At 37.2% G+C, this 549,550-nt stretch overlaps 3 protein-coding genes, 1 long non-coding RNA gene and 1 pseudogene across 6 annotated transcripts; 2 read left to right on the top strand and 3 right to left on the bottom strand.

The window, feature by feature from the left end:
- Positions 1–14,700: 14,700 nt before the first annotated feature.
- Positions 14,701–61,971, bottom strand: Ifih1 (interferon induced with helicase C domain 1). Its single transcript, XM_057755775.1, has 16 exons — positions 61,151–61,971; positions 55,413–55,581; positions 52,262–52,408; positions 40,093–40,197; positions 34,100–34,320; positions 29,356–29,566; positions 28,085–28,302; positions 26,678–26,794; positions 25,022–25,145; positions 24,260–24,520; positions 23,296–23,555; positions 21,136–21,285; positions 19,136–19,297; positions 16,806–16,996; positions 16,203–16,293; positions 14,701–16,108 (listed from the first exon to the last, which is right to left on the bottom strand). The coding sequence occupies exons 1-16, from the start codon at positions 61,595–61,597 to the stop codon at positions 15,929–15,931; spliced, it is 3,054 nt and encodes a 1,017-aa protein (XP_057611758.1). The 5' UTR covers positions 61,598–61,971; the 3' UTR covers positions 14,701–15,928.
- Positions 61,972–61,983: 12 nt separating this feature from the next.
- On the top strand, positions 61,984–64,876 carry LOC130864918 (uncharacterized). Its single transcript, XR_009056014.1, has 3 exons — positions 61,984–62,169; positions 62,285–62,411; positions 64,236–64,876. It is a non-coding gene; the product is annotated as an uncharacterized LOC130864918 (long non-coding RNA).
- A 13,561-nt stretch (positions 64,877–78,437) lies between these two features.
- Gca (grancalcin) lies at positions 78,438–105,565 on the top strand. The gene is made up of 8 exons (XM_057754564.1): positions 78,438–78,580; positions 86,422–86,589; positions 91,505–91,574; positions 97,152–97,195; positions 97,476–97,623; positions 100,244–100,357; positions 100,670–100,728; positions 101,582–105,565. The coding sequence occupies exons 1-8, from the start codon at positions 78,554–78,556 to the stop codon at positions 101,606–101,608; spliced, it is 657 nt and encodes a 218-aa protein (XP_057610547.1). The 5' UTR covers positions 78,438–78,553; the 3' UTR covers positions 101,609–105,565.
- Positions 82,415–84,432, bottom strand: LOC130864327 (leucine-rich repeat protein SHOC-2-like; annotated as a pseudogene).
- A 57-nt stretch (positions 105,566–105,622) lies between the features above and the next one.
- On the bottom strand, positions 105,623–517,808 carry Kcnh7 (potassium voltage-gated channel subfamily H member 7). Of its 3 annotated transcripts, none has more exons than XM_057754560.1 (17): positions 517,355–517,808; positions 515,470–515,700; positions 246,071–246,226; positions 229,612–230,040; positions 226,066–226,086; positions 225,626–225,649; positions 218,631–218,845; positions 182,817–183,242; positions 172,425–172,824; positions 160,036–160,235; positions 142,369–142,621; positions 139,224–139,429; positions 137,399–137,480; positions 125,755–126,018; positions 120,814–120,982; positions 114,185–114,377; positions 105,623–112,639 (listed from the first exon to the last, which is right to left on the bottom strand). In XM_057754560.1, exons 1-17 carry the CDS (start codon positions 517,428–517,430, stop codon positions 112,373–112,375), a joined length of 3,612 nt encoding a protein of 1,203 aa, XP_057610543.1. In that variant the 5' UTR covers positions 517,431–517,808; the 3' UTR covers positions 105,623–112,372. The 3 variants fall into 3 exon arrangements, with proteins under 3 accessions (XP_057610543.1, XP_057610545.1, XP_057610546.1); XM_057754562.1 differs by having other exon boundaries at positions 142,369–142,612; XM_057754563.1 differs by lacking the exon at positions 225,626–225,649.
- Positions 517,809–549,550: the final 31,742 nt, after the last annotated feature.

Below are 549,550 nucleotides of genomic sequence, written 5' to 3'. Positions count from 1 at the left end.
TGTTACTGTGGTCTTCAGGTAAGTGTACAGAAAAGGAAAAGAAGTAAAAGAACATAAAGAGGAAAGGTTGGAAGGAGCTGTAGTCTTACCTGCATGTGGAGACGTTTAGTTACAAGGTACAGAAATTACAGAAAGCATTGCTCTTTCTCCCCAACTCCAGGCTGCTCACACTCTTGCCTCAGAAACAGTTTGTGACAGTATTCTCTCTAAAGCAGAGTTCATTGTCCACGGACCATACAATGGAGCAATGTAAGCAGGGTTTATTTGATTATTGGGGTGGAGGGCATTGCTCAGTTGTCATAGATATTCATTCAGTTCCCTGGAGAGAAGTGAAGGAGACACAAAGGAGCAGAACAAAATGCCAGATTGTAGTACAGCCTTAGAGAAGACCTCATCCGGACCCACCAGGACGTTGGAAGCTGGGCTGTCCCTTCACAGTTGTCTGAAATGGGGTGACTAACCAGGCTTGTGAGTCCCATCACTCATCACTTTCTCACTTCAAGCCACTCCCAAAGGGTAATGGTGCTGTTCAAGGTCTTCACCGTAGCCTAGAACAGTACTTACTGGGTGGCAGCCATGAACTGTCTGGTTCAAGTATTGATACCTTGATCCTGCAGAGAGAATCTGGGTAGGAAACTTGTCTGCTGCTTCTGGCACTGTTCTAACAAATACATACGGCTGGGGAATGTATGAGCAACAGGGCTTCATTTCTCAGGATTCTAGAGACCTCAAGTCTAAGATAACGCCATTTGCTGTGGGGTGGGTACCTTGTTTCTGTAGCATCTGATGGCAGAAAGCAGAAGGGCAGGCTGTTGTTCTACTTACTGTCCCCCAAGCCATTCACAGGGTTGTGAAATCCATCTTTAGAGGCAGAGCACTTAGACTTTGTATGGCCCTATCTCAGTACATACATAGTAGGTTTTGGATCTCAACATGAATTTTGGGGAAGACACATTTAAACTACAAGAGACTCACACTATCTACTATAAGCTATTAATCAGTGTTTGATGGAAAAAAGTGTACATGGCTGGAATAAAAAAGCTAACAAGAAGAGATAAATAAAAGACTTTAGAGTTAAATAACCATCAAGGATGGAATAGAAGAGCTCACATTTAAACCAAACTCTACCTATATCTTTGTTTTGAAAAGCAAAGAGTCTAGAATTGCAGCACCCACTGCCATGGCCACTAATCACACAACTCCTACTGGACAGACTGTATCAAATTTGTTTGTAAGTACAAAATATACACTGTCTTCTGAAAATGTATAAAAAATAAAATAGTATACATTAGCTTAATAATTTTCACCTTGATAGTGTGCTAGTGAGTTCAACAAACAAGTTTTTAAATTTTATCTATTTAATTTTAAAATGTGATTATTTTAAAAATAACCACGATAAGCAGGCAGTGGTAGCAAAGGACTTTAATACCAGAACTTGAGAGGCAGAGGCATGTGAATCTCTGAGTTTAAGGCCAGGCTGGTTTACACAGCAAATTCCAGAACAGCCAGGGTTACATGGAGAAATCCCGTTTCTAAAAGCTCTAGAGGATTTCTTTTCCCTCCCTCCCTTCCTCCCTCCCTCCCTCCCTCCCTCCCTCCCTAGCTCTCTTTACTATTTTTTTTAATGTAAGAGATCAAACTCAGGGTCTCATGAATGCTGAGAAAGTATTCTTATCCTTAGTCCTAAGAGAATCTGAAAGTCATAATGGTGTCATTATCTCAGGTCACAGTTTAAGTAAACAAAAAACATCTTTTAAAAACTATACAGAAACTTATTTCTAGAATTTTGGAATGTTAGCTCCAAGCTCTTTGCTGGACTATTGAGAAACTGCATTAGTCAACTTCTGCTGACAGAACAAAACACTGCACACTGGGTAGCCTAAAGTGATAGAAATGTATTCCCGGATATATATATATATATATATATATATATATATATATATATATATACAATTCTGGAGGCTCTGAGTCAAACACCAAGGTACGGGTCTGGCTGGGCTTTGGCGAGGGCCCTCTCCTGTCTTACTGATGGCTTGCTTTCAACTGCCCCCCATCTCCTTTCATTACTAGACTGGAAATGGACACAGGGAGTAGCCAACCTTCACTGGCCACCCCTCTGGGGAAGCAGAATCCTTAGGAAACCAATGGGTTGGCCTCATTGACAACAAAAAGACGTTCTGACTCACTTTGAACTTTTTTCTCAAGGCGAGAGGATTGCATGTACCGTAAGCGAGGCATCAGTGTGCCTAGACTAGGAAACAGCTGTAGCTCATCGAACAAGTTCTCGGGTGCAATGAAATAGTGACTCCATATGCCGGCAATGCGAGGACACATGGCAGCAGATGACAGCCAAGCAGAACTATGAGTCACATTTAGGGCAAAAATAAGGTAATGCAAATAAATTACTTGTATTTGTTTCTGTCACCAACTGTGCTGCACTTTGTATTTATTTTGTATATTGCCATCAATTTCTCGCCAGCAGTATTTTCCTTAGCTTATGATTTTACTACAGAAGCATCCAGAACCACTCATTCCTTCCATTCCCACTGCCAATGACCAAGTCCAGATTTCTGTTACCTCAGCCAGGATGATTCCTTCCAGCTCCTTTCTGAATCTTGGTTCTTTCCAATTTTTCCTTCTCTTCAATCTATGATTTAGCCTGTTAACTCTTTGTGGGTCATCTTTTCCAAAACATGTCATTTTCCTGCTCAAGAAACCAGAATAACAAGAAACATGCCATTTTCTTTTCCTAAAACATGTCATTTCCTTGCTTAAGAAACTAGAATGACATCATATTGTCCAGACAGTATGGCAAGCCCAGACACAGTATGGCACTCCATCAAATCCAGACACAGCATGGCATTCCAATAGACATGTAAAATATGTTAGTCTTTCTTCCTCGGTCTTTCTCATTTAGAACATACTTCCTACCCTAATCTACTCTTGAAACTGCATTGAATTAATATAGATGAAACATTAAAAGTAAATTAAATTCCTTATTCCTAATCCAGAAGCATTTCTCAAATAATCCAGAGCATTTTTTCAGCTGACGCTGGCTTTTCTGAACTTTATGACCCCTGTATTCGGTGTGACACCCTCTTGTGTGCTCATCTTTCATCTGATGCTTTCACACATCTCATTAGCCAACTTGTAACCAACTTGCCAGCTCCTCAAGGTCAGAAATGCTGGCTCATCCCTCACATAAGAAAAGGGAATTCATATTTCCTGATGACTTCCTCTGTGCCCGTCACTGTAAGGTGTGTTTAGCATTTGCTGTTCAGAATTCCCTCTCTTGCTCTCCTGTGTGTGTGATGTCTCTGCATCATTCCCATATTGCCCTGCCAGACAGCCCTGATGACTAAGGCCAAATAGCACCGACTCAAGTAGTCAGTAGCAGATTTCCTGAGGTTTTGAGACAATGATGGAATTTCCACAAGTCAGCTCTTCCATGGAGGCTGCAGCCTCCTAGCCTAGCTTCTGGGGCGGCCTCTCCACTATTCTTCATGGCTGTGTCCCCCTCTTCTAAGTGGTCCTATTCTATGCAAGACAGTTTAGCTGTCTTTTTGTATTGATCCCCTATAAAGTCACAAGAAGGCATTATTTTAATAGAAAAAAAATATGCCCATGAAAGAGTTCTTAAAACAGAGACTTTGCTTTCTCCTTGAGATGTTTTCTTCCTGCCGTAAGTGCTTCATTTTCTAGGCCACACACATTTTCTCATTTGATCCTCTCACTAATCCACTTCACAGCAGCTAGCAATAAACATTCTCTGGGTGTTTACTTTACAGCAGGACTGCCCTGGGTGTGCTATCTATGATCTGATTAAGCCTGAGTTATAAACGCAATTACTCTTCCTCACATTTTACAGATTCGAGAGTGAATGTAAGCAACTGTATCAGAAAATTTGACGAATAATCAAAAGAGTCCTAATTAAAAACCAAGACGGTTTGATCCCAGAGCCCAAATACTAGATGCTGCTATCCTTACCGAGAGAGAGAACTGAGACCTGTGCGCTCACAAGACCTACTGTGGTCATAGAAATGGACATTGCTGTGTTCAGAATCCTCACCCCTTCCACAAGAACAGATCATTGATCTCATCCTTGAAAATCAATATTAGTCACACAGATTAACACCACCACAATTGTACCCAGAGGGCTCTCCTCTTAGACTCCTTGATTTTTCTTTCCTTGGTTCTCTGTATCCTGGTACCAGAAATTTTCCCATCACAACACCTCCATTCCGTTCTTTCCATGCCGTTTTCTTCACGCTGATCCACACCAGCAGACAAACTCTACACCACCCAACTCTTCTCTCTGCATCTATGTTACCCCTTCCTCCTAATTCATCAGAGTAGCTGCAGAGAAAATCAATTCCTGCCACTGCCCTGATGGAAATCTCCATTGGCTTCTGATCACTTCAGATTTAAATGCAACTTAGATAGCCCTTCGTCAGGGTTTTGTGGGACCTGGCCTCTCCTCTGCTCCAACTCCAGTAGCTCCAGGCCATTCTTAGTTGCCCTACTTAACCACACTGGCCTTTTCACTCAGCTCTTTGAATAAGATGCATTTTCTCCATTTGGGACACAGCTCCTGCTGTAGCTCTTACCTGGGATGCCCCCATTTCTGTCTTTTAGGTAGTCATCCAGCTTTGTAAATGACACTTTAACTAAGTCCTGTTTTGAACTTTCCCTTCTTTCAGCCCACATTTGTTTGTTTTCTGCAAACATCGGAATCATTAAACGTCTAGCAAATCCCCTGGAAACTGGATGTATGTCAGAGACAAATACTGAACTGATGAACAGGTGGGCCGAATAGATGGGGACAGAAAACAAACTACATAAAATAACTAGAAAGCAGGTTTAAGGTACTAGATGAGAAATGTGCACTGGTATTATAGGTTAAAACATGGGGTGTAAGGAAAGTTACTATGACTAGGGAAAAGTGACACAGGGGGTTCTCCAGAGATGGCTTCATAGAGCAGTAAAACACAATCCCAGAGAACCTAGACAACAATCAGGACCTCAAGACAGACATACATAGATCTAATCTGCATGGGAAGTAGAAAAAGACAAGATCTCTTGAGTAAATTGGGAGCATGGGGACCTTGGGAGAAGGTTGAAAGGGAGGGGAGAAGCCGGGAGGGGAGCAGAGAAAAATGTAGAGCTCAATAAAAAAAAAAAAATCAACTTAAAAAAGTTCACTGTGCAATGTTACATCTTTAGAGGAAATTACTATATGAAATTTAACTTGGTGGGAACAGAGTGGCCACACTGGACAGTAGTTGTAACAGCCAGGCATCAGATTGGGAAGGACACAGAAGTGGAGTGTTCATAAACAATTTGAAATTCATATTAGTAACTGTTTTTAAAAGGTAACAGGAGACAGGCCTGATATCTCTAGCTTAAAGTCTTAGACACATAGGAGGCTAAGGCTGAGCATTGAAAATTCAAAACTCTTAAGGCTACAGAGTAAATTTAAGGTCAGTCTGGGCAACTTAGTAAAATTCCTTCTCAAAATAAAAGAGCAAGAAGTTTGGGGATATAGATGAGGGGTTGCCCAGGTCTAGCATGCAAAAGGCCCTGGGTTCAATCTTCAGTACTGCATAAAAGAAAGAAAAGAAATGTAGAAATCACACTCGTCAGAACGGCTGTGCTCCTTACACATGTTTAAGACACATGTCGTGTGAACCGACCCAATATGCAGAGAGTGAGACACATATTTTTGTGTCTATCAGTAGTCGACCAAATATTTGTAGTTGTATTATTATTTTTAAATATAGGAAAAATCATTTCCTTCAGCTAGGCCCAGAAGATTAACCGGGATAAACTGCTATTAATATCTAGCATCAATTATAACATCTCCAATAATCAGCGTTCTTATCTGTATGGCGCTGACAATCTCAGTCTGCATCGACTACCCATCTTTTTATAGATGTATCTATATTTGTCTACATATCTATCATCTGTACTTACCTATCAATCACTGCATGTTCTGAAGGTCATGCCATCGGAGGTATCATGAATCTTGTGTGGCTGGCTGTATACTATAGCAAGAACTAAAGCCTGTACTTCTCAGTCTCACTGTGTGCTCAACAATATCACTCACAAACATGGATTCTGAGACTGTCTTTTAAAATAAACTGTTTTGGCTGTTGGTTTAACTTTGATCATAACATTGGTTTAACTTAGACTCATAAGAGTCTAAATACTTCTATTCCATTTAAATAAGCAAATTTTATAACTTTTATCAACAAAAGAAAAGTGTTCATTTTAAAACTTGACTATCTTGGTTAAGTCAGTACTCCCTGGAGGAATTCTTAAAACTAAAATTAAAACTAGCTTAAAACTAGAATTCTAAGAAGAGTAGGGAAATGTATAGCTCAATTAAAAACAATAAAGAATAAAAAAATAGAATTCTATATTGACTCTTTATAAGCAAATATACTCTTATTTGCTTTAGAGTCTTAGCAGGGACATTAACATTTTTAAAAAACATTTTATTGACTCTGTGGATTTCACATCATGCATCTCCATCTCACTCATCTCTCTGCCCTCTGCCCTTGCAACCTCTCCCACCCCCAAGGTAAAAAAAAATGAAATTTAAAAGAAAATAATCAACCCCACATCAGACAGAGGTCTGTTCTCCAAAATACATAAAGAACTCAAGAAATTGATCATCAAGAGAACAAATAATCCAATTTAAAAAATGAAGTACAGACCTAAACAGAGAACTCTCAAACAGGTTGGTCTGTATTGAGGGGTTCAGGAATAAGGTCTTTCCTAAAAGATATACTTTGTCTCTTCAGTCACTGCGATGATTACACATTTTTTTTTAATTAAGTGAACAAAATTGTTAGTTATAAAGTACATTCTGTTCACTCTCTGAATTATTTGGGTAGTTAATTGGTCAGCTGTATTGAGTCATTTCCTATGTGAAGTGTAATGCTGTAGGAGTAATTGGCTAGGTGGAACATATAACTTCTTCCAAACTAAACTTATTTCTTTAGTGATGATTGTCACAGTCCAAATCAAATCTAGAAGAGAAAACCACAGCAATTTAAACTGGTCCAGTTTAAAATAAATCTGCTGACCTCTGATGGGGTTGGAATAATAGCTAATACTAACAGCTGAAGCAAGCTAAAAGATAAACAAATTGCAGACAGAAGAATGACAACCGCTCTTTAAATTATGATAGGTCATGTGAGACCAAGATCCGGACCTTGCTAGAGAAGGTACTATGGGCTGTTGACTAGCAAAGATCCTGTGAAGGCACTGGAGTTTCTTGGAAGGTGCCCTGTCAGGTACCAGAGAAAACGCTTAGCAGAAGCTTTCTCACCTTAGACACTACACACAACTGCCTGAGCAGGTGCCAGGATAGCTGCCTATTGCAGAACACTCCCAGTAGCAGGTGCCATCTGGATGCTGGCATGACCTACAGTGTAAGGACCTAGGAACCAAGAAGCAAAACTCTTCCTTCCTGCAGTGTCCTTCCCACGCTTGCTACTGCAAAACAAAAGTAATTAGAAGACCAGAATTCATTTTCAGGGAGATTCCAAAGGTTGTGTTTGGAGGTAAAGAGGTAATATATTAGTTGCTGGCATCCTTTTGGATATTCTGTTATTAAAATATGAATATTCTCAAAAATTACTTCCTTCCCAAGCCCTACTTCTAGGTCAGGAAAGTCACCTATGGTTTGATCATCTATCACACATATGGTGAATGGGCAGAGGCAAAGTATTGCACATGGAATCCCTATTTTAAAAAAGCTTGGAAGTTACTGGATGAAGGCTCTATGAGGAGAGTGGGGTATTCACCAATCTGATTACAGGGGAAGTTGACTCCCCATGGGAGCGCTTATTCTTTCTAATGAGTGGATGGGGGTGATGGAGGGGGGAAAGGGAGGAGAGAATGGAGGGGGAACTCTGGTTAATATGTATAATGAAAAAAGAGCTTTTAAATAGAAAATTAAAAAACAAAATAAAAACAAACAAAAAACCCAGCCTGACAGAAAGGGTCAGGAAGAAAAAAATAATACCAGGTGATCTGAAGGAGATAATCTTAAAGGATTTTGAGAAAAATATCAGCTCATGAAATAGTGAATGGTTCTTTTGGAAAAAAATCAAAGGAATTAAGATATTTGTGTAATATGTAAATATCTTGCTTCTTCTGCACACCATAAGCAAATGTTTAAGTTAGTTTTTAATTAACTTGGTTGTTGATATTGAGTTCTCCCAAATATATTTGCATTTGAGAGGGACTCAGCCTCATTGGGTCAAACTTGGTCAAACTGATGGTAGCATTAAAAAGTTTTGTTGTTGTTGTTGTTCTGTTTTGTTTTTGTTTGTTGTTTGCTGTCTACTGTTTTGGGTTTATTTATGAGAGAGAGAGAGAGAGAGAGAGAGAGAGAGAGAGAGAGAGAGAGAGAGAGAGAGAGAGATCCCTAGCTGACTTTAATTTCATTGAAGAGGCTCTTCCTGTGGGCAGCTATAGGCTCAAGCTACAATGTCCATCTTCTAAAAGCTTCTTGAACACACAGATATCCCAGAACTCAGCCTCATACACTGCATGTGTTTACCGAGCAATTATTTCTATGTTTGCTATTTCTGATTCAACTAACCACATTTCTCCACAGTAGTCTGGGTTTCTGAGAAGCTATTTATGAATTCATCAAAGCAGATTTAAATATCACGACTGATTTCCTTAGGTCCCCACATTCATCTTCTAATCTTAGAAGACAGCCTAGTGGCGGATGACAACAGAATTAATCCCGGCCACGGCTGGATTAGTACCTTAACTTTAAAGTGTATCTTTCATTCATTTTTCCGTTTCTATTTTCATTTCCCAAACTCAGTGGTAGCTACCCTCTTTGTCCAGCCTTGAACAACCTCTCCACTTATGCGGTCGTCCTCTTCCATCTCTCAAGATGCCTCTTTCCTTCTGTGTTTTAAACAGTTTATTGCTTCCTGACTCATTTCCCAGCTGGAAATGAGTTTTGGACCCATTGTTAAAGCTCTCCCTTCATCTCTCTTTTTCTCTTTCATGCAAATCCCTTTGACTGTCATCTATGCTTCCTAAGTCGGTTACCTCAGCTTCCTGTTTACTTTCACTGAAGACTACTAGGCCCATTCACATAATTTAGCCAGCTGGGAATGCATCATAAAACATATATGAATTTTTTTAAGCATCCTTTGATACCAATCACTGCATTTTGTGAACAAAGGTCTCGTGAATATGTGCATGCCCCCAACACTGAATCTCCTGTCTGCCACTCTGGATTTCAGAGTAAATTCTGACATTCTGAGCACTCATTTCTCCAGAATGGGTAGATAGGAATGCCTTTAACCTGGGCAGCTGACTCTAATGGCCTGTTACTAAGGCTTTTTCTAGCAGAACTTGAGGGAAATAGGATTGTTTGCAAGGCGATTTTGAAGGAGAAGGGGTATGATCAAAACAAAGACGTTTTCCTCCCACTTTTCTCAATTCAGAATCATGACCTCTGTTATAGCAGATTTTCACATCCTCACTCATTAGATTTTCTTTGCTCAACCACTTAGAGAGTTGAATCTCATTAATATTAGCTTAATGTATTTGTAGTTACCTAGATAAGTAAAGTCTAGTAATATTCTTTCAACAAGCATTTTTATCTATGCATTACCAACTCTATCAAACCTCTCAGCAATCACACTCATCAAAGCAGAAATGTGTTTGCCTTGAATGTGTTCTGAATGAATTTTGCTTTTCCAAGGCATAATGATAACTAATAGCACATTACCTTTTAGTGGGTTGCAGCAGATCTCTCCTTATTTGCAGGGTATCAGTCCTTAACACTTTCAATCTCAAATATGGTAACAACTTTGAGGACATTGAAGAATCTCTGCAAACTCTGAAAAGATTTTCTTTCCTCCCTCTTTCTTTAGTATAAACTTTCTCATTGTATTATTAATCTGGTCTTTATCGATTCTTAAATACTTGATCACTCTATAAACAAATATTTAAAGCAATAGAGAAAGAGTTATTAATCTTTATTCTTTGTACAAAACTGCAGTATCTAATTTATTAAGTATGTTTGCTGACTAGATACAGGAAGAAGTATTCATTAGGTAATATCTTCTTCAGCTAAATTTGTCTTCTTTTCTTTCTCACGTCTTTGAAACTTGTCTTAATGTGCATATATTTTTATCTTTTTACTAATATCTTATTTTGTTTATGTTTATTCTCGTCTTAGTTTATTTATTCTTTTTTATCTTAGGTATGAAACAACCCTTTCCTCAGAGTAAAACATTTTAAAATGCTCATTTTGATTATTCCAATTTTACATTTTATCTTAAGCAAATTATAAAAATTAAACACTGAAGATATTTATTACAAAGCTTACAGGCTATAATGTGAATTTTTCCCGTGAGGTAGTGACATTCAATGTGTGTGTGCGTGTGTGTGTGTGTGTGTGTATAAATCTACCTGGTACAATTTAACATAGAATATTAACATTTTAAAGAGAGATTTAGGATTCACTTACCAAGTGAGATATATTCTTTAAAAAAAAGTTAAGTTTTAATTTTAAACTCAACACAAATTTACCACATATTATCAAAGGAAAGACTTACAAATTTAAACCAGGGTCAAATTCTAAGGAAAACAGTAATTTCATCTTATAAACCTTATCTTAGTGTAATACTAGATTGACATTGGTCTCATGTGGAAAATTAGTTTAAGATAACTCTAAATCAAATATTGGAGTCATTTTAGTACTATAAAAATTCTCAGAGTTTGATAAATATGATATAATATTCATGGTTTGCTTAATTGTTCAAAATGAAAGAACTAGCCATCCAGAAACCTAGTGCAAGCTTACAAAGGACAGCGGAAGACTGGTGGTAAAGGTGTCATTGATGTTGACAGAGTGGTCATCTTTGGTTAAGTATTTTTATATTTTTGTAACCAAATGAATCACTTGAATTCTTATCAAAGAAATTTCATTTTTAACATTTGCATAAGATAACTAAGATACAAAAAATATGTTCAAGTAACATTATACCCCAGCATATTATTAGATGCATGGTTAAATATTACTTTCTATTATCAGTCTTCTTCCCCTGGTCCTACTCAGGATCTTGGCTTTAATTGTATTTGAAATGTATAAAGAAATAAATAGAGCTAACCCCCATCTACATTTCAACTTCAAATGACATGCTCATGGAATTACTTTCATGTAAAGAAAGACTTGGTATTATGCTGCGAAATTTTTGTAAATATTGTAAGGAATATCTACAACATTTCCATATTTCATATATATACATACATACATACATACATACACACACATACAAACACATATAGTTTTTGAGACTGGGTTTCTCTGGAGCATGTCCTGGACCTAACTCTTGTAGACCAGGCTGGCCCTGAACTCACAGAGTTCTGCCTTCCGAGTGCTGGGATTAAAGGCGTGCGCCAACTGCCCAGCCGTTGATATTTTTAATAATATTTTATTCTGAGATTATGATATCATTACATTTCCCCTCCCTTCTCCAACCCCTTCTATGTCATCATCATTCTCTTTCAAATTTATGGCCCTTTTCTCTTAAATTGTTGTTATGTCTATGTGTATTCTTAAATATATAAATTCAAGCTGTTCAACTGTATAATTTTACTTGTATGTGTATCTTCAGGACTGACCATTTGGTGTTGGATTCCTGGTCCAGGCTTGGAGTTTGGTACTGCGGGGGTTAGAACAGATGTGAGGGGTGGGGAGGACCAGTCAGACTCACCAGGCTAAACCCTGGAGAAGGATACATATTTCATATTTTGCATCTTAGAATCTGAGAAAAAGTTTTAGGACTTAGAAACAAACAGCAACTATAAATTGCACTATACAAAAAATTACTAATGGTACCTTAGCTTCTTATTCTCATGTAGTTCCTAACTTAACCATTGAGACGGCATTACTATCAATTCTTTAGGTGAAGACCGAGCATAATTAAAATCATTCTGAGATAAATCTAGTTAAATCTGAAAGCTATTGAATGAATAAAATGATATAGTTACATTGATCTTTGTGCTTTGTCCGTAGAAGCTAAATCCTCCCTTTAGCCAACCTGAGGGCATATTAACAACTATCATGTTTATTACTACTACTTCCTGGGATGGCTCCTCTTTGACAAGTCTAGATAGGAGAGGCTTCAATTTTGCATGCATTTTACTTAAAGATGAAATGCAGATCTAAAACGCACTATTACTCTGCTTTTCCTACATCTTTGATGACTACAGCAGCTTCAACTCTTTTGGCAACGCCCACTGTGCTCTGTGGTTATTTCTTGTACATGCTAACTGGTGGCATCGTTCAATTCAGTGCCTATGTTTCCAGGATAGCTCTTCAAGGTCGTTATTATTCCTTTTGACCTTAAAGAGATTAGTGGCTTACTCTCAAAGTCACATCTGAGTAAAGAGTCACATCTGAGTTTATCTTATCCCACACTCTATGTACAAAAACAATATCTAGCAAGACTAAATATGGCAAAAAAAATAAGTTTCTAATTAACATCATAAGTCTTAGAATTCTTGGAACAGCCTCAAGTCTGTGTCTTGTTTTGCGCTTATTGCTCTGACTCACACAGTTGTTTACCAGTTTCATGAGTATTTTGTGCTAGGGGTTGAGTGAGCAATACTTTTCTTGCAAGCTCTCCCCATTTCTGTCCTGGAAATGTAAATGCAGCTGAATTCTGGGAAGTGACATCTGGATTGTGTTTTTGAAGGATCCTAAGAGACATCTGCTGAAGAAGTGGCAAAGAATGACTTCATATCTGAGTAAGGATCAGAGTGATGTGGCAGAAGCCTTAGGTAAGGCACAAGATGTCAAAGGTGGGTGGCTTAACTTGGGCAGTGTAAATATTCATCTTTCTCTTTATTTCTGTCCTCTAACTTCTCTGAAATGTGTTTGAGACTCCCACATCTACAAAGCTGTAGGCAAGGGGAACTCAAACTCTTCCTCGGTTTTGCCTGTTGAGTGGTAAACAACGCCTTCTGGGCCGACTTGTTTTCTCCGAGGCGGTACTTTCGGCTGCAGCGACTATAGAAATGCAGAGAAGAAAGCGTTTACTTCCTTCATAGCACACTTCACTTTGAACACCTACTTGTGGCATGTACTAAAAGCTTTGGAGAAATCATTTCATATTCATGGGCTATGTTTTAGAATGGACAGGGAGCCATAATCACAAACCATGGAAATGTTAGGGTAGTTAGGAAACTTTAATCCAACCACTTAGAGTCCAGAAGAAACACAGATGTGTGCTATATGAAGTCACTGAAAGGCATTCAAACAACTGAAGAACTAAAACTAAGACATTCTCAAGCTGGATTAATGGCTTCGCCTCACAGGTACATTCTGCTAATCAATGTTAAGGATTCTACACTATTTAGTAATAATTAATCAAGATACAACACTAATTATAGTGGTTTTTAAAATAAAGTATGTTTTCTATAGTTCAAGTTGCCAGGTATCATCACATATTAAATTATATAGTATCTGAAATATATGCCTTTAACTTTAAAGAAGAAACATCTCTTTTTATTGAAAAAAGGGTAAAACATTGACAAGAATATTTGTTGATACCTCAAAAGCAGACCACATGTGTTACTGTGATTCATTCAGATATCTTAGATATTTGGTTTCTTGCATAGTTTCCAAAACATTTTAGAATAAATAAATACTTTAAATAGTCAGATGGAATTTTTAAGGCATTTAAAAAAAACTAACTCTTCTTTTGTGTGTTTATATTCCCAAGAGCTCTGATTAGTACATTCATCTCGGCTCAGGTCTTATCAATAAAAGATTCAAAATATCTTAATATGCAATTAAACTAGTAGATCAAAACCACAAAAGAATTCTGTCTTCACTTTCCTCTTCATAAGAGGTAATTGTTTCTGTGGAGGAAACCATCCCTGAGACTTGGTGTCAGTTCAATGGCTGGTTCAAGTTATGGTCGCCAATCACAGCTCTCTTATGACAATGGAGGAGAGGCGCCATTTCTGCTGGTTATGGGCTCTGTCTGAAGACAAGTGATCCTGTTTCCATCTCCTAATGACATATTTATTGCATCACCATCCAGGGTTGTTATTCTTCAGCCAGAACATGGGGAACTTTTGCTCTTCATTCCCTACTAAACCTTCAACCTCAGTTCCCTGCTAGATCCCGTGTAAAAGCTGAACAGACTGACTAGCTGCTCTGTCCATGGACACTGGTAATCTTACATGCATTAGAACTGCTCTCAGTTCAGCCAACACTCTGTAATGAAGTCACATTCCAATATGGCATCGTGTTGCAGAAGGGAAGGCTGAGGAAGCAAACCCGACACCGCTTGATGCTACACTTAGTAAGACTGTTTACTTCATGGTACTTCCCGCTTGTCTAAGTGCTTGCCTACAGATGTGCATTATATTAGCAAAATCAGAACATACGGTATGATGGCAAAATTCTAAAATGACCCCCAAGAGTCCTTCCAAAATCATTTCAGTTCATCACGATACCCTGAATCATTTCCTTGCTTTGAGTGTGGGCATGACCTATTGGCCAAACAGAATAGATAGATGTGCCCAGAGACCCTTACCCCAAATGAGTACAGCTGTTACCAAGTTGACATGTGAGATTACCTAGCTCACCTGCCTATCAATAAGACGCCCAATTCAAAACATACTGTATTGTGTTCCTGTTACTCTAGTTAAGTAACATGAGATTCCTTAGCAGCTTTAAGAACGCCCAATTCAAAACATACTGTATTGTGTTCCTGTTACTCTAGTTAAGTAACATGAGATTCCTTAGCAGCTTTAAGAGTTTCTCCTGCTGGCCTTGAAAAAAACACATGAGATATGTTAGGGTGGGCTCCTGAAGAGGCCACAGAATAAAGCATTCCTGGGATGTGAGAGCAATTCCTAGTGGAAATGTAGCAAGAAAGCAGAAACCCTAGCCAGACAGCTGAAAGGAAGCAAATTCTGAGTGAGCACAGAAGTGGATTCTTTCTTCAAGGCCTGTGGAAGAGAAGGGTCTGCCTGAAACCTTGATTACAGTCTCGTGTGGAAACTCTTGCTAGACGTTTGACCTACACAACAGCTGCTTTAATAAATGGGTATATTTAAAATCACAAAACACAAAATGCGATACATCTTTACATAATTAAACAAATGCATCATAAACAAAAGTGACACATCTTTACACATTTAAAATAATATTCCACAGAATAAACAAATGTAATACATCTTTGCCCAGATAAAATAATATTCCACATTAATCCGTGACAGAACTGGCTGAGATTGGTATCTGGGATTCTTCTCACTTATACTCCAGTATTTTCCACAATACTGTAACACTCTACACTAATGAGCATTATTGGTAGATTTTCTTCATCCCTATTGTTTTAGTTACTTTTTTTCCCATTGTGATAACACGCCCTGACCAATGCAATGTGGGCAGGAAGGATTTCTTGTAGCGCCCAGTGTGAGGTTATAATCTATTCCTGTGGGGATGTCACAGCAGCAGGAGCTTGGGGTAGCTTGTCATATTGCATTCCACAGTCAAGAAGCCGAATTATGAGTGAAAATGCAGGCTCAGTTAGTTTTCTCAGTTTTATACAGTCCAGGGCCCAAGCCTGGAGAATGCGACCATCCGCAGTGAACAGTTCTTCCTAACTTAATCAAGTTAAGACAGTCCCTTAAAGGCAACCCCAGAAGCCCATCTCCCAGGTGATGACAATTTAGATTAACAATTACATTTATGACCAGTAAGGAGTATGCATTGTGTTCTTTCTTTACACAAGTTAAAACAAAAACAAAACGATCATTTATATATTCTTGTATTAGCTCAGTGGTGTAATGACAACATCAATCAAAATCATACTAAATTTTGAGTTGGCAACATTGTAAACTAATCATGAATCAAGAGCTAGTCTTCATCACTATACAGGCAATATTCTGAGCAATCAAGAGCAGGAAATCTGATAGGCAATTCCACCCACTTCTTATACTGTTTCTTTGACGAGTCATTTTTGAAATCCACTACAAAATTCCTTATTTTGAGACAAGGCAAATCTAAACCTTTGTGGACCATCATGGTTCCCCAAGCCTAGAAAACAAGAGAGAAAGGAGAAATCAAATGCCCATTCAATTTAACATTTCTTTTGGCCAAAGTACAACGGAACCCACTAGAGTTCGCTCACCTGGCCACATTTGCAGATAATCTCTCCATTTGTTTGATAATCGGCAAACTTCTTTTGCAGTGCTTTGTTTTCTCTAACAATGTAGAGTCTCCTAAAACAGTCCCAGAGGAAGGAGCATCAGTGAGACTTGACAAAATGACAGTATGCAATCACGGGTTCATCATGTGGGACTTAATCACCCAACATGTCTGGGTTATCTTGTATCTTGTTCTTTCTCGTCTGCTCCCCAGGATTTTTGTGACAAACTAGATGGATGTCCCCATCCTACACCTTCCTCCCAAGTGTCACACTGACCCTGGGTCTCCTTTGAGGTCCACTGTTATTTTAACTTTTAAATCATTCAGAATAATTGAGAACAGATACGGACATCTGCAAGTTAAGTGCCTTGTGTCAAAAGGGCTTTGTGTCTTAGCTTGACTCCCTGTCTCAAGGGAGATTACTTACAAAACAGACTCAAGAGATCAGATTATGTGAGAGGGACTAGAAAAGGGAAAATTGTGAAAAGAAAGGAAATCTCACCCTCACTGTGTAAGCAGAATGATTACAATGGCATGAACCTCACCTCTGCTAAAAAAATCTAGACCTGGGTCTTGCCGCACTCACTTGAATTCCGGTGTCATGTTGACATGATGCATCTTCTCAATCACGTGGATGTCTTCTCCCGAGCAGACAAGCATACTACAATTTTTGCAGAGTAGAGTTATTAATGATGGATTGTTATTGTAATGCTTTGCAATACTTCTTTTGATTTTCATTTTCTTTTCCAAGATACTTTGTACCTGTAACTTCAAAATCTGTGTGGAGACAAGAATAGTGAATTAAATATTTCTTCATAGTTTTATGGAAACGAACGAGCTAAAACTCACATTATCTTAGATGGTACTCTAAAAGATAGAAACGAAGAGACAACAGCACCAGATGAATCTAGTATACAGTCTTCTACTGTAGTCAATGTCTACCTAAGTCCAAATACAATGGAAGGAAGAAGTGAAAGGTGTTGGGTCAAGTAGTGTGCGATGTTTGGGTTCATTCTAGATGTTTGACATGATTTTAACTTTGCAATAAGACTGACATTTTATGACATACAAAACAGACTTTGTCTTTTGTGTCAACTCTCACTTTCTATTCGTGGTTGCCTACACACTGCTGACAGGGCATTTAGAACTGGGAGAGTAGAGTTGCTCTCTCAGTAACTGGTAAGCAGCAATTCTTTCTGGGAGTCTTGAGTGTAACAACACCATACATAGTCCACTTCATTGCTGTTGTCTCTCTTCCATCCACCGGAAATGAGGGCTGATCTCTTGCTCAAGGGACACCGAGAAAGGCAGTCCATTCTCGAGGCCCTAGATGGATCATTTGTCATGATCGGAATATTGCTGGCACCTCTGTATTCATGCGTGAATTGAACCCACAAAGTCTTGTGTTAATAATAGTATTAGGGGAAGTGAAACGTAATCTAGTTGTGTGCTTAGAAATGGGGCCCTTGAGCAAAGATTATCTTGGATTAGGAGTTAGGGGTGGAAGCCATAGAACTGAATTATGGTGGCTTTGTGAGGACAGAGAGGACACACAGAAGTTGAGAAACATATACATTCCTGCCGTGTGTGATAACAGATCAGGGGGTGAGGGCTTACAGAACCCTCCCTGTTCTTAGACCTTATGGCTTTAACTCTGAGTCAAATTCATAAACCTTTTTATATTATAAATCAGTGTACCTCAGGTATTTCTTAAAGTAATTAAAGGCTAACTAGTACATTGTTTTAGTCTACGGATTGGGAGACTCTGACCTGTGAACTATAGAGTGTCTTAGAATCCACCTAAATAACTTAGTCTTAAAGCATCAGCTTTTATAAGAATCTCACTAAGTCATTGCCTTTAATCATAAATATGAGGGAATAACTTTATTGTAGGATCATTTAGTGAAAAAAATGTTTGGTTTACTTTATATTTAAGAGGTTTTAAAATGTAAGTTTGTATGAAAACCTGGCCAGGAAACCTTGGATTTGGTTACATACTTTGCACACCAATTTGAAAGCACCCCTCCCTAAAACTCTATTTAGGGGAGAGCCAATTCTAATGTTAAGAAACTAACATTCACACCCATATGCAAGGGTGTGAATTTTCTTCTAAATGGATTGTTTGCTATTATAGGAGTTACAGTCTTTACTTCAGTGGTATGAAAGTTTCCTGAAATATTGTATAAATATATTCTTTTTTCCCCATTGCGTGCCTTTGCCCAATTCAAATAACTGTTAGTAAACTGAGATTCAGCTATATGACACATTACGTACATTTTAATCATTCAGAACCATGCAGTCATTCTTGTGCCTCAGCCTTCTGAATGCTGTGATTACAGACATGAGCCACCAAGCCTGGCTACACAATCCTATCCTAAGGCCATAGTGCTCACTGGTGTATGCTATGCACAACACTGCAAAATTTGTGTTTATCGTTTGTCTCCCCCCATCCTCACCAAGTGCACACTAGAATCTCTACTACATATAGCAAGGTTATTATGTTTTATTTGGCACCGTGGTCTCTGTTTCTAGAATACTGCCTGGCAGACAATAGTCATTTTATAAGCATTTCTGTAATAAAGACACTGTATTTGTATATACGGATTGGATCAAACTGATACTACCAGGTAGGTTTGAATGAGTGAGTTTCACAAGTCTTTCTGGAAAAGGGCAGCCTAAATTTATATTACCAAAGTTGGTGTTTGGTTTCCCTGCAATGAACAAAATTCCCCCATTTCCTGCCCCCCCATAGATCTTGGGGCTTTGTGTGAATCTGGACTAAGAACAAATCTTCAGACAGGAGCTGGTAACTCAGCACAATTTCTGTCTGGAGAAGTAGCCACACAGACATCAGTGGCCACCAAACGTAGCCATTTTCAGATGAAAACTAAACTCAACAGTGGCCAAGGACAATACCTCATGCGCATACTCCTCTGGTTTCATATTCTGAACACGGTTTATAGCTTTATACATCATCTTCTCTCGGAAATCATTAACAATCTCACGTTCAGTAACTCCTGAGCCACTGCTGGTGACCAGGACATAAGTGCTTTCGTCGGCTCTGGCTCGACCGCGGGCCTGAGAACATCAACAAAGAAAAAAAAATGATGTGTTTTGCTATGAGCTGTTCTTGGGAAGATAGTCTTTGTGGGTATCAAGCCCTCAAATGATCTCTCCATTCTCAGTAGAGGTAGTTATTACCCATGGCTTGTAGATAAACTTTTTCAAACTTAAATGTCCTTTAATGCAATGTTCTAGAATGATTTTTGGCAACTCTTAGAAGCCAAAATAATACACCACCCATATAGCTCTGCTGCACCCTGAGCAACTGTTATAAACCACGGAAACCCTTAGCAGTGGCTTGGACCAGTGAAGCCATCTATTTGAAAGGAGGAAGGATGAGGACAAGGTGCATTTCTGGCCTTGGCACCAGGGCTTTTGAGCACACAGAACTGTTCCTGGCAACCTACTTTGAACTTTACACATTTCTGCAGGAAAATATGCATATAAAAAGAGACCAAATTTTTTGTTCTAAAATTTTCATTTGTGTAAACAACAAAATATGACAATATCCACTCCCCATTTGCCCTCCCCAACATGCATATTCATGTCCTCTTCCTGAGTTTTAATGACCACTAAGGCCATTCATTTAGTGTTCCCATAAGTGCGTGGGTATCAGGCCATCCAACAGAGCATAAACAACCTAAGAGTGGAACTCACTAGATCCAATCGGTCACTGGAGTTGATATTGACACATTCTTAATAGTAGAAGCTTGGTTACCTAGCTCAAGAGCTTAGCTGTCAACTATAATACTATTCCTGAGCAAACTGCCTTGATATTATAGTCAGAAACCTCTGACTTACAGATCACTTCCTGAAAAAATCTAACTGATCAATGACATCCATCTTCAATAACTTGTCATGAAATAAAGCCCTTTCATGTTTAAAGAATAATGTCCTGTATTTTCTTCATCTAAAGTCCTCTAAATACCATGGCATTGTTAATATAGGTGAGCAAGAGAGCTGTGAAATTTGGATGCAAACTGAGAACTATTCATTTATTTACTGACCCCACTCAAGATTTTATAGGAAACTAAATATATAGAAAAGTTGAGTGACTGAAGGAGGAAAACACAGAACTGCTGGGCTCCCTGAGGTCTGAATGGGTTACTTTGTCAGACATTTGTGAACAGTGTGGTTCAGATTCCTGATTCCACTAGGGAATCACTGATATCTTAAGACTGAGGAGACCTCTTTTGAGCCTTGTAATGGGGCCAATTTTATGCATGGTCTTGGAAAAATCTCAAGGACATAGAAATAGCAACCAAAATAGGGTTGTTTGTTAAATTATAAGAAGTTGCCATAGTAGTTCAACAAACAGCATTCATATAAAAGGCTTTGCTTGCAGTTCTTTAAGATTGGTCTTTTAGCAGAAACACAGTTGTTTACTTAAAGCTAAAGAGCGACATGGGATTTCCCTCTGTGTGCTGTGATTACCAGTGATTAATAAAGAAACTGCTTTGGATCTATAGCAAGGCAGAACTTAGCTAGGTGGGGAAAATTAAACTGAATGCTGGGAGGAAGAAGGCAGAGTCAGAGAGAAGCCATGTAGCCCCACCAGAGCCGGATGGAACTTTACCCAGTAAGCCACTGCCATGTGGCTATACACAGATTAATGGAAATGGGTTAAATCAATATATAAGAGCCAATAAGAAACTAGAGCTAATGGACCAAGCACTGTTTTAAGTAATATAGTTTCTGTGTGATTATTTTGGTTCTGAGCTGCCAGTCGGCAGGGTAACAAACAAGTGGCCTTATTACAACAGAGGTTTTGCGTTGTTTTAGTAAAAGGGAGGAATCCATATAGGCACACAGGACTGAGAAGGAACATACTAGGTACAGATCTCTGAGCATACCTGGACCATGGCTATTTCATTAGTGACGAGGCCATAGCGAATAACGATATTGCATTCTTTGATATCCAGTCCTTCCTCTGCCACTGTGGTAGCGATAAGCAGATTTATTTTTCCAGTGCGAAATTTACTAATGACTTCTTTTTGTTCATTCTGTAGAAACATTTTAATAAATTAAATTTTGTGATGTTAAACACATTCAGATCTTCTAATTAGGAGAAGAAATCATAAATTGCAACTGGTCAGTGCAAATCAGAGGATTAGATCATGTGTGGATTTGTCGCCATCTGTTTTGGGCAATGAACAAAGACATAATGGTGAGACAACATTTGATTTCCAATCTGGGATTACCGCACAATAACAAAAATATTTCCATCCTGCAGTCTGGAGGTGGGAAGAGCATTCTTTATGCCAAGGAAATAAATTGATGGGCGATTTGGGAGGAAGAAAAGGGAAAGAGGTGTTGCTGGCTCAGAAAAGGCTTGGCAGGGACAAGCTAAAATAGGGTTTACCTTTCAGTACGTCAACCCCAAAGTCTGAGATTTAGGGATTTAAAAAAAAAATCACTGAACCATTTATATCAGTTTTGGGACACAGAAAATTTCCCATGTATATTGCAGTTGGTCACTTTAAGGATCACCCAGGAAAAAACAAACACAAAAACCTACAGAACAGTCCAGAAAGGAAATAGGAAAAAGTCAAAGTGCCGGGTCAAAGTCAAAGTCTCCAGGGAGGGGAGCTGGAACAGTGGGTAGCAGCGCTATTCTTTAATTTTACTTTGAGGAAGATTTAACTTTAACCAGGGTAAATATAAGGCCTAGTTAAAAGACAATGGAAATTAAAAGCAGATGACTATATGACTGCAGCCTAATCAACATGAGTATTTTTTTAAATGTGAACTTTGAAAGTTAATATAAGTCAATTGAAATCCAACCTCTGGCCTTGGCATTAGAGAAACAAAATAAGTCCCGTCTGATGTGGACAGTCGGTGGTGTTCATTACCTCACAGCTCTCATCAAAGCTGCTAGCCTCTGGCATCAGCGTACGCTTCTATCCTCATAAACTAAACAACATTAACCTTCTAGACCAAGTGTGTGCTCTCTTATGCCCTTTCTTCTTAAAAGGCAACGTGAATTTTTATTTGTCTCATCACTGTGGAAGAACATGATAGAAACGTCCCTGACAAATCTTTGCATCTTCTACCTTCTTCCTTCACACCCATTGATAAAAAAAAAAAAAAAAAAAAAAAAAAAAAAATCATGTCTTTGATTTTAGCATACAGCTGTGCCTTCATTTCAAAGAGTACTTAAATACAAAATTCCAGGCTCAGGGCTTTAAGCCCACAGATCAAGTATGTGCCTAACTGTTATCAGGATGGATGAGTCCACTCCAGTTCACAAGGTGAGACCGCAGGGCTGGCATCCCCTAGATTTAAATCAGCTACCACCAGGGAGTGCACAGGTAGTGAGTGTCAGGGTGGGAAATTTCAAGTTTTCTTCTCTTAAACACTAAGTGGATTTGGTTTGCGCCACTGTGTGAAACAGTGATGGCCTATCACAGAACTGAAGCATCTCCTCCCCAAGCCAGACCCAAGGGAAAGTTAGCTTTCCAAAGAATATTTAAACAGGTAAAACGATTTTTTACACACAAAAACCATTTACAAGCATCTTTTTTTTTCTCTCAGAAATGGTTTTTACTGTGCACATAATAAATAATATCATCTTAAGAGTCTGGTAAAGGAGCAGAAGCCTTCTCAAAACGCTGTTCCTAACACAGCCAATACGTTAATTCCTCCAGGTTCTAATAGGCTTTATTTAACAAATATTTGCTGTACAGTTTTGGTTGTAACCCACACATCCTGTGCAGCTTCGAATTCCCACTTGACTTTATATTGTGAATATCCCTTTGCAATGTTGTTAAGGTAAAAGTTACTCATCTTTACAAGAGGCACCAAAGTTCAAAAATGCTCCTAAGTATGCAAAAAGAAAAGGGAATTTTAAGATGACACTTAACTCATCGAGCCCAGCGAACAGTCTACCATAAATTCAAAAATTAAGAGACTTCTGGGATTATGTTTGAGATGGCGAAACGATTGAGAAGTATCGCAAGCAATTAGAAAGGACTAGTTGAAGGGTAAGAAACGACTCCAAGAAGTTGCTGCACCTGCGTCATGGGCTTGACTTCACTGCTGTGTCCTGCTCCGATTAGATGATGCGCTTTGATGCCGACTTCTGCGAGCTTTTCATTTTCCGTAATCCACTGGGAAAGGGCATAGGTGCTCTGCCGCGTTTTTGTGAAAATAATTCCTCGAGATGATTCCTCAGACTTTGTAAATTGCTCCAATATAGTGTTTCTTAATTTAATGAGTTTTTCATTTTCATATTTTGGGTTTTCAGCAAGTTTTTTCAACATTTTCTTGTTATCTTTAAAAATAATTATTAATGTAATTAGCATGATGTAGCTACCCCACTAAGCGTGCGTGTGTGCGCTCACACACACACACACACAACCTATTATGTACCATACATATGTCCAATTTCTATTGGTTAGTTCAAGAAGAAATTGACTTTAAAACTATTAAAAATAAAATTAGCTTGCAATCGTAAGTTAAATAAAAAATTTAGGGGGTGGTGCATACTTTTAAGGTGGTATACACACCTTTAATCCCAGAACTTGGGAGGCAGATACAGGTGGATTTCTGTGAGTTCGAGACCAGCCTGGTCTACAGTACAAGTCCCAGACGGGATCCAAAGCTACAGAGAAACCCTTTCTTGAGTCTTGAAAAACAAACAAACAAAAAAAATAATCACACTGTCAGTTATTACATAATGATTCCCTAAGACAGGACTCATCTGTAGGTGATCTTCTTGTGATATATTTAATGTTCAGACTTGTTAATTAATTAATTGCAATGGTCTGGACAATAAAAGCTGGTCAGTCAAATGGTTAATTATGATCACACAATTAAAAGTTAACCTGTGGTATCAATTATAAATCACAGTCTTCATGAAATTCTTTTTGTTTTAAGATGAATTTTGAAGGCATTCTGTAAAACTCAAAGAGAGCAGTGGGTCTCTGTCTAGAGGTCAGGGCAGGAACCTGGGCTTTGTGTTACACTGAGTCTTACCAAAGAATAAATTCATGAGAAATTTATCTGTTTCGTCCAGCTTCAGAGGTTTCTTTACATCATCATTGCTGCTGGCATCGTCCCCGCTTTCATCATCGTCCTCTAGGGCTGCGAGCTTCTTTTCTTTCTCATCGCTGTAGAAAGTTTCCAGGTGACTGTATGCGTCAATCATCCGGATCGTGTCATTGATTTGTAGGGCTTCGTTGTACTTCCTCAAGTGCTCTGCACAGACACGGTCTTTGCGGTTTCCATCTTTAGCAGCTGTGGAAGAAAACAACTCTGTGGAGTGAGGCAAAAGGGCAGAGAACCATCCTACAACTGTGTTGTGAACTTGAATTGGTTGTGGCTCAGAAGCCAATGCACTGCGGTGTTAGGATGAGCAAGGCTCCATATGTGCCACGGGCTCTAAAGAGGCTGGTTGTCAATGCCAACGCTTGCTGCTTGAGCTCAGTATGAGCGGGATCGTGGACCTGAACCATGGCTGAACAGCTTAGAAAAACACGTCAGTAAAATTGCCTTTGGAGACAGAGCTGTTGATAGCTGCCTTAATACTTTATATATAATAAATGAAAGTGAAAAATGGGTGAATTGACACCTCTTCCCTCAGATGAGGAGTTAGAACATGTGCGGGCTTGCCCTACACACAAAACAGAAATTCTACTCGATGTTCCATTTGCTTTCAGATGGTTTCTGAGTCTGAGAACATCATCTAAAATCTTGGTGTAAACAAGGAAAAAACTGTTAGATCAAGATCCAGATTACCTTTATTTTCCATCCGAATGGCCCACTGCTCATAAGGCTGGGTTCCAAAATCTGACATTGGATTCATTTGGCAGTAAGTTTGGATGCTGGTCATAATTTCTATAAGTTTCTCTTTAAATGGATTCTAAAAACAATTATACAAATATTACTAAAGTTGTTTGAAATGGCATTGTCTTTGTTAAAATAATTTACATATTATAATTGATTCGAAATCATTAATCAGACAATGTAACAGAATAACCAGTGACCACTTCTTTGTACGCTGTGTTTGGTTTTTACCATTTTGCTTCTACCATCAGGACACATCAATCCTGACACCATAAACCTCTATCATAAATTGCCCATCTAAGTTTCTTAAAAAGTCAGTATTACAAACCTTGAAAGCTAAAGGCAATTACAAATATTTATTGAGTCAATGTCACAATTACTTAGACAGTCTTTAATTGTAGTTAGGTAACATTCCTCTGTGATTATCAGGTACCACTATTCCTTCCAAAATACAAGCAATTGACATCATTTGGAAAAATCTAGGTATGAATTCAACTTGGATAAAGTTCAAAATCAATCAAGACGAATAGTTTCCCTTAGCATGTAGACTGGAGAAAGAAGGAGTTTAGAGGGCCTTGTAACGTACTGTCTCATTATCTAAATTTTTCTACATAAGTATGGTCAATTTATGAAAATCCACGGGCACATTTTGTGCTTTTCTCCACGCATCGAACTTTTCTAAAGAGTAATTTTAAAAGTTAAGTAAAAGAAGAATGGCAATTCTTCTCAAAGAATATTCAGGGATATGTTTTTGGATGATCATGACGAGAAACATGAACTTGAGTTTATCAGGTAAACACCGGTGACAAGAATTGAAAGCGCGGGTACAGTGTAATCAACACGCCAGCATAGTTCTGTTTCCAAATGAAAATGGGCACATTGTAGAGGCTGGCACTGGTCACTAGCACTGGCCTGGTGCCTAAAGCACTGCAAGCATTAACCCACAGATATCCCATCATTTAGTCCCGTAGGCTTAGGAGGGGACTTCTCAATGGGACTAAACTTATTATTGATAGCTAAGATTTATCAAGTCTTCAATTCTATGAAAAAAGAATTGGAATAACCTATTAAATGTAACATCCATATTGGCTATAAGCTATTTTTTTTAAATTAGTGAAAATATTCATCAGAAAAGCATCGGTACATTAAATATTTTACTTTCTCACAATCAGTGTTTTCCAAGGAAAGAAAATATACAAATGAGAATATCTATTGTCACAACCAACTGCAACAGAATGGCTCCCTGGAATGTCAAAAAAAAAAAAAAACAATCTTGCAAAGCATCAAGTCAGTAAGAGGGCATGAACTGCTACAGCCCCTCTAATTTAACCATCCCATGCTCCTCGGCCCAATGCTCCCCCTCCTCCAAGAATCGCATGTAGTCAAATCCTGAATTATGCTTCATCTAAGACAGAAGGAGGAGGATGGTGAGGACAATTCCTAGTAGTGTTGCTGCCTTTTATCAGTTTTTAAAAGTATAAAATGATGACTGCTTCGATAAAAATGTTAAATGCAACTACTCAGTTGGTGGACGTAAAAGAGCCCCGGCCATCTTTAAACTGAATATGGCATTTCCAGACAAACACATATGAACTGTTTGGAACTTACTTCTCTGGTGTCATCAGCAATCACAAACTTCTTGCATGGTTCCTTTATTTGGTGTTTAAGTTGATCAAGATTCTCTTTCACTGTTTTAATGGTAAAGGCATCAAGATTGGCACATATCTGGAAAAGAGACACTTTAAGTATTCTTTTCTTACAGCTGAATGTATAGTTTTATGTCAACAAAGTGTAATATGAAGCTTTTTGCACAAATATGTAGTATAACATTCCATTGAAGTAAAATGGCGCACTATATTAGATGTAACATTGTAGCAATGCCTACTATGGATGTATTCAACCAATTATCAAGAATATTTGTTCTGCTGTCTTCTAAAAGTGTGTTCTAATTCTAGAAAAAGCTGTCATTTAAATTCTATTTCGTAGCTTAGGAAATAGAACGATTTATGCAAATTAGCAGGATAGTTTTGTGGCAGCTGCTATCTGTCTGTATCAGGCTGCCACATTCATGGTCACGCTCTTGTCCATGCATCTCCACTCTTTTCTACATATGAAGACGGCACAAAGGGAGGGGCTGCCTTCTTCTTGGTGCCTAGATCATAGGCAGCAGTTAGGCCTTTACTTCAGTAATAAGGTATATCCTGGAGACAATCCTTTTCTAAATTTTTTTTTACTTTAGCAGTTTCCACTGAATTCCACCTCCAATGAGAGGCTCCTTAGTCCCCTGATGGTCTAACCTGAGGTCAATAGCAGCACTGTAAATAGCACCCTTATTTAGGGAAGTTGATGGGTGCATCTTTAATAAAAGATCCTCATATTCCTATTTCCCACCCCCCCCCACCTCCCATCCCCAAACCCTTATTGAAGGGACAGGGTCTCACTCAGCAGCACGAGCTGGCCTGGAACTCGCTGCAAACTCCCAGCAATCTGCTTGGCTCTGCTTCCCAAGTGCCAGGATTAAAGGCAAGAACCACTACATTTGCATCTTTTATCTCTTCGTGTGAGTAACCCATATCCTAGACTGACACATAGTGGAAAAAGACACAAAAAGCTTGCTGCTTTGAAAGTCACGGTGGAACAAGTCATCAGCAAGGAAAACTATCGGCATGTGTGGTTTAACTCTGTGTCTCTATCAAGAGATCATGACGCTCAAGTGTTGAAATAGCATAGCTGCAAAGGCATTCTATTCAACCCAAACTTCTCACTAATTTTGGTTGTGAGCCTAGCCTTTAATAGCTGAGCCATCTCTACAGTCCTTCTCACTAATTATATCCAGCTTATATCGTTTATGAAGGATATTGCCATGCTGTAGAAGACTGAGTAGATTTTCTAGAGGCAAAGCAAACAACCCTCAAGGAGGACGTTGGCACTTGAACTCTCAACATGTACTGAAAATCCTAAGAAGCCTAGTCACTCGACAGAGCTGGTTGGTTGTTCATAAACTCAGAGACTTACATTTAAAATATGTTTTTCAGCCTCGGCTTGCTTTTTGGCTCCTCCAACACCTGGTGAAGCTGTCAGTCCTAGGATCTGTGGCAGGGGAATTACTGGCTTGTTTTGTTTCTTGTGGGCATTGTTTTTCAACTTCTGCTTCAAATACCGCCTCATGATGTTGTTGTATACCGCCTCCTTGTTGGTATGATGGCATTCGTCAATGATAATGAGGGAAAAATCTGAACAGAAAAGGTAGAAGGTGTTCATTCAAACTGGCCTAAAACAGTAGGACAAGAGCCTTGAAGCTAAAGGAATGAGCTGCCACTGCATGTCAGTCATCCGGAAGAATACTGGTACAGCCCTACTTCAGTTTGCTGCTGTGACTTTACCCATGAATACAACTTTAGACATTATTACCATGCATGAGTACAAAACTCGTGTGGTCATCGTGACTCTGTTCCTATTAGCTATTATCCCTGTCTCAGAAAAAGATCCAGAAAGTATTAGTGAAACTCATATCTTTCTTCCAAACAAACAACAAACAAACACAAAAACAAAATCTTCCCAGGGCTCCATTTTTGTTCTTGAGCAAAATTTTAATTTTAGGCTGAGAAACTCTATTTTTATTACAGCAAGTGAAAGTATGCTATTTAGAGAGGGATGATTTTATGTTGTTTAAGGCCTGCATTTAATTATTGTAATAACTTTTACTTTTCTCGGTCTTTCTCCTAATCATTTAATTATTCCAAATAGTGTAGGCAGAATTATAGTCTTACTCTACAGTAAAGAAGGTAGTTCTAATAGGATCTATCACCACATTTAAAAATTATATATAAAATTATATATATGATGTATATTTATATTACAAGGTAATTATTCTCTCAGAGAGACATAAGCAGAATAATAGCACAAAGGAAGAGCAATTGGCTTTTCAAGGAAGGGTTTGGAGGAACTCTGGTAAGCAGTGGGCCAGTCAAAAGTTAAGTTGAAACTCTGTTTTGTGTGTGTGTGTGTGTGTGTGTGTGTGCGCGAAATAATAGTGAGTGCTTGATGCCTGAGTTAGTATCGAGAGACTTATGCAAAAGCAAGCCATCAAGTTAGACATTTTTCTGTTTTTGTTCATTTTTCCAGAAGGTAGAGCACGTCAATGAAGCCTCAAAAAATAAAAAATAACTTAGACAAACTAAGGTTAGTTTTCATCAAGTAAAAAATGATACAAGGAGCAGCCTTTGTTACTATCTTTAATATCTCTATCAGTCTTTTTTTCTAAAAATCATCACACTGCAACACACCTGACAGCTGCACACCATCATCCTCTCCACGCTCCAGATTTAGGAGGGAATTCTCCAGGATCTGAGCTGTGCTGATGATCACATCATAAGACTTGACAACCTCTGGAAACGATATCTTCAGCTGGGTATCACCACTCAATCCAATAATGCGATACCATTTCTTCAAAAATGGGTTGAACTCTTTGCGGAAAAGCTGCTCAGCTAACATTACCTTTATAAATGGGAACATACAAGAGTTTTTTTTTTTTTAAATTCAGAAGACAGAGAGAGGAAAGCAAATTGAAAGATACAGAGGCATATCAAGCAAAGGACCGTGTGTGGACTAGTAAGAGAAATGTTTACACTGAATCAGTTAATTTGATATGACCATCTATATATCATTCCATCTATCTATCCATCTGACACTAAATACCCATCGTGTTTGTATTAGATGTAGACACTACATCTAGAACACAAAGGTATTTAAGATAAGGCTGATGACTTAGAGAAACTCAGTCTAGCTGAGCACATATTCTAGAGATCATTTATCCTTAGTGCCTGGGATCCTGCTAGAAGCTATTTGACTATGAGAGTAAGAAGAGCAAGGAACGTGGGCAGTAGTGTCAACACATTTGTAGGACAATGTGCAGGATGAGAAAGAATAGACTGCCCGGATGGCTTTGATGTCTCCATGAAAACAAAGTAGCGAGAATGGGTGAGAGAGGTAGAAATTTTGCTTCCTTTCTAGTCACCCTGGTATGTTGCAATAATTGGTGACAGCAACTATTGGAACCCCAGTGCCACTTCCACATTTCAAGTCATTCAACTCCTGGACCAAAAGAAAGATGAACTCGTCTATATTATTTTTAAATTTTGTTCTCTTTTGTTTGAGAAAGGGTATTATCACAGAGTCCAGGCTGGACTTGAATTCCCTATGTAGCTTAGGATAACCTTGAACTCCTGATCCCTCTGTCTCTACCTCTTCATTGCTGGAATTACAAGCATATACCACCAAGCATGACTTGTGCTGTGTGCAGTACTGAGGGTTGATCTCTAGACTTCTTGTTTGCCAGGGAAATACCCTAACACCTGAGCTGTATGGCCAGCCCCAGTCAGGCTATCTTCAGGGTTCTTGTGGAATATTTAATTAGATAAAGATGTGTTACATTTGTTTATGCTGTGGAATATTACTTTCCCTGTGTAAAGGTGTGTTACATTTGTTTCAGCTGCATTTGTTTAACGATGCAAAAATGTGTTACAATAGTTTTGCTGTATTTGTTTAGTTATTAAAAATAAATGTTGCCGTTTAACTATGCCTGCCGACAGCACCTGATTGGTCTAATTAAGAGATGAATGGGAAGGAGAAGGATAGGTGGGGCTGGCAGGCAGAGAGAATACGTAGGAAGCAGAATCCAGGCTCAAGAGAGGAGAGGAAAAAGAAGAGAACAGAGGAGGAAAAAGAGAGAGACAGCCAGCAGCAGCCAGCCAGAAACAGAAGAAGCAGGAAACGTGGGACATACAGAAAGAAAAGGGTAAATCCCCAAGGCAAAACATAGACAAAGAGAAACAGGTTAAGTTGTAAGAGGAATAAGAGAAGGCTGAGCATTCATAACTAGTGGGAAGTCCCTGTGCCATGATTTGGAAGCTGGTTGGTGGCCCAAAAGAAAAAGCCTGCTACAGGTTCCATTCTAGGAGGATGTAAAACTGGAAGTCCGGGAGTACAGAGGGTAGCGAATAGAAAACTGGCAGGAAGAATGTCATGGCCAAGCTTCAGCACAAACACCATCAGTTTCTCACAACGATCACATTACCTGATAATTCAGTCACTGTTGGATAATCCTGAGATTCGCTCTGGGTGGCATTGACTTCCTACTGAAGGACACAGAGAAAGCCAGATGCAAGTCTGACATGGCTAATTGGGAGGTGTGTGGTCCTCTTGGAGCCTTTTCCTGAGATGTGACACAGTGCGTGCCAAGACTAATCAAGCCCAACTGCTACCCACTTCTGCTGAATCATATGGGGCTGCATCCCAGCATCGGAAGGAACCTGGGATTTATCCCTCGTGATGGTGAAGCCCTAGATAGGAAACGGAAAGTCTGGGAGCACAGGTGGTGTTTGCTTTTCTCTCTGCACTTGAAGGCTATAACTTTGGAAAGGATGGAGATGAAAGGAAAAGGTATTAGAGACTAGATTTTCTGCATTCTAGATTAAAAGTTATAAGACATTGCTATTGGGCTAAACATGAACATGCTGTCTTACTAAGTCAGAGATTTCCTGAAGAAAAAAAAATCAATAATTAAAATTGAAGTTATTTTAATTATGTTTGAGAAAAACCTTACAGTATGCAACTATGATGTAAATAGAGAGCTAGTGGCAAGACTTTTAGTAATCTCAAAGGAAACAAGAATGAGGCAGAAAAGGACTGAGTGATGCTCTCAGTGCTCATCTGTGGAGAAAAAGCCATTTGAAATGCCACGGCCTCCATGGGTATCAGACATGCATGTAGGCAAAACACTCATACGTGTAAAATAGTAAAAACTGATCTAAAAATGATCAAATAACATGAAGAATAATATGGAAAACATTGGGTGCTTGCATTGAAAGCCTGAAACTTAGTTTCAGAAAAATAAATTAAAAAGATTTTCAGCTTAGTATGTATTCAAATGAAAAGGAACCAGGGATTTTAAGCTGATAACAAGATGCAGCTAATGTTGAAGTCTGTGATGGACAAATGTCCTCGGACCCTGACTGGATCTCTACCTCATCTCCCCTTCACTCCACACTCCTAAGACTGCATCTACAGCATTTTTCCCAACTCTAAACATTGGGTCTGGGAGAACTCCAAATCTCGGGGGGCCTGGGAATTGTGTTACATGAATCATGACAGGAGGTTGCCTTTTCTTTATAAAGGGCTGTTGCAAAACCAGAGAATGCGGTTTATGCTACAGAATGACAGAGGAAAGAGTGACCATGTTTTCCACAGAATCATGTATGGAGCTCCTTGAGCAGCAGGTGTGGAAAGAACACCTGTAGTTGTTTTGAAAGATGTTAGGTATTCTTGGTACCAGGCATATCTCTGCCAAGAAAGAAGGCTACATCACAAAGGCCCCCTCAATTCTTACGATCAGTGGTCCTATGACCAGATAATGGAAATTAGGGACGAAAAAGAATGGAAAATAATAACTGAATGTTCATGGTTTGGATGAGGTGGTGAAGATAACACAGAGAGAAAAATCCAAAAGAGAATCTCTGAGATGAGAGGGAATGGGGCTGAAATGCAGAAAAGGGCAAAATTGCCCCATAGAAACAAAGGCATCGGTTTAAGAGCCTTTAAGTGCCTGGATAATAATTTAACATTATTTTTCTTCTATGGACCTAGGACTCAATCCTGTTCGATATGTGAAATATTTCACTTTATTAAGTTCCACGTAGGAAAGACATGAAAATTTAATAAGCCATTATTAAACTCTTTTTAATATGTGAGCATGTGTGTATATGTGTGTGCACACGTGCACACATGCACACATATACACACATGCAGAGTCAAATTTTAACTTCAGAACATGGAAGCTAATTTGATTTTATAGACTAGGCAAATAAAAAGCCAGAGAAGTTTATAATTTTGTCTAAGGTCAAAGTGCTGATGGTTAGAAGTATGATTTAAACGTATTATATTTGAAACGGGAACAAATGAAAGGTTTTGGGCAAATAAATACTAATGTGCCATCATCACCAACCAAAGAAAAACAAACCTATCTTCTTATAGTGTGTATAAAGCTGTAATATAAAGATGTCATGTCTCTTTGCTTTGTTCTGGGGGCACTGGGGCTCCGCCATTGAGTCCCGTGCCAGTGCTGAGAGAGCACGTGGGACTCAGAAGCTGCACGCAAGTCTATCTCAAACGTCATGATGAAAATCGCCACAGCTTGGATTCTGCATGTAGTTTTAAGTATAGTGAGGCAGCTTTCAACCAAAAGGTATGGAATAACCTAAATCTTAAAAAATACGGTCTTAAAAGTTTACCGATGTAGTTTCTGTAATTGAATTTATGGAAACAAGAAGAAAGTTACTGTTGGTCAGTAAAAGCACACTAAATTTTATTTTATAAAATAGGAAAGATTAATATCCCCAATCTATAAATGCATAAATTCTCATCTACTTAAATAAAATTCAAATAAATAAATTGTGTTTATACTGTTGATACAAAGATGGGTTTGGGGTCCTCAGAAGACATACATTTTCAGGGAAAAGTTTAATAGCATTTAATATTATATATTTGCATAAATTCTTTACCATCAATTTGCCTATTTAACTTGAAATAGACAAAATATTCACTTAATTTTCTCTTTGGCTTTCAGTCACATTCTGTATATTCTGGAAAAAGAGGATGTTTGGTTAAGCATCAGTGGTTTAAGGGACTTTAAAAGGAGGTACCTGATCCTGGATTCCAGAGACAATTTCAGGTCACACGTGCTCATATTTATTGGCCTTACACTGGGTGTTGGAAAATTTTTATACATAAGTTAGAACGATTTGATTTAATGTTGCAGATTTTTGAAAAAAAAAAAACCCTAAAAGTTAATCTTTTAAATTTCAGGTATATATACCTTAAAGTAGAAAATTAAAATAAATGGTTTATTTGACATTACACCTAATTAAACAAAATCTGTGCAATTTGTTGCTACAAATGTCATCGTCTGAAAGTTTCAGAGTAATGAAGCAAACATAAGGCTATTGAAGCCAAGGTGAGCACAGGGAGGCATACCTTATTGACAAGGACTATCACCTTCCCAGGCTCCGATGCCTGCTTCTTCTTGTCCAAGTGATCCTTAGTGATGTAAACAGCCACTCTGGTTTTCCCGCTCCCCGTGGGAAGGCAGATAATAAGGTTCTTCCCCTCCAAGGCTGGTTGGGCCACTTCCATTTGGTAAGGCCTGAGCTGCAGTTCAGGCTCAGGGGAAGCTCTTTGTGCCCCCATTCTTTCATCTGAAGGAAGGAAGCATGGAAAAAGCGATGTAAAAGAACGGGCAACGAAGAAAGAAAGGCTCTGAAGCCCGAAACTGCACACAGGTTTCCGGTGGTGTAAGTCCGTTTCCTCTGTGATCCAAGTCAACCCACGCTCTATTTTCCGTACCACTGTGTCGGCTTTCTCTTCAGGTTATGGCCTAGGTTCTCTACCCCAGATTGAATTAACAGCTTGGGGGCCCTGGGAGGAGAGGACGTGGGGAGACCAAGTGAGGGCACATTCCCTTTGGCTCTCAGAGAGGCTGCCTTCCAGGCTTGTCGGCTCCCTTTGCGCATGTACCAAGGTTTCTCAGTTCTTTGTTCAGCCACGTGTCCTCCTGGCTTCTCTTAGTCCTTCCACCTGGAAATCAAGATGAGCTGGAGAGGAAGGAGTGATCAGCTCTCATTTTCATTTTTTTTTTTAAGAAAGAAAAATAACAGCTGGAACTACTTCCTTAATTTGCTAAAATATCAGCTGGCAACTAAATGCCACAGAGAGCATACCTGCTGTCGTCTATTGGTGTCTGTGTGGCTTTAAGCGCTCAAGGCCTGCATATGAACTGGAACATCACTTGCATATAACATGCATATATGTCTTCTTACAAATGATCCCAGTTACAAATCTGATATAATATAAAAAGCTATTTTTTATTCCTTAAGAAGTAATGACAAAATATTTCTGTGTCTTCAATACAAATTTTAAAATATAGTTTCCATACACAGTTGACAGAATCTTTATATGTAGCAGTTGTCGACAAGGAGGGCTGCCTGTGTGTGTGTGTGTGTGTGTGTGTGTGTGTGTGTGTGTGTGAAAGAGAGAGAGAGACAGAGAGAGAGACAGAGAGAGAGAAAGAGAGACAGAGACAGAGAGAGAGAGACAAAGAGAGAAACAGACAGAGTGTAAGAGACAGAGTAAACAGAGAAAGAGAGAAAGAGAACACATATACACAGAGAGATTCATACAGTGAGATCAGGGACATCTTTTGTGTCTGAGGCAACTAGGTTGTATAGCATATTTAGAACACAGTGGGAAAGAATTTTCTATGCTGACCTTTAATTGATAACGTCTCCACCAAAAGATAAAACATAATTGTGTAGCTTTGAACTAAATTGTCAGGAATTTTTAAACTGTCATTTTATTACTTCTTGATAAGCAAGTCCCTATGCATTTGTTCTCCTGATACCCAAAGCAAAATATATTACAAGTATTTCCATAACATACATTTTTAAATAAAAAAAATACTGACAAGGTAAATGCTAGCTGATAGTGAAGTTATAAATGCTAAAATAACCCTACTATAACATGTCTTGGCTTAAATATATTTTGTTCAGAGGGGACCATGTTTTTCCATCTTATTAGCCGAGAGGAAAGGTTCTAAAACTGCATTGCTTACAGCATGGAATGTATTGAAGCAAACATTTTCCCAACTCGAATGTCCACCTGTGCTCTAAAGCGTCAGAAAAGATGAAACGACCGTGCTTATCAGTGATCCGCCACACAGGAGAGTCACGATCGCTCCCTTATCAATTGGGCACAATAAAACTAAGCCAACACCGTCCCATTAACTTAAAAGAACTTGCTGACAGCTCCATTTCCGCACACTGTTGGTCCTCTTTGAGTGGGTTTTAACTTGCTGAGAGAGAACGAGCTGTGCAGATAGGAAAACTCACACCAAATACCACTTAGTGAGAGCCATCTACAGAGCACGCGGGACATTTGCCGTCTAACGCGTGGATAACGACAGATGGGATACATTTAGGCTATGGACGGATCATCTGCTGAGTCATTTAATGTGATTTTTATTAACAAACAGCCGCAGAGGTCATCAGCATTTTAGATTCACTTCCCATTATCTTTCTGTAAGTTTCAGGTTTGTTTAACGATAACGCCTTGTTTCCAGCAAGTGGCTTTTATAACTAATGAAAACCTTCATGTTTCTTCTCTACCAAGAGCATTTAATACCCAAATTTTCCCCAAAGAGCTAGACTATTTATAATGAAAGGTAAAATCTAAGCAGTATATAAATCTAGACATGGAAATTTATATCAATATATTCTCTGTTAATTTTACTCTATCAAAATTTTAGTATTGATTTAAAAGCAATAAAATGTCCCATTCCTCATAGTAATTGTGTATACAGTTTTAGTAATAATTTCTCCCTTTCGTTGTTATGTTTTATATTATATCCTTTGGTAACAAAACTTATAGGAGAAACATAAGGATTTTCTAGGTCTCTTTTCTAGAAACCCAAAACCCCAGTAAAATGAATGATCTCTCGGTGTCACTGATGTGCTTATGTTAGCATTTGAAAGTGAAGTGGCCCCCAGGCTCCTGTGTTTCCTCTGCTGTGGGTAGCTCTGCTTTGGGAGGAAGCTTTCAAAGGTTGGGTCTGGGCTGAGGCAAGGGGAGCCTTTGAGAGGTCTAACCTGGACAACTTGCTTCCTGTTAGTCTGCCAAAGAATTAAGCAAATTCACTCTCTAGCTTCTAGAGTCAGGAGCTGCACTTTCTACCATGCCTGCTCCACCGTGATAGACCATATCCTCTGAACCATGGGCTGGAGTAATTCTTTCTTCCCTTAAGTTGTTTCTTGTCAAGCATATGGTTAAATGATGAGAAAAGGAACCAGTACAACATAGTAGGATTTTATTATATTTTTATAACTCAGAAGGATTAGAAGAATCAAAGGGCTATCTTATTAAAGATTTAACTCCAGAACCAAAGTTATGACTGAGCTGATCATGTGCTGCTAATTCATTCTGCAGGCACCTGTTATATACTATAACCTGCCAAACGTAATTTGCTTCTCAAAGGACTTTAATATAGGGAACTATACTGCTCATGCCTAATATATCAGACTAGATAAATAAATAATCCTATTTATTTTTGAGTCAGGACTAGGAATCCCACTGGGCAGCCCAGAAATTTGAAACAGAAAAAACAGAACGGATTCAGGAAAAAAAAAATAGAGTTGGATTCAATGTTAGAACAGCATCCAAAGAAAAATGCTGGGTTAGTGCTAAATATTCTGCTTGATTCTTGCCTGATCACATCTTCTGACACAGGCATGGAAAAATGTATCCATGTAAGCAATGAAAACAAAGGCTCATCTCCTCTGTCACCAGGAGAAAACCAGGCTGGAATCAATGAGCCACGAGCTAGTATCAAGTAAAAATGAATGTTTGGTTTTGCTTTATTTGTTCTTGGCTCTTTCTCTCTCTTATGTAATCAATATATCCCAATTATATAATCAATAGAACCCAGTTTACAATCCATTAAGACCAATTATATAATCCATAGAACCTAAATTATAATCAATTAAACCCAATAATGAAAATGCTATTAAAGACAGTGACAGGCTTTGAAGCACGTTGCATATCCCCTTTCAGATAAGAGCCAGTTGAGGATCTTTATATTTCAACATGGAAATGGTCAAAAATGAAATGAAATTGGGTTTAAATAATAATATTCCATCGGAACTACACCATGTGGCAAATTTCATTCTCACATGGGTTTTGACAGCTGAGTTATTCTTGGAGAGAAAAGGTCTGCCACTGCATGTGTTTGAAATCGGCAGAGCCTCCTTTTACCTATAGTGTGTAACCACGGGGAGAAAACGCTCCTATTGGACAAATATTAATAGACATCTTCTCTAAATAGCAGGAGGTACATCCTCCATATCAGGTCAATATGGACTGACAAAAAGTGTCACTGCTTTGAGAATCAATATATCTCTCTGAAGATGGGGGAAGAGAAATCTTGTGACCTGATTAGGCTATTTAAACTTGAAAAGCACTGGCAGTCACATTCTGCTATAGTAGGATACTTCTATGGAGATCATAAAACAACTGTCTTGGTTTTCATTGTACTGCTTATAAAGGGGGGTAGTTGAGGATGTGTGATTTACGGTGCCTTATGATGTCAGCCTCGAAGGAGAGAGCAATTTCAGCGCTTACAGTCTTAAATGGTCCAGGGTGCATTTAACCCCTCACCAATTTACCAAAAGCTTTTATTAAATGGCTTCAGCATGCACTCAGGGTCAAATTATTTCATAAATGTCATCATTTCAGAATTTTACTGCCCACTACACAAAATCCTCCTCTGCTCTTAAACACTGATCCACCTAGACCTTGAAGGGCGCCCCTGGAAAATGCACTTGCTTTTAAAAATGTATTTGCTTTTGAAAATGTATTTGCTTTTGAAAAGGAGGCTGTGCTCAGATTTATCATGTCTTTCATGCCATATTGAAGACCAAAAATCAGCAAATACATTTTCTGACAGCTCTAAGTAGGCAAAATGCCCTGCAAATAGAGGATGGGTTTTAGATATTTACTGAATGAATAAATATTGTTGAAAAGCCATTCCTTAGACAAATACAAATTAGGATAGGGCACGGCAGCTTAAAACAACCCATATGGACCGTAACCATCAGCTAGAGTATATTTAGAGTTCTAGCATCAGTGACATGCACTAGACGTGGCAAGTATTAAATTTAACTATTTCATAACAAAGACAGAAAACCCAATTTGACTCCTGTGGGGAACTTAACACTGACCTCACTAAACAGAAAATGAACTGACCCTCTTTTATGACAAAGTCATGGCTGACATTTGGTGAGCTGGTTTTCCTCAAGTTAACTTATAAAGATTGCAGTAGTGTAGCTGGGAGAGGAAGGAAAAAAAGACATGCATAAATAGAAGCATGGTGTAGTTTGACTTCAAAAGCATTTAAGGCAGATACCCATGCTTATCCAAACCCTTTTTCCCGTTGTCTATATTTCTATAAATCTTACAATGCGGAGCAATATGAACCACACAGTACTTTCTAAGTAGAAACGACCCAATCACAAAAAATAAGCTAATTTATTTCTTAATTTGTCAATTTTCCCTTGGTCCCAAACTGGCTCATTGCCAAGTAGTTTTATTTATTAATTCTTGCAATGCATCTTTTCAAACTTTGAGACAAATACAGAAAGGTGGACAGCAGACACCAGTAACTCCTCAGCCACAGTTGAAAGATGGTCACCCTCCAACGCCTTATAATCACACATTCAAGAGAGAGCACGGGATAATTTGGATCAGTCAAACTGACAAGTTAGGAAGTCTAATAAGGGGAGGCCCTGATAAAGTGGGAGGCACTGGAAGCAGGCATTCTCGCTTCCTGCAGGAGCGAGAGGCAGCCAATATGGAGAACAGTATGGGAGATACCTAGTCCAGTTTTCATTTAGAGATCAAAACACCGCCTATGCTCTGCGGCGATTGCAGCCGAGTCAGAACTAACTTAGCTCTATGTGTGATTGCAAGATTCTTGTTTTCAGAGGCACTCTACTTATTATCTGCAGTCACATTGCACCTGTGGGAAGGATTAATTTTCTGCCTTAGAACATTTTAAAATAATAATAATAAAAATAACCGGAGAAGGGGTAAATAAACCAAAGAGTACAAAGAAGTTAAGCACAGTTAAATTAGCTGAAACAGATCTCATGAAAGGAGAGAGGACATAATTCTATGAACCATGGCTTATGCCTGACCAAAAAGACATCTACTAGATCAAAATTAAGGTTTCCTTGTAAGACTTGAGCAAGTTATACTGTAAAAGAAAGTCAATGGCAAAGTTCCAGCCTGACTCGCTGTTGAAAACAAAATTGTTTTAATTGCATCAGTCCATTAGGGAGGCTATGAACAGCCCCCGTGCATCCCACTATATGGTGTCTTATTTCACACTTTCCCAGGTTTGCACAACACTGAGGCAGTACCTGAATCTCTTCCCATGATGCCTGAATCACTGCCCATGTTGCTGTTATGTCCAAGACTTTCATCTAAGCAGCTGACACTTCCTTCTGCCAAACTTGTGTCTGATTCTGTAAAGGAAAACATTTTAAAATATTTAAAAAATATTTCTGAGAATAAACGTATTTTCGCTGCACACCTCCACAGCACACAGCACATACAGTTCAATGCAAGGAGGGAAGGCACACCCAAGCAAGTATGAATCAAAGGTAAGAGTTTCACACGGGCTACACTGAAAACATTCCACTACGGATGAGCAGCTGCCGGGAATGACTCAAATCCGCAAAAACTACCTACAGTAACACCCAGCAGGAAAGTAAATGTGAGTTCCTGCACATTTGTGATTTGAATTATGTATCTTACCTGTACACATAAATTTTTCTCTCCTGGAAAGAAATCCTAAGCTTAATAACGGCTTTCAAACTCAAATTATTACAGAACCCATGGGGCTGTTTTGTGTATCACGACAGTGGAATGAGCAAAGGGTAGAATTTGATGAAGCATGCAGACCTACTGACCGGTTATGAAATTAACATTTCAGGGATAAATAAACATGAATTTAAAATCTCTAAAAGGATCTTCTCCCAGAGACTATGACTGACGTCTGGCATTACATTCGCTAGAGTCTGGGAGTCTGGAAATGTTTCTCTTTACTATAATTATATGAAGCTGCCATCTACCCAGAGTATGAATGGCAAGTGTATGCCCTTCACCGAGTCCCAGTGCTGCTGTCAATAGTCAGGTCATTTCATTTTGACAACCTTCTTCTTTCTCGTCATTTATCTCCAAAGACGTGGGCAATACCATCATCCAGGATCAGACCTAACATTAAACTGGGAGATGTCAGGGCACAGGACTTCTGGAAGCTGACTTGGAATCAGAAGGATCTGTGGAACTTGCTTTTCGGGTTGGACTGACCCTAGCTTCTATTATGTCAAATGGCTGTGGTAGCAAATACCTTTTTCGATTTGGTAACTACTATGCAATCCTAGACACAATGACCTACTGGCAGAAGAGCTTAATTGAAATGAAAATCAAATGATTGGTATCGTAATAGGGCAGGCATCCCATTTCATAATGTTCTTTATAATTAATTCTATTTCATAATATTTATAACTGGTTAGGCAATTTTCGTTTCTTTTGAAAGCTCGCAAAACACTAATAAGCCAGCCTGGCAGTGGTGGAGCATGCCTTTAATCCCAGCACTCGGGAGGCAGAGGCAGGTGGATCTCTGTGAGTTCGAGACCAGCCTGGTCTACAAGAGCTAGTTCCAGAACAGGCTCCAAAACCACAGAGAAACCCTGTCTCGAAAAACCAAAAAAAAAAAAAAAAAAAAAAAAAAAAAAAAAAAAAACCACTAATAAGCCATCTCAAGATACCTGTCAGTTATTTAAAACTATCAGTGCGACATTTGTTAGCACTGAAATCGAGGAAAACAAGCCCGTTGTATGTAAGTCCAACTTGAGAAGAAGACGATGTACACCTCAAAGTGATCAGTGTGTCCATTCTTTGAAGTGGTTAATTTTCCTGAGCCAGATGAACATAGCTTCAGCGTGGAGATCAGTCTTCGTTGGTCAGTGAGTTTGACAAATGCTTTCAGTAGCTACTGCTACAATGAGGATGTCTTTATCACCTCACAAGTCCCCTTAAGAAGAAGCTTCTTTGTCACCAGTGCCTTCTGGCTGTCCCCTGGTGATCACTGATCTGGTTTTGGGCATCATGGTTCTACCCTTTCCAGAATGCCATAAGTGGATTCATGCAGCATGCAACCCTACATCCTCTTAGAGGGCAGTATCTGAGACTCATCCATGCTTGGTGTGCATCAATAATTTCTTGCATTTTATTGTAGACTCTTGTCCCTATGAAATAGGTACTTGACATGTAAGTTATCTCCCTACAGTTTGATTAAGTCCATTTAGGTTGGGCAGTATCATGGACTTTTAGCCCAAGCTATCTATCAAACATTTAAGACACCGTGCTTAAAAAAAATCAGAAGCTGAGAAAAAAGTTGCACAAAAACGCACCACGGACACACATACTGTTTAAGTATATTAGCGCAACACAAACACACTAATGTGAAAATACTGGGCTTATCAGTTGTCATAGATTAGCTCTGGAACTCAGATCTGAGGAATCCCTCATGATCACACGGGAAAACCTGGATATCTCACAGAGAGATTTTAAATATGGCACTTTGCAATTCCCAGAGGTATGTCTTGTTAGAGGCTCAGAGGCGAGTGTGGGATAGAACTGTCAAGTCGGAGAGCGTTTGGGCAGATGTACTGATGAAAAGAGAATATGATTTGTAAGGAAAAGGCAAGGTGTAAAATGAGATGGGAAAATGTCATTGCGAAGATAATTCCAGTTCTAGACATAGAGGCCAAGATTTCTGTGGCAAAAAAGTAAATTTCGACATACTCTCCGTTTGTTATTTTAAATGTAGAAATGAGAGTTGAAGAGTATACTAAACTGGCTGGGAAAATGCCAATATATACATTCTAGAAACTGAATATTGTTACCATCAAATTTTCCCATGAGTGTAGTGGAAATGGAGTAATATTTGATTTTCCATTTCATTTTCTAATCATTAGCAATTAAACCAAAATCTTAAAATGACTCAGTGTATACAGAGTCAAGATTTCCCCCAGCTTTGAGTCAGCATACATCAGTTTGGGGCGGAGGATTTATACAGCATGTAAATATATTTACTGGTGATAATGCTAATACCAAATGCAGGGTGTGATCAATTGATTTCATTATTTGGGTACTGTGGATTTCACAATCAAATCTGCATTGTTTCAGAAGAACACTAAGCTCAGAGCTTTTCCAGATATAACGCAAATTGTGATATATCATCATCTTCTGCAGTAGCCACACCCATTATCAACTCAATTTTATAGGTGAGAAACCGATATTCAGAGAGGTTAAAGAATTCACCCACATCACCCAGCATCTCACTGCTTTTTACCAATGTCAAGCATGGACCATGATTTGCGTGAAGCTTTGGAAGCTCTGCAACCTTGGTGCTAAATGAAATGAAACTCACTTTGGAAAGTCATTTTCCTTGTAATGTCAAAGTCTCCATAAAAATTAAAACAAGTTGGAGAGATGTTTGCACTTCGCTAATATTTCTGACTCACGGATAGACACAAACTTCCACCTCATCCATCCACACTCATTCTGCACACATATGAAGAAGGGATACTTCTGTCTCCCCGGCACCAAATCAGTTACAGTAACTCTGTTAGTAATGATTGCAACAGTTACAGGGAGAGCACAGAGCCCCACGCTGTGTCATTTGAAGAGGAATCTTCACATGATAAATCCTCACAGCCTCACAAAGAGTTTCCTAAAGAGCATACTTTTATTTGCATGCTTTTATTGTTCTTTCATTGAAATAGAAGTATTCAAAGAAATAAACTAAAGAATAAAGAAAATATTATATCTCCAATAACCCTGAAACTGCCTTCCCTGCAGGTTTTCTGCCTGAATTAAAAAAAAGAAAAAGAAAATCTCTCTCGAACACACACACACACACACCCCTCTCCAGAAAAGCATTATCAAGAAATGTGTTGTTTCACAAAAGAAAAACAAACAAACAAACAATGTTTTGAGTTTATGTATCAAACATTGAATTACTACAACTAATTTACTCAGGATTCTCCTGTTTTGTCTTTGTACTCTTCAAACATGGCGATCTGGGAGGTCCTAATATCCAAAGTCATGTGTGTGTCCTTTTCAAGAAGCCACACAAAACAGAGGGGTTACAGGAGGCAGAGCTTTGCCATGAAGAGAACACGTGCTTTGGAGCCCAGCAAAGTGCCCAGACCCGAATTCAGACACTTCTCACAAGTGCCTTGCTCTTATTTAAAAACATAGATAGTAGCTCCTGTAGAAGCTTATTGTAAGAATGATCCTTTTAAATCAGAAAAAAAAAAAAGAGTTTTGAAGAGAAGTAAATCCAAACTCCTGCAGAGCTGTACGGGACATTGGAGTCATAATGTAAAATATGTTTAATTAACTTTTACATGTGTCATTTTTCCCTAAGGGAATTATCAAAGCCAGCGATGAAATAAATTTGAAAATGAAGTCATTTCTATTAATACAACTGTATGCATCAAACTTATTGGAACCAACAAAAATCATACTTGTTAAATTAAAAGATAGAATGGATTTTCAAAATAAAAAGTTAAAGAGTAATAGCTTCACAAATAAGAGAAGAAAACAACAGCTTTGCTTACAATAACAGTAAATCTCTAAAAGAAGGCTGTAAATTATGGGGGCCAAAATCTCTTGATTTTAGAAACACATTTTGAATATTTTGGTAATAGTCAAAAATATTAACTGGAATCTAAGAAATTTTGTATTTTTAACGTATTATATACCTTAAATACTTTTAAAATATTTTTAAATCGTTCAGAAACCAGAAATTTTACAATAAAATACTGAAAGCGACAACAGGGAAGGGGGTTGGTGAGTTTAGACTCATTTTAATGTAACGTCTGCCCTCTGCTGGAATGTCCTGGTATAGCAAGCTAGGAACAAATAATACTGGGTTTTCTTCAAGGAGCTGGGCTTCCTTAGGTAAAATACAACTTTGCTCCCTGTTTACCCCCAGGTAGACTTTCTCCTAGCCCAGAAACTTTCGCTCTACGGACTCATCTTTTCATCCTTGCCGCAGTCTGTCTGGCACAGCTTCTCCGTGATGAACAGTGGGTTTACATTCTGGCAGGAAACAAGGGCAGCGAAAAGGACCTCCAGGTACCGGAAGAACAATCCCCCTATTGTTGATGGGGACAGGTTCTACACCTCAGCGAATTTCGCCTTCCATGGTAGTCTTATCTATGACCTCGTTGTGGACTTGGACATCCTACCCGCCTTCAGTTCAGTTTCATGATCCTCTTGTCAAAGATTATCCCTAAAGCTTGAAGCATGTCCTCATATTAGCACATACGCAAGACTGCACGGACCCCCCAAATGTGCTTACTTTCGTATTACTAATAATACATATTTTATTTTCTTTAGCAATAACAGTCTTTTCTTTGAGAGGAAATAGATTATTTTTATTTTCAGCTCTATGTATATGGATCTACACACACGCTCACATTTTGGTCTGTCATAGTTCGCTCCGTGTGCCAGGGAACATGTGTTCCCGCAGAATGGAGAGAAGCCACCTCCACCCACCTTGCATATTCTCTCCTGGATCCAAGCTTCTAGGAAATGAGTTCCCCAAAGGGAAAAAAAAAATCTCTCTTAGAACCACAGGCCCACATGGCCATCCGTGGAGCGCCTCTGCTCCTGTTTATAGAAAATTTTTGTGCTGAAATATTTCAGCTAGAATTAAATTTGAATCATGCATAATGATATTGGCTTAAATTGTATTATCTCTGCCTGTTATCCTTTACTCTGGGGTCCGCACACGGAAAGGGGTTATTAAAATACAGGGTCGTGAGGGTGACTTATACCCACCAGAAGGGCTTGTTCCTGTCAATAAATGATGAAGGTAGAATGTTCTAGAGTGGGGTCAATCACAAGTGATGCTCTCCATGACCACACGGGACGTCTTGACATTAACAAGGACTAGGGAGTGTGAGACAGAAGGGCATGAATTGGAAACCTTTTTAGTTCATAGGTGCCTGTCAGAAAGGCTGAAGGAGTTAAACAGCTCCAACCAGACATAAGGAAAGGGCAAACGGAGGTGCACTTAAGGCTTCACAAGTCAAACTCAACAGGACGTTCTTAGGGGGGATTAAAGTGACTGCCAACTTGCGCGGTATAAATCATCTCATGGTGGGCAATGCCAAGCTGTTGGTATGATGCCCCTGGTGATTTCTTAGGACCATTCTCGGAAAAGGTCAGGCAAGCGTTGTGGTGATATTTTCTAAATATCCAGACAAGGTATTGTTGATTTTAAGTGAGTTTTCGCCGTGGGAGAAGCAACTGGAGAAATTACTCAGAGAAACACATCAGCTCTCCTCTGCCTTCAAGGTCTCAACCTCCCGTGACTGTCCTCCCGTATCCTCCCTCATCACGTGTTCTGACACACTTTGAGATTTCTGGTGACCTCTTCAATTGTGATATATGCCCGGTCTGTGATGCTGTCGGTCACCCCTGTCTGTGTGTCTTCTCCGGAACCCTTTAATACCGAGATCTTGTGGCTTTTCTTTCTTCTGCATTGCTTTTCTATAGATCACTGTTTCTTTGGGAGCATGTAATTCATACTTCCGTATCTAGATCATATACCTTTAAAATAAAAATGCAGCCCTTTGGTGCTTGGCCCCTCAGCAATGTGATCCCACCAACTCATTGCTTTCTTCCTGATCTTTGGGCTTTTAGTCCTTGTTCATGTTTCCGAATAGAGAAGGCAGGGTCTAATAATCCAAGTAAAATGTAAAAACCATCACTTTGTTACAACTCGGTTCAAATTTGAAATTTGCAGTTATAAACTGGGGTGGGAATTAACTCAGTCTATGTCAACTACACACTGGAGGCTTTTCTTTCTGAGAAAATGCTCATGGCCTTGCCCTTGAAGTGGAAGTGACTGGCTGATCACCCCGCTAGGGCTGCTGTGCAATTGTGTGTCACATAGCATGCTGAGTTTGAAAAGAACAAGTCCTTTATAAGCACCAATACCATAACACTCCTATTTCTTCCTCTCTCCTCCCTCTCTCTCTATATTCCTATCTACCCTTAAATGACCTCAGTAGCATTGCGGTTTCTTAGCAGTCAGCGATAACTAAATTTAGGAATATATAAAGGATAGCTCACTTAATTTGAGCCAATTCTGAAAAAGTAATATTCTGCCACAGTAAGGATCTTGCTTTAGCGTCAAATGCTGTGGCATTTATTTCTAGAGATCCTAAAAATCACTAGATTTTTCTACGGGATAGTGATAGGGAACATTATTTTGATCCTTAAGTGCAAGGATAAATTTTGTGACACCTTCACAGAAATAAGCATAGACCAAACCCAAGATTGGACTTTCGTCTATAAAAAGGAAAAACAAGACAACAACAACAATAACAAAGTACTGTGACAGATTGGACCAGGGAGAAAGACGCTGTTTTATAAAGGTCAATTTTTAAACCCCTCCTACAGAACATGATCTATGCAAAATATATCCACAATATATTCCAAAGCATAATGTCACCGGATAAACCTAAGGAGCTGAACATATGGGGAATGAAAAAGAAGGTATTACAGTCTGAAAACAAGCAGGTTGGTGAGCTCATTAGCTGGGGTGGAATTTTAAAATCTTCACGTGAACGAATATATAAATCAAAATATACACATGCGTGCTGGGTCATGCGCACTGTGTATTCACACATGGCACGCTAGTTACATTATAATTTTCCACACTGGAACAGAGAGACCCTTTTTCTTTATAAATGTCAAAGCGCCCTCTGCTGACCGTCCTGAGGTACTTGCATTTCTAGAGTCCAAACAAGGCTCTCTGATGGATCCCTTATCCCTTAGAGAAGGAGCAGGACTTGTGGTTCGGTGCCACATAGGATTGTTTCTCCCAAACTCAATGGCATTTTCTTAGCTTGAAATCTCATTTACTGTACATTTATTTTACCAGAGTGCTTTGCTTCCTAAAATATGATAATAAAACACTTGGTGTAAAAAGTAGCTACTCAAGCCGGGCAGTGGTGGCACATGCCTTTAATCCCAGTACTCTGAAGGCAGAGGCAGGCTGGCCTCTGTGAGTTCGAGGACAGCCTGGTCCACAAGAGCTCGTTCTATGACAGGCTCAAAAAGCCACAGAGAAACCCTGTCTCGAAAAACCAAAAAAGTAAATACTCACTTGTTTTGATAAAGCAATAACAGATTTTTAGAAATGACTCCTTAATTTTTCTATAAGTATACAGAATTAAAATAATCCATGGAACTGGTTAAGTCCCTTTGGACTCTTCCATGTAAGTATCAAAATTCTGTGATATTTTCTTGCTCTAAAATGGCCAGAAATCAGAAAGGCCACAGTCAGCAGTCAGAAGTCCCTATCTATCGTTACAACCACACTGACAGTTCCAAAATGCAGCGCAGTTGCTGTCAGAAGCTGCTGTGTTGATTTAGGAAAAATGAAGCTAAAAAAAAACAAAAAACAAAAAACACCTTTGGCTTATTTTAATTAATTAACTGCATTATTTCAGGGATGGGGAGAACCTATCTCTTAAACATGTTTCTTATTTCTGAGAACGTCATACAGGTATACAATACACTATTATTGCTCCCGATTTCTTTCACCTGCTTCCTCTAAAGCCCCCATCCCCCTCAATGTGCCTTCCCCGTATTTTGTGCACGTGCATGTGTGTGTGTGTGTGTGAGAGAGAGAGAGAGAGACTCCATCCAATGCTATCCATTTTAAGCTGGAAGCAGACTATTCTGAGCAGGGAATAAGTAGAGAACTAGGAATGCCAACCCCCAAATGTGTTGAGAGGGCGAAACTACCTTCTAGAACTTTCCACCAGAGAATTCTACTCTTCACCCTTAGGAAGAAGGATAAATGTCATTAAAATTGGTTTAGTGTGAGAGGCTGTGCTGATTGATGAGGTGTAAAAGCAACTCCTGGAGAATCTTCATGTAAAATCTACTCAGTTAATAGACTTAAACACAACAAACAACCAACAACTAAAGAAAGAAAGGAAGGAAGGAAGAAAGGAAGGAAGGAAGGAAGGAAGGAAGGAAGGAAGGAAGAAAGAAAGAAAGAAAGAAAGAAAGAAAGAAAGAAAGAAAGAAAGAAAGAAAGAAAGAAAGAAAGAAAGACTGGTTCAGACATATCCTGGTCTAAAATGACTAACATCTCTTATCTTTTATGTCTGCACATAAAATATCTACATTTACAAAAATTATGTAGATTAAATTATGTAGTTTTGTTTTTCAATATTACTTTAGCAACTACTGGAAATATTAACTCAACATGTTAGAACACGAAATTAAAACACAATGCCTCTGTTAATAAGCTGTGCATACCGTTATGAAAGTATGTATCAGAAACCAAGGTATGCTTTCAGGAATATTCTAATTTTTAATTCTAAGAATGATTAGACAGGCAAAATCCTCTATTAAATTTAGCAGTAAATGCTGTGATCAAAATAACTCCATGGGCGGGATACAGAGCTCAGAGACAAAGCCTTTGCCCAGCAGGAGAGAAACACAGAATGAAAAACCAAACAACTAAATGTGACCTCTCTGGGCTAACAGCACTTCCCAAGTTGTTTTTGTTGGTAATCCTTGGTTCATAAGAGCAAGAAAATGAGCACAAACTAGAAATAACTCGAGCCACGTGTCAGCTGCTGTGTCTAAGGCACAGGCATCGTACAAGTCACCCTTGTCTTTGCCTTGGAAGGATCCAGAAGGACAGGTCCAATCTATTCACAGATGCAGGCACCAGAGGACCCTGGATGGGGATCCAAATGCCCATCCAGCTCACTATACCACCACATGCTCTCTCACTCACATAAACTTGCATATTTTGCCGTTGCCTTCCACTGTACTTGCTGTAAGCGTAGCCGAAGGTGAATTGTGCAGCTGACAGCCCAGAGCGGGAAGCTCTCCGGGGGCTGTGATCTGTTCTGCTGTGCCCCTCACTGCGTGCATAAGACTGAATAGGAGGTCTGGCACATATAGGAAGCCTGTGAGTTTGTCCTAAGTAAGAGAGGTGAAGAAAGGGAAGAGAGGCAGAGAGGCCCATGTGAAAGTATGAGCAGGAAGGAAAGTAAAAGAAAAAGCAAACCAACAAGAAAACAACCCAGCCTTTCCATTCACTAAGTGCGCTATTATGATCCATACTTTCTCACAGGGTCCATGATAAACTTAAGAACATTAATCCTTATATTAAAGAATAACACAGAAATTTAAAGTTCTAGTCTTTATGTTGCCTACATCGGAACTCAGTCTAGACAACTGCAAGCTGATGGGACACCCCTGGATGCTATTCGAGATGCAGGCTAACCTCCCAGCCTCAGCTCAGGTGTTAGCTTTTACCAGCGTGGACTTAGAAGGCAGCTAGTGACACCCAGCCATGTCAGGTGACACCCAGCGATGCCAGGTGGCACACAAAGACTGTTCGGTAACTCATGGAATCCCCACCTCTAGATTTGGCTTTTCTGTAGAATCGGGGTTTCTGAAGGGAGGCACAGGCACTCTCTTGATGGAGAAGACAAGCCTGTAGTATTCAGGCTTCATTAATCCACGATTCATTAATCTATGCCTTAAAGCCTTGTTGCTGCGCGTGTGGTTGGAACCCCATGCAGCAGGTGCCTGTGAGCTCGTGACAAAAGTGGAGTCTCAAGACCAACTCTATATTTCAACAAGACCCCTCCACCAGGAAGGCCTCAGAGGTTTTGCACTTCAAAAAAACAAGACACATTATTATGACCCAGAAAGGTGATTTTGCAAGTTCTTTTGTATACATGAAAATTAAAAAAGAAAACAAGACATCCTAAAAAAAGGAAATTCTAGGGACAGGAAAGGAAGAAAACACAGTGTGCACACAGAGAAATTTCACAACGAATTTCATTGATTTACACAGTTAATATGTATTAGTCATTATACGTTTTAAAACTAAATACTAAAATGGGGTTTAAAAAAAGCACACAAGCCATAAAAAATTATTGATGAGATTGATATCACATATATTTAAATAATTCATATGACCCAGGAGAAAAATACAAATACTTCAAAATAGAGAGATATATACTCAAAAGGGAGGGATTTGCAAAAAAATAAAGTGCAAATCAGAAAAATTCAAATCCATATTCAAACATCAAAATATCAATTTTTATTGCGAAGAATTGGCAGGGGCTGGAAATGATGCCACCCATTCCCAGAGAAAAGGTTTAGGGAGCGGACACCCCTCTAGGTGGGAAGAACACGTAAATCAGCGTGGATTCCTGCAGCGAGAGTGGACACTAAGTATCGGATGTGCTAAAACGGCATAAATCGTTGGACTAGGAACTCCAATTATATATGTTTTTAATGACTCGAGCATGACATAAGTACCGAGGGCTCTAAAGGCATTGCTCATGATGCAGTAATTTGGAAAGACACTTAGTGTCTACACTCATTTAATTGTGTTCAAATGGTGTTACTATTCTTCAGTCAGTAAAAACCCAGAGAAGCGCCTGAAATGAGCACAGCAGAGACTACAGTACTGTGCTCAGATATGCAGAGAGACCGGCAGGAGGCATCCCAAATGGTACCCGTTCTGTATGTGGTGGGAGCAGGCAGGGGTTGTTGCACAGTGTGTTCCTGTGCATCCCAAGCTTTCGGCAGCAGCGCGGCTTCACCACCTCTTTAAATAGAGACTGCGCTAGGAGAGCCAGCTCGGGCTAGTTTAGACCAGGGTGTAAAGGCAAACTGGGACATTTTTAGGAATTTTGTTAGACACAGCTGTTTTTTAAAGTTAGATTGTGAAGATACACAATTTCACGGGTTTCAAAGGGTAGGAAGTACTTAAAAAGCATGACTTATTGTTTATCTGTCTGGATTCCACTGCACTCCTTTCTTATAAAATCAAAATAAAGCTATAGTATTTCCTTCTTCCTTTTGCTCCAACTGGCCTCCTCCCTCTGAAATTCATGACCCTTTATTCTTTAACTGTTTTTGTTACACACACACACACACACACACAAATATATATATAAGTACAGCCTGAGAGTCTGTTTAATGTTGCTTGTATCTATGTTATTAGGGTTGAGTACTTGGTATCGGATAACCAGTTGAGGGCTCACCCATGAGAAATGAATATTAAGTCTCTCTCTCTTCAGTCCTTAACTGCCTGTAGATCTTCATCATTGGTGTATTGGAAAATAATTTGGAAACCATGAAAGATAAGCACACACCAAAGTCAGTTAACATCTTACAATGACCACACACTTCTTAGAAATTGAAATTAGAAGAAAATATGTTCCTATTCATGATAGTAATATTATATCCATTTAAAATATTTAAACCCAAGAGTAACAGTTTTAATTTAACCTTCTCTAAAATAGTATTTTAATAAGAACTCTCATTAATAACAGTGTCCAGATTCTCCCTGTGTCATAGTTCCTGGTGCCATAAATGCACCTGATTCTGATTCTTCTGGAGGGACTAGTTTGTACACACAGGGCGCCTGCATGTGCCAAGTACCTGCTGTCATGGAAGAATCTGCAAAGGAGACCTCCGGTGAAGAATTCTCCGTGTCCCAGGGCTCTGTCTCCAGACTTGACTCATCTAGAGCCTTCAGAACAGACTCATTTGCTTCGGGCCCATCTTCAGGAGGCGAACTCTCCAACTCTGTGAATAGTAAGCATTAGACGTAAATGGTAGGGCAACCCAGTTTTCTGCACGGTGTGTACAGACGACACTGGTGTTTTAAAAATCAAACCGGGGTCTGTTTCCCATACGCTGCACATACTTTCAAACACTGACATTTCAAAAGACCTAGCCCGTGCTACTTCAGAGTAACACAAGGAAACATATTTTTACTTTCAACATGACTACAGTTGAGCATTCGTGTAACAATCAAATTCTATATAAAAAGGCAGGCTAATGAAATACCAATCAAATCACATGGCGAGTGAGATGACTTCCTGTCTGACCACTGTCTTTGGGAAGTCACTCACTGACTTGATGATTGAAAGCTGAATTTAAGGCTGAATTAACAGGAATGCAAACCGGACGGCTTTCTTTAGCTCTTATTTGCCATTTTGTTTCTGTCGCCAGGATCATGCGATGTGCATCTGCTTTAATGTCAGGCTGTCCATGTGTTCTGGGCTCCTGGGGGATTTTTTTTTTAATTGAATGAAGTATTCTATTTTCTCCACTCTTCCATTTTGCCTTTCCTGGTCATTGGCCTCCAGGACACAGGGCTACCCAAGCTGCAGCCATGTGTATAGCCAGCTGCATGAAGGAGCTTAGGAATGCACTCCAACACAAACTCATAAACGGACTTATTACATTATGAGATTTTGGGGGTTTTGCGATCTATTTTTTTTTCATTGTAGCTACAGTCCAGGGTCCTTAGCAAGTGTTTTGCAGACAGCAGTTATGTCGCAATGCTCAAAGGCTGGACACACGGAGGAGGGAAATTAAGAAAATCAAGAGTTTTTATACCTTGTGAAACTTGACTCTACCAGAAGAGCCTGAAACCCTAAATACACTTCTTAAACTCTTTTCAGGTTGGCCCACTCAAGACAGCATGGGGAAAACTCATCCAGCCTTGCATGGAGAATTTCCTAAAGAAAATTAGTGTGGCTTTAGATGATGCTAAATTTGACAGTGTTTATAGCTAGCAACTAGGACATGGCTGTCCTGCTCCTTGAACTCACTGGTACCTCTAAGACATCAGATCCCACCGCCAGAAGAAAGCAGGTCCCTCCACCAGCACCTAATTCAGGCTCCTTCCCTGTACCATATCTGGCTGCTGGTTCTTCTTGCAACGTAGCCTGTCACAGACTAAACCACCCGGTGCAGAACTTCCTGCTAGCCTTGACAGTTTATAGAAGCCAGGGGATTTCCTGAAGTCGCTCTTCCCCGAGCCTCTCTCTAGCTCATTATCCTCTTCTGGAAGGTTCTTCCCTTATTCTTACTTCATTCTTTTTTTGAGACAGGGTTTCTCTGTGGTTTTGGAGCCTGTCCTGGAACTAGCTCTTGTAGACCAGGCTGGTCTCGAACTCACAGAAATCCGCCTGCCTCTGCCTCCCGAGTGCTGGGATTAAAGGCGTGTGCCACCACCGCCCGGCCCTTATTCTTACTTCAAACTACTCTTCTTAGTGCAGTCCCTCTATGGTTCAAAGAGAAGTCCCCTCTTCTGTTTAAAGCCTGTTGTGCTTTTTCCCATACATTGTCTTCTCGTGGGGAGGGACGCCATGAGGCCTCCCACTTCCACATTAATATGGTATTGTCCATATTACCATTAATATTGGTATTGTCGTCCAGGTCTTGTTTAGGTATGATGGGTGTAGCTTTTCTGTCATCTCTAGGAGTCACAGTGTCACAGCAGACTTCCTGGTCCGCTAGCTCCTACAATCTTTATGCTCCCTCTTCAACAAAGTTCCCTGAGCCTTAGGCACAAGAGTCCTGTTTCAGACGCATGCGCTGGGGGTGGGCTCCCACAGTCAGCTGATGTCTGACGACCAGTTGCTGCTTGCAATGGTCTCTGATGCAAAGAGAAGATTTTCGGTGCAGGAGGACTACACTTAGCCAACGAAGCTGAACAAAATGGGTTTGTTGGTTGGGGTTCTTGAGCTAGGTTTTGAGATAGCAGCCGGCAGCCCGATCCGATTTTTGAACCTAGTTGGATTCATCTTTCAGTAAGTCCCTCAAATTCTTAAACTATTCCAAAAAAACCCAACAGCTTCAAGCCCTCAGAGTCTCATCTATGCTCACCTCAAACATGTGACACTCTGTAGTGTTTATTTGACGAGGGTAGGATGGGAAATAACCTTGCCCAGCCGTCTGAAAGAAGTTGTCCTCTTCGGATTGGTTTTCACGTAGCTCATTTCCAGCCTTGCAAAATTCTTTCATGCTTTCTAAGAATTCATGGTAAAAATGATCTGATTTGCACTATCTGAGCTTTTCTACTCTATCTAGCTTTCTGCTTCTGTCTTCTCTAGGTGATGGAGATGACATAGATTAATCAGTATAGACAGTTACAGATAGATACAGATATGGATTAAACCCACGCTTGTAACATTAGTAGAAACAGTAGAACTTTGTGGGTGAGAAACTATGAAATTACTTCCTGACTTAGCCACAGTTCCTCAGTACCATCTTTCTACCTTGCAGAGCCCATGCAGAAAATCGTGTTACTGGTTGAATCATTTTACTAGAATGGACAGAGGAGAGGGACTGCTCACTGCCCAGGTTTCCTGCAACCCCGCATCCTCATCACCTAGAACAGTACCTGTTGCAGGTTCACTGAATGACTGAATAACATACAGAAGAAAAAATGAATTACGCATGTAATGATTATAGTAGTAATAATTAATTTTTTAAATAATGGACTTGTACTTTTTTCTGCATATGGTATTTTGAAACAGGATATATACTATGAAAGGAAAAAAATCAATGAGGAGTTTAAATTAGGTTTATAAGTAAATTATGTAAAAATGTATTATTTTAGAATATTATTATTGAATATTTAAAATATTTATATTAGGTGAAAATTAAATTTATTGGCAAGGATAAGCCTTTTATAATATTCATAAATCAAAAATATATTTTCCTTCAAAACTATCCGTGTCTTTCTAATGTTAAAAGTATTTCCAGGCAGAATTCCTGGTAGAATTAGGAATACCTGCAACGTCTTCGGGACCGCCGGCACCTGTTAGCTCTTGGCAGAGAGCCTCATTCCCAGTTTGGCGAAGAACCTTCAGGAAAGTGGAAAACCAGTTCTCCTTGTGCACGATCCTTCTCAGCAGTTCCCTCACGCCCGACTCGTTCCCAGCGTTCCCCGCAGCAGAAATCTATTATTCCAACAGACGAGAAGGAAGGGGAAATACCTTTTGAGCCCATGAAAAGTGAAAATATTCTGAAGGAAAATCAAGGGGTAGGCATACATATAAACAAAGGCTTATATTCAATCAGTAAAGAAAACGGCAGTATTCCATGCAGCTATTCTAATGTCTGTCAGGAAAAAAAAAGATCATTGAGCCAAATCCTCCTCTAAATATGCACTATATATATATATATATATTTTTTTTTATATATATATTTTAGTCAAGAGAATTTTTTTTTTAAATTAGACTTATGGGGTTGCTCGGTGGTTAGAGGCACTTGTCAGGCTGGTGGGGTTGCTCGGTGGTTAGAGGCACTTGTCAGGCTGGTGGGGTTGCGTGGTGGTTAGAGGCACTTGCTACAGGGCTTCATGTGCTGCTTCACTCCCAGACCCTACATGGTAACAGGGGAGAAACATTTCTCACAAACTGTCCTCTGACCTCTACACACACATATCATGGTACATTTTCTCTGTGGTTCTCACCACAAACTAAGCTTCAAAACAAAAATTTTAATAGAAAGGAAATACTAATTAATTGAGAGATTGATAAATGCTCTGCTTGAGCTTCTGTGACCAAAGCCAAGAGAAACTATCTTCAATCTGTATTCATGTTAAGGACTCCTGTGTGTCTATGTATACATCTGTGTGTATCTGTGTGTATCTGTGTGTTATGTGTATATCTCTATGTGTGTCTGTGTGTTTGACTGTGTGTGCATCTGTGTGTCTATGTGTATGTCTCTGTGTGTGTCTATGTGTATGTCTGTGTGTGTATCTATGTGTCTGACTGTGTGTGTATGTCTATATGTATGTCTGTATATCTGTGTGTGTCTGTGTGGTGTGGATATGGGTGTACACTTGTGTACTTCTCTGTGCATGCATGTGTGAAGGCCAGAAGCTAAACTTTGCTGTCTTTCTTATTAGCTTCTTTTCTTTATTTGAGGGGGTAACTGAACTAGGAACTTGCTATTTTTGGCTAGACTGGCTGGTCAGTGAGTCACCAGGTCTCCCTGTCTCTGTCCAGCAGAATATTAAGACATTTCTTTTCCATATATTTTGGGTTTGCTATTTTCTTTTAACCCATGAGGTTTATAAAAGGGGAACCAAACATTTCATGGCCTCTTCCTTAACTGTTACCACTTTGGAACTAAGTAGTTAGTGACACAGATTTATCTTCCTGCTTATTTAATATTTACAATAGTTATCACTGCAATGAAAACATTTTCCAAATTTTTGCACATTCAATATTGTAAGAATATTCCTTTGGAGGCATTTTTAGCCCATCTTCCCCACAGCATTTTCTAAGGAGTTTCTTGCTCAATCCTAGTGTTTACTAACTTTGGGAGTAGTCTCATAATGTAAAATCTTTGTCTGTTCTGAACTTTGTGAGATTGTTATTGTTTTCTGGTAATCAGAAGTGTAATCACTACAAATGCACACAGGACTGATCTCAGATTCTCATTTTTAACTCAACATCCCCATCTTTCTAACCCCCTCCCCCCCATCCTTTAAGCTGCTTTAACTATGTCTGACAGAAGCAATCAGAATTTTCTCAGGGCAGTGACTAAAGCATTGCAATCAACATCCTTTTTTAAATTCTATGTGTATTCTAGTAACCAAATTTCCTTCAACTGTTACTCTGTCAAGTTTAGGTTTCCTGCAGAATCTGAGATTTCCTACATTCATTGCCTGGGCATTTGAGGATCATGACGCTATACTTTTCCCCAAGGACTTTTAATTCTTGAATGTGAAAATACATCTATTACCTATTTTTTTTCTTTCACCAATGTCCTCAATTTTTAGTATATTCCCTTTCTAGGTGTTGGAAAGCACATCAGCTGAAGTGATCATATGTTCCTATGTATGTGTTTTGCTTACTCTGCTCTCTTAAAATATGGCAGTGATATTTAAATCCCAACAGATAAAAACAATGACTTTAATTCCCAGGAGGTTCATATCAATTTATAATTGTAGCAAGACATAAAAGTATCCCCTCCCCAAACTGGAATTTTTCCTTGTGAAATTAAAAAATGTTCGTATGTGAATGCCATGTAAACTAATTCATGGAATAAAAAGTGGATGAATTTGTGGATAGCACAGTTCACTTCTTGAATATTCTAAACTTTTCAGCAGACGTAAGTGGAGAAAACACAGCAATTTTCATAAAGTACTGAATTTCCAAGACAATTACTCTGTTTAGTACAAAAGTTTTCTCTTTCACTTGTACTTTTTACTTTTTTGCCCCGAAGAATCCTGTCCTTGCTAATTTGCCTAATAATACAATACTTGAGGGGAAAACTTAGTTGGGCATTTGACTCATATTGAAAGAACTAGACTCAGTGTCTGTCTGGGATAGCATGGGGTCTTAGTTTTTCATGCAGATGAAGGGCCTAAGACCTCCAAGACTACAGGTGTTTAGTGAAGTCAGCCAGCGCTAAATCATGCACCTGTCTCTCCCTATAACATTATGGACAATGCTATAATATGAAATGTGATCACTTTTGTCTCAGAGCTCTTTTGTGATCTGTGTTGATGAAGTTGCTACTACATATGCTGAAAAAAAAATGGGAAAAAAGATCATTCTATTTTGATTATCTATAAAATGGCTCTAGTGGGCCTAGCTTTAATGCAGGAACCTTAAACTAGGAAGGCTAGTTTAAGCTAGCTCTGGTTAACCCTACAACATAAACACCATATAAGCAGTGCCCTGATTAATTAAGTAAGGATTAAATTTAGATGTCTTTTTGAAATTACCAAAGTTCAATTTGGAAATTTAATGCCCACCAACCATTTATTTCCCAGCATTTTATCATATTCATTATTGTACATCTTCAACTCAATTTTTCTTTTTATTTCTTATTTTTCTTTCTACTTTTTGTTGTTGTTTGTTTTTTTGCCAATAAACTCAAATACCAATCAAATTATGAAAATACTAGAACTGGCTAGTGTCTAGGTATTTAGAAGGCAAAAGTTTCTCTTTCAAATCAATTTAATTTACAGACATTAAGAAGTGGGTCTTTATGTGAGAAATTTGCCTAAATCCCTGAAATTTTACCCCTAAATTAAAGAGTGAAATGTGTGTGATCAAACTCAATAAAATTTTCATATCAAAATCATGGATCATTTATGAAGCTTTTCCTTTAATATTTCTCAGTTAGTACTGATGTGAGGTTAGAAATTATTTTGCTATTCATTTTCTCAGGTAAACTTAGGACCAGGGCACCAAATCTCACATCCAGCAAAACAAAGACAGACCTCCATGCTGTACCTTCCCATTTTAAATTCTTATGATCGTCCCATCCCACCTTGGTGTGGTAAGGTAGACATTTGATGACCCTGGGATCAGAAGAGATTCCTCCAAATGTAACACTTCCTTCCCATTGGGCTTCAGTTTACTTTTTGAGCTGACAATGCACAATAAGGCACGAGGAACGATTACAGACACCTCCAGAGCCACCCCTGCTCCTCCGCCTCAATCGATAGCTCTTCCTTCTCTCAGGGATTCCTTGGAAATGTGAAACTGGGAGAAAGTTTGGGTTGTTTTTGCTTAACGGCTGCCAGTACACCCAAGTCCTTTTACTACCCTTCTTCTCCGTGTCAAATCCCTTACATTACTGCTAGCTGCCTCCGAGCTTGCCAGAATCAAGAACTTGGATAAAATGTGGCTGGCAGCCATTCAACCCAGGCAAGACAAAAGTGATGCTGATCGGCAGAAGTATTTAGAGTAAACAAGGATAAGTGCTGCTTCTCTGGCACTCGGGACATCGTACCACCAAACACAAACAGCTCTGTGGTGTGACTGGACGCTGTTGCTTCTGGACTTCCTAACAGCTACTGTGGCTGGAAATGCCATCTCCCATCTCCAGCTGGCTTGGAGGCTGCATACTTTCTTCCAAATTAAGATTCTGCCACCGTGATGTACACATTTGTCATATCCAGCTGGACTACTATAATGCGTTCCAGTCAGTTCTCAATACACAAAGTGATGCAAATGCGACCGACGACAGCGAAAGGAAGTGACTTGTTGGAGAGACCGGACACCTAAATGTGACATGTATTTGGCTCTAGGAAGGTGTTGGTGCTGCTGATTCTACAAAATACCGTTGATATTAGTCACCAAAGGCCAAGTCTCCTCATAGGCGAGACGCCCGTAGTCTACAATGGAGATACAACCAATGAAAGGAAGAAAATGTCAAAACCGTAGCACAGTGTACATAAAGCCTTTGATTTACAGCAATGGGCTATTTGTCCACCTGTTTTCAAAATAAAGACTTTAAATTACATTTTATTTTGTTTTTAATTATGTGTCTGTGGGAGCAGTGGTGGAGTTCGTGTACATGGGTGTAATTCAGGTGGAAACTATGGGCACCAGGGATTCCCTGGGTCTCCAGAAGTTAGAGACATCTGACATGGCCACTGGGAACTAAATTCCCATCCTCTGCAAGAACAGCACTTGCTATTAATCACTGAGCCACGTCCCCAGCCCCCAAAGAAGGCTTTCGACGTGCAACACTGGGCAAGGCGGATGCAGAGAGTTCAGCATTTATGTAGCACGTGGACATCTCCACTCTCGGACAGACTACTAACACTATATTAAGTCACTGTTTAACAAGTAATACTCCAAAAAGGTAATCTACCCCTGCACTGGTGTGGAACACTAAGGCTGGTAGGTAGCATGTGTTTGTCAGCTGACTATCTCTGAACTTGACTGAATTCTGGAAAATATGGAAACTTCGATTAAAGAAAAGAGAGAAATGAGATGTGATGTGATTTTTCATTTGGACCAAGACTTAATAAGATGTGCATACTATTTAAGACACGGATGAGGACCATTAGCGACCTGATAATACATATTTTAGTTTTATAGTCCAGATTACCTCTACCCAACTGTAAAAAAAAAAGCCATAAAAGAGTATATAAGCAATGAGAAAAAGAGTTTCAATAAAACTTATGAACACTTAAACTTGAAAAAGCAGATAGCTAATTATCTTAGTTGGTTTTTTTGTTTGTTTGTTTGTTTTTTGGTTCTTTGGGACAACGTTTCTCTGTAGCTTTGGAGCCTGTCCTGGAACTAGCTCTTGTAGACCAGGCTGGTCCTACAAGAGCTCACAGAGATCCTCCTGCCTCTCTGCCTCCTGAGTGCTCGGACATGCGCCACCACCGCCCAGCTTCCTTAGTTGGTTCTTAAAATACAGGTAGAAGGCTGGATGCAACAATGGGGCCATAGTTTGCTGAAGGCTATTCTAGGAAGTATGTGGGTTAATTCATCAAACTCAATGTCACCTGGACATGATGAGTCATAATGATGGTAGATACACTTCTGTTCTTCCTGGGAGACCAAGAGTGAATTGTTTAACTTACTTGGTCTTTCTCATCTGTTAAATTGGCAGGCCCTCTGTGGGTTATTTTGAAGATGAACCATAAAAGAAGGGGCGGGTCTGCCCAAAGAAGTCAAAGGTCACTCTCTATGGGGAAACACACAAGCAACCCTGCTTTGCAAAATCTTCCATGAACCCATCTCCATCTAAAGCGACACCTACCCGATTTCGGTCCTCAACTGTCAACAGTTCCATCTCCACACAAGTATCCAAGACATCGTTAATCAGGAGCTTGTCCACCAAGGTAGGTTGAAGGAGGTTCAGTAGCTGGAGACATTCGTCATGGGCGGTCTCATAGGAAGGAGAGGGGAGATCATTGGGTCTGACATAGCGGGCGGCTAGGGAGCTGCCACTGTGCTCCAGGGCCTCCACAAACATCTGCGTCCAGCCCGGCGGCCACTCCCCCTTCTCCAAGGTGCTCAGCAGCAGTTCCGCAGCGCTGGTGTTCCCACTGGTGGTGGCCTGCTTCAGAATCTGCTCTTTGGTTTCTGCGGTCAGAAAGGTCAGGTAGTCCAGCACCGGCTCCACCTGAAAGGACCTTTTCAACCTGGTCCTGAAGATTAAGATGAGATAGCGGAAGCTGTCCTCTGCAGAACAGACGTTCGACATCCTTGGTTCTCACGGAAAGGGAGAGGAGTCTCCTCGGCGGGCGGGAGGGCGGACGATCCACAGGTGGGCGTGGGTCCCCGACAACGCTGCCTGGTAGCTGCAGGTACTGGTGGCTTCAAGTGGATCGATTGGTGGTTCCTGGCGGGGGGGGGGAGGGGGGGCAGGAATGCGCTGCAGCAGGTGGATGTAGACTCCGGACCACTCTCGCTCTGCGACTGATGCGCTCTGGTCGCCCTCGCAGGGAGTTTTAAGAGCTGTGTTCCACCCACAGGTCACAGAAGTTGCAGGTTCGGTTTCTGTTTCGATTCTCTTCTCCGGACTTTACGAACGTCAAAATCAACTTCCGGGCCAGCGAATTAGTTTCGTGAAGGAGGAGGCGGTCCGTAGATGCAGCCGGTTAGGCAAGAACTTTTGTCAAGATCACCACGGGGAAAGTGGGAAACCGGAAGGGAAAGCGAATTCTCCCTTGTGTTGAGAAAGCAGGAGATGCTCTGTAATATTTATTTGCGCATATTTTTTTTCGTCCCCGTGGTGTGTTGTTTACAAGACCGGACTCACTTCTCAGTTACCATGTAGGGGGCAAGGAAGATCTCAGGGCAGGGGGAGGGGGGCGGGATGAGGAATTGCCTAAACCCTGATGGGGAAAAAAAAAATGAGTTACTCTCCTTTGTGGGGGTCGACGGGTAGGAGCGGAACCGATGAAGGGAGGATCCAGAAGAATGGAACTCCAGGAGGCGCTTCTGCACCCTAGGAACTGTAAACTTCACACCCAGTGGGGTCCCAAGAACTAATTTGTTCCTCCCAGAACTGGAACGTAAGTATAAAATGTGAACTCTATCTAAACAGCTTTATTTTCTCCTGCTTTGATGGGTAGTATGATATTTATACAGCTTTGACCTGGGCTTGCCTGATGACAGATGCAGGCTGACTTTAGCCACCAACTCAGTTTAGGAGGAAGCCAAGACCGACAGCTTCCTATCTTCCAGTATGTAAGTTCCCTGTGTTCCTTAGTAAACAACTCTCTTATAATAAAACAAAACAACAACAACCAAAACCCTCGACAACTTATTTTTGATATAGCTGCCATTCTTTTCTTGGATTCAATACAACAAGTTTTGGCTGAAGCGTCTAGGAACTTAATTAGCAACTAATGTACTGCCTTGTAGTAAACATCAACATTTGTCTATGTCATGAGAGGGAGGGAAAAAGACATTCGCAGTGAAAAAGGAAAGATATACCCAGCAGCTTTGTCTTAATACAGAAGCTGCCCCAATGTGAGTCTGTGGGCTGCTGTCCACCAAGCGGACCAAATATGGAGGTACCATATGACCAAATATGGAGGTACCATATGACCAAATAAGGAGGTACCATATGACCAAATACGGAGGTACCATAACACTTTGACTAGAACACACTAGTCCAGATTTATATGGAGAAAGGAAGTTATCCAAAAGACATGTTTGGGAAAACTAATCTGTTAGGGAAGAGTATTCACTGAAATCTGACGAAGCTGGGGAGGACTGGGGATTATTTAAAAATAGTAAGGGAGCTGCAGCATTTTCATGAGCCTCATGACACAATTCATGATAACCACAGCAGTACTTTCTACCATGCCCTCATGTGATTCGCTAGTTAATAGAACATAACCAAGTCTGCCCTAAAGGATGGTACACTGCAGCCTGTAAAACGTTTACTGGTACCATGTGATGGTTTCTGCCCTGAACAGGAGTTGTCAGTTGACCACCGGGGCAGGTCTCATGTCAGATATACAAGTAAAGTTGCCCAAGTGATTAGGGGCATGGCCTTGCAGGCTCTTGCCCTTCTGTTTCTTCATAAAATGCTAATATTTCATTATTTCATTTTGGGGCTTGACTTCGTATCTAGTTAGAATTCATTTTAGTTCTCGAATCTGCAAAAGGCATCTTTTTGAGCAATTACCAGAATGATTTATCCAGTTCCCCAGCCGCCTGTGTATTTTATTCAATATGGTACAGCAGAAATTGACCATTAAACCAAAAATCAGTCTAGGCCCCAGCATTTCCCCCCATCTTCTGAGTAGTCAGTCAGAAAGGGACTGCTGGCCGGATATGGGGAAATGGTGTCATTCTGATCATGCTAAAGACCCTGGTGAATAGAGGGTCCAAGTAGATGATTAAATGTTGGTATTGAAATATTATATCATTCATTTCTCACCTCAAAACCGTCACCAAGTATATGTCCATCTTTTTTCTAAAAGTTGTTAGTAACATGAAGTTCCTATCCCTATTGCACCCATATACCAAAGGAGAATGGATAGATAATAATAATAATTTTAAAATATCCCATGTTCCAGATCAGGATAACTGTTAGGAAGATAAGCTAAGACTAGGCTGTTGATGCAGGGTTGTGTCACGGGTTGGTTTGATTTCCTATCTACATGTCCTTACAGTCTCTCACAATCAGCACTCCGTGAAAGTCATCAAAGCCCATTTTGTGTTTCTCTTCAAATGAAAGTCATTAGCTGACTGACGACTGAGTTGGCGCCAGAGGGAGAATAGACGGGAACCTCTTTTTCTAAGACTCAATCATAATTCTGATAGTACCCCTTCTATAGAAATGATGGTAAGAAAGTTAAATTCCTCTCACAATTTCTCAACAGTTATCTCTGCCGAACCAGTAAGATTGCTCTGCAAGTAAAGATGTGTGAAGAACAGAACCCACATGGTGGAAGGAGAGAACTGGGTCCTGCAAGTTGTTCTCTGAGGTCCCCATAATCACACACACAGACCACGAACAAATCATTGGAAAAAAATATAATTTTTCTCCTCCTGTAGTTTTGCGCGATGATTTATCTTCTGCACTCCCCCGCCCCTTATTTAAGTGTTTCCCTTTCTTAGATTTTCTTTGCTTTTACTTTCATCCGTGTTTCCTCAGTACTAAGTTTCTGTTTCTTTTCTCCTTTGGGAAAGACTGCTGACCTGTGTTTTCTTTTCGTCATGTACAGAACTGCCTATTTTTTTGAAAAAACCCCAAAGATCCGTTTCAGGCCCTGTTCGTTTCAAGTTACTCTTGAGCATCTTGTCTAAATGGTAACATGGGAAGATGCTAGACTAGAGATTCCTATTCTTTCCAAGTTTTCATTAGAATTTTTAAAATTGCCTTTCTTGAACCACCGGCCCCCAAATCATCACACAGAGATGTTTTGTTACTAGTTATGAATGCTTGGCTGTATCTTATGCTTGTCTCACTAGCCCTTATCACTTAATTTAACCTGTTTCTCTTCATCTGCATTTTGCCTAGGGAGTTTTTACCTTTCTTTCTTTCTTTCTTTCTTTCTGTCTGTCATATTTTTCTGCTTCCTTTGTGTCTAACTTGCGGGACCCAGGCTTCTCTCTTTCTTTCTTCCTCGCTCTATCCCAAGCCTAGATTCCTCATCAGACTTATTCTGTCTGTCCACCAGCCCCACCTATCCCTCTATGCCTAGCTATTGGCCATTTAGTTTTTTTTTTTATTAGACCTATTAGGTGCCTTAGGCAGACAAGGTGAAACAATAACACATCTTTACATAGTTAACCAAATGTAGCATAAACAAAAGGCGCACACCTTTACGTAGTTGAAGTAATATTCTGCAGCATAGACAAATCTTTACACAGTTAAAGCAATAGTCCACAACAAAAGATAGGACAGTCAAGATGGCTCAATCAGCAATGGCATTTGCCACCAAACCTGACAACCTGAAGTTGACCCTGTACCCACATGGTGGAAAGGGAGAGTCACTTCCTACAACTTTGTCCTCTGACATTTTCATCCTTCTAACACACACACAATAAATAAATCTAAGAAAGAAGCAGAGATGGTCATGGCTGCCACATAATATAATATCCACATGAAATAGCAGTAGTTTGTTTTAAAGAAAATTACATTAAATCCAGTTTTATGAGCAAATCCGCTAAGTGAATCCATTTTGTATTTGTTTACTAAAGAAAGAACCCACTGTATTTACGTTATTTAATCTTAGCCTAGCGGTATAAGATCATTATACGTGGACACTCTGACTTCAGGGTGCCCAAGTGCACATGTTTGCATTGTTTGCTTAATTCCTGTGTGATTTGCCTATCAGTAAAAGGAATAACACCAGTGCCATGTTCTGAGGTTGTTCTAAGGATGGATTGCAAGCTACTTACCACAAGTCTTGGAATGTTCATATACTCAGCAATGACTCAGTTCTTTAATAATACCGAGTCTATGAAGGCAATTGTTTAGTTATGGACATAGCCATTCAACTGAGATTTAGCTAGGATCCCTTTGTATAAGGGATCTTTATAGGCTGACTCGGAGGTATTCATTAAAGGGATATTGTTATATTTTTATGTTTCCAAAAGAATTAATAGCCCTGCCTTAGTTACGGTTTCTATTGCCGTGATGAAACACCATGGCCAAAGGATGTTGGTGAGGGAAGTGTTTACTTCAGCTCGCACATCCTGAACAGACTTTTCTGAAGAGCAGCAATCAGGGCAGGAAGCTGGAGGTAGGAGCTGATGCCGAGACCGTGGAAAGATGCTGCTTACTGACTTGCTCTCCATGACTTACCCAGTCTGCTTTCTTGTAGAACCCAGGAGCATCAGTCCAGGGGTGGCACTGCCCACGATGAATTGGGCCCTCCCACATTCCTTCCTAGCTGGTCCAACCTGTTCCCACCTCCCTGCTCTCCTTGAAATGATTGACTGTGCTCCTCTCTACTGTAAACCAATCACAAATCCCACTCCTTTAAATTGCTATGTCGCGTATATGCACACAGATGTTTAAGCTCAGCTGGGATGTTAGGTTGGGTGACTCAAATGTTTCATTAAATTTCATTGCTGGCACATGTTGACGAATGCTTAATCAAGTGTCATAAGCGTTGGTGCTGTGGTGTCTGAGTTCACTGGGAGAAACCAAAGACTAAAGCTCAATTCAAGTTTGGATTAAATGAGTTTGTTCTTACTGTTATAAGGATAGCGGGGGGGGGGGACAGGGGTGGTTGGAGAGATGACACAGTGGTTAAGAGCACGAACTGCTCTCCCATAGGACCCAGGTTCAATTCCCAGCACCCACATGGCATATGAACATAAAGTACCAAGGCACCATCTTTGGAAGCGAAGACTGAGGCTTTCATCATACTGAGTCTGCTTTCTTCATCTTGGAAATCCTATTCTTTCTTACTGCTTACTGTATTCCTTTTTTTGTTTTTGTTTTTCAGCAGTAGACTAACACAAACTAGCTAGCACTGGTGAGGCTGAGGTAGGTGAATCTCTGAGTTCAACGTGGCACTGGCCTACAAAGCAAATTCCAGAACTATACAGAGAATCTCTGAGACTAAAAAACCGAAACAAACAAAAAGACTGAGACGAACTGCATGGGTATAGTTTTCTTCGTTTTATTTTCTTTGCCTAGCTGGTATTATTTGGTTGTCCTTTTCAAACATGTTTCTGATTTACATATAATTCACTTTGACTAACATTATTATTTAAATGGGCTTATATTTTCACTAATTTGTTAATGAACAGGTTGTCGCTTGAAGCATTCATCTGCCAAACCAATTGAATTAGGTGTTGCCACACATTTCCTTAGAATAAATAAATCCTTTTTATAGTACATAAAAGACATAACTTCATAGCAGTAACATCTGGGATACTTTAGAGAGAGCATAAATTCCTACCTGGCATTTGGAAAAATTAAATCACATGAATTCCACTGAAAAAGTTACCTAGTGTCTATAAATGGGAGCGAAAGTTGGAACTGAGCAACCCGATTTGATTTACTACAGAAGAGGGCTTGCTGGTTGTTTGGAATCTCCCCGTTCCAGGCCTTGCCCTCACCAGACAAGCCCCAGCTCCCTGGAGTTGCCCCATTCCAGACTCTGCCCTGAGAATATCTGCCACCAGTGACTCCCCTTCCAAGATGCCCGGGAGCCACGCTTACAGGTTATTTATAATAAGGCCCCCCAGCATGCCATGTGGTTCTTGTTAGGAATATTTCTTAGACGAACCTCTCCGCTGACACAAATAATTCCAATCAGACCAAATTAGACCAAATAAAAAATGCCCGTGTTTCTTTTATTGCTCCTGGATGGCACCGGGAAAGCATGGCAGGGTGGAGGAGGGAGTAGACCACACGAAACCCGGAGACCACGTGTACATTTTTCTGGGGGAGGGAGCAGCCTAAATAGCCTGTGGGAGTGGTTGTGACCCTCCCTGGAGAGGGGGTCACCACTTGGCGGTCTTTCCTGGAGGTGGAGTCCAGATAGGGCTTGAAATGCATACCAGGGTCTAGGGTGATGCTTCCGACAAAACATCCCAGACTCCTTGGATATGGGGGTGTCAGAGGGCTGGGGTCTCACTTCCAACCAAACAGTTCACTCTTATGGTTTTCTCTTCTTCCCCTGGGGCCACCCAGGAATACCTGGATTTATTAATTCTGAATTCGGCTTGGTTTGATTGGCTGCTCGTCGGTGGAGAGGATTAATATCAGTACCGAAACTTTTCATCTGGTGTCATGCCTGTTGCCTGCATCTCTCGTTTCTCAGTCTACTTGCTCAGCAAAGAGAATGAGCAACTCATGTGTTGTTCAAAAATATGTCTTGCTTACAATGAAGTTTCTTAAGCTTTTATAATTAATTTTGTTATGCTTTTAGTGACATTATCAGTAAACTGAACTTCCATCAGAATATAAAGAATAGCCATTTTGTTGCATTTTTGTTGTTCCCGAGGTGACCAAAATTCCAACTAGAGAATGCATCACCTCTTCCTTTCCTTTCCTTTCCTTTCCTTTCCTTTCCTTTCCTTTCCTTTCCTTTCCTTTCCTTTCCTTTCCTTTCCTTTCCTTTCCTTTCCTTTCCTTTGCTCTCCTCTCCTCTCCTCTCCTCCCTCTCCTCTCCTCTCCTCTCCTCTCCTCTCCTCTCCTCTCTTTCCCTTTTCTTTTCTTTTCTTTTCTTCACCCCCCCTCAATTTTATACAATCTAGGTTTAGGAAAGCATTTCCAATTTCTGTATAAAAGGAGTCTTATAAAAATGAATTTTTATATGATTTCACCCATAGTACATTTACACCCATCAAAGTAGCAAGGTGAGTTAGTCTAGGCAGCTGTCTTTATCCTGTGGATTTCTCTTAGGATCAAGTACTAGGAAGTCGCTAGGTTCTGAACATGTGTGCCACTTGGCTAACAGAGGGAAAGGGACTTCAATGATAGGCCGCTATTGCTATAATTGGGGAAAAGGTTGCGTGTAAACCTGGTGAAGGAAGGGAAAGATGATCCAAATATTTGCTGAGACCATAGATTATACTCCAATTTATATTATGAAATTATAATGCTTCTTATCTTGTTGCTATGATAAAAGAACGCACAACAGAAACAGCCAAAAAGGAGAAAAGGTTATTTGGGCTCCTAGGTCAAGAGCAGGGTAGGTTTGGAGTTTTCACAGTGAGGAGGTGATTAGAGCAGCTGGTCACATGAGACCCACAATCAGAATGGGGAGAGGAATAAATTCTAGGCTTGTTTTCTCCTTTTCACTTAGGCCAGGTCCCAAGCACAGGAAAGGGTCCAGCCGCTTTTAGGATGGGTCTTCCCAAATCCATTTAACACGGTCAACATAATCCCTCACAGGTATGCTTGGAAGCTTGTCTCCCAGGGGATCCCAGATCAAGCTGACATTTAACACTCCCCATCACGTTCTTAATTTTCTTCTAAATTTCTAATTAGCAAAGTATACACTTGGTATTGGTGTTGTGAGTATATTTACCTTGGAACTTACATACTTTGCCCTGATCACTTCTTGTTCAAATTTTCAAAATCTATTTAAAACAGATGACTTCATTATTTATTTTTCCCCAGAAAATCAGCAAAAAAGTCCCAGAAAGGACATGTTTATGCTATGTGACCAATTTTTCTCTTTACAGTAATACCATGATTCAAATTATTTTACAGCACCAAATTATTTAAAAATATCTCAAACTGAAGGATCTATGACTTCTGTAGACAACAGTAAGCACGGGTGTAGGTGTGGAGACTGCGCGCGGTCTGGACAGACTTCAGGAAGGCTCTGTCCACTCTATGAGTAACCTGCTTTTGTGTTTACACATTTGACTCATTAGTCATCAAGACAATAATGCTGTATTTATCTTGTGGCATGGCAACAATGAACCAGAGAGAAAAGCCCGAACTTTTCCTCACACAGAATACTGGATGTGTCCTCTCTAGCCCTGGGTCTCCTGAGAGAAGCTGGCAGACACAGAGGGCCTGGTCAACTCTCAGACCTTGTTTCATTTGTCTTACTCTGAAGTCAGTATGTGAGAACACACAGGCTTGATTTCTTCGCTAGCCTAGCCTGGATGAAGACTCCTCTGCTGCCACCTTGTGGAGTTTCATGATCAAACCGTAGTGACGCAGAATGAGATTTAGGGGGTCTTAAAGCAGAGCAAGCCAAAAATGGCATGGCATGGATTATCCTGAGGCAGTTAGCAGGAAAAGCAGGCGATTTATGTTTCCAAGTAGGAATTTAAAGTCATGGCTATGATTAAAGTGTTGTAGTTTCTAAAAAGTCAGTGTAACCTTCCCACTGCCTACCACTTATGTTCTGCTCAGTCATGGAAAGGACATTCAGATGAAGCTGCTCAGAGCTCAGACCCTTCTGGTGCAGGGTCATAGAGAAAAGGCACCTTTATGGAAAGGGCAGGATGAAATGTGCTGAGGCTGATTTTAGGGCTGTTTGGGGGTGGCCTAAGCCACCTTATTCCTTCCCATAAGATTGTAGTGATGGACTTTCCTCTATGCTGACCACTTGGCTCTTTGGGGGAGTGACATTTTTGTTTACATGTCATTCCTGGTAAAATTCAGTTCCATGAAGCTGTGCAGCATGCTTTTAACCTTCTAAATCTCTTCATATCACCTGCAACAGTCTGCAGTCTGCCTCATACCCGATAGTGAATGGCTGAATTTTAAGTGACTTCCATTTGCTTGTCATTGAAGAAAATAATACATCTATATTCTTTTCCAGAAGTTTCTACACATTACCCTCTCAGTTTTCACAACTACTGAATCTAACCATGAATGAGCCTGCCATGTTTTCCTGTTCAGTATTTACTATTCTGTTTTTAGTAAAATTGCACCAGAATTCCTCAGGCAAAACAACCTTTCCCATTCTCAAACCTTACTTTGTATGATTGATCTTTTTTCCATAGAGTAGGAATTTGTAGGTCTAGAGCAGGGGTTCTCAATTACCCTTTGGGGCGAGTGACACTTTCATAGGGGTTGTCTAAGATCATCAGAAAACACAGATATTTCCATTATGACTCATAATAATAGCAAAATTACACTTATGAAGTAACAAGGAATATAATTTTATGGTTGGGGGTCACCACGACATGAGGAACTGTGTTAAAGGGTCGCAGCATCAGAAAGGTTGAGAACCACTGCCCTCAAACTTGATTAGCTCAAGCTATTCCACAGGCCCACATTAACCATCGCAATCAGATGTGGATGGGACCAGAATCCAGTAAGAACCAAAGAGATGAGACTAGAAATCCCTGCAGCTATTGGCTGAAGCTAATCAAGGGTTGAGAGGAGTTTTGGGAAAGGCCCTCTCTCATATCCTATAAATGGAGGCAGCGGGAAAGGTGGAGGGATACTCATTTGGGAAAGCTGCTCATAGGCCACGTAAAGCCTGATCAGAAGCCAATTTCGGACTTGGGGTTACATGAGTTAATACATTTGCTTGTTTATGCACACTGAGATGAATTGTTTGGTCACAACATGAAAGGGATTGCTCCATCTTCTGATAGCAATTATCCTCATTTTGCAAAAGGAGAAACATAGATTCAAGGAAGTTGCGTGACACATGCCAATGTTTCAGACCCCGGCAGCTGAGCCTGCACTCAACTGCCAAATGACTAAAATAGTTTTGCAGTGTTTGTTCCATGGTTAATATTGGAACCAGTGAGAAAAATCAATGGACCTATTCTCTTGCCATCAGAGTGGGAATGAATTCTCAAAATCAGCTTTGAGAAAAATCTAAAATCATCAGTAAAGAAAGGATTGCTGCAACTGAGGCATTAGGTTTAAGTGACTTTCTGTGTGGTGTGACTAATATATCATCTGAGAAAACGACTTTCCAGGACACATGCCTTGTTTCCTTCTAACCTCTTCTTACTTGGGTGCAGAGTCCATCTAAAACAATGCTCAGAAAGATACTTTATACAGGAAATTGGCATATAACGGGTTGATATTTCCTGTCTTTATACCTCTTTTTCATGTGTTCCCATACAATCCACTTTTGTACAACTTCTTTTCATGTAATTATATTTTCTGGTATCACTTTATGGGCATATTCTCCCAGAGATGTCCTGTGGCAAGGTGGCATCTTCCTTTCTCCCTGCTTTCCTTTCTCCTCCTTTTCCTGAACTGGTTACCATAGTTCTCCATGTAATGGGTGGCCCAAGTCTTTCCTATAATCTTGTTGGCTGCATTAAGGGTTGTATTCATATTCTCTGTCTCTCTCTGTCTCAGTCTCTCTCTTTCTTATCTCTGTATTCCAATTTACAGCCTATTTGCTCAAATTATGGACTTATAATTGATTAACACCAGATTCACATATTACAAAACCAAAACCAAAAAAACCAGATACACCGTTAAATGTAATTATTCTGTATATATTTGCCCTTCATAATTCATCTGGATTCTTCCCCTTACACCCTTACACAGTAACCATATAGGCTGAGGCTCTAATTGAAGAGTTGTTAAGTTTTAGAAGTTTTTTTTTTTTTCTTCAGCATGTGATAACTTCTGATTGCCCTTGAAGGTCTGCTGTCCATCCTGCTCTACATTGCTCTCTGTCTAGGAAGCTCCTGTGAATTTCTTCATCTAGCTTCTGATTACAAATCATTGGCTGAAGATCCGAGTCAGGGAATGGAATAAGATTCCCTTAACTCTAGTTCATCAGTTTCATCATGCATTAGGACACTGAAGATCACGGGTCAGGTTGCCTCCTTCAAATAGAATCTGCACACAGATTTCAGCAGCTGAATCCTTGTCATCCTTGTCTTGCATCTTCAGCCCAAGGATGAAAATGGTTTGACAACGCTTGCACCAGGATTCTGGACTGTCCCTTACTTGTGTCTCTTATTTTCTATAAATACCTTTTAATTAAAACTTCACCACAGCCCCTTAATGTGGTTGTGTGTACCATGGATGCTGTTTGGGTGGAAGAAAGAGCAACTGAGACCAGAAAGCAAAGCAGATGTCCAAGGTAAACTAAACTCAGTAGATGCTGGTTGGTGCTTTACTGGGTTTCTTGCACTGTTCAGGGTCTTGGCACCAGCTCTACTCCTGGCTCCTGGGTCACATCAGTACACATGCCTACATTCATGAAGAAAAGAAACTACATTTGTTTTTTGCTTTTTATTTAGTTTCAAATTTTAACATTGGACCGTTTGAGCAATTAACTATCTTATCACTCAGTTATCACATTGTAAGTCACTTTAAAAGCTCTAAGAACGGGACTCCACTCACTTATTCAAAATTATGGAAGTACCATGGGCTGAGATTTTCTTCACACAAAGAATAATCAGGCCATGCTTTATTTAAAAAATATTGGCTAACTGTTCTGATCTGTGTCTTCTTCAGCAAGGCCACTTATTAATATCCAGCTTCTCTCTACAGTGTCACTAATACTACTCATTTTACAACAGTTATAGAAAGGTCAAACACAATAATGTACACAAAGTTATACTGGGCATTGAATGCTATATTAATAAGTGAGTTGTGATTTATTCATTCTTATTACTTGGCTATTCACGCCAAGGGTTCTACAAAGTAGGGGTGATCTTATTTCACGTGGCCCACACAGCATTGAGGCTTGTTTGTTTGTTTGTTTGTTTTTTCTCAGCTCATGTTTTATTTAAGAATCAGAGCAGTTTGGGATGATACTATTTTTAATGTTTCTATCTAGGCCTACTGAGCAAATAAACAAATTACTAACAAATGGGCATAATTGAAAACAACATGTTTAACTTACATAGCACTGTGGACTCAGTTTTGTGAGTATAGAAAACTATGGCATCTGTAAACAGTCTATATTCACAAGCGTGCAGCTTGGAGTTAAAAGTTACCCCAGACATGTTTCCATTCTTGCCCAAGCGGCAGCTCGCTTTCCGAGGGTTACTAATTATAGTGTTGCAGCTCATGTTGAGCCTTAGTTGTGTACACATATTGTGATCAATATTTCTCAAGAGTTTGCATTGAATCCAAATTGCTTAACAGGGCTAAATAACCAAGGCAGGATGTGTGTTTTCCGAAGCCTTGTGAAGAGCCCTGTTGACATTTCTCATATGTGCACGATTTGCTAAATTGCTTTAAAGTTTGTGCTTCTGCCAACACAGTACTTAATATCACTAGAATTAGAAGCAGAAAACTGTCGTTGAAAGCTTTGCTCTAGAAAGGTCAGTTTTGAACTGGCTGGTTAATATAATAAATGGAAAATAGGATTTTATTTTCCTCTCTGTTTTCATTGGTGAACAGTAACCTTTGTTAAGCTGCTGAAAAAAAATTTGTGAACTTCTAATAAAATTGCTACTGAATGGCCTCATTTTATATTGTTGTTTTTATTGACCAATAGCGCATAAAATAATACAGATTAATTTCGGGAGAAAGTACACCTAATTGTGTGTACACATACATAATATATGTATTTAAGATATCCATGTGAGTTCACTTTAGCATAATGTACGTAAATAGCATGGTGGAGGCATGACGACAATAATAACAGTAGAAATTATAACTAACTTCTTCAAACTTTCAGGTTTTATGAAGGCATATACTTAAATCGTATATCCTAATGTGATAGCATTTGGAGACTGAGTCTTTAGGGGTAATTATTTAGATAGGCAATGAGGATTGGATTAGTACTGTTGGGTTAGTACTCTTTTATTAAAAAAAAAGATCTATTTATTTATTTATTTATTTATTAATTAAGCATACAATGTTCTGCTGGCATGAAAGGCACCAGGTCTCATTATAGATGGTTGTGAGCCACCATGTGTTTGCTAGGAATTGAACTCAGGACCTCTGGAAGAGCAGCCAATGCTCTTACTCTCTGAGTCATCTCTCCAGCCCCAAGGTTTTGTACTCTTAGAAGAAGAGATTTATAGAAATTTCTTCCTCTCTTCCCACCCTCATTCATAGAACAAACAGGATGTTAGGACACAGGGAGGCACAGCTTTCTGCCCCTCAGGAACCGACCTATCACATACCATTGTCCCCAGAGCATCTTGGTCTGAAAGTGCCGTTTCCAGAACAATGAGAAATAAAGTTCCATTGTTTCATTCATCCAGGCTGGGATTTCTTTCCATAGAAGTCTGCGCTAACAGAGTTGCAATGTGTGTAATCTCTCTAGTGCTGTGCTATATAGATGTAAACATTGTCAGAATTAATTTGCATATCTAATAGGCTCTCCTTTCATTCTGCCAGGTCACAGGGCTATTTTTCTTGTTCATTATTTTTACAGGCAATGATGTCAAAAAGTCATTAATTTTTCAGATCACTTTTGTTTGCATTATAAGAATTAGCAACTCATTTTCATTATGGGGTCATTTTAGAGTAGTCCCTTCTCCCTAAAAATTACAGTTCCCTGCTTTTCTTACTCTATCTGAAGAGTGAATAACACTCCATTAGGAGGCCAGGCAGTTAGAACCCAGGCTCACTAGCTGAACTGTCACTCCAAGCAGTCTGAATTCAACAATAAACCTGATATAGTATACTCTTGTTCTTACAAATACTCAGACCTAATAACTCCAGTATTGCCTCTTGATTTGACCCTATCTAAAATAAACAGCCCCCCCTTCAATCTTCACTGCAGAATTAAATGGAAATTCAAAATGACCAGTAAGTCCTGCTGTGTGTGTGAGTAGGGGGAGTGTGTGTGTATGTGTGCGTGTGAGTGTGTAACAGAGGCTGGGGGTGGGTTGTACATGTGAAGGCCAGGGGACAACCTAGGTACTCTTTCTCAGTCAGTGTTCCCTTTTGTTTTGAGATATAGTTTTATACTGGCCAGGAGCTTGTCTGATATTCTTGGATAGCCCCCCTAGGCAGCCCCGGGGATTTGCCTGTCTCTGTCTCCCCAGGATTGGTATTAGAAGTGTAATCTATCAACATGGTCGTCTAGCTTATTGTAATCATGTACAATTCATGGCCACCAGAAAACATGTATCTCCTATTAGAGAAGTGATTACATTGATTATTTGGAGGCTGTTTTTCTTGGTCAAAGTAATATGTTTTGTTTTTTGTTTGCCTAGTTAGTTTTACTACTGCCATTTTTTAATTATTTATTTTGGTTTTGTTTTTGGGTTTTCAAGACAGTTTCTCTGTGTAACAACTCTGGCTGTCCTGGAACTTACTGTCTAGATCAGGCTTGCCTGAAACAGAGAGATCTGCCTGCCTCTGCCTCTGGAGTGAAGATGTGTGCCACCAACTGCTCTCATTCTTTATATTCCTTAAGCAGTTTCTTTTTAGTATGGCAAATACTTCCTGTTATATTTTGAAATGTTCTAGTTGGAGGGGAAGAGGGAGGGGAAAGTGAAGTTGCCATTAGGCAAACTGTCTGAATTCTGTCTTCATCTCTGATACCAGCTGTGCAGCTATGGGCAAAGGAAATTACAGCTCCCCTTATTTTCATTCTAGGAGAAGGGGAGAGAGTGCGTGCCTGGTATAGTCCTGTGTTGAGGAACAAGACTTTAGAGCTTACAGTGCCTGTTACTCGGTGTTCAATCTACACAGGAAGCATGTTGAAGTATAACGAACATCTTATAGCAAGAAAAGTATGTGATTTAGGCACACACTCACACATACATATTTGGTAAAGTCACCAAATTTTATATATTCCATATTGTTTGGTATGTATGTAATCTTCACAAAACACTGTTGCCTATACAATGCTGATTGAATCATGGAGACAAGTTATGATTTTTAAAAAGTCTGTGGGCTAAAGTGAGTTTGTTCAAAACATAATTAATAATATTAGAAACTTTGTAGTTTGAATCTTGGGTTTAGAAAGGCTGTGGTGTTGAAAATCCTTTCTGTATCAACCTCCACCCCTTTTCTCTAAGGAAGATAAATGATCAGAATTTGGCATTTTGTCCTACTTGCAAGCTAAGAACAAGCTGGGCAGTTTTCATACAAGTTGGCAGAGACACTGGATGCCTGGGTCAGAAACAAAGGACTTCATTACTGAAAGTGTACAATAGGAGCCTGGACAGAGCTCCCTTGAGCCAGTGGGAGCTTCCCAGAGAGCGCTCAGTTACGTAAGCAATGGGCTTGCTATCACACTGGAGGAAGTAGGTGGTTAGGTTGTCTCTTTAAAAGAGCTGTTAGCAAATTCCTCCCAGTTTTATCGGGGGTGGGAGTGGGGGGTAGGAGTGGGGAGGAGGGGGGTACTATCTTTGAAAGTAAACATGTAGAAATCAACATACCTGTGGAGATCTGACTCCCAGCATAAAGAAAGACAACACACTGCTTGATAATAAAAGAAGGTACAGAGGAATTCTGATCTTAAATCTGAGTTAGTGTTGTAACTACAAACAGCCCTTCCGAAGCACTTTGAATATGCAATTTGTCAATTAGAATAAAATGGGGCACAGGTTTCTTCTGTCAACAGTTTATCAGTGGGTACCCAGTGAGTCACACTCTCTCATTCATTTTATCAAGCAGGTTTTCATTCAGCTTCTCTTTTTAATATATCCCAGTATTAGCTACAAACACAGCCACTGCTGCAGAAACTAGCGCTTTCTCAACAGGAGGGTAGATAATAGCAACTTGCTTCGCCTCTTCTGATAAAATAGTTTCACAAGGTCCAGAATGTTCTTCCGCCTTAGTACAGCAGAGCAACTGTTAAATTACTCAGCTCTTCAAGGCTGATTTCATCTGTTAATACTTAACATTTTTTGATGGTCTTATTTATTTTTTAACCTTAGGGCTTTCCTTTTTCAGAAAAAATATCGAAATGGTATAAACTCCATCCTTTTGTTTGTAAGCTAATTCTAACAGCTACACTGCTCTTCTGAATTCTAAACTTGGAGACACAAAATTCATGAGTTTCAGAGAAAAATAGGTTGGTCGTTGCTTTTTGTCAAATGATCCAAAAACCAAGATCGTCTCTTGATGTTTATAATCGGGCAGCACGTCTTAAGAAATTGCTCAAAAGTTGAATCACCAGTCAAGTCACCAAATAGTGTCACACCCTAGGCATCGTAAGCATGTAAACAGTTGCTGAAAAAAAAAGGAAGGAAGGAAGGAAGAAAATGAAAAGAAAAATAGAACTGTATGTGGTATTTGGTATTTGGAACATACACGATTTTTAAAATCTGTTCAGAAATCAAATTCAACTAGATATCCTGTATTTTTATTTGCTTCTTCAAGCAACTGCGGCCACCGCTAGGAAATTATACATAACCTTTCTCACATTAGGCATCAAATGAGGTCATGGTTTCAAAGTTTTGATGCTGCATCCACGCTCTATGGAAGTGTAACTGCAGAGTTCCAGCTCTCTGGTCAAAAGAATGTACGGATAGGTTAAAAGAAGTCATTGACTGGTCGGCTTGGGGTTTCTACAGAGGAAAGAAACTCTAGGAGTTGATGGTCTAGAGAAGCTTTCCACAGACGGGGAAATGATTGTGAAGGAGGTTTCTGGTAAGAACTTGAAAGAGCCAGTTAGAGAGATAAACCGTAATCCATGAGACAGACCGCAGCCAATCACAGACGAGATGGGCGGGGCTTGACTCATGCAGGGGCGGGGTTGAGTTCAGGGGCGGGGCTCCAGAGGCGGAGCCGGCTCCCGGGAGCCGAGGCGCGCGACACGGCGTCCAGACCTCCAGCACCTGTCGCACACCTGTGGCCTTCCTCGCAGCAGCGCTGACGTTGACTTACCGGCGACTCGTGACTCTTGATCGGCTGGCCATGGCCTACCCGGGGTACGGAGGAGCGGTAAGTCCTCGCGAGCCGTGGCGATCCTGCGAGCCGCGTCGCGGTGCAGAGGTCACCCTCAGGGCCGGACAGTGCCCGCTGTCTGGTACCAGGCGACGCCGGGACTCTGCGTGGTGCTGAGAAGACGGGGCTGGGAGGTGCCCTGCGCCCCGGGGAGAACCGCGAGCTGGAGTCTGATCCAGAGTATCGGGATCGTCCTTGTACAGCTAGTGATGCAAAGTGTTTGTGATTTGTAAATTTTGTTTTCAGAACGGAGGAACCAAATACCACGTCTTGTTCCAGTGACCTTTTGTGATTTATCCCCCAAACCAGGCAGGTTTTTTTAGCGATTCTCATCCCGGGTTGAGTTTTTTATAATTGCTTTTTATAACCACTTTTTGCCTTTTAAGTTGCTGATGAATAAATTGAGACGTACTTTCAGTGCTTCTTAAACTTTACTGTAGCAACAAGCATAATCTGATTTTCCAGGCTTGGTTTTGGAGGGGGCTGGGTTATTTCCTCTCACGTAGCTTTACACTCAGTACCTCTGAGACCTACGTGTAGCTATTGCAGCTTGTGAGTAACTCTTTCCTCTTTTGAAAGAAGCCAAACTTTGACTCCGCCCATCAGTGACGTGCACAGTAAAACCGGCTATCAAATGGGGCTGTGCAGTGGTCCCTGCAGTGGTACAGAAGAAAGCATATTTTCTATGACTATTCCTATTTGTTTTTCCCTGAAAAAAAAAAAAGAGAAATTAATGTTTTGTTACAGCTAAATAGGAGTTGACATTGGCATGGAATTATGATCCTCAGACAATTTCTACCCCTGAGAGTGATGATTATTTTTAAAATTCTTAGTTCCAAGCCCTCAGCTTCAACACACACATTACCAAAACTGATTTGCTTGAACTCCATCTAAGACCATGAACTTTCCAATACGTATTCCCCGTTAGTTCTTTAAATGTACCGAGAATATCTTTAAGGTAATATTTTTCAGTCCACACCTTCATACTTGTTTGATTTAACAAAATAGAAAATGTTCGGGACTGGAGAGATGGCTCAGTGGTTAAGAGCACTGGCTGCTCTTCCAGAGGACCTGAGTTCAGTTTCCTGCATCCACATGGCAGCTCACAACTGTCTGTATGTAACTCCTGTTCGGGGCATCTGACACTTTGTACAAACATAAATGCAGGCAAAACACCAATGACCATAAAATCAAAAGAAGAAAATGTTCTCTGCTAGATTGTACATCTTTATCTAATAACGTACGCAAATTCATGACGTTAGGAGATGAATTTCCAATAAATTTTCCTTTGTTCAATGATTATTTATCAAACATAGCTGAGGATGTAGCACAGTCGTTGGCATGCTTCCCTGGCATGCTCAAGGCCCTGGGTTGGATTTCCAGAACTACATAAACTAGGCCTGGTAGCCTGACCTGAAATCCCTGCACTTCAGAGACGGGGATAGGAGTACCAGGACTCCAAGGTCACCCCTGTCCAGAGCTTAGTCTGAAGTACCTGAGAGAGACTTTGTATAAATTAGTATCAAACCCAGCTAGAACCGGCTGAGTCTGGTAGCTCACCACATCCTTCTAGCACTTGGAGTCCTTCAGAAAAGATACTAGACTATTACCTCTAAAGTTTACGTTCTGTAGTCTTAATATGTAAGTACACTTGGGTATGAAAATAATTTAAAAAACACATATATGCATAAGCTCTATGAAGAACTATGTAGAAGTTCTATAATAAACAAATTCACTTTATAAACAATATTTTTAACTGACGAACTACAGAAGAAAGAATATGACTTGATAAAAATCTATAGAACACCTGTAATATTTTTATAGCACATTCAAGCCCTGTATTTGTCTTCACCTGCCATTCATTTCTTAGTTGATTCTTATAAATTTGTCAATTATAAACACAGATTTTTATCTCAAACCCAGTCCTGAGGTTGAGGGCCAGGAAAAACAAAGGACCAAATTTTTATCTTGACATGGTTTTAATTTTTAGAAGCTTTTTAAAATACAATGCCCAACAAAATGGGGAAGGGGAACAAAACAAGCAGACAGAATTGTGTGATTATGTGTAATAATCATTCAATATATGAGAAATGTATTTTAGGGACATCTAGGATGTAGTTGCTTTGTGGGTTTCCTCAATAATTAAAGTGACTTAAACCAACACATTTACACTTTCGCTAGTCTTAAAAGCAGAAGGAAAAATAAAATTGTATCAAAGAGTATGTGTACATCTTACATATTTCCATGGAACTACCAGTGGCATCTGTGCAATGCGTCTCTTTTCCTAACTGCATCACTATCTACCCGCAAAAGGAAGATGATATTAAAATAATGGTACTAGCTGGATGGTGGGGGCATGCGCCTTTAATCCCAGTACTCGGGAGGCACATACAGATGGATCTGTCTGTGAGTTTGAGCCCCCAGCCTAGTCCACAGAGTGAACGCCAGGACAGCTAGAGCTACACAAAGAAACCCTGTCTTGATAAACAAAAAGTAATGGTGCCAAACTGAACTATTTGAGTCTGGGTGCCCCACATTTGGGGAAAAATACACATAGTTCAGGAGCAGAAACTCTAGAAGAGAAAGAAGCACAAGGCCGGTCAATATTTAAAACCATAGTGCACGTTACATAATTTTGAGACATACATACACTGCAGTCGTTAAAGAAAGGCATTCATCTGATTGTACAAGGGAGAAGTTTTTAAAGTTATCCACTGTGGTTTATGACACACACACATACACACACACACACAATCATAGATACATGTATAGAATGTGTGTTTAGTCTAATTAATTTATTTACCAGTTTTCCCAGTTAAATTTTTGTGGATCTCCAATTTCCAGGAAAGAAAACAAAAATGTCCTCTTCCCTGAAAGTTTCCACTCCCCCAAAGTTAAAATATCCTTATACCAGGAAAGATTTCAATGCCTTTCACTCCAAGACTCATTTCAGAAATCTTGTTTCACAATCCATCCCTTAAATAAATTTAGTGGAATTTTCCATTTCTGAGTGTATGTTTTCAGTTTGCCAATTGTTTCAAGAAACAAGTATTTTTTAATATTTAAACTAACTGCTGCAGAATATTTAACAGAGGATATAAACTCTAGCTCTGACTGATTAAATAGCAAATCAAAACATGGAAAATTCAGACAATTACTCCAACTGTAAATACTATGTAAAATGTAAATTTCAGATTTCAAAATAAGGAAAGATTCCACTTATTCTATTAAAAAGATCTGACAGTTGATAAGGGGAATATATGTATATGAATAGTTGCAATAAAAATGTTGGTCTGTTTTTCTAAGAAAAACATACCTAACTATACTTTTTTGTCCCTTAAATTTAATAACTTTATAATTTTCTGGCAACATTTTAAACAGACTGGAATATCAAGTTGTGCAACAGGAAAATGTCCATCAAAATTTAGCCAAGAAAAATTGTATAAGCCTTTTTTTTTTTTTTTTTTTTTTTTTTTTTTTTTTTTTTTTTTTTTTTTTTTTTGGTTTTTCGAGACAGGGTTTCTCTGTGGTTTTGGAGCCTGTCCTGGAACTAGCTCTGTAGACCAGGCTGGTCTCGAACTCACAGAGATCCACCTGCCTCTGCCTCCCAAGTGCTGGGATTAAAGGCGTGCGCCACCACCGCCCGGCTAAGCCTTTTTTTAATAGTTAAGAAATATATAAATGGCTACGATTCCTCTATTTACAGAAACAACTAATACAGTCTTTATAAATCTGCCATGTATAAATGTCTGCATATATAGATAGAGAATGTTGATATGAAACATTAATCAGAGTCTGTTTTTGAACCGTGTGTGGAGCCAGCAGTTTGTATCAGACCATGGCTTAATATGGACCTGCATGTTTAAGAATGAAGGAAGGTCCTCCAGCAACAATTTGTGGTGGAAGGTGACTAAGTGATAATAGTACTTAGGATTGAAAGCTTGCTGCAGAGAACCAGCTCAAAGATAAGGCTGTGCAGGTTTGGGTTGCTATTCAAACACAGTGCCAGCTTCTCCGGGATACCAGTTTCTTCAGGAAGATAAGCAGGTCCTTTCTAAGGACAAGATGTTAGAGATTGGTAAGGTGTCCAGTCCTGCTGGGAAGAGTGGTCCATTGGTTGTTTTTTTTTTTTTTTTTTTTTTTTTTGTTCGTGTTTTGGCAAAAACTTTTGTTTTATTCTTTTTTAATTAAAATTTCCGCCTCCTCCCCATTTCCCATTTCCCTCCCCCTCCTCCCACATATTGCTCTCTCCCCCCACTCCCCTCCCCCTATCCCAACTCCTCTTCTCCCCCCCCCACTCCATTCCCGCTCCCTCTCGATACTGAAGAGCTGTCCAAATTCCCTGCCCTGCGGGAAGACCAAGGTCCTCCCACTTCTATCTAGGTCCAGGAAGGTGAGCATCCAAACAGGCTAAGCTCCCACAAAGCCAGTTCATGTATTAGGATCGAAACCTAGTGCCATTGTCCTTGGCTTCTCATCAGCCTTCATTGTCCGCTATGTTCAGAGAGTCCAGTTTCAACAAAAACTTTTTTAAAAATGTTTTTGAGATAAGCAGTTTCGTTGTGCAAGGATTCCAATTTGTTCTCTAGATCCAATTCTCTTAACTTCCTAAGGTTTCCAAGATTGTGAGGAAGCATCCTTGCAAGACTATTTCATCATAGTAGAACCTCAAAAAGAAACAAACAAACAAAAGCAAAAAACAAAAAGAACAACAACAACAAAAACCCAAACCCAGACACGTCCACTGGAACCTTGGTAAGCTAACTAGTGCCTTAAGTCTGTTCTAACATACTGGCCTAAGTTCCAAATCTAAAAGAAGTGCTGTCAACTGATTGTCCTCCATAGTCAGCTCAATTAATTTGCACTTTAGCTCTGAAGAGAATTCCAAAATAAGACCTTGTTGACTCGACTGTGTTTCATGTTGAGGGAATGAACTGTGGAAAACTGAGATGGACCATCCACAGGATATAATTGGAAGTGATTTCTAGCTAAGGTCCAGCTACTCAATTTTACGAGACTGCATAAAAGACTCTCGGGTGTAGTGTAGAAGTTACTGTTTTCTAATTTTAAATCCTCTAATTTATGGCATTTGACTGATGATCTGGGTATTCCCGGTGATCTATTGTATCTCAGGCCAAGAGGGTTTAAATGGGTCAGCTTTTCTGTTGTGTGTGGGAGGTCTGCTTGTTCGTTGTGCTGCAAGGCGAGGTTGGTTATCTGGATATAGTTTCCACTCTCCTTTGGAAAGTGTTCATGTTGATTATGAGTACATGCAGCATGACGGGGTTACAGCGCTTGCCAATTTCAACAGTTAGTTTAGGATGTTGTTCTCTTGAGTACTAGATGGATGAGTTCAGGCAGATTTTTGATATCCTTTCCACAAAGATATAGCTTGTTGAGCGAGTTTGACTTAGACACTGTTGAAAGAATTCCCCTCAGTTTCTTATGCTGTAAACCAAGCATCCGCAAACATTCTCCAAGTTATCAAGAATCAGGCTAAACTGGTCAGTGAACTTCCATTGAGAGCCAGTGTAGGAGATTTGCTAAACATACCCTCTGCTGTGAGAGTCTGTATTTGTTCCTGTACAAATAAAGTTCTGTTAATTGACTCAACTCTTTGATTGATGGTGGTGGTATATGTATAGGCCTCTTGAATAAGTTCAAGCACATGAGTTTCCCTCCTGTCATTAATAAGCTCCGTAATGACTGGATTTTTTCCCAGTCCTAGGTGCTGGATTCGGTTATTTGATGGCACTGTCGACTGGAAAAGTTGCACCGGAACACTCCTTGCCACCTCTGGCATCTCCCTTTGGTTTTAGTTTTTTTTTTTTTTCTTTCCTTTCTTTCCCAAAACCTTTAAAGGGTTTTTTTGTTCCCCTCTTTTTCTCTTTTCTTGGTGGATTGTACTTGGGGTATCTCTGTAGAGTGGTTTTCTTTGCCTAAGCTATCACACATGGTGACTTAAGCTTATCAAATACTACATGAACTTGGTTTATTTGCCAGTGTTGGGAGGGCTGGAGAGAATGGCTCCCAGGTTAAGAGCAGTGGCCGCTCTTTCAGAGGGATTACAATTTGATACCCAGCACTTACATGGCAGTTTACAACTGTAACTCCAGTTCCAGAGGATCCAGTGCCCTCTTCTGGCCTCTTTAGGCACCGCACATGTAGAACCTGCATACACTTTGCCTAAAAACACGCATAGACATAAAATCAAAATAAGTTAAATTTTAAAAGTGTTGACATAAGGGACTAATGAGTTCGAAGTAACACCCATCTGTTATTTGTTGGATCTAAAAGCACTATGGCCAATTCTGATAATTCGTTCCACCTGGTAAATAGAGCTGGGGCTCAGGGCTGCATGATCCCCTTCCCAAGTGCATTTCCTACAGTCCTGGCACATCCTTCATGCCTTAGATTTTACCGCAGCCCAGAGATGCCTGAATATTCTATAGCAGGTTCCAAAGTTAGCCTCTCTTCCTCCTCATTCTTGTAATTCTTCCCCCTCTCTGCCATCTGCCAGCCTCTGCTTGTGCTGCAAAAAGGCAGGGCAAGACAGTTTGTTCAAAATTGAAGAACAAACAGCCGTGATGTGTCTTCCTTCTCTGGACTCATACAAATGCAGAGTAAAGTGCTTTCCTAAGGCATTCATAGCTATACCAAGTGAAAAGGGAGACTCCATAGGCATAATAAGACACACAGCCGTGGATGGCTTCAGTGGTCACTCTATGTTTGAATACCTGGCCCTTCGGGAATCCTTTAAGTTTCAGATCCTCAAAGGCAGAAGGAACAAACTACTTTCACGTCTCACAGACCGGTGAGAATCAGCATAAAGGGTGGCAAGTACTTAGAATATGCTCAGGCTGCGCAGAGGCCCCGGTTAGCTGCCCATCAGTAGTGTGGTAGATCTTCATGCTGTCTTGGAAGAGGACTTTGATTGGAATCATCCTGTTACTTTCTTCTGGTCACATTTTTGAAAAAATAAAAAGCTACATCTCTTACAGTGGAGAGTGCCTCAGCTCTGTGATTTCCCATGCTTAGGTCATAGTTTGGCTGTATTTATCCGATTTTCAGCTAAGCATAAATCCAGAAATGTATTTCTTAGTTTACTATAGGTGAAACCCTAGGTTTTACTTCCTGTTTATGTTTGCTTTTAGTTTTGCTTAAAGTCATACACAGTCTTTTAAAGCTTTGGTTCTCAACTGTGGGTCACGTCTCCTTTTGGAATCAAACCACCCTTTCACGGAGGTTGCTTAAGACCATCAGAAAACATAGATAAAACATAGATATTTACATTATAAATCACAACAATAGCAAGGTTACAGTTATGAGGTAGCAACGAAATAATTTTATGGTTGGGGTCACCACAACATGAGGAACTGTATTAACGAGTCGCACATCAGGAAGGTTGAGAACCAGTATTTTAAAGGTTCTTAGATACTAGGGGATGGGAAGAAGGCTCAGTGGTTAAGAGCGTATAGTGCTCATACAAAGACCAAGCTCAGTTCCCCATACCGACATCAGGCAACTTGTAACTCCCGCTGCAGGGGATCAAACATCCTCTTCTGTCTTCTGTGGGTACCTGCTCACACACACAGCCCTTATAGGCATTAGAGGCGTGAAACATCATTTAGACTTCTTTTACTGTTGAGTAACATGCTTACGAGCTGTTTCAACACAGACCTTCTAGCATCTTGTGGTTGAAACTTTAGTGACTATATGTTTGGAAAGTTTGGCCACTAGATTTCTTTGATTTTAGCTGATTTCTAATAAACAATTTCTTTTAACTTAAGATTTGTAGCTCAACTTTTTATTACCAACCTCATCTTTTCCCTCAACAGTTTGGAAACTTTGGCTGTCAGATCCCAGGGATGCAGATGCCAATGGGCCAGCCGATGCCAGGTCCCAATGTGTTCGCTGGTGGTTACCCGGGGTACGTGACCTACTCTGACAGCTACGCCCCTGCTGATGACTCTATGTGGTCTTTCTTCACAGCTGTTGCTGGACAGGTGAGGTGATAAATCTTTTACCAAATACTAGTCAATAAATGATTACTGTTTCAGAGACGTGCCAACTGCTCCTACTTAGTGTATCATTTAAAATGTCTATAAAGCTTATATCTTAAACTCAGGTAGAATAATACTGTTCTCAAGATCAAAGATGAGAGTAGTCATAATTGCTTCATTTTTTTTTAACTTTATTGACTTTGCTGTTGATAGTTTCACACGTGAATAATGTGTGTTCATATCGTATTACTCACAGGTACAATATTTTCAACTTTGGCATCAGTTCCATTAAATGTAAATAACGTGTATCTCAGTTAAAACATACATATGGCAAGGGATGTGATCGGAGATCAGCGCCCCTGTCCTGCATCTATTCCAACTGAGAAATTGCACGTGTCCTCAGAAATGCGGTTATATCATTTTTAGTGATATATGGTTTAAGTTGATGGCACATTTTCTAGGAAAGATTATCAAAATGATCATGTTGAGGCTTCTTCAATTTTTTTAGACAAAAAAATGAAAGCAAATGTTTTCTTAATGGTATGCTATACTGTTAACATGTTAGCTTCTAATAAATTTGAGTAAATATTGCAACCCAGCTTTATCATGACAGCAGAGGGCTCTCTGGCCTGCCGGTTCAGGTGGATGACTTCCGTCTGAGCTGCTTTGACAGTATGTGACTGCAGTCTTTGGGAAGTGTCGCTACTGATCTCACTGCTGATACTTTTGTTGCACAGTTTGTTCTTTGTAAGCACTTTTTTACACAACCTCCTGTAAAATTGGAAGTGAAATTAAAAACGTGTGCCTCTGCTGCAATTTGAACGTGAGTACCTTCACAGGCTCATGTGTTTGTCCAATTGGCCTGCAGTTTACGGAGCTGCTTTGAAGGTTGCTGGGATGTAGATATAGGGCCACGGGAGTAGGAGTTGAAAGGTCTACTACCCAAAGCTTTCTGCTTCCTGATTTGTTATGATATAACAAGCCATTTGACAACCTCCTCTTCCGTGGATGCAGCCCAAGTCACCATACCTTCCTGACCGTGATGGACCCTGTCCATTTAAACTGGGAATCAAAGCAGAGCCTCTTGTATTTTTACGTAGTATTGTGGCACAGAACTGAAGTAATCCACACAGTATTAACCTTACTTGTATTGGTTTTGACTGCATGTGGTATGAAAGAGAAGCTGAATAAATATTTAGTATTAGAGAATTTACAAATGTGATTTTATGCATATTAAAAGATGGACCTATATAGATTGTGCATAAATCACAAGTGTATTTTATGTATGGATACATGCATGTGTTTATGATCACCTTTATATTGTATAAATGCATGTCTGTGTTTCCATCTATATTTCCTGGCTCATAAATCTGTGGCCTAGTCAGACATAGAAGTCAGAATTTCTATTCTGTCAGGCAGATCATAGAAACCCAGTTTTGTCTTGCCTTTATATTGCCATAAAGAAATTCTCTACCTTACTTTGTATGGTGATTTGTCACAAGACCCTCAGTCCATAATCGTTCTTCCATGTGCTGTGGATGCTGCAAATACGTGAGATCAAAGAAACACGACTGTAAACAAAGATGCAAGATATCAAGAATGCCCGTTTCTTTCAAATATCATATTCCCAAATTTTTATTTTTCCTTTTATCTTCTTTTGGTCCTTGTCAAAAAATGAATTAAATGTTTTCTGGTAGACTGTTGCATTGAGAATAAATGCTACAATATGAAACATACTATAATTATCTTGTATGTATAAGTAGACCTTAAAAATTAAAAAGTCACAGTTATGCCTTACTTGATGACAGTATTGTGGTCTGGAATATTAGGCAGCAGAAAGAGCAGAGGATGAGACCAGATACATGACCACAATGACCAAGGACCTTACTATAGGTCCTACCTTCTCTATTTCCATCTGCCTGGGGACCAAGGCTTTAACAATTCATCTCTGGTAGACATTCACCGCAAACACAGTACATACTAGGTGATAGCACCTTTTCAGCTCCATTGTCATCTTACAAGCCTCTACCTTACATGTGATCCATTTCTGACTGAAACTGTGTTGTGACAAAAGACTACATAATTTAATAGTATGGTTCTTCTATAAAAAAATAAATATTTGAAATAAAAGAGCAAGAAATCTAAAGTCTGATTCTTGGATTCAGGATATGGCAAAGATAGTTGTGTGGCTAGTTTTATGTCAGGTTGTCACTCTTCTTAGTTGCCATAGAAGGTCATCTAATGTGAACTTCTGGTGTAACCTTTAGTTGTTGCTGTATTGTTAAGTCATTTGTCTTGAATGCACAACTTAAAAGTATTTTTTTAAACTAGTAATAAAAACAAATGAAGCTTTAATTTTTTAATTAAAGTGGCTTAAGAACAGTGTGATGAGCAAAAGCTCAATTTTTCTCAGCTTTTAAGACAGGGTCTGACCCAGTGCTTACACACAGCTCTGTCTCATTTGCCTCACTTCCTTGCCGACTCTGCTTACATGTACAGAGCCTGTTCAGCCTGTCTGATGACTTCACATTTGTAAAACAGTAAAATATAGACCGATTAATTTGTCATGGTTAAATTTGCATGTTTTAAGGAGATAATTGGGTGGAAAATGTAAATTTGAAAGACAGGATTGTGTACGTAAAGGGCTTTTCTTCTATTTCTCCAAAAGCTTCGTAAGATGAAGAATCTACATCTGCTCCTGTTGTCATCAGGGCGCAGGAGATTGCTTGCAGTCCCAGCTGCCCAGCGGGCTGGCCTAGGATGACCACCATGCCTGGGAATTGGAACCTAGCCTGCACCATAATAATAAGATCCCCATCTCAAAGTGAAGTAAAACTTACAGCAAATAAAATGTCAAATGTGTTGACGAAGTTAACAGACAGATTTCTGCGTTTTCAATGGGTGAAGCAGTAGCTTTTCATAGGCAGGGTACATGTTTCTAATTATAAAGCGCAGACTCCTTTTGGTACACATTGTATCTATGCAGAGCAGCAGTGAAGAAAGCAGGGGCCATTGTGCATAGTTCAAGTGTGGTGTGTGGTGGACCAAGTTCAGGCTTATTTAATCAGACCCGTTTCTTAATGTTCATTCCACAGAGCAGATAAGACCCTCACACACGTTTTATGTTCTTTAACTGAAATTCACCATACTTTTTTCTAGGCTTCTTTTTCAACCAGGTCTGCTACTAAAGTAACTCCATGCCCTGCAAAGTTTGTCTTCTCTGTTTAGAACCATGAACAATATATATTTGTAATACATATTTACTATTTGATAACCGTACTCTGTGGGAGTAGGTGGACTTGTGTGCGAAAGTTGCAAGAGGGGGTGGTGCTGGGACAGAAAACATCCGACTGCATAGAGTTTATTTCTTATGATTTTAATTACAGTGGTGGAAATTTTCCATATATTCACATTTTTTTCTGGACGGTTTTAAAGCTGTGTTTCCTGTTTACAGAATTCTGTGTGTCCGTGTGCTGCCTGAATATTGCACACTGATTTGTTAGTGGGAAGAATGGTATTTTCCCACTTCCAAGTTAAAGAGTAAAACAGTTATGATTGTTATTGTCAGTGTGTGTGAGGACAACTTTTTAAAATCCAAAGGAGGAGAAAAGGCTACAGAAACTTCTTTACTGTGCAGTAGTTGACCACACCTGGTGTTTGGACTTTCAAGGCCCTGTCCTGACTGTAGAGCTGTCAGATTTGGGTATAGAGGCTTTTTGTTGGGAGCACAGCAGGAAGGTTGTTGAGCCTACAGATCTCCAGAGAAATCAGGAATGTTATGCACACCTGATTGCCCTTTCCAGTGGGAAAGGTGAAAAACCTGTTCTTGCATCCAGAAAGCTGAGATTTGAAAGTGATTAACAGTCTGCTGGTTTAGACCATATAGAGCTCTTACAACCAAGACCAGAGTGGCTAGTAATTTAAGTGACCCTTATAGCCAGAGGCTTCCTGAAGCGCCCACAACTAGAGCCAGAGGCAGCTAAGAGTCCAAATGACCAAGACCAGGCCAGGCCCTTAAGTCCTTAAGTTAATGCAGGTAGCCTATCTCTAGAGCCCATCTTGGAAGAAATGAAATGACAGGTACCCTCAGCTCAGCTGCGTTTCCATGTAATTACGCTTCCTTGTGCAAGAGGGATTGTATTACACTAAGATATATATTACCAAATTATACTGGGCTTCAATACATTGGGAATAAACCACCTGTTATTGGACTACCCAAACTATGATCCAGATTGACAAATAATGTACACTGGGTTTTCTTATCTTTTTGTGCGTTTACCTCTCTGCATGACACCTACAGGGACCCCCTCAGTTCTTACTGCTCATTTCTGCTTACAGTGCATCAAGCAGCTATTCATAATTTATGTTTCTTGAAACATAATATTGGCTTGGAATGGTTTCTTCAGGATAGACAGTTATTGGTAGTGTTTACCTGAGCGGAATGTGACAGAAAGACCTTCTGATGTCTATGTTATTGGAGAAATACTTTTTTTTTAAGGAAGCCTCACTCAAAAATATGCCAGTTTGTCTTCAACCATAGTTTTAAGGATAATTATGGAGTTTTTAATTTGGGAAGCACCCTCCAGGTACAGCAATGTGACTGTGAAAGGAGCACCGAGATGCTCTCAGGAAGCATGGCAAAGATGACCATGAGTAAAATAACCAAGCATTTTTGCATTGTTTTGACCATGAGAAGACAAGGACATTGTTCTGCATCTCAGACGCAGGGAATAGGGTTACAGGGTCCATGGTGTGCCTTGGCTGGCAATATTTACCTTGTGAATTTTGTGGTTTATACCATTTTGAAAATTGGTATTTCTGAGTGGCCTTAGAGCAGCACCCAGTGAAGCTTTTGATCTCCTTTGGTACCACTGTACATTAAAACCCACATCAATGTGTTAATTTTTTTTTTTTGTAGGATGGTGAGGTGGATGCGGAGGAGCTTCAGAGATGCTTGACCCAATCTGGGATCAGTGGGACTTATGCACGTGAGACCATGGGTTGTTTTGTCCTCCCTTCCTCATCGCACAGGGGAAGTTGAAATCCATTCCCAGCATTTTAGTCCCACACCTAAAATCATAAATATTATAAACTCTACATTGATATACCAAGTTTGAGGGATCAGATAGTTCTTCTGTACACGGTATCATAGAAACAACTGTTCACGCACACTCCTGGCATTAACTACTCAGGAGAGACATCGTTTAAATGGTCAAAAGTGTCTATTTTCAAAATTTCCTTCTCGACCTTCATTTTACCACTATGCAGTGGCAGTCTTGTGATTATCAATTGATGTCCTGCGATGAAAAATGAGTATTTTACTGTCTTGCGACCTTAAAACCACTCCATCTCTTCATGTGAAAACTTTGCACCATTTACCCTGCTGACATATTATAATAATATGGGGACCATTGTCAGCATGTACCTATCTCTATTGTCTACATATTGCTTATAGCTGTGTCTTGTTTCTTTTTTGTGTAGCCTTTTGTTTTTCCCAGAATTCACAGTGGCTAGTGGATGGAGGGGTCCAGTAAAGAAACGGCTGAAATGACTGCTTCATTAAGGGAAGATTTTTATTGTGGATAAGAGAGAGAAAATATCCAGAGGCATCTGGAAGAGTCCAGAGCAGAGAGAGAAAAAAAAGAAAAGACACTGAACATGGTCCTGGGCTGTTTGTGAGGGATGGGAGAATAGCAGGGAATAGAAAGAGTAGAAAAATTACAGAATAAGGGGTGGGGTGATGGAGGCCTGGGGGATGGTAATGGAGATATCAGAATGGGGGGGATAGAAGGAAAAATTTTGTACTTATATGGAGAACTGATGGGTATCTGGGAGGAGAGAGGCCTGGGGAGGTGAGAAGGGCCCCGGAAAGCTACAGCAGGTAGTTGTGAATAGGCAGGGTAGGTGCCTGGGGGGCTAGCATGTGCTCTGATAGGCAACCACGGGACTATGTCCTTGGAGAATCGGCCATGTCCCTTCTACCAGAGACAAGGGAAGAAACTCTGTTTGGCCAATGGGAACATGTTTCAGAAGTTCCTGAAGCATAGCTGGTTTTTATCTAAGGGTCAGAAATCCTTCTATAGTCCAGCTTCAGCTAAACCCAGACTGTCATTTCCGGACATATGCGCTGCCTTTTGGAGTTTGGAAAATCAGTGTTGTCTTTGGACCTGGCAGCTCGGTATCGCAACCCTCTGGTTTCCCCAGGGCTTCCTTATAGGCTCTGTGTTTCATGGGTGGGTCTCATTCTTTCACCAGCATTCTGCAGCTCCTTCCGCTCTCCCGGTTCTAGTCTTTCTCTGTTGTCTAATGTTTTAAAGCTGTTACTGCATTGAGACATCACATTGCATTAACTGGCTTTTTTTTCTTGTACAAACTCTATATACTTATGCAACTGAAAATTTTTAATTGTTTTTATTGAGCTGTACATTTTTCTCTGCTTTCTTCCTCCCCTTTCCCCTTCTACTCTCTCCTGTGACCCCCATGCTCCCAATTTACTCAGGAGGTCTTGTCTTTTTCTCCTTCCTATGTAGATCCATGCATGTCTCTCTTACAGTTCTCTTTGCTGTCTAGGCTGTCTGGGGTTGTGGACTGTAGGTTGGTTTTCTTTTCTTTGCTTTATGTCTAGAAACCACTTATGAGTGAAGTAGCTTTTAATGAAAAGGTGAATGGATTACAACCAATTTTTGAGACTTTAAGTGTCTGAAAATACTTTCATTTTGTCTCAGTCATTTGAATGTCTGCTTTTCAAGGACTGTTCTCCATTATAGCCCATTCCTGCAAATAATTTAAAAAGAATTTCTTCATAGAGCAATAGGTAGCATCCACCTAGACAGAGGCAGGAAAGGGACTGGGAGCTTTAAATGCTCCTGCCAGCTTCTGCCATTGTTTCTCTTGCCATTTTCGCACACTGTTGGAGGGGGCTGCTTGTTCGTTCTGGCCGCCTAGAACCAAAATAATCACACAGAAACCATATTATTTAAACCACTACTTGACCTATATTATTTAAACCACTGCTCGAACAATTAGCTCTAGCTTCTTATTGGCTAACACATAATAATTTAAGCCACTTCTATTAATCTATGTATCACCACGTGGCTATGGCTTACCAGCTAAAGTTTTTGCATCCGTCTCTGGCAGGGCTACATGGCTTCTCTCTGACTCTGCTCTTCTTTTTCCCAGGATTCAGTTTAGTTTCCCCCTTCTAGCCCTGTTCCCCTATAGCTCTGCTATAGGCCCAAAGCAGTTCCTTTATTAACCAACGGTAATCACAGCATACAGATCAACACACATTTTCAGAAGGATTCCCAGCCTCAGCTGCCATCTCTTTCTCACCTTCCTGAGATTTGTTTTTCCTTTTCTGAAGCTCAGGGATCATCCTGTCCCTCACAGGTCCCCGCCGCTCTGACATTTCACAGTGTCATGCCTTGTGGTCTTGCATGGGGAACTGTGTGGGTGTATTCAGTCTGGAATCGCTTGTACTTTTTTGTTCTGGGAAATTTTCTTCAGTTGTGTTTCCTGGGGCTGAGTCGTCTGTTCTCCTTTTTAATGAAATGCCCTCAGCCTTCTTTTATAAACCTTCTGTGCCTTTCATTTCTGGTGGTGTGTTTTGTAAGCTCTAAGAGCCTCTGTTCGTTTTCACAAATGTTATGCTTTCTATGATCTCTCTGAAGCTATTAATATGTTCTTGCGTGGCCTTTCCTTCCTCAGCAGTATGTTTATTCATCAGCTTATTTGGACTGTGTGGTTCAGGTGTCACTGTCATGGGAGATTTCCTTTGTTCCCTTTGGGCTGCCTTTTCTGTTGTTTCATGGTTCCCAAGTCTATGCAAATTTTTAGTTGAGCGGCTCATGTTCGGTGTAGTTCATTCCATTGTGCCTAGTGTCCTAGAAACATCTCCAGAAAGCGAAACTCCGGCTGGGTGAGAGGGTAGGTGTGACAGTCATCCAGATAGAGGCAGAGAGGGACTGGGTCTTCACATGCTCTTAAAATAGCCCTTCCCTCAGCTCTGTTTTTAGCTCCACCTTCTCACACATGTTCAGAAGCTGCCAAATTCTTAGACATTTGGCATCTTTCCCAAGGTAACTAAGTTGTTTCTCAGCATTTCTCTTTATGCACAAACATTAAATAGCCACATCCCTTGACTTTCTAACTTGCAAAATAACTTTTTTTTTCTATTTTTTCCTTTTCCTCTAAAGGTTTAAGACTTTACCAACCTCCCCTCCCCCCCCCAAAGAAAAAATCTGTTCGCTCCAGTGGGTTGTAAGGAGGAAGAAAAATGTGTCATTTTCTGGATGAAAAGTCTGTCTCTCTACTTTATAAAAATATTTACTCTTTAAATACCTAGTCCTATCCTGAGGTTAGGATATACTTATTTGTTGATGTAATTTTTAATTTTTGTTTTAATCTGGTTAGATTATCCCACTTCCTGAATGTGAACCAAGTCAAACTGAAAAAAAGATGACATGCTACAGATTTTTTCTCATGTGACTTTCTTCAATTCCCAGTAGTTTACTTACGGAGGAACATTAGGCCCCAGTTTGGGTGGTTCTATCTACTACCTTTAGGAATTCAGAAAACCGTTGTTTTCTTGGCTCAGATTCCTTTATTTTAAAATTAGAACTGCTGTCCATTTGGCGTGTTTGTGTAAAAGCATGTAACCCACTGTAATGGCTAGTCTTCACCTCAAGCGTGGCTGGGTTTGGGGTCACCTTGGACACACAGCCTGGTGAGTGTCTCAGGGCATTTCTAGGAAGACCCACGCTGGGTGTGAATGACACACCTGATGGGCTAGAGTCCTAATGAAAGGAGGAACAGTAGAAAGCATTGATGTCCCTTTGCTTCTGAGTGCAGACAGAACGTGACCAGCCACCACTTGCTCCATTCTTTGGGTGTTTTGTATAACAGCGACCACGGGCTGCTCCCACACTGCCTGACCAGCAAGCCCTCACTGAGGGTCTGCTGAGTGTCGTTCTTAGCACGCCATAACCAACAGCCCTAACACTGACACCACCCAGAACAGCTAAAGAAAATCAGCTCGTTCCGAGCAGAATATTTTATGCTTTTTCTTTAGGTATTTTGAAATTTGTCTCCTTTAATTGGCTTTAAGGATTTCAAAATGTTATCAAGAAATATAAAATAAAGTGAATCTAAATCATTTTTTCACTATTTAATATCACGGAGATAAAAGAATCCTATAAACTTACCTGAATTTTGCTAACATATTCCTATTTTAGATAAATAAACCCAACTATTTGAATATAATTGTATTAAAGGTTGGAAAGACTGAACTTTTTTTCTAGGGTCTTCATTGTAAGTAAATACGGAAATGTCAATGTTTCTAGCAACCCCATTCTTATTAATTACTCCTTTTATTTATGATATAACTGCATAATTTCCTGTTTCTGTTTTCTCCTTTTAAGCCTTCCCATGTACTCCTCCTTGCTCTGTCTTTCAAATCCATCTATACATATATACATATACATATATATTCTTAGACTCGTAAACAAATCCTTTTTAGTCTGTATGGTGTTGCTTGTATGGATGTTTTCAGGGCTGACCTTTTGTACTGTATAACCAACTGATGAGCTCTTCCCATGGAAAGACTGCTCCTGCTCTCTGCATTCATCAGTTGCCTGTAAAAATGGGGGAAAGAGACTAGAAGCCAGAGGATCAGTGGGTTTGCTGTGAGAGAGATTGTGTCTCCAAGGAATGGCAGACACGAGCCCCAGAACTCCTTATCTCACATAGCTTGTAGTGGTCTTCCTTTCTCCCCTCTCTGAAGAGAAGACAGCTCTGTCTCATCTCAGAGGCTCACGCTTCCCCACCAGATCTCTTCCTAAGCCCTCACGTGATTCACCTATACCCTGATCTCTTTTCACCTTGAGTCTTTTGTTGTAAAGCAGAGTTCAGGTTGAGGAAGTGTTCCACTTTCTTTGCTGCTGTATCACCACAGGGAAGTTCATTGGTTTACAGTGTAATATTCAAGAATTTCTTTGGCCGTCTTTGCCTTCCTGACGTCCTTTTACGTTACTCCCTCACCTGTTCTCTAAGCCCTACACAGCTTCTGGCTTCTGAGTACACAGCAGATATCCAGGTCAACCCCCCTCTCTCTGTCTCTGGTGATTTAAAGACTGAAACCAACTTTCTGCCCAGACTCCTGGCAAAGCCAAGTGCCTGTAATGTGTTTATCATGTTAACTTTACGCTACTCCATAACTGCTTACCTGGTCACTGACCTCAGTTAGTGTCAGTAGTTTGGAGGCAGTCATTTTAAAATGTATTTTATTTTTTTTTGGGATTTTTGAGACAGGGTTTCTCCGTAGCTTTTGGTTCCTGTCCTGGAACTAGCTCTTGTATTTTTATCATTCTAAGTGTTTAACAGCCAATAAATATTTAGTATAAATATTTATATTGGCATATAAATATTTTACATTTAAAATAAATATAAAATCGTGATTTTTATATTGTTTGCAATTTTAAAAGTTTTTTGAAACTGAAGATTATCCTGATGTTTTATAGATAAAACTGAGAATAATATAATATTTTAAAACTGAATATCTTTTGCAGCCTTCAGTCTGGAAACCTGCAGAATTATGATTGCCATGTTGGATGTATCCTTGAATAAAGATAGAAAATATCTTTATATTATAAATATAGAGTTATTGCTTTTTTAACATTTAAGTCAGTTATTTTAGATCTCACTGTATTTTGTAAAATCCTGCTTAAAGTTTGTGAGATCCTATATAATTACGTTTTCATACAGCAATCTATTCGTAGACTGGATTCTACTAGCTAACTATACCAGAATACGTCCTTTTTAGTGATTTGGGGTGTAGGATCAGATAAATTCTCTTGGCTACCAAAACTTATTTTTGTTAATAAAACTTTTAGAGAGATTATACAGGAAAAATGGGGTTCAATGAATTCAAGGAGCTTTGGGCAGCGCTGAATGCTTGGAAGCAGAACTTCATGACTATTGATCAAGACCAAAGTGGCACGGTAGAACATCATGAGCTGAGCCAAGCCATCACTCTTATGGGTAAGAGCATCCTTTAGAATCCAGGAGAATCATCTTTGCTCATTGACCAAGTTATGAATTTTTTATATTTATAAAAGATGTGTTTATTTAGGTCCAGGACCTAGATAGAAGTGGGAGGACCTTGGTCTTCCTGTAGAGCAGGGAATTTGGACTGCTCTTCAGTATCGAGAGGGAGGGGGAGTGGACTGGGGGGAGGAGAAGTGGAGTGGGGATGGGGGAGGGGAGCGGGGGGAGGGGGCAATATGTGGGAGGAGGGGGAGGGAAATGGGAAACGGGGAGCAGTTGGAAATTTCAATTAAAAAAGAATAAAAAAAAAGATGTGTTTATTTTATTTTATGAGCTTGAGTGTTTGCCTGCAAGTTTGTATGTGTACCATGTGTGTGCCTGTTGCTCTAGGAACCCTCTTCTGAGGGTGTCAGATTCCCTGGAACTGGAGTTGTAGAAGGTTGTGAGCTATCATAAGCATGCTAGTAACTGAACCTAGTTCTTCTTGCAAGAGCAGAAAGTGTTCTTAACCACTGAGTGATCTTTTCAGTTTACAAACTGTGAATCTGAGTTGTTTAATTTATTAAGTTTTCTGTTAGTGTGTTCCTCAATTTGGGCTCACAGTTGTTAGTAAATTCTGATCCAAGACACTAATACAATCATTATTGTTGTTATTTCTTCACTTTATTGTCGTATTGAAGATTGAACCTCAGTCTTACATGTTTGAGACCAGCATAGTGTCTCTGAGCCCTGCCTCCAGTCCGTAAATTTGTCTGAGGTTTCTTCCAAAGGCAGTCTTTCATTCATTCTTAATTCCTTGCATATAATTATCATCTCTAATGTTAGCGTCTACCACCTGCATTCTATTCATTTGTAATTTGGTGGACTCTTTAATTATTCATGAAAGACTTATGTCAGTCAACCACACATGTTTGTATTGGAGTCTAGCTTTTCAACCGAAAGAATAATTTGTTTCGTTTTCCTTCTTTGTTCTCACTCAATTAAAAACACATGAGATAGGCATGGAAAAACTTCAAAGTGGGAAGATTACTTTAAAAGGTGTAACTATTTTTATTGTACATCTTATAGGCTAAGGTTCTTGGTTCACTTGCAAAGAGTGGTTACTTCCCCTCTTTTATCTGCCCCCCCCACTCTCTCTCTCCCCTCCCTCCCTTCTTCCCTCTCTCTGTCTCTTTATTTTTTAGACAGATTCTCAGTCTGCTCACTCTGTAACTCAACCTGATCTGGAACTCGCTATGTAGTCCAGGCCTGCCTCTAATTTACTGAGTTCCTTCTGCCTCCATCTCCTGAGTTGTAAGTGTAGGCCATACTTTATGAAGTTTTGCCTAACTTTAATTAGTTTTCTTAATTTTCTTATCTTATAATTTTGTGTAGGTTATTTATAAACAAAATGTATATACATAAAAATTATCTGTTTGAAAATTAAAATGTAAGCTCAAGGCACATGGGTTTAAATTATATGCCAAAGAGCTCAAACTAGTGAAGATTTTAAAGTTAGTTATATAAATAGGCATTTTTTTTTTTTTTTTTTTTTTTTTTTTTGGTTTTTCGAGACAGGGTTTCTCTGTGGTTTTGGAGCCTGTCCTGGAACTAGCTCTTGTAGACCAGGCTGGTCTCGAACTCACAGAGATCCGCCTGCCTCTGCCTCCCAAGTGCTGGGATTAAAGGCGTGCGCCACCACCGCCCGGCTTTGGCATTTTGTTTTCATATCTAGGGAAAATCCTGGCTATATAAATGTTTAGTAGTAGATCCATAATAATAATTGATTGAACTCAACCTTTAATAGCATAATTTTAAAGAATTAGTGTAGTATATTTTCCCCCCAAAGGTAAAAAGGTTCAAAGGGGTCAACCAAGCATTCGAGTGTAAGAAAAGATTATTCTGGGGCCTGCAAAAGCACCTAGTGCCAAACTGGATGGCCTGAATTTGATTCTCAGGGCTCTTGTGGTGGGAGGAGAGAGCTGACTCCTGCCAAGTTGCCTTCTGACCTACAAACAATTGCTGTGTTGTGTGTGCGCCCTCAAACTGTAATCAAAGGTTTAAGTTCTTTCGAATCCTTCAAACTTAACACCAAACTTAACATAAATATATTTTCAAGACAGGGTTTCTCTGTGTAGCCCTGACTGTTCTGGAACTCGTTCTGTAGACCAGGCTGGCCTCAAACTCCAAACTCAGAGATCTGCCTGCCTCTGCCTCCTAAAGGAGTGTACCACCTTTGCCTGGCATAAAAATAAATATATTTTAGGTGCCAGAGGAGATAATTGCTTTCTTTCTTTAGAATCGATTGTGTTACAAAGTTAGAATTGTGTCAGCTCTGTACCACTTGGTGGAATTATTAATAAATCTCTTGTCTTAGCATTTTTTAATATTAATTTATTGTGTTTTAAAAATATGCTTTTGAGGGCTTTGGTTCAGAGGTAGAGTTCTTGCCTCTTTCCCATGTGTAAGCACTTATAGTCAATCCTCAGTCCTGCCAAAAATAATTAGAATATATTTTGTGTAGAAAGAATTTTGAAAGTTATTTCTTTTCTCATGACTTTATTAATAGCTGTGTTTTGGGTATTTCATGGTATTTAACTTTTGAAGTTTCTAATGTGTCAATCTTTTTCCTTAGGTTATAGGTTGAGTCCCCAGACACTAGCTGCTATTGTTAAACGCTACAGCAAGAATGGCAGAATCTTCTTTGATGACTATGTTGCCTGCTGTGTGAAACTTCGTGCTCTGACAGGTATTCAGCATCTAAATGTGCATTCAGTTTATGTGGCCATTTTTCCTGAATAGTGTCTTTGTTTCCTTTAGCAAATTATAAGTGTTTTCTCTTCTCTATTTACTATGATATCTAAGTAGTCTCAAGGATTTAAAATATTAATATAAGTAAAGAAACATTGGAATCTCTGAATTTTAGAAGATTTATATATTTACGGTTCTTAGAATGTTAAGACACTTAAGATATGAGCAGTCTTAGTACCAGGAGATGCTTGGCACTGGGAATTAATGGGTTTTCAATTATAATCCTAAAACATCATTTTTGTGTGTCAAGATTTCTTTAGGCGAAGAGATCACTTGCAACAAGGGATTGTGAACTTCATGTATGAGGATGTAAGTATTCTGAATACACTGTAACATTTGTACTTTGTTGTTAATTATTGAAAAGACATTAAGTGATGGGACCAGCAAGGTAGCTTAACATGTAGATGTTTGTCACCAGTCTTATATCCCGAGTTCTAGTCCCGGGACACATGTGATGGAAAGAGAAAACATTCTCATGAAAGCTGTCCTCTGAGTTCCACATATGTTTCATGACATGAGGTCATGAACATGTATGCAAGTGTGTACACACACATACACACACATGCACACAATTAATTGATAAATATATAGATGCAATAAAACGTTGAAAAACCAGTAATTGATCCAGAGCACAAACCCTGAAAATAATACTTTGGGTGGCTACATTGTTTCCCACATTCCTCACTAATGCAAATGTAAGGTTATTGTTGTTATACTGTAAAAATCGCACGACACATGTTTGGAGTTTACTTTTCCAATATTTTAATGGTAAGCACTAGCATTATTTTCATGAAGAGTTGTTAACTTGTAGAATTCTTTTCCTAAGAGAGAGAGAGAGAATATTTTCAGTGACAAAATATGAAGCTGCTCCTCTTTCAATTCAAACCCTCCCCGTGAACCCACTTCCAGGTGTTCCTCATTGAAGCTAGTGGTTTTCATGTGTGCTTCAGTGCTTTACAAGGTTTGTTCTGGATTTGTTATATTTCTTAATGGAAGATATGTGGTAGACAATACTTTATCGATATATATATATATATATATGTGTGTTTGAATTATAAGTCTTAAACAGTTTCCTTTTTTATAGTAAATGTTCTCATGGAATATAGTTCGTTTAAAACAAAACCACTGTTGTTGCCTTATGATAACGCCCCTCGTGTCTTAGTTTCTGCAGGGCACTATGACCATTTGACAGCGTAGCGTTGAAAGGGTGAATACTGAAGAATCCTTCTGCTTCACTGAAACAGACTGGACTACCTAAAACTAGAAGTTTGATGAACTTTTTTGTATCCCTTCCTGTTAATTTACCTTAAAGCACAGTTCAATGCAATAACGTTTTTATTTGGGATATATTATTTTTTGGAAAAGTTACGGTGTTGCAGATATATGCACGCCATCTTGAAATGTTGCTAATGATATGTAGTTGATTGCTATCAGCGCATCTGAGCCTTCGTTTTTAACAATAATAGTGTATAGAAATGTAGTTACGTGACAGATTGTCTATGAAGCCAAGTAACAAAAGTCTAGATAAAATTTAATCATGTTATCTAAAGGCTACAAGTTGTACTTCTGATTTTGTTCACGTCTGTGGCTGTTTCTGGAAGTAAATCAGTTAGAGGGGACATCTGCGCACTTGCTGGCTTTGGCTTTGATTACCCCACCGGAGAACATAACCTCATGTTCTTGGCCTATGAATAAGAAATCTGTAGCTCCAAAAACTATCTGAATTTGAGTCTGTCAGCCTACGGTAGTAGGTATTGTTTTACTTTTTTTTTTTTTTTTTTTTTTTTTGGATTTTCGAGACATGGTTTCTCCGTAGCTTTTGGTTCCTGTCCTGGAACTAGCTCTTGTAGACCAGGTTGGCCTAGAACTCACAGAGATCCGCCTGCCTCTGCCTTCCGAGTGCTGGGATTAAAGGTGTGCGCCACCACCGCCTGGCTTTTGTTTTAACTTTTTTATTTCATTGTTTATTTTTCTACAAAATGTTTTATTGTCTTCCTATTTTCTTTTCTTTTTAACATCTTTGTTTCTGCTTAGCTTTGTTTTGTGAGACAGGATCTTTCTAGATGGCCTAATAGGTCACAAACCTATCGTCCTCCTGTCTTGCCCACTTTGTGTATGGAGGTTCAAGGTGTGTAGACGTGTGCCTGCCTTAAAATTTTAAAATGAAGATATCTTTCTCTTTTCTTAGCAATGGCATAGATAACCTAAAATGTCCTCTTTCTCAAAATCAACCAGTTTTGGAGAATGACACATTTTAGTGAAGTGTCAACACTTATTCTTGTTTCTTCTTTAAATCCGTGCCGCCTCTAGGTGATGGCGACAGTTTATAAAATGAGAAAAAATTCATGTGACCCGCTACTGTTCAGGAATTCTGTGTTGGATTAATGGCATGAATGTGTGTGTGTGTGTGTGTGTGTGTGTGTGTGTACCAAGAAGTGTTTTGATTTTTTTTTTCCTTTGTGGACCCTGTTAGCAGCATTTCTGGTGAAATTTTCTATAGAGATTTCAAGTACTCATCAAGTTCTTTGCACTAAGTCTTCTGGTATAAGGTGTCAGAGTTAATTTCCCTTATAATGTGGAAGACACCTGTCTTTATTAATGAAGATTTGACAGATCACTAAATTGTCATATATTTTAACTGAATATATATCTAACTGAAGAAAAATGCAAATAGATATAATTTTATTTTAACTGGTGACCAAATTAAATATTTTTAAAGAAAACGCCATGTTTTTTAACAGGCAAACCTCTTTTATAATTACAGAAAAATGTAAAAATGCTTTTGCTTGAAAAGATTCAGGTAAAGAAGTGATGCCTAATCATTTTGACACTGGTTCTCTATAGTTTGCTATCAAATACATTTGGTCAGTTTTATAAAGACTGACTAATGAAAACGCCACACAAACTGTCCTCTGATTGTGTTTCATGACCACATATTTGATAACCTGAAAGAATATTAGCCGAACCATTGAATGTACAGAATCTGAAGCCATTGCAGGAAAATGAAGCCACGGTATGTTGTTATAAATTATTGAAGAATGGATACTCGTGATGTATAAGTGCTTTTATTTATATAGTAAACATGTTTCCATGTCATTTTGAGAATTTTTTAATAAACATTCAAATAGCTTGCTGTAAAGTTTTGTATCATACAAAATTTGTTACATATGTACTGTTATGAGATGCGCCAGTTCAACAACAGTGCATTAATTCAGCTGTTATCTAACAGATTGCCAAATGATGAGATGTCAGGTATTGCACTTCTAGTTTGAGTGGCAGTTTACACATTTCAAATTACATCCAGGGAAAGTCAATGCTGTGGGAGTCTCGATTTGGTCCACTGAAAATGTCTTTTAAGGACTGTGCTCATTAACCTATTTTAGGCATGCACTCAGAAAAAGGAAAGTAACAAATACATATTAAAGTTATATATTTATTTTCAGAAAAGGCATTTACCCTGGAAGAAAGTAGAATTTATCAAGGTAGTTTAAACTCTGTGCAATTAAAAAAATAACAAAATCAATTTGTGATTATTTCCTTAATTAAAATATACACATCAAGTTCACTTGTAATCTTATGATAGTACTAATTGAACAAACAAAATAAATACTACTTATGAGAAATGTGCTTTTTTAAAAATGTCCTTTTATCTTTGACAAATTAAAATGGATATATTTTGTCCTGCTTCATGAACAGCTTTCTGTAAATTTGATAGGGATTTGATTTTAATAATCTCTAAATTGAACCCATTGCTCAGAATTCCAAACTACTTTTGATTATCACATCCTCCAGTTAAAATTATAAAACTCATCCGTGGCTCTTTTATTACTTTGGTACTTGCTTGAAAAGATCCCTTTTGTTTGTTTTAATGCAATCATTTATGTAGTGAGTTAAGCTTCCTCAAATAACTGCCTAAGGCTTAGGTATCCTCTACACTATGTCTGGAGAGTATGGACTTATGCTGGGGTCCAATGCAGATGTTTAGAACGTCTGTGAGGTGGAGAATGCAGACAGCATTTTAAATGAATACCATTCTCATTTCTCATTTAGAACAATATCAAGACATCTCTCCATATATTAGATTAAAATTTCCTTGTAATTTAAAACAGTGAGAAGAATAGCTAGCAAGACACGGAGAACTCAGGGACCCCTTCTGACTCTAGATCGGCCTGTCCTTTGGATGCTAGGAAACCTGTGCTCTGAATCCTCCTTATCATGTCCCCTTCTTATTTTTAGACAAATTTTTCCTTCTTACAAAGGAAAGAACATATGTTCTTATCACTCCTTTAATCCAAGTAGCTTCATTACACATAGGGCAGTATATTAAAACCCAGGCTCGCTTCTGTCAGTCTGAACATATAGTAAGTAGACATACAGCGTGCTTCTACCTGCCTACTGTGCACCACAATTGGAAAATGGACAGGGTTTTTGCCCACGTGCTGCTCCTGTTGTCAGGTGAGCCCCTTCATTAACATCAAGGAGTTACAGAGCTTCATTGAATAGCTGTATGGAGAGATGTGTGAGCCAGGGATGGTGGATTTCCAATTCTGACGTATTGGGGGTTGGAGTTTAACCTTTTCTCTAAGCATAAACATCTAAATAGATAGACACATGCATATAGCCATTTCGATTTAATTGTCTGTATTGCCTATTTAGTTATCTTATTTTTCTATGATTATTGAAATTGCAAAAGGTAACCTAAACGGTGAGGATGTCACTCTTCTAGAAACACACTAAAGACTCTTGTTAGTTTGTAAATAATAGGCCATTTAAAGTTGACTTTAGGATTTCTGGACTTTTATGTATATTTAATTTCTCACAGTTGTGTAAATGCAGGACCCTCAAATGTGTCGTAGGAGAAGAGATACAGTGGGATGTTTCCAGGTATTTTGCCTTCTGTACTTTGACTGTGACTTCACAATCAGTTTCTCTGACAGAGGGCAATGTAATATTTCCTGCTATCTGTAATAAGTTTGGTTTTACTTTTAATACATGGGGACATATGCTCCTGACTTCTTACATCTTAAAAATGAAGCATGAAGAATCTATGCCACTACACACAGTGCTACCCTTAGCGCATGCTGTGTCAGAGCCAACCAGTTTTTGTTTAGAAGTGTCTTTGAGGATAGTACGAATTTTCTTAACTGACATGAAAGCAACTAGGGGAGAAACGAAGCCCGTATGAAACTGAAGCAATAGGAAATCATAGCTGCATACTTTTATTCTTTAATGAAAAGATGAGCCAAGCTTTCGTTACAAATGAGCTATTTTGAATGCATGTTAAAGGCCATTTATTCTTCAGAAAATTTTAGTGAACAACAAACATGTCAGTCATTTGCTACCATAGTTCTGATGGGGCAATAAGTAAAATGTTTCTGAGTTCTTTCCATTCAGATTTAATGCTTCCGCCACTCAGCCCAGCCTGCTCTTGGTCTACTGGGCTTCGGTAAAACTGTAGCACTGTTACAATGATGTGGATTTCGAATTGATCAGCACCACCATGCCTATATCTAGCTGTACCTAATAAAATGTTGGAATTTGTTGGCTTCGCTATTAAAAGTACACTAGCTAGCTAATAAGATTTACTTTCTTTTCCCCCAAAATAAATTCTTTTACAAATTCTTGAATTTTTTTTGTATAAATAGATCATAAATTATGTTTCATTCTTGAATTAGGTATATATATATATATTTTCAATACAACTTGTATACTTCTTTCAGCTACCAAAATGTTGCAACCATTTTTTACAGGAAATTTACATTTTTCTTATGTACAATTATTTGTAGAAGGTTATTGCAAAACTAACTGTGCAAATAGATTACACTGTCAATACCGCATACCAATCTTTGAGGAAAATATTGGCTAAAAAATAAATATTTCTGCACAGAATATTTCAAAAGCATTATGATTCCATGCTACATTATGTGCATAAAGACTATGAAGTAGTGTGTGTTTTGGTCGTTGATTTTGTTTCGTTTAAAGCATTCTCAAGTTCTACGTAACAGGGTGTGAATGAGCTTTCTTAGATCAGATCACGTTTTCAAGTGATCACACATATTCTTTTCTGAAGTACGTTATTCACTGACTGGCAAGCCTTCTGGGATAATATATTTTCTCATCAGCATTATAAGCTGAACATTTCAGCTATGAAAAGGTCTTGGGCCTTCCATTCAAATCCATAGGCGCCTAGGCATAAAGTAGGGATTTCTTGATATTTTTAATCGTGTTTTTGTACCACTTGGGAGAAGGGTGCCATGCCATTTCGTTGCTGTCATAACTCTATGAGGAGAATGTGGGGAGAGCTCGTCACAACTCTATCCATCCTTCAAGTCTCCTTCTAGTTAGGGATAAGGAATGTGGTGTAGACTATGCTTATACACCCGCAAACAATGCAAATCAAAATGAAAACTAATACAGTTGAAATGCTCACAGTTGTGGTTATTCACACGTGGGAGTTTTAAAACTGCATCATAATATACCAGAAGCAGCCCAGAGAATGTGAGTTAAGCATAGAACGCTTTGAAATCACAGGTGTCCCCAATTATTTCACAACTTACAAAACAGATGACATGAGTACAGTTTAGGAATTAATCTAAGTCTTGATATTACTTTTAAAAGAATAGCCATGTTCACATTTCCACGTCACACAATAAAAATATTCAATTGGGAATGCTATATCGCGGTTGTTTTTACTGTGTTTGTTTACAGGTTTGTTCATGACTGGTAAAGCGATGCACTGGGTCATCTGGGTGTACAGTTTTGAATACATTCCATTTCTGTGATTTTTTATTCTCATTTATAGTTATAACATGATAGTTTAAAATAACTTCCAGTTAGTCATCTCTCAACTTCCACGTACTAGTCAACGAAATAATCTCTGTGGTAGTTTCTTTTCATGCTGTTAAATGTCAGTCTGCATCTTCTATGAATTTTGCTTTTTTTTTTTTTATACTGGGCTTTAAAACAAAGTGTATTTTACCAAAAGAGAATATAATGACATTCTAGGCATGAGCGGACCTTGCTTAGTCATGATACCTAATATTTTATAAAGCATTGAAAATATGTGCCTTTAGTTTTTAAAAGGCTAACACCAGTTTAAGAAGAAACAGAAGCACGCAGCTCTAAATGAGAACATCTGGGGCATCAGGGAGAGAAGGGGCAACCTATGTAAAACCAAGAAAACATCTGCACATCTGCATTGTGGATGTGTCTATAGGTGTTGGGAGCTAAGGCAGAAGAGGTGGCCCCTCCAATCCTGTTTCCTTTTAGCAACCTCATTGTTGGCAGGGGCATGAAAACCACCTTGGGGGTTTGTTATATACTGAGTGTCAGTGTGGAGAGTTGGGTGGAGGCAAGACAGATACTCACGTGGCAATTATTGTCATGCCACTACCTGAACACCACTGTGTGAAATACCCATGTGGGAACACTCATATCCAAGGAGACACTGCACAGTGCAGAATCTGACATTAATTCAGAGCAATTATTATTTTTTTGACCGTGGGAATCATATTCTCACTGCTGTTATTATCAATATTCTTCCTTTAACGTTGCAGCGCTAATGGCACAAAGTTAAGGGAAGATGGTAGCTACAGTTACGTTTTTCAGAATCAAAAGCTTTCATCATGGGAACAGCGATTCAGTTACTCAGCACTTGTTCAAAAGAAAACTTTTCTTATTAATTGCTTTTAATGTCCTGTTTCTTGCAGTGGCGCGCGGGGGGGGGGCATTTTAGGATTCTTTTTTTTTAAGCACCTACTTTGTGCCAGGCACTTTCCTTTATTCGATTTTGTTCCTCAGACTTTTGTGAGGCAACAACTATCATCTCATTTTTTAAGATTCAGGAGAAAACTCAGAGAGGGAGATTCACTCAGGGCCATGCGGCGTGTGAATGGAAGAACAGCTGCTAGGCTCCAGTTGGCCTGACGACAGGGAACACTTTGCGGACCTCTGTGTTTCAGTTCGCACACAGACCATGCTAAGGAGAGCTCATTGAACCAGTGCTGAGTCCCAGCCTTCACTTTTTTTTTTTTTTTTTTAATGGGATCTGGGATGAGACCCAGAACTTTTCATTTCCAAGTTCTGAGGTGATGTGAGCGCTGCCATCTTAAGACAACAGCTTGCCGACACCCCACAGCAAGCTGTCTTCCCAGGGCCTCTTGGAATGCAGAGTATTGACATGTTTATGTTACTACAAAACTGGGATTAAAAATGAAATAGCTACTCAATTTTTTGATCTAAAAGTTTTAAACATTGAATGACAAGCCCATTAACACATTGAGAACTTGTTTTCTGGTTTTGTTTTTATCCATGAATCAACAATATAGAGTCCTTTATGTTAATTTATAGCCAATTGCAGTTCATTTCTAGCTAATTGATCTACTGAATTGCTTTTTTCCCTGACTATAAAGCATGTTATGTATTTTAGTTACTCTTTTATATATACTGAGGATGTGATACATTTCATTCTTACCTATAATGTGTAAGTTGTGATTTGAAATTGACATTTGGATATAAATGTTTTTCTCCTGGGTATTTTGGAGCCATTGTGCAAGTTCAAGGCCACACAGCCTTGAGCTCCAATACACACATACTAAACCTGATTCCTAGTGTCACTATACCTGACTAGAAGAGTAGAAAACTTAATTCTGATAGCCAGTACATGATAATGGACTTGGAATTTACGTTGTCTCAAATTGGCCCCCTGCTTTCCCCTGTTTTGTTGAATTAGTGACTATTATATTAAAAGAATCAGTTCTGTCTTTTTTTATTCCTGGTTTTCTCATCAACTAATTAAAGTAGTGGACTCCCCTCTGGGATAAAATGATGAGTCTTAGAGGCAATTCTCTGTCCAGCAATTAATAGCAGCAGGAGAACATCTCAGCCAAATAAACTTTAAGACAGCATTTTTTTTTTAAGGGCATGGGACCGATAATAATTTTAGGTTAAAGGCAAAGGTGTTATGTCAGTGCTTCTAATTCTTTCCAAGGAAAGCTGGGCTGCTTTTAGATTGGTGCAGCATTTACACCCAGCCTTAGGCAGGACCCTAAGTTGGCGGTGGCAGATTGCATTTACTGTGGGTGCTAAGTAGAGAAATGCTATTTTAAGGTTATTTTTCGGCTGGAACAAGGGAATGCAGATTGTGTGTCAGGATGATTGCTTTTGTTATCCATAAGTCAGTTCCAGTGTTCATCTGACATTTACTACTATGTGTATGTTTATGTTGCTTGGGAACCTTTAAAATTAATATTCTGTGGAAAAAAAGAAACGCTACACAATCCTCCGAGACTTACGATTTAAACAGCAAACAATTATTCTATGTGGAGGAATTAAGAAGGGAAGGGGTTTGGATTGTACTAGAATCTAAGCCAGCTGGATGCTTGTATACTACCCCTTGTCTTCCTTTTCCTGCATGCCCAGTTTTTATAAAGAAGTATAAATGGAGGCTTCAAATAGGCCGAATCGCATGCATGCCACGCCAAATGTTGCAGCTGAAGCATTTGCTAATCAGATCAAACAATCAGATCTCAGTTCCTCACCTGCCAAATCCTCTCTCCTTACAAATGAGCAATCTCTGGTGAATGCATTCGGAATGCCCATGGAGCTTAGGCAGAATAGTCCTTAGGAAATGTGTTGCAGCTGCAGAAATGTGTCCCAATATGGAAATAAGATCTCTAAATCCACATCAAGATTGTTTGCTACTTACAGGACTCTCTCTCTCCTGTGTGGGGCACCTCGTTCGAAAGTTTGCTGAATGAGTGAATGAAAGGGGCCTGGAATCTACATTTCTATCTGTCCCATATCATAAGATTTGGGAAGCCCATTCTAATTATTATACTTTCGTTGACTTCACTGGTCTTTTGCCACAAGTGCACTATCACTTATGATTACTTTTCTTAAGTGAGAATAAGAGCTTGCTCTCTATACAGGTTTACCCCCACTCAGAGCAGATTGGCAAACTCTGTGACTGCTTAACATTATATAAAGCACAGCTTAAGGTCACTCTCATCACAATTTAAATAGCGGAATAGTGTTACATGCATTTAATAAACTGCTTGCATTTGAAGTAGATTAACGATTAGTGTCAAAGGTGAAAGAAAATTCAACCATTTAATAACGTGCATACAAACTAGTATTTAAAACTCTGTGGGAACATAAGAATTTTTAGAAAAACTAAGAGGCTCCCAACAAATTTCTAGGTGTTTGTTCAGGAGAAAAGAACGCTAAGGGCTAGTATACAATCATTTTAAGATTATAATTGACTTGAAAATAAAATTTAACTAGAGTTTGACCCATCATTAATTGTAAATTGTATTTTTTCCTGTGTTGATTTTACAATCCAAATGCCATCTCCTTTTCCAAAACAGTATCTAGCATTCAAAGGTGTTAGAATTCTTCTACTATATATATCTTGTGATGGAATCAATATAGAATCAGTATATCCTATACGTAATGGATTTTTCACTTAATTTTCAACTTACTTAAGAAGTTTCTAAGCCGGGGCGGTGGTGATATATGCCTTTAATCCCAGCACTCGGGAGGCAGAGGTAGGCAGATCTCTGTGAGTTCAAGGCCAGCCTGGTCTACAAGAGCTAGTTCCAGGACAGGCTCCAAAGCTACAGAGAAACTTTGTCTCAAAAAACTAAACAAATAAAAAAATAAAAGGTTCTAGGTGGGCCAATGAACAGTGTTTGCCACAGCTGGGATAATAAAGCAAGGAAACAACCCCATTCTTAATGAAAGACAATTTTGCTGACAAATATTCTGAAATTGAACATTTAAAAAATATTGGTGTCTACTATTTAATCAAATGAAAGATTGGTCTCATATAAATCCGAACAAATTGTGGATGTCTTTTTGTGTAAGGAGCATGTTAGGAGCCACCCCAGCACACAAAATCTTCAGTTTAAGACTTCAGAAAAATGTACTATTGTAAATGTTTTAGGAAGCTCGTGAATGAAGCTCCTGAAGAATTTGCTAGAGAGACTATTTTATTCTCTCACTAATATTGTCCTGTATTCATAATGGTTTAGCTGAAGACAACCTGGGGAAGCAGTGCGCCTCCTCAGTCTGTCCAAACGTAGGGCAGAAAGACAAAGGTCTCTCCTCTACTCCTACTAGCCCGTCTAAAAGCAGGATATAGAGACTCCTTATGTATAGATTGTTCACTGGCCCAGAGACTGCAGCTCCCAGAAGTTTCCTGGGACAGCTTTGCTGTTACTTCTCCAAAATGAGTAGCTCTTGCTGAAGGTCTTCTAAACCTGGGCCATGAAACTAGGGCCTGAGTTCCTGAGGAAACCTCACAGGTGTTTGCTTCCATAGTGGTCTGGAGTTTATATTAATAAACTACAAATCTATTAAGAAGGAACCATATCCTTTGGTGTTTTTGGATTTAACTTCCTTTCTAATACATGTAAGTCCAACATGGCCTCTTTATTGTCCTAGGAAATGAAGGTAAGTAACTATAAACATGTCAATAGAGAAGGAACTCCGTTCTCCAAAGTGACTAACTTCCCTCTATCCCCCTTGAAATCCCATGAGTGGAGGATCATCTGAGTTGCAATCCTGACCATTTTCATTGCTCAGTTTCTTATTCGCTGGAAGGCTTTTTCATAATCAAGCACTGATTCAGTAATAGCGGCAAATAGGAGTCTCCATGCAAGAGAAACTGGAGTTTCCTAGCATGCACATGATTTCAAAAATAAAATTAAAAAATAAGGTGCCTTGAGATGCTGGCAGTTTGAACATTTGGAACCAAAAACTCTTAATGTATATTTACATCCTAACTGCTCAACTTTACCCTACAAGCTTCAATTTAGGAAAAATATACAGTACTTTTGCATATAATGGTAACTTGTGAGCCCCTGAGTCAAGTAGAGAGGATTTAAATACAAAAAGGAAAACAGCCATTAAAAGCACTTACATTGGATGTGGAGGAAATAGTACAAAAGAATTACTTTCCTGGAAGACCAGGGTCAGAGACATGCCTATGGAGACCCAGGATCCCTACAGTGCTCAGGGAAGAGTCTGGCAGAGATGGGTGCCGGATGGGATGAAGGTAGGTTTTTCTTGGCCGCGGGTGAAGCTCTACAGACACATCGCCGTCTCGTGTTGAAGGTGAAGTCACCTTTTCTTCTGAGGCTGTGTTCAGATGCCTTCCTCTTGAGGGGGATTCTTTGGATTTGAGTTTAGATTTTTCAAGGTCTAGAAATTCAGGACACTGATAGAAAGAAAATAAAATACGCTTTCATAATTCGCTCCAAAGGCTAACTAAAATTACATTTGTGTAATCCAGATGTGTTTGCTTTCCCCATTCGCTGTATGTGATTAAAGGTACTGGCCAACACCTTTCTCCTAAAACGGAGCCCTAAAATTAAGGGTCTCTTATCTCAAGTGAAGAATTTTAATTTCACCCAGAAATCCGATTTAAAGGTTCAGTTTTTTTAGAAAAAATAAACAAACAACAACAACAACAAAATACTATTCACTTTGAGTTGCGTATAAGTGGGTTTTAATTCAAAATTTAGGACTGGATTAAGAAATGTCTCTTGCTGACTAGTGTTATCTAAGAAGGAAAGCAACAAAGGAAATAAAACATCATTCCTGTCAGAAACCACTGCCTTAACCAACTGCAAAGAATAAAACACGTTGTGTGTATTACCCATCCATTCAAAACCTGTAAGATCTGAACTAACTTCTACATTTTGTAAAAAGTATCATTGTTTTCTTTTTGACACACTGACTTCTGTTATCATGTTTCATTTCCTAGAAAATTTTACATTCAGTTTCCACACAGATATGTACATAAGACTGTCTATACATTCTTATCAAAATAGTCTTTCTTCGGTTCCATTGCCCATGATGCTGAAGTAACTGAGAGGGGCACTCTTAGACGATTAGAGTCACATGTTTTGTCCTACCATGGATAATATCATTCAAGTGGTAAAAACTTAGCGATACCTGGTGGCAAGTGGGGCACAAATATGTTTGCCACATCTGTCTGGCTGCATTTGAACCTCAGATCGAGCCCAGTTACCTGCCCACTCTTTTCTTCTCCAAGGCCTCCCTACCCTGCCTTGTGGCACTGTAGCAAGTGACAGGTTTTTCTCTGATGTACTTTTTGAATTTTAATTCACCAAGCATGATTCCTCACCATTAAAATCTATACAGTGCACCAGTCCGTTTAGGTTGATTCTTGAATAATAGCATCTCCTCTTAGATAACAGTCAATGTCTAGGGAAAGGTGCTGTCCTAATGCATGAAAGCACAGTATGAAGAGTCGGCTGTTGTGCACCTGTAATGCCAGCACTGGGGAGGTAGGGACAAGAGGCTCCCTGGGGATCACCAGTCAGCAAGTCTAGCCAAATTAGTGTTGTTGGTGCATTGAGAGAGCTGTCTTTAGAATAACACACAATGTTGTATATGCTTGTCTCAAAAAATAAGATGAACTATCTAGAGAGAAACCTGATGCTTATCTCCTGGCGTTTACCACCCACTCCCAGCAACACACACACACACACACACACACACACACACACACACACACATCCACACACACATGTAATTGGTACTGTTTAAATTTTTCTATAAATCCACTGTTTGCAAATTTTAAGGACGCAATGCAAAAACACAGGTCCAGTTTCCAGAAACTCTGAGCAGAAGCAGATAGAATTGGAAATTCCTATTTCCCAGTGTGAGTCTTACTCAGGTGACCCGGGAGATACACTCAAGGAGACACTCTTGGCTTTACTGTGTCCACACTCACTTGTGAGGAGGGGCTGAAACTCCGGTCAGTCTTAATGGATGCTCTGGTCTGACTGGTTCTCAGCAGCCGGAGGACAGGTCTCTGGTACTCCGCTCCTGCGGTTACCATGCTGTAGGCTGGAGGGACCACCGTGGTTTGCTTCTGCAGGAGCTGTAAAATGGTCTGGATGTCTGTTGTCATTTGGGATTCAAGTCTGCAAGACATGTGAAAAGGGGAAAGATAGTCTTAAATAGTCATGATCTGTAAGAAAGGTCAATGCTGAGAAAGCATTGGCACTACCAACAAACAGAACTATGGGTGGCCCTGAACAGGAAAGACAGGAGCAGGAAGAGAGACTCTCTCCTACCAAACCCGTTCTGTAGAATGAATTAATCTGACTCAGACCATCGATTTCTTATGCCCATACTAACAGGAAAACAGGAATTATGTACAATAAGCTGTTTTTTTCTACAAAACTTTATTGATTTTAAAATATAAATCACATTTAGAATATTGTGACCAATAATTATCTGATTTTGATTAGGTTTTTACTCAACTATTTGCCCCCTTCACAGAAGAACTTGGTAACCCATTTCTTTTCTTTTATATTCATTTTTTATTTTTAGTTTATCGGTGTTTTGCCTGCATGTATGTCTGTATGAAGGTGTCAGATTCCCCTAGAATTGGAGCTATGAACAGCTCTGAGCTGCCATGCAGGTGCTGGGGATTGAACCTGGGTACTTGGGAAGAGCAACCAGTGTTCTTAACCACTGAGCCCAGTAACACATTTCTTTACAATTACAGCACCTCAGGAAAACTTCTTACAAAATTTGTGTTTTCACTATGTGCTGGCTAATCTTATGTCAACTTGACACACAAACTAGAGTCATCTGAAAAGAGGGAACCTCAGCTGAGAAATGCCTATGTAAGATTGGCTGTAGGACATTTTCTTAATTAGTGATCGATAGGGGTGGGTCAAGCAAATTGTGGGTGGTGCCATTCCTGGGCAGATGGTCCTGGGCTCTATAAGAAAGCAGGTTGAGCAAGCCAGTAAGCAACACTCCTCCATGGCCTCTGCATCAGCTCTTGCCTCCAGGTTTCAGCCCTGTTTGAGTTTCTGTTCTGACTTCCATTGAGGATGAACAGTGATGTGGAAGCATAAGCTGAATAAACCCTTCCCTCCCCATCTTGGTTTGGTCATGGTGTTTCCTCCCAGGGACAGTCAATAACCCTGACTAAGACACACTATTGGACCTCGCCTCTCTCCCCTTCAGGGCAAGTTCTATATGTGAGTCATCATACTTTCTTTTTTTAAATTATTTTATTTTAATGATTAGCACTGTTGAACATTAAATACCTTTCCTATCTTTGGTTCAGAGCTTTAATATTTCAGAGAGAGAGGAAACGTCAAGTTTAGTCGCTTCTTTGACTCATCTGGCTTGCACAATGTACAAGCAACCATTTCTTTCTCCAAAGCCCACCTGTAGTCAACCATTCATTTTAAAATAAATTTCAAGACCAAACCACAAAATCTAGTTGGTTTGTGCCAGGTCCAAAGGAAACTCCAGTTCCCCAAACTCTAAAAGGCAGTCTAAATATCCAGGAATGAGCTCGACCTGGATTACGGAGGATCTCTGGCAGTCAGATAAAAAGCTAGCATTCCTCAGCAACTTGTGGAAACCTAGTCCCCATCTGCCAGAAGGAGTCATTTCCCTTACCTCTAGCAGAGGAACACAATAGTTTTCCATTGATGTATAACCTCCAGCACATATCGCTATATCAAGGTAGCCTCAGGCTCCCTCAGTCCCTACTCACAAGTACTTGTTATATACCTCAAGTCCGTGCTGACCTTCCAGCCCTTCTCACCCCCTCCTGTACCGGAAACCCCTCCAGCTGATGGACTTCCCTGCCCTCCCTACTCATCCCTCTCATAATGCAATGTTTCTTAATCCTCTAAACCCCTGCTATTTTCATCATGTTTTCTCTATCCCCTGTTCTTCTCCCATTTCTTGCAGTTAACCCTGGTCATGTCTGTTCTGCTCTGAAAATTTCCAGATGCCTCTGGCTGATTTCTATCTCAAAAATAAAACAAAACGAAGCAAAACTAAAACCTTCCCCCTTAACCACACCTCGGACTGCTCACGCCAGTAGCTCCTGTCACATACATCTGCTCTCGCATGCAGTTTATTCCCTGGTGTGGATGGCTTAAGATACGGGATTTCCTTGGTGTAAGAACAAAATTTGCACCATATGCCTTATTTGTGCCTATGATTTACCATTGAATTAAAAAGAGAGAAAGCAGTACATCTTACAACTATTTGCCCTATTAAATAAATGTATCTATGGAAATTAGTTTTGTTTCAAAAAATGAAAATCTGGGAAGCATTAGAAAAGCTACATGTTATTTTTAATCTGAATTCTAAGATAGTATCTTCCTGTATAGGGAGGTCAGGCTAGCCTAGCACTTTCTTCTCAAGTCTCTGGAGTTGGTGGAATTACAGGCGTGCCAGACAATAGGTTCTTTTTACCTCTTAATAGTAACATTAATTTTTTTTTTGAATTAAAATATATCCTTATAGATTTTCTTTCATTAGTAAATATGGCCAGAGAGTGCCTTAGTATTTTTCATACCAATAGCTTATAAAATATGTCTGATTGTGGCACATAAATGCCACAGCTGCATGCTGAAAATGAAAAAATACAGTTCAACTAGCTGATGACTAAATGCTTGATGTAATTGTGGTACAAATTCAATAGAACCGAACGATTATTTTGTTGTTATGAATCGATTCTTCATCTCATACTTTAGGTTCAGCGCAAATTATGCCTGCATCAATAATTCTTCCCCCGTTTAACTCATTCAGAATTATTCTGTCCTGGGGAGAGACAGGCCAGAGGTCTTGTATTCTTGCTGAGGTCGTTTCAGGTTTAACTAGAATTTGATCTCCTTGATGGAGATCCCACGGAAAACTCCCCAACTCTATTTAGTCTAGGAACCCAAGGTTAGAATATCCTAGGTAATTTAGCTTCCGTTAAACTGCCTGTTGGCGAGGCGCCCCTCCAGTTAACTGCTTGTCTTAGTTTTTGTTAAACTGCTTGTTTCTGCAACCCTCCCTCCTGCAGTCAGTGAGATGCCAGGGCGTGGTTTCTGCCTTTAAAAAGCCCTGTGTTCTGGACAGTAGGGGCCACACCTAGGTCTCCCAAACACTTGGGTGTGTTTCCAGCTGGCTTGAATAAAGAGTTTCAATTGGCTGTATACACTGTGTCTGAGTATGTCATCTTTGTTGAGCTCCCCTAACAACTTCTCTTTCCCCTGAGCCCTGAATAAAATTCTAAATTCAAGCTTCTTCATGAATATTTCTACAAATTTAGCCTATTAATGATGACATCGAAGTAGTGAATGGATTGCATGATGCTCTTTACTCTGGTTGCCAGGATACACTGTTGGAGGTGAAATGACCTATCTGTGGATATTGGAGTAAAAGCTTCACTTACAAGTCACACTGAAGATGATATTTCTGAGTCCGTTAAAGCCTTTGTTAAACAGCGATAGTCTTTGAGGGAAAAAAAGTCTTTTTTAAAATAGGTTCTATTTAAATAACATCGATGCAGACACACAGGCCTGATCGTTGCTGTCTGCGGCTGTGAGTGGGACTTCTCACATGGAAGGGGAAGTGGTTGGTGTTCAGTGAGACTGGACACCATTTGTGCTAATACTATATACGACTAGACTTTCTCTATCAGCTTCACTTGGTGGTTGCAAGGAAATTTTGCCTAAGGAAGATGAGCCTAGGCCAGGAGCTGGGTTTTATCAGCATAGAAATAGCTACAACTCAGCACGTCTGGACTGTTTCCTGATCAACCTTCATCAACTCTCACTAAATCTCGCTTCTCTTCTACCCTGAATTCCAAAGCAATATGTCATGAATTTTGCTCAATCCTACTCTTTTATTTTTATGGTTTGGGTCTAAATCGCTGTCTCCAAAAGCCTTATATGTTGAAGGATCAGTCTCAGGCAGGTTAATCATGGAGAAGTGATTGGAACACAAGGGTTCCGACCTAATCACTACATGAACCCATAGGTGGATTTGTAATTTGATGACACTCCTGGGAAGCAATGGAAACCGTCTGAGTTGGGGCCAAGTTGGAGGAAGTGCATCAACAAGAGTGTGCCCGTGGGACATATATCTTGGTGTAGGCACCTTTCTGTTATCTCTGTGTTTCCTGGGTGCCATGACATAAGCTGTGCTCACCATGTTTTCCTTATATCATGTTCTCTCTCACCACATTGCCCAGTAAGTCACAGAAGACAGGGTCTGAAACCGAGCCAATGCAAAACGTGCCTCCTTTGGAATTGCTCCTCTAGGCTGGAAAAATCAGCACAGTTCCCTTCCTTGAAGGCCCAGACTCCAAAGTCCTGCAAGCATTGTACTTCGGTGTGTCCTTTCTGAGACTTGATGTATGTGACTGTCCTTCAGTCTCCTTTTTTACATTATTTTTAGTGCTTTACAAAATTATTCTTTTATCTTTTGTGATTGTAATATAATTACGTCATTTTGTTTGCCCTGCCTCCCTCCAAACCTTCCCATATACTTCTTTCAAATCCATGGTCTCTTTTTTCATTAATTGTATTAATTATACATATATGCATATTATATTATGTATACACTTATATTCCTAAACACCTAAGTACGATCTTGTATATATGTTTTCAAAATTTTCAAAAATGAATTAGGTGTTTGATATTTGGGTTAAGCATTTCAGGTAATGGGTGTCTGCACAATGTACAGTATTTATTTTCATGCTATGGCTAGGGTCTATTTGCTGAATTATAAAGGAGTCTTTTGAGAATAAGTAAAGTACTTTGAAATAATAAAGGGAATTAAACATAAGTCCAATTTTTCTCTGTTTTTAAAACACAAAACAACCCAGCTTTAGATATTTTTTTTGTTAGCATAGGATAAAGTTGTAGAAAAGGAGACCTGTTATCAATCAGGCTTGACATTAGGTGGAAAGGAGAGATGAGACACCATGAGGAGTGATAATTGAAAGTGAGCTCATTATAGACAGAACACATGTGAGGACCAGAGTCCGGATTCCCAGAACCCACAGGAAAAGCTGGGCAGATGTGGCTGCCATCTGCAATCCCAGCACTCAGGAGACAGAGAAGGGAGATTCTTCGGCAAACCTGGATAGCTATGGTAGCTAACTGACAGCTTCTGAGTTCAGCCGAGGAACTACGACCGAAGAAGTAAGTTAGAAAATAATCAAGATTGACACCTAGTGTCAACTTTGGACCTCCACAATTGCACACATGTGTACACAAGCATAACCCTCACATGTGCATATATATATATATATATTACATACATACATACATACATATAAACAACAGAAAAGAAAGTGAAGGACATGGATAATCAATTGTAACAGTAAACAAAGCAGTACTTAATGTGATCGTGGAAGGCAACCACATTGCTTTGTGTGTTCTGCAGTGGAAAGGCCATTGACAACACGTTTTACATTTTTTAGGTCATCTTATTTGTGCTCCTTAGTCTAGCAGCACTGAAGATCCCTGGCAGCCTGTTAAAATGTGGACTCTGCAACTCCCAGCCCTTCTGTCTTATAGCCGCACTTCTGCAACTTACCCAGCAACCCGAGTGCATATTCAAGCTTGAGAAATTCTGCTGTGGGATCAAACATTTGCAATTTCCCCAACTATGTATATATCTAGGCACACTATATAAATATTTAAGAACATTTACATAAACCTTTAAGCCTATATAGCTTAATTGGCCATTAATGCAAAAATGTGATATAGCAAGGAAGATGGGTAGTTATGAAAGAAGTGGAAAGAACTTACCATCCTGGTAGTTCTTGGTTGTATTATAAGGTTTCAGGTAGCATGACTTTTCATAAGCCTTATAGGAAATGTATTAATTGCCCACTTTTGTCTCTCTTTAATAAATCATGCTGTGGCCTTTGCTATACTTGTCTTCTAGTATACTTGAAGGTCAACACCGAATAAAACAAATTTCCAAACACACTCAGGGCAGCTATCAGAATCTTCATTTTTCCTAGAATTTTCTTTCGAGGCAAGGCCTACTACATAGTCCTGGCTGGCCTGGAACTCGCTATATGGATCAACCAGTCTCAGACCTCAGAGACTTGCTTGTCTCCTCTAGATGTTTTTGACCAATTTAACTTTAAAGAACTGAAACAGTCTTGAATAAAGTGTTGCCTCTTTCCCCAAACTAAAATTATTCCTCATATTATATTTGTCAAGATCAAGGGAAGAGGTTGGGGGACACAAGTCTTCTTTTAGCTTGCAATGCTTTAAAAACATTAATATTTTTGAAGTTGAATTAATAACCATTTTTTCAAAATGTCACAGCTCAAGGTGAATTCAGGAAAAACAACTAAATAATATACAAGAATTAAAAGAAGGAGGTTGCCTATTAAGAAATCTAATGTAAATTGCTTTGAGAGCAGGAGGCGTTTTAACGATAACCAGTGCAGATGGTACACAAATGGAATGGTAAAGGAGGGTGCTTGGTGGCAAAAGTACCCTAAATTTCGTGCTCCTTGGTCTTGTTTATTTATGTGATGTACATACATAAATTCCTCTTTGGCTTCAAATGCTCATTTACCTGTTAAGTTGTTCTTGAAGTAGATCTAACCTTTGTTCCACTTCCCCATAGGTGAGATCACTTTCAGTTTCAGAGATCCCCCAGGCAGCTCTCTGAAGTCCTGAAGGACTGCTTTCTTCAGCCTGAGCCCTGGCAGGCTCTCTTTCCCAGCTGTGTGCATCAGTGATATCTGTGGGAGAGAGCAAGACAGATGTCAGTTTCTTTGGAAGTCCCTTGGAGATACAGTACAAAGACCCCTGCAATGCAGACTAGGCGCATCTCCAGGCATAATCCAAGACAGAGAGAAACACAGGAGCTCAAGGATATGGCAATCACCATCTCCAGTCTGTAGCAGAATCTTAAGCTTAAGCTGTCTAGTTTACCACCCCCATCTCTTTTCACAGGGTTTACATTCTACAACAGGTCATAAGATTTTTTTCTTCCCTCAGGTTATGATTTTTTTCCATCTTTTTGTTAGTGCTGAGAAGACATGATGGACAAATTCAAATAGGCCAAACAACTACTATTTAATTAGGAGAAGATAGCAAGTTTTTGTTTTCTTTACCCAGAACGTAAGAGTTTTCCATACATTATGGTTCTGCTTGAGCCCCACTAGAAGGTCAGGAGGGCACTGTGGGTCTTCTGGGTGTTTGGGGACGTCTTAAACGTCCTTTGCTGCTCTTCCATGCTTTTAACTTCCTTAAAGGTTCTTTGTGCTACATTTAATATATGCACATTGCTTTCTAAAATTTTCTTTGTGTGAACCTTTATTATAAATACTTTATGTTAATATACTTTAAAACAAACTTCTTGTGTGTTCAATTCTACTTTTCTGGTATGCCAAGTGTTAAATTCCAGATTCTGCTAAGCATGAGGAACTGAAGACAAAGACTGTGACCCTGAAGAATTCAACTCAGAATTTCCGTGGTCATTTTTCATATAATGACTCATTATATAAATTATATTTTTCATATAACGATTCATTAACCTCTCCTGAAAGCTCCAAATATATACTACTTTCTTCCTCATTTTTGCCAAGAAATTTGATGCTTTGAACCATTTTCTTCTACAAAATGTGTGACGGTTAAGGAAATAAAACCGGTGAAGAAATGCAACTGGACTTGGGAGATTATCTCAGGGATAAAGAAAAGCAAATTTTTTCCTTCATGGGCGAGCTGGTGGGACGGAAGATGTCCCTCAAGTAGGTCTTCTCTTTGCCTCAGAACTAGCTTTGGGTCATAGAATGTGGTTCGAAAGACATTTTAAAAGAAAGTCTTGACAAATAGCTATGGTTAAATGGCAAGGGGAGTTATTACATAAAGATATGGAATTTACATCCTTAGCTATTTTTTAAAAAAGGACTGAAAGTAACTAAATTGGTCAGGATTAGCGATGAGTCTAGAGATAGGGAACAGATCTGTGAGACTTCCTTTCCTATGGTTTCTCTGAAAGCACTCTGGGGGGGGGTGCCTTGTACTCCCCCTTTCTGAGCAGATGACAAAAAAAAAATATTCTTTTTCCGCGGGTTTCTCTCCCTATCTTTTATCACTGGGTGCACAATAAAAGTCTCTAATGATGTGCTTTTTATTTCTATCTCAGTAGGGGAGGCTATAAGGAAGGAATTAGCATAACCAAAGACAGCATGAGAAAAACAAGGCCAGGTTCCTTGTTTTGTGGAAATGACTAACAAACCTCAGAGACTTCTCTGTGACATCCAGAGAAGGCTCCTGATTATGGCATCTGTAAAGCCCGCAGGATCTTGGTGTTCCATGCTTTTCTACAGTGTCCGTGTATCGCTTATTTTCCCGTCTTACCGGACAGGGAGAAACGTGAATACAGAAGTGACACGGCGATTTTCCCGGAGAAGTATGCTTAGTTATTCACAGACATTTGCACCAGTTTAAAATGCAGACCCACAACCGAGTGCCTTGGTAAACTACGTTTCCTACTCTGTGTCGGTGATGCTATAGCAGCGTGGAGAACATGCACAAGGAGCTTGGAGATGCCAGGCACCGGGCCCCTCTTGATTCTCAACAGCCAGTTCTTGCAGGGACATTACTTTAGAGAGGTTGAGGAGTGATAGAATTGAAGGCTGTGCAGTGTCCTCATGAGCTCTGTGCCAAGTAACCTCACTGAATTTCTGTCTCTGCCTAAGAGACCCCTCCTTCTCCAATTATGTACCACATTGATTTTTAAATGACTGGTGAGTCGCATGCAGTAACTTATGGAGGATAGTGTTTTTCTTTGATGTTTAAGAAAAGGATTATCTTAGCAGAAATGAGTAAAATGTATACTGTGAGACTGAGGCTTCCTACATCACAACTTAATTTTTAATTGAAATTTAGAGATATATTGTTAATTTGATTTAATGGCAGAATGAAAAATAAAGAGTTCAAAGGGGGAAACCCTGGTTGGTTGCCTTAATCAAATGAACATCCTTGTAGACACTTTCTAAAAATAGCTCAGACGGTATCTGCACTGGTTGCCTTGGAAAATGTTGCCATAGTTGCAAGACGCATTTCTGCAAATGGATGAACAGAGGGTAAACCTTCATTTTCAGAGTTCACAGTTTCCCTGGAGTCTACACTTGACCTCAGCACTAGGAAGGCCAGAGTCAATTTAACTTTTTTTCTTTTTAAAGTTTTGCTGAAATGACCCCTTCTTTGGGATGACAAGTCTCAGAATACAAGGGAGTGAAACTGCCTATTGATAATTAAACAAAAAGATCAGAACTCAGCAGTTTGATCTGCAACAATTATACCTACATTTACATATCGAAGCTCATTACTAATAAACAGCGTTGCACTTTGAAAGTTTCTGGGGAATGATTTTTTTCAGTGAATCAAGTTTTTAAATTCTTCACTGTAATTATATTAATTAGTCATGTTCAATGCATGTCATCTTGACTAAAGCTTTATGTCATCAATTCCATTTGTCAATAGGCATGCATATTTAGCTATGCATTATCAAGATAATTATTTGTGACTGGAGTGCGGATTTCATTATAAATTTTTGAAAACACGGATGTTTGGACATGTTAAAATCTTCTGAAAATATAATTTGTTGAGCACAGAAAAGAGTTAATTAAAAGTTGGAAGAAGAAAAATTTTAAAATGAACTGCATTTGAATTCACTGTCAGGGAGAATCATTATAAAGTCAAATAAAATCTCAAAAATATCTCTAATGACTTGTCACTTGAGAGCCTAATATTCAAGAAGAAAACATGTTTTTACAAAAATCATCTTAAATTCATTTTGTCCATAGTAGGTATTGTTCAGTGAGTTCTTCAGAACTCTGACTTCCTGGATACAACCTGTTTTCTATTTTTAGTACTACCCAGAATCCATTTCCATAAATAACTAAAATGGGGCTTTGGTAATCACATCTAATATTCCATTCTTCCACTGTGATGAATGAGATACTATTTCCATGCATTCCATCAAGATTTTAGGCTGTCTAGAGGACATTTGCATATATTCTTAGCTTATTGCCGTGTGAAATCACGACAAAAGCTTATGTGACATGGTGGGGAAGATAGGGAAAGGAACTCTGGGAAATTAGCAACCCTCGCCATCTTGTCTCAACACACTTGGTTGTTGGACATTCCTACGGAATGATGGTGATGACAAGGACTACCTGCCTTCTCAGTGACATAGTTTTCTTTCCTCCTAGCAAAGAATACTGGTTTTCTTCATTTATGTTATAATCTTTTGATGCTTCATAATACCGTCTTTAAAAAGATTTATTTATTTTTATAATGTGTATATATGTGTGTGCTGCTTGTCTGCATGCGTAGACAATGCACATGCATGGAGAAGCCAGAAAAGGACATTGAATTCTCTGGAACTGGCGTTACATGCATTGGTGCATCAATAGATGGATGTGGGAGATAGAAACCAAGCTCAGGCCCCTGGTAAGAGCAACAAGTGCTCTCAAGGACCTAGCCAGCTCTCCAGCCCTGTGAGAGGCCTTTTCTATTTCCACATTTAAATTAAGTAAGTAAATAGTTGGAAAATAAAAACCTAGCAGAAAATACTAAGTAAAACTTAAGATTCGATCCCAGAAAATTTTATTTACAGATTATGGTTTATTGATCATAATCAGTTGATTAGATAGCATTGATTCTATCTTAAAGATGAATAAATTGGACCCTGAGGTTGATCAAACAATTTGCCTAAAGTCATATAAGATGGCAGAGCTAATTTTTATAATCCAAGTAGTCTGACCCACATCTCTGTGTTCACTTAAATAGCAAGATCTAGCTAGATATAAAGATCTGGTACACTGATTGTTCATCCAGTAACATTTTTAAAGTGTTGTTGTCTATCCTTTATCATAAAATCTGAAAACTAAAGCACACTGCTCAGTTCTTGCGTATTTTCTACAACAGATCTTGCATATTTTGTTATTCCTTTCGAAGGAGATGTGAATGGTCTCAAGAAGATGTTTTATTTCAAGATATTCCTCATCCTCATACTTCACAGTAAAACACAATTATGTTTGGTTTACATTGTATTATAATTGGATGGCGCTTCCATGTTATAAAGTTATTAAGGCTGAAGTTAGGAATTGGTACTGAGGATGAATATTAAAAAAAAAAAAAACTTAACTTGCTAGCTCTCAGCAACCACCCTCTGATCCTCCCTTCCTATAATCAACAAGTTGCCAACGACGCTGTTCTTCTTAGTCTTACACTAAGTCTAATTGGCTATAAAAACCTTCCAAACTAAAATTTATATATGGCAAACCCCATAGGCCACCATTCTTTTCCCCGTGGCTTTGTAGTTATTTTCCAAGAACTACAGTTCCCAGAATCCCAGGAAGTCACCCGGTCTAATGTGGGGCATACAGGTTAACTTTCGGTCTAACGTCAGAAGAACCTGGACTTGTGCAGTTCTTTGGTTTTGAAAAGCAACAATTTCCCATCTAGTGATGAGGAGAGACTGCTGACGCTCAGTTACCTTTGCAAGAGTGGCTTCTTTTATCCACGTGGATTCTTCCTGAGGGGGGCACTGTTTCTTCACCGTGGAGTCGGGTTGACTTCACCTTTCTTGGAGTAGAGTCTATGGTTCCCAAGAAGAGTGGCTTTTGTTCATCATCGATGGAGGAGATGAAGGATGACGACCTGCTTTTTCTTTCTTCGAAGGGCTTCTTAGAACCCTGATAACGCCTTATTGTATCTGTGGAATCGTCGGGATCATTTGTGCTGTTTTCTTTGCTAAAATCTATCAAAGAGAGGTTATTTTCATAGTAAAAAACCAAATGTGGGACTTTGTTCACACTATACTAAATGGCTGTAAGCAAACTGCTGTTTACTCGTGGAAAAACGTAGTTGTGCGGAGGCTGCTAAATTCAAGTGTTATTATCTTATCTTCATGAAGTAAATCACTCATTTCAAAATTAAGAAATCAAGCAAGAGTGAGTTTATGTGGAAGAAAAATGATATGAAAATTAAAAATCACACACAGTCAAGTCTTATTTAGTCTTAGAATCAAGCATATTATCTCTTGAGGAAAGTGGAGAGACTAGAGAAAATGTGTCCTAATTCTAAAATATCACCAACGATAAAGCTTGTTATTTTTTTTTTTTTAACCTTTATGCCATATCATCTGTGACAATCATTCACACATTGTAAAGGTCAAATCTGGAAGTCACTTCAGGAAAGTCAAGCAGGCGGAGTTTCAACCTTAGCTTAGTAAATGGCCTTGACAATCCAGGGAGTTTGGTTGTGTAGCACCTTGCAAAGAATATGAAGCTTAACTACAGTAATTGAGGTAAGTTTCTTTACCTAATTACACCAAGGCCACTGATGCATATTGACTACTTCATAGAGAAATGTCAGGATAATTTGAGCCCCAAAGGTTGTGTTAGAACATATTTCAGCAAGAAAAACTCAGAAACAAATCTCCGAACTTGTTTCTATTAGTGTCCTGGGGAGAGAGCGCAATTCTCCATCTGGTTCCTGCTAATAACCAACCAACAAAACTCCAAGAGGTATATCATTTTCGGGAGAAATTTTGAAGCCTGTGTCCCTATCCTCTCTGTGCCTGATGTGCTCATTTTGTTATTTATAGAAAGCCAGATGAACAGATTTAAGGCCACTCCAGAGAAACTTCCAACTGCTTTTCAGAATTCCCATATGGCAGAGATATGAAACGAGGATCCTCTTTTCCCTTTTTTTAAACAACAACTTATGATTTAAAAAAAAAAATATTAAAAGCCAGAAAGCAGCTCAAGGTAAAAATGGTCAGTGTTTAAATAGAAGTTTCATCTGAAAGTACGTGTTCTGTCAGTCTAAGTCTAGCAAATGCCGAGAACCTAATGTATTTTCTTAAAGCATGACACTTGTTCGGCCATTCCATCAATGCTGTGAACACCGCACACCCTCCCGCTGTCCAGCAGGATACTGACGACTTCTACTCCGAGATTCATGGGTAGCCACTCAATTATCAATCTAATTGTGAATATTCTGATCAACACATGCAAATGTCCTTCTCTTCAGGATCATGGACCCAACTCCCCATAGGCTTCCAGACTTCATCCTTCCCATCTTCTTCTATTTTCTTTATCTGTTCTCCTAAAAAACCTTTAAAAAATATCATCAACATTTCCCCCCTTTATGAGCATATCACTTCAATCCTCAAAAAAAACAACTGTCACCAAATTTATTTTAGTAAGTTTGAGAAAAGAATAAAAAGAATAAAAGCTAAGTTTCCCTGTTTCAGATTTCCACAGCCTGGGTCTTAGTTTCACTGTTCTAAATTCTCACAGCCTACGTTTCTAGTCCCAACTAACCCTTTTGTAATTAATAGTCTGAGTACAGTGGTATTTGTATCAACTCAAGCTTCCCATCCTCTTAATATTGTCATTCTTTGTAACTGTATCATGAAGTTTCTTCCTAGAGGAACCAAATTTAAATTAACCCTACCATCGATTCATGTACCTCTCATCAAGTGTGGGTAATTATCATCAAGACATATCACCGGCTACTAAGCTACATTGTCACATTTGATATGTAGTGTTGTGTAAGTTTTCAAATCCCTACAGGTGGCTTGTCTCAGCAGTTCAGAGTATTTCTTGATCTTTCAAAGGACCCAGGTTTGGTTCCCAGCACTCACAGCCATCTATAATGCCAGCTCTATGGATCTGACAAATTTTTCTGACTAGCTTTGGCACAAGGCATGCACATGGTACACAGACATACAGGCAAACACTTGAACACATAAAATAAAATAAATAAATCTTTAAAATATTAAATCTCATACGGAAAGATGTTCTATGTCACCTTCTACAAAGGCCCAACATTAACTTACTAACTCATGGCTTGATTTCAGTTGTTTAGACATAAGATATTGGTTAACATGAATGAATTAAAACAAACTGATTTCAGTTTAAGAGAGGTACACAGACTGTGATGAGTAAAGAATTACAAATATTTAGCTCAATAGTTTAAAAAAATGCCATTTATTTCATACATATAGGACTTACCTCTTGTGACAATTATGTTTTTTTTGTTTGTTTGTTTTCTTTTTTGTTTTTGTTTTTGGTCAGCTTGACATAAACTAGAGTCATGGGGGAAGAGGGACTGATGTGGGAGGTCCTTCTGTCTATGTGTTGATTTTACTGGTTAATGAATAAAGAAAACTGGCTTGGCCTATAGCGTGGGAGGAATAAGGTGGAGTAGGGAGAAGCAATGGAACCACTGGAGACAGAGGCTGGGAACATTACCTGGTAGGCCACTGCCACGTGGCGATACACAGATTAATAGAGATGGGTTAAATTAATATGCAAGGGTTAGCCAATAAGAAGCTAGAGCTAATGGCCCAAGCAGTAATTTAAATAATATGGTTTCTGTGTGATTATTTTGGTTCTAAACTAGCCGGGCGGTCGGGAAGAACAAGCAGCCTCCTACAACAAGGGACTGGCTTGTGGGGGATTTTCTAGCTTAATTATTGATGTGGGAGGACCCTGGCCACTGTGAGTAGTTCTACCCTTGGGCGGGTAGAACTGGGTTGTATAGGAAAACATGGAGCCTGGTAGTTCCGGGTTGTATAGGAAAGTAAACTGAGCAAGCCATGGAGAGCAATTCAGTAGGCAGTGTTCTTCCCCAGCCTCTGCTTCACCTTCCTATTCTAAATTCCTCATCACCTCTCCATGCCTCAACGATGAACTCTAAGCTGTAAGTCAATTAAACTCTTTCCTCTCCAAACTGGCCCAGTCTTTTATCACAGAAATCCCATTAGCAAGAAGTTCAGGCAAATGAATAAAAAAACAATGGAAAAAATTTGATGCTCTTGAATGTTCCTGCATTCCACTAGATTATTGCAGTCTGTGTGAACAGCTGCTTTGAGAAAGCCCCCTCCAAACGAGATTTTCTGTTTAATACTAGCTAAATTAAAACTTCATTTTCTATCATAGAAAATGGAAATAGAAATGACAATCTACTTGTAGACTGAAAATAGAAACTGTCATGTTTAGTCTGGTAGCTGACAGGTGTAATCCATGCAATTGAGCTGTTGGCATGCACTGTTATTAGCCTTCAAGTACTAGATTTTGATGGCCTGTCCCATTTTTGCCTCTCTGTAGAGAAACTGATTTGATAGCCATTAAGCAGGATCATGAAATGCCTTTCTTCATTCTCCTCATATTCTGCATAGGTATTCCAAATATTGAAGATATATGGTGATTACATTCTGAAACAAATCTGAGAATATTTATGTTTTCCCTTTGTATAGACATGAGATCACATAATCACCCGTTACCATTGCTTTACAAAGAAGAATTCTTTTCTGCTTGTTTTCTGAATCAGAGGACCATAGGGCCAGCAAAGGCCCCCCCTGGCCCTCACACAGGACATAGTTATACAGCGTGTGTGGCTTTCCTTGTAGGTAACTCTGTAGCTTTAGTATGAATTCGAGTTAATGAAATTCAACTTTTTGATGGAGTAGCTGACCCAGCTGCCTTACGAACGATAATAGAAAAAAGCTTCCATGCCAAAAAGTCTGGGGATAAATTCTTAAACTCCCTCTGTCTTATACAAGTTTTTCCTTTCAGATTAATTACAACTTTTATTAGTCAGACCCAACAGGGAGACATAACTCTTGGTCAAAGAGAGACATTTAATGAGGTTTCTAGGCATTTGGGCTTTATGTCTCCCACTGGTGACAATTTGGAGGTAGTCTGAGTACTCTCCAGCTAGTTAGGTTAGGAAAACATTTCATTGGGAACCTAACGCCAGGAATACACTTCTTCATTTGTCATCAAGTACCTTAGGCTAAGGGGACCCTAAAGTAGGCTTCCGTACAAATACTGGATTAAATAGTCTTACAAACTTCTTACAAACTAAAAGAAAGAAATGATGCATTCTGGGAGATGTCACAGTTTTATTTAGGACAAATAAGTTCTAAAACTCGGTAGTAAAGCAAGATAATGACAGTTAACCCATGGTGTGCTTAATACTTCTGGGAGCAATCTTAAACATCCTTTCCACACAGAAGAAAGAAGTAATGGTTATGCTTGTGGCAATAACTTATCTCTCTCGCTCCCCCTGCCGTGTGTGTGTGCATGGATATCCAAATATCGCATTATATACTACTGTTACAGTTGTAACAGCTTTTGCTTTTCAAACATGCTTGTTTCTAAAGATCTTGAAAAGACAGGTTTCATATATATGCTACTAAAATGGGTAATATGAGTTATGTTGTTTTGTGAGACATCTATTTACTTATTAAGACATATGTAGCCAGGTTGGCTTTAAACTCACTAGTTAGCCCAGGACTGTCCTGAACAATGTGTATCACCCCGCTCCTCCTTCCCAAGTGCTGGGATTATAGGCATACATCACAGTGATTGGACATTATTTCTTTTTGAGAAAGACAATCTAGAACCCAGACATCAAATTATTTTGTCACTTTATTTATTTAAAGGATTGATTTTTTTTAAAAAAAAATTAGCTTTATACCCTGCCTTGCTCATAAAATAATTTTAACAGTATATGCATTTATTCCCTTACTTTCATTGATGTTATTTTCTTTTGTGGAATACTTTCAAAGTGTGCTGCATTCTAGCCTACAATACGAAATCACTAAACATATAAAGTAACACGACCTACTGTTATCAGTAGAAAAGGAAATTGTAATGGTTTCAGGGAGCTTAGAAGTGCTCCGAGGAACACTGAATTTTTAATCTAAAACGCCAGTCTCTGTTCCCCACGTTCAATGTGGGAGCGCGTACACCTACTGGAAGGGGGTGATAAACATCTTCCCAATGATTTCCCTACAGTTGGCTGTCACAGGTTAGCCTTTTTAACACCATTTTCTCTTGTATTGTTTAAATACTTATTGACTGTTTTTCATTTTGGCAATCTGTTATTGATAACAAGCTTTGCTGTGATTGCCAGCAGCTGTGGGAGTCCTCTAATCTCGGGGAGCTTTTATTAGGTTTAAAAAATCAAGACAGCGTACGTATTTTTCTTGTAGCAACAAGTCTAGGATTCTAGGAGAACTTCTACTTGGCTAACAATGCTTATTTTCTTTCTGATTCCACATATTTTTCAGGTGAAACTTCATTGAGGCTAATTATTTACTGTATCTTTGATTTTTACCATTTTGGAAAGGGGACGGAGGGAGCATGCCCATGAAGGATGAGTAGAAGCCAAGGTAGGTACATCTGCTGATTCTGAGTGTGAACTTGGGCGGGGACAGCCAAGCTTGAGCTGTCTTCCAGAGGCTCACACTTCCTGTTCCCTCCTCCTTTGATAAACAATTCAAGGCAACCTGTGCTTTAGGTGAAAAATGCCCCAGCAGTTTGTTTTCCTGGAAATTCACAGTATCAGCAGGTGCGGTAGGTACGCCATGGTTGCTGCTTTTACAGCACCAGCAGGTTCTAAATAGTAAAACCAATTAAAGAGTTCCCCCTTTCTAAACTATCATTTTTTTCCCTTGCTTACCATTTGCTACAAAGACAGAAAAGCAAGTTCTACAGAATTCAGTGGAAATCTTTATTTTTGCTGCTAATCAGTAAAAAAGGGAGTAATAAAAACAGGAAAGCAGAGATAAAGAGACATTAGCTGTAATTCAGAATTATTTGGTTTGTCTGTTAAAACTAGTGACTTTTTTTCTTGTAAGTAGAAAGAAACTTTTTAAAACTAAAAAACAAAATAAAACAAAACAAAATAGAAAACCGGTTTAAGTAAAGTACCTAAGAGCATTTAGTACACAACAGATACTGAATGATTGTTTTATAAGTGAATGAGTAATTGACTTACATCTACAACATTGCTACAATTACTGACCTAATGGTCATCGGTACTCCAATCATCTATTAGTGACTACTATTAACATGCTGTCTACAGAAGGAGTTGAGCAGAACACTCTAAATATTTGATCATGTAAGTCTTATTGGTATATATACACATATGTATGTGGAATGGTACCTTATGTACACATACACACATATATACCAAAATACAACTATGTATTTCATAGTTTACTATCCACAATACTTTCTTTCTGTGTTAATCATGCTACTGTACTAGTACTGTATGTATTTTATTGTGTGCACATAATATTTTAAATGAACTATTCCCAAGACCCAATTCATCACTTTAGTAGACTTGAGAGTAAGCATAATCCAACTTTGTAGACCACTTAAGTGGAAGTGATTTTTCATTGTTTCCTTCATTAGTTTATTTTGCCCACCCATTGCAGTTTCCTTGGCAACAGAATACATCACTGAAGCATCATTTTGCTTCTTGTTTTATGTAGCAAGAAGAGGACCAGGAGAACCTTTATCCAGCAACAGATGGAAACAGAGGCAGAGAACTGCATCAGAGCACTGGACTGAGCTCCCAAACTCTAGCTGAAGAGTGGGAGGAGTGAGAATATTAGCAAAGAGGTCAAGGCCATGATGGGGACACCCACTGAAACAGTCTACCTGAGCTAATGAGAGCTCACCATCTCCAGCCTGACAGGGAAGGTACATGCATAGGTACAAACTAGTCCCTCTGAATGTGGGTGACAGTTGCATGGCTGGGCCAGACTGCACGGCCACTGGCAGTGGCACCAGGATTTATCCCTACTGCTGGTACTGGCTTTTTGGAACCTATTCTGTTTGGATGGATACCTTGCTCACTCAGCTTCCTAGATATAGTAGGGAGGGCCTTGAACCTTACCCTCTCTGTGGAGTGGATGGGGGTGTGGGTGGGAGGGTTAAGTGGAGGGAACGGGAGGAGGGGAAGGAGTGGGAATTTGGTTTGGTATGTATAATGAAAAAAGATAGTTGTTTTCTTTTTTTTCAGAAAATAAAAAATATAAAATAAAAATGAAGGTTCTACTTCCATCTTAGGAGCTCTAACAATCTACCTAATCTACCTATGCTTATTGACCCTAGTCATGAGAGATCCTACGTGCCTGTCTCCCAGAAGTTAAAGAATGAATTAACCCCAACCTTCAGATCTGCTGTGACAATTTCTTCCTGTTGGGAAGTGGGTTTATTTTCTCAGAAGAAATCTGAAGCTCATGAAGACAAACTATCCACATCAACAAATTCCTTATGTTTAACTCAGCTTGGCAGAGGTCCTGGCCATTTTTAAAAATATGCTGTTTGTGCATGCTGAGGTGGACTTGCTAAGGGCTAAAACCTAAAAACTCTGGGCATCTTGTTGAGAAGGCACTTGGAAAACAGGCAGGATTCTACCTCTGTTTACCCATCTCCTATGCACAGACTCTTCTTGTCCCTGTTGTCTATGTAAGTTGATTTCATAAGACGTCAATGCTCTTGGAATACTACCTTCAAGGATCTGTCTCATAGGAGCAGTAAGGTAACACTGTAATCATCAGTACATTCCCTGTGAAGCTTTAGTTTATTCAGCCCTGGGTTGATCAGTATTAGAGATTTCTCTGGAAATTCCCTACTATTGTACATTGGTCTGTTTTATGTACTCCCCTCCACAGAAGACAATTTTATGTGACAAAATATGGGATGACTGGTCACCTAAAGGATATTAGATTGGGGTGACAGGTACTAAATTACTCTCAGCAGAATTTTGCTACTTGCCAGTAGCAGCCTGGAATACCAAAGCCTTCGAAAAAAGGCTGTGAAGCTCTGGATAATGGGAATTAATTGTATTTTCATCTTGTTGAACTCATGGTAACACACTGGTGTGCTAGGAAAATTCAGAACGATACAGGAAGGCAAATCTCCTGCTATCTGCACTTTATATAAAACAGATCTCACAAACTAAGGCTGTGATTAAAAGGAATGAGTTCAACGTCAGTAGAAATGTCTGGGTACACGAACCCTTGTGAATTGTGACCCGATTTCAGAGCCTTATCAGAAGATAAAAACTTGAGATTATTTGCTTTGAGAATGGGGAAACTGAACAAGATTGAAATAGGATTTAATAAATCCTCAACCCTATGGAGAACAATGGTACACAGGCTACACATTGCAGCCTGTTCTCCACTTCCAGTGAGATAAAACCAAGAGATTAACACCAGGATGAGGGAGTCAGATTAACTCTATGGAAAAACAGCTTGACATCAGGGTGCTGTTTTCAGAAAACTCTACCAAGAAAATAAAGAAGGCCAATGCAGAAAATACTTCCTATTGATGAGTAGTATATGAAGTAGGTTAAATGATTCAACTATTGGTACAAGACAACCAATATCTATCAGATGTGTTTTTTTGAAGGCATCTGAAGTTTTGTAGAGATTAAAAAAAAAAAAAAACAATCATGCCGGTAACCTGAGCACAGGGCATGGTTTGGCGATATCGCAAGAGAAATTCACTTTGGGGATTCATAAGAAAATTCCTGTGCATTTAAAGTGATCAAGAAAATGCTCGTTAAACACATCACAAACCACAAGTTTAGTGAGTGAAAAACAGTCTGGTCTGGTTGTATGTGAAGGTTTCCTTGGATTTATGTGTGTTCATATGTTTTAGGAAAAGTCTGAAAAATCTATCTCAAGAAATAACATATGCAAGAACACAGAAACAATGTACATAAAAGAGAGAAGAATTTAACTCATTAAAAACAAATAGCAAGCTAGCAGGTGATATCTCCAAGGGAACAGAGTTAAAAAGAGAACTTGAAATATGAAGACAAAATGAAGGTGGAAAAGGGTTACTTAAATTCCATTTCATTTATGTTTCTTCTCTTCCTCCTCCTCTTTCCAGTGGCTTCATCTGTTTTGAAAACTGCAATCCTCTTGCCACTGGAAAACTTGGGTTATGGAAATGTACAATTCTGCCTGGTTCATATGTAATTTCAACAGATAATGCTGTACATACTGCAAGCCCCTGAGTCACAGGGAACAAGTATATATCATTTTTATGACGTTCTCAATTCACAGGTAAACAACACTGAGCAGTAGTGTCTTAAATAACTATAACTGAAATAAAGGCTTAGAGGAGATGAACCTCAGGGCCAAGGTGAGGAGTTCATGGGAATAATTAAGGGGGATTAAAATAGTTAGTATGAGATAAAAGACTCAAAGAAGTAGAAAAAAAGCTAATTCTATTACCAATACACAGAACAGGAGACTCTGTTTTCTTTAGGAAAGAGTCATTGATAGGTTACCCAATTCCTTTTAGTCAGTCCTCAATAATAAAGAGACTCAATAGATTCTCTACAATGTTTGTGTGTATGTTTGCATATGTATGTATGTATATATGTATGTATGTGTATGTGTTATTTATCATCTATCTATATCTATCATCTCTCATCTATATCTTATCTATGTCTATATGTATTAGTAATGAAGAAGTCATACATTTGAGAAGGAGCAGGGACATTAGAAGAGTTGGGGTGGGAAGAGGGAGGAATAGAAATGTAAATAAAGTAATCATGTTTGAAATTCTCAAAATAAATTTTAAAAGTTAGTAACAACAAATGAGTATACAGAATATGAAGTCCTTAGAAGAATTTAAATATATAGGTGAAATGAATGTAATTGGATTCAGAAAAAAATGTCATCAGTGAGTGTCCCAATGTGTAGAATAGGTAAAAATAGAGTAAATTTTATAAGGAAAATGAGTTATTTAAAAAGCTGGTTTAGTATTCTAAGGAGACAGATGATAATATCTAGACTCAATCGGGTGGAGGGACTGTGGGACTGGAGATAAATGAACCAACAGACACCTAGGTTTGAAAGTAGAGATGGTTGAAATAGCAGTAGAAAAGTCTAATCAACACTACAGTTTCTTCATAGCTCAAGAGAAGTTATAATCCTACATGTTTGTGGAACTGATTTGAATGGTGTGGGTGTGAACATTTGCAGAACAACAGATATGGAGAGGGACAGGAATTTCAAGGAAGCATTAGGGGATACCTTTGAGAGCTTAAGTAGCTTAATAAAAAGTTGGAGTCACAATATGGAAACTCATCTGGCCTGTGGTTTAAGATATTAATATGCACACCTCCCAAATGAGGACAGAATGAAATTAGAAGCATAGATGATATTAATCAGAGAAAGATTATATTACATAAAAGGAAAAGGAGGCGGAAGATGTCTTAAGAAACTTTGGAGTCTGTGGAGAGAGCTCAGTTGATAATGTCCTTGTCTTACAAGCATGAAGCCATGGGTTTAATCTCTAGAATTTATATAAAAACTTTGAGATTGTGAGATGTGCATGTATTACAAAAAACACGGAGGCAGAAGATCCTGGAAGTTCACAGGCCAACACGTAACTTAGTTGTGAGAACCAAGCCAGTGAGATCCCATCTCAAAGGAAGAGGGAAAGACATCTGAGGTAGTTTTATGGCCTCTAAACACATGTATACAAACGTGCGCATGCACCCCAATACCATGTGAACATGTATGCATACCAAACATACAAATACACACACAACAAAAAGAAACTCTAAGAAATAACAAGCCAGATGAGAATATGATATGAAGTTATCTCCAGAGTATTCGTAAAATTAGAAGGAAAATAGGAAGAGTGGAGAGCCACCAACACCAAGACTATTCAATAGGAAGAATTGATTCAGGGTCAGGTGCTGCTGTGAGGCCAAATAGGAAAAGGCTAGAATGCTGGTGAGATCAGCAGGAGGCAAAGTGCAAGGTTTTTTTTTTATGAAATCTTGGTCTCATTGCCAGGCACCCTTATGCACACCTGTATCTGGGGTCCTACTGAAGTGTACTTGTTTCTGTTCCTGACTGAGAGTGGGTCCCTCTCACTCCCTAATGAAGATGAGTTCTATTTTGTGCCTTCATCCACATAATTGATATGTGTGGTGCTTGCTGGCGAAGGGATTACCTGAAATGAAAATTCCTCTTCCCAAAGCACTCTGCTTCAAACTCTGAGTATGTTTATTATCTATTATCAACTTGATTTTGTTTTCAATTAGTTTTCCCAGTTCCTCTGTTGGCTGTGTCCTTGAAGACATGGAGTGGCTTTGCTGAAAGATGTAATTCAGACATAGCAACCCCGGAACAAAAACAATGTTTTTAGTTTGGGAACAAAAGTGATTCTCCAGACACTATCAAAGCATGAATTAGATATAACCTTGAAAATCAAAACTATAATGAATATTTAAGAAAGAAGAGCTAGACACCGTGTGCTCTAGATTAAACTTTACAAATAGAAAGAATGAATTACCTTTCTCGCCTTCACTTTCAAAGGACAGTCTTCTTCTTCGTAGTTTACAGGTGTCCCCTTCAGAATCATTTATGGATTGGGACTGCAGCAAAAGATCAGCCTTTGTCAAAGGAACTCAAAGAGGAATCTAGAAGGTTATACTACTTGAATATAATGTCTTACTGGTGAGCTTTTTACTATGTCACTTCGCAGCAACCACTTTAAATCTTAAGAATTACATTTTGGCCAGTAGTTACAGTAATTTTCTTGAAGGTTAGCTCTGAGTTGTAAAACAGATTGATAGAATAATTCTAGTAGCTTTGTAATTTGATTGGGGAAACCATGGTTTGTAGGAGTTATGGGCTAGGAATTTTAAGATCTGGCATTAGAATTTAGAAATAAAATAGTCCACATAAGGGAGTATTTTGTATAATTCAATAAATGTTTAAAATATTAACAATTTAGACAAGTAGAAGAATCTGTATTATTGCTAGCAAAATTTATGAATCAATTAACAGTAACTAGGATGTATATATGACTTAATAATGAACATAAGGCTAAATTTTACAATCAATATATGATTGAGGACAATCAATACTATGATAAAAGACCTTTATTAGACTTGCTTCAGGTCCTCCTTCTCCTCTTTGATTGTACAACATCAGTCTTGTATATCAGAGCAGAAATTCCCTGCATTGTTCATTTGGGTGCCATATGAATTTCAGTACAATGGAGTCACCTGAGGCTCATAGTTGCATTTTAGGTAAAACCAGAATGAGGTTGGTGCTCTCTGACTGAGGTCACAATAAAACATTCAGTAAGACTATTCTGAGCACATATGTTTAAGAACTGGAGACTTTTTACTGTAAGTTTTAGTTTTTTTGTTGGTTTGAAAAGAAGTTAGCTCAATATGCTGAGTTAGAACACTGAATGGTCACCCTGTGACCCCAGGAACTGCTGTTTCTTAAGCCTCTCAGATTGCCTGGTGATGACTACAACTCCATGGAAACTTAAGTCTAACATCTTTTGCCTAAATATTGACCTAGGGAATTCTTCTATAGAACACATTAGCTCATAAATAAATACACTGGGCAAGTACCAAGTGCTCAGTGTTTGATGTATGATAAAAGGGCATTTAGAAATGGAATGGACTTTCTGATACTTGGCAAATTAACTCGGTAACAAATTGTGAGCTACAATGTAAGTTGTCCTTCCACAAGACAGGACTAGTTTATAGATCCGAGTTCACAGTGGAGCACAGTAAGAGCCACGCTACCCAATCATTATAGGTTGGGTAATGTGCAGAATTAAACATAAAATATTATTTCTATTAAACCATATTTTATTCATTCCATAGCCTAGATTTTGACTCTATTGTAAGAGTTAATTAATTCATACTTCATTAACTTGAAAGTTGAGTTTAGTATTAATCTAAACTTTGATAGGTCTAATATTTTCAACATTACAGAAAATCAATAGCAACTGATATGGTAGGTATAATAGATGAGATAATATTTCATTCCCTATCTATGTAAGATAAACTCCTTTAGGGGATTTTAAAAATTACTCGAAACCACTCATTTTCCTACAAAAACTCTAATGTAAACCAAGACTCTAAGAACTTCTAAAAGGTCAAATTTAATTGACCTTTCAAAAATTATTCAAATCTTTTAATACTGAATTCTTGCCATATAATTTATTAATTTCAACATTCACCTGGTCTCTTTCTCTCAGTATTTAATATTGATAAATTTTTGTTGCGGTGTTTTGTTTGTTGTTTTCAGAAGCCCTTGACAGATCTATGAATGACATTTCAGAAATGGGAAGGTCAGCAGTGGGGGCCTACCTTTGCACTCTCGTGTCTCAGGTTGAAAGTCAGTTCTAGATTCGTCAGAAAGTGGTCAGAGAACTCTGGATACATATCCAAGACCTCCAGTAAGTCTTCTCGCTGGATCTTATGCAGGTCGCAGTACGTGAGCGCTCTGACGTCTGCATTAGACTTGCCAGGCTTGGCATAAAGATGAACCATTTCTCCAAAGATATCATTTTTTCCTAAAATAAACCGAAAAGAAGAAAAAAGGAAAGGAGGAAGGGAAATATATTTAATGTTTTATTTATAAAAGTAGAAAGGGACACCAACCAACTGCCTAATCATTGAACCAAAGATTTCGAATGTGAGATCCTATACCTACAGGAGCATGGAGAGCAACATTCCGTGTCTTGACTGATTGTGCAATGTTTGTTGAGTGAAACTTTGATCTTCTTAAAAGTCTTGGGTACCGTTATAATCTCCTTCATTTCTTTACTTAGGTTCTTTTGCTAAGCGTGTAAGATTTAGGGGATGCTGTTGTTTTGTTACACTCCTGAGTGCTAGCTGTGGATCTCGCCATATGGTTTTCTAAATATACTTTCAGGTAGAAGTGTTCTGATGGTGTCAGTCCAGGAATATGAGAGGCTGAAATAAACTGGATTTCTGTTCTTTCTCTTCAGCTGTATCATGTCCAGAGCTTTTGCCAATGAACAGCTCCATCATTCTTCAGCACTCACAGATATGGACAAGTGGTATCAGCACACCTTGCTTCCTCAAGTCACCAGTTTTGAATCTGCCTTTAAAGTATTTGTCCATTTGTTTAAATAATTACTTCTATGTATGTCACCCACAGACATAGTCAGGGCTTTGGTCACTTGCTCTTTGCTCTGAAAATTTGTTCCCATTGTATTTCTACAATTACTAGGATTATTTCAGTTTTGGATTCTGCCTAACCATGTACTGTCTATTTTCAGTTTTATTCAATGACAAGAGTAAGAATAATTGATATTTTCTGACGACCATGTAGGTGCCATGTTTATGTCAAATGTTTATGTATATTACATATATGTATGCTTATACATATGTTGTATATGATACTCAAAAATAATTTTGTGAAGATGTGATTATTATAAAAATCTATAAATATTGAAACAAAATTAAAGAGGTAAACTGAATAATGTAAGGTCCATTTCTCAACTGGGTGAAATGGAGGAAGGAAAAGTAGCCAGGATTAAAACCCATGCATTTTGACACCATAATCAATATCCTTACCTGCCTAGGATATCAAACCTCCCAATATTTCTCAAAATTTCATGGCCATTTTTCAGTTTCTGAGTATCAAGGTACTCAGATGGTATATACCTAGAGTAAATATTGGTAGACTACTTGATGAAGTCACTTTTGAAGGTCATTAGTAGCAATGCAAAATAGCACTTTCTTCACATTTCTAAAGGTTCTTTTCAGATTAAGGATATGCATAAAGTATGCATTTATGTTTGCTTCTGGTGGATTACCACATCTATCTTCTAGTTTAGGGAGCTATCAAGGATGTTTAAACAATAAACTTCCAACAAGTGAAAAATTCTAGTACATTATTTTAAATGAGAATTTAATAAGGAAAAGTCAAATACCATATACTCATAATTAGAGAGAAGTCATTAGGCAATAGTTTAAATAAATACTTATTAGACTTTGAGAACCATAATGAATAGTAATAATTTTTCAAATGCTAACATACATGGAAATTGGGACAGCAAAGGAGAAGCTTTTGCAATTCTTTAGATTGGATGGCTTTGTTTAGACAATTATTTTATGACTCTGAACTGTATTTGCATAGGGTTTATATTTTAATTATCTTCTGTGAATATAGATGAGCAAGAAGGAAGCCCCATGACGCTGAGCAGCATTCTATACTCACAGCAGTCTAAGCACAGAAGCGAGTTGTTTTGCACACAGATGCCAGGACAGGCAGGCATAAAAATCAGCCTCCGCTTTCCTTGGTAAGACACCAAGGCAAGCTGTCAATGTCAAATCCAGTGAAAACTTTCTTTTGATAAGTGGCCTTGAGGTGACTTAGGATGCTTTTATTCCTTGACTCTTTATTGGTTTAGAAACCAAAAAGTGTACCTTCTCCATCTGTGGATTTTTTGACCGCAATAATAACAAAATTATCAAAATACCAAGGGAATCACTTAAACTTCTTTGTTTGTGTAGGGCATCTAATGAGCCATGCTTTGGGTCTGTCCAACAACAAACAGATAAAACCTGTGAGTTAATAATGATCAAATGTGAGAACTGAGAACTGAGTGAAAAGAAACCATTCAACTAACATAGATTGAACAGTAGATAGATAGACACTGGAGGATGAACCTGGGGCCTTGACTGTGCTGGGCGAGAATCTACCTCCCACTTATGCCTCTAGGGCTGTATGACTGCTCATCAGTGGAACAGTGAATTAAATCTATGAGAAAACTGAATTTCCATAGACATTGTGGGGAGAGGGAGTTTTCATCCTGCAGCTATATGGTCAGAAAGAAGGAGAATAGAGTTGCCTTTTTCTGTTCATCTCTCCATTACCCTAACAGAAAAATGCTATAAATTCATATAAGCAGGCTCATTTTTAAAGAGACAGAGTGAACTAAACATGAATGTTCCTTTACCCTCAAACCCATGTTTCACTCATTTTGTAGTCTATCAACTTCAGTCCTAATGTTAAATGCACCGCTTCATTCTGTTAGATCAGGACCCCAATTTTTTTTCTAAGGGTTTAATAAATAACAGGTAAATGAAATTATAAACTTAGCTCATATAGGCACATGCTAATTATTATGTCTACAACACTGAGTAGTTCATATTAAGATGCTAAAGGATCAACCATGAAGCCAAGATCTCACATAAAAAGGAAAATGTCGACTGTTTTTATATATTTAGCTTCAAATGTCTAAGTAGCTGCCAACAGTTGACGAGAATCATGAGAATGTTTGCATATTACACAAAAATTAAGACATTAAAAATACATTTTTGCAAGGTTAATTTGATATGCAATGAATTGAAATAAAGCTCTGAAATGATCAGTGTTGTCGTCCTTAACAACCAATCGGTCTGTTAGTCTGGCATTCCAAACTAATGTTTGCAACAACTCACAGCTGAAGATGTCATTGGTCCTGGCTAAAATACTCACCGAGAATAGCTACCACTATGTCATCCTTGAGGATTTCTATGGAGCCTCTGGATAAGAAGTACAGTGCAGTTAGGACATCCCCACAGTGAACCAGGGTGTCTCCTGGAGGCGCGTGGGTGGTTTTGAACTTCATTGCCAAAGCTCTAAGGCAGCCTTTACTTGCTCCTCGAAAGGCTTTGCAGTTTTGCAGCAAAGTCTGGTTCAGATGCAGGCAAATGTCAGCTTGTAAACATTCTGGAAATCCCTTTAAGACCTGAAATGAAAAAATAAAGAGTTTGATACTACCAGAACACCAGACACTTCAGCTTGAAATCAAGTCTATTTCTTGCTCACAGATCTGAAGATGCAGTAATTCTTACGAGAGAGATTTTGTAAGGCAGCTAGTTTGCTTCCCTTAATGAACATTTGGTTTGCTAAACATGTCAGAAGTTTCCGCTCTGCATTGTTCTGTGAATTAACTGCAGACATTCGATTCAACCCAAGTGCTATCTCATTAAAATGTCATGCCTACATATTTCACATTACTTCTTGCCTGCCTTAGGTTATGCTGTATCATATTGTGCATAGATTAATGCAGCAATCAAAAGGACACTGGTAAAGTCAATACAACTCGAAAGATGAGAAACTTTTTGAAAGAATTTTAAGTCAATTTAAATTGTCACCATGGGCGTACATCTAATCTAATGCAGCTTTGCTATTTGCATATATCATAACCGATGAAATGTTTAATCAACACTGGAATAGTCATCTTTTTTATACATTTTTTTTTGACAGGGTTTCTCTGTAGCTTTGGAGCCTGTCCTGGAACTAGCTCTTGTAGATCCGCCTGCCTCTGTCTCCTGAGTGCTGGGGTTAAAGGCGTGTGCCACCACCGCCCAGCTCTATACACATTTTTATACTAAATATTTGGAGAAACACTGAAAATAAAAGAAAGGAGAGCAGTTGATGTACTTTGAAAGTAAAGTTTAATTTTTAGTAATAGAAATGATGTTACTTTTGAAAACTCACTGGTTAATTTAAAACCTAAGGCACAGACTAAACAATAATTTCTGATAAATGTCCCTTAGTTTGAATGGAATAACGTGCTATTTTTGCAAAGTTATCCGTATGTAATGGGTCGGGGCACTCTTTTCTAACTCTTTCCATCTTATTCTCTGGGGCTTCACATGCAGACTTTAGTTTTTATACTGACTTTCCCTGCAATTATGAACAGTATACTTTAGAGTAGATGGACCCATTGAACAGAACAATTTACAGGGTAATAATACATTTAGAGACTTTTCGTTCTCTGATTTTTATTGGTTCAACTTTAGTATACAATTTAATATAACCAAAAAAATCATCATAAATTTGCAATAAGACAATTCAAGTGTATTTAGTCCAGAAAGAAACTTAGTATTGAATTATATTTGAGTCAAGCTGTGATTGTCAGTGTCTGAAATATAAAACAATTCCAGTGATCTGACTTCTATGAAGCTACCATGTGATGTAGCTGCTGAACTGACTCTGTATAACATGAAAAGATCTTTAACACCTGTGAAGCACAACAGCCACGTTTTTGTTATTGTTTTAATGATCAACAGAGAGTAAAGTGTATTTTGGAAGAAAATCTATGAAATTAAAAATTTTTATAAAATTTGCCACAATTAGACTCTTGTGCAAGTCACTTCACCCATCCACGTTTTTTTTTTCTTTAAGATTAGAATCTTCACAGTACCGACTTAATTATGTCACTGCTAAAGAGTGCACCAGTTATCCAATTCTGCTTACTCAGCTCCACGCTGTCAACACTTTCAGCCTGAAAGTTTTCGGGTCCAGTAGAATTCAAGCCTTCCTCTTGTATGTGTTTCTGGGCATGCATCCTCTAACTTCTTCTTACCTATAACCTCAGGTTCCATCAACCTGAGTAGACCCCTCCCAGTGTTCTGCCCGGACTAAAGACCTCTCCAATATAACTTGCTTCAAATTGCCTCGTCCTGTCTCTGAAGCCTAGAGGTTTTATCTTACTCTTGTGGAGTCCTACATAAGTTTAGGTTTCCTCCGAGAACCAAGGCATCACCACTCTTTCCCATCACCTACAATGGAAATCATTGCTTTGAATTCTTTGTCAAGTTGTGCCAAGCTGGAGATGACCTTAGTTTGAACCACTGGTTTCTGAATGAAGAATCATTTTCATTGGGGATTCTATAGGAGAAAAATACCAGTGTTCACTGGCTTCTCCATGCGTCTTTGAAAGCCACTTTTGGAATCCCAGCCTAAATCTTAAATGACCCTGCTAGGATATCGATGGATAGAACACTATGCCAAGCAAAAGCTAGACCTTTCCTTTTAAATATAGTTGACAAAATATCTTATATTTCACAAAAATGGAGGAGGGTACTCATTCTGTATAACTGGCATGTGGTTCTGGACGATTCCTTGAACTACCCCTGACTATCGTCAACTCATTGTGTTTCTGTGTATCTGGGCGTGCTGATGTGTGTGTTGGCATGGTTTGAGTTGGAACGTAGAGGTGAGTCAGCGATGGTACTTCTATCTTTGAATTTGTCAGTGAACTACACAGGTGGATGAGAATAGACCGACATTCTTGATCCTTCACTTGCCCGTTCTAAGTTTGCTGGTTATTTATCTTCTCTGTGACTTGGTATCTTATTTTTCAAAATTGAGTGAACAACATTTGCATCAGAGAGTTGTGAGTACAGTTAAATATAATCATGTTTGTGAAGCATAAAGTTGATAGTCAATTTTTCAATATATTTTTGGAGTTTTGAAAAAACAAACAAACAAAAAAAAAAAAACACTGAGTGCATATCCGCCCCCCCAATAACAGTTATGTTCTCTTTAACTAGTTTTTTTTTTCTCTGTTAACTGAGCAGAATTTAAAGCTTTGCAGTCTAGGCATCATTAGTTTGTAGATCCCATTCATCAATATTTCTCTGTAATCTTATTTCCTATGTCTTCTGAAGTGTTCTGGTTCGTGTGGACATAAGCTTTCATTGGAACTTGTCTTAAATTCATCCTGAAAATAGGCGGTTAATGAAATACAACTATATTTTAGAATGCAAGTCATCTTGGAACTCCTCACAGAACGTGAAGGTCACTTGGGAAAGTTTCTAGTCTAAATGGTTTACTTTCAGTCTTCATTCTGCTAGACTGGAGACCGCTGATAAGGATCGCATTCAGCTTGAGATGCCATAGAGCTCTATTTTCACAGGTGGTGATTATATAAACATCACAGAAAAGTTACCCATACACTTTTGTGGTTGTAACCCTTCCCTGACTTTCTTAACTATCTTAATTTGATCAGTTGCCCAAGGGAAACTGAGTAAGATGTGAAATTTGCTTGTTGGATCTCAGAGTAGCCCATCATTTGGATTCCCATGTAGGTAAGTGGCTTTAGAATTTGTGTTTAACATTGGGAAAGATTTTTTTTTTAATGGAGAGTTAACAGTTTGGAACATTAAAAAGTAAATTTTTTTTCTAAAGTGGGAAATAAGAGGTAGTTTCAAGTAGGTGTTTATTCAAGACACCTAGTTCACTATTTCCATCTGGGTTCCCTTCTTCCTTTCCTACCTATTATTGTACATTTTTTTCCTGTGTTTATTTCCTCTGTTAAATTTCCTGAAGTAGAATATTTTCATTTACCACTGAACTCTGACATCTTAGCAGGCCTTGCAGATATAGATGAAGAAAGTTGGAATGTAAAATAGCTAACTACAAATCAGGATGTAAGCTTGCTTAATGACAGTTACAGCCATTACCCGGAGCCCCGCATTCTTGGACGAGTTGTGCTACTGCAAAGGTGCACATCGCTGCCTGCTGTGCATCTGGAGCTACTGATTTACTGAGTGAATCCAATTTTAAAGACCAAGAAGCATCCACCACTGTCAGCCTCGTGGCCTGCACCTTAGACAAGCAGTTCTCATCTTTTAAGCATGCGGTCATTCACATACTTATTCATTTAAATACTTAAATAGCACCAGATTCTGGGCTCAAAAGATTCATAATGAATAAAGCATCTTTTGAAAATGTACTCAGTCTTCATGACAGATTAAACACAATTCTTACAGGTCTAAGAAGAATTGGTTACACTGTCCTCATGTTGAAGTAGGACATTTGTTATACACATTTGTAATAATAGTGGACATTCATGGAACCTCAAGTAGCAGTTAATTTGAGGTGAGTTAAAGTCCTAATCTCACTTTGCTAACTCTGCTTCTGCACAGCATATTTTTAAGACTTGATGAAGTTCCAGAAGATTCTTTTCTATGTTGAAAGGAATCACACACATTTACTATGTGTGTTGCAAAGCCATTTGTGTTTTGCCATTTCTTTGCTTGGACTTATGTGAGCAAAAATCTGTGAGTCTCATAATGAAGTGATAACTTGTTTAAGACTTTTCTCATTTCAGTCTGAAATACTTGCTGCGATAGTTATAAAAGTTTTGTAGTTTACTGTTTGTGGGCCCCAATGTAAAGACCGTTGGACAGGAAAAACCTACTAATAACACTTCAGCATTGTTAAAGTCATTTTTAAAAGCCACACGAAACAAAGAATGGAGAACAATATTATCTAACAAAATGTCTATGAAATGTGATTAGTAGTTAACTCAGAAGCATCCGACCTCATGGTAGAGTTTCCTAACAGGTGTATCTGCTACCACACTTGTAATGTCATGACAATACATTCTTGCTATTTGTACTTAAATTGTACAAGCAGTATAGCATGAGAGCTGAGTACATGCTGATATTGATGCAGGTCTATTGCTTGATATAAATGCTAGTCAAAATGATAGACAATTTTAAATTAGTAAATCCTTCTTTATAAGTTTTTAAAACAATGACAATAAAACATTTATGCTATGTATTGGGCCACCAAGAAGAAAAAAAGTTTGATCAGTTCCGATGACAATAAAATTAAAAAACTCTATCATTGGTGTCCTGAATAGTTTTATACCACCTTGACGCAAAGTAAAGTCATCAAAGAGGAGGGAATCTCAATTGAGAAAAATATCTCATTAAGATCAGGCTATATGCAGGCCTAGAGGGCATTTTCTTAATTAGTAACTGATGTGGGAGGGCCCAGTCCATTGTGGGTGGCTCCAGTTCTGGGCTGGTGGTCCATGTTTCTATAGGAAAGCAGGCTGAGCAAGCCTTAAGGAGCAAGGCAGTAAGCAGCACCTCACCATGGCCTCTGTGTTAGCTTCTGCCTTCAGGTTCCGGCCCTGCTTGAGTTCCTGTCCAGACTTCATACAGTGATAAACAGTGATTTGGAAGCATAGGTCACATAAACCCCTTTCTCCTCATTTGCTTTTGGTCCTTGTGTTTCAACACAGCATTGTAACCAGAACTAGGGTGATAGGTTTTGATTAGTGGCACTGAGTGATAAAAAATTCCTAATCAGGGATATTGTCAGCAAAAGGAGTTTGGACATGTCATTATTATATCATTTTTCATGACAATAGGAGAGATATATAGTGCCTTAACAAAATTTTACCTGATAGAAGAATATTTCTAAGTTAAGACATAGTGTTGCTCTTTCCTTAGATTTGAGGCTTAAGACTGAACATTTGCTGCTTTCTGTCTCCGTCTGAGACTGTCTCATGAGATGTACATTTTCCAAATTCTGTTTAAAGAGTGTCAGTATGTAAGTTTCTAACCCAAACACTTCCCGGCCTTTTTTATGTTTTAAACCCCTGAATTCACTTTTTGAAAGAAACCAAATCTATTCCTAGCTCATATCATTATCTCGTCTCCTGTAGTACGGAGGTTGATCTGTGTTCTAACCAGGGGCTTTTCACTCACTTCTGCTAGTGGTGCTGCAGAAGGGAGCATTCCCAAAGGCAGGCCGAATAGAGAGCACATTTAGGCAGCCCGACTGTGGCAAATGGTTCCCTAAATAGCAGATTAATCATGTGGACAACTTCGGTGGCTGAGTTAACTGTCATTAGGAAATGTCCTAGGGAAATTCTTTGGGTCATTAAATATACTTAAATCTTGACAAATTAGGATTAATCAAAACACAAATTAGCACTCCCTATGAACCTCCAGCATGATTATCAAACACATTATGCAAGTAATATGCTAAATCTTAAGTCTCTGCCCTGTAGTACAGCTTTACCATTTGAGAGCATCTCCTGACTCTGGCAGACTTGCTATTTTTATGTGGGCATTTAGCTTCTTGATAAATCTTTAGCACCTGTGAACTCATGAACCTTACATTATGTTCTTTGTGAAAGCTAATGTCTTAACATAATGCATTTTGTAATCTCTAGATCATTCCATATTGTATCATTTCTATCGTTAGGCACCAAGAAATAGGAAACAAATTCATTCTATGGTTCCATTTTGGCTACATGGTGATTACTACATTTTAACCACTGATTATAATAGTAAACTCTTAAGTAGGTTTAGCAACACATATACACATTAATTACCCCAGTGTGAAGCTCACATTGCTTTGACATCTACATTTTTTATTCTACCTCCATGTGGCTGTTAAAAATAAGGAACTATTTTAATATATAAGACTGTCAGGTCTTGCCAGACCATTGAGAAAATTAGAGAATTGTGAATTCAGGAATGTGGAAATATTTATAAACACTGAAATAATACATTAATGTATTTCATGTAACCTGTCCACATTTAGCACATAGTTTGTATTTACTCAAGATACAAAACCTTATTATGCTTGGACATGGCTAAAAATGTAGGAAGTCCTGAAGCAGTTTTGGCTCCACTGATGATGCCTAAAAAAATAAAGAGCATCCTCTTCCTGCATCCTCCTCCTTCCCAACTAGTAGCATTGCTATGACTTCCTTTTAGAAGAATACTTAAACTTCAACATGACTCAATGAAGACAGGGTTAACAGTGATGTGTGGGTAGAAGCGAATCACTGCTTTTCTTCATCATCCAGGCTCTGGAGTCCTTTTTGTTAGATCAGTAAAAACTTGGCTTACAAGGAGTGTCTCGGGATCTGCAGTGCGATCTCAAAAGGAACTCTAAAAACTATTCAGATTTCTAGAGGCTACAAGAAGGACCGGCAGCCTCAGGATTAGATTCCGAGTCTCCCCCTTTTTAATCCTTGCACAGTTATTTGAGAGAGATAATAGGGGAAGGGATGAAAAGAACATAACTGTAGCCTTTTCTTCTAGCTTCACTGTAGCTAGTTCTTTCTGAACTGACAGAGTAAGGGAAAGGGAAATGCAGTCAGACAGGTTCAATGATTTAAAGTATCACATTGCATCTAAAACATTATCTTGAGTTTGAATCAAGTTTTATGATCATGGAAAGATTTCTCATATGCTATATTTCAGAACCAAATTTCCTCGACTTTATGTGAAGCAACAGAGCTGCAGTATTCTCATTTTACAAACACAAAAGATAAGACACGACAAACTAGAGAGCTCCGAGGAAGAACTGAGACTTGTAACGTAGTCCAGAGTTCACCTATTTTTATCTAACTGTCTTTCAAGTTGGACTTCTAAAGTTTCTAGCAGCATGAGAAGACAAATGTCTTTTCCACTCATTTCCAGTCATTGGTTTTGTAGATAATAAAGGATCAAGATCCCAAGTAGATGCTCTCTTCATTTTGTACGAGAGGGGTGATGTATTCCTCAAAATATTAACATAGATGAAAATATAATTCATTGCTTTGTAGGAAAAGTAAAAACCCATATTGACAATTGTTCAACTTATTATAAAGTAGTAGAAGCTTTAAAACAAAATGTACTTTCTTCATAGATCAGATTCCCTTCCCATAAAATGTCCTGGCTGTTATCTGGAACCTTGATGTCAGATCTCTGAACATTTCTGCTCCGGCTAAGCAAGCCCATTGCCTATGTTCCAGCGGTTTACTTTTTCTAGCTTCACAAGTTGGTTGAACTACATAATTCGGTAATATAATACAAAGAAAAAACCATGGCTTTGTATTTTGTGTATTAAGAAAGAGGTTATTCCCTCTTTCTTTTTTTTTAATATTTATTTATTTATTTATTTATTATGTATACAATATTCTGTCTGTGTGTATGCCTGAAGGCCAGAAGAGGGCGCCAGACCTATTTACAGATGGTTGTGAGCCACCATGTGGTTGCTGGGAATTGAACTCAGGACCTTTGGAAGAGCAGGCAATGCTCTTAACCACTGAGCCATCTCTACAGCCCTGTTCCCTCTTTCTTAAACTATAAAGTAAAGGCAAGTAATTTGGGAAGTTTGATAATAATGAGCCATTTAAAAACTGCAATCAGAATGGGAACTGGAGGGATCAGGTTGTGGGAAGATGGAGGGAGAGAGAACTGGGAGACACAACTGGAATGGGGAGCATTTTGGGGACATGGTAGAAACCTAGTACAATGGAAACTCCTAGGAATCTACAAGGGTGACCCCAGCTACAAGGGTGACCCCAGCTAAGACTCCTAATAATGAGGCAATTGGAGTCTCAAGCAGACATCTTCTGTAACCAGGCAAGGATTACAGTGTAGGGGATTGGGACACCACAAAACCTTCGACCTATAATTTGTGTATGTAGTTGTTGTGCGTGGTTCATACACATGGGCGCATGGGTGAAAGTGCATGAAAAGGCCACAGGAAAGCGTGAAGTGGCTTCCCCTGCCACTCTTAACTCCTTCAGGACTGGAGCTCCCACCCGGGCTATCTGGTTAGTGATCTCCTTGGACTGACCTCTCTCTACTCCTCAACATTGGGTTCGCAGGTGCATGCAGTGGTGCCCAGATTTTCACACTGGAGCCTGGGATTTGAACTCAGGTCCTCATGTTTGCAAAGCAAGCCCTCTTGTCCACTGAGCCAGCTCCCTAGCCACTATTTTTAAACAAATTTTTATACTCTGATAATTTACAGTAATTTTACCACTTATATTGGAATAGAGTTGAGTCTTAGTGTTTCTTTTAATTTTAGTTCAGTGACTTGAAAAGTCTTTTCTCCAAAATCATATATGACTAGTATAAATATCGTAATCTATGGGAGCTATTACATTTAATAAAAATATCCCTAAAATATTTATAGATTCCAATTCAGTGTGCTAAGGGAAAGTAATTAAGTAATACATTGTAATTAATGCCCTCCTTATGCATAAGAATGAGGGCAGAGAAATGAAGTGCAATCACAGACATGGTGAAACATAGCCCCTGATTCTCTTTTCTTTTTTATTGTCAAAAATTTTAAAAATTAAAATATAAATACATCACTCCCCTTTTTATCCTTCCTACCCCCTCCCATGTCACTCTCTTTTCTTTTCTTGATTCTCACTAATATCTACATGTCCCACCTAATCCCAGAATAGCTCCATCTGTTTATTTTAACCAAGATTAGCACATATATTTTGTTACACTTATCAGTCCTGTTTCTGAAATAACCAACCTTATAGCATCGTTTCCTGACATTGTATTCTCACCAATTCTTCAGATGTGTAGTCAAAGGGACTTGATTTATTATGAAGTTTGGCTTGTCATCAATTCTCAAATTATCGGCAGCTAAATATTCTGATGGTTTCTGAGATAGGAGACTGGCGTGCTGTTATAGACTGAAGCCTCTGTCTTGGGGAATAGCACGAGGACCTCATGTTCCTTGCAGCTGTGTGCCATGATTCACAGCAAAGAACCAGAAGTCAGAGATGGATTTCTGGGTTCAAATAAAATAACTACAATGATGAGGCGTGAACCTTTGGCTTATCTTCCCCTATGGCAGCTTTTCCTAAACACAGTTGTGTTTTTTCTCTGTGAGGGTTATAGAACATCACTATCTGTGAAGATTACTGATAGAAAGGGCAAGATGAATTGCAACAGAAATAAAAGTGTCTTAGCATAGAACCCAGGCTCCTCTAGCAGAAATGATGTGATTTTTCTTTCTTTCTAGGAAAAAAAAAATCAGACTGTCCCAAAGCATGAAACTGTGTTTTGGTGGTGAGTGACTTGCCTCACTAATAGAAGTCAAGATACCAACTAAAATACACTTTGAAGTATATATATCATTGAAGATGTAATTATTCTGCACTTTTTCTATCCATACTCTCACATAAATGTCTACATCTAGGAAAGCATATATCTGAAATATCAGCTATATTACATTCTTAAGGTCATGTAATAACATGCTTTCAGGTGAGCTGTTTTCTGCTAACTTTCACCCTTAAATTGATTAAAAAAATACTATCCGGGCAGTGGTGGTGCATGCCTTTAATCCCAGCAATTGGGAGGCAGAGGCAGGTGGATCTCTGTGAGTTAGAGGCTATCCTGGTCTACAAGAGCTAGTTTCAGGACAGGTCAAAGCTACAGAGAAATCCTGTCTTGAAAAACCAAACAACAACAACAACAAAACAAAAACAAAACCCTAACATATTAGGTAGAACAGGTATGTATTTGTTAATAATAAATCCCATGGCACTAGCTTTTTTTTCATGGCATCAAGTATCAGGAATTTTTTTCTGGGGAAGATATTGGGGGTGATATGAGTTCATTAAGTTGGAGAAACGCTGAGTTATTCTAGGATCCATCTAAAAGAGGCTTAGAATAACATTCCCAAAGAATACTTTACTACTGAACTTCAATGAGGTCTGTGTCGAGAGTAGGGACCAGAGGAAGGAGACCCAGTGAATGAGATCCTAAGTGAGTATGTGCTGTTGACATGTATCTGGAGCCTCAGACCAATGCAGGAAATGGAGGAGCTTACCCTCTCCCCACAGTGAGGCTCAGAGAGAAATGGCTAAGCCTTCCCTTCTGGCCCCTGTGTGGTTGTTGATAGTACATGCAGAAAATGTCCAACATAGCTTTCTCTATCCCCTAAGGAATGCTGAAGAATGCTCCCCTAGAGGACTGCTCCTGGTGAAATTAACTGAGCCTATTCCTTGGATGTAGCTGCATACCATACAACATGCCTCTTGTTTATCTTTATATAATAACCCTGTCTCCTTGTTCAGCTGTGAACAATAACCCTTCTTTCTCTTCATCTTTCTGCAACATGCTGAGCTTCTGGGTGTTGCAGCTTCTCTAACAGAGAGCCCAGGCCATCAGATCCCAGCTTTCTGTGTCTATATATTTGTATTTTCTTTGTTTCTTAGTCATACAAGTCATGTTCAATTCTCTGGAGGCTGTGCAATAGTTTCTTTCTTTCTCTTTCTGTCTCTCTCTCTCTTTCTGTCTCTCTCTCTCTTTCCTCTCTCTCTTTCTTTCTTCCTATCTCTCCCTCTTTCTTTTTTCTTTTTTATTGGCTTAACCTGTATTGATAAAAGAACAGGAAACTGAATTGGGTCTGAATGGCTCTGCTTCTCTAACTCACCGAAGAAAGTGTTTTATGTCATGTCATTCCCTCTGCATCCGGAACTGCATCAGCTCCTGTTTAGACAGGGTCATTACTTTCAGGAGTTGCAAAACAAAAGCAGAAATCATTTCCACTCTCTACTGCTATAAGAAGAAAATTAGTAATACACTGGAGAAGCTGAAGCCCAGAGTGTACTCACTGCCTCTGTGGTATTTCTGCAGTAGCTACTGATCTTTTTAAAGCCCTGGGACAAGGTGCAATTAGTTCCCTGGGTTAAAAAATTGCTAAAAAACAAAACAAAACAAAAAAAAAAAACAAAAAAAACCCCAAAACAAAACAAAAACAAAAACAAAAAAACAAAAAACCTGTGTGTGGTGGCACAATGGCCTTTAGTCCCAGAACTCAGGAGGCAGAGGCAGGCAGATCCCTGAATCTGAGGCTAGCCTGTATTTCTACAAAGAATTCCAGGACAGCCAGGGCTACATAAAAAACAAACAAACAAAAACAAACAAACAAACAAACCTGTCTTCAGGGTAAAGACAAAAAAGCCTCACTGGCTATGGGAGCATTTACTGGTCTCTGTAGATAAGTAGATAAACTATAGATAAGTCATTCTGTACCTGATAGGAAAATCCATCATTTTGAAAGATGGCTGAGTGACTTGTCTCCTAAAAACATAAGATGCCTGTTTCATGTCTACTAGTCCTGCCAGGGAGTTGCAGATGTTTTGTTACTTTTTTCTATAGTGGTGTTTTAAAGAGCTGTTGAGTAAGTTGCATAGGATGGGCATATGAACTCAACCTTTCCTAAAGCATAGGTTGCCTAACAACTTGCTACAGAAAGAGGTCAGGTGTGACAAACTTGTATACTAATATATAAGTGCAAGTTTATAATAAACACTTTTTGAAGAGATTGGCAACCTCTGCTGATTGATTAATCATCATACAGATGAAATTATCATCCCTAAAAATATAAATTATATTTATTTATTTGTGTGTGTGTGTACACTTGTGAAGGTCAGGGGTCAAATCTTGTAAGTTGGCTTGCTCCTTGCACCCATGTGGGTCACAGGTATAAAGCCCATGCGCCATAAATATTCAGCAGCCTTGGCAGCAAATGCCTTACCCACTCACTAAGCTATCTCACAAAAGTATCCTCTTAAGTGTATATGGCAAAGTTATTTTTAAAACTCAATTCCTAAACCAAGTATTTATTTATAGAAAACCAAAAGATTTCACAGGTCCTATGGTCCACATCATGTATATAAAAGTGTTTCCCCATCTCCTTTAAATATTTGTTGGTTTAGTCAGATACGCAGGCACTGTTTTGAGCACCTTTGCTATGGTTCCTTGTTATATCGGTTAACCAAATGTTGCTCATTGACTCTGTTTATAAATAAAAGGTTTTTTTTTTTTTTTTTTTTTTTTTTTTTTTTTTTTTTAGAAAAGGTAGAGGATTAAAAGATCTAAAAGCATGCTACACTATTTTTAAGTTTTCCTTTTACGCTGGTGACTGGGTTTATCATAAGGATTGTTTTTATCTGATTTCATTCATTGAGCACAAACAAATGTAGGTCCCCACCTTTGCCCTTCGCTGTGATGTGTCAAAAGCTGCGATCTGAACATGAAAGTGGAGTACGTGTGAAATTACTTAAATAAGTGTACAGAGTAATGGCTTTCCCTCGATGCATCTCTGTGTGTGCGTACCCAAATGCACACGTGTACCCAAGCTTTTGGAGGCCAGAAGTCAGCAGCTACTGTCCACCTTTCTTTTCTTTTCTTTTCTTTTCTTTTCTTTTCTTTTCTTTTCTTTTCTTTTCTTTTTTTTTTTAAAAAGTGATACAAGGTCTCTAATTAGCCTTGAATATACCTAGTAGGCTAGGCTGGTGGGCCTGAGAGTCTTGGAGCTCTGCCTTCTGTCTTCCTGGTGGTGGAGTCTTAAGTAAGAGCTACTACATTTTTTTTATTTTTCTTGGAATGAATTGTGGGGCTTGAACTCAAATCTTCATGCTTTTGAGGCAGAGTGAGCTGTCTCCCTGTCCCTAAGATGAGCCTTTCATTGAGTACAATTAGATCACGAATGCAGCGGTGACTTCAATGCTAGCACTGGAGGCATTTCTGCCAGGGAGTTGAGAAACTAGAAGTAATGTGAAAATAAGGAAAACACAATATGATTAAAATATTCCTTAGAAATCCCACCAGCCCCAAGAAATTATGACCTCTGTTAACTAATCTGCCATTTATCAGCCTTACTTCTCCTTTGGTTTTATGTGCTGATTCCTTTAAGAAACATGCTGTGTCATGCAGAACATCACTGGGCTTGAAATGACTTTTAGCCTGTCAGGATGACTTCACTGAAATCTTCCAAGAGTCCGCTCCTCCAGCTCTACCCCTCCCATATCATCACCCACTTCACTGTTCATGGAGAGTCTGGTTAGATCATGTAATACCATACTTCCTCTCTTTTTCCTGAAAGACACCACATCACACTATTCTGAACACATAATCACTGTGTTCTAAGTGATTTTTATCTGTTCACCTTTCTGGAAAATCTTATCATCTAGTCCATTAGTCCGGATACTTTCTATTCACATCTCTCAAAACTGCGTTCATTGAAGATTCTTAATAAAAAGTCCATTTCCCCAATCCTGTTCTTCCAAAAACCAACGAAATAAAAATGTGCCCAGACTACCTAATTCACTGTGTGTGTGTGTGTGCGTGTGTGCACACACTCACATGCATGTGCATGCATGACTTGCTCTCTTGCTTATGTTTCCTGGTGGTTACCTTTTCTTCTCTACAATCAACAATTCTAATAGCGACTTAGTCGAGTGGTTTTTGCACTACATCCATTGCAAGATGCTCCGTGAGGAAGGCTTGGACGCTCCTTACAGGGAATGGAGGAAGTGGCAGTGGATAGGTTATGATGTACACACTGTGTTTGAGTACAGGTGCCTTCATGTGCTTATACGTGGTGAGTTTATTGGAACTGTAGAAAGTATAAGTGACTTGCTCAAGACAGTGGCAGGCTGAGTACGAGTGCCAAGGTCTCTTGACTTTTTCCTCTTACTCAGCCATTACTTGGTTGTTGTCAGAGCAGAAATTTTAGGCAAGGCAAAAGCCCACTAAATGTGCACATGTGATTTTCTTCCATGCCAATATTAAATTATAGAGTTTACTTCCTGTCATGATAAGGGACATTTGGACCATCAGGTATCCAGCCTAGCTCATAAGTCTCGTATTAGTCTGCTTGAATTCTACATTTAGATGGAAAACAATTTTTGTTTTCTTGTTGTCGGTGAAACTAAAATAATGTCGGCTAACTTCAGAAAGTTTCTGATTGGGTTAAGAGATGGCTTTGATTTGCAAAAATTCCTTGAAATGCTGCTAGCTCTAACTTTAGAACCCATCTCTTTATTATCAACCAGTCCGTTTTCTGCATGCATATTTTCAGGATTAATCTGTGCACATGCTTGAGGCAATTATAGAGTGCTAAAACTGAAGCCAGACCCTGAATAAACACATTCCTTTCACTACCTTTGTTGGTTTGACTCTCTCCTTTTGTTCTTTAGCCTATTTCATTCAAGTAAAAGGGAATCCATAATTGTTTTTTATTCTGGAACATACTGGCAGCAGTATATATGAAAAGTAAAAAACAGAAGGAGTAAAGGATATGGCCCCACTTTTTTTTTTTAGGTTAATTATTTCGATGTTTTGGTGGTCTCCTAAGCAATCAAATGTCTTTGATTGTGAAATAATTTTAAGTGAATTTACTGTGTGTTTGGAAACCTTTACTTCATTTGAAGATGATTGAACAGTAAAAAAATGGCCTGAAATGCTTCATGAGAAATTATATTTAAGTTTATACTTAAATAAAATAATATGGAATGTTGATGCAAAGTACAACAGTTTGATGTAGTTTTATGTATCACAGTACATAAACTAGCTAATTTTCAATTGTTTTAAAATTATAATTTTACCAACAATAACTTGACAAGACACAATAACTATTAACAGTGTGGTTTTGGCAGTCTCATAGTACAGTTGCTTTTCTCTAATCAACGTTGTTTTACACATCATACTTATAGCAAACATCTTCCATTTGCTCTTTGCGGAGTTATCTCATACTGAGTTTTGTTTTTGTTTTTGTTTTTTTCTTTTTTTACTCACTTTGCAGTCACAAAATGAAAATGTAGACACCATGTACAAACAAGGAGTTCGTGCAAAGTCAAGTTTTCAAAACCACATGCAAGTCTCAGCGGCACATGGCTTAGAGCTCACACGCTCCAGGATCATGTAAAACTGGCATGCAGATGAGAGGAGAGAAAAGCACCTACATCATGAAGAGAGGATGATGAAAGAGAATGACATTTTCTTTATGACAATTATCTAATGCAAACCGTATACCCAAAACCTCTACCAGCATGGGAATGGGGGCAGAGAAGTGGATTTTTGTGGGGCATAGGAAATTGTACATCAACGTTATTGGAGGTCAAGTTGTTACTGAAATGGAGAATTGCTATTCTGTACTTGGCCTCATCCATGTTATCTTCCCCAGTTTCTTGCTCTCTATTTCCTCTGTTATGTCATGCAAAAAAAAAAAAAAAAAAGATCAGAACTAACACTGGAAATCATTTAACAAGCTCTAAACCTGACAGATAACAAGGGTATTCTCCACAATTTACACGAGAATTAAATTGGATATAAATACCTCCTGTTCTTACCGGTGGGTGTTGTGATTCCATGTGTTAAGGTGTGAAGCAGACAGGAAAGAGATAAATCTTTCATAAGTACATTGTAAATAGGCAAGTGGTATAGAAACCATATTTATAGGTAATAGAGTCAAACAATGATAGGTAAATAGTTGTCACAAAATATTTTATCATAAAAATGGTTATAAATCTAAGTTTTATGGAGAAGGGAGATAAATAAATGGCTGTTTTATTATTATTATTGAAATACCCTGGCAGTATGAAACAATAAAATTGAGTGACGCATATTTTAATTAAAAATACTTGACACTGCTTAAGCAAGCCCGGCACTAGAGATTCCTCAGCGGTTTTGAATGCTGGTATCTTTGTTAAACAAGCACAGTAACAATTTATAAAGGCAACCATTATATACAGGTGCTCTTTCTTGCTAGATTAAAAACCACCTCAGAAGAGATTAATTTAATAAGTGGCTTTTTCACCGTGAACTTTGGGATGCCTGAAAATCGCAGCTCATCAGCTTGAGCTACATTTTTTGGCTCTAAGGAGCTTGTGTATTTCTTCAAATAAAAAATTTTATGATAATATGATTGTATTTCTCAGCAAATAAATCACATGCAGCTATGATAAATTTATCGACATACACATGTGTCTTTGAGTTGGCAGCAAGTGCTCTATGGCTTTCACCGTGATTTCTGATTTTGATCCATTGTCTTTTTTTTTTTTTGGAACATCTCTGGCCAAATGGTAAATAGCCATCTAAATTGTCCATACACTTACACAAAAATGACATCATGTAATTGATGGAATCAAATATGGATAATTTATTTTCAGAACAGGGGAGTGATGTGAGGACGTGCCGTGTTTTTGTTTTTTTCTATAGCTCTGTACTAAGCAGTGGGGTTTGGCTTTGTTGTGTAATTTATCTGTAGCATTAAATGTCTAAAGCCAAACAGCAAAGTAAATACTGTAAGCAATGCTCTTAATTCCAAAAAGAGCTCTTCAGAATCCATTCATCTTAACTAGACTTCTATGCAGTGATTGTGAAAAGTGTATTTTTTTTTTAAAAAAAAAATCAAGTATTTAAAAGGTGTTAAGGAATGCTTGTCCCCTCTTTGAGCAGAGAGAATCATTAAACCAAGTAAATATATTGAAATGGAATATAATTAATTGTTAAAGGAAGTATGAAACTTCCTATCAGAAAATGCTTTCTGACATACTTAAGGTCCCTAAACTTTCCTACAAATATTCAAGATGTCCTACTCCAAAAGTATGTTCATCTTGGATCGCTGCTTAGGCTCATCCAATTGTCACAGTTGGTTTTTAGAATCTTAATTGAGCATAGGCTCAGCAACTTTTCTTGTTGTTATTTATTTGCTCATTTGTAACCAGGCCATACCACGAAGGCCTGAGTTTTAGCTAAGGCAATGTTTCCTTTAATTGGAGATGGGAACTCTATGACACATAGTTATATCAGTTTGCATCACGTTATAATGCCTTTGCCACACAGTATAACTAGATATAGCACCATGCAATGCCATGAATTGAGAATGAGACACTATCTCCAGGGGAGAAAAATAAACATCCAAGAGAAGGAAACAAAAGCACGGGGCTCAAAGCTGGTGAGACTGGCCTTTCATTTAGCTATAGCTGCCTGCGGAGCTTCTGTTTTGGGAAACAGAAGTACATACCATGTTCATGTCAATGCCGTTGGTGTATGTCCATGCGTGCTGGAAATATTCTTCAAGCCGTTGCCGCAGAGGGTTGGGGATTTGGTGGAAGCGAATGAACTCTTTCACTCTCAACATTTGCATGTGGTACCTGGCGGTCCCCGAGTACAGTCTTTGAATAATTGCAGAAACATTCCCAAAAATGCTTGCATACATTAGGGCTGGATTGGATAAAAAACAAAGTTATGGGGCAACACTGCATTTGGGCATCGTATATTTTTTTCAGAATATCAAATGTGCAGATTTTAAGTATTTAACCCAAGTATGCAAGTATGTCAATTTACCCCTGGCTCTTGGGTAAACTAATGCTTTAGTACATTTTTTTTTTAACAGTAAAGCAATGTAAAGAACTCAAAATCACCATGATTCAAAGTAAAACTCATATTGCTTTATGAGATACACCTGCAACCAAGAACATTAACTAGATGTTTAATATGCTTGTGATAAGCCATCTTATTTGTAGTAAGCTACATCGCAGTCGTCATTACCATATGCAAAAATATTCTTTAGGGACTTTAATACCACCTTAATTTATATAAGCTTTTAATTAAATTCTGGTGGGCAACTAAGAGCAATGGCAATACCCTATATTGTTCTGGGGGTTTGCAGGACACCCCTGACTAACAACTCTAGAGGTATCATACATGGCCCTGGACTTTTTTGGTGACCTATGGCTTTGGGGGCGAGCATTATCCCCTGTGTATACTAACTCCAATTAAACTTTATTATGTGAATAGATGTGTATATAATAAAATAGTAGGTTTCTCTATGGCTATCTCTCTTCCTATACTATATTGTCCTAGGACATGGAGAAATCAAATTGGCATGAGCTAGGAAGCTTTTTTCCTGCCTACTGGCTATCACAGTATTTGAAAATGATATGCAGACTGCTAGAGAGAAAAGTCGTCAACAATCTTACTCAGCTGTGAACTCTTAGAGCTAAAATAATAATCAGCATGGATGTTACGCCCATGGGTGCAATAGTAACAGAGCAGTAACCAATTTACTGTCAGCTCCACTGGAGGAGGTTCATTCTTAGTACTGTTCTGACTAAGAACGCATGGTTGGGAAGGTCATATGCTTGAGGATGAACCTACCCCCATTACTTTACTGAATGGACATCATATCAACCTGCTTTCTATGTCTGTATCTCTCACCCATCTACTAATGAAACGCTTAGATCTCATCAGAGTGGTTTTTAGTGCAGCGAACAGATACCACAGAAACTCACAATGGGTCAGAGCACAGAGAGCCACTTTCCTCTCCCTCCAGGCTCGACAAACATCAAGGAAGAGGACGTAGAAAGATTTTAAGAGACAGAGTCAGGGAGGACCAGAGCAAAAGAGCGTCTTCTAGATGTGACAGGACCAGCTGCACTCCTTAACTCACAGGCACTGTGCTTGCCTACCCAAGAACAAGCCAGGCAGCATTCCAGCACAGGGGAGGAAAGAGCTCCTGACAGCTGGATGGCTTTTGGGGAGGGAGAGTCGGTTTTTTAAGGTTGTGGATTCTGGTGGATCAACTATGCTCTGGAGAATGACCCTATACCCATGAGTATATGGTAGCACAAACTGGACTTGTTGGGTTATCAAAAAATGGTGGGTAGTAACATAAAGGTGGGAGGAGAGGTAGAAGGAGAGGTGGAGCTGGAAGGTGGCCACAATTACATTGTATATATGTATGAAATTATCAATGAAGTAATAAGATATTATAATAAAACTTAGAAATTAATCTTGAGTTGGACAGTGGTGGTGCACATCTTTAATCCCAGCACTCAGGTGGTGGATCTCTGAGTTTGAGGCCAGCCTGGTCTACAGAGCTTGTTCCAGAACAGCTAGGGCTGTTACACAGAGAAGCCCTGTCTCAAAAAAAATTAATACCAAATTAGACTTAAAGTACTAATTTCAAAAATAGACTTTGCTATCACAGTCTGGAATATAATCTTGTCATAATAAAAATGAATTGCAAAATTTCAATACTTTGGAGTTCTCAAATAACTGATTAATTTTCTTATGGAGCATAGAGTTTTCTTAGAGTGTTAATTTGAATATAATTTTTAATTTATTCCAAGTTGATCATATATATATACATATATATGACTTAGAAAAAAATGTATACTGCTTAACTTTTGCCAAGAAAGCTGTGCCACATTTTGCTCATCTATTGGAAGAAAGTGCTCTGACACCCATATACACTCAGCATTTAGAATATCCTCAGAATTACTTATTGGAATAACATTTTTTAAAATGTGTATTTCTTTTTTGGTCACAGAGGCCAGAAAAGGGGTCAGAGCCCTGGAACTGGAATTAAAGATGGTTGCCAGCCCCTATGGGAACTGAGCCCAGATACTGTGTAAGAGCAACAAGTGCTCTTGACCACTGAGCTATTTCTTCAGTCCTTGGAATAAAATTTTATTTAAGATTTCCATGTTCTTATTGTTTTTCCTTTTGTGTTTACATTTCTAACGATTAAAACATAGAAACACTATTTTATGAAGAAAGATTACATGATTTATTTTCTGTTTATGGATCTTTGGGACTCTGTCAAGAGCTTTGATGTGGCAATGAAGGTTTCAAGCTCTGGGGTCAGAGTATAAAAGTAGCTGAGAGATGTACCAAAAGCAATAGCACAGTTTGAAGTATGAGATTCAACTATGTTCATCCAACACATCTTTTTACTTGAAATGCATTTTCTGGGCAATCCTCTAAAATCTACTTGCTCATTTAAAATGTAGATGTTCCCAGACTTAGGCTCTGTTACATGAATGTGGTTTTTTGACCATTTGTTTTCCTTTCCAGCTCATTTCCTTGGTGTGTCTTGTCATGTTTGATTGTCATAATCTTTGTTTGCCATAGATGTCCAAAAAAAGGAATGTTTCTGGGAAAGATGCGATCATTTATTAAAATGATCATAAAAGTGAGGATGTGTGAGGATTAATTTCATGACAACTTGACTAGGGCAGAGTGTTCACATAATTTGATTATATGACACACTATGTGAGTCTGTAAGGTTGTGTCTGGTTGAGACACATATCTCAAATTAACACTTGAGATAAGTAATGAAGATTGAATTCTCCCCTGTAGGCAGTAATCACCCATCCAGTTTAAAGGTCTGAGCAGAGTGGACATCGGAGCAGGGAATGTTTGCTCTCTTTTTCTCTCTTACTCTCTAGAGTAGAGCACTGCCTACTCTGGGCTGTACTAACCGAGAATAAAATTATGCCTTGGTTCTCCTGCAAAACTCTAGATCACATCCTTGTCTTAGGTGCCAGTTTGATTCTCCTGTGAAAATCTTGACAAATAGAAGAACCCTATAGCGAGGCTAAGTTGGCCAGTCTGTGAAACACCAATGCTCTGTAAAGCACTATGTGTAAAATGTCAATTGTTTGCAATGTTGATTAGCTGCTTAGTTTGCTTCATCTTCAGGAAGAAGCAACAGATAGAAACTGTTTCTAATTTGAGTAAATTAATACTTTATTAAGGAGATGGCAATATTCACAAGAAGTTGATTCGTGTGACTCATTTGAGAAGTATATTTTACTGAGAGAGATTTTTTGATATGTAAAATCATATTTTACATATCGTAAACTTTCCAAAGTTATACACTGTCTCACACTCATGAAGCAGATTCTGAGAGTACAAGACCCTCACCAACTATTTTTCCTGAGGTTCATAATATGAAGCGGGCCTTAATACATACACAGTAGTTTTATCTCCGTTTCTCCATGAAAATGAATCAAAAGCCGAACACGGAACCGGGAGCTGCCTGTACTGTTATGTATGTTAGGATTATGAATGCTAGGATTCAGGCATTATGCTGGCCCCTGTCACCTGGCAGTATGCACTTAGGCAGTACCTTGGCCAGTCCAGCGTCCTTTGGCTGCTATGTCACTAGTCTGGATGCAGGTAGAAAAAGGTCCCTTGAGGCAGAGGAAGGCAGATTTCTGTGAGTTCAAGGCCAGGCTGGTGTACAAGAGCTAGTTCCACGACAGGCTCTAAAACTACAGTGAAACCCTGTCTTGAAAAAAAAAAAAAAGACAAGCTCCAGCCGGGTGGTGGTGGCTCATGCCTTCAATCCCAGCACTGCGGAGGAGGCAAGGACAGATGGATCTCTGTGAGTTCGAAGCCAGCATGGTCTACAAGAACTAGTTCCAAGACAGGCACCCAAACTACAGAGAAACCCTGTCTTGAAAAACCAAACCAAACCAAAGCAACCAACCAACCAACTAACCAACCAACCAAACAAACAAAAAAACAAGCTCCACCCATTCCTGCTCTCTTCACTGTTCTTCTGAAGAGGCAAGTAGGTCTCTGCCTCTGTCTCACTGTTTCTCTCTCTGTCTGTCTCTCTCTGTCTCTGTTTCTCCCTCTGTCTGTCTCTTTCTGTTTCTCTCTCTGTCTCTGTTTCTGTCTATCTATCTATCTATCTTTCTCTCTCTCTCTCTCCACCGCTTCCCCTTCTCTCAATAAACTCCTCACCTAAGCTCTGTCTGCATGGCGTCACCCGCTGTGGTTTGTCTCTCACCCACCGCAAAGGTTGCTCCCATGCAAAATCATTACATTGTGAAAATGGAAAACCTAGATTCTAAGTATAAAATTGGAAACATGAATAAGAAATTGGAGGATGTATTTGAATTTTAAAATCCTGAGGAACACATGAGGTTTTATTCACCCTTCCATTTTAAAACAAAACATCACCAGTTAGAGAGAACAAATTATTATTATATTTTTGCATTTATTTAGTTGGAGCCCATTCACTGGCATAGAATATTGGTCAAGTGTATATTGGCAAAATAAATAAATGAATAAACGAATAATACTATTTATATATAGGAATTTCTTTCTCTAACTCAACATTTCACTTAACCTTCCTTAACCTTCAGTGGAAAGTTTTAACTTCATCAAAATTGTTTACTTTAGGTTGAAGTCTCATAGAAACAAAATAAGCATAACCTCCTTGAGCCTATAACCACACATATTAAATGCTAGAGAAGTATTAATCTTAGATTCTGTTAAAACCACTACAGTTTGCTTTTTTTAAAATCTATTTTGTGTATTTCAAAAATATGTAACCAAAGGATGAAAATTTTTGATGGCTATAAACACATAGCTAGATGCATCCATTTTAAGTATGTATTTTATTTGGTTGTGGCAAATGTGAGCATTCCTGTTGACATATTGAGAGATTAGCCTGTTTCTACCTTCCCGGAATACTTCCTCACATCATTTCAGATGTGGAACTGCAGAGACGAGCTTCATTAGCTAGGGACCAAAGCACACAAACCATACACGTTGGCCTTTTGTTTAGCATAATGCTGAGAATCATTGTGTCCCTCAGTACCTTAAAAATCTGTAAATCATAAAGGTGTACCAGAGTTTGTTTGCATCACCTGCTGATGGAAAGCACAGCATGTCTACACAGTAAAAACTGCCCTGAACATTTGTGTACAGATCTTTGTGTGGGCATGTATTTTCATTTCTGTTTCAAGCACCTAGAAGTGGAATGGCTGTGTGGTATGGCTTGTTTAACTTTACAAGAAACAAGTTCTTTGCCAAAGTTGTCTTATTTTGAGTTCCCGCAAACATACTATGGCAATACCATTTGTTCTAGATCCTGCCGACATTTGGTAGTTGCCAATTTACATTTACCATGGTAGCATGTGTGGTGTGTCTCATTAGTGTTTAATTTGCATTTCACTGTGATGATTAATACCATAGTCAAACATACTTTTTCAATGTTCAGGTGTGTTTTTTGGTGCAGTTCTGTTAAAAACAAACAAAAAATAATAATTTGCTCCTTTAAAAAAAAAAACCTCAGTTTTTTTTTCTTTTTGAAGTTGTGAGAATTGGCTGCCAGTCTTTTTCATACCTATATCTTCAAAATACTATCTCACTTTCACTTTCTTTGTTTTAAACAGTGCCATTTGATTTTTTGGGGAGAGTGTCTAACTACATTGACCTGAAAATTGCTGTGTAGGGCAGGTTGGCCCCAAACTCACACCTGTCAGCATTACCTACCTAAGTGCTAGGTTTAAGGCATGTGCCACCACACCCAACTGAACAATGTCGTTTGAAAAGAAGGCAATTTTGATGAAATATAACTAAATAATTTTTAATTTAAACATCTCTTGTGTCCGCTATAATGTTATCCATAGGGTAATTTGTTGTAATTGTCAATCATAAATCAGTTCTAATGTTTCTTTTTGTTGTGGGTTGTGGTGGTGGTACTGGGGATTAAATTCAGGGCTTTTTATGCCAGTAGAACTCGCTACAGTTGATCTACAGCTTGAGCCCCAGAGTTCAGCTTTTGATTCAAAGTGTGCAGAAATCCTCCTTCACCTAATTTAGACATTGTTTCTTCCTCTTCTGTGTCAGAAGTGGTGAGACCACGCTGATATTGGTCTGGGACTTTGCAAACAAACCACTAAGACCAATGGTATAAATGGTGATTTACACCAAGTGTACCACTAAGAGCAAAGGTTCTCAACCTGGGGGTTGTGATCCCTTTGCCATCATGGGGTTCACCTGAGGCCATTGGAAAACACAGACAAGTACAATATGATTCATAACAGTAGCAAAATTATGAAGTAGTAACAAAAATAATTTTATGGTTGGAGGTCACCACAACATGAGGAACTACATTAAAGGTCACAAAGGTCACAGCGTTAGGAGGGCTGAGACCCACTGACTAAGAACATTGATTTATTCTGCCTGAGGACCATGAGGGCACATAGCGTAGATGAAAGTTAGCCTGGAGCCCTAGACCGTGCGCAGACGAGTGGTGCAGCCAAACCAGAGCAGCAGGGGTGAAGCAAGGGCAACTGTATTAACAGCTTGGCTTTACAACGTCCTAATAATTGGAATGTCCCTTTTGCAATGCTGAGCGTTTGCAACTTGGTTCAGTCTAGTAGAAGGTATTCATTATTATCTTTTTAAAAAGAGTCAGAATTTATGTCTGTCCTCCAACTATCTCTCTATATATGTTCAATAGTTTTTTTCGAGACAGGGTTTCTCCGTAGCTTTTGGTTCCTGTCCTGGAACTAAGTTTAATAGTTTTTTAATTTTCTCTCAACTCTATCATTCTTTTTTTCCTATTTGTATACCTTGAAGTTACTTGTCATTTACCAGCTTTTAAAGAGAGATGTAAGAGCTTTCATCTTCATAATAAGAACTCTTCCAACATCGCTTTAGCTAATTTCTATAGGTTTGGGCACTTTTCATTTTAAATTTTATTCAAGTAGTTCCTGGTTGTCCATGTAACTATTTCTTTCTTGAACATTTAATCCTGGCTCAAATGATGCAGGATTTCACAGCAACGATGAACTGCTACTTCACCTTCCTCTCTTTGTGCTAACATCGTCACACCTCCTTGTGCATATACTTCACAAGACCTATCAATTCACAGACGTGATTTTCACACTGGTCAATTATTTGAAAGATGTATAGCGACAAGGGAGCATGTTTTCAGTTTATTCCTATATTGACTAGCTTTGGTCTTCTTCATTCCAGAATTTCACAGGCTATATTTCTCCTTCATTGGTAAAATTTTTAGTTTCTTATAGTCTGCTTACAATAAATCAAGTCATTTGTATTCTTGTCCTTACTTGAACTACAGTTTAATCATAAATTTCCATGTCGACAGACACTGTTTTTCTCTCAGCAATTTAGAGCTCTTTTTCTATGGTGTTATTTATCCCATTGTATATAAGAAATCTTTCAATTTTATTTTATTATTTTATTTTGCTATATATGTCTTGGTTTTCCTTTTATCACCTTGAAATTTTTTACTTTGTGACTATGTTTTGTTATGTTTTGTTAGTTTGATAATGTATCTTGATATGTTTTATTCACAGTTTTAATATTCATTGAATTTTTTGAGCCTGTAGTTTATAGTTTTCCTTGATCTTGACGAAAATCAAGCCATTCTACTTCTGACCACTTCTCTACTTGCTCCCCTCATTCTGGGGGTTCCTCTTTTTTGTCTCTGCTTACTCCTTTTCTTCTGGAGGATTCCTCTCTTGCATTTATTGATTGCTTGATCTCACCTTCTTTAGGTGATTTCTGTCAGTTCCACTTGCTGTATGTCTGTTTCTTGTCTTGCTTCTGGCTCAAACCTTCTTTGTGCCATCATAGCTGTAATTATTTTTAAGTTAATATTGCATAGTGCTGCACTCTTTCTTCTTTTAAAAACGTTAGACTGTTCTTTCTTGATGAGTGACTATCTTTCTCTGTGTGTTACATTGCTATATTAGTGTGTGTGTGTGTGTAGCTGCATGCATACTTGCCATGCACGCATGCGTGGGGCCCAGAAGGTGATGTCTGTTCTGAGTTATCTTCCTCAGTCACTTATCCATCTTAGTTTTTGAGATAAAGTCTGTTGCTGAATTTGGAACTTGTCAGTGGATTGACTGGCTAGCAAGCTCTAGGAATTCTCCTGTCTCTACACCCAGTGATGGGTTAAAGATACTTTGTCACCATGCCCAGATAGTTTATATGGCTGTTGGAGATTTAAAAAGAAAAAATCAGATCTCTAAGCCTTCACAGAAAATACTTTATCCACTGAGAAATCTCCATACTTCCATAGTCCTACACCCTTCTCTCTTCCTTTTTCCTTCTTCTTCCTCCTACTTCATTTTCTTTTTCCCCTCTTCTTACTCCACCTTCCTCTTTCAAGTTTAAATGTATTCCTGAGTGAAATATAGACACATAAATCTGTATATTCATGGAGTCTCATATAACATTTTGATAATGTATGTATTTGAAGTATTATAACTCTCCTTATACATTTATCATTTTTATAATAAAGCAGTAAAAATCCTTTAAATAGTTACTATCTACAGCCATATCAGGGATTTTTTTTGTTCCTGTACATGCATGAACATACCATATTCACATTTGTTTAGTATTCTTTCATTTTAAAATTATGCACACTATTAAAATGAATTATTCAGTCTTGTTCTGTGTTCAGTGAAAATGACAGCTTTGAAACTTTCCACAGATGTTTGTCATTTGTATTTACTGAGGCCATTTTTGCAGGCTCTTATTATGTAGCCCATACTAGTCACCAGTTTCTGTCCTTTCTGTTACCAGTACTGAGTGCAGGGATTGGAAGTGCACTGATCTTGCCTCCCTTTTGATAGTTTAGAATTCTTTATTTTTATTTTTCTTACATGAAAATGCTCTAATATGTATGTATAGTTTCCCTTTGTCCACAATGTGGCTTCATTGTTATCTTTTATATTTTTTTTGTTTTCTAAATAATAAAGGAAGCTAAAATTTCAACCAGATAATATTTATGGTTATAATGAACACACAAATGATATTTTATACTAAATTTTTTTTTCTCTTTTAATTTTATGTAGAAAATAGGACTTTTCTAGGTATGATACATTTGGCTTAGTATGTAAATACTGCTAATTAAAAGAACTAATTAATTTTTGCATATAATTTCATATAGTGGGAGACATCAGGAACAAATGTGTCACTATGCCTAAAGGCTAAGAACATTTCATGAGCAATGTTGCAACTGTTGTGTTTCAAGTTTCAATTTTACCTTTCCCCTTATCAATGAGATCATAGCTCATGAGAGTACTCTCAAGCAATGCTTAGAAGATTTTCTGTGTGACATCAAGCTTTGCAGAACTCATTTTAATCAATGCTTATAAAAATGACTCTTCTACTTGAATAATATGTGTGGAATGTGAATTAAATTTTTCTCTTTCGAATTTGAATAGAGTTTTCTCTTAAAAAATCAAAATTATCTGTAGGAATCACATATTCTTTTTAAAGGATCAGTAATGGTAACTAGAGTTATGTTTATCAAGAGCATGAAAAGAAAGAACAAAAGAAGGAAGGAGGGAAGTAAAGAAAAGAAGAAAAGGGGACAAAGAAAATTAAAATAAGGGGGGAGGGGAAACAGGCAAGAGAAGCTGTCACTATTCCTCTGACATTAGATATTGTGTGTAGGCTAAATAAGAACTAGCATTTGTTTTTAATAAAATGCTTCACATAATAAATATCACAGTGCTGAAGATTTCTAAGCAGTGAACAGGATAACTGGTTGTGAATTTTGAAAGTTCCTTGAGTTATTTTTTCTTAATATACGTAGATACTCTTTTCTTATATAGATATATTCATATTTAATTCACAGATATACGTATTTAATCAAGAACAGATACTTTTCTTTGCCTTGTTTGATATTAATGCAACTAAAATCTTTAACCTCTGTGAAATATATTCTGGTAGATTCTTTGCTGTTGTTTTGAGTGTGTGTTTGTATGTGTATATGCACATGTGGAAGCCAAAAATTGATGTTTGATGTTTTCGTCAATCACTTTCTAACACACACACACACACACTTTATTATATTGATATGTGTTAACTTTGAGTTTGTAAGCAAGTGTGCATCTGTGTGTTTGGGGTTCGTTGTGTGTGCATGTGTAGGCCATGACTTGTGTGTGTTAAGAGGGTAACTGGTAGGTGTCAGTGTTTCCCCTCCACCGTACGCATCTGGAAATTGAACTGGGTTTTTCAAGCTTGGGCATCGGTGTCTACTTGCTGAGCCATCTCACTGGTCATTCCACCATGTTTTTCACATCTCCCCCTCAATAGACCCACTGGGTGGCCACAAAGTCTTAAGGATCCTCCTACATCTGCTCTCCTAGTCCCAGGAATTCAGGTGTGCACAGCTGCACTGGGCTTCTGTGTTAGTGCTCAGGACCTGTCAAGCTTGCAAGCCAAAACCTGTGCTGAGTCATCTCCCCAGCCCGTCTGTGGTTCTAATTACATTAAAAGTGCCTTTAATGTGTATTTCTATTTTTTTAATAGGTTCCAGTCCCATTGCCTTCTTCATGCAATGCTGCTTCTGTGTTTGTAGCGAAGAGTGTGATGGAATTGTAATAGAAGATCTTTAAGGTTTAAAAACGTATTTTCTTATGAAAATGTTATTGAAATAAAAGCTAAGTTTTAGGCAGAGTAGATTACTGAGAGAACTCATTTAAGTTTCATAAATAGGTTTTATCTAACCACATTTCAGTAACTAATTATGGCAACATGTAAAAAATCAATTGTCAAGATCTGTTTTCTACTTTGTACACCATCCAAGGGCAATGCTCCTTTCAAAGCTGTTATTCCTGTCTGCCATCATCTGGGTAACCTCTAGGTTCTTAACTAAGTCTTTTCAAAAATATTATTAAGTCAAAACTCTATCTTACCACAAATTTTTTATTCTCAATAATATATAAAATAAGTTATTCTCCTTATATAAAGCCTCTACAGAGTAAAAAACAATGTCAGGCCTTAGAATGTTATCAAAAGGAAAGCAATTTAAAATTAATTAGAGAGGGAATTGGTTATAGGTAATGGCTTTACATGTATGAGAGAAAGATTTATGTCTAGAATTCTATTTTCCAGCTTAACTTGGTCGGTACTTGAAACAGAAAATATCTATTAGTTCTAAATTATAATCACTTTTATGTAACAATGAATGAACTATACTTTCTAGATCTGCAAACTAACTATGCACATCACTCCAGTTTACAGCCATGATATTCTAGGGTAAAAATGAAGCCTTATTGAATGTAGGGAATTGTAACTTCTGTATTTATATTTGAGAGCTTAACCAACCATGAACAAAAAATATTTTCAAAAAATTATGCCTGTACTGCACATGTCCTTTTTTCCCATTCTTCCTTGTGAGATTTATACAGCATTTATGCTATGTTAGAAGATACAAGTAGTCTAGAAGTGATTTAATATATGCATGAAGATATTTTTGGGTTAAAGACAATTTTGTGATACTATTTTTAAAATTTATTTTTCAGATTTTATTGATTGTTATGTTTGTGTGTGAGTGCCTACATGTATCCATTTCCATTATGTGCTTGTCTTGTATTTTCAGAGGCCAGGAGGGGGTATTAGATTGGAGCTAGAGTTAGTGGGGGTTGTGTGTGTGCTAAGAGCAAGCATCTAGGCAAGAGTAGCAAGGGCTCTTAACCACTGAGCCATCTGCAAAGCCCTTAGTGTGAAACTATTTTATATTAAGGACTTGTGATATTATTTTATATTAAGAGGTTGCTCAGGTTCAGACAAGAATGAGACACACCCTGAACTAACCTTGGGATCCCCAAGTGATGAGTATATTTTATATTGATATTAAAGCTAGTCATAAGCGAAGAATATGAAAACAATTTTTGCTTTTTCACTTCACTAAGAAAATTATACTTTATGGAATATAGCATCCACATGTTTCCGTATCTCGCTTTTTTCTCTGTGTTCTATAAATACCAGTTTTGTGCTATTACTTTATCCTAACAGAGAACAGAAAAAAAAAAAAAAAAGAAATCTACTTACAGCCAATCAACATGACACAAATGGAGAAGATTTTCTCCGAATTGGTGTTGGGAGACACATTTCCAAATCCTACACTGGTCAAACTGCTGAAGGTAAAATAAAGTGCCGTGACGTATTTGTCTTTAATGGACGGTCCAGAACTCGAGTCACTGTCATTGTAACGTTTCCCAATTTGTTGTCCTAAGGAATCCAACCATCCAATTTTGTCAGTCAGATAGGGCCTCTCTACATTCCCAATCGCATACCAGATGCAAGCCAGCCAGTGGGCAATCAGGGCAAATATGCACATTAAGAGCATAAGAACCGCGGCGCCGTACTCGGAATAGCGATCCAGCTTTCTGGCCACGCGCACAAGACGAAGGAGCCGCGCAGTCTTCAAAAGACCAATTAATGTTGTTGTCTGTGGAAATAAATGCGTATGGTCAGAAACAGTTGTTTCAAGGTATGTTCTTGTAAGGTAGAACTGTTAACAGAAAATGGGGAAACGGACGAAGGCTTGAATTAAGTATGAAGATTAGTTCTCCATCCAAAGAGTTTTAATTCCACTTTGAAAAATATGGGACTTTGTAACCCAATGTCTTGGCATGCAAAATCCATGGAATGAGAGTCAGCATTCACAAGGTCTACAAAAGTGACTTTCATGCAATATGCCCCACTAAAGTGTTCCTTTCTCAATGTCCAGGGAGATGATTGTGTGTCTACCACGTACCAGGCACCACAATTACAATGCAGGAAAAAAGTTCTCTCTAACAAAGACAGACAATTATATAGACAAGGGATCTCCTCTAATAAAGAGGAAAAAAAGTCTGCTATTTCCAGGCAGAGAGACTGAAAAGTGAGATCTTGGGGTTAGCATTAGTTATGGTTATTGAATAATTGCTATTTGGCGATATAGTTTGTGGTAGAGATCACAAGAGAGGAAGACCCTAAAAGACCTTTCTAACTAGCCTGTGATGAAGTTGAAAAACACCTGAGCCACGTGAAGGAGTCAGTCAAGCTCCTTCTTGTAACTGTCAGGAGCCCTTAGTGGATACCTGCATGCACAAATTACAATCTATATTTAAATATCTCTTTCTTTCTTTTCTCCTGAATGCATCAAATTCATAAATCGTTTCTTGGTATTCTGATGACATCACAACTGTATTTTGGGGTATGATGCATGCTAACTAATTGCATGATTGTTGCTGACCAGGTATTTAATGATAGGATACTTTTACATAATAACATGATATTTAACTGGTTGTTAAGAATCGAAATCTGATAAGTACAAATTACAAGTTCATTTCTTAAGTTTCCTAAATAATGTCAACTATAAGTACTATATAATTCGCAGAGCGTGTAATTATTCCATAGTTACATGGTGTTTACCAATCAATTACTGAGTCATTTTATCTCTTTATTGTAGTGTTTATTTTACAAAGTACATCCAAGTGTGTTAAGAATGCTAGTGTTGGCCGGGCGGTGGTGGCGCACGCCTTTAATCCCAGCACTTGGGAGGCAGAGGCAGGCAGATCTCTGTGAGTTCGAGACCAGCCTGGTCTACAAGAGCTAGTTCCAGGACAGGCTCCAAAACCACAGAGAAACCCTGTCTCAAAAAACCAAAAAAAAAAAAAGAATGCTAGTGTTTTAATTGAAGAACTAGCACACAGAGTAGCTATCACCCCATTGCCATAAAAATATTGATTTAGTGAAAAATATTACTGAGTATACAGGAAAACTTTTAATGGAAACATTGTAGTAAATCTTCTGTTTGTTCCTTTGTTATAGTCAAGCAAAGGAAAATACTTTAGTTTCCTTAAATTTATTTCTGTAAGATTGGAACTCTCCAAACGTAGGAGGACTTTGCCTAGCTTGGATGGACTTATCATAACAGGATTATAATTTTGTTCATCTTGGTTGTGCCAATAAATAAGTTAATATTTTCACAATGCAACGCAGAAAACAGGTTTTCCTTCTTATCATCTTTAAAGACACATGCCCCTTCAATGAATTCTAGAATTTAAGAGAGCATTAGAGTTCACTGGAAGTAAAGTAAATGTCCCTATTTATACAAATACATCAGCACTTTCCTTTGCTAGTGATGTACATGGACTTTCAAACAGGCAGCCTTATAACTAAGTTCTACGTGGATAGCTGTATGCCGCATTGGACAGGTTCTTTTTGCACTTGAGCTTTAGCTGCTTTGTTTATAAATGGAAATATGATGTCTACACGGGTGTAGGTAATATCTAATAAGTGATAGATCTTTATATTTCTATTTAAATATTTCCTCATATTTCTGTTTCTACTTGTAGGAACTTTATGTTATAAGATGTGTTGATGGAGCTTACATACTTTCCAAATATATTACATAGACAATTGGAATCTCAAATGGAAGCCTGGCAACATGGATTAGGGTGCCCTCAGAAAATGGATGGGTCTTGGAAAGACAAGAACTTCATCCAGGTAAAAGATGGCCAGACGCTTACAGCAGGAGTCCCATTTGCTCAGTTTCACCACGTCTGCCCAGTTCAGACTCTTGAGTTTATTTCTTCTCCTAACACTACTGCCTGTTTACGTGTGTTTCAAGACCAGAGCTTGTTAAGTATTATTGTGCAAATACTAAAATTCTTATTTGGTTTTAGAATAAAAAGCTTCAAAATAATTTAAATATAATGGAGATTCACCAGGTAGTAGGTTAAATTAAGTAAATTCCTTACAAAACACTGACAGTTTCATAATGGGTTGTAAAGCGGTAGACTAAAAGGAAAATAATAAAAATCTGCTGCGTAGGCTTCATACCTTTGTGCGTTTCCACCTCAAACACTCTAAAAAATTTCTACTATAGTTACTTAGTAATGAAAATAGAATTTATGTGAAGCTAAGTTTTTTTAAGAATATAAATCACTATAATTTACATGATCACATATGAATGACAAATATTCTAAGAGAAAATAAGTTTAAGAAGCCTTGGACTCATTCTCAATTTTTATACCTGATAATTACAGGAATAATAAGAGAAAGGAAGGGCAAAGGAGATACAGGAGAGGAAGGAGGGGGGAGTGGAAGAAAAATAAGCCGGATGGAAGAGGAGAGATGAAGTTGTGACTCACTTTCGTTGTCAGGAGAGGCTGAGCGAACAATACTTTTGACAGTCATTCAGGACTCTGTAACATTTACCCAAGCTCAACTATATGAGCTAGTTTTATGTTGTACCAATGTTGTGCTATTTTTCTGTTGACAAATGCTGCTAACTCCCTTGGATCATCTTTGCTACTGACCCTTGTGCATACTGCCCTACTGTCTTGCCTGAGAGTATAGAGAGAAGATAAGGGATGGCACCAAATCTCTGAGAGAATAGGCCAGGACATTTTCGATCTCCGCTTGCTGAGTAACTCTTGGCAAAAACATTAAAAAAAAAAAAAAAAACTTTGATGACTTTTATAAATACGGTAATAAAAATAGAAAATAAACAAGTACTTCTATAGTAGTGAAGGAAGGTACTTTGCTAATTTTACCTATGAGCTATAGTAAGGAAGACACAAGGAGTCCTAGAATATCAAACTTCATCTTATAGGACCTGTGCAATGTAGAACTCAGCTCATTCATTTTGATTGAAAAATATTCATTTTTTTTCCAGACTGTAATAGTAAAGAAACTTTACTTATACAAGATTTTCATTTTAAATGTCCTGTTTAGTACTTTTTAATTTGACAACTTTCCTTCACAAATACAATTATTTATATCTCTTGAATAATGAGTATAATTCAATTATATTGTTTTAAAATATCTATTATTTATTAAAGGTCTTAATTCCTTCTGATATTGATAGAAATTAAGTTTCCTCATTAAATAAATGACTTTTTTGATTAAAAATACAACTATAAACTTGGAAAAATGATGTATCAGAGACCAGAATAAAAAAAAGTATATTAATTTTTTTGATGAACATCATATAATAAAATGGTCAATATCTTCCTTCAATGTTGTAAAACTTTGCGAAGTACTGAAATTAGTTAATCCTGTCAGGATTAATATTATTAAAAACAAGTCTGGGTAGGGTTAGATTGAGAAAACTTTGCCAATAAGAAAAAATTATATGCTGAAAAATTTTAAAATTTACTTTGTTAGTATTTATAAAAATCTTATACTAAAAATGTTTAGTGTGCTTAGAGAACTTAAAGTCACTTAATAAAAGTTAACATGTAGGTAAATTATAGCAATTTTTTTTTTAAATGATGAAATATAAACATGTTCTCTTTGGTTTTATAGGATGGACTATAGAATCAGACATCAATGAAACTTCAGTTGAATGCATTATTCCAACCTACTTCCCAAAAAATAAATGTATGGGGGATACAGAAATATTTGCAAATAAAAATTGCAAGATTCCATATTCAATGTTTTTGCTTTAAATTTTATTCCAGGTAATTCCCATTCAAATGTATACTTTACACACCATTTAACGAATTATTTAAACAATGCGGTTCAATGATAAAATTGTCTAGTTTCTAGCCTTTTCTTTCAGTTGTCTAAGACTTTTCAACATTTCTGAGGACATGTTTATTAAAACTATCAATATCTGTATCTGGATATGTGCAGAATCCTGAGGAATTATCTAGCTTGTTTCTTTATTCAAATCAAATTCCACAATTGCTTTTACTAACTATGTATTCCAAAGAAATGATTCTACAGTTTGCTGGGGAATTCCTTTCAATTCCAAGTTTAATGATTGATACACTTACATTGTATCATAGTTACCAATCCATTATACTGTAATGTTAAATTCCTTTCTATATCACTGCAGTAACATAGAAACTGGGCATCAAATAATTGTAAGTTTTAACAGAGAAATAAACCATCACATGTAGAAGTATGGATGTTATACCCTTTTAATTGAATTTTTTTTTTTTTTTTTTTTTTTTTTTTTTTGGTTTTTCGAGACAGGGTTTCTCTGTGGTTTTGGAGCCTGTCCTGGAACTAGCTCTTGTAGACCAGGCTGGTCTCGAACTCACAGAGATCCGCCTGCCTCTGCCTCCCGAGTGCTGGGATTAAAGGCGTGCGCCACCACCGCCCGGCTAATTGAATTTTTAATTGAGTTTTTACCAAGAAAATTGCATTCTATATAATCTCTATCATTTTTAGTCAGCCACATATAAATGATATGTAAAAGATTCACTTAAAGAAAATTTCTTTTCCAATTGGTCATCTTGTATTTACATCACATGTCATGCCACAGTTGAGAGGCATGATCAAAGCTCCAAGTGGGGGTCAAGGAAAATTTCTGTAAAACACAAGCCAAACACTATCTAAAGGGAGAGAAATAGCTATGTTATTGTTGACATGCATATACACAAAATTTCATGGTGTGCTCTGTTATTTCAAGAGAAATATCAATACCTCATTCACATAATAATGTCTAGGAAATTCATGGCATCTATCATAAAGACCAAAGCAAGGAGAACAGCTTACAATATAATCAGAATTTCTACAGAAGGCTACTAATGTTTTCTGTATGTTCACTCCACAATTCATTTTGTTAGCTTAATGAGTGAAACTTTTTTTTTTTTTGTAAGCATACATTCCACTTTCCTATTGGAATTTTGCTTCAAAGAACCTCTAGTTATTTTGGTTCTAAAACCTTTCCTTCCTGTCTTTACAATTTATTTAAAAATATTACGGCATGAATCAGAGGTCAACAAAGCAAATAATTGAAAACTAGAATTTTAATTATCAGGGGAGGAAGGAGATAATGATGTGTGTTTCTAAGTAGAGTTCTCTAGATCCTAAGTGTTAGTGTCTTGAAAATTCGCCATGGATATCCAAATATGGGCAAATCTGAAGCAGATAATCAAAACTGATTTTGTGGAGACAAAGGGAATGATATTGTCCTTTAGCATCAATGACATTGATGCAAATTATTGTGGCAGTGTCACACTTGAGGAAGCCAAAGTTAGGAACCACAGAACTATTTCTCTTTCTAGATGATACCAGCATCAGTTAGACAGAAATAATAGAGGCAAGCTGAGTAATCCCCTGCGTTCATTTTCTTCAAAATGTTTGCAACAGTAAAGGAGAGCATCTAGTTATTACTAGTCACATTTAATTATACTAAAAAGTAATGTTAGTTTGAAAAATAAGAGTAATTGTGTCTTGTTTAGTAAAACCATATAGTCATGCTATCCTATTGTGAGTAAGTATGTTTTACAAATAAAATGGTATTGTTACAATATTAGTTTTAGGAGTTGACTATAAATAAGATAGTTTAACATTCAGGTAAAGGAAGATATTAATCATTAATTGACAGTGAGAAAAAATATTTTCTTTAGTTTAATTGATTATGCTAATATGTAAGAAAAAAAATCATTCAAATAGCTCAGCAAAAATTTTTCCTAGTTTTAATCATTAGAAAATAACATCTTCATTAATTTTCCTATGTATATTAACATGTAGTTTTATGAGTACATGAAAGCCTGAATGTTTGCATTCCAGATATGGCCACCACATTACATATGTTTAAACAGTACAACTGTCCCTAAAATTTAAAACAGAAAATCTGATTTTAAAGTTCACCAAATGTGAATCTTCCCATATGTATGTATGTAAGTATGTATGTATGTTTATATGTATTGAGATGAGGTTTTGTTAAATAGCCCAAGATGGCCTTCTTCTTCCATACACTCAATACATGGGGATGTACAGCTAAGCCTGGTCTCTAGACTCTTTTAAAGGATTTGCACAGAAATTGATGTGCAAATAGGAAAGGACTCGTTCAAGCCACCCATTACTGTAATTATATCTAATTTTTAATTTAAAGACTGTCTTCTCTCTTTCATGTGTGTCTTTCTAGTTACTCACAGAGTGCCTGATTTGTTTACTAGTCATTTGTACTTGTAGGACTAATAAGCATCTCATACTTATGATGGCCACTTTGCACCTTTTTTTCTCCCGCACAGTATACCTGTTTCTCCCCATGATTTTACCATAGGATAAAGACATTACCATCTATGAAAGTTGCTTATAAACGTACCTTCTCTCTCATCCCTACTCCCACCATAATAACTCAATGCGTGAACTACAAAATATGTTTTGAATAATAGTTAGCTCAGATTTTTCTTTTATTTTTTCATGGGTATTTAATTAACCAACAATTTATGATAGGTGGCATTTAAAACCTTCCATAAATATATCTATTTTCTACATCTCTATGGTGTCGTGTGTCCATGCTGCTATCTCATCCACCACACATCACAGCCTGGGCTTTAATGTGGGCCCCTTGCTCCAGACTGCTCACCACAGAGAACGGTCTATGCAATCTTTTATATGTCAATCAAAATCAGTTCCATTCCAGAGAGTCTTGTTTAAGCCTCAATAAACAGATCTCATGATTCTTTGTGATTTAGTTCTCATATCTTAGCACCTCATCTCTGACTTTGACTTAGCCTTACTGTCGCTGGCATGTTTGCTCTTCTTCTAACATCCCAACATGAATAGTCAATGAGGAAATGCTCCAGTTTTTTAAAAGTGTTTGGTATTGTAGATTTACATGACATAAATTTCCTTCTTTCTTCTCTCTTTCTCTTCCTCTCTCTCTCTCTCTCTCTCTCTCTCTCTCTCTCTCTCTCCTTCTCTTTTCTTTTTTCTTGCTTTTTTTTTTTTCAAGACAGGGTTTCTCTGTAGCTTTGGAGCCTGTCCTGGAACTAGCTCTTGTAGACCAGGCTGGCCTCGAACTCACAGAGATCCGCCTGCCTCTGCCTCCCGAGTGCTGGGATTAAAGGTATAGTGCTACTGAATAGGAATGATGTGCAAGCATAGGGTCCAGGAAGCCAGTTAATGGCCTAATCTATAAAACTGGAATAATAACTTCCCAGGCCTGGTGATAGATGAAATATTTTTGTAGTTAATTCTACTTCTAAAATTTATGGGAAACACAACATTAGATTTTAATGTTACCTCTTAGAAGAATGAGATCAGTATACATTGTGATACCTAGAAGAGTCTCCAAGAAAATTTTGCATTTCCTAAATAATTTCTCAGTGTCCTGCTGGTAATTTACATATGTAAAACCAAACATTGGAATATCTATTAATCTTTCCAGGAGTCTCCTCACTCTGTAAGCTTCAAATTCTTCACTTTTCTTTTCCTTAGACAATTTCACTCTACAGTGATGTGACTCTCTTAAACTGTTCTTTAGTTTATTTTATTCAACAGAATTTTGCTGTAGTACTGATTTATCTGAACTACATATTTTAAGGAATTTTACATTTTTCAAAATGTGTAGTAACTGAAATGAAAATAATATAGCATTTCTAAATATTTCTTAATATACACTTTATTATTATTATTGATCGAATATAACTTTTCTTAATATTCTGTTTGCCTATTCATTTGTTTTTCAATGTTTGAGTCACTGCTAGTGTGTGTATAGATAGTTAATGCACACACACACAGACACACACTCATACATAGTGTTCACACTTTTGAAACAGTGAAATTTTTATTCTAGTTTGTCAGGAAAAGTTTGTGTGATATTGATGGAGGTGGGTCTTTATCTATCTGTTGCTTTCATTGGTTAATTAATAAAGAAACTGCCTAGGCCCATTTGATAGGCCAACCCTTAGGTGAGTGGAGTTAACAAAACAAAATGCTGGAAAAAAAAAAAAACCAAGTCAGTGAGTCGCCATGATTGTCTCACTCCAGACAGACGCAGGTTAAGATCTTTCCTGGTAAGCCAGCTCATGGTACTACACAAAATATTAAAAATGGGTTAGATCAATATATAAGAGCTAGCCAATAAGAGGCTAGAGCTAATGGGCCAGACAACGATTAAAAAAATACAGTTTCCGTATAATTATTTTGGGGCATAAGCCATGCGGGCAGCCGGGTGCCGGGGACACAGCCCTGCCACTCCTATTACAACATGATATAATTGCATGTATCCCCCATTATAAGAAATTCAAAGATAAATATCAATGATGAAGTGTTTTATATTCTTGTGTTTTAGTTACAACCCAAATTAGGAATCACTATTAAAAGATCTTTAATGACTTTTTTTCCTATTTCATAGGGGTTATTTAATTCAAATGCCAAATAAAATAAGAAATTAACAAGGAAGATAACTTTATTAGCATTCTTTTACAGATGATGATAGGGTGCTAGGACTTTGTCATATTCTATTGTCCTGAGCTCAACTAATCTACAGTTTAGACGAGCCTTTCAGTAGAAACAGAGACAATTCTAAGTGTTCTGATTCCCCTTGGCTGACAAATATTCTTTTGTCCTGAAGCCTTCAGAGGCTAGGAAGCATGTATCTGTTGAGATCTCCTTTTCTCTTGGAATAAACAAATTAACAAACCAAGCAAAAGATGATGAGGAATCCTTTGGGGCACTGATTTTTTTTTTTAAAAAAAATTCAACATATTGAATTTATCTTGTTTTCAGTCATCTTTCTTGGAGTTACTTTTATACCTCCCATGATGGTTAGTTTTAATTGTTAAATTATGAACTTGATAAAATATAGAAAGCTTCAACGAGGGATTATTTCATTGGCTTGAGGTATGTCTGTAGGGGAATTGTTTTTGAATGCATTTATTGATGTGGGAAGACCCAGCCTAAAGTGTGCAGCACGATTTCCTGGGTTTGCGTCCTTGTATAAGGGAAGAGAGAGCAAGTAAGCAGTAAGGATGTATGTACTCATTCTCCCTCTCCTCTTGGCTGTAACTCTGACCAGCTGCTTCAACTTCCCGAAGTCTTGACTCTCCCACACTGATAGAATGAATAGAACCTGGAACCTGGGATCTAAAATAGACCCATTCTCTTCTAATTTGTTTTATGTCCATGTATTTTTATCAAAGCCCCAGAAAGGAAACTAAGGCACATAGCTCCTGTAAATCTTTTCATTATATAAATATTTATGTGCTATAACAGTTAGTGATGGTTAAGTAATGGGGACACTAACTGAATATGTCCCAAAGATTGCTTTGAAGATATGGTTATTTTTATGGACCCACTATTCAGAAAATGTACTCAATACATCCAAACAAAGAACAAATCTCTCTTTGTTCCACACTCTAAATAGTGATGTAAGAAAGAAAACAGCCTTAGTGTTGGATAGCTTTGCACTCAAGAATTTGTCTGAAAATATTTTACTCACTAGAGTAAAATGCTCTGTGGATGCGTTTTAAAATTTAAATTGTTGGCTACAGCATGGATAGTATTTTTGTATCTCCTAGCAAATATAGAAGTAATTTCAATTATTCACAACAGAAAAATGTCTTCATTTCATTTTACAACATTTCCAGGTGTAATGAATTTCATCTGTGAGATGTAGGATTACTTTTTTTATCTAGTTAATGTAGATTTACTTTTACAATTGCAGTCTTTCAGAAAATAAAATTCTTAAGCAGCTCTTACCTCATCAGAACCTGATCCAAAAATCAGCAAGTCAAAAGGGATGGCTGCAACCATGTCAATCAGGAACCAGCCTTTGAAGTAGTGTATTGCTATTTTGGCAGGATCACTTACCACTTCTTCGTTCTGATTTACATAGGTTGTTCTGAAGTTTATTAGAATGTCTATAATAAACATAATATCCACAATCAAGTCTACCACATTCAAAGGGCTACAAGAATAGCCACATTCTCGCCTTTTTTGTTCTTCTCTGTCATTGAGGAGAAAGGCTGCAGAGTAGGGGGTGAAGATAGCAGTATAAATGACCAGTAGTAAAATAAGCCAATCCCAGACTGCTTTGAAAGGGCTGTAGTGCAATATTGTAAATTTGTTGATGCGTGGTGTCTGCAGCTTGTATTCTGGCAAGACATCTGCTCCCAAAGAAAGAACCTGAGTAGAAGAAAGAAAAGCAGACATGCATAAAAATGCATTTTAAATTCTGTCATACCTGTAAAATAGTAAGGCAATTATAGAACATGATACATCAGGAAGAAGTCATGTTATTTTGACATATTAATGAAAAACAAACATACATTTATATGAATCTTACATGATGATTTTTGGTGATGTTGTCAGTTTAAAAAATCGCAATGACATTTCTTGATAAATAAGATTTTTCAGCAAAATTTAATGCATATTATTCCTGAGACACTGAGGAATCATTAGATTTTTAAGTACATGAATGTTTTTAGAAATGCATAAAATCAGTTAATTTAAGTAATTGCTCAGTTTTCAAATGTAAGGAAGTAGTAGCTGTAAAGAATAGATGAAATGTATATATATATATCTAAAGTCAGATTTGATTTATTCATACTAATTAATAATTAAATCTTGATAAATTAATTGAAAAATGAAATCTTGCTTAACCTATTCAGATCTTTAGTTAAGCATGATTCCCCTCCTTGTAATATATTTTCAATAAGAGCAAAAGCAAATAATACTAAAATACACTCAAAAGAGTCTTTCGTTTAGATGATGAAAAGATATTTAATATTTTGGAACAAATAGTTACTTCATTTAATTTTTTCTGAGATGTAGAGAATTCCACAGGAGCAAGGAATGCTTCAGAGTTCTTCAGATTATTACCTGAAGCTGTTACAGATTTTTATCTACCAAGAGATATTCAGACACTAAGCTATTCTCCTAATAAAGCATCAGGCCAGCTAAAATGATCTAGCTTATACTTTTAGTTTATCTGAAACTACCAGAGCTAAACTTGAGTCATGTCTAAAGTAAATTTGTGATTTTGTGATTTCTACAAACAAACAAACAAACAAAACACAAATCAAAACAGGAGGGTTTTCACCTATACAGTGTACCATAGACTGAGCATTTTTCAGGGGCCTCTGAGTAACAACACTGCTCTCTTCACATCACACATATGCACACTGGTTTGAAAGACGAAGTATTTACTAAGTGTACAAACTAGATTCTTCTAAATTATATTATTGGCTTTATGATATGGATCTTAGATCCCTGTTGATTTTTTTTATAGTTTGGGAAATTCTGTACATATTGAATTTATCTTAAGTATAATAATAACCTTCTTGAGTTTACTTCAATATTCAATTTTATTTTTATTGTCATATCTTATTTCTTGTCTCCTCATGCAACAAGTTATTATCCCTCACTTAAAATAGACTTGAGAAGTCAGCCACCAAGTACAATGGCATGACTATTAAGGAATTTAGCTAAAATAGGCAAATGTGGTTATGTAATAGCTAAAGTAATTTAAGTAGCTTTGGAACCCGAGAACCTAATCTGATTATTTATCCAGAGCACAGTAAATATGAATAAACAAATACATGGAGGAAATGGAAAATTACCTCAAACTTTGGTTGAAAATGTTAAGCTGAGCATGAGGACAATATAGAGTTCAATACAGAGAAAAGTGATCTAATATTTCATAAAATATTAAAAATCCTTAGAATCTAAGATATGCTAATACATAAGGACACCATTTTCCAAATCCAAGAGGGTAAAATGTGTAGCTTAATATCTCTTTACTTATCGCTTGGAAAGAGGAAATCAGATAGAACACTATTGTAATTTTATTCAGCCTGGAAAGTTAGTCTATGACATCTTTGTTGGAAAGCGTGGACTATCAACAGTCATGTGAACCACTGGGCCTTTCTCATTAAACGCGGTCTCCTTATCTTGTACAATGTAACACTTAAAACCTTATTTTGACTGTCAAGATCTAAAAAAATATGGATGTGTTCTATTTTTCTAGCTCCCTCCCCCTGCCAGGTTTCTGCATGCTATGGGCTATTCCGAGAAAGTGAGGTTGAAACTTTGAGCCAAGCAGATCTTTCTGAACCTTGAACCTACAGTTTTCCTCAGGAAAGGAAGAGTGTGTAAAGAAATCAGCAAGGACTACAAAACAGTTTGTTGACAAAGAGGTATTGTCTGGGATTATCCAGTGCAGTACCTTGGAACTCCTCCTGGAGAGTAAAATGCACACAGCGCCTTGCAACTTCTGGGGAGTAACGCTATGGGCTTCAACCCTACCCTACCACACTGGCATCTGAAACGGTTGTACATTGTTTCCGATGTCACGGCACTGCGAGAACGGTAAGCTTTTGGAGTTCCACCTTACTAGGTGTCTGAGGGTGGGAATGGTGCCGAGGTGACATTCGTAGAAGTGTCAGAAAAAAAAAAAAAAAGATGGCAGCTACGTTGAGACTTTGAATCAAGTTACAAGTGCATAATGTCGGGGCATGAGGAAACTGAACCTAAAGCATATTGCAGGAGGAAGGACAGAATCATTGACGTTAAGGAAGCATAAATAGAATATTACAAGCTGAGGAATTATAAGCAGACTGCATTTATGCTGAAGGGTTATACATAGGGAAACAGTGGCAGAGGACAGCGCTGGGAAGGCATGGCACAGGCTATGGAGACTCTAATGTTATGTGGCACGGACCTCAGGTTTGAGTGTTAGGTAAAGGTTTCTTACATTTTACATGTAAATTCCTTTTAAAAGCAATTTATTTCAGAAACCCCCTGATTTATGTTATTCATATTTAAAATATAAAAATAGGTTAAAATGGTTTGGCATATACCTCTCACTATGACTATTATGATGTAATTTGTACATCTCAAATACATGCTTATGTTCTAATCCACAGCACCTGTAAATGTGACCTTATTTTGAAATATGGCCTTTACAGAGAGAATCAAGCTAAAATGAGGCCAGAGTGGTATAATAATTGATGTTTGTATAAATGAAGAGAGATTCGCGTGCAGAAACACAAAGACGCATGTAGAGAATCCCACAAGCTAGCGGAGGCAGCAGGGCTTGCAAGTCAAGATGGCCAAGCGTGGGGAGGTGTGACTTTCCCCTCAGACTTTCCAAGAAGAAACATGTGTTAATAGTCTGGTTTGGAGTAAATTAGGACCTGTATGAAGGAACATAATTCCATTGTTTTAAACACCTTTTAATGCTTTATTATCTGCAGCCACAAGAACGCAACGCAATCACAAAAATAGAAACAGATAATTTAGAAAATACTTTACATCTGTGAACTAAAATGGTCAGTATTCGACAATTCTGTGTACCAAACAAATCAATCATTGGCTACTTGACATGGGCTAATCTAATATGTAAAATCATGATTTTTCTTTTCAAAACTTCATGCCATTTTGGAAACGTCAAAATAGTGTTACAACCACCCAAGCTTCAGTTGCTCTTTCAGGATATTCTAACATAATCCTTAAGGCAAACACTGCTCCTGCTGGCCTTTGCAAGCCAATTTAAATGGCATTACTTTGTAACTCTACCAGGCTTTGTTTACTTAGAGCTAACTTTAGCTTTAAGGCTTTATTGAATTCTGTATCCAGTGATTATATAATCAACTTATCTCTGGAACTGGGCTTAGAATATAGTACTTTATTTATTATATTGCAATTTGTTATGTACAGTGAGGTGCATTTTGATGGAATGAGATCAAATGTTATTTTACAGGTTTTTTAATTTGTGCATGGCTATGCGTGAATCATGTGATTACTCAATCATCATGCAACTTTATTAGTAAAAGAATTTCAATAACTTCTGTTTATATTTTAATATCATGAATTATTACTATAAATCCAAATGAGTTGGGATTGAAGTCAGGTGGGTATTAATTCTATATTGGAAGGTCATTGTTTTCATGATTCAGAAGATTATTGTACTGACTTAAATATCACAGAGACAGAATAAGATTTTCAGAACGAATTCATCACCCTATGGTGATCAGTTTGAAGACTGTTAAGTATTGCTAGTTAGGAAACATGGTCATACTTAGCTTGAGAAAAATGTATCTGGTAATTAAATGCTGGTGAAAAGAAGGCTCCAATCAGAGATCAGAGCTCATTGAAGTCTTTGGTACATCAAGAGAGACATATTAAGAGGCGATTTGAGGGACCAGGCATCAGAGATGTAGCAGGGTACACTTGAGATATATATGTTTCCCAAGATTATCCATAGCTCCAATCCTAAGACATCTAAATTAGTGTGACCTGTGCTGTCTCTGAAGGCACAACTGAGATAGGAATAAGGGAAAGAACGTTTCCAGAAATCTGAAGATATGAATTTAAGTATTAGGTATTAAATTTTTTATGCTAAGTCATTAATCTCTTCGGATCTCAGATTTTTCACAATGATAGTAATATATGTCCAAATCACCACTCTATGCAGAAGTATTATGTCATGTCATGCCATCATATCATCATATCTCTTTAATGAATTGGATAATAAAACAGGGACGTTTTAATTATCATATATATAAAGCATTTTCATCACGGTTTAGAATTGTAGGGTAATTCACATCATGGCTTAGACATACCAACAATAACAAAGTATTTTACACCACATGGAGAAATTTTAATTTGGACTGAAATTGCTTTAGTTACCTACTCCTTAAAACAAACTAGGCCAAAGTTTTAAAAGTGAATTAAAAGAGTAGATATTAATTATTTATAATTTTGTGCCTCAGATGTGAATGAAGGCAGGGCTTAGAATGCAGGAATTCTGTGATGTTTGCTGACAACTGGGGTTTGTTTAGGGATATTTACTTTGTGAGAAAGCCAAGATTCACGTGATTAACTCCTTGCTATGGCTAATTGCAGGGCAAACTCACTCAATATGCTGAGGGAGTTTGTTCTTCCGTTTGTTTTCTCTCTTCTCTGTTTCCTCACCTCCTTTCCTTCACTCTATTCCTTCTTTTTCTCCCTTTCTCCTTCAGTTCTTTGCTCCTCTGATTTCAATATCAGAAGCTTCTAGCCTTCTCAGTGTCCAGACACATATTTTTTTTCATAGTCAGAGCAGAAGCATGTTAGTTCAAATTTAAGAAAGTGAAAGGGTATTTCTTACCTCTTGTCGGGGGACATAGATTACAGAAGAGAAAAAAATCAGTGAGACAAATTAGGGACAATTCTTACTTTTGAGTGCAATGCCATCTGTAGTCATTTTTAAATTATTTTTATTTTGTTTTATTCTATGTGTATCGGTATTGTGCCTGCATGGATGTCTGTGGACCTCACAGAAATCAGAAGAGGGTATCTGATAACCTGGAACAGGAGTTATAGATGGTTATGATAGCACTACTTGGAGGAGTGCATGGGATAAGGCACCCCAAAAATGCTGGATAAAGGAAGACTATGGAACCTTGGGTATGACAATAACGCAAGCATCTAGGACTGCCCAGGTTAGGAACAACTGGAAAATGACCTTAAACAGGCTGCACATGCCTGCTTATGCATTGCTGGGGCATAAATGATGATGGTGATGATGATGACGATGAGCTGCCAGGTAGATGTGGTAGCTGGACACAGGTCTTCTAGAAGAGCAACCAGTTCTCTTTGCTACTGAGCCATCTCTCCAGGCCCTGTAATTATGCTTTAAAAACATGTCTTACAATTTAGAACTGTGGATGAAATGTTTATGGGTCTTTTACGATGTTAGAGATTTTTTTCAATATGCCCTGAAGCGTGAAGAGAGAAAGGAGGTCTGGTTATGTATAATGCTATAATGCTCACCACAGTTTATGTTGAAACTGGGTGACTAAATACCAATCTCATTATTTTACAACATGCTTAAAATATTTTACTATAAACACTTTGAAGTAATTCTAGACTATCAAGGAGTATGGTATATTATATAAATATGTTTGGAATCTTATCACAGCTTTATTTTTTTAAGTGACAATAAATTATTTAATTAATCATATTGTATTTATCTTCTTTCAGAAAACAAAACAATGGCTTTAAGAATACTATGTGATTATTTATATTGTCCTTAATATTATTCAAGTAGTCTAAATGCGAATACATTTTATAACATTAAATATGTATTTTGCAAATAATAGACACAAAAATTTTAATTCAAAATTAATCATGAACGTGCTTTGGAAGTATTGTTTTGGAAAATATTATGTAGGTAAATATATGTTTATCAATGTATTGAGAGTTCTCCAAGTCCACTAAATAGAAAAATCTGCTACTCAGTCCATTCCATTTTCTTAAGAGAGTCAACATTTCCTACACATTTGAGAAATACCAAACTTCAGAAAGATAAAACATGATTTATTGAACTATTACAAGAATTTTCTTCTAAATGATAAAGGAAAGATGAGAAGAGTAACAAGTCACTGTATAAAACTAAAATTCCATGATATCCATCAGGATATGTATATTTTCTTCCGCCTCAAGTTACCCATTAAATATACAGTTTAAATACACACTAAAGATTTTTTTTTTTACCAACTACGTTTGTCTTCTTGTTAGCACGTTCCCATTTGTTTAACTTTCAACAGTTTGGTGTTATATATAACTAAAATCTTCCAGATGAAACAGCACTATTTATTCAATGAAGATCCACTTTGAACATTTTTTTGTGAACGCCAGCATTAATAGCTACCTTTCTCTTTCGAAAAGTGCAGTAGGGAATGATTAAGCTGTCCTAAAGATTAGGCAGTGCTTCAAGCAGCCATTAACTACCCCGATGCATGTTAGTGGAGCATGCTCACCTGTTATTTACCTTTGACTTGGGACATCTATTTAACCAAGAGTCTGGCTGTCTTTATATCCACTGGGAGAGTACTGGGTAGCGAAGTGAAGCAGATAGATTATACAGCACCAGAAAAGGTTCAATGATTTGAGCTAAGCTGAATAATTACCATTGAAGCAGGCATTCTCTAATGACAACTACCCCGATATTCAAGTAAGAAATATGCAAAAACGACACAGCATCTCAAATCTGTCACAAAGGAAGTGACCTTTAATTAAATACAAAACTAAAACGAAGTAGCACAGTCATTCAATATTTTGAGTTCTAATGATTTTCTAAGGTTTATTTTTTTATTGATTTTATTGAGTTATACATTTTCTCTGCTCCCCACCCTCCCCCCTTCAACCCTCTTCCATAGTCCCCATGCTCCCAATTTATTCAGAAGATCTTGTCTTTTTCTACTTCCCATTTAGATTAGATCCATGTATGTCTCTCTTAGAGTCCTCCTTATTGACTAGGTTCTCTGAGATTGTGAATTGTAGGCTTGTTTCTTTATGCCTAAAAGCCACTTCTGAGTGAGTACATGTATTTTTCTTTCTGGGTCTGGGTTACCTCACTCAGTATGATGTTTTCTAGATCCATTCATTTGCCTGCAAATTTCAAGATGTCATTATTTTTTTCCACTGTGTAGTACTTCACTGTGTAAATGTACCATATTTTCCTTATCCATTCTTCAGTCGAGGGACATTTAGGTTGTTTCTAGGTTCTGGCTATAACAATGTTGCTATGAATATAGTTGAGCACATGTTCTTGTGGTACGATTGAGAATCCTTTGGATATATACCCCAAAGTGGTATTGCTGGATCTTGAGCAAGGTTGTTTCCTAATTTTCTGAGAAATTGCCACACTGATATCCGAAGGGGCTGTACTAGTTTGCAATCCCAGCAGCAATGGAGCAGTGTTCCCTTTACCCCACATCCTCTCCAGCATAACATTTTAGATTTTGGCCATTCTTACAGGTATAAAGTGGAATCTCAGAGTTGTTTTGATTTGCATTTCTCTGATAGCTAAGGATGTTGATCATTTCCTTAACTATCTTTCAGCCATTTTAGATTCTTTTATTGAGAATTCTCTGTTTTGGTCTGCACCCTGTTTTCTTTTTTTGGTTTAAAATTGGCCTGTAGAGGTGTGTGTACTTGAGTACATATTATTGTTTTATTTTGTAAAACTCAGATACACATAGGTCTGGGGTCTGCTATAAATCAGTTTTATCTTTATGCTAACTCTAAAAACACATTCATATCAAACCAAATCTCAGGTCATATCTGATATTTAGCAAAGCTTTTGCCTTGGGAATTATCAGAAACCTTTTGTCAATGTAAGAATCATCTATACCTCAGGGAAGATGCCACTTTTGATTTCATTGTGACCTCAAGCACATTTTTTACTAGTAGTACTGTTGTTTTTGTTGTTATTCTTTGATAATTTAATACAGTGTATTTTATCATATTTTCCTTGCTCCCCAACTCCACCCAGATTCTCTCCCCTTCCCTCTCCACTGCAATCTATTTTCTTTTTTATTATTAAAAAAGAACGGAAGGAAAATAAACAGCCACTAAAAATATGGAATCTGTTTAGTGTTGGTCAGCTATATTCCTGAGCATGGCCTTTCTTGTGGTGTGTGATCGGTGTGCTCAGTGACACTCAATTGAAGGAAGCTGATTTCACTCTCACAGTATCTACCAACTGCAAATTACTTCTTAGCTAGGAGTGGGACTTTGTGCCTACCTCCCCTCCCCCCTTGTGGGACTTTGTCTGGCTTGAGCATGTCCAGGTCCCATGCATGCTGTTACAGTGTATGTGGGTTCCCATGTGCATTGGCTTTGTGTGTATAAAATTCCGTTTCCTTAAAATCATATGCCGCCTCTGGCTCTTACAATCTTCCTGTTCCTTCCTCCTCGTAGATCTCTGAGGCTGCAGGAGATAACTGTGATATAAATATCTCACTCAGAGTCAGCACTCCAAAGTCTCCCACTCTCTGCATATTGTCTGTTGCCATGGTGTAGGTCTCTGTGTTAATTACCACCTGTTGCAAGAAGAAACTTCCCTGGCAAGGGTTGAGTGATGCATTGATCTGGGGTCCCCTCTGATGTCTCTAAATATGTTTATCTTCTTCTTACAGGCTTCCTCCTCTGCAGTCCTTAACTTTTTGTAACTGAGAGACAGAGTTTTTGTGTCTTTCCTTTCTTTCTCTCTCCTGTCTCTGTTCCTATTTCTGCCTCTTTTGTGAGAATTTAAAATGTGATTGTAGTCCCTAGACATTCACAGAAAACTATGCTCTAGGTCGAGTGTGTGTAGGGGGAGTATCTATGTTGATGTGGATGTGGGCACATGTGTGAGGAGCTGCGCAAACAACATGTGTGCATGTGTGTGTTGAAGTCAGGTGTCTTCTTTAATTGACTCCCATTATTTTTTGAGACACGTTTTTTTCACTGGACTTTATGCTCATCAATTTGGTCAGACTGGCTAGCCAATGAACTATAGGAATCTGAGTTTCTCTATCTGTCCCCAGTGCTAACCAGAAGAAATAAAAATAGATGTCTTTCAGAGAACTCAATGATAACCCTTTTATTTTTGTCTTGTATTCCTCCTTTCTTTTCATCTCCCCCTTTTCCTCTGTCCCTCACTTTCTCCTGCTCTATTCCATAACAAAAGGTTATGCAGAGATCAAACTGGTGCAGAAGAAAAATATGAATTAGGTTATAGAGTTATTTTCTAGACTTTAAAATACCTTAAAGCTTTAACCATGATACTCAATTTTCTATATTTGAAGCCACTCTATATCCATTGTAAGCCATGTAATAAATACTCAATAATATTTTCTATAGGATGATAAACCTGTAATCCAAATGTTCCAGTACATGGAAGGCTCAGTAGGTTTCATTATGCAAGAAATTATGTTTTACTATTTTAAGTTTAAAAGATTCTTTGAAAAATGTCTTTCTAGGATTCAAAATACTCCTTAAATATAATAGGGAGACTTGATCACTAACAGCAGCACACAAGTAAAAGCTAACAAAAACTAAGTAATATTAAAAAGAAATGATTAAATAGGTATCTTGACCTCAAGACATAGAATAACACTGCACAATAAGAGAAAACTATAGAAATACTTTACTTTTAATTATATATTTTCTGATTATGGCAGTTTATTTTAAAAAGGCCCCCATAGGCCCATAGAGAGTGACACATTCATAGGTGTGACCTTTTTGGAGTAGGTGAGGCTCTGTGACTTTGTTAGAGGAGGTCTGTCATGTCACTAACGCCTGGCTCTGAGGTCTCAGAAGCTGAAGCCTGGCCAGTAGGTCACCGTTATTTCTTGCTACCAGTGGATCCAGATGTAGACCTCTCAGTTACCTCCCCGGCGCCATGTCTGCCTGCCTGCTCTCATTCTTCCTGCCATCATGATAATGGACCAAACCTCTAAAACCATAAGCCAGCCCCAATTAATTGCTTTCCTTTATAAGACTTGCTATGTCATGCTGTCTCAACACAGGAATAGAAGCCCTAAGACACTGATCTGCCAAGAGAGGGAAAAATTTTGAGTATTCTACTAAAATCCCTGTTGATTCTGTAAATTAAATATGAGGCCAATTCTATTATAATCTAGAGATAGTTACACCCCAAAGTTATCTGGGGGTACCAATGAGCTAGTGCTGTCAAACATAGTCTTCTAAAAACATTTCTTTTCAAGTCAAACAGAAGAATTCAGATATAATTCATTAAAAAAAATCACCTTTGAGTTCTGCAGTAACTTTCAACCAATAAGTACATGCATATCTAATATAAATGAAGAGAAATAAAGATGGTATTTTAGCTTATTTAGAAGACCTGGTAAAGAAGCAGGAACTTTGTATGAGTAGTCATTAGCATTCAGTTGTTCACATCACTTCTCAGGAATAACTTCATAGGAGGTCATTTTCCTTGATTCAAAATAGTCACAAATTTCATTTTGGCTGATATTATACCTTATGGCTCATCAGTAATAATTTAGCTTTGATATTTTTGCAAAAAAGAAAACTTTTAAGATTTCCTATTTCTCCTAGGTAGAAGCATGAATGTGAAAATATCTAACTAAAACACACCAGAACATCATACATCCAAGGAACAAACGGAAATCAAGCCACCGTGTGCCTCCTCATGGGAAGCACAATTTTCTCAGTAACAGCCAGCTCATTAAGTGTGTATAATACAATTCTGTATGTGCATTGCTTTTCTTGATTTCTTCATTATAGCTTTTGTGTCTTACCAGTATATAAAATATTCTAGATTTTTTTCGAACACACCTTTGTATTTGAAATTATCATTTTAATTTTCTATTGAACATGGATGAATAGCAAAATACATGGATTATTTCTTTTGGAATCTTTCAAATGTCAAATAAAGGATGATATCCTTTAGTGTATCTCATATCTTTAATAGTTCTTACTAATTCAGTCTCTTTGATAAAGTATATTAGGCCTTTCACATGAAAGTATTTAAGAGACTCCATTCTACACTGGCATCTAAAACTGATTTCCCAAATTTCTGGATTTCATACTCAAGTAAAATTTTAGTTGCTAGTCAATGGGATCCTATAGACATCCTTCAAACATAGGCTGTGGTTAATGGTATAGGTTACCCTCCACAACCTGATGGTGAGACTCTATTGTTGAAGGTATCACAATCTTATCATCATGGGACATGGAGAAAACTACATGGAACTCAACTGGAAGCTTTGTCCTGACAGGATACTGTTCATAGTGCTTGAAGATACTGTACATGCTACCAGAGGAGGTAATCATCATACCACCCTTCTACAAAACCACCTGCTTGCAAGATACACCCACTGCTGCAACTGTGTGGTGCCACAATTTGAATATTTGTGCATGCTACAAGAGTAATTAAGCACCTTTTGGTTGGATGCAAGATTGCTTCAAGAGATGTAACTTGTATTGGACGCTCTCAATGAAGCCAGGAACCTGAAGCTAGGTAAGCATGGGAAACCCTACTACTCGTTCCCTACAGGAAAACCCACTACTCTTACTACGGTAAATGAACACACCAATAAATGATTTCTAATGACACATTGCTATTCCTATAGATTAGTGCATCACTAAACCCTCATTATATTAGTGTCATTAAGCAGTCGGTAGTAATTAGCATGCAAACCCACAACTGGTTAATGTGTAGCAACTAAGAGATCTTTAATATTAAGTCCTAAGTGGATATATATAATATCCCTCCTCAATGTGCAGGGATCTGTGTGGATACTGGGATGGAAAGATTGTGAGACCCAGAGGTAGTGGATGACTGCAAAGAAACAGCATTTTCCCGATACAACAGTCTACAAGCACATATAAGCTCACAGAGGCTGTGACAGTATGCACAAGACTGGAATAAACTCATGCTAGACAAGTATCCCAGCACAGCAGAAGGAAGTCCCGCCTATAGGCAGGAAGCTAGTCAGAAACGGTAGATTCTGGGAGAGAAAGACCATTAAGTTTAGTCCATAGAGTGATCCTGGGTCTATTAAACACATTCTAGGACAGATTTCATACCCATTATTAACTGGCTAACACAAACTGTTCTCCATTGATTTTTGGTTGTTCAATTTTTTAGAGCAAAGGAATATCAAGTTAGTTCAATATTGATATTTTAAACAATGTGTTCTGAAATGAGTAGCAGTGGTTCAAACACACCAAATGTCAGTTAAATACAAGTAATAAAGGATGTTAAAAGAGAAAGAATTGCTACTAAATGGAAAAACTCATCAGTCTATGGGTTTCTGCTTACATCCCCCTGGTGGAGTGAGGCTTATTATTATCATATGTTATTTCCAAATAATTCTATTTGTCTTTAGGATAAATTTTGCTTTTTTCCCCTATGACAGTGGAAAATGTTGTTATGGGAATTTATGAGATATGGGAAGAAAAAAAGATTCAGCCTAAAGTATTCCATATTAGGCCTAGAGAAGAGAGCGTACTGTTAGTTGCTGGGGATGTGAGCAGAAGTTATCATGCCACTGAGAAGTTGAGAGTGATTTTCAAACTAAAGACTGTGAAAGCCATGTTGACTGAATTCATGGCAAACTACCCTGCAAGCTCAACAGCAGAAAATGGACATTTATGCACAAGTTTTAGTCTTTTGGGGTTGCTAAGAGACTTATAAACAAGAGAAATTTATTTCTTAGAGTTTTGTAACCTAGAACGTTCAGTATCAAGGGTCATCATCCTCAAGTATTTTTAATGGGCAAACATAGGTTCAAGAGCTTTTCCAAAGGCTGGCTTCCTACTCTCTGCCTTCAGAATATAAAAAAAATGCATGGAAATATGAGTTTTAGCAAGTGACAGTAACAAATCAATATACTTACTCTGATGTGTTATTATATTTTAGGATGACAACAGATGAATTTATATGTATACATGAATGGCTAGACACACATTTTTGTGTGGAAATGTTAGAGAACAGGCAGAAAAAACAAACCTTGAAAACAGGTTTGTGAGGAAGGCTGCGAGCAATAGATAGGTTTGTGAAATGATGTAGTTATTACGAAGTTATAGACTTCAAAACACAAAATAACAGGAAGTCAGTAAAATACTGACTTTCATCTAAATTGTATCTTAAGAACTACTAGTGTAAAGTGCATGGTCTCTGATCTAAACAACTCTTGTTCAAGAAGCTGGCTTTCCAAACAAATAGAAGAAAAATGCTTCTTCCAAATCAAGATTCTTGGTTTCCAGTGGATTCTACCTCTGGTAGAATCAAATAGAGACAATGTGTATCAATATCTCTCAAATCAGTCATTCATTAGCCTGTTCAACTCATAGTTATTGAAAATTACTCCATGCTATCACTCAGCTAGGTTTCAAGACTACAGAAATAAAACATTCACTTTGACTTTCAAAACACTCATGCTTTAGTAAGGCCTACACTGTAATTAAAGAGCATTTGAAGTAAGTTAAGAAACAGAAAATAAATGTGCTTATTACCATGATAGAATTAGTCACAGTGGCTGGGGAAGACTGAGGAGAGTCCCCTGGTCCAGAACTGTGGGTGTGTAAAGCCTTCTTAAAGGACAATGATTCCTTGAATTAAGGATACATTGGAGTTCTTCAAATAACTTGTTTCAGAAAAAGATGCTGTTGTAATTGTGGCATGAATGTTGTGAGTACCCACTCTCTGATTCCATCTAAAGCCTATTCCACAAGATATAACTTCTGCAGCTAACTGGGTAAAAATTTCATAGCTACTTAGGTCATATGACCTATGGGAGAATTGAGTATCTTCATTCTGTTACAGACAGAAACAAATTGGCCTCTAAATTCTTATCATTATGCCTAGAGATTTAAGCATCTCAGTCATCATTACAGAAGCTTCTCTGGAAATTGATATAGAGACCCACAACTGACCAACATGCACAGAATAAGAGACTGTGGAGGACTCAGCTCTAAATGGAACATACATTTGACATTCCTCCTTCCAAGGTTCAGAGATTATTGCAGAAGGGGAATGGGGAAATCATTGTTAGAACTACAGGGAATAGACATCTACAGCGAAATAGTAATTACGGGACATCACAGGTCATTGCACACACGAGCTCACTGCGACTTGGACTGCACACACAGTATCCGCATAAGATCAAGAAAACATTCTAGATGAAGTCCGACACTTCTCTGGGAAGCTCTTAATAACAGGAGGAGAGTTCTGTGTAGCCTCTGAGAGGCTATACATGCCCTGGAAGACGGTTTTACACCTACGTACATAGAAGCAGCATTAAATGGATTTGGGAGAATTTCTCTTTTTTTAAAGAGCACTTGATGTACAGTGTATATATGATAGGGAGGACTTGGAAGGAAACAAATGATGTAGGATTCAATTAAAACACTTTACAGGCACTATGAGAACACCAGTAATAAAGGAGTCTAAGGACAAAGCTTTCTGGAAGAAATAAAGAGTTAGTTAAAAAAATAAACTCAGAATATTAGTTTGTGTTGTTATAAAGTTTCCTAAGAAGTAGTTCCAGACTGTAATGAGGCACCTATAGTAACAGTGCTACGGATTCTTTGGATGAGCTAGACACTGTGTTGTAAAGAGCTATACCCAACATTACTTTTTTCTCAATTTCTACAGCAATTCTATCAAGTTTTAGTTTTCAGTGAAGAAAACATGAATGTCCATGTGTTGAATAAACATTCCAGGGTCATAAAATGAATGACAGAATCATGGTTAGAACTTACATTGTATGTTTTTTTTTTTTTTTGACAGGGTTTCTCTATAGCTTTGGTGCCTGTCCCGGAACTAGCTCTTGTAGACCAGGCTGGCCTCGAACTCCCAGAGATCCGCCTGCCTCTGCCTCCCGAGTGCTGGGATTAAAGGCATGCGCCACCACCGGCCGGCTCATTGCATGGTTTTAAAGCCCAAGATGTTAAAGGCCATTTAGGACCAGCAAGAAGGCTCAACAAGCAAGGGGGCTGGCCATCCAGGCCTGACATTCATCTGGATTTGAGCCCTTTAACCCACACGAAGGGAGGAGAGACCCAAATGCCATAGGCTAACATCCTATGGAACTTTCACAACTTCCTCTTAACTTCCACAAGCCTGCTCTGTATGCAATCATTCACACACACACACACACACACACACACACACACATGTTAAAAAGTTGAAGACTATTTAATATTATATCTATATAGTGTATGTAAATGGTATCATATGCCGTAATGATAATAAACATTTTCTTGGTGAACAGTTAATTGTTACATATCCAGATTTTCAGTTGCTAAGGACCACTTTATCAGAATAAAGGTAGTGTTATTGTAATGTATCAAAAATAGTGATCCTGAAAATAACTTGATGTGAGAGTTTCATATTTCTGGGGAGAAATGCCAGAAATGCTGGCACCCTCCCTCCACATGGCAGGCAGTCTCTCAGGTGGTCCCCAAAGATTTCTACTTCTTAATACTCAAACCTTTTGTGACTGTGTCCTCAAGAATGTAGGCTGCATTTATAGATGTGACCCTCGTATTAGAATGTGGTAAAATGTATGGGTGTTACTTCTAATACTAGGGCAAACAGACAGTGTCTTTGCATCGCGTGTACTCACTCCATCTCTGCCTCCAGAGGAACAAAAAAAAAATGGCAAGAGGAACTCCTAATAGAAATCTCAAGAACAACTTAGAATATTTCTGAGTCCTATATTCCTAGATGTGTTCATGGAAACAGATCGTTTTCTAACTCATCCTAGAGATACCTGTAGTCATGACCAATAGGCACTTTAATGATGCCCTGACTTATAGACACGTTTTTCAGCCTTGCAACAGACCTGGAGTGAGCCACAGGCACCCAAGGAAATCTGTCCTTAGTTCCTGACCCACAGTGATGTAAGGTTGCATATACTTATTGTTCCAGACATTAAGACGGAGGCTAATTTCTTTCTCAACAACAGTGTTGATGTGCCAAAGTTATCATCCCATTATATACACTATGGGTCCCTGGAGACAGCTTTGTGTATGTGTAGCAGGATGACACTGTCTAATTATACCACATACATACTACTGAAGCAAGTAATATCCCGGATGAGATTGCTATCTCTAATTGACAATAAAGCCCTAATGAAATCAAATCGCCTCAGAGTAATGATCTTTCTTTTCCCCCATACAAAAATGTATTTCGAGTATTTCTGGAATATTTTTGGAAACTGTGTAGCAAACCCTCAGGCCAGCGATCACAGCATGAAGTCAGTCATTCGGGCTTCTGTATCCATTCTCTACCCCATCGTTCTGCAGTCGGAATATTAGGCTGATTCTTTATCCTGTATCTGTGTGTGTGTGTGTGTTTAAGAAACTACAGTTCTTACAATATAGTTGTTATTGTAACACATACAGTAGAGTTAAGTAACTGCTGAGATGTATACAACGAGCACTTTCAAAAACAGCGAGGTTTCAATGCGCTCCTATAGCCGAAATTCATGAGTATATAGGATATTTATACTGCTTAAATAAGTACCTTTCACTGTGATTTTTCCCCTCAAGTTGTAGACAAAGAAGAAGGCAATTTTAAAATGGAGTCCTTGAAGTCCCCCACCCACCGTTGATGTGTGCTTTCTCAGCCTCATGAGTCATGGCTGTGTGCATACAGTTGGCTCAGATGAGCTGGCACCCTGGAAATGGGAGCAGCTGCGCTAAACAATTATGAGGCTCTCACTGAGAAAATGTCTCATGGGGGACAAAGAGCCAGCTGGGCATTGCTGGTGCTTGTCTGGTGGACGTTTGTTAGTTTGTATGAACACTAAAATTCCCAGGGCAGCAATCAATGGGGGAGATAATTCCACCAAGAATACATTAACCCCAAAGAGCTGCAACTGGAGAAGACCCTTTGTGGGGGAGCAGTTTGCCTTCAGTGAGGCAGTTTGGAAGCCGGTGCTGAACACCCCAGATCTGGAAAAAGTCTTTGGAGTACTGTATCTCATTAGGGAGATTGCTGCCCATTAATGAAACTCAATTTATCAATCCTTAGTCATTTGAGTGTAACTTGTTGAAATAATACCCTTAAACTTTCTGATCCGAATTATACTGGAACTCTATACATAGGACAAACTTTCAGTATTAATTTTGTGAAGCATATTTGTGATATCAAAGGCTGTATCAAAATATTAATATTTTCTTGGAATTACTGTCAAATAATCCCTCAGCACTTTAATCCACTCAGTGATTCAAAAAACTTCATTATCTTAGAGCCGTCATCTTCCTTTTTATGAATACAGATGCTAAAATGAGTTAATCTTTTAAAGCAGATTTTATATTTTCAATGTTATGTATATTTAAAATAAAAGATAAATCTTGAACTAATGAAAGATTTTCTTCCCAGTTCATTTAAAATTACTTCCACTTTACTAAGCAATCTATCACTTGCTCTTTATCGTTAATGGCATAGGTTCATTAGTGAGCTGTATTAAGTACACGTTTAGAACTCTTTAAGCATAGCTAATCTTGAAATAATCGATGAGACAATTGTTAACCCCATTATGATTTTGACTAAGTCATGATGGTGAAACACAGTGTTTCTTTTCCTTGTGAGTTGAGAGAGAGTGTCTTTCCAGGGAAGATTTGCAAGTTTGAAGATACACAGGATAATAGCCCATTCTCACCTCTGGGAAAAATACACCTTCTAAGATGTTCAAATGATTTCATGCACAAAATATCACATTTGTAACAGCCCTTTATTATAGCAATAAAAATGCTCGTGGGTTTGAAGCAGACCATCAGATTTATCTATGTGTTTGGTACCTAAGATGGAAATAAGATGCCTAGAACTTGAATGGGCACATAAACATCATCCCTCGGTGGTACTAATGTACCTGATTTTTAAAAAATAAAATTGTATTCAAAACAGCAAAGAAGTAGGGGACTCTTACCTGACCCCATGCAACTGTTAACATGGAAACTAGGGTCATTCTGGATATTCTACAGATTTTCGTTACCTCTGACTCAGCCTGAAGGACATCAAGCCATACAAGTCAGAAATGCTCAGAGCACAGTCATTGTACCGCAAAGGGAGCACAAGAGACAAATCCAAGAGGAGGCGGAGCTTCTAGTGGTATCTGGTATTTGGTATCAAATCTATATAGATTTGATAGCATATGTATGCCCTGGGCAGGGACTCACGAATTGTTCATCTGGTGGGGAAATGAGGCTTCTGTAAGAAACTATGCCCTTCTCTTTTTACCAGTTACAAACTCTCCCTTTCTTTTTAATCACCATAGTAGTATGTAGACATCTGGAATGAACCTTCCAACAAGACACTAGGTCCTGTTTAAGAATGTAGAAAATCATGTGCTCCTCACTGGTAAGCTCCTCATAGATTCAGATTCCATCTACTGACATAGGGTTTGATATCAATTTGTCATCAGCATATTCTGACTCTGGTAAGGCAATCCTGGAAGATATCTTGGTCTCTTATCTCAAAATTAACTTTCCTTTAGCATAGTTTATAAGTTTTCCCTCTTCAAACCCACACTGATAAGAACAGGAGATAGAAAGTAGTCTGGCCATTTGTGGATGGACGCTTAAAAGAAATCCCACACTAGCTTAGAATTGAGAAATAGATCGCTATTTATTTAGGGGTAGACTCACAAATCAGAATCCTGTGCTTGAATGAAGTTCAGAAACTGAATCTGGCAGCCGGAAAAGAGGCCGGATGCATGCTCTACATCTGTATATATAGTATAAGAGGCCATGCCCCAGTGGGCGGGTAACCACCGACTGTAAGACTTCCTACAGCAGTCATTTAGGGACAGGGAACGTGATTCTTGTCAGAAATGTCCTTAGTTCAGCTCTGACTAGAGGCCAAGAGGGCCAGAGAAGGCTCGGGTTCTTGCTCTGGCTTGACATAGAATTTCCTCTCCTTTCACACAACTGAGATGAGCGTCACAGCTCGTGTGTGTGTGTGTGTGTGTGTGTGTGTGTGAGAGAGAGAGAGAGAGAGAGAGAGAGAGAGAGAGAGAGAGAGAGAGAGAGTTTGTGAAGATGTGACTGACAGAAACCGAAACACCTGGACACCACATGGATGGCTGGAAAAGACTGACCAACTCACTTTCTCCTGCCTCCCCCTGGTTCCTGTCCTAAGTCTTGGGAAAAGCCCCTCACTAGCAGATCAACTCTACTGGCATCCCAGAACTCACTTCTTCTCTGAAAAAGCTCGGGCATCTCTCTCTCTCTATTTTCAGCTTCCAGTTATAATCCTAAAACAAAACTTCTTTCTCAGCTCTCCCCTGTGTGGCCCACAAACTTCATTCTTCCAAATGAAGACAAGAACACAGAGCCGCCAACTCAGCGAAAGTCTTGTGTGACCATGAATAAATACTCTGCACCCGCACCCTAGCTCCCAAGTTAAAGTTTAGTGGAGGCTAGCCTCTATGGCACTCATTGACCTCTCTCTTGCTCTAACTCAGTATCAGCAACTTATCAGAATGCACAGCATGTTCTCAGACCAAGTCGCCACCTGAATTAATACAGATTTGACATTACTGAATTCTGAATGAGCTGAGCGCTGAGGCTTTATCACGGCTGTATGTTCTTACCCTTCCCATCCAATATTAAGTCAGTGAATCATGATCCATTGAAGTTTCTGGAACTAATTTCATTTCTCACCCTCTGCCTGCCATTGGCATGAGGTAGGGCCCTTGGGCAGTTTAAGCTCCTGACCTACTCAGCCTTTCTTTTGTGTTCTGGAAGGTATCACAGTTTAGAAAGCAGTTTAAACCCTAGAGCATGTCGTTAATCATTGTGGCTCCCAGGGCTTTTCTGGTGCTTTTGAAATGGAAGTTGATCTGGTACAAATAAAACACATGGGGGAACTTTTATTTTAAAAGCCTCAGATCTGGTCACAGAAATCATGAGGATGGGGAAAGAAGAAGTACACTCTACATTTTTGTGAGTGCAATGGCTCCACTATTGGAAAATTCTTCTCCTGACTGAGTGGAGCCCATTCTGACAGGATTAGCTGAATGAAGCCCCACAAGACCTCTTTTACAAGATAGAAACATGTACGCAATCTCTTGAATTCATATCAAATGCTTTCTGATAAACTGAACTAATATCTGAAAACAAATATAGCCCATTATTTATTGGCTAAGCAGTGCCCATACATAGTGGTCAGCTGTGATTATGCTGTTGAAATATTGGACAAGGAAGGTTCTTTTAAGGTGGATGGTTTATGAACTCAATAAGCTCTTCTGGGTTTCAAGTAAGCATATTCATTTTTTTTTTTATGAGAGTAAGGGGTAGTACCTAAAGAAGAACTAATGGTTCGACCCAGACAATAATTAACTTTCAAAACTTCAACACAACTTGAATAATGCTGCTCCTTTTTCAATTTTTATAAATGAGAAGATGTCCTGTTTTGCCTCTTCTTTCTGTGACAAAAACCACAGCCAAAGCAGCTTGATGAGGAAAGGGTTCATTTCACCTTGAAGGTTACAGTCTGTCATTCATGTGAGTCAGGACAGAGATCAAGCAGGGACCTAGAGGCAGGAACTAAGCAGAGACTGTTGAGATTGCTCATTTCTGACTTTCTCCTCTACAGTTTGCTCATCCTATATCTTTATGTTTCTCAGGACCAGCTACCAAGGGGTGGAACTACCCTGGTAGGCTGTGCCCTCCCACATTACTGTTGATCAAGATAGGGCCTCACAGACTTTCCTACAGGGCATTCTGACGGAAACATTTTGTTAATCATGGTTCCTTCTTTCCACAAAATGCTAATAATGTAAATGCAGGGATCTCTTCCTGCCCCAACTCCGTGTGTGTGTGTGTGTGTGTGTGTGTGTGTTGTGATGATGACTGGATCATTGCTGGAGAGTATGACTGGATGCCAAGAACTCAAGGGAAGTGACTTTTCTCTTCAGCCTGGTGTGCTTTTAATGAGGACTTGTCAGGCCCTTCTCCTTCTGCCTGTTTGTCTTGACTCACAGATCTGCAGAATAAGTGTAGGAATTTAGTTTAATTTCGACTTCATGACAATGTCATCCAGAATTGTATCGGAAGGTTTTGAAAAGGTAACCAGAGACTCTGTGGAGATTTATCTTGTAAAGGATCCCAACATTTCCCAGGGTTTTCATGAAACTATTTTAAAACATTAGGAAAGGAAAGAAAACCTGTAGTTGAAGGCAGACGCTAAATTAAGTGCTGAAAACTGACTTCTCTTTACTTAAAATAGGAATTCTGTTTTTCAAACCGCAAGCATATTGAAATACTATTAATTTAAATAGATATCTATGCTATATATGCATTTTCTTAGTTTTCTTAACCATTAAAGCATTGTAAATGTTTCATTGTCTAGTAAACATAGAAAGCCCAACACGTTCATAAATGGGTTTGAATTTTGAGTAATACTCGCTTTTCAGAGAAGACTGACTGAATGAACCCTTAACTGCTGAAGGTAAAGAAAAGGTAATTTATCTGTGGTATTGAATGACCTGAAGAAGGCAGAGAGACAGAGAACGCGAGGGCCTGCCAATAGAACCAGGAAGCTTTTTTCTAAACTTTATCTTTCACTTTCAATCGGCTTCCCTCCCTTTTTACATGTTTCCATGAATAAAAATCTTCAGTTGAGTTAATGAGTTTCTCCTTCTCGATGCAGATACATCCCACCAAGAATAGAATTCAATTTTTGATGCAGTTTTTTTTTTTTTGAAATGCTTCAATCAAATTAGCAGCCTTAGGAAATGGTGGGTTTTTATTACAATGGGAAGTCAAACAAAATCCCAGCATGGAGGAAGAAGGTGGGTATGAGGTCCCTTCTTTGGCTAAGGAGCTATTGGCAAGCGGTGGCTGAAAAATGAGGGAAAGAGCAAATTGAACTGGATGGGCTTTAAAAAACAAAAACAAAGCCTGGTGGTGCTACACTCCTTTAATCCCAGAACTTGTGAGACAGAGGCAGGCTGATCTCTGTGAGTTCGGGGCCAGCCTGCTCTACAAGAGCTAGTTCCAGGACAGGCTCCAAAGCTACAGAGAAACCCAGGCTCGAAACAAACAAACAAACAACAACAAAAAAAAACCAAACCAAACCAAACCAAACAAACAAACAAACAAAAAAAACCCCTCAAAAACCAAAAAACAAAAGTGAATACATGAGAATGAGTAGGCAGGGAATGGGTCTTGGAGAAGTCGGAGGTTGAATGTCATCAAATGATATGAAATCCTCAAAGAATTAATGACATAAGGAGAAATATAAAGTAACTGACAGTTTCTTAGACTACTTTAAAACATTTAAATAACCTCTCAAGAGGCCACTTTTAGGATGGAATGCTGTAAAGAGCAGAACCAACATGGAAGAATGTGTTATCTTGTAGAGCAAGGACTTGCTAAGGGCACCAGAGAAGAAAGCAGGAGGCCAGAATTAGAAACTGGGTTCAAAAAAGAGCATGTGTCTTTTGCTACCCTTTCCACAGTTACCTCCAGTCACTCAATCTGAAAATATCTGTGCTGTTATCTGCTTTGAAGTCTCCCCGCCAAGGATGACACTGTGCAGGTACCTTCTTCCATTTTCCTTCACTTTTCATGGCTCATCGTGAACACTACTTCCTCTGGCATGCCAGACTCAATTAAATTTTTCTATCTGTTCATGAGTCCCCTCTGTCTGTGGAAGTATTATCTTTGCCTTTATCTTTCTGTTTTAGTCTAGTCAACCCGACGGCAGTGGTTTGCCACACCACTGTAACCGGCGAAAAGCCACTCTGTAGACAGCTGGAATCCATTTCGCTCAGGAACTTAAAACAATGGCTTATTGACCATCTCTCACAGGGAAGACAACACACCTGGCTTGCAGCTTAGGAATATAGGAAGAGAGAGAATGAACAATGAGCGCAGAAAGTTGTTGAGCCCCTATCATACAGTTGACAACAAAAGACGCCACAGTCTTAGCCCTTCTATGATTCCCTCAGGATAGATTTATCTAAGATGCTTATAAAGAACAGCATCTGCCCTAGTTTTATGGCACCCCTCACTGGTAAAAATAAGAAGGCAAGGACAGAATGAAGTGATCAGGTGAATCAACTTTCAGGCCTCTTATTGGATCTACTTGCAATTTAGTAAGAACGCAGTAAAGATTATGTGAATGGAAGTGTGATTCTACTAGTCCGTCTTTATATTTTTCTGTGGTTGCCAAAAGTATACCAGGCACAATGACACTATAGCTACTTTAATTATTCATTTATAAGAGAGCACTATGTTGAGTTGTTTGGGCCATATGTTAAAAAAAAGATAATACCAACTGGACAGAGGTTTCCATACGATCTAAACCCTACACAAGGACAAATGAGGAAACCTGATACATAAGGGTTGGTCTTCTCCAGAGAAGTGTATATCAATTGATAGTCCAGTGTCAAATGGTCAGCCCTGAAAACACACACACACGCACACACACATATATACATATAATGAAAAAATATATATCTATATATCTACATGTATATAGCATTATACATATGTAAGAGGTTATATCTGGAAACGTGTGTGTCTGAGTGTGTGTGTGTGCATGTAATAGCAATTATTGTAAAAAGAGACCTTAAAATCGAAAGAGAGTAGGGGAGAGAGAATATGGAAGGTTTTAGGACAGTGAGTGCTTCTCAACCTTCCTAATGCTCTGACCCTTTAATACAGTTCCTCATGTTGTGGTGACCCCCAGCCATACAATTATATCACCGATACTTTGTAACTGTAATTTTGCTACTGTTATGAATCGTTATGTAAATATCTGATATATAGGATATCTCATATATGGCCCCTGTACCCAAAGGGCTCATGACCCAAGTGTTGAGAACCATTAGTTTAGAGGGAGGGAAGGGAAGGATAAATCTAATTAGATTATAATCTCAAAATAATTAGTAAATAAGAAAAGATGGTGCCAAATGAATACAGTTTCCCCCAATTATAATCCGATCTCTCAAGGTAAAGAAATGGAAATAACTCAGTATGCATATACATATAGGTAAGTTACCTATATGAATCCACCTGCATACGTGTCTATTTCCCACCATCCTCTAGCCATCTATCTACAAATAGACACAACATATTATGGATGGATATAAGTGTTCCTGTCACACAAAACCAAGTTGTCATTGGATATCTGGTAGAAACTGTGAAGCTCGTCAAATTGCCAAATTGGATGTAGACCTCAGGAACAGGCGGGATTTGACAGACATGAGGGTGTCACTGTTGTCAGCTTTAGAATAAACAAAACTCTAAATCACAGCAGGACAAATGGACTCAAGAGAGACTGTTGGATCACAAATGTTCGATGATGAGGAAGGAGCCAGAATACAGTGACAGGCAAGAGAGGCAGCCTGAGTCAAGTAACAATACTCCCAGGTGAGACATATCAAGGTCCTCTTCCGTATGTGTTTGTTTGTTTTCCAGGAAGAAGAGGTTTGGGGGAGTGGGGAACATTGATTTTAGGTGAACTATTAAAGAAGGTTTCAGTGGGCAACAGTTCAAGTTTAAACAAAGGAGTTAGCCTGCTAAAATTAAACTTACAAAAACATTGTGCTGGGAATAAGGACTCCAAACAATGCTAGCACATTTAAACAGCCACATTAAGTTTACTGGTTGAGCCAGATTCAAGGCGCACCAGGTCACCCAGGCTACCCATTAAGCCAGCGCAAGAGAAGAGAATGATATTACTGATGTGTGCCGTTTCCTACGGCTACTGAACCCTGAGAAATTGAAAGCGTTTCAGAAGTATGTTCTCCTAACCTTTACAGATTAATTTGGAGCCTTTCCTTCCTCTACCGGATAGCTATATCTCTAGAACAGTTTCACTACACATTTTAACATCTATGCCTGATGCTGTCATGGACAGAGTCTGGATGTTAAGTGCCAGCTGAATTTAATTATATCCCTGCTATTAGTAGGTTAATTTTCACCTGTTGTAACTGAAAATTCCTGGAACTGTTATGTAGCAGAAGCTGTGTTCGGGATTTATTCTCTGGTGCTGAGGATAGAGGTGGGATCTTATTAATAAGGAATTGAGTTTTCATAAAGTAAGGAAATGAAAGTATAATGTTATAGAATGAATGGCATATTTCCCATCTGTGATCTCAAATTTCATTCTTGAATTTTATACTTCTTTCAGTCAACTAATTTAATATTTCTAGTGGGTGGGAAACAGATGTGATATTAAATATATTCGGAATATTTAAAGAACTTATTTCAAATCAATTATTTCAACAGTTTGCAAATTGTCTCTTGAAGATGCTGTTGGCAAGAAAATACACAAGCTAAATCAAGTTCTAAGCTATCTCTTCCAGTATGTGCATGTAGTTTTGTTTTGGTATTTGGTTTTACAATGTGAATTTTAATTTCAGGCAATAGGAAAGAGGGGCTATGTAATATAGTATAACTGTTGTTGGCAAAAATCATAAAAATAAGTTAAACAAAAGTTTCTTTCAATGAACACACATTCATGTTTTCCTTGTTTCCTTTTTAATATCTGAATGTTGCATTTCTTCTTGTAAATTTTAGTAGGCCTGCAGTAGAACTTTTAGCACAAATTTACAGATTCTTCTATCTATAAATATTCCCTTAAAAAGTAATAACTACCTAATTTTTAAGGATGTGTTTTAAAAAAAGCTATGCTTTTCCATAAAGTTAATTTTCTGACCTATTTTTTGAGGCAGATAGTAAAATGTAAAGTAAAAATGAATAGTTAAAAAATTGCCTGTTTGCCTGCTCCATTGCAGTTAGCGATGATAACTCATTGGTGCAAGCACCTGTGCATTTAGCCCCTGCGCATTATTGGTACTAGGAGGAATAAGATTAGAAGGCCAGCATACCCTTGAGATAGCCCGGTTAGGGGAAAGAAAAACTACAGGAGTCAAAATTGTCTTGTCACTGAATGACGCACAAAATACAGTTAGCACCAGACTTCCAGGAAGTAAATTTTATTCTCGGATGTGAGATTCTGAGTGTTTCCTTGACTCAAAATTTATTGTAAAAATAAATACTTGTTGATAAGAATCAGTTTTGGTCTAGTATATCTGGATACATGAAAGCACAAAATTACAGATATACACCTTTATTTAGATTGAAAAACCTAAACAAATCAGTTCCTTTAACACACACACAGAGAGAGAGAGAGAGGGGGAGAGAGAGAGAGAGAGAGAGAGAGAGAGAGAGAGAGAGAGAGAGAGAAGAATGCACAGATATATAGGGTACTGAGAACAGCCGTGTCAGGAGTATTACACAGTCCTTATTCTCTGTACCTTTGACCCCAGGCTGTTTATTAGCACTGAGGACTGCATGATTTTATTAAAATGTTCATATTTTTTAAGAGGATAATGTATTTGCAATTTTGTGCATGCTTGGGACAAATACCTGACGAAAGCAACCTAAGGAAGGAAGTTCTTGGCTCACAGTTTGAAGACACAGTCCTTTATGGCAGGGAGAGCATGACCACACAATGTTGGTGGCTTGTCTTGTTGTATGTCCAGTCAAGAAGCAGCAAGAAATGAGTTAGATTTCTCCTTCTCGTTCGTTCTAAGACCCCAGTCCATTGATGGTACTGCCCACATCCAGACTGGGTCTCCCAACTAAACTCCCTTACTGACACATCCAGAGAATTATTTTTATGAGGATTCTAAATCCCATCAAGCTGGCAATCAAGATTACCACCACAGACACAGAATTCATCCAAAATTGCTGTGGTGACCACATGAAAAAGGAGCCAGAGGAACAGCTACAACCCAATTGCTGGAACTACTCTAATTTATAGGATGTGAGGAGATTCTCTCTTGGCAGTGAGATGTGATGGAAAAGATCTCTGAATGAAAAAGAAAAAAAATGAATGGTGTTTCTGTCCTTGAACTTAAACAGAAAGCTGTGGGGATTCCAAATGGAACCCGAGGTCCTCAAATGAAGTTTGCATCTGTGCCTTTCATGACCTTCCTCCTCCCTTCCCCAGCGATTCTCGGGAGTAGTTTTGTTTCAAACGCATATCTGCTTTGAAGAATAGAATTAGAGTTAGGAGGATGCTCTGAATCTTATGAACACTATCAGGAGACTATTTATATTCAGTCTAGAAACCAAATATAAAATGTGACACTGACTTGTTTCTTTTTCATATGACTTGGTTGAAGCTTTAGTCCCCTGACCTCTTAACTGTGAATTAGAATGAGGAGGTCTGACAAATAAAACGAGAAATCTGAAAAAAAAAATCACAGCACAGAAAATAGATACAACACAAAGCTGCAATCGATAAGTGGGCAATGTCATCACTTTTCAATCATTTTCAAGTAATGGGTTGTGCTGACCGGGAAGAAGTCATACTCATTCTTTGCTAGATATTTTCCCTATTGACTGTACTGAATTCTCATGTCCATGTGACTTATTATAAATCTAAAGTCATCACAGTGTCCATCTGGAGGCACTCATTTCAAGTGTACAGACAGAAACAGGGGTGAAGAAAAAGTCTTTATTTAAAAGACCAAGTGAGTTAGTAATACCTGATGCGAGGGAGAGAGGTAAGGAGGAAGGGGTGAGCAAACAGATTTTTAAGTACTTTGGGGGTTTGAAAGTGAGAAAATTTAGGAGTCAAAAACCACTATTTTTTCAATACAACTTCATGAATAACAGAGATAGGTATGGGCATAATTTATACACGACAGATTACCTCTTTAGAGCAGGTGGTTCAGTTGAAGTGACAGCTGGCAGCCAAGAAGGAGCATTGGTGTTGTTTTTTATTGCATTCATTTTTATTCCTCTTCAGATTCTGTTCCCTCAATATGACTCAGTTTTAGTATTCTGTCCTAAAAACTAAAAACTTGCCTCTGATGTGGTGTGGGGACCTGTCATGTGGACTGCACTTCACATGTAGCCGAGATCCACAGGCAGGAAGGAGTAGACTTGGCTAACGGCTATTTTGCCTTTTGTCTTTTTGCCGCATTAGAAAATAAATGGGAGAGCAACACAACGGGAGAGGACACAAATTGGAAGAGAAAATACCTCCGTCCACAATCCGTCCACCTCTGCTGGGACCACTAACGTGACACCTTTGATAACGCCAGCCCTCAGCATTGACCGAGAAGTGGGCAGAGAGGAAAAAGTCATCTCTTCCGCTTCTGAAGTCCGCAAGGCAGCTTTCATCATGGTCCGCTCTTAAAGGGGTTTAGATTCTTTCCTTTATCCATTACTCTGTATCTCATATTTCTTTCTCCCTTTGTACTTAACAGATTCTAAAGAAATAGGTCTCAAACACACATGGGCCTGTAACAGGAGTGTTAAAGACAGAAAAAGAATTGTTTCTGTTTCTTTGTTTATGCAAAGAATGTGAGACTAGTGTCGCCGAGAACACACCAGAGGAGAGGCATAGGCACGTTATCCTAGTTGGAAGCTGCTTCTTAGATGGACTGCGGGCACCCACTGCTCTGAAGCTGCCCTGGGAAATGAAGAGAGGCCAATCCAGGGTTACTGAAATGAGACGGACAGGCTTTTCCTTTATATTCAAAGGTGTTATAAGAGGAATTTCACAGGATTGTGTAGTTCTTCCTCTTCCTTAAAAATCACATGAAGAGATGCAACTTCTCAAAACAAGTGAAGCTTTAGAAAATACAGGAACATGTCAGATTCTCCTTTCAGCTTCAACTGCAGGGTGAAAGGTGGGATTCTACCCGTGTTTCCAAGTTTCTCTGATTTTAATGATGTGGAAGTGGATGTTACAAAGGAGATAAAGACAGTGAAGGATCAGGAGTCCTTAGACTCATAACACCATTAAATAAAATTCTCGTGGATTTTAAATTACTAAATTTTTAATGAATTTTTTAGAACCAATTAAATTTTGGAGGTTTTTGTGATCTAATTATATTCTTTTCTCTTGGAAACAAGGTCTTCACAATAGAGAGAAAAAGGACTGGAGGAAAAGGTATTAATACCAAGATCACCAGTAAGGTTTTCTAGTTTATTTTGTTTTAGTCTCCTAATTTAGATTTCTTTTTAAATGTATTCTACACCTTAACTCAAGGAAGAGAAGACTACAGTCACACATTTCAAGACCTTAGATGATTTCTGTGAAAATACCATGTATGCTGTGGGAGGTTCATTGCTGATAATTGTTTAGCTTAATTTTCATCGCATGAAACACAAAAAAACCTACTGCTTCTTACGGCTCTCCTGCTCTCATTAGGTAATTCCCTTTGAAATGTGCTTGTCCAAACCCCTAGGTTACAAGGGCAAATGATCGAAGAACTTTACCTCTGCATTTCCTGCCTGTTCCAGCTCCTGACTTTTATCTCAAAGCTCAGGCTAACTGGAGGGTGGATGGGGATGGAAAAAACGAAACCATCTTGGTAATACAGCCACATTCTTCTGTGCCTCAGTTGCTATGGTAACCATGCTATTGCTGTGAAACCTAAGCTAAATTATTTTTACCTGTCTCTCCTGACCACTCATATATACACACCCCACTTCTAAAGGAGACATTCTTTTTCTCCTCTTTAAATGTGTGAATATATAAAATCAAACAGGTGGTTGCTTTAAGCAGGTATTCACGAATCCTTCACCAAAAGCTGTGGCTATTGTTCAGTTGCTTCCAGTGTTGCTGCAGCATCAAAATTGTGTTGAAGGATGATTATTGAAATAAATAAAGTACTTTTAGAAAAACAAAGGGCTATTTTGTTAGACTATATGCGATATTAGGCATATACACATACATACATCCATACTTAGGCATACATATATACACCTATACATATATATGATTTAGTGAAAGTAGACAAAATTAATTTGTTGCTTTAAAAATTTTTATACTTATTTTCTAAAGATAATAGCAGGTTTATTTATATTAAATGTAAATGTAGTATAGTACACACTTACAGAAGATAATTGTTAATAAAATACTTACTTTTGTTTTAATCCTAAGTGATACTCTTATCATCATTATTTATACTGTAGACTATATTGACTATATGAGAAAAAGCTTGAAATCATAATCTAATATCTTCAGTTTCAAAGCTTTGTAGTAACTCAAAGGCAAAGCAAAGCATTGCAGCTACAGCAGCTGGCACTGGCTTACAGTTAAGTACTCACAGCTACTGAACCTGTGTTCAGGGTACTTTATGCTTTCTCGAAAAGTCCAGATACACTGTTTTCTTTTCAATTTGCATTTATAGAAGTCATTTATAAACCATGCTCAGAATATAAAGAGAATACTGGATGGGATTTCTATCTTGCTTAGCCAAAGTTGATGGTATTCTATAAATAGCGGGAAGATAATGGATACAAAACAAATGTTCTATCAATTGCTAGTATTCAGAAGCAATTTTTCCTCCTGTGTTGCATTTCAAATTTAATTTATAATATTTTGATTATTGCTATTTCTGGCAGTTCAAGATGATCTGTTCAGTTCTATTGAAGCTTGCGTGATGTTAAATCAGTTTAGATATAAAATGAAGTTTAGAAAAGAAGTACATTATTCATGTGGCAGAAGTATTGTGAATCTTTTATTTTGTAACATCAAAAATGAAGAATCATTAGTTAAAATAGTGTTGTAAATTAAAATCTCTCATTGTGTGCAATTTTGACTTAACAGCATTATTGAAAAATAGTGCTCCATATAAAATCATTTTTAATTTGTAGTTTTGTATGGAAAATTTTAAAAAATATCACTGATGAATATTTAATATTTATAGTATTTGAAGGAATATGTCAAATATTTTAAGAAATTTTGTATAGCTAATCACAAGATGATAATGGTAAATAATTTAATATGACTTTTGAACTAAAATTCCTCTACTATAAATAATACTCTTATAGATAGTTGCTTCGAAGTCTTTGGTTGACTGTGAAGCGCTTATAAATAAATTTGCTTTGTATCAATTTCAATAAAAAATGGATGCTATCATCTTTGAGTTAGTATTTGTGTTAGTAACATCATGGTCATTTCACTTTTTTGGTAATTTGTCACACACAAACAGAACCCTAAATCCCATGGTCCTCATCTAAACCTAGAATAAATAGATGGACATGAACTGCAACAGTGATGATGGAAATAAAGTTTCTTCGTCAAGATGTGTGGAAGACTAAGAGAAAGAACTCTCTGCTTTGTTCCTGTTTCGGTAGCCTCACTTCTCTGAATACTTAATGTTTTTCTGAGTATGACATTCAACCACAAAGGCACGCTTCAGGCATATCCCGTTGCTGTGATGCCTTCTGAGAAGATTCAGCATGCTAATGTGGAACTAGTAGATTCATGGAGTGTGATTTAGAAACTGAGGCATCCACGTGTGGCGTCAGGCAACCTTAGGTAGGAAGGAATGGGTATAATAACATTGCCAACTAGTTATGTAGATTAAACTTGGTCAGCCATAAACACTTTATCACAGAATCTCTTAAACAGTATACAGTCATTGTCAGCTCTTATTAAATTTACCATAATTCTATTTTCATGCCAGTAACATACTTATAATGAGTGTTGAAGATTAGAAATCTACTTTGGCTTAAAATCTACATAGATGATTTAAGTATTATATAGATTCTTCTTTTTTTTTTTTTTTTGTTTTGAGTCAGGTCCTCTTTACATAGCCCTGGCTATGCTGGAATCACTATGTAGATTAGGCTAGCTTTGAATGCACATAGGCCCACCAACTGCCCTATGATTTACTATATAGACTAGGCTAACCAGTAACTCACAGAGATCTGCCTGCCTCTGCCTCCCCAGTGCTGGGATTAAAGGCATGCTGTTGGTGAATACATGGGCTTATAACCACTGATGAATTACTTTATTGTTGCCTAAGTCTTTTGTGATGAGTTAAATCTAATTTCTTGAATACTTTCCTCAGTAAATCTACAGGAAAATCCTTATAGATTAATAGTAAATTTCATTGTTCTCTAGATGAGCATGCCTTCATTCATTTAGGCAGCAGCTTGCAACTTATTCCCTGATAGTGTCTGTTTGGAGTTCCATGAAACTTGTCAAAAACTGTTCATAAACAATAGACACCATCAGACCAATTTTGACTCCCTTTAGTTCCCCAAAGTGATATTATAGTATTTATCACACTACTCTTGTCAATGGTATCATTCTATACTGTTAAATAGTGTTCCTCCATCTAGTTCATAGCACCTTATATTGCCATACTAGGCATCATTCCCTCATGGAATTCTATTTTAAGTTTTAGTATTAAACCATTGACCCTGTGATGTGGAAAGTCCTTCTGTATATGTGTTGCTTTTGTTGGTTAATGAATAAATAATCTGCTTGGGCCTATGACAGGGCAGAATAGAGCTAGGCAGGAAAACTAAACTGAATACTGGGAGGAAGATGGCAGAGTCAGAGAAACACTATGTAGCCCCGGAAACTTTCTGGTAAAGCACAAGCCTTGTGGTTAAATATAAAATAATAGAAATGGATTAATTCAAGATATAAGAGCTAGCCAATAAGAAGCCCAAGATAATAGGTCAAGCAGTGTTGTAATTAATAAAGTTTCTGTGTCATTATTTCGTGTCTGGGCAGCTGGGAAATGAACAAGCAACTGAAGGAGATAGACACTCGCCTGCAGGAACCTTGCCTATGGACCATGACTTTGTAACAATACATAAAATAATAGAAATGGATTAATTCAAGATATAAGAGCCAGCCAATAAGAAGCCTGAGAGAATAGACCAAGAAGTGTTGTAATTAATTCTGTATGACTTTTTCTTTTGGTCTGGGCAGCCAGGAAACAAACAAGCAGCCTCCTCCTACAACTGTGGGTTTTATACTTATGTAATCTAGAATTTACCCAGCATTTAACATAATTGTATTTTATGTCCACTTCAGTAGCAGCGATGCTGTTAATTTGAATACTTGTCTATAGCCTTCGAATGAACTTCAGCAGAGTCCTTTCGAATCCACTACACTTTCTTGGGTTGTTTTCATCAAAGAACTACACTATTCCTACAAGGATGATCACAAAATCCAAAAGGGCTGACCAGGGTCCTTTTGCTCTGGGACTCATAGGAATGCTGGAAGATGGAAGATATTTACCAGTAGATAACTACCCGTGAGCACTAAGAGGAGCAGGGGACTCCGAGGAACTTGTTTTCCTTTCGTGATGAGCTAAGTCAAGTAGAAGAAAGCCTGGCCAAGAGACTGCGTGGGGTCTGCTCGCTTCTCAGCTGTGTCGTATATTACAAGAAACACTAGCCACACTGCAATTGTTTTCATTCTGTAGTTTTCTCACATACTGCAAATTCCAGATTCTTATTCTAAAACACTGGCAATTTCTCAAGCTTCATAACTAGCCTAAGAGGCTACGTTACCTAATTATCATCCCTTCGTCCCAACACAGGTAAGGATTCCTCTCCTAGAACCCTCTGTATCTTGTCTGCCCTGGTAGGATAATCTTTTCAACTGCCTTGTAATATCTCTGTAATCTACTTGTCTATTTCCTTCATGTCTCCAAGGTAAAGGCATTTTCTTTAAGTTTACATTTCTAGGATAATACATCGTATATCCTCTCAGCAAATTCTTATTGAATGAACAAACAACTGCATGAGAGAATGAATAATTGAGTACTCACAATAGGCTTTCTGCTGTAAAGAAACTCATCTCGCTGGAGAGAAAAATAGCTACACATTCTAATTCAATGTGTATAAGAGACTAGGGACAAAACTAGCGTATTTAGTGTTTTTTTTTTTTAATAGTTAAAAGTTTTAGAGCATTACCACGTTAATTTTAGTGACTGTTTGACAAAGGAAGTTGCATCAAATAAATATGTAAATTTCAAAGATATTTATGGCTAGGAAACTTTGCAAACACTAGGCTAGTCTTAGAGTCATAGCATAGTCTCAGAGTACTTTAATGCAAAATTAGACCTTATGTTGCTGGTTGTTTGTTTTGTATTTGATCTTTACCTTGTTTACTTTGGCATGTAAATGATAAATTGGCATGTAAATAATAAAGTGCCTGTATAGAACTATCCCATGTTGTGGGATGGTCTTTTTGTACACTGTCCATATATGCTGCTATGGTTCTTGGACATCATGCTTGCTGTGTTCCAAGCCTCACTTCCTCATGCCACTTTATAGCCATGCCCCTAAAACTGCTAAAGTTGCTTCCATCTCTTATCTTAATTTCTATGGCTACATATTAGTTGCTGCTTATAAAGAAATTTTTAAGATAAAGATAAAAGTTGTAAGTAAAATTCAAAGCTACTAAGATGATATCAGTTAATAATAATAAAATATTTATTTAATTCTATTATATTGACTTTACTTATGCTAGTTAAGAAGAGGGAAAGATCAATAATAGTGTGCGTTCTTACATAAAAATACAAAGGTATATTCTAGGGATGCTATCATAAATGGCAAACATATTTTATCCTTTCCAACAAATATAAGTTGATCACATAAGCCATAATATGCACAGTTCTGTCATATGTATCTTATACAGAGGTTCTGGGCAGATAGCAATGCAGTTCTACCTGTGGTAATTACTACTCAGAAAAAGTTTTTTTTATTAATTCAAATTTTTTCAGTCCTCCCAATAGGGGTTCAGGCCAAATTTACCTTTCTTTGAAATTGTGGATTGTTTATACAAACACTTGCTGCCAAACAAAGTTGTATTAGAGGAATTGCTTCCTTGACAGATTTTAGAGCCGTGAATCCCTAACATGGTAAATGCACTGTAAGCAAAAGTTAGGGACTGCTTAGGTCGTTATTTTGACATAACAAATACAAATCATCTTTATTTATTCTTTGAGGGAAGACTTTTGAACAGTGTCTTTTTTTAATCACAATTCAGGTTGCAATATTTATTTGAAAACTGATAAAATATTGTCGCTGTGAGATGCTTTGTTTCGCTCTAAGATTTTGTCATCTCAGACACCTCTTCTTTCCTTCAACACGCATACAGCTCAATTTAGTGAAGTGCAAAAGGGGAGGACATAGGAATAATTCTCCGTTAGACCTCTAAAGTTCCATTACACACATCTGATCCATTTCTTTAAAAAATGCTTTATATTGTCAGGGTTGACAGCAAGTCAGTAAATGTTCAAGAATGATAAATGGCAGCATAATTACCTCTGAGCAAGAAACAATGTCAAGTTAGTTCCGTTTTGCCCAGTCTAGTAACAGGTAAAAATCACTGCAGTAGTTTTGTTAATTTTTCCTTAGGAGTTTTTCAATATCTCAAAGCATTATCAGAGAGAAAAGTATTCGATATGGAAAATAAATAACCCCATAGTAGTTGTAAAGTATAGTAAAGCAATGTCCTACCTGGGTTACTTTCTCTGTCACATTATGTGTCCGTTCTTTGACCTTGGGTGCAATAATAGTTTTATCTGAAGAGGGAGGGGATGTGTTCTTTTTTTCAGTTTTGACATCTGAAAAGTTCAGAGTGAGCTGAGGAATCTTGTTGATGGTGCTGTATTTGTTGAGGTTTGAATCCGAGGTGGACCCCAGCAGACTTGACTTGATATGATTAAAAGGCCCTAGAAAGATTGGAAAGTATTTGTAAAAATAATATCAGAAGACATAGAAAAAATAAAAATAAAAGATGGTCTTGGATGCCTGGCTAATGATCCATGACTGTGTGAGTCCCATGACTAAGTGCAGTCAGTTTATGTGTGAACACCTTTGGCCACAAAGGAGGACATGTGAGAATCAAAGGGAAAATTTTGGTACTAGAAGTACTAATGCCAACCTCTATCGTGAACTGGCTTCTTTTATTAAAGGCTGAGAAAAGAAGAGAGAAATAAAACTAAACAACAAAAATAAACAAAAAACCCCGCATGCCCTGCTGCTGGCAGGATTCTACCTCAAATATTCCTACAGATTTTGTTTCCTATTCTGGGGGTGACTTAGGGAAGCATTGACCAAGTTAAGATCATGTTGGTCTTGACATTTGTGCATGATTCATTTACACAGCCTGGGTCTACGTTCTTCTCTTTGACATGTCACAGAGAAGGGACAAGCTAGGTACTTTCTTCAGGTGTTCTACTACCGACAACAAGGTTCATTGCCTAGATGACGTTGAAAATGTCTAAGTGTCTTGTGTGTGTGTGTGTGTGTGTGTACTGATGTTCTCTGTTGAGATCCTCAGGATTCTTTTTGGGATCTTGATATCTTTCTTTCCATTTTATTTTCAGTTACATAAAAAAATCCTGTAACTAAAGTACATAAGGATGTTGCTATGGCAAACACAGCTTAAACTAGACATAACCATAGTCAGGAGACAGAGCATGTCTGAATTGGAAGTTGCCAAACACCTTCAACACTCTGTTCCTACAAACACAGCTGGAAAGAGGCCAAGCCCCCTGGTTCGCTTGTGGAAGACAAGGAGCCTAAACAGTGCCATTTTCTTTACAGACGAATCTATCATCTGCTATTTTTGATGTCAAGAAATAGTCTGGAGTTCTTATGTGTTGCTTATTTTATGTTACAGATCTTAAAATTTAGCATCAAGAAGAACTGTTTCAAATTCCTGAGGGCATGAGTATCACACAGTGTATTTTTGGCTGAGAGTGTGGGGGTGGGTAGGGGAAGACTCCCTTTCAGTTGCTTCTGCCTGTCTTGTCATCTGAACTTGCTCTACCACCATCATCATCCTCTGGTGCCTCCAATTAGCGCTCCAGTGTTGGTGCCTGAAGTTTTTTAAAAAATTAAAAAGCATAATAAAAAGCATACTTCAGGTGGGGTTTTCCAGTTTTGTATATTTTTTGCCTCAATTTTAGGCACATTTGTTAAAATTTGTAACTCTAGGATTTTGGACTTAGTAGACACTGTTGTTTTCCTCCCCACAGAAATGCTGTATTTTTTTTTTTTTTTTTTTTTTTGGCCTGGATAAGTTATCTGCATCTAGGGATATAAATAGGAGATGTAAGTGGTAACATTCAGGCATACAACAAAGTTGTATTAAAATCGTTAGTTTGCCTTTTGAATTTATGTCTAGATCACCCTTCTTTATGTTGTATTTTGTAGGAACTTGTCTTCATAGCCGATCTAGGATGTTAATAGGTAAGCAAAATGTTAGTGTAGTTCTATTGTCCTTATGGCTATTTCTGGTCACCCCCTGGAATTAGGCATAGTTATGGCCACAGGGTCTCAAATATTGCCTGAAGGGATATTTGTCAGGATGCCTTTTGACTGTCATAACGATGGAAGAATTTGAGTGCCACCATTCTTATTCCTTTGACAGCTTGTTGCATGTGTTTCAAGGGACACTCATATAGTGACAATGGTTGAAATGATCCAAATCTCTAATGAGTTCCCAAAAAAGCTGCATATCATACACTACTATAATGTCCTCACATAATTGTATTAGGAAAATGTCACTATTTTGGAAAAAAATATGTTACCTAGAACTGCAGTCTTTGTAGCATTTGAATGGTCAACACAACATCTTATCATTCTGGTCTCAGTTGCTTCTACACCTGCCAGGTTTAAATATGTAAAAGAAAGGACTGGAGTGTTCTTTGATAACTAGAAGCAAAATTAAATTTTCAGGTAACTACCAGAATTACACTAACGTTCTGAATAAAATGCCTTTTAAAATAATTAACATCGTTATTCCTTCCAAAATGCCAACTGGAAAGAAAACCCACACTTTAAACGCTAAACACCTGGGGTGGTTTTCAGTGTCAGTGTCTTAGCACTCTAGAGACCTTCCTCAGCTTCTTTATCATGCTTTGATGGTAGTTCACCTACTGTTACACACTATTTCTTTTATTTATAATTATTTGTGTGTGTGTGTGCGTGCTCATGCGCATGTGTGTGCGTATGCTATGATTACTGAGGAGCACATATAGAGGCCATACAACAAGTTTCTAGTTTTCTTCTTCTAATGTGAAGGAATGGAGCTTGGGTCAGCACTCTTGAGCAGTAAGTGCTTTTACCTGTGAATTTATTTTTCTAGCACTACTCATTCTTAACAAAGCATGTGGTTTGCAAGGTACACCTTGATGAAAGTATACCTTAACATTTAGCAATGTGCCGAGCTTCTTCGCAAGTCAATGTTATTACATTTTATCACATAGAGAAGTAATCTGAAAGAACGTTTAAGGGAAGGACAGCTCGCTTGTGAGAACATCACACTTCCTAATTTCCCTTTTGTGTCTCTTATTATTTTGAGTTTTTAACACATTTAGAAATTTATTAAATCTCAATTTATTATTATTATGATTCCTCTCCCACTTTACTATTTTTCTATCGGGTGTTCAATCATGACCTTAATTTCTTGGAAGTCAACTTTTTCTACTGTAACTAGGATTATGTCCTCAGCATATTTATATGTAAACACTAGCCTAGTAATATTCGTATTATCTGATTATAAACTGCTTTGCCTTTGTAAGCCCTTTATAGTAAGTTAGAGGACCATGTTATTATTTCAGGAATGCTTAATTATCTCTGAATTCCATTGCAGGGAAGTCAAGTGAGAAAAACAAAATACTTGCTGAGAAAAGGACTGTTCAAACTGAAGCTGAGAAACTCTTTGATAAACTGTCTTACCCAGACGCACCCCTGGATTTTCCACCTCCCTACAGTCCTTATTTTAGCATCACTCATTTACTAGGGGAAAAAGAAATCTCCTACATTGTCATTTCATTCTGTTTTTTTTTCTTTTGGGGGGATTTTTAGTCTGAAAGAGTTAAAGAAAACTTTCTTTTATGTGAATATATTTATTGAATTCAGCATAACAGTGTATTTAAAATAAATTATGCGCCCTCACTCAGATAAGGCATCCCAAGGGTCTTTTCTTCTGTAGAACAGAAAATGCTGTTCTTCTTTCTCTTGACTTTGAACAAAATATTTACACCTAGAAGTCTTTTAGATTCTGCAAACTATAGCCCTCACAGATTCTCCAAAGTCTATATAAATTCCAGTGGAATAAATTCCCAATGCTTTAAAGCAGGGATTAAAAATATTCTTTTTCACCAATTCTAAACTAAGCTGACAGAATATGAGGCCAAAGAGGTACGAGTCAAAGACCAGAAATCAAAGTACAAGGTTTCCTACCTCCTAGGTCTACATTCAGAGAGGCCTTGGCTGAGGACTTAGAGTTGATAGGCAGCCTCACTGACAATGATCATGAACAGATGGGATTTGGGATTCTAATGAAAGAAAGGAGATTAGCCTGAAAAACAAAGTAAATGAATTTATGGAGAAGGAGAAGGCAGAAATAAGGGGACATGATCGATTCAGTTGAGGGGACTATAAGACTCAAAAGTGTACCAGGAGACTGACGTTCTGTGAGGGACAGTTACATGAGGGATAACAATGTGAGTATGCCAATGTGTGATTAGGAAACGGAAAGCATGTGACCAGGGAGGCTACAGCAACAGGTGGGTAGATTTTAGCACCAGTACCTGATGAATTATAAAATAAGCTGCGTTTCCCAACTATGCATAGAGATCCAGCAATAACTAAGAAGAATTTCAGATTTTAAAATACTTAAAATGAGTACGCTGAGAATGTTTAATTTATCAGGAGTAAGAAAACGCTTTATTATTATTGTTGTATGTTTGTGTATGTTTGTGTATGTGTGTGATTTGTATTTATGGGCACAAATGTCAAGGCATATGCATATGTACATCATAGGGTGGTTTCATGGCATGCGTTCTCCCGTTACATAGTTGAACAAGGTTTCTTGGAATCAAACTCAGGTTGTCAGACTTTCATTTTCTGGCAGCTAGGGCCTTTACTTTGCTATCTTGTCGGACATGTACAGTATTTCTTAGGGCACTGAATTACATTTGTTAAATGTAATGAAACATACAACTAATCCATATTAACATTAGCAAAAATGCCAGCGTAGCATTGGCAATGATGCTTTGCCAAAGAACCCTGCGAATAAGCATCAGCCAAAACGTGCTGTAGCACTCAGAAAAAGACAGAAAGAAACCCTCATCAAGTTACTTGCATTCAGTATCTACAAATTCTGTTCCTCTGCGTGACATATAATTTGCCAGACAAATTGTCACCACTAAGAATCAATTTGCAAATCTTAGTAAGATCATAGGCATCTGGATAAAGGCCAATACAAAGTATGAGAAACAAGTTCTGTTAGATCTCTCTCTCTCCCCTCTGGCTACAGTGGAAGTGATTGCTCTTAGCAATCTTGAGAGCAGTTTTGGTTTCTGATTCAAGATAGTATGGTGTTCTAGTTGGAAAGTGGTCAACATGAAATAGAAATCTGTGGTCTTAGAAAGCAACATAGGGACACAACATTTTCAAGGACTTACTAAATAGGAAGAGAGGAGTAATGTATCTATGACTTAGAATGCAGGACACATGGACAAACTACTAGGTATGAGGTGACAATTGAGTGACTGAAGTACCAGTAGAAATCCTTCTGAAGCTCTAGAGATAGGGCCTCGAATCATGTTATCTACATACGTTATGCCATTTGTTAGAAGTTGCTTTACTCCTTCTCCTACAGGGGTTACAGTTTCTAAAAATAGCACGTAACTGTTGTTTAAAGTGTTAGAGTGCCAAAGAAACTTATCGAAGGGAAGCAGAATTGATCTGAAGAAAAGGGTCTGTTTATTTAGTTTTGGAAGAAAAGGCTGAGTGTCAGCTTACTGTCTTCTGCTGGTAAGATTTTTATGTTTAGAGTCCTTGATGCCAGAGAATATATCTCTGTCCACTGGGGACAGATGGAAGGAGGAAGGATTTAAGCCAGTGCTGGTTCTCTGTGGAATAGGAACAAAAACAGACTTCCCAAGATAGCAAATGCATGGCCTTTTCTGAAAATAAAGATGTCAGTACTCCTTGTGCCAAGGAATTAGGTGGCACCTGAGCTTTAACAGGATCACTCAGACAAACCTGCACATCCTTTGTCTGCGTTACCAGGTTATGCTGTTTTGTTAGGAAATGATTTCTGGTCAAAGTGGATAATACGTTTTGTGTTCAAAGCAGGGTAGAAATGTACTTCTCTTTTATTTAATATTTTATTTATTATGGCTTAGAGTCAGTATTAATTTGTTTTATAAACACACTTGATGGATCATCCAGTATCTATTTGTAGTTTTATGAAAACGGCAGTTGTAAAACTGATGTGCATCTGAAATATATGCACATACAAAAAAAAAAACAAAAAAAAATGAACTTCAATCAGGCAATTGGGATTTCTACCTAAAACACAGGGAATAAGGATAAAGATTGGTTTGATGGAATAGTTGATGAAATTAAAATAAAATGTCTTTATTTTTGACAATAGAGGAAGGGTAGTTTCTTTCTCTCTTCCTTCCACCCTTACTTTCTTTCTTTCTCCCTTTCTTGATTTTGGTGCTTTGGATCTGATTAAGGTTCACACATATGAGTGATCTACCCCTGAATTATATATCTTTATTACTGGACAACTAGTTTAGGAGCTAAAGCCAACCAAATTTTGACATACTTTAAGCAAACTAGATTCATTTCTCACTTTGATTTTCAAAAACAAAACAAAAAAAAAAAAACAAAAAATCCACAGGAAAATTAATGTCTGTGCATTTACTCATCTTAAGTACTAGTAGTATTTCCAAGGACCGAGCAGGCAGTAGATCTTTACATTCTTTCTGAGGATTCATTCTGAATTGTCAACTAAAACTACCATGCCCAACTAGAATAACTATGTAGATAAAACAAAACAAAACAAAAAAATACCCCATCCCACTATTGGAGGTATCCTGTACAGATCTTCCTTGAAGTGCTTACAAAATAGTAGGAAAGGCAAAGCAAACACTCCCACAATCTTGATGATTTACAAATTATCCTGGGATTTTGATCACGTAACACCTACAGTGTCTAGTACTGCTCATTCATCAGCAACAGCAGTTCTGAATCAATTATGGAAGCAATTAAGATGTCAATTACACAAAACTGCACAGTGGTCAGAGTACCAGTGATGCAAAGAAGAGGCCCAGACAGTAAGTTCTGAAGATGATGGTTACTGGTGGAGACATGTTCATGCAACAAACATGCACGAGATGCATCACTGACATCATTTAGACAGCCACAGCGGCATGCACGGGCAAACACCACGCCAAAAGTTTCGATCCTTGCATCTACTGTGATAAGATAGCCAAAACGGAATTGGATTTCAAATTTTAGCCAAACCCAAATTTATCCAGAATATCTCCTGGTTAAATATTACCCTGTGGTAGCTGTAAACCATGCCAGTGATTACAATAATATAGAATACAAATTAAAATGATTGAAGTATAATAGAGAAGTAGAAAATGACTCTCATGCAAGTACAATATACTACTACAGTAAGCTTAAAACCATACCCCCTGCCATCCAGGAACGTGAAACTAGTTTTAAGGAAACAAAAGAGGAACAAGTGAAGTGATGCTGTCATAGAGCTTTGATCATTCTATTTAATCTTGTACTCAAGAAAAGACAGAGTCCCTGCAACAGTTTATATGCTTCTTTTATACTGGAATATTCATCTTGACACTTGTTTCTTTCCAAATGTCTAGGAAGTGTTCACCGTCAATCTTACATCCCTTTGTTCAGGATAAAAAGGTGTTCATCATCACTTTGATGGCACAGCAGAGAAAGTAATCATGTCTCCAGCAAAATCAAGCCATGATGTCTCCACCAGGCACCTGGACTAGCTGAGGGCAGCATGGAGATGTGGCATCAACAGGGCATACAGCAGGCAAGTTAACATGCCAAGTAAAGGGCACTTTAAGCATCAGATGGCGAATTTGAGTTTATACGTTACCTTTGACATTGCGACCATTGTCTGTTTTGAGCATATAAGGATAAAAGAGAGAGAAATATAAAACAGAAGACTAAAATTATGTTTAGCACACCAACCTAGCTTAGTAGAAACAATCAGAAAAACCAGGATGTAAATACAGAAAATGTAATTTTGGTTGAGGTGAATATTATAAATCATTAATAAGGAGAAATGCACAAACTGAAATATCAGTTATAATAAACATCATAAATAACTGAAATACATCACTTAATTTAAACAAATTGTAAGTAACAGATTTTATAATTACAGCATTTTAGCGAAAGATCTGCACAGTTGCTGGTAATTGTGGTAATTTACAACCTTGTCAAAAGCCAATCTTGATGTCTCCTCAACTATAGCTTGTAGCAAATCAAAGGAAACCATACAACATTTTTTATGTCGAGTTTTTTCCATATACTTAAACCTTGGAATATTAGTATGTACAGAAGTTTCTAAGACAATAGAATACTAAATATTTGAATTATTTAGGATACTTTTGTTAGCTGTCCCTTTAACCTCAACTGTTCTTTACTGTATGCTTTAAAAATATCAGTGTTTAATGAGTCATTCTTAGGCAAAAAGATAATTGCAACATATCAGTAAACACTTTATTGTATAAAAAGATTTTGCATTTTTGCTATGCAGCATAAAACCTAGAATATTTATAAATTTGCTTATATTAAAGCAGGCTGTTTTCAACTCTTGGCATAGAGTATTTTCAGATTTATTTTGAGAGTAGAAATCTAAATGTTTTCTATGTGGTACTAAAAATATGTATTAATATGTATTACCAGCTTTGAAATACACAAGCTTAAAATAAATGAAGTCATAACAAACTTTTCAAATGTGTTCAAGATTTGATAAATTTATGTATTTATTGCCATCTATCTTATCACTATGCATATCTAAAATCTTGAGATAGACCATAATTGTCTCCAACCTTATATTAAAAGTAATTCCAATATTGTGGTTTATGAAATTGTTAGAGAAGACATGGTTTTGGTCAATACTATGTGCATAAAATGTGACTTTCAGTGGCAACTTTTTCCTCTCTTTTAACAAGTCATTTTTAAAAAAGGACCGTGGGAGAGTTTGCTTTCTCATAGAGATGATTTCCCCTCAGAGTAGTTTGCAGTCATTAGCAAAGTAGTAACTGCTTTCCCAGTAGTTAGAAAAAAATCATAAATGGGGCTGGGTTTCATCCCCAGCACTGCTAAACACTGCTAATAAAATGCTCGCTGTAGAACACACATGCACGCACCCACCCACCCATATATATGACTATGCACATGTGCACATATACACATGTGTACCTGCTAAGCCCAGATCCTATAAAGACACATGGGAACAAAGCTATCAGAGTGAAGTTTTGAGACTGAGGAAGAATGAGAAGTTTGAAGACTAAAATGAGTCAACAGTTCTTTGCTATTTCTTCTATGCCTATCAGTGGTTTTATCTAATTAGTTGATTGGTTTTTGGCTAAATTTGGTCTGAAGTTAAAGTACAATACTATACATTTATTAGTCTGAAGTCACATATCCACTGTGACATCTGTATTACCAACAATATGAATGTGCAGAACATAGAATATTTAGAATTCTTTGTAGTATTTTGGCAGACTAATTTCATGTCTACTGAATATAATGATAATCTAATTAAAGTTTATATTTTCCATGTCTATCTTTTACTTTCCTTTTTATAATACTACATTTTTAATGAATTTTTATAGTGTTGATTTAGAACAGATCACAAAAAGACTCAGTTGTCTCCATCATGTGCCGTAGGAAGAAAAATTCCAAGGTACTTTACAATAGACATAAATAAGAAGATTATGTAAATATCACCTAGCAATATGCTATTAAATATTTACAGAACTCTATGGATAGAGCACTTAAGAGCACAGTTCTGTGTTGGAATGAGGACATCGCAGCTCTAACTCTTGAGCTTCTAGGATTTTATATCTTAATCATTTTCAAGGGTTTATAAAACTAAAATCAACTGTGAGGGTTTTCCATCTATTGTTACGCATGCTCAGTTTCTCAAATATATATAGAATTATACGGCCCCGGGAATGGTAGTTCCTTTAATGCCCATCACTGTTTTTTTAGGTAAGATTATTTCAAGGTTGAAGTACTGCAGTTGAATGCCCTGTGCGTTTATCAGGCTGTAGCACACACTGACTGTGGTATTGATAGGAGAGAAATACTGCCCCAAAGTGCCCAGCCCAAAGACGGGAGGAAAATTGAGAGTGAGCCCATCATCAAGCATCTATACACAGATCCTGTACTGAGAAATCTAAGAAACTCCGTCACACTTTCCTATAACTGTCTTAGTAACTGTACTATGTGGAGGCCACCTGAGAGGAAAATGACAAACCTAAGTTATAAAACCTGATACACAATACAATACTGAGAAGTTCCAGAGAAGCACAAAAGAAAGATGCAGGATGTGTTGAGTCTGAGATGTTGGCTTTTCAAATTTATTATCGTAAACTCAGTTTCCTAGGAGAAAACTCTGAAGATTCTGTATGCTTGTTAAAGATGAGCATACTAACTGGTAGGGACCAACTAAAGCATATGCTGTTTATTTGAAACACTACTGAATTTATTGCAACTCGTCCACAGGAGTCGTTGCTCAAACGTCCAGTTACACAGGTTTCACTCAGTCAGAAAATACTGAACTCACCTTTCCTGGGTGAGGATCTGGAAAAAGGGACCTTTCAAGAATCTAATTCTACAAGGAGTGGAGAAGAGTATCAGGCCTGCTGCTGACTCTCAGACTCCTGGTCTTCACTTATATTGAAGTCTTCTGCAGTATGAGCGATGGAAGCAGTACCTTGCCCTGTAGCAGTTGGTGACTTACCCATAAAGGGAGATTTAAACTGGCTCCTAACCTGTTGAGAGTTGCTCTGAGGTTTAAATGCGACCTAATGTGTGTCAAACACTTACACTGCTAAAGATGGATGGTATCTGTGGTGGCTCTCAAAGCACACTTTTCCCTCTGGCTACCTTAGGAATGCGAGCCAAGAGGCTAGGGAGAGAATAAAGTCTCACCCTTTTTTCCAAGTTGCCCAGTGAGTTTCCCCGCTCACCTATCCCCTCCTTCCCACCTGCCTCCCACCTCTGATGGTCAGTAACAGTCCTGCGAGGGCACGCTGTTCTTTCGTCCAGGGTCTGATCATCTACTAAACTCAACAAAATTAATTATGCTTAAGATAAAAGAATTCACCACCTAATCACATCTTAAATTAAGCACTAATTAATTAACACCCCAGGAAGTGCACTGATAATGGTTATACTATTTCAGAAGCCCAGATAAAGAAGCCAGAAGAAACCAAATTACTCACTGGGGTTCAAAGAGGAAATGAGAAAAGATGCTTAATGCAAGATCCGTGTTCTTAATAGCTTTTAATCATATTTCTTCTTTGAAAAAGCAGATTACTGTTCAATTTTGAAACAATGCAAAAATAAACTTCCATCACCCAACCAAAAGAATGTTTCCATGTTTAAAAAGAATAATCAAACATACCTTCACTGGCATGTCGATCTCTAAATATGTTCTTGGGATGGACACTGAAGCCTTCTATATCGTGAACTGAAGATGCTCTCCGGATGCTGCAGAGGCTTTCCCTTGATCTGGAGTGTGTTAGTTGGGAACTTGACTGCAGCATGTCAGGGTAGAGGCGGTCCCATTGCCTTTTGGGAGAGGAATGGTCCAGAGGTCCGGATATGTTCACTAAGGGGGAACACTGGCTAGGCTGTATCAAGGCCTTTGTGTCATCTGCTTCAGAGGGACTGCAACTTTCTTTCGTGGGAGACTTAAAGTGTTTCATGGCCACAGAGTCATCGCTGTGTTTGGATGAATCAATGACTACCACATCCGGGTCTTCCTGTGGCAAGGACTGCTTTCTGTATGTTAGAACTCTTAGCCCGGGAAATTTGAACCCAAAGAGTTTCCCTACAAAGAAAGACACAAAGGAGTATTTTCACACTGTGAATATATATTTTAAAACTAATAAAAACAACTCACATTGAAATATCATATGAAAGAACTGCTATATTTAATACTATTAAATAACTATCTGTATTTAATTAATTCTGCTTTAATGAGAAATATTGTAAAAAAGTTTTCCGAATATAATAAGATATAAATATATATATCTTGCTTTTGATAATTATAAAACAGCTCAATGAAATGAAAACATTATTTACATGACAAAAACTTTTAGTTTATAACAGATTAAAAACATGTATTCAGTAAAAACCCATAATTTAAATAGGAAAAGAAAGAACCTATGTCTTACATCAAGGGACACACACAAGAATGAGTGGGTCTATGTGGGGTATACATGGAGTGGTAAAAGTATTGGTGGTAGCAGAGTAGTACATGAAGTGGGCTTGATACACTTGTAGCTTTGTCTTTAATAGTGTTGTAAGTTCAGTCTGAGTGGTAAAATGGGGTCAATGGTATATCAAAGGCTCTCAATCCATCTGGTAGTTTTGAAAAGTTATAAACTGCCAAAAGAGATATAAATATAAGATTCATCTATCTATCTATCTATCATCTATCTATCATCTATCTATCTATCTATCTATCTATCTATCTATCTATCATCCATCTATCCATCCATTATATCATCTATGTATCTATCTATGTATGTATCTATGTGTCTATGTATGTATGTATCTATCTATGTATCTATCTATCTCCTATATATCTAATGTATATTTGTCACATTTGTTGTTCCAAAATCTAAGAATGTGGGGCACTTATCAGAGCATCATAGATGATGCATCAAAAAGAGTGAATACTAAACTTTGAAATAATAGCAAAATAAACAGACATTAGAGAATCCAATATTAAAATATCAAATAAATAAACACACTAGTAGTGAATTTATAAATTAAAATGGTAAGAAATTATCTTTTCTCTATTCAATTTAGCAGGAAATAATGGGGTGGGAGCCCATCATCTATCTTGACTATCTTGACTATCCTGAGTGTGTGTTGCTGGGATTGTAACTTATTTGCCTATATCTATCTGCTGAAATAACAAAAGAAAGTACACGTTTCATTTGACGCAGCAGTTCACACTTAAGATTCAAAGGCACAGAAGTAGAAAACCATCTGACTTTTCAATAAAAGGACACTTATTGAAAAAATTAAAGCATTTCTATAGTGTTTTATGAGAGGCTTAAGATACTAGAAAATAAGCATGCTCTAATTAAAAGTTGCTAAAATGTTTTGTTTGTTAGTTTCCTAATGAGACAGGATTTCTTAGTGTAGACCTGGCTGTCCTGGAACTTGCTCTGCAGACCAGGCTGGTTTCTAACTCAGAGATCCACCTGCCTCTGCCTCCTGAGTGCTCGGATTAAAGGTATGCACCACCACCACCTGGCAACAGTTGTTCAACTATATTCTTAAGAATAATTTATGTTTTGACTTCATATACTTATAATATTATTTTCAATAAAAACCAGTAATTTGTTTAAGTTGAACGACAGCAGAGAAAAATATGGAAAAACACAATCTGAACTTGTAAAGTGGATTTGCTCAGCGAGGATAGGGTTGGAAGCATTGGATCATTTTATAGACATTGATTATTACATTAAGTATGCTATTTAAAAATAGAACTTAAAACTAATAATGCAAATAAACTTTTATTCTCAGAAGAAATAAAAAGCTGAAAGCACCCAGACAAAAATCTGCTATCTGAAGATTCTCTAATGTTTCCAAGACAGCCCTGAGTTCGAAATTTCTGATGCTAGTAGAGTAGCCTGGGCCTGAATCTCCCCATATCTGCAGACGTATTTACCGCCACTTCGGGCATTTAGCTCGTATCTCTGGAGTCAAATGTTTTCCACCTTATTTTCTTCTTTCAAAGTCATGGAAACTAATCAACATTGACACTGTTGCATGGACTTCTCAATCCACTGAAGATGGTTCTAAAACACAAGAGAACCTCGCACTAAACTCAGCATCTTTTCTCCATTTTGAAAACATGCGTAGCAAATGATGTTATCCGTCCATTTATTTTTAATCTCATTCTTAACCCAAATACTGTAAATTTATGTCTCCAGTCCAGATTTTTCTCTGAGTTCCTAACATATGTATCTAAAACTGGCAACATCCCCTCATAGAAAGTTGCAAATTATCTCAGATTCTTAGCGCAAATTCCAATCTCCTGAGTCCTTCAAACTCAGCTATTTTTCAGAGCAAATGGCACTGTAATCCATCTAGTTGGTTAAGTCTGAGACTTGAGGGACATCCTCAGTACTGTTCTCTGGCCTCATCTTCTAGAACCCATTAATATCAACCTCTTGATTGCATTCATTTCACTTTTCCCATCATCTTTTTATGTTTACACCTCTCCCTCAGTCTAATGGTCCAGCTGACCCCTTGGTATAGAACGTTGGTCACTTGTCATACTCGCAGCAGTGTTTCTTGTTCACCTCCCAAAGACAATGAGTTTTATGTTGTCAAACATTCACACTGGATAGAGTCTACTTCTCTTCATAAGTTTTTACTTAGAGAGTGAAGACATGCAATCTCTATCCCATCTTTCATTCCTCTTTTTGGACTCTAGATAGAATCCAGCCACGATGTCTTTTATATTCCTTTGCACGCCCACACTTCTTTCAGATTCTGGGCTCCCTTTTGTCAGATCATTTCCTTTTGTCTACTTAGTTGCTCCTGCAGGTTATAGCCCGGAAGAGTTTCTTCAGAGAGGTTCTTCCTTCCCTCTGAACCAGGCTGACAGTTCTTCACAGTTTTCACTGCATAAGGTAATAATAGACTCGGTGATTTCCCAATTAACACTTCTCTACACCCTTGTAAGGAAGACCTTGTTGCTTTTGCCTCAGTTCAGACAAAATGCCTGAGCATGGCAATGGAGTTATACAAACACATAATAAACTGAGTTGATAATGTGCTTAGTTTGGATTAAAATATGTACTTACTCTGATCATCATACTTATGTAATCTTAGCCTCCTGGAACTGTATTGACTCCTATGCACTTCGCAATTGAGTGGAACTAAACACATCACGGGAGCTCTATATCATGCCCCGTACACCTGAAACAACCCTTATTACCAATTTCTGCCTTTTATTGAGGGTCTACATTGCTTCCATTCTGATTGCTGAGTTTACACAGAAGTGTTTTCTTGTCCTTCATCATCTAGGAAAATATAGATAGATAAAATGCTTGTTGGAGAACAATTTAGAATGAAGCAGGCTAATTTATTATGCCAGTGTCGCACTTGTAGTCTAGGAGTTAATAATGCTCAAAGTAATGGAAATAGGATTTATTTCTCTAGTAAAGTGCGATGACACAATACAAGTATATTAAACATATTGTGGATTAATATGCAAAGATGAGAGCAACCAATCTGCACAAATAAGATTAGATATCAGTGCAATACTATAAGTGTTTTGAAAGCATTTTTTACATGTTTCTACTAACAGTTTTATATGCTCAAGTAAATTGCTAAGTTCAAAATCAGTGAGCTGCATCAAAGTCATTTGATTAGTGCTTAATGCACATGAAATTGAGTTACAGTTTACAAATCAATTTTGCAAGTTTTATTACAATGCATTGAAGGGCAATGCCTTCTTTTACTCGTTTTTCATCAGTTAGATTACCCCGCTTCCCCAAAGAATACCCAGTGGCTCTCGTAAACTAATGACCACACAGGCGTTTATTTTGCTCCTGTAGTTATTCGCAGCCAAGGTGGTACAGAAGGTCTTTTCCGCATCACCAGGTTAATATGACCATGTTGTATTGCATCCCAGATTTAGTTGTCTCCGTGTAGTTCATGCGGAAAGAATGCACATTGAGAAATTTGTGCGCTGCTATACTTCCCTAAGGCATGGGATTTAAAACGTAGGTAAGTGTAGTGCTGCTGTGCCTTTTAAATCTGCAAAATGTCTTGCTAAGTCTTCAGATTTTATTACGTTTACTTCCTTACTTGGATAATTAGATTTTATTTAGTCTCATGTCTGCTAAAATAGTAAACCTGAAATAGGAAAAAAAAGCTCAACATTTTTTCACAACTCTTATACATTGTCAGATAAGGATAAATATTGATAAATTACATCTATGAATCTAACTTTGCTTTAATACAGAATTTAAATAACAAGTGCTGATAGCTATGTATATTAGAAATGGTCTTTCTTGGGGAAAAATGAATATTCATACAAAAGATTTTCATCTAGCTTTTAATCATTAATTTTTCTTATAACTGCAAGTTTTTGTTTGCTTCATTCCATTTATTATCATTTTACAAAATTATAGAACATTGATGGTCTAAGAATTTTACTACTAAAGCACAATATGTGGCTTAAAACTTGCCTAGTTGTTCCTGGTTGAGTCTTGTACCAAGAGGAGAGATCCTTAAGTGTGAATTGTTATGTAAACAGAGCTATCTTTAGGTGTGGCAAGGATAATGAGTGTGGAGGGAAAAGGAGCAGAGAGAAGTAGGGAAGCCTGCCAGCTTTTCTTTTAGTGAAGGATTGAAAACAGACTTGCTGGGCAATGGTGGAGAAAGCCTTAACACCAGAGGCAAGTATATTTCTGTGAGTTCGAGGCCAGCCTGGTCTACAGATGGAGTTCCAGGACAGCTGGGGTTACACAGAGAAGACCTGTCTCATTAAAAGAAGAGAGTGGTGGGGAGGAGAGAAGGAGAGGGGAAGGATGAGGGGAAGAATGAGGGGGAGAGGGAGGAAGGGAGGGGGGAAAGAAGGAAGGAAGGGGTTGCTTTCAGGCCTTACTGCATTTCTAAATCTGTCCTGTCTTCCTTGTACAAGAAGACTCAAGATTTCGGGATTCCAAGGTGATCTTAAACTCTCTGCTGCTTATTTGAAGCCTCTTGTATCTCTACCTCACCCAGTCCCTGGCTACAGCCCTTGGGAAAGCCTACTCCTTCCTATAAGCAGTATCCACAGACCAACTGAGAGGCAGTTTGGTGTGTGTAACAATTCATACTTTCAATAATTTTGCTATTACAATCAGGAGCATAGTGTCTTGTACAAAGAATGGGAAAAAGAGCCACCTTTAGTTCTGAAAAATAACATCCAATGTGTATGTAGCTCTGATGAACTGGCTATCCCGAGTACTGAATTATAAATGGACCAGTGTAGCCAGCTTAGTTTGGGAGCTACAAAACAAAAACAAAACAAAATAAAACTCCTTGGATTCCACTGGCAGGCAGCAAAAGTTGAAGCTAAATATAGGGCTCCTTGAATGAGCAGATGTGATCAGTAGAGACATGTAAGACTAAGTCTCCAATGATACAACCTAAGAGCAGGTGATGCAGAGAAAAAGCAAGATCGCACAAAGGAAGGGAGCAGTGAGCAATGGAACAATTGGGATCTTGAAGTGATGTGAGTTGCAGAATGCTGTGTGAAGGTCAGGGATCAGCTAGGGCTGTATCCCGGCATTAGAACAATTGCAGCAGCAGCAACAGCAGCAGCAGCACACTCCTCTGAACTTGTTCAAGATTGCTGCTGTTGTCTGAGAAGCCCTGCTTCCACTCTGGCGACATCATCATGACAGCAAAGGAGGCAGCAAGCAGAGATTTGGACGAGGGAGATAAGCAAAAAGACAGGGTAACAAGATTGACTGCTTTTAACCACTCATTCACTAAGGAGACAGGAACGAATGTAATGCACCAATATTACATATGCCTAATTACATCTCCATGTGCTTGAAATAACCACTAAGTCAATAAATGCATGATTTTACCATACTATTATTAAGTTTCTCTTGGGTATATATAGTTTCCTCTCTCCAAATGCCAAGTTAAAGAATCAATTCAGGTCTCCTGGATGTGATAACATCTTATGCTGATTCTGGGTGATCATGCAGCCATCATGCTGATGGGAGCTCTAAACAGAATGTTCAAAGCATTAATGAGAAATGGTCCAGTTCCCAAATGCTGGAAGGCTAGAGAGTGTCCCTGATTTTCATGTTGCTAGGTAACAAAATATTCCATAAGATGCTTACAAGGGGGACCAGCTATGCTTATGCTGACCTGGGTGCTGATCAACATCCCTTATTAACGAAGTACATACTTTCCCCCCCCAATAACAAGCATTTCAATTGATCTTAGATATATGATCTTTACTCGTATAATGGGGAAACTATGACATAAATTTGACTGAACGTTTTCCCTTTTTGTTTTTGCAACAATGTCATAGTTCCTTTTTCTATGTCAAATTTAATCCTTAAAGAAGAAGACTTTCAAAGGAAGGATGAAAGTAAACATTAGTTACATTGTGAAACCTTTAATTAAATTCCGTTCAATAGCAGACCGTTTCTATAGTAATGTGTGCTGATTAGGAAATTCTGTATTACCACGGCAGCCTCTCATCTTTGAATTAAAGAATGACTTTCAGCTCCAATGGAGAATAGTAAAAGCCTGGCGATGGCCCTTCTGCAAAGAACTACATGGAACATTTCTTTGTTTCTTCCTTGCTTGGGGTCAGAGAACAGACACAAGTTTGAAGAGGTAATATAGCTGCTGAGACAAATGTACGTTTTATGTGGTAATTATCTTGAGTGAGTCCAAAACATATGAATAGGTTATAATGGCTTAAATTAGACAGATAATGGCCTAAATTATCAAATGTTATTTTGTATGTATAAATTTAGTTTCAGTTGAAGCTTTTAGGATAATTCAAACTTTTATTTTAGTAGGAATAATAGTAAAAATTTCTCCCAAAGATACAATTTTAATCTTTTTAAAGACAATGGGCTCTTTTTTTTTTTATTGAAAAAAAAATTTTCCGCCTCCTCCCTGCCTCCCATTTCCCTCCCCCTCCTCCCACCCCTCTCCCCCTCCCCCCACTCCTCTTCTCCTCCCTCTCTAGCCCCAAGAGCAGTCAGGGTTCCCTGTCCTGTGGAAAGACCAAGGTCCTCCCCACTCCATCCAGGTCTAGGAAGGTGAACATCCAAACTGTCTAGGCTCCCACAAAGCCAGAACATGAAGTAGGATCAACACCCCGTGCCATTGTCCTTGGCCTCTCATCAGCTCTCATTGTCCGCCATGTTCAGAGAGTCTGGTTTTATCCCATGCTTTTTCAGTCACAGTCCAGCTGGCCTTGGTGAGCTCCCAATAGATCAGACCCACTGACAATGGGCTCTTTTAAACAAGATTAAATGAAGAAACCCTTTTCTGAAAGTTATTGTCAGAATAAACCTCTATAGAGATTTGACATCATTTTATGAAACGACTTATATTTGATTTCACTTAAAATCATTTTATTTGAATATAATTTAGCTTAGACCACAGTACCAGGATGACACAAAGTTTAATATAAACAGAGTATTGAATTTCTGTGTTTCTGAGTCAGTAGTTCTGACATACAGATGAAAAACTTGAATTTCAAGCTTGTTGCCTGTAGAAGGAGACTGTTTCATTTCCTGGCAACCCAGACCCAAATAATCACACAGAAACTATGTCAGTTAAAACAGTGTTGAAATAATTATGCTACAAAAAATGACACCATTCTGCTAGACAATACATAACAAAGGACTCTTTCAGTGAAACTCTACTAAATACTAGAAGCTATAGAAGATGAATCTAACAAAATAATGGAAGTTACTCTGACTTAGATCTTCATATTGCATATACACAGTAATTTGGAATTTTATGTTTTAGGCAAAAAAAGCGTATCATAATGGATAGAAATAGTGGACTTCTGTAATCTGGGCAGATCAGTATTTTATGTAATATTGGAGAAAAAAAGATGAAGGAGGGAATTGAAATTATGAGACCATTACATTAGCTCAAATAAGATAGGTTGAAGTTCTGAGTAGGATAATTATAGTGCAATATAAGGAAGCTATGGAATGATGTGATGGATATACTTAGTCCACCTTTTTGATGGGACATGAGAGGATTCAATGGAAGGAGAAGCATAGCATGATGCTATATTTTGGCTTGGATGACTTGGTTAATGAACCATGATAATCAAAGAAGTCTAAGTGAGAGGGGCTAGAGAGCTTAAGACACATCTAACTTGAAAGGGTGGATGTTCCAGAAGTACTAAAATATTCCAAAGAGCTCATCCAGAGGGCCATTGAATACATCAGGCTCTAAGTGATGAGAAAGGACTAGGGAAACTGTGACCTGAAATACGGATTTGTGGAAAGACCTGAAGCTGCCATAACAGATGAAACTGTCCAAGCAGGATGAACAATGATGACTCCTATCTATGGAGGGGAAATGCTGAAAGTAGCTCCTGGAAGATAAAGAGTATTTAGGGGTAGAATCAGAGGGAGTTTTGGAGTGTGACTTTAGTAGGAACTTGTCTAGCTTGTGTTAGCACCAGAGTGGGACGCAGCACTGATAAGAGACTCAGAGAGAGGGAGAGTGGGAATGTGAGGAACGGGGGAGGAGGAAAGGGAAGGAGGAGGCAGAGAGCAAATGCTGCTGAAATAACAGTGCATTTTAAAGACGCAGTGAGTGTAGTAGCCTAGAGTATAAATAAAGGCAAGAAGTGAGCTAGCTCATCTGTGTACAGGACAGTCTAGAGAATGAATTGAGAGAGCTCAATTATGCCGCTCTGTGGGATGAAGGAAAGAGTGGAAGTAGGGATACACGTGTGGTTCAAACATCTATAGACAGTGACAAATAATAGGAACCAAGAAACTCAAGTGTACACAAAACTTACAGAAACATGAGCTGAACACAGTTAATGGAATAACACAAGCCTTGGCAAAAAGGGGTCGCTATTATTCTGTGACGACTTAGAATGAACATTTGGGGTGTGTAGCTAGATACTCAAGACAGAGAGAGAGAGCGAGAGCGCCAGATATCCTAATTTTAATGTGCAATATCAAAATTTTAAAGGCTGGCAACAAATTCCACTAATTAAAACTTTTAAAAAATATGATGTGATATAAACAAAATGTGTCTGTTGAAATTCAGGCTATTTATTCTCAGCAGCTTGAGTATGAGCAACAGAGGAAGGAGCCAGAGGAAAACATTGGCATGGGAGGGAGACACTGGGGAAGATGGGTTTTGAAGGAACAGGAGAGTATAGACCCTTAAGGGAGACATATGTCTCCCTTAGGATTTGTCAGCCAAAGGTGGCATGTAATTACTGAGGAATTTGCACCCAATGCCCTCCTTCACCCCTACCGTGGGCACAGGAAGAAAAGGTTTCTGCGGTGTAACACAGGAATGGACTTGAGGCCAGAGTCATAACCACTCTTCCAGAGGTTGGAGGTTGGAAGTACTAGTTAGGGGAAATGGGAGAAAATCTGAAAAGGAAAGAGTATCTCAAATATATATTTATTGACTATATACAGTCAATCAATAGCTTGATGAAATAATTTTTCTAAAATTGAATAAAACTAATTAGAACTTGTAGTTTATTGGAAAATCCCTAAATTATAGTGTAAACTCAATATATCCTGAACTTTTGAGAGCAAGTGATGTAGGTTTAATTGAGACTCAAAGCATTTTACATTGATTAAGGAGTAAAAAAGTTATTAATGAGATTTGTTTGGTGAGAGAAATGTTAGAGAAACTTTTATAGTAGGTCAAACAAGATAAAAAATATATACATTAATTTTCTCTTTGGATATTATCTTAGTTTATTTTCATGTTGCTATGACAAAAGGCCCTGAGAAAAGTGAGTTGAGGATGAGAAGGTTCATTCTGGCCCACTGCTCAAGGGTGCAGTCTTACATGAGTGATCCATAGTCAGAAAGCAGACAGTACGGAGTGCATGTGCTTACTTATTTTCTCCTTGTAGGTAGTACAGATCCCATTCCCGGGAATGGAGCCACCCACGGTGGTCAGGTCCTCTCACCTCAGTGAACCTAATCTAGATGATAGAGGGACAGCACGCCCCAGACATGCCCAAGGCCTATTTCCTAGAGGACTTTGATTCATAGCAAGTTGAAAATTGAGATTAACTATCAAAATCAAGAATTTTGTTCAATTTAGGTATCCCCATTTGTCCTCAAGAAAGTCTTAGCAAACTCTATCATTTCCATTTTTAAGAATATTTTATATAAAGTAGCAATAAAATACTGAATTTGTGTTATATTAATATTTACATTAATTAGTTAAATGGATCCATTATATAGTATTTACTAATTTGATAGTTGTACCCATTAATAATAACACTTCCTTATGAACATGTTCCATTTAGGGGGACATAAGTCATCTATTTTTATCTGGCCTTGTAACTCTCACAGATTTTGTGAAAAAATTACTTTTTCTGAAACATGCTTACTTTTCTTGTGTTGGGTTCCATGCTCTAAAGCTAATATTTTTACTGAGATTATTTATTATTCCATTCAATATACAGCAAGTTTTCCCTTTTATAGTTTCTCTTTTCTATAGTTCATTTAATATTCTTTTCCTTAGTCATCTTAATTTAATAGTTAAAAATAAGCACATGTGTCATTTTTTTTTTTTGCTCAGGTTGGTGACATTTTTGGGAGACAATTTACAGAAAGATATATCTTTAATAAATAATAAATGGGCAATCTTCCCCTTTTGTCCCTCTCTTTCATTCTTTCAGCGGTATATATACCATATTTTCATAAGAGATTAAGCATTGATTAGAGAAAAATATCAGGTTTAAAAGTATTTATCATACATACACACACATTAATCAGTGTAACCAAACTTTATTTATGACTAGTTTAATTTACCCACAAGCTTTCAACTGGATTGTAGACTTTAAAGCAATATGTCTGTTAAGGGTTAGAATTGTAACAGGGCAAGACAGTGCAAAGGTTCTACCTTCTTGTGTTCTTGCTGCAGCCATTTTAGGCTTAACTAGAATTTGATTTCCTTGATGGAGAATCCCAAGGGAAATTATTCAACTCTATTCTAGGAACCTGAGGTAAAGATGCCCCAGCTAACTTGCCTGGCTTCTGATAAACTGCCTGCTTGTGCAAACCTCCACCTCCAGCTAACTGCTTATCTTAGCTTCTGTTAAACTGCTTGCTAAAGCAAAACCTCTCCCTGCAGCTGCTGCTGCCGAGCAAGATACCTTGATAGAGTTTGCCTTTAAAAGTTCCTTGCTCTAAATACTCAGTGCTACGCTTAAGTCCTGAATATCTGTGTATATTCCCAGCGGGTTGGAATGAAGACTTTCAATTGGCTATAAACTGTGTTTCAGTGGACATCTCTGGTTGACTTTCCATAACAATATGTTTTTCCAAAGAAATGTATTAAAATTTCACCTTCTCTCTCCCTCTTCCTCCCTCACTTCCTCCATTCTTCTTTCTTTTCCTCCCTCCCTCCATCCCTCACTCTTTTCCTCCATCTCTTCTTCCTATTTGTTTATCCCCCCTCTTTTGTATTTTTTCTGGTTCTCTACCAAAAGATGTTTGAAAGAGCCAAAGCCATTATTTTGTACTGACAGTAAAATTTTATTCTCAAAGAAATAAATCAGCACATTTTGTCAGAGATGAGACATAATGTGAAATGTTATCAAGCAAAATTTGAGTCTTTTAAACTTTTCTGCTTGATTTAACAATCAATTCTTCAAATTCTGACACAAAGCTAAGCCACTAGACTAGCTGTAAATAATAAGACTTTGAAAAGCCATGGAAACAATTGTATCTGCATATTGTTTACTCTCTCCAGTGATTTCCTGTGTGAGTGACAGATACACCATAGGGGAGCCACATATATTCACAAATTAAGGAGTGGAATCTCTACTGGCCTTGTCAGGACTTTCCAATGAGATGCCAGCCTAACTAAATTCCAAATGCCATAGAGTGTGTTCATATTCTGGGAGCATGTGTGTCAATTTCTTTCTCTTTAGGAAACCAAGGTATCAATTCAACATTTGTATTTCAGTTTTAAATGAATGCATTATCCTTTTTTTTTTTCCTCTAAATTCCATCCTCTGCTATGGTGTGGACACACTGTTTATTTCTTTCTTTCATTAAGATGAAGGGCCACACCAGACACTATCACATGGGTAAAAGGAAGCAATTGAGAAGATGGTTAAGAAAATAAACTAGGCATTCCCTCTGTGGACAAACAAATATTTACAGATATTTATAAATATTCACAGATGTTCAAGGCAGAGAGAGGCAGATGCCACTGTGAGGTTCACTCTCATAGACCATCCTGTAGTGACTGAATTTGACAAGAAGAGAACATATCAAAATTGAAGTGGGTGTCACTGTTTGTGACCAGAATTTTTTACAGTAATTTATTTTGTTTCATAACAAAATTATGTTTCATATTTTGTAAGATTTATAAATTACAGATTTCTCAAGAAATTTTCTCAAATGTATTTTTCTGAGGGAAAATTCAGGATGTTGTCATTATATTACATTAATATATTTGCTTTAGGACAAATTTAATTTCTACTGCTATTTAGGCTTGGCACATGAAGTAACTGAGACTATAAAAATGTTTAATTGTTTGATTTAGTATTAAACTTAGATGTATGCTTACAGGGAGGAACATGCAACTCATGGACGGTAAACGTCATATAGTCAAGGGTAATGAGAAAAACACCCATACAAAAACACAACCTACCATAAAGCATTACTAGTTGTTTTTGTGGGTTTTTTTTTTTTTTTTTTTTTTTTTTGCTTTTCAAGACAGGGTTTCTCCATAGCTTTTTAGTTCCTGTCTTGAAACTAGCTCTTCTAGACCAGGCTGGCCTCGAACCCACAGAGATCAGCCTGCCTCTGCGTCCCGAGTGCTGGGATTAAAGGTGTGCACCACCACCGTCTGGCCTGTTTTTGTGTTTTGTGTGTGTGAAATCTAAAAAAAAGAAATCCATTATATGGTTGTTAAAGCTTGAACTTTGTAGATAACAGTTCTGTGTTTCAATGTCAAAAGGTTGCACATGTGATGAAGGCTTATCTAGAAAACTGCACACATGTGAACATTGACTTGAGTTTCACCCCCAAAAACCCATGTGAAAAAGCTGGATAAGAGAGCTCGGGAAATGGCTTTGGGAATAAAGGGTTCGCTGTGTACTCCTGATCCCAGAACCCATATGAGAAACATGTGGGCGTGGTGGTCACAGTAGTCTTAACACTCAAAAGACAGAGACAAAAGATCTGTAAGGTATACTGGCTAGATAGTATAGCCAGAACTGATGAACTCCAAGTTTGCTGAGTTAAAAAATATGAAGAGGAAAGTGATTGGGGAAGACATGTGATAACAACTTCAGGGTCTCACACGTACATATACATCTGGATCTGGATGTAGACCCACACACATCCACCAATACACATAAACACACACACACACACACACACACACACACACACACACAATGATAAAGCTTCAATAAACACAAAACTGGCTGCAGTAGTGCATGCCTAGAATCTCAGCACCAGGGAGGCAGACAGGAGACTCTCCAATCTATTTGAATCAATAATATCCAGGTTGAGAGGGAGACCTGATCTTAAAATAGGGTAGAGGGACACAGAAAACATTATCCAAGTCAGTCTCTGGCCTCTATTTATAAGTATATACCACTTCAAGATTTGGACATGTTAGGCAGCATATGCTTTGGGAGCATAATTTTTATTTCATATATGTTGTTATTTGATGTACATAAAGTATAGGAGTTTTAAATTTCTGTTATTAACATTTTTGTGATGTTTTCCAACATCCATTAGAAATACCAGATATATAAAGACCAGTTTTCATATGAATCTTCTCTCAAACAAATAAATCAATAGGAAGATGTCAAATCAAAGCACCCATAATCTGGGCATACAGCATTGTTACAAGAATATCTTCAGGCTTCTATTTCATCTACACCTAGAAATGTTCATCTAGAACTAGAACAGCAGAATTTGTTGAGGAGAGCACAGGACAGATCGGAGAACAGAGCCACAAAAGGTGTGTAAGGAAAGAGGAGGCACTAATCTTGGAATTATGAACTGTACTCTGAAGAGCACCCTTGCAGAGGAGTGTGCACATTGGAGAAGAAATAGGAAGTGTGAGATGAAAATGGCCCAATGACTAGTTATGCAAGACCCCAGATCCCAAACCACTAGTATGGTCAAGGAGACTAGCATCAGATTCCTTGTCAGCAACACTTAATGGAAGAAAAGAATGGAGAGTCTGTTGGAGTCACAGGCCAATGAAAATGCAAAATAATATCCAAATTATTATTGTCTACCAATGCTGTTGTTCAAGCATTGAGGCTATAGAAGAACAGTGTTTTTATTTGTCACTTCTCTACTGCTATGACAAAAAACCATGACCAAGACAACTTATAGAAGGAAAAATTCATTCAGGCTCATGGTTCTCAAGGGATAAGAGTTTGCCATGGTGGAGAAGAAACAGACATGGCAGCTGGAGTAGCGAGCTTAAATCTTAAATCACAGGTACAAAGCAGAGACATTAACTTAGAAATGAACTGAGATTTTAAACTCTAAAGCTTACCCTCCATGACATACTTAATTCAGCGTATCCATATCCCTAAATTTACCCAAATACTATTACCAACTTGGGACTAAGTATTCATATGCCTGAGACTAGAGTGGACAGTTATCATTCAAATCACTATCCTGTTGAATAAGAAAGTGTTCTAAAATACTTTGCAAGAATAAGTTTGATTTAGTATGTTATGTTGGGGAAACTGAGGAGATCGTGTGAATAATGATTCTGTTTTATTAGAAATTTAAAACAAAAGTGAAAAATATAAAAATGTTCCAAAACTGACAGACTGGACAATGACATAAAAAAGGAGGCAAGGGTTGGGGAGAAAACATAAGACAGACTAAGTTTGTTGTCAGGATATAGAAATCTAATGATACAATCCAAACTAAAAAGTCAAGTAGCTTAGTACTTGACTTAAATGATATTGAAGAACACAATGACAAGCTCAAAGAAATATATTATTGACTGAAATTGTATGGTAGGAAGGGCAGAAAAAGACTTTGAGCTAATTTTATTCTTCCCCAAAGTAAGGAATCAAAATTCACTGTTAGATGAAGATTAAGGAAGGACCTATCTATAAAGTCAACAAATTATATAATTGCAGACCAATGACATCCAGTAAGCTATCAGACAACTATTTAGACAACTATTAGAAAAGTAAAAATGTTACCAAATATAAGAAGAAAGTTATGCAGACTGAAATAACCAAACACTAACACAATTAGACGGAATAGATCAACACGGAATGCTATCATTGTGAAAAAACAATCAATTTTGTCAATAAACATGCATTCCCACTGGAACTGTAATCAAATAAAAGGGAAGTATAACTTCTTAGTGAGCATCAAAAACACCAAATGGATGGAATGATGCAACTAAAACAAATCTTAAATGTAGTTTAAAATGCAGCAACAGAAGAGAAAAGGATTCATGTGTCATAGATTATGGTACAGGAGACTGAGTTGAAAAAAAAATCAGTAAATGAAGTGAACCGAATATCTTCTAACAGTGTGAACTGCTTTATTTTACCAATATAAAGTTATTTATATGAAGTATTAGTTCTGTTTAAAGCATCTTTTATGAGTTTATTGGCCCATTATTTTAAGTTAACTGAAATAAAACTATTTTTTTTATTTTATAAGCTAATATCTTGTCAAGCATTACAATTTTTGTTTACCTAATGTGAAGTATTATTTCTAATACCTAATATTTGAAAACAGCCTAAGTGTTTTTCATTGTTCAGTAAAGTATTGGTAAAGTGACTAGCATGGTGGAGTACACCTTGAATCTCAGTATTGTGGAAGCAGATGCAGTCAGTTTGGGGTCAACCTAGACTACATACTAAGTTCAGAGGCCATTCAAAAATACATAGTATGACCCTGTCCAGAAGAAAAAAAACAAAGGCATTAGCATCATGGAATACCTGAGATACATGACTGTCAAAGTAGATGATAAATTCTGTAGAGTAGCATCGGCTATGGCTATCTGAAATAAAGTAGTAATATTTTCTATGTGGGAACTGACTCATGCAAATGCCTACAGCAGCAGCAGAGTATTCGGACTTTATGGACATGTGGCCTTGTACTTACGGTTTACAGATTTGACTGGTAAGATTGGGTTTACCCTCTCTGGGGAGGCAGCACTGTCTTCATCTGTCACATACTCAAAATTAATGATGAACATCATAGCCACACCCTCTTGGTTCTTCACTGGGATTATGTGAGTGTTACAAATGAAAGTGGAGCCTAAGGGGAGGAAAAAAAAATGAGTGTTAGATCAAATATATACCTTCTCTGTGAATTATCAGTAATGACACAATTGAAATGCATTCCTATAAAAACTTGTCTTAAATGATCACTGACAATCAATAAAATAATTTAATTTCCCCATAATTTATTGCATATGTATTTACTTTATAGATACACATAAAAAGTTTAGAGTGCAATTCAGTTACTATATTGTGGAAAAACACAATATCAAATCCTATCAGCTCTTACCAATAACTTTAACAACTAGTATAGAAAAGTAGTTTTAAGATTCTAGAAAACACATTCATCTACGCCCTACATATTTGTATTAAGTCTATGTCTATGAGAAATATACTTGCATCAAGAGTGAAGAGATATTCATTTTATATCACCATGATGTTGAAATTAAAAATTATATCTTTTTTCTTAGTTTCCTAGACCCAATAAATTACTGTATATCTTAGATGTGCTGTAATAAGTGAGAAAAATGCAAGCATCCAAATGACAATATTTTATTTGGTTTTAATTGTTTAGAACATAGGAAAATATCTATATTATTGTATTATTGTTTTCTGTATTGCCATTAGTTACCTCTGTGAATCCACCAACACAATCTTTGCCATTCATGATCTATGATATACAGTTGAGAAGCTGAGTTTCTTTAAACTACTTGCCTTCTGTCTGATTCCTTGGTGCTGACAACTAGTAATCCTCAAACAGTTTCTTTCTGGTGTGGGAAGTCTTTCTGTCTATGTGTTGTTTTTATTGGTTAATGAATAAAGAACTGCTTTGAGCCTATGGCAGGGAAGAACTGAACTAGGCTGTATGCTTGGAAAAAGAAGGGCAGAGTCAGAGAAAAGCCATGGGACCACCGCCAGATACAGACATGCTAAAACTTTGCCTGTAAGTCACTGCCACGTGGTGATATACAGATTAATAGAAATGGGTTAAATTAATATGTAAGAGTTAGCCAATAAGAAGCTAGAGCTAATGGGTCAAGCAGTGATTTAATTAATACAATTTCTGTGTGATTATTTTGGGGTTGAGCAGCCAGGAACCAACAAGCAGCCTTCTTGCTATACCCTTCAATCCCTTTCTTCTGAGTATTTGCTCTATTCAGTAAAAGTGAGATTAAACTTTAGAACTATGCATTTGTTTCAGCCAAATGTAAATGCAAAAAACTTCAGAAAGCAATCTTGATCTCTCAGATAGTAATGTGTGTGTATTATGATTAGTCTTGCTTTTTTTATATTAGCCCAAGAATTATGTTTCAGTGATAAAATAGAGAGGGGTGTATGAAGGCAAGGTTGATAAGAGATTTTGATGAATTGTGAGAAAAGGATGGCCATCTGGAAAGAAGGGACAAAGGTGCAGGCAGATAGCAGAAGGTTTGAACCAAGAACCCCAACATCTTCAAGAACCACAGATTGTTGACATTCTGAAGAAGCGTTGCAAATTCTGTTGCAAGCAAAACCAAGAGTGAATAAAGCCTTTTCCTTCCTAAAGAGTCCCGTATCATGGCTCATACTATCAGAGTTGAGAACAGAAGCTGCTTCTGATACCGCTGTAGGTGTAGGATGCAGAGCTTTGAGGAGCGCTGCCGGACAGCTATTTGCCATGTGGTAAATTGTTCCAATGGTCTCTAATTTCTACAGAACAGAGTTACAAATACCCATTTAGAGCACTTACTCTTTGTATCTTAGAGATACCAAAGTCTTAGTTACAATTTAGATTTATAAATACTGATATCCTTCCATATTTGAAATGGAATAGACCTTAATAAAATATCAAACGGAAGAGACTCTAATAAAATATCAAATATATATCAGTAGCCCACACTGCACAGATGCTAAAAAACATGCTTTAAGAATGATTTGCTGCATATTCAGTCTTCAGCTGTATCTTCAATTCATCTAATAAGATAGTTAGCTAGAGCTCTTGTCAAGTTTCCATGGTAACAAACAGGCCAACTTTAGTAAACACAAAATAAGCAATTTAAGAGTGCTCCATTAGAACTAAATATAGACGTGCCATGGGCCAGGCATCACAATGCAAACTGGTTAAACAGAATCTGAAGAGACATGAGAAATAGCCATCATGCTCTTTCCTAATGAGTCAAAATACATATTGATTTTACCACTTAAAATGACATTTCCTACACCATTTAGAATATAATTGTGAATTCACAGATTTGTTATTCAGCAGTTTGAAATCTTTCAACATTTGAGATATACTGCTGATTGCGAAGCAGAAACATAAACTAGATCTTTGAGAAATCAATAAATAAAAGACGCAAGGATGAAGATCTAATAGGCTTGTAATAGAACAGAGCTGTTTTGTATTGACTAATAAAAGGAAAACCATGCCCTTCCATACAAATGCTTGAAATTTACCGTTGAGTACTGAAAAGCACATAATCATTGTGTTCCAGGAAAACAGTTCTATGCATGTATATCAGCTCCACATCTCATTGCATATGTATAATTAATATGAGATTTATTGCTTACCACTATTGCTTCCTACATGCTTCCATTAAATAATATATCCTTTCTACAGTCAACTGAAGACTCACACTTACATGCTTTCCAGTTTTAGTTTGGGTAGTTGACATATCCATCAATCTTGTGTAGCCTCTGGAAGGCACACAGTGAAAGGGGAGACACAGAATACCGAGGAGGAGCATATATGGAATGTATTTTAGCTTGCATAATTCTGCAAGCACTGTTGAGTTACTGCTTCTGTAAAGCAACATACCTGTCAGAGTCATCATTCTGTGATTGTTAATATTTTTCCCCCAAATGAAGTGGTAGAAGCAAAAGGAACAGAAATATAATCTGTGAAGCACTACTTTAACAAAGAAGAAAAGACTTATTCAATGATATTTAAATAGCATTAAATCAAGAAAGAACTTAAACCTTGTTAAAGTGCATCGTGTATTCAAATGAAATTAATAGTGTTTGTTAAGAAGCAGACTATTTACAATAACATTATCCATTATTTATACAGTTATGCAATTATGCTGAACTATTACTGGTTAGACTTGGGTTCATTTCCATATTTTTGTGTCCTGAGTGAAAACCTTTCCAAAGTGGAAAAGGCTATTTGTCAGAAACCGTGATTATTTTAATAAATTTTTTCAGAATTTAAAACTTTTAAACTCTTGCTATTAGTCAAGAAAAGCACGGTCCTTTGAATAATACAATTACCTCTTTATTCATAAACCAGTGGCTTATACTCAGCTGTATTATGAAATACAATGAAAGGCCATGATTTTTCTGCACAAACTTCTTTGAAAGCATTTTTTTTTGTCTGTAATGTGTACTCACAGGGCATCTTGTGCATACAACGAACATCAGGGAAGCCCGAGTAACTATACCAACCTGGTGACTACAAAGTCTGGGGTGTGGAGGGTAGGTCAAGGGAGATACAAAACGGCACACCAACCGAGAACGTCTCTCTGTTGGAAAAGTGCTGGGACATTTCATGCACAGGTTGCTTCATTTGATTTAAAACTATCATTCTCATGTGCATGCAAGCAATAGCTTGCTGAGAAGGCTAGGATGGGAGCAAAGAAAGCACCATGGAAAACACTGTCAGAAAACTGGCGTGAGTATAATAATAGTTTATACCAGGGTCGTGTGGGTGAAAGTGCTTAGGTGGACTTCAACATGTGTTGAGCTAGAGGAATGACTTACTATTTCTTAAACTGAAACAGAGTAAGGCAAGAAGTGGTCTTGAAGATAGGTGTTTGATTATGGTACCTCTGAAATTGCTTGGATATCTAAGTGGAGAAGATAAACACAAGGCACAGCAGTAAAGTTGAGTTTAGGTATTAGTCTAAGCCAGAGTTATGAATTTGGAAGTCATTGGGGTAGATAGGTGTAGAGAAAGTTTGTAGCCTTATTCCAGAGGCACTTCAGAGTCAGAGGATAGATGACCAAGACCCCATAATGATCATGAAGGAACACACAGTGAAGTGGGAGTGGAATCAAGACTGTGGGACATCAGGGCTTCAGAGCCAAAATTATTCCCTCTTGCTAATAGGCATCATGAGACATTAGCGAACATGCAATTCTTTAAGAAATATTTCATAGAACCGTGGCCATGAAGCTGTTTGGATGCATTTAAGAATGAATAAACTACATGAATTACATCTGACAACAGAAGATTCTTTCGAACTGTTCTACTAATAGATGAACTCCACATAGTTCTAGCTAGAAAAGACATTAAAGCTATATTTTCTTGCTAGAAAAATGCTTGTATATTTCTACACTTCTACAAATTACATTGAACTGTTTTAAAATAATTCTGTCTAAATTTGTTCACATTAGGCTATTTAATTACTTAAACTCAAGAAAGGTCTAATTCTATTTTGAGACATTTTTCTTATTTTTGCTTTGTTCAGTGTTTACTGATTTCCTTGCACATGGTACCTATACATTGTTGAAGAGTGCTAGTTTTGCAGCTGGAATGTGTGTCTCTGAGACTCAGTTCCACGCTTTTATTTTCTGAGCAACCTGCCAGCTCTACTAAATGGCTCAGCTCAGTTCATACTTTACTTATCTGTATCCTGTAAATAATTATTTTTTGTCTATCCTTGTTCTTGAAATAAAATGAATGAATACCTGTGCAGCAAGGGATTAGGATAGAATCCTTATACCATGCTAACATGATGTTCTAATAGGTCAAATCTATTCTCATTTGAATTCTATTGCTGTGATAAACAGCATGACCAAAAACAACTTGGGAAGAGGAAGAAGAGATTTTAGTTTAGCTCACACTTGTATGTCACAGTCCATCACAGAGGGGAGCCACGGAATAATTCAAGCTGGAACATGAGGCAGGGACTGAATAAAAAGGAGTCCCTAGCAGAATGCTCTTTACTGGCTTGCTTCCAATCTCATTTTCAGCTACCTCCTTACACCACACAGCACATGCTGTTTAGTGATCACACCCTGCCTAGAGAGGACTGGGCCCTTCTCTCTTAATTAGCAACAAAGATAACATCTTGCAGTCATACCTATAGGCATAATGGAAAGGGCAAAGTTTTTAAACTGAGTTTTTTCTTCCCAGGGTTCTCAGTTTGTAGCTAGTTGGAAAAACCTAGTCAGTACATCAAGAACCATGATGAGACTAAGCTCCAATTCTTTACCAATTTACAAAGCCATCCAACTGTTATTCCAAGGACATAAAGCACCTGGAGATGGGGAAGAGAATGACAGAAAGGACTCAGGAAGAGGTTTAATTGGGAAAGCTGACAGTGAGTATCCCATCTCAGGAACTTTACATCTAGGTCCTCTATAAAATATAAATTGTGGGTTGAGGACCCTTGAAATGTACTCCTTAATGAAAGGCAATTCTTAAATTGAAACAGAGGCCAGTGTTTGAAAGATAACGAAATGCACAGTAGCCAGGTTGTGGGCATGGGGCCCCAATTCTGCAGTGATAGAGGGCAAAGAATTTACAACGTCTCTTCTTCCACAGAGCCAGTCAAGCCATGGCCGAGTAACGGACAGGACAGTGGTGTGGGTGATGTCCACTCACCTGAACCTATGCATTGGACTAAGAACTTCATGGAGCTAGGGCTGAGTGGACTCCAGAGGAAGAGGTAGGAGGCAAGTCCTTTGACAATAAGGACCATCTGAATTGGGAGAAAAACATGCAGGAAAAGGCAGCTAAATGTAGTTAAGGTCAACATAGCCTCTGAACAGCACATCCTTCTGTCTGGGAAAGGCCATGTCAACTCTGAACATCTGCTAATCCCACAGAAGGCCAACAAGCCAGCCAAGTGACAACTGCTGTCCTATTCAACCTTTCCTCCCCCTCACTTTATACTCCAAGGGGAGCAAATAGAAACCAGCTTACTGGGAGCTACTCAAGGCACACTGCTGACTGTTTAATGCAGGTCAGACATTGGAACTTTAGATCTGTTTGTACAATAAAAAGTCAACAGAAGTCCAACGGCCGAAAGTGATTCATAAAACATGTCTGTCAAACCCCCACCCAAATAGCACTTGATTATCCCCTGAGAGTAAAGTTCATGGGATGATGACAGACAAAATAAACAACATTTTCATCACATTGCAAACTCCACAGTATACAACTGTTTCTGGGCACCCAGAGAACACTTAGAAGCAAAATTCAATAATGTGAGCTATTATCTTTGCCTATTGTTGCCAGATCTTCAGAGGGCAAATGTGATAGCTATTCTTAGCTGTCAACTTGACTGCTTCTGGAATTAACTGAAACCCAAGTGTTTGGGTCCAATTGTGAGAGAATTTTATTAAGTGATTTGAAGCGGAAAGATTCACCTTTAATCTAGGCCACCCCTTCTCATGTCAACCTATCTAATGGGCATCAAAGTGGGAAGCTCTTGTTCTTTGCTGGCTTGCCTTAGCAAGTCCATTCCTTCACTAGCCTTTTTCTTTGGGATTCCAGCATATACTGAAGACTAGCTGAGACAACCAGCTTCGTGGACTGAACAACTACTGGATTACTGAATTCTTGGACTTCTCACTAGTAGACAGTCATTGCTAGACTATCTGCACCACATATAATCACTCTAAAAAAATCTAATAATACATATAGGTATTGCTAGAGATACATAGTTTTGCTCCTCTTGAGAACCCTGACTATTACCTCAAGGTAACTGCTCAGACTCTGTATGCATTTTTCTCTAACCTTCTACCATTCTTAGAGGTGGAATCACAATGTTGATCTTTGGGACACGAAATAGAGAATATTCTTTTCTGAACTAATCAATTTAGCAAATACTTGGGATCTCTTATTCCTTTCTCTCTAGTAGACTTGAAGGCCTTTGAAGATTAAAAAATGTCATTAAAGGCTGGCTCTAGAATAAAAATAAAACACAGCAATCTCTAGGGAAGGAAAAGGCCTCATCTAAAAGGCAGGGCTGTTAATTTTGAATAAAAAGACATGTTAGAAAATCAAAGGGGAATGCTCTTCCCACAGGGGAAGAAAGTATCTGGTCACTAATGACTGATGGTAGAATTAAGTAGAAAAACGTGAAAACAAATGGAATTGGTGCTTGACTTTCTGTATGAAACACTCATTTTCCTTCTTTCACTGAGAGTGTTTCACTGCTCTCTCTTGGTATGTCCACTCAAAGGTGAAAGAGTACAAGCGTTTACATTTCAAAAAGGAGACTTGTGAAAATCACTAATTTCTTATTGAACTGAGAATGACTTAATTGATTACCGCCATCGGGGGAATTTTTAAAACTCTTGAAAGTTAAAACAATCTCATCGACAGCTCTCATGTAGTCTCCATGAGAAGAAAAGTTTGGTTTTGTCGTCAGGACATTTCAGACACCCCCAAATCCATTTTGAACTCTCTCCAAATATCAATGTCCCCACTGTACAAGTTGTGACCCAAAGGAAAGGGTCATGTGTTGAAGTACTGGAACAGAACTAGACAAAATTAATAATTGGAGAGTTTATGTGATGTCATTTGGCCTTCCATATATCAATATTTTGTTCATCCCTATTTATGGTCCATTTCAGAATTCAACACAACATCTGAAGAAGAAAAGAGCAATGCAGTGTCCCGCTCCCGAAACACCTCAGCACACCATGGGAGTGCCATAAATATTTGTTGAGTTGATAGTTGCTCCTCCTCCTTCTTCCTGATGGTGAGATAGTCCACACAAAGTTGTCCACAGAAGGGGACTCATGAGTGGGACAGTGGAGCATTTGTGCCCAAGTGAGCAGTAACCTGTAGCTTTAAGACAGGATCTGGAGTCAACAGACATAACTGCTTCTGAACCTGCTATATTACTGAGCTTTTCTTCTGCCTTCTTTCTCTGTGGGGTGAGAAGCATGCCGTATCAGCGCAAAGAAAATGGCCAGTGAGGACCATGGGTAGGAGAAAGTTAAAGCTTTTTACTCAGTGGGAAAGACCTAGCTGAAGAAAGCACATTTTAGTAAAGGAGCAAGGAAATAAGTGACCATTAAGGAGAAAGGTCAGGGAAAGGTCAACAACACATATAGAGGCCCCACTGTAGACAGAACTGTGTCCTTCAGAATCTATGTGCTGTACCGAGGCCATGGTGTAACTATTTGGAGCTAGTTCTTTCAAGGAGTAAAATACGGTTATAAGTGGAATTCTAGTTCAGTGAACTTCCTAATAAATGCAGAGAGAGTCAAGGGTGCCCCTGGCATAGAAGAATATTTAAGTACATAATAAAGGGTAACCATTTGCAACCCTAAAAACCTGCCAGCTTTGTGAACAGTAAGGAGGAAGATTCTATTATGTAAGTACAGATCTGTGCTATTTTGTTTTAGCAGCATGTATAGAATAACCTCAACCTGGGGAAGGCAGGGAGATGACAGTGTGGCTGAAACAGATGAAGATGGGGTACATTGTAATGACTTGGGCTGACAGTGTGAACCCACTGTGCGAATTGAGAGGGAAAATGATGACTCTGGAATATTAGTGCAATAAAGGCATGGCCGTGAGAAGTTTTTGACATTTTACTACAAGTGCATAGCGTATTTTAATCACAGTCACCTCCTCTTTCTATTTTTATATCTTCTTTCTATTTTTCTTTTGGGGACCCTGTACTTTTAATTAAGAATGCTTATAGAATCAGAAAGGAGTAAAGGGTTACTGTGCTTATTAAGTCTACACTGACAAACGCTAGAATAATGTTATTACCTGGAAAAGATGAAGGAAATCCTGTCTTGGTGTTTTAGAAATTTAGTCTGTTGGTGTTAAGGAAGTGACAAGTTGTTCTGAGGAGGGGAGCATCTCATGAAGAAATTCTTCACTGTACAGAGAACTTCAACATGGGCTGCTGTAGCTATTAGTGAGGCCACAGAGAAAACATAAGTTCAAAGATGTAGGAGCTATATATTTGATTAAAGAGACAGAGGTACATTTAGAAAGGCCATTAAATAACTCTTACCCAACATCACAGCAACAAAAATAAATGAAGCAGTCAGTTCAAGTGAGCACATACAGTATGTTTGCCCTGATGGATTGAGTCTGACTTGACTGCTGTGGGAGGTATGGAGCTATCAGTAGACCGGTGGTCATTTTTCTTATTTTCCCAATCACCTTGCTAACTCTAAAAGAGCATGCTGAAAACAAACAGGAGGGACTCACATGAGTTAATAAAAATATGCCTTTTGTACGTGCATTTTAAATAAAATTGCACCCAAGAAGTCAGTGTGTCTAGTGATACCTTTGCTTTAAGAAAAACTCTTTGACATAATAAATATATTCGTTCCCCAACATAATTAAATGGATGCAATCATGAGCAAATATAGATGGTCTCTGTCCTTACTGGAGTAACAAGGAACTACAATTGTCTTTTCAGACCTTTCTAGATAAATATTACCTATTCATTGCCTGCCAGCTTTAAAAAATTATGGAAAATTTGTCTATGTTATATAAGCTTGCTTATATATAAGCTTATATTGTTGCTTATATAACATTCATGTTCTGCTATGTGATGTGTTTCATATATCAGAAAAATAATTTGTGTTTAATTATGTCTTCTTTAAGTAATTTTAAATACTCAAAATGACAAGGTTGTCTGGTTTTTGACATTGTAGCTCTGCTTACATGTAGACCTATCACTTATCTCACTATTGTCATTTGACAAAAGGACCTTACACAGGTCTATTAATAAATGCCTCCAAGAATTGCACTGCCCATCTGTAAAGAGGGCAATGAAAGAGACAGTGGAATATGCACAATGTTATTGGTAAGACAAAATGAGATCACACATTCAAAGCACTCAGCAAGGGGTTGGCATATAAGAAGCGAAATGTAAAGGAATGCTTTTGCTATTAACTGACATGGAGAAGTAATTTTCTCAGTTGAAAACAGTAAAGAAGCATCTTCCAAAGGTTCACTGGTGCATTGGAGACATTTATTTCCTATGGGATTTCAGATATGAACTCATCAACTCAATCCCCTAGCTTTGCTGAGCAGGTGCATTAGAGAGCTATTAGATGAGGTGCCAACTTCCCAGAAGTCAGAAGATGGACCTTCCATCAGCTAATGTCCAAGGCAGGACCCTTTCACTTTGTAGTGATGAGAGCCTGCCTTAGTTCTTAGATTCTTTCTGTCTTTGTAAATTGTCCCCAAATGCACACAATATATTAGGTCACTACAAGAACATACTTTTAACATTTTGATATGCAATAGCAACGTGTGAATTATTTTGAATTTTTAGAAACACTTTGGTTAACACTTGAAAGCACATTTTAGGTAGGATGCTCATGTTAACCTCTAGTATTTATTGTGTTCCAGACACTGTACTGATGGATTTGAAAGCATTCATATCATTACAGCCTCAGGAAAACATGATAACAGACAACATGATAACAGATGTCATTTGCCATCATCCAAAATATGAAGGCAGCTATAAATATCATGAATATCATTTTCTTCTCTTGCGATGTTGGGACACTTTGTCCCTTATGACAACTTGGGCAAAATGCTGTTCTCCTGAGTTCTTTGTTATGGTAAGACTCTGAATTTCAGGATTTTCAAATCAGGTGTACAAAAAAAAAAAAAGATTCTTATCTTTTGTAGCACTTTGCTGAAAATTAAACCCTCTCACTTCTTTTCTCAGGCTTTCATGTTTCTACAATGTCCTTGGCTTAGATAGATTAGGTTCCAAGCCTTTTTTTCTTGGAAGACAAATGGTTCTGCTTTGGGGCCTTTTAGAAATAAGCATGTTCTTGTCTGATGACTTAGTTTTCCATTTGCTACCACCACAGAGAAGTCTTTCAAGTAAGCAGTAGAATCAAATCATAGGTTTGAATTCTGACATGACTGGGAATTGGGTAGTGATATCTGTATAATTGAAACTTTCTGTTTTGGAATAGAATTTATGAAACCTGGAAGGAAAAGGAAGGCTTGTAAACCACAGGAAATAAAACCCAGAGGTTAAGGAAGTTCCTAAAAATTACAAGATTCATAAGATTCTTCCCCAAGGATATTCTAGTAGTAAGTACTGGGAGAGTGGCTGCCTGTAAGCTCCTGTGGGGAGCTTCAGAGAGGCAGCATTCATGAGTTTTCGCTCATGCTGAGGAGGCCTTTTTCAATGATGTGCAGTCCTTGAGTCTTCCTCACTTCTATGCTTTGATGGAACTACAGGAAACTCACTGGCTCATTAAGCTAGACTCAGGTGGAATCTTTTCTCTGGTCTGACATTGGTATCCTATCTGAGGCGAATAGATGTTTGTTCACCTTTCTTCAGGAAGAGCCAAACTCTACCTGGTTCACTCTCTCTCCTTCATTTGTGTCTTCCAAAGATGTGGAGATGATTCTAGGAAGAGATTTCTGTAACCGGTGTATAGCAAACATCCTTCTATAGTAGATGCTTGAAATCCATTATTTATATTAGAGATTTAGAAGTTTACAGGTTTAGATACATTCTAAACGAGGAAATCTTCCTTTCCTCCTCTCCTCTCCTCTCCTCTCCCTCTCCCTCTCCCTCTCCCTCTCCCTCTCCCTCTCCCTCTCCCTCTCCCTCTCCCTCTCCCTCTCCCTCTCCCTCTCCCTCTCTCTCTCTCTCTCTCTCTCTCTCTCTCTCTCCCTCTCTCTCTCCTTTTATGAAATGTTGTTGTGGCTCTATTTCTGTGTCTCACAAATACTGGGCCAGGGCTCTATGCTTGAACTACATCCTTAGCCCTCAAATACTATTCTTGATAAATTTGTGGTTAAAGTCTAGCTTTCCTCAATGTCATTGGAAAACATTAAATTGTCTAATGCCCTCTTTCTCACATACAGCCTTTGACAGGGAGGCAAGTAAATATCACAGATCAATAAGGTGCTCTTGGAAGAGACCAAGCTATTGAGAGAAAAATACTGGGTCAGGAGAGGACGGATGATGCCAAATGCTCTGCACCTGTTTGATATATTTTGCTTGGTAATGATTCTTGTCCAAGCTCTCAAAAATCCGCTTAAATCATATTGTCACATTAGATTACACCATATTAGATGTATATAGCACCAGAGAATTTCTCATTAGCTTGTTTTAAGTTTATAGTATAGTCTTTTTGAGTCCTTCGCCCAATTTATATCTCATCACAGGGATCAAGTTTTATCCTATGAAAGCGTTAATTCAAGAATCCATTAGAAATTGCATGAACTAGCCATAAGCTATGTAAAGAAATGTTTTTCATTTGCTCCTGTTTTTCAGGGCTGAGTATATGGGAATTTATAATTGTTTATTGAATCACTCCTAGACGCTGATACATTTTATACCAAGATTTAAGTTCAGGTGATAGGCCCTCTTTAATAATCAACTTGCAAATCTGGTTATTGAAAAATCTCAATTTATATCATTAGCGATCAGTCAATGATAAATGATTTGATGGTTGAAATAGAAAGAAAACATCTTATTTTCTACCATCGACACAGTTAAGATTATCTTTTAAGATGAACTATTCTTATTACCACTTACTTTGTCTCCATTTCATCTGGACATTTTATACATTGACGGTAGAGTATATAATACAAGTGTGGGAACAAGCTGGGTCTGATGCTCAATGCTATTTTCATTCTTCTGTGAAGCCAAGCCTATATTTATGACGAGACAATTTAGGGCATGTTTGTGATGACTTCTTAAATGTTATGTGCTTCTATTTTTCTACTTAAATAAATATTTATTTAATTAAAACTACTTTAGACAAAGAACATTCCTCTGGCCATCCCACCAAACTGTCATTTGTTAAGACAGGTTGCTTTAAATCTGAACTGACTAAGAATATAAGCAAAGGTACACATCACATTAATGTGCACAGGTTATCATGGCCAGAATATAAGGAAGATCCAGGGACCATGAAGCCACTCTACATATGTGATTGCCAACTGATCTTATGTGGTGAGCTCTGTCCATTGAGTTTTTGTGATTATTGAAAGACTATTCTGCTTTGCGTTTGTGTTTTGTTCTCTTGTGCTTGCAACATTAGAGCAGAGACCAAAATAACAAAATAATGCTAGCATCTCTTAGAGTATATAAATATGCAGTTAATGTTGCCAAATTTAGCAAGTACCTACGCATTAGTTGCCTACAGTTTATTAGCTACTGCTTTACAAATTGGAAGAGCTACAAACATGATCAAAAACATGGGTTTAGGACTGAGGATATGGTTAGAAATAATGCATTTGCCTAAAAACAGGGGTTGCTTTTTTTTTAAAGCCTCACTTCTCAGAAGTAAGTATCTGAGACAGGCATGTAATTCCTCTTAGAGATAAGGGAAGCTCACACAGAAAACATCATTCAGACTGCATCCTCAATTATGACCACAGGGAGAAATTGGAGGGGAGGTGTTTCTGGCCGAGGAAAAGCATAAGCAGTGAAAAATTATGGTGACCCAGGACAAAGTGCAAGGTTTGAGTTAATGAAGGTAGAGATTTCCAAGTCCTAATTCCTCTCCTTTATCTTTCACACATCTCTCATCTGTAGTGGCTCAGCATAGGCAGAATTCCTTTCTCCTGCTTCCTGGGAGTAAAAAGGCACTTTCTAACTGGAGAGTATCCCATTTTAATTTTATCCATTTGGTTCTAGAGAGGCAATGATTCCAGACAGCTAATTGAATTGACCCATGACAGGTATTTCTCCGTTTGATCATGGCTGCTTTTGTCAAGTATTTGCTTCCAACTATTTATTTATTTATTTATTTATTTATTTATTTATTTATTTTAACATGGCACATGGAATCCTCATAAGAATATTCACCAATTCTGTGAAACAAATCCCATAGCTTCAAGAAACTTCAGGCATGAGAAGAATAAGGAACTCCCCTGAAGCACATAGTTCTGTGGGTGAGTCCAGATTTTATGAGCAAGGCTTGACTCAAGCTGAGGTATTTCACAGCACAAAGAGGCTCCTTCCCACCTCCTCATGGGTGCTGTGTGTGGCCTAATTCTCACAGGGCTCCATATTTCCCTGCAGCTCTGTTCTAGCACACAGCCTTGGGATTCTCTTCTTTATCCCTTACTGCAAAGGGGTATATTGAAAAATAGCAAACATATCACGGAAAACCTCTGGCCTCAGCTGAGAGTCCCCAGCAAGGGGATAAACACATGTGAGAGAATTGTGGTGAAATCCCTATTAGGGGTATTCTGCATGACTAACCTTGTTGAGAAGCACCCTGTCCCCCTCAGGCTTTGACACCAGGCCTTGGGCATGTGAGTGCTACAGATGTTCCCTGTTCTCTAGGGATGTATGAAGCATGTGCCTTCAGCAGATGCCTGATGGCAGCGGTTATGTTACACTGCTTCATCTTGCCCTGGATGTGTGTTTCCAAGGCAGCAAAGGCAGGGGACCACATTTAGTGCTGTTTTGTGTCTAGTTTGTATCTGTATTTATTGTGAAGCCTATCATCTTTGTAGATTAACAGGAGACTGACCGCTGTGGTCCAGCTGTTCACCGAGACTATGGAGAAGATGCAGGATGACATGATGTGATGCACATCTGAGTGGCAGTTGTATCCCCTACATCCCTAGAGGCGGTAGTGTAGATGACAAGCTAAAGCTCCCCAAGGGTTAACTTCTGGATCTCTCACTTATCAGGGTTTAATCTTGGGGTAAATTACTTAGGGGATCTAGACGTTTATCCTCATTTATAAATGGAAACAGGAATAGAACCTAATTCATGGGGTGATGCTGTGATAACTAAATTGTCCAACATCACTAGAAAGATTATAGTATCACCTTGTACAGTGAAAATGTATGTTCAAACCAAAAGAGAAAAATCAGAGAAAAATTGTGTGTTCTGTTGCTAGCAAGGCGAGTTAGAGAGAAAACACTTGTGTTTCCTAGGCTGCCACCGTACAGCTTCACTGTTGACTTTCTAGACCTTGCCTGTCGTTCTCTACTTCTCCAGAGTCTTTGCCTCTACAAATCCATCGGTGTGTGCACTCATCAAATACTGCTTAAAACTTGCTGAACTCAGAAGGCACAAAAGGATTGTGTTCAGATAAGAGGGTACTTCTCAGCTCTGGGTAGATTCTTTCTTTCTTTCTTTCCTTCTTTCTTTCTTTCTTTCTTTCTTTCTTTCTTTCTTTCTTTCTTTCTTTCTTTCTTTCTTTCCTTCCTTCCTTCCTTCCTTCCTTCCTTCCTTCCTTCCTCCCTCCCTCCCTCCCTCCCTCCCTCCCTCCCTCCCTCCCCTCCTTTTTTTTGAATCAGTAATTTCTGTGTCTCTCTACCGCTTACTCATAACAAGAAATATAATCCTTAGACTGAACTGCATCATGTAAAATTCAAGCATTTTGCTGTTTTAAACAAAACTGTCTATCTGGGCACGAATGGCCTTTTTCATCTGATGTTTCTGATGCTGATTAGTGAGTGCATCAATGTGTGATTTCTGTACATAATCTAACTCATTTAGTAGGAACTTTCTGGAAATAAAATGTGTCTCTAATGGTGGGGATTTCAGACACTTAGGTAAACTACTTTAAGAGTTTTTTTTTTATTTTAATGGAGACTTTTATTACATCTCAAATAATACAGAACTGAAAAATATAAGAATGAGCAGGCGAGATTGTAATAGGTATGAAAGCATAGCAAGGCTGACCTATAATATATTACGTTTGAGAAGAGAGATTAGAGATTTAAGATGAGAGGGATTAATTTCCTCCATTCCTTTCTCTCTGTAAACTCTTAGGAACAAAGAACAGATATAATATTATAGTATCAGTGCTTATAAAAACAAAGGAAGTTGATAGAATTTGGTCATTTAACACTAGAAAGACATGGTTGTGTCTTGCTTCAAAATGTTAGATGGTAGAACCTTTTTTCTTTTTTTTTTTTTTTTTTCTTTCAAGACGGGAATTCTCTGTGGAGCTCTGGCTGTACTGGAACTCACTCTGTAGACCAGGCCAACCTGGAACTCAGTGATCTGCCTGCCCCTGCCTCCTGAATGCTGTGATTAAAAGCATGCACCACCATGCCCAGCTTGACAAGAAATTCTTTTGACTAAGTTTTTTTTATTGTCTTTGATAATTTAATGTAATTAATCATATTTATATTCAAAGTTTGACTGAATTTAATTTCATTAATATTCTCTCTTCTTCAATTTCTCTTGCTGGCAGAACCTTGGTACATAGCTCAGGTTGGCCTTGAATTTGATAAACTTTCTGCTTTAGCAGTCTGAGGGCTCAGATTATAGGTGTGTGCCATCACACTGTGTTCATTGCTATTTTTTTTTTTAACTTTTAAATTCTCATTCCTCTTGAAACTGTGGTTAAGATGGTATGATGTTTCATCCTGTGACTTTTGTGCGAGGCTCCCGAGGAAGACAAAACCAAATTGTATCTTAATGCAAGAATATTCCCAAACGAATTTTAGAAGTCAAGATGGTATGGAACACTCGGCAGACTATGAGGATTCTGAGTGTTTCTTCAGAGTCCGGCTTCGGGAAAATTAGTCGATTGGTGTCCTAAGCTATTCTTAAGCCATGATTTTGAAGAAGGAACTGAGTTATAATGCTGATGTCATCTTGCAGGACTTCGTCCATTTGTCCTTCCAGACTGTCTTCCATCCTTCTCCTCCTGCTGATCAAGGGCACAGCATGCTTCTGAGGTTAACCTCCCATGCCCCACCGCTTTCCCCTTGGTTTGTAGGCAGTGGTGGTTGTTAGAAAGAAACAGGAGGGAGGGAGGGAGGGAGGAGGAAAATGGTTAGGTTGTTTATTTCCAAGATTTCAGCCCTTGGTGTTACCATGGGCTAGCTCTATCTTGCACAAAAACTCACTTTACAGTGCTCAGCATATAGCTGTGTCTCATCCTACTAACAACCATTCCCACTGTTAGTCTTTTCTAGAGTTCTCCTTGAGTTATCTTTTGCTTCCCTAAACTTATCCATATGTTTATAAATTAATTTTTCATGCAAGCTCTAACGTCCCAATTTTATCTTGATTCATACAAGATGAAAACAATACCAGACAAATAAAATAAATGGAATCTTGGTAAGCAAGTACAGTGTATTTAAAAAGTAAATATAGAGAGACATACTCTGGTAGTGAGACTCAGTGAGATGGGTATGTTATTAAAGGCAAAAGCACTAGCAAGCAAAGTTAGACTAGGTGGTAATGACGCATCCCCACCTCCATCCATTAAGAATTTGTGGAAACCTGAATTACAGAAATGTCAGTATCAGAATTTTAGATTTGATAAATGATCTTCTAAGATTAAGCCTCCTTTAGAACTTCAAGAGGAAGTTTTAGTTCAGTGCAGTGTTCAGAAGAACAGCAAATTACCAGGCAGCAATTTTCCAGGAGCATATTCGACATCCTAATGAAAGCGAGGGGAACTCAGAAGGTACCCATCAGAATGCGAGCACTCAGTGACAAAAGCAGAAGAAAAGCAACTTCAGCACTGACAAGACTTAAATTATTCAGAAACTGCCCATTACCAACCCTGGTGGGAAATCCTGCACTATTTTAAAAGCATCACACTGGATTTCTAAGAAAAGAAGTTGACCATAAATCTTGCATGATAGAGTGGAGATGCTAATACAAGTGAATGAAGGAAAAACAAAACAAAACAAAACAAAAATAATATAACAAAACCAAAAAAAATTAAAGCATTTCCAAAAGCAAAGAAATAGTAAAGCCTGGTAAAGAAATGAATAAGTATTCAAAGTCAGTGTGAAGTAAAAAGCCAAAACTAATTTGAAGCTACAGGAAATAGTTTCTAAATCATTAATTAAAATGATATGTTTTTGGAATCATTAAAAGAAAAACAGGCAGTGAACAATGTTGGGTCAACGAAGGTGTGCTCGGTATCAAGTGAAAGCCAGCTACAAACATTGTATTAGACATGGAAGAGCCTAAAAACCATAAAATGGGAAAGTAGATCACATTAATTGCTTGCACAAAACAGTAAAAATAAATCTCTCCCCATAATCAATTTTTAAAGTGCACCAAGTTTGGTGTTAGTGCCCTAAGTCTGCAATTTATTATTCTACTGATCAATGTGCTGGTCCATGTGATTTCTATAATAAGCACTTAAGAGAACAACAGCTCAGACCAGCAGTTCTTAGCCAAGCAAATGACTGGCAACAGAAATAAATTCTGAGGCTGCTAAAGAACGATTTGTTGGTGAAAAGGTGATATATACATATTGTTTTCTGTAAGGTAAAATCTGGTCTTTTTTGTGTATTGGAGGTGTTTACAATTAAATAAAATCCAGTTAGATTTCTTTAAAAAGCCAGTACCCAGGACTTTGACACAACTGTTATTAAACCATTCTGGGCCTCTTGGTTTTCCAAGGGAAGGAATTACTGCTGCCATTTCCTGGAGGAAGCTAGTAGAAGGGGCTCCCTATCCACTCTCTTAATCTGCTGTAGTCTGCTATCAGTTTGGAAGTAGAAACTGGACACTTGCCACATCTGCCTCATTCTTAGTACCCAGATTATTGCCCTAATTTACTTAGATTTTTTTCTTAAATTGCAAATACTTCTTAGGGGTTTTAGAGGGCTTTAAAGATTCCATCACATTTCAATGAACATAGTGTTTTGAAAGATAAAGGACTTCAATTAAAATAATGGAAAATAATTGGTATAAACAAGTTTTTCTATCATTAGAAATTCACAATATTTTCCATGTAGAATTCTATAGTGCCTTTCATATCTTAAGTTCTTGGTATTCCACCCAGCATAATGTCAGACTTGTGAATATGGTACAATTAAGATTCCTATAATTATTCCCTTTATATGGTGGAGTTAACTTTAAGCAAAAGATTATCAGCTGGGTGTGGTGGTTCTCACCTATAATGTAAATATTTCCAATGCTGAAGTAGAAAGATATGGGGCTTAAGGCCATTGTGGATTCTGTAGAGTAATCCTTTCTGAAAACAAACAATAGGCAAACAGACAATAGCAATGCCAATGAAAGAACACTAGAGGGCCATTATTTAAAAGTTTTTAACCTAATTGAAACTTTTCAAAGCTGAGATTTCTCAGTGGCTGGTTAAAGGATAGGAAATAAAATGTTTGCTTGCTAGTTTGGGAGAAATCAGACATCTATGTGAAAACTCATGAATAAAAAGGGATGATATGGTACTTGTGAACAGTGAGAGAGACCCCGGAGATTCCAATCTGCAATCACAGGAGGTGATGTCTACAGTCAACCAGTACAGTTTTAAGAAAGTGCATGCGAGCCCAGATGAGAATTGTACATGGGTTTTTACCTTGTAGAACTCCAAACAGGGAACCAAGCACACTATCTCTAAACTTCAGACCACCAAATCTCTGAGCTAGTAAGTAGGCAATTTCAAAGCTGTTCTTGCACTGAATGCCACCACACGGCAATAAAAATTAATACTCATTAAAACTCTCCCAGAAATTACCTTTTCTGACATTCTACAAAGTTCAAGTGAGGTGATGGGGAGATAAATCAGGACCTAAAGCACTTGCACGAAAATGAGAAGACTAGTTCATAACCCCAGAGACCATGTAAAGATTAGGTAGGCATGTTTGCCCACCTGTAATTCCAGTCTTGGTAAGCAAAGACAGGAATATCCAGAGCGAGTTGGCTGGTGAGGCTCTAGTTTTGACTGAGAGACCTTGACTTCAATAAGATGGTGGAACAATCCAGCAAGATTCCTAACATTAACCTTGGACTTCCATGTGCAAGTCTCTCTTTCTCTCTCTCTTGCGTGCATGCATTCATGCAAGAGTGCACACATACACACACACACACTCAAGTAAACATGGATACACACCTACACATAAAAAAAGAAAAGAAAAAATGCTTTAAAGTTCAGACTCCTGAAAAGTAAGATTATATTTTGCTTGCACATAAAATTTGATCTCTGGGGAATACACTACGGGGAGATTGAGTTACAATGATTGATAGAAGCAGCTTCAGTGTGGGCAGAAGACACTTCAGGAAACATTAATTCAGGTGATATTTGCAAAATGATGGATGAGACTTATTCAGAGTTATGATTCATTAAAAAGCTACATGGGACATTTTCATTGTTTCCTTTAGACACTGACTTAGCAGAGTATTGTTCAGAAGACCAAAAGGAAGCAGATATTCTGAGCGCCTCTGGGAAGATGTTGGAAACCAACTACAAGCAAAAGATCTTTGGGGAAAAAGATTATTTCACCCAATAACATGACGAGCTCTAACTACTATCAAGAAATACTTGAGTAAGAGACAAGGTCACCAAGTGAGAAACTAACACGAATATCAGGATATTATTTTTTAAAGCGCATTTTCACATTCATCCTACATATGAGAAAGTGAATAGAGGTTATAAAAATTAAAATTGAATTCCCGATAGAACATCCCCATTGTCTCAGTGTGTGGGTGCACCCCTCACAATCCTGAGTTCCCTGCTGGTGTTCTCTCTCCTTCTGCTCCTGATTTGGACCTTGAGATTTCAGTTCGGTGCTCCAATGTGGGTCTCTGTCTCCTTTCATCGCCTGATGAAGGTTAATATTCAGGAGGATGCTTATATGTTTTTCTTTAGGTTCACCTTCTTATTTAGCTTCTCTAGGATCACGAATTATAGGCTCAATGTCCTTTATTTATGGCTAGAAACCAAATATGAGTGAGTATATCCCATGTTCCTCTTTTTGGGTCTGGCTTACCTCACCCAGGATAGTGTTTTCTATTTCCATCCATTTGCATGCAAAATTCAAGAAGTCATTGTTTTTTACTGCTGAGTAGTACTCCGGGTCTGAAAAAGCATGGGATAAAACCTGACTCGCTGAACATAGCGGACAATGAGGACTACTGAGAACTCAAGAACAATGGCAATGGGTTTTTGATCCCACTGCACGTACTGGCTTTGTCGGAGCCTAGGCAGTTTGGATGCTCACCTTACTAGACCTGGATGGAGGTGGGTGGTCCTTGGACTTCCCACAGGACAGGGAACCCTGATTGCTCTTTGGGCTGACGAGGGAGGGGGACTTGATCGGGGGAGGGGGAGGGAAATGGGAGGCAGTGGCGGGGAAGAGGCAGAAATCTTTAAGAAATCAATCAATCAATAAATAAATAAAAATTGAAATGACCACAGAGTAGACACATTTCCTTTCTGGGATCTCTTTACCTATCTAAAAGTTAGAACATCACTGAAATGCTTCTGATCTCTCTTCACCCTTTTCTTCTCCATGCTGTCGGAATAATGTGAGCACTATCTGCTTGCTAAAACCAGGGCAATGTGTCGTTGTTTCTGACTCTAATTTTCCTTATCACCAAGGAAGAATTCGACTAAGCTGAGAGCCCGGCCTTTCTTCTATGTGCATCTCTCACTAAAATTGTCTTCTGAGTTTTGGTCTGAAGCATCTAAACCCTTCCAAGAATACAAGCCATAATTCTATCCCCTTGAGTAATAACAGTGAAAATTTACTCTAGGCAATTTGACTTACTTCTAATTTTATTTTTATTTATTTGTGTGTGTGTGTGTGTGTGTGTGCTTGTGCATGTGTCACATCATGTATGTGGAATCCCCACGACAACTTATAGTTTTCTCTTTCCACTATCTGGGGCTGGGAGCTGGAACTCAGGTCATCAGGCTTGTTTGCAAGCGCATTTATACACTGAGTCATCTTTCTGGCCTACTTACACTCTATCTGTGATGCTCAAGGAATATTGCTCACTCCTACCTTGAGGATCATAGCTTTAAGTAACAAGCTTTTTAATGTCTGATTTATCTATATATGTTTATATATATCAAATTCATTACCTCAGAAAAAAATCCAAAGTGTCGAGATTTGAGTTAGATGTCCTCTGTAAGATTCAGGCATTTGACTTCTTGGTCCCCAGTCGTTGGCACTGTTTGAGAAGGTTTAAGAGATGGAGCCTTATGGGAGGAATGCATCACAGAAGTGAGGCTTTGAAGTTTCAAAAGCTTCATGACATTCCTAGTTAGTTCTCTCTCTGTCCTGGTTGTGGTTTGAGATGTGAGCTGTCAGTTTCCAGCCCCCAGCCACCATGTCTGCCAACTGCTATCCCTGCCACCATGGGCCCTAAAGCTCCAAGTCCAAAATGCACTTTTATCTATAAGTTGTCTTGGTCATGATATGTAATCATAGGAATAGAAAAATAACTAATACATAAAAATATATGTATATGCATATGTATATGTATAGATTTTCTGCAAGTCTTGTGCCATTTTTGATAGGACACGATTGAAATGAAAGCTGATGTGGAATCATGTAGGCAAGTGAGGAAGAATGAAGATTTCAAAAAAAAAAGATGAAACAAAATTTCAGTGTTAAGTAGATGCAAGAAAATGTTTTCGCACCATCACTTTCTGTTTTCTACCAAGCTCTAGTACGGAGAAGCGAGCTATGGAATTCTTGATTACAGCACAGCACACTGGGGACAAAATGCTTACTGTTGCTGATAAAACAAATTACCGCAATTTACTGTTTTCAAGAACTATAAATTTAATAACTTGCAGCTCTGGGGGGTCAGAAATCTCAAGTAATATGCAGGTTGCCTTCCCATGGGAGACTAGGGGTGAATTCATCTTCATGACTTTCTTACTTTCACAGACACTGGCTCCTAGTCGTAACCTAATGTTTGTGTGTCGTGATACTTCAGTTTCAATCAGCTTCTTAGCAAATGCAATGTGATGTTCTCGACCCAAATTCTGTCTGTAGATAAATATGTATATTTTCACTATAGTACTTTGTGTTTTATTAAAACTATGTATGACATCATGAAATAATGCATTGTTGAGGAGGTCTGGTCTTGCTAATACTATGCAATTTTTAATTTTTATTTATTTTTTTGCAGTTCACTGGGTTCTCTAAAGTTATTTTCATCAGTATCTACCCACTAGCATGAAGATTAGCAATCTCACTGGCAGTTTCATATTTGTAAAAATAATTTAGAGTCAAGAGAGTATTTACCAAATGATAACAGATACAAGTATTCTGATGTATTTGAGTAAAATAGTTCTTCATATTTTAAGCAGATTATTTTCCCTAACTATGGGATTCTGGTCATAATTTACACAATAAGGGTTATTAGTGGAGCTTTATATGGTAAACTAAATTATTTATAAAATACTGCACACTATCTTGGGTTATGTCTTTAACAACATGCAAACACTTTTATAGTCTGCCACCACAGACACACATATATTCCATTTATATGCAGAAAACTAAATAGAACCTTATTTTCACATGTATTATATATATTATAACTTATTAAACTATGGTGCATCAATTGGAAACCAATGGGATATAATTATATTTTTTAAAATAAACCATGTCCATGTTCAAAGCTTGCTTTGAAACTTAAGCATTTGTGATTATTTTTATTAAAGGGAAGTACATATAATTTACATATACATTTATTATTTATATAAAGATTAGAATCTTGATAGATATGCACTTGGTATCAGATTATAATTGAAACTATCACTTGTGAAATATTTATTTGCTCACAAGGTCTCTTCCAAATGCTTAGTATGAATCATCCTATATGATTCTCAGTCAAGATTATATGTTATTGTCCTCATTCTATAGATAAGTCCATAAGGAAAAGAATATTCAGAGGATTCTTTGATCTATTCACAGACTAAAGAAATAAAGAAACCTTAATAAGTTGTGTGTATTACTTTTGTAATTATAGAAAAATCTGGGGAAAAATGATCTTTGCCAAAAAACCAAAACAAAAACCAATTGTAAGCACCTGGCTGTAATTTACTGGAGATAATAATTTAAAATGTAAGAGAACTGGTGTTTGAAAATTCATCTTACAGAGTGTTCCAAATCTATGACGTTCAGTCAGGAATTGTGGCACATCTTGATAACTCTAAAACTCTGGAGGCTGGGGATGAACATCTGAGTCTGAAATCAGCCTGAGTTGTATAGGGACACATTGACTAAACACATAAGCAAGCACGCAAGCGATAAGCAAAAACCCCTCTAAATAGTTTATTTAAAAAATTGTTAAGATTAGGTCCTAAGTCTGCACACAAACAATCAAGTAAAACAAGAATTTAGTCTTTATGTATATAGTCAATGCTTTCCCAAGAGCTGTTTTTCAGATGAAATTGTAAGACATATGAAAAATATTTTAAAATTAATGTAGAACTTTAAAAAAACTCACTGTATCAACATGCTGAAACCACAGAAGAATTTTACTTAAAAGTCAAGGTGGTTTCAGTCACAATCGTTGCATTCTCAGGGAGAAGAAACACAGGACAGTTGCATTTGGACAGGTTAGGCTGCAGATTAAATAGTACTCTCAACATCTATGGCAGGGCAGCAGTCCACCAAAACACTCAGTAATCCCAAACAATATACTATTATAGTTCTGTGGTGTAGCTCTGGATGTGGGGTGTGTGGGCTCCAGCTAGTATCCTGCAGCCCAGAACATCTGAGGGCAGGACAGGGTTGGCCTCCCACAGAGACCCATTCTTGTTGCTGGCAGATGTAGCTAGTTGAGGGTCGGGAAGCCGGCTTCCGCTCTTCGCTGCTCTCCTTCTCTGTACCTTCCTAGGATTGGGGATTTTCAGAGAAAGATGCCTACATTTCCAGAAGAGACATCCAAAACTGAATGCTCTATTGATACTTCTGCAGGAGCCAGAATCAACTGGACAAACCAATGAGACAATACCTGGGCAAGCATCAGCCCTTTCAAGTATTTTCCAATCAAAGGAACTACAGGTTCCCCCCATTGAAGGATGTGGAGAAGCAGACTACTCTTCTTGACGGATCAGTGGCATGAGACGGGAGGTGGGGAGTGCTGTGGCAAAGTTATCCTTGGAAAATGCAAACCTGTTCTAGTCTGTTAAAAGGGACTTTCGCCAAGTCTATGCATAAATACATATTTTATATAAAACGTCCTATGGAACGGACAGATATGTGAACTTGGTTACCTCAGTTAATCTCACAAAATATTGATCATTATTCATAATGAAGACTACGACTCTATTTCTGGCAGTCTCTGTTTCTGTCAAAGCTCCTTTGATTGTTGGTAATCTTGGGTGCAGGTGTGCAGATTGGGGTAAAGTGTTGGAAGACAAGAGTGACTAAGGAGAAAACCACAATTTAAATACGTAGAAAATGTGCCAATAATTACTACTAACCTTTGATATCAGTTACTTTTCTGATGCTGTTTTAAGATAGCATGACCAAAAACAACTCAGAGAAGAGAGTTTATTTTGGTTTATGGTTCCAGGGGTGGGGATGTTCATCTTGGGGACGAAAAAGCACGGCGGCACGCAGCAGACAGGGTGACAGGAACTGGAAGCTGAGAGCTCACACCTTCAAACACAAGCAGAAAGCAGAGAAAGCAAAGCAGAAATGCTGAATCTTAAAGCTCTCAGAGCCTACCTCCAGTGGCATATTTTCTCCAACAAGATTGCATTGAACCAGCTCTCCCAGCTGGGGACCAAATATTCAAATACTGGAGCCTATGGCGCCATTTTCATTCTGAGAGCAGAACTATGGTTCCTTAGCATGGAATCTTATAATCTGGTTGATATTTTTTAGTATAACTGATAACAATGGCTACATTTCTTAATACAGAAAACCACTTGGGTTCATATCTCCCAGACTATAAAATTGCCTGGTAAACTATTGTTGAAGTTTGCTTTAATACCTCTTCCCTTTGGCAGGCTGTGTCATGGAGAAAACAGACATCCACATCTCTGAGGTCTATTTCCAAAGTGGCTGTTTCTTTTAGTGCTTTTATTAGGTCTAGGCTCTGGCAGCAATGGATTATCTATGGTTTGATCACTGATCTTTCTTCCAGGGTCAGGATAAGACTGCTGTCATTCTTTGTGACATACCAATCTGCTGGCAGTGGGGAAATGCAATGAAAGCCACATAGTGGCTTCTGAATTTTTGTTGCAATATGACAATGTCACATACATTCTCTATTCATGAGCTTACGACACGTTGTGCACTAAACTCAATGTGAGCATGGTCAAGTATGTATTTCTACAAGATTATTGAACGCATAATAACAATAAAGTCGTTTTAGGTAAGAATCATAAGGCTACTTACTGGACTAAAATTTCCTGAAGGCAAAAAATCTTATCTGTAATATTTAAAATATTCATTTCTCTATATTCAGTGCATATTTCATGCACTGTAGGAAGCACTCGTCAAATATTAATGGCTCAACTCATTATATAGGTAAAGATTAACATGTAACAAACCCTTGTTCTGTGACCTTTATCTCTCCAGGCTCCAAATCGAAGCAGCATTGATTAAAATTTAAATTTCTGCTGTTAATCGAGATGTGTTCAAACATCCTCAGACCATCAATAAGGTGCCCTTTATAGAACTGCAGTCATAACAGAGGGCAAGGTAATGCAGGCAATTAGGTCAAGTTAGAAGGGTTCAGTTATTCATTTAGCAAACAGGTACTAAAGTGTCCTATCAGAGCTTTGTATGTACAGGGTGCTGAGGAAAATATTTAAGAAATGAGTAGGAAAGAACTTTAGGCCTTGCCCCCAATGAAGTGTAGCAACAACTATCAGGCCAATAATAAATTTCATGATGACAATTTTAGCGAATTAATTTGTTGTTTTTATTTTAAAAATATTAAACTGCAGTTTGGGAAGTGTCTGGATGGGCATATGTGACTTCATTAAACCAAAGTCTTTAAAAGCCTATTTAAAATAAGGAATACAGCCAGTGTTTCCAAAATGTCCTTAAAAGCTGGAATAACACACACAGACTTATTAAAGGAATCTCTTAAATCAGGAGCAAAATTATATTTACAGGACATAAAAAGCAGCTATTTAAAAGTGTGTTCAATGTATGCAGAGTAGCTAGCATTTGACCTCCAGACTATATCATCCTGTGCAGAGGACTTTAAATGCTAAATTATTTTGACACAACACTTGTTCAGTCCAAGTGAATACCATACAGTGCTTTAATTGGCCCTCCCTCTATAGTGAGAGCTCATTCAAAAACTTTCTGTTTCCTTTCCCTAATACAGCAGGAGTTAGCTTTATACCTACTCATATAAGAACTCTATTGAGGGGTGCTATGGCATTAATGGAGACAGAAGAAAAATTCCTAAACACAGCTTTTTTTATTAGTTGAAAATAAAGCACAGTCTAAACAAATATGTTTCAAAAATTTTTTCCGGTTAATGACCTACAAAGTTGAGAATTCAAGTTGTTTAGTTAGTTATTAAGAATCACCAAAGACACAGGGCACTGTTGCCAGGGAAGCAGTCAGAAACTTAAAACAAGTTAGACATCACTTAACAGAAAAATGGAAAAAAGAAAATGTGGTATTTTTATACAATGGACTATTACTCAGATGCTTAAAAAATGACCTGATGACATTTGTAGGCAACTGGGTGGAACTAGAAAAAAAATCATTCTAAATGAGGTATTCCAGACTCAGAAAGATGATTATGGTATGGATTTGCTTATATGTGGATATTAACTATGGAACCACAGAGGGTAGGCATAGTATAAAGGACTAGAGGGAACAGATCTAGTTAGGAAAGGGCAATAGAATAGATAATTATGGATGGATGGACAGGAGGTACTGGAACTGAGAATCAAGTCATGGCGGGGAGCTTTATGGGAAAGGATACAAGGAAGGGCAGTTAATATCAAGGGATTTTTAAGGGGTTCTACAGAAACCTAATACAGTAGAAACTTTCTAATATATACATGTAAGGGTGATATAAATGCAGTTGCCAAATAACGAGGGAGACAGAGTCCAAACCGGTCATCTTTTGTCATCAAACAAAGCTTTTGGTACCAGATTTGGGTTACATCTAATTGAATTGTTGTCCAATGGGGTCTCATGGGAATCCTCAAACAACCCATGATGTTGCTGAGACTATAAGTAGTTCTCTACCAATCGACATCAAGGCTCCTTCGCTGAAAGATAACACCTACACAACTCATTGAACACGGAGAGGCCGAGCGGGTGTCTTCCTCGAGCTTCCACCTCTATGTTCTATCATCTTTGGTATGGGAAGGTATTCTGCACACTTTCAAAAGGGAAACATGAACACCGAACCAGCCACAGACCCTTTGATCTACAAAGGTATTCTTTGTGATGATATACTAAGACAATGATAGCACAAAACTTTTGAATCATTATTTGATTTGACTTAAATTCCACTCCATGAAATGAAACCCATACCGAACACTGCGTGGGTGAGCAAGACCAGAGACTAGATAGCCTAGGGACTCTGGGTAAATACTATTGGTCTTTAAAAAAGTAATAATAAAAGGACTTTTGATGATATTCTGTTATACTCATAGATCAGTGCCTTGCTCAGTCATCATCCAAGAAGCTTCTTCCTGCAGTAGATGGTAACAAATATAGAGACCCATAGCCAGACACTATGCACAGAGTGAGATACATTGGACCATTCAACCCTAAATGAGATGTCTCCATTAAATCCTTCCCCTCAGAGCTCAGGGACAGTGTGTAAGAGTCAGAGGGGATGGAGGACACCAAGAAAACAAGACCCTCAATATCAACATGATCAAAACTCATAGAGACTGAAGCAGTATGCACAGGAACTCCATAGATATGTACCAGGTCCTTCGTGTATATATTATGGCTTCCAGTTTAGTGTTCTTATAAAATTCCTGAGTGTACAAATATATTTCTGATTCTTGTGTCTTCTCTTGGAATCTTCTTCTTCTTCTTCTTCTTCTTCTTCTTCTTCTTCTTCTTCTTCTTCTTCTTCTTTTTAATCTGATTTTATTTTATTATACTTAACAAAATTAATGAATAAATCAATAAATGAAAGAACAACTAGCCACTAGCATAAAAGTTAACAAATGAAGGGTTGTTTATACCTTCTGGGAGAGGGAAAATCAGTTTTTTCAAATGTAGTAACACTGGGATATCAACCACTCCAGGACAGGCCTCATGTATGTTTAGGAGTAGTTGACTAACCCTAAATTGTTTTATGAGTGCTTTTATTTGGTTACAGTTGGTAGGTTTTGATCATTTTGTTTTGTTTTCTGATTATGTGTTGTTTTGTTTTCTTGGTTTTGCAGGGTTTTGTTGTTGTTTTGTTGTGTGTTTTTATGAGAAATAGCAAAGTTGGGGGGATAAGAAGGGCGAAGGATCTGGAAGGACTTGGGAATGGAGAGAACATGATAAAAATTTATTTAAATTTACACATTGTTTTAAATGATAAAAATATAATAAAAATTCAAATATTTTAAGAAGAGAAAACAGAATCAGAAAAGGCAGGAAGATGCTTCTCTCATTAGTTCTGGATTATAGATCATTCTTACAGCTGTCTTATTGCTTTAGTTGTGGAACCAGTTTCTACAATAAATGAGATATTTATTAAATATGTATTTATAAATTACACTCTTAATAAATATTGCCTCTGATGTTGTTTTTACACAGATTGCTATACACAGAACTTCTAGAAGGTTATAAATAGATTTTGAGTGTATGCTTGCTCCTTGTTTCCTGTAGAATAATTTTTTAAACAAAAATAAAGAAAATTGAAAATTAAGTTGTCTTTCCTCACGTCATGGGCAACTGAGGCCTGCCCTGAGTGGAGTACACAGTATCAGTGAGTGCACAAGCCAGCTGAGCCTCTGTGCCATGGCACAGCTGGGCCTTTTTGCACCCCCAACATCATGAGTCTTTGCTGCTTTGGTTCATCCACAGAAAGAGTTAGGGGAACCAGAATGGTGAGTAGAAATTGGAATGCACAACTGCCTTTTCTTACAAGAATTTCACAAGTCTGAATGAATAAATAGACATGGAACAGGAAGCAAAAGCCCAAAAATCTTTGGGCATTAAAGGGTTTGGTGCTCACTGAAGCACAGCATTTTAGAACCAATCAGATTTATAACTCCTGGTCAACAAAACTGGAATCCATAGACAGAAATAACAAACTTTAAAAAAGGCATTCTCAGAAAGTCTTGACTGAAGAGCTCTATCCGCGTGTCCACAGGATGGTATCGAGAAACACCGTGGGAGTGAGCTGCCACCAGTGACAGCAGACTACTGATGAAGGTATAAAAACTATGATAGGAAGCCTATAAAATGATTTAGCTACCCACTCCTGATATCACATTCAAAGTTATTTCATTTTAGAAAGTTAGAAGTGATGAAAGCTAACTCCTGTCTTTTATTTTTTCTATTCTTTCTAACTATGCCATCAAGGTGTATAAAACTGTTGTACAGTATTCTTTCACAGGTGCTCTCCTGGTCCTTGGGAATCCTTAGCATTGAAAGTGTTCACTTTAATATTTTTAAAATGGAAGTACAGGGCTGACAAGATGGCTTCTGGGTAAATGCACTTCCTATTATGCCTATTGCCTGGAATTGGATTCTCAGGGCCCACATTTGGAAGGAGAGATTTTTGTCAAGACCAAACTTTGCAGAATTGTCATCTGACCTCTATACATGAGCTGTTGCATGGAACTTTCCCCTGCACATAGTTGCACATAAAATAAATATAAAATGTGGGGGAAAATGAGGCTACGGTGTGACTGTAGAATGTGACAGGTGGAGCTAAAGAGAGTTGCCCACAAGACTGTGTGCATGCAGACTGTGCTCTGAACTGTGCTGTGCGTTTCTGAACATTCGGCAGGTAGGGGGCAGGGGAGCTTGAATTATGTTTGTGAGAAATGACATTTAATACACGGAGTACTGAGTTTTGTGACCATTTTACTCTATTAACTAACAAAACAGGTTAGAACGTGTTCTCTTTTACAGAATCTAGTGTTGACCTAATGATTTCAAAAATATTTCTTCTGACAGAGAGACTTGACCAATAGATTTATCTGTGATAAAGCTGTCTTTCTTTGTGGGTAAGCTGTCGAAAGTAGTGAGGGTGCCAATTGTAAGACTAATTCTTGCATGGCAGCTAGCCAGTGGAACATGTTCCTAGAATTCAGTGAGGTATGCCTCAAATTGCACAGCTACAAAATTTATGAGAAGCAAGTTTTTTTCTATATTTGAAAGTTCATTTTTCTGAACTATTTCTCTGCTGTTTCCTTTGTGTGTGTGTGTGTGTGTGAACATGATACTTTGGTTTCAGGCAGGTCTGTACATCTGAAAACACTATATACTTCTATAAGCAGGTGATTTCTAAACATGGACCAGAGCCAAAGCATTGGCCTTAAGGAAAGTTAAAGGGACAGGCTTTGATTAGATGACGAAGAGCTTGTTTTGCTAAACTGGGGCTGCTGGGCAAGTTATGTAGGCAGGAATCAGAACCCAATAGGGGACAGAGTAATCAATGATGTGTCAGCCTCAATATTAGTCTTCTATGTATAAGGGAATGCCTGAAGTATTCAAATAAAAGGCGTTGGTGTCTTTAAACCAGTGAGGTTGGTCAAGAATGACAGAGTTGAATTTAAGAACTATATAGTTTTTATAAGATAAAACTGATGTTATTTTATGACTTGTGTGTTCAAAATAGATCGTGACTTAAATATACTGGAGAGTCACAGAAGTTAATAGGACTATAGTCTGTGACTCTAGGCTTATTCCACCAGTCACTCTTGAGATACTAAATATGAGCGCCTTTTCACCTGGATATTTGTGTCTGTGAAGTGTCTCATGACAAAATGGAATGATTCCTGTCCAGAACTGTAGTGGTCAGTCAGATGTAGATAAAAGACACAGAAAGGGAATAATTTATCATTATTATTTTACAATTTTGAAATGTTTACACTAATTGCAGAATATCATGACACCACAGCTTTTTTTTTTTTTTTTTTTTGCCAAACTTGTAGCAAGCTTTAATTAAATACTGGCCAGGTAGATAATCTCTGGTCAGGTTCATGCCCAGGTTCCTGGGCAATGGCCCAGAATCAAGTATGGCAAAGGCTGAAGAAGGAAAACCTACAATTTATCCCATCAGGTCCAATCACGGGCAAACATACATCCTGATTATTTCCTGTCTACGTACCTCCAACCCACATGCGATTAAGCACAGCCAGCGCAGATGGGTCAAGCAAACTCATTTAGAGGAGTGTGGCTTCTTATCTCCCATAAACAACAGCCTCCTCCAGCATTTCAGAAACTATATGTCTTTGGGCAAGCAGCTTGCAGATCAGAGGCAATTTTGTTTCATGGATCTCTCAGGCATAGTAACTAAAACTTCAAATGTAACTTTGGCTCTCACATTTGTCCTTGAGTTGTATCCTGAGTCAAATTCTTGACTCTGTGATGGGTATCTCTTTGTTTGTTTGTTTATTCTCATTTTAATTTTTAGACAGAATTGTGCTATACATTTTTTCTCACTCTCTTTCCCTCCTTTCCTCCTCTCTTCCACTGTCCATCCTGCCCTCCACACTCCTAATTTACTCAGGAGACCTTATCTTTTTCTCCCTTCCTAGGTGGGTCCAGGTTCTCTGGGGTTGTGCTATGTAGACTGGTTATCCTTTACTTTATATCTATTATCTACCTTTGAGTGAGTACATATTATATTTGTCTTGGTCTGGCTTTTTCGAGTTCTGTCAATTTGAGATATCATTGCTTTTTTTTTTAACCACTGAGTAGTGTTAGGTTGTGTAAATATACCACATTTTTCTTAACTATTCTTTGGGTCAGGGGCACCAACACCACAGCTTTTTAAGCAAGATATTTTCTCAGTTTTATAATATGTTATTTATAAACATGACTGTCAATTTTCATTTAACTGATAACGAGTGTCCATGGTGTGAAGTGTGAATACTCCTGTATTCCTGTAAAATTTTTCTTTCTTTATTTATTAATTTAGTTTGTTGTGACTGTTGTTTTGCTATGAGACAATGGTATTTACTGTTACAGTTGGTGAGGAAAATCAACTATTCATTTGCTATGAACCAGATTCTTTTTCTCGGTTTTTGAATGAAAACAACTATACCTAATTTGATTTTTTTATTATATTATACAATTGATACCTAATATTCAAAGGTTTGTTAAAATACTACAGCTAGCACGTGATTGCAAAGTTAGATGATTAGGATGGCCTTTTGTTTTAAGGAATGAGGTAGTGGGCTTGAGAGTGCAGTAGGCAGTCAATTAGGGAGCTGTTTGTGTCAATGGGGGTCGGGTAGTGCATGGACTGTAAACAGTTCACAGTGACTTAGGAGTAAGTCTGCACTGTTTCAACAAACACCTAAGATGAGGGATTGGGTATTCTGGGCGTTGTCCACCCAGGGAAATGGTGCTAATCCTTAGCTCAGATATTGCTCCTGGGAAGTAGAGCTGCCTCTTCCTGTCTGAGCTTTTGAAAAGTTCAGAATTCTAATGGGGGAAGGAGAAAGCACACTCTCCTAAAAAGAAGGTGATTGAAAGAACATCCCAAGGGATATGAGCTCATGCACCCTCCTCATAGGTTTGTCTTGCCTAACTTGCTCTTCCGGGTCCCAGGTAAATGCTCTGGAAAATACTCAGTTCTTCTAGATTCCATTATTTGAGTTGGGTCTCTACAGTGGTGCCACATGGTCCCTGGGGCTGTGGAAGAACAGAAGAAAGCCTGCTCAGGTAGAAATCCTGCAGCTCTCCCAAGGTTTAAAGATGAGGGAATGGCTCTTGTCTTCATGGTATCATGGAGCTATTTCATAAGCACAAGGTCACTTCCAGCAGGTAACTATTTTTTTCCACTTGTAATTTAAGGGACTGCCACCAAATGAAAGATGGCTTATTCACCGAGTTTAGATGTGCAAAGATCAGCATCTCCCTGCGGAGACCTTGAGTTCAAACAGCATGGCTTGGTGACTGAGGATCTGTTCTCTTCATCAGAGCACTGAGTTAAGACTAACTCCCTGGGGATGGCTTGGTTTTCAGGGGGACAATGTGGACATTTAAACATACACATAACCTTCTCAGTGGCCATATGGAGTAGTATAGAATAATGGGCAGTTATGCTTTTTCCAGATAATGGAGTGAGATGGTGCAAGCCTATCAAGTCAAGACTACTGCTGCAAAGACTCCATATCTACTTGGGGTGTGCTGTGGATTATCAGATAAGAGTCTTTACCTACTGTGATTTTAGAAAGGGATACAAAGTAGGCAAACTATAACACAAAAGGAAAACAACCAACCAAATAAAACATCTTCAGTGTGTTGACTGTTAGATGGACACCTACAAAATCCTATAAATGAAACTTCATTAGATAGCAGGAAATGACTCAATGGTGTGTGTTGTTATGGACAGTATCTGAATTTAATAATGTATCAACTTACATAGACCATTAATTCCCAGCTACTTTCCTCAACATTCATTTCTACATATGTGTATAACAATAATCTATTACTCTTGTGCGATTATTTGAAAAACATGTTCTCCCATTTACACACAGTTATTCGTATCCAAAGCTTTATAAAATCATTATTGAATATAAAAATTTTGCTTAATATTCATTCTATAATGCAACAAATATGAAAGCCAAAATTACTTTCCCTTCAAACTTGACATATCAAAATACACCATATAAATTTATGAAATTTTCAAGGAAATAAAAAACCTTAAATTATGTTTCTTTCTATATATCTTCCTACATATAACTTTATTTAAAACAATTATTTTCATGAATAATTCATTTTAAAGTCACTGAATGCATTACCCTGTTTTTGTCTTTCCTACTCTGTCTCCATCCCTCTGTGTGGTTTTTTTTTTTTTTTTTTTTTTCTCTCTCTCTCTCTTTCCAGGAAGCAGTTAGGGCTTGTTTCTTTCCTACCTGATTTACAGATATGGCTTAGAGACCTTACATGACTTCATCAAGGTTAGGGAGACAGACAGAGGTTTTGTTGAGTGCTGAGTCCCCGTCAAAAACATTAAGTCTGTCTTTGAGAAGGAATGCTACATTCTCAGAGTTCTCAATGAATTTTCTTTGCTCTGCTTCCTTGATACAGGCTATGTATATCCGAAGTAATTGAGATCCGCAGAGGTGAAAAAGAAATTTGCTAGCCCTTAGAACTGCCTTTATAATTCATCTGTCCTGCTTTTCTTTCTGGAAAACCCAGAGAAAATCCTTGGTGATCAATGTAAAGAGACATTTACACAGGGTACTTTTCCTTGCAGCAGGGAATATTCAGTGTGTGACCTTGACCGCTAATTCTTCGTAACATTTAAAAGATAAGAAGGATTATTGGTTTAGGATTACAGAAATACAACATAATGTTTTTGCATCTGTGAAATTACTACATGACTCCGTTCTGAAGTTCATTCAAGGCCTGTTCTCTGTTCCGCTCACCTTCAGCACCTTCAGGTCAGAACAGCTGTACTCACAGCTGGATCATCTATGTTATTCAAAATTATCTTAGTCAAAATTTCATTGGAAAAATTATGATAACTTTCTACAAAGTTTTGAAATTTCTAATTAGTTAAAGTATCATGTTGGTTGAAAGATGATATTTGGAGCCGTTTTTACTTTTGAGGGCTATATCAGCTTAGAGGTGAATTAGTGTTGGTGGAGTTCCTTAGCCTCCAAGTTATTTGATTTTTGTGTTTTCGTATTAGAACCACGCCTCACTTTTAATATTTCATACCCACAAACATGACCTTCAAAGTGAAAGTCTGTGGGTGGGCCTGGCACAATGACTGTCACCGATAAGTAAATATTATCCTTAGAATGAAGAAAGATTTCCATTTTTCTTCATTGTTCTGTCTTTCTCCTCCTTTCGGTACTTTCTACAAAATGTCAGACTACAGTAATGTAGAATTTGTTTCTTTCCTGTTTATCTCTTGCCATGTTATATGTGCAAAATAAGTGAGTTTTTTTTGAAAAACCGAACTAGCAGTAGAAAATATGACCTCTTGTATGTGTTAGACAATATAGACATTTAAACATACTTGAAATATTAAATGTATAGCCCAAATACAATGTATATTTTGCATGAAAACATTGAGAAAATTGTGCCATGCTAAGCTATCTTGATATGAAGTACTAATGTATTAAAATTTTAATTGAATAATATAATAAAATTGTGAGAAAAAGCATCATTTCTGTGTAAGATATTGATGTGCAAAATTGTTATGTCTAAAATATCATTCAATGTCCCATGAAATAATCACTTAGGGAATAGTGTTTGTGGCATCCTCACGTGAGAGCTATGATGAACCACAATGACTGTGAACACAGTCAAGGACATTGTTAGGTTCAGAGTCAGTATTTAGACACATGAGATCATTACAATGGGCAAGGAAACTATTCACAGATGTCAACCTTGAGAGTTTCCTTAATTATTTAAGTTTGGGAGGATGGTGGCTAATAATACACTAGTATCTTGGTGTCTCTGTACCTGTAATTAGACATTAGCTTCTTTATTTGGAGATGTGTGACCTTGGGAAAATTACTGAGACTTTTCATTGCTCTGTTTTTGCATCTATAAAACACAGGGTGAAGAACGGTTTTGTGGAAAAAAAAGGGCTATCAGATGCTTTGCATATTACATATTTAATAAATGTCCATTTATTATTTATTCACTTAATATACTTATAAGTCCCTTTCATCTGTCTGGGAACCATGCTCTTCTACATTAATACTCATTGTTGGGGACCGAAAGTCTCAGAAAAATATCAGCCTATGAGTCTATGGCCTTTTGTCATTTGCTGTTCTGTTCTTTCCATTTTTGCCATATTTCACAGACTTTACAGGTATTTTAGACAGAACAATTGCTGGGTAATGACCTCTCTAAAATATGTTATAGGATAAAGCATGGTCATTCTTCCCAGTTCAATTTTATTATAGTATAACATAATTTTGGGTTTTTCAGATGTCTGCAAATGTTTTGTCAGCAACTTCGGCTCATTAATTTATGACAAGGTAAAAATAGGACTTAGCTCACAGACTGAGTACTGTAAGGCTTTATCTCATGGTCCAAACAGTCTTCTATTGAACAGTTGTCTTAGAAATATGATTTTAGTATTCCAAGTGAACCTAGAAATATTAAAGACAAATATGAGAGATGGCCAACTTGGCACTTTAGGCAACCTTTATTTAATTAATCAAGTTACTAACAAGGGCTATTTTAAATGTCTGGTGAAAATCAGGTATGTGCTGCTTGTATCTACAATAACAAATAGGGACATTGCCATTAAAGGGTTTCCATTTAAATTCTAACATTTTGTTTCAGCAGAAATACGTGGAACACAGACATATCTAAAGCAAAGGCAGGGCAGAACCCCATGTGGATGAGGGTTAGACCCTTGGTGGGAGAGTAGGTTGTAGCCATGGGTGGACAGAGGGAGGATTCATGAATTCAGACTGTTCAGTTGATGACATAAGGTCAATTTTTTTTTCACTAAAAATATTAAGACTACTGTATCTGTACATGCCATGAACTAAACGCTTATCAGGAAACGAAACAACTGAAAATGTAGTGATGTATGAATCTGTTGTAAGTTCCCTGTAAAGTCAATGTTGAAACACATAGCTATTCTTTAGGAGATAGAAGAAAATGGGTATAAAATCATCCCTTTATTTAGAAAAGATCATCCAAAAATAACTATTTATGGTGCATTAGATATGATCTGTTAAGAAAAAAATTAAATTTACAAAGAATTGTATAGAAAGAAAATACTTACTTTACAATTTTTATGTTTTTTTTTCTGTCTTTCTTTTAGGAAAATCTTTAAGCTGGGGATAAGTAAGTTTGCAGTCATCTGTGCAGAATGTATGAGAAAAAAAACAATATGACTGTTGGATTTGTTTATGCGCCACACCAGGCATAAGACTAACAGCTTACTTATAGGTTGATAAATAAAAGGCCCAGTGCCATATGTGTGATACCTACTCTCACGTTGCTGTTCAGGGATGTCTCAGAGATTATAGGCTATTGCCATTACTCTTGTTTGCCTACCAAAACTTGATGGTGGGACCCTATTGCTGAAGACAATACACACTTTGGCTAGAAAATAGGGAGAAAACAAGCTGCATAGGACATGTGGGGGTCGCCAGAACCGTTGCAAACTCTTGTGCACAGTGGTTCTGTATGTTTTGCTCTGGTTTGTGCTATGCACCTCACGCTCACCCCTGCCCCATCTCCACCAGCCTAACTCTGCCTCTTATAATCTTTCTCCTCTCTGCCATGGTTCCTGCTTTGGAGGCAGAGGTTTTGTGTTGGTGTATCATCTGTGGCTGAGGAATCCACACACACTTATTCTTTGTGCTTTGACTAGTTATGATGCTCTGCACTACCTAGTGGTCTACTAAACAAAGAAATTCTTTAATAAGGTCTAAGTGCTGCAGTTATATATGGTTCTAGATGTACAAACTTAAAGGGCAGTTTGATACTATAACGAGAATAATGGTAATAGATTCACTCCTAGAGGCTGTGATTTCTACAACCATGAGTTCTTGGCCAAATTTGTAACAGAAATCATGGATTTCTTCCTGTGGGAAGGACTTTAAATCCAATCAGAAAGCTGTTGGCTACTCTCTAACATTTGTGCCACTGTTATACCAACCACATATTCTGCCATGCCAGTTGTTTCTGCAGCTCATAGGATTCACAGCTTGGGAAGAATGTTGATGACATCCCTCCTAGCTCCAGAAGTCTTCATAGCACATCTCACTGTTATGGGAACAAGCTGTTAGGGATGACGCACCCTGGTAAAAGGATACCTGCTGCCAAGCTTAAGGACCTGAGTTCAATCCCTGGGAAGTACATGGTAGAAGGAGAGGCCTGATTCACAATAGCTGACCTCTGACTTCCACTTCCGCATGTGCCACATGTGTACACACATGCACACACACAAAACATAAATAAAATGTAATACAATTAAAAAATGTAAGTAAAAGTAGGAATAAAAAGAGATTAAAAAAACACTATATAATATTTAGCAAATATAATTAAATTGGCTTAGGTAGTATAAAAAATTTATCTTGGTATAAAATATAATTATTTTTAAGTTTCTATAATGAACACTATTTAATTAAATTCACTAGGTAGGCTAAGTATGTCTGTTACTTCTAATTGTTATTTATGTTTCATAAATTTAAGTTAAAGCTCGATTATTATTTGTATTGCTTTGGTGGAATTATCCAGCTGTTGTTATGATCAATAAAGTATATTTGTTTAATAGAAACATTGTTTCACATTTAATTGGTAGGCAGCTCATAATTTTCAACTGTTGATGGAAAATACAAAGAGAAACTTGGATCATAGTTGAACACATGTGCAAATACATTGCTACATATGTTCACCAGAAAAAGAAAATTCCCCTGGGGACACGCTGCAGAAAAGTCGGGTTTATTATCAAAAGAGCAGAATAAACAAAGCTGACTATTATTGTATTTTATTCATTCAAACTACGAGCAAATCTCTTATTTCTGAGTGGAAAACTTCTAAAGAATTTGAAAGTTGTGCTAGCTATGGGTATTAATTATCCTAAAAACAGTTAATTGAATATCTGTTGAACACTCTATACGACATCATCTCAACACAACTTTGTATCTCTGAGGGGTGAATATTCATGGTTTTCAATGGACACTACAAAGTATGGGGAAGATTTATAGGCGGGAATGTTTAATATAATACAAACGTGACTGACAGAGCTTGAGCCGCCTATTTTGAGGTTTTATTAGCCAAGTTGACATTTGAAGGGATTTTCTTCACTCATTATTTCAGGGCTTTAATATTCTTCCTTTCAATTTATTATAGTTAATTTTTGAAGTCTTAATTTCTTCTTCTTTATAAAATAAATAAAGGAACAAAGGCACCATCACAGAACTATTAGACAGTTGGTTCAACAGAACTGTAATTATTCCATTGTGAAGATCTCTTAATTGTACAAATGCACTAGAAATGTAAGCTGTTTACTTAATAACTTACAATACTCTCTGCAGAGACTGAGAGCAAAATACTTTACTGTTTTTTTAAACAAGTATTCAATGTTATGAATGTCCTATGAACTATCTAGGAGAATTATCTTTGGGCACATTAGCAGTATTAACCTCTTAGACTCTGGAATGAAGATGTGGATCGATAGAACTAAAACAAATGTATGAGCTCATTCTCATGGTGTGCACGTGACCAAACCAACACTGTGTGTGTCTGAGACCTCATAGTCATCACACCTTAGCATCCGTGACCGAAAATTCTTCATAGAATCAGGCCCATGTTCTTGCCTGTGCTTTGAATCATCATCAGGCTTGGCTTACAAGTTCATCCATTAATTGTTATTTCAGTAAACAGGGCTATTTCACGTAGCATGACCATGCTCAGGCAGACTATACTCACAACTCTTGTAGTTTCTTTATTTTTTTAATCAATTGCTGATTGAATTGTTGCTTGATATTAAGGCATATACCTCACTGATTTGTCAGAATTGCAGGAAAACTGGTGCATTCCTATGCGTGATTGCTGCTGTGTAGCCACCAAGTCACTTAGCAGAAAGCTATAACTGGTAATCAGAACTGGTACTGTAAGCAGGAATGGAAGAAGCAAGAGCGTGTAAAGCCCACCAGTGTATGGTTCAAATCCCACCTACTTTGCTTTGCTCTTGTTCTCCACATCAGGCACTCTAACTGGGCTCCTGCCTTCCTGCTCAGCCCTAGCTCTCTTCCCACATTGATTTGATCTCCTTCTTGCCTACATTCCAGTTTTAACAGTTGCTTTCTTCTCTGCTTGGCTGGGTCAGTTTCCCACAGGGGACATGAGTCCGCATTTCTAATTTCTGGGAGATCTGCTGCTTGTCCACAAATTTGCCTTAGGCAACCTGTCTACTGCCTGCTGGAACTCCTGAAACAGTGCTCATCTACCTGTTGAATCATTCTGTTGACCTCAGTAGGCTCTCTTGTTCCAGATGCTGTCCCAGACAGTCAGCTACTGCTTGTGGCCATATTTCTTGCATGATATATCTATTATGTTATGTTAAGCAAGGCTGGTTCATTTGAAAGTAGGACCTCTCTACTAGCAAATAATAACAATTTTCACATTCAGCTACTATAGTCTTTCCAACCCTATTTCATGGAGCTATGCTGACATATGATTGTGATAGCTCTGCCAACATCTTACTTACCACTGTTATTTATTTCCTTAAATAATTATGTTATTTTTACTTGTTAGTTCAGTGTATGTTTATACAGGATTCACACGTGAGTAGAAAAGAGGACAATGGGTTTTATCTCTACTGCTGGAGTTGTGAGCAGCCCAACAGGGATGCTAGGAAGACTACTAGGGGACTCTGGAAGAGCATTATGTGCTCCTAACTGCTGAGCCATCTCTCCTGCCCTTCTTTATATTTTTAAGACAGCAACACTTACTTGATAATTTATTACAATAACTCATCTTACTTTGGAATTCAGAAAATCTTGTTTTGGGAGTTGAATATGAAAACTGTATCACTGAAAAAAATTAAAGCTACTCTTAAGTGAAATCACTATCACAGTTAAGATTTTTTCAAAACTAGATCACAGAGACATTTTACAATTGAATTCTCAACCAAAGAACTGTAAAATTAAACTAAACAATTATTTTGGCAGTGCTTCAAAAATTATGAATTAGCTTTCTGATAGCTAAATCACTTGATGGGAATGAATTATGCCCTGAAGAAACATCTTCTATTGCTACATCATTTGGGTTTCACTTAAAATTGAACCCATCAGTTTTGAAAGAGGTCTGAATTTGGCAAAAGTGGATTTTTCTAATAGTGTACTATTCTTTTTTTTTTTTTTTGCCTAAAATATCATGACTGTGTCCCAGGCAACAGGCAATTTTAAACTGATGTGAAGAATTTGAATTACCTCTTAGCATTTTTCTTGTAACTTTACTAGCATTCAGTTGACTAAATTTTGTCTTTAAGGCTATCCAAAGATTAGGGAACTGATGAAAAAGATGAGAAAATTGATATTCTTTAAGCTTTTTGTGAAAATGCCCATTCTATTACCTTTTTATTCTTCATTTTCTCATCTGCAAAAGCTGGAGATTTAAGGGTAGTGGCAATGAAGGAGATCAGATTTATTGCAATTCAAAAAGGTCAAGATTAGTAAATTAGAAATACTTGGATTGATACTTAGTCCACAGCAGAATCTATTAGCATGAAGGCAAAACATGTGGGTCAGTTAGAGAAGGTAATCCTTTCTTCCTTTTTTATCCGCTTTACTCTTGTTTTACCCATCAACATCCCTTCCCTTTCTAAAACATTCTGTACAACTACAAAACTATTTCTAAGTTTCTGTTTTTGGTTTTGTTTGTTTTATGAATAACTGAATAATAAGTAGTGAATAGGATTTTGAGCTAACAGGAGCAATGATGATGACCCAAAGTGTACTGAGAGTAAGGGAGAGATTTGCAGAGAAAAGTGCAGAAGAGAAAGAAACAATAACTTCAGAGCATCTTCTAGAGACATGGAAACCAGGAAAATGTATCAGATACTTTTAGTGAGCTTTTTTTGAGACCCGTCAGGTCACGGACACATATTTCCACTTGGGTAGGCACAGGAAGGAAGCAGGGCAGTCACGTGTAAAAGAGATTGAGGACATGTTAAAGATTGCTTCTTTGTACACTCCCACTCTGGAGCTGGCCAAGATAAAATAGAGAAAAGAATTGTGGATGTTGGGTGAAATCCCTTAAGGGTTTAGCTTTAAGCTCTGAATCCAGCTTCATCACAATCAGCCCTTTTTCCTGAATCTTTAGCTAGGACACTTAATCTAATTGTAGCTTTTTCTGTAATATTAAAAAACAATTCTTCCCTCAAGCTCACAAACCTTGGAGAAGAAAGATTTTAGGGCAACTATTTTTAAATCTACAAAAGATTATATCAACGCAATATTTTTCCTCCTCATAGACTGGACTGCCTAATGCTAAGCAGGTTCTTAGCAGCATCTCATTAAAGGACTGCACTCCCCTAGAAGGAGAGAAACCCATCCAGTAAGACCAGACAGGACAGAAAAACTTCTGGCTATAACACTCCACATTAGTGAATGAAGCATGACTGTATCATATCCAATAGGCCAGATTCTTTCCATGTAGGTATTACTAGCTTCCTTTTATAGCTGAAGAAATTGATCACAGTGGAATCCAACCACCTGCTTAGAATCCTCAAGCTCCCGAGTGGCTGAACTGAGACAACATATCTGTGTCAAAACCTATATCTCTTCGAATGGGGTTGATTTCTGCAGATGACAGAGCCTAGCCCCTGTGCTGTATGTAATTCATTCTTGAGTCAAATGTACCTGTGTGTTTGGGAAATTTTACACAGACTATGCTCCTGCTGTTTCTGAAGGTATGCCACCATTGACTAGTTGTTTCTCCAGCCCTTCCCGTGGCTGCGCCTGGTGCTGATGCAGACTGGTCCCAGAAAAGATCAGGATCCAGACATGATAAAAGCAGACATGTGACAAAGGATGGGACTCTATTTGAGACAGTTGTCACTGTCGCCTGGTTTGTAATGTCTCCCTAGGGTTCAGTTTGTATCTATTCTCCCACTGAGGCTTTTCCTACTTTGAAGTTTTCCTGTCAGAAATGATCCTCTAAGGTATCTATTTTTTAATTATATTTTTTTATATTACTGTGAGTTCAATTGTTAACTAATTAACTGAGAGTATTTCAATATAACCAGTATTAACTGGGAATAACCATTATTTACAATTTGGAGTAAAATAATTTGTCTCCATGTAGAGAAACTTCCATGAATTGAAGTGAGAGATGCTTTTGAAGGGATGTGGGGGGGTGTGTATGTGTATATGTGATTTTTGGAAAACTGGTTTCTTCCACTCCTTTTAGGGCACTAAGAAAATGGGAAAATAAAAAAGGAACATTTTCAAGAAGGGCAAATTAAATTATCTCTCTCTTTAAAAAGCTATCAGGTTATAATACAATAATGTATGTGATGGCTAATTTTGGTTGTCAACTTGAATCCATCTGGAAAACAAACAAACAACAACAACAACAAAAACAAAATAAAAAAAAATCCACACAAACTTTTGGACTACTCTTGTGAGGGATTTTCTTGACCGGAATATTTGAAGTAGAAAGATCCACTCTAAATTTGGGTAGCACCTTCTGATAGCAGCTCAGATAAAAGGAAATGGAGAAGAAAACTTGGCATTTTGTTTGCTTGCCTTCACTTCCGCTAGCAGGCTTATCTCTCCTAGTGTTGAGGCATTCCTTTGCCAGTATTAGGGCCAAATTGTTAGGACTTCTAATGAGCAGCTCTCCAGGAACCCTCTAGGAATCCACTTTCTGATTGGGATTGCTGATGCATCCAGCTTTCTGGACTAAATAACTACCAGATTCTCAGCCTTTCAAGTGTGTGGAAGCCACCGTGGCATTTCCACTTTTAATATCTACACCCATTCTATCTGTTCTGTTTCTTTAGAGCACTCTGACTAATGCAAAACCCATTTAGTATAAATTATTTCAGGATATTTTTACATGCTAATTTTTGTTTTGTGTTTCAAGAGTTCAAATGCGTTTCCTCAACTTTGAGAGATGTCAACAGCACATGTCATATAGACCCAACTAGACAGTGAGGCGACTTTTGCTGGCAGGTGAAAATCTATCTATTCAATGCCTAAATAGCGTAGAAAGGGTTAATCAATACAATGCACCTATGAGTTTAGAAATCCAGAACTAAACTCAGATAAATGGCAATGACAGAAGAAACAAAGAATGACCCTCTTGTAGATTTTTGTCTAGACTTGACTGAAGGTAGCTACAACCATGAATATGCAAACAGAATAAAGATTGAATGCTGGAATACATACATTTTAAAGTGAAAATAGAAAAGCAATTCCTGGGTAGGAATGGGACTTTCTTTCTTCGTAAGCATCCTTTGCTATCACAAGCTAAACAAATGCACTTATGCAGAAAGGATTATACCAAATTACTATTGTTATTATTATCATATTTACAGCTCTACTAAAAACAAAAATTAAATTTCATTCATATTTATGAGACTCTTTGATATGGTAACATAATAAAATTTAAATTGTGCTTTCTGTCTACTGAAGCATTTACATTTGGAATGACTCAGTAACTAAACAATTCCATTCATTAGGAAACATGCCTTAGCACAAAGAGAAGCATATGAGGATTTGATTCCCCCCCCCTTTTCTTTTTCTTTTACTCTCTTTTTCTCTACTAGGCTTTTAGATGAAGCTTGGGACTGTGAGAATCCTTAAGAATAAAAAGATTAATCTTAGCAGAAAGACAAGGCAGTTCTTATTTGTGCTGACTGAGAAGGGAACGAAGCAGGAAGGGAGACTTCCCAGAATGTGATGATTACTTATCTCTGCAAGAATCATAATTTAAGGTTATCACAATGGAACCCAAAGACATAACTAAGCTAGGCTTATAGGAGCTCATAGACACTGGGCAGGCAACTAAGGAGCCTACATGGGACCCACTTAGGTCCTCTACATATGTGTGGCAGTATAGCTTGGTCTTCTGTGGGACTTTTAGGAATGGGAAGGGGGCCTGTCCCTGATGCTTTGGCAGGCTTTGCAAACCTATTCTTCATACTGGTTACCTTACAAGTCTTAATATGAGAGGAAGTGCTTAGTCCTACCTCAACTTGAGATGCTATTCTTTGTTGACACCCATGGGAGGCCTGTCCCTTTTTGAACAAAGACATAGGAGTGAACTGGGCAGAATATTGAGGAGGTGGGGAGAGAGGATGACAGGAGAAGAGGCAGGAAAAACTGCGGTTGGAATGTAAATAAATGAATAAACTTAATTTTTTCAAAAGCGAAAGAATCACAATTACTTTGATCTGGTTCCTTGGATTCCTCCTAGGCTGAAGGCATCTTTATCCACTCCGGGAAACCAAAAGGGAGCAGCAGGCTAAATACATATTTATGTAATTCCAGTTTTTGTAGAGGGAGATGAAGTATTTCTTGGCTGTGGATAGCTTCTAGGGAAAAGTACTGCAATCACATTTCCAAGGAGGTAATGTCCTTCTTGGTCCTCAGCTATGTCAATATCAAAATTTATTTTCTCAGTTCCGCTAGAAGCTTGGAGACTCTTTAGTCTCCCTAGTGTCTGACATATCGCTTACAGCTCAGAACCTTGAAGACTTCTTGATATAATGAAACAATAGGGGTAGAGTTTCTAGAGTGATGGTTGAACACTCCTGAAAATAGAGCAGAAAGGATAAAGGGAAGACACATTTATTGAACAGAATGGGCATAACTGGCAAAGGTTCAGGCTGTCCTGGAGGTCTGTGTGTCTTTAAAGGACCACGGAGTTATTGACGAACTTTGGTCAAGGCAGACACAGAGGGTGTGGAATAATCACAGACAGCAAACAACCTCCTTTCGGAACAATTAGTAAAAAGAACTGTGGGGAAATAATGGTGCAGTGGATGTGATGATTTCTCCTTTTTGAGATAGTCTGATAATGATTTATGATGACCTCTTTGATGGGAAAGTAGAACTTTCCTTTGGATTGAAGGAGAGCTAACAACCCTCTCACGGAGAATGGCTAGGTTCACATGCCTTTCTTTTCTCACTTCATCCGAAGAAGATCGGGTCACACATCCTCCAGGTTCTTTTGAGAATATCCAGAAAATGAAACTCTATGAGCTTTTCTATATGTGCTAGAAGCATCACAACTAAAGTCAGTATGGCTTCTCCGGTACTCATGAGGTCCTCTCTATCAGGCAGGCCAACTTGTTTATATCATTTGTGGTTCACAGCGCATGTCCATCACTTAGAAGAGGTTTCAGAAACTAGTTCTTGTAAAAAAAAAATCTACTCAGTTCTTACAAAGTAAAAAATAAGAGCTGGTTCTTAATCCTTAGAAAGATATATTTAAAATAGGGACTTAAAAATGAAAGTTTAATAGATCTAAAGAGTGGGAAAGAACTGAGGGCTCACCAAAAGTATGTATAGAAGACTTCAACAAGGAGGAATCAGTGATAAGAATTCCATTTTTACCTCACCATTGGGCAGCTGGCTCCATTAAGTTCAAGTCCATTTAATTCACTTTTATTTTCCTTGCTGCAACTTAACCCAGTGACTTGGTTAAGATAAAGATGATAGGTAGAAGAAATTGAACCACTCTACTAGGTGATAAGCTGCAGGAGGATCTTTTAAGAGCAAAGCTGGACAGGATGAGAAGGATGCTTGGTTGAAGTTGCAAATAGATGAAATGTCACATGAAGTTTCCCATCATGAACCAAGGAAGGTATAGGCAGAAACCACCATGATGTCTACATAGAAATAATTTTGGAAAGCATGAAGATTGAATAACATAGCAACACATTTTTGTCCCAGCTTACAGAGAATGAAGTGTAACTATACTGAGGTACGGGGTCAGGCTTCAGAGGAGCCCTGGATAGGGTCACACTTCCTAAGCAGAAAAATTTCCATTTGACTTGAAATATTAGTGGTTGCCATTATTGTTGACAGATTCAAGCAAATCGATGCATCAGCCTCAAATTTGAAACTGTGGTTTTAAAAAGAATTCTAATTCTAGTAGGACAAATTGTACAACTCACTTTGCTCATAACTACACTTTCTAGGCCATAAATGATGGACGAAATTTCAATAAATCAAATAACAATGGATAGTTATTTTCAGAATTTCATAAGATATATGAGTAGCAGAACAATACAACAGTCACTAATACACCAGCTTAGTAAAAATAGAACCATCATTTTCTTACAGCTGATGCCAAGGGATTTAGGACAGAGCCTTTGGAGGCCACAGCTTAGTCTTTACCTCATTAGGAGGAGAGGCATTGCAGGGCATATTGCTTGTTTGTCCTTTTTAACCATGGAAGTTTTTTCTCCACGTCTTTTGAATACCTACAAAATGTATTTAAATAAAGATATTTTTCCACAATACATCTTATTTTGCATAATATTGCCTTGTTATAACACCAGACTGAACATTATGTTGAATTTATTGGAGATATTTAACTGGAGAGCTACAATATCAAATGGGAGTGAGAAACTGGTAATGGATCGTCATGGATGTTAATTCATTGAGACTTGGGTCTGATTTATAGTTAAGAAAATCATTATCCCAGAGAGATGTCTATTTTGTTTGCACTGCAAAGGAATTCAACCTTGCTGGAGAAATGTGAAACAGTGAAGAGATACTTCTATTGAAAGAATAAATTGCTCAGTGTGATTCTCTCATTCCCTCTCAGGCTTCCCATTTGAAAGTGATCATCATTGTGTCCCCTGGAAGACCTGGCCATCTTCAGGCCTTCCGGCTCATTTTGCTTAACAAAATTAGTTGGATGACCGGAGGATGATAGAGACATAGCTCGGAAATCATGGCTGTGCAGCAATGCTTCCCTTGCAGTCCGAGATTCATGAGAAAAGTAATATGAAAAAATCAAGATTAGCCCCGCTGGATAATTTGACTCCATCTGGTCTTACAGTTGGGTGGAAGGATTTGCTAAGCTGAGATTTGTTGCTCTCAAACTGTATCTATGACCTGGCAGTTTTTCTGAGGTCTGAAGTGGGACTTATGGAGTCCTTTATAAAAATATAAATGAAAGCAGGAGGGGATTACTCTATATTCTCAAGTCCAATGTGTTTTAGTACCGTTCATCACTTTGGTGGTAAGGTATTATAAGGATAAAACACAATGTTAGTTGAGGACTGGGTCAATCTGATACCATTGCTTGGTTGAGGCTTATTCTCATTACTTGTCCTTGTAGGAATAGGTGCCTTCACTCTGCATTCTAATGGTCAATGACTCAGCTTTGAAGCCATCTCTACAGAAAGGGGCCTGACTGAGACTCTTTGTCACTAGGCTTGCCTTAGTGTCTTGGCACAAGAAGACAAGTGAATCTCCAGCTTTGGGGCAGAGAAGGTCACTTCCTGCTTAGGTCTAGAGCACAGCTTTTTAATTGATATCAGGTAATTGAAAACCTTTACCTGAAAGGAAGGAGCCTGACTGTAACACTCATTGCACCGTAGAAAGCATTCAGGACCTTATTTTGTCTCAAATCAACAAGACTGTGCTTGATTGCTCTGAGGTCATTCATTGGATATTACACATCACCAGTATCTCAGAAATAAATACAACAACAATCCAACCTAAGTTTTGTAAAATTGCTAGGTCATGATCTTCCCACAGAGAGTATCATTCTTCATAAGGGAGAGACATTTTAAATCTATTTTTAGTATAGATGACAGAGACAGCTACTGTGCTAAAGGCTAAATTTCAAAACTGCATTCCTGGGAGTATTTTTGGTTCTTCCTTTGAGATTTATGTGTCATTTTATGGGTACGAATGTTGTGTTTTATGTATATATGTATACTGAGTGTGTGCATGGTGCCAATGAAAGTCAGAAAATACATCAGATGCTTTGGAACAAGAGTTAAGGGGGATGTGAGCTGCTATGTGAGTAAGAGAAACTGAACCCTGGTCCTCAGCAAGATCAGCGAGTGCTCTTAACTGAAGATCTATTTTACCATCGCTCTCCTCGGTGGCATTCTTGAATAATTTAAGCATACTTTTGACTGGTAATTGGTTATGATGTATTTGAAAAACTCGCTTTGAGGAGCTGTACGGGTATGAGTATGTGACAACATTGTAAGTAGCAAAGGTGGACAATCAATGAGAGGGACACAGCTCTGTCGCAATAAAGGGATTCTTACATTAGGGAAAACTTGAAGCACACTTTCATGGCTATTTAGCTGTAGTAAAGCATTGTTTCCTTTTTTTAACATTGTTTTTCATTATACACAGCAATAGATGCACCTATTTTCAATCAAGCAAGGAGAGCTGGAACTAATTTCAGTGTGCATGGTTCTGAGCATATACGTTATTTGAAGCACACTTACATGCTCAATACCAGACAAACAGTCAACATAATCAAAATCAATAGTAGTAATTTAATATGACAGCTAGAGTTGCCTTGCTGGGACACAAGCAATAAGACTAGAGCACTAATATCTCAATAGAACTGTCAACAACCCCACAACAAAACCATACTTCATGCTTTGGTCACTTGATAAATCGACAGCATGCCTTGTCGCCATAGTGCAAAATCCACTTCAGAATTCAAAGCCTAAATACTTTAGAGAGGATGGTATCCATAATCAAATGCACTATTGAAATTTCCATCAAAATACACGAATATACAAATATACAAATATTCATACTGAATATAAGTAGTCCAATGTTCATTAGATGAAGTTTTGATATCAAACTTATCAAATCATTAATATTACTCTTTGAGCTTACATTAGTTACATTTTAAATGATATAAGTGTTAGGTTCATTTACATGGCATTTCTACCTGTTTCAGTAGATTTAAGGTAATTCTTGCAGACCATTCTCTAAAATGGTTTTTTAACTTCAGATAGCCTCAGACTCTGAGAAGTGAATCAACACCAAATAAGATGGAAAGCCTAGAACCTGGACCCAAGATATATCTTACAGTGGATTAGCTCATAGAGTAGCATAGGATGTCATAGCATTAGTGGGCAGTCATCTTAAGACCTAAGTCCTAGTAATATAAGTAGAAAGAGGGAGTAGAAAACCATTTCATGATCAAACTCATCTTTGTTCTTCATGTTCCTTAGTTAGCTCACTGAAACTCAGAACGCCAAGGTCAGACCCTGTGAGAATACAAAAGTATTACATTTTTTTCTATGCTTGTAAACAGGCTATTTCACAACATTAAACTGTTACTGGCTCCACAAAGAAAGGGAAAGCGGTTATGGGATTAGCATGACATGATACCTTTGTTTTGCTCTTGTTTTGCCTCATTTAAATCCTTTTGTTTAGCTCGGAGCAAATCTCTTTCTCATGTCTATTCTAAATGGTTTTATTTGTAAAGCAAGTGCTCATTCTCTTACCAAGGGTTGCAAGACTCATGGCAAATGGATGTTTATGAGTGTTTTGTGGATTTGATGTGCGTTGTCAGTAGCTAATGGTATATGCTCCAACTTTCACAGTTCCCAGCAAAAGCAGGGAAGCATCCCTGGGATGCTGTGTGCTCTGGGCTAACAGATGATGCTGATTTCACTGCTGGATATGGCATTTCCCTGTGTCTCCCTCTAACCTGCTTCCTCAAACAGGAAATTAAAAAGTGACCTATTGGATCTACCACTGTTACTACTTTGAAGCACAAATGTTTCCTGTTTCCTTAACAGTTCTGTGATTGGAAGTATAGCCTTGCTAAGGTGATCTATGTATCCTCACAAAATATCTGCTTCTGCCACACAATTACCAATTTTTCTTTTATAAAACAACAGTTGAGTCATAGTTTCTATTGACCAAGATTAATAAATGTCATATGTCTAAAGTCTCATTTTAAAGCTGGGATACATCTAACCATGTATAGATACTTATTCTAATAATTCACAATACAAAAGAAATAGACTTGAAATAGATCATTAAAGCATTTGTAACATAACTATACAGTCAAATGATACTTCTTTTCTAATATACGGGAATACAATTGGATAAATTATTAAACAAGGATAAGTTGGGTAAGTCATTAATTAATGCAATGTTCTGTGTCACTTTGTTAACTCAAATTTAAGGCATGATTTTCAGAAATACTGTTATATTATTATTAAGACAAGTTATAATTGCATTGGCATTAATCACACTGATTAGTCTTGCCTATTTTTATTTAAATGGAAGAAATTATACATATTATAGGGAAATACAAATGTGTCAGTGCAAGAGATACAAAGCAATGTATCCAGAATTATACAGTATTTTAAAAACTGTATTAAAACATACAATGTGTTTTCATGTGGCAACAAGTTCTCTAAAAATTCAAAATAATCAGGGTTATCTTTGCTTGTATTCATGATAAGATTATCCGGACTGTGGCATACTACAAAATAGGATACCAGATTTCTCCTATTGACATATAACTTATCATTTGAATTATATCTCAATACTTTTTTTTAATTTAAAGGAAAATGCTCAGGTGGCAGCAAGATAGTTCAGCACTTGTCCTCCAATGATGCAAGCCTGATAACATAATTTTGATCTTCAGAATTCACAGACAGGTGGAGAGATCCAACTCCACAAAGTTGTCCTCACACCTTCCCTTCACCTCCCTCCCACCTGAAAATAATTTTAAAGGGTAGTGTTCCTTTCACACTCTACCACAGTTTAATCTCTGGAGGATTTGCGCCGACTTTAGTTTATAGAATGGTGAAGCATTGCCAACTGTATGTTAGAGTCTGAGTGTGAAATGTCCCCAAACAACTCCTGAGTTTGAATATTTGTTTTCAACTGGTGATGGTATTCTGAGAAGCTCACAACATTTTTGGTGTTACAAGCACTATGATAGATACGGATAGGAGGCTCAAGAGCTACACCTGGCCCGGATTGGTCTGCGGTCTTTGCTTCCAGGTCTGGAGATGTGATCAAGCCTTGATACAAACTTCTAATGCCACAGGCAGGAGTTGCTCCCATGGGAATACCTTCCCTATGATGAAATGGTGAAGTAAAACAAATTTGTCCTTGCTTAAATTGTTTCTCCTCAGTTTTTTTCATCACAGTGATAAAAAAGTCACCAATATGCTGTATACTAACACACTTTCAGCATGTAGCTTCAGAAGGCTTTATAGATTCAGGTTTGTCCTTTTGAATCTTTGAGATCACTGGGTTTTAAAGGTTAGGAGGTGGCCCATAGGCAGAATGCCAGATATTCCAGACATTCAAGATGAGACCTTAACATCTGTTAAAGGACTCACCCTAGCTGCATCCTTACTCAATCTCTTGATGATTGGAAGCCAGTGAATGATATTGTGTAAGTCTGCCAAAGCAGAGAAAATCTCAGGACCAAAAATCTTAGCCCAACCTGCAGAATGATGAGCAAATGGTGCTTTATTATTGCATTAAGGCATTATAAAATGCCTAACTAATTGATGCAGTAAATAGTTGATGCAATATAATTATCATTTTTAATTTTAACTGTTTTAACTTTTCTATTAGTGAAGCTTGGGCTCTGGAATCAATGACGAACAAAAAGTTGAAAATCTAATACAAAATTGAAAACAGCTTGTTATGTATGATTTCACAGTCCAAACAATTTTTATCAAGTCATAAACATTAAAAGTTTTAAATGAGAGTCATACATATTTGTATCAGCTTTTATATGTAACACTATCTACACTATAACTGAGGCTTCCTTCCTCAGCATGACTAAAATTTTTCAAAACGTCACCCTTACTGTACGCTCTAATTTGTGCTCTGTATACATATTTCCCCCTCAGAATGAATGATTGTCTTTCATCTCTAATTTTATGGCTTAACTCTTACATGTAAGCAAAGCTCTCAGATGCTATTAAATGAATTCATATACATGGTTTCTGTCAGAGTGTATTTGCAGTTTTTCCTGCAATTTATGCATTTAATTTTCTGCTTGTCTTTTATGCTATTTACTTTATATTTATGAGTGACCTGCTATTCTTATTAGGAAAACTTGAATAGGTTTCATCGAACACTCCAGCTGCTATTTGTGGGAGGATATTTTAAGGTCCAGATATTATACTTCATGGGAAACTGCACATGGGAGGATGTTGGGTTGCGAATGAAGGGCTTAGAATACACTGCAAAGGGTTTCCTTTAGAAAACACATCTCATTCCTCAGGTGTCTCTGCATAGTCACTTCCTGGAGCTAACACAAGTTTACTGTGGAAGAACTAATACAAAGGCCATGTAACAATATTTCCTGAGATTGTTTTTAATATCCATTTTATTGTGAAAACATTGTTCTTATAGCATTTAGATTAAAAAATAAAACATAAAAGGAACATCAAAACACATTTATGTTTTGTTATAAAAACAAACACCCACACATGCATGTATTCTTTCTTTCTTTCTCTGTTTCTGTCTCTTTGTTTCTCTCTCTCCCTCGCTCTCTCTCACACAAGCACACACACACACACACACATATGTATATATTTATGTTAACGCAACAGAGATATATACAAGTCTTGCTGCATATACCTGAAGAAACATTTCTCCATAAACAGTCTTAATGTGTTGTTGTTGCTAAGAAAGGAAGGCAGTCACACTACTGAATACAGGCGGGTACAGTCGGTTGTGACACTGGCTTCTTCAGCCTTCTTCCTCCCGCTACTCCTGCACTGAGTGGGCCATTACATGATTATGAACTGGAGACAATGGAAGCAGTATTCCATGACTCCCTAGGTAAAGCAGAGAGAACCACAAGGGCTAGGCATTTATCATTCTACCTCTCGGTAGTACCCACTTTTGGGTACTTAAAATAGAGTAAGAGGAGATCAAAAAAGAGCACAAATAGAAAGCTTCTGTGTTTTTATTTTTTCAGGGAAAAGGATCTATTTTTATGAATTCATCTAATTTTTAATCTCTGACATGTTTCTTTCTAGCTTTGTTTTCAGACAATATGGAATAGACCTAAGTTTTCATTAATCTGTTACTATTTGTTATCAAGTTAGCATTTTTTCTCTTTACTATGGTCTTTTCTCTATATTCTTCCAAATAAAAGTTTGGAAATTTATTAGAGTGAGACAACTATAAGAAATCTGTGATGTTTGTAGAAACCAATGTTTGTTGTCTTAATCTACTTCTATTATTTATTTATTTATTTATTGGTTTTTCGAGACAGGGTTTCTCTGTAGCTTTGGTGCCCGTCCCGGAACTAGCTCTTGTAGACCAGGCTGGCCTCGAACTCACAGAGATCTGCCTGTCTCTGCCTCCAGAGTGCTGGGATTAAAGGCGAGCGCCACCACCACCCGGCAATCTACTTCTATTGATACATTGTATTCTCTTCTTCAAAAATAGCTACAATTATCATTTAACTTCCTGTCCTCCTGCCTTCCCCTGGATATGACTAATAGTAGGTATAGCTTCATTCCTAGAAAACCGTGACCAACCAATCAAGATTGGCAAACCAATAGATATAAAATAAGCCATTTTTTGATGAAACTTTATACCTTCAACTAAATTTTCAACACTAGATACATTTCAGTTACTTAGGATCCCCAAATATGATCTACATTTTTTACTTTTGAAAATACACTGGAGATTTCAATCCCTACTATCATGACAGGTGGATATAGATGTCATGGAGCATGAATTCTGAGAGAGTAGAAGGGTGACAATGACATCCTGCCTCACTTTGCTCAGACATTAGCAAGTGAAGGCTGTCAGCAGTGTGTATCAGGTGCAGTGGCGAGAAAGGTTCAGAACACTGTCCTTAACAGCTATTGAAGGAAAAAGAAAAGAAAAAGAAAGAAATAAGAACAGCATCCACTCCTGAAGAAGGGAGTCTCTTCCATATTTAATAAGAAGCAAAGGATGAAATATCTTCCTTGGCAGTTTAAATGCATTTCCATGAACCTAAAATTAATAAGTATGTGGTGTGTGTGTGTGTGTGTATGAGTGTGTGTGCATGTGTGCAACTCCACTCAACAAAAAATATGTTCTCATTATATGCATTTATATGTAGAATAAGAACTGATACAATAAAGAATTTGTATAGGAAAAGAAACTACATGAGATGCATTCTATGCAGGAAGCATTAGTTAATGCTTTAGAGTTAAAAAAAACCCATATGCACAGTGATTTAGCTTTTTATGGAAGCAAAGAGCAGAGAAGGGAAATGAAATGTTAAATTATAGAACATGGAAGGAACTTGAAAAGCTTTCGGCATTTACAGAGCTCTTTTTTTTTTTTTGATGTAGAAATATATTTGAAGATAGTTTTGTCTCGCATAGATGAAAGAGGTTGAAAAAGTTCCCCAGCACAGCACGGTGGAAAAGACGACATCATGAACTAGGCATTTCTGCTAGAGCATCTAGTGGGTGGGAAGTCACACCTCCTCAGATCCTGGCAAGTGCAATAGCTGTAAACACGAAGGAGCCAGAGCAAATATTGTAAAAACTGTAATGAGAGACGAAACAGCAAAAGCTGTTTCATCTGTAACAACCAATGAAGACTGGCATCATGAGGACATTGATGGATACAGCCTAGCTTGACTTGGAAGCATGACACGAAGGCCCTTGATCCAGAGTGGTAATACAGAAAAACAAAGGCAAGGCCATATTCTGCCGTCTCCCCAATGCTCAGCACTAACCCTTGAGACTTCTTTAAAAAGACATTTTCCAAAAGTATCAGCACAAGGTCTCCTGTCCAATATATCATAAGGAAGTCTGCAGAGTAGGAGCTCTGAAGAATAATTAAAACTGCCCACTCTCCACATATTCTCCACTTTCCTGCTGCCATCTGGAGCCTGGACAAGTACAGTTCCCATCTACATGGCCGTCTTTCCTTCTGGATACGTCTACTTCTGTGATTTTCAGTGTGCAAAGCAAGCAATGCCTTTCCAATCATCCAATAGTGTCATGAAGCTCAACTCATCACGAACGCCACTTGGCCTCATCTCATAGCTCTCAGGTTTCAGCTGAAAGAGTTTCACATTCTCAGACTATGCCCAGTTCGTCCTGTCCCCTAGGGTGTGTGCTGGTCTGTCTCTTTGACTGAATTTCCTCAGCTCTTCAATGTCTGGCTTTCTCCACACTTACAATGCACCTCAAGCATCATTTTCACAGAGAAACTCTTCTTGACCCACCAATTCAACACACCAATATTTTTAAATCGCAAATTTTAATATCTGTACCTTGCCATCTATGATTTTCCTTCTCTTCTTTTCTTTTCCTTCCTTGCCACTTCCTCCCACCTCCCCTCCTCTTTTTTTTTTTTTTATTTACTCAAAGTAGAAAGTGATTTCAGTAGGATAAGGACCTTCCTTTACATTTGTTTCTCCGGAACTACACTAAACACATTACAAACTCCAAACTAACTCATCAGCTAACAATCTAAAACATTTAAAAAACTACTTATTTTGATTTCTCTTTTTTTAAAAAAATGATTTGTTTACTTGTTTATTTATTTATTTATATTTTTGTTTTTCCTCATGTTGTTTGTGCCCCTGGAGGCCAGAAGAGAGGGACAGACTCCTTGGAACTGGAGTTACAGTTGCGAGCTGTCATGTGGGTACTAGGAATTAAATCAGGGCCCTAAGGAAGAACAGTTCCTGCTTTTAACGACTGAGTCATTTCTCCTGTCCTCGGGATTATACTTTTATAAAAATTACTTATTTGTCCTAATTGATCTTTTACATCATAGAAGACACAAAAAGAAACTAGAAACAATGAAAGAAATAACAGGAAGTAGCCAGTGTCTTTGTAGCTCTGTGACTAACCCACTTACACAGCTAGCTAGTTCTGAACAGCTTCCAGTGAGTCATCAGGTGACTTAAGGTTTCTTTCTGTCACCTCCCCACCCTGAAAGGCAGACACAGAAAAGGGTCCTGGATGTCCATTGACTGGTGGGTATAGACAACTGATGAGTTCTAGACTCAGAAAGACTCTTTCTCAAACAAACAACCAAACAACCAAAACCAACATGATAATAAGAAGGGATGAGGTTTGAAGGCTCCAAAGATAAAAGTTCTTACTATGCCACCAATATAAGCAGGATCCCTGGCATCCAAGTAAAGACGGAGGAAGAGAAACAAGTCCACAATTGTCCTCTGATTTCACACAGGCACTGTGAACATACACAGCCACACACATACGTCACATACACACACGCCCACACATACAAGAACAACAATGATAGCTTATAAAATGTAACATGGAAGGCCTGAAGAAATGACTCAGCAATTAAGATCACTGGCTGCTCTTCCAGAGGATACCAGTTCGACTTCTAGCACCTGCACAGAAACTCACAACCATCCGCAACCCCAGGTGTGGGGAATCTGATCCCTTTATCCTGCTTCCTCAGGGAGTCAGGAAAACAGCGGTGCACAGAAGACATCCTGTATTAACCTACTTTGTACAAGCATGAAACAGACATCCAGACACACCTGCACACATACATAAACACGTCCATAGACATATTCAGAAAAAAATATTCATTTAACATATTACATATTTTAAGAGTGAGGACTTTATGCAATTTCCAATTTTGAAATTTAGTTCACATTGCTAACAGTTGCTTTTTCTACTAAATTAAAAGACAACAAATGTGTTTTTCCTGTTTGCAACCCATTCCCTCCCATTCCCTTTCTCATAGAATATACCCCTAATTTCAGTGTTTTTGCACACACTCAATAACATGCTGAGACTCTTGGTCAGGGACTGACTTGTGAATATGAAAACATTGATAAAGTCTTGCATTGCATTCATGGAGTTAGCATGCATGTCAAAATTTATTTTCTCTTGACTGACCAAGAGAGAAAAGTTGGGGGATGCAGTTTTATTTTTTTTTTTTTACAAAATACTGACAAAGAAACAGCTAAGAATTTTGTGCTAGTTTGGTGGGGTGATTCAAGTCTCCCACAGCTGAAAGGTTACTTAATTCAGAGCTGTGCTGAGTGTCCTGATCTATTCCTAGCCTCCTGATAGACAAAGGTTTCACCCACAATCTGCAATCAGCTCTACAGTTGTCTTCAGGGAAGGGAGCTGATGCATTTGTAAGCACATCATCAAGGGAAAGGGTGGAAGCCATCAGAACTGGGAGGACATAGTTGAGTATACTTCTGGGTCCAGCCTAATAAATACAGTCCCAGGAGAACTTAGGGAAGCACATGAACGCAGGGAACTCATTTTTCTAATCAGGGCTTCTACCCAACTCTGGACCACAAAGTCTTGAGCACTTTGAGAAAAACGACTCTTAGCTACATGCATTGGGCAGGCATAGGTATTCAGTGGTGGGAACAGGTGTCACAACATAGATACTGCTCCTTCCAGTTTCTCTCCGGAGCAACCCCGGAACCACTGCTTAGTCTTTGGAAAATAGAACACTATTTTATTTGTGTGTATATATGTCAATATAATGATGTTAAAATAAATACATAGTTTCTATTTTGTTGCTCTTGCTTATTGACTCTCTGCAAGGCTTTGCCTTGTCACTTCTGGTAAACTGGCCTAGTCTATGAACAGAAATGCTTCTTTCTCTTTGATATCACAACATTGATGCATTTTTGACACTTCACCAATTAATTCTACATTAGAAGCGTGTTCTAATCCTTTATGATTGGAATCATGTGTCTGCCTCCTGCTTCATCTCAGCAGACCAGCACGGGTGCATTTCATTTCATTCACATCCTTTGTTTCACTGCTAGCCTGCCATACAAGCTATCCACGAAAGGAAGTAATACATTGTGCGTATTAGATAAAGAGCTAAGGACAAATATTTTCGGATCCATATATGGTCATCAACCCTACAGAGTTTTTCAAAAAATTTAAAAATTTAGCATTCTTTATCCAAAGACCACAAAAATAAAACAAAAACTAAAACAGAGCAAAAACCCCAACACAGTGAAAACCTCCAGACCAGATATGACAAATAAACATTTATTTTTTGACTGATGGAATAAATTTATAGCTATTAATTTGATTTGTCTTTATCAAACAGCTATTTTGTTTCATCTGCACAAAGAAATAATAATATAGACATGCAAAAATGGGAAGTTTTTGTATTTTGGGAAAGATTTGGTTCACTTTGAAAACATGGGAAATAAACATTTCAAATGCCCACAGTAAGTATAGCCAAATTTATTCCATTCCTATTTTAATATTAAAGAGATAGATATCATTCTTTTTCATTTTGTTCCTTCCTGTCTGCCACACCATACAAGTGTAGGTTAGAGGACATAACCTTGCAGAGTCAGGTTTTCCTTTCTATCTTCATTATAGGTTCTGGGAATTTAATTAGATGGACAGATTAGTGCAGTAAGTATCTCTTCCCTATACACTATCTTTTTAGGCCACCACCACATGCTTAACTGTTTTAAAAGATTTATTTATTTATCTATTCATATATATTAGTGCTCTGTCTTCATGCTCACCAGAAGAAGGAATCTGATCCCATTACAGATAGTTGTGAGCCGCCATGTGGGTGCTAGTAATTACACTCAGGACCTCTGGAAGAATAGTCAAGTGCTCTTAACTGCTAAGTCATCTTTTCAGCTCCCATATACTTAATTTTTAAGAAAAAGATTTATTTATTTTTATTTTATATGAGTGTTTGGCCTGTCTATATGTATGTGCACCATATGTGTGTCTGGTATCCAAGGAAGCTAGGAGAGAGCGTTGGATCCCTTGTAACTGGAGTTACAGATGGCTATGAGATGCCATGTGGATGTTAGGAACTAAGTCTGAGTCCTCTACAAGAGCAGCAACTATTCCTAACTGCTAAGCCACCTCTCTAGTCTCATCCTAAGAAATTTAAAGAGTGTCTTCAGTACTGCTCTTTGGCAATTTAAGAAAGAAAAAAATCAAACAAGATAGGAATTACTGCATCTCACATATGACAGTAAACTTTCCCATCTCTACCTCTCTCCACAATTTTCAGATAAAAAAACCTTTGTTTAGATTACTAATAATGACTATATTAGGTCCATGGGTCTATCTTATATTTTGCATTTTGTAAAGCTCATTTTAAAAGCTTTATTTTTAGTTATTTGTTTCATTTCTTGGTGTGTGTGTGGGGGGGAATGTGTACATGTGTATGAATGTATGTGTATGTGTGTGCACATGTGTAAATGAGTGTATATGAAGTTGCTCCTTTATCTTTTGTTTTCTGAGAATACTTGTCAAAGATTCAATTACATGAACAATGGGCATTGTCAAGTCAAACTATCTTTGAAATAGAACTATTTGTTCATTGACTCAACAGATCTCCAGACAGGCACTGGCTGTCCACACTTCCTTTCAGATATTGCATAAGCTTCAAATACTATCCTGCTAGACCAGCATGTCTAAAGGATGCAGGGAGCATGACGGCACTGGGAATCTCAGTTTATGCATGGGGTCTCATCTTTAGTCACCTTTGCGACCAAAACTCTAGGTCTTGTCTTTCCAGGTAGCAATTTTCTCATTGAAAAAATGATAGTTTTGACTTTGACATTTCAAATTTAATTTGTAATTTAATGAAGGCTTTGAGGATTTAGCAAGGACACACCTTTATCACCCACCACCCATAGTAAGTAGTTTGGCAGAATTTAATCTCTCCTTATCTTCTCTCCTCCTTTCTCAATCCTTTTCCCCTCTTTCTTTCTCTCTCCTTTCTTCCCTGTATCCTTCTCATATTTCTTTCCTCATTTCTTGTTTTACAATGTAACCATTTTTTTTGGAGTAGAGGAGCTTTGAAATGTCATTTAACCAAGAAAATATAATCAATACAAATTAATATTTTGGAAATTCTAGGATAAGGAAATATCTCCAATTTGATTTCATGTAACAAAAACACATAGGAAACTCTGATTCCAGTGTCAGGGGCACTACAAGAAAGGTACAGGAAAAGGTGTTTTGTGAATATAGACCTAAAGGCTCTCAACATAACAAAGACTTAATAAGACATCAAAATCCATTTAACAAAATATCAAACGATTTTTTTTTTTTTTACAATCACCAAGTAGGAATTATTCCAGGGGTGTAAGGATGGCCCAAACTTTGCAAGTAAAGAAATCAGGTTTGTCACACAGTATGAAGGTCACAACAGTATGTGAAAAACTGATGTTATTCATGCCAAAATGTTTACGCAAAAGAGTGAAGTCATGGTTATCAAGACTCCAGAGCCTTTAAGTTACAGTACGTGACATCATATGAAACATGAAAGTGAAAAACATATCCCCAGCAATGCTGAAGCATGCACGGGCAGCCATTTGTGTTGGGTTTCATGGTCTGAATTGATGAGGAGGACTGACCAGGTCTCTTCCTCAAGGAACAGTTTCCACCAAGATATGAATTCAGGTCATTGGATTCAGAGTCCAGAGCATTAACCATTACACCACGGGAGCCGGTGCTTGTGCTATCATACACAATAGTGAAAATTTGAAAGATTTCCATTTAAGTTTAGGAGGCCATGAATTTGATGGAGGATGTAGAGGGGATTATGGGAGGGTTTGGTGGGAGCAAAGGCGAGGAACAAATATAATTAAATTATATTCTAAAAGATGGTCAAATCTGTTTAGGAACACAAGCATGTTTATCGATGTTGCCATTTCTCTTCACACTGAGCAGTGGAAATTCTAGGCAAAACAGTGAGGAAAAACAGGAATCCAAACAGGAAATGAAGGTGTGAAGTTGTCTGAATTTGTCAACAGCATAGGCTTACATATAGAAAAGCCTAATCACCAAAAGTTCAGACTGATATATGAATTCTATTTGAAAAATATATGAATAGCCACGAGCTCTAAAAACATGAAAATAATGAGGGGTACATTTAGCTGAAGTAGTAAAAGATAAGTATACTTAAAACTTTACAGCATTGTTAAGAATTGAAGAAAAAAAGTAAACAAAAAGATATCCAATGCTCATAAACTGTAAAAATTAATATGGTGACCATACCCACATCACCAAAGCAATGTGCCAGTTTAAAGGGTTTTAAATTTTATAAGAAGCATCAAAGGACTACAAACAGCCATAGTACATTCTAAGCAAAAAATCAGTGGGGCCATTATTCTGCTGGGCATCCAAATATATTACAAAACTGTTGCAATCAAAACAGCATGATATTGGCATAAAAGAAGATTCATAGATAAATAATATAAGGCAAGAAGCCCAGAAAAACACCCTCACACCTGCAGGCAATTAATCTTTGACAAAGGTGCCAAGAATGCATAACAGAGAAACAGTCTTTCCATAAATAGTGTTGGGAACAGTGCTTATACATTGAAGAAGAGTTAAATTGTACTAGGCCGGGCGGTGGTGGCGCACGCCTTTAATCCCAGCACTCGGGAGGCAGAGGCAGGCGGATCTCTGTGAGTTCGAGGCCAGCCTGGTCTACAAGAATTAGTTCCAGGACAGGCTCCAAAGCTACAGAGAAACCCTGTCTCAAAAAATCAAAAAAAAAAAAAAAAATTGTACTAGTATCCTATATATAACTTAATACCTAACTCAAAAGTTGCTAAAAATACAAATTTAATTACAGACTATAAAATAGCCAAAAGAAAACAGAAGCAATGCGATATTGGTTTGAGAACATTTATTTATTTTTTTTTTGCTTATGCTCTGTAAAACATAGATAACCAAAGCAAAAATAGATAAGAACTGTAGAGAGCAACTGCTTCCTCTCCCCCAGGGGAAAGGGTCAGTAGACTAAATAAATCGTCTTTGTAATGAGAGGAACTATTTACCAACTATGTAATGTAATGAGCTCATATCCAAATATTACATAGATATATATGAATTCAAAGAACTCAACAAGAAAACAGCATAATTTTAAAAAGGGAAATGGGGATGATCACACATTACACAAACACAGATAAGTGACAGACAACACAAAATATACTTACTATCACTAACAACTGGGAAATACAAGTTGAACTCCATTGAGATGCCACCTCACAGCTAGATTGGCCTTTATCAAAATGACAGAAGTTGGTGAGAATGTGAAGAAAAAGAGAGCCCTTTTATAATGTTGATCACAATGAAATTAATGCAGCCATTTTTGACAATAGCCATGGAGTGTCCTTAAAAATGCACATAATTAATTCTATGTGAGTTCTTGTGTGTTTGCCCAATATAAGTGAAATAAATATGCTGCAGAAATATCTGTATTTCTATGATCACTGTGCATCATTCACAAATGCCAATGTTTGGAAGCAATCCAAGAGTCCATCTGTTGGGAGCATGAAGGTCCTTACATCTATAGATCAACAGCTAAACCAGAAATGTTAAGCAAGTAAGAGTGTCCTTTCAAAGGAAAGGACAGTTGACTGGTTTCTCCATTCAAAAGGCTGGGAATTGGAAGGGATTAACAACAGCCAGGTGATTCGCATTATCTGTAGGGTCAGCCATATCAAGCTCCCACTGGATGCGGCTAGTAATCCGAATGATCCTTGCATTATCTGTTTAAGACCTCTCCCTTGTTCATGAAACCAGGACTGGAGGTGGCTAATAGCCCAAATGGCCTCAATACTATCTGTATGACTGAAACCAAGCCATAGTCTTCTCTAGGCCCTTAAGCTAGTACAGGCAGCCAATCTAGAACCCATCTTCTTGGAAGAAATGGCATGTACTTTGAGTTTTCATGTAATTATAACTCCTCCTGAGGATACAGTATTATACGAGAAAATACCTTTTTCCAAATTGTACTGTTGTTGACTATGCTGGCAACAAACCACTTGGAATCAGATTTTGATTTAGCCTAATTAAGTCAGAAAGGAGTTTTTATTCTGTCTCTTCACATATTTCACAAGTTTCACTCTTGGCTGTGATGCCTGCAGGGACCTTCCACAACCACCAGTAAGTGAATGATTAAAACAGTATCACACACACACACACACACACACACACACACACACACTTAAATGCTAAATCTGACAATAAAAGCCCGACTTGATCATTGGTGACAGTGTCAACGGATCAGAGCCCATTGTGAAACAACTAGGCAAAAAGACAAACCTCACATGGTATCATTTATGTGTAGTGGAAACTGAGGTTAACAAAGGCTGGGTAGTATGTGGAGGATGGATAAAAAAGAGAAATGCTCTTAAAGTCTGCAAGGTTAAAGGCAAGAGAAAGATCTGGGAATAAATTGAGCCTCAAGGTGAATATAGTTAACAACAATGTATTGTATGGTTCAAAATTGCTTAAAAAAGAATTCTAAAGGGACTTCCTGCAAATAAATGATAATTTTGTAAGGTTTTAAATAAAGAAACTAGATTATGGAAATTCCACTATCTGTTAGTGCACTATACCATTATAGTATACCCTACAAATACATATATTTATTGGCTAAGAATGTTCTGTAAAAAGCAGAAACAAGAGTATTTTTAAGTATATACCCAATCAAGGAAATAATATTTGGTTTAGGCTTTGTGATTGCACTAAGTGCAGGAGAAACCTTCTACCCTTAAGTCTGGAATTCCAATTATGTTCATTTGTTTAATTAAAGATCCCTTTCTTTTCTCAATCCCCAGATGTGAACTAGTAAAAGAGATACAGTTGAAAATGTGATGAACACAGGCTGACCTATGCAGAATCTAAACGAGTGCTAACATTGTTTTTGAAAAATTATTTTCTGTGTAATAACTAAGGTTACTGGGGAAGTAACTCCGTAGCTTCCCTTTTGTTTATCAACTCAGATATACGAATAGGCAGAACCTATTCCAGGATGGAATTTGTGGGAAAGTGACTTTGAAGCAAGCTAAGAACACAAGTAAGAAAAATTCCATTACTTATTCAAACTCAGGCAGATGTTGCAAGGATGTGCTTCAACTCTAGGTGCTCATACTCATGGAGAAGATATAAAAGGCTTTTAGAATTATACGTAACAATAGTCAACACTAGTTATTATAGAAGAGCAATAGGTTAAAGTTCTCCAAACAGGCACACGTGTAGACACATAATTATGGTGTACTTAAACTTATTTAATGGTTCCACTATTAAATGATTAGATCGATTTTAATGAGTTTCGGCACACTGAGTAGTTCTGTGTGAGTATCTTCAGAAGGCTAGTAGATGGCACTGTTACTGTAAACATGGACCATCAAACTCTTCACTGGGGTTGGGGCAAAAGTCTTTTCTAGCAAAGTTTTAGGAATAACATAGAGGATCCCTCACACTGATTTTCCTTGTTGCACAAAAGAGACTTTATGTGGTTATTAGCATTAGAAAAGGATGTCACAAACTCTTTATGATATGAATGAAATATTAAATATAGGAGAGTTTTATAAAACAGTTTTAGAGGGGACTTGAAAGAATTTTGAGGCTTTGTAATTGCTAAACAATATCATTGAAATCACTCATTTTGAAAGCTTATTCAATTTATGTTATTTTCAGAAATTGCACATCTTTACATGGAGAAAGGAGCACCTCACAGGAGTATTATATCCTTCCTGAACCCTGGGATTATAAATATTCTTTCTTGTATCCAGGCAAAGCTATAAGTGAACAATCTAGATGAACACTACCATATAGAAGATTATTATTAAATTACAGTTTGTGACATTCAAGAACATTCAACTCTATGTAGGAACTAAAATTTTTGTCCTTAAAATATGATCTCTTCATTCTCCATGGGAAAGTGACCAGTTTTTTTTTTTACCTCAAACATTTTCAATTGCTTTACCATTTCTTAGATTTTTTTTCCTGCATTCTACCCTTGTAATTAGTGTTATCTATCCAAAGGTTTTGATTCTGTCCGAAGCTTCTAAGCCTTGTAAATTTGCATACTTAAATATTAACTTAAAATGCTCATGGTTAATTTATATTTCTCTTTGCACAGTAACAAAATCTTACATCATATTTAGTGAAATATTAAGTACACTTCATAAAACACACATTACTTTCTTTGGCTTAACTATGCGACAGAATTATGCTAGCTCTCTAATCAGTGAAACACTGTTCAGGAAAGTACAACTTGGAGCTTAGAGCTTGCTCGGTAGCCAGTGGCCAGCTCTGCCTGGCTCAACCATTTCAGACTTGAATCTGTACGGTTTGAGTCTCTTCGGTGTGTTGCCGTGGAGTTGATTCTAGGGAATTTGATTTCATTTACTTGTAATCATTTTTCAAACTGTCAAGGTCATTTTTAATTCTAAGCCTGTCTTCCAAGGTGCTTGCCCACCCTGATGATGCGATGTACTTGGCAAGCTTAATGACTACCCTCTCGAGTTGTAATCAATCACATACAGAGATGTTAAATGCACCCAGGACTGAATCTCCGCAGAATATCACCTGCTAGGAGCTTAGGGGCAATGGTTCTACATCGTGTTATTTTTAAATTCTGGTGATTACCGTACTCTTCACACTGTGCCGTAGACAAAGACAAATAGAATGCTGCCTGAGTTAAATAAAATCGGGTAAATACAGAGGGATGAGCACGGCTAGCTCTGGGGCCTTCCTGCAGAGGCCTGCACCAAGTGCATTACTCAGGTTTTCAGAACACAAGCAGAAGACAGCCAGAATCTTTGTCAGGATATGAATCTTATGGTCTCTGCCTCAGTGGCTGATAGACTCTTTGCTCCCCTCTAAGACATTCTGAGCCCGCATTCACTGTTCATATTTCTGTCTGCCTGTCAGTCTTCTGAATATCCATGATAATTTCCCTTCGGCTCTCCTTACATGACCTGATTTTGACCAACCCATCTTTGGGGAGTGGACAACATGCAGCACTGTGGTTTAATAGGACTTGTGATTTACAGGACAGCAGTGAGGTTCCTAGAACTTAGTAAAATTCTCCTTTGTCTGTAGGGGAAGAACTCACATCAGTGCTAAGCCGATGAATTCTCCAATGATTTTTTCCAGGTAAAAAAAATGGTGATTATATTAACCTCTCAAAGTCCGATCTATACTGAGCAGTGTACATGTGACCTGCGTAGGGAGGTGGTATATTGAGCAAGAATATAAAATATTGCTTCAAATAGGTATTAATATTTCCAATGGAGAGAATTTTGTTTAAAGACTCAATAGAGTTTCAAACCCAATTGTAAATAACCTTGGGCACACTTCCTGAAATGAAAAATGGAAAATTAGACTGTATTAGGTATATTGGTGGCATTAAACCTGTGTTTTCTGGCATTTTTAGACAAAGGACACTGAACTACATTCCCTGCTCTGGTAATTAATTTCTTTTTAAACTTGGAGTACAAATAGAGTGGCGATTGGTGTCTTAATGTTCTTTGAAAATTGTGAGATGTAATCCATGTTTAATGGAAAAGAACTTTCCAATACATAGTAGTGGTGTCTCCCAGGGAGAGGAAGGAAGAGAGAGAAATATTTTCTCCCCTGTACATGGTAATTTGCAGTCCCTGAGTGCTCTAAGATTTTGTAAGGACTTAGTCAAAAGGGAACAAAAAATGAAAAAACATATTGCTCACTCCAGACCTCTCGAAAAAGATGCATGGGGCTTTGCTTTCCTAGCTAGAGGTAAGAACCTATATTCCAGAAAGCACCTGTGTCCTGTTGTAGGTCAGAGTAAATGCTGTCAGCTGCTTGGGACATCTCTCCACTGAAGGTGAGCCCTATGCCCATTATTAGAAGTTTTGGACATTTAGCTCTGAATTCTTTCACTAAAACTTAATTCAACAAATGGAATCTGCTTTGCCTTCCCAGTTAAAAGCACCCCCCCCAAACTTACTTTTGTGTTTTTAACACACACACACACACTTTTCAGACGAACTTCTCAGTTCAATATTCTACTGTAGATATTTCTGCCTTCTACTCAGAATAAACTGCTAAACCAGGTCACAAATGACCTTTACTTTCTGGTCATTATTCAGTTTGTACCAAAATGTCACATTCTTCAATGAACTATTTAACTGATTTCTTTAGCATTTTGTTTGGACTATCATTGATGAAGTTTGAAGTTACTTGTTTTGTTTGATGTTTGATAATCCCTGTATTAAATATTGTACTCAGCCACAGCTGGTCAAAGTTAAGAATTTTGAAATGTTGAGCTGTCTGAAGAGGGATTAAATGTTATGGACTCGGGCCAAGATGCTTCATTTCAGGTTCTAAGCATTTTGTACTTCATCTTGTTCCTGTTTACTAGAGCATCTACACTAATTTTGAATTCATGTTCTATGACAAATAAGTTGATGTTGGATTTAAGAAGAGACATGAGAATAATTTATATTTGAGATCAAATATTTATTATACAACGTGATGAAACAGATCAAATATCAATATATGGTGTTGACCAGGAAATGAAATGAGGCAGTCTTTCAGAGAAAGGAGCTGGCCTGAGGGTAAGGGGTGGACTCATGTAAAATAAATTTCAATATTCTCAAATAAAATATAATGAATTCTATTTTGCATCCGTTTCATTCATTCTATTTGCATTGCAGTTCATTTTGCACCTTCCTCTATGTGGATGAAGAAAAAGTTTCAGTAAGATTGGTTTGTGATGATACCAAATATGCAGGAAGCTTAAGAGGACATTTGCAACAGCGTTTTTCTGAATGAGAACCAGACCCTGACAGAAGCCATCACCAATGGTATAAAACTTTGGGACTGCTTGATAGGAAAGCTGTTTGATACATTTTTCCAATGAAGCCATTGGCAAGAAAGTCCAAACGGTAGTTGAAATTGCGCCAGAGTCAGAGATCTGAAAAGGTGGAGAATATCAAACCTCCCTGGGTCCACACAGCACTCTGTTGCCTGGCCTTTGGCTAATTTGTCTGTTTTTGTATTCTTTTGCACACTGAAAACCAGCTTGCTCTTCCTCCCCAGGCTTGCCAAGAACACCGATGGAACTTCATCAGTCTAACACTCTCGCGGCTGAGATATTTTGGCTCTCTGCTCAGATGGAGCTTCTAAATCCAGGGTTTCTATTTTCTTCCTGGATCATCGGAATCACCCCTGCATTTTATTTAGGGTTCTGACCACAGTCAAACTTTTCTGAAAGTGCTTGCCTGCTCAATTTCCCAGACGATTCCAACATTAGGCAATCATTGTTCCGAACTGTTTCTCTTTAGAATTGTTTGTTCATCCCCATTGAATATCAGATTTAACAATTTTACATCAGTGAAGAAAACATATAAGAATATCTAATTCACGAGGGAGAAGAAAGCCCAGTGGCCACGCAATGAAGGGGTCAAGACAACCTTTAGATAGAAGATACTGAAATGTGGAGGGGAGTGGGGTCACTTTTTACAATGGTCCAGCAGAGTGGCATGGGCTTCATTCATACTACAGGAGGCTCCAGAAAAAGATCGACTGGAACTAGAAGTTTGAGCATCACATACAGAAGAAGACTTGGAGAACTAGACAGACAGAGCTCAGGAGTTTGAGTTTTTTTATGCCAGCTTGTGATTTTTGAGTCTAGATAATGCTATTTTTATTTTCGCTCAATCACTACACTCAAAGTTTAAGAATGAAATAGTTTCAGGCATTGCCAATATGATATGCATACCAGACTATAATTCCAGACACATATATAGTAAAACGATAAATTATAATCTAATAAAATAGCTCCTTATCGGTGTCACTGTTTCTTTTTTCTTTTTTTAATTTTTTTTATTTTTTAATTTATTTACTTATTAAAAATTTCCACCTCCTTCCCTCCTCCCATTTCCTTCCCTCTCCCCTCACTCCCCTTCCCCCACCCTCTCCAGTCCTAAGAGAAGTCAGGGTGCCCTGCCCTGTGGGAAGTCCAAGGCCCTCCCTCCTCCATCCAGGTCTAGGCTGGCAAAAAGTCAGTACATGCAGTGGAATAAAAACCCAGTGCCATTTTCATTGGCTTCTCAGTCAGCCCTCATTGTCAGCCACATGCATTCCCTGTGAGGGCCTGGATAGTATTTTACATTTTTGGTTTGTTCTCGGATTCATTTTAGTTTGGGGAGATTGTTTTGGTTTTTGTTTGAACATTGCAATTTCAACGTACAGAAATTAGTTCTACTCTATATTTTAAACTTAGAGTAAAAGTGGCAAAACTGGTTTGTAAAAATGTTATTCTTACTGTTTTAACACAGAAAATAGAAAGACATTTTCAAGAAGATAGACATGTTTGCATACATTTCCACTCGATAAACAATTGAACTCTCAGTATTCAGAAAATGTTCTGCACACTTCAAATAACATTGCCTTCCTACAATCTACATAATATATAATCGAACCCTGCCTTTGACTGGCCTTCTTTCTTCAGTATGAAAATCAAGTTCAAACTCTGTAGGCTTGTTAACTATCTCTCAATAACACATTCTAGCATTGTATTTGAATACACATTCACACACACACACAAACACACACAGACATTGACACACAGCCACATTTTTGGAGTGCCTGATTGTCATTAAGGACAATCAAACATCAAAGACAGACAACTTAAAATAAAAATCTCAACCCATAAAGTAACTTACATAATTCAAATCATTAAGGAAACCAGGTGATTTGTGACTTCTTTCATTGGCACAAAAATGTGGGAACAGAAAACGTACTTTAAGGTTTGTGCCAAATTTTTTCTTTTATATTTCAGATTGTCTTTCAAATTATTTCATGAAGAAAACACACATACTGTCCAGTTGCAGCTATTTTGTCCAATGAGTTAAGGTTTGGATGGAGACATGTTACTTATACACATTTCTGTTATTTATGTCATTAAACAGAGGAAGATATTAACAGCTCCTTTTATCTTAATCCCAATAAAAGAATATTAAATAACAAAACACCATTAGTTACCCAACATATACTATTTAGGATATAGATTGTTATTTTATAATGTGTCTATGTGTAATCTAAAAAACTCAGTTTCAGTTTAATAATTATTCTTAGTTGTAGTAAGTTTAGAAAATTTAGCCAGGTGGTGGAAGCACACGCCTTTAATTCTAGCACTCACGAGGCAAGGCAGGTGGATCCCTTTGAGTTTGAGGCCAGCCTGGGTTACAGAGCTGGTTCCAGGACAGCTTCCGGAGCTACACAGAGAAATCCTATATCAAAAAGCCAAAATAAATAAGTAAATAAAATAAATAAATTTAGAAAATTTAAGTAATTTTCCATGTAGTGAATGAGCAATGAATTAATTATAGATGGTGTTAGATGGAATAACTCGTTTTGTTTTTTTATACTATGACACATTTCATTTGATTTATATTTAAAAGACATCAGTTCATTTTTATAGTAAGTATTCACAAAACATAAGATGAAGCAATCACTTCGCAGGTATTTGGAATTCTTCAATTTTACATATTTTTGATTCTGCATCTGAATGTCTTTTTAGTTGCATTCTAAAAATAAATATCAATACCTAGGCATATGTATAAATAGGCACATGTATAAACAATTTTCCCAGAGGATATGCTTCTGAGTTGCTATGGAGCCACCCATTTTTTTAAGAGCCAACGAGTTACACAATCTTAAATACAGAAAATAATTTGGAACCAAGCTCTCCCAGCTGTGTTACAGTCCAGTGCTGCTACTTCTCTGTGGGACAGAGCACAGGGGAGACATCACTGCTACCTCAGTTGGGTATACGGCAGCTGAAAACCTCAGGCAAAGAACCAAATGTTACTTATATTAAAGGTAGGTTTTATTTTTATGTGTGTGTGTGTGTATGTGTGTGTGTGTGTTTAGGGATACTTGTACACTGTATGAAGATACATTTACTGTGATTGGTGTAGTAGAAAAGCTGATAGGCCAAGAGCGAGGTAGGAGACATGGGTGGGATTTCACAGAAAAAAAAGAGGAGTGGAGACTTGCAAGAGGGGGAGGAGACACTGAAAGGAAATGGGAGGTGCAAGATGGAGGAGGAGACACAATGTCATTGGATAGAACGTAGATCAATAAAAATGAATTAATTTAAATAATAAGAGCTAGTTAGGAGCAAGTCTAAGCTATCAGCTGAGCTTTCATAATCAATAAGAAATCTCCCTGACATTATTTGTCAGTTGGTGGCTCATGGAAAAATCTGACTCTCTCTCTCTCTCTCTGTGTGTGTGTGTGTGTGTGTGTGTGTGTGTGTGTGAATGTACCTACATCGTGTGTTTGCTCACAGAGGGTAAACAAAAGCACTGGATCCCTGGAGCAAAAATTATAGGAAGTTCTGAGCTGCCCCATGTTGGTGCTGGGAACTAAATAAACTCCAGTCCTCTGAAAGAGCACCTGCGGACTCTGAACTGCTGAGCCAGCTCTCCAGTCCACAGCCCTTAGCAGATGCAGTGCTAGGCAGCAATGACAGGACCACAGGATTGCAAGGAGAGTCTGGGTTGTACAAAGAGGTCTAGGTAGCTTGCGCTACAGAGACCTTGTCTCAGCTAAAGAAAATTAAAAGATAAAATGCCATTAGGTACACAGTGACAACAGAAAAAAGCAGAAAACCTATTCTTTAGGCATCTTTCTTCCTCATTTTTGCCTCCCCTCAAATCTTGACCTTTTGATTCTGCTCTCTGTAAATCCTTCATATCTACTCTCTGCTCCACTTTTTCATGTCAAGATCTTAGCTGAAGTTTCTTGTCTCAAGAAAATAGAAAAGAACAAGCAAGTAGACCTGCAAAGCCAAGGAAGCAAGAACCCCAGCTCAAAGGAAGGCAGAGCTCCTTTCTCATGTTATATATTAAAAACCAGGTTCTAGAAATAGCATGCAGAAGTAAGTACAGCTCAGTGATAAAAATGTCCTTTGACTTATCCCCATTGAAAAATAGCAAAAAACATAGTGAAAAGACTTTAACTGCCTATTGAGCATTCCATAAACTCACAAGTATCAACATATTGGTCTTATGAATCACCATAGAGATTACTTATGATCACCTTGCTTTTACACTATCAGGAAATAGAAAAAGACAAATTTTGCAGGAAAGTGAAATAGGAATCACAAAACCAGGACTTTCTGTAGCTTGAGGGGGAAATAAAAGAAAAAGTTGCAATTTTATTTGTCCATGTGGCCGAGGTAAATAAACTTCCATACACATTCCCACACACCTGTATTCCTACTAGAGTTCTTGGGCTGAGTATGTAGAGATGCCGATTCTGTATGAATTACTGCAACAGACTGCACGGTAGGATAGAGTTCACCTTTAGAGAAGCAGATTAATTTTGCTTTCCAATTTAGCCTGCTCTGTAGCTATGACAAGGTAAATCATTTCAGAGAAGATCTGCTAAACCTGATTAGGGCTCCTGTTTTAACACTTGTCAGACCGGTAATGACCCAGTGGTCAGCAGCAAACAGATACCCGCAGAATTACAAGCAGAAATCTTTGGAGAAAAGAATAAGAAATGTATTATTATTCTTCAAATTTCCAGAAAAAAAAAGTCCACTTTCTGGAAAGATTTTTCATGTTGTGATTTTTGGAAACCTTGAGGGTGACAGGTATGAACAGAGAAATTCTTCTTAATGAGAATCCCCTCAGATTTCTCTGGTGGAAAACACTTCAAATACAAGACTATGGTTTGTTATTTAAAGTTTGTTTTTCTGTGTAGGTTCTTTCCTTTTAGAAATCTTGTATTTTCCCTTTTGTCAATTTTTTTTTCTCTGTTTCATGCAAATAGACCCTTAAAAAAATCCAGACTGAAAATTTCTACAGAGTGGATGAGGATGTGAATCCAGATCTCCTTTCCAGTTGACACATAACTAAAATTTACAGAAAGTTTGCTTAATTTTACAATTAAAGTCCAGTGAAATCTGTCAAAGCATTGGACACATCTTGTTAGTTACTTCTTATTGTTGTATTTTCCCTCTCACTTTAGCTGTGGTAGGAAGACTACCTCCTGTTCAGGGTAGATGTTGGTTTATTATAGTGTCTGACCATTCATGTCTATGGTGCTTTTATTGGCTAATGAATAAAGAACTGGCTTGGCCTATAGCATGGAAGGAGGAAAGCAGAGACGGGGAGAAGCTACGGAGCAGCTGCCCGAGTCAGACATGTCAAAACTTTGCCGGTCAGCCACTGCTACGTGGCGAAGAAAGATTAATGGAGATGGGTTAAATTAAAATTTAAGTGCTAGCCAATAAGAAGTTAGAGCTAATAGGCCAAGCAGTGATTTAAATAATATGGTTTCTGTGTGATTATTTCTGGTCTAAGCTAGCTGAGTAGCTGAAAACCAGTAAGTGCCCCCTCCCCGCAACATATTAATGTATGAAAGTTTTTAAAGATGCATTCCCTGGCTCAAGAACTTCTGTATTTTTTTAAATTTCTGGACTGCTACTAGGTGATATATCTGTATTCCTATATATTTATAGATCTATCTATCTATCTATCTATCTATCTATCTATCTATCTATCTATGCAATATCTGATAGCATGGAAAATACAAAATGTAGTTACAACTATCTGTATGTATGTGAGTGTATGTGTATATAGGTGTCTTCATGTGTGTGTGGGTGCTTGTGGAGGCCAGAAGACAATGTTGGGTAACATTCCTCAGGCACTGTCTTCCTTCCTTTCTTCCTTCATTCCTTCTTTCTTTTTTAATTTTTCTTAGACAGAGTCTCTTAGTAGCCTGCCAATTAGCTAGGCTGGCTGCCTAGTGAATCACAGAGATCCATCTATTTCCACATCTTTAGTTCTGGGATTAAAAGTGTACACCACCATGCCTTGATGTTTTATTTTTTTTTAACATTTGTTTTTTTAATAGATTTTGAGTATTGAACCTAGGTCCTCACTTTAATAACCAAGTTGCTTTCCTAAGCTTCATGCTGCCTTCTTTTAAATTACCTTTTCAATTAATTATTTAAATTATTTACTGAGTTGTATGTAAAAATGGCTAAATATGAACATAATCAATAAAAGCAACAGAAATTTATGAACAAATTTAAAAAGTCTCCCAATCAGTGTCAATTATATGAATTAGAATTTAAGCAAGTTTCTAATCCTGTTTATTTTGACAAGGAAGAGTGGCATACCTAATGTTGTTGAAGACTTCAGGCTCATACATCTACAACTCAACTTGGTAAATGATGTAAGGTAAGACATTTCACTGAGTAGAAATATGGTAGGATCATTTTAAAGGTCATACATTTTGATTCAATAATTTTATTTGACTTTGTTCTTTAAAAATTAGACTTAAACCAGACTGTGGTGGTTCACACCTTTTAATCCCAACACTGGGGAGGCAGAAGCAGGCAGCTCTCAGTGAGTTTGAGGCCAGCCTGGTCTACAGAGTGAGTTCCAGGTTAGCCAGGACTGTTACACAGAGAAACCCTGTCTCAAAAAACAAAACAAAATTAGTCTTAAAGTGTATTTGAAAATTTTGCTTTCAGTTATTATTTTAAAATAATATACTAACATTTAAAAAAAAGTAAATATGTTACTAAATAAATGATATGCACAATTTATAATATTATAATAAAACAAAATTATTATTACCTAATAGTACATATTTACTTTGGATAATGCATGAATAAAATGTGATACATAAAAGGGATCTCATATATATATGAGAAACTTAGGAGCTACTGTCTTTTATTTATTTATTTTTTAATTTTCTATCTTTTGAAACAAAGCTTGTTTGCTAGGCTGGTCTTGAACTGCTGGTTTCAATTGAATGCATAGCCTCAACCAACTCCTACATAGGCATGTAGGATTATAATCTCACAGCTAACAATAGTGTTAAAAATAAACAGTGGATCTAACATAAACTTAGAAATGAATTATACTGAACTGCAAATTTTGATTGCTGATAATGAGGTGATAAATTATGTTTTTTTTTTATGTTTTCATTTAGCGGTATACTACCACACTCATTTTACATTAAAAAGTGTTTTTGAAAATTAATGGAAAGTATGTTTTTGGTTCATAGTTTTGGAAAGTAAACCTGAGTTTGACATAAAGAGAACAATTCTTATTTAGCAATTAATGTTTCAAAGCCATTAATTATATATTTAAGATGAATAAAAAGTCTAAATACAGTATAATGTGCAAAATTAATTTTAAATTATGGTTATCACTAATTTCATATATCTTGAATTAAAAATACACAAGTATTTCCTCCCTTCCTCTCTTTCTTCCTTCCTTCCTGTCTTCCTTCCTTTTTCCCTCCCTCCCTCCCTCCCTCCCTCCCTCCCTCCCTCCCTCCCTCCCTCCTTTCCTTCCTTTTTTTCTTTATTTCTTTTTGGGTTTTTGAAACAATATCTTTTTGCATAGCCCCAGATATCCTGGAATTCACTATGTAGACCGGGCTGCAAGATCCACTTGCCTCTGCTTCTCTAGTTCTGAGATTAAAATCATTCATTACTACTCTTGGCTGTATGTTATTTTTTTAAAAAGCAAATACTTAATGTTCCTACAAATCTTATGATTTCATGCAATTTGGAAATATGAATATAATTTTTATAAAACATAAATGCTGCTTCTTTAAATGTTTGCCTCGTTTATAAAATCAGAACTTATCTTTTTAAATAAGATGTATAAATATAATAGCTTTTTTTTTTAAATCGTTTTCCTAATAAAATAGGGAAGGGGTTTACAAGATTATTTTCCTACAAAACCCCAAGTAATGGCTACTTTTCCCCACTTGATGCCTTGCAATATCTTAGTCCATTATTTCCACACAGAGTGCCACAAAATTAGGGACTTGATTATTACTCATAAATGAACAAATACATCAATAAATGGACTTATTACACATCAAAATTTTTCTTCCAAGAAAGACTTTTTATGTTTAATAATGAGGTTATGGTGCTATTAAGGCTAAACAACCATATTTTACTATGTTTAGTCTTACAATATGTAGGAATCCAATACTCTTTTCCTTTTGTTTATTTTTTATGTTTTAGGACTGACCTGTGTGTATATATATATATATATATATATATATATATTACATTTCTGTTCTCATATGAAATCATAGGACTCATTTCTGGGAGTATACTTAGAGATCACTTAGTCCAATATTTTCATTGATATTCTTTTTGGGTTTCACTGTGAAGATATTTTAGGTATTTTGGCCCAGAGGCAAGAAGAGTTAGTTAAGGCAGAAAGTGCTAAGTGTGCATAAATGAAGTTAAGGCAAACTTTTCCTTAGTTTTGAGGAGACATTTCACAGAAAGTGGAATAAAGGGAGGGAGAGCCGGGGAGTGTAACAAAGGCTCCCCAACAAGATCCAGACCTCACCATCTCTGGAATAATCATTCTTTTGCGAGAACATGGTGGAGAGCTCAGACTGCTCTGAGGCTCTAGAGATGGTGCAGTTTCACTCTGGGCTAGAGTTCTGATGAGTCTAAATGTGAATCTCACTCGGCAATAACACAGATGCAGCATGGATCATCCCTAGCAAGGTGTAGGTTCTAAGTGTTTTCAGGAGAATAGGGAATGTGGGAGATGACAGCATGGCTTCATTTCATCTCACCGCCACCCTTCTGAATCACAGGTAGATAGTGGGACACTCACGACGAGTCAGGAAGGAGAGACAGTTCCACTACACAGAGACCAGTAAAGTCTAAAGTAGGGTCAAGAGAGTATGGCATACTACATTTTAGTCTTACATTGTGGGATATTATCTTATGTTTTAAAAAGCACATTTCAGCAGTAAATTCTGGGAGCCCAAACATGCAATCAGCAACTGAGTGTTAAGCGAGGTTTCTGTCCCACCGGGTCCCACAGTCATTTAGTCACAAATAAACACAGAGGTCTACATTAATTATAAACTGGTTGGTTAGCTCAGGCTTTTTATTACTCTTATAACTTATATTAGCCCATAATTATTGTCTGTGTTAGCTATGTGGTACCTTTTGTCAGTGAGGCATTCTCATCTTGCTTCCTCTGTGTCTGGGTGACAACTGCAGCAGACTGAGTCTTTCCTTTTCCCAGAATTCTCCTGTCCTCATTGCCTTGCCTCTACTTCCTGCCTGGTCACCCCACCTCTATTTCCTGCTTGGCTACTTGCCAATCAGCATATTTTTAAAAATACAAGTGACAGGGTACAGACCATTGTCCCACAACACTCCTCCCCTTTTTCTTTCAAAACAAAAACTTGAAGAACAATGGCAATGGGTTCTTGATCCTATTGCACGTAATGGCTTTGTGGGAGCCCAGGTAGTTTGGATGCTCACCTTAATAGACCTGGATGGAGGTGGGTGGTCCTTGGACCTCCCACAGGGCAGGGAAACCTGCTTGCTCTTTGGGCTGAGGGGGGAGGAAGACTTGACTGGGGGAGGGGGAGGGAATGGGAGGTGGTGGCGGGGAAGAGGCAGAAATCTTTAATAATTAAATAAATTAATTAATAAAAAAAAGAAAAAGAAAAAAAAATTAAAAAAAAACTTGGAATCAAATCTCTTTGTTTAGCTTTTTTCCTGACTATTATTCATAACAATTGTAACCAACACAATCCAAACAAAGGTGAACGTTCATAATCTTTTTTTTCCAGGCAACTTCCTACTGATTGGCTGATTGGGATACTGATAATCTTACTGGGGCCTAAAGATAATTTTAAATTATGGTCAAGTCCTGACTGGAATTTTCTGTGGGGCTTGATCATCTCAGTCAGCAGTCTTGAGGCTGTTCTTGATATAGAACTCAGAGGAAACCCTGAAATTTTGGATCATCTGGACTATTCGCTCCTATTGGAGATTCTTCGGGGGGGGGGGATCTTTCTTGATCAAACCTGATTTTTCTGGTGGATTTTTTGTTCTTGATTTTCTTTTAATAATAATCTACAGTTTTATAAAAATAGCTAAGTTAACTTTACCCAACTAGTTATATCCTGTACTGTCTTTAGGAAACATTGCTCCTTAGACCTGATCCACTGATTGCCAGACCTCTTAGGTCATTGATCCAGAAAGTAAGAGTAGTTAGAGAATTCTCTTTAATACTTCATTTATAGAGATGAAGATTTTCTAATTTTATTAAGTTACTTGTGACCTATAGTTAAGTAAAATATATTCCTATTTCCAGCCTTAATTTTTGTGAGTATTATGTGGGAAAACTGACATTCCGCTTAATATAAGAACAAGCATATAATGGATGATTTGTCTATTTTGTCTTCATTTCACTTGTGATATGTCAATATAATTTTGGCTGGGTTACTATTATAAAAATTGGGTATGTTTTTTCTTACATGTCTATGAGTATTTGATCTTTATGTTCTATGAGGTAGAGAGAAGAATGTGTCAAGAATTAATACTTATTTTAGATAACATTGAATGATATACCCAACAAAGAAAGTTTCATGAGGCAAAAGGTTGAAAGAGTCTTTGAAAATGTAGTGACAATTAAATTAGAAACCATTTCAGACAAGTGAGATAAATAACACTCCAGATATTACTCTCACAAGACATGAAGAAGAAACCACATCATGACTCATCAATAGGAGCTGCCATGCATGACAGTGAATTTGTGCAGGAAAAAGTCGAGCAGGGAAAGGTCATAAGGCTTAAATTTCCAGACACCTCAGTCTTATGTGATAGGAATGTAAAGCAGCATTAAAGGCATACTAATAAGCCCTGAGTTGATCAGGAAGGCAAGGGGGCAGATAGAAATCTTGTCAACACAATGTCCTGGTCATTCAGACTGATAATATCAGGAGAAACACAGTATCATTGGACTTCTAGATTTGGTTCTTTCCTTTGATACAAGTTAGTGGATTATTTTATAGTTTTTATAAGATACAAGATTGGCAGTTATTGAGAAGGTAGGGTTGGGTCCTTGAGGAATTAGGAGGAGGAGTGTGGTGGCAGGGTGAATGTATTCAATATATGCTGTATGAAATTCTTAAAGACTCCATTGAATATTTAGCAGAGCTGGTGCCTGCATGGAGTCTCACTCCTACATTCTAGTCTCTTTGGTGAGGAAAGGTACTCTGTAGAAAATGAAACCCGGACACCAACCCAGTCACAAAATCCTGGAACTACATCTGTCCTGCCTGCAAGATGTGCTGGAGTAATGATAGCACAGAACTTATAGAAGTGGGCAACAAATGTCTGGTTTAGTTTGAGGCCTAATCCAAAAGAGGAAGCCCATGCCTTCCACTGTTTGTGTGGATAGGAACCACAGACTGGAGAGTCCAGAAACCTAGGGAAGAACTAAACTCAACATGCCAATAAAAATAAATAACAAATAAACCAGTGACATAATTCATAATGCTATTCTGCTATACTTCTTGATGGGTGGCTTGTCCAGCTGTCATCAGTGAGTCTTCATCTGGCAGCAGATGGGAGCAGGTGCAGAGACCCACAGTATGCAGAGAAAGTCTAAACTGGAGGTTTCCATTGGATCTCACCCCTCAGAACCCTGGAACCACTGCTAAAAATGGGCAGGAAAGATTGTAGGAACCAGAAAGGATGGAGGACACCAGGAAAACATGGTCTACTGAATTAACTAAGCAGGGTTCACAGAGATGGGAGCAACACACCTAATCTATATGGGTCTGAGCTAGGTCCTCTTAATATATGTTATAGTGTGTAGTTTGGTTTTTGTTTCCAGTAATTTATGGTTGCGTAGATAAAGAATGAGGTTATTAAATTAACTCATTGCTTTACTATTTTTTTTTCTTCTAAAATATTTTTATCAGCAAAAAGTTCTAGCTGTGGCACAGTTTATGAATATAATTATAATTGTGAATGCACACGCAAAAATCTGCAAATGGCCCATACTTAAATGTACAAGCAAGAAAGCACAACTTTTCCCCAGGATTGCTTATGAGTTACTTTTCAAGTAATTAACAAGATGATTTCCTATTTCATACTTGAATTAGAATTTACTAAATTACACATAGGAAAACTGCTGAGATGAGTTTCTACCCCTCTGCTTTTCTACTGTGCCTTCAACTCTACAGTTTTGTGGATTCAGGCAGATCTCTGACCATGTCAATAATTCCCACAGGCTTTCAACAGGTGTGATATCATCATCTTTACTTTTCCACATTCTTCTGACCTCCACTTCCCAAGCCTACTTTATGACCAATAGTATGAGTAACTGCAGCCTGGTTTCACACAGTTTGCGTGAATGGTAAGACCCTACCTTCCTCATGTGATAACCTCTGGAGACTATAAACAATAAAGAGGATGCCTCTCATCCTCAAATGTGCACTTGGCTTTGGTGAAAGATAAGACTTGGGAAAACTACATGTTTTAAGTTAAAAACCATTACAATTAATGCGTCATATCAGATGGAGCAGAGCAGTAACTAGGACCATGAAAGGTGAGTTATTATCCTTGCACGCCAATGACCAGTATAGCTTTGGGAAAACACCATGTGAGTCTCTGTGCACCTTTCTTTCCTCATCTGTAAAATGAGCTGCCTAGATTAGTGTGATGAATAAATTCACCTCCAGTTCTTTTACCCGTAGTGATATATTTCTTTTCTTTTCTTTTTTTTTTTTTTTTTTGGTTTTTCGAGACAGGGTTTCTCTGTGGTTTTGGAGCCTGTCCTGGAACTAGCTCTTGTAGACCAGACTGGTCTTGAACTCACAGAGATCTGCCTGCCTCTGCCTCCCGAGTGCTGGGATTAAAGGCGTGCGCCACCACGGCCCGGCCCGTAGTGATATATTTAATTTGTATTTTATTAAATAAAGCTTGCTTGAAGATCAGAGAGTAAAACAGCCCTACTGATCAGCCTTACAGACCAGGCAGTGTAGGGCTGTTCTCAGATTCCTAGAGACGGGATCACAAACATTTAGGGCTGAGGTAGAGGCAAGAGCCAGCGGCTGACTGTTTTGCTTTTCTGATCTTCAGGTTGAACCCCAATTTCTGTCTCTGGGTTTTTGTTATTCGAACTATATTCACATCAACATTTACGTTTTTTAGTTTCTTACGCCGAATTTGTGTTTTGATTTGTCTGCATTTTCTGTATCTCAAATTGAAGCTTGAGTTAGTTAGGTGAGCTTGAAAATGCAGACAGCACAGAAATGTAAGCTCTGCAGAGGTCACTGGAGTCAACTTCTGTGATTCTTTTTTAACAATGGAAGAATGTGTAACGTCAAAGTGCAGTCCAATCTCTTTTACAGAGGCAGATCATTTATGCTTAGGGAAGAGGAATAAGGAGGACACAACCAAACACGGGAAACTGGACGGGGAAAGCCATGGAGACCTCAACCAGCAAAGCTGGGAGCGGGGAGAGGGGTCCTCCCAGGGAAGAGCACACCAACTGGCTGTCCAGTGCCAAATGGTGAGCCCTGAAAACACACATAGGAGTACCTCTGTAAGGACTCAAGAGCTTATATTTAGGAATATATGTGTATATACAACTATATATGTATTCAATAATAATTAATGAATAAAGAGGCAATGAATTTGAAAAAGAACAGAGCGGAATACGTGGAAGGGTTTGGAGGTAGGGAAAAGAAGGGAGAAATGTAATTAAATTGCATTCTCAAAAATAAAAAAGAAGCAACTTAAGATATAACATTGTCTGCTAATTACCACTAATTTTCGAGAATGGAATTTCAGTAACTATGCAGTTGTCTGGAATGTGCCTTTAAATTCCTTCCTGCCCTCTGTATTTGCTCTGCAGTCTCCTCTTCTGTAAATGTGTTGTCTTGGAGCTGAGGTCTACCGTCATTGTTATGCTAAGGGACTACAAAGTTAGAGTTTGGAAAGGGGAAAGGTGTGGATTGGGAACAGTGAATCAGGTGAGCTTAGAGAAGCCAAGAGCAAGAAGAGTTGCCAGGAATAGCATCACCAACAGAGTATATGATGTTTTTGAGAATGAAGAAAAATTTATAGAGACATGGTGTCTACAATTTTGAATGCAAAGAATCTGTCTGTATCTAGTTAAGCTGTCATGCCACTTAAAGTTTTTTTTTCTATTTTCTAATTTTATCTTGACAATCTTATATAAATGATGGAAATATGTACAAATTTCAACCTTCATTTTATCCTCATAACCATAAGTCTAAAATCAGAATACTTTATTATTTTATTAAAATAATAGGAAAAATGATAACAATTCAAGCTAATCCAAACTTTATTAAATAGATATACATCATGAATTTATCTTTATAAATAGCGAAATGAATGAATAGAGATTATTTAGACTTTCTAAGTAAATGCTTCATAATAATGTTAAATTGATTATAAGGTCATGTGATATATTATTTTAATATTTTATCTTTTAGTTTTATGAAGTCCTATTCTTCAAGTTTTATTTGTCATTTGCATTAATTTTTGAGTACATGGGGTCCTGTTTGGGAAGTCCTGCTCACACCCATATTTTGTAAGATGCTACCTGGGTTCTTCCAGCCATTCCTGTAGTCCATTTGGAAATGACTTTGTGCAGGGTGACAGATAAGAATCTAAGCACATTCTTCTACCAGATGATACCTGGCTTACTCTGCACCATTCATCAAAGATGCTTTTTTTTCTTCAGTGTGTATTTGGCATCTCTGTCAAATATGAGATGTCTATAAACATGTGTATTCATGTTTGGGTTTTCAGTTTTCTTCCATCTTCCACTGACCTACAGTGTGTGTGTGTGTGTGTGTGTGTGTGTGTGCACATGTATCATTTTTTTTCTACTTAACTCTATGATATAACTTGAAATCTGTAATGATAATTCCTTCAGTATGGTCTTTTTTCCTCAGGATTGCTTTGATTAGCTGAGGTCTTTTGTAGTTGTAGATGAATTTTAGAATGTTTTTTCCTATCTATCTTCATAAATAATGTCATGAGGATTTTGATTGGGACTGTTTTGAATCTATAAATTGCATCTGATAGGATGGCCATTTTCACGGTATTAGTTCTGACAACACATGAGCAGGGGAGCTATTTTAATTCTCTAGTGTCGTACTCAGTTTCTTTCTTCAAGGACTCAAAGCTTTTGCTGCAGAGATCTTTCAACTCCTTGGTTTGGCTTACTCCTAGATATTTGTTTGAGGCTATTGTAAGTGGGATTGTATCCATTACCTCTTCTTGGTGTGTTTGTTACTGGTTCATAGAAAATCTGCGATTTTGTAAGGTAATTTTATATCTTGCCAATTTGCTAAAACTATTGACAATCTGTTGAAGTTTTCTGGTGCAATTTTGGGACCTTAATATCATATCCTCTACACATAAAAATAATAAAATATCTCTGTTTTTTGCTTTTTAATTCCCTTTTCTTGTGTAATTGTTAGTGCTTTAAGCATTTTATCGAGAAGCGGTGATAAGATACAGCTGTTCTCATTCCTGATTTGAATGGAATTACTTCAAGATTTTCTCATTTAAGATGATGTTGGTTGTGACTCTGTCATATACAGGACACAATCAACTGAGTGAAAAGGAAGGCCACTCTGAAGAAAAGATTTTTTTTCTAGCTATACACCTGAATATATAGAGAAATACACAAGACAAAACAAAACAGAGTCAAGGAAACAAATGACCCAGTTTAAAAAAAAAAATGGGCTAGGAATCTGAACACAGTTCCCAAAATAAGCTAGAAATATAGCCAATAAGCATTTTAAAATATGTTTACTATCTTAGCAACTAAGGAAATAAAATTATAACTAATTTGAGATTTTATCTTATCCCAGTCAGTTGTCTAAGATCGAGAGAACAATGGAGAAGAAATACTTACGGAGATGCGGTGAAATGGAAAGCCCTCATACACTGAGGGTAGGATTGCATACTGATGCATCTATTATAGAAATTAGTGTGGGAAATTCTCAGAAAGCTAAAAGAACACCTACACACACACCCCAGCTATGCCACCTGATGTATGCCCAGAGGATTCGACATTCTTCTGTGCAGCTACTTGGCCAGCAATGTTATTGCCATTCTATTTACAATATCTACCCTCAAGGCCCTACCAGGTCATCATTCGCTAGGCCTCCTCAGTGTGCTGAGTCTGCTCTAAGCTTCCAGCACTTACCTACCCTAAACCAGAGTCTGGGATGGCATACCCTGTAATGCAGCTTAGTCTAAAATGTCCCACCCACACCCTGCTAAACTCCAAGCTTGGCACAGGACACAAATGCTACTCAGCTCCACTATTTGCCAGACCTTATTCCATCAAGTCTCATGCAATGTCTACTCTCCAGGTACAGCCAGGGCAGCACAACCGATGCTCTGATGGTCCATGCTCAAGTCGACTGTCCTTATCCCAATCCTCTGAAGGAAGTCAGTTCTCAAAAAGCTATTTACTCCAGAAAAAAAACAAAAAAACAAAAAAACAAAAAAACCAATCTAAATGTCCTTCAGCTGATGAATGGATAGTGTAGCTACAATATTTACATACACTAGAATTCTATTTAGCTATAAGGAAATATGTAATCATGAACTTTGCCAGCAAATGGATGGAATTAGAACAAGTTATATTGAGTGCGGTAACCTATGCAAAGAAGGACATATCCAGAATGTTCTCTCTTGCTTGTGGATCTTGGCTCTAAATCATCAGACATGAGTCCATAGCCCTGGAGAAACTGCAAAAGTCAGAAAAGTAGGAATAGACCATGGAGGGAGAGAGAAGGATCTCTAGCACAGGATAGAGTTGCTGAGAGAGGAATGGGAGAAATGGGGCAGGGGTATTTTGCCTAGAAAGGAGCTAAAAAGGACAATATTGAGGGCTAAAGAACTCCAAGGAACACTGAAAAGCCATATAGAAACACACTGTTTTACATTTACTTAAATTACATATATAATATAGGAGCATATATATATATACACACATGTAAATAATTTAAGTGAAGTTGTGTCACATGGGGTGATGATGCTCTCTAAAGAGCCATAGTCTGTCTAACAAACATTTTAACGACAGGCATTCTTCCTTGGAGTTTTCTTTTGGCAGGGGAGTCCAAGGGGCTCCCAAAATAATATAGGATATTGCTCTTGCCCTTGTTTGCCTCCCAGAATTTATTGGCCTGACTCCATTGCTACAGACACCATACCCTGTGTGCTCAGAACTAGGATGAATTGAGCTAGAACTGACTTCTGAGAACTAGCTTTTGTACCATCTGTAAGTGTTATGCAAGCTGCCGAGGGAGAAAAGCAGTTAGAAGTCCTACTAAGCTGAAAAGTCTTTGAACCATGACAAAGATCACATGACAGTACATACCAAGGGTGAAATGATGGCATTTGTATTTCAGTGGTAACCAGCAGTTACTTAATTAGACTTAAGGTCCACTCAATAGGACATACTTCATGTTGGGTACTGTAAACCCAGAAAACTCCCTGTGACTGGTGAGGGGTCCTAGAGGGAGCTTACTACTGCTATGTTTCTAAACCAATATAATTCCCAAATACTTTCTAAATGCTCGTCCTTACACTCACAGAAAAGTGTATTCTCATCCCAAGCCAAAATAACGCCTTTTTACAGCAAACAGAGACCATTTCAGAAATCCGCAAATGGTCAAAACACAAAGATCAATTATTGTGGGTTGACCTTTTCCAGTTGATACATCTACAAAACAAACCCTAAGCCTAAAGCTCAATGAATACCATGGAAGTAGTGTAGAAAGATTGCAAGAGTCAAAGGACCAGGGCATCTGCTGTGAGTTAATATCTTCAACACATAACAGGTGTACCGGCTAATTTTATGTAAATCGGCACAAGCTCAAGTCATCAGAAAGGAGAGAGTCTTAGTTGAGAAGATGTCTAGATAAGCCCTGTCTATATACATCTCTGTAAGACATTTCTTAATCAGTGCTTTATGGGATAGAATCCCATTATGGGTGGTGCCATCCCTGGGCTGGCTGTCCTGGGTTCTTTCTATAAGAAAGCAGGCTGAACAAGCCAAAAGGAGCAAACCAGAAGAGAACTCCTCAAAGGCCTCTGCATCAGCTCCTGACTCCAGGTTATTGCCCTTCTTTAGTTCTTATCTTGACTTCCTTTGATAATAAACTGTAATGTGGAAGTTTAAGCTGAAATCCTTCCCTTCCTGGGTTGCTTTGAACATAAGGTTTCATCACAGCAATAGAAACCCCAAGTAAGACAATAGGGAGCTGCACCCATGTAATCTTAATAATATGTTTGTCTAAGCAAGACTTGCAAAATAATTATGCCAATTGTCGGTTGCTGAGGCAATGTCTCAAAAGAACCAATCTCTAGATGAAGAGTTACATGCATTTGATGGCTGATAAGAGAGGGAGAACCAATATTCTCCAGGGATGAATCCCAGATGGTCTACCCAGTTCCTAAACTCATACTCCCGTGAGTGACACCAAGTGAACTCAGCATATTGCATTTATGTATATATACATGTATACGTGTGTGTGTGTGTGTGTGTGTGTGTGATTGGATGTCTGTGTGTGTGTGTGTGTGTGTGAGAGAGAGAGAGAGAGAGAGAGAAAGACAGAGACAGAGATAGAGACACAGAGAGAGAGAGACAGAGAGAGGCTAATAATTAAAAAATAATTTAAAAGTTTGAGAGGGAATAGGGGGGGCAACACAGGAGGTAGAAATGATGTAAATGAAAAATTCATGCATAGAGTACTCAAAAATCAGTAAAAGTTAATGTTTAAAATATACTAGTGCGTTGGAAAAGCAAAAAATTAAAATAAAAACATCTGTGTATATCACATCTTATTTAGTAAACTAGTTTCTTAGAGAAAACAGCATCTTGCTTATAAATTTTAGTTGCAGCGCTTGTAAGGGAATCCTTACTAAAAAAAAAACCCCAAAACAAAAAAGTCTTATTTAGGAAATAAGACTATATTCACTTTTATAATTGCCAAAATAAAATACGTAACTTAATTTTAAAACTTATAAAAATTATTAAGATTTAAACATCAAACCTTTATAATTTGGTATATTTAGTTTAAAATTTATTTATTTTTATTTGTTTTTCATTACCTGTGGTCTGTATAAATTTGCCTGTGGATGGGTACACATGCTAATAGACTGACGGTTCTAGTTGGTCCCTCAACACAATTGAATCAGCTTAATGATTCTATTTCATAATCTCTGAGAGGGTGAAAAAGCTTTCCCACCTGACAAGAATTTCTGAGACACACTGCTATACAGACTGATGAGACTGGGCAGCCAATAGGCAGGTTAACGGGATCAGAAGTCATTAGGTCAAGTAATACTGCAATGCCTCATTAACATAATTATTAGTATATATTCAATTAATCTTTCAGCAAATATTTATCAAAATTCTCGCAAAGCTAAGCCACTCTTACAGGCACTGCTCGAAACACAAGTTTACAGGAAAGCCATGTCTTTACAGGTATTTTAATCTTGGGCAGCTCTTGCTGAGTAAGAATATGCTATTCTTCATTTTCAGATGTGTCCAAAATGAATGGAAGTACCAGAACAGATATTTGTAGGATCATCAACACAAGATCAGAAAATATAAAATGTTTCATTCAATAGCTATAGCTTGCCAGTAGTCAAGACAAAAGCCAAAGGTAGCATTAGAGATTTCTTTTTTTTTTTTTTTTTTTTTTTTAAAAGAGGGTAACTTTATATAGCTGATTAATGACTCTCTTTTCCAGCTGTGAAGGGACAGTCACTGTAGCTCCTCAGACCTCCTAGGTGTGACAGCAGAGAAAGGGGAGGAAGGAGCCGCCATTGTCCTCAGGGTTGAGATGAAACAGCAGGCGTTGTCCTTCATGTTCCTGTGAGCAAGTTGCTTCATGCCATATATTAAACAACCCTACACAAATAGGACTTATTTCATAAATAAAAAATAGTCATATTAAACCTTTTCATTCCTTCTTTGATAATTATTGGCTGGTAATAATACACATGGGGAGCAAACTTTGAACTGAAAAATAGTTTTCTTTCTTTTTTTTTTTTGTTTTTTTTTTTTTTGTTTGTTTGTTTTTTTTTTTTGTTTTTTTCCGGTGATGTGAAAACCACTTTATTTTTTTTTATTAATTAATTAATTTAATTATTAAAGATTTCTGCCTCTTCCCCGCCACCACCTCCCGTTCCCTCCCCCTCCCCCAATCAAGTCTTCCTTCCTCCTCAGCCCAAAGAGCAAGCAGGTTTCTCTGCCCTGTGGGAGGTCTTTGGGGAGAAAATAGTAAATCTTTTATGATTCTTCCCCAGGATGAACAAGTCGTTGTGGAGCTGTCTCCACGGTATGAGCTTGTTCTGCAAGCATGAGAACCCGAGTGTGACTTCCTAGGACCTATGTAGAGGGTCCAGCATGTTTGTGTTTCTTAGATTTGTTTTTGTCAATTTGGCACAAGCTAGGAAGAAAGAACCTTATTTGAAAACATGCCACCATCAGTTTGGTCTGCAAGCAAGTATCTGGAGCATTTTCTTCAATAATGATTGAAGTGTCCACTATGGGTGGTGCCTCCAGTTAGCAGGTAATCTGAATCCACAAAAAGCAACCCAGTAAGCAGCATTTCTCCCTAGTCTTTCCTTCACTTTTGGTCTCCATGTTCCTCCCTTGATTTCCAACCCTTTCTCTCCTCAAGGATGGACTGTGACCTGAGATGTTTAAGACAAACAAACCATTTCTTTCTCAAGTGGCTTTTGGCCATGATGTTTATCATAGCAATAGAATTCAGATTAGCACAATGGTTGTGTTTGTGTGTAACTCCACCATCAGGGATCAGAGACAGATGCATTCCAAGAGCTCACAGGCCAGAGAACTTATTCAAAAGGTGGACTTCTGGTTCCCTGAGAAAGCCTCAAAGCAATAATGTGCAAAGGAAAAGAACACCTGACATCTTTTTCTGGTCTCTGCATAGATACACAAACACACGCATTCACGTACATGCAGCAAACACATAAATACCCCTCTGCATGTCTTCTTCAGAGTATATAATAAGTACCATATTACACCTGTCAGAATGGCTAAAATCAAAACCACCAGTGATAGCCTTTGCTGGAGAGGATGTGGAGTAAGGGGAACACTCATCCATTGCTGGTGGGAATGTAAACTAGTGCAACCACTTTGGAAATCAGTGTGGCGGTTTCTCAGGAAATTCGGGATCAGCCTACCCCAGGATCCAGCAATACCACTCTTGGGAATATACCCAACAGATGCCCTATCATACTATAAAAGCATTTGTTCAACTATGTTCATAGCAGCATTATTTGTAATAGTCAGAACTTGGAAACAGCCTAGATGCCCCTCAATGGAAGAATGAATTAAGAGTGTGGAATTAGAGTACTGCTCAGTGGTAAAAAACAATGACATCTTGAATTTTGCATGCAAATGGATGGGAATAGAAAACACTATCCTGAGTGAGGTAACCCAGACCCAAAAAGATGAATATGGTATGTACTCACTCATAAGTGGATTCTAGCCATAAATAAAAGACATTGAGCCAATAATTTGTGATCCTAGAGAAGCTAAATAAGAATGTTCTCATTTCTATAAGGCACTTTTGTAACTTTACTTTGTGTTTTCTTGCTTTTCTACTGCCCTGTACATATACTCTGAATAAAATTATCCTCAAAATTAAAGAATATGTAAGCATGACCCTTGAACCTAGGCCCCGTTAAGCCAGAACCCAAGTTTGTCACATATGATATTTCTTTTTCTCAGCCACAGGCATTAGTGTGACTCTCTTTTCGTTCCAGTCTGGGAGAAAGAAAGGGCTGGAAACTTTGCCCAGGCAATATTATGCTGTACCCGCTGTTCTGGGGTTCCAAGTATAATGTTTGCTTAATACCTTTTATATGAGTGTTAGTTATAGACCATTACTTGTACGGTTTGGTAAAAGCACACAAGGTTATCTTTTACATATGTACTAATTCACAGATTATAAAAAGTTATATTAGTAATTTAGAGATTATAAAAAGTTATATTAGTAATTATTCTGTACTAATGTGCATATATATTGAAAATATGAAAGGCTTAAATATTATTGTATAGTACCTGAAATTTTATGTAAAACGTTTTTATTAAGAGGATCTTATAGTATAATATACACTATACAAGACAGCCATTGACAATTATTTTAGCAAACTGAAATCATATAGTTATATACATTACAAATCATTTTGCTCTCTTCTGTTATCACCATTAATTATACTCACAGTGAAAATATTTCTTTTATGAGAAAATGAACCAAAATACCAAAAGATAAAATAGCTATTAGAGGGCATTTTTCTTTTGCCACTTCTCGTGTGTCTTTTAAAAGACTGTTCAGTCTAATTTCTCTCTTGATATATAGTTTGCTATTCTATTTCTGCAAAAGAAGAACATTCTGTTCTATTCATTCTCCCACTTACTTTTAGAAACTGCAGAAAGGCTTAAATTAAACTCCTAAAGAATTAACTGCCATTCTTATGCATAGTTATGAAATATACAACGGTCTTTTGTGGATTGTTCCTAGGCGTTGTGCCTCACTGGTGAGTGATCAGCAATACATTCATATAAAACATCACTGGAAAGAAAACCAAAACTGGGTCAGGAAAATCCCTTCGCATGAGGCTTATAGGAAGCAGTGAGGGATGAGGGAGTAGATACTACCCACCCCCTCATGACCAGAAAAATAAGAGAGAAGGGCCTCTCTATATCTACACACTGCAACTCTTTCATTCACTCACTTATCAGTAACCAATATAAAGCATTTCCAAATATGTCCTTCAAGGATGTCAGTTGTCAAAAGAATTTGCTTTAGCTTATTCTTAACAACGATTAAACGTTTAAGCAATCTGTGTCCAAGTCTTCCTTGGTTTCATTGTCTTCCTTCCGGCAGGGATTCGGAGCAAGAACTGGATATCTAAGTTTTCCTCTAGTTTGGAAATTGACACTCAAGAGTCGGCAAAGCAGTGGTAAAATCTATTAGTGTCTATGTAGGTACTATGGGTAGTACTATAACTTTCATAAAATCAGATAGTCAGTTTACTAGAAAAATGTACCAATTATACTAGAAAATTATACAATTCCTGACACACAGAGACTGAAAACTCGTAAGGAGTGTTTAGGTGAGATTTTCTTTGCCTCTCAGTGTGGCATATCAGATTTTATTTCACTGAGTTTGATCATTTGTAAAACCAAGGAGGCACAACAGTGCAGGTTGCCCCATAATCCTTGGACCTGGGGTAGGTAAGTATATGTCTGTACTTGAGAGAAATTTCTACATTGTCTTTGGTCAAAATGTTTAGGTGAAGAGTTTGTGTTTCAAACCATCCTTTATTGTAAGGTGAAAATCAGTCTCCTGGACTTGAGGTTGATTTTAAGAAACAGTGGTCTACACTGTGGCATGGCCATTTTCCATAACAATAACTACAAACCTCGAAAATGTCTTCTCACACCTTCAGTATTTCTTATACCTTAACTGTTACCCACAGTTTGTACTTTGCTTATCTCTTTGCTTGGAAATGGTGTGGATTATAACCTACATTAGTTTTGAAGATCTAAGGTGGTTGAATGCTCACCTTTACACACGGTCCAATCTATTCATAAGAATTTGCATGTGAATGAGACTATATTTCACATTTTTTTTTTACTAAAACAATTTTGGCTACAGAACTTGTTTATTAACTATGAATTATTATGACTGTGAACACACACTGAACAATGTTTGTACAATTAAGGTCCCCTTTACTGTTGCTTGGCACAGAGATTAAGGACATAGATATCAGAGTTACTTGCATGTGGGTTCAAAGCCCCTACCTTTGAATCTAGTAACTAACAGTGTTTAAATCAGATAAGCTACTGGACATGTTTCTTGCAAAATAGGGACAACGCTACTTTACAGAGTGCTAATAAATACCAGGAGAGTTAATATCAATACGTTAAGAAATTTTTAGAGGCAGTATATACCCCACACTATGAGAAAGAGTTATTAGACCAGAAAAACTGAGATTTTAGTCCTCTGTCCATGTAATTTTGTTTCCTTCTTGAAATAGCCCATAATAAGGCCTGGAAGTACATGGCATGAAGTCAGTACTGCAGTTCTCTCTCTCCAATGACCTCTCTTCATCTGTGCACTCTCATTTTGAGTTTCCCAGTTTCTATATTAATTCTATATTCCATAATTAGATTGCATCTTTATTTGGCTTTCTAACTTACTTTCTTGGACTGCTGTTGTGGAATATTCATAGAAAAAAAAAGGCATAACCATATGGCTAAACCCTTGTGTGATTGACCTTGCAATTGCTGTAGGTACCAGGGTAGAATTAATTTCCTTGTTTTCTCTGATTCTAGAATCAGTAGTGTAATAATTAATTGAATCCTCTCAAAGGAAGCTTCAAATAACATGATAGTTAAATTTCGGTTTATGTCTTTGAATTGCAGTCTCGACTCTTTTACTAGTAAGACACTAGAAACTTAACCCTTTGATTCTCCATTGTCTTGTTTATTAAAGAAAGTGGAGTATTGAAATGACTCAGCTGTGCAAATCTGGTGACCTGAGTTTGACCCCAGAAATCCACAGGGGGAAAAGAGAATTGACTCCCTCCCAACATTTTTCTTTAACCTCCTCCTGTAAGCTATGGACCACACACACTCACAAGCTCTTAAACACACATCTTGCATGCAAGAAACATACACAAACACATACACAAAAATAAATAGTTTTAAAGATTGTAAGGAAAGAATGTATGCTCTATTAATTTGTAAGATTAAGTTAGTCAATGCAGGGAAAGCATCCAGAACATCCTTGGCAGGTAGTAAGTCTTTAAACATCACATATTTTTTTCACTTTAATAATTAGAAGCTGTTAGTAGTAAAACCATTGGTGGGTCATTCAGGAATTTAGCGATTCATTTGCCTTTGACAGAATTGGACCCATCAGTAGCCAAAGCTCATATTTTCAAGAAAAAAGTATAGGTTTTATTTACAAGATTAACAAGTAGAATTGGGAAAAAATAAGAAAAACATTGATGCAAACGTATCCACAATGCAGTCACAGACCACAGAGCCTTGCTGCCTACCGTTCTAGCAATCTACTAAACATTTAGGACAGAAGGTAGAAAAAAAGGCAGTCTTAAAAATTACACTGGATAATTTATGCCAGTGAGAGGAAAAATTGTAATCAAAGGACACGGTTAGTAAGCAAAGTGGTGGAGGAGTTGAAATAAAAGACATCACTTTGCCTTGGGAGTGAAGTGAGAGGTTTGTGGTAAGCTAGGGGAGCACCGACTAGGATTTGCCACAGACATCAGCATATGCTTGTGTGGACCGCACATTGAGTGTAATTGTGCCACAGGTCTAGGACTTAGGAGGCATCTGGCTATGTCATAGTTGGATTTTTGAGGTCGCTGCTAATAACTGCCGACTGCTATGAAGGGAAACTTGTATTTGTGTGAATACATGATGCCTTGGCTCAGTTTTCAATAAGTAAATGTATCATAATTTATGATACATAGCATCATTCACATTATCAAATACCAAATTGTATTTGTAGAAAATGGCTCAGTGAAAATGTTAACAAATACATGGCTTTTCTTAATTCATATAGTACATATTTAGAGATGCAAAATGCCATAGAAAAAAATGGCATATTTGGACAACTTATAGACTTTGCAGTTTTCATGTAGACTTCAAATGTCTTTATATACATTTTGCAGTTTTTATATTGTTCAAATATTTAATAAATATTATTTGTGAAATAGAATGATTTTTTTTCATTTGGAAAATGTAAAGATGGTATAAACTTATTTGTAGATTAATGTAATGCATCCAAATAAAATAATTATAATGCTAATAAAACTATATAGCTAAGTTCCAAAAAATTGGAAGATGTTTCTGTTTGATATAAAAGAAGACTGTGCAGACAGAAAACCATTATTCTAACTGTCAGAGAATAGACTACTTTATTTGATTGATAATAGATTCTTTAAGCAATAAAAATAAATGATTGACATGTCTGATATATGGTAATATAAATAAACCCTGATGAAAGTGGCTGATTTGACACAACAGATTCCTAGTAGCTGAGTTGATTCATCTAATTTGTAGGGTATAATCTGATTGTGAATAGAAGACATCACTAAACAGACAAATCAAATATATGCATCGTTGAAATGATATTAATGATTATGTGATACGTATCACAGTATTAAGTGGGGATATTAAAGATGATTATTTTGAAAGGCAGATAAAAATAAGAAATAGAATATGCTGACAGATCTGTCATGATCTTTGTGGTTACTAATTAAAGAGAAGAGCATAAACCATTATAATTTAGTTACTACACGAAACAACATCAAAAGCATGCTTACACAGTACCGTTAGATAAAGCTATTTCTTAATTAGTGATTCTTGAGAAAAAAATGTATTAAACACAAGATATATATATATATATATATATATATATATATATATATAGACTCTGCGTTTAGCACTGTCATTTTTTCTTTTCAAAAAAGATTTACACAGATTTACTTTACTTTGTCTAGGAACATTGAAGACTATCACATACTGTATTATGACTTCCAGGTTCAGGTAACATAGCAATGGTAGTGGATTGTATTTGGTCACTAATTACCCCATATGTATACACAGAAGTTGGTGTGACAAAGAGAACAAGGATCATGAGTCAAATAAGCACGTCTCTCTAGGTGAGCAACACGGCAGTAGCTAGATATGTGAAAATAATCTCACAGGTAGTGAAACTAAATTAATCTTTTTCTACCTTGAAAAGCTGTTTTTTTAAATGCATTTGTAAAAAACTTTTGAAGTTACTGAAAAATTTAAAGATGCGAAGCAACACACTTCTGATAACTGAAAACTTTAATTTACTCATGAATATGAAATGGCAAGACTTCATGCTCCATAGTTTAGAGGAATCATTTAACATTCACAATTGAATATCTTCTATGAAATAGAGAATACTATGATTTTCATAGCCCATTATTTATGCAATGACATTTTAATATATTTTATTTGGAATCACTAAGTGAATTGTCATGGCTCAGTGCTTGGCTTGAACCCTAGAGTAATCTAGCCTTGACATCTGTCACAGTATTCATTGCCAGGACAAATTTGGCTAATTATTAAAGATTGACATGGACAACATGAATTTTTTTTCTAGTGGATAAGATCTCCTTTACAAGAACAACTATCATTTTCCCCATCTATCTTCAGAATTTTGTTTCGACTGATAGACACTTAAATTCATTAGTCAAAAGAATTACCAAAAAGCCAAGCATGGTGGCAAATACCAACAATCAACGATGCTGAGGGGGCCTGAGATAGCAGAACTGTGAGACAGAGAACATTCTGGTCGACATTAGCAACTGTAATACTATTACAGACCATAAAAGAAGATTCTGTATCAACAGAGAAACCCTTCAAACAAGCAAAACAAATCACACACACTTTTCACTGTTGCCACAGAAAGCATTTACGTGCTCATAAATAAAGAATAAATTATATTTGAAATAAAATCAAACAAGGAATTCATATATATCTTAAATATATATATACTTAAATATATATGTACATATATATATGTAGCTTGATAGCATAATTTTTTACAGATGTATTGCTAAAAATTATTGTTTTATTTGTGCTGGAATATATTTTACTGAAAAAAAATAAAAATTTTTGAAAACTACAGAACTAGAAAGAGGCAGATCTCCTCTCTGTTTGCTTTGTGGGGTGATGGATGCTTATTAATCTATATGAGGTATATGAATTTTTATGAAATTTCCAGGAGCAATTTGTAGGTACTTGTAGTAGGAGCTGCGGGCTGCGTTCCTGCCGCCCCATCTCCTGGTCGCCTGGCAAGCTTATGCCCCGAAATAACAACACACAAACTGTATTCTTTTAAACGCTGCTTGGCCCATTATATCTAGCCTCTTCTCTGCTAACTCTCGCACTTGAACTAGCCCATTTCTAATAATGTGTGTAGCACCCCAACGTGCACTTACCGGGAAGATTCAGCCTACGTCCATCCTGGGTCGGATCGCATCTGCCCCAGAGAGGAGAGCTATTGAGTCTGAGCTCACTTCCTCTTCCTCCCAGCATTCTGTTTTGTTTACTCCACCCACCTATGTTCTAACCTATGAGGGCCAAGCAGTTTCTTTATTTTTTAACCAATGACCTTCCTCCATCAGGTACTTTCTAATTTTGGGCCAGTTTTATAATTGATGGAGCACATAGATTTATCATCATTTTGTGGTTAAAAGGATGCCAGTTAAAATATAGATATGTACATGAAGGACTGGAAAAAAACCAAAATCAACAAACACCCCTTCACAGCTACCATTACACACTCACACTTGAGTTTCTGCTAAAACTAGAAGTCATGTAACAATGTAGTTATCATGTGGACATACCAGATTTTCACTGCCCTGTTGAACAATAAATAAAGCATTCTACACGTGGGCTCTAGAGTGAGTGCTTCCAGTGGGTCATGGATAGAAGAAAGTACAGTTAAGGTGTTTAAGTGAACACAGAGCGACTGTTCGAGGCAGTGCTTGGAAAAGGCTGAGGCTGCCCTTGGGAAGGACACAGCAGAGAAGTAAACAACTCCTCTTTTCGGAGCCGTCATTCATCACTCCACTCTACTCCACCTCACTGCCCTTGATGTTAGATCAAATGTCAACTTTAAGTCTAGATGAGGGCTGGATGGTGTCCTGAGCCAGGAAGAGCAGGCAAGGGGCGGGGGTATCCAGAGGAGTAAGTGAAGACTTCCCTGGAGCCACCTTGCTCAAACCCACTCTCAGGTTGGAATGTGCACAGTTTTCCATCAAACCAAAGCACTGCTGTCTGTAGGTAACTTGAAACTGATCACACCAGGGATATTTGCAGCAGAGAAATCAGCTGGAATTTTCTTTTTCCCCTTCTGTGTCAGACATTAGCAGGTCATTACCATTTAGAGTGACTCTCTTAGAGATAGGATATTGAATTCTGAACAGTGGAATAGAATGAAATCTCAAAAGAGAGTTGATATTAAGGTCAACAAAATAAGGGAGCCCTGAAACTACAAGGTATAGGGCATGGGAAAGTGATTATGTGCCTTTAATCAATCAATTGATCAATCAATCAATCGATCGATCAATCAATCAATCAATCATTTCCTTAACACAAGACCTCAGTGGCCTATAATTCACTTTGTAGCCAGAGTAGCCCAGGATTCACAGCAATAACTCCTCCATTAGTCTTCTGGGATTACAGGTGTGTCTACTTTGCCAAGGAGAAGTATCTTGAGAATACAAAAATAACTCAGCATAGTGACAAAATTTCAGATATGCATAAACCTGGTTAAATTTTACTGACATTTAAATTGAAGTCCCAATGGAGATCAAAATGCAAATTGATAAGCTATTTTCATAGGCTTACTGCTTATGGTAGTGTAAAATTTTACAATGTTATTCTAGAAATTGCATTCACTTTTATGGCAAAACAAAGATGCAGCCCTATGTGAGATTATTATGGGAAAGACATCGAACTGGAGGCAAAAGTTCTGCTGAGAATATTGCTTTCAGGAATATCTGCTAACTGAGAAACGAGGGGGCATGAGGAAAAATAAAAATTAACAGTAAATAGAGACATGAAAAAATAAAGGAGAATAGAGAAACACATCATCACTGTGGCTAAGCTTGAAGACACTGGCTTTGCAACTTGGAAGTTTTCTCAAAGATTATTGTTTCACCCAGTCAATAAGAGAATTAGATAAGGAAAGTACCTGATGTAGACAATCTCTTTGAGAGGTTACTAGATCTCAAAGTAACAGAAATAAAATCTAGATTGATGATATTAGTGCAGAAATAGTCTTTATTAGTTTTAGGACTATCCGTCAGGGAAAACAGCACCCACAAAAATAGACCACTAAAAGTTGAGGTCTTCTATTAGAAGAAGGTGGGTGGTTCAGTTTTTTAATCATCTGGAAGAGAGGCAATCCAATTTAGGCTGAGAACATATAAACCACTTAGTGTTGTTTTTCTGCCGGTCTACTCTCTGAAATCATGCCCTAGCCAGCTGGGGGAGTGCAGGCATGGTTGCTCTGGTTCCAGAGAACCTTCAGTGGGATCTACACTAATCCCTGTCCAGGATTAATAATACTGTTAATTTAATTAACATTAATTAATACCCAGATGGAACAGAAAGTAGTGTCAACTGCAGTTAGACCTAGACAGATTGAGTTTTCTAGCAGAGTTAGCTGGAAATCTGAGCATTTGTCACAGAATTTCATTCATACCTGCCAACAACATTTCCGGTGGCTGAATGTTGTAGGATGCACTCACAATGTTTTGAAAGGGTTCTGTTGCACTCTCACTTTATGGGAAACTGTAAGAGGAGTAGCCTGTCTTTCCACATCATTCAACCCTTATTGCATTGACTCTGTTTATATGTTTATATGTTGAGAGTTTCTTCTCTCTACCTAGACTATTTACAATTATCACTTCATGTTGTGTGGCTTCTTTTTTGGGTCAAAATACGTTTCTTTATGATTGTGTCAGAAGTAATTCATATATGTGTCTTAATTACCTTAATGATAATGTGACAAAATGCAAAAAGGCAAAGCGAAAGAAGAGAATGTTTAATTTGGATTAGAGTTTCAGTGAGAGAAGGCTTCTCAGCAGGGAAGAAGGTATGGAGCAGCGTCTGGTCACATGGTATCCACAGTCAGGATGCAGAGCCCCATGAGTGCTCTTACTCAACACCTAGACTCTTTTATAATTCATTTGATTACCCCAGCTTATGGAATACTGTCACCCAAGTGGTTGGTTTTCTGAATGTCAATTAACTTATTCTAGATAAGCCTTAATAGGCACACCCAAAGCTTTGTCTCCTAGTCGACGTTAGAAATCATCTAGTTGAAAATTGAGATTAGCCATCATAGTATGGTATATCCATCCATATTAGAAGCCAGATACTAAAATCTTAAAAGAAAGAAATAATCTTTCATGAAAGCTGAAGAGAATGTTTGAATTGTGTGTTTAAGCAACCATGGACTCTGTATTTCAGTTGTTGGTGAATAAGTTTGAAATAAATTCTCAAGATGTTCTTTTATAATATAAATAGCTAAGGCTTTCTTTAAAATATTTTATTATCCACATAATATCTATGGAAGAAAAAGAAGAGCTTATTTGGTAAAATTATAGAATTACTTGTTTTTTTTCTATTTCTTGCAAGTTGATAAATGTAGCTGTAATAGATCAAGAATGGCTGAACAACCAACAAAGAGAAAGGCCAAAAAGATCAGAGAAAACACTGAACATGAAGTTGCCAAAAGAATAAAATTAGTAACTCTTAAGTGAATGAGTATGTAGACAGAGAGATGAAAGCCTGATGGTTGATTAAAAATATTAATGCCATTTTACAAGAGAAATGCAATAAATGAAAGTATTGTAAGAAGTGAACTGCCATGCTCCCTCTTTTGGGGAATCCACATTGTTCATTCTATAGCACAGAAGCAGAGAGTAGAGAGAACTGGATATGTAGGGATGATAGAAGGAGACATGGTGGTTACATGATATATGATTTACACAGTCATATAGAAGGAAGACTTTTAAATGTTTCTGTTGTTCTCTATGAATAGGTAGAAACATAAAATTGGCAAGTGATTTCCAGGAACCTGAACGTTGGAGGGGCTGACTGCTGCTGGGGCAGGAGGGAGAGAGAATGCTCTCTATGTTTTTCATATGCCAAATCACAGGAGCCAACACCACATGGTGTGTGTGTTTGCCCCACATTTTCTTGCAATTAATAAAGGCTTTTTTGCAACAATATCCCCTGCAGGATTTCTTTATCACTACTAATGGTTAGGAACTTTATTATATGGTGACAACATTTAAAAAATGAAAGGTTAAATATTGAAGAAGAAGCACTAAATGAAATTACCTAACAAGAAAGACTGTAGGTATCAATTGAAGACTGTCAAAAATAATGAAATTATTCAGAATGATGGCAGATTCAGCAAATCAAATGGTTTTATAGACCATGAAACAACCAGTTAGAAAACTTAAAGAAATAACAAATTATTTTTAATGACAATAAGAATGTGAGATAAAATGCAAAGAATGTATTTAGAAAAAATGCTGCTAATATATCTTTATCTGCACCTACTTCTACCACTATCTGCATTACATGTATTGTGTTGATAAATGATAACTATAGAATTAGACCAGAACCAAACATTTAACATTCTCAGCTTTTAGAATAGCACTTTTCTTAAATTACTTTATTTGTTTAAATAAAATCTTGTCAAACTTTCAACATTATATCGACAGAACATAATATGTTAATCTAAAATTAACATAGAAGAAAATATACTCTCTCCAAAGATATCAAAGCATATGTCTATAACAATGAAAATGGGAAGCAGCCAAAGAACTTGAGACATAGATCAATAGAAAGAATAAATTCTAGAGAAGATCCATGAATAAATATTTATATAACTCAACTAAATGTCCTTTAAGATTTTGGAAGATAGTCTGACTTTTCAAAATAATGTTCTGATAATCTACTAACCACTTGTAATAAAATGAAATCTCGTATAATTTATGGAGTCCTACATAAAAAATTAAATACCATATAGACAAATAACCCAAATATTGAAGAAAGATCTAGGAGAATATATAATCACAAAGAAAATGAAAAAGAAGGGGAAACTTTCTGGATACAATGGAAAAGCCAGAAGATATGGAAGGAAATCTCATAGATTTAGTTGAATGATAAAATAAAATGAAAATTTTCCATTTTTGAAAGATGAGAACAGAAAAGCCAAAGTAACAAGGTATTTGAGAAGAATGTTTTCCCAGTTTTATAACAGAAGACATGATTCAATTTGTCTATGACCCGGTCTAGTAAGGTTTTCATGCCTTCTTTATTTCAAATTATATATTAAGGATTTTGCTGTCTTTTGGGAAATGCAGGATGATTTTATCTTTAAATTAATTTGTCACATTAACTCCGGGGCATATTACTTCTCCATTTTGAAGTGTTGCATTTCAAACTCAGGGCTTCAGATAAGGGTAATAGAAGGGCAAGCCTTCTATTGCCTGGTTATAGAATTGACTTTCATATTTCACTTTAATCATAAAACATATATATTTGACTGTAGTCATCAGCCTAAAGTTCTGTGGTTCTTGCTATCCTCAGGCAGCCTTTTATAGAGCCTCTATGAGATGCCCTTTGATTGTGCTGTAGATTTCTTTCAGTTGGATGTTCATAGTTTAGTTGTGTTAAGATATTTATGATGCTAAAAAGTAAAAAAAAAAAGAAATATGAAATTTGATATGACTTTCCTCTGACAAGATTCTGTATGCTCTCCCTGTATGAGATAAACACTATATTTATCTTGCTTTTTGGTGTCATTTCATACAACCTGTTTACCAGCCATAACTTATTTTTTGGCATACTGTATGATTTGGCTTGGTATAGTTGTGTTTGTCTATGTAGGTTACCCTTTTCCCGTTTTATAACCTCATTTTCACTGAGGTCTCTTCCAAATGTGCCTTCTCTAGTCCACTTATGTATCTATTATGTTGTGCATTGTGTTGGTTTGCTTGTTCAGCCTCTAGAACTTATTTTATTGCTTCATTGGATAAGCTCATTATTCTAAATGTTCAAAAATTTTTGAAATTGTTCACAGACCATGGATTTAGAAAAAGGATTATGCTTCCATGCAACATTTAATCTTTTCATTCAGAAATCACATGTGCCTTTGCATTAGTTCCAGACTTGCTCACATACAATTTAATAACATGTATTTATAGTAATATGATAACCTTTGTACAAATCCTTCTTAGTTGTAATTAAGTATTTTCTGAAGTTATATATTTATCTGGGTACATTTTGTAGGAGCTGTGACTATTAATATAATTAATAGAATATTTCTGTTTTACTGTGTTGCCTATATATCTTCTATTGTAGTTGTGACTGGATGTAAGCATTATTGGAAACTATGCAGTGGGATTGAATTTTTATGTTATTCCAGCTCGGTAATAATTTTGAAGTATTATTAAGTACCAAGCTCTGTACAATGAATAAGTAAATAAGGTTAAGACAGCGTTATTGTGCTCTTCATACAAGATATGAACCTGAAAGCAAGCCTGGACTTATAGAAAGTATCCATTATTTTGCCCTCAGGAAGCAGGGCATATATTGACTAAGATATTTATATTATTGGTACTATTGCATGACTCAGTATCTTCATGACATCAGACAACCTATCTGATCTTTAACAACTACATTCTTTATACTTTCTGCTTCTTATATCGTAGTTATGAACAGTGCATTAATGACTACTAATAATGTGATTAAGCATTCAGTCACCCGACAACCTGTATATTATAATCATCATTTCCCTGAGGAAGGTTTGAAGCTTGGAGGTCTTCATATCTACTCTTTTGCTGTTTGTTCACACCAGAGCAGAGCTCTAAACTCATATATACATATACATATATACATATATATGTATATATATACATATATACACATATACGTATATGTATATATGTATATATACATATATAAAGTATATGTATATGTATATATGTATATATACATATACTTTCATGATGAACTGCATAGAGCTGTAGAGGAATGATTTTGAGATGGTCAGTAATACTATTTATTGAAAACCAATAAGGGAAGATTGGTTGCTTTCCCCTAATCTTAAATGTAATAGCATGTTTTTCCTTGGCTTTTTTATCCAATAAAATAAGTTTAAAGGAGAGCTGAAAAGATAAAATAAGCATCATTAAAGTGTCCCATTTGGTCTATTAAAATATATTTAATAGAATTTATTCTTTGACTATTTCACTTATGTGTCAAGAATATTATTCTCACCCTATCACTTCTTCCCAAAGTTTCTGTCTGACGTCCTTGCCTTTTTATTTTTATACTTAGTTTCTATAAAGGATCATCTGTGTGACTATGGGCTTGATAGTACCCACTGGAACTGAGGGGCATCCTCAGTGGGTACACAACTAAAAACACTGGCTGTTTATCTCCTGGAATCCATTAGAAGCCAATAGTACAGTAAGGAAGACAAAGGCCCTGTCATGCTCATGGTTATCAGATGATGGGCCCAGTCCTGTATATGTCTGTTGTGAGGTCATAATAACACTGGCTGTGGCATGTCACAGCCCCTCTCCATATCTTCTGGTTCATACACTGTTTCTCCTCCCCCCTTTTGTAATTATCCTGGTTTACAGGGGTGATACACATCTCAGGCTTAGGGTTGAGAATAAGTCACACTGAAACTCTCAAAATTTTCTTGAGCCATGCATTTCTGCATTCATTCATGACGGTTCTCTGACCAGAGAAGCCAGTCCTTTCTATTTCCTTTAGTCATTTTAAAAAGAACATAAATTTACATGATTCCTTAATTAAACATTTAAATCAAACGAAGTTGATGAAGTAGTTCCTGTTTTGCTTGCTGCATTTCAAAGGCTTCATAGCTACACGTGGTTATCTGGTACAATGTGGACCATGGCAAACAGGTCCATCACCACAGAAGTTTCTATTGGATGGTGCTGAGTTATCACATCTGACTAAGGTCATATTCTGCAGTTGCTCTATAATTTCATTTCATGCAATCTAACATTAAACCAAGAAATGAACAAGGATTTGAAATACACAAGTACTTAAGACGCATCTTTTTTCATTAAGTTTCTCAAAATTTTGTGGCAGACAAATGTATTTGTCTTGATTGACATTCTTGGAAATAACAATATATGATAATAATAATAACAACAATAATAAAAATCCCCTACTCATTACACATTATTCTACTATTTTCCCTTTGCAACCTTTGCCTCTTTCAGATAACATTTATGTTTATTCCATTTTTATTTAAGGTGCTATGAGGCAGCTGTTGCCCATAGTATCTACAAGCTTGGTCTAGTATTTTTCTTTTTTCACTCTGGTTGTATTGCTTTTATACCCACTCACACAGCACCTGAATGGTTAGCTGTATAGTACATACCTGGATCATAATTTCTGCTAGTTCTTTTTTTATATAATAAATGCGTCTAAGATATATTCATGTTTTGTTTTTCTTTGTTGTCTAGAGAGAAAGGAAGTCTTGGCATAGACTCTTTCCCATTTATTTTTCAAAAGGCGACTATTGAAAAAATGATCAGCTTACAAATCACAATCCCAGAGAATTTAAACATCAATGAGGACACCAAGAAAGACTTACATAGATCTAATCTACATGGTAAGTAGAAAAAGACAAGATCTCCTGAGTAAATTGGGAGCATGGGGACCTTGGGGGAGGATTGAAGGGGAAGGGAGAGGCAGGGAGGGAAGCAGAGAAAAATGTAGAGCTCAATAAAAATCAATAAAAACAAGGGAAAAAAAGAAAAAAAATGATGAGTTGAACAATCCAATTTTTCACTGTTAAGTATTTGAAATTTATCACTTACATAAAGCTGTTGGAAAACACTGTTTTTCTTTCACACAGAAAATTTCACATTTTCTGAGTTTTCAAACACAGACCAGAGGAGATTCTGAAAATAACTAATATAACATTCTGCCAAATGTTTTTCTTAATGGGGGTCACCTCTGCTTTTTTTAAATAAGAAGAATTCCATTTTTCACCTCATAGATTATGATTTAAAACTCATCTAACTTCTCTTTGGAGAGCCAAGCCCACTCCATTGCAGTTTCCTGCTTCTTCCTATTTGGTTTTATGAATATTAGAATCTACATAAAATGTCCTTCTTTCCAATTAATGTTTGGTAAAACTGATTTACAAATTTACTTCTGGTGACAAAAATATCATATTGGGCAGCATTATTTTCCGAAAATAATCAAAAATGCAGCACCATGAAATAAGACTCTCAGCCATAGACGAAAACAGACATGAGGCTTTTTGAGACTTCATTTGTCTTCTAAGAGAAGATCTGTCACTCTTGCTTGGCTTTTCCCTCAACTATTCTGTTTTCAGGACATCTAACTTCATATGCTCATGGAGTACCAATGACAAGCCAATCTCGATTGCCTGATAGTTACTGAACCTTCATTAATCTATGAATAAAGCAGCTTTTCGATTCTAAATTTTGTCTTTCCATTTAGATAAAAATTTTAATCCTATTCCTGAGTTTTGATGACTCAAGACTAGCATATATGTAATCTCTAACAAAAGTCTGAACATTGATGTTTTCTGACATAATATAGTCATTACATTATATGTTATGAGTCCATTTTTTAGTAAACTGATCATCATTCTTTTTCAGATTTTTTTTCACAAATAAAGCCAATATAGCCCACTAATAAGGGCATAAGCAAGTAAACTCATTGAAGTGTTCAGCAGATTCCTTGACCAAGGGAACACTGCTATTTTCCTACTTTACTTCAACCATTTCCTTACTGCACTGTGCAAGGCAAGCCTGTGGCATATTACTGAGTTTCAGAACTTGTATTTGTCTTTGAAAGTTTGCTGTCAACTCACTTTTTTCTATATGTCATACTAATGTTCCTCTGGTCTGCCCACTTTCTCATGATCCTCCTGTAAAATTTAACAAGAGGGTCCCTGGTGGAGAATCCATTTGAGACTCAATCCAGGAAATTTTATGTTTTTTTTCTTTCTTCTCTACTCTTTACATCCTCCACAACGTTGCTTACTATAAAGAAACACATCTGTACTTCTGGTTCTCATATCTGAGTGTCAATAGTACTGCTTCCCACATTAGTTGTGTTGTTTTTATTTGGAGACGTCTCATGCCTAAGGACTCTATACCACATAATGCTCCCTTATGTATCCTGATTCACTTGTGGTCTCCAGCAGGGACTATGGAACAAGGCAATGATTCACCTTGTACTTCTTCAGAGAGGTGTGTGCTTGGCAGACCAACCTTGGATCATATTATACAGTAAGAGTCAGACCCCATAGTGCTAAGTGGATGACTGTCTAGATCTTGTACCATAACCCATTTGAGTAGTTAGAGAGTTGATGTGCTATCAGATGATATGATCTTCAGATATACACATCTCAAGTTAGCAGCTATAAGTCCAACATATCTATTACATAGCACCGTTAGGATAGTTAATAAAATATAGACTTGAAAATGCTAATAGCTAGAAAATAAATATTCTTAGCACAAAAAGTTAAGTATTTGAAATAATGTGTGCTCATTAGTTTGATTTAGCTAAAGCACAATATTTAAATAGCAACACCTCTTGTACACTAAAGTATAAACATCTTTTATTAAAATATACACAAAGAAAAAAATATACACAAAGAAGAAAGCTAGTGTGCTAACATCCATCCGATTGTGGGAATTTACACAAGATGAGATTGTTGTGACTTATTGCTCCCTTAAAATCCTGGCATAAATACAATATTTACAAGTGGATTGATGAGACTTTCCAGAGCATTTCCTCTCCTAATGCTGATATTTTCATTTTCTTTTGATATTCTTATATAAGGGTAATCAAATGGGCTACAGTTATAAGCAGTGTTCAGGCTCAGTAGCAGATTTTTAAGGAACATTTTTGGAGTGGGATGAATCCTTAAATTTTTTTTTTAAATTTATTTACTTAGTTCCAGGAAGGTGAGCATCCAAACAGGCTAGGCTCCCACAAAGCCAGTTCATGTATTAGGATCGAAACCTAGTGCCATTGTCCTTGGCTTCTCATCAGCCTTCATTGTCCGCCATGTTCAGAGAGTCCAGTTTCATCCCATGCTTATTCAGTCCCAGTCCAGCTGGCCTTGGTGAGCTCCCAATAGATCAGTTCCACTGTCACAGTGGGTGAGTGCACCCCTCGTGGTCCTGACTTCCTTGCTCATGTTCTCCCTCCTTCTGCTCCTCATTTGGACCTAGATAGAAGTGGGAGGACCTTGGACTTCCCGCAGGGCAGGGAATTTGGACTGCTCTTCAGTATCGAGAAGGAGGGGGAATGGAGTGGGGGGAGGGGGAGAGGAGTGGGAAGAGGGGGAGGGGAGTGGGGGGAGGGTGCAATATGTGGGAGGAGGGGGAGGGAAATGGGAAACGGGGAGGAGGCGGAGATTTTAATTAAAAAAAGAATAAAATAAAAATAATTATTTATTTTTAAAGTTCATGTGTGTGGGAGTTTTGCTTGTTTATCAGTGCATGCAATTTCTAAAGAGGCCAGTAGTGGGCAACATATTCCATAGGACTGGAATTACAAGATGGCTATTAGCCATCATGTGAGTACTAGGAAAAAAATCCAAGCTTTCTTTCTGAAGAGCAGTCAGTGCCAACAACCGTTGAAGCATCTCTACAGCTCCGGTATTCTCATTTTTTAAAAATTAACTTTGCTAGGGTATGTAATTTAAAACAAAATAATGATTTTCATTTTGACCTTATCTATATCTATCTATCTATTTATCTATCTATCTACATATATATATATGCAAATAACAGGCTTTGATTATATTCCTCTCTCTTACCCATTTATTCCCCCTACCCTGACCCCCTTTCTCTTCTTCTGTCACTGTCCCTACCTCTTCTACTTCAATAACTTTAGTTTCCTATATTCCATATATGAGGAAAAACATGTGATGCTTGCCTTTCTGCTTCAAATTGTATCACTGACAGAGAGAACAACATTCTAGACACACACAGGACATTGACTATAAAGCTATTGGACACTACATCTGATCAGGAAGTTACAGATGCATGATCTGAGCATGTATTATGTTTTTCCTTCAAAAAACCAGATGTTTTAACAGACAGGTGTTCACAGTCAGTAAGACATATTAGAAGACATTACATTGGAGGAGCAATGCAGATTATGCATTAGGTTTGTACCTTCATAAAGTATTTGGATTAAATCACCCCTTTAGTGGAATTGGATTTCCCCACTGATTTTGAGTGTACCTTTCAAATATCGATCTTACTATTAAGATGAGGTTGTCTTATAAACATTGTGCCCTGCACACGGGATACTTCTAATGGAAAAGGCAATATCTTGAGTTGATGGCAGGAGGGACTCCTGCATTTCAAAACAGAGGAACCATTTTCCAGCCTTTTCTCTTGAGCTTATCCATAGACACAGTGTTACATTATCAACTTGAGTGACTGCTAAAATAGACATAAGGAAAGTATGACTTTGGAAAAAAATAAGCAAACAAAGAAAAATATAGTTCACAGACCTAAAATGGGAAGCAAAACAAAGAACCGTTGAACATATCCAATCAGTAGCATACGGCAGCAGATTAATCATACCCAAAGTCTCCTTGTGAAAGTATTTATTCTGTGGTTGGTACCTCAAATTAGAGTAAGTAATATAAATTATTATATTACTGGAAGGAGGCTATATTGAGGTATATCCTGAATTGAGCTTTATTCAGCATCGTTGTTTGTGTAGCTGATGTCCTCATCCTTGTAGACTGCTTAGCAGTATTCCTGACCTCCCAATTGGACACCAGTACCACACCATTCTCCTCTGTCAATTTTGACAACCCAAACTGTAATATACCATTTAGACTTGGAGCAATATTGTTTGCCTTCCCTTCATTAAGTAGGCTGATCTAAGCATAGGTGTATAGGAATATCTCATTTGACACTATTACATGCAGTAATAGTTGTGATCACAGCTAAAGTTAGATTAATACCATACGGTGAATATTTTGACAGACATATCTTCTTTAATTGCCACAGTGCTGTGAGGTATGCAGGCACTGTCATTATCAAGTCTTTGGAAACATTAAGTGTGAGTTTCCTGAATGAACGCATTGTACTATTTAGCAGCAGCAGAAGCAGACTTTAGAGGGGCTAAGATACTTGTTCAATGTAACACTGTTAGGAGAAGATAAAGTCAGGATTCGTTTAGTACAGACTGATCTCACCTATATGTATAAAAGCACTGTATTATCAGTTCTATAGAATCTTTATTTAATCTGTTCCTTGGGAAATGAATTAAAGTGGACAAAATAGCTAATCATAAAGCTTAGATTCACTATCAGATTCTGGGGGTTTGAATATTTTCTTCCAACATTAGGCACATGACAAATGTCCAGCCTCTCAATTCTCATTCATTACAGTTCTGGAACTCTGGCTAATGTAGTAAGAAAAGAAAGAAAAAAGATCATCCATATTGGAAAGGAAGAAACAAAAATTGTGGGGCCCCAGGCAGTGGAACCAGGATCTATCCCCTGGTGCATCAGCTGAGTTTTTGGAGCCCATTCCCTGTTATGGGATACCTTGATCAACCTTGATGCGGGGGGAGGGTCTTGGTCTTGCCTCAACTTGATGTGTCAGACTTTGTTGACTCCCCATGGAAGGTCTTACCCTTTCTGAGTAGTGGATGGGGAGTGGGGTAGGGAGGGTGAGGTGGGCGAAAGCAGGAGGAGGGGAGAGAAGAGGAAAAAGATTCTTTGACTAACTATATGTAAAAATATAAGGAAGATGACAAAAACAAAACAAAACAAGCAACCAAAAAAACCAAAACCTCCCCAACAAACAGAAAAAATGTCTTTCCACCTAAAAGGTAAATATAAGGTCTCTGAATAATATACAAATGCACAAAACAACTGTATTTCTATAAAGTATCAGTGTACAAATTGAAAATGCAATGATAATTAAAATCAGTCCCCCAAATGAAATACATGCATATAAATTAAACAAACACACATAAAATTTTATGCTGAATTTTACAAAACTAACAGAAAACACAAAATTCTGTGAATAAGGGAAGTGTCTACGTTAAGGTTTCTATTGCTGAGAAGAGAAACCATGACCACAACAACTCTTATAAGATAATCATTTAATTGGGGGATTCTCTCTTACAGTTTCAGATCAGCCCATTATCACCATGGTGGGCATATGGAATGTAGGCAGACATGGTACTGGAGAAGTAGCCAAGAGTCCTATATCTTTCAGGCAACAGGAAGTCGACTGAGGGTCACACTGAGTGTAGCTTGAACAATACCCCTATAGTGACACACTTTCTTCAATAAGGCCATACACACTTAAACAAGGCCACACCTCCTAATAGTGTCATTCCCTATGAGATTATAGAGGCCAATTACATTCAAACAACAACAGGAAGACACAGATCTCAATTTTCCTCAAATTCATAAATATTTAAAAAATCATTGTGTATGTGTGTACATATGCACTTGGGTATTTACAAACTCGAGAAAACGTCTTTATGATCTCTGTTCCTGCTATTATAGGCAATTGTGAATTGTCCAATATAGCTGCTGGAATTATAGATCTGGTCTTCAGGAAAAGGAGCAAGTGCTCTTAACCACTGAGACATCTCTGCAACCCCAATGAATTCTTTTGAAATCTCAGCATGATGATTTTATGTTGATATAGACAAGATTATCTAAAGTTTGGAAATGCAAAGGAAGTCGAATAATAAAAGCAATATTGAAAGTAAAGAATAAAGAGGCTTAGTATAAATTATTTCATGATGTCACTTGGTTATAATAATAAAGATTGTTTACTATTAGTGAAAGCAAAGACATAACCAAACAGAACAGTAGACAGGAATCCCTCCCAAAGCCCATACAAACTTGTCCAAATACATTTTCATAAAGGTACAACACCAACGCGGCATGCAAAAATATGCTCTCTTAAGTCTTGCTTATTCTTTGTATACAGCAGCTCTCCAACTTGGTGTGATTATTCTCAGCACTTCACAGTAGTGCCTCTGAACTCAGAAGAGATGTGTCTACATACACAATTCAGCAAGAATATTAACCATAGAAACGAATACATACTGATTGTCTTTTAAGTGCACTGAGCTGGAACACACTAGCCTTTCCATTATTGTTTTTCATTTTTTTTTGTATTTCATTTTCATTTTACATGCTTTGTAATATATTGCAAGTAGTTTGAGAGGTCCTTAAGAATGTTTTTTGTTGGTGTTGTTTTCTCTAAATCCTATCCAGATTTTCATCATGGTATCATTGAGCTATCTTATTTCAGTAGGCACAGATACATATTTCTGATTACTTGATCAACTAAAAGAATCTCAATTTAGCTATTTCTGGCACTTTCTCTGGAAAAAGAGTATCATCCAGTGAGGGATCCTTAAGAGAGGAATTGTCATTGCTATTTCAATGCCCCCAAACAAGGTCAGGTCTGCTGCTATTCTGCTTCTTTTCCTTTGTATCACCCTGTGGTGACTCCTAGAGACATTATTGCACCTGGCAATAAAAAAAACCATAGGACATCTGCTGGAAGCCATGAATCCGCTTTAAGGCTGCAGTAACACTTGCTTAACTTAAAACCACATTGGCTTTCTGCTGTGTTCCTGCTATTAGTGCAGAAAAGAAAGAAGTAACTAAGAGGCAGAAAGTAGCACCAAGTAGCCATCAAAACTCTAAGTAACCATAGAGATTCTAATATGTTTTTGCTGTCTTGCTGAAGCAGTTTAGCAGTGTCCAATGATTCCCATAAAATATCCAAAAATTTGTCAATAATAAACTAACTAAATAGGACAGAGTCTTCTGTATTTTAGCCTGGTCTTGAACTGCTTATGTGGCCTTGAACTTCTGATTTTTCTGCACTTGTTTTCTGCGTGCTGATACTTAAGGAAGGTCCTACCATGCCTAGATTATGCTATCGGTGGCTGAGACGAGAGTTTGGAGCATGATAGAAAGCATGCTGCCAACATAGCTACCACCTGAACCCCATTTGTGTTTTTGTCAGCTAATAAATTCTTTCTGTTTATGTAACAGCATATCTTAATATTTATATAACTCTTTTTGACCAAAGTAATGAGTTGAAACTCTGTATAGTGTATGTAACAACAATAGCAACAACAAAATTATCAGTGGTTAGAGATTCTACTAATATTAATGTTTATCCACAGTGTAGCATGAGCTTTCATTTTAACATTTCATTAGGAGAAGGTTCTATTCACTTTAATTATCATGTAGCTATAATTAAGAAGTCACAATCGAGAATAAACTCTTTTATATGCCCATGTGCTATATGCACAGAAGGAAAAAATTCTTTGCTGTTTTATCAAAGTGACATGAGCTGCTTTCCTCACAGGTCCCATTACTTCATTTATTATTTGAAATAAAGTTCTCTGAAAACCTTTTAAATATCCACAGAACCAATGAAAACTGTACTTAAAGAGCTTAATGTTATCTCAAATGCTGAAACAGGAAGTGCCTATTTGAATTTATATCTTATATCAATAGGTAATCTATATTTTTGCATACATAAAATGTGCATAAAAGTATGTGTGTGTGTTTTTACTCCACATATAATTGCTTTTTTGCTATCACGTATTTAATTTATGATTTTCTACAATTGGTAAAGCATTTTTCTTATGCATTAGCAAAATAAAAAACATTTGAAAGAGAGAGAGAGAGAGAGAGAGAGAGAGAGAGAGAGAGAGAGAGAGAGAGAGAGAGGTGGGGGCTTCAGCCTATGAAATTAAGGTTAGTTCCTTCAGACTTTTGCTACACAATAAAGTCATGAATAGGAGTTGTTCATCTGACCGAGTTGAAATGAAAATATCACATGCCAATAATCAATACATTTTAACCAACAGAAAGAGTTAAAGTAATATGAACTATGTTTGAACTAACATGTTGCAGATTAAAGTTGAATACACCATACAATTGCATGAAAGGTGATGACTGAGAATTTTTCTTTTAAATTAATGTGGACGTTTGTGTGCTTCTTTGAATTCCTATGACTGAGAGTTTTTAGTGACCTGATGTCTGCAATATTTCCTGTCCCTGCTTAAAACGTATAAGTCCGGGGCTGGAGAGATGGCTCAGCGGTTAAGAGCATTGCCTGCTCTTCGAAAGGTCCTGAGTTCAATTCCCAGCAACCACATGGTGGCTCACAACCATCTGTAATGAGGTCTGGTGCCCTCTTCTGGCCTGCAGGCATACATACTGACAGAATATTGTCATACATAATAAATAAATAAATATTTAAAAAAAAAAACATATAAGTCCACTGCAAGAACTCAGAAAAAAAAAACACGAGAACAAAAAAAAATATGTATTTCTATTTAAATATAATTTGTTTCCTATAGATGGAGCATATGACTATTAAATACAAATATTTCTAAAGAGGATTATAAATATTATATTAAGAACCATTATGACTTGCTACATAGCATTTATTTTATTTTTAATTCTTTAAAGTAATATTTTCATTAATTCTTTGTTCTTGTATTTTGATCATATTCGCTTCCTTCCCAACTCCTCCCAGGGCTATCCCACCTTCCTAACCTACTCAGATTTGTTCTCCATCTACCCAGACAGTTCATTTGAGTATCCTAAATATTCTTGGACGTGGGGCCTGAGGTTATACCCTGAAAGAAAACTGACTGACCCTCTCCCAGCACCTTTGAAATACCAAGAGCTCTTCAACTGCGGGTGGTGGTAGGAGCTCAGCAAGTTCTTACTGGCCAGATTGAGTATCTTGTGATTCTGTGGTTTCCATGGGTAGATGTGCAGATATGGATTATGTCTGTCCTGCCTTTTCATAGTTCAGTGAATTAGGTATATGTAAATGAGTGGACAGATAGAACACGCACTAACGCGTTCTCAGTTAAGCATTCTTCATCTCAAAGTGAGCTACATGTTTCCTACAGCTACATGAAGGCCAGCACAGCATTCAACAAAATGAGTTAATGCCCCTTCCCCAAGCGAGATTTTGTTTAAAAATTAATTCGAAATAAAACCATGCAGAATGAAAACAGTTATATATTATGCAGTAAAGCATACATTTTTCATTAATGTTAAAGTGAAAAATAAAACTTCCAGGGGGAGAAATATAGAGGCAGAGCAAGGGTTTTTTTCATCAGTCCACTTTGCAGGAAGGGATACACTTTCCCTCTCCTCTGTCATCAGAAACGTGTCCGTGGGAAAGTGTGAGCTACTTGAGACAAAATAATCGGGAGAAAAGAGGGATGAAAGGAGATGAGACTCAAGCCATATGTTCTTTTCCTTGAAATCTAAAAATACACAGACTACAGACGATGTAATGTGACCCGAAGAGCTCAGGGGTTTGTTTTACCATAGTGCTGTCAAAAAGACCTGTAGGTCTTGAAACAGGCGTTCAAAGACTTTATATATTATTTTAAGACGTTACACTAATATAACTATATATATATATAGTTATATATATATATAATATAATATAACTGTATAATATAACACTTTCAGGTTGTATTAGTGTATTTTTTTTCCTTGTGAACACCTTGGGCAAGTTAACTTTAATTAAGTGAGCACAAAATGGGTTGATATGAATGTAGACCTCGGGAAGGGACACATTCAGTTCAAATCCCCTCTTTGTTACCGACTAGAAGTGTGATCTACAACCAGATATTTTCTCAAGCACTTGTTTCCTTTAGTCGGAAAGATGGATGGAATACGAGTAGACACCTACAAATACTGCGAGGCCCTGAAGAAGTGATGTTTGTACAGGACAATATGGTGCCTGGAGGAAGCCCGTAGATAATTCGACAGGTTAATGACAAAACTGTTCACGGCAGGAATGTATACATTGGCATCTTCTTTAGAAATGTATGGTTTTCTTACAGCACCCGTTTCTCATAATGTTAATCAATGCTTTGCAGCTCTGAGATGCCTCCAGCTAATGTCTGACCTACTTATCAGGAAGGGAACTCCAATAATCTGGCCTTTGCAGAAGCTGTTTTCCGGGACTGATGGAATTGAATAATTGCTACTTCAGGCATTGCTATATAATGTTCACAATTACATTAAAATACTACAATCCTTAAAGTTGTTAATTGGCTAGTTTTTATAGATGCCTCCTTTCTAGCACCCTGGAAATGCCTGAAACCCACACAATAATGCAAATTGGTCAAAATATGCACTGTTCATATTTAGGTCTTTTTTTTTTATGAGGGGCATAAAAAGATAAAACAACGCATTTTTACTATGTGTTCTGGTCATTGGTAGAATCCTCACGAATGAACCCTCGAAAGTCCTGTTAAGCTGGTTATTTGGTGATGGACTTCTGCTAAATGCATTTGTAAATTTTTATAGTTTCTGTTTTGTGATTCCTGAATATTAAACAACTGAAATTAATTTTTATGGATCTTTAATTTCTTCAAGTGTGTAAAATAATAAGCTTTTAAAATAGAATTGCGCTAATATTAGAACTTCTTTTCTGAAGGGTTTGATTTTATGACAAAGAATTCGTGAATTTTGTTGCGTTAAGAGAAAAAATCTTAATATAGTCAGATTTAAGCAATTCTGTAGAAAATTCAGGAGCAAACATACTTTTATTCAAGTCTCACTAATATTAATAATTCTTTGTATAGAAGCTGAATAATAAATATTAAGCCAAATTAAAATCTGTTGGAAAGAACACATGCTTCTCTCATGAAATTTTCTATTTCTATTTATGTGGTTTTATTTTAAAGTAATGAACAAAATTTGCCACTGGAGTTTTATTCGAATTTTCAAAGTTAGGTTATGTCAAGTATTAGGTAATACACACCAGGATTAGGTAATAATAAAAGTAATAAATGCCGAGATCAGGTTTCAGGGAGATGGAAATTTCATTAGGAGTCTCTTTCCACTATCAATTATTAAATAATTTCACCAGAGTATTTTCTTCTCGTAAACTATTCAGAACAAAACCATTTCAAAAGAATTTGTTCTTTGAAGTATGAGAGGTTTATGGAACAAAAGTCACCAAAGTCTTGTCTGAACACTAAGATTTCCTGAAGAAACTCTCAGAGTAATTTTGTCACAAGGCCTTTTCATTTTAAAGGAAGCTTTCCATCTATATAAATGATAAACAGTGAAAGCATAAAAGTAGGCCATAAATTTTGAAGGTGAATTTTACTTTTAGTTTTACAATAATAACTAGCAATTTTTGCATTCCATGGAAGTTTTATATTCTTTCATTCCTTTGAAGTCATTTAAATATTAACAATCCTCCTTAAAGACACATTCTAGTGCACAAAAACAGTCGTACTTTTTCTGTTCTCCTACTGCTTCAGAAAGGTTCTCAAAGAGAACACAATGAGACAATAGCATAAGTAGAGTCTCCAGGTCCCGGGTCAATCTGCCCGGCTCTCGCCAGTACTTCAGTATCAGGACACAGATACATACATGTACATGTAGATATGAGTGCTCAGCATCAATACTACATCTCTGTGTAAAACCTCAGATGTTTTAAATATTATGTTTGTATGAGCGCATCCTCCTAATACATTGTACCTTTAGATAGAGGCAACGGCAATAAAATAACAGAGACACTATTTTACAGTCTTACTGAGCTTATGAAGTTAAAGTGATCACTGACTGGCTTATTAAGAGAAATGTGTTTCACTACTGTTATGGCTCTTATTTGGTTATAATAAACTGTCAGAGTAATGGAAGATTATATTATATTCCCTAGAAATTTGAAAATCTACCACAAGTATATGAGGTAGTAGTATATGAGGAATTTAGAGAGTTCTGTATGGCCAAAGCTTATGCAAATTTCTTCACAATCATAAGGCACATGGTAGTAACCTTATAGGTCAAAAGAAATGTTTAATTGTTTCTGTGCTAGAATAGTAAATAATCTTTTTGTTTGTGTAAAAAGTGTACATAATGATGATTATTTAGGGCTTAGTGTATTTATAGCTCTATAGCGCTTCTTTTTCATTATTCAGAACCCGGAAATTCAGTAAAGTTAAAAGGCTGTGTTTTAATAACTGCTATCTATATACTGTGAAAGCAGCTAAAAAGAAACACAGTCATATGCTGCTACAATAAGGGGAATTTTCCTTCCCTTCTCATTTGACCAATGATGCCTCTTCATTCCTTGAACCAAGGCTCCAATGTGATCTTTCCAGCAAAGCCATTTATGACTCTGACAAGGTTAAATTCTCATGTCAGGTTTTCTCCCAAGCAGAAACTGTCTGTGGTCTCTCTACTAGGCTTTCAGCTTCATGAGAACAGGAATCATGAAAGTTTTGGTCTTCAATATTCAAGCAAAATACCAAGTATGTAGAGGAAATTCCAGCAATGTTCACTCAATGAGTGAATTAATAGAGTAGACTGTGATGTTTCATCAAGAATTAACTGCTAGGCACATATAACTCCTGCCATTCTTCTTCTAAGTTTTCCGTGTTCTTTCTTTCTCTTTCTGGAATCCCATTGCTCAAATACATATATGCATATTGATCATTTCAAAGAACTAAAACGAAACATACTTCTGTATGATTGGAATGTGTAGCATGAATAACAAAAATCCAAAGTCAGATATCCAGGTTCAACCTGAAAACCAGAAAAGCAAAGTAACCAAGCCACTAGAGAAGTCTTTCCTCTACCAAGGCTGGGCAACTGCAGACTAAACCGACTAAGCCTCTTTTTCCTCTCATTTTATATTCCCGTTAGTGCAGGGGTTAAAGGTATATGACTCCCTAGTACTGGGATTAAAGGTGTGAAGCACCACCACCTGGATTTTTTCCTGCATTGATCTTGTGTAGCCCAGGGTGGCCTTGAACTCACAGAGATCCTTCTGCTTCTGACTTCCAAATCCTAGAATTAAGGGCCTGTGCCACCACTGCCTGACATCTAGTGGCTTAGCTTTGCCCTTCTAATATTCAGACAAGTTTTATTTATTAAAACATAAATAAAATATCACTACAGAAATAAGTCTCAAAACATAAGCGTTCATAAAATATGGCACAGAAATACCTTAGTAGGTGATTTAAAACATGAACACACACACATACATCATCAACTTAATAAAAAGATATGTTTTTAACTACTTCTAATTCATAGCAACTTCTAAGTCATTTTTAGTCTTCAGAAGGAACTGTGGTGATTTTTAATTTTCAAATGGGAAGGAGAGAGTAAAGACATTATGATCCATCTGGGTTCAGAAGCATATACTAGCCACATATTCCTGTGAAAACCTAAATTTTTCAAGTATGCAACCTCAGTTACTTAAAATGGCAATGGTATTTAGAATTCTTACAAAGATTAAAAGATTTTTTTGAAAAAATGCATTGTGTGGTATCTTTTTAAAAATACCAGCTCCAATGTCAATATGTTCATAACAGTATTTATTTTTCTATGTATAATACATGGATTTTACAAAGCTCAAGATACATATCTTGAATTAAGGCAGATACTAAGAAATATAAGTCTAATATCGCTTTTTTTACTTTTACCTTTATTTTTAAATTTTACGTTCACTTATTTTTTGCCTCCATGTTTATTTTTGCACCATGTATGTGCTTGGTGCCTTCAAAGATCAGAGGAGGGCATTAGATTCCATGCACTGGAGTTACATATGGTTGTGAAGTGCCTTGAGAGTGTTCCGAACTCAGATCTTCAGGAAGAATAACAAGTATTTTAAAAATTTATTAATTAATTAAAATTTATTTGGTTTACATCCAAACCTCAGTTTACCCTCCCTTTTCTCCTCCTAGTCCCACCCCACCAACTCTCTGTTCCCATCCACCCATTCCTTCTCCGTTTCTGTTCATGAAAAGGTCAGCTTCCCATGGATATTGGCAAAACATGGCATATCTAGTTGTAGTAGACTGAGCACCTTCAAGTATTTTTAACTACTGAGCCATCTCTGTAGCTCCCCCAGCAGCAATTTTAACTATTTTTCAATGAATAGAGCTGTCTTTACCATGAAGAAACTGATTCACCTGCTCACAAGGGATTTACTTTTCTGAATATTATCTTCACAAAAACTGAAAGTTGCTTTTTAATTACTTTTGTAGAAACTGGGGCTAAAGAGACAAGCTTGATTCTTGTGGACCCCTGTCTTAGAGCAATTAAATTATGTTAAAAGAACTTTATAAAGCTCTTTGGTAAGTTGCAATTTTTACAGGCATGTCTAACTGTGGACCTTGTGAAATCACATTCATATATATATGTGTGTGTTCATACCTATAATGTTCATACCTAAGAATCACACAATCCAACTGCAATAGAAATTAGTAAAAAGAAAATTTCTACCAACCAAGCAAACAAAAACTAAAATCTGTCATAATGTTTTAAACAAGTTTCTAACTATTACTGTGTTGTTGAGTTGCATTTGTAGCTTCTTGGGACCCAGGTTGGACTGGATATATGTGGTAGAGAACAGCATGTGGGGTCTACAAGAGCCATGCAACCTGAAAATAGAGACCTACAATTTAATATGTTCACACAAGTGACCTGTTAACTTGACAAGGAATTGATGGATATTTCTAATCAGTATTACTCTAAAAATCTTATTCACAAAAATTAAGCAATATAAAAAGCATCCAAACAAAAGTGGGAATAGTGTGTGAAGAAAATTCTGCCCTTTTAGGACAAAGTGACAGGCAGCAAAGTTGTATGACTCAAAATTGAAACCCTATCAATGAGGGTGATTCTGTATACACACAATGACCTCTGTAAAAGAGAATTCGGTGAAACTGCATGACACAAATCACAGACAAAAGTCAGTTTTATAGTCCAGCTCTATACTATAATAATAAATTATCCCCAAAGTAATCAAGAAAGCTATCCAACTTATCAAGGCATTGAAAAAGCTCATGACTAAAATGAAATAAAGACCACCCAAAACCTTTAAGTGACACCACAAATATTGACTGAAAACACAGAGGGAGACACAAAGTAGTGGAAAGATGCCAGGGTTTGCAGATCAGAAAAATTTAAGATTGCTAAAATGTCCATAGTATCCAAGGCAAACTACAGATTCAATGTAATTCCTATCAAATCCAAATGAGATAAAACAATCTTAAACACTGCAGATGAAATCACTAAATAATTTTAATAGCCAATGCAATCTTTGAAAAAGAATGAAGCATATGGAAACTCACTATATAATTTCAGAGTATATTACAATGCTGTCGTAGTGGACAAAACATGCTACTGGCTTGAGAATAGACAGAGCAATGGGATGTAAGAGAAAATACAGACATCCATCTATAAATTTAAATAAAATGACTTTTAAATCAAAATGCCATGATACAGTGGTACTTTATTCAATAAATAATGTTGGCACAATTGGATGCTTACATGTAAATAAATTTCTTCATTCAATAACATGCATAAAATAAATTGAAAACTGAGTAAGCACTTGAATGTAGGACAAGAACTAGAAAAATACTGAAATCTTGTCCCCTGACATTAGTCTGCACAGTAATTGTTTGAATGACACCAAAAACAACAAAAGCAAAACAGACAAGGCAAATTACATAATATTAAAAAGCTACTGCATAGAAAATTAAACAGTTCACAGAAGAGACGAGGTAAAAAAAAAAAGAAACATATAAAGTTTCTAATGATATCAGTACCTAAATAATAATGAATTTATATCAATTGTGATATAATTGCTGTGACCATTACAACCAATTACAAGTCCTCAAAGAAGCAGTTTAAGGGAACAAAGATTTATTGTGGTTCACAGTGACAGAGGATTTCATTCCATCCTAGTGAGGAGGGCGTGGCCTAGGGGCATTTAGCAGAGACTCATCATATCCTGATAGACCAGGAAAGAGAGGAAAAAGACAGAATGAGGGACACTGTAACCCATAGAGGGCTACTCCTAGAGGCCTGCTGCCATCAGATAGGTGTCATTATATAATGATTTCACAACCTTTTAATATAAGGTCACCATTAAGAAACATTTAGCACATGCACCTGTGTAGAACATTTCAGATGAAAGATAACACAGGAGAACTCAAACCCATACCAAGTACATAAATAGTCTGATTAAAATTGAATAGAAGGCATGAATGGGCATTGTTCAAAAGAAGACACATAGATCTGCAGAAGACATTTCAAAATACTCGGTGTATCTTATTGATGTGGGATTCCCCTCTGTATGCTACGAACCATTGGTTAATGTATAAAGCTGCTTTGACCTACCAGCAGGGCAGAATAGAGTAAGGCATTAATTTCAAGCAAAAAGAGGAGGAAAGAAGGCAAAGTTAGAGAGATGCTGGCAGCTAGGTGACTGGTGAGGCCCTGCTTCCAAGCCTATAGTCACACAAATTTCCGCTGTGCACTCCTCACATCGCAGGAAGGTCAGATGTTTCAGCTTACCCTCACAGGTTCACTCATGATGATTATGCCCTCAATACTGAATAAATCACCAATGTCTGTTTTCTAATAGCATACCATTGTGTGTTCTAATGGAAAAATACAGCTTTCAAAAGGAAAGGACAGTATTTAGGAGTAAGTTCTCTCCTCCAGTGGGATCCAGGAATCAAATTCAGGTTGTCAGGTGTGTATAGCAAGTTGCTAAACCCTCTGAGGTATTTTGCTAACGAGATATTTAGTTTTTTAAATAATTAGTAATTAATGGCCTTCCCAAATGAAAAAAAAATGTACAAACTCTTCTAAAGAAAAATTCTAATTCTATTTTAGAAAAGAAAAGTAGAATTTCAATGATTCTAATATTATTGCATGGAAATCTCAGTCTACGCCATTAGATCATCATCTAGGTTATATTATCACCTAAGAAGGCTAGTTTCGTATCACACACTTAGTCCTTGGACCATTCTCAGTCATCATCATGTCGTGTAAAAGACTTCTTTTTAGATTCTATGCAGGGGCTCCAACAGTCCACTTGCTGAAATGGCGTTTGTGGAGAACAATGTATCTTTTCCTTTGCACTGACACTTGTCTTTTGTCAAAGATTATTTGGCAAGATTAGTATAGGTTCCGTTCCAGGCTCTATTTTGTCCCACTGACATGTTTATTACTTTACCACTTTATGATCTCTCAGTTCTCATATTAAATCTATTTCAATATTGTGTTATCTTTTCTTTGGCCTTTGTCTACTAAGGAAACCTTTAAATAATTTTATTGTTCTCTTCAGATTAATTGGGCAGAATTTTGATTGGAATTGTATTTTTCTATGGATCAAGTTAAAAAAAAAACCTTCCTATGAACATGTATTGATCTCTACTTAGTTTTTTGTTTTGCCCAATCTCTGCATGGCAATGCTAAGAACTGGACCTACATCCTCGCACGCAAGGCGACCGTTCTGCTGTTAGCTATACTTCAAGCCTTTGTCTCCTGTCAGCAGAGCTGTGAAGGTTTTTCCCCCACATATATCTTCTGTGCATTTTGTTAGATTTATATTGAGTTGTATCATTTTATGGTGCTAATGTAGAAAAAAATCCATTCTATATCAAACATCAAATTATGTTTGTTCAACAGCGGTCTATAGAGAAGGGTGACCCTTCTGTATGGTGGTAACCTTGCATTTTAAACCTTTGCCATGAGAATGGAGAGATTGTTCAGGGGTTAGGTGCTCTTGCTGCTCTCGAAGTGTGCATGAGATCAGTACTCAGCACCCATGTCAGGCAGCTCACAACTGCCTGTAATTCTAGTTCCAAGAAACTGCCATCCACCTGCTGCCCACAGTGGGCACCTGTGTATATGTGGCACATATAAACATGAACAGACATTCACACACATTGAATAATAAATAAATACACTAAAGTGACTAAAAATAGAACCTTGCTCTGTTCACTTATTTCTGGAATACTTTTCTCTGCCTTTAGACTCTTCTATGTAGCCATGTAATTTTACAACAAAAAGCTTTATTCCTTCTCATTTTGTGTAGCTTTAATTTTCTTTTATTATTTTGTTTTGATAAAGATTTCCAGTATAACTTTGGAAAGCAAAAGATAAAAACAGAAATCCTGATCTCAGGAGATAGCTACTAATTCCCCACAATTAAGGATGATGGTAGCTGAAGACATTTTGTAGATAATCATTATTCAGTAGAAGATCTTGTTCTCTGTTTCTTTTTGATGGGGATTTTTTAAGGAATCCAGACTTTTACAAAGCTGTCTTTATAACTATCAATGCTCATTTTCTTTAGTCTACAATGTGATAGATTACATGAACTGAATTTTAAGCATCGAACTTGACTTGCCTATTTATAACAGAGCGCCTTTGCTTCACTAGGTGGTGGCATATAATTCCCCAGTTTGTGATGTGGACTTGGGTAGATGTATCCGTGTGGAGGTCAGAGGACAACCTCTGGTATAGGTCCTCAACTTCCATCCTATTTGAGACAGTCTTTGTTTTTAGGTGCTGCATATGACAAGCTATCTGGTCTGCAGCTTCTTGGAATTCTCTTATTTAAATGCAGGCATGGTAGGATCACAGGAGCACCAAAGCACCTGGCTTTATGTGGGCCCAAGAGATCTAAATTCAAGTCTTTATATTAGCAAGTGATGTGCCCATAGAACTGTCTCTCCACTTTTTTTTTTTTTTTTTTTTTTTTTTTTTTTGAGGCAGGCACTCTCACTGGACCTAGGTATAGGTGTTCCCTTTACCCCACATCCTCTCCAGCATAAGTTGTCATTAGCGTTTTTGATCTTGGCCATTCTTACTGGTAGAAGATGGAATCTCAGACTTGTTTTGATTTGCATTTCTCTGATGGCTAAGGATGTTGAACTTTTCCTTCAGTGTCTTTCAGCCATTTTAGACTCTTCTGTTGAGATTCTTCTGTTCTCTGTTTAGGTCTGTACCCTATTTTGAGAAATTTTGAATTTATGCTTATGAGAGATATTCATAATTTTTCATGTACTGCCTTTGATTGCTTTTAATAATGTTATTTTCACCTAATAAAAGTACTACTTCTCTCTTTTAAAAGGGAATTGGGGAGTTTTTTCTTTAGGAGTTTTGTTTTTGTTTTTTGTTTTTCAGGACAGTGTTTATCTCTGTATCTTTGGAGCCTGTCCAGGAACTCGCTCTGTAGACCATGCTGGCCTCATACTTAACGGTGATCTTCCTGCCCCTGCTGGGATTAAAGGCGTACTCCACCACCACCTGTCTTTCTTTAGAGTTTTAATAGAACAAGTTGAACTTTTTTTTTTCTATTTGGGAAGGTCATTAACTGCTGATTGCTTAAAAAATAAATATCTGGTCAAGAATATATCTCAATGTATATAGCATTTGCTGCACTAACCTAAAAACCCGAGTTTGATTTGGCGAACACACAGTAGGAGAAAATCAATTTCTGAATGTGACCTATGTCACTCAAGTGCCAGTCCATATGTGCATGCATGAATAATAAATATAAATTTTAAGTAATTTTTAATTAAAATATATAAATTTTCAGATAGTGCTTGCTTGTTCCTATGAGTTTTGACACATTGGATTCTTTAAGATATTTCATATAGTTTGAGAAACTCTTGGACATAGAAGCTCATAATAATCTTTATTGCCCTAATTGATGCCCCAAGGTTTTGTAATGATGTCTTTCCTCTCATTTCTGTTACTAGTATTTGTGTCTTCTCTTTGCATATAGTCTGTCTGACCAGGGCCTTACCAATTTCTTTCACACTCTCTATAAATTCAGCATAGACATTATAATATTTTCCCACAATTTTTAAAAAATTTTTTTTAGTTCATTGATTATTTGTCTCTCTTATGATTTTCTTTCTAGTTCTGTTAGAAGTCAACTACACAATGAACTTCAGAGACTTTATTGTTTGTAACATGTAGATTCAAGCTGCACAGCTGGGCTAAAGTTGCTTTATCTGCATTCCGCCAGCTTTGACAAACTGTCTCCATCTTTGTCTTCATTGTATTCATCTTCATCAATACTTCAAAGTATTGCTTAATTTCTCCTAATTCTATCTAACTTATGAATATATTCAAAATGAGTTGTTCAAGTTTTATTTTTGTAGGATATTTCCAATATTTGGGATTTCAACTCATTTTCTGCCTTATAGATTAATTCCATTGCTAGACAATAGTGAGATGTCATGATTCTCATAATTAAACTTGCTAGACTGGATTTTGAAGCCTCCAGGGTCATCTGTTTTATGGGATATTCCATATCAACTTTAGAAAAGGGTGTATTTAGTTGTTGTTGGAGAAATTTCATTTTATCCATTGGTCACTTGTGATTTCAGTCTTTTCAACTGATATTCTACCCACCAGAAATGAAAAAAAAAAACCTATTTTTTCAGTTATTTTCTGCACAATGAGAAAAAAAGAAAATATGAACACTGCAAAACATGGCAGTACAGATTTCGGGATTGGACAACAAAGAACACGGTCACAAATGCATACTACTTAAGTATATTGGGGTGGGATTAACAAAAAGAATTTCAAACACATTGCTTTGGAAGAAACTCATCATATAGTAAATGTGTAATTTTTTTTTTGTCTTTTTCTGCACAGGGTAGTGCAGTCCTATAACAAGTTTACTTAGGAAGCAGAGGCAAGATGATTACAAAGTCAATGCCAGCCTGAGTAACAGAGTGAGATCAAAGGAAGGCTGGCTAACAATACAATTCTATGGCAAATTGACACGTAGAAGGGAAGGCTAAAGATATACAACAGAGGTAGAAGAATTGAGTGACTTTCACGGGTCTTGGGTTTGATCATCAGTACTGGAAAAATGGCTGATTTATTAAAATTGCTCTATTAGTTGTGTTAAAAGAGAAACTATCACAAACTCAAATTCTTGCAATATGCTTTGAAAAATGTTATTTTCTGTGGCAAATCTGCATATGGCAATACTATATTCCCAGTATATCAAATAAAGAATTCTACTATTCAACCACTGTCTCCTCTCTGAACCAGTGAATTCACAAAGCGCTTTATCAATGGGAAGTTTGGATATTTACCTATTTACAAAGCAAACAAAACCCATAATTTCCCACATTTGCAAAAGTTACTAAACTGTTGATATTTTCTCTTCAAAGCAAGAACCAACGAAAGTGGAAAACTCAGTGTAAAGAGAAGGCAGTAGTGGGCACAAAGCTTATATCAGGCATTGCAGATGTGAACTGGCACAACAGCCTTAATAGCACAGAGTAAAGAAAAAATTATGAATGGGGATTTTTCTGCTATTCTGTAATTTGCAGTCACAGACTGTCATTATTTATAATAAAAGGTCTACACTCAGTCAAAACACGAGTTTCTAGATAAGCTATGAGTGTCAGCTGTTATTGTCTTGAAGGTTAAATTTCTGTGGCAAGCACAGGGTTCTGGGAATTATCATAGATCAGAAAAGACTCTGTAAAAAGTTATTTCCGGTAATGAAAATCTCATAAATTTCATGAGATAAAGCTTACGTAAGCCTGAAAAGAGATACTCCAGATTTAGAAAGGAAATGAGAAGCAAGAACTACGTAACGACACTGACAGATCTTCCCAACTCGCTACTGTGCTCTCTCTCTCTCTCTCTCTCTCTCTCTCTCTCTCTCTCTCAGGGTCTGCAGATGTTATGATGGGTCCTAATGCTTACTGGGTTTTGTTCTGAAAGGAAGGAACGTCCATGCTATTATTATATGTTATTTTATGTTTTAAAATAAATAGATTGCATTAATGTTTGATTTTCTATGCAAAATATTTAATAAGTAAAATTGCATTATTAAATGTCATCTCTTTTATCCTCTTCGTGTACTTTTAAGAATGAAAGGTATTTCTGTTTTCTCAGTTTCAGTCAAGTTTCTTTCCAGGAAAAGAAAACTGACAGTATTCAATCAGTATCAGTTATGTATATTATCAACCTATGTAGAGAAATGTATTTGCTTGTTATTGTTTTTAATACAGACCCTCACCTGTGATGTTTTTCTAACACAGACTCTCTATGAAGCCTGTCTGACCTAGAGCTCTCTCTGTAGAGTAGACTGCACTGGATCTACCTGCCTCTGCCTTTCAAGTGTTGAGATTAAAAGCGTGTTTCACAGTGCCCAGCAATTAAAGCACATTTTCATCTTGTGTGAAAGTCTAATTACTGTGCTCATCTGGAGTTAACCAACTGATCTCTTCTTCACTCAGAGCTTTCACCTGATGCTCTTCGTCATGACAACAGCATGCTGCATAGCTACTGCCTTCGGAGGTATTTTCTGGCCACTTTTATTTTTTTTTTCTCTCATTAAGTTCTAATTTCTTTGTTACGTGTGACTTGTTTGCAAGCTTGACTTGAAATGAGAATGACGGCCTTTTGTTTTTCAACCGTGATTGTATAGGCAAATTTTTGTAATATAAATGTTCAGCATGTGATAAAAAAAAAGTTCTGTCCAAGGAATTAGTAAATTAACATATATGGCGAGGTTTGAAAACATTAAATTTGAAATCAAAAGCGTGACTTCATCTTACTCTGACGATGTCTATTTATAGTGAGAAGGTCTTTGAAATGCCTTGGCTGTGGTTGCCTTTTTAAACGGGAAGAAAATAACCCCGCTTTCTTGCAAGGCGTCTCTAGGGAGTGAGGACTGTAGATGGATGGTGTTAGCACGTGGCAGCCAGTTGGTCGTTAGATGCTGCGGTTGTCTGTAGTGCAGTCTTGGAGGTAACAGTGTTACATCTGTACATTTAGTGTATGAATAATTATGAAAGCAAATTATGATTCCTACAAGTTTTGTGCCCCACAAAGATAAGACACAACAGACGTGTGCAGAATGTGCATTTTCAGAAAGCATGTCCTCTGTTTGCGAAAAAAACTATAGAAAATATTCTTGTTAATATTTCATTACAATTTCTGTTTCTTTTGAAATTTAGTATTATCCTATAATGTTTAGATAAAATGTCTTGATTAATCATTAGTTATCAATATACTCAAGTTGGATGTCTTTTATTTACCTTCCACTCTGGGTAACATATAATTTTGTTTATCACTACATTTTTCTTAATAAATAGCTAATTAGTTTGCCTTCCTGAGATTAGCATTAACTCTTTGTCCACTCTAAAAATGCTTAAGAGAATCAAATGACTGTCTGCGAGAGGGAACAGAAACTAACCTGCATCTCAACATTTGTGCTCTACAGGAAGGAACTCTGAAGCAGCTCCTGCCGATGCTATTGGGAATTCGGGAAATGAAGAAGGATCAGCTGGTGCGAAGCTACAACAATGATGGGCTGGTACTTTAGCATGTGATGAAGATACAGATCCCCCCAAACACACATTAAGCTAAACTTAGTATGAATGTGGTTTTGAGTATCAAAGAAATGTAAAGCCGAAGCAAATTGTATCTGCCTTTGTGGGACTTAGTGGGAATAATTACCCTACTTCAGAATTTTTTAAACATCTATACTATCTTCTACCTAGTAGCAAATTTGTTTAAACTCACCTGCTTATTTTCATTAACTTTACTTAATGTTCACAACCAAAATGCCACACTTGCTTATCCATTAATTCTCCATATTGATTTAACAGCTTCATGTTATAAGTATCTTGTAGTTGCATTTCTTGCTCCAAACGGTTGGTTCCTTCTGCTTTTCCATTATTGACCTCCCTTCTGCCAACTTTTCTTCATTTAATTTGTCTTCCTGTTTTAGAGACAAACTACTTTAAGGAACTTTGAAATTATTTAGATCTCCATGAGAACTGCTTCGAATTGTCAACTTGATGAGAATAAACTTGATGAGGAGATTCAGACTTTCCATAGCAGAAAATCTCTAGGCTTGTCTCTAAGAGACTGTCTATACTGGATTAACTGAGGCTAGAAGACCTACTCTAAATGTTGACAAAAATACTATCCCAAGGGCTAGAGTCTTACTGAATAGATGGAAAAAGAAAGCAGAATGCAAGAACTCACTGTTTTCTGCTTCTTAACTGCACACAGTGTGCCCATCTTCTTCCTGCTACAATACTGTCTCTCTTATTATAACCTATTGTTCCACTTATAATTGTAAGTTAGAATAATCTTGTCATTCCTCAATGTATCTCTGTGTATCCCTGGCTGTCCTTTGAACTCACTCTGTAGACTAGGCTGACACCAGAGAGATCTACCTGTCTCTTCCCCCCAATTGCTGAGATTAATGTTATGTGCTACCACTAGTTGGCCTCTTTAGTAGCTTTTGTAAAGTAATTGATCACAATAACAAGTAGCTAATAAAACCTTCCTCCAAGAGAGTGCATTAGTGTGTGCATAAACTATTACATTTACAATTTTTATAAACTTTTGTACATTTTAGACTTAACCCTAAATAATGTCCTAAGTTCCTTGTCAGTGCATTGGCTTGAATCCTAGAACCTGAAGGAATGAAGGAAAGACAGATACACAGGCACAGAAAAGCTGGGTAAGGTAGACCGTGATCTCTGACTGAGAAACCACATCACTCCAGAAACTCAGCATCTTTATATACATACACAATACATACATACATACATACATACATACATACATACATACATACATAATATTATATACAACTAAACAGAGAGTTAAGGCAGGATTATTGCGTAAAGTGAGTAAAGAGGCAATGTTAAGATATAGAGCTGTATCAAGAAACAAGGTTTAGCTCATTTTGACAAGAGCAGTAGGGGAGAAATTTTCAGACCATTAACAACTGGTGAGAGAAAGCTTGGTGGAGATTCTCTGGGCACTTTATCAGCATCTACACATGGGGCATCAGGAAAGGTTTTGACATATCCCATGGGGATTGCAGCCTGGAAAGTCTTTGCCAGTTCCCATGGGGCTAAGGCATTTGGGTCCTTGACATAGCCTTGCCTTTGTCAACAATGTTCACTCAGGACTTCACTTGCTCCCTACACCTTAGCAATGAACAACTGTTTTAGCAATGGTCTTCCAAATCCTCAGATATAGAAGCAGCAGTCATCACTGGCCAGAACACAGTGATGCACCAGATATGCTAACGTCCTGCAATGACGTTTCCAGAAGCCTATAAGGCCCACTCATAGTGAAAAAGTTCAATTATCAAGGAGTCTAATGTCTTTGTCTATGCTACACTATATATTTGCCACAGAATTCCAATGTAAACCACACCTAATTTCTAAGTAAAGCCTGTTCTCATGGCATGCAACTGCCTCATCATACTGCTTGAGTAGAGACACAGAGAAAACAGCTGAGTAGCACAGCCTTCAGGTAAACAAGCATACAAAAGAAACCTTGCTAGTTGCGAAAAATATAGCATATAGCAACATTATAAATAAAAGTGTGAGAATAATGGCTAATATTTTCAGTTAGTATATACTAAAATACTTATACCAGCTGCTAAATAATGAGACTAACAAATATCAGTCAGAATATTAATTTTTAATTTCACTAAATGATCTTCTAACTTACTGTCTTACAAGCCTATTTGTACGATTATAGCCAACTCAGACTTGTGTTTTAAATATTTTGAATATTTCACTATGGACCAAAACAAAAACTTTGCCCACCAAATCTTCCTCCTTTTATTTTGGAACCACATTCAACTAACAATGTTATTTCCCATGATTTCCTTTGAAAGTGTATTACTGTGTTATCTATTTCTTATAAAGAATTATGAATACACTGAAGTATTTAAGTTTGGAGTATAATTTATATGTGTTACGTTATCTAACAGTACTCACTGACTATCATAAATTCTGGAAGAGCATCATTCATTTTTAATAGTCTTAGATAAATTGTAGGTTCTATAAATCTCGCTACATTTCATTTTTATTCTTTCAGCACTGTTCTTATTGATGGTAAAGATCAAAATATTCTCATTTTTATTACAGGCAAACAGAATACCAGTAGTAACATGTTGGATATTTGAATCCCATCTTTGATCAGTTCCTTTTATTTTAAATCAATTAAGATAAAACATGCAATACTTTTTCTCACCACTCCCCACATTGCTTTCTAGGTCATTCTTCAATACTTTCGAGAGTTCTCATGAGCCTCAAAAGGCACTTCTGTATGTCCTCGAGCGCTCTGTCTTCTTAACCCCTCACTTGTAATGAGCACTTGTGACATTTAAGTCTCTCTAGGCAGCTTTTTAACTTCTCCCCCTCCTCCTGTTCTTCCCCCTCTTTCTGATCTTCCCATGTTCTTCCTCCTGCTTTTCATCCTTCCTCCTCCTCTACTCCTTCCTCTTATTGTTTTTGTCCCTTTGCTCTAACACTGCATTTGAGTCAGCTCTTGGAGGTGACTGTAGGTCTCCTCTTTGGTGACTTCTCTTCCTTCTTGTGTTTTCTCTCTCCTCCTTCAAACATTTAATATCTTTAAAGCACATTGTCAAATTTTGTCATTCTTTATCTGTCTTCCATCCTGTCATCTGCTTACCTCCGGATCAGGATCACTTCTTTCCTTTATTGTAAATAAAGTAAAGTGATGTGACCAAAGATTCACTGATGATACCAGCATCTAACTCTGGACCTGCTCTCCAAACCTATGGAGATTCTTTAGATCTTAAACAAAAATCTAAGTCTCTCAGGTCTACTCTTCTTTTTATTTCCAAGTTTCTTTTTTCATTTTACACAGCAATTATTTTCCCACCTTGTTCGTCAGTGTTTGACTTTCTAATTCAATTTATCTTTTATTTTCTCTTTCAGTATTTTTATTGATTTCATTGAGCTTTACATTTTTCTCTGCTCCCCTCCCTGCCTCTCCCCTCCTCTTCAACCCTCTCCCATTGTCTCCATGCTCCCAAATTACTCAAGAGATCTTGTCTTTTTCTACTTCCCATGTAGATTAGATCCATGTATGCCTCTCTTACGGTCCTCATTGTTGTCTAGGTTCTCTGAATTTTATGATTTCTCAACTACTCCATGAAATTACATCTTGGTCACCTCATTCATTTGTGAGAACTACACCTCAAATTTTAACATTACTGTCAGAGCTGCTCTTCCTGTACATTTGAACTTTGATGACCTTCAATGAGCTCCTTGCAGTTATTTTCTGATACCTCTAGTTTGATCATTCTTTGAGCAAAGAAAATTTCTTGACCCACAGGACTGCTTCTAAGATTGATTTTTTTTTTTTAAAAAAAATCTGTTCTTGGTTTCTTCAATTACTAGAATAAAAACTCCTAAGCAAACATTGGAACTAACTACCCATTTTCTGCTAACAAGAAGCCATTGGTAGAGTTCCCACCTCATTCTCTATTATACAATAGTTACTGAAAGTGACAGAAAAATTGGAAAACTGTACTGACTGTGATCATGTGATATCTTTAGGAAAACTAACTTTTAAAGTATACCCCATAATCCATGTAGCACAATAAATTTTATAACAAATATTTATAGGATTTAAACAGCACATTTATTAGTTAAGAGCATTTACCAATCAGAACACCTATGTTCATTAGTAACAATATTTCTTGAATTTGTTCAATAATCCAAGAAAACTTTGTTTTATAAGTTTAAATGAGATTTTTAACCCAACTACAAACTCACATTTCTAATATATTTTGACAGGTTATAGAAGAAGGTATAGGAATCTAAGAATATATCTTTAAAAATACATGTTTAGTTGTATATTATTAATTTTCATAATTTATATTTAGCTTGTCAATGCCATCAAATTAAAAACTATATATTTTTATTTATTTATTAAAGATTTCTGCCTCCTCCCCACCACCGCCTCCCATTTCCCTACCCCTCCCCCAATGAACTCCCCCTCCCTCAGCAGCCCAAAGAACAGTCAGGGTTCCCTGCCTTGTGGGAAGTCCAAGGATCTCCCACCTCCTTCCAGTCTAGTAAGGTGAGCATCCAAACAGCCTAGGCTCCCACAAAGCAATGGAAGAATGGATGAAGAAAGTATGGAATATATACATATTAGAGTACTACTCAGCAGTAAAAAACAATTTCTTGAATTTTGCATGCAAATGGGCAGAAATAGAAAACACTATCCTGAGTGAGGTAAGCCAGACCTAAAAACTATATTTAAATGTATCTCACAGAAGTCAATACAATTCATTGCAAAAGCTAAAGAATTTTCAGAAGGCAAACCTATCGATTTTATCAACTCCTCAATTAAAATGAATGTTAGCAAGCTGCAGAAGCATTCTTCGCAATCTATTTCAGATCTGCCTCACTGAGCATTCTTTTGTGGCTGTTTCCTTCTTAATGGGTCAGTGAGGTTCTTCAACATTGCTGCATAGAGTTGAACCTTATGCATAGTGATGCACCATGCTCCACATTATTTTGTCATACTTTCATTTGTTCTGTTTGCAATCGTAAGTGTGGCTTCAAACTGGGGCTATTATATAATATAATCCTCATGAGAATGTTCTCGAACATTTTGGACAAAAATATTACATATTTCAGATGAAATTTTGGAAAATAAGACACACGTGTGCTTAGAAGGCTGGACCCTGGCGATGGCCCAGTTTATTTATTCATGCCCATAGGAGGATTTTGTGGACATTTTCATAGAGTCACATACTCAGAAGCAGTCAGTAGCTTATCCACTCTGGTGGACAAGTAGCATAATTTCTTTATGCTTTTACCTTGATTTGTACGGATAGTTATGCTTGAGAGATCTGCCTGCCTCTGCATCCCGAGTTCTGAGATTAAAGGTGTGTACCACCACTGCCCAGCATGCCTAGTCTTATAACTTCTTATGCTGTGTGCAATTGATATCTCTGGTATTAGAGGGAAGTGGAAGAGGAGTAGATTTGGGGGTCTGGGGAGAGGGTCTGAGAAAAGTAGGGGAGGGAAAACTGTGGTCTGGATTTAAAGTATGAGAAAATAAGAAAAATAAGTACAGGGAATAGAGGGGTTTCATCTAATAAAACTGGCAAACAGTCATTTCCCAGGAGAGCTGTGCTGTTTGTGATTTTAGAGTAGTGAGAAATGTCACTATGTATCCTAAAGAAATACTCAACAACTAATGTTGCATTACTTAGAACATATGCAAGTCTAGGATTCTTGTGCATATTAAATATATTATAATGTATGAGTAAAGGATGGAGACACATTGTTTTAATCTAAAGCAATTTCCAGTCTTGCTTCAGAGAAGGAAGATTACCAAAGCATAAAACACTCCTTGAGTTAAGATCATCATATATTAATGAATTTCTGGAGTGGTGATTACTTCAGCACTCTGAGCAGTTGAGAAAAAGGATCAATTTAGAGAGTTAAATACAGAGTAATGACATCAAAACATGCATTTTATGACTTTGATGTTGATTCTAAGATCTCACATTCAGATATCCTTTATATTATTAATTTCCCATCCATTCAGTAATCCGGTCATATAAAAAATACTTCATAATGTTGTTTTTAATTACTTTCTTTCTGGGTGAAAACTAAGACAAGGTTCAGCTTTGTGTTAATTAATGTACTGGGCCTAATTTCTTTCTGTACCTGTTTCTCAAGTTCAATTGGCCTCATACAATATCTTTCTGGATTGGGCTTAATTTGCTTTGGTAAAGCCATTTTAAAATTTATATGAGAACATTCCTTTGTACTATCTTTAAAATTTAAGTAAATTAAGAATACGGAGCATGAAGAGCCCCTTTACAAAAGTAGAGAACACACCATATTTAAACCCACTGCAGAAACAAAGAATACATCTTTATAGATGAAGAGAGTATACATGTAACTGACTGACATGCTAGGAATGTCTTGGAAGTATTCAATGTTAGTCTAAGGGATTTGCCTTAATTTACATTGCACAATCAGTGTTGAAAATAAGATCATTTCTCTGGATGTGAATCATTATATTGCCAGAAAAGACTGCAAGGTTGTGTAATAATACATGGTGAGAGACACCCCCCCCACACACACACACATACACTAACACTTTCCATTCAACTAAAGGCAAGTTGAAAGACTTGAGTGAGAAAATAAGATAGGAGGTCAAAATGATGAGTTAACATACAATACTAAAGGTTTTGAAAGGTAGGAGCAAGGACAACCCTGGTCAACGGTAAGTGATGAGTGCAGAAACAAAATACGGAGTGTTTATATAACACAGAAGAAATGGAAAGTTTAACTTTTTCATTAATGCTAAGTGGACCTGTGTACAATAACAAATGCATAGAAAATGAACTCCTCCATCTGCTCATCCATTCTTTAGATACAAGTTGCATTCCAGGACTTGAGGATTACATTAGTGAATAAGACACATCTCTATTCTTACCTTATGGGGTTACAGATCAAATCAAAACTCCCAACAAACCAATCAACACTGATAAAACTATATAAAGACATGATGCCACTTTAATAAAGGTGAAGTCTGGTGGGTCAGACTCTCATATATTATGTGGAGGTGCAGAAAAGTACCAAGGTGCTTAAAAGCCCAAACTCCTGGGAGAATTTTGCATTTGCTTCACTTATGACTGTGTATCTTCTGGCTATTCCATTTCTTTCATTTACTCACTATTAAATGAATAGGATCACAGCAACTTTAAAAAAATGTATAAAACCTAAAGAGGTAATATTTTGAAGACCATCATTGGGAGCTGGGATGATAAAGAGGCCATAGACATTGGAACTGTTAATGTCACTTCTCTTGATTTTGTGGTAAAAAGACATTCATGCTGATATATATACATATCACATATAATCTTATTTTTCAAATTACCCCTACTAAACCTTTCAAAACAACTTCAAGAAAGGACATAAGACAATATAAAGCAAACTTTACATATTGGTTTTCTATAACCTGTAGGATTATGAGTTATAATGATGATAAATATTTGAACAGTTTCAATTGGTGAAACTGAACCTAAACATAATTTATTGTTTTTGAAAAGGATTCAATTAAAAAAGGGGGGAAGGAAATGAAAATGTCAGAGTTTTCCAGGGAAGGACAGAGCACAAGGGGATGCCCTTGAACAAGTGTCAGTGTGTGCTTGAAGCTTACGGACCCTACAGCAACTTGAAACTTAGGGAAAGTAGAGCAACTTGAAGCTTAGGGACCCTACAACAACTTAAAGGTTAGGGACACTACAACAACTTGAAGCTTAAGGACACTTATGCTTGGCTAGCTCACCTAATAAAGTTTCACCAAAATTTCTATTCACCTTTTTTTTTGGTCTTTTTAAAGTTCTAGTATCTAAAGTCATATCTAATTTATTCCCCAATGCCTCCTTGAGACAATTCAAGTTTTAAGAAAACTATGCCACGATGTTCAAAAATCACAAGGCATAGTTAAGATATTTATAACAAAAGATATTGAGTCACATTGAAAACTGTTGAAATCTATTCAATAGGGAAACTTTTTCTTAAACCATAAGCATTTGATGTAATCAGGTACACTAGCAAGTTCAATTTTTTTCATTCTGCATACCTATTTAAGTATCACACTGTGCTCTATAAGTATACATTATTATTTTTGTTAATTAAAAATGAAACTTCAAAAAGATGTTGTGGTATTCCTAATTATATAGTATATTCCCAATTTAATATTTGTGTTTCTCAATAGCAAGAAGAAACTATCTGCTATTCATTAGTCTGGTACTGAGGAAGCAGTGTTCGAGTTACTAAAACAGAAGTCTAATATATATTTAGTATTTGGGTTAATACAAAAAGAGGCACTCAGGGAAAGAAATTCTAGTCAAGAATGTGGGTGTAAAAGCCACCCTTACACAGTAAGCAGTAGCCATATATAATTTTTGGTGTTTCACACATTACATATAAAGGGTTGCTAAGAAAATATTTTTTTCAATAAATGAGATTAGGCAGATGTTAAGGCAGTATCCTCAGCAAATTTAGAATCTTTTGTAGATATAATATGTCAAGCCAACCAAGGACACCAAGACATACAACAGGGAAATGCATTCAGTGGACTATCAAGAAATGCTTGTGTGTGTGTGTGGTGACACAATGCCTAATTTTTAATGAATGTGAAATTATGCTTATATTTTTTTCTTAATTTTTAGACTGCTTTTTATAGCTAACAAATAACATAGATTCATTAGCAAGACAGTTCACTCTTCAAAAGTGAAACTTAGAACCCATTTGAATTCTTCAGCTTGCTGTTAAAATAATAGGAAGATAAATAGGTAATATAGGTAATAGTAGGCGATAATTCTAGTCTTTAAAGTGACTTTGATCAACCAACCTTAGACTATCTTTTTCACGGAGCTTTCATATGAGTACTAGTGATTTACTGCACCGGCCACTTGACAGACCTTCAAATCTTGATACTTTGAATTCAAAAGAATGCAAAGAGACAGTGCTACAGGCAGTAACAATGGTCTCCTAGACCCATCCTCTACTGGTCCTTTTTAGTTTAGCATGGAATTTTAAGAGACAGTGATTGAAGTTACTATTAAATTGCCCCTTGACTGAGGTAGTCATCACAATGGCCTGGACCAAACAGTTGTGATGGCGTGGCAGAGGCCTTGAACTAGAGTAATGACTCATTGCAATGAACATTTTGCAGGCTGGGTGCTTAGACAAAAGGGTAATCTGCTGCATGACACACTGCAGCTCCAGATGCCATCAGGATGAATGAAGAAGTGTTGAAAAGACTGAGGCAAGGGGTGTTTTGTTTGTTGCATGCTGCAGGGGTGAGGGGCAGATGTGAAGGAAGTGAAAGATAATAAGATTGGGGTGTATGATTTGAATCAAAGAATCATTTAAGAATTATTTTTTTAAAAAGTTAAATTGTTTAAAATTTCAGTATGTAGATTATGCTAAAAGCCAACAACAAATATGTAAAAATGTCAATTATTTGATTAGTAATTTTGTCATTGAAGTTATTTATGCTAACTGAATTTGTTCTATAGAGAAATGTTCATAGCAACTAAAGTGTATGGTAGTGAACGTCTCCATATTTCTTCAGTACTGTCCTACAGACTGGTTGACCTTGTCCATGTCAGAAATATTTACACCACAGATTTGGCACATACAACAAACCTTACAGCCGCTGCCTACCCCACTGCCCCCTGGACAATAGTCTTTAAGCATAAGAACTCCACAAATAGAAGTTCCCTGCTATGGAGCAAAGTGAACCATATGTTTATTTCCATTTCAGCTGTTTCTTGTGTTATCATTACCACACGGAATTTTCAGTCTCATTGAGAGGTACACATGGAAGACAGGCTTTTATGTAAAGATTCATTCTAATAAATTTTAAAAATTGAGCACTATATAAGTGGCTATTAGCAAGAATTTACTTAGTGGGTTTTAGTTAAGGCATTTTTCATTTCATGAAGAAAAGAATTAAAAAGAAAATTTACTAGTAACAGTATATATTATTTTGAGTTAACCATTTTTTGGTTTTTTGAGACAGGATTTTATGAGTTAATCTTAAAGTTTTAAGAATAAAATAAAAAAATTATTCAACAATTAAGAGGCCTATAGTTTCTATTGGGATTTTTAACACATTTACCTGGATTTAAGATACTTCATTTAAAGCTAATTTAGTGTTTTCCAATGAAATTCTGATTCATGAATCAATACAGTTCAAATTCCTTTGCTCATAAGAATTTAAATATGCAGATGAAGTCATCTTGAATATGAATATAAGCAAACTTATTCCATGTTTATTTCTGACCATATAATTATAATTTTCAAGTTCAAATTCAGTAGCAAGATGCTTGGATTTCAGTTTCTCATTAGCAAAGGTTTACTGGTTCTCTTTGTAATAAGAAGGGGTCTATCCAGTGATAATCTTCCCTCTGTCACTGCCAGGTGGCTTCCACAAATTGTGTGTAGAAGCTCTATGACCTCTATGATGAGGGACATTAACATTTGTAATCACAGCACACATGAGAGCCAAGTCTCTATTAGGTTTATAAGAAATCATGATTTTGAAAACTACTATCAAATTACAAATAACAAGTCTATTCACTTGGAATCCAGAGTAGACTTTGAGTTCAATCAAACTACTGAGAAACTCCTAGAAGAAGTAGAGCATGGGAATTATGCAGTTCCTTGCTTTGATGACTTTATCTCATTATGCTCTGATTTATCTTCCTCACTACTCATTTCCCTTTGCTATTTTGGGTTCTGTTCTTTAAAATGATATTTAATAAAACATTATGTTTCACTATTATTCAAAGTAGATGTATATGTCTCATTATCTAGAATGTTATAAGTTTCCTCATCTGAATGAAACAAGAAGTGGAGTCAGAATGATCTGGAATGCATTGGGTTTTTTTTTTTTTCTGTCAATTGTGTCACTTGTCACACATGTAATTTTGATTTCTATTTTTTTATGCATGAAATGGATACATTGTTTCTTACTGTGGTCATACATTTCAGTAGAAATGTAGTGATGAGCTTCAACTGCTGAAACAAGTTTCTGGAATATAGTTTATTTTTAATGAATAACACATTACTATCCTCCGGGGAGGCTAACTGTTAAAGATAATATTTTCATATTCAATTTGAGCACTATGACTATTTGAATTTCACTTATATTCTACTCAGGAGTCAGAGAAACATGTTATTCATTGATTGACGGAATACAACTCACAGTAAATCTGTTCTTTCTATTCCTTATTAAAGTGCTGCTTACATATTTTAGGGACTTTTGATTCAAAAAAGAAAAATAAAGCCAACAAAAAATCCCTCTTTTAATTCTTCATGTATTTCCCCCCTGTACTGTAACATTCCCAGTTTAATTAAAAAATATGTGTTTTTTTGGAATTCATATTTTACTAGGGAAATGATGAGCACTTCACTTCAGACAAAGATAGCTGGCAGGGGTTTGGGAGGTAAGAAATGTACAGAGAGGAAGCATTGCTACCCATTCATGGACCATGACTCTGTAAAGCAGTTTTCTTCCCACGAGTCCCCTATAGCCTAGAATGTTTTCTTTACTATGCAAAGAGAAACAAAGGAAGACAGATGCAAGGTCTGCTCTTACAGGGAAAATGTCAGTACATTTCATCTTCTCTAATAACATGCGTATTAGCCACATTGTTATTTGTGGGAGGAAGACACACTGAAAGTTTTCTTACAGCATTTCCAGCAGTCTTGGCTATCTGCATTTTTGATAGGTAACTTCCAGGCCAACTACTTCTCTTGGCTCAAACCTTCCTTTATTAGTAGAGGTACAGAGGGATTTGCCTGCGCCAGGGCACATAGTTCATTCACTATATTTATTTCCACTCATAAATGATCAAGATGTGTTATTAAACAGCAGTTAGAGTTATATCTGTACATGCTGAATTTGAAATTAAATCAAGATACATCTGAAGTACAACAAAAAACATATCAATATGCGATTTTCCTAGTCAAGATGGACTGGAGGCTTCCCCTGCGTTATTTTTTAAAAATATATTATATTTAAAGAAGCATTCTATATTTTAGCATCCCAGAATCAATTCCTATGTATTATTTTCAGACTTGGAGATTGTTTGTTATTTATTGCTCCAGGCCAGTGGTCATGGGATCATTCTAACCTGTAGAGCTCTCTCTTAAAGTGAACATTTACTCAAGAACTCAGCTTGAATGCTCATAAAAGAGGTCTTTCTCCGCGGGCAGCATGACAGCGACTCTCACAAATGCAGTTCTGCCAGGATAATGATGACAGTGCCAAACTTTTGTATTTGTTTCTTTTATATTTTGATATGATAATTGCATCCTTCCCTCTTCCCCTTCATCACATCAAACCACCGCAAATACCTCATTCCTCTACTTCAAATTCATGGTGTCCTTTTCATCAAAATTGCTGTTGAATCCATGTATGTATATGAATATATATCCCTAAATACAAAAAAATAACATGTTAAGTCTGCATTGTGCTACTTATATGCATGTTTTCAGTATCATATAACCAAAAGATGTGCTCTTCCCTGGGGAAGATTATTTCTCTTACTCTTGATGTTCCTTAGCTGCCTATAGTTCTTTGTGTGGGATTATCTCACCAGCATGACTGCCGAGACACGAACTGAACAAAGACAACAATAAACATTTTAAAGTGGTAACTAAAAACAAACAAAAACAATCCAGTGACTGGGAAATAATTGTCATTGTATATGACTAATTTTTTATATATTCAGCTAATCTATTACAGGAAGTTGAAAACCTGTAAGTGCTTAGCTAATGGCTACTTAAGAAACAACAGATTTGTAGGCTGTTTTTACATTTGTTAGTTACCACTTTAAATTTCCATTATAATAAGTTAAAAATGTTTCTTGCCACTACATTGCCTAAATCCACAAATCAACTGAATAGTAAAGTAACATTGAATGAGTTTCTAATTGCTTCTCAAAACCCTATTATTTTAGCAGATGAGATATGAAATATCAGCATTTAATCGCCACTTTCTACCAAAAATTTAAAATTGAGAATACCTGTCACTTGGGAGATTGGTGGAAACAATTCTGACCTTCAAGAGACTTGTCAACCACTAATAGACACTATTAAGGCTATAACTAATAGAATTCTCCTGACACTGTGATGGGCCTCCACCCATGCACATATGGGCAGGACTTACTGGACTTAGAAGGTTTCAAAAGATAAGATCTTAGGAAGGGGGCATTGTCAGAGTAATATAATATGAGGTAATTGCCATAGAAAAATGCGAGTATATATGTTCATATTTTAATGCATTCTCAAGAATAAAAAATAACTAAAGATTGCATCGTAGTCTATTGCTATGTTAGAAAGAGAAGAAATACCTTACCTTAGCTCCCATGATATGCTCTGCTTCTGATCTACTGCAAATATGAGAACCTGCATCTACTTTGCATTAGATATTTCTATTGACATTGTCTAAGGGAATGTTGATGTGAGCAGCATTAGTTCCGTATGAACCATCTGTCTTAGAATCCACATTAGGCTTCTATAAACAAGAGTCTCTGAGGATACACACCTGTACACTCACACCTCCACATCTCACGTGACACTCCAAGTATTTTAATGGTTTAGTGCATATTAGTATACTAAGTTTTGAGGAGTCGGTGTGACAACAAGGAACAAGTTGTTTATGCTGTGATTTTCTACTGACAACCCCAAGAGATATAAGAAAGTCTCTCAGCAATATGATTGTTTTTCTATCAGCATTTTAGAGTACATGCTAATTTAACGCTGCAAAGGCCAAAAGCAGTGCTTTGTGTGACCTAGTGAAAAGTGAGAAGAGTCATTTGTGTTTTATTTCCCGTGATCAGATAAGGAAAAAATGGTGTTCATTAATTGGGTTACCACCTGAGAGATCTTATATACAATAAAAAGTAAACACCATAAAATAGCCTGTATACTGGAGGGAATCTGTCAAGAGAATGTGGTGTCGGAAAGACAAAGAGGCAAACTGATAATCGATTGCTGAGTGCCAAAGAAAGTGTGAAAATGATCAGAGAACCAATTCATCTAGGTGGGTGCAAATAATCAAGAATGGATAGAGGACTGTTGACCATAGGGGTGGGAAAATGTGACACAGGGGCTCTAAAGGAAGAGGACATCTAATATTAAATGATTAAACACAAAGAGGACAACTTCAAAGTCCATAAAAAATGTATAGCAATGTAAACTCAGCACAAATATTTAATCTAACCCATATGAACAAAGAAAATAACAAAGAAACCTGCCTCTAATCTCGGAGAATATTATAGATCAGAAAGAGTCAATAAAGATTCTATACAGAGTAGGAACAATATTCTGTTGCTGTTAATTTTGAATGGTACAGTTGCTTTATAATTTAATGAAAAAGAGCCTGTGAGGATTAATGAGCTGGTGTCTTCAAAGACTTTTAGACAAAGGTGTTACGCAAGAAGAAAGCCTGGCTATTATCAAATGTCTACATAGTTTAATAATATATATTTTCATTTTGAAATTGCACATGAAGAACTATATTTAATAACTGCCGATTTAACCTTGTGATTATTTATTACTTTACTCAAAATTGCATTTTGAACTCTTATCAAAATTTCAAAATCTGGAAATGAATATTCTGTGTGGTGACTTGACTTGTGCAACTAACAGAGATAAAGCCTATGATGTCTTTGAGAAAGTACCCACAAGAGGTCATTATCACAGTTCCTCAGATTGCCTTCTGTGCCATGGCATCAGCTAAAGGAGAGCCGCTACACTCTGAGAGAGAAGCAATGAAATTCATAGGTCTTTTTAGTGCCAAACTATCCTAGACATCTCTTGAAGGTATGTATGTATGTATGTATGTGTGCTTCTACCGTGGGGAATCTGCACTCTTATGATCCTGAAAGCCATTACTAGATGTTACTGATAAGTACTGTCTGAGAATGAGCATGTCTAAAAAGGAAGTGTATTCCTAGTTCCTGCTCTTTCCAGGAACATGCTTTGTGGGTACACAGAATGGACTTTGGCAAACTTACTGAGATGATATAGGGAGAGAGATGCATTCCCTTACTGCAAGGAAATTTCTTGGAGCACAATACACAGCTAGCTAAGAAATTAAAGATTAAGCAAGCAGCATCTAACTGTTCAAATAATTAGTTTCTCAATTGGTTAAAAAAATAAATCCAATAAATATAGCTGTCCTTGGGTTACAGTGAGGATACTTGAGGGAGTAAAGTTTCTCTTTTTTCTCTCTGAGATATCTGTGAGACTATTGGCTGTGTTAGCATAAATGTCTGTTAATTTTATTTTTTGCTGTGCTCGCGTTTTTCTGTCTACAGTCAATAATAATCAGCTACTAGATTTGGAAAGGCTGGGAATGGCAGGAGCAGCTGGATAGTTCTCACACTTCTCTGAGTCGCAGAACAAAAATAGGCCAGATTAACAAGATGGTAAAACTAGAAGTCTATGAATAACACTTACAGCAAATCTGGTGTCAAGCTATCCCACGAACCCCCCACTACTAAACTCTGAGGACATTCCATCACCAGCTAGCAGGCTTGCGGATAATTAGTGCCTTTATGAGACAAAGAAAACGAAAGTCGCAGGGTTTCTTATGGTCCTGAGAACCGCAAAATAATCCAGACCATAGGAGTCAGCTTGAGAATGTCTGAAGTTTGGAGCGACTTTACCAGACACATTTGCCAGTAGTTGAGCTGATCCATCCAGGTGCATCTTAGTGCACAAAGGCCCTGTATCCCTTAAAATCGGCACACCAGGGTCACATATTATGAAGCAACTACTAGAAATGAGACAAATCACACTAGATATTGACAGGAGGGTCTATGATGAAGGTGGCCCGACAAAAATGGAGAAAGTAAAGATTTCAGGAAATCTTAGAAAGCATGACATTTCAGACAGCTTCATGAAATTACAAATAAACGATCATATTTAAACTTACTTGAGCTCTAACCCTTATTAAAACTGTGGAAAGAGCAATTATTCATATACAATACTATTTTCAAATACGATCTTAGTAAGAAATATGCTAAAGAGTTTGGAGAGATTGTTCAGCAGTTAGGAACACATGAGACTCTTGCAGAGGAGCTGGGTTGAGATCCCAGCAAACATAGCAGCTTACAATGGTCTGTAGCTCTAGTTACAGGGCATACGGTGCCCTGTTCTGACTCTATAGGCATCATCATACATTTAGTTTATATACAAACGTGCAAGCAAAATATTCAAGCACATAAAATAAAATTCAGCAAAACTTTAAAAGAAGATACTTTCTGATAAACAAGGGATTTCAGAAGACAAGTGAGTAAACGAAACATTCAGTGTCAAGGGAAACATTAAGCATGCATTTGTTGAAATAAGACTAAACGTGAAATCACAAAGGAAGAGCCAAAGCTATATGCTCACAAAATGTGGATAAGACAGAACCAAAGAATGAGATGCATACCACAAGTAGCACTTTATAAGTGTTTGTAGAAACTATCTTAGAAGTTGTGTGTGTGGTTGTGGTAATCTCAGCAGTATGGTTATTTTATCTCTATCATTCCTATTCTTGTGTAGAAAGTTCACATGGGATATACAATGAAATATTACAAATTGGTCACTCTAATGCAAAAAAGCACAAAAATCTGAAATGTCCTTTTTAAATACTAATATGAGATCAAAGATGGAAAGGTCTCTATCTGATCTCACTTGAGAGTCACAGTGATAGCAGACACACCAAAAAATACTTCACAAACCTCAGGTTGCATGAACAATGTTTCAAGGAAACATTGATTAATTTTCTACTTAAACTTAAACTTTATTCCCAGGGTATGTTGTATATGTAATAATACCAGAATATGAAAAAAACCTGAAGATGCAGTAGTTTCAATGTAATTGTCCCTCATAATCTTATAGAAAGTGGAACTATTAGGAGGGGTAGCCTTATTGAAGTAAGTGTGATCTTATTGGAGGAAGTGTGTGGGGTGGGCTTTGAAGTCTCTATGCACAAGATACCACCAAGTGTTATAGACACTCCCTGTTGCCTACAAGATGTAGGACTCTCAGCTACTTCTCCAGAACTATGTCTGCCTGAATGCCACCATGTCCCACCATGATGATAATGGACTAAACCTCTGAACTGTAAGCTATCCCCAATTCAATGTCTTCCTTTATAAGAGTTACTATGGTCTTGGTGTCTCTTCACAGCAACAGAAACTCTAAGATGAAAGCTTTTTCTAGTTGAATCATTTTAGATACGGCATTATTGACATGTAATAATAGTAATATGTCTGAGAATTATAACATGAACCAGAAATACAGAAGGAAATTTAGCAAAAAATTAACAGGGCATCTCAGTGTCCAGATATGTTTCTGTGTTCTCTCTACCAAAGTAGTCTATATGGAGTGGCTGAATACAAGGAACATGTCTTGCATTCAAGTTATGGCATTGATAAATATCCTTATGTACAAAAAGAAAGATCTAGATATAGGTCTCAGGCAATAAAATATGAACAAGCCTCAGAAATCTTAACTATGATATTGAGGAAGCTAATTACTGCAAGACACAATGGCAGCAAACAACAACAATACAATCGACCCTCTAACACCATACAAACAGACAAGTGTAAAGACAATGTTAGAGGGATTAAAAGTGTATGTGAAGATTTGTCTTTTTACCACAAATGAAAGTATGTGAATTTCAAAAAGCTTAATAATTTTTTCTAGTTCCATCCATTTATCTGTAAATTTCATGATGTTATTGTTTTTCATAGCTCAGTACTCCATTATATAAATGTACCACTTTTTTTGTCCATTCTCTAGGTGAGGGGCATCTAGGTTGTTTCTAGGTTCTGGTTATTACGAATAATGCTGCTCTGAACACAGTTGAGCCAGTGCCCTTGTGGTATGATTAAGCATTTTTTTGGCATATGCCCAAGGGTAGTAATGCTGGATCTTGAGGTATATTGATTCCCAATTTTCTGAGAAATCACCATATTGATTTCCAAGCTGGTTGTACAAGCTTGCACTTGCACCCGCAGTGGAGAAGTGTTCCCCTAACTCAAAATCCCCTCCAAAATAAGCTATCTTCACCATTTTTTATCTTAGCCATTCTGAGAGGTGTAAGATAGTATCTCAGAGTCATTTTGCATTTCACTGAGGACATTCAAGGATGTTAGCAATTCCTTAAATGCCTTTCAGTCATTTGAGATTTTTCTATTGAGAATTCTTTGTTTTTATCGATACCCCATTTTTAAATTGGATTATTTGGTATTTTGAGATTGTGACATTGTTATTATAAGTATTATAATAATATCTATAAGTGATTTTGTAGAATTATTAATGATTTTTGGGAAAGTCACTTGTTAAATACTTGTTTAGGATTTGGTTTGCTTGCAGGTGGGAAAAACCAGGAATAATATAATTTCAACAAGACTGTACATCAAAATATAATTTTCAAAAATGTAAATAAGAGATTGGGATGCCAACTGAGAATATGAGTAAACTCAGCAAATAAATGGCTTATTTCATGAAAAAAAAGCTTAATAATTGTCAATGATTGAAACCTGATATTTAGCAGAAAGGAGATTTTTTTCCACAAAAATAGACATCTATATCCATATTCATATCTATCTATCTTGTCTCTCTGTCTACCTTCTACTTACCTATTTATCCATCTATCTGTCTATTAAATGGCGGAAATTTTATCCCCTAATAAGCTCTATTGGAGGGTGCTGAGCATCATCAATCACAATGGAACAATAAGCAGCTATCATGGACCTCCTGAGAAAGAACATGTCATTCATATTGTCATGTCAAGAGACCAGAGTCTATTGAGTTGATCTGCCACTTGGCAGAAATTACAGACTACAGACAACCGATGCGTCACAAGTTTGCAACTAGCAAATGCAGATGTACAGATTCTAAAGTTCAAACGTTGTTAATACTTATGCAAAAAAATACTTATGCATTTAATAATTAAACAAAACCACAACAATCATAAGAAAAATCAAGGATCCATAGGGGTAGCTATTGGTCAAAAAAAGATTTAAATAAAAAGTATGGGCAAAAACTAGATAAACTATGGTAGTTTAATGCCATTAAAGCCAGAGTCAATATTTTTTTTTGTTGTTTCTAGAATTTTTTTAAAATATTTATTTATTTATTTTGTATGCAGTTAGCCAGAAGAGGGCACCAGACCTCAATACAGATGGTTGTGGACCACCATGTGGTTGCTGGGAATTGAACTCAGGACCTTTGGAAGAGCAGGCAATGCTCTTAACCACTGAGCTATCTCTCCAGCCCTTAGAGTCAATATTTTTATGGGAAAGAGGGAAGGGGCTTTAGCCTGGCCAAGGATATGGAAATACTTATTGTAGTACTTAATTTTGTTATATTTTTAGACCCTGGCACAATAAAGAATATTTGTTAGACTATCTCATTGGTCTATACATTAGTTTTCTGTATATATGCTTTATTTTATGTTAAAATAAGAGTAACTAGTTGTATATTTACAATTAAAAGTATCTAAAGATTTTGTCTTATTTTTAAACTATAAGGTTTAAACTATAAGGTTTCAAAATTGTTTCTTATTTAAGTCTTATCTTTGCCTTTATAAGAAAAATAACAACATTATTTTACATTAATTTCTGAATAAGAAACAGAAACCTATTTTAATCCCTCACAGTGTCCTGATTTTCTGATGTTCATCTAGAATCTTTAAGGTTTTCTTTAGTTGGCCTCTTTAAACTTTCAAATCCCTCTTAAAACCAATTCTGGAGTTCCTTTTACTTTTCCAGTATCCTTATCAAGCACCTTATTCCCGTGGATCGTTTCTTGTGTCAGGTGACCTTTCCTTGTTATAACAACACATGACTGGATACTTTAGTGGGAAGAATCACTTTTAACACACAGTTCCAGAAGTTCTTATGCATCATTCAAAGGAGGCTTGATATGGTAGAACAGGACACATTGGGACAACTGAGGATTGTGCAGGGGAACACTGTTGGTATGGTGTTCTACCCTTTTAATTACAATGGGGTGCTCAGCCTAGGATATGGTGCCCTCCAGTTTCAGGATGGATTATATTTCCTATGTTCATCCTCTCTGGAAGCATTCTCAATGACACACACGGATGGATAGTGTGCCTCTCCCAGCCGCTCGATGCTTCAATGTAGTTGATGAACAATATTAAAATTTATGAGGAAAACCTTCAGCGATCATTTACTAGGGAAACATCATTAGCTTTGGATGGAACAGGTCAACAACTCAGCACTTGGTTCTGTATTTACTCGGAGAAAATCACTCTATCTCCTTGAGCACCATCTTTCTCATTTATAAACTGAAGACCACATAGTAAATGACGTGGGGCTTCCAGGAAAGTTAAACCAGAAAACACACTTGAATAATGGCTCCGTGCTGAATAACCTGTTACTATATGAATCATGCCATTCATATAGTAAACATTATTTTCCCCAAACTTATGATTCATACTAAGGTAGATTTGAAGCTGAAATAGTTGTTATGAAGATAAATATTTTAATTGCTCAATAATATGTGCACATTTTTAAATTGGCAAACTTGTTTTTAATATTCCATTGCTCATATTTTACATACAAATTTGTGTACACACCCACACACACACTATGAGAAGTGGGCAAATCAAAATTGACATATGTAATGCCTTGTATACTTACCACTTTTTTGTTAAGAAAACAAAAGCCTTTTAGCAACTTGCAAGTATATATAATACACATTATATTGATCCCATATTGACCATTAAACAGATTCACGATTCATTTGCGGCTATAAACAGCCTTTGAAGTTGACCGCTACCTCTTTAGTATTACATTATGATATATGGGCCAGTGAATAGAAAATTCAATCAGTGAACCATCACATAATTCTTTTCCTCATCAATGGGCTCCCAAATAATACACAAATACACTCAGAACACAGCTATCAGAAGCCGAGAGTCACAAGTGCACAGATAGATCAAGTGTTATCACAGAAGGAGTGGCAAGTTTTGAGGGCCAGAGGCATGTCATGGATATCACCTCCTCAAACTCCAGACAGGAGAGAGAGTGAAACCTTGAATGCTTTTTATTCATGTGATGGTTCTCACGAGTTAACAGCTGGAAGCAGTCAACTTTGGTCCTCTTTCTCTGCTTTTCTTTCAGTTGGGACATTTCTATTCTGCAAAGATCGTGATTTAGAAATACCCATTTCTTCTGGGCACAGGATAGGAAAATGCCAAAGTCAAAATGATGGAACTTTCATTTCTTCCCTGACACATGCTGACTCCAGAGTTCCACATGTAAAATGTAAAGACTTGCATGGATTCTCTTCCTTTAACAATCCATACCCTTCGGACTGTCAGTATATTTGAAAATAAAGATGATTCCCAGTTTCTTAGGGGCTATCAGAATCTGTTCCCTTGATTGTGTCAGAGGTTGGAAAACTGTTGCTCTCAGTTTCCCCCCTAATATTTAAGATTCTCTTTCTTTCTTTCTCTTTTTAAGTCTGTCAGAGCTTTTTAACAAATTGGAAAGTTATTGCTCCTTCAGTTTCATTTAGATTTTTTTTCTTTCCTGGATGAAAACGATACAACAAATCTGTTTTGGTGTCTTAAGAATCAAAGTTCTGGCTTAATAAAATAGTCAAATAATGAATGCTCACTTCAAGGGTCTGGGTTGTGCTTTTAAAATGTTGTGGTCCCTGTGTCAGCCTAATTGTAACTCACTTGTGTCATAGTTAACTGGACTGCCGTTCACACAAACTAGATGCTCAGATAATAAGAACCAGCAACTGTCTTGGACTTCTTGCCCCCGAGAATTGTTAAAGTACAGTTAGTGAATTATTGCTAATTAAACTACTTCACAATCTTGGATATCTTACAAATAAATCCTTTGTAAAATAATTAAAGACTGCTTTCCAAATACATGCACATTTTCAGGACTGTTTATTTATTACCTATAAAATTATTTTAATTCTTACGGATTAGCAACAATATTTTAACCAGGAATAAGTCAATTTATGTTTCTTTATCCTATTTATTAAACATTTTGTGTTTAATATTTTTAAACATAAACCCTCAGAAAATATGAAAACTGACAAGAAGATCCAGCATTTCTAGTGGCTAATTTGAAAAGGAGGAAAAATGTTTTCTTTCAATATCTTAATCTCATAATTCTTCAATATACTATGAAAAGCCAGAAACTAAATGATTTGAAGTGAGGTTTGGGGGTCAGAGCTAAACATTACATACATCTATGATCAAATTAAGATTAATAATTGACAGTATTAAATCATTTAATCAGTTTTAACTTTCTTCGCCTTTGCACGTGTACATACACGCACATCTATGATCAAATTAAGATTAATAATTGACAGTATTAAATCCTTTAATCAGTTTTAACTTTCTTTGCCTTTGCACGTGTACATACACGCATACATGTGTGTATGTGTGTGTGTAGGCCAGAAGCCCACCTCAGAAATATTTCTATAGCAACATCAACCTCTTCAGTTTTGATTCACTTTCTCTCATTGGTCTTGGTCCAGAGATGGTCCATTAACATAGATGGACTGGTAAGCAAGAAGAAGGGGTTTTCCTGCTTGCATATTCGATGCTGGGATTACAAGGGTTTAACACTGTGCTTTGCTTATTTTAACTGGGTGTATGTGATTCAACTCAGCTTGTTTGGCAAGCGTTTTAACTACTGAGCCATCTTCCAAGAACCTCAACTTTTATCTTCTAGACAGCACTGCATGAAGAAAAAAGTATTTCTGGAAGAACAGTTCTTCTTCTTCTTTTTTTTTAAAATAAAGAACAGTGAAAAATATGAAGCGGCATGAAATATAAACATCATTTGCTGTATTATCATTGTAATTAATGGTTGCTGGAAGCACACTATTCTCTTTGAAAACCAGAAACAACTTTATTTCTATTCACACTCTTCTTTCTTTGTGCCAGAGTGCTGAAAAATTCAAACTATTATTAATATTCATAGTACGCATAGATTACCCCAGTGCTAAAATAATTTGTATGATATAATTTTGTTCTGTCAAGTTAATGACACACTATCAAGTAGAGACATCTGGTTCCTACCTTGAATATCATGCTTTATCTCTGAAATGCAATCAATGAAATGTTGTACCTCAAAGGACATTACTCATCATTTGTTTAAACTGCTTAAAATAGTCTAAAAATAATTGCAACAATTATGCAATGATAGTCTGTCAGAATGTGCTCTGTGGATATGATAAGGAAGAAGTCGACATGTGTTCCAATATTGTAAGGAAAGTTCCCTCCCAGGTTACATTATTATCCATACTTTCTGTATAACCTGTAATTCTCTCCTCTGTGCATGGGACCCCTGAATTTCCCAGAATAGCTTCTCTTTGTCCTCTAAACTCTCAGTGCATACCTGTTCCCGGGACCCCTTTCAATCACCTCTGCTAGGGATGAGAGCCATTTGCACATTCTATATTTAGGTTTTGTGTTCCTAACAGGACCCAGCTTGGTTCGTGTTTGGAAACGAAGGCTTCCCTCATTTTTTTCTCATAGGAAATCAATGATTGCTGGTAGAAAGTGAACAGCCCTAAAACCATATATATGTAACATCACATGGACTGTACAGGTTGTAGTTATATAAGACTGGGTGAATATATGGTAAAAATTGGAAGGAAGAAAATGAAGGGAGATAATATATTTTAATTTCAAAACAAAAATATATTTTAAAAATGATCTTACAGAGGTTGCTCAGAAAATAAATGAGAAATTCAGTTATCAGAGGTTGAGAGATTACTATTTTAATGGTAAGTGTTATATTCATTTAAAATAATTTTTGTGTTTGACTATGCACTGTAGCTTGAGATAAATATTGACAATAGTAGTAATAGATAAAGCACTCACTACACAACATTTACTTGACGCCATTAACTCAATGAATCATTATTATCTCTATTTTATAAATGAAGCACATGATTTACTGTGAGTTTAATGAACCAGAAGAATGAGACATAAGTTACAATTCAACCAGCAAATGCCATGGCCGAGTTATGTCTTCTCAATTTACTTCCCCAGAGTAAGAGTCATATGACACTAAGAATTTAAGCCTGTGTGCTAGATGATAGGACTTTGTAACATCAGAAAAAGAAATGTCTTGATATACATCTCTCTCTCTCTCTCTCTCTATATATATATATATATATATGAACATACATATACATTTATATATGACCATGATTATCAGTATATAGCAAAATGCTAGATTTCATTAAAAATGAAATTTCAAAATACACATTTATATTTAACAAAGGCAACTTTAAACATTGTACACAAAATCTATATGACATTCAATCATTTTATGGATCAAACACTGAGAATCTCATGTTTTAATGAGTCTAAAAATTTGGCTCACAACATTGATTTTTCAACATACCGTTTACCTGTTACCCTGCTCAACACATTATTACAAAAGTAACAAAAACAGCAAATGAGCTAAAGTCCTGAATTATCAGCAAGTAGAATTTCTAACACTTCTGAGATACCGTGTATTTTCTTAAAAACATGTCAGATATAGCACAGTCTACTAACTATCAAAACACTGTGTGTTTCTTAGAAAAGAAAAGAGAAAGAAGGAATATAAAACTTCCTATTAATGTAGAAAATTAGTTTCAAAAATGTTGGTTTATATTAACTATGGTTTTTGTTATTTGCATTTTCAAATGACTACAGTAAAAATAGGATGTCAGCAAACAACTATACTTTAAAATGAATAAATATATACACTGGTAATATTTTTCCACAGCACAAATATCATTTCTGTTTTCCCAATATGTCTCCCCAGTCACTGAAATTATGTTTGACGCTGACTAAATTGCATGCTATGGTTTGAATTTCAGTTTCCTTAGAGAAATATCAATTTCCAGTATGGGCACATGTTCATACATTTGAAAATTAAAAGAGACAAAATAATGGCAAGTTATTAATCTTATCTTAATATAAAGAATAGCAATATCAAAAAAGCCAATTAGAGAAGAAGTCCAATTATTGAAATCTTTGAGAAAGATATTAGAGATGTTTCATTTGTTCTTCAATGAGTGTAAACTGATTTCTTGTGTAATATTTTGTTGTATAGAAAACATAGCCTTCATTTTACAAGTTGTGAATATTAGTTCAGGAAGAAAACAGAGATCACTATATAGAGAGTATCAGTTTTTTGAAGAATTATCATTTTAACGTATGTAATTTAAATATCCACAGCCACATCTAGTCATAATTTCTCTCTCTACATCCAGAAAACTGGAAAAGAAAAGCACTGGGCATCAGGGGAACATCCTTTTGTATTCTTCTTGCCTTGTGTCCCCATGCTTCGAGCTTGAGCACTCACTCACTTCCTCTACCACTTGGCTTCTCTATTGATGGAAGGCAACGTGGTTTATGGCCATGTAGAGTATGAAAGAGATGAGAAACATCTCCTTTTCTCTATATTGTTCTTTAGTTTTCTCAAATTCTGTTTTGCTTTTTTTCTTTTTTTTATTGATTTTTATTGAGCTCTACATTTTTCTCTGCTCCTTTCCCTGCCTTTTCCCCTCCCCTTCAACCCTCTTCCAAGGTCCCCATGCTCCCAATTTACTCAGGAGATCTTGTCTTTTTCTACTACCCATGTATATTAGATCTATGTATGCTTCTCTTAGGGTCCTCATTGTTGTCTAGATTCTCTGGGATTGGATTGTGATTTTTTTTTTTGCTTTATGCTTAAAAACCACTTATGAGTGAGTACATGTGATAATTGTCTTTCTGTGTCTCAGTTACCTCACCCAAAATGATGTTTTCTAGCTCCATCCATTTGCCTGCAAAATTCAAGATGTCATTATTTTTTTCTTCTATGTAGTACTCCATTGTGTAAACTCACCACATTTTCCTTATCCATTCTTTGGACGAAGGGCATTTAGGTTGTTTCTAGGTTCTGACTATGACAAACAATGCTGATATAAACATAGTTGGGCACATGTCTTTGTGGTACGCTTGAGTATCCTTTGGATATATAACCAAAGTGGTATTACTGGGTTTTGAGGAAGGTTGTTCCCCAATTTTCTTAGAAATTGCCACACTGACATCCAAAGGGGCTCTACCAGCTTGCATTTCCACCAGCAATGCAAATTCTGCTTTAAAATAGAATTGGCTAAAACAGGGAAGAAGTTCACAGAATTTTAATAAGGAGCCTTATATTTTAACCCTTTTTTTTGTTGTGACAGAATTCAGGTAAATAATGTGAAATAAATGAATTAACATTTAACACTATTAAAGGATTAGCAATATGAATTCAGATATGCTTTCTAAATCATCATTTATTTTAATCATTTGGACTGAGAACCTAATACAGTGAAAACACACACTACACCACTGAGTTACCACCCCAGGCTTTATGCCCAAATTCTGTTATATAAAGCATTAAGTATATTTATAAACTACAGCTTCATATAAATATTTAAATCATACTAGGTTTGAGAGAAAGTAATGGGAAAATATTTTACAATATTCATAAAATTACCCAAAAAACAAGTAACTAAAAACCAAATATATGTTAAGGAACATGGGTATATGGATGACATGTGTTCAAGTCATATATCTGTTCAGCATCAATGATATCTCCTGAAAGTGCATATCTTACTCTAGAAAGCGAAATAATCCACTGGAGCAGGAGTAGGTATGGACTAGCATGTGCAAAGGCATTTTGAAAATATGACTTTGTAAAACTGAAGGGTGTAATGGCAATTATATCATTAGAGCACCCATTCTGTAGTGAGCTTATGAGAAAACAGGAACATTGCATAACATTTGCCTTGTCATAGAATTGAGATAGCAAGGTGAATTCCTCACAAGGAAATTGTGTACAGGCAGTTCTATGTTGGTGTGTTTGCTATATTCTATGTTGTGAAAATACGATAAACTGGTTTATAGATATTGGTTTAATTAATGGTATTAATTGCTATCTATATGTTGATAAATATGGACTACTCCTATATTATGAATGACTGGTAAGTTTCAACTAATGAAACTTCAGATTTTAAAACTTTCCCTGCACAACAAACACCTGACTGAGGTGAGGATTCTGCAAAAAGTTGGTAATCAGTATTGTAGTTAGCAGCATTTTTTTTCTTATCAGTGAATCTTGGGACCCAAATCACCAAAATATTCTTAAAATGCATTAAAAATTAAGTTTAAACACTTTAAACCAACTGTTAACTGGTGCTTCCAGCTGGAGCATTCATGATGCAATAAAATTAGAAAATTGGAAAGAAAACACCCCACAGAAATGTACTTGATTTAAAAGTCAGACTTCACATTTCAAAGTTCCTGGTATTTCAGAGGAGCTTCTGCTGTGCATGCCCACAGAGGTACACTTTCAAGTCACAGTTCTGCTAAATGGAAAAGGCTTTGTGCTCCATTTGCAGACCAGAGAAGTTAGGGGGCTAAGCTGGAGACTGCTGTCTGCCGCAATTACGATAGCTTAACCAGACCAGGAAACCCTTCCCAGATCCCCATTTAACCTAAAGAACCCTAGGAAACGAGAACTTTTTATAAAACGGAGAAACTAAAATTTCTTTAGAATGACTTCAGTGATGAGGTGAATGACGATTCTGGGGCTGATCATTGGAACGATGAGGCTGGTGATTGTGATAGTGATGATGACGGTAGGGACGATGGTTGTGAAGGTAATGATCATAGAAATGATGATGATGGTGATGACAACGTGATAACAAAATGATGCTGATGATGAAACTGGTAGAGTTAAAAGCAATTTTTGTACAGTCATTGGGTACATGTGTTTTGCGTGGAGGATTAGATCCTCTGCTGTAGGCACTCTAAGTGTTCTTGTCTTAGAGATAAAAACACCAAGGTTCCCACACATTAACTGTTTGTCAAGGTCTTATCTAACCTAAGGCAGATTACAGTTAGGAACTCAGATGTGCCTCTCTAAAGTGGTTCCCGTCAATTGTCTTTCCATTTGGTAAAACTGGCCAAGGTTGTCAAGCTCCTCCAAAATATATATTACTGCAACACTCAACTAGGTAACAATTTTTGGCTTCAGAAGAGAAGAGAGATCTTGATACACAATTTGCCCTCAATTGCCCCCACTCATGGGGAAGTTACGTCACCCATCTGCAGTGGCCTGTGGGAGGGAAAAGGCTTAGATTAAGGCTGGACCGCATTAATTGTCTGTTGTGTTTAAAAAGGCAATAACCACAGTCAGAGGTTTGTCTGGCCATTTAAACCCACACTTTATTTTTTGCAATGTGTGTTACTGAGACCTTTAATGAGCACAGTTGGAGTGGGGAGCTTTCTATTTCTGAAAGCCAAGATCATCTCCAGTTTCGTGGCGTTCCCTAGCAGCGCACTAGAATATGCATTCACAGAAACCCAAGGACAAAACTTGGCAGCATATCTTTTGACAGGCCATTTTCTCTTAAGAGGTTCACATTCAGATAAAGCAATTATTGTCTTTGCATTTTGGAAACCACTAGAAGATAATGCAAATCTTCGTGGCCATGAAAACACCTAACTGATTTCATCTTTGTTATGCTTGATTTATCATGGCTATAATCTTGAAATTCTACAGGGATGACACTGGTGTTCCTTTTAACCATGTAAGAATCAGAACAGAATTCATACATTTAAAAAGAGTAAAAGCAATTGAAATCTATAAACTTTAAGGAAGACCCTAGTGCCTCTAGGAGATAATAGCTAAATTAAAATATCATTCTACTTAAAGCTGGAATTAGCCTTTACCATAAACTAGGTAGATAGCATTTATTTCTAATAAATAACTTTATAAAAAATTTAAATGTTTTAAAAGAAATCACCAATTTTGGTATCATACTTTATTTTATTATATTAAATAAACATTGATCAAACACTTCTTTAATATCTATAGAGTAAAAATATATCTGAAAATAATAAAATAATCTGTGCAATAAAGCACTAAGTCTTGATGTGAGAAAGATGATATTCAAATAAAGGTGAGGAGCATCTCTCTCTTTCTATCTTTTTCTCTTTCTCTCTCTCTCTCTCTATGTGTGTGTATGTGTGTGTGTGATATAAATACAAACAGCTCAGACATAATTGTATGATGAGTCCTCAAAGAATGCAAATTAGGAAGACAGAGAGGAAGCAGGCACGTGACACCACTGTGTACACCTGATGTCAACAATAGCTCTCCACCTACTATGCTCTGTACAGGCTGATGTTCTTGTGAGTTCTTCAACAACCGTATTCATGCTCCACAAATTCAAAATTTCTCCACATTTTATTCATGTAGCTATGCAGATCGAGGCTTGCTCTGTTTTTTTTTTTTTTTTATCAAAAATTTCCACAAATGCTACTTACAAATGGTGCCGTCTCTGTACTCCCTATATGAATGCAGTGTTGTCCCATCCACTTCTCTATAGCCTTCGTACCTCTTGTTTTTCTTAACTCATATTAATTTCAAATACATTATAGTACACTCATACTTATTTTATACCTTGTCATCTTCTTCCTAACAAGAAGATTCAGGGGCAGACATTTTGTTTTTGTTTATGGTAAGTTTTGCAGATCCTACAGCACAGGGTTAAATACGTTTAAAAAAGATTGGACAAAGAATTTAAAAATGAAGACTATAGTTAAAACATAACTGGAGTTCAGATGAAGTTCCAAACCAGGGAAGTTTTATTCACCAGTCAAATAATATGAGGGAGAAACCAGAGAGCAGAGAAGGAGACAGTAGAAGGTGGAAACACTGAAGGTCAATGACCCGAGTGCACTGAAGCATGCAGTCCTAGAGTCAGGGGTAGGGTAATGTGTTTTCCTTTAGGAGAACACCATGTTCTCTCCTGAAAGGCCGAATGAAAGGAAGGAGAGTGGCAGGCAAGAATAAAGACAGAAGTATAAAATGTGGAACGAATGAAGACATGTAAACTTATCACCAAGGTGCCTGAGCAGAAAATGGAAGATGCTGAACAGAGTGTCAAAAGCAGCTGCTGGAGAGGATCGCGTGGATTTTATGGATGTTGAGAATTTGACCACAAGAGAGGAAATAAATATCTACCCTTTATCGTTAAAGGGAAAAACCTGCAGATACCATGTAGACATAGGGGCAGGGAAATCAGAATGGAAGGAAGGAAGGCAGGTGGAACAGCCGTCTGAAAGGAAAGTAAGGACATCTTTAGAAGCAGAACTAATATAGTAGAGACTGCACTGTGCTTGTTGTTACTGGAGTCACACAACTCAGAGGATCAAACTTATATGCCTCTGCTGAGTAGCATGTTTTTCACTTAAGTGATGTCTAGCTATGTGACTCCAAAGTTGGTCCCGTTTTGTCACATGTAAAGTAGGAATGTGTACGAGTACCTATCTCATATGCCTATGAATAACCAAATGAAGATGACTTCAATCTTGGAGAAAAGTATGGTAGGTAAAAAGTGAATAAATTTAAGACCATTGATCTAAAGTTGTACTTGAACCTGTGTAAGCACTACCTAATGTTACATTTGAAATATAATAATCTAATGGAATTTTTTTTTATCCATATGTGCATTATTGACTGTTTTGGCAAGGTTCTGATCATCAAACTCTAGATCCAAGGGACAGTATTATTTTCTTCACCCACTCAAGGTGAGCATGTGTAACAACAGTCTACCAAGGCAGGGCTCTTGCTTGTTCCTGTAGGAGTCTGGGACACTCTGTACCTATGTCTCATGGAACCAACTTTGAACTCTTAAGCTCAGAATTTAAGTTTTGCTACATTTTGTTCCCAGTTTTTGTTCCAAAAAATTTCCTGCAGCCAGATTTATTCAAACTTTTTACAACAGCCGAGCAAACAGGCGGCTTTTGTTTTACATGCTGTCTATATCACAATACCTTTCCCCCATCTTACTAGTCATCTTTTCCGTCTGTTTCTGCCCCACACAAGCAACTCCTAAGAACTTTTCTGTCTTCCAAGTGCTAACAAGCATCTTTCTACTCTGAAATTAAAATTTCTTGCAGCAGACTTTTTCTTTGGGCTGCTAGCTCACAAAAAAAAAAAAAAAAAAAGAGTCTTATTGTTAATTGTGAAAGGTCGGCCTAGAGCTTAGGCTTTTCCCACTAGCTCTTCTAACTGAAATCAACACACTTCTACTCATATAGATGCTGCCATGTGTCTCGTGGCTTTAACCTTTCCTCCTTCATGTCCTGTTTCCTTTGCACCCTGCTTCTCTTCTTCCCCGAGACCTTCTCTACCCAGAAGTGCTGCCTAACCTCTTCCTGCCAAGTATTGGCCTTTCAGCTCTATTAAACTAAGCACAGTAACATACCTTCACGTAATGTAGAAGACTCTTCCACTACAATCTCTCACTTGCCATGTGCTCAATATATATCTTAAATCCCCAAACATGCAAGGCATTAATATAATACAGGGTACAGCTGATTTCTTAGGAATGGACCCCAAAAGGAGTCGGTGCTCTTGCATGTGCATGGTCATCAACAAAAAGACAATAACGAGAAAAGAACAAAACAAAATTATCTACATTAGCTTCCAAAGGAATTGTCAATCATGTGAGCAGGAAAGGTCAAAGGTAAGAGTAGTTTTGATCTGTAACTTCATGAAAAAAAGCATATAAAATTATCCCCAAAGACTTGAAAGAAGATAGAAAGTCGGTTCCTCTGCATTAGGCTTATGAACCTTTACCTTTCCTAGATAAAATGAGTGTGGGGTCTGCCGCCGTAATTTGAACGTAAACACGCACGTGTGACAAAATTAGAATGGCTTAGCTTTAAAATTTTTACCAAGTTTTCTTAAAATAAGTAAAATCTAGCTGCGTAGTAGCATTGCATAATGAGTCGCATTAAACCAAGACTTAAGAACCCCCCTACCACCACCGCTCACACTTCGTTCAGGAAGTGTAGCTGAGTTAGCACTATTCTACATTAACTTATGGCAGAAAACACCCTTCTACTGTAATGTTCTGTTAGAGTGCGGATCAGAAGCTCAAAAGCCTGTGAATAAGGTAGCATCCAAGTGTACAGTGAGGGAGAGCTCATAAATGGCGCACAGTGTAATATGCAGGAAGGGAGCAGGGGTGCTGGCGCCATAGACAGCTTTCCAGAGAAGAGGCTATTCCTGACCTTTGGGTGGTCTTTTGTCATTCATGAATACAGGAATAATGCAGCAAGGTCTTTAAGAGCTCAATGGAACTGCAAAACATGGTCTTTTAATGTCAGCTATAAATTTAAAATTTGACCAAAATGCATGTAATATCAGCTAAACATTTAATATGGCAAAAAACACTGTTTTTTGTTTGTTTGTTTTTTTTTTTGCTTTGAATTCATATTATGGCCCTTTTCAGTGTTACTTCAATAACCACAGAAGTGGAAAAAAATAACCTCACCTGTAAGATGGTAGAAAATAACCCTTATTTTCATAGCACATACATGTGTGGCTGAAAAAAAATCCTTATTTTTTTATAAGAAGGTTCTGAAGTTCTGAGGTGGTACATGGGAGCCGTGAGACAAGGGTAAGACATTCTAAGGAGAATGGGGATATTTTGGGCTGTGTTTTATTTAGTGCATGCCCTCTGGGTTGAATATCTTCCTAGCACAATAATCCCTATGCCATCACTGGGCCTTCGTGTCAGCAGAGACTCCGAAAGGTGCTATATTTTTAGAACTCGTTCACTGAGGCTGTTATTGCCACCATTCATCTATTAGTTTCCAGCTTTTCCAGGAAGGCTCTTGAAAATATATTCTAAGCAGAATAAACGGGAGAAACAGCTGGACCTTTGGGAAGCAGCGGTATTCTTTATTCATGATTTGGTCCATGAACACCTAGGAACGTTCACATGTTGGGTAAATGTTCTCTACTGAGCAGGAGGCGTGGGGAGCAGCATAGAGGTAGGAACTTTGCCTAGCAGCACAGTTTTTTAAAGTTTGATTCCTAGCAATGCAAAATAAAATAAAAAGGAATCAGGCATACCTTTAAAAGACTTTCCAATGTTTTGCTAAACTAAAGCTACAAAATAGTGGCCCACTTCCACCTATATCAAACATTTCCCCTAAGTCATTGCAAAGGGAACTCAGTTCATATATTTTCTCATGAATAAGAATATAATTTTAGCTGTTTTGTGTCTCTACGATAACACAGGAACTTATCCTGATGCCCCAAAGTCATCTTTCTCTTTTGACAGTTAGCAGAGCTCCAAAGCGAGATAGGGTTTAATGCTCGACTTAGAAGTTAGACAGCTGGAGTAATTCTGAATGCTTCACGCAGTAAATGTTTCCTCATTCCTATCAAAGGAGGAGCACAGCGCAGAGGCCTCAGTTCCTACAGTGAGGCAACTTTACAATAGCCATTACCTTCCAAAGAAAAAGGGGGGAATGGAAAAGAGTAAAACAGACAAACAAAAAATGGTAAAAAAAAAAAAAAAAAGCAATAAATATGAATATGAATGACTCTGAGAGGGTGCGTGAGGAGCTCCAGGTGACAGGAGAGTGACTTCCTAGTCCCCCGCTTCTGAACAGCTTTGATCCCTGCTCTCACTGTTGTGCATTTAGGATGTTCCATTTCTCTTCTCAGCTTCGCACTGGGGAACCCGTGCTTTCATCCCTGTATGCTTAGCTCTGCTGTGCGAGGCTCTTTAGAAGGCATTTTAAACAATGCAGCTTTGTCTAGGAGTATGGCTCTGCCCAACATATTTTGTAGCCGGTGACTCCTTTAGAATTAAAAGGCAAATTGAACAATTTTAATGTCAGCTGAACAAAAGCAGGTTTTTAAAATAGGGAAAAAAAAATAAAAACAATCAGCTTTTGTGTTGTTTCTTCAGAGTACCTGAGCACACCTGTTGGTGTTCTCTATGGGAATTGCTCATGGTTATTTTATCCTCAGTCTCTGCCGTCCTTTTCTCCCCAGGAAATAAACCATATTTTTTTCTTTTGTTTTTTTGGCACTGCCAATGGTTTTCTGAGCCTCCTCTGCAACCTCTTCATTTAATCTCTCCTCCAGGTTGTCATAAACAAGAAGCTGTCTTTCTGCTGTGCAAGGGAAGGGTGATTGAACTAAATTATTAATCTAAACTGAAAATGGCATAAAACCTTGGAACTTTAAGACAAACATTTCTGGATTGATTCTTAAAATGAAACACGATGAAATGATAAATGAATTAGCTTGCTTCGAAATGTTCTCGAAGTAGCTTAATTTACTAAATCCTAACATTTTGAAAGATGCATTTATTTTGATTTTATATGTATAGGTTTGTTCCCTGCATATATGTAACTTTAACAAGTGTGCAGTGCTCACGAAAGCCAGGAGCAAGCCTAAATCCCCCGGAGCTGGAGTTACAGATGGTTGTTAGCCAGCATGAGGGCTTGGGGAACTGACCCAGAGTCCTTGCAAGAACAACAAATGTTTTTAATTGGAAAGTCAAGTTACCAGTCCTGACTTCAGCGTTTTCAACTGTAGGCCTAGATATACGGCTAAATGAAATATATGGAAAAGATCTGGCAATAGTAAGATGTTTCTGAATGCCCCATAATGAAATTTCTTTTAAAGTCAATGAAATAATAGACATGCTTGTTCATGAAACAGCCTGTATTTAACTTTTATGTGGCTTTTGCTCTGACTGCATCACATAGACACTCAGCATGAGAACACTGCTAAACTATACCATGCCAATGATAGCTGCTCTTAACAGCTCAGCCCTGATTTAAGATTATTACCTATATGAATTGCAATGTTTTTAAAGTACATACAAAATTTTCCGCTTTTATAGAAAGGTAATTGTTTAATTATGGAAAACAAAGCCTTAGGAGTTTTCCAAGGTCATGTAAGTATCAAGCTGGATTGCATTGTATTACAATATTTAATGGAAATTTCCTTTTTGAGTTGCTGACTTGAGCTTCTTAATAAAGAGCATTAAAATAACTTTGGCTTGAGACTAGGGAAGATTTTCTAAGTGACTGTAAACATATTGCTATCATTTTATACCGCATTTGTGGCATCCCAAAATAAAGCAACATACTGATAAATTATAAAAAAAACACTGGTTGTGTATTATATCCTGGGATGCACATATTAATACACTATTAAATTCTTTAAAACAAACAAGTACATCCATCTCTTTAGTATGTACATTTGAACTAGTCTTTAAGGAATAGAAGTACATGTATCCCAAGAACTGTTTTCAAATACATTTATTTGTAATTTGCATTTTATTTGCACATCCTTCTTTACACATGTGTTTCCAGGTTCTCCCGATATTTCTCAGGTATAAAGAGGTGGCAAGTGATAAAAGTTTAAGAAAGTCTTTTATAGATGTCATATATTGTTATTTTATAAATAAATGCCCAAGACTTGCCCTAATAACAACTTTTTTACTAGTTTTTAAACATACAATTAATTTGACTAATTTCAAAGAACAGAGGAGTGTTCAGCTTTAACACCAGGAGTGTCATCTGTCACAGAGACTCACTGAGTTTACTAGACCAGGAAGACATTATTCTTACTTTATTTAAATAAAGAGGCGCAGTAAGCATGTGACTGTGACTTATCAGCCAAGTACCGTGGTTGGAAGTTGTAGGTACCTGGCTATAATCACTCTAGTTTTTTGTCATGCAGAAGACAAGATGCGTTCAGACGTGAAAGAACTGCTTGAGAGTGTGAGAACAGTGATTGTTCATGCTTGGAGACAGAAAGAGGAAGGATGGAAGCTCCTTGTTCTAGCTGCAGAGATGGAGAGTGACTAAAAGGTGAATTTTGAAACAAGGAAGTGCTAAGAAAATTGCTCTCTGAGCCTGAAAGCATCTGACAGGCAGAGGGCATGTCTCGTGGCTGGCAGCTGTGAGCAAAATTGATGGCAGTTTGATCCGCAACGCCACTAATGACTTACACTTTACAGAAACACTTCAAGGTAAAAAGGAAAATGAAGGTGAGTTAAGAAGTAACTTAATAATCATATTTAAAAAGCTGTGGAAAATCACTTCCCTTGGCTTACTGACTACTAACAGAATCAAATATGTGGACTACTGAGAGCAGATAAAAATTGCAAAGCTACAGTATTTGCAAACATGACCTGGTTTATTGGAGAGCTTGAATTCTGACATGTTTAGTGATTTGATGGAAAAGTACACATTTAATTTCTCAAATGACAGTGAAGTAGAAAAGCCCAGCTGAACACCCAAGGAGTGAATCCTAGCATGGTACAATGGGCACCATTTGTAATTAGAGTTCATTTGGCAGCTATCTACTCAGGGCTGAAAGGCCAAGTTTGTCCGAGCTCCAAGGGTCAGGTCAGAGCCTGTAGGCTTCAGCTTGGGAGAAACAACCCTGGCCCCTTCTGCTGAGTGATAAAATAGTCAGATCATCGCAGATGTGGGCTTTTTCTGTACCAAATTTTGAGACTCATATAGGAAAGGTGTCCTAACCTAGTGAGAAAAACACAGTATAGAGAGATAAGCGTTAAGTGTGAGCATCAAAACGGCAGCCAGGGAAGGAAGAAAGCATCACTGTTAGAACTCATGAACTGTCACTTCTGACTGCTGAAATGTTTCCTGAAGAGTCTTAGAGAGGTGACTCAATCACCAGACTAGACTTCCTTAGGAATGTCTATATCGAATCTGAGAAGTGATGACTTTAAAACAGGACACTAGTAAGCATTTTCTCTATCAGGCCAGAGAATAGCTATTTCAGGCATTACAGTCCACTTGGTTCTGACTGTGAAACAGTCACCCAACCACAGGAGAGTGACAGCAACTGCAGGAAAAACATAAATTAATAAGCATATGTATTCCTATAATGTTTTTGTATGGACACTGCACTCTGAGTTCTATATGATAATTACACAATACAAAACACCATTAAAATTGTTTTAAAAGCCAGGTGGTGGTGGCATGTGCCTTTAATCCCAGTACTCAAGAGACAGAGGTAGGTGGATCTCTGACTTGGAGGTGAGACTGGTCTACAGAGCTAGTTCCAGGACAGCTATAGCTGTTATACAGTGAAACCCTGTCTTGAAAAAAAGTTGCAAATTTTTATATCCTTGTGAACTCTATAATGAATTAATGATGGAAGTTTGACCTATGGTTGAGAATTTGCTGACCCTTACTCTAGAACTGTAAGTTAATTGAGATACATTTGATATACATGTCATGATAATTATTAAAAAGCCATAATTACAAATTTTTAGGATGCATTGTAATATATAGAATGGGCTTTCAAGTATATTTCTTCATCATCACAACAATTCCATGTACTGTATTGGCATGCTTATTACATGGTGACCCTAGTTCTATAGCTCTGTAGACTTGCATTAGCAAGAATTACAGTCTCAGTGACGGAAAACTAGGAAATTCCTTGATCTCTTATTGTGATTCAAGCTGTATTTTTCCATTTGGTTAATGAAAGCTGGCAGTTGACATAAAAGCTGAGACTTGAAGCATGCTTTAATGTTTTTACGTGGTGCTTACATTCTGTCCTTGCTGTGAGAACATGGTAAGGATAGGAGGGTGACTCTAAAGCACATCATAGATGATGTCTGTTCACCCAGCAGCCTTATGCATGTGAAACACTCCATACAGCTCAGCAGAGCAGCGCTGGCAATCCAAAAGTAAGCTGTATGAGTGAGGTTGGCCAAGCTCAGCCTATCCATGCTTTTCCTCGACTTTAATGTATGCTTATAATTGCATTACATGTTATATGTTTATTGTATGGCATTATCATGACTATCTGTAATTGATGCGTTAGGGTAGGTATTTTTCTTGATGTTTTACAAAGTACCAAATTTAGTCATTTTCTGAAATTAATTGGAGAAAAATACCTTTATTCTTTAACTCAGAAAAATTTCTTAAAAGAAACCTGTAGAATCCCAATTTGTGGAGAGACCTAATCTAATTATAGAAACATCAAGGAAGAGAACCTCTGGTCTCCAATGGAACATTTAATTCAAAAGGCACACCGAATGTAAGACATATTAGGTAACAGACTGACCAGTATGAAAAATGCACAAAGATGCCATAGAAGGAGATCAAAGATTACTTATTTAATGGAGATCGATTATTGTTTATATTTGATGTCTTCCCACATGTTTTGTTCAAGGCAGACTATAACTACTCATACAAACGGTGTTGTGTATAAAGGATTACAGGGATTTTAACTACTGTCCTGAAGAGTCAATAGAAATGCTTTTAAAGATTCATAAATGAAAGCTAATGCTAAATGTTGTGAAGCCAGGTCTTTTAAAAAGCCTTTATGACTTTCTTGATTGGTTCTAATAGAGTGAACATTAGACATGGAAAACACTCAGTAATCTTAGGAACACAAATGTGAAAAAGATGGAAATTTTATTCCTCTGCATAGACAGACTTTGTGGCTTTAAACTGAGAGACAAGAACTGAATGAACAAAATCAGAGATAAAAAAATGCACTATAATATATTCAGTTGAAATATACAGAATCTACGTGAAATAGTTGAAAATTATATTTAAGTAAACTTGAAAAATCTAAAAGAAAAAGAGAAATTGCCAGACATACATGACCAATAAAATTAACCAAGGGGATAAGACATAATATATACATATACACATATACCCATATACAGACTCTCATACACACATACCCACATACCCACATACTCGCACACATACACACAACACATACAAACACAGACACTCATACATACAATACACACAAACATACAATACACACAAACACTACACACACTCATAAAAATACACACACAGGAACATACACACACATGAACACATATGACAATTAATTTGAAACAATTTTTCAAAGTCTTTCAACAAAGAAATCCATGTCTAACTTTATGATGTTCTCTACTTGCACCTACTTAGCTAAAGAGTAAATGTCAACTACTTGTCTTCACAGTCCAGACTATTGGATGTAGGCTGAAATTCCCATCCTGTAATGGCCAGTAGTGATGAGAAGTCTTATGGCCATAAAGTTTGTGATCAACTAGAGCTTTGAATTTACAGCACATGAAATTTTCTCAGATTTCTTCTCTGAAGAAAAAGAAGAAGAAAAAGTCAGAAAGAAATGCATTATTTAGTTCTCTGTTTTCTTGGTGGCTACTCTACTTTCAATTCTTTAAGAAGCACAGAAGTGAACAGAATGGTTAAGAAAAAGGAAACCATTTTAATTTTGTTTTAGAAATCATTAAAATATTTTACAGAAACATTTTACCACACACACACACAACCACTTCTAAACTTGATCTAAAAACTTAAAAGAACTTAGTAAAATTTAATTCAATAAAATTCAATGTATAACTTCTACTTTTTATTTTTACTTGATCTCTCAATGCTGTTGAGAAAAGCTCTTGGTTAGACTATCCAGGGTGGTTTTAAATTTATGGGCTCAAAAATTCCTCCATTAATCACTTGAATAGCTAGGACTGTAACTTGTAGGTCATCATAGTCTGTTTAGTTAAGCATTCTAGTTAGAAGTTATGGTTTCTCATGCAGTTATAAAATATATTAAACAATATCTTGTGTACCATTTACCTACTTCCTCTGCAGAGCTAATAACTTGAAAAGCTGTGGCACAGTATCATAATCTGCATACTGTGTTGATCCAATCTGGACTCAGCACATTTTCAGGTCTATAGGATCCCTCATCGTCCTTACCTCTTCTCTCCCACTCCCACATCCTTCTAGATCTCCCATGAATAATAAGCTATTCTTCGTTTCTACACTTTGTCATTCAAGAATGTTGTGTCAATGAAGTTATATGGTGTATTAGCTCTTAGGGATTGATTATTTTTTAACTCAGTATAATCCCTTGGACCTTCACCTGGTTTATTGAAAATTCACACTTCATTTCATTTTACTGATGAGTGGCAGTCACAGTGTATTTAGCCACTTATCCGCTGAATGACATATGGGATGTTTAAAGTCACTGACTGTTACATATAAAGCTCTCATAAAATTTCAGATGGTGTTTTGTATGAACCTGTCTTGATTTTTCAAGGATAAATGGACAAAGTAGAACTGCTGATCCTTACAGTATTTGCATGACTAGGTAAATTGTGATCTGTTTTCTCAATAGGTGGCACTATATTTCACACTAGCATATATATATATTCTAATTTCCCTGCTTCTATCTCAATATTTTCTGGTTTTCATTTGCTTTTACCTCATCATTCTGATTTCTGTGCAGTTACACCTTTTTCTGGGTTTAAATCCTGTTTCTCTCGTGGTTGGTGATGTTAAAATGGAGGAAGAAATTAGAACAGTGAAATCCTTTGACAATGCTTTGTAAATGACTAAGCTTTAGCAGGAGAACTCAGGAGAGAGAGAAAGACAGAGACAGAGACAAAAGACAAGACAGAGAGGCAGAGAAAACAGAGACAGGCTTGAATCGATCCCTGTGAGAAGATTTTTCAATCTAAATGCACCAGAACCCACTAATTCACGCATAAAATACAGGAATCTAAAATCAAACACAAGTACATTTAGTTTTGCTTTTCCTGGCTGTCCTGGAACTCACTCTGTAGACTAACTGCCCTGAGCTCACTGAGATTCGTCTGCCTCTGCATCCCAAGTACTGTGATTAAAGGCATGAGCCAACAGTAAACATTTAGGTTTTTTTTTTTTTTTTTTTTTTAACAGTGGTTACTCTTTAATTTCATGGGGAGATAATATTTGTCTTTGAGAGAAAAATCTTTAGTCTGCATTTTATTTTAAAGCAAAATAAAATTCAGTGCCTTAAAATTTCACTGTAAAATTTAAGTCATGAAGAGTATCCTAATATTAATTATAATAATGAATCATCAAAACAATTCAATTGAATACATTTGGTTATATACATGGGTACATGTGACTTATATACTCATGTAAAACCATTGTTGACGCCTTTGAGTGCACTGGTTATACTGGCCTGTCCTGACAGTGTAACTTTGCTTGACTTTTCCCATAGCTCTTCTAACCCAGTGACATTCTATTATTCACACAGCTATCTTGTGACTTTCCTGCATTGCAAACCAACAATTTACTTGTTCCCATTGCATTCCTAATACTGAAAGTAGTAGGGTAACAGGATGCCATGTGCATAAGAACTGACTTCACTGGTACTGAAGAAGGATAAGATTACAGAAACTATCTCTGAAGAATGGGAACCCTTAGAGGATACTTGAAGCTCTCTCTAGCAATCCCAAACATTGCTATTTAACTTAATTTAAATATTTATTTCACACGTAGGGGATCTTCTCATAGAGAGGAAGCAGTGCTGTGCCTCTCATTACTATTATTTAATTTTAAAATTTTACACTTTGCTTAACTAGATTTACTGTCCATAAAAGAACAACACAACATTTTGTCATACTAATCTGGAGCTCTCAGGTCGTGTTTATACTCAAACTCCACCTATAGGGAAATGGGAAATGAGCTACAGTGATGTCATTGTCCAAGCAGGACTTCGGTAATGTCTCAGAACTCTTATTTTCAAATATTGTGAAAATTTAATTTTAATATATTTTATAATAGACGTGTCGTATACTCGATAATAGAGAGATTGTATGCAGCTGAGGGAAGACTTGGTTTTGGAGACAGAGAGAAGTCATTTAAAGCCCAGTGCAGGAGGTAGGACACAAAGGATATCTCAGAAATGTTTAATCAAAATTGTTGCGAGTGGACCCTTATGAAAAACTTATTTTTATAAGTTATCTATCAAGTGTCTCTGGAATAACTTTCAAAATGAGACTGAAACTTGTTTTGAATGACACAGTAAAAAAAGAAATGATTGGAAAGGAAAAATACACACTTGCTTTGCTCACCATGTCACACTTGATTTGTGTTTAAAATACACTAGTTCATTTTTTACAGGAATATACACAGAATGTAAAATGAAATGTATCCCTCCAGGTTCTCTGAATCCTATAATTTCAGGTATCTTTGATCCTGCATTTGGAACGAAATGCTCCCAGCTGTGTTCAATACAGTGATCTCTTCCTCTCGGTGGAAGAGAGCACACGAGAGACACAGCTCTTTCCTCAGGTGTGTGATAGTTGAAAACCCAGGCAAAGCACCAGATGTTATTTATAGTCTTAGGGAATTATTTTAACTTTATTTGTGTATCTGTGCATGTCTCTGAGTATACACCGTGTGTGTGTCTATGGACGTCTAACGGGAGTATTGGATTCCCAGGAGCTGGAGTGATAAGCAATTCCCAGTCACTTGATGTTGGTGCTAGGAAAGCAACTCAAGCTTTCTGGGAGAACAGAGGATTTTTCTTAGCCACTGAACCATCTCCCTGTTTCCATTATGCCTCAGGTTATATTGATGCCAACATGAATGGAAGACTGATCTCTATCATATTTTTCATGCTAACCATTTTTATTCAGGGCATTGATGAAAACTATATTTCACAGGATGTACAAAATGTCATACACAGTGAATATTTATAGTTCCGCTTTCAAGAAAGCACAGTGAGCTTGCACATAGCATGGAAATCGATGTGGGCTATTTTCAGTTGTCTACATGTTGACTATACAGGCCGCAGAGCTTATTTTTGCTTATTCTTAGTGAATGGGATTCTATAAGCTCTGACTGGCATCATAAAAAGGTTGCAATGTCAAATTGTAGAAAACAAACAAACAGATAAAGAAGTAAAAACCCCAGAAAAGAATTATGAGAAGAGTCGTTTTAAAGTGGACTTTTGTTCCTTTCTTTTCAAGTATCAACAAAACAACTTTAATTTCTTAGGGAGGAATAAAAGCTTTGTCACATTTTAGTAAGAAACATTTTTGTATATTATAGAAGAAATCCCAGTCTATGCAAATAGCAGTTTTAAACAGATGCAGTAAAACCCCTAATTTTTGCAACTTTGTTTTTAAATAGGAATATGTGGGCTACATACCAAATACTAAAACATGACTCCAGCCTACTCAAAAACTCAAATTGTTCGCTATTCTCAATCAACACCCTTAAGTTCAGTAAAAAAATAAATAAATAAATAAAATAAAGAAGCAAACAAATAAAAATACCAAGATATACAAGGTCACTATAATGTAACAATCTTGTTTGCCACACTTCTTGCCATATGTTAATAGTCTTTGGGTGGTGCCCTGCACATTTACATACAGCATAGCCTATAGAAGAGTATTCATTTATGTATACATTCAGTTACGTTCTAAATAACACTACAATATGTTAGCTATGAACGAAAGAAAGAAAGAAAGAAAGAAAGAAAGAAAGAAAGAAAGAAAGAAAGAGAAAGGAAGGAAGGAAGGAAGGAAGGAAGGAAGGAAGAAAGAAAGAAAGAAAGAAAGAAAGAAAGAAAGAAAGAAAGAAAGAAAGAAAGAAAGAAAGAAAGAAAGAAAGAAAGAAAGAAACCATGGAGACTATGCAGTCCTGGATCCTGTCAGTTAAAGGTTTTTGTTCTCTTGCATGCAGCTAGAGACTGGACCAAAACAAAGAGCCTTCATCTTCATGAAGGCAACTTTTCAGCATGAGTCAAGTATTCTCATTTGTGTACTCATACTGGTTCCAAAGGGATTTGTATCTCTGAAACTATTGTTTGTGGAAATGTCATTCTTTATATAGCTTTACAAAAGATGTCTACAAAAAAGTGGCAATAAAAAAGTGGCATTCATAAAAAACTGCAAGCAAGGAAGAACTTTAAAAAGCATAATGAACATATGGACACAAACTTTAAATCTAGGGGAAATAGTTCTGTATTTCAAAATATTTATACAGTATAAAGTGATATGAGGTAAAACCAATGAATCGTTAGCCAAACCGAAATGGTTATTACGTTTTTCTTACAGTGACAATAAGCTCAACAATCCACCTGTGGAAGTGGCTCTCTGGATAGCTGATTGCTTCTGAGGGAAGGTTAGTCCATTTTCTTAAAGAGTGTGGCCCTAGTAGACCAATGTTTACAGAAGACTAGCCTTCCTCTAGGACTATGTGAGAAGAACAAATTGGCTTCCATAGGTTATTAACTATAATAAGAAAGAAACGAGAACACAACGTTGGGGATAGGGTGGTATCAGTGGAACTAGGGAGAACAGTTGGGAGCCTTCATAATACATAAAATAAAATACATCAAATCATCAATAAAATTGTCATAATTATGATGATCATAATACATCATATAAAATTGCCAAAGTATTAATAAAATATTAGAAAAGCTAATTCTTATTTTGACTGTTTCTCAAACTGAAAGCTGTCACTCATTCTACAAGGTCCTTCTAATCTCAGCCATAAAACTGTATGCATATAGAACTGAAAGTGGTAAGTCTTTGTCTGAGCCCAGCACCGAAGCAACAATGAAGATAACAATGTCAGCAAATGATTTGTGCCAAATGTATGCTTCCCTCATGAGTGTCTTGGAGTAAACACAACTGTTTTACAGAATTTTGCTGTTTTCTCTGTAGAATGACTTTAGTAAATCCATATATAAAGTAATCCATCCACCCTACTGGCTCATGTACACATTGTTTCATGTTAAAGGGTTGTTTAACTTGCGTTTGTTTTGGTGTCCTCTGCTCTGTTCACTGTCTGTCTCTCTGTCACTAGGCCACTGTTTTTTCATTGTGGTTTTGAAGTGATTTTTGGAAGGTAATAAATCAACCACTCTCCACCGCTCTTGGATTCCAAAGTTAATATAGCAAAGCAGAAATCTTTATTCTTCTCTATAAACTTTAAGTGTTCATCGCATGAAAAAGGAATGAGTTCCTCACAAAATTTCAGCTCAAGGCCCAGCATAGAACTGGCTGTATTGATATATTTGGTCAGAGTTTATATCATTGTTTTTATTACAAATGCCCTAATCAAAATTATAGACACTTCCTCCATATTTTTATAGAATTTTAATACCTTTATAGTTTTTATTTTCAGTATTTCCACAAATAGATCTTGAGAATTTTCTGTTAAACTAATTTACTTGCTATAGGCTTTATTAACAACTATTAAATAACATACCATGTTTTATCCCACAATGAAATAACATTGTTTTGTTAATATTAACTTTAATCAAACAGCATTGCTATAATATCTTATAAAATTGAATTACTTGTATTATTTTATATACACTAACAATTTTGCAGACAGGAATTTTAGTCAATTTATATATTAACTTTCGTACATGGTAGGAGAAAATCTTTATAAAGATAAATCCAAATGTTTAAATATGTTATAAAAATGTGATTTTAGAAGTTCAGTGATTAGACATGTATCTAGCATAAGGAGAAACACAAATTAAAGAAAGAAAAAAGAAAGGAAAAACAACAACGAACTAAAGGCAAATAAAAATAAAAAAAAAAAAGGAGTGAGGAAGGGAGGAAAGGAGGAAAAAAGGGTTATTAAATTAATTTTGGATAATGTCTTTTTCCAGCACAGTGAAGTGAATTAAGCAGAAATATATAGCATTTTGACCATTTACCCGATCTTCAGTTAGTTTTCAATTTAAAATTTGTGTTGTTGATATTTTTGTTATTTTTTTTAGTCCTTCATACACACTTTATTTTAGTCTTTCTCACAGAAATAGTAATTTCTAAGACGAGTTGTAAAGTGTCCTCCGTGGCTCTATATAAATAAAGGATAAAATATGTAAAGAAATTACATTTCTGTAATTTGAAAAAGAAAGTTCATATGCCCAGTCTAAGCCATAACAATGACTCTCTCAATTTGACTGTATTTAGATTCAAAAACTTTGCATAGTATAATATGATTAACCTATAAGTTGGAACGTGGTTGACACAAAAACAAACTTGTGGTTGGTAATATCCATTTCTTTGCTTCAGCACTCTACTCACTGAGGCTTCACACTGGAAGAATTTGAGATAGGGTTTAAGCGAAACCACATTGGTATTAAGATCTTACTTAAAATTTTCCTATTGTTTTCATATTTAGAAAGAAATAATTTAAAAAAAAAAAGAAATAATTTATTGCCATTTTGCTTATTCTTTTAAAATTAATGTTATTTGGGGCAGAATTTGTTTCTAGAAAATTACTTGATTACCAAGTTACCACAAATGATCTGGAAAATAAAAAATATGAGCAAAGAAAACCAGCCCACAAATCACCACCCCAGAGAACTTAGATAACAATGAGGACCCTAAGGGAGACATACATAGATCTAATCTACATGGGAACTAGAAAAAGAAAAGATCTTCTGAGTAAATTGGGAGCATGAGAACCTTGGGAGAGGGTTGAAGGGGAGGGGAGAAGTAGGGAGGGGAGCAGAGAAAGATGTAGAGCTCAATAAAAATCAATTTAAAAAAGAAAAAAATATGTTCCAACAATTTTAATGCATACTTTTTACTAAAGGGATTTTATGTCATGTAAAGTTTAATTACACTGTTTCATTATAAACGTTGTTTATTATGAAAAAATTAGAATATTCAATCAGAGAAAACAAAATCCAAATAACTCAGGCACCCAGCATTTAGCTCATATGATTTTCAAGTAAGAAGTAATATTACATTTATATTTTAATACACAGTCTTAGAGCATCATATAATTTTATAGCAAATTCTATATGAGATTTTGTTTGCACACATTTCAGCATGTAAGTCTATAAAAATGTATTCTTCCAAAACCAACATATAACCACAGTCCTATTTTCTTGTCTTTAAAAAAGTAAGCAATGCCTCTTAAGATTACTATCAAATTAGTGTGTAAATTTTTTTTGTGTGTGTTTTGAAACTGGGGCACAATGACATCCACTAATTGCATTATTCAATAAAAGAATAAGTAAAAATATAAATAGCTAATAACTGAAACACTGAACTTATAGGTTGAAATATATTTCCCTTTCTTCAAACAACCTCTCTCCCAAAATCTGCCAATTATAACCAGGTGGATTACTTGACAATTTCCCTTTATTTTCCCTAAAGTTAACAACAAGGAGAGAATCTCATTAACTCACTGATATGACAAAGACATAGAAGAGTAAAAATACTCCCCAAGGTCATTGATAAACTCAACCACATAAATTCCAAAAATCATCACAGGTGTTGAAAAGAGACCAGCAAGCTAAACTAGACCAGACTTCATTACTCTACACAAAATTAAGCTATAGGAGATAATTGATGGATCTGAAATTTTATTACAAACCCTAAGCAAAAACATCTGATACCTCATAGATAAATCTTTTCTTTTGAAATAATGCTGTGAGTGATGTCCAGCCTGGCTTGGTTGCCCTGTAGCCCTGTTTGGTTTCATACACATGGTAATCCTCCTGCCCTGGGTTCCTGGGTGCTAGGCTTACTGGCATATTTTTTTTTCTTATTGGCACATTTAAGAACTCTTGACAGAAAAGTATTTCATAAGATTCAAAACACCAGAAACAGTTTGCAAAAACCGATGGCTTGTAGAATGAGAAACGTCTACCTCTTAAAAAAGAAAAAAGTGATTCCCATTGTAAGCAATGTAGAAAGAAGAGGTGCAGCTATTGTGACTCTATATTAACTTTCAGGGAAGCCCCCTCCCCAAATGTATACATAGAAATGACTCTGTTTGCTCGAACATTGCCATCTTTATTTGTAACTAGAAAATTATAACTGTTAGCATGTACTTCAAAGGATCCTGGTGATGATTCTCAAAACTTTAGATGATAAAGAAAGCTGGACTATCATTATATTTTATAGACAGGTATTAGTCTTGGCAAATCAGCAAAATGCAGGAAACTGTCTTTACACCACTAATATTGCTTATAAACCTTGTAGTCATTGAGCCAGTTTATGCCTTAACTAATGCGTCACACTTTTTGTATATATGAATCATTTTTGACATTGAGAAATCTGGCAATTTAAGGACATAGACTCCATTTCTTTAAGCCTGATGTAATATACTACATCTGATTTTAAGGAGCTGGGGCTCCAGGACCTATCCAGGAGCCAGGCTTGCCTAAGGGAACTGAACAAAGGTAGACACAAGTCTACAGACTCTTTTGATAAAAATAATTTGGCCAGTAAGTTTCCAACTCTGCATGGAAGCATTTAAACTCCCTCTGATGAGTCAGCAGCCATTTTTTTTAAGTTTCTCGATTACCCACATTTTGTTTTTGAATAGGTGCTTTCTTCCCCACTGTGTTAGAATACGCCATTGTCAGAAACACTTATTAATTCTCCCTTCTGACCATATTTCTTCCCAACTCACTATCCTCAGGCTTGAGCCCATAACTTGCTTCGGCTACTGAACTGAGACAAACACCATGACCAAGCAAAACCATGGCTCTGCCTTCTGTACTTATCTCTTAGTTGGTAGCAGATCAGTATTTCTCTAGGCAAGAGCTCTTGTCTTTGGTCTAACCCCAGAACAAGGACACTATAGAGGAGAACCGAAAGAGACTCAAGTTTGTGTGTATCATGAGCAAAATCTAAGCAATTTCTCTGGGGGTTGTTAATGTGCCATTTTCTATCACAGAAATAATCATTCTAACCCAATCCATGTAGTCCTTTAGTTCTTCTGGCCAATCTAGCTGTCAAACATCACAGTACCCTCCAGCCATCCTCCAACAACAGAGCTTTTGATGTAGCAGCTAAATCTATTTTACTTGTTTGAAAGGGAAGTGCCAAGATAGAAGGGTACATTTGTTATTTAGATTTTAGTAGCTGCTTCCTCTTTATCATAATGAAAACCAAAGTCTTACCATAAACGAAGTGTTTTTTATACTTTACCCCTATCAAAACATGTAACAGTATCAAGATGTATTCTCACTAGCGTAGTTTAATTTTTTTTCAAAGAATCAAACTGAGGCTCAAACATTTACCTAAGAAGCAGGCCTATGCTTATTTTCAAAGACTTATTTATTTATAAGGTTTATGGAAATATATATATATATATATATATATATACATATGTCAACAGATGTTCTTTGTAGCTATGCTAATACATTATTAAATAATGATTTTAGAAAGTCTTATTCAAAAGTTCCATATAATAATACTGAATTTCTAAGTTGGATCTAAGCCATCTCATGGTGAATTTCATTTATTTTTCTTCCCTGGACATAAAGAATTACGATGAATATAAAACTGAATGAATCTTTTTTCATTATGCTTGCTATTATTCCCAAATAAAGTTTTAAAATTAAAATGACATCTTTTTATTACTAGATTATGACCTTCCTTTGGTTTGATGATTAAATGTGTTTTCCTGAGAGATATGACAATCTCGGATGTGGCTTACAGAGAAAGTTTCATATGGGAACATTAAGACATGACACCCTTATATTTTATGCTATTGTGATTTTCCCTCTCAGGTATACAGCACACAGTCTGAAACAGACAAATATTCCTTTTCCCTGCCATCCCTCTTATGGCAAATGTCCACCTCCTTTTTAAGCTGGACATATGGCAGTTTGCTGAGACAGAAACTGAGTGCTTCCAATTACAAATTGGACTTTTCAATCTCACAGCATATAGGATTGAAGCATGATTTGCTTTTTTTGGTTATAAAACCACTTTAATCCAAAGTCAGGTGCAACTCAATACACAAAATGCATAGCTTAAAACAGAATCATAGAAAAAAACATATCTATTTGACAATAGTATTTCTTAACAGAAATTTTTATTTTAACAAATAAATGTGTGTGTGTGTGTGTGTGTGTGAGAGAGAGAGAGAGAGAGAGAGAGAGAGAGAGAGAGAGAGAGAGAGAGGAATTTGGTGTAGGAATTATTAGGTGAAGTAGGTGTGGCAAGTTTAGATTTTGACAGACTTTTAAACAAGGGAACAGGAGCCTGGAACCTTGCTCTTCATGCAGCTTTGCTCCTAAGCCTGGTACTTTGGAGACATAGATGTCAATAAAAATCTGTTTTTATGTATGAGAGACAGTGAGCCTTATAACAATTGAGGCATGGATTGGAAACAAATAGTTGTGACATATATATCCAGGTAAAGCTTTATAGAGAGCCTACAACTTACTTTGTGCCCATCATTCTTCTTTTTATTGAAAAAAAAAATTTCTGCCGCTTCCCAGCCTCCCATTACCCTCCTCCTCCTTCCCCTTCTCTCTCCCTCCCCCTACTCCTCTCCCTCTCCCTCTCCAGTCCAAAGAGCAGTCAGGGTTCCCTCATTCTTGAGAGGACCGCTGCAATAGTTCAGAAAAGACCAGTTGAGTTGAAGGATCTCAGGATAAAGATACAGGAAATTCTGGGTGAGTCTGTGGACCTGTGACTTACTGATGGAAAACATTTTGGTGTTAGAACTGATAATGGTTGATAATAATAAAAATTAGTAATAGTAATATAAATGCGTGCAAACTCTGTTGGCTGATGCTAATAGTGAATTTCAGATCCTGCTTTTCTTCCTTGGGGTCATTAGCACAGCTCAAATGAAAAGAGACCTCATATTGAATAGAACCCAGACAGGAACTTTGAATGCAGATGTATATTTAAATGGAGAACACTGATAAAATTAAATTTACTTCTAACATAATCCATTGCATGAACTTTTGAAAACCTATAGATTCCTATTCATACTTCTTTATTAGTACCTATAGTGGATGACTTGCAACAAAACAGAATTTTAAGGTATTGTATCCTATGCAATGAATGACTCAAGGTGACACCTTTATTCAGAAGACATAACCTTCTGATGGAAGAGGCTGACACTTGGAAGCATCCCAGAAGGCAGATGATCCATTTGTATCTAAGGGACATTTTAACAGCTCACTCATTATGGGTGGAGTGATATTTTTCAATAATAGAAATTACAATAATTTCTGAGGTACCTGATGTCCCAGAAGGAGAAGTGGGTGTTGGAGAGTCATGGTTACTTAGATACAGACAGGGAGCATGGGGAAACACCTCAGAATGTAAACAGTATGGATACACTGAGCTTTCTAAAGGCAAAGAGGACAAGGTGAAGACTAAGCCCAGAAGACTCTGTAGGAAGTCTCTTTTCTCCCTACGTTTTAATTATCATCATTGCTGGGCCTCACGGTGAATGGCAATGAATGCTTTTCCCAATGGATCCTCGTTCGGCTTCTGAGTTTTTGACAACTAGGGATACTTGCAGTGTGAGTAAAGATTTTAATGAACCAAGTATATTCTTATGACAAAAAATAATTTTACAGTGTTACATCTATATGTCCATAAAAGAATGCAACCCATTCCCCAGTATCTGAGAAAAAGAGGTTTTGCAAAAGACTAGAATTTGATCAGTTTAAACTGTATTGACCTCATGTGTACAAGTTCTCAGCAAAACAGAAAGCTTGTATCTACTGACATAAAGATGTATACCTTGAAATCAATAGATCAGGGAGTTGGAACTTTACAATAATTTTGTGAACCTATTTAGTGTGGCTTGTGTGAATATGATTTCAGGGATGACCACTTTATATCAACCAACTAGGGGACTCCTCTCTTCATCATCATTAGTTGCCTGCAGTTCTTTGTGTAGGGGTGGGACTCTGGGCAATCCCCCCGTCTCATGTTAGCATTGCTGCAATCATTGTTCAGGTCTCATGTAGGCAGTCATATTGTTGAGGTATTGTGGATGTAGTTTTCCTGCTATTTCTAGGGAACACAATGTCACAGCAGATGCCATAATCTTATAGCTCTTAAGAGCGTGGCCGGGCGGTGGTGGCACACGCCTTTAATCCCAGCACTCAGGAGGCAGAGGCAGGCGGATCTCTGTGAGTTCGAGGCCAGCCTGGTCTACAAGAGCTAGTTCCAGGACAGGAACCAAAAAGCTACAGAGAAACCCTGTCTCAAAAATCAAAAAAAAAAAAAAATCTTTCTGGCACTCCTTCTGGGAGGTATGCTTGTAACAAGAAGAATAAAAAACAAAGCCACCAATTTGAGAGAACTGGGAGGCACTACAGGAGTTTGAGAGAAGTGACACAGGAGGGTCTGGAAGGAGGAAAGACAAGAGGTTAAATTATGTAATGATATTTTAATTAAAAATATTACAAAATTTACTCTAGTTAGTAAAACATTATTTCATATTTAATAAAAATGTCTAGACAAATTTTATTAGGAAAAATAGCCTTTAGTCTTTAGAAAAATATTACTTTTGGGAGGCTACTATGACTTTCTTTTGTTTGTTTTGGATAAGGTCTGAATATGTTTGTAAACCTGGCCAGCTTAGAAGTTTCTACAAAAGGCAAGTATTTTTTAGGCTGCCCTTGAACTTTTCCTTCCAAGTGTTAGGATTAAAGGAATACAGCATGTCTAACTCAGCATAACTTCTCCACATTATCTGTGGGCATGGCTGATACTTGGTGAAACAGGCCAAAGACAAGTGTCTTATACTTTCTTTAACCCAACCCAAGCCATAAGGTATGGAACAATGAGTTTCAGATATTCTTGAAGTCAGAGATTGTCTTCTCATCAGCAATAGCCGGCCTTTCTGCTTAATGTGACATTGGGACCCAGAACGGTAGATAAAGACTTATGAGTTTTAAGAGGCACTTTAGTGCTAATGGATTTGGAGAGGCCCGCGATTTTCCTCACAGATCAGAGCACAGAGAGCAACCTTGTGACTAGCATAAGGTACAGAGAGCTCACTGGAGCAGGAAGTAGGAGGAAAGCTTGGCTGCAAGGGGAGAGTGGAAGCCAAAAAATTCGAAGTATTCTCAGATTGAAGTAAGGTGTCAAGATTCTGCTGTCATTATGTGACAAGTAAAACATATGAAATAATCCCTAATGCAGAAACGTGCAAGTTTTGAAAGACAGAATTTGACTAGACCATTAGAATAATTTTATCATATTTAAGGCAAATATTATTGACTGATTAAAATCTCTAACACTGAACACAAAAAATTAATGCTTCAACACTCTGAAACTTTCCTGTTAAGTGTAAAGTCTTTTGTTCCTTTTGCCATTCACTGAATTCTCTTGCCTCTGGTGAGGAAGACCAAGCATAAGACTTGACAATGGCTTGACTTCAGAAAATCCATAAAGGAAGATGATGACCTTTATTTCATTCTTGCTACAATGACATAACGTCATCAGATGACATTACTTTTAAAAAACTGTAACCTTTCAAATTAGAGCGCAGTCAGATGGTGATGACAATGACAATTATTACAAGAACCACACTTATGTATACAGGCTCATATGGTGTCATTTGCTGATATCTACATGGAATTTGTTCTAAGACCCTAGATAATCCTAATTGCAGATGAGTCAAGTTCTGTTTATAAAATGACTTATTTATACACAACATTTGCATAGTCTCTAGTTTACTATTTCCAGTTTACTTACAATACCTAATATAAAAATTATATTAGTAGTTGCTACACACACACACACAATGAATGATGACTAGAAAAACCACCTATGCAACATAATAGTACAGATGTAATTTGTCTCAAATAGTTCCAGTCCAGGTTTGGGTTCACCAGCAGGCAATGAAAGATCTGATACAAAAAGGTTGATTCTCTGTGTATACATGAACATGCATATGTACAAATATGAACAAGAGAGAGATGGGTAGGGAGAGGGAGAGAGTTGCTATCAGCCCTCACTGGGAAGGTCCCCGCTCCTTTTGTGTATAAACCTCAGGCTGAATGAGGTCCTAATGACCCTCCTCTGCTGGCCGATAAAAGGCCTGTCTGTCAAAGCTCTTCAGAACAGCCCTTACCATGAACGTGATTAGTGCTGTAATTTCACATTTTACAAAGGACAAGTTTCCTTGGTGGTTCTCATTTATTTATGATTCCCAGAACTTGCTGACAGAGGTTTTCAGCCCTAGTCAGGAGGTGTCTGGAGCGGGAAGCTTTGTGCTGAATGCGGCCTAGTCTGACCTAGTTCCTCTAAGGGAATAAGAAACCTAAAGGAAACCCTGGAACTGAGTGGATGCCAGCAGGTCACATGAGCAGATGCTCAAAATAAAAATTCAGACCCCCTCTTTGTCCTTTGTCTCTGATACCAGCCTGTCTGTTCGTCAACTTCTTATCCTTACTGAGATTAATGTATAAAATGAGGATAGCATTAGTTAGCATTAAAAACTGGTTGTGAAAATGAGGAGCCCTTGTTCAATCTTGGTTCCTGTAAAAACTGTTACTGTAGGGCTAACATCCAAGTCATTGGTCATGTTCTATGGATAAGTAAAAGGTATAATAAATGTAAGTCAGCAACTAATACGCCTCCATTTCTAACTTTGGGACCGTACAGTGAACTTGTGCTCCTGTCTGCACATAAACCTAATACTACAGCAACCAAGCCTTTGGATAACTGAAAACTCCTTTCAGTTTTTAAATCTGGACAAGACTTAGGTATCGCCCAGGAACTGTCCTTACTAGGTTTCTTTTCAGTGCAGCTGGTTCTAGATTGTTCCTAGGTGGGGATTGCCGCTTGCATTTCATCCCAGAGCTCAGCTTCCCCATGTTTCCATGCCTATACTTACTCTGTCCATCAAAGTCATCTTGAGGGAACCCAGAAACCCCAAGCCCTTGTGTGATATTTTCATACATAGACCTTCACCTTGAAGTTCATTTTCAAATTCTCTACTTGAAACCTCTCTTATGCTGGCCCTGATCTCTGTTTACCCTGACTTTCTTTCTGAACAACGACATTCTGTTTTCTCTCTTTAGGCTATGAATCATGCTACAAATCCCAGATAAGTGCCTAGGAAGCATCTCACAGCTGATGCTACTCCTAATGTCCACTATATAGTACCATTTCTCGGCATTTCTACCATAGATTGATAAATGACTTATTAACATCTTCTGATATACCTCGCCGTTGACTTAAACATATAACCAAACCACACCAGCTCTGTTTTACGTTGTTACTTAGGAATAATATTTGTTTGTTTGTTTACTTGTAAGTCTAAGTCCTACTGATTCCACAGGAAACACGACCCTAGGATGTTGAGATACGTTGTATCAGATTCTGCATGGTGCTGGCATATCAGATGACCTTCCTCTCTACAATGTCTGCAAGTATTTCTCAGAAACAGACACTAGCATTGTGGTGCTCTGGATATGGGCATGGTCCAGTGTGGAGACTGATAATTCAAAGCACTTTCCCAAATATATTTCTACATAGCTTGTTCTGACTTCTACAAATGATCAGAGTCCCAGGCCCCAGGCTCTTTTTCCTACTACTTCTACTAAAAATATCAGGTGGTCAATAGATATTTCAAATGGTATAATACTACTCAAAGTGTATATTTATACTTCATATAAATGATAAAACTATAAGACTTGCATATTAAAGAAACAGTTCATGGGTAAGGAGGGCTGAATATTGCTGATCCTGATAAGAGCTTATTTATTAAAATGTCATATGCAGAGATAATTAACTAGACTGCAGGAATTAGCCCAGGCAAGAGGAGGCAAGTAGTCTATGAACCAGTGTCCCAGAAGCACATGAAAAAGAAAAATGCTAAACATGCTGTAGCATGTCAGTTCCAGGTCACTGATGACTCAGTCAAGGTGATAAATCGTCACTCATCAGGAGAATCTATTTCCTTGTGTCAAGAGTTCAGGAGTTCAACCAGGAATGGGTCAATTGGTATGTATGTATGTATGAATAGTTAGGAAGGGTTAACAGGAAGTGGGACCCAGATATCAAAGGGGACAAAGTCACTCTATGAGGTTTGCTGAATGCTCAGCAGTTGGTGGAGAGGTTGCACGGGAATGAAACATGCTGAAAGTAAAATGTCACCATGAGCGAATGGTTCCTCCAAAACACAGCAGACCCTGATAAGAGGACATGGCACCTGGACCCTTGGTAGCACCTGTGGGAGAGAGGGAGAGGACTATCTGTTTCCTGGATTGGAGGGAAGTGATTTTGAGTTTGCAGTTAGGATATATGAACACAACTAGTTAAACAGCAGGACTCATGCTACAGAATTAGTATGAGAATCACACCTTTTTCAAGAACTTTGGTGATGTCTCAGAGGGGATTGAAACTGAGCTCTCTCACATCTCCTGTCAGTCACAAGGCAAGCTCTCATCTCCTACAGTCCTGCTCTTTTTTTTTAACAGACACAAGGGAGTACAAAAAAGACACGGTGTCTAGGAAGACCAGAGGCTTGCTGGACTTTCACTCTTGGTTACTTTGCTGTCATCTCCCATCTTCACTTTGTTTCTACCCCCTGATACATTCTAAGCTTTTGAAATATCATCAGCCATGCTTTGGCCTTATCAGTCCTTGGAGGCCTGAGAAGCACACCTGTAGACTTTCTGTAATTGGCAGCCTTGCCATCATCATTATGACAAGCATTTGTTTCTTACCGTTTCTTGGAAATTCTTTATGACCTGTTATTTCAACCTCCGAATAGGATAGAAGCTTCAAAAATATGTGAATATCGGCTAATGATTCTAGCCTCCAGAAGAGAAATTCAACCAAGACTCTACAGTAGGGTACTTCATTTATTTCATGTCTCCCTAATCTGCTAGCATTATACGTGGTACGCATGCGATGTGCTTGTATTAACTTGCTGCTTTGAATGAGAACATTCAAAGTTAAAAGACCTTCATAAGAAGGAAGGTGCACTCAAAGTTCAATACATAGTTTTCCTTAGTCTGTCCTTTTCAGGGTGCTTACAGCAAAACTGTGTGCTGCGCTCCAGTTACCTCAGCTGGTGGAAGAAGGTACAGTATGAGGAGATAAAGTAGTGAAGCTGAAATATCTCAAGGGCAATGTTCTCAGGTATTAGGTGAAATGGGGCGTGACTCAGGGCTTTCTGTAAACTGGTACAAGATATGCCGCACCCACTCTACTGGGTCCTTCTCTTTCTGTAAGTACTGGGACGCCTTTCTGTTTTACAGCTAGATTGCTTGCAATACCTTATGCCCTACTGTTTGCTATGTTATTTCACGTGTGTCTTTCTTAACTGACAAGTAGAATTATGCGGCTAAAGAGAAAACCCCTATGCCTATCAATTGTAGTATTTTACATATTGTGCCTTGTACAGTTATTTAAAAATCAGTGTTACTACTTCAAGCAGAACTCCAGAGGAAATAATTCTTAAATGAAAACATCACTAAAGAAACAGAGAACAAAGGAGGATTTAGGAAAAAGAAAAACTTATGCTTTTCTGACCAAGTAAAAGAGACAGTCCAGGGTGTGTTTTCAAAAGGCACATACAAGATAACACAGAATGTTGTTAAGGAAAATTAAAAATAAATGATAAAATGGCTTAATAAAGAATAGGAATCAGTATGCAAGTTTGCTGCAAGTGAGTGTCTGAGTATTTCTGATTATAAATTTAGAGAATGTAAGGTGTGTGAGGGCATTGCTTGGAGTGGGGATTCCAGTGGTCCACAGCAAACTGACAATAAAAATCAGAAAGTTGGGGGCTAGCGAGATGGCTCAGCGGTTAAGAGCATTGCCTGCTCTTCCAAAGGTCCTGAGTTCAATTCCCAGCAACCACATGGTGGCTCACAACCATCTGTAATGAGATCTGGTGCCCTTTCTGGCCTGCAGGCATATATACAGACAGAATATTGAATACTTAATAAATAAATAAAAAAAATCAGAAAGTTGTTTGACAAGGTTATGAGACATTCAATGATGCCATTCTGCAATGTCAGTTAATAACCCATTGCCAAATCTTAATCATAGAATACTAATTAAGAGACATTATCAACATACACATTTAACGAGCAATGTTTTTTGGCGTTATTTCTTTATACATTTTACTAGTGGCTAAAAAGAAAATTCATTTTCAAAATGATTCATTAATATTTAAAGTAACTTTAGTGTTGCTAAAATGTATCTATTTCAAGATATTTTTCAGATGTAATGGAGGAAAAACATTTTTTTTCTGCTTCAAAATTCACAAAAATGTTGATGACCCTGAAATCATTAGTAAGATGGTTTCATTAGTGAAGAATCAGAAGAATGATCTGTGCACACATAGCTGCTTGTCTATAAGATTGTGGGAAATCCTGACACATGTGCCTGAATTCTTATGTCTCAAATCATTGAGGGTTTATAAAGGTCTAGCTTACTAACCTTGGTATAAATGGTCCCTAATTGCTAACTAGTAAAAAACTTGATATGATTTATTATTGTGAGCATTAAGCAAATGTTAAGTTTTGATAATTTTTCTAAGATATATAATTTCTTCCAATAAACTCTTCTCAAACCAAGCAAGCACCTTTTCCTTCGCCCCCTGCTTAGGTTATTTTTCCCTCTTATTCACTGCAATTAAATTCTCCCCAGGCAAACAAGCTTCCCTACCAGGCAGGTATTCCCAGTTCCTCGTATCTCTAATCATCATATTCTCACTAGCTCTACACTGACAATTTAAGTTCTACACAAACTATTTTGTTCTAATTTACCAAACTTTTAATTACTCCTGTGATTCTAGATACTAATGTGTCAGATTCTAGATACTAATGTGTCAGACATTGTGGTACTCAGACCCTGCTTATACTTTTGGCTGCATCCTACACAAGAAATTGAGGAGTCATTTTGCAGGAGTCATTAGGCCACCAGCTTAGTGTTTATCCATCACCTTCTCAATCTCCAAGTAGCCTTAATGCTCAAAGATGTTTTGTTCCTGAAAGGGATCAGGACACTGAAATTTGAGAATATCTTTCTAAGGTTCCATAACTTAATGTGCACCTGACTGGTGGAATTTCTAGACCACTCTAAGCAGAGAACACAGGGAACTTGTCAATAGCCATGAACTATAAAGCAATATAATTCTGCTTTATGGCTTACCTTACATAAGCTCAGTTACTCCCACTCTTCCACTGCCTTGGGAAGACACATTAAACAGTTTTAATAGTTTTCTGACTTAAAATGGTCATGGTGTAGAGCAAAGAATAAGCGCACATTAGAAATGGGTAGGAAGCAGCTTAGACACTTTCCTTTAGTTATACAGCCATCCTCCTAAATTTCCTTTATGTAAAATATAGTATGGCTTCTACTGCTTTTACGGAAAGAATACTGTTTGAGAAAGCAATACTCTCCCCAAATGAATTACCCAACAAGCTAAAACGATGATGGAAGAACAACATATATGATGGTGCACAATTTACGATGTCTGACATGCTTTACTTAAAGATAATTCAGAATTTGTATTTGATAATACATATTTAAACTCTAAGAATGTGTCGGATTAAATGGTTCAAACACTGCTTTAATTTAAAAAAAAAAAGGAAAACTTTTTTTTCCGTCTTATGATGTGTTTTGATTCTTTTCATGTAAGTCCTTATAAACATTCTTCCTGGCACTCTCTCCCTTGGTTTCTTGAGAGAAGGTTTCTCTGTATAGCCCTGGATGACCAGGAATGTAGTTTGTATACCAGGCTGGCCTTGAGCTCAGAGATCTCCCCACCTCTGCCTCCTAAGTGCTGGAATTAAAGTCATGAGCCAAAACTATTACTTTGATGAATAAAAAATTCAGAATATTAGTTTCTTGAGATTGCTATACTATAAACCCAAAACAAAGTTTTTTTTTTAAATTGTTCTTACATCAAAATATCTTTACAGGCAGCCATGTGGTGATCATTTTTCTTTACCTTCATTGTCTTATAATATTTTCCTTTCTAGATTTCCAAGCTAGAATGGCAATTAATATAAAAAATTAGCATTGACTGGAAACGGGCTTAATAACAGCAGGCTCAATGATTTTGCATTTCAGAAAAAAAAATTCTTATTAAGACTGTGGCAACATTTATCATCTGTAGGTATTAATTTGTCATCTTAGTCTGTAAAAATGACTGATATGGGAAGCAATGTTATAAGTATTAATATATAAAAGAAGATTTGAGTTGTAGGTCAGAATGTATTTTTATCCTGTAATATTTATAGTGATTTCAGCTTCAGTTCCTGAGTCCTCATCCCTTGAGGTTTTCTTTGAGATCCAGGCTTAAATGAACCAGAAAACCTCACACTCAAAACTCATCTTACATTGCCAAGCTTTACATGGTTTCTGCCTAAAATAATAAATCAAACTTGAAATTCATCCCAGATTTGTTGAAAACTCTAATTTCATGAAATCACCAAGGTCCTGAAACTATAATGAGACTTGTGATAATGTCAAGCAGATATGGAAATCAAAAATGAGACAAAATACCAATAAATGTGCACAGTTACATTGAAGCAAGCTACCAGTAAACTGTCTTGGCTCATCTCAGTTTCTACAAAGAAAAATTATAATGATAATGGCAAAGCTAATTAGCTTCAGAAATTTTGGTGATGTTTTATATAGTAACAATGCATGTTGTTCACAGATCTTTCCAGTAGGTCAGGATGGAATAAAAAAGATACAGTGGGGCAAGTCTAGCATTGATCTGTTTTATTTTAAATTTACTAGTTGACCATGATATTTCAAAAGATGTAGTCTTTAGTCACTGATAATCAAAAATGTAGGTTTCCATGCTCAGTTGAAAGTAAGAATAGTCAACGCAGAAAAAAAAGAAGTAGGAAGATTCTATTTGTGATAAAATATGAAATTTATCTCTAAAATATCACAAAAGATGAATTTTCAGAAGTTTATTACTTTTAATACCAAAGTGTAGCTGATTTCCATCTAGGGAACGAAAAGCTAACGATGGGACAAAACATCTTAAATAACATGGCAGCAACAAAGTCATGCTGTGGACAAAATTGCACAAGAAATATATGGCTCTTAAAAAAGCTTTGCCTAAGATATTGAGGTATGAACCATAATTTACATTGAAAATAATAATGGAAACAATCAAGAACTTTGATCTACCAGTAGTAAAGTGTTGGAATCCGATATCTAAGTTCCTGGGAATGTCTCCCAGGGTGTTTTCAAAATTACCCATGATACACTTGATATGTCAAAAAGGCTTTGATTATATGTTTGCTATTTCTTCACGTGTAAAAGTCATGTCTGTGCATATATTTTGGTGTAGGTTGTTAAGTTTCTGTGTAACAAAAATCCATACATTTTATAATAGCATATTATTCAATATATCATCTAGTAGACCACAGCTCATGGGCATACATTATCTTGCTAACCAAAATCACTACATGTAAACTATGTGTAAAGGCTTTTTAAAAAATGAAATGCATGATAGAATTTACCTGAACTAAATAGTTGCTAAATGTGTTCCATTGCATCATCTAATTTTCAATTAATATGTGTTCTTCACATATAATTAATATTTAAAAGATGATTTCTATATCATAATTGAGATTATTCCTAAGAACTCCTATTACTTTTCACAAAGGAAGAGACAAAATGCTGCAGTATTTTATACTCTTTGTCTAACTTCACTATGGTTCCTTATGCTTTTTCATTCCTACTTTCCTGAAAGCCTGTTGCATAGTTGAGAGGTAGTACGGTTGATGTGGCTACATGAAAGTCAAAGCAAATAATGAATCCTGAAATGGCAATCATTGAAAATCAATTTAAAAATCATGCCACTCAGAAAGGTTTTGAAAAAAAAGACACAAGCAGTAGTTTGTTAGACAAACAGAAAGCCATGGAAACACCCATGCAGTCTCATTGTTTCAGTTCTCAGGGAAATCTAGGAGGACATCACTGCCTGAGGCATATTGGAGGACTCCACATCCCTTACAGTTTTACTGTGGCTGCTGTACAATGTACTTTAATTATTTGGCTGTAGTCTTTGGATTCATAGGAAACCCAGTGTCAGGTAAACAGATATTTTTCATGTTTTGCATGTTTTCAAACAGGACAATGATCCTTTCACTAAGATGAGATAGACTGTGATTTTGTGCCCCTCTCCAGATTGCTTGAAATGCTCAGTGTTTGCATGATTATATACTCAATGCCTACGTGAAGACAGAGTAGAGAGAAGGCGAATAGGAGACTCTTCTAGACTCTTCTAGCATGCGTGTCCAAATACAGCATCTTCCAACACAGATATATACTCATCTTAACAGATAGTTCTTAAACACATAGTTCATATAAGATCCTCTTCTAGGTTTATAAAGAAAATAAATAAAACTAAAGAAAATTTGTGTGCATTAAAAATTCATACTGTAGAGAGACATGCAGACCAGGAATAACAATAAATTAATATATTAATACATCTTACGTGTTTCAGAAGTAATATGTAAAACATGTTTGAAAATATAGGTATGGAAGATGGGGGAGAGTTGAAACAAGTGACGACTTAAAATAATAATCATTCATACAATTCTGACATTTGGACAAAATTTTGAAAGAAGCTGAAGTTAGGCAACCACTAAAACTTTTGAATTATACATGGGCATGAAGGAATAGACAGACAGCATATATGTCAGAAAGTACCCAGAAGAACCACCACAAAGGGCAAGTTATTAATTACAATATAATATCCCTTCAAAGGTGCTAACGAATAGATAGCATAGACAGGATTAGAATCTGAAGATGACGTTAGGAATATTGGGGGAGGGAGGCCAAAACAATCTGGGTGGTGGTAACACATTTCCTTAATCCCAGCAGTCAGAACACAGGAAAATGGATCTCTTAGGTTTTGAGGCCAGCCTGGCCTACAAAGCAAGTTTTAGGACAGTCAGAATAGAGAAACTCCATCTCAAGAAACAAAACAGAAACAAACAAACAAACAAAAAACAAAAATAAAACCACAATAGGTCTCCCCCAGGAGCCTTGAATAGCATGAAGAAATAAAGAAACAACTGCAGGAGCAGGCCTGAGCAGACCATTTTGATGAATAAACAATGTCATCCTACTGGTCCCCCAGAGAGGCTTGCAAAATGGAGCTTCTCTTGTGAAATATACATGGGTGGCGTATGTGATCCTAAGAAGGTTCATCAGATTAATTAAAAGGCATGATGATTCTGGATTCAGCCCATTAACACAAAGGACGAAAATGAAAACGTTAAAAATTATTAGTGACAGGATATTAGCCTTTGGAAGCCTCAGAGATAATGGTCTATACAGGGGTATTAACACCAAGACTATGTATCAGCAAGAAAGTAAAAATTGGATAGAATGGGGTGAAAGGAAGAAAATATGGATAATATTTATTTCTATAACTCATAGTGCACAGCTTGTGGCATGAAAGAAATAAGGCTTTGCAATTCTGAGTAGGCTCAGAAATGAACAACAAACTACTGGGACTAGATACCCTTCACGTGAAAATGACTAAAATGTTTAAGGAGTTCAGAAAATTAATATAATCCACAGACTGTCTGAAAAACACATTAAAATTTTATAAAACATTTACTAGTTAATGTTACATCAAATGAATAAAAATGCAATACATATCTACTAGAGTCAATCAATGAACCAACTATGCACATTAAACCACTTATAAAAGTTCATGGGTGGATTAGTTAATGTGTTGAACATTGTAAGATATAGATTTAAATAATTTTTTAATCAGTTAAAATTTAACTTCAGTTTTGTTAGATGTATGGGAAACTTCGTCACCTTGGGATTATTTTTGTTCTAATTTTCACATGCGAGAACAAGAGAGAACAAAGTTAAGATTCCCCATAGTTCTATATTAAGAGAGCAATTGTGAAAGAATCTGGGAAAATATGAGTTTCTTTTCATATTATAATACACACACACACTTATTCTAGTTCCTTATTTAAAATTTAAGTTGTCTTCTGTCCTCCCTTCTGTCCTTTTCTCCTTTTATTTTCTTCTGAATTGACCAAGACTTTTATTCCTTGGTATTCAAATTCCTACATGATATTTAAAAATACAAAGCATTGGAGAATATGTTTCTCAAGCAGATTTTCCTCAAGGCTCTCTACCTAGCCCAATGTAGTCTCAGAATTACAGTGCTTTGTTTAGTATTTGGGATCCCCAGATACCTGAAGATCTCGGGTTTCTTATTTTATTTGAGAGGTTTATAATTGTAGTTCATGGAGTGTGTTACTTCTTTAAAATTCTTCTCTCTCTCTCTCTCTCTCTCTCTCTCTCTCTCTCTCTCTCTCTCTCCTCTTTCCTATGCAGCTCCATGTCTACCCTATGGCTGACCTCTATGCTTAACTCAAATGGTATGACTACTTTTCCTCTTTCTCTCTTTCCCTTTTTCTCCCTCCCTCCTTTCATCTCTCTGTCTCTGTCTCATTCTCTATTTCATTTTATTTCTGTGTCTGTCTTAGCTATGAGTCAATAATCAGCTTCTCTTTGAAACTAAAAAATCCCCAAAATGAAACTTACCAAAACAGAAAATATTTTACATTTGCTATCAAGAGAAAGTAATATGGTTTAGTTTCACATCAAGTGTGATATTTAATGCTGTCCCAAAGCACTAGTTTCGTATGTTACTTCTATGCCATCTGCATGCTATTATAATGAATTATTGAAGAGAGCAGAGACATTAGTATGTTTTAAATGTATTATTAAACAAAGTCAATAAAAGTTGTTTTTATGGATTTAAAAAGTTACTTCAACACAGGCTTTAAAGCCTTATCAGAATGTTTTAGAAAGACATAGCACCTAGACAATTAAGAATACCTGATGGCCAATTCCAGTTTTACTTATAATCTAAGAATTGAACTCAGTTGAGAATAGTTTAAACCACTAGAAAGAAACTGCAGTTTTTCAGTGTATATACTTTGCCCTAATCTTTCTAAGTCTCTTCCTTCTTTGCTCATTGTGATGACGAATGACATTTGGGGTGCATGATCTAATATTAATAATCTTCCATCTTTCTAGAGGTCCACAAAATTATTATTCTTTAATTTAGTCTGATTAGATAAAGTGATCATAAACAATTTTAAATTCCTTCAACATGGTTTTTAGTCATGGTTATTTTATATAATTGAATCTCAGGTTTTCTTGTTTTTCTGTTGTGTAGAAACCCTCATGGGTTAGGAGGTACAGCTGCAGTCAGGCCACTCAGGAGCTTTCCTTTCTGGAATCTGAATTAGGAACAAGGTTCTCAGTAGAGAGCAAAGAGTTTGGAAATGTTGAATTCTTATTCTAACCCAGAAGGGATGCTGAAGTGAACATGGCCGCAGATGATGCTGGTGAGCTTATAACCTGTGAGTAATTTCCTTCTCACTGTGTCAACAAGCCCAAACTCAGGCTCTTTAATCCCACACTTGCTCTCTTTGAGGGGTGGTTGCAAATAGGACTCCTCCATCTTTACCATCTTTAGATAGGTTTGGAAGAGGCTGCTCATGCTTTGCTAAGAATGTTAGCTAGATGAATGACTGCGTTCAAGAGAAGTTGCTCGTCTGATTTAGTTTCTCTTTTTGCTTTTTTTTCTCTGTAAAATATTAGCAAGATCATGCAGTGGGTGCCCCTTCAAATAATAAAGGACACATAAGTGTGGAAATTCTCCCACATATAAAAACGATCATGTATATTTAATATGAATTTCAATTGTCAGCATCATTTAAATGAACGGCATTCATTTCTAATCTTGAGTATATTCTACAGAGATTGTGAATACAAATATACTTTAAAAAGGTAAAAGCACAATTCAGATATAGAAGAGTGAAAACAAGTATCTGCACCAATATTTATTAGTTCCCTCAAATGTTATTTCATGTCAAAGCAACAGGTCTTATAATAAAGCATGAATTGGATAAAAAAGAAAGTGATAACAAGGAAAGGAGAGTGATCAGGAGCCGGTGACGTAGCAGAAACAAGAAAAGGAAAAGAGAAGAGAAAAGTCAGCTCCGAAAGTGAATAATTGGGTGGAGCAACTGGTTTTATAAGAGATGGAAGCGTCCGGGGAACTATAAAAGATAAGTATGTTATGACATGGGTATTAACCACAGAGTCAGCTCATATTTTGGAAAACAAAGCCGGAAGTTTATAGCGATACAACTACCTGTCAAACTCTGAAAAGGTGCTAGAGGTGGTGGGTATGACAGCTAGAACAGTATTCTTACTACATTTATCTTCTTGTTGCTAAATAAGATAAACTCAGACTTTCTCAGGTAACTTTTGTTTAATCGCTTTGTTTCCAAACAGGCAATCCTGGAGCCCAGGCTGGCCTGAAATTCACTATGAGAAGATTCCTATGTACAGTTCAAGGTTGCCTTGACCTTCTGATTCCTGTATTTCCACTTCCTAAACTCCGAGATGAAGAACATGAGTCACTATGCCAAGCTTGATTTGAAATCTTAATCTTAGCAAGTCGATAATACTTCATAATTCAATGCTTCATATTTACCTTAATTATGGTTGCTAGAGCAAAGAATTCTGAGTTATGAACCATCCTTTAAACTCAGTTATAAAGTAAACTAAAATAAAATACTAGTTTTATTCTTTAGTAGATGACAATAGACTGATTTTACGTATATTTTTTGCATAGAAAAGCAATATCTCAGTATTATAGGAATTAAACAGGAGGCCTGTTGACTCTTAAAAACACCTGAAAGATGTTCAGCTCTTCTGAAGGCCATAGATATAAATGCAAATTCAATGAAGGCACCCATTTGGCCGGTTGACTGATTTTTCCCCTAACCTTATGGTGAACCTAGGGTCATAGGGGATTCCTGGTGAAGTCTTGTTGCCTCAGTGGTATTCCCCTCCTCCAGTCTGCTTCCTCTTACCTCTGAGGATAGTTAGGTCTAAGTCCCATCCAGCAAAAACTGATGCCTAGACTGAATTCAACCATTTGAAATTCTTGTTCTGAAGAATAATTTAACTTTCACATAAGATGTTTCCAAAGTGGGGATTGAGCTGAGAAAATGCACACTGAAAAGAAAATATCAGGTAATCATAAAACTTAATGTGGTTTGAGTCAATCAATTAAAAAAAAAAAAGAAAAAAAGAAAACCTCATTAGTCATCAAAACATAAGCAGTGTTAAAATTAGGTCCTGTTTACATTTCACTGTGAAATTTACTTTCCACCACTTGGGGGTTTACAAAGAAAAAAATCACTTGGCTTGAGAATATTTTTCCATGGTTAATTTTAGTTGTACATTTTTCATTTTTAGATTATTATTTTTTATTTGAATCTGCAAAGCTGCTAGAAAATGTGGAATAAATTACCGAGGTAATCATCTGCTGTTTTACCATTTCCTTCTGCTGCCAGCTAAAATTAAAATGGGAATATCAATGTTTAGAGGCTTAAATGTTAGGCATGATTCAAATAGTATCTGAAAGAAAGCTTCCCAGAGAAACCTCTCAACACCCATTGAAAAGGCAACCAATTTTAGATACTACCTCTTCAGGTTCTCCCAATCTTCCATTTCATATGTTTTTCCTTTACAGAAGTTTAGCCTTAATTAGACCACTGATGGAACAAACTATTATAGTTTTGTTTCTAGAATTTAAATACAGAAAATATACAAAAGAATACATGATCTCCCCAAATTACTATAGGGTTAGCTATTTTCTGTTTGAGTCCCACAATTCTATAATCATGAAGGCACTTCACTTTCCAAAGTTTCTAAGCTAAAAAAAGTAACTACTCTATAAAAATTATAATGATTTCCAGTTCGATCTAATTATTTGCAAATTTTTCCTTCTTAATATATATATATATAAATACACACACACACACACACATATATATATATATATGAGATGACGATGATATATTGTCTTTACTTCTTCCACATGAGCTGTTACACATTAACATACCAAGCTAAAGATGGTGTTTCAAAAGAAAATGAGCCTCAAAGGGAGCGGAACTATTAGGGGGTATCACCCTGTTGCAGGAAGCTGTGTACTTTTGGATGCAGGCTTTGAGGTCTCATATATGTTGAAGCCTGTCTCAGAACACTTGCTGTTGTCTATGAGTCAAGATGTAGGATTCTCGGCTACTTCTCCAGCACCATGTCTGTCTGCATGCCACCTTGTTGCACTGATGACGACAATGGTCTAAACCTCTGTAAATGTAAACCACCCCCAATGAAATGTTTTTCCTTTATAAGAGTTACTATGGTCATGGTGACTCTTTCCAGCAGTAGAAACCCTAAGACAAAGTATTTACTTAATAAGCAAGTGGAAGTTAAGAAGTTCCCTCTAAGTAAACACGAGACACTGACCTGGAGCTAAGAGAAAATCACAGTAAGTATATTGGTAGAAGAATAACTTTCTCTAAAATCCTGGGAATGTCATAAAGGCTGGCCTAGGTTCAGTGTAAGCAGTTAGGTTACTGTACTACTGGGGAACAGATTGCTAATCAAATGGAATAACAGTTTTCCTGATAATAAGCAATAAGACTAAGACATTGAAGAACCCTCTTCAGCTTTAGAAATTAGCAGTAGATTTAAATATGCACACCTAGATACGCATATGCATATTTATATACTTTGGTAATAACTTAAATTGTATATAATGTACATATAGTGTGTGTGTTTGTATTGATGAGTTTCCCCAATAGAGGTTTTATAGAAAATTTGTTAAAAAAATGAAAGCAAGCAAGCAGTAAAAACTCAATGGCCTTTTAGCTAAGCTCTGGTGGTTCAGCATTTGCTATGCACAGAAGAAAGCTTACGGAAGGCATTAGGAAGTCATTTTGAGGTCAAGGGAACAGGAAGGGAAAGTTGACAATTATTTTTAGAAATTAAGGATGATGCAAAGCTATTTCAGTTACAGTTTAACAGACTGATAGGGTAACATTTGTGGCCAAAGAATCAAATGAGAAAGTTTTGTTTCTTCAGGAAACAATTAACATACTCTATCATCTGCTAATGAAGTTCAGGATGCGGCTTAGGTTTCTTTAACCTTCAGCAGAAGCCCATCCTTGGTTTGGAAAATTTTAATGTTCATAGGATTATTCTATTGACTATATATAAGAAGGGGACGAGAGACCTCAAGTTTTGTGGATGACAGGTAATTGACCCAGGCACAGAAGTAAATTGGTTTGTTTGCTGTTCTGTCCATGATTGGGAGCTACATCCTTGCATGACATACAGAAGCTAGGACTGGCAGGTACCCAGAGGATGGTAGCTGTATGGGTGTCCATTGTCCTTAAAAAATCAGCCCACTATCTCACTGAAAGATAGTGAAATCAGAAAGTCACCTTCAAGCAACTCCCAGTAGCCAATCACCAGTGTAGGTGACCATAAGGTAGCTAATGGAGTCTGCACCGCCAACATGCTTAGAGACAGAAGTCCTAAGTCCTCTGTATCACAAACAGTAAGGGCACACAAAAATGCCTGCTCTTATATTTATCATTGATGTTGTAGCATACAAAATTGCAAGTCCATTTTGGAGCGTTAGGCTGAATAGACAAGGCAGGAAGAAAAGCAGAAAGGGAAGGATGGAGGGAAAGGTCAGGATACGGCTGATGGTAGAATTCACGGACAAGGCTCTAGATTCTAACCCCAGCAAAACACATCAAATAACCAAAAGAGCAAGGAAAGTTCTTAGAAATTTTTGAAGCTAGAAATTTTTGAAGCAATGTCAGCTCATTCCAAATGAATCGGTAATTAGCCTCTAGATGATAATGAATATTTATCCCCACTTATTATTCTCAACTTTGCCATTGATGTCTGTGAATTAAGTTTCCAAGGCTGGACTACTAAAAAAATTCAAAAGAGGCAAGTCCTGAGGAATCGATACATGGTAATATTGCATATGGTGTTTACTGAAAAGAGGGGATAATAAAGTACCCTATGAGAAAAGCGTATGACTATTGTCATGCTAAGTAATTGTGTGGCATTCAGCAGATAATGACTTAATGCTAAAGTAAGTACAGCCCAGGACAGCTGGGCAGGATATTTATTCATCATCAACAAGTCACGCTATGGCTTGTAAACAAGACAAATCAGTTGGGATCTAAAGCAAGAATTGCACATTTCTTTCCACTTAAAAATACGGCAACATGTTTTTTTCTTTTTTAAGTCTTGCATCTTACTTTGTTCTGATGTACATTGTGTATAAAGGAAACCCATGCTCCCAGATCACAATTCACTAAATATTTAAATTGGCATTTCATCAAACTCAGATTCATCAAACTCAGATCAAGTCCCATTTTGTCATTTGGGTGACCCTCACCATCACAAGTATGCGTGATTTGTTTAGTTTTCAGCCAATAGCACTTCCCGACTTTTATTATCTAAAGTTTCATATTACTGGATATGACACAGTGAGCACCTCCTTGTTCAGCACTTAAAATTAAACAGATAAATTGAAAATCTAGTGAAAGTGAACAAGCAAGAGCTTGTTATTCCTACTGATACGATCATCCCACTGGTTTGCCCAGGGAAGGAAGCTGTTTAAGAGACTGCCAGCAAGGGGCTTTAGCACCATGGGAGTGCGACTTAAATTATGTGAAGCACCTGTTACACAAATAGCCTGGAAACAAGTACGTGCTATAGCAAACTTCTGCAGGACATTAGCTCATTGCTTTGATCCTTCACTTATTCAGTGTCTACTGGTGTCTATTACCATAGTAGTATCTACGGATAAAAATCTAGCTTTTTGTCTTTGTATAAACAGGCGACAAGTAACATGATGGATGAATGGAAAAGAATTTAATAAAGATGCCGTGTGGATAGTGGGTGTGTGGAGTCATGAATGCATGTCTGTAAGGGCTGTTTTCTTTGAGTGAAGGATAGACTTCTTACACTGTTTGTAATCTTCCTCAGTAATTTTTGCTTCCAAATACTTGTTTTTTTTCCTCTTGTTCGTATTTTCTATAATGGAGAGGGATAAATTTTCCCAAACAACATAAGTATCCCAAGGATCCATGCAAATCTCAACAAGAACACTGCAAGGCAGTAATGAAAAGGTTTACATTATGTGGTGTCTCTGAAACTCTCATTTTACAAGAGAAAATTATCAGTATCTACAAGAATGAGCTCTGCTTTGATATGACTGTTGGGAGAGCATGAATATTCAGAAAGCAGCCCTATTTTATTTAAATATTGAGAAGGAAATCATTTCTGAGGGAATGTTCCTTCTTTATTCAGCATCCTGTATAATAATTCATCATTTTATCTTCCATCATCAAAATATTGATAACACTGGTAACTCTAATAGGCACTGCCCAGACTACAATACCACCAAAATCTGCTTCCAAATACAAGACAATGAATACATTTTTAAATGGTCAGAATAAATTTATTTTTTCCCAGGAAAATTACAAGCAGCATCAATCATTCCTACCACAGATTCAAGTAAAACAGCTAGATCAAAACTGACAGGGAATAAACATCATTGGCTTAGCTATAAATTCCAGAAAAAAATCAACACATAAATTATTTTTAAAAGAATACATTTATTAAAGCACCCACTATAAACATAAATATCTGAACATAGATGTGGTTAAAAATTAAAAAATGTTTCTTTTAGCCATGAACTTTCAGCGTATTAGGAAGGGCTATGCATTAACTTTATGCTTGACAGAATAAATTTACTTTGAATAAGCAACGAGAGCTCACGCAGCATTTTTTTTGGTTAGCTAACATAATCTTTAAAGCTGTTGTATTTCTGAATTGTTTGACATATATAACCATATAAACACCAAATGGAGCTATAAAAAGAAATCCAAAATATATTAAAATGTCACAGCTCTCCCATGAATATTTATGCTGACTTCATTTTATTTGATGTAACTAGGGTAGGGAGAAAGGGGCAAGAATACAAGCGTGCCCTAAAGAAATAACAAAATCCAGGGATAATTTTACTCTTCAGAGCACAGTGTAAAAGAAAAAGAAACCTGGACTAGACCTGAATTCAGAGGCAGGAAAGAAAGGAGGTGAAGTCCTAAATGTCAAATCATCCTTAATTGCTGATTGCTGGTATCCCTCAGCAGTTCCCATTCTGCCTAATGCTGTGACCCTTTAATACAATCCCTCATGTTGTGGTGACCCCCACCACAAAATTATTTCATTGTTGTGTTGCACCTGTAGTTTTGCAAAATTTTTAAACCAGAATATAAATACCTGTTATGTACATATCGGATAAGTGACCCCTGTGGGGTCATGAGTTGAAAACTGTTGCGTCTATGTGACCAAATCCTACAGCACATCCCTCTGTATCTTTTTCTGTCAATATTAAAATCCCATTTGCCAGGCATGTCAATCTTAGCACTTTGGAAGCAGAGGCAAGTAGATCTCTATGAGTTTAAAGTCTGGTCTATTTTGCAAGTTCCAGGACAGTCAGGACTACATTAAAAAAACAACAACAACAACAACAACAAAAATCTTATTCTTAAATACACTAATGAATCAAATTACCTCGATTAATTTCTGATATTAAGTTTAAATGTGAGGATACCTTTTGAATAGAATGAGTTGTCTACTTTTGATCTTATTATCCACTACAATAATGCAGTTTTGTGAGTCCAAGGGTTTCAGTTCTTTCACTTCTACAGGGCTGGGGCTGGAGAGAGGACACAGAGGTTAAGAGCACTTTTGCTCTTGCAGAGGACTGGGGTTTGTTCTCAGAACCCATGCAGTAGCTCACAAACATCTGTAACCATGTAACTATTGACCTACCAGAGGCCTCAACAGGCACTGCAAGAGTGTGGTGCACATACATTCATTATGGCAAAACACTCATCCACATAAATAAAATAATCCTGAAATATTAAATACTGTAGGGTTTCTAATAAATGGTATTTTCTTTAACACATGATTATTATTTTTTATAAGGTATGGAGATGCCTACATTCTTTACACAAGAAAATTCCCCCTATAGGCGTTCGTAAAGATAACTGAAGTGTTTACAAGACGCTGTGCTGCCAACAAGTAGGAATTAGGAAGTCTTACTCTCTTTGATGAAGCTGGGCCAGTACCTAACAAAAATTGATTACATGTCAGAAAATGAAAAAAAAAAAGAATGGATTTTACTATATCTTTCTGATGGAGTTCTCCACTTTATTTTTATATCAAATATACAGTATCATACCCTTTATTATCATCTACTTTATTAATTAATATTCTATTTTATCACCTATATTATTTTTGTTATGCAATAGAGAGGCATGACTGGGGTAGGGAGTGTGTAAGAAAAGGGGGTTGATATTTTTTGTCTTTCTTGACCAAGACGTATCCTTTCAGCAGAACATGGTATCCACATTGTGCACAGATACTGGCCCCGTCCCTACTCTGGAACTCATATCCAGGCCCCTGCTTATGCCATGCAATGAGCTACATCTGCTGCTGCAATATACTTCGTTATAGGTTTGGATACAAAATGCACCCACAAAGGCTTGAGTACCAATTATTGAAAAGATTGTGATCTTTCTTACCAAATCAGTGGATTTGTCCACTGGAAGATTCACATGTGTGTGGCTTTAGTTGTAGGTACTGGAAACGTCTGGAGAAAGTGCCTGGCTGGAGGATGCAGGTTACTGCGGCATGTTTTTGGAGAGTTTATGTGTGCGCAACGGATCCCCAGCCTCTCTCTGTCACACTTTCTGCTTCCTGGATGCTGTGGGGTGAGAAACCTTCCTCTAATTCCCTACTTGACATGATGTTCAGTCTAACAGTAGTTGGATTAGAAACACTGGAGTCAGTCTAAAACATCATCATTCAAATAACCCTGCCATATGATTTCTATGTAAGCTGTTTTGTCCCATCAACAAAAATCCAAGTAATACCTTGTTATGTAAAATCAAACAAACCAAAGTCTAGTTGTGAGGAAGTCCTTCTGCATAAAATTCCATCTAATATGTGAAAATGGAATTTCCTTTAGTTAATCTTCAAGTCCTGCTCTCACCCCTTTGTCATCACACTTTCTTCTCAGAAGGCCAAGTTCCTAACCTTTCTGAAGACCAATATACTCCCCAAGACAGTTGGATCATTAGAGTACTGTTTTAAGTCCATTCCCTACCTAATCATTGCAGCTTGAATAGTTCTCATCTATACTAATTCTGTTTACATTTCTACCCAATGTCTAAACAAGAGTGTTAAGAAATCAGTCATTTGGGGCAGGCAAGATGAGTAAAGGCACGTGTTCTTCAAGCCCAGTGACCTGAGTTCATTGCTTGGAACCCATGTAAAGGAGGGAAGACAGACCTCCCCATGGAAGTTTTCCACCGACTTCTAAGGTATACACTGTGGCCCACATACTTGCACACATTCATGAACACACACACACACACAAACACAACAATATTGAATAAAACATTTTTTTAAAAGTTGTAATATTTGACTGAATAATAGGCAATTGATTTTTGAATGGGATATATGTAGAAACTTAGATATTAAAATAAGAAAATAAAATTCCTTTCACTAGAAATTTATAGATATAGATATTTGGCAGTTTATCTACAGAGTCTTATAATTCTTCTCTCTCTCTCTCTCTCTCTCTCTCTCTCTCTCTCTCTCTCTCTGTGTGTGTGTGTGTGTGTGTGTTCTGTGGGCTTATGCATGTGTCTTACATGCTCACACATGATTTCTGAGCAAAAGGAGAATATTTAATACTTGGTATTTCTGTAGGTATAAAAGAATTAATGATTGATCTTTTAGATTGCTCCTGTTTATAAAGATTTTATGAAGCCCCTCCCAATAACTACAGCATCTTAATCCATCGTGAAGCTATAAGATATTTTACCCATATTATATTCCCAGGTATAACGTCAATTTCTTATTCTAGAGTAGTAACTGTAAAATCCCTATATTTCTCAGGATGTCTAATTGTGCCTGCAAGGTATAATTTTGGAAGTGAAATTACTCACTTTAAGGGTATATACATTTGAAGTTTCCAAACCTATACCTGCAATGGGCCTCACAGATGTTTTAGCTAGTTGTATTTCTATCAATAATAGATGAATCCCTCCTATACTCTCCTCAGCATCTCTACTAATCATGTCACTCTTTTCAACCTGATAAGCAGAAAATGTTCTTATAGTGTTCTGAACACTCTTCTCTTAACAGTTCCAATGTTATTTTAGATGTACAATTTGAGTTCTTTATATATTTCGGAGATCAGACCTTTGTCTGCTGCGGGGTTGGTGAAGATCTTCTTCCAGTGGGTTGCCTTTTTGTCTTAGTGACAGTGTCCTTTGCTTTACAGAAGCTTCTCAGTTTCAGGAGGTCCCATTTATTCAATGTTGCCCTTAATGTCTGTGCTGCTGGGGTCATATATAGGAAGTGATCTCCTGTGCCCATAAGTTGTAGAGTACTTCCCACTTTCTCTTCTATCAGGTTCAGTGTGTTCAGATGGATATTGAGGTCTTTGATTCATTTGGACTTGAGTTTTGTGCATGGTGATAGATGTGGATCTATTTTCATTTTTCTACAGGCTGACATCCAGTTATGCCAGCACCATTTATTGAAGATGCTTTCTTTCTTCCATTGTAAACTTTTAGCCCCTTTATCGAAAATCAGGTGTTCATAGGATTGAGGGTTAAAATCCAGGTCTTCTATTCGATTCCATTGGTCGACTTCTATGTTTTTATGCCAATACCAAGCTGTTTTCAATACTGTAGCTCTGTAATAGAGTCTGAAGTCAGGGATGGTAATGCCTCCAGAAGTTCCTTTATTGTATGAGATTGTTTTGGCTATCCTGGGTTTTTTGTTTTTCCATATAAAGATGATTATTGTCCTCTCAAGATCTGTGAAGGATTTTGATGGGACCTTGATGGGGATTGCATTGAATTTATAAATTGCCCTTGGTAGAATTGCCATTTTTACCATGTTGATCCTCCCAATCCAAGAACAAGGGAGATCCTTCCATTTTCTGGTATTTGCATTTAATTCATGGAGTATATTTTAATTATCATTTAAGGTAAATATTTTTGCTACATATAAATGACTACTAGAATGATATTTATACCATTTATAAATTATTAAACATTTGTGTGTGTGTGTGTGTGTGTAGGTACATGTGAACATTATGTGGAGGTCAAAGGGCAACCATATGTGTTCTTCTTGGAGTGATATCAGTTTGTCATTGCTGTTTTTATATGAAGGGATGAAACAGATCTGGAAAGCTTCATCCATTACACACTAAAACTGTATAAGCCAATTAGTACATCTTAAACCAGTAAACTGACTTTTATCTTACTATATTGTCATACCTATTTATTTATAAATAGCATCATTTATAAAATATTTAAATATGTTTAATAATTGATAAGCCATTTCCAAGGCATTGATTTTTTAGTCAAAATTATATCTTTTACATGAACAAATTTTGCGCAATTTCGTCAGTCAGTTAGAAAGTCTAATTCCAGATATTGATAAACTTTAAAATTTATACAGTTCCAATCTATAAACCTTAAGACAAAATACCATCCTCCAGCAATCTATATACAAAAAAATCAATTTCAATGGCATATAGAATATATGTATCTGCTAGCAAAATGCCTAATAACTTTTTCTGTTGGTATTTACTGGATAAGATGCACATAAAAATACTTCTAGGACTTAAATTATTGACTTAAAATGTTAATTCACTAAATTATTGATTTAAGGACTAATTTTGGGGGTGGGAATTATTTGTAAATTGAAGGCTAAATGCCCAAAAGGCATATGAAAACTTAAAGACATTACTCTTGACAAATCTAAACACAACTTTGCAGGAGCATATGGGCTGGGAAGAGCTCAGCAGGTAAAGAGCTTTCCTACCAAGGCTTGCAGCCTCACAACCCAACTTTGACCTTTGAAGCCCCATATAGTAAAGGAGCAAACCCACTCCTGTAAAGTTTTCTCTGACCTCTCCATATGTGCTGTGGAACACCAGCGAACATGTGTACCAAGAGAAATACACACAAAAAAAATATTTTAAGAACACCTTTGTAAGAAAATTAAAATAAGAATGAAGTGACTGCAATTTAAAAAAAAATGTTTGACAAGTGGTTTGGCAGAGGTCTTAATTTGATAACCAGTGATGTTTTCTTCTATCTGATAAATACACACATGTGCACATACACCAACAGCCGCAACCATCGTGGAACTTTTAGCAGCACACATTAGTCAATGAGGTAAAAACTGCCCCATTTTCACATGAAACCCGAAAGCTGCCATCTCAGTGTTCACAGATTTCCCCGAGAGCCATCTCACACTGACTTATAGGCCTACTATCGGATATGAAGAAAAATGAATAGGAAATCTAAAGTTGAAAGGGACATCATTGTCTCATCAGGGATAGGAGAATAAAGGGAAGTCAGTACACCCAGCAACCGGTCATGTACAAATGTCCAATTCTACAGTCTTCTCAGATTCTTTGGCCAAGAGCAAGACTTTCAGTTTTCACAAAGAGTGACAGCAGTGGTCACCCTAGCTCCTATGTGCAGTCAAATCATCCCGTGCCCTTTCTGTGTAAGGGCAGTCTGCTGGTTCACAAAAGGAAGAGAAGCAGGCTTGAAGAGGAGAGATGGGCTGGTGTTAAAGAGAGAGATTTTCAACAGGGTTCTATGGTTGCTATAGAAACAGCTCCTTTTGTTTGTACATACTCAGAGCAGCTGCTTCTTCTTGGCTTCTGGTGGCAGGGACACCATGGAGGTAATGGAGAGGGGAAGAAACATTGCTAACTGACACAGAAACACTTTCCCCAGCCAGAGTACTTTTATTTCACCTGGTAGCGTGGGTGGGGTCAATGTGGCTTGGCAAAAAGCTATAAAAGATAAATTCCAACAAGGAAAGGCCAAGGTGTGCTTTAATCTGCCAGAGATTTTGTGCTAATTTGAAAAATATACCTCCACTCTTTTGTGCTCTTATGACTTGAAACTCTCCATGTTATTACAGGCTCAGATATAAGCAAACTCTATTGCCAGCCCTCCCCCAGCAGGCGTTTTTTTTTTTCCACCAAAAGAAAAATACTTCTTACAAATGCACACAAATCTCTCCATACCTTTCCAAGCCCTAATTAATTTCTCTAATTAGAGCCTTTTCTGGCTCCGACCATTTACTAAGTTGAATGGCTGCATAAAAACAAATTTAATGAATATGCATAAACTAATAATCTTCACTGACTAAACACTCCTGTTGCCCACAAACTGGAATTGAAACCAGCTTAATAGAGTCTTTAGTAGACCTCACTGGAGAAGGTCATCTCCAAGGAAAGGGCAGAGAAAGCCCGTTTGCAAGATAGATTCTCTAACAACCACTTTCTATGCATTTTGTATATGCATAGATATATAAAGCAAACATGGCATATATATGTAAGTAATGTAGATCCATTTGCTTCTCTGTAGTATGTATAGACTTAAGTAACATGGAATAGAAAACAAACTCAAGGGGTTAAAACAATTGAAGCAAAACAGTAAAAACAGCATCTGCAGGAGGAGTAGTCAAATTGCACAATACCCAAACCTACGATGCAAATTTGCACAGTAGAAGGGACAGCTGTCCTTATAAACAAATTAACACTGAACATAGGTGTATTAGCATGTTTCTGACCCTCTAGGATTGCACGAACGTGCACTATGACAGCCAAGTAATGCTTTTCTTTTTAAGTGGAAATGTAGTCATCATTGTCCAACTGGCAGCTTTTAAGCCTCCTATTTGTAGTTAAAATCCAGGTGACATTTGGTAGGTTTTATCTGGTAACTGCATATGTTCACATGTCCTACCTCTTAAGATTCAGCCGTGGCAATTTACTGGATATTTGCCCAAGACTTCTCATATCAATCAATTTATTGTATCTTTTTTGAATCACATAAAATCTGAGTCAACAAATTTTGATTGGTTCAAAATATAAAGAAATTTAGAACAGCATAAATGTTTATGTTGTTAAATAAAAATAAAAATTTCTGACATTTCATAATGGATTCTTTCATGCACATATTTACTTACTAGAATATCGACATACTAGAAGCAGGTCCTTTCACGTCAGTTTCAGTTAAATATACATTACTGAAGTCAAGTATGACAATAACAAGTGTAGCTAGCTTTTCAGCTTTTGCCAGCATGGTTTGGGACAAATATCTAACCTCTTTAAAAGTCAGTTTGTGTAAGACAATGATACAAACACAGTGGGAAATAAATTAAGGTTAGGTATCTAAATGCATATGGAAATTATAAATGTTATACGATTCTGCTATACTAATAAATGAGAATTTTTTTTACTTTTCATTTCCTGAATTTCTTTTATTCTGACATCACACATTTTTCAGCATTATCAATTTTCGAGCGCCAGACTTCAAATGTTCCAAATACTCGTAACTAAAGTCTCAATGGTTAACGCAAATGTACTAAATCCAAACTAAAGAATTCACCCCTCTTAAACAGGTGATTCATTGCACTTTTAAAGACACTGCATTTCTTTCCATTCTGGAACTCCCAGTCTGGTAAGTTTTCCTGAGTCTTTGCTTTCATTCTCCTACACTTTAGCTGTGCATGCACCTGAATTTTCATTCTCATTCTCCTCATTTACACTCAAGTTTTACAGATGTTATCTTGAGTTCTTGCTAAACCACACAGAAATCCCAGATTTATTTCTCCATCATTCAAGAGACCAGTTCATCCCCCAATGCATCATACAGATCTCCTTAAATATCTGATGGTTTCTGCCTTCCTACTGCACAGGTCATGCTTCTCCCAGGACCCACACATAATTTCATGTTCAAAATGCAGCCAAGATGCTATTGCCATTTCCCTTCCTTTTAAATATATGCACAGTGTTTTAAAATCTATACTTTGAGAAGCTCATGCACATAATACACAATGTATTTTATAATAACTACCCTCCATCTTACCTTCCAATCCCTCCTGGACCCCTTTCTACTAGGCTACTTCCAAAATTAATACCCTTGTTTTAATTTTACTTAATAACTCACTGAGCCCAATTAGTGTTGCCCATATGTGCAGGGTGTAGAATCATTTGCTGGAGTACTACCTCTGTGACATACCTCTGAAAGCACCTGACTTTCTCCCTTGGTAGCCACCAACTATCAATACCTACATACCTAGGGATAGGGCCTCAAACATTTTCCTTATAATTGTGACTTTGCTTTCTACAAGTCTATTGCAACATTTGGTTTCTGCCCTACTTTGTGTCTTTATTTCTGTAATGCACTAACCAAAGCCAAGTTGGAAGAGGAAAGTATTTTATTTAAGCTTACAGGTTGTAGTCCATCGTGGAAGGAACCCAAGGCCAATGAAGATTGAGGAAGAAACTATGAAGAAATTTTATGTACTGGCATGCTTCTAGGCTCTTATTCAGCATCCTTTCTCCTACTGTCAAGAACCCCACCTCCCACCCCCCATATGATACCATCCACAGTGCATGGCCCTCCTATATCAATTAACAATCAATAAAATACCCCACAACTGTGCCCACAGGCCTGTCAATTAGAGCCATATCCTCAACTGAATTTCCCTCCTCCCAAGTTGACAACTGAAGCTGATCATGATGTCTTCAATATGAAGCTTGTCCCTGTCCCAATTACTCGAGGGCACGTCACATGGCATTTCTTTCTTGAAGATTTAGTAAATTCACTTCTTTTGTTCCAAGGTACACCATTTTGGGCACTATTCTGGAAGGTACCTTTAGTCTAGAGATATTCTTAATTTTGTGTATTTTTTGTCTTTGTTAATTTCTAATAATTATTTATTCAACTTGATATTCCTCATAGTGTCTGTTAAACATTAATGCTTACTGTATTTTAAGTTAAATTCACATATATAATTTTAGACATGACTACTCATTATTTCTTACCTATTTATAAAGTAAGTTTGATGGTAAATGTGGGCTCTTTCTTTTCTTACCTTTAACCTAGTCATAATCCTGTTACTTCTTATTATCTCCATTCTAATATTGTATTAGCACCGTTAAGTTATTGGTATAAAAGTATCTGTTTCACAAATAGAATTATTGCTAGGGTGCATATAATGGTTAATCAATACTTCTTAAAAATGAGCTAGAATTTTTCTTATTCTTTAAGAAGGTGTCTGTTGCTAAGAATGAAGTCTCTGTCTGCCATCCATTGGAGTCACAATCAGATTGTGCTGACAAAAAAGACATGAGTAAGGAGGATCTGAGTTGATAGTGTTATGGTCAAACTATTAAATTAACAATGCCGAAAGACCAAATATATTATTACAATCCATTGCCATGACAAAAACTCTTTAAGTTAAATAATATGCCATTTTTAAAATGAAAGAAGTAGGAAATAAAAACCCAGAGCTGTAAAAGGCATATAACAGCCAGTCAGAGCTTTCAACTTGAACCTACATATTCTGTTTTTGAAAAAAAGAGGGATTTGTTTTCTTCAGCATACAACTTATTGCCTGATTGAAATCCTCTGTTTTAAACCTGTCTAGTAGTAGTATCAATTCTATCACTGTTGAGCTTCATAAAATGCAATAATGTCATGACTTTTATCCTCCTTTTTCCACTTCATGCAGCATTGTGTACTTCTCCATCTTGGATTGTTTATTTTGTCTCCTTTGCTCTTCCATCTGTCCCATTTGAAAGGATTTTTAAAGTCAGGAGAGCATCACATCTGCTCAGAAAAGAGTGGGAAACATCCATCTATTTTAAACATAACACCTTGAATGTCCCATTTGGATCACACAGACTCCATGGTGGAGACCGATTAAGGCAGTCATTAAACTAAATATAACCTCAATTTTTATATCTCTGGCTTTTCTGATTATCCTTCTCCCTCCCCCTATCACTGAATTCGTTGCATTAAATATTCATTTAGTAGGTGCCAAAGCGAGTGAGTTATAACTAAGTTCAAAAGTGTTATGCAAAGGAAAAAAGGGATACAGTGAGCTCAGAGAAGACATACAAAATGTTGGTTTCCATAATGAGTAAACCCTCAACGCCTGTTTATAGCTAGATCAATTCCTCTCCCTGAAGCTTTGCACCTGCATTTTCCCACGTAACCGGCTGGTTTGAAGTTTCACCAAACTTGGTTCAGTTTAGTTCCTTTATTTCTCTTATAGATTGTTTACATACAGTTGTAATTAATATTTATGCTGTATTAGAATCATTCTATGGTATCTAAGGCTGTGTTTCCCTTAATTAACAATTACCTATAAGTCAACTGTACAGTTTGTGCTTGAATATCAAAGGAAGAGAGTTCCTAAGAAGATAATAGGAATTGAAAAATAAAAATGGACATAAAGCAAAGAAAACCAGCCTACAAACCACAATCCCAGAGAATTTAGACAAAAATGTGGACACTAAGAGAGACTTACATAGATCTAATATACATGGGAAGTAGAAAAAGACAAGATATCCTGAGTAAATTGGGAGCATGGGGACCTTGGGGGAGGGTTGAAGGGATGACGGGAATGGCAGGGAGAGGAGCAGAGAAAAATGTATAAAAATCAATAAAAACAGAACAAAACAAAAAAAAGAAAAATGGATCTAAAATTAACACTTCCTAAATCCTATGCTGGGAATATATGAGATGATGAAATGTTTACATACACTATAACAGACATATGGATATACACAATTAAAATAATTAAGTAATGTCTATGTCTAATTGTAATTTCATAAATTATTAATAAGTATTTGAAATACACAATTTGTAAAGATATTTTATATTCCAGGGACTTAAAATTCCTTATAAGCAATGAGAAAATTCATAAATAAACATTTTAAGGTTAGTGTTTCTCAAGATGTGGGTCACGACCCTATGGAAAAATTCTATCTCCAAGAAATATTTACATTATGACTAATAATAGTAGCAATTTGCAATTTTGAAGTAGCAAAAAAAATAAATTTTTGGTTGGGAACCCCTACAACATGAAGGACTGTGTTAAAGAGTCTTAGCATTAAGAAGGTTGAGAATCACTGCTTTAGGTACTGTTTTATAATATATATTATTGTATATATGATAAAAGAGATTGTATACTATATATATATATATATAGTTTAAACATCAAATCAAAATTTGTCAATATTATAAATCAAAAATGTGAATATTATAATCACAACCTAATATAACTTTAAGTACGATGTTTTAAAGGTGATATCAGAGGATTTTGTAGCAGGGCAATATAAACTAAAACTGTTGAGAAACTTGGAATTAAGGTATTTTAACTAATGACTCACAAGCATTGGCAAGAAGCCATTAGAAAGAGAGCCCTACTGATTTGTTGGCTAGGGTTAGGAGATTTCAGAGGCAAATGCCCTTCCCTGTACAGCTTACTCTGAGGACTCTTCTCCGAGAGCTACCAGCCAGAATGCCTAGAGGAAGAGTGGAAAAAGCAAATAGGACCATTATTGTTCAGGAATGTGAAATCAGATTTGGTCCATAGCATAGAGTTGATCACACAGAGATGGGCTCAGCACTAATGAGCCTCCCACATGAGGGACCACACAAAGGTTGCCCTAGCACTTTCTCACTGTATTGTTATCTTTCAATTGACCTTTACAGACATTATAATTGGCAGAATTTTCTATCTTACTCTTAATTAGTTTCTAAATTGTGTAAGAGGGGATAAAACATAGCCTTTTGGACTTCTTGAAATGAGTTGATGTGTGTATGCATTTATATCGTTTCTCTCTCCCTCTTCTCCTTCCAACTCTTACCATGTGTTCCACAACTCCCCAAATTCATGGCCCTTATTTTTTCCGGGCAATGGTGGCGCACGCCTTTAATCCCAGCACTCGGGAGGCAGAGACAGGCGGATCTCTGTGAGTTCGAGACCAGCCTGGTCTACGAAGCTAGTTCCAGGACAGGCTCCAAAGCCACAGAGAAACCCTGTCTCGAAAAACCAAAAAAAAAAAAAAAAAAAAAAACCAAAAAAAAAATTATTTTTATGTATGATTTGTAGGAAACACAAAAATTCAAGTAGAGTTATTAGAAAGGATTTGGAAAAGTAAAGAGTCAAAAATAAATCTTCAACAGGAATTCTTCAATAGTAGATAGGTAGCTATGTCAATTGAAAAAAAATACAGAAGAACATTTATTCTTTAGTCCACAGAAAACTTTCCTATTTTCATCTACCCTGCTATTCTTTCTCCTCACTTGAAAATGTCTGGTTTTCTCCTCACTTTGAAAATGTCTGGTTTTGGATTTTATAACATAATACAATTTAAATAAAAATGTTTCATAGGATAGCACTAGCCATAGGATTTAATGATCAGGTGGAAAATGATCAAATGAGTTATCAAAGAGTGAGATCTTTAAGCAGAGACAATAGGAAAAGTGAGAAAGAATATGGATGCTAGGAACAACATAGGTCATCACTGGCACTTTGTACCAGGAAACTGATCTCCTTTTTTCTTTGAAGTCACTGACGTGTATCTCTAGCCCTTGTTTTTATCATTGTGGCAAAGTGTCAGATATCAGTAGTAGTATGCTAATCCATACTTGCTAGTGGGTGTGTATGACAGAGTGGAAGCGCCTCGGTATGCCACTTGACCCATGGAGGGTGCGTTGGATGATGTGTGACTCATGATGAATGCTCAACATTTGTTAGTTATTGGTTGTTAACGCCACTAATAAAGCTGTGAATAAGCCTTAATTTACTAATACAAGCCCAGGACTTCGTGTCATCTTTTTTATTCCATCATTACTTCACAGGAATACACTGCCTTTGGGATTTATGCAAGAGGCTAGGAGTATATATATCATCTTCTCCCACTGAGCTTGCCACACTATGACCTCTGGAGCGCAAGCTTAAAATAAATGCCACATGCACAGAGCTCGTGTGCTGCTTTTCACCACTAGGAATCAATGCATTGGCTAAAACAGACAATTTAGGCCAAGTCACTTTCTCTCTAAGAAGTGTAATTAAAATAGTCCAAGACCAAGCCAGTGATCCCTGAGTGTTGAGCTAAAAGTGTATATTGATTGGAAGATTGCATTTTGGATGAATTTCAAGTCACAAAGTGCTGGTGAAAACAGGGGAGGAAAGGGCAGATAATTTGGGCAAAAAATAAGAAAGAGAGGTGAAAAGAAAGAGGAAGGTTTAAGGAAAAGGAAGGGTCAAGTTGCTAAGTGTCAGAGAGAGAAGGAGACACCAAGACAGCCATTGAAACTTCAGTTTTTGAAAAGACACAGAGGTATGTTAGAACTTCAGCAAACTCCAACTTGCAAAGCACATGATAAAGTCCTGTAAATGGTTCTTTAACTCCTTAGGGTCATTCCACTGCTAATTTAACAAGACCACCAGCATCCTGCTTCCTAACTATGTACTTCAAGGGGGGAGTAGTTATTAGAGTTGAGGAGGTAGTATAAGGCAGTGTGCTAATTACCTTTCACACATTAGTTGTATTGTCTCTTCTCCTTTCAGCTTTGTGAGGTTTGTATCATACTTATTTCCAAACGACAATACATACCAAGGACATAGAAATATATTGCTGAGACAATTCTGGCCCATTATCAGGTGGAGATATTTAACCAGGGTTATAATTTGTGACTGACTGAACTCATAACAGAAGAGTGTACTGAATGTATTCAGAAGAGTGTACTAAGAAGAGAGTACTGAAGAGCTTTCTTTTTTAATTTTTGTGTCAAAGAGGAGCAATAAGAATGGAGTAGATTTTGTTTGAACTATAATATTTAATATGATATATAAAGCAAATTTTAACCTATTTCTATATATATAGTGAGAAGCATTTTAATTTAATTTCATATTAATTTAATAAAGAATTTAGCTATAAGCTTAAACAGACTTCAAATTGCTTAAAATGAAAAGCCAAAATATACTAAAGACAGAAATATACATGTGAGATTATGCGTCTGAAGTGATCCCCCTGAGTATCTGTGGATAAAAGTCGTGGTACTGATGAGTTATGAATTATGAGATGTGCAGATTAGCCATGAAGAAAATAGCTGTGTGGGCAATATAACATACAGCATATAAAGATGAATATCTGCTCCTCCTTCACTGATTTTCTTCAGCTCTCTCTACAGAATAGCGGACCTTTGCTTGATTCTGTCTTTATCTTTCCTATACATAGCATGTGTTCCACAAACATTCACACACTTGAAATCTACGGATGGGTTGGTATTCCAAACTTACCTGCTTTTCTGTCTCCTTGCTGGATAAATTCTCCCCAAACAAAGAAATGCATTCACAGAATTCTGGGACCATAATTGATTTTGGTCACAGACAAGGAATTTTTCTCCCCTAGAATCCTGACTGCTTCCTTTTCTCAACTTTTTACTTTTTCATCTTTATATGCTGTATGTTATTTTTTTTTATAAATTTACAGATCAGAGTACTTAATGCTATAATTCAAAACCATGTAAGGTTTCTTATTATCACAGAATACATTTGGGTGTCCCGAGCCTGACAGAGACAAGTTAGTAAATTCTCACCTGGCTTGCCAATGCTATATCTCACCACTTCCTAAACTGTCAGCTGAGCTAATTTCCATTACATTGTTTCTTTTATATTTAATCTTATTGAAATAGATTTTTCATATAATATATTGATTATGGTTCCCCCTCCTCAAATTAGTCTCAGATTATTCCTATATCCCAATTCATTCACCCAAATCCACATTCTGTATGGTTTCTCTCATCAGAACAAAAGAGGAATCTAAAAAGAAGTAATAACAAAATAAGACAAAATAAAAATGAATGAGTCTGAATAGGACAAAGCAAATAAACAAATAAAGAACCAAGGAAAATGCACAAAAACACATATAGACAGAGACATTGGCAAACACAGAAACTTCACAAAAGTCTTGGAAACTATAGTGAATAAGCAAAAGATCTGTATGATAAGGAAAAGGCAAAAAGAAAAAGGAAAGGAAGAAAAAAATGGCCAGACAAAGCATTATGATACAAAAAAAAAAACCCTCCAAAAATACCATTGAGTTTGTTTTTCAAATATGGAGATTGAGGAAAAAATTTCTTTCATGAAAGGAGGTTTTCTAACAAATTTTTTTCTAAAAAGCTATAAATTACAGAAAGGAATTTCATATTAGAGGGGATTTCTATTTCTCCTTGTTGGTCTTGCCAAGGGTCCTCATCATTTTATCATAATGGTTTTACAACTGCATTAATATACCTGAAGAAGATTAATTTGATAATTCTCCCAAGTCAAGGCTTTCTGCTATGCTCACTGCTCATTGTACATAACTGTGAACTGTAAGAGGCAGTGTGAGTTTTCCGCATATGTGATTCTAGACAGAGAGTTAGAGCATTGATGATGTCTCCAGAACAATATAATCACCACCACCTGTGTAGCTCCAGTCATGCCCAGGGTGGATCCTTTCCCTGTTTTATCATCCCACACAGTGAAGGCTTGGACTCTAAGAATTTTTCATTGTTAAATGATTGTTAGATGCACAGACCATAAGAGCATAGGTAACCAGTAAATATTCCTGAATAAATCGTATCACTGAGTTCTTCGTGACTCAGAATATGTCACAAACATCCATTTTATGATGTAGTAAAAGTGTTTCAGTATTATTATATCATACAAAAGAGGTAAAAGGGAATAAATAGATGTGACTCCCTCTTGCCTCCTTTGCAGAAAAGAAACTTTAGACATTTAAGTTACCCATTATCTACATTCTATCAGACATTTTGAGACAGGTTTAAGCCACATCATTGCTGGAGTTATTCATCCACAAGGCCTATATGTTTACTTAGGGGAGAGAATTCCACAGTGTTGCACAGGCTCAGATTCCGACCCTGAAATTGCCAACATCCTGCCATAGTTACATTAATCACTTAACACCAACTTTAATTTAGTAGTGAGTTGCTTTGTTTTGTTTCTGTTTATGGAGAAAATTAAACCCACGATGAGATTTAAAAAATCAATGGCATTTAAGAAAGCCTCAATAATCTGGTTATCTTAGTGTTTAAGAAATGCTATCAGTGTAAGAGCTAATGTTAAGATCTGCAGATCCATACAGAGACATTAGCTTTCTTAAAACTGTGGCTTATCATTCAAGCCTCTGTACTTGTAGTCATGGTAATTTCTGTTTGTATATCACACAATTGTTGCCACTTCATTGTGTGTGTGTGTGTGTGTGTGTGTGTGTGTGTGATTGTCTCTGTGTGTTAATACCACAGCTTGCACCTTTTCTAATTCGTGGTTTCTTTGTCCTTTTGCCACTGTGAAGCTTATAACAGGCTGGTTAGGTCAAAGTTTCAAAGGATTCTCCTGTTTGATCTGTTTCCCCATAGAGGTACTGGAATTATAGACATGGGCTACATAAGCTGACTTTATGACTTCTGGGGATTCAAACTGAGGTTCTCTCATTTACAAAGCAGGCACCTTTATTACTGAACCATCTTAGATACTCATGTGGTTGCTTCTAAACCCAAATGCCTTCTCATTTTTACCCCCACTCTATTAACCCCCTTTTAATAACACTCAAACTGTCTAGCATGGATACTACTACTCTCTGACAGCCAGCCATCTGAGTCAACTTCACTGCTGTAGAGCCGTTCCATCTCTCTCAGAGTAATTTGCTCAGCCCCATCACACTGCATCACTCCTCTCTTACACCTCAACTAACCTCCCTTGAAGTAATCTCCTTCACATATGTTCAGACATATTTTTAAATCCTCATTCTCTTCCCCTTTCACCTGCCCTCATTTCCTCATGGTGCACGCCTGTCCTGTTTCCCCTTCACTCTTCTGCTACTGCAGCTTGGAAATAACGTCTTAAGGCATCATCAGCCTCATATTGAGTTCTGCGGGAACAACTGTGCCAGAGGAGCTGCAAACTATGAAGCTAAGTAATTCAATTGTGAGTTCATTTGATAAGGAAACTCAAATCTTCGTTCTCCTCTTTCCCCTCCTTGTTCTAAGAAAAGTAACTCACAGATGTACATGTAATAAAAGCTGATAATACATGCATACATGCATGTCTTCACTACTAAAACTTTCTACACTTCATTTCTATGACAATAAATTTCAATCACATATTCAGGCATATCTTTAAGAGCTGTGTCTTTTTTAGGAATTGCATTGCATTCCACTCTGTGGTTGTGCTGAGATGGGTGAAAAAAAAACTGTTTCTCATAGCACTTTGGAGATTTTGTCCTTTGTATGACCCTGGCAATGCTAAGAGTAGAGTGTCTGTATAAGAGTTACCAAGAAATAAGTGAAAGCATTAAGTCGTAAACATGTAAATTAAAAGATATAATTCTCTTGAGATAAAGTGCTTAGCCAGAGGCCCATTGTGGTGGCAGGGTCTCTCAAGAATTGTGGTTCTGTGAAGCATTTCAATCCAAGGTCTTACGTTTTCCTAGTTGAATGAGGCCTTTCTGGATCCTGAAATAAATGAGGTCCATTTTTAACTTTTTGTGAAATCACTTGTATGTTACTGGCTTTGATATTTCAAACAATTCTCTCTTGTGAGGAATATATAATTTTCTCCATTTTAAAGAGATTATCAAAGTACAAATTATCTGAGTATTTGATTTGAAAAGTATACCTCTTGTATTAATAGCGTTTGATTTGAGTTACCTTTAGAGCAGCTGTTGACATGTGTAATGATCATTAAAACCCACTGTGTCAGCAACTGATCCTATCCCCTGGGGTTATGTGTTCTTTTATTATCATTGATTGATTAAGGAAAATTTGAAGTTATAATGTCATCTTCCATACTCTTATGTACTTTATAGACTCCAAAATTTTGGCTTAATTGGAGATTAAAGATATTTTTCATTTCTTGTCATATTGCTGAGCAGCCCAAGAATAAGTGATGTGGAGTGAAGTGGGTATTTAAAATTGTAAGGATGAAAATTATAGTATGATGAATTCCCTGTGCATGTATCTCCACTTGGTCTAGATATTTCACACATATCTCATATGCATCTTAACTAATAGCATTCATTGCTAGTGCCTGTGATTATTACTAGTATTATTTTAGCAGAGGATACTAAGAAGTATAAAACATCCTTTACAGTGCCATGTTTCATTAAGTGATACGATCAGGACTGGATTTTAGGGGTTCTAAATAATCTATATTTTCTAATGAAACCCGGTGTTCAGAAAGTACATCGTTTCATTTATTGAGTCTCAATATTTTCAGTGCACCCTTTCATGCTGAACTATTGGCTGTTGATGGATTCTGGGAAAGGGCTAACCATTGACTCCAGCTGTGTAGTCACTGCTATACACACCAGGCTCTAAACCCATGACCACACAGGCAGTCCTGGCTCTTCTCACTGGGTCACAAAACCAAACAAATAGACGTGAGTGTGAGAGAGATTTGTGTGGATGAGATAGGGTGGACAGAAGAGGTAGGGGGATTAGAGAGGGTGGAGAATGGGAAAGGTGTTAATTGTGTCCATGTGCATAATTGTGTTAAGCAAGAATGTAATATAAAAAGCAGGTTGAAAGTGGGAAGATAAAAGCAATGGTAGCAGAAAAGAGAAAAGTGGTATGATAAGTGAGAACCAGTGCTCTGGACAATTCTGGGTAGGAGACTCAGTGTCTATGAGGAGGAAAGTGAGGAAAAGAAAATGGAGAACTTCAGGTTGGAGCTTTCTTTCATTAAATCTCTACGCTTAATCTTTTAAGATTTCAAGGGAAGCCGGGCGGTGGTGGCGCACGCCTTTAATCCTAGCACTCGGGAGGCAGAGGCAGGCGGATCTCTGTGAGTTCGAGACCAGCCTGGTCTACAAGAGCTAGTTCCAGGACAGGCTCCAAAACCACAGAGAAACCCTGTCTCGAAAAACTAAAAAAAAAAAAGATTTCAAGGGAAGACTGCAGAGAAATCTGGCTAAGGGTATTGAGAGAAGAACAAAACCATGAAAGTGCTGAATAAAATGTTTCTATGTGACTTTATCTATCTATAAAGGTAGAAATTATGTAGATGTACAAATTCATTAAGGAGTCAATGAGATCTAAAGTCTCCTCGCCAGTAAGGTGAAACTTCAACAAAGTAATCACGGGAGACTTTTCTGTGGAGCTGTTGTGAAGGGAGAAACATAAGAAGTGAATGTTTAAATCCCCAGCTACACGGTGGGATTTAAACAAGAGAGGCACACGTGTAAAGTTTCAGAGGTCAAGTACAGCAGTCATGTACTCACTAAGGGGCAGAGTCACAGAGGGCACCAAGGTCAGATGCTGTAGTGGACAAGTCCAGGGGCTTCCAGCAGGCTATAACTGTGTATAATGTCTCTATGAGGCATCTATCTATAGATGATGTTGTCCATTAATGGCCATGACCACCAACGAGCTCTTTAGCTCAGTGTGAAGGCAGCAGCTTCCTTTACAACCCACGTAAGCTTCCTTGGCAGTTGCCTGTGATCATCAAGTGCTTGTCTTCTGAGATCGGTTCTCTGAAGATCCCACACTGGCACGCCCCTCCTCACTTCCGTTGTTGCTTCCACCGTCTTTGAACCGATTTCTATAGCACATTTCTTACCCCTGCCTCAATCTGCTGAAAACAATTTCAGGAAAATACCCAACTGCTTCCACACTTAATAACAATGATAACTTGGTAAAATTTAAACCAACAGAAGACTTCTATATACCTTATTGAATATGTTTGATATATGTTTGGATGGGACCTTTTTTTATAGTGATGGACTGTAGTTTTATAGCTTGATTCAAGGCTTAAGAATAATACATAATCCCAACTGCTGCTTGTGAATACTGTCAATTTGGAAATATGGTGCAGATGTTGACAGAAATATATTTGCCAGTCTGATTCCTCAGCAAACACTTTGAAGGAAAGACAACACGAGTCTAGACTGAATAAATACCCTGCTTTAAATTTATGTTTCCAATCCCTTTAGCTGTATCCCCTAAAGATGACATCTGTATCATTTCAAATACAAAGTGATTTTGTCATCACTCAGCAAGGACCCCATACTTTAATAGCTGAGCTTTGAACATAACACATTCACATTAAAGAGAATATTACAGCATGTTTCAGTTTGAAATGTAAATAAGTCTACCACTTTGTTCATAGAGATCCTGACTTCATTTTTCCCCTTTCTAAATCCATCCCTTGCATTTTAGCTGTCAAATATCTCAAAACTGACACATCTAAATCAGACATTAGACCCTTTGAAAGGAATGAAGTGTGATGAATTCTCTTGTTTTCTACTTAAACAACTCCTGTTCTATCATAATTCGATACGTGATTGTCTGTAAGATGATAATTGGATTGTAGAAAAAGCAGTGTGAGATTTTGAGCAAAGTAGAGAAGATACAGCTGATTCCAATGTCACGGCAGTTAGCAGTGGCTGACCCAGCTCACTTATGTTTTTGATTCTCTTCTTCCTTCCAATTAACAAATGGGTTACTTTTAGAGAAAAGGGAGGCTCCAAGTAATTAAACAGCTTTCCCATTATTCCAGAGCCAGTAAGCATAGAAACATTGTAGGGTGATGTACCGACCACCAGATTTCTTTTTCAAATTCCACAATGTTAGATAAGGAAGCAATGACATTAAGCTCAATGTTTTATTCGCATTTAAATCATATTAGACATGTGTCTATTCTTCCTTCTCAAATTGCATAATCAGTGACATGAGCTGGCAGAATTAACTTCTGGCTGATTATGACGTTGGCTTTTATTTAAATCTTTATCTTAATTCCCACAACTGTTGGTAAAAGCTTAAGTCAATGAGTGATTTGACCCCTTGCAAATGTAGCAGTATCAGGCAGATGTCTCTGTGAATTCCACTGTCAATGTCCAAGAAGTTAAAGATCTGATTTACACATAGGATTTCTTTGAAAGTCAACCACAGCAAGGTATTATCTTCCCTTCCACAGTATCTCAATGTAATGCTACCATTCTGGGTAATTTTGGCAAGAGCTAAAGGGTGGCAGGAACTCTTGAAATTGGCCTTGGTTACCCAACGTTATATTTCAGAATCTTTTAATTTGGGATACAGTTAAGTCTAGGCCAGTGGGAGTTCTTGATGCTGAAATTTCTACAGCATTGTTGACCAGCCGATGGGGATGGAAAGGAGAAGAGGGAGAGGCGACTCGATGAAGTAGCTTTGGAGAGCACTATAATCTCCTTTTTCTCTTGCAACCAAAGCTGTGATGCTGCCAGGAACAGTAGGCCTGAGCTCTGAGGAGAGAGCCTGTTATCCTAAGACAGGTCTGTACTACAGCCTAATTTTACTTTTAATATCTATACATATTTTATTTTAAAGTTCTAGCTTCTCATGAAACAATGAACAAAACTATACTCATTCATCGATGATCATGAATCCTGTTTTGAGAGATATAAACACACTGGCTAAATGGTGTTTGTTCACTAGTGTAGGCTTACATATAGTCATGTAATGAAGCACTTAGTTTCTATTTATCTCTCTATTCTATTAATATAGCTCTTTTATTATGTATTGGATTTATATACAACACCTCCACAGCATCAACATCAATACTTTCCATTTCACTGACATTGCTAACATGATCTAAGCTTACAATTATTTGGATTTCTGGACTTTCCCCATTAGGATTTTCTGAAGTTATTCAACCTACTCCTCTTTTCTTTAAGTGTGTGTGTGCATGTTGTGTGTGTGTGTGTGTGTATTTGCATGTGTGGGGGTGCACCACCTGTGCACAAGTGCACACAGAGACCAGTGGAGGAAGGATGTAAGGTGCCCTGCTCTGTCATTCTCTATCTTACTCCCTTGAGAGAGGAGTCTCTGCCTGAACCTGAAGTTAAGCTAGCAAACAGCTATCCCCATTGGTGTGCCAGTCTCTGCCCTTAACAACAATGCACTTAAGTGTGCATGGCCACCCCCAACTTTTTATGTGGATATTGGAGGCTTTAACTGACGTCTGGAGTTTATAAAGTGAGCACTCTTACCTAACGGACCATCTCTCCAGCTCGTGCTTTAAATATTTGAATTGATTAAAAAATCAAGCTTTCTGTATTTTACAGTTTACTTTCCTCTGGCTTCCATTACATCTCACTACTCAGAGCACATAAGGGAACTTTCATAGCGGAAGGAATAGGTTTAGAGAGATTAGTTTTCTTCTTTTTTCCCATCACTTGGTACTTTGAGGTGTTTGTTTTGTGGGGACATGTCCTTGGAATGAGGTTGAGACCAGATATACATATTATTGTTTAGTATCACTCAAAAATGGACAGAGGTATGACAGTTTCTTCTTATTTGATTATTCATTTTTCCAGTTACTTAATGATTACCCCCCCCCCTTTAATGGCTCAGCAAACCAACCCCAGTTAAAGCTAGTAACATAAGCCAGCATCCATAGGGGCTCACACTACATTCCAGGCACTGTCCTGTGTATCCTAACTTACTCAAACTTTTCCCTACATTACTTCTTCAGGAATGCAATATTGCTCTCATTCTACAAACAGATGATCACAGAAGTAATTTGCCATTCTAAAAGCACAACAAAAAATTACTAAGCCTGAAACTGAATCCTAACACTGTGCCTTTTAGAACATGTGATTCTATTAAAACCAAAACAAATATATTTGTTTGAGGAAATGCTGGTTAAAATATTTGAAACTTTTTGAAATGCTTAGGAGTTTTTAGAATGAAGCACTTTAAAATTTCATTTCCAGTCTAATAAGGTATTCTAAACATAAAGTACTGTTCAAATCGATCACATTTGAATTGGTCAAACAGAACTGTGGAGATTTACTTCCATCTTCAAGTTTTCAAGCTGTATTGTTTAAAAAGAATTTAACAAAAAAGGAACTACTAATAGTAAGATGCTAGAAGTTTCCAGGACACCACTTTATACACATAAGCACACCTTTCAAAGAGTGAGGATACTGAAGTAAGATTTTGTAGGAATTGAGTGGAACATGAGTGAGAAAAAAACAAAACAGAAAGAACTACTTGCAGTATCTACATCAATCCATCTCATGCAGCATCTGATGAAAAGTGGTAACTATGTCTACAGAAAAGTGAGTGACACGGTGACAATCAATTTCCCTGTCCTAGGGAACTCGAGAGCCAGACTGAAATCCATAGTATGGGGAACCATAATAACATCCATGAAAACAGACTCTGAGCTGATACCTTTAGACCCTGGGCCCATATTTTCGGCATGATGCTAGACTCTATATTCATGCCTGCTAGTATATTGGCTAGAATCTTACAGTAATTTATATTACTAGTTTAGAACTCACAGACAGAAAGTAAAACCAATCCTTGAATCTAGATACCAGATTAACCTCAAAACCGTCTTAGTTTCTCAAAATTCAGATTTAAGGCACAGTCATTGCTATATCAAGTGATATGAACACAATTATCATGCTTCAATGGCCCTTGCTACAGGAAAAATGTAAACGCCTAGAAAAACTAGCACCAGTCCACTCTCAAGGAGCAAAGGCTGGTTCCAGTGTTCTTTCCTTGGAAGCACAAGTATCAGATTTGCTCAGTTGAAGAGTATCAGTAGACTCACCATTAGATCACACAGCCAGCTGTGACAGCTAACATATCAACTTGACATAACCTAGAACCACCTGGAAAGAGTTTCAGTGAGTAATGGTCTTCAGCTCATGGTCTTATAGACATTAAACTAATGCTAGAAGACACAGATCATTGTGGGTGGCACTGTTCCCTAGGGATTCTGGATATTTATGAGTGGAGAAAACCAGTTGACCACAAACAAGTAAAGAAGTGAACATGCGGCCGGGCGGTGGTGGCGCACGCCTTTAATCCCAGCACTTGGGAGGCAGAGGCAGGCGGATCTCTGTGAGTTCGAGACAGCCTGGTCTACAAGAGCTAGTTCCAGGACAGGCTCCAAAGCCACAGAGAAACCCTGTCTCGAAAAACCAAAAAAAAAAAAAAAAAAAAAAAAAAAAAAAAAAAAAAAAAAAGAAGTGAACATGCATATGTTTTAATATGACAATGGATGTCATGTGGCCAGCTATTTTAAGTTCCAGCTTGACTTCGTTAGTATGGTAGCCTATAACCCATTATTGTGAGATAAAATAAATACTTTCTCCCATGAGTTACCTTGTTATGATATTTTATTACAACAACAGAAATATAATTAGGATAATAAACTGTACAGGATCTATATAAGGGCTGGTTGGTGAAGAACTTTCCCTGCTTGAAAACAGTTTGCAAAGATACAAAGATCACGATAACCAGTAACATCACAGAAAAGGAGAAAAAGAAAACAGCAGTTACCAGTCCTAGAAATAACAATCAACAAACTGTGCCACAAGCAACTTATAACAACCATTGTAAAGAAACTCATAAACCCGAAAGAGGACATTCACAACTGAGCAAGATGGGGATCTGGTACAGGAATAAAATGGGTCCTGCAACAACAAAAATCATCTATTATAGAAAAGAACCAAATAAATTCTGGCTCTAGAAAGCACAAAACTGAGCTGAAGAAACTGCAGTGTCAATAAAGTGGAAGTCAGAGTTAGCAATTTCAAATGACAGCCATTAAAACACACCCAGAAAACCAAAAGAAAGAGTGGAAAAGCCGAGAATATTTCCTAATCCTTATTTAACATTCTAAGATATTTTTCACAGTGATTAAAACAGGACTAACACAAATAACAAAATGTTTGTTGGGGAGATAAGAATGTAGAATTTGCATATGTAGTTCAATTTCAGTTGGTAGCCTGATTGATGTTGTTACAAAAGGATTTATTTAAACTTTATGAGAACCATAGAAAGAGAATTACTTATAATAGATTCACAAAGGATGTGATAAAATGAAGCATGCCATTACAAACAAAGCAAAAACAGATCACAAAAGAAGACAGCCTAGTGAAAGATATGAACAAAGAAAATATAGGATATTCAAAGGGAAATTAATGAAATGATGAAAGTAAAATGCTTACATATAATAATTCCTGTAAATGTAAATGAATTAAGTTACCCAATCAAGAGCCACAGGAGTCTTCATAGACTTAAAACAAACCCCAGTATATATATTGTTGAACATTTGTTTAGCATGAGTGTCCTTGGTGCCCCATTTCCAACACCCCAAAATAAAATAATTACATTAAAAATGCATTTAAAACAAACAAAGGCAACAATATAAAGTATCCAAATAAATGCTGTCCAAAGATAATTTATCTTTAAGGACACACATTGAAAGTGAAAGGGAAACAAAAGATACCGTGTCATTGGCAACCAGAAGAGAGCTTATGCTTGTAGTTAAACTTGGAAAAAACTGACCTAAGTCTAAAATTTTATGAGAGAAAATAAATATCATTATGTAATTATAAAGGTCAATTATCTAAAGATTATAATAATTATGTCTTTGAAACGAACATTGGAGTACCTAAATAAGTAAAGCACCATTAAACAATCTAAGGAAAAGTAGTAATAAAAAACAGAGGGGTGACTTCAGTATGCCACTTTCAAGTGTGAAGAGACCATCGAGACATAGTAAACATGACTGCATTGCACTGCACCCAACCTAAGCCAGTCTTCATGTCAAAATGACAAATTTCTTTGGGTGAAACATAATCAAGAAATTTACCTCTTTCTATTACCTGATTTGACTTAATTCCAATTTTACAAGAAGCATTCCCCCATGTAAAGCTTGAAAATGCCACAAGGATACATAGATAATCCAAATACAGGCCCATCTGCTTGAAAGATGGTGAGATGATTTATGGATATAATTTATACCACTTGTGTGCCATCAACTAAGTCTGATGTATACTCAATTTTCAAGCATGCAAAACCACTTTCTAGTCTTCCTCCTAATTAGGAGGATTGCTGAAGACAATAATGTGTTTACCTCCTAAACTGCAAGTCCGGTTTATACTGGGATGACAAATATGCCAAGAAGAGGAAAATGGTCCCCAATGACTCATATAGTTAAATGCTTGGTTCCAGTTGTTGGCACTGTTAGGGAAGGATTAGGAGGTGTGGCCTTGTTGGAGGAAATGTGTTAGTTGAGTGGACTTTAAAGTTTGAAAAACCCCACATCATTCCTAGTTCTCTCTCTCTGTGTTCCTTTCTTTCTTCCTTATACTTGTGTGTCAGATGTAAGTTCCTAGCTACTACTTCATTGCTTACTTATTCTTGCTTACCTGATACCACAATGATAATGAACTCTAACCAAATTAAATGCTGTCGTGATATTCTGTTTGTGCTTTCACAAAGAAACTTGTCTGGCAATCAGAGTGCAACACTAGTCACTAGTTAGTCATAGAAGCCAGGCAGTGGTGGCTCACACCTTTAATCCCAGTACTTCGGAGTCATATGCCTTTAACACCAGCACTAGGGAGGTGGAAACAGGAAGGGGCATGGCGAATGGAGAGAGGAATATAAGGAGGGAGAAGACAGGAGCTTGGGACATTCATTCTGAGAATTTGTGGAGACAGGATCTTGCCTACTTTGGTCTGAGGAGTCAGTCAAGGTAAAAGGTCTCTCTAGTGTCTGTCTTCTTTACTGCTCTGTTCTTTCAACATTTACCCCAATATCTGACTCTGGGTTTTATTATTGAGATCTAAGTTGCTTTGTCACAGCAATAGAAAAGTAACTAGGACAAGAGAAGTTATTGAGGTTTTGTGAGCCTCATTTTATCTGTGCAATAGTTATAACAACTATTTCAAAAATTTCTAGAGAGTATTAGATATGATTGTGCATGTTAGGATCAGAATAATACTTACCATATAAAAAACTGGAAGCCAGTATTGTTTGACAAAGAGATCTTATGGAAACTGATAGAAAACACTAAGAGCCTGTGAGACTGTAGAGTATATCCAGATAAATGGTAGACTGCCTAAGGCTAGCTTATTAGGTTCTTTTACTTACTGTAACCAACATGATATAACTAATTGGTGCCCTTGAACTACTCACATTGCCATAGATCAATGCAAAAATGCATGGATTCATGATACATACATCATCAGGAATTGTTTTCGAAGCAGCTGCTATCTGTGTTGCCTTAGCAGCTGCATCTGTGTAGAGCATCTTCTGTGTTATGTTTAGCATGGTCCATATGTGAACAATTAATAAATCACATTTCCATGCACTAGCAACTGTGGGGAATCTGTAAGAAAGCTGTAGCTTCAACAAAATAAGCTCTGTTCATGGTTGATTGAAAGCTGCAATCAAGCACTTAGCAAAAAAGTCTTAGTTTGTTTAATATTGGCTAATTTTTAAAACTTTGAACATACTTGTCTTAGGGTTGTATTGCTATAATCTTTTTATTTAATGAATAAATGGAACTTGGGATGAACAAGGTTTATTGGAACTTACATATCCCAACCACAGTCTATTATGAAGTAAGTCAAGGTAGGAACTAAAGGCAGAAACCTGGAGTATGATCATGCTCCTTGACTTTCTTGGGTAGCTTTCATTCACAATCAAGGACCATGGGACCAGACATAATGTGGGATTCCCTTTTGTATGTTATGAATATGCTTTATTGCCATTGGTTATTAAACAAGCTATTTTGACCAATGGCTTAGTAGGGTAAAGCCAGATGGGAAATCTGAACAGATATATATATAGAGAAAGTAGGCAGAGTCAAAGAGACACCATGTAGCTGCTGAAGGAGATAGCCGCCAGTCACCAGCCATAACCTTACTGGTAGACGACAAACTCATGGTGATTCACAGATCAATAGAAATGGGCAAATTTAAGATGTAATAGTTAGCTAGAAATATGCATAAGCTATTGGCCAAACAGTGTTGCAATTAACATAGTCTCTGTGTGATTAGTTTGGAACCAAATGAACAGTTTCTATCTACACAGCCAGGGCACTGCCTACAGTGAGCTGGAACCTCCCACATCAGTCCTTAAGACAATACACCACAGACTTGCCTAAAGACAGGACTGATGGAGGCATTTTCTCAATTAAGATTTCCTCTTCTCAGTATATCTAGATTTGCATCAAATTGACAAAACCTAGGACAACTGTCCCCTTTGTTGACCTGACATACAAACACATCAATATTAAACCATAGAATCCTTTGTTTTTTGTGTATTACCGAGACATAGTTTCAACACTAATATAACAACATAAAACATTTCAACTTTTAAAAGCCCCATGGTCTTTAAATCTAATTTAAAATTTCAGTAGCTTTAAAACATCCAAAAGTCTTTTAGATTTCCAGTCTCTTAAATTCCAAGGTCTCTCTAAAACTCTAAAATCTCTTTAAAAGTCTGAGTCTCTCAACTGTGGGATCCTACAAGACCAAAAGGAAGTTCCATACTTTCTTATTCCAAGAGGGAAGACCTAGGGCACTATTACATTCAAATCAAATCAAAACCAAAGCCCAACAAGTGTAGAGTTCAGGGGAAAATTTCCAGGACACTTGGTCCTCTGGCTCTAAGGGGCTTGCCACAACTCATATTAAATTATGTGGACTTAACCTGGCTCCACTTCACACCCCACCTTGATAGTTGTCCCATGGTATTGAGATCTCCAAGTCCTGGTGTCTTTGTAATTGGGTTGCACTTTGACCAATAACTTCTGTGCTCTCTTCAGAGACTCCAACCCGTATGACAGGGTACAAATCCTCAACTTCCCTCCATTAACCTCTTCAATACTTGGGCTTCTACTGTATTTGAGGCTGCACTTTGACTGGTGACCTTTTCTGACATCTCACAGTGAGAAACACGATCTGTTTTCTGTGACCGTTTCATGTCTTCAAAACCAGTACTAATTGGGGAACTCATATATTACCAAATTTGTATGCTAACACAAGTCGCAACCTTTGTTTCTTCTGAACCACAGTGTCTGTGCTCTAACGTTGGGAAAATACTTTCCAGAAGATTTTCCTCAATAATGCTAATTTCTTCTTAATTGCAGTCAATGCTTCAGTCCCAATTGACTAAAATCACAAATTCCTAATTCAAATACTGATGTTCCTGATAGTGTCTTTAAAGGACTCCAAGACTTCCATATGAAAATGCACAGGTCAGGCCTCCAGCATGGACATTGCTCTCAACAATTTTTTTTAACCAGATCCCACAGAATAGACCTGAGCTCTGAGCATTCAGTGGATTTTTCAGCCTACATTATTCTTTGTATAAAACTTTGTCAGGTATGTTACATCAGCATCCCACTTCTGGTAACAACTCTATCTTTAATTGGGCCTGTACTGCTGTGATAGAACACCATGAGTAAAAACACGCTGGAGAGAAAAGGGATTATTTGAGTAAGTGGGATCCAACAGTATTCCATCACTAAGGGAACTCAGGGTAGGAACTCAAAATAGGAATCTGAAGGTAGGAAATAAAGCAGAAACCATGGAGGAATGTTGCTTACTAGAATGTTCTACATGGCTTTCTGAGCTTGTTTTCTTAAACTATGCAGCACCACAAGCCCAGGTGGGCCATTCCACATCCATCACTCATTAATACAATACCTTAAATACTTGCCTGTAGGCTAGTGTTATGCCATGGTCCAATTTAATTTCATTACAATAATATAGAGAGCTTACTGTGTTTAAAGGCCTGAATGATATACCCCAAAATCAACCTCTAAGAACATCAATACTTAGAATGGTGGGACAATGTAAAAAGAAGACATCTCTCTGTGTTATAGGTACAAGTGGAGATTTGTTTATTTGTTGAGATTATATATGTAAACTAAGACTCCCAGGACAGATCACTCTCAGTGAATTCAGCCTCCTTCTATGAATCTGGGATTGAACTCTAGTACTAAGGCAAGTTTTGTGATGTATCCTTAGAGCTAGTAATGCATTTCTTTTCTTATGATTATGCAACGTGTGTTCCTCACCCCCTGAAAAAGAGAAACATTAACTAAGAGAACTCATCCACTCATTATTATAATTACCCAACTGAACAGAAAAATCTAATGATAATTAGCAGAAAATAAGAGTTGTCATAGGGGTGAAGGAAGCATATATCTTCAAGAGCCAAGTGAATATTTTACATGAATACAGTAAACTGAATATAAGAGCAGGAGTTGACTAGGCTGGGGCTACAACAGAACCCTGAAAGTCAAGTGTAAAAATAAATAAAACAAACAAACAAAAAAAACTAAAGAAAACAAGAGCAAAATGTAACAGTCATCATGGAATTTAGACTAGTTTAGGACCCCGGTATGTCACATGAATGTGAAGGGTAAAAGGTAAGGTTGCCTACTGAGATTTTTCAGGCCATGTGCTGGTGGAAAGAAGTGCTGGAGAATGCTCATGGAGAGCCAGAGGGACCAAAAAGGATCACCATATCAATGATGAAGACTGCTCTTATGTTTCCCAGATGCCCTGATCTGAATAATCACACAGAACCTATTTGGCCAATGACTTAGGCATATTCCTAGCCTACTCTTACATCTTAAATTAACTAATTTCTATTAATCTGTGTATCACCATGAGGCTGAGGCCTACTGGTAAGGTTCTGGCATCTTTCTCCTTCAGCAGCTACATGGCATCTCCCTGACTCTTCCTATACTCCCTATATATGTCTGTTTCACACCTGAATTTAATCTGCCCTGCCATAGGCCATGGCAGCTTCTTTATTAACCAATGGTAATAAAACATATTCACAGCACAGAGAGGGGAATCCCACATCATATTAATGCAAGACAGCCTTGTCATTGTTGAGGCCAAGATAAATGATTGAGATTTCTGGGAAGTTCAGAAACTATTTGATATTCCTTCACATTTAATAAAACAAGGGAAACTAGATTATGACTGGAATAATGATATCTTAATTTGAATATAATGCTCCCTAAAGGAGAAATGTATCTACTTGAGATAAATGAGAGTCCAAAGTAAAAGCTACACACCCCTGGGTCAACAAGGTCACTATATACTTGTGAAGCATTTAATGCACTCACTTTCTCATTTGCTTCAGGAAAAGCTACCGTTCTAGAAGCAGGGAATTTTGAGAAGGCTAGAAAAGGAATCAGTCCAAAGGCATTTTGGAGTTTTGCCTTGAAAATTTGCTGTCTCAATTTGCCAAGAAAAATATTGTGGAGCTCACCGTTTCAAAAAGAAAAATTCAAACAAGATTTTTTTTGTTCTAAACTTGTCCTATATTATAATTATATAATAATGGTAAGATTTTTAATGAAACACATGCAGCTGGTCGGGGTCTGAAAAAGCATGGGACAAAACCGGTCTCGCTGAACATAACGGACAATGAGGACTACTGAGAACTGAAGAACAATGGCAATGGGTTCTTGTTCCTATTGCACGTAATGGCTTTGTGGGAGCCCAGGTAGTTTGGATGCTCACCTTAATAGACCTGGATAGAGGTGGGTGGTCCTTGGACCTCCCACAGGGCAGAGAAACCTGCTTGCTCTTTGGGCTGAGGAGGGAGGAAGACTTGATTGGGGGAAGGGGAGGGAATGGGAGGTGGTGGCGGGGAAGAGGCAGAAATCTTTAATAATTAAATAAATTAATTGATATTAAAAAAAAGAAAAAAAATTCCACTCAAATGTTTTATAATTCTCACTGAACATGCTACATAGTGTATCATAAAAATATTTGTATAAAAAATTTCAAGGATTCATTTCTCATTTTTGCAGTAAACTCATACAAGCGACAGATCTCATCTGGATGTGTTTTAGTTACTTTCTATTATTGTGATAAAGCACCATGACCAAGGAAACTCACAAAGGGAAACACTTAATAGGGCTTACAGTTCCAGAGGTTTAGTCCATGCTAACAAAGCAAAGGCATGGTGACAGGAGGTGGAAATTCACACCTTGAACTGCAAACAGGATATAGAAAAAGTGGGCAAAGCAGGAGGATTTTAATTCCTTAAAACCCATACTTCCACGACACACACCCTAAAACAAGACTCTACCTCCTAATCCTTCTTTAACAATTTCACCAACAGGGCATCAAGTATTAAAAGATAAGAATTTATGGGAGTCATTGTTAGTCAAATTTTCACAAAATGAGCTAGGGATAGAGTTGTGTTTCAAACCAAATTAGTCATCAGTAAATATTGACCCCCCTCAAGTCAATATTTTCTCTTATTTCCTAAAATAACAATATGCAAAACTATGTATTTTAAATGTTTTCCAAAATATTGTCTTAAAAATTAAATCTTTCTAAAATTCAGAATAGATGAGATAAAATTCAGATGAGATTAAATAGAAAAATAGTCCACAGGTTGTGCTGAGGAAAGAGCTGTGACAGGTACTGCTTTTATACTCCTTCAGCCCTATCAATTACATAGTGGTGTGTCCAAAGCTAAGGTCAGGGGACCAAACACATTGTAACTGACAACTGGATATATAATGTCAGAAAGTTGGCCATCCGAGGGAGTAGGCCCTGTACTGTGAGGGAAAGTGGCTTCTACCCAGGAGTCCCTATTTCCATCTAGACTGAAACAAAACAAGAAACTGTAGCTTTACCTCTTCCTCTTCCTCTTTGATCCAGGACAAATCTTGCACAATGCATGAGTAGTGATTAAAACTGAGGTGGTTTGAGTCTATTGCCCTGTTTTGTTGTTTTGTTTTGCTTTGTTCGTTTTCAGTACAGTCCCTGAATCAACAACAGAAGATTTCTTTACTTCTAAACTTTGGCCTGAAAAGAGACTTTTGAGCTGTTTCTAACTCAGTAAAAATACAAGTGCAAAAAAGGAAAAAAGCAGATTTTTGCAGAGATGTTCTGGTTAGAAATTCTCAATTTGTCCTTGGAATGCAAAGGTGATTTGATGAATCGATTTTTAAACATTTTGTTGCTTGTTTCTATTGACAGGCCCTATAATGAAAACCAGCTTATTCTTAGCTCTGCTGTCAGGTGATCCTGGATGACTCTCTCACTGAAGACCTCCATATGAAGCCCTACTTGAGAAATCAACTTTGTTTTTAAGCACCAAAGTTTCCTTCTGGAGACAGAGGTTTCCTCCTTTTTTGAGACCAGTACTTTCTATGTTTTCCTGAAGGTGTCAAGAAATTTAGTGCTGGATTTGAAGCCCATATATAGCAATTTGAGGGTCAGAATGCCCTGTGGTTTGAGTTAATGTTTGTACCTTACGTTTATTTAATTTGTATTACTTATTTTAGTTTTTAGGGAATAAATTTATGACAAATTACATACAATTGCTAATGTTGTTAATTATACCTTGTGAAATGGCATGGTGAATGACAATATTATACATATTTTAAAGATGATATTGGTATTATCAAACATTGTCTGTCCTCTCTTATGCCCTTAAGATATTTGTATGTTATCATGAATAGAAGTTCTTTCTATGTATCTGATTGTTCTGTTCAGAGGTTTATATTCATAAAACTATAATTAATCTGAAATAATATTTAGACATAAACATGTAATAATCAAATATATATATAAAAAATCAAATCCCTTTGCTTCTGGTATGTTTTAACATTAAGGATTTAAAGAGTCCATTTGTTTAACTAGGTAAAGATGTGTTGCATTTGTTTAACTGTATAAAGATGTGTTGCTGTTTTACCTTGCCTGCCTAAGGCACCTGAATGGTTTAATAAAAAGCTGAATTGCCAATAGCTACGCAGAGGAGGGATGGGCAGGGCTGGCAAGCAGAGAGAAAAGGGCTAGCCAGCCAGGTAGCTGGACAGCCAGACACAGAGGACAAGGGGAAGGAGAATGGACAGCACACAGATGAGATAAATGAGCCTTGGGGAAGATTAATAGAAATGGGTTAATTTAAGTTAAAAAAAAACCAGCTAGCTAGAAACAAGCCTAAGGTAAGATCAAGCATTCATAATTCATAATAAGTATCATAGTTTGGGGACTGGTAGTCCAAGAAAGCCTGCTCCAAGGCTTTACTGGTAAACTAACAACAGTTCTAAAAGAAATCAATAATAATTGAGAAACTGTTTTAGTAGGAACTAAAACATGAAAAAGATAAATTACTTTTATTTATTATGTGTGTTATGGGGGTGCTGATATTTGTGGTCAGAGGTCACGTTCCAGAGTTGGTTCTTCACTTCTACCATATGGTTTCAGGGGACTGAACTCAGTGTATCAGCCTTAGGGGCGAGCACAGTTATCCAATGATATACCTCCCTGGCCCAAGTTTTCCCTTTTAAAGAAAATAGTTTTGTTTTGTTTTCAACATTTAAACAAATATTGAAGGTACTGGAATAAACATCAACTTTGAACATTCAATCTTTTTATTTTTATGCTTTTAAAATCTGGGCTATAAAATTTGGATTCTTAGTGATCTCCTGAACTACAACTTTTTAGATCTCTCTCTTTCCCTCCCTCCCTCCCTCTCTCCCTCTCCCTTTCTCTCTCTCTCTCTCTCTCTCCCCCTTGCCAAGACTATCATAACCAGAATAATGTAGTGCCATATAATTTTATGTAACCATCTTGACCTTCTCAAATGGTCCCACCATCATTTTTCTTTACAACCGAGAGTGTTTAAAGGAATATCTTTAACCTAGCATAGTATTCCACTTATCAATGTTGTATAGATTTGAAAACCAAGGGCTCTGAAGCAAATTAAGCATTCTTGTATCACAAGAAGTTGTTTAAGGATGATAAGCAATAAACTCCATTAAGAAGTCAATTAATAATAATTAGATGCTAAACTGAGAAAACTACTTAGATAGAGTTTCCCTTGAATACTTAATAATTTAATATAAGTCATTGGAAGGAGGCACTCAGCCTTGCTTCTTCATTATGACCCATTATTCAGCTATTCACTAAATACCTGTTTAACTTAATGAACTCTCAGCTTATTTATTAGCAGGAACTCTGTTTTCATTAGCAAGAATATTTACTATTTGAGCGTAGTTGCGAAGTTCAGTGTGCATGAGCAATAGCTGGATGCTTAATCAAAAAGTTTCAAGATGAATTCACTATCTCTACTGCCGTAGTTCTGACGTGGACTGATGGACATCAGTGAGAGGAAGTGTGCAGGCAATATTGGCACCATCTTTTCGTGAAGGACTTTCAGAACAACCTTCTTGCTTTAATAAATGTTTGTTTTCTTTTCCAACAAATGGGAAAAACATATCATCCAAGTTTCTCGGTGTACAAGGACATGGGAAATCCCAGTGTCACTGATTAGACAGGGCCCTTCGGGGCTGAACATTCTAGCTGCTAATTCTAAATTCCACAGCGATCACCTTATTATAATCCTCAGGGACCGAAGACTTCCTTTTGCCATAAGCTATACTTTCCTTTAAGCCCCACTTGACTTATCGGGGTCCTGCAACCAATCCCCAGTGGGATATTTTCACTTAGCACTGAGTAATTTTACTCTAGTCATGTCTATAATTCAATGCTATTCTATAAAAATGCAAAGCTTATGCCGCAGTACAATTTTAATTTCTCAGTCAGTAGTTATTGTGAAAAAGAAAATAAAAGGAAAGGTTGAAATAATTTTATCAAGCCTTACTTAACCCTTAATTAATTTTCTTAATATCCCTAAGAATATTATTTTCAGTCTGTTAAAAATTAAGGTAGTGTCTTACATAGTTGCAAGAAATCTTTGAAATTCTGCATCTATGTTATACTTAAATAAACATCACAGTTAATCATCTGCATTTATCTACTTTCAGAGGTTTCAGTAGTTTAAATAGCTATGAAAACAATATTTATATTCAACAGACCATAATTAGAGTGTTTTGTTTTAATTTAAGTTAAATTTAAATCTCAAAAAGCAGATTCTTTATGATACTAGGATGGTGTCTATTTCAAGTGCCTTATAGCTACAGATGAGTAAGTGATTACCATAAGAGGCAATGCACTTCTCGGGGCTTAGCCAGAACTGAATCTATTTCCTCAGGCAGGAGAGGTGCAAAGTCAAACACAGGTGACTATTTCAGGGAAAGTTCCGCTGAACAAGCAGAGTGGGGAGGAACTGATCAGCCTAAAGAGGGACAAAACCCAAAGCAATCAGCAAATCTGAAGAGCACAGACACTGCCTCACTCAAAATGACTTTTGCTCAAGTAACAAAGCCCAGATGAGAATAGACAACTTATTATTTTTTAGTTCCTCAAGTTTTTGGTTTGAGAATGGAGTGATACCTTAACTATAATATGAAGGAAAGAGTGGACATGTAAACAGAATTCAGGGCTGGCTGCCACTGATACAATAATAGAGATCACAGGACTTTATGGACATTTTCATTGATGTGTTGCTGTGGGCATTTAAAGTGGACTGGAGCCTTGAATTTCAGTCTCCACTCACACAGCTTCAGCCTTGTCATTCTCACTCCCCAGATGGAGAAGGTGGGACCACATGATTTTTCCAAGGTTGCCTCCTAAAAGAAAGCTCTAATTTTGCCAGGGAGATAACCCCTGTGTAATTCCTGCTCTGGGAAATCACATAGTAATTTGCTTTCTGAAGATCAGTACTCATAGACGAATAATCTGACCACCAAAACAAATGACACACTTGGCTTTAACCTACAAAACACCTGTCGATTGACAGTGTGTGAAGGAGAGATCCTTTACTTGCTCTTAAATCCACAGCCCAATGCTTACAATAGTAAAGGAACAGGGAATGGGTTGAAACATTTTGTCCAGTAGAGGCTTCACTTCTGGGGATCACTCATCTCTTCTCTTGTGTGTGCTTTCCCTACTCCCTGGGCAATTACATATTCAGTAAGCCTCTGCAGACAATCCTGACTGTCCTCCAATTATCTTAAACATCAGTGAGAAACTTTCCACGGGAAGTATTTTAAAATCAAAGGAATAAAACATAATTAAAAGTAAAAGTAAATCTGACATCAATCATAAAAGGAAAAATTTACTCTCTGGGAATGTACAAATGGAGATATGAGGAACAAAAGTGTCAAGGGCACCTAAACTCATAAATATTTATTTAGAATATCGTTGGCTCCAAGAAGCATACTAGTTCTATGAATGATAATAATTTGAAAACTTGGGGTTAGTTTTTATTTGTAGAACATTAATGGGCCTCTTAAAAATGTAAACTGAAAGGCAAAGGGAAATGATTTAAGTACTTTTTGTACCACAGGTCATGAAACTATAGTCCACTTATATTACATTTAGTCATCCATCCTTCTGTTCTTTGTTTTCTCCATTAAATGCCTAGTGAAGTATATGCAAGACACTGTGAACTCTTGCAAGGTCTTAAGAGTTTTTCAGTATGGGGAAAAAACAGGAGAGATTTAACGTTAGTCCCTGAGGAGTAAGCTAGGTTTCTAAGAGATATAAAGAAGACTCATCTTTTTACTTTATGCTCTCTAGACTTTGGGGAATTTGCTTTATTAAATTTTAATTAACTTTTAAAATATTTGTAAAGGTTTAAATATAGGAACAATCCATGTAAGAACAACAGGTGAAGAAATTAAACCTTATAATGGAGACAAAAGTTGATAGGTTGTGAAAATGCAGACTGCCATTTAAACTTCATTTTTTTTAGATTTCCCTTATAATAAGAGAATACACAGACATAAGTATACATGTGAGCACACTCACACTTTAGTATATGTATACTCTTATATGTAAACATCTCACAGGCATATAACAACAAAATTCTAACTGTACTTTTTAGACGCAATTTTAGAGTTAGTTTGAAGTAGTGAAGAAAATTAGTTATACAGTAGAACACAATATTGGGTGATCCAGATCTGTGGAAGAATGTGTGAGGCCTTGAGCTCAATTACAAACAATAAAATTTCAATCTCCCTTCCCCCCCGCCTCTCTCTCTCTCTCTCTCTCTATATATATATATATATATATATATATATATATATACACACATACATACACACATATAGTGACATATGTATATATAGAGATAGAATCTCTCTATTTTCTATCATTTATCATATATTTGTATATATCATATATCTATGACAAATCTATCATCTATCTATCATCTATCTATCGATCCATCTATATATATATATATATATACATAGAGAAAGGAAGATTTGAAAATGTTTATGTTAGTTTAATTGGTGAAACAAGGCTCACCTCAGTACTGTTGACATCAATAATGCAGTAAATACCACTCTAGGGAATATACCCAAGAGATGCCCTATCATACAACAAAAGTATATGCTCAACTATGTTCATAGCAGCATTGTTTGTAATAGCCAGAACCTGGAAACAACCTAGATGCCCTTCAATGGAAGAATGGATGAAGAAAGTATGGAATATATACATATTAGAGTACTACTCAGCAGTAAAAAAACAATGACTTCTTGAATTTTGCATGCAAATGGACTGAATTAGAAAACACTATCCTGAGTGAGGTAAGTCAGACCCAAAAAGAGGAACATGTGATGTACTCACTCATAATTGGTTTCTAGCCATAAATAAAGGACATTGAGCCTATAATTCGTGATCCTAGAGAAGCTAAATAAGAAGGTGAACCCAAAGAAAAACATATAGTCATCCTTCTGGATATTAACCTTCATAGGCGATGAAAGGAGACAGAGACAGTGACCCACATTGGAGCAATGGACTGAAATCTCAAGGTCCAAATCAGGAGCAGAAGGAGAGAGAGCACGAACAAGGAACTCAGGACCGCGAGGGGTGCACCCACATACTGAGACAATGGGGATGATCTATTGGGAACTCACCAAGGCCAACTGGACTGGGTCTGAAAAAGCATGGGATAAAATCGGACTCGCTGAACATAGCAGACAATGAGGACTGCTGAGAAGTCAAGAACTGGGTTTTGATCCTACTGCACGTATTGGCTTTGTGGGAGCCTAGGCAGTTTGGATGCTCACCTTACTAGACCTGAAAGGAGGTGGGAGGTCCTTGGACTTCCCACAGGGCAGGGAACCCTGACTGCTCTTCGGGCTGATGAGGGAGGAGGACTTGATTGGGGGAGGGGGAGGGAAATGGGAGGCAGTGGCGAGGAGGAGGCAGAAATCTTTAATAATTAATTAAATAAATAAAAACATACGTCAGACTCATGCATCAGAAATAATTGTTTCTAGAAACATAGTAAGGCCATAAAATCATATGAAGATTATTGATAAAACAATATTATTCTCAAAGATAAGGATGGTACAAGTTTAGCATTTGTATCTCACAAAAATATTTCTAACTTATGTGAAGGTATTAAAAAGTCATATGGAGCAATGCTTGTCTAATTTACCATGTTAATGACTGGCGCAGAAAACAACCTCACATAGACTAGTATTACCTCACTTATATGCTCTAAAAGTTATAATTTTGATATAAAAGATTTTATACTTCATAATTATTTTATAGACATGTTCTGTCATCTATATTAAGTAACTGTGAATAATGAATGTACACTTGTAATTTAACAACATCTACTGTGTTTCTATATCATGTTCATATCAGTGCTGACTTCACTAAAAGAGAGGTTATCTGTTTAACAAGCAAACTTACAGAAAACATACTTCTGCAATGGGGAGAACATTAAGCCAACCATGACACCATGCAGGGTCAAATGATATTCTGAATCATACCACAAAATCTGTACTTAAAGCGTAATAAGAACCAAATGATACAGGAAAAGTGATATCCGTTTGTTGGAGGTAACTGGCATTAGTGGAGAAGTAATGTGTTAACGATCACCAGCAATCAATGGTCTTTCTGTGTGCCATCAGTCTCTGTAACCTTCTGCCATCTCACAAACCCCAGAAAATTTCGGAAAGTAAGTACCATCTTAGGAGAGCTGGTGAGTGAAAAGTTATTTTTTAAGTTTAAAATGCTTAGCAGATAGGGTTTTATGTGTGTCACTTTCCTTTTAATCTGCATATATCACAGTGCAGAATGTTGAAAATGAATTTAAATTTAGTTCTAAAATCTGATGCAATATGTGCCTCTAAAACTTACTGTCCTAGTTTATCTTAAAATACAAAGCCTTCCCCAGACGAATTAAAAAGAGAATAGCACATTTTAATTATTCAACCAACTTTATGCTAAGGCCAACTTCCCACCCCTAAATAAAGAAAAGTTAGTCAAAAATATTTCTATTTTTTTATTTCAGAAGCATATTATTTTTAAAGAAAAATATTTAAAACGTTTTGATTTGGTAAACTGAGCTTTCATGGGTTTTGGCAGAAAAATCTTATGATGACTAACTTCTCCAAAATAAATAAAAACATAGATGTTGGTTTCATATCCTTTTCCTTTCTAGATTATAATGGTATAATCTATAATCATGGGAACAACATTACAACGGAGGTAGGGAGGTGGGGTATGCATACTTTTCTAACTCATTCTTCGTTAGATTTTGCCTCAGATGTATATTTTATGGCATCTAGCAGATCAGTAGAAAAATCAGAAACTGTAATAAGCAAGATTAGAGGAAAATATTTGAGGATACTGCAGATATATAGAAAAAAAAGCAAGAAAAATTTTGACATGATAATGTGTTACGATGCTTAGCTAAGCGGTCGTGGGCATCAGGTAAACACCAGCGGCAAGCACAGTCTCTCAGGACCTTGTGACGCTGCCTCTAGGCTTTCTCTTTTACAACTAAATATAAAATGTTAAAGATTTTTTAAAAAATACAAGATGAAAATAGCAGAACTAAGATTCCCATATAGTCCCAGGAAACTAGCAGTAATTTTATTCTAACAATTATCAAGATCTTACCACCTTTGTCTTTACCATTGGAAGTGCTACAAAGAAAATATTTCTCTAAAGGGTTTTGAAAAGGTAGTTATTACAAGAAAACAATTTAATCCGCAGAAAGAAGTGGGCATCTTTGGGATACAATTTAGAAAAGTTCCTCAGAGAATGTCAATAGTTAAAGATGATAAGGAAGTCTTCCGAATGGTGAGGGACTTCAATTAGAAGAAAAACAGGGTTTTTTTGAGGGGGATGTTTGCTTTTTTAAACTTGGAAACCAAATGTCTGTGCTCATGATGTCATGATAGTATAGACTGTTTAAGAGACAGGAGATGCAGTTGGGTAACTTTAAGCCATTGATCATGACAGGAACACAACTTTAGGTATCACAGACATTGTTTCATAAAGAACATGGGTGAATGGTGTAAAACATGAGAGCAATTTATATGTTCTTAATGTAAATATGCTTTCAATTTTTTAATTCATGTGTGCACAGAACAGTGTGTATGTGTGTGCATGTGTGTGCTCACTCAAGTGGGTGTGAGTGCATGTGTGAGCACATGTGCACGTGTGTGAGCATGACACAATACTGAGTTGTGATATATAATTCTATTTTGGTTATGATAAAAAAGAGTTGTGAAATAATATAGAGAATAGAGCTAGGTAAAGGGATCCTAAAACTTAGCAAAGCAACAAAAAAAGGAGCAGAAAAAAATGGGAGGCTTTTAAATATCTTGAGCAAAGGCAATGCAGCAAAAACCAGGCCAAAGTGAGATTATATTATCAGTGACAGGGCAACTAATTGGAGGAAAGGAAAAGACAAGTGTGAGCAAGAACAATGGTGAGCCTGTTGCAGGTAACTAGCAGTCAAGGACCTAAAGCAAAATATTGGTATAAAGAAAGGAAAGAGATGGATTGACATGTCACAGCACAAACCCACAAGTTCACTGAAACAGAGAAGGAAGGCAAGGAATAAATCGGAAAGGAAATGGAAATTTTGATCTTTTAATGCTAAGAACATTGGTGCTTTTCAGTCCAGTTTGGTATACCTTAATTTGAGAAGGAAAATAGGGTTTGGATCTAATCTTTCAATCACATGGCAATAGATATTAGACATTTTTAAATATTTAAGTAATTGATTTGGACAAAGAAAGAACTCCCCAGGTACCTCTTAAGAAATTCAACTGTAGATGAGAAATCAATAAGTGTAAGGTTACAAATAAACTCCAGATCTTATGACAATGGAAGACAAGAATGCAATAATAAGTAGAGGGAGATCGCATTGCAGTATTAAGAAAGCCAAGAAGAAAGGGGTTGACGTCAGCATATTCTGAGGAAGTTCTTGGTACCTTACAGTAAAGGCTTGAGTTTAGTTTCTTCAGGAGAAGAAACCAGTAGTTTCTGCAACCTCAGGATGTATGGGGTGATGCAAAAATGGAGGAAGGCTGGAAAAGACTGAGACGGTTTTCAAGAATATAATTGGGGAACTGTCAGTGAGAAGAGAATAGAGTTCCTCTCTGCCCCTCATCTGAGATTTAGGAAATACCTTCATGTGTTGAAGGTCAGACAGGACAAAGCACCTGGATTAAAGGACTAAAACTGTAGCAGATCACTTAGAGGATGAGCCATAAATTCTGGTGCAGTGCACAGTTAGCATTAGATTGCTTTTGTGTCCAGGACTCAAGGACACTCAGGAATCATTGTCATATGCTAATTCCTACGTAAAAGAAAGTGACCACAGTTATGGGAGAATAGTAAGGGCATACAGTTTTCTGTCCTGCCTGAGAAGTTTTGCTTTGTTTTTATTTTCAACACTCAAGTACGTTTCTCTATTGATGTTTATCCTACTGTGGTATGCTTGGACACTAGGGAGGGAGGTTTGCTTAGAGGGATTTTAAATATCAGGTACACAAACGGGCTGATTAGCGAGTCTCACTGAAACTTGGGGAAACTTCTGAAACATTCTGGTCAGTAATTTGTATCCATCATCCACTCTCTAACAATTGTTGATAGGAAAGCTATAAAAAGCACTGGGGGACTTAATTATTTCCTCTCTGTCATTGACCACTGTGCACAGCGTACAATGACAGTAATTCATCTGTATTTCTTTTCAATCTGACAATAAGAAAAATTTAACATGTGTATTCTTTTTGTCTGCACATCACCTGTGAAAGTGGCAGTTGAGGGGCCACAGCGTCAGTGAATTGTTTAATTGGCAATATCATTACTCTCTCTGTCGAGACTGTGGAAAGTACCCAAATTTTGTTTAGAAAGAAGAGTGTAAGCAAATATGAGAGAAAAATTTAGAAAGTAATTGCGATTTACACAGGCATTTTTTAACATGTCGCCAACAAAATATTATGAATCGACCCAACAAAAATTGAGATATGAAGTTCTCTATTCTATGTGTTCGCGGTATGCTTGTCAGTACTTCATATCAATAAGAATTCCCTTTGCCCGCATAAGCAAGAGACTCTACTATATTTTCTATGAGTGTAGAGAAAAAAAGTTACCAAGCACACCTTTGCTAACAGAAGGGTGTTTACATCCAAGAACAGAAAATTACTTCACACTGAAGCCACTAATAGTACCCATTTCAAAGAATTTCTTAAATCCTGGTGTCACCCTAGTGTCCAATAACTGGGAGATAATGTTGGGCTTAGTAATTTCCTTTATAGAGTGACCAATCTGCTTATACCGCTTTCACAAATATTCCTTTGGTGTCATAAATTCGTGCATAATGAGGTACAATGTAATTTTTGTACTTGACACACAAACATTAGCATAGTAATTTCACTCAGAATTCCAATTCTTATTAATACCTAGCATATATTCTATAGAGCCAAAATCAGAGTCCTCTGAATGCTGTCTGACCTAAATTAGTTGCAGCAGACCCAACTGACCAATGCATAATTCAACTACTTCAAGATTATTCTGGGAACAAGCATGAAAGTAACGTCCAATAAACTGTATGAACCTATTGCAACTAGCACCACAGATTATAGGTCGTATTCTGTTCTTACTTGAGTTTGGTGTGAGCCCATATACCTCACATGCTGAGGGAGGTTCCAATTCTCTTCTCATGTAAATCAGGAAACAATCAGATCATTGTAATGGCTTTGAAAGGTAAACTCCATTATGTTTTTGGATTCATGACCTGCATTAATATTGTCAAATTACAAAGCACACTACATTGAGTCTAATGACAATATAATGTGAATAACCTTGGGAAATAATTGGTAATATTCTACTCACAGGCATAGATTTCCTGAGGATTTTGTACTGAAGTATGTAGAGACATGGGATTGGGATGCCTAATACTTAAACATCTAAAATTCCTTTACCTTTAATAATAGTAAACTAGGTGTTAAAGTGGCAAAAAGCAAGCCATAAATACCTAAATTGTTCAAGAAAATATAAATGAGATCACCTCTCTGATGTGGGAATCACCTCTGCGAGCTATGAAATGTCTTATTACTGTTGGTTAATAAAAAGCTGCTTTGTCTTATGGCATAAACTGAATGCTCAGAGAAAGAAGGGTGGAGCCAGGGAGAAAGATGCCAGAACATTACTGGTAAGCCACAGCCTCATGGCGACACATAGATTAATAGAAATGTGTTAATTTAAGATGTAAGATATAGTTAGGAATATGCCTGAGCCATTGGCCAAATACTGTTGTAGTTAGTACAGTTTCTGTTTGATTGTTCAGGTCTGGGCAGCTGGGCGACGAAAGTGCATTTTCCGTTTGCACTTCTCCCTAGAAACACCCTAACAGCACACACAGACGCAGTGAAGGAAGCAAGTTAAAAAGGACACCACCCAAGTAAGGTAATGGTAAGTGAAACTGTGTACTTTCAGAGCTCCAACCAAAACCTTATTTTCTGTAGAGAAGTTGTTTGTTTATTTTTTTTAAATAGAATACTTCATTATTTTCCATAGCTTGGCAAGTTAGAATTATAATCAGTGGGGTAGTGAAGGCAGAAGAAAATTCCATTAGCAGGGCCTCTGTGATTGCCACACCTTCAATGACCTCAAAAGTACAGCGAGAAGGGCATCAGATGATATAGTTTGCAGGAGTGCAGTGCTGGAGGTAGGGAGTAATCTCCAAGGAGTATATTAACAAGTCACTTTCTGTAATGGTACCCAGGAAAACACAAACAGACACACAGGATCCAAGTGTGGCTGTAACGAGAATGTATGGTTCTCATTTAAGCTTTTCCTCCACGGTGAACATGAATTGTCCTCATAGCATCATTACTGATAATATTAGCTTTCCTTGTGGACACAGACACAGTGTTTCCCCAAACTAAGAGCTCATTATCCAAAACCACCTGCATGAGCCCACAAAACCTAATAAATCACATCCATGCAACAAACCATCTGTATTCCAATTCACGTTTGATGCTTCTACAGATGCTACATTAGATATGCCTTCCTTAGAGTATTGCAATAAAATATTATAGCGAATAGCAGGACCTTACTATTTTAATATACAGTACAAATAGCACCAGCTCCTCTCAAGAGACTTAAATCAATTTATAGATTCATATGCCTCATGTGTTATACTTGAATAAAAGAGGTGTCAGAAAGGTTGTTTTAAAGCACCCACCAGTGCAAGAGAAATGTTCAATGAGGAAATCAAAAGCTATATGATTGTCTCAGACTTGGTGAGAAGTACTGATTTGAAATTCAGGCTGGATAGTCCTCATCTTTACAGAGAGGAAACTAAATCTTTATCGATTCTTGTAAGGATACTGCTTGTTTGAGAAAATGAGCCAGATGATGGTACTCTCTGTGTATAAGGGAAAGGACAGCACTGCCTTAGAAAACAGAAAATATGGAGCCTGGGTCAGGGACCAAGGGGCCTTTGGCAGGTTACCTTGTTTTTCTACCTTTGTAAAGCAGGGGTCACTGTAGCAAAATGGGAAGATGAGCAGAGCAGAAGGGAGAGTTATAATGGAGGCAGACAGTAAGTTATCTATTCAGTAGGCTTTAGGGGCAGTTTTATGGCTCAAACACTATTGGCACACTTCCTAGAAGTCATAGCATGTGACTCCAGTACTTTAGCATCTTCAAGCAAGGATGAAAGAAAGTGCATTCCTCTTTTGTAACCTTGATGGATAAACAAACTTTGAAACTGTATCTGATATGAATATAGAGATTTGTCTGCCAAAGTATCTGTCAAATATTTACTAGTCATACATTCCAATCAAGTTCATTTATACCATCTGTAAGAATAAGCATGATATTCTATAAAGGCACAGCAGTTCATTTCTAGGTAAGGTTTCAGGTTGACTGAAGGGTGAAAAGGCATTGATTGTTATTATCTTGTTTTCCAGCAGGCTTAATCTTGTTACTTCACCAAAGGAACAGGAGGGGAAGGAAAAATAGGCCTCACGTATTGGCTTCTACTTCTGGAAAAGTAAATCTGCTGTTTGGAACAAAGACCTGTTATCTCTAGACAGCACTTTTATCTGTGTGGCTGTCAGGAGTGGGCTCTCACACAATGAGGTGTCATGAATTCCGGGGCTTCTGCCTTTTTTCCAGAGACAATTAGGGTGTCGTGCTATCTGTTACTCATTGCTATCCTCTCAGACCCAATAAGGAATAATTTTGTTTTTATTTGCACTAAACCATTTATCCTTCTGGGACCATAGTCTCAAATTTCAATAGCCTTCTTGAACTTAGGCTTGCCATAAATTTCGCTGACATGCTTTATTTGGAACGGAGGAAACCAAATGTCTCTTTTTGCTTCTATGTCTCCTTCCTTTAGTCCCTGATAACCTTGAAACAAATTTCTATTCTTCTCTTTCCTCTACAGGTTCATCTGTTGACTTTTTCCCCATATTATGATTCTGTTTGCCTATATTTGACACTTGGCTCCTTCGCCTTCTTCAGGTCTGCTTTTATTTTGACTTCTCCAATAACTGAGAAGATGAAATGAACTATATCTTCATACTTTGAAAGCCAGGGTGGCACAGAAAATGCGACTTTTCCAAACAGTTTAAATTTGGAGACAAGACGTCCAAATGAAATGCTTACAATTAAAGGAGGAACTCTATCTTACATACCAACTTATTTTGAATATACCAATTTAGTTGGTAATTAGGAGAGCACAGTTTTCATAGTAAAGCCAACTGTTTAAACTAGTAAAAATTTAAATATCCAAACAGGTAGATAGAATCACTTAAGCCTGAGACAAATGATTCTATTTTTTAAGCAATCTTTTTAAAAATTATTTTAAATACCAATCCCAGTTACCCCTCCCTGCACTCTCCCTGCTTTTCCCATCTTCTCTCTACGCCATCCTCTATCCACTCCTCAGGGAGGGTTAGATCTCCCATGGGGAGTTAACAATGTCTGTCATATCACTTCAGGCAGGATCAAGGTCCTCTCGCATGTATCTAGGCTGAACAAGGTATCCTTCCACAGTTAATACAAGCTAAAAAAACAGTTCATGCACTAGGGATAAATCCCAATCCCACTACCAGTGGCCCCACAAATTGCCCAAGCCACACAACTGTGACCCACATTCAGAGGGCATAGTTTGGTCCTATGCAGGTTCCCCAGCTGTCAGTCTGGAGTCAATGAGGTCCCACTAGCTTAGGTTAGCTGTTTCTATTGGTTTCTTATTATGGTCTTGACCTCTTTACTCACATTATCACTCCTCTTTCTCTTCAACTGGATTCCGGAAGCTTGACCCAGTGCTTAGGAATGGATCTCTGCGTCTGCTTCCATCAGGGGGACGAGAACATGAGGGAACGGGATGGTTAAATTGGGGGAAGGACAGGGAGGGAGAACAAGGAAAATGATATATATATATATATATATATATATATATATATATAGATAGATAGATAGATAGATAGATAGATAGAGGGTGCCATTATACGGGGTGAAAAACTGGCAGTAGGGAAATTCCCAGAAATCCACAAGAGTGACCCCAGCTAGGACTCTAAACAATAGTGGAGAGGGTGCCTGAACTCAACTTCCCCTGTAATCAGATTTATGGCTACCTTAATTGTTGCCATTAAACCTTCACCCAAGGAATGATTGAGACACATCATTCTTGCAACCAAGATATACTTTTGTGTTCACTCAAGTCTTGTGGTGGTTTATGACAATAACACAGTCAGCACTAACTGAAGCTTTTACTGCTATATGGGTGAGCAACTTCCCTTCATGAGAAAAGACTTAGGAGGTGATACGTCTGTTGGTGCACTTGGTTTTACAAATGGTTTTGAGTGAATCTTGAAGTTATTAAAAATAAAAAAAAAATAAACATGAGAAACAAACACTTGGAAGAGTGCATGATGATGGGAAGCCAAGAAAGTGCCTATGATGTCACAGAAGAAAATAAGTTAACATTTATATCATCCTTAAAAGACAAAAAAAAAAAGTGTTAACTTTGCATGTTGGCATCTAAGAGCCACCAATAAATTTTTCTTTTACGATATATTTATAATACCTCTGATAATGACATATTTGATAATGCCCTGTTTAAATTTACATTTAAGCACGCTTGTTTCTCTCTTTGAGAACTGTTCAACCATTAAGGGTTTGAAGATTGTAATGACCACATGAGTAATGAATGTGTGTATATCTTCTCAAGTATACATACAGTCAAATGTACCTAGCCCCTCCCTCACTAGAAGTACAAATCTTACTTAGAAACTGGTTTCACGGCCGGGCGGTGGTGGCGCACGCCTTTAATCCCAGCACTTGGGAGGCAGAGGCAGGCGGATCTCTGTGAGTTCGAGACCAGCCTGGTCTACAGAGCTAGTTCCAGGACAGGCTCCAAAGCTACAGAGAAACCCTGTCTCGAAAAACCAAAAAAAAAAAAAAAAAAAAAAAAGAAACTGGTTTCACATTCCTAATGGCCTAGTTTCCTTTCTTCACTGATTAAGTTTTGCTTTAGTAGAATCCTTTTGATCTGCATCAAAGAAATATTGACTTTCATTAAACTGGTCATTTCTGCCCTTTCCCATAATAGAATCTTGAAATCTACAAAGAAGAGATCAATAGAAAGTGCTCTACCCTGAAGGGCTCATGGATTACTAACGACTCATTTGCCACTTAAGAATGAGAATAAAACCCTTCAGAAAAAAAAATACTCTTTACTAACCGGAAGATGATTAAATCTAGTTGGTTTAGATGGTTTTATAGGAATGAATATTTGATTTAGACTATGAGTCACCACAGGCACAAGCGATAAGAACGGACAGTAAACAGGTGATAAGTATGGAAAACAATAGTTATGGCTTCTTTGAGGTTTTACTAACACCCAAATAGGCCTGGGGAGAAACGAAACAACTTGTTGATTAATAAATGTGTACTGAGTTTATAAACTCCATGTATCAGCATATTCTAGTATCTTTTAACCTTAAAATAAGTAAAATAGCAGAAAATAAAACACAGATTGTGATTTTTGTTGCTGTTGTGAAAACGCAAGGCAGTAGAATATTGAATTAAAGCTAATTGCCTTGTGCATGGATTTGGAGGCCAAGAAAGTGCAAGTGCAGAATGTGTTTTTTTTTTCATACTGTATTTTTGTGATGATTGCAGAGTTAAAGAAAGATAGCCTGATTCTGAAAATGAATGATGACTCTACTAAATTGAAGGAAAGTTTATCTATAATGTAGATTGAAGCAATTGGTGACTGTGTGTGTGTGTGTGTGTGTGTGTGTGTGATAGTCAGCATGCCAATCAGATAGACAGTATCAGTCAGTCCCTAAAATCCCAGGATGCTCTTCCTATGGCTGTTTGTGCCTTCCACCACATAGTAATCATTTCTTTCTTTGTTTATCATTAAAGTTAATCTTTTCTTAATCTTAATCTTTTAAAATTGAAGCTTTCTAATACATATTCTTGGTTTTTTCTGACTTGCCCTCACAACCTCTTTAAGGAAATCATTTGTTGTATTTTTCCCACCTAAACATTGAATTAATTCATTTTTTACAATTTCATACTAATTATCAACAGGTTACTATTGTTCAATATTATCATACTATTTTAAAGCTTTATCACAATGTATTTACTTATGATTGATTTTTTGCTGATTTAGATATTTGGGCTGTAATGAATTCTGTGATAAACATCTCATAAAGATTATAATTCATTCACTTTCCCTAGATTATATACATTCACTTAAGAAAAAGAAGGATCATAAGATATTTAATTTCATAGAAACATTAAAAGTTTCTCAAATAATCATCCCATTTTTCAATGCCATTGGTAGTACAAAAGTGTCTCACTAATATTTGGTAGTGTCAATGTTCTTTGTTCTAGTACGTTTTAAATACCTTACCTTTAGAAATATTTATTTATTTCATGTGTATATATGTTTTGTCTGCGTGTGCCTCTGTATACTATTTATGTGCCTGTGGAGGCTGATAAAGAACACTGGTGCCCTCATAGTGGAGTTGTAGGTTGTTGCTAATCACCATGTGTGTACTGGAACTCAAATCTGTGTCTTCTGGAAAAGCAACCAGTTCTCTTAACCCCTTCATCCCCTTATTTCACTACGTTGAAAAATAAATTGTTCTTCTTAAAAGTTTCTAAGTCTTTCCAGGTAGTTGTAGTGCATGACTTTAATACCAACAGCCAGGAGACAGAGGTAGGCAGATCTCTGTGAGTCAAGGCCAGCCTGGTCTACAGACTGAATTCCAGGACAGTCATAGCTACATTGAGAAACCCTGTCTTGGAAAAAACAACAAAATTTTCTACGTCTTTATTATTTTTGCTGTTCATAATTTCTTATTATATACAAAAATATGTGATATTATATATATACATTTATGTATAAAAATAATTTTCATATCGCTATATGCATATCAAAGGATATGATTTTAAATAAATGGATGGACTATTTTCTCTCAGTTTGTGTCATGTTTTTGCTTTTGTTACTGTTGTTTTTTTTTATTTTAATTTTTACTTATAATTGTAGACTGGCCTCAAACTCACAATCCACCTGTTTTTGCTTCCTGAATGATGACACTTCACCTTGCATTCTATATTTAGAAAATTTCTTTTCTTTCTTTTGTTTTCTTTGAAGTGGTTTCATTTTTATTCTGTTATACTGACTTAAAAATTAAGAACCAGTTTTGGTGAAAATTTTCTCAATTAATGTTTCTGAAATGTACAACTTTTCAAATTTTGGGGTGTCCAAATATTTTATTTTTATTTTTATGATTAGTAGCTTTTATTTCTTATTTATAAAGATAGGATAAATCTTAAAGGTTGAAGTAAGTCATGAAGATCCATTAGATGAGTTCACGGTGAACATTCTGTAAGTCAATGAGCCTTTTCCCTTATAGATTAGTGCTGTGATAGTCAAGAAATGCTGAAGTTCAAGGACACTAAGATAAATGGTATAATAAATGGTAATGGGTGGTACAAATTAAATCCCTCATTGAGAAAAGCAAATGTTTTCAGGATGTCACATGGATGGCGTACAAAGTTAATGGCAGTTCCTACTAGTCTCATTGCCTCTGTTTAAAAATGTCTCATTTGAAGAAATAGTTGAGCTAATTTCATTAATATTAGCAAATTATTAAAATATTTAAGAATGAGAGGTCAGTATTTCTGTGAGTAAATATGATTGCCTCATAAAAATAATGAGTAAATTAAAAAACAATTTATACACACATACAACTGAGAAAGAACAACAAATGCAGTAGTTTTTATATAATTTCTGTGAGGACCTTACGTGCATTCAGATCATTGCCATATTTTGGCAACTCACCAATAGGAGTATATTGTTGTAGTCCATAAGAATCATGAAGTGAGTTTTCAGTTAATAAAGCAAAAGGCTGACCCACCAGAATGAATGTGTTCTGATGGAGATAAACCAAGATTTGCAAGATGCTGGGTCCTACCACCTTTTGTATATTGGCTGTTCTTACAGTAGATCTCATGTGAAGCCATATACACTCTTCCTTAGTGCAAGATTCAGCAGAGTATGGATCATTGGGCACAATTCTTTTCCATGTATTGGTATATCGGGTCATCTCCCACCACCCACTCTGTGGTACCTCCAGTGTGAAATTTAGTCATGCAGTCAATAACTTTGGTTCTCACAGTATAATTTCTGCTTTGTTCCCTGAGATACGTTAGGAGCCACCTCTCTGCAACTCTCTTCCATTTGACAGGACATGCAGTCAGGAAAGGAATCTTTCATATAGATCACATTTGGGACCTTCAAAGATAAAGGGACATCCAAGCTCAGAGAGTTGTCTTTGTTTTGCCTGTGTATATAAACTGGAAACTTTACAGAAGAGAACATCTGGAGAAGAATCAAGAAACTAATGCAGAAAAGAATACAGTGGAGAGTATATTTTCACCCTCAGATCTAAGTCCTGTACTTACTGTAAGTTTTCTTCTGAACCGTGAAGGGGACACTGAAGTTGGCACTCAGAGGTCCCCTATAATACATAGTTTTAAGGACTTCTAATTAAACTGATAATAGTAAGGTTGAATGTGTGGATCATTCTTTCCTGTAATTGTCCAATCCCCTGTTTGTTGTTGTTTGAAAATGCTGGTAAATGTTGTGTTTTAATTGCCAAATGTTTCTCTAACCTCTGGATTTGCTTTTCTTTGCCTAAAGGCTGGATAATGTCCCTGCACTAAAAACTTAAGGATAATGCAATGTAGAAGAAATTACCAGCCCGTGAATTTTATGTGCTGCCCTTTTTAGGATACATTTTCAAAAAGGACACAAAATTAAAAATAATCCCAACTGAAAGTATGCCTAATGTTTTTTTTTTTTCTCCCCTACCTTAGCTAATTAAAAAAGACAAACAGTTTGGAGCTAAGAATTTGACAATCTACAACAATGCGTTTCCGTGTTCCAAAATTATGAAAAAAAAAAAATGTAATGTGTTTTCTTGGTCAGCATGTTTGTTCCATGAACTTTTATTCAGCAAATACTGAGTTAAAGGGATTCCATAAACGGTGTGGGATGATTCTGTATTCTGTCAATTGTGTTTTAAATTAACGCTGATTGGCCAGTAGCCAGACAGGAAGTATAGGTGGGACAACCAGACAGGAACTAGAGGCGGGGAAATGAGAACAGGAGTGTTCTGGGAAGAAGGAAGCTCTTTCCTGAGTCCTGCCCCGACCATGGAAGAAACAGGATATGACCTGCCCAGCTGAAAAAAGTACTGAGCCATGTGGCTAACATATACTAGAATAATGGCTAATATAAGTTATAAGAACTAATACAAAGCCTGAGCTAATGGACCAATCAGTTTATAACTTATTGAGACCTCTGCGTGATTTTCTTTGGGGCTCACCAGCTGTGGAAACTGGGCAGGACAGAAATCCCAACAAGCAGGCCCTTGTGTTACACATAAATCAACATGAAGTTAGATTTGAGGAAGGTACAACTTCTCAGATATCCATAAAGACTAGCAGTCTTTATGTCACATTTCCAATATATAAAATTCTTTCAACAATCATGGCCAATTTAAAAGGAAAAGTCAGATGAATCTAGAACAGAAGGAGAATATTTATAACTATTGTAATTCATGAGGATTGTTTTCTTTCTCTTTCTTAGCTTTGAATTGTAACTTAAAAACTAAATTTGTTTATAACCCCAGTTCTCACAAAATTAATCAGGTTTTAAAATGTGTTTGATTGCCTTTCCTTGACACTAGAAAAACACAATACCATGATAATGCCTTCCCCACTACTTTAGCTTAACCCTTCTCTGAAAAACAATTTTATTTGGTCTTATTTAGATCTAGTGATGTCTCTATTTTTCTCCTGAATTTAGAAGAGATTAATTTCTACGTGAACTCATGAGAATGAGAAAATTGGTTCTCTATTGCAAAATATGAATTTGTTAATTCATGCTTAATTGTTTTTCTTAGAAAGCAGACAATTCTTTTCTTGCATGCTATTAGCCTTAAATTTCCTGGGAATATCTCTCTTTTTCAAAACACATCTTTCATAAACAAGTCTTATACTGCAAGAACAATATTATCACCAGGTTAAAATATCAGCAATGAATATAGTCAGAGCCTGGTCGAAAACCAAAGGAAAAAAGGACTGTACATGCTTCATGCATACCCATGCTTTAATAGAGTCAGATAAAGATCCTGCTGAAAATCAAAGATATCCTTTGACAGAGTGCTGGCATTCAACAATGAACTCAATCTTTCTACCTTACGTTTATTACTATTCTCCTGACTCACAATGGTTCACAAAATGGTTAAGGTTAATTCCTTTTACTAAGAACCATCAACATGGTATTTATAGAGGGATTCATTTGCAGTCTTATTTCAAAGGGGTCAGCAGGTGCAATGCATTCTTTAGAGGAATTCTGACTCATTTCTCCAGATTGCTAGATACTGTCTTTGTCTACACAGTAAGCATTTTAGGCATTGCAAGAATGAGAGGCTACATTTATTCACATAGGTTTGGGAAACCTAAATAAAATGTTCATGAAATACAAACTAAAGAATGGTATACATCTTTTTAAAAATCTGCTAAATTAAGCTAGCTATATGTTACGTTTAGAGTGTATACATGCAATATGCATACATCAATCCCAGGGTTTTTTTTTGGTCACCTGTTATATTTACCAATAACTGTGCTTTTTTACTTTGAAAAATATCTTGTTTTAAAACTATGTAGTACAACCACATTAGCTATGGTATTTGGATATTCTCATCTATATATTTTCTACAAGTAGATGGATTCCAATTATTTCTGCATTGCTGCTGTAAATATGTTCGGTACCGATTGTCACTGAATCAAAGACTAAAGAGGAGAAAGCTGAGCTAACACGACTGTGAAAGAGGAAGTTTCTGTCCAAATGCACCCACTTCTGAGATATAGTTACTGAAATTAGCTTTGCACAGATAAATGCTAAGAACTCCGGTTTCTCTGACTGTGGATACTTTCAGGATAAGCATGTCCAATATAAATCTCAAAATTTCAAAAGAAAACTAAAAGTCAAGCAAATTATTCAGAGTATTATGAAGGCCTTGATTTCTAGTTTGAAGACACAAGGATGACAACATGCCAAAACTTAGCATAGTTTTACTTTTACATCCTGAAGTCAGAATTTCTTTCATGGTTTTTATTCAGCCTCATATGGATTGCACATTCCCTTTGGAATTTGACAGTTTAACATTTTTTTTAACTCAGTTGCTTTACCTATTATGTTTGCTAACTCTTACATAGCACTAATTAGGCAGAAAGAATTTCTAGTATTTTATAAGTGCAAGCATAGATATTTTGATAGGATAGTATCTGTTGTAGCCATGGTTCTCATTTCACTGATGATAGAATTATGGACAAGTAGCTTCAATAAATTGTAGTAGGTACACACATATTCAGGGGACAGAGACTGAGCACATACCCCACTATCTATAATATGTAGATTCATGTTCTTTTCTTTCTTTGAAATTATTTATTTAATTCCTTAAATTTTTTATGAAAAAATTTCAAAAATCTTTCTTTGAAATTTTTATTTATTGAGATTATACAATATTTGCATAACTCCCCCCTTCTGCTTCCTCTGTCCAAACTCTCCCATATAACCCTTGCAGCTCTTTCAAATTTATGGCCTCTTCTTCATTAATTATCATAACACGTGTGAGTGTGTGTGTTCCTAAATATGTAAGTACAACCTAATTAATTTTTAAAACGTTACTTGTTGGTATGTTCTGTGGAAGAGGTGGCAGAAAGCATTAGGGAGTTTGCTGTGAGATTGTGTCTCATAACAATGTCAAAAGCTACATCCACAAAGGCTTGAAAACTTGAACTAAACAATAATAACTACAGTAGAGGCTTTACCCTAACAGGAGGTTAGGATGTTAACAGGAGGCTTTAACCCTTCTTCCCAGAAGAACACACAACAATTAGTTGCTCATCATAGTTGGTTTCCTTTATATCTTCCCCTTCAACCAGGCAAGACACTAACACTGTGTGAAAGAAGTAAGTGATAGCCAGGTGGCGGTGGTGCATGCCTTTAATCCAAGCACTAGGGAGGCAGAGCTGGGTGGATCTCTGTGAGTTTTAGGCCAGCCAGGTCTCCAAGAACTAGTTCCAGGACAGGCTCCAAAGCTGCAGAGAAACCCCATCTCCAAAAACCAAGAAAGAAAGAAAGAAAGAAAGAAAGAAAGAAAGAAAGAAAGAAAGAAAGAAAGAAAGAAAGAAAGAAAGAAAGAAAGAAAGAAAGAAAGAAGGGACGGAGGGAGGGAGGGAGGGAGGGAGGGAGGGAGGGAGGGAAGGAAGGAAGGAAGGAAGGAAGGAAGGAAGGAAGGAAGGAAGGAAGGAAGGAAGGAAGGAAGGAAGGAAGGAAGGAAGGAAGATAGAAGTGATTAAGTTCTGGCTGGGCTAAGAGAGTTTGCTTTACATGTTGACTCAGTCAGTGATTTAAAGAAATAACTTGTTGAGCACTGCCTCTGAGTAAGACAATGTAGGAACATACATTTATGTGATTGTCAAGACTCTTTAGAGGGTGTATGCAAATAGATAGCCGTACTATACTATAGTGGTTAGTAAACCTTACTGTATATAGGAAATGGAAGTTCTTCTTGGTCTCTTCCTGTTGTTTCCAGAAAAGCATGGACAGATCTTGTAACCTGCATAGCAAGTTTTGTATGTTTGTATAATTACATGTAAGAAAAGATTAGAAGCCTGAAAATTACTATTAAAATTAGAAGCCTCAGGATTCTCTAGAGGAACATGACTGTACACACACACACACACACACACGGTATTTACTAGAATGGCTTACTGGCTGTGGTCCAGCTGTTCCAACAATGGCTATCTGCCAACAGAAAGTCCAGGAATCCAGTAGTTGCTCAGTCTATGAGGCTGGATGTTTCAGCTGGACATCAGTATAAAAAAGCAGGCTCTAATACCAGTGAAGAAATAGACTTTCTATTGAGTGTGACAGCAAGCAGGCAAAAAGAGAGCAAGCTTCCTTTTTTCATGTTCTCCACAGAGGTTTTCCGCAGAAGATATAGTGAATCTTCCTACCTTTAAGATCTGGATTGCAATGGGGTCTTCCCACTCACTTCAAATGATTTAATTAAGAATTGTGGCTTACAGGTGTGTTCATCCATTTGGATTTTAGTTAGTTCCAGATGTAGTTGGCAGTAGTGATAGTAGCAATATTCGTAGATGTCAAGGTAACAACCAAGAATAGCCCTCACAATCTTAAATCCAGAAATAATTGATGCTTTTCTGTTAAGATAAGATTGTCCCCACAGGTATGAACTTTGCATATCACTGAATTTGCATGAAAGGGGTCAGGGATGGCTGAGGTACAATAGAGACCTTCAACAATGGGCTCTGAAAGAAGACAAAGCATGCTCAGATGGTGGCTACCCCAGATAATTTTAGCAGCTTTGAGAAAGTAACTGACCTCCATGATTTCAGTCTTTAAGACAGGAACTATGAAGTACCCTTTTCATTAGGTGAGGTAGGGTATTCTAATGGGAAGATTTTAGATGAATAGTTTTAGGGTCAGAAGAAACCCCCAGCTCCCCAAACTCAAAAATGCAGTCCAAATTTCCAGAAATGAGCTTACTTAGCATTATAGGAAGATTCCTGACAGTTACATGAAAGCATTTCTCAAGTGCTTGTGAAACTGGTTCCTATCTGCTAAAGGGAGTCATTTTCTTTGCCTCTGGACAAAGAGATATAAGTCTACCTACCAGCATATCAAAGCCCATGCTGACCTCCAGCCTCCCTCAGTAGCACAAGTATCCACTACATATTAAAAAGTCCCTGCTTGGACCCTAGCCCTTCTCACCTTCTCCCATACCCTAAACTCCCTCCAGCTCATGGGCTTTGCTCCCCCAAGCTACTCATTTCCTCATAACCCAGCTATTCTTACCATGTTTTCTCTATGCTCTGTTCCTGCTTCACTCACGGTTGTTTTCTCTGTCCTCGGCTATTCTCCTCTCTTGCAGACGGCTCTGGCTATGTCTAATATGCTATCCATGTTCAGTTTCCTTCTTTCTCTTCCTGCTCTGGATTCTTCCAGGTGTCTCTGGTTGTTCCCTCCCTGATATATGCAATAGAAACCTTCTCCTTAACTACACCATGGAGTGGCCCTGTCATCACTTTGTGCAAGTGGTAGCATATTTTAAAGGTTCAATCAATGACACTTAGAATTAATATTGTTTAAAATCTGAAAACCATACTCTACTACATAGTTACCCTAAAGTATAAGATTGCATATAAATCACCAGAAATAAATTAGGCTAAATTTTAAACTTTTGTAAGATATTATTGTGTATGAGTAAATTTTAAAAAATGATTTTCATAAAACCCCCAAAACTCTGAATTTTTTTGTTGTTTGTTTTGTCTTGCTTAAATTGAGTGACGGTTAATGAAGTGAGGATGGTTTTAGTTCTGGAACAGTGAAATTGAGAGGAAGTCCCCTTTGTTTCCAATATCACGCCATTACTATGAAAAAATACTATATTTCTTCCGTTATTTTTGTAGAGGTGAGCACATGTAAGATGTGTGGAAAGAAAATGCAATATCTTGTATTGCCCTTTTCAGGTTTTCCATTACGCGGCTATCAAAATGTAAAGGATTTGGTTTCATCTTCATTCCTTACATTCAAAGTATGTTTTATCAGCAGTTCTTCAAGGCTCACCCAGTAAGTACTTATATGACTACTTTGCATATCATCTTATGTTTGACGTTGTCATTTCTGTAACAGATCCGATGCTTCCCCAGACATTTAGATTTATTTTCTAGCACAGAAGAAAAATCAAGATGGCATTATAAAACTCTTCCTTGATAAAGATATTTAAAGCGGAAGCATCATTGCTCACATTTTCAAAATGCCAAGACTAATAACAACTCTTTAATATGAAGTATTTGCCAAAGGGAAATTCATCATTGAAATTATTGGCATCTTCAAATGAGCCAGTAATTAAAATAAAACGTTGTATAACCCACACCATACATGAGTTGCAATGAATACATTTGAAATAATGAGAGTTGGTAGGTATGAAATTTCAGTAGGACACCTTCTGTTCAGCCTAGAAACATGAACTATGAAGAAAGGAAAGGGTAAAGCGGTTTTAGATTGTGAACGGACTAGAGGCTTGCTAATAGGACGATTGAATTCTCACATCATTAGTGGCATTTCTGTGGAGTTCTTCATTCAGGGAGCAAATTCTAAGAGCAATCTGGGAAGTCATAAATCCTACTGAGCCTCAGATAAGTGACATTCATTATAAAGAACACCTGGAGGGAAGACCTATGCATTGAGTCACTGCTACAGAGATCTGATTACCTGAGCTCTGCTTGTCTTGGCTAAGGAAGAGAGATGGGGACACAGGGTCTTTTCCTGTTGTCTTTTCTGTGAACTCTGTAGGACTATGTGGATAAAGCTGGTAGTTTGTCTAACATGCCGTTGTTTCTGTTGCTTAGTTTCTCCTTACACATTATGGAGTAATTTCATTATTTAACATCACATCTCTCATGGTACAATTTGCTTCTGTTGTATATTGAAGTACTCTATTCATTTTTTGTTAGTTTACTACCTTGTACGGTCATCACTTTTTATGTGATCAAGACTAGATGTTATTTAGAAATCTTTATTTTATGAAAATAAAACTTTCAATACTCAAAATTTTGATCACACATTAGATGGACAACAATAAATACTAAAGCAAGTTAAAATTCAATTCATGTCATGCAGAAAAGTGACAAAGGTCAATTAATGCTTTCTCTTTTAATTGGCTAATTTTTCAATAATAAACAATTCGTACTAGTTTTTAAAATATGAGATTTCAAAATTTGTAAGGAAATTACTAAAATAAAATGTAAATGTGACTGGCAGTTTTGAAAGAATTATCCCAGTATGAGAAATGATATTTATTTGCCAGTTCAATTAATTAGCTATTCAGGGGGTTCTCACTGCTATAATTATAACAACAACCAGATCTAGTTTTCTGTAAGCAATAAAACAGATTGCTTCATATTTTCCATATATGTTCTTCAGTAAATATTTGAGATTAATTATCATAAAATGAGATTATTTTTTACTGTTTTAACTAAAATTAAAAGGAAGTCCAAATGTTGTTATTCATAAGGTATAAATAAACAAGAAAACACCTTCCCTTTTGGAGTATAAGATATAATAGAAGTGTCAAATATGCAAACATTTTCAGACATATATTTTGTTTTATCCAATAGTTATACTTCTGGAAACATGTGTCCACAGTAACACTTCAGGTAAACAAGATATATTTTCTTTGTATGCCTTTACAATTGTACAAAGTTAGAAATTAGTAAATATTTCTTAAGTTTTTGCTAATATTCTATCCTCTTTAATGAAATATTTTAGAATACCATAATAATTTCTAGGTTGCCCATATGAAAGTAAATTATGCAATTATTACAGCAGGTTTTGATTCAGCATATTTGCAAATAAAATTATGAGCAATATATTTTATTATTTACCAGTGAAGATCTCTTAGTTTGAATGGTACAGATGTCTGTTTTCTATTTGCTATACATACATCTGTATTTCCTGATTTTTGTCAGGGCAATTAAATTACAGAGAGACAGAGCCAGAAGGAGGTACAGAGAGAGGGGTGGAATATATAAAGTCCCTTGCTTGCTGATGTGTTAAGAACCTCAGGTCTCAGGGAATGACTGATGAAGTGGTTTTGACACCATGCAGATTTTACATTCTTATTCCATGAGACAAGATTTATAAAGAAAAAAGACAAGAAAGGAAAGAAGGAATTAAATGTTTGGAAAGACTAGTATAAGGATGAGTTTATTTATAGATAAGGGAAAGAGCTCAGAATAATTGCAGGGAAGGTTTTATAGCTATTTTATCATGAGTATTTGGGGAAATGCAGGGAAGGCAGAGATGCCAAGAACACATGGACAAATTGCTGCTTTCCTTTACCTGTGGGTACCCTCCAGACCTAGCTACATTCCTTTACGTGTGGGTACCCTTCAGACCTAGCTATGGATGATTCTAGCAAAGGAGTAGATATTTGCATTGTAGATGAAATGCTCTGGCCATTGCTCCTTTCAGACTCACTAGGAAGGGTAATTAGTTGTTATATATTTTTGGAGATTTCCTGGTAAATAAATATTAGCAATTCATTGTTTATACAATTAACATTGGAGGTTGTTGATTTTTTACACTTTTCACATTTACCATATGAGTAGTATATGATATTTAAAGACAAAAAGAATAAATGAATGGGACTTTTGTATCACTGAAAATATTACAAATAATTTAATCTACAAAAATGTTTGTGCCTGGATTATTTTAGAATCATTTTCTACTCCTCTGCTATTTTGTCAAGTCTTTAATAACTGCCTCCAGGAGTGCTCTCAAAATGTTAAATGTTGAGTAGAGAAGGCCAGTTTGAAAACAGATTACTTAAGCCTCATTTCCGAAGTATCCTAATAGAGATATGAAAAGGAATGTCAGGGAATGTGGAAAGGTGCCGGAGGGATTTAGAGAGAACCTTTAAAATGAGCTGAAATTGACACAGTACAGAAGTTGTCGTAGAAATGGAAAAGCATTGAAGGGTGAAAGAAGGGGTGCTGAGGTTTCTCCCAGGGCAAAGGAACTCTGCAGGTAGAGGCGGGGAGGGGTGCTAAGGGGCATTGAGGAGATGAATTCGAATGCTATCTGTTACTGAGCATGGTGTATGGCCAAAGAGGAAGAAAAATGGAAGAGTTTCAAATAAACTAGAAACTGTCTACATTATTAAATTCAACTTTTCCCTTTAAATAAGTGTTAGGTTTTGACAATTATCATAACCTTTATCGGGTGTGGTGCTAGGGGGCTTGTTTCCTGAGAAAGGGAGAAGGGAAGTGTCCTGACCAGATAAAAGACATAGCAAAGCTTAAATTGGCATATAATTTCTATTCAACAGTTTAAAAAAAATGTAAGAACAAAAGGGAATATACCTCATATTTATTAAAAATTACACTCCTAAACTAATAACTTATTCTACTGAATTTAAAATTACCAGACAGACATCCATTTTGTTCAATAAGTCAAGTTGAAAATGAAACACACTTAGAGAAAAGTAACTCCTTTTGGTGTGAATTAAATTGCATATATATATCATAATCAGTCAAATATATGTATTAAGAACTAAAATAAACATGTTATGAAAGCATCTTATTTTGGAGGAAGAACTATAGAGTCTACAAGACAGACATTCACAGTCTGAAAAACCTCATGTCCCTTGCTCTGTGGTCATTAATAGTTTGCTTAAGTTCTCTCGATCACAAATAAACTAATTTGAAGAATGGGATAGATAATAAGATTATATTGACTCACAAGGTTTCCACAGCAAAACAATTAAAAAAAAACTTATATTTAAGTATCAGACACAGAACTGGAAGTCAAATGAGTATGAGTTGTTTGAGAAAAGACATATTTGTGTAGAAGGCTTCAATCTAAATATGATAGGCACCTGGAATTAACAACTGTAAGGCACATCTACTATGCATTCATTTGAATACAGATATCACTAAAGGTCAATTTTTAACATGATAAATCAAAAATATGGTTAATACATATTTCTCAGAAGAGAAAATGTTAATATTGCTATGAAAGGTAAATGGAAACTTGTTTAAAAATTATTCATTCATTATAAACCTTTGTATGAATTTAACATTGATTCTTTCCAAATAAATACTATATATATATATATATATATATATATATATACTGTAATATGATTTCAAGATGAAATCATTTCTAATACTAAAAAAAATTGTTTGCAAATATCTGATTTATCTTGACATTCTTTGAGAAATTTACTGCAAACTCACACTATTTTGAACTTTAACTTTTAGTATCATGCCTGCCATTTTGCATTATTAATGCAGATTTGGCTGAGCAGAATCTAAAAGAATGTTTTGAACATAAAGGCATATAATCTCTATGAGAGGAAACAGGCATTGCTGGTTCCTGAACCCGTGTTGTTATTACATTTTCTAAAGTCAATGTTTTAAACAGTATTTAAGACTTCGTATCGGATCAAAACTAACAATCCCTGAGAAGTGGATATTATCCTATTGACTATGAGGAAAGAATGAAAGGAATGACAAATGAAACAGGGGCACCAATGAAGCCTACAACCCTGAAAATACATGACTGATAAAGATTCCTCAGAGAAAGATGAAGAAAATTGTTAGTGTACCTGAGAAAGGTAAAAGGAAGCTTGTTATAAACTCTTCACTCCTTACATACCTTTGTAGCAACTTAACACTGATTTCTTTGTAAAACAGGTGTTTTCAATTTATATACTGCTAAGGTGGCGTCTTCTGCTCAGTTATTTCTGAAGAAAATTCAGGTGAAGAATAGCACTGTGCTCCAAGGAATTTGACAAGCCCCCTGCATTCTAGCTTGAGCGGAGCTTTTAAAGAGTCAGCGATTACACAAGTCACCACCACCACTCATTTCTTTCTCAGCCTTTCTTACAAATCTCAGACCGTTAGCACCAGCCATGGCTGATCTTATCTCTTTCTAAGGAAAAGGTAGTATGAAGTGTTCTACCAGGACAAATTATTTTTTTTGTTTTTTTTTTTTCGCTCGCTTTTTTTTTTTTTTGTAAACAGAAGCATAAATATTTCAACAGTGGAAAAGATCACTCTTTGGGGGCTCTCCAAGAAATGCATGAGTTGTCATAGATTGGGTACATTTTTTTTTCTCAATTAAAATTAAGAAAATGTTATGGAATGTTCAGTTATGACAGTGGGAGTCTAATCTAGGTTTTCTTGAATCTTGGTTGTGACAGTGGACACGTCAGTTTAATTTTTAGTAGTAGGGCACACTGTATCTTATGGTGGTTAATACCTTCCAGATGCCTCGCTACTTCTTCTTAGCAGCCTACCACTGTTACTAATGCAGTCAGCACAGTTGAGAAAGAGGAAACACTAATATGACATTTAAGATTATTAATAATTAACTTTTTTGGACTTTATCCTTTCGTTATTGAATAATCTTGGTATTAAAGTGTAATTACTGATTAGATAATCCCAAGAAAACACTGAGCAGAAATGGGTGCAGTGGTGTGCCTCTAGAGTCCCACACTCATGAAGTTGAGGCAGAAGAATTACAAGTTTGAGGGCAGCTGGGTTACCTACAATTTGTAGGAGAATCAAACTTGCAAATTTATCCAACTAAGTGATCATCACTGAATGCATAACAAACAAGAAACTATGTTACAAATAAGTTATGGCTAGGATACTTAGCTTTAAAAAAAAAAAAAGATGTCATCTTCTAATAAGTGTGAGAAGAGGAAATTAAGCCAAGAGGGTAAGTTTTGGTAAAGTTAACTTTCGTGTTAGAGCTGACAACTTACTTTGTTTTACTCAAATATGCCCCACTTGAAAACCCCAGTAAATCTTTTTCTTCACGGCCACCCACCACGAACACTGGGTAAGAGTCTAGAATGTTATCCTCAGAGTTTCTAATGCGTATACGCAGGTAGCCAAGCATTTCACATAGACAAACTGTGCACTAAGATAAAGCTACTAAGAGCTTAAGACCCGTTAATTCTGAACTGTGTGTGACTGGACAAGTAACTCAGTTTCTCTGGTCTCAGAGTTATTTCTATAAAAGGTAAATAGTAGGATCCATATTCTATGGAATTATTTTAACCTTTATTTAATGCATAAAATTCACCTAAGGTGATTCTTAGCTTCACTAAATCAGCAGTGTGGCTCATATTTTAGTAAGATCCCTCTGAAGACAATGTGAGAAATGGGGAAAGCCATACTTCCATGTTTCCCGAAATGGGTCATGCAGACCTCCATGAGAGGACTTGACAGCAAATGGAGACGGGAATAGTACTGTGAGATATTTGTTGACCAGTGGTTTATAAAGAAGAGATAAAACTATAAGGATTTCTTGGCATCTAATTCAAATTGCAATATGATTGGTGCACCGGAGTATTCCATACTATACCTGCTACTCCCATGCAGCTCAACTGTCCAAGGATTCGCTCAGCAGCTGGCTGCAGCAGACCTGGTGCCTATGTATAACAAACAACCAGACAGACAACAGAGCACACACAAACCCTTAGAATTTAGCAGAAGCAAACTGCTCCGACTAGTCTACACAGTGCCTTGAAACTGACCTGCTCTCAAGCCATTTAGGAATAAAATTAACCAAGCAGTCCTCTCCCAAGCCACCAGTAAAGATTGCGTCTTTTTGCACCAGTGATCACAGGTGTAGAACTGGAGGGTGTTGTACCAAGATATGATCAGACCACTTTTATCTTTGGGATATTTTAATTTCAGAGACAATAATGAAATGAGGTTTCAGACTGTGGGGAGGACTACTGTTTTAGAATGGTTACTTTACTAATAGATACAATGCATCAAGCATAATCTTCAGAAAGTCAGAAAGTATGGGGTTCAGAAAAAAATTAGATCTGTGAAAGAAAATGAATTTTAGAATCTCTGATGTTATAATATCCTGCTGAATAAAGTATGGAGAAGTTGAGATAAGAGAAAGAAAGTGACAATGAATCCCAGGCAACACACTCCTTGGAAATCTTTCCCGTTGCTTGAACTACATACACACAACTATATTTCTATTTCTGTACGTAAAACCACCATCTGCAGCTCTACTATACAATCCAAGAATTAGGAGAGCCGAATATATTATGAGCACAAAGCTTATGTAAAGCTATTATAATAGTTATTTCATATGACTAAAATTTTAACTAAGCTGCATTGCTTCCTTAAGACGTCATTAGAGTGCGCAAGTAACAAAGTATGGTTAAAAGTATATATTAGTAGTTATTTTAAAGCTGAAAAATAAAAGAAGAGTTATAATTGATATTAAATGTCATAAGATCTCTCTATACTTTTTTATTTGTAAGCAACTTCTTAGAAATATCTATGGTTTAGAAATTGCAAAAGAACATTTATTGCTTTTTCCTAATACAACACATACAATTTCTCTCTCCTCACACAACACATCCAATTGCTCTCAGAGCCGAGACCCCTTGTGCACTCTTTGTACCTATGATTAGCCTGTCACCTAAACTAGAGCTAAAACCCAGGGTAACCCTTCACTCTTAATTTCAGAACAGCACCTTTTAAGTCTTTCTGCATCACTTTCAGGAAAGCAAGACTCAATGTTAATAAACCAAAGCCACTTCCAGCATAAGTGGGAGTGAAACACTGAGCAGAGCAGCCAAGGACTCTCCTCAGTCACTGTCCGTCCTCCAGCTATTGAAAAGTACCATGAAGACAAGAAAAGTAACTATACACTATACCGATTGAACAGTAGAATTCCAACTGCATTTGGGTCTGGAAATTTAATGACAACGTCATAATAAGGCTGCCTGGTTACTAATTCTCATACATTTCAGAACCTTCTCTCCTTTTGAAAAAAGGTGTTATTGTCCCTAAGTTTACTCTGGTTTTCTAGGTTTTTGAAGTTGCTTGGTAACTTGAGTTACACATGTAAATATATGAAGGGTTTTAGGATTCCAACAGGCTATTTCTATTATGTGATACACCAAAAAACTCAAGTAAGCAAGTAAATTAAGTCACAGCCAATTATTCCTATCACCTGCAAACCGCAAATAAGAAAATCATTTTCTAGTTCAGTCACTACTCCTCTCAAGGTATTTTTTTTTAAACACGTTTTTTTTTAAAAACAGTATTAAAATACATGCCCACCCTTATATAAGTCTCAGTGTAATTATAGTTTTATATAATTAGAGTTTCATGTCAAAAGATTTACAGCTTTATCACCTCAAGCAACATTCAGAGCTGCCAAGAATGATTTATGCAATAATGACTTTAACTGTAAAATAGAATTCTCAAAGGAAGGGCTGTCAAGTGCTTCTACTTCAGATAAGTGGGTTTTTAAGAATTGATATTCTGGTAAATAGCAAACTTTGTTCTACCTAGAACAGTCCTATACTGAGCAAGGTAGGAAGTATTGTGTCTCAGTTGGCTATGCAGCTCACGACACTTCCACTGGGATTCATTGTAAAAGTCCCTGGTTCCCACTGCTCAGGAAACCAGTGGGTCCCTTCAGGAAACAAGCTTTCGTATGTAATATTTTAATCCTGAGATTGGTTTTGCTGTTCCATCAAGAATGAATTGTAAACGTAGAATATATCAACTATTCCTAACTTTCTCACTGTGTTTATTACATAACTTACATATTTCATTGAATTGCTGAATAAATTAAAGCAAAGGAAGCATTTACTAAATAAAATCAAGAATTAAGAAAGCATACCATCAAAGTAAATGACCTCCTCTAAAAGGACTTAAGGAAACTTTAAGAAACAAACCAATGAAAATGTTTCTATTTTTTTCTTTCTGTCTCTCTGCTTTTATGAATACAAAGTGGCTTGCAGCAGGTCAATAAAAGGTGAGACTATCAAAGCATTTGAATCTCATAAGCCTTGACTGATTTTATAGCTGTCATGTGAATAAGACAGTAAACACTCAAGATTCTATTCAATGCACCTGAATTAACATCAAAGCTAACCACTAGTTTATTGCAACCAAAGTAGGTAAACATATCTGTATCTTAACAGTATCCAAGGGGATTTCATTTAATAAGTTTTCCTTGAAATGTAGAAAAACTGAGTTCATCTATTCATTTCCTCTACCAGCTAAAGTTAAATAGACAGTTTCTTGCTAATATTAAAGATACCGTACTCCTTCAAAGTGTGTTGCACCTGAAAAAATCAACTGAGACAATTTTCACCAAGACTGACATTTCTATAGTTAAACTGGCCTCCAAACAAAGAATCGTATGAAATTGTTTTTAAAATTCAGATAACTAAGGAAACCACCCAGGAATAGGTTTGCAATGGTCAATGCACTGACGTCTTTACTACAGGCTTTGTAACCAACAGGTTTGTGCTTAAATATAAAATCCCTTTTGAGAAGTGTTCTGAGCTCATTTTATGATTATAGCGAATGAATTCATAAGGGTTCAAAACTTCCACATTTCAGTTACGCTATAATAGGTACAATTCCTACTTAAAACCATTCTGAAAAATGTACTCATCTTTTAATTGGTTTAGCCAGAGCAGTACTTTAAGTTTTTAAGCTGAAAAAAATGTCTTAAACAGCCTTGAAAATATATCAACCAATGATGGACTACATTGCCTTGAAAAACCACAACACAGACCATGTCAACCTTATCCTTTATAGTCAGAGAAGAAACAGCACTGAACTTTTTACACTTTCAAAAAAATCGAGTTTCTTGGCATCATATAGACGAAAGAGGTAAGTTGCAGTGTTTCATGAAAGTCTCAATACAGAAATATCTCTAGACTATGGAACCATTGGACTATTTATAATACATAATGCTACTGATCAAAAAGGAAGAGAAAATGGGAAGGATTGAAGAAACAAGCTCTGTGCTGTTTGATAATCATATATTTGCTTTCATTCCAGAGCAATACAAACCTGTTTTTCCAGTAATACCTGGTTCCAAGTACCCCACTCAAGTTTAACTTCATGCAATGGAAAAAATCCAATAATTAAGAATTACACATTTTGCAGCATGACACATTTCATTATAAGAAAATAAGAAAAAGAATTATACCTTTTTTTGATATTCTTTTCTTCATAGTTTTCAAAGGAGTCATACTATTGTATAGACTATAGCATGGCACACATTTGCCAAACATAAGAGTTTTCTAAAAATCTGAGAAGATTCTTCTCAGAATCATTAAGTTTTGTACATACAACAGGGAGAAACAGATGATGCAATATTGGCAGAAACTGCAGTATACTTGTTTTCTACAGGTGTTTTACTAAATGAGTAAATGCCATTAAGTGTGCACCCTATGCATCTATATTTCCCTTAAAAGGGATTATATGAGTATTCAGTAATCTATTTGTATTCAGTTATCTATATCTATATCCATAATATGAACACACACATAAGTGTGTGACAGAGAAAGAGAGATACTGAGAGAGACGAAGAGAAAGGGAGCTACAGTATAAATGCATGTGCATGGCTCCCAGGACAAGACTATAAGAAGGCAGTGTATCCTTAAAGTTGAAATAATGCCTTAACTTTGAAGTGCTACCTTATCTATGGTGGACGAGTGAATGCTAATAACCCTGCACACTCACAAATTCTTTTTCGTATTTCTTACAGCGAGTAATGTCTTCTATATGTCTTATTTCATAACATATGTATGAACCCAAGTTTTGTGACTCAGTGGAAGGAGTTACTATAAATTCTGCTTAATCTTCTCTAAAAACAAAGAAAAGAGACAAGAAGTTCCATCCATCCACACTGAAAAAGCCAAGAAACATTCATAACTGTACCAATCTTCAATTCACATTAAACAGCTTCCAAGAAGACCTAGTGGAATATGTTCAAATGAAGGCAAATAAAATGTATTTCTCTCACACTAGGCACAGAATGATGAAAACAGTGGATTTCAAATATGCACATCATTCCTTTAAAAGGTGTCAGGACTGACTGATGACATTCTTGCCCTTGGTGACATTAAGTTACTGCACATCTCCAGAGTTCAAACAACGTTCCCTTACACGAAGAAGAATCTTTTTCCTACATCCTATTTCTTGCATACTAAGACTTTACATTAAAAAATTCATCTACAATTAACTACATGGTGTTTCTCTGCATATGAACTTTGAGTAATCGAAGCTTCATTTCAAAAGAATCCAATACAAGAAACTTTAATCAGGCCCACTTTACCATTTTTATGATAGTAGGTGACCTCCACTTTCCTCTCCTCTGACCCCAGCAACGCCTGGGCAATCTGGGCAATATCATGCCTCTTGGTCTCAGGCCCATGGAGGAAGTCGCAGGTGCACGGCTTCTGCATAACATCTGGCCTGGAGAACCCAGTCATCTCGCAGAACCCGTCATTGCAGTAGATGATGGCACAGTTCTGCACTCTGGCATTTGCAATGATAAATTTTTTATCTGCAACAAGAAGAGGGTAGGACATCTTTTAGACATCTTCCACAGGGTTCACACAAACACTAAAACAATTAGTTGCATAATAAGGGTCTGCAAAGCAGTTGTTTCCCCCAGATGCTAACTATCTAGACCCTTCCCAAGAATTCAAAATCACACACACATACACCTCTAGTACTTTATGTGTGAGATCAGTGACAATAAGTAATTAAGGAATTAAGAAAATTATAATTTCAAGAACAGAAATGTCAAAGTTGTCTAGTTCTCGGGCTCTGTGAAAACCAGGGGTCCTAGTTGACAGGCAGATACGCAGCTTGCCAATAGATAATTCCAGAATGCTACTTAGCTGTATGGTAAAATTTTTCCAAGTCAGAAAATTGAAACATCCTGTAACTGTCATATTTCTTACTTCAACTTTGACTGAACTTTAGAATGCAACTTTCTCAAAGCATTTATTATTCTTGGATTTGTATTTGTTTTTTTTTCCCTGATTTTTTTAAGGAAGGCATATATGCTTGTAATTTTTACACAGGCTTGTGTTTTTAAGACAATTATCTTTCGCAATGAAATGACTTCACATTTATTAACAATAAATTATGTAAAGCTTTACACCTTCATAATTCAATTGCAAAGGATAAAAACTACACACATGCTTTAAGCATGATGATAACACATTAAAAAACTTTTTTCTATGTAACAAAGTAGAATTTTGTGTGGTAGTCGTGTGCTAGCAAACTGTTTGCTATTTTCGGAAAGAATATGAAGCAGGATAGAGAAGTTAATGTTGTACACAGACACCATATCTTCACATCATTAGATGCAGTCCTGCAAAATTTGTGAAGGTATGCAAAATAAATGCACACTGAGGGAGATTTAGGGCAGAATATAAAACTACAACTATAGGATTTTAATTTACTAGATTTATGTAAAATAATTAATTCCTCGTGGTTTGCTTACATACCTACATTAAAAATATCTACATTCAATCTCTGTGGGGTTTACGGACTGCCCTTTGATTTTTTAAATTTCCAGACGGCATGTCTACGGGAGTAACACTGACACAAATACGGTTTTTGAGTAGTGAGCGTCTTGCACCCAATACCAGACCACCACTCTCTAAATTATTCTTTGACGTCTATTTTCAGCTTCCGTACAAAGTTCAGTTTTAAGAGCCAACTGACATCTACCAAGCTTCTCTGTCATTCCACAGCCCAGCAGTTTACCAAGATAAAACAGTTTGCATAGCCATTTACATCGCTGCTACCATTTACATGTCCTTGTTCTGAGCCTATGGTCGGCTCTGCTCCTGACTTTAAAAAGTCTGCTACAGAAAGGGAGCTTCATAAAGCTAGCCCATGCTATACCAGCACGTTCCCTTTAAGGTTGTGGACTAGTAGGGCATGAAGTAGCAAGGCAGATAATGGAGCAGTGGGAGAGGAGGATCAAATTGCCTGGTACAATGGAGTCCATAATCTAAAATGTAAATCCAAATTAATATTAGAGAGAGAACACTCCCGCTGCCATCCGAACTGCCTGGCTGGCTTTTCCAGCCTCTAACTTGACAGTCTGGAGTTGTCCATCTCTCTAGGTTGGAAGCGACGGACGCCAAGTGCTCTACCAAAGCCGAAAGCGAGCGACAGGAGAGAACAAACGAACTTACTCTGTCCTTCAAATTTCCGTATGATGGTCCCCAGGAAGGTGTTTTGAGGTGCCACATGCCCCCTGCGAACAGGCATGTTGCCCGGGTCTTAGCCGAGCGCTCCGAGCTCGGAGTTCTCCCGGGATGTCTCCCGGGCTAGAGCCCAGGCCGGCGCGCAAGCCGCTCTTTGTGGCAGCGCATCTTCTTTGGAGAGCAGAAATCTCTTCCCATTAGCACCACTTCGAGACACCCGCTTTCCCCGCCGGAGTCCAATCCATCCCGCTCACCTTCTGGAGGGGGCCTCGCACCGGCCTGACGCGGGTGAGAGGCTTGGGGGCGGGGAGGGGAGGAGGCGGGGTGCGGGAGGCGGCGGGGGAGGGCCGAGGAACGCGGGGGGCGGGCTGGGAGGGGGAGGGCGGGGAGTCACAAGGGCAATCGATCTGTTTCTCTTCTCCCTAACAGCGCCAATTTCCCAGTGCAAATGGGCTTAACCTGGCTGTTGCCCAGAGCCCCAAGGATTGCTGGTGGGCGGGTGTGGGGTGGGGTAGAAGACTTGTGCGCCTTTTGCAGGAAGGGGAAAAGGAAAAGAAAAGGAGGCAGGGTGGGGGTTGACGTTTCTGTCCCCGCCCTCTCCCCCTACACACACACACACACACACACACACACACACACACAGCGTTATCCTGGGAGCTTGGGCGCCGCCACAGCTCGGGTTACTCAAGCGTGCCTTAAGCGGAAGGCAGCCAAGAAATCTCCAAAACTCAGTGATAAAACAGCTACTCTGGGAAGGTGATCTCCACCGTCCCTAGCCATAGGGCTCCATCCTTAAGCGCCCTGCACCGAGGTAGTTAACACACCCTCAGCTGCAAAGAAAAGACAGGTGGGAAGCCAGCCCTTCAATGAGTGTATTAAAGCTCCGCTGGCGCTCAGGATGTTGAAGATCTAAGATGCGCCACCTAAGAGTGCAGGTGCAATTTCAGGGTCCAGATCCCCTGAGCACCTGAAGGGTGGGCCCTGAATGAAGCCCGGGCTATCCAGCTTGAACTAAGCCTCTGAAAGATTGAAGGCTGTCAGCACCCAGCACCGCTCAGCAAGCCGGGTTTCCCCGAGGGAGTCCCTCAGGAGTTGCAACGTTTTGGGGGGTGACTGGGTCTCCAGGGACTAGAGGTTACCAGGAGGATGATAAGGGCAAAGACTGTGTAAACAAATGCTTCAAAACAAGGCAAGAGTTTGAAATGGTTGAGGCTGGGCGCCACGAAGAAGGAACAAAAGGTGGGTGGGGCTAAGAGTTCGCAGCCTTGAAGTTAGTGACCTCCCTGGCTACTTATCTTCTGAACATACTAGCCAATTCCTCTGGCTTTCTCCCCTTTTCTAAAGGAGCGCTTGCATAAGACAGGAAGAGATTCAAAGGGCAGCATTGAGACCTCTTGATTCTTGTATCTCAGAGTCTTCAAATGTGGAATCTCCTCCTGGTTTACACATACTTCGGTTCAAATCCTACCGAAGTCTTAAGGCAAGCTGTGCTAGGAAAACATTTTTTAGAAGTTGTTCTTTCTAGGTTTCTTTTTCTCCCCTCTTGCTTCTTTCCCTTCATTGATGCTGTCATCTTTAATGGCCATATCCACACTCCTTTCTGTGTTTGCCACCATTTCATTCTACAGGAGAGAGCATAGACAAATCTGTTGTTTCTATCACATTCTATGGACAATAAAGGCCCATAGAATTCCATCAGGACATATAACTGCTTGCTAGAAGGCCTCTGAAAGATTCCGGTGCGGCCCATTGTCCTGCTTTGTCTGAGTCAATGAGGTTCGTATTTTGTTAGTTACAGCTCAAATCTGAAGAAAATAACGAGAGTGGAACTATGTGTCAAGAAGCAAGGTTAGTTTAGGAAGATATTTTGTAAGAAATGGGGGCCAAACATAACACTTTATATGTTCCATAAAACATACACACCCCCAAATCCAAATAAAAACAAGAACCCACAAATTTCTAATTATTTCATATAACAGTATTGAAAACAAATCAAAGGGAAGGCAGCATCGGAAAAAGTTGAATTGTCTAATTAACTAGCTTGATTGTCCCTGAATCTGTAGAATTGCCTCCCTTATAATATTGAGGATACACCCTTTCCCGATGCTTGGTTTATTTTATCTACTTTTACTTTGTAAGTAGATTATTCTGTCATTCTCTTCCCTAGCTGCAGCTGGGCCTGAAACAGGAATGCCACTTCCAGAGGCGAAATGTGTGGAGCTCTCCGTGGTGCTGACTTGGATTCTGCTGTTAGCGAATGGTTACTGAGGAAGTCAACCAATGGCAGTGGAATTTCAAACTCAGTCAAGTGGTTGTTAAGTCACATAGCCCAATCTTAGTCACCAAATGCCTAGAAAAACACACGTTACTATTTTTGACACATTTCTTAAACACTCTCCCTTTTTACTTAGCTTTTTAACTAAATTCAAGTTCACATTTCTCCTCAAATCAAGGACTCCGGGGAAAGAAGACTAACCTACAAATTGTGTGGATTGTAAGTTTCCAATATAAAGTTTCATTGCCTGTAAGGTTTCATGACACAATCATACAAGAATTGGTTGTAACAAAGCAGCATGGTTGGCTAATAAATTTTGAATGACTTATAAACTCTGCAAATAAATACCACTTTAAGGTAGTAAAATCCCCAGTATGTTTTGAAACACAAATGTTTCTCTACTAAAGAAAAAAAAAAGAATTGACATGCAGAAGTTTGCTGTGCAATGCTTCTATTCATGACTGTGCCACTGACTTTCACAGGCTATTGAATTTGGAAACCCTGTAACTCTACTTTCTTCAAGAGAAAAAAAAAAGGAATCCTCTTCACCAGATATTTCTCCTTAGCTACAATTCTCAAAATGATATCTTAGGATTAGCTAATAAATACATTATAAATTTTCATAGCCTGTGTAATATATAAGGTTTATATATTATATTACATACAATGTAATATGTAAGACTATAGGTTCCACATTTTCCCAGCCATATTTAAAATAAGATCAGTTCCATTCACGAGTCTATGCACAATCATATAACATTCCACAGCCTATGTATTGGAATGGCTGATTTGAACAAAAGATTAAAGGCATTCTGTTTCTAAATTACCCCGGTAATTGTGTTCATGCATTATATATTGCCACAGTGGAGGCAAGTACATTAATCTATACTCACCCAATAATAGAATAAAACCAAAGGGTGACAACCAGGTTTCTTGCAGGCTGGAAAGTTATCTACTTTCATCCCCATCCTCTATAAATCTAACTTCAGACATTATGTGTTTTATTTCTAATAAACATTTTGAATTTTTGGAGTTGTAAATTCAAATAATGAAAATTAACTTAAATTGGGCTCTCAAAATACCATGAAATGTACAACTTGACACTCAGTCACCTAATTATAAACAAAGATACAGAATAGGTTCATATATCTTTTAAAGCCTACAGTTATTCACATTGCCTTGAAACTAAGCTATTAAGAATTTAAATATGTAAATATTTTAACAATGCCTACCACATCCACATAATAAACAATATGTTTTTACACACACACATATGCATCTGTGTGGTGTTGAATGTATATTGCTCAGTGATAAAGCATACTTGCTCAGCATGCATGGCAATCTAGGTTCAATTCCTAGCACACTTTTTTTTTTAAGAAATCAGACTTTTCTTAAGAACAAACATTAGAAAAATTTTAAGCATCATGTAGGCAGAGGCTGTTGGGTTCCTAGCTGCTCAGACTGAAATAATCACACAGAAACTGTATTAATTAAAACACTGCGTGGCCCATTAGCTCAGGCTTATTAGCTAACTTTTACATTTTACATTAAGCCATTTCTATTAATCTATATATCAACATGTGGCTGTGGCCTCTCAGTAAGGTTTCCTTTGGTGTCTGTCTCCTGTGGTGGCTACATGGCATCTCTGACTCTGCCTTCTTTTCTCCTCTATCACTACTTGGAATTCCTTCCTTGCTCTATTCTGTGCTGCCATAGATCCAAAACAGATTCTTTATTAACCAATAGTAATTAAACATATTCACAGCATACAGAGGGGAATCACACATCAGCATCATAAATGGTTTCGCCAGTCTTTATGTGATATTCTTAGGCTGAGAAAAGCTGGCAACTCTATGAGAAAATAAGTGGTATTATTTCAGCATTTTTTTTTTACTGTTTTTGAAGTGATATAGACAGTAATTTGATGAGATTTATGTAAAGTATTTTTGTACAATTTAGCAAATCTCTGCTATTGATCTGATGATCACAATGTACCATTGTAATAATTATCTTAATGTGGTTTTCTGTGGAGAAACTGTAGAGTCTTTTACTAACTGGGTCACATCTAACTAAAGAAACAACTGACTTTACAGTTATGAGTTAGGCAGATTTTGCCTTGCGTTATCCTCTGTGACTTGGAATCTCCAAAGAGGCAAGAATGTTGACATCATCTATTAACACAATAGTATGTTTGTGCAGTTTGGAGTAGAGAGAAAAGACTAGGGTCTAACATTACACTATTTCTTTATAGTGGAATTCGGGGCTGGGAGATGGTTCATTGATGAAGTGCTTTCTGCACACCATGACAATCTGAGTTCTCATGACCAGACTTGGAATTCCCATCTCCCACAGAGACAACAGGTATTGTGGCTTGTCTGTAACATCAATGTTTGGAAAATGGGGACAGGTGAATTCCAGAACTTTAGCCAGGCAATCTAGTTGAAACAATGAGTTCAAGATTCAGTGAGAAATCCTGTCCTATAAAATAAGGTGGAAGCAACCAAGGAAGCTACCTAATCACAATCAAGATTCTTTTAAAATCTAAGGAACAGAGTGATATTGGTAAATACCCAACATTGATCTCTGACCACCCCGCACTCATGTATGTACATCCCATACACAAAAAATCCCACTAAAACAGAACAGAAAATGTTTAAGATACATTTTCCTGTCTTATTTCACAAATCAGTGGAACAATTCCTGATTTCCAGATAGTGTGAACAGTAAGTAAAAGAGATATACAAATATTTAGCATAAAATCTGGTAGGTTTTGAATTATTTTTCTCATTGCTGACATATTAAGCTGGCTATAGTAACAAGCTTAGTTCTGTGTGGACTGAGGTGCCTATCCCTTTCCTATCAGTTATGACCATGATCACAGACAACAACCTGTTAAAATGAGCCAAAGATAACAATCAAAGATAACAATTGATATCCATCAATAACAGAAACAAGAAGTCATGATAACAGATATCATGAAATAACTGAACTGTACAGCATAAAAAACACCCCAAATATGAAAAAAGTAGATTATTATAGCAAGATTCTAGCTTAATATTTGGCAGCATACAGTAATAAGATGGTTTACAATATAATTTTTTCATTTAAGAATTAATTCAGTAGTCGGATAAAATTGAGAAACATTTTACATATCACTTTTTTGAAGTCTGAACTATTTCACTCAATATTTGTAGACATTAAAATTGTTTTAGTTTGCCTATTAGTTCTTCTGTTGTTTACATTATTTGATAATAGCCCTACTTTTAATTTGACTCCAGCCATTTTGAAAAATTTAACTAGGAAACAAATCTTGCTTTACAAAAAAGTGCTCTATAGATATATTTTGAGGTGATAAAGCAGGACTTATTAAATTTGCCTTTTATATTGAATCAAGAATGCCAATTTATGTCTAACTGATTTTATAGCATGTTTGACTACTTCAGGAAAAATAATGGGGTGACTAAATGTTCTCTTTGTGGGAGAGATTGAGGAGCCTTTGGGGAAAACAGTGAACCAAAGTATAAGAGCTTAAAAAGTTGATTTAATCATGTATTTCATAATTTCAGGGGAAGTCATAAATGTTTCTGGCTGTTACATGAAGGGTACATAAAGTAGTAAAGTAATTTAGATCTTTTCCTATTATAGCTTTATTCTGATATTATAGCATTTCCACACAGTTTTAGAACACCTTTACATAAATCCAAAATATTTAAACATTAAAATAATTTTGAAGAATAATTGATATAAAATACAATATGCACATATTAAAGGTTCAGGTAAGTAGTTTTAAAGAATGTTTTTTCTTGTATATAATTAGAATATTTCTATTGTATTAGTTCACATACAACACCCCAGAAGACTGACCCTCAGTTTTATTCATTTCTCCCTATATTCTACCCTTGCTCCGTTGTCCCTCCTCATCCCCATTTGATCCTCATATTCCAATACAGCCCCAATCTATCCATAACTATCTATTCTATTTGTTCTTTCTAGGGGAGATCCAGCCTTCCCCCTCCCCTTCCCTTACCCTATATCTAACTTCTGTGGTTCTCTGTGTTGTAGCTTGCTTACCAATGGTTAAAAAGCTAACATCCACATGTAGGTTAATATATACCATATTTATCTTTTTGGATCTGGTTTACCTCACTAAGGAAATTTTTTTATTTTTCATTTGTTTGTTTGCTTTTGTTTGTTTAGCTTAATCCATTTACTTGCAAATTTCATGACTTCTTTCTTTCAGTGTCTGAGAAATATTAGATTGTATATGTAACACATTTTCTTTGTCCATTCATCTGTTGACAGACATTTAGGTTTTTTCCCAGTTTCTGGCTATTATTAATGAAGCAGCAATAAGCATGGCTGAGATAACATCACAGTAGTAGGATGAAGTATCCTTAGGGTATATGCTCAAAAGAGGTATAGCTGGTAGATGGAACTGAGGATGACCAATTCCCATCTTTTTGAGGAATTACCACACTGATTTCCTTAGAGGTTATACAAATATGTACTGTCACTATCAATGGAAGACTGTCACCCTTACTCCACATCCTCAACAGCATGAACTGTCATTTGTTTTATTGATCTTAGCCATTCAATTAGTTGCGAGATGTCATATTTACCGTTACAGTTTTTAATATTAAAATGAAAGAATTCATATTAAAACATATAAAGGGAAAAGGTGTGGGGGAGGTTTAGAAATAGCATAGTTAGTCTTCCAGATATGTCTACTGAAATAGCTCACTCAAAAATTGGCTTAGTGTTCCTACAAATTATTTTACCAAACAGATGAAGTGTAGTTAAAGGGCCACTTGTTTCTTTTCCAACCACCTGGCAGTTCAGACCCAAAATAACCAAATAGAAATGGTATTAATTAAAACACCATTTGGCCTATTAGCTCTACCTAGTTATTGGCTATCTCTCACATATTAATTTAACCCATTTCCATTAATCTGTGTATTGACACAAGGCTGTGGCTTCCCTGGTAAAGTTCCAGCATTTGTCTCTGGCAGGGCTACAAGAATTCACTTTGATTCTGCCTCCTTTCTCCCAGCATTCAGTTTAGTTTTTCTAACCTAGCTCTGTTCTACCCTATCACAGGCCCAAAACAGCTTCTTTATTAACCAATGGCAATCACAGCATACAGAGGGGAATCCCAAATTACCTCCTTTTTTCTGTTTAAATGAAAAGGAAGGTTTTAATTTTAACACAGTAAAATTACATATAACAAAACAGTTATCAAGTAAGAATTATAGTTACAATATTTAAATCTACTTTATCTTTTATCATAACTAAGAAAGCAATAACTATAACTATCCATTCTTCAACTCCATCAAAGACTCCAGAAGGATATAATATTATCTAAGTAAACAGGGAGTGCATTGTAAGCAACTTCCAAAACTCTAGAATTGCCAGAGACATCTCGTTGCCTGTACAGTCATCCAAAGTTCTTCTGTAATGCTGGAGTAACAATATTCAGCCTACAGGCCCATAGTATCCACCAGACTTTTCCACAAAGCAGGAAATTTCAAAAACTGGTCTGCCTACATTGGCAATTTGTCAGTCACTTTCTTCTGTGTCTGGAGAATGTATGGCAGACTCTTTAATGAAGCAGGAACATCCAAGGAACATCTCACCTTTAGACAAGTTCAGCAGGTTTTTCTCTGTGGGCCCTACATGTCCAGTTCATTCAGCATAACATCAAGCAGTACAGGCAAGAACAGTTTCTTGCCCAAATAGCTAGCAAACTCCATAAGGAGCCTCTTCAAGGTCCATTATCTTCATGATTGGAAGTAGATTGGTGCTGCCAGGAGCAGGTGCATCTCATTGTCATGAAAGGTTACCAAAACATTTTAAATTCCATATTCTGTAGTCTTTGAAAGATCTGAAGAATATCTATCCATCTGAAATTTATCTCTGTACATCTAGAAAATCTAACATGACTAAAAGCTTGACTATTATAGATGACTATTAACCTATATTTCTTAATTATACATTTCATTTTTAAATGAGCTGCACAAACACAATACCTTAGTCAAGAGCAGAAATACATATATTAAAATTGACCTTAAATTTGTATCAGTTGACCAAGAACCATACCAATGCAAATCTCTATAGCAATGAAAACCTATAAAAATCATACCACTTAACCTGATATTTAATGTTCAAGGCTTTAGAGTTCAGTGATACAGGTATAGGTATATAGCACCTGTGTGACTGATTTCAGTTACTGGGACTCCTCCTTTCAGATGCCAAACTGACAAAGAATGGACCAAGGCATTAGGCATACATAAAACTGTTATCAGGCAGGATATACCAAGAACAAATCCCAATACCTTAGCAAAAGGCCACTGAGGAAAAAATTTAGGGTTTGTTAAATTCAGTCATGTGGTCAGTTGTTTTCACTATTTCTAAGACTATTTAGAGTAATTTTTTCATGTGTGTATGTGTGTGTGTGTGTGTAATGGATTGTCAAAAAGTATGGAATAGTTTCATTGCTAGAAATAGTTATCTGTAAAATATATATGCATACTGTATATGCATACTGAGGTCAGAAAAATACATAGGGTGCCATTATGACTCGCCACCTAACATTTTAAGGACAGGATCTCTCTTTCATCAAACCAAAATATCACTGGTTTGACTTGGTCACTCACCTGGGATTTCAGGCACATATGTCTATGCTTTGCTGTTTTGCTTTTATGTGGATGTGAACTGTCTAAACCCAGGTCCGCTTGCTTTCACAACAAGTATTCTTACTCACTGATATTTTTATCCAAAACCAAGAATAGTTTTTAAAACAATGAGGAAAGCAAATTTTATCAATGCTTGTGGTATCTTCTAGTATAGTGTGGCACAGTTGAGTAGGGGCTTGTTTTCTCTACACTTATAAGTGGTCTCTGAAGGTGTTGATGGAGGCTATAAATAAAAAATTATAAATAAGTTTTATTCTTTCCGCCTGTACCTCATTCTCCATGCCCTCTGTATGATTTACTAAGAAGTTTCAAATTATTCTTTTCTCCTTTTAGACACACATTCAGTATCTTGGCGACCATGTGTTATTTATTTCAGGATGCCTAATATTGTGCATGCCATCTGTCATCTAGTGGTGGCCAATAAGTGTTGTTATGAGAAAGAAGAAAGCAAAACATACAGGATGAACATATGAATGGACAGAGAGGAAAGAGAAGGGAAGGGCCAATGGAAGAAATGCAGTTGGAACAGGTGAGGCAGAGGAAGAAAATATAAAAGGAAGTAGTTGGAAAAAGAGAGAAATAAAAGTGGGTAGCAAGAGAGTAAAGAGCAAAGAAAAAAGTAAGGGGAACAGGAATGGGGAGGATAAAAGAAAAGCAAAAGAAAATAAAGAAGAAATTATGGAAAGAAAATAGATATTTCCATGCACCAGTAAGAATTTCTAAGTACAACACTAGCCATTTTCCTATGTGAAGTGTTAAATAAAATTGATGAGTGCTTGATATTCTAACTGTGTTTATAAATGATTTACTACAACTAGCATCCATTTTGATGACAACATAAAGAATTATAAACATGCGTGCAAAGTATCATGCTCATAGGCAGTGCAAAATCAATTTTATACTGAAATTAAGTGTACCTGTATACTCGCAATTAACCAGCTTTCCTTGACTGTAAATCAAAGATGGTCATACTTCAAGTGGTCATATATGTATTGTGCATGAGTTAATATTTGTTCTTACAGCCATTTCCTCTTTACAGTTTTCTATGCTGGCTTTGAAGGGAACTTCCTGTTCATAGAGAGAGGCAGGTGAGCGCAAGAGAACTCTTTCATCTCAGCTCAGTTTTACAGCTGGGAAGACTGAGATGGGGAGAAGATTCGCTTTAGGTCATAAAATGAGTTCAGTTCAGTTCACTTTGCAGCCTTGTAACTAATATGTGAGTCCCATTCTCTTCTGCACTGCTAAAACATACTCCTTCTCCCAAATCTGTTAAATTTCTAAATTTGATAGCTAATTTGAATGTTTCTTTTTAACAAACGCTGCATATCTCAGCCATACTTCGCATCCAGGCACATTGCAGCAAAGCTTTGCAGCACTTTGGATCTTGAGATGCTTTCTGATACTTTAGCCTAATGTTCAATCTTTTCTAAGACAAATTTCCATTTCTCTGTCTCTAACTGATCCTAACTCTATATCACCTTGAACAAAATGTAATTATGAAACTGTATCAGACTAATATTTCCTTTCCAGCCTTCTGTGTTAAATTCCTTTGTTCAATGCTGTTAATATATTTTATGTGGGGAGTTTAACTAAATAACAAAAGTGCGGTGGCTGCCCTCTATTGAATTAGTCATTGACATTGTTAGCCTAGAATAGACTGACGCGGGAAATGATCCTCATTTCATCCATACATTCTTCAAGTTATAGAAGATTTAATTTCTTACCACTTTTAATCTAAATTGTTATTTCCCAGTTTTATGTCACAGAGCAGCAAAATAGCATGGGGTCATTTTCTTACCCATTGGGTTCTCACTGTCATTTCTCATTTTATCAACTGTAATTTAAAGAATGAATTAAACTCAGAAACTCCTGTTCCAAATCTTTTCACTTTTGTTTTATGGCATTTTTTTCATGCATTCTCACAGATACAAGTTTTTGCTTTAAGGTACTACTTAAGTCATTTGTGAAAAAACGCACTTAATGGCCCATGGGATATTTCAGTAGGTAAAGATCCTTGCCTCCTAGTCTGAGAAATTTAACACAATTCAGATGACCCACATGTTAGAAGGAAAGAACCATTTACAGCAAGCCTTATTCTTGAGTTCCACACACACACTGTGGCATTCAGGCACTGCTCACCCCAACCCACAGCAAATAAGTGAATAAAAAGAAGAAGGAAGAATGGGTACCAAAAATAATGTTTTAAGGGAAAAGGCCTTGGACGACATACTACTTGCTTGGCATTTTCTGTTATTTGTTTCAATAATAATCATTCCACTTAATTGTAGAAATTAGTATTTTCACAAAATACCCTGATTTAAGCAGAATTAAGCAATGTAACATTGGCTTTCCTTTGAGAGTTCACGTGCTCTCATTGACTGGAGCATTGAAAAATTAACAAAGAGCGGAGGAAGAAAATTCTTTTTCTGGTGTGTGATTGCAAGTGTGCCCTGGTTGAAAGCAGCAGAAATCTCCTTATTACCGAACTTGACTCAGAACCTGTCAGTCCTGACTCAGAAGCCTGCTCGTCTTCTGCTAAAAAGTCTTTATCATCAGTCATAACTCAGCTCAAACCTTTGTCATTGTGAGTTCAGAGTTGTTTGATCTATAGCTTTACACTTTTCTCATGTTTGTTTCTTCCTGGTGACAAAATTACTCTAGTCTACATAGGGTTCAGATAGCATGTCTGGTACAGGGAATCACCACAAAAGAAAAATGGAACCCATTTTAAAAATAAATAAAAATAAAAGGAAGAATGATATACTTGTTGAATCATTTGTCTTCATTTTTCTGTAAAACCAGGCAAATCACCTTCACATCTCAACAGCATTCCCCCCTGATGTTAGATCAGAACTCTGCATTGTAGTTAACCTCAACTGTGAAGTTAAGACATAGGTATTTTAGCACATTTTATTTCATATTGGGAATTCTATGCTCAAGTTTTTCAGTCTCTGTCAAAGGTTCCACAAACATATTTGCATATATAACTAATGATATATCTTCATTCTCTATGCTTTCTCAAGCAATTTCTAGACAAAAAATTCCCGACAGAAACATTTTTATACAACTTAGGGGCTTAACTAATATGAGATAACATCATAACATGAGACCAAATAAGTAATTTCTTGGAGGACATTTTATATTCCTAATATCCTCAAATCATGTTGCATGCCAATCTCTATCCCCAACAGGACTTTTCATTTTGTTCTTTCTCCATTTTATCAGAAAGCTATAATGATTCTCTACAAAACCCAGTGTAATAAATGAATCATCTGGTGAATTCTTGTAAAGATACCCAGTTGAAATTACTGATAACTTCACTGTTCCCTTAACTATCTCATGTTCTAAATATGAATGCATATCTTCTATGATTGTCTAATCAGAAACATAATGATACATTTGCAGTAATCTACAAGTCTAAATGTTTCAACCATTTGGAAGTATTTATACACTTTCATTGTTAAACTGTGTGGTTTTAAACAACGATTTTTTTTCAGTGAATACTGATCCAATTAAAACTATAGGACATTGGCCTCTTCCCATAGAAAGTCTTTGGAAGAGTACAAGTAGGTGATATATCACTGTAACTTCAGTTCATTTAGGTTAGAAATTTTTCAAATCTATGTTATTTTAAAAAATAGATTTCTTATATTTATCTCTTTGCCTTTCTGATATGTGTAGAGGAATCACACCTCTTAACTACAGTATCTGAGGGAGAATCATTCATAAAAGTACAGAAATTATTCAAGGGTCACATTTCTGCATTAAGACATTCAGCAGTCATTTATTTCAAAATATGAAGAAGGGTGTAAGTCACTGATTCACTATATTTTCTCAAATGTTTGAAGAAAGTAGCTATTAAAATAGAGCAGTAATTGAAATGCATGCTATGTGTCAACTGATGTCTTAACATCTTTATAGTTAGGAACACACATCTAAGACAAACACGTTCCTATAGTTTCCATGACTGGTCACTAAAAGTCACTCTGCACTATTGGGTGTCCAAAGGGAAAAGATGGATGGATGGATGTGACATATTTTGATGGTTAATGACGTCAGCTTGCCAGGATCCTCTGGGTAAGCCTGTGGAAAACCATTTCCATCGGATTACCTGAAATGGGAAGATCCATACTAAACATGGGCAGTGTCACAGTGTCACAGCCGAATGTGTGGGTTAGTATTCATTGTCAGCTGACAAATTTCAGAATCCCCCAGGCAGTGGGCCTCTGGGCTTCCCTTCGGGGAATTGTTTCAGTTATGGCAACCGATGTGGGGGTATTTCTACAACTGGGATGGCAGAGAGTATACATGGAGAGAGGAACTGAGCAGTGGCATGAATTAATCTCTCTCGACTTCCTGGTTGTGGATACAATGAGTACCAGCTGTCTCAAGCTTCTGCAACCTTGTCTGCTCTATGAGGGTAGACAGAGCCTTCAAGTGGGGAGACAGAATAACCTTTTTCTCTTTCATGCTGCCTTTGTCAGAATATTTTATTGCAGAAACAGGAAAATAAATTAGGGCAGTCCTAGTATAATTTTTGTGTATGTATACAGGAAAAGTGAGATGGGCACTAGCATTTATTAATTTTTCCTTCTGCCTATGTACACAGTGTGGCCCACTCTACCTCCTCCTGCTTCTGCTATTGTACCTTCTCCACTATACTAGATTGCTCTCAACTGTGAACCAAAATAAACATGTCTTTATGTTGTTTATTATTATTTTGTGTCACAACATCAATACTAATAACTAAGACACACATTATATACATTTTAGTGTGCCTAATTTAAATTCAAGTGAAACCATTACTAATCAGATACCAAATTCTATAATTAATATCTCACATATTGATTTGTCTCAGGAACACATACAGAAACCTTGAAAATATAAAATATGAAGCAGAAAATACTGGTCTGACATTGAAAAGAAAGTCCATGAAAAATTTATATAACTTTCTTTTTTCACTGAAATGGAGTAAAGTTCTTATAACTGGCCAGACATAATTTTTTCACTTACCATCAAATTCTTCAATTCTTTACAATCATTAAAATTGTAACTTGTGGTATGTTTTTTAAAAGAAGCAATAAAACTTCATTATTGTGGCTGCAAAATAATATAAATATTGTCAAGTGCAATGGGAAAAGTAGTCTCGGAAAATTTTTTTCTTCGTCTCTCAGGAATTGATTGAATCCAGCATTTATTTGCCCATACAAAACAGTGGCCGCCCAAAGGCTCTTGCCTTCCTTTTCACCCTCTTCTTCTGGTGTTATTATCTCTCTCTTTTTACCCCTAAAAACAAAAACAACCAAAATCGCAAATCCTCATACCACAGTGATTTTCAGCGGAATCATTTCTTCTTTAGGAAAAACTGCTTTCTGCCTGTCCAGGTGCCCCAGAAAGCGTTTGTGTCTTGAATTACAGTACTCCCCACCCTACCCCACACTGATCCACAACCAGATTAGCAACTTCTTTATATATTTCCTGCCATTGGAAGAGCAAACATACCGATTTGTACATACTGTACAATCAGAACAGCTGGGCTGCCTACCTGCGGGTAATTGATAGTGAATGTTTGTTTCCAAGATACGGTCTATTAAGAGTCATTCTACATCTTTAAGAACCTGTTTGTTCTGGGTCTTGGACATTTTTGAACAAGAATAATCGATAGGCTTTTTCTTCGTCAAGAGGATTTGGTGAAATAGCCAGTAAAGGTGGGGGTGGTGCATGACTTTAATCCCAGTGCTCGGGAGGTGGAGATAGAGGCAGGCGGATCTCTGTGAGGTTGAGGCCAGCCTCGTCTACAGGAGCTAGTTCTAGGACAGGTTCCAAAGCTATAGAAAAACCGTCTCGAAAACCAAAAAAGAAACAAATAAAAAACAAAAAAGGTTTGATTAAGCTTGATACTAAAGCTAAAAGATACCTAATGAGTAGTGTGAGGCCCAGGGCCCATAGATTCAGTGAGTCTGTAGCCCTATCACAGCCCCCTAGCATGCTGGCTACTGGTTCAAAGCCAGGGAAAGAAACACACTCTGAAAATGAAAGCAGAACCTACAGCCGGAGAAAAGACACTGTGGAATAAAAGCAGGACCAAAACAACACACTAAGCTCCTACCAAAGACATTTGCCCTGGTCCAAAATTAGAGTCAAACAACAACAACAACAACAACAGAAAGAAACACAATTTGACCCCAGAATCAAGAGTCATCTCTGTTCCCCCACTCCATGACTCAAAACCAGCCAATACCTGAGCAGAGAAAATGGACCAATCACTGACCCCCTACAGGCTTGGACTTCCCCTAAGGCAGTGAGAAACTGGCATTTGGGAATTCCCCTCAGGTTTGGGAATTCCTTTACATCACAGGGGGTAATCTATCCCAAGTCTGAAGGCTGGGGATTCCTTAGGTCTTTCCCTCTATATAAACCCTCTCTTTTTGCTGCTCATGGTCTTTCCTGCCTTGATCTTGTTGCTGCTGTCCCTGCTGCTGCTGCTACTACTACCTCTATGGCAGATGCTGCTGCTGTTGCTTCAGGCAGAAGGACCATAGTGAACTTGCAATAAAGACTCCTTGCTGTTGGATCAGATATGGTCTCGTGGTAATGTTTTGGGAGTCTGGACTTTGGACATAACAAATATTAAAATAAGTGATTTGGAATGAGAACTAAATTGTTTCGCTTCTGTCAGTTCACAGTTGAAAAACCACCCAGGGTTAAGCCCTTGATATTTCATGGAAAGACCTAAAATAGCTCAGGATAGTTATAAAATTGAGCAATGTAATGATGAATTTTCAGATCAAAAGATGTTCCTCAGAGAACCAACGTATGGTACTAAGCTAAAAAATTCACCAAAAGTGGGAATGTTCCACATATAGGCAGCTACTGATCTGGTCCCTGAATCTTCTTTTCAGCTTGGCTTGTTGGAGAAACAGTTTCCTTTGCAGGTCAGTTTCTCGGAAAGGTAGTTTCAGGTTTTGTTATTTATGGGAGCAGAGGGGAGCCTGGTGAAACAGGTCAGTTTCAGGGACTTCTTGAAGCTATTTTGAGTTGTTTACTTCCTGCTTAAGAAGTTTCCACGTAGGATGGGCTATTTCATTCTCATAGGAAACTGTTCCTTCCCCCCAGAATTGAGTTTTGACAACATAGTGTTATGAAAGACTTGGTTTATGCTATTTTACAGTCCTGTTAACTATTTTATAGACCCAAACTGCATATTGAATGAATAACATGTCATGTTGTGAAGTACGTTTTGTTGTACAGACAATAATCCTCTGTCTTCATGGTGTAATGTCACGTGTAATATTTATGCAGTGAGGTCCACTAAATAGACTTAAATAGTGTATTTATGTTTTATTGATGCTAAAAATTTGATTTATGAAAGAACAGTGCTGGCTGTGTTGTATTATTTTAGAATGCGTGGTTTGTCCTCATGTACAAATCCGTGTGCACTTCCTCTCACCCATCTTCCCAGCCTCTACTGATCACCATTATGCTAACTCTATGAAAGCAGTCTTTTTATAGGCAACACATGCATGACATCATATTTGAGAACTTTTCTTTGTTTGTCTGACTTCATTGCATTTGCTATGATACCGACACTCATCCATATTACTGTAAATGGTATAATTTTATCTTTTTTATGGCTGAATAGTACTTACCTCATTCTGTATAAGTACTGAATTTTCTTTTACTGATGGATATTTTGCCTAATACCATACACTGGTGATTAAGATGCAATAAACAAGGTTTCAGGGATCTCTTGAACTGCTTCATATTATTTTTCTTCCTTTTTATTTCTCTATTTATTGTACATCCTGGCTACAGCCTCCCCCACATCCTCCCTGAGAAGAAATAGTCAATGGTGGGATTTTTAAAATCATATAATAGTTTCATTTTTATGAAAAATTACCATATTGCTTTCCACAGTTGAATGTTAATTTAATCTGTGTATCCAATGTCTTAGATCCATTCCTCCCCAGCAATTGTCAGTGTTTGATTATATATGTCCTACTTGGTTTGAGGTTATGTAAAATGTGGTCTCAACTTTCATTTACCTACTGATTAGAGATACACATGTTTTTCGTATGATTGGCGATTTCTTTGGGGAAAATATCTATTCAGACAATTTGGGCATTTATTAACTGGATTATTTATTTTTATTGCTATTGAGCATTTTTAGTTATATGTTGTGGATATTACTCTTTTGGGGGAATGAATGGCTTATAAACATTTTCTCCTATTCAATAGTTTCCCGTAACCTTCCTTTCATTTATTATTTACTTTGCTGTGAACTCACTGAGTTTGAAGGTAGTAACAAAGTATACTGTAAAATTTAACCAATTCTTTCACATTTTCTGAGGATTGCAATATGATCATTTTGGGGGGCTTCCATATTAAGACTATGATAATGCTGTTGTTTTCACTTGAGGAACTGTAGAATTCTACTCAGAATTATTTTCTAGTTGGATCCCTAGTCAGACACTTCAACCTGATGAAAGTCTGATCTCACATAAGGGACAATTTTATTTTGTATTTTGTTCTCCTTTTTTTTACTTGTTTCCTTTTTAAAATTCATACTTTCTTTTCTCCAACAAGTGTCATGCCTTTTGCTACTGGACATTAAATGATTTCTGTTGTAATTTTCCTACTGGAACTAGCCTTAAACCCTACACAGTATATTTTCTCCCAGAAATAAGTCAAATATCACTACATATTTCATTTCATATTAGCAGGGTTGTGGGTCTTATTTGCTGTGTCTCTGCCTCTGTTACACATTTAATTTTTTATTCATTTGGTCTGATTAATTGATATCATTAATATGGTGTACCAAATGTCGTGTGAAATGTTCAAGTGGTTCAGGTCCCAATGCACTATAGTATGAAAGAGATTAAGAGAAACAACCTAACCCTTGTACAAGGTAATAAATTTAAACTTTAGTCATCACATGTGACTAGGAACTATTTATAGCTTTCATTCTCTACAGAGACAGAAGAGCATATTCTTGCCAAATCGCTGGCTGTGCAAACAACCTAAACTTGGTCAATCTACTCAAGCAAAGAAACTACACATGGCCCAATAGTTGTAGATAGGCACTTCCCAATTGTGAGCTTAGAGTTCACATGTAGTTTTGCTCAACTAAGCAGAAAATTGTAGTTCTTTTTCCACATGGCTAATGAGTGACTGAGAGACAAGACTATCAGAAGGGAAATATGTGGTAACAAAACCATAGGTTTTTGTGATTGCCTTGTCAGCATCAGGCAGCTTACCGGTTGTTATTTATTCATCCCTGGTAGAGAAAGTATGTATCCTTGTTATAGTTCGAAGCAGAGACTTCCAACTTTGCTGTGTATTTCAATCAACTATGGAGCTCAAAAAATAGTTTCAAGTGCTGGTCTATATGTCATCATAATGGCATTAGAAACATCTAGGAATTATTTTGGGGTACCACGGGTTTAAAATTCATACGAGGTATCAAGAGCCATAAATCATAATGAATACTTTAACTGAACACCTCACACTTGACGCTCAAAGAACATTATATTTTAGTATAAGGGGACAATTTTTACATGTTAATTTTGTGTTGAATAGCATATAACACAAAAGAAAACAGATCAAATACTTGTTTCATTCATATAAGTGCCCCCCCTTCCCCAAAAGACTGCTTAAAGACCATGGGGATCATTTTCTTGGATGACAGTCATACTAAATGAAAACATCACAGGTCTTTATTTATGCAATTATTATAATTATCCTTGTTCATATGGCTCTGAACATTATAGACAGAAGGTTAAGCATCTTATATAATTATCCTGATCCAGCCATACTCCCACCATGTATATTTGACAGTTTTTGAACCTTAAGAAAACCATGAGTAGGCCAATATTTAAATAGAGCAAACTATAAAAAGCTTTATAGAACTAAAATTAACCGTAAAATAGCTAGAAGTAGACTATACATCATGTGTTGGGAGAACTAAAATAAGAATAGTATTAACAGGATGAAAATTTACTTTTCTCTCATGTATTAATGTCCCAAGGGAAGCAGTTTTGGAACTATATGTCAGCTCTTTATCCCCCTTAGGAATCTAACTTCCAGTGTGTTTATCCTCTGTTATTAATAAATTGTTTCACGATGGATTTTAGAATTTTAACCATTGACTTCAAACTCCAGGCAGTAGGTGGGAAAAATGAAATGACAGTCATACATTAAGTAAAGCTGCTTACAACTTGAGGCCTTCGTTTATGGAGCTTTGTAAAAGCTGAGCACAGCGTTTTTTCCTCACCGGTCAACAGTAGCCAAGTGTTTTTATTATCTATACTAAGCTTTAAGAGATGGTCAATATTGATTGTTAACTTGGGAGGATTTAAAATCACCTTGCTGACATGTCTGAACATGCCTGTGAGAGAGTTTCCAGATTGCATTGATGCAGTTGGAAGGCCCACGTGGTATGTGGACAGGCCATTCTATAGCCTAGGCTCCTGAGTTGAATGAAATAGAGGAAAAGAGATGAGCATCAGAACTCACCTGACCGTGTTTCCTCACTGAGGATGCAATGTGACCAGTCTCCTCGGGCTTCTGCCAGCCAGACTATCCTGCCTTGGCGGACTATATTAACAAATTCTGAGCCAAGTGTAAAGTCTTTCATCCTTCTTTAGGCTGTAGTTGGGAATCTTGTTATAGCAAGGAGAAAATAACTGTTGTACTAGGAATTAAAGTACTTATTTGTATCACAATGTGCCCACATTGATATCCATGCCGCTCATACTAAAAAGCAATAGTGACAGTGGGATACCATTTACACTCATCACTAATTAAGACATAACAATGTGCGATTATAATCTTTTTTTTACTTCTTAAAAGATTCTTTCAACTGAAAGGCATTTGTATATAACACTGCTGTGTTTATTTGCTTTGATGAGTCTGGTTACTAACAATGTCCTGGAACAGTGTAAAAGCTTCTGTTGTTTCCATTCTCCCCTGCCAGAATATTTAGCATTGTCATTCTTAGATTTTAAACTATGAAGAATCTTCTGATACCTCATGAGGTGAGCCTTGAGATACTAACATATATAAACTAATACATAGTACAATTCTGAGGATAAACAATTATTTAGCACATGATTTCCAAAGGTATATGCCCTTTATTTTGTTAAGACAGAATCAAAGTGTAAAATATTAAAATTGCATCAGGGAAATAATGGCAAAAACAAAACATGAAGATATTATTCAGTTTTTTTCTAACAAAAATATGCAATTCTGAAATAAGAATATATATATGCATATAAATGATCAACTTATCAGATCAAAAGACAAAATTCTTCAAGTCCAAAATATGTCATGCAACTATGAGAAATTGGATGTATGTCATTTGATAAATAGTACCTGGAACTTTGACATGTGACTAAGAAATTACCCAGGTTAACAGAGAATATCTTGAGTTCCCTAAATAGAAGGTGGCACATCCCTTCTGTAGGTGAGAGACAGCCTTTCTTCATTCCTGACTGTTGTTACTCTGCAGACTTTCAGCACTGGTATGAAGTACTTTAAACTGAGAGACATAGCTCACTGCAGACATGTCATTGTAGTTTGTTCTGGCAAGAGCATAATCTCTCTGAAAGTAGAGATGATTCTTCCTGGCCTCTACTTAGCTCTTTATGGTCACCAGCAATCCTTGGTGTTTATTGGATTAGAAATACACACTCTAACTCCCTTCCCCTTTCTCTCTTTCTTTCTGTCTCTCTCTCATCTCACGGTGTAGCCCAGGCTTGCCTTAAATTCATCAACCCCTGGCATTAGCTTAGTACAGGGCTGCCATCAGTTTTCATCCTTTTCCAAGAATTTTAGTCATTGGACTAAGGTCCAGCCTGACCCAAAATAACCTTGCACTAATTTGAAAAAAAAATAAAGTTATTGTTTCCAAAGATAGTCACATTCAAAATTAATGGATAGTAAGCCCTCAGTATAAGCATGGTATCATAGTTGTTTGAAAGGAATGGTGATGATTTAAAAGTGGTTGTGCTACAAGCAACAGAAGATCATCAGCATACAGGATGTGCATAACAATGCTTTAGGCAAAAGTTCAAGTCAGTTTTCACAAGCAGTATGTAAACTTGCATCCAAGGACTCATTTGCATGGGTAAATGAGTTTGTGCATCACTGAAATTAATGTACTCCTTCATAGATTAGACTTCTGGGGCCTAACACCTGCTGGATATTTAGTAGACATTTTAATATTGTTGATATGTATGCCAAAGGTGTACTTAATATCTATTCTGACATATTTCTGGAAAATGAATACAAAATATTTTCAGTCTCTGAAGATTTTTAAGCTTTCCAGGCTTCTGTATTCTGACTTGGCAGGCAATGTTAACAATTACATTTTGAAAATCCACATGCCATTCTTGAAGCCAAGGGCACAGCTAACTCCATTTGTATCAAATGGATTGAGTAGGTGAGGTGGTTCCTAATAATACACTACCAGAGGACCGATACATGCTTTAATGGTTTAACAACTTGTATTCTTTCCTCCTACCACTCTCTTTGTCCCTTATCCCTCCCTCCCCGTGACTCTCCGTCCCTTCCACCCCTAATTCTTTCCTTTCCCTCCTTTCCGCTCTGCCTTTCCTTCCATTCTTTCCTTATCTTTCTTCCATTCCTCTATTCATCTATTTACTAGAAACTGGCCTTGTTCTAAAAACTGGGGAATGCTTCAACTAAAATCAATTGAACAAAACCAGTCCATTTCTTGAATGGATATGTGCCATGTAACATACAGACCAAAGCAAAATGGTTTAAGAGAGTATAAAAAGCATGCACAGTATATAATGACAGCAGTGGAGAGAAAGGTGAAACTTTCTATATATGGTGCCTGTGTGGCTTTTCAAGAAAAATATATTAAATATATCATGAAAGATACATAGGAAAGAGCCAGATGAAATATGTATGAATGGCTTAATACAAAGGCAGACTAAAATCTTTAGGAATCATTAGGAGATTGAGACAGTCCAGGAAGAAGCAAACGATTTGCTATGGCTTCTCACTTGTGAGTTACTGTTAAGGCAAAATTGGAAACTTGGTTTCAGGACTTAAGCAACATCTGCTATGAGTGTGGATTTAGCATTCATGGCTATTGTAAGGTCACCAAGCAGGGGAAAACAAACAGGTCTTGCTATAAAACTATAGGAGCAGAAGCAAGAAGCAAGCATTGCCTGTTTAGACAACCCTGTTTTGGGGCTTCTCCATGGTAAAGCACTTGCTTGGTGTTCCTGCGATCTTGCGTTCCATATTCAACACCACAAAAACTACTTCAGCAAAGGAGTCAAAAGACCTTATTCAGGGGATTCTTCAAGTAACCTGATAGGGTGCTTCATCAACACTGGATAGTGGGAGGAGAAAAGGAAGATATCACAGCTGTAGGAAAGCCAGGGGAGAATCTGAAGAGCCTAAGTGTATCGCTCCTGAAAAGAGAAAGGATTTGAACGGTCCTACGGAGCAGAGGCTTTAAGCATGATGACTTTGTATGTGTGCAGCACTGAGCCTGGACCTCGGTTCCTAAGATTCTGAATCTAGAAGAGGATTTCCGTAGTAAGCCAAGGAGCTGAGAACTGGGCATTGAAAGCAGATGGTCTTGGATGGTGAGAACAGATGCAGTCCAGTAGCTGAGCAGTGGCTTGGGGTGGCCAGGAAAAAGAGTCAAAGCAATAAGACAGCTGAAGATCAGTGAGCCAGATATGAAGGCCCAGTGTATGTAGGGATGTGCCTTGATCTCAGGCTCTCTTTCAACACACAGACACACACACACACACACACAACACACACACATACACACACACACACACACCTCTCACTACTCTGTTTCTACCCTATCTTTCCTCATTCTATGGCAAACCATAGCTTTACAGTTAGGAAAGGCATTTGCTACACTCCTTTAGGTGTATGATATTAACAAAAGTTATGGATTCTTAGCTCTGCCCTCTACCTATATCACCAAATAATGCAAGAAAAAGAAATATTTGTGAAAAGACTCCAAACTTACCCTTCCCCCTTTCCCTCTATTTCCCTGTATCTACCCACTCTTTTTTTCCAAATCTCTTCTCTCTTTCTTTCTTGCACACTCCTTCCTTCCTTTTTATTCCTTAACTAAAGCAATCTTCTGCAGTCCCGAAGAAGGAGAAACTGCTCCATAAATATAAGTCATGGCATTACTGAGGTAACTAACAAGACTGCTAACACTGTGTGCACTGACATAACTGTCATAAGGCTCCTCATTTGGTCAGGGAGGAGAAAAGCAGGTCACTGGCATCCTAAGTGCTTAGGGTCACAGTAGCAAAGTAGCAAAATACATCTAGCACCAAGGAAGACATATTTATGCACAGTGTGTGATTTGACTTATCTTTAATTTCTTTATCAACAATGCAGTTGAAAACAGGGATACTAGGAGGTATGGATGGTGAGTTTGGGCAGACCTTATTACCTGGAGGAGGAGTCCAGCTTGCCTCGGACAGCTGTAATTGGCCTCTTCCAGCCTTTCTGGAGCTGGAGGGAAAACAGTGCTTCTGAGTCCGTAGTGTTTGTGCAAGACAAATGGAATGCTTTGCTTTTCATTTATTACTTGTAACAGGAAACTGAAAGGGGAAGAGCCAGCCTGAATTTGTGACACACAGCAATTCTGAAACCAGGCCTCACCTCCCAGGAGAACAAGCAGCCATGAAGGAGTGCTTAATTCAAAGATCATTTTGTAGTTACGTCAAGGGCTTGGCAGGAGTCAAATGCTAAAATTCTTCTAATTGGTCCGTTAAGTGGGTACACTCTGCGATTTTTCGAGATGGCTGTGTGAATATAGAGCAACTACAGGAACACATGGCACCCCTAAAGCTCGATTTCCTCCAAAGCTCTCATTCCTGGCATGGGGATTTAATTAAAATTGAATATGCTGGCCGGTTCATTGCCTGTTAAGGCTTGTGGCCAGCCCTTGCTATCAGATCTCAGAGTTGTCACAGCTTTTACCCATGATGCTGGCTGCTCGCATCAGGTCTGAACAAATAGGAATGGATTAGATGAATTCTTTTACCCTTCATTCATACCTTGCTATGTAAAGGCCCAAACAGTCCTTTTTTTTTTAATTGCAGATATGCAAAGCTAAACTAGATTTTAGGCTTCCTGCCCACCTGGTTTCTAAAGATGGAGAAGAGAAAAGGACAGCCATATGAAACTGGAGAATTTTTTTTTTTTTTTTTTTTTTTTTGGTCTGCTGGGAAAGAAGGCCTTGCTAACACTTTTTGACAGAACTCAAAACATGGCATTTTTAATCCCAAGAGTTAGTGTAGATTTCTGCAGGGAAAATGTTTGTATTCTTACATCAGAGACTTCACTCCAACTTTTTGTCTCCCACTGTTAAAAGCTTTCTTTCCCCAAGAGCTTTCCTGTAATTCTGTATAGAAAGTTGGAAGTACAAAACTCTCGACCACCAAAGGATGACTCTGCTTATTGTAATCTTCTGGAGTCCATTTGATGTTTAATTCCATTAATATCTGTTTAATATTTAATGAGGAACCCAATTGGGTACATGACATTCATCAGCCTCTATCCCATTGGATACACAAATTTGGATCAAATCAGGAGAATAAATGGATTTCAACAGAAAAGACAAAAGAAACACACCATTTATCTAAATACAGCCTTCTCCCATGAGATTGTTCTTGGTTAGGAGTCCAACACCATTAGCAGAGTCTGGGAAAAGATTATTGATGCCTGTGAGACAAAAATACATCTAGAATTTTAATCTGTTATTAATTTGGGTTTTCATCTTGTGATGTAATACCTGTTCAGTTTGCTTTGCTTCAATTAAACAAAGTTAGTCATTATTTTCTGATACAATATATTATGGATGGAAATATTAAGAAATATATGAAATATACTTCTTAGGAAACACCATTTTGATTACTAAAAACACATGACCTAGCATTTTAAGGCAGCTAATAGCCTATCAGAGCCTTGTACTTTCAAGGCCCACATACATAACGGCATGCATAGCAGCTCAAAATTTTTTTTTTGTACTATGGCTAATAAATTTTTAGCTCAAGAGCTGCTAAAAATAGTTCTTCAGAAAATGCACAGGAGGAGCATGAGGCGTCACTAGTCAGTTACATTCCAATCATAAGATTCTGGGAAAGAGAACCCAAAGGACATGAGTCATGTTCTTTTTTCCTGTTTCTAAATCCTAGTGTGTAATAGATAATAAATAATTGTTGAACAGATCAATGATTGAGGGAAAGTTGAATAAAGTTCTCAATGTGATAGTAGAGACAAGAGTATAAGTTCCTAAATCAGACTGTACCTCCATTTCCATTATCCTAAGTTTAACAGATTTCTTAATATCTCTAAAGCATCAGTTTGCTCGGTTGTATATGGAAGTAAAACTGTAGCAAAGGAGAGGGTGTGCTTATATCATATACACATACCCGGCAAAGAAGCCAAGCTGGAATCACATTCTGTACCTTAGTGGTAGTTGCTTATGGCTGCATAATGCAGGACCTTTGGTTGTTTCCTTGTTTATAATTCCAAATTATTTGCTTTAAAGTAAAGTGTAAGTAACAATAGCTTAAGAAAGTGCTCAGGTGCCGGGCGGTGGTGGCGCACGCCTTTAATCCCAGCACGTGGGAGGCAGAGGCAGGCGGATCTCTGTGAGTTCGAGACCAGCCTGGTCTACAAGAGTTAGTTCCAGGACTGGCTCCAAAACCACAGAGAAACCCTGTCTCGAAAAAGCAAAAAAAAAGTGCTCAGGTAATGCAGGTAGAATATCATGTAGCCAGAACCGAAAGCCAGGGAATAGGTTCACTCATCCAAAACAGTTATTCCTTAAATGTGCAACCTCTTCATTATAGGCCCCCAAGTTTGGGGCTTGAGAGATGGCTCAGAGGTTAAGAGCATTGCCTATTCTTCCAAAGGTCCTGAGTTCAATTCCCAGCAACCACATGGTGGCTCATAATCATCTGTATTGGGATCTGGTGCCCTCTTCTGGCCTTCAGGCATACACACAGACAGAATATTGTATACATAATATATATATATATATATATATATATATATATATATATATATATATATATTATAAAAAAGGTCCCCAAGTTTTCCATGAGCTAGCTTATGTCTGTGCATACTTCTCCCTCTGAGTATTTTGGGGGATGTTTCAGTTTTGTGCCCTTTTCAGTTACAGGTTTTTTTTTTTCACTTGCTTCCTGGTGCTCTCTTCACTATGGCCAAGCTATAGAGACTGTTCTTTAATCATTTAGTTGTTAGTTTCCCCTAAAGGTTAATTCTGAGAGCTGAGTATCCTGTGCCTTTATTATGAAATCGGAGTCCAACAATTCCCATTTGATGACTCAGGTACCTAAAGACTGTGGCTTCTCACTTTTCCCTCTTTCTTCTTTCAGCCTGGAGATGTGCTATAATCTTCTTTTAGTAAGAACTTTCTTGTCTTCCTTGCAGACCCTACATACAGGACTTGGATTTCTGTGCTTCCTAAGACTTCACTCTGACTGACCTGCTGTGTTTTATTTTACTGCTGTGTCTGAGACTATAGAATGTTTTCTGTGGACCATGAATTCAGCTGTTAGTAACCACCTGTTCAAAATTAACTTGCAAATTAAATGAACTTGTGGAATTCATTTTCTAAAGGAAATACTCAAGTGATTATTTGTATGAAGAAAATAACTTATATTTTGAAAATTGTATACTACACACTTGCTTAGAAGCAATAGCATACTTTTGTGGGAGATATAAATATGCTGAATCAAATGTGCACCACTTTAGTATTTGAAAAGAAATATAAATTTTTTAAACACATTGACAACTGATCATAGAACCGCCTTTCTGTTGCAGGATTGTTCACTTTCTTCCTGTGTTTCTTTCACTATAACTAGACTAAAGAGACAGATTCTATTTAATCTGGTCACTTATTTCCCCCTGAAGATCATTTTTGTTTTATTTATTTTCTCAAAATCTCTTACACTTTTTGTTTTACACATGCCTGTATTACTCCGAACCACTTCTTTGAAAGCATGAATGAACAGTTGAGTTGTTTTCTTTATCATAGGTCTCTTTCCTATAGTTTTGAGGAAGGACTTGCTATTTTGAGGCCATTTTGACTTCTGTAATGACTGAAACATGATCTCTATGCTACAGACTCTGGTTTGTCTCCAGGATACCTACTGTGTTCTCTTTGCTCAGAGTCTGGGTAGACTCTAGACAAACATCCACATCCTCTTTTCTCCTCCTTGGGACATCCCCGTTCATTTTACTCACCCATCAATACAGAAACTTTACTTGGCAGAGAATGTGTGCTTTGTGCCCCTGAAACATGCATGTGGATGCTGCATATGGATGTGTGAATACAGACACAACCTACATAGAGGAATGATGTCATTAGTTTGAGCTGTTGTTTCATGGTATTGTGAAAATTCTCTCCTCTGTTGGTGATAGATCAATTTAAGTTCTTTTCTTTATTTTTCCTTCCTTCCTTACTTCCTTCTTTCCTTCCTTTTTTAAAATTTGTTTCATTACGTGATTAGGAATAAAATGTATTCTTAGGGGCAAGCTGGTTGGGACTAACTAACTCTAGATTAGTGAACCAGATATCAAAACTAATAGCGTCCACACATTTATTTCCTTCGGTTAAGATGTGATGCTAGGCACAACAAAGGTCCATTGAGTAACTCTGGAATTCAGGAGTAATAGATAGAACCATGTTTCAGATAACATATTGTTAGTTCATCAAGAAGGACCGATCAACAGTGCCAGTCTGATCCACATGAATCTTGTTTCATGTTTTGTTCCTAATGATAACGACCTTTTTAATGTTTAATATAAACCAGATACTGTACTAGGAGCTTTGTATAAATCAAACTCTAATCCTTTTATTAAACAGAGAGGAAAAGAATGTATTGTAGTTATGTTTTATTTTTGTCTTGTTTTGTTTCTATTTTTAACTGTGCTATGTCATAGTCTTGGTAAAACCAAAGATCTTGTCCCTTAGTATAATGTTGCCCTGAAATCCTTTCCTGAGAAGTATGCTGAATCCCCCTTAGTGTGTTAGGTTTTAGTGAGCATCCAAAAAGCAATAGACTTGTCTAATGTTCGTCGTGACATAGGAAAAAAAATAAAAAAAAAACCTTTGGCGTTAAATCTCTTCTCTTCTGTCAGTTTAGGTTTCTATATTTTGGCTCACAAAATAAAGATAATTAGTCTATTTTCTTCCCTCTTTCTACAGTAGAAGAATTTCTGAGAACCAGATGCACTGTGTATAAAAGCTTGCTAAAAATGCCGAGGACTGACTTATACAGATTATACACACACTGACTCAGTCAGCTCTAATACAAAAATACACCACAGTACGTAAGAATAACTCCAATGAGATATCCATATTATATTGACACATACACACAACTGTGACACGTGGGAAAGTCTCAAACGAGAAGCTCTGAAAATAGTGGATAACAGAAGTCAACACTAGACTTTCACGATTCATTCACCAAAGCATAATGAATTGGACACATTTGAATGTGGAGAGACCAAGTGATATTTCACATTATTATTTTCCTTAAAAACGATATTTCAGGCATTATCATGAAATTATCAGACTTTGAAAAATATACCCAAGACTTCATTGCAATCCATATTTTAATACAGGCAGAGGGACTAAAGAAAAGACAAGACATTAAGAGAAATCATAAGTACTTTTGTTTTAGAAGTTGTAGTTTGGAAACAAAGCTCAACTAAGGTCATGAACAATAGCTACGTATTTCAAATAATTTATTCTAGTATGTATTTAAGTGTTCCATATTTGATTTTCTTTCATTAAAGATGCTAAATTGATAATAAATCAAATCTTTTACCAAAAACCCATTCTTGTCCTTAAAAAGTACTTTGAGCATTTCAAGGTGCTATTTTAAAATTACAGTTGATCTTTGTTCCATTCACATTTTCTTCGATACGACATTTTGTTCTATCATTAATAGTTTTACCATTGACAGTTTGGGGGAATTTGTATATACTTTACTGAAAGAGTCCAGACTTAGTCATGGAAAATGTTTAAGCTATGCATCTGTGATGGAACTCACCTTCACTTGGTCAGTCAGTCCTTGCTTTGCTGCCTTTTCTGTACATTTACCACCAGGTGGCAGTGAGGCTACACATAAGGTCACCAGGTAGTTTCTCATGTGGTTTAGTATGACTTGGGAAGTGGTAGAGGTGAGAATGCCACTAACTAATCATCAAAGGCCAGATTGTTAAAATGAGGGTGGTCACGGAAGAAATGTCAATTAATAGGTGCTCTACACAACACAGTCAGGAATCTATGTATGAACACATGAACATACAAAGAATCATTACAGGCGAATATATGCTTCCAGTAGTTTAGGGATACTGTAAGTTTTCTGTTTTTGTGTTTTGAGACAGGTTCTCATTATGACTCTGATGACCACGGTGGCCTCAAACTCACAAAGGTCTACCAGTCTCTGCATCCCATGAGTTGGCTTGTATCATCACACATTAAGTAATCATCATAAATACAGTGCTCAAAAGAATTAGAAAGTTAAAAGGGAACAAAGGGCTAGGTGGTGGTAGTGCATGCCTTTAATCCCAACACTCAGGAGGCAAAGGCAAGCAGATCTCTGTGAGTTCAAGGCAAGCTGGGTCTACAAAGTGAGTTCCAGGACAGCCAGGGCTGTTATGCAGAGAAATCCTGTCTCAAAGTTCAAAACAAAGCAAAACAGAACAAAAAAGGTTGCCATGATCATAAAACTACTGCAAAGTGTTTACACTTAAGAATACTAAAAAATTAAAGATTTCGTAAAGATTTATACATGCGCAGATATGCAGATGCTCGTATGGCATGTGGTATGAATCATGCCTACAGTCTAATTCCTTTCCATTAATAACAATGAACCACATAAAATTAAATTTTTACCAAAATTTGTTCTTGAACCATAAAAATTACTTAAAGTATTTCAAAGTAGTAATTCAGCCTAAACATTTGAGAATTGGTGGCATACTAAAAAATGCCAATTCCAATTGCTTACCTAAGCAAATGAAAAGAATGGTAAGCCCAGAGGCCATGCTAAAGCAATCTATTAATTGATTAGTATATGTGTGTAAGTGTGTTAAAAGAAAAAGGAATAAGCACAATGCAGGAAAGTTCCCAGGCCTACAGTCTTTCAGCCATCTGACATTTATGTGAGAATCCACTTCATGGAGCTTAGCATTCCTCATCCTTCACCCAAACTCCTCCTCATCACCCCTCAGTTCAATCAATAGTTCTGTTTGAAAACATTTGCCTCTCTTCTCAGATTAGGCTAAGTCACTAAGGTATAGGCTCTCCTGATACCATCATGCTTAGTCAGTTGAATTAGTAACTGAATAAGCTCTTGGTTAATTACCCATTTCTGTCGCTAGACCTTAAACTATATATGATAGAAAGTATTTCTAGTTTTGGTTTATCTTCACACCCCAGGGCATCTTCCCAGATAAGATGTTGTATAAGCACACATACACACAGAGACACACACGCACACACACACACACACACCACATACAATGAATAAATGTTCGGTCACTGACAACACAGAGTACTAATTGTAACAGATACTCTTTGCGGGAAGCAAACACGTGCAGTTGATGTAACACTAATGGAGCAAGAGGAAATCTGTAGCGTTCCCCCCATTTCCAGTTAACCACATTTTGAACAATTAAGAAAGGAAAAGAACAATTTAGAAAGGAAAAGAAATTTGTCCTTATAGAGAAATGTTCTTGTGACCACTGTAAAGAAACACGTGATTTCACTTATGAAAGAGAGCTGGTGGTACACCCAGGGATAGAACCCGAGGCCTTCACAGAGGAACATGTGATTTCACTTATGAAGGAGATCTGGTGGACACCCGGGAACGAACCTGTGGCCTTGCACATTCTACGCAGGGATTCTACCCACTGAACTATAGCTCAGGCCCTGCGGTTGACTCTATATATAGAGGAATTTATGACATAAATAGTTGCTGTCTTATTTCCACATTGTTTCAACTTCTAGATCCTTTTAACCTGGAGTAGAAGGCTGAGCATCTGTGTTTTTTATGTCACATTGAAGTTATATTAATATGTTGTATTTATGTATAAATGAGCCTAGCTTTTAGTAACAGATTCTAATTTCATATTTACTTGTCTTTAATTGTTCTATCATTGAAATTTTAATATTTACACATCCAACTACTTTTATCAAAATACAACTTTTATGTATTTGGGGCCTTAATTGTGATGTGTATTTTTGAGTATATGTTTATAATTGTTTTATATTCTGAGTGGACTTTTTATCTTTATTCTTTTTACCAATAGTCTATGTTTTAATTTGATATCTATGATTTTAGAGTAATCAATTTGGCTGTTTCACGGTTACTGTCTGCATGATTTGGCTTCATCTCTCTTTGTAATTTCCACACCTTGGGACTCATGATGAAGCTATATTGTATTTCTTGTCTGTATTATTTTTTAATATAGTCTCTCAATCACTCATTCATCTCATTATTATTAGATTGCTTATTTTAAGACCTAACATTATTATCTAGATATTTGGATTTATGCCTGCCATATCACTTCTGTCTTCTAAGTTCAGGACCGTTGGTTCATTTGTTTTTCTCTTCTTTCTTGACAATTCTTGTTTGTTTGCATTAACATTTTCCTTATATGATATCCTAATGCATTGTGTTATATTTTCACTGTATTTCCAACACTGTTTTCTGTCTTTATACTTTGCATTTAACTCATCACAGCACACGTTAAGTTTTTAGTAAATAAAAGTATTAGGCATGGTACAGAAACCACCATTCCTTTTTTTTTTTTTTTTTTTTTTTTTGGGTTTTTGAGACAGGGTTTCTCTGTAGCTTTGGAGCCTGTCCTGGAACTAGCTCTTGTTGACCAGGCTGGCCTCGAACTCACAGAGATCCGCCTGCCTCTGCATCCCGAGTGCTGGGATTAAAGGCGTGCACCACCACCGCCCGGCCACCATTCCTTTTTTATTTTGTGCTTCTATTGTCACACATATCACAGTGACACATGTTATGGCTGTGATAATGAACTGTGGTAAGTTACTTTATATAATTTTGTGTCTTAATAAAGTGGTTAGAAAGTCAAGGCTGTCCAGTAGACACTGTACACACATTTGACATTTTTGACTCTTATCAT

The sequence above is a fragment of the Chionomys nivalis genome, chromosome 22 (assembly GCF_950005125.1).
Source record: "Chionomys nivalis chromosome 22, mChiNiv1.1, whole genome shotgun sequence".
Lineage (NCBI taxonomy): Eukaryota > Metazoa > Chordata > Mammalia > Rodentia > Cricetidae > Chionomys > Chionomys nivalis.
The sequence above is the reverse complement of the archived record's forward strand: the minus strand, read 5'-3'. Positions and strand labels throughout refer to the sequence as shown.

Bases quoted from the DNA above. Each gene is read 5' to 3' on its own strand.
- Ifih1 (XM_057755775.1), bottom strand. From the start codon at position 61,597: ATGTCGAACGTCTGTTCTGCAGAGGACAGCTTCCGCTATCTCATCTTA. The intron at 21,286-23,295 runs GTGCAGCAACTT...ATGTTTCTACAG, and splicing joins AAGTCAAGCCCATGACGCAG to AATGAACAAAAAGAAGTCAT. The intron at 16,294-16,805 runs GTGAGTGCGGCA...GGACTGTTTTAG, and splicing joins AACATGACACCGGAATTCAA to GAGACTCTACATTGTTAGAG.
- Gca (XM_057754564.1), top strand. From the start codon at position 78,554: ATGGCCTACCCGGGGTACGGAGGAGCG. The intron at 91,575-97,151 runs GTGAGACCATGG...TATCTTTTGCAG, and splicing joins GATCAGTGGGACTTATGCAC to CCTTCAGTCTGGAAACCTGC. The intron at 100,358-100,669 runs GTATTCAGCATC...TTGTGTGTCAAG, and splicing joins GAAACTTCGTGCTCTGACAG to ATTTCTTTAGGCGAAGAGAT.
- Kcnh7 (XM_057754560.1), bottom strand. From the start codon at position 517,430: ATGCCTGTTCGCAGGGGGCATGTGGCACCTCAAAACACCTTCCTGGGG. The intron at 183,243-218,630 runs GTAGGACATTGC...TCTTCTACTCAG, and splicing joins TGACAGAGAAAGTAACCCAG to GTTCTTTCTTTGGGAGCAGA. The intron at 120,983-125,754 runs GTAACTGAGCGT...TCTCTCCCACAG, and splicing joins AAGAAGCCACTCTTGCAAAG to ATATCACTGATGCACACAGC.